This window comes from Oncorhynchus gorbuscha, linkage group LG10, assembly GCF_021184085.1.
Source record: "Oncorhynchus gorbuscha isolate QuinsamMale2020 ecotype Even-year linkage group LG10, OgorEven_v1.0, whole genome shotgun sequence".
Classification (NCBI taxonomy): Eukaryota; Metazoa; Chordata; class Actinopteri; order Salmoniformes; family Salmonidae; genus Oncorhynchus; species Oncorhynchus gorbuscha.
Window position 1 is genome coordinate 72,152,798 of NC_060182.1, and position 510,801 is coordinate 72,663,598.

At 43.1% G+C, this 510,801-nt stretch overlaps 17 protein-coding genes, 1 long non-coding RNA gene and 2 pseudogenes across 36 annotated transcripts in view; 9 read left to right on the forward strand and 11 right to left on the reverse strand.

The window, feature by feature from the left end:
* Positions 1 to 9,998: 9,998 nt before the first annotated feature.
* Positions 9,999 to 11,946, reverse strand: LOC124045280 (protein FAM181A-like). Its single transcript, XM_046364571.1, has 2 exons — positions 11,815 to 11,946; positions 9,999 to 11,613 (listed from the first exon to the last, which is right to left on the reverse strand). Exon 2 carries the CDS (start codon positions 11,531 to 11,533, stop codon positions 10,700 to 10,702), a length of 834 nt encoding a protein of 277 aa, XP_046220527.1. The 5' UTR covers positions 11,534 to 11,613; positions 11,815 to 11,946; the 3' UTR covers positions 9,999 to 10,699.
* A 10,428-nt stretch (positions 11,947 to 22,374) lies between these two features.
* On the forward strand, positions 22,375 to 35,679 carry LOC124046495 (proline-rich membrane anchor 1-like). Of its 4 annotated transcripts, none has more exons than XM_046366918.1 (5): positions 22,375 to 23,371; positions 24,546 to 24,687; positions 28,800 to 28,926; positions 33,714 to 33,768; positions 33,954 to 35,679. In XM_046366918.1, the coding sequence occupies exons 1-5, from the start codon at positions 23,189 to 23,191 to the stop codon at positions 34,047 to 34,049; spliced, it is 603 nt and encodes a 200-aa protein (XP_046222874.1). In that variant the 5' UTR covers positions 22,375 to 23,188; the 3' UTR covers positions 34,050 to 35,679. The 4 variants fall into 4 exon arrangements, with proteins under 4 accessions (XP_046222874.1, XP_046222875.1, XP_046222877.1 ...); XM_046366919.1 differs by having other exon boundaries at positions 28,803 to 28,926; XM_046366921.1 differs by having other exon boundaries at positions 22,375 to 22,646.
* Positions 35,680 to 39,214: 3,535 nt separating this feature from the next.
* LOC124046497 (protein unc-79 homolog) lies at positions 39,215 to 84,633 on the reverse strand. The gene is given in 53 exon segments (XM_046366922.1): positions 39,215 to 39,483; positions 39,590 to 39,631; positions 39,743 to 39,820; positions 40,237 to 40,440; positions 40,599 to 40,782; positions 41,020 to 41,195; positions 41,434 to 41,523; positions 41,646 to 41,723; positions 41,828 to 41,932; positions 44,371 to 44,481; positions 45,496 to 45,564; positions 45,669 to 45,842; positions 46,630 to 46,715; positions 46,814 to 46,926; positions 47,106 to 47,144; positions 47,275 to 47,415; positions 47,533 to 47,635; positions 47,745 to 47,861; positions 50,134 to 50,235; positions 50,966 to 51,564; positions 51,874 to 52,555; positions 52,702 to 52,851; positions 55,933 to 56,095; positions 56,301 to 56,483; positions 56,753 to 57,042; positions 57,577 to 57,645; positions 58,138 to 58,317; positions 58,540 to 58,741; positions 59,056 to 59,237; positions 60,015 to 60,172; positions 60,405 to 60,553; positions 60,847 to 60,926; positions 61,233 to 61,383; positions 61,507 to 61,734; positions 62,028 to 62,243; positions 63,612 to 63,755; positions 65,866 to 65,989; positions 66,230 to 66,420; positions 66,650 to 66,880; positions 67,080 to 67,251; positions 67,651 to 67,880; positions 69,952 to 69,980; positions 70,971 to 71,011; positions 71,209 to 71,297; positions 72,268 to 72,332; positions 72,756 to 72,885; positions 73,176 to 73,231; positions 73,372 to 73,467; positions 73,698 to 73,868; positions 78,083 to 78,200; positions 78,202 to 78,397; positions 82,743 to 82,863; positions 84,482 to 84,633. Coding segments are annotated over 53 exon segments (8,109 nt in total). The 5' UTR covers positions 84,504 to 84,633; the 3' UTR covers positions 39,215 to 39,294.
* Positions 84,634 to 95,939: 11,306 nt separating this feature from the next.
* LOC124046498 lies at positions 95,940 to 146,201 on the forward strand (annotated as a pseudogene).
* Positions 146,202 to 158,655: 12,454 nt separating this feature from the next.
* Positions 158,656 to 166,831, reverse strand: LOC124045281. The gene is made up of 4 exons (XR_006840822.1): positions 166,619 to 166,831; positions 166,287 to 166,321; positions 159,744 to 159,842; positions 158,656 to 159,451 (listed from the first exon to the last, which is right to left on the reverse strand). It is a non-coding gene; the product is annotated as an uncharacterized LOC124045281 (long non-coding RNA).
* A 1,607-nt stretch (positions 166,832 to 168,438) lies between these two features.
* On the forward strand, positions 168,439 to 221,322 carry LOC124046500 (inositol-tetrakisphosphate 1-kinase-like). 2 transcript variants are annotated; one of them, XM_046366927.1, is made up of 11 exons: positions 168,439 to 168,833; positions 171,659 to 171,840; positions 177,701 to 177,725; positions 197,913 to 198,038; positions 200,286 to 200,403; positions 208,110 to 208,208; positions 209,203 to 209,243; positions 210,871 to 211,036; positions 216,207 to 216,274; positions 217,966 to 218,128; positions 218,696 to 221,322. In XM_046366927.1, exons 2-11 carry the CDS (start codon positions 171,746 to 171,748, stop codon positions 219,001 to 219,003), a joined length of 1,209 nt encoding a protein of 402 aa, XP_046222883.1. In that variant the 5' UTR covers positions 168,439 to 168,833; positions 171,659 to 171,745; the 3' UTR covers positions 219,004 to 221,322. The 2 variants fall into 2 exon arrangements, with proteins under 2 accessions (XP_046222883.1, XP_046222882.1); XM_046366926.1 differs by lacking the exon at positions 168,439 to 168,833 and adding an exon at positions 170,804 to 171,225.
* On the reverse strand, positions 220,473 to 230,962 carry LOC124046499 (serine/threonine-protein kinase PLK4-like). Of its 2 annotated transcripts, none has more exons than XM_046366924.1 (14): positions 229,944 to 230,712; positions 229,660 to 229,755; positions 228,558 to 228,653; positions 228,063 to 228,177; positions 226,936 to 227,929; positions 226,749 to 226,840; positions 226,300 to 226,622; positions 226,080 to 226,184; positions 225,867 to 225,969; positions 225,605 to 225,754; positions 225,236 to 225,461; positions 222,487 to 222,580; positions 222,100 to 222,350; positions 220,473 to 221,911 (listed from the first exon to the last, which is right to left on the reverse strand). In XM_046366924.1, exons 1-14 carry the CDS (start codon positions 230,049 to 230,051, stop codon positions 221,812 to 221,814), a joined length of 2,853 nt encoding a protein of 950 aa, XP_046222880.1. In that variant the 5' UTR covers positions 230,052 to 230,712; the 3' UTR covers positions 220,473 to 221,811. The 2 variants fall into 2 exon arrangements, with proteins under 2 accessions (XP_046222880.1, XP_046222881.1); XM_046366925.1 differs by lacking the exon at positions 229,944 to 230,712 and adding an exon at positions 230,769 to 230,962 and having other exon boundaries at positions 220,518 to 221,911.
* A 1,066-nt stretch (positions 230,963 to 232,028) lies between these two features.
* LOC124046501 (heat shock 70 kDa protein 4L-like) lies at positions 232,029 to 242,771 on the reverse strand. Of its 2 annotated transcripts, XM_046366928.1 has the most exons (20): positions 242,375 to 242,771; positions 240,847 to 240,904; positions 240,581 to 240,721; positions 239,849 to 239,971; positions 239,590 to 239,689; positions 238,554 to 238,687; positions 238,205 to 238,449; positions 238,025 to 238,101; positions 237,745 to 237,896; positions 237,494 to 237,600; positions 237,212 to 237,345; positions 236,446 to 236,642; positions 236,164 to 236,214; positions 235,227 to 235,301; positions 234,968 to 235,111; positions 234,426 to 234,551; positions 234,188 to 234,295; positions 233,824 to 233,943; positions 233,065 to 233,226; positions 232,029 to 232,944 (listed from the first exon to the last, which is right to left on the reverse strand). In XM_046366928.1, the coding sequence occupies exons 1-20, from the start codon at positions 242,479 to 242,481 to the stop codon at positions 232,762 to 232,764; spliced, it is 2,544 nt and encodes an 847-aa protein (XP_046222884.1). In that variant the 5' UTR covers positions 242,482 to 242,771; the 3' UTR covers positions 232,029 to 232,761. The 2 variants fall into 2 exon arrangements, with proteins under 2 accessions (XP_046222884.1, XP_046222885.1); XM_046366929.1 differs by lacking the exon at positions 236,164 to 236,214 and having other exon boundaries at positions 242,375 to 242,770.
* Positions 242,772 to 243,632: 861 nt separating this feature from the next.
* LOC124046502 (charged multivesicular body protein 3) lies at positions 243,633 to 249,327 on the forward strand. 3 transcript variants are annotated; one of them, XR_006841023.1, is made up of 7 exons: positions 243,633 to 244,038; positions 244,662 to 244,752; positions 245,656 to 245,835; positions 247,284 to 247,405; positions 247,500 to 247,534; positions 247,638 to 248,201; positions 248,330 to 248,364. XR_006841023.1 is itself a non-coding variant. In XM_046366931.1 (6 exons), the coding sequence occupies exons 1-6, from the start codon at positions 243,994 to 243,996 to the stop codon at positions 248,467 to 248,469; spliced, it is 693 nt and encodes a 230-aa protein (XP_046222887.1). In that variant the 5' UTR covers positions 243,643 to 243,993; the 3' UTR covers positions 248,470 to 249,327. The 3 variants fall into 3 exon arrangements, 2 of the variants coding, with proteins under 2 accessions (XP_046222887.1, XP_046222888.1); XM_046366931.1 differs by lacking the exon at positions 247,500 to 247,534 and having other exon boundaries at positions 243,643 to 244,038; positions 248,087 to 248,201; positions 248,330 to 249,327; XM_046366932.1 differs by lacking the exon at positions 247,500 to 247,534 and having other exon boundaries at positions 243,649 to 244,038; positions 244,662 to 244,722; positions 248,087 to 248,201; positions 248,330 to 249,327.
* Positions 249,328 to 251,269: 1,942 nt separating this feature from the next.
* Positions 251,270 to 263,938, forward strand: LOC124046504 (receptor expression-enhancing protein 1-like). Of its 2 annotated transcripts, none has more exons than XM_046366935.1 (8): positions 251,270 to 251,596; positions 253,243 to 253,315; positions 253,843 to 253,919; positions 254,512 to 254,632; positions 256,108 to 256,221; positions 256,332 to 256,503; positions 258,593 to 258,840; positions 259,430 to 263,938. In XM_046366935.1, the coding sequence occupies exons 1-8, from the start codon at positions 251,565 to 251,567 to the stop codon at positions 259,502 to 259,504; spliced, it is 912 nt and encodes a 303-aa protein (XP_046222891.1). In that variant the 5' UTR covers positions 251,270 to 251,564; the 3' UTR covers positions 259,505 to 263,938. The 2 variants fall into 2 exon arrangements, with proteins under 2 accessions (XP_046222891.1, XP_046222890.1); XM_046366934.1 differs by having other exon boundaries at positions 251,271 to 251,596; positions 258,593 to 258,849.
* Positions 263,939 to 269,257: 5,319 nt separating this feature from the next.
* On the reverse strand, positions 269,258 to 274,832 carry LOC124046936. The gene is made up of 9 exons (XM_046367692.1): positions 274,640 to 274,832; positions 274,286 to 274,326; positions 274,091 to 274,154; positions 273,906 to 273,994; positions 273,566 to 273,628; positions 273,174 to 273,261; positions 271,163 to 271,275; positions 270,897 to 271,053; positions 269,258 to 270,477 (listed from the first exon to the last, which is right to left on the reverse strand). Exons 1-9 carry the CDS (start codon positions 274,830 to 274,832, stop codon positions 270,323 to 270,325), a joined length of 963 nt encoding a protein of 320 aa, XP_046223648.1. The 3' UTR covers positions 269,258 to 270,322.
* Positions 274,833 to 277,892: 3,060 nt separating this feature from the next.
* On the reverse strand, positions 277,893 to 288,911 carry LOC124046505 (E3 ubiquitin-protein ligase RNF4-like). 3 transcript variants are annotated; one of them, XM_046366937.1, is made up of 8 exons: positions 288,605 to 288,911; positions 287,544 to 287,559; positions 287,314 to 287,428; positions 279,069 to 279,166; positions 278,929 to 278,941; positions 278,703 to 278,832; positions 278,544 to 278,595; positions 277,893 to 278,430 (listed from the first exon to the last, which is right to left on the reverse strand). In XM_046366937.1, exons 2-8 carry the CDS (start codon positions 287,550 to 287,552, stop codon positions 278,281 to 278,283), a joined length of 567 nt encoding a protein of 188 aa, XP_046222893.1. In that variant the 5' UTR covers positions 287,553 to 287,559; positions 288,605 to 288,911; the 3' UTR covers positions 277,893 to 278,280. The 3 variants fall into 3 exon arrangements, with proteins under 3 accessions (XP_046222893.1, XP_046222894.1, XP_046222892.1); XM_046366938.1 differs by having other exon boundaries at positions 287,544 to 287,612; positions 288,605 to 288,638; XM_046366936.1 differs by lacking the exon at positions 287,544 to 287,559.
* Positions 288,912 to 289,046: 135 nt separating this feature from the next.
* On the reverse strand, positions 289,047 to 299,903 carry cfap99 (cilia and flagella associated protein 99). The gene is made up of 16 exons (XM_046366933.1): positions 299,623 to 299,903; positions 299,281 to 299,406; positions 295,332 to 295,476; positions 295,042 to 295,136; positions 294,225 to 294,337; positions 293,898 to 294,075; positions 291,825 to 291,905; positions 291,667 to 291,735; positions 291,459 to 291,545; positions 291,270 to 291,358; positions 290,869 to 291,073; positions 290,574 to 290,715; positions 290,231 to 290,382; positions 289,902 to 290,107; positions 289,619 to 289,808; positions 289,047 to 289,392 (listed from the first exon to the last, which is right to left on the reverse strand). Exons 2-16 carry the CDS (start codon positions 299,392 to 299,394, stop codon positions 289,270 to 289,272), a joined length of 1,989 nt encoding a protein of 662 aa, XP_046222889.1. The 5' UTR covers positions 299,395 to 299,406; positions 299,623 to 299,903; the 3' UTR covers positions 289,047 to 289,269.
* An 867-nt stretch (positions 299,904 to 300,770) lies between these two features.
* On the forward strand, positions 300,771 to 358,732 carry zfyve28 (zinc finger, FYVE domain containing 28). Of its 3 annotated transcripts, none has more exons than XM_046366940.1 (14): positions 300,771 to 301,123; positions 342,916 to 343,056; positions 345,986 to 346,123; positions 350,957 to 351,159; positions 351,272 to 351,361; positions 351,493 to 351,582; positions 351,675 to 351,776; positions 351,975 to 353,462; positions 353,755 to 353,853; positions 354,158 to 354,321; positions 355,643 to 355,753; positions 355,887 to 355,991; positions 356,105 to 356,208; positions 356,310 to 358,732. In XM_046366940.1, exons 1-14 carry the CDS (start codon positions 301,088 to 301,090, stop codon positions 356,439 to 356,441), a joined length of 3,003 nt encoding a protein of 1,000 aa, XP_046222896.1. In that variant the 5' UTR covers positions 300,771 to 301,087; the 3' UTR covers positions 356,442 to 358,732. The 3 variants fall into 3 exon arrangements, with proteins under 3 accessions (XP_046222896.1, XP_046222897.1, XP_046222898.1); XM_046366941.1 differs by having other exon boundaries at positions 355,890 to 355,991; XM_046366942.1 differs by lacking the exon at positions 353,755 to 353,853.
* Positions 358,733 to 359,503: 771 nt separating this feature from the next.
* LOC124046507 lies at positions 359,504 to 426,405 on the forward strand (annotated as a pseudogene).
* Positions 426,406 to 431,807: 5,402 nt separating this feature from the next.
* Positions 431,808 to 441,649, reverse strand: LOC124046509 (transforming acidic coiled-coil-containing protein 3-like). 3 transcript variants are annotated; one of them, XM_046366946.1, is made up of 18 exons: positions 441,509 to 441,649; positions 437,576 to 437,753; positions 437,185 to 437,315; positions 437,030 to 437,076; positions 435,408 to 436,919; positions 435,215 to 435,326; positions 434,850 to 434,898; positions 434,563 to 434,764; positions 434,411 to 434,469; positions 434,178 to 434,308; positions 433,880 to 433,961; positions 433,637 to 433,798; positions 433,487 to 433,554; positions 433,356 to 433,399; positions 433,095 to 433,255; positions 432,463 to 432,569; positions 432,242 to 432,362; positions 431,808 to 432,115 (listed from the first exon to the last, which is right to left on the reverse strand). In XM_046366946.1, exons 2-18 carry the CDS (start codon positions 437,750 to 437,752, stop codon positions 432,050 to 432,052), a joined length of 3,231 nt encoding a protein of 1,076 aa, XP_046222902.1. In that variant the 5' UTR covers position 437,753; positions 441,509 to 441,649; the 3' UTR covers positions 431,808 to 432,049. The 3 variants fall into 3 exon arrangements, with proteins under 3 accessions (XP_046222902.1, XP_046222900.1, XP_046222901.1); XM_046366944.1 differs by having other exon boundaries at positions 435,215 to 436,919; XM_046366945.1 differs by lacking the exon at positions 441,509 to 441,649 and adding an exon at positions 437,948 to 438,160 and having other exon boundaries at positions 435,215 to 436,919.
* Positions 441,650 to 441,760: 111 nt separating this feature from the next.
* On the forward strand, positions 441,761 to 457,228 carry kif15 (kinesin family member 15). The gene is made up of 35 exons (XM_046366943.1): positions 441,761 to 442,299; positions 442,531 to 442,573; positions 442,812 to 442,998; positions 443,121 to 443,197; positions 443,278 to 443,315; positions 443,412 to 443,509; positions 443,599 to 443,778; positions 443,918 to 444,127; positions 444,297 to 444,422; positions 444,519 to 444,641; positions 444,833 to 444,977; positions 445,132 to 445,220; positions 449,972 to 450,181; positions 450,340 to 450,517; positions 450,730 to 450,871; positions 451,062 to 451,203; positions 451,409 to 451,594; positions 451,698 to 451,826; positions 452,151 to 452,256; positions 452,523 to 452,688; positions 452,841 to 452,991; positions 453,141 to 453,226; positions 453,327 to 453,405; positions 453,606 to 453,692; positions 453,778 to 453,882; positions 454,002 to 454,124; positions 454,238 to 454,384; positions 454,527 to 454,622; positions 454,725 to 454,889; positions 455,008 to 455,111; positions 455,221 to 455,287; positions 455,403 to 455,440; positions 455,561 to 455,693; positions 456,043 to 456,174; positions 456,320 to 457,228. Exons 1-35 carry the CDS (start codon positions 442,281 to 442,283, stop codon positions 456,365 to 456,367), a joined length of 4,155 nt encoding a protein of 1,384 aa, XP_046222899.1. The 5' UTR covers positions 441,761 to 442,280; the 3' UTR covers positions 456,368 to 457,228.
* A 16,990-nt stretch (positions 457,229 to 474,218) lies between these two features.
* On the forward strand, positions 474,219 to 506,847 carry LOC124046513 (ATP-dependent RNA helicase TDRD9-like). The gene is given in 34 exon segments (XM_046366955.1): positions 474,219 to 474,455; positions 479,701 to 479,789; positions 479,908 to 479,975; positions 480,458 to 480,679; positions 481,872 to 481,994; positions 482,200 to 482,280; positions 482,373 to 482,578; positions 482,869 to 482,988; positions 483,103 to 483,187; positions 483,265 to 483,322; positions 485,368 to 485,472; positions 485,602 to 485,677; positions 485,679 to 485,697; positions 486,977 to 487,108; positions 491,003 to 491,168; positions 491,245 to 491,308; positions 493,385 to 493,493; positions 493,685 to 493,738; positions 493,820 to 493,936; positions 494,465 to 494,572; positions 494,676 to 494,758; positions 494,906 to 495,079; positions 495,656 to 495,767; positions 495,955 to 496,000; positions 496,003 to 496,154; positions 496,284 to 496,373; positions 496,491 to 496,748; positions 496,962 to 497,129; positions 500,474 to 500,544; positions 500,620 to 500,729; positions 501,024 to 501,120; positions 505,865 to 506,003; positions 506,116 to 506,307; positions 506,472 to 506,847. Coding segments are annotated over 34 exon segments (3,918 nt in total). The 5' UTR covers positions 474,219 to 474,330; the 3' UTR covers positions 506,571 to 506,847.
* LOC124046512 (protein RD3-like) lies at positions 474,994 to 478,908 on the reverse strand. Of its 2 annotated transcripts, none has more exons than XM_046366950.1 (3): positions 478,473 to 478,908; positions 477,562 to 477,864; positions 474,994 to 476,646 (listed from the first exon to the last, which is right to left on the reverse strand). In XM_046366950.1, the coding sequence occupies exons 1-3, from the start codon at positions 478,559 to 478,561 to the stop codon at positions 476,277 to 476,279; spliced, it is 762 nt and encodes a 253-aa protein (XP_046222906.1). In that variant the 5' UTR covers positions 478,562 to 478,908; the 3' UTR covers positions 474,994 to 476,276. The 2 variants fall into 2 exon arrangements, with proteins under 2 accessions (XP_046222906.1, XP_046222910.1); XM_046366954.1 differs by having other exon boundaries at positions 477,562 to 477,899.
* Positions 506,848 to 507,192: 345 nt separating the features above from the next.
* Positions 507,193 to 510,801, reverse strand: part of rtn1a (reticulon 1a) — a 50,472-nt gene continuing 46,863 nt past the window's right edge. For all 3 annotated transcript variants that reach the window (XM_046366947.1, XM_046366948.1, XM_046366949.1), the window contains 5 exons: positions 510,619 to 510,757; positions 510,106 to 510,175; positions 509,435 to 509,481; positions 508,157 to 508,215; positions 507,193 to 508,003 (listed from right to left, as the gene is read on the reverse strand). In XM_046366947.1, the coding sequence (XP_046222903.1) occupies positions 507,961 to 508,003; positions 508,157 to 508,215; positions 509,435 to 509,481; positions 510,106 to 510,175; positions 510,619 to 510,757 (358 nt within the window). In that variant the 3' untranslated portion in view covers positions 507,193 to 507,960. The remainder of the gene's footprint in view (positions 508,004 to 508,156; positions 508,216 to 509,434; positions 509,482 to 510,105; positions 510,176 to 510,618; positions 510,758 to 510,801) is intronic.

Consider the following 510,801-nt stretch of genomic DNA (forward strand, 5'->3'; position numbering starts at 1 on the left):
TGATTAAAGTTAACTCTCATTAAAGCGTTTTTCTTTATTCTTACTATTTTCTACATTGTAGAATAATAGTGAAGACATCAAAACTATGAAATAACACATATGTAGTAACCCAAAAAGTATTAAACAAATAAAAACATATTTTAGATTCTTCAAAGCAGCCACCCTTTGCCTTGATGACAGCTTTGCACACTCTTGGCATTCCCTCAACCAGATTCACCTGGAATGCTTTTCCAGCGGTCTTGAAGGAGTTCCCACATGTGCTGAGCACTTGTTGGCTGCTTTTCCTTCACTCTGCGGTCCAACTCATCCCAAACCATCTCAATTGGGTTGAGGCTGGGTTATTCTGCAGGCCAGGTCATCTGATGCAGCACTCCTTCACTCTCCTTATTGGTCAAATAGCCCTTACACATCCTGGAGGTCTGTTTTGGGTCATTGTCCTGTTGAAAAAACATTTATAGTCCCACTAAAGTGCAAACCAGATGGGATGGCATATCACTGCAGTATGCTGTGGTAGCCATGCTGGTTAAATGTGTCTTGAATTCTAAATAAATCACAGACAGTGTCACCAGAAAATCTCCTCCATGCTTCATGGTGGGAACCACACATGCAGAAATCCGTTTACTTACTCTGCGTCTCACAAAGACACGGCGGTTGGACTCATCAGACCAAAGTACAGATTTCCAACGGTCTAATATCCATTGCTCATGTTTCATGGCCCAAGCAAGTCTCTTCTTCTTATTGGTGTCCTTTAGAAGGGGTTTCTTTGCAGCAATTTGACCATGAAGGACTGATTCACGCAGTCTTCTCTGAACAGTTGATGTGTCTGTTACTTGAACGCTGTGAGGTGCAGTTCACTCTAATGAACTTATCCTCTGCAGCAGAGGTAATTCTGGGTCTTCCTTTCCTGTGGCGGTCCGGTCCTCATGAGAGTCAATTTGGTTTTTGTGACTGCACTTGAAGAAACATTCAAAGTTCTTAACATTTCCGCATTGACTGACCTTCATGTCTTAAACTGTCTTGGACTGTCTTTTCTCTTTGCTTGTTCTTGCCATAATATGAACTTGGTGTTTTACCAAATAGGACTATCTTCTGTATACCACCCATACCTTCTCACAACACAACTGATTGACATAACTGATTGGCTCAAATGCATTAAGGAAAGAAATTCCAGAAATGAACTTTTAACAAGGCACACCTGTTAATTGAAATGCATTCCAGGTGACCTCATGAAGCTGGTTGAGATAATGCCAAGAGTGTGCTAGCTGTCATCAAGCTGGCTACATTAAAGAATCTCAAATATAAAATGGCTACTTTAAAGAATCTCAAATATAAAATATATTTTGTTTTTTTGTAACACCTTTCTGGTTACGACATGATTCCATATGTGTTATTTCATCGTTTTAATGTCTTCACTATTATTCTACAGTGTAGAAAATAGTAAAAATAAAGAAAAACCCTGGAATTAGTAGGTGTGTCCAAACTTTTGACCGATACTATATATAGATATCTGCATGCATGGTCAATAACTGTAAGGTATCCAGCCTCTTGATCGGTGCCAGCATTTTTCTTGATTCTATATTGACTTCAGATAGTTTTCCAGATGAGTTTTCCAGATGAGACCAGGATCTAGTTCATCAACCTAGCCTCAGAGCATTTCATATTATTCTGTATGTAAATCCGAGACACTCCATTTAGTATGATATGTTACATTTTGTATGGTATGTATTAATTTGTGGATGTCCATTACGCATTTCGTATTATATGTTACGAATTTGCAAAACGTACAATATGTTACAAATGTGCCAAATCAAATGTTATTTGTCACATACACATGTTTAGCAGATGTTATTGCGGGTGTAATGAAATGCTTGTGTTTCTAGGTCCAACAGTGCAGTAATATGTAACAATACACATAATCTAAGGTAAAAGAATGGAATTAAGAACATATACATTTTTGGATGAGCAATGTCAGAGTGGCATAGACTAAGATGCAGTAGAATAGTATAGAATACAGTATATACATATGAGATGAGTAATGCAAAATATGTAAACGTTATTAAAGTGGCCAGTGATTTCAAGTATATGTATATAGGGCAGCAGCCTCTAATGTGCTAGTGATGGCTATATATATATATATATACTGCTCAAAAAAATAATGGGAACACTAAAATAACACATCCTAGATCTGAATGAATGAAATATTCTTATTAAATACTTTTTTCTTTACATATTTGAATGTGCTGACAACAAAATAACACAAAAATGATCAATGTAAATCAAATTTATCAACCCATGGAGGTCTGGATTTGGAGTCACACTCAAAATTAAAGTGGAAAACCACACTACAGGCTGATCCAACTTTGATGTAATGTCCTTAAAACAAGTCAAAATGAGGCTCGGTAGTGTGTGTGGCCTCCACGTGCCTGTATGACCTCCCTACGACGCCTGGGCATGCTCCTGATGAGGTGGCGGAGGGATCTCCTCCCAGACCTGGACTAAAGCATCCGCCAACTCCTGGACAGTCTGTGGTGCAACGTGGCATGGTGGATAGAGCGAGACATGATGTCCCAGATGTGCTCAATTGGATTCAGGTCTGGGGATCGGGCGGGCCAGTCCATAGCATCAATGCCTTCCTCTTGCAGGAACTGCTGGCACACTCCAGCCACATGAGGTCTAGCATTGTCTTGCATTAGGAGGAACCCAGGGCCAACCGCACCAGCATATGGTCTCACAAGGGGTCTGAGGATCTCATCTCGGTACCTAATGGCAGTCAGACTACCTCTGGCGAGCACATGGAGGGCTGTGCGGCCCCCCAAAGAAATGCCACACCACACCATGACTGACCCACCGCCAAACCGGTCATGCTGGAGGATGTTGCAGGTAGCAGAATGTTCTCCATGGCGTCTCCAGACTGTCACGTCTGTCACGTGCTCAGTGTGAATCTGCTTTCATCTGTGAAGAACACAGGGAGCCAGTGGCGAATTTGCCAATCTTGATGTTCTCTGGCAAATGCCAATAGTCCTGCACGATGTTGGGCTGGAAGCACAACCCCCACCTGTGGACGTCGGGCCCTCATACCACCCTCATGGAGTCTGTTTCTGACCGTTTGTGCAGACACATGCACATTTGTGGCCTGCTGGAGGTCATTTTGCAGGGCTCTGGCAGTGCTCCTCCTGCTCCTCCTTGCACAAAGGCGAAGGTAGCGGTCCTGCTGCTGGGTTGTTGCCCTCCTACGGCCTCCTCCACGTCTCCTGATGTACTGGCCTGTCTCCTGGTAGCGCCTCCATGCTCTGGACACTTCTCTGACAGACACAGCAAACCTTCTTGCCACAGCTCGCATTGATGTGCCATCCTGGATGAGCTGCACTACCTGAGCCACTTGTGTGGTGTTGTAGACTCCGTCTCATGCTACCACTAGAGTGAAAGCACCGCCAGCATTCAAAAGTGACCAAAACATCAGCCAGGAAGCATAGGAACTGAGTAGTGGTCTGTGGTTATCACTTGCAGAACCACTCCTTTATTGGGGGTGTCTTGCTAATTGCCTATAATTTCCACCTGTTGTCTATTCCATTTGCACAACAGAAGGTGAAATTTATTGTCAATCTGTGTTGCTTCCTGAGTGGACAGTTTGATTTCACAGAAGTGTGATTTACTTGGAGTTACATTGTGTTGTGTTTTTGTAGTATGTATGTGTGTATATATATATATAAATAAATATATATATAATTTTACCTTTACGTCAGTTAAGAACAAATTCTTATTTTCAATGATGGCCTAGGAACAGTGGGTTAACTGCCTTGTTCAGGAGCAGAATGACAGATTTTTACCTTGTCAGCTCTGGGATTTGATACAGCAACCTTTTGTTTTTTAGTCCAACACTCTATGTACAATATGTTACGAATTTGATAAAAGTATAATATGTTACGAGTTCTAGCTAGGTGTCTAATGTTAGCTAGCTGGCTAACGTTAGCTAGGCTAGGGGTTAAGTTTAGGATTTGGGGAAGGGTTAGCTAAAAGGGTTAGGGTTAGATTAGCTAACATGCTAAGTAGTTGCAAAATAGCTAAAAAGTAGTAAGTAGTTAAAGTTGCTAATTACCTAAAATGCTATGTTGTAAGTGATGAGATTCAAACTCGCAACCTTTGTGTTGCTAGACATTATCATTATATACCCACCCATCTAACCCAAAAAGTTGCTAATTACCTAAAGTGCTAAAGTTGTCTGTGATGAGATTCAAACTGTCAACCTTTTGGGTTGCTGGACATTCGCATTATACACCCATCCACCCGACCAACTACCCTTCTTTCATTTTTGCTTTAAGTAACTATCTGTCTTATGTAACCATACCAAAGGTATGTTTTGGGATTCATGTTTACTGTGTTAAGTCTAGTCTGTGAGACCAGGCTGAGTTCATTTGACACCAAAAATGAAATATTTTATTACAGCCAAGTCAGTAGGCTACAGTTTCAATTTAACAAAGTATCAACTGAATACCACTTTGGTTTGCAATGGGTAGTTTATAATCTACACCGCAACCATTTCCAACAGTGTCTGTCAACAACTGATGCTCTGCAATTTTCAGAAAATATAATTGAGCAAGTTGCTAAACCTGTTTTAAGGAGATTTGTTGATACATCAGAAAGGCAGTAATTATTATGTTTAAAACTTAAAGCCAGGATTTTCTCACTCATCAGAAGTAACCATTGTGCTGGTTACAGTGGTGGTGTCATGTTTTAAGATATAATGGTATGAAATTGAATCTTGACCAGACCAAGACACATTTACTAGACTGTGAAAACTTGACAGTTAGACAGGAAATAGCAATCAGTACCAATGAACCCACAGCCTTAACCAGTATTATTGTCTAATAACAGATATTGGAGATATGCTTTGGGTTGCTCTGAAGTAGGAATGTTATTCTGAGACTGTCAGAGAGAGCTTTGGGAATTCAAAGATGGAGAAACAGGGACTGTAATTCAAGCTGTTGTGTGTGTGATTGTAATACTCATTCATAACCTCCAAGAAGAGCAGTGGAATCAAGTGGAACCAAACAAAGCTAAACATGCATCACCACTGCTGGGGCTACTTGCTCCCTAGTCTGGCAGCACAGATAGCTGTTCTCTCTCCCAACAGAAGTGCCTGGCTCTTAGGTTACTCCACATGTGGAAAACCTATGACTGTGTACATGATTTGTTTCAGGATGGAACATTTTCTGCCTTTGATTTTGCATGCCACCTCTTTCATGAATGAAGGTGATGCAGCTCAATTTTGTTGTGCGCTCTCATTTCGCCCTTCTTACTTCATGACTGCAGGATTTTAAAGGGAAATTCTTAATTCTATGTTTGAGGAGAGGTATATTTGGTTTTATGATGAATTAATTCATGCTTTAAACTTCCATCTAGGTCCCTGTGTTGCAACTCCAGGAAAAACACTGGGCTATGAGGACAACAGGGAAGGGCTGGATAACCTAGTTGTTTAGGGCAATATAGTGACCACCAATGTGACCTTCCCAGACAGCCTGTCCATAACATAACTATTCTACTATCTCCAACATTCTGCAGGATCAAGTTAGTTTAACTTAATTTTATTTAATATAGTTTCAACCAAGATAATATAAATAAATACCTGAACCCCTATCACTCACTATATGGTGGGATATACAGCAGCCATAGGCATCAAACTCTGAAGAGCATCATGTGGTAACAGGCAATAGGTACTTATACTCATATTGTTATGATTTCCATTCTGTTCAGCATTTTTGCACAGCTGCTATATGGTAAAGAAGCAATAATTTGACTTTTTTTCCGAATGGAGTTGGGTTAATCATTTTGTTCAAATAACCAGGGCCATTTTTTACATTTGAAAATTCCAGTCAAATTAATATATTTAATTTTAATGTACCAAAATATAAAAACACCTGCCTGTTTGCAAATGTAATAATAAAAACTAACAGAGTAATGGAGAACAGATGCCCAAAGGATCCTGATGCAATTTGCCTTTATCTTTGGGCGGAGGATGCTGGAGTGTCTTCACATGTCAATACGGTCCTAAAATAATCTCAGAATGCACCGCTGAGCCCTGGCTATCCTCCCCCCGCTGCTGTCATTGCTCGACCGCTGCTCTGCCGTGTGTCCTCTACAACGCGTGTGGATGCGCGAAAATAAAGCAAGTCTTTATTACGGACAGACATCTCCCCATCTTTACAACCATTTAATCTATATGTTTTGAGCATGACAGGTTACAATCTAAGATAATGCCAAGTAATTGAATCTCTAAACTTGTTCAATAGCCACATCATTCATTACCAGATTCAGCTGAGGTCCAGAACTTAAGGAATGATTTGTACCAAATGCAATGCTCTTAGTTTTAGAGATGTTCAGGATCAGTATATTACTGTCAACCCATTTCAAAACAGACTCTAGTCTTTAAGGGTTTCAGTTACTTCATTAGCTGTGGTTGCTAATGTGTACAGTCCCTTGTGAAAGTATTCACCCCCTTCCTATTTTGTTTTCTTACAACCTGGAATTAAAATATATTTTTAGGGGTTTGTATCATTTGATTTACACAACATGCCTACCACTTTGAAGATGCAAAATATGTTTTATTGTTAAAAAAAAACAAGAAATACGTTTTTTTCAATGTGCATAACTATTCACCTCCCCAAAGACAATACATTGTAGAGCCACCTTTTGCAGCAATTACAGTCTCAAGTCTCTTGGGGTATGTCTCTGTAAGCTTGGCCCATCTAGCCACTGAGATTTTTGCCCATTCATCAAGACAAAACTGCTCCAGCTCCTTCAAGTCGGATGGGTTCAATTGGATTGAGGTCTGGGCTTTGACTAGGCCATTCCAAGACATTTAAATGTTTTCCCTTAAACCACTTGAGTGTTGCTTTAGCAGTATGCTTAGGGTCATTGTCCTGCTGGAAAGTGAACCTCCGTCCCAGTCTCAAATCTCTGGAAGACTGAAACAGGTTTCCCTCAAGAATATCCCTGTATTTAGCGCCACCCATCATTCCTTCAATTCTGACCAGTTTCCCAGTCCCTGCTGATGAAAAACATCCCCACAGTGAAGCATGGTGGGGGCAGCATCATCATGCTGTGGGGATGGTGTTCTCGGGGTGATAAGAGATGTTAGGTTTGCGCCAGACATAGCATTTTCCTTGATGGCCCCCAAAAAATGTTTTAGTCTCATCTGACCAGAGTACCTTCTTCCATATGTTTGGGGAGTTTCCCACACGCCGTTTGGAGAACACCAAAATTGTTTGCTTCTTTCTTTCATTAAGCAATGGCTTTTTCTGGCCACTCTTCCGTAAAGCCAAGCTCTGTGGAGTGTACGGCTTAAAGTGGTCCTATGGACAGATACTCCAATCTCTGCTGTGGAGCTTTGCAGCTCCTTCAGGGTTATTTTGGTCTCTTTGTTGCCTCTCTGATTAATGCCCTCCTTGCCTGGTCCGTGAGTTTTGGTGGGTTTAATGGTGCTCCATGGGATGTTCAAAGTTTTTTAAATATTTATAACCCAACCCTGATCTGTACTTCTCCACAACTTTGTCCCTGACCTGTTTGGAGAGCTCATTGGTCTTCATGGTGCAGCTTGCTTGGTGGTGTCACAGACTCTGGGGCCTTTCAGAACAGGTGTATACATACTCAGATCATGTGACACTTAGATTGCACACAGGTGGACTTTATTTAGCTAATTATGTGACTTCTGAAGGTAATTGGTTGCACCAGATCTTATTTAGGGGCTTCATAGCAAAGGGGTGAATACATATGCATGTACCACTTTCATTTATTTTTTAAAATTTTTAGACATTTTTGTCCACCAATTTGGACTATTTTAAGTAGGTTCATTACATGAAATCCAAATAAAAATCCATTTAAATTACAGGTTGTAATGTAACAAAATAGGAAAAACGCCAAAGGGGATGAATACTTTTGCAAGGCACTGTATATGGTTGAAACATCAGCATACATGGACACACAAAAGAATAGCTGGTTAGGGCAGGAGCCATCATTAATCCTCCCAATACCTAGTGGCAGTAGCAGCCCAGCAAGGACGCGTAGAGGCCATGCGATACCTCATTAGAGAAGGTAGGTTACAGTGTGTGTAATGCTGTGACAGATGACATGGTTGGCCTTATAGTACATATGTCTTTTTACTGTAGTCACACAGACAGGTGATACATTAATTCTTATTAGACCCGTTCAGTTTTCTCCAAAGTCACTTTTTCCTCAGGTGCTGACATCAACATGCAGACGTGACAGTGCTACAGCCCTGTATGAGGCCAGTAAAAATTGCCACTGGGAGATAGTGGAGCTGCAATTCTCTCCCAACACAGACGCCAACAAACCCACCAAGACAGGACTCCTACCTCTACATGTTGCTGCTCCGTATGGACACCATGAGAATGTACGAGTGCACTGTGTTTCTCCTGTCGTGTCTCTTGTATTACTCTTATGTACAGTACTAATGTCCCCTTGTTCCAGTATTGTGTACATGCTTGTCCCAGTCACCAGTCGGGCCAGAGTTCGCCACAACATGATCAGCCCCCTCCACCTGGCTACAGAGCACAACCGGGATATGGCCACAGCCATATTGCTCAAGACAGGTGCCAATGTCAATGCCAATGCCACTATCCCACAATCGCTCCCTGCAGTATTCGGATCACTGCATCACAGCACTCCACTTTTCCATTTCCAATGGAAGCACTATTGCTGCCATTCTACTAGCAGCTGTAAGACGGGGTTGTGCCAGGACTGTCTCCTTACTGCTGGAGCATGGGGCTGATAACACCAGCATTCCATTCTGTCCTACCACCTTCCCTGGTGCTATCATACTCTGTATGAATAACCTACCTCTTCTCAAGTTTGCTTTTGGTCAATGGCTGTGATATCTGGGCCTACTTCAGATGTGCATATGGTTGCAGCCCACACCCAGCCCAGGACAGCATAGTCATCGACATCAACAATGTACTGCCTACCAATGACATGCCTCTTTTAACCTGCACATGACTTGTTGCCAGCAAAGTACAGGTAAGGCAAAGTAGGCTCCTATTGTGATCATGATTATTCTGGGAACTTGATAAATAGCCTTTTTGGGGGAGGGGGGCACGATGCTCATTATCTTTTCTTTCTGTTCATTCTTATATCCCTTAGTTTTGTGAGTTGATCTCATCAACTGTGTGTAACTGGGCAGGGCCCATCGTCGACTTACTGCTGGACTACGTTGGTGATGTTCAACTGTGTGCCAGACTCACCGAGCTCCTGGATGGATGGCACAAATGGCCCAGCATCAAGACCAAGTCATGTGAGTACATCAATGAACACAGACACACACACACTCAAACAGCTGGGACAATCTAATACAGTGTTTCCTCAGTGTCAGCCCATCCACTGATGCACCTGTGCAGGCTAAGGATCCATGAGCAGATGGTTGTGTCCAGACTCAGGTCTCTGGACAGCCTACCCCTCCCAGAGACTGCTGCAGTACCTCAGCCTGACCAGACACAGCTTTGATGATTTCTGCCCTGATGGCAAATAAGGCTTGTCAGTGTTCCTGTGTGTTGTGCCTTATAGTATATTAAGTTACCAGTTTACAGGATTTTTAAAACTGTATTTATGGGGTAGTGATGATTGTGCAAAATGTGTGTAATGGAGAATATGTGTGTCATGTGCACGTGGAATGTGTGTGTCGTGTGCACATACAGTGGATGTGAGCTGCAGGTCTGTGTGGATGGGCTGACGAATGATGATAGATAAAGGCACAGCAGTTGATAGTCTCCTGAAAAAGTGCAGCATAACTGAGCTAAAATTAACTCAAGGTAAGCTTTTAAAATACCTGTCTTTCAGATGTTTAGGCCGAGTTGAACAAAGGGAGACAATCAATATGAGGCTTTATGAAGTGTGCTTGCTTGGATGGAATTTACTTGTTGATATTAAGCACTGATTTGGTCATATGTTTTGAAAGTGTGTTTTCAACAAACCTAGTGTAATGAGTGTATATTATAGTTGAGTTGTTGTAACATATTGTAAATGTCAGTGCTAAAAGGCTTTTGAAAAAGGTGTTCGAACCAAAGAAAGAAATCTAAAGATCTACTGTTTATTTAAAAAATAAATGTAATTTCTCCATTTCACAAGTATTATTTACAAACAAAAAATATCAAGAAATAATGTGTGGAACTATCTGTCAGTCTGTGTTTTACTTTTTGTTGACAAACACAAGTGAACTACAAGTAATTTTGATCAATTCATTTTTAAACCAGTGTATTTAAGAGATATATACACCATGAGGTAATCAACACACCCGTATACCTCTCCTTTAGCATAGATTATCACGACGAATCAAAAAATGAACTTCAAATGTCACTCCATTCCTATATCAACATAAATTCCCTTCCATTTTAAAAATGAGAAAGATTGAAGTAGTCTACATTTTTCAGTTTGAGACGGTGCTATGATTTTATAATAAATTCCTTAGACGTTATGGAACCCAAGTGGTAAAGGTGCAGGTGTTCCAAGCAGAAATGTTTGGTATGAAATGTAAGACTACTTAAGTGCTTATTTATGACTACTCTTTAAAAAAAGAGAAATGCAAAGTTTGAAATAAAAAATAAACGGAATATCGAACTAAACAAATTAATATTTACATCTTCATTATTGCTTAGGCAATTATTAAGATATGATTATACGTCTGTAATTGTGTTTAAATGAACCCAAACACGTTGAAAATGGATGGCGGGACCGTGGGTTTAGTCGGTATGGGTTTGACCACGACATGCGTGTAGTTCTTATGTCGGTGTGTTATGTCGGGTGTTTCCGTTTCAGCCACTGTGGCTTTCCCCCAGAGTCCCACAGCCGATTGTGGAACAACTATGTGACTCTGAAAGACGTGGTGTCCGTGGTACTGAAACGGACAGAAACCGCACACATTGACGTTATGAGAGGCCACGTCCAGTTTGAGCGGTTCTATCTCAACAGAGCCACGTCTATTGGAGAGAAGCAAGCTCGGTGTTAGTTCCTCGTGAGTTTTTTTTATTTTTTCAACATCGTTGATTCCTATCACACCTTGGCTCCTTTTCCATCCATACTGCAAATAGTCTGTGTTGGTTTGGGCTAATCGGGGTTCCTCCCAAAACGATGCAGGGAGTTGACGTTTCCTCATGGGTACCTGTTCTTGCTTACTGTTATCACTGTCTACCGTGGGGGTTTGAGCCATCCTTGCGTTCTCTACGTCTCGCGCATACGAACCCCCTTTTTCATTGATGCGCGTCGTGCTCGGGTGAATTGTCTCGAATGAATACTCGCTGGACTTGTTCACCACATCTTTGGCGATGCTAGACTCCGTGGACCTGTATGTGTGGCATCTGGGCATCCGAGCGTATTTCTGAGAAAAACGCTTGAGCTGTTTCTGCAGGTATTTCCTGTGGTCCACAGAGCGCCTGCAAGGGGCTGATTTGTCCAGAGCCGCCTTGATGTCACTGGATGCCAAGTTTACAAAGTTCAGTAACGTTTTCACCTCACTGTCTGTACTTGCCATGTTACAGTGTAAATATTTTAATCCATAGGCCTACCACCAAAAAAGTCCATGCAAATTATATTCTTCTTCATCTTTAAAATCTGAAAAAAATGAATAGCATCATAAGATATAAATATTTAAGAAAAATATGTAGAACTTTATAGTCACATTATTTGTAGTTCATAAGGAATACCACAATAATCACACAATTACGCACAGGGCCTAATAAAACAAGAATTACGCATAGCCTAACAACACGTAGGTTGCAAATTTATACATTCATAACCACAAATAAAACTTACCATGTCCCCTGTTAGGAATTCTCATTCCTGTCTCTCTCCCAGAAGTAGTCTGAGTGCTTCAACAAGTTGAATGAATATAAACTGCGTGTAGTGTTGGTGCTTTCCTTGAACCAATCAGCGACCTCAGTCCCCTCACAATGCACCCCAATCAGCCTCCGAGCCCCCGGTATTGAATTCTTTGCCATCGCAAATTGTTGTCACGGAGATCCTCCAAGAAAAGCGGCTAATAGATGCAATATTTCTGCCCGGTCTTCCGCGCGCTCATGGAACACCCTTACAATAGTTTATCCAAACTTCTAAATATGCCCCAAGAACTACCGTGCATGATTAGTCTGACATAGGCTGTTAATGGTATGGGTATGCTTCATCACTGCGAGACAATTTCAACTGTTATGATCTAGTCCCCCCCCCCCCCTCCAGAGTGCTGTCAGATGTAGGATTTGGTGGGAGTGGGGAGGGGGATCTAAAGAGCACATATCCATGGAAAGGGGGGTTGAGCGCTCAAGAATCTTGTCTTTCTATTTGCCCCCTCAATCGAGCGACACAAAAGCTGAATTACTCATTCAAACCTCGCGGGACAAAAGGAAAGGAGCTGGATAGCACTCCTACATTTGTAGTCAAACATTTAGAGACTTAAATCGAGTCGTCATGAAGGAGAAAGAGTTAGACAAAGCCCATAGAATTGCCATCAGTAAACATTTTCCTGTGTCATATTAGTGGGTCTCCATGGCTCCTTCTGGCCCGTGGACAATAGCACAAGTTTGCACACTCGAATACTGTCACCCTGCCAACGGCAACAAGTGCCAAAAACAGGACAATCCCCGGGGAAAGCAAGGGCTCTGCGGGGAAGGTTGCAATAGAAGAGGAAAAGGGGACCTGTGAAATGCTAATTTAGGTCCATCCCCTTATTGAAGAAAAAAAGAGTACCTATCGTTCCATTGAACAACCACCTCTTGCATCAGTGTGGCATGAGATGTGAGGCAACCGTTTCCGCATGACCATAACCACAATACCGCTCTGCTGCATGACCATAACCACAATACCGCTCTGCTGCATGACCATAACCACAATACCGCTCTGCTGCATGACCATAACCACAATACCGCTCTGCTGCATGACCATAACCACAATACCGCTCTGCTGCATGACCATAACCACAATACCGCTCTGCTGCATGACCATAACCACAATACCGCTCTGCTGCATGACCATAACCACAATACCGCTCTGCTGCATGACCATAACCACAATACCGCTCTGCTGCATGACCATAACCACAATACCGCTCTGCTGCATGACCATAACCACAATACCGCTCTGCTGCATGACCATAACCACAATACCGCTCTGCTGCATGACCATAACCACAATACCGCTCTGCTGCCATCAGCTCTGACTGCAGAACATTTCATATTCATATTTTCTGACTTCCCAGAGTCAAATTAAAAGTGAATATATTGTAATGTTTGCACCTGCAATGTCTCTATAGGCATATCATATGTTATGACTAAAACTATACTAACTTGTTATTTCTCTCAGGATGTATAACCTCCATAATGTATCTTGACTAGTCCAGTGCCTGGTATGATGGGGTGATCTCTCATCTACTGCTCAGGCTGTTGGCCCTTGGAGAGGCAACAGGACCCTACTGCCCCCATCTCTTCTTCATTCACCTCTCTGTTCCTCTCAAAGGGCCAATTAACAATTGTGCACCCCTCCCCTGCCCTGTCGCCCTACTCCTGTGCTTTTGAAGTGACTGAGAGAGAGAAAGGGGAAGTATAGTGGCACCAATAAACAATAAATCCCACTATGTGTCCCTGTCCTCATGCCAGTTTGAGTAAGATGGATGGAAGAGAGGTTTGTAAGCCATTTCAGATTGTATGTGATGTGTTATGGGACCCAGGGTAGATCATAGAATAATGAAGTGCTGAACCTCATCAGAAATATGACTGGAAAGGAAGCACTAATCAATTCAAAGTCAATCACTGTAAAACACTTGTTGCTCTTATCCTTGTGTAATAACACTTATTTCCGGTACTCTTGTAACTTTGTGTTACTGTTATTAGACAGATCAGATTGTAATCACACACACACACCACAATCAGCGTAGTAACTACAACAACCTCCCTGGTTCTTGGTTGCCAATCGGTCACTGAGTTGACAGCACAAGACTCCCCCTTGCCCTCTGACCCCCAGACAGCCCTGCTCTCTGGGTGTTACACCAGTACCCTCATTATCATACGGCACATCCACTTAACACACTCCAGCCTGCATACTTCCACACTCCAGCATCACTAATAAACACTTTACATTTTGACACTTGTACATGTAGTAATGCTGTAATTACTTTAGTATCAACATTATATTAATTTGTTATTTATGTTAATATCATATCCTCACACATATTGCATCATATTATAGTGTTTTTAGTATTTTATTCTCTAACCACTTAACCCCCTAATTGTCATGTGTTGATGCACAAGTATAAATATACAGTATCTGGGTAAATCAGATTATTCTGACATTATCAACTCTGCCACTAGATGGCAATACACCTCTACAGTCTAGAATGCTGTAAGTGCTGTATAAAGCTTTGTTTAAGATAATTACACTGAGGGACCATATTTTTGATATTATTGAACAATATTTAATATCAGTAGTTACTTTGAAATTGTTATAATTACTTAAGAGCAAACCCAGAAACTCCTGAAACCGTTTGTGTTTTTAGTGTATGTTTCCTTTATATCATGTACAGGTTGGGGTTGGGGTTAAAAATGTATTTTACAAGAAGGACTGGTCACAAGATGACAGGTCTTTAGTGGGTATGAGTACTTCATTCTATAGTCTGCACTGTGGACTACACTGTATGATGCTGTAATAAGGTAAACAACCAATCTATCTTGATTAGCAAAAGACAGCAAGAGAGTCTTAACCTGAATTCATTGTGATGTTTGTCTCTATGGAGCGTGTGGATGTGAAGGATGGTGTTGTGACACTGGCAGGTGTTTTGTGGTTGCTGAAATCAAATTGAGGAAGCAGGGCAGGAAGTGGATGATGTAGAGCTTCTTCCGTGTCTGTTAATCGATGCAGGGATAGACTGGAGTGGAGGATAGAGGAGCAAAACCACTAAACAGCTCCCTCAGGAGAACTCAAACCATCTAGAGAAGACATGTATGCCAACACTTAAGACTTCAGAATCTGAAAAGGTATTTTTACTGCCGTGCCAGTACTCATCAATGTGTAATCAGCTTTAATGCAATCCTCTCTGGATGTGCACATTTGATAGCAGCAAATCTTTGTTTCATACAAGATGGAATGCATTGCGTTGCTGCAGTATACTTGTTGACTGAATTGTTCTTCATCAAAAATAACTTGAATAATTGGATTTGGTGCCAACAGCGTTCTTAAATGCCAGGTCTTGTCCAACTTATCTCATGACAGAGAGGCTGTGAGCTCTGTAATTCATATTGCACTAGTCAGTAGATCCTTAAATGCCAACCCTCCCCTCTGGCTGCCACCTTATAATGAGCAGATTGCTTGTCATATAGGCATATAACAACGTTGCTTTGACTTGATTAAATGTATATATATATATATATATATATATATATATATATATATATATATATATATATATATGTATATATATACATATATATATATATACGAAGAAGGAAATAGGAAATATTGAGTCTGAAATTGGGTGTTAGAAATATTAATTAAATACCACATCAAAAATATATCCCCTTTGCCACTGCAATAGAAAAGTCAATAGAGTTCGATGTGCTGTGTAAATAGTCATACCTTCATTCATGGTCCATAAATTAAAGTCAACATTCATTTATTACCTTCCATACATAGTATTTTATACCATCATGTTTAGTTACCACAGGAATGGATAATGATGTGAGGAAAGTAGACTAGACATCACATTAAAGAGTTAATTGACATCAGGCTAGCCAGTGTTTTCCCCTCCAGAGTGTTTAGAGTAGATTTGTATAATTAGAAGAAGTAATTGACCTTTAGTATGCATAAACCATTTCCACTCTGGAGCTATGAGAAGAGGAGGAGAATTATATGGAGACAAGCAGGTAAGGAGAGTACAACATTGGCTTGTCCACTGAGGTCGTGAGAGAGACACTGTAAACATGGACTAGACTCAGTGGATAACGGTGTCCTGTTATTTACAGAAGACTGCATGCACATCCAAACTGTTATGCAACTTTCCTCTCTAAATGTTCCTTCAGAAGGGTCTGCAATTGGCCAACCTGGTCTCAGAACAAAACGTGTTATACAATGTATGTTACTAAAATCAGTGCAACTCCAGTTAATATATGTTACATTAGGTTACATTACATTAGTCTACCAATGTAATAGCAGTCGTACAATATGATAGGAATTGTAGGACGTATGGTATGTTACGAATTACAATTTGTATGAAATGTTGTCTTAATGACTTGCCCTGTAGCATTCGCATCTGTAGCCATGAAATGCTTTGAAAGGTTGGTCATGGCTCACATCAACTATAAAAATAGAGTCACATACTATATATAAACTCCCAGTAATTTATTGGATAAATCACCAAAGTTTCGGCATCGCTGTGCTTTCTTCAGGCTCACATCAAACCCATCATCCCAGACACCCTGGACCCAGTCCTATTTGCATATTGCCCCAACAGATCCACAGATGATGCAATCTCTTTTGTAATCCAAACTGCCCTCTCCCACCTGGACAAGACGAATACCTACATGAGAATGCTGTTCATTGACTATAGCTCAGCGTTCAACACCATAGTGCCCTCCAAGCTCATCACTAAACTCAGGACCCTGGGACTGAACACCTCCCTCTGGAGTTACTTTGAAAATGTTATAATTACTTAAGAGCAAACCCAGAAACTCCTGAAACCGTTTGTCTTTTTAGTTTATGTTTCCTTTATATCATGTACAGGTTACCGCAGGTGGTGAGGGTAGGCAATAACACATCTGCCATATTGAACCTCAACACAGGGGCCCCTCAGGGGTGCATGCTTAGTCCGCTCCTGTACTCCCTGTTCAACCACAACTGCATTGCCGCAAGCAGCAATGGTGAGGGGACTAAGCATGACGACATGACGATGGTTGGCCTGATCATCGAAGACGATGAGACAACTTATAAGGGAGGAGGTCAGTGACAACAACCTATCCCTCAACATCAGCAAGGATGTTGAGCTGATCGTGGACTACAGGAGACGGAGGGCCGAGCACACCCATATCCACATTTTATTGGAGCTGTAGTGGAGCGGGTTGAGAGCTTCAAGTTCCTCGGTGTCCACATCACTAAGGAATTATCATGGTCCACACACACCAACACAGTCACGAAGAAGGCATGACAACACCTCTTCCCCCTCAGGAAGCTGAAAAGTTATAGACTGTTCTCTCTGTTACTGCACAGCAAAACCTGATACTTTTACTCTCTTTTCCGAACGTACTAGACGACCAGTTCTTATAGCCTTTAGCCGTACCCTTATCCTACTCCTCCTCTGTTTCTCTGGTGATTTAGAGGTTCATCCAGGCACCCTGCAGTGCCCAGCTCCATTCCCATTCCCCATGCCCTCTCATTTGTTGACTTCTGTAACCGTAAAAACCTTGGTTTCGTGCATGTTAAGCTGGGGGTAGTATTGAGTAGTTTGGATGAATAAGGTCCCCAGAGTACACTGCCTGCTACTCAGGCAGTTGCAAATATATGCATATTATTAGTAGATTTGGATAGAAAACACTCTGAACTTTCAAAATCTGTTTGAATGATGTCTGTGAGTATAAGATAACTCATGGCAGGCAAAAACCTGATAAAAAATCCAACCAGGAAGTGGGGAATCTGAGGTTTGTAGTTTTTCAACTCTTTGCCTATCGAATATACAGTGTCTATGGGGTCAAATTGCACTTCCTAAGGCTTCCACTAGATGTCAACAGTCTTTAGAACCTTGTTCGATGCTTCTACTGTGAAGGAGGGGGGAATGGCAGCTGAATGAGTCAGTGGTCTGTCAGAGTGGCATGAGCTGGTCACGCACGTTGACGTGAGAGTTAGCTTGCGTTCCATTGCATTTCTGAAGACAAAGGAATTCTCCGGTTGGAACATTATTGAAGATTTATGTTAAAAACATCCTAAAGATGGATTCTATACTTCGTTTGACATGTTTCTACGAACTGTAACGGAACTTTTTGACTTTTTGTCTGGCCTGCGCGTCATAAATTTGGATTACTGGGCTAAACGCGCGAAAATAAATGAGGTATTTGGACATAAATGATGGACTTTATTGAACAAATCAAACATGTATTGTGGAACTGGGATTCCTGAGAGTGCATTCTGATGAAGATCATGAAAGGTAAGTGAATATTTATAATGTTATTTCTGACTTCTGTTGAGTCCACAACATGACGGATATCTGTATGGCTTGATTTGTTGTCTGAGCTCTGTACTCAGATTATTGCATGGTGTGCTTTTTCGGTAAAGCTTTTTTTAAATCTGACACAGTGGTTGCATTAAGGAGAAGTGTATAATCTATAATTCCATGCATAATAGTTATATCTTTTATCAATGTTTATGAGTATTTCTGTAAATTGATGTGGCTCTCTGCAAAATCACCCGATGTTTTGTAACTACTCAACGCGCCAATGTAAACTGAGATTTTTGTATATGAACTTTATCGAACAAAACATACATGTATTGTGTAACATGAAGTCCTATGAGTGTCATCTGATGAAGATCATCAAAGGTTAGTGATTCATTTTATCTCTATTTCTGCTTTTTGTGACTCCTCTCTTTGGCTGGAAAAATGGTTGTTTTTCTGTGACTAGGTGCAGACCTAACATAATCGTTTGTTGTCCTTTCATCGTAAAGCCTTTTTGATGTCAGACACTGTGGTGGGATTAACAACCAGTTTATCTTTAAAATGTTGTAAAATACTTGTATGTTTGAGGAATTTTAATTATGAGATTTCTGATGTTTTGAATTAACATTAGAAGCCTCCTCCCTAAGTTTGTTTTATTCACTGCTTTGGCGCACTCTGCCAACCCAGATGACCTAGCCATGGCTGAATCATGGTTTAGGAAGACCACCAAAAACCCTGACATTTACATCCCTAACTATAACATTTTCCTACAAGATAGAACTGCCAAAGGGGGCGGAGTTGCAATCTACTGCAGAGATAAGACTGCAGAGTTGTGTCTTACTATCCAGGTCTGTGCCCAAACAATTTGAGCTTCTACTTTTAAAAATCCACCTTTCCAGAAACAAGTCTCTCACCGTTGCTGCTTGCTATAGACCACCTTCTGCCCCCAGCTGTGTCCTGGACACCATATGTGAATTGATTGCCTCCCATCTATCTTCTGAGCTTGTGCTGTTAGGTGACCTAAACTGGGACATGCTTGACACCCCGGCCATCCTACAATCTAAGCTTGATGCCCTCAATCTCATGCAAATTATCAATGAACCTACCAGGTACAACCCCAAATCCGTAAACACGGCCACCTTCATAGATATCATCCTAACCAATATGTCCTCCAAATATACCTCTGCTGTCTTCAACCAGGATCTCAGCGATCACTGCCTCATTTTCTGCGTTCGTAACGGGTCTGCGGTAAAACAACCACCCCTCATCACTGTTAAACGCTCCCTAAAACACTTCAGCGAGCAAGCCATTCTAATCGACCTGGCCGGGTATCCTGGAAGGATATTGACCTCATTCCGTCAGTAGAGGGTGCCTGGTTATTCTTTAAATGTGCTTTCCTCACCATTTTAAATAAGCATGCCCCATTCAATAAATGTAGAACCAGGAATGAATATAGCCCTTGGTTCATTCCAGACCTGACTGCCCTTGACTAGCACAACAACATCTTGTGGCATTAGCATTAGCATCAAATAGCCCCCGCGATATGCAACTTTTCAGGGAAGTTAGGAACCAATATACACAGGCAGTTAGGAAAGCAAAGGCTATTCAAACAGAAACTTACATCCTGTAGCACAAACTACAAAAGGTTCTGGGACACTGTAAAGTCCATGGAGAATAAGAGCACCTCCTCCCAGCTGCCCACTGCATTGAGGCTAGGAAACACTGTCACCACGATAAATCCATGATAATTGAGAATTTCAATAAGCATTTTTCTACGGCTGGCCATGCTTTCCACCTTGCTACCCCTACACCTATCAACAGCCCTTTTCCGACAATATTGTTGCAACCCCTATTACTAGCCTTTTCAACCTCTCTTTCGTATCATCTGAGATCCCCAAAGATTGGAAAGACGCTGCGGTCATCCCCTCTTCAAAGGGGGAGACACTAGACTAAAACTGCTACAGACCTATATCTATCCTACCCTGCCTTTCTAAGGTCTCCGAAAGCCAAGTTAACAAACAGATCACTGACCATTTCGAATCCCACCGACCTACTCCGCTTCGCAAACCTGATTTCCAAGCTGGTCATGGGTGCACCTCAGCCACGCTCAAGGTCGTAAACAATATCATAACCACCATCAATAAGAGACTATACTGTGCAGCTGTATTCATCGACCTGGTCAAGGCTTTTGACTCTGTCAAACACCACATTCTTATCGGCAGACTCGACAGCCTTGGTTTCTCAAATGACTGCCTCGCCTGGTTCACCAACTACTTCCCAGATAGAGTTCAGTGTGTCTAATAGTAGGGCCTGTTGTCTGGACCTCTGGCAGTGTCTATGGGGGTGCCACAGGGTTCAATACTCGGGCTGACTATTTTCTCTGTATATATCAATGATGTCTCTCTTGCTGCTGGTGATTCTCTGATCCACCTCTACGCAGACGACACCATTCTGTATACTTCTGGTCCTTCTTTGGACACCTCCAGATGAGCTTCAATGCCATACAACTCTCCTTCCGTGGCCTCCAACTGCTCTTAAATGCAAGTAAAACTAAATGCATGCTCTTCAACCGATCGCTGCTCACACCTGCCCGCCCGTCCAGCATCACTACTCTGGATGGTTCTGACTCAAAATATGTGGACAACTACAAATACCTAGGTGTCTGGTTAGACTGTAAACTCTCCTTCCAGACTTACATTAATTCCAGACTCACTCGCATATCCAATGCAAAATTACATCTAGAATTGGCTTCCTATTTCGCAACAAAGCAACCTTCACTCATGCTGCCAAACATACCCTCGTAAAACTGACTATCCTTCCGATCTTTGACTTCAGCGATGTCATTTACAAAATAGCCTCCAACACTCTACTCGGCAAATTGGATGCAGTCTATCACAGTGCCATCCGTTTTGTCACCAAAGCCCCATATACTACCCACCACTGTCACCTGTATGCTCTCGTTGGCTGGCCCTCGCATCATATTCGTCGCCAAACCCACTGGCTCCAGGTCATCTTTAAGTCTTTGCTAGGTAAAGCCCCGCCTAATATCATCTCACTGGTCACCATAGCAGCACCCACCCATAGCACGCGCTCCAGCAGGTATATTTCCCCCAAAGCCAATTCCTCCTTTGGCCGCCTGTCCTTCCAGTTCTCTGCTGCCAATGACTGGGACGAACTGCAAAAATCACTGAAGCTGGAGACTCATGTCTCCCTCACTAACTTTAAGCACCAGCTATCAGAGCAGCTCACAGATCACTGCACCTGTACATAGCCCATTTGTAAATAGCCCATCCAACTACCTCATCCCCACTGTTATTTTCCTCCTTTGCACCCCAGTATCTCTACTTCCACACTCATCTTCTGCACATGTATCACTCCAGTGTTTAATTGCTATATTTTAATTATTTCACCACTATGGCCTATTTATTGCCTTACCTCTCTTATCCTACCTAATTTACACACACTGTATATAGACGTATTCTATTGTATCATTGACTGTAGGTTTGTTTATTCCATGTGTAAATCTGTGTTGTTGTTTGTGTTGCACTGCTTTGCTTTATCTTGGTCAGGTCGCAGTTGAAAATGAGAACTTATTCTCAACTAGCTTACCTGGTTAAATAAAGGTGGAAAAAAGTGATACTGGTGCACCTACAGGACAACGAACAGCTTCTACCCCCAAGCCATAAGACTGCTAAATAGTCACCCAAATAGCTGCCCAGACATTGACCCTTTTTCCACTAACTATTTTGACTCATCACATATGCTGCTGCTACTGTTTATTACATTATATGTCCTGTTGCCTCATCACTTTATCCCTACCATATGTACATATCTACCTCAATTATCATCCCTATAAATCGACTTGGTACTGGTACCCTGCCGTATATAGCCTAGTTATCATTACTCCATGTGTATTTATTCCTCCTGTTAATACTTATCTATTTTTTCTCTCTCTGCATTATTAGGAATGACCGTAAGCATTTCACTGTTAGTCTACACCTGTTTTTTACAAAGCATGTTACCAATACAATTTGGTTTTGATTGAATCCGTACAATATGTTACCAATTTGCAATACATATGATGTGTAATTAATTCAATTTTTTTTGTGGCTAACATTAGCTAGGTGGCTAGGTTGCTAATGCTAACATTAGTTAGGTCGCTAACACTAGCTGGGTTAGGGTTTAAAGTTCGGCTAAAGATTAGTTTAAATAACCTACTGTTATATCGAACGTAACTAAACGGGTCAAATAATGTAACCTAACATAATGTAACATACTAAATGGAGTGTCACGGATTTTAGTAACATATAATTCGTCTTGCATACTGGGCATTTCGACCTACATGTCTCGGTAAACGTCTCTTGTCTGTTTAACTTTTCCTACCGTTCGTGCGATTCGAGAACAGCCTACTTGCAGTAAAATATGACTGCGCTGGAAGGAAGGGCACTCCACTGGATGCGCGATGGTACGGTGAGGCTCCCCGCCTAATCTATAGTCTTTAGGCAGAGGGATGCATCGTTTTAACCCTTTGCTCCGCTCTCCAGAGTTGCACATATTTGTAAATAGCCTTTAAGTAATATTTAGTAAATAAGTTGAGGAAATGTGTAAAGGGGCTGCAGCTATTTTGGGGAGTTGTATTGGACAATAAGTGTAAGGATATTTCTTCATCGTTTTGCTTCAACTTCGGATGGCTTGAGTATTTGCACACATGCATGTTGACAAGCAAGAATGTGAGGTAGCCTATGGCCGGTCTACCGTTCTCACATCACACGGAGTAAGGGAGCATCGGTTGGATTCGCAGCGCTGGACATCGAACTATAGCGCCGTGATTCGGAGTACGTTTGAGTGCCCAGAGAAATAACTTTATATATTGGGATTGCTTGGTCACCTGCGTTCCTTGTCAGTCATATGCCACCGACAACGTAACTTCAACAGCAAAATTAATATGGCATAAACTAATTCTGGAGACGCCAGTCACAGATAGCGCCGGCGACTTGGATAGGGTGAATGAGAATTTCCCAAACGGTCAAATCCTATGCATACCGTGCTTGTTTACTCGCTACACTATCTAGTGTCTTCGAGAAGAGCGCAGGAGGAATGCTGGTCCAAGATCTAATACCATTTACTTTAAGTTTTTGGCCTCTTCTCTTCGGTCATTGCATTCTCTCGTTGGTTTTACTCTCATGCCAGGTAGGTATGGTGTTCGTGCGCGCCGACACGTTCTTGTAATTTTACACATGGCGAGTTATTACACTAAGTGGATCTGTACTGTGTTTTTGATAATACTGGCTATTGATCCTGGTTGAGTGAACTGCTTGTCACCTTTAAAATATATATATATTTAACGCAATATCAATTATATACATTTTTAAACACACAATGCCATGTTTATTGAGGTGCCTGGTTCCTTTCTGCACCCTCACACTATTGCATCAACTATGATACGTTTTTAGTGGTAAGCAGCTGTAATCCCCAGTCAATTGTTGCAATGTTTTCATGTGAAGTAGGCTATTGGTGATTGGAACGCACAACCACACACACACACACACACACACACACACACACACACACACACACACACACACACACACACACACACACACACACACACACACACACACACACACACACACACACACACACACACACACACACACACACACACACACACACACCAGGCAGGCAGAACACGACAGACTCCTGGAAAGTAGCACAGAGTGAGCTATAGATTCCCATCTGGAATATTATGTTGAGGATGAGTATTCTAACCCCTGGCCCGTGATACTGCCTACAGAGAGCAGTGAGCCGCTATGCAGGCGCGGGATGTTGCCAGGGTTCATGTGTAATATGATTTGCTCGAGTTTCCAAGTCCACCCACACACACTCCTCAGGGGCAGCCTGCTGCCCACTCTGTTGGTGGGTGGTTTCTCTGAGGGAGAGGGTTGCAGCCGTAGACATGATACCATCCTTTATGTCTATGAATGCAGCTTCTGGGGAAGCAATATAGTAGAGGGATAGGATCTTGGGCACTATTGTTTCCAAACCACAAACCATGATGATCTAGTTTGCTGATGCCCAAGCACTAATGGTCCAGGTCATTATATACACTGATACAAGTACTCGGGGAATATTGCAGCAGGTAGGCTATGCTACAGTATATTAACATTCTAAGCTCTCATCTCACGCTCCTTTTTAACTGATAAAAAAGCTGATTTATTCTGAAATGTGCCTTTTGGGGGTGGATAATGAAAGTAAATTTTGAATGCATAATGAATAGTCAAACTATTTCTCTCTTTTCTGTCTCTCTCTCTCTCTCTGTCTCTCTCGCTCTCTCTGTCTGTCTCTCTCTGTCTCTGTCCATAAGGGTGAACTCCAGAGGTCATGCTCACAGACTGTAACTGAGAAAGTGAGCGAACACTGCCAGCTGGCATGTCAGTGTAGAAGCTACCCTCCCCTTCCTCCCCCGCCTCCTCCCCCACCTCCCCCACGGCTACTGTTGGCCACAGGTAAGGCTCAACACTCCTGCTCACACCACATCAACCAGCCTCTGCTGTCTCACTCTCCTGTCTCACTGTCACCTGTTTCACTCACAACTGTCTCATTACCAGTGCCTGTATCTACCTAAACCGTTTCACTTTAAATGTCTTGCTAGCACTTTGCAGTACAGTGGCCTTATACCAGAGCATCTATAGTGGAATAAAGTATATCTCCTCTCAGAAAAGAGCCAGGGGTTGAGGGGGAGAAGAATTTTAAACCAGGTAGTGGAAGAGTGTGTTGTGTGTGATGTAGAAAGGCTTTTATGAGAAGACTACGAGTGCGTGATAGAGCCGGCAGAATGTTGACAGCTGAACAAAGGGCTAATTTATGCTTAGCTTGACCTTGGGGAGTTCCTAGTTTCATGTGAAATCTCTGCCTGCTGGGCTGCCAGGTTCAGTGGTTGGTTTTCCCCTGGAGGGACCCCCTGATTTAAAAAGCAGATGAGTTCATTCAATTAGGGGTTTGATACAGAGAAGGGGACTAATGAACTATCACGGCAGTCCCGTCGAGCTGGGGGCACTGGGTGTGCTTGCATGCGTGTGTCTGTTGTCACGCAGTTTTCTTTCCTTACTAGTCTCCATGTCTCCTTCAACATACTTCAGTGCTTAATTAATGATGAGATATGTATCCAATCTGAAACTGTGACATTCCTGTCATTGACAAAGTAGTTGTATTAACTATATGAATCAGTGTATGACATTGCGATGGTGGAAAGGAGGATAGTTTGTTAATATGACAGTTGATATGATTTGTATGTTGTCATGAATACTGTAATGAGAAGCTATGAAATATGGGACAGGCATTGCTGGTGCAGTCATCCCAGGTCAAAACTGAGACTGTTAAAAATCAGTCAGCCAGAAGACTTCATGCTGAGAGTAAGGAGGAGCACTCTTTCAACAAATGCTCGACAGACAGCAGTGGAAAGGGTTCAATCAGCTTAAATGATTTCCTCTGTTTGGTCGACTCAGATTTGGTCAACTCAACTCAGGCTCTTTTCATCCTGCATCACCACGTGAGGCATCTATGAATATATACATAGGGCTTTCATTGACCACTGTGTCTCTAACATACCTGACCTATCTGCCACCTGTTGATTTATGAGTCCACAATGTCCACCATGAATGCAGGACTCTTCCACTGGGTGTTTTCTGCACACTTGGTCTACAGTCTAGTTTTGGTTGTGTATCTTCTCACCATATTGTAATTCCCTTTTTCTGAATCTAGAGAGTTATCTACGGTTTGTATGTATGTTGTTCTATTTCTTTGGTTATAGACCTCTGTGTGTGTGACTGCTGTCAAGGCCTCTGCATGGAAGATTCTCAGAATCATTTTATGAGATTCTCTGACTGTACATTGCAGCATGTCGTTCTGTGTTTGTTATGCGGTTTGACAAGAAGAGAACCATTACAACTGCGAAGAAAAACCTATTGGCCCCAGAAAAAGAAGTATTCATTTTTAGAGTACATTTTGAAAATAGCAGCTTTTTATAATAGCCTATGGTAGGTTAGGAAGGAGGCACTTATTTATGTTGTTTATGTATTGGGAGGGAGGCACTTATTTATGTTGTTTATGTATTGGGAGGGAGGCACTTATTTATGTTGTTTATGTATTGGGAGGGAGGCACTTATTTATGTTGTTTATGTATTGGGAGGGAGGCACTTATTTATGTTGTTTATGTATTGGGAGGGAGGCACTTATTTATGTTGTTTATGTATTGGGAGGGATGGTTTACTTATTTATGTTGTTTATGTATTGGGAGGGAGGCACTTATTTATGTTGTTTATGTATTGGGAGGGAGGCACTTATTTATGTTGTTTATGTATTGGGAGGGAGGCACTTATTTATGTTGTTTATGTATTGGGAGGGAGGCACTTATTTATGTTGTTTATGTATTGGGAGGGAGGCACCTATTTATGTTGTTTATGTATTGGGAGGGAGGCACTTATTTATGTTGTTTATGTATTGGGAGGGAGGCACTTATTTATGTTGTTTATGTATTGGCACTTATTTATGTTGTTTATGTATTGGGAGGGAGGCACTTATTTATGTTGTTTATGTATTGGCAGGGAGGCAAAACATGTATCATCTGTCCTTAGTGAGAGTTTTCTGAATAAATGAGAGGCGTAAATGATTTAACTGTAATCGTTGCTGCTATAAAATCTGTTTGTTTTGGTATGTGCCAGATGCATAAGGGAGCCGGTTTGGAGTTTTCAGAGGTTCCAAAATAATACATGAATATACATGAATATGCATGAAAGTGGGACAATGAGAGAGACTGTATCTACAAAAAAGTTTCAAATAAGGGAAATTGGCAGTGTTGAGTAAGAGTCTGTGCTCTAAAAATGGATCAGAAGACCTTTCAAAGGAGAGAGGTTTATCACAAGGAAGTAGATCCTTACCCTTGACTGAATTAAATCTTACAGCCGTTGACAAAATGTAGGATCAAAACCGAAGTTGGGCTCAGAGGAGATTTTACATTCATAGTGACTCATGACGTGGTGTACTGGGGAGAAACGTACCTTGTCATTTGCTCTGGATAAATATGCAGTGTTGGAATATTCCACAGCATTACTAAGGGTTATGTGTTAGCATGGAGTCAATTCCTCCCTCTCGTTCACAACATAACTATACTCCAAATACCTGGGTATGTGATTATTGCATTTCTCTCTGTTACTGGATGGTAGGTAAACCTAGATCAGGGGTGGGCAACTTTGATGGAGGTGGGGGCCACAAAAAATCATCATGAGCGGCCGCAGTGGATTGCGGGTCTGTGTACCCACATCCATACCCACACATGCAGTCAAAGCCAGCCCTGACCTTTTGGGGGCCCTAAGTGAAATTGTGTGAACAAAACATTTTAGTAGCCGCCCTCTTGACAGCAGAGAGAGAAAATATATGTTTTAGAGTTAATTTCCTGCAATCCTAAAAATTTTGCCATAAAGTGGGGAGAAATGTTTCCAGTTCGTAATATGATTCTGAGTGAGAGTGACTAGCAAAATCAATGGGGGCCCCCCGGTCAGTAATTTGACTATGATTACTACAATTTTAGATAGCTGGCTAAACTAACTTACCAATATAATAAATGTTAGCTGACATGGGTTAATTGAGTGACTGTCGGTGACTGACATAACAAGAGAGAAACTGCTGATGCACTACCAAATATCAAAATTGCACCTTTTGTATTCTAACACTCAACAGGAAGTTGAGACTGACTGAGTTCCTACAAATGTAAATCAAGTTGCCAATCCCTGATCTAGATTATTATATCCAGAATACAGCCACATTCATACTTAGATATAATAAAATATATCCCCTCTCTGACAGAATGAGACATGCGTATTGCTGGAAACCTCCCTCCTGTTAAAATGAGCAGTATTGTCAGTGCCACATAGTTCAAATCGGTCTCCATGGAGAGAGAGAGAGAACACTCTTGATACTGTAAGTTGCTAAGCTGCACTAAGCTGTAATACAATGTCCCTGGCATGTCTTCTTGTACATGGTTCTACCCTCAGTCAGACATAATGTGACCAGAACATGGTGCTCCTGCAGGTGAAATCCATTTGGACACGGAGTGCTCTTGTAATAAAGACTGACTGCATTTTAAATGATTCATGGAGCAGGGTTAGATATCTCTGAGCATTGAACCTTAGAACAGGTGAGCACCACCCTGCTACCCAGATTTAGGAAGCAAATCAGATCCAGAGCTTTATGGTGTAACTGAAATGTGTCTTCCACACGTAATGGTATAGTAATACAAGGTTTCTGAGAATCAATACATTTTTATTCAGCAAGTTGATTTACAACACGGACAGTGGTTGGGCTGCATTAATGATGAGCTTTCATCATGCTATCTTAAGCTATAATGGCTGTCTATGAAGCAGTTATGATGTAATACATAGAACAAACACAGTATCTAGGCTAAAGCAGTTTGCATGATAACCTAGTCTCGATAAGCGGCCAAGTGCTGATGCTGTTAGAATGCTAATGATGTTTGAAAAATGAAACTACTGTGTCTTTTTCTCCCTTTGTCAATCCCCCTCTCTCTCTACCCCCTGTCCTCCCCACTTCTCTTCCCTCCCAGTAGTTGAGTCCCCTCTGCCCCTGTTGAGACCGTGGTGGATGGAGATCTTAGTGCTTGGGACAGTGGGCTGTGCCTCAGCTGTTTTCCTCCTTTCAGCCATGATCATCTGCTACAAGGCCATAAAGAGGTATGTTGGTTAGCTGTCAATGCGATTGGCATGGAAGAGACTGTGGTGACATTCTTATAGCCTACATCCATTCAGAATACACAAAAAAGTATTGGCCAAGGAATTGGCTTTGGGGGTGACCAGTGAAATATACCTTCTGGAGCGCGTGCTACAGGTGGGTAATGCTATGGTGACCAGTGAGCTGAGATAAGGTGGGGCTTTACCAAGCAAATACTTATCGATGACCTGGAGCCAGTGGGTTTAGCGACGAATACGAAGCAAGGGCCAGCCAACGAGAGCATACAGGTCACAGTGGGGGTAGTATATATGGGGCTTTGGTGACAAAACGGATGGCACTGTGATAGACTGTATCCAATTTGCTGAGTAGAGTGTTGGAGGCTATTTTGTAAATGACATCGCCGAAGTCAAGGATCGGAAGGATAGTCAGTTTTACGAGGGTATGTTTGGCAGCATGAATGAAGGATGCTTTGATGCGAAATAGGAAGCCGATTCTAGATTTAATTTTGGATTGGAGATGCTTAATGTGAGTTTGGAAGGATAGTTTACAATCTAACCAGAGAACTAGGTATTTGTAGTTGTCCATATATTTTGAGTCAGAACCGTCCAGAGTAGTGATGCTGGAGGGGCGGGCAGGTGTGGGCAGCGATCGGTTGAAGAACATGCATTTAGTTTTACTTGCATTTAAGAGCAGTTGGAGGACACAGAAGGAGAGTTGTATGGCATTGAAGCTCTTCTGGAGGTTAGTTAACACAGTCTCCAAAGAAGAGCCAGAAGTATACAGAATGCGTAGAGGTGGATCAGAGAATCACCGATTTGACACACTGAACTCTGACTGAGAAGTAGTTGGTGAACCAGGCGAGGCAGTCATTTGAGAAACCAAGGCAGTTGAGTCTGCCGATGAGAATGTGGTGATTGACAGAGTCGAAAGCCTTGACCAGGTCGATGAATACAGCTGCACAGTATTGTCTCATCGATGACGGTTATGATTTATGTTATGGTTATCATTTAGGACCTTGATTGTGGCTGAGGTGCACCCTTGACCAGCTCAGAAACCATATTGCATAGCGGAGAAGGTCGGTGTGATTCAAAATGGTCAGTGATCTGTTTGTTAACTTGACGTTAAGCATTAAGGAGATAGATTGGGGGTAAGGCCCTGCGATAGACTAGCGTCCTGTCTAGGGGATGTACTTGTACATCAAGTTGCCGCACGCTATAGAAACAGGAGATAGGAGCAGGAGCCTATGAGCCGTTCCGGCGGGTTCTATTTCTCGTACTGGGCTGATTTCTCAATTGTGTAATTGTACAGAGCTTTTTAGACTAGCAGCTGAATGTTTGTGAAAGTAAAGGCAAGATGGCTTACCGGAGAAAGCCCATGACCCCTGTCCCTCTCGCCGTAGAGAAAATGTGTACTGTTTCGATTAGTTCATCAAAGGAAAGGCCATGTGGGGTTTTAGCCTGCAGCACAACCAAGACTCAATTCCCTGTCTGATATTCAGGCAGCACAGTGTGTCACACAGGCACCCAGAAACACTCGTTCAGACACATAAACAGACACATATACTGTGCAAGGTGCTGGACACAGTCACACATGATAAACACACATAAACACATGCTAACAGACGCAGTGTTACTAAAGAACATGAATGTGCGTGAAGAAATGCATACAGACACAGCTGTAGATACGTTTCTGCACATTACTTGAATACATCAAATTGTTAATCATAAAGCTGTGAAGAGTGGATGCTACATATGTCTTTCCTCAGGATTATATTTCTACCTTTCTCAAACGACAAACAGGCAAGGTCAGGCAGTGGAACTAATAGGCGGTTGGCTCAGGAATTCATTATGGCAATTTTCCAGCCCCCTCTGTCGCCAAGGGGCACCTTTTTTAATGCAGCGATGGCAGGAAAGTGGTGTTGCATTATGGGCCGCTGTAGCCTCAAACCCAAGTCATTATTTATGAATTCATTTGCGCAGCCATTCAGTCGCAGGCCACATCTTTTATACATGCAAAAGCAGGTCGTGTCCTGAAGCTCTGATGGAAGTGGGCTCTGTGACTGCAGAATCTGTGAAACACCAAGCCTCCATCCCCTCTGACTGAGTGAGGAGGGAGAAACTCTCTAGGGTCCAGTCTGATTGCCCACATTGAACACTCATTGGTCCTGAGCCAATGAAAAATCAGTCTGAGGAAACTGAGGAAACTAGAAATAGAAAATATTGTTTTGAAAATTGTCATTGGCGCTATAATCATGCATCCTCTCTGACTGAGTGTGAGAGAAAAACAGCCAGAGAGATGAAAGGTACAGGAACAGATATGGATGTTGTCTACCAAAGCTGGGAAACCGCAGTAATTGGATGTCTTTGTCAATAACAATGTGATAGTGGGTTTGTCAGTGAGAAAAGCAGAGCCTGTTATATATAGCTCTTCCGGGCCCCTCAGTGGTCAGGGCTTTCCCAATGAAAATCAGCTGGAGTTTGGCCAAGGCCCCAGCAGCACAGACACTAGAGGAGCGATCTCTATAAGCCCCGGCCGTCCCTTAGCTCGGGCTGCACACATTTGGCCTTTTTTTTTGTCGTCTCATAATCTTATTCCGCCAGTCATCTGCCAGAGCGAATGAGATTGGACGAAACCCATTCCATTCAATTCAATTAGGTTTGTAGCGTCAGGGGAGCTGCTGTTCGTGAGCATAGAGAGGAAGAGTCAGCCATGCTGTGTGACAGTGCTGTGCTATCCAAACCGCAGACATGATGCTGCAGTCCATGCTGGCAGCAATGCAGGGAGTCTAAACACCACAACAAAACAAGATAACATACTAATGAATCTGTTCCGGTTTTTCTCAACTACTTGCTCCTCAGGGATTTCTGTCCAACAAGGAGGACAAATCAGGACAGTTTGTGTTCAGGGTAAATCCACCATAACCATTCAGTTATGGAAAGATTTAATGAGGAAGCTAAATATACTGTATCTGTAATAAATATATTACATAGTAGGTTATCTATTATGGTTTTATGATATTTAATTACCACAACAACTTTCAAAACAGTGAAAGTGAAAACCACTATGTGAGGGGTGAACAGTAGATTGTTCCTCTAATATTCTGATTGGTGAGAATAACTGTAAACAGCTCAACACATGTCCCAACCTCAACATTATCCCTTCCCCAAACTTCAAACGGATGTGTGCTGCGATTGCACAGCTTTGATAGGAAATATGAATCTGACCTGTGAAGTGTTGTGTAGCCACCTGCCACGTGTCAACAGCATGACATCTATTATTAAAGGCCTGGGGAGAGGTCGCTGTGAGGTCCAAACACCCTGCCCTCTATGGTGGCCTTCCTAGAAAAACATTGATCATTGACTAGAGACTAGGTCAGTGCCTTTCGAGAATGTTAAAACACCTCTTTTAGTGGTCTGTGGAGACTGCAGTGGGGAAGTCTGGTGTATCCCATCTCCCCTGAGCTACCTCTGATCACGAACACATGCACGCGCACACATACACCCAGCATACACAGCAACATGTCCCAGCAAGATGCATTGGTACACATGGACCCAGACGTTTCCTCTCCCAGGCAGGTTGTCCCAGAGGGAGAACACAGCATCTGTTTATCAGCAGGGCTGGCGTCTATCTAGCCATCACCACCACCGCCCGGCACTACAGGACACATTTACAGAAAGCACAGGAAGTGCACTGAGTCACTATCACTGTCTCGTGTGATGGGTAACCTTGCCTGAGATTTAGGAGGCCAACGGTCACCCCCAGACAGGAAGCTAGGAAGGAAGCTACTGAGTACTCATTAGTGACTATTCAGTTATACTAATGAGTGACTCCAAGTTAAGTGTTTCTAAGTTAAGACTGGAAAGAGGGAATGGGTTCAGAGACATTAACACAGGACATTAACCATGGAGATTAAACATGCTCTTTTTACAAGAAGACAGAGCATTTGTGGTTGATGATTTGTTTAGTTTATTTGCACCAACGGAAATAAGTGATAAACAACAATACATCTTTTTTTTTCTTTCTTTTTTTAATACTGTGTGCAGGAGCGGTTGGAAGCCCAAGGGCTGAAATATAAAAACCATACCACAGAAACACAATATACATGCAAAAATAAAAAAGGTTTGTTGTGGACATAGCATTTGTGGATTAAACTGAGAATGACTGTCTGTCAGGTAAGACTAGCCAGCTGTGGCTTTAAGACGAGAGGGATGGAGACACTGACCTGAGATGTAGCTTAAGGGTCCCCAGTGCCACTGAAGGCTATGTACAGTATTGAGTGGGATAATGACTGTACTGACTGTATTCAGATCTGTCTCTGGGTTACATAAGCCTGGACAGAGGAGAGCAGCTGAAGGGGTCGGCACAAAAGACACAGTACACTGGACAAACATAATAACCACAAAAGCACTGAGGGATGCATGAGAAGGTCTTGCATTGAAGGATACTGCTTTTCACAGAGCAATTACAGTGGAGGATCATGTGCTTCGGCTTGTTTTTATCCCGAATGTGGCTCACCACCATCAATGGAGAGTGTGTCTAAATGGCACATCCAACTCTTCTGTTTGATTCGTATCTTGTCTTTCCTTTCATGGCTCTGAGAGTAATGTGACCGTTTAATGTTCAGCTTATTCGAGAAGATGGCTAGACCAGTGCATCCAAACACGCTAGCCTATGGTATCCAATCTCTCCGTAGGTGAACAGACACAGGCTTTAGTAGAATGATTGATGTTTTTCCTGAAATTGACTAAAGCCCCTTTACTGTCCTAACATAAGTTGTGTCTGTTTGCAGGAAACCACTACGGAAAGAGGAGAACGGGACAAGTCGTGGGGAGTATGCCATGAGTGTACGCAAAAAGAAGGCCATGGGCCCCAACAACACTGTGGTGTAGACTGTCCACTGACAGAAAGAGGAAGTCACATCACCATCATCCCCACTACCCACCCTATCCTACCCAAAACTCCTATTAACTAGAACGCAACAGGGGGTTGACCTGTTAAAAATGCATAAACGCCTTTCCTTCTCTCCTAGCATGTTGCCTGGATGAAAGACAACGTCCAGATAAAGGAGAGTAGCGAGAACCAGAGAGAGAGAAAAACTAAACATGGAAGTGGATTCAGAGAATGAGTAAAAAAGTGAATTGAGGAATAAAGTGAATTGAGAAGTTCTACACCAGATTGTCGACAAGAAGTGTCATTGACAGGGGAATGGTTGACTGCTAATCTGTCAACCTACACAGCTCCACACTTCTTACAGACCACTTCGATGTAGGAACAGACACTGAAGCACTGCGATGGGATAGGAGGTTGCGGAGGACCAGATCAAGAACAAAATGTGCGCGCAGTTTTTATGGAAAATGCAACATTCTTTTCTACGGTCGGGCTGTCTCATCTATTCTCATCTGACCGTTTTTCTTTTTAATTTATTAAAGAAGAATTTGTATTATACTGGCACAGTTGCAGGTTCTTGCTGTGGTTTGAGATGTATAGTGCTCATCCGACTATGCAATTAAAACACACATTTACAGGTCATACCAAGTGGGAAGTAAAACAACAAGATCGAGTCAGTTCCTATGTTCCATACCAACAACACAACTGAGAACAGCCTGAGGACAAACTTGATCTACTTATCTAATTTGTTCATTTATTTATTTGCTGTATTTATTCATTAATTTGTCTGCTTATGTATGTTATTATTGTTTAATTCAGTCAGTTTAATGATTTGAAATGTTTTCTTTTTAGATTAATTATTTAGTAATCATATCATTCATTTTAATGGTCTGACGCTTCAAGCCCACTTTTAATTTGCTACAGACACTGATGCAGAAAACACATCTGCAAAGAGTTTTGGCGCTCAGTTGTTCATCTCTTGCTGTTTGATATGCCTTTCTGTGTTCCCCTGCGACTTCAGCGAATATGATGGGGATTTCTGTGTTCCCCTGCGACTTCAGCGAATATGATGGGGATTTCTGTGTTCCCCTGCGACTTCAGCGAATATGATGGGGATTTCTGTGTTCCCCTGCGACTTCAGCGAATATGATGGGGATTTCTGTGTTCCCCTGCGACTTCAGCGAATATGATGGGGATTTCTGTGTTCCCCTGCGACTTCAGCGAATATGATGGGGATTTCTGTGTTCCCCTGCGATGCGACTTCAGCGAATATGATGGCGATTTCTGTGATGCGAGTTTGTGAATGTGTGTTTTCTGACTGTGCTTTTAGCAGCTTATTCTACCCCTCAATTCTTTCTCACAAGACTAACATGGTATTACATTTTGTGCTGTCACATCTCACTGGTTAGACAGTCAGGGGGAGGTAGTGGGGGACAATGGGAAGCCCTTTGCCGTGTTCTGATGTGATTTTTACAGTCTTAATTGTTCCACCTCCCAGCAAGGAGAGAACCCATCACTATAGAAACAGTGCACATGATCCCAGGACTGACATGCTGATTGGTGGAGGACGGGATTCCAAACAGAGGCTCATCTGGATATCAAGTTGCAGAGAGGATGGCCTCAAAAAGGGACATGTGACTCAGTGCACTCACACTCGCAGGCATCCCCAACATCATTCTGCAATAAACAGTCCACAGTTGATTTAAAGCATCACTCAATTATTACGCTGCGTGTTGGCATAGGTGCAGTTCATTTGTATATTAGTGTGTGTTGTGTGTGTGTGTGTGTGTGTGTGTGTGTGTGTGTGTGTGTGTGTGTGTGTGTGTGTGTGTGTGTGTGTGTGTGTGTGTTGTGTGCGTGAGAGAGAGTACAATACACGTATGGCTGGCAGTATCTCTGAAAATGTTCCATTACTGTTGAATTTTGTAAACACAGACCTTGCATTGTGAAATGCATAGGAATTAGCATATCTTACCGGTAATGTACCCAGAAACTGAAGATACGTCACTAATACTGTACATTGAGGGAAATAACCTTGGATGCATGAATGTAAATATTGATATTTAAAAATATCTGCCTTCTGGACTGTTAATAACATGTACAGTGTAACAGAAAACATGTTTATACATAGTAGAAACAATGTGCTACCAATTAGAATTAAATCAATGTTATCATGTTTATGGAGCAAGCCATTCATGTATATTTGGCAATGAAAGTTATTTTACAATTGATGCATTATATACCAAAAGGATACATAGAGTCCTATGTATACATCGATAATGTGCATTCAGTTGATTTAATTGCTGACTTTTTCAGTTGTAAATAAAGGTGAACAGAATGACAGGCCTATAGTCTTATCACATAAGCATCAAAAGGAGAGACATAATTAGAACATGGTTTTGAATTGAATGGCGTACAGTACAACATTGATAAAGCCAGTGTTTGTTCATGTTTTTTGAGCCTGTACCCATGGTGCCTCTCCGTGTCTCAGAGAGCTCTGTGCTGGTCTTCTTCTGGGCTCCTCCCCCTGGGCGCAGGACGTGTTCTCAGTCTGTCTCACACCGTTCATCTTTAATGAACAGCTATCAAACACGGCCATCTCCCTGGGGCTCGGTCATGCAAACAGGATAACTTGTGGGCCACTGGGGTTCTTTTGATGTCAGGGTCTTGGCACGGCCCAATCCCTGTACACAAACTACATTATGTACATAGGACTGGTCAGCCACTTCTGCTCTGCTAGCACTCTGGTCATTGTGACACATGGGGGAATAGAGCAACAGACAAACCCAAATCATACAATCTGGGAACATGTACTCTCCTCGTGAATGTTGTCAATAGATAATAGAATTGGGAAAAGCTATGGGCTCTGGTAGGTCATCAAGGAATCAATAAGTCCATATTCTTGAGAATGTTCCTCCTTTAAAAGGGGAGACCCTTAGAAACACAACCACTTCAGAGGGGGAGAAATCCAGCAGGGTCCAAGCTGAGCCATGTAGAGAGGGAGGGAGGACTGGGAATGAGAGACCATACACTAGTCTGCCTTCTCCTGCTTTAGATGTGCCACTTGATGATAATGCCATGGGACACTCTGGGCAATTTAAACATTCATGCATTGTCCAGCCAGGGCACTCTGAGTTGCTCTGTAATAAAAAGGATCTGACAGGCCTGAAGAGGAAGGCCAGGGATCCTCTCTATCTCAAACAGCTCTGTGTGGCTTTCCCAGATAAAAGACAATGTATTCCAACAGGGTAAATGGGAAAATAATCACCTTGTTATTTGTTTAGCTGTGGTTTATTGGCTATATACCACAAACCCCAGAGGTGCCTTATTGCTATTATAAACTGGTTACCAACGTAATTAGAGCAGTAAAAATAAATGTTTTGTCATACCTGTGGTATACAGTCTGATACGACTGTTAGCCAATCAGCATTCAGGGCTCAAACCACCCAATTTTGAATTGTTATTAGACATCCAATGAGTGTTTCTGTGTGTCTCTTATTTGTGGCTGTTAGCTCAAGGCTGAACTGTTTGCTGTTGAGCAGTAAACAGGCTACCCTTTATATCAGAGAAAATTCATGCTGCTGAGTGTGTCTCAAAGCTGACCTTCGCAATCTAGGGCTGCTTGCTCTGGGGACACTCTCTGCCTGAGAGCCCTTGGTCAGCATTAATTACCCACTAGATCTCCAACTGCCTGCTCATCAGGTCAGTGCTCCCATATGGTCCTCCAGGAGGAGGGAGGCCAGCAGGCAGGCCAGGGCAGGGAGAGTGCTGGGTACCTTTGGGACATTGATTAGATAAGCAGCTGCTATTAAGAGATTCTTTAAAAAAGAGCTGCAAGTTCAAACGATCATGACAGTGGCAACGGCTGGCAGATGCAGCCCCGGTGCAAGGGGATTTCACTTGATTAAACACACACACACACATAGGAACACTGTTGCAGAGAGGCTATTTGTTGAGCCAAGCACAGAGATTGATGGAGTCACCTGTGTGTGTGTGTGTGTGTGTGTGTGTGTGTGTGTGTGTGTGTGTGTGTGTGTGTGTGTGTGTGTGTGTGTGTGTGTGTGTGTGTGTGTGTGTGTGTGTGTGTGTGTGTGTGTGTGTGTGTGTGTGTGTGTGTGTGTGTGTGTGTGTGTGTGTGTGTGTGTGTGTGTGTGTGTGATCAGACAGCACTCAAAGCTGGTGACTCATTTGACACACGCCTCTCATAGAGGATCCCTTTACAAAGTGCAGGCATAGAGGAGTTATGAAATATGATACATTCTACAGTACTCATCTAATTCTGCCCTGCTTGTTTTCATTTTGTGTCCGACAACCATGGCATTAAATAGCTTCTTAATTCAACTTAAAAATAAAGGGGAAACAATGTAGAGAAAAAAAGTGAGTGAGATCAGGCTTTGAATATAAATATATTAAATATATTAACTATACGGTAGCCCAGCTCTCATGTGGCGTGGCATTCCCTGACAAGTGCCCTTTCCATAATGTTATTAGATTCCACAACAATGCTTTATCATGACAAACCACATTAGACCAGAGGTAACTGTATTTGGTCCATGTCAGTGGAAAATGATGGCTAGGCTCTACAGGGGGCGGTCAACATGGACGAGCTTGTCTTGTTTACCTCCCCTGTTTGGTTTCATCCTGATCGAGTTACAACGCTGCTGCTTTTGTTGCTACTGCAACCCACATTGTGTCTGATCGATCTGGGCTCTGATGGCGAGAGGCAACCTGTTGGAACTGAGCAGAGGAAGAGGTGAGACAGGAGCCCTAAAGTCTAATTGGATTTACTGATAAGATATATAGTATGATTGCTAATGGTTTCTTCTGAGCTAGGATATGGGTGGTTCCTATACAGTCTTTGGGTTTAACAGATCCTCTTGCAGTCATTTAGTTTTCCCATAAACCTTAGGGAAGATATACTGTAGTAGTTACTGTGCAGATGTGCAATCATATCACACTTTGTGCACTTTAACCGTCCTCTGTAGAGATGACAGTGACAACAATATTTAGAAAATGTGTCTTGATTTTATTATTTTTATCAGGCTTGCAACTGAACATATCGATATAGACCATGAGCATCACCAAGTGAACAAGTCTGAGCTTCAGCATTCCTCATCCAGACTATCATCTGCTGCTATATATTCTCTCCGTCTGTTCTGACCTCTGATGCAGCATACAGCATGTTGGACATCTAACCTGCTATCTACAGAACTGTGATCCCCCTCCATCTGCACACCTGCCCAACCTGTACTCACCTATCCTTTCATTGCACCGAAGAATAGTATAGATATACAAAGTGTGCTGAAGATGATTACATCTGAAGCAGTGTCTTAAGACGGTGAGAGTCAGTTTATGCAGGAGTCAACTTCCTGATATTTATGGTCAGGCAGGCAGCAGATGGTCAGGCAGGCAGCAGACAGATGCATGCTGGTCCTGAGGAGGACTGGGTCTTGGAGGATCTCCCATAGTGAGAGGTGGGCAGGTCACATTGGGTAGAACTGTGAGGCAGCCTCGGATGACTGGATTTCCACCTGGGCCATCTTGAACTGTGTGCACTGCAGCCACTTGCGCAGGGCGAAAGGCAGGGCCCCAGCCGCCTGGCCCTGCACACACTGGTGGTTCACTCTGTTCTGGATGGCCTGCAGCCGTAGCTGTAGACCTGCAGACAGGTGCTGCATGGGACAGGGTGAGAGTTTTTTGTTCTGAAGAAAATTTGAGCATCTATATCTATATATAAACATAATACAAATCCTATTTGAATTGCAATTTAACTCTTACCTTTAGGTTAGATTGAATCATGGGCAACCACATAGGTATTAACTGATGGAGAGAAGAGGGGAGTTTTGAGTTGAAATAGAAAGCAACATGAAGAGGCAAAATAAAGTGTAAAATCAAATGTTAGGGGAAATTGAGGGTAAATGCCCCTCTTACCTTCACAAAGATAGTTGAGTTGCATTCTTGTAAAGCCTCCATCAGGCTAATGACATGTAGACACACCATCTCCACCATCTTGGGAAGTTAGAAATAACACATTTGTATTACTGCAAGGGATCAGAACATGATTTATGATCACCCCGCTTCCAAATATGAATCAAAATATATCATGGTAAAGCAGATTCTTAGGGCGGGATTCAATCTGACTGTGTATTTGGACAATGCTTTAAAGGTTATTTCCGATTGGGCTTACATAACAGCAATGTCCTGTCAGACACAACCAGGATCTGTTTGTGCTTTAGCCAACTCCTCTGACACATTTACAACTACCAAAATATGGGTAGTAGTTTGCCGAGGTGACAATAGCCTGGCTTTACATTTCATATTCAACTGCTGCACATATCTCCATGCACATATCTCCATGCACATCCTATTTCCAGCCCACCCCCTCTTGCAGCTGACAGAGAGATAAGCGTGTGGATCTTCCTCACCACTTTGTTGTGGGCCATGAGCTGCAAGATGCTGGGTGTGACGCGGCTCCAGAACTCCAGGCCGGTCAGAATGGCGTTGGAGGAGAACTCTGTCTGATTCTGGTTCTGCAGGGCCGGAGTGGCCGCCGACTGCTCACAGTAAATGGTCCACAGCTGGGCAAACATGAAGGCATGGAACAGGGAGCACATGTGCAGCACTGACGTCTGCAGACAGAGGATGGAAAGAAGAGAGAGGTCAGTGACACTTTGGTCTTTATCTCATCCTAGACTTCAGTTGAGGGAGGACAAATAAAAAATCTTCATACGTTTACGTAGCATTTACTTCAACATTTATGCATATAACATTTAGACATTGTCCAGACCTTGGATTGTTCAGGGAAGCCGATAAGGATGACGATGAGGTGGTCAGCGATGTGTGAGCCAGCGTCCAGGGGGATGGGCATACAGGAGGTGGAGCCCTGGTGCAGGGCATAGTGGGTCAGGGAGCCCAGGAGCAGCCAGGACAGCTGGCGGATGTGGGACACACACTCAATGAACTCCTTAGGTCTAGGGAGAGGACAGAGTTTAAACACTTTTTGGGCATACATTACAGTCTTGTTAGACTCCCAATGTATTGTAATGACGTATAGAAGCACTTCTACTGATAGCATTCCACTAAAAACTACAGAAATCTAACTGGTCAAGTCTGCTATACCATTTGTGACATATAATTCTATCTTCATGGTTATTAATAGTGAGATCACTGAAAGTGACATCTGTGCTGTGACTGTCTGTGCCTCTCACCCCTGCTGCATGGCGGACGGGGGATGGTAGAGCCAGGGCAGATAACGGATCACTGCCTTGTTGTCACGGTGATTGCCTTTGCTGATCTCCATGGCAGCTACCTGTGCCAGGCCCACTTTCAGGTTCCCTCCGAACGTGTCCTCGTGCAGTGGCTGACAACACGCCTTCATATGGCTCTGGAGAGTGTCACATGATCACAGGATAGGTCACATGACTAGGGCCTGGCAGTGACACCACTCTCAAGGTGTGGTGTCTCAGGGAGAGTTGGGATACGCAAACATTTTTCCAATTCACACCTGCGTATAATACACACTTGTACATGTATGAAATAGGACAAATATAAGCACCCACCCACATGACGAGATGGCTAGAGGTGAGACTTATGTAAGACAGGTGAATGAGGAGGAAACTCACTTTTAGTTTGGTCAGCGTGTGCATATCTGCTATGAAGTCTAGAAGTTCACTGATGTATTGCCTCATGCATTCCATTGCTGCTGTCGTGCACTGAGAAAGACAGAGAGAATAGCGCAACAATCAAAAGGACAATACTTGTATCTCATTTGGTTTCATTAGGTCATCATAAAGGGACCCATAGAACCAATGTAATGTATGATGTACTCTCTTACCCCTGGAAGAGATGAGATCATGTGCTTTGAGAGAACAGTAGACTCTGCTAGCCTCGTACCAATATCTGAACAAACAAACTGACAACATACACGGATGCAGTTAACATAAATAAATATGCAATCTTAGGTACTTTGGAGTTAAAGTCTTTTCCACAAGTAGTTCTGATTGTACAACTGTTTACCTGGACCAGCAGTAGCAGGTTAGTATCGGGTAGAGGAGACTTGAACTTCAGAGCCTGTAGAAGCTCCAGCACCACAATACGAGACATATAGAACTTATCTCGCTCCTGGGCAAACAAAACACACCAAATAGCTCAGGATAGAGGAAATAAGGATAGTGGAGAGAGAATATAGAAAACCACTGTGTACAAATGTTGAATTAATTTTAGAGGAACCATGTGAGATAAACTCTTAGGCATACTGGGGGAAGAAGGTTTGCCGAGTGGTTGTCTTATTTAATATCACAGGGTTGTGCACTATATCTCTCTGCCTCTCCAGTGCTCATACAGTGTTGCCTGTGTGTACTGGAGTATAACGGCTGTATGTGTTCTGAATAAAGACAGAGAGACAGAGGAGCTGATTAGCACGGCACCCAGTCTAGATCTCGTCTCTCCCAGAGATCCAGTTCAGATGAGCCTGTCAGCCTGAGAAGCCACTGCTCTCTGTTAAAGCATCCCCTGAATACAAAGCTCTGCCTGCTGCCTGTTTACCAACTAGACTGTCATCCTCTCTCTCTCTCTCTCTCTCTCTAGTATACTTATGGCATAGCATACAGTAATTACCTTATTATCACCTTATTATACACATTGGTAGTGGTATATATTGGTTCATACACTACACTACAAAAGTATGTGGACACCTGCTTGTTGAACATCTCACTCCAAAATCATGGGCATTCTGGGAAGGCATTCCACTAGATGTTGGAACATTGCTGCGGGGACTTCCTTCCATTCAGCCACAAGAGCATTAGTGAGGTCAGGCACGGCAGGTAGCCTAGTGGTTAGAGCAATGGACTAGTAACCGGAAGGTTGCAAGATCGAATCCCTGAGCTGACAAGGTAAAAATATGTTGTTCTGCCCCTGAACAAGGCAGTAAACCCACTGTTCCTAGACCATCATTGAAAATAAGTTGTTCTTAATGACTTGCCTAGTTAAATAAAGGTTTAAAATAAAAATGTTGGGCGATTAGATCTGGCTTGCAGTTGGCTTAACAATGAATCCCAAAGGTGTTAGATGGGGTTCAGGTCAGGGCTCTGTACAGGCCAGTAAAGTTATTCTACACTGATCTAGACAAACCATTTCTGTATGGACCTCGCTTTGTGCACATTGTCATGCTGAAACAGGAAACCCATTTCATGAAGCTCCCGATGAACAGTTGTTGTGTTGATGTTGCTTCCAGAGACAGTTTGGAGCTTGGTAGTGAGTGTTGCAACCTAGGACAGAAGATCTTTACACGGTATACGCATCAGTCCCATTCTGAGAGCTTGTGCTTGCTCCTAGACGTTTCCACTTCACAATAACAGCACTTACATTTGACCGGGGAAGCTCTTGCAGGGCAGAAATTTGATGAACTGACTTGCTGCAAAGGTGACATCCTGTGATAGTGCCATGTTGAAAGTCACTGAGCTCTTCAGTAAGGCCATTCGACTGCCATTGTTTGTCTATGGAGATTGCATGGGTGTCCACATACTTTTGTATATATAGTGTATATTACAAAATAAATGATTGCCTTCTCATTAGCATGAAATCCCAATACATGCAGTACAGTTGATTTGGGGTCACATTTGTTAAAATGTTCAATGTATAGTGCATTAGTGATAAAACATAACTTCCCAAACATTCATATGTCTACAATAACCCAATGAAAAATCCTCCTTAAACTTGTATTTGAGAAAGCTCACATCATAAGACTAACTGCACAGGAAACAGTTAAATAGACATTATCAGTCATGTTGACTTGCATATTGAGAAACGGATGTTATATAGCAGGGATTTAAAAGGCTAGAGGAAATCAATAGAGCTGGAGACATAAAGCATGGTGCTGTGACAGCAGTAGCAGGGGGAGGATCCATCATTCCTGCAGCAGGAGACAGCCAATGCCCCAGCTCTAACAGAGGGAGGCTTGCCCTCAGATACACACCATACATCCTCAGCCCAGAGCCCAAATTAATCATGTAAATCAATACTGGCTGATTGCCTACTTAATCATCTGTGACACACAGCCACCTTGCTGTCTAGCGGGAGAGGCTGGGGATAAGTATTACAACCAAGAACTACTGTATACAAAGGTCTGCAGACATGATTTTATATTTAACAATTTGTGAAAGTTATATTTCTGTATCAAATGCGCAAGTTAGTTGAGTAAATCATGCCAAACAAAATGTAAACATTTGGTCAGAGCTGATACAAATTACTCCCATGAATGTGAACCTCTTCTGCACGTGTGCAAAAATTCTTTGCACAATTGTTCAATCAGCAATCAGTCCTTATTCATGCATAAAAGAGGTCACTTCTGAGTTGCTTATTGTAAAAATAGACCAAGTAAGAGGCCGAGAGCAAGGACAAAGGAGAGGTCGAGGGGCCCATAGAGGAAGATAGTGCAGCTCTCAGTTAAAATGGAAAAAGGTACAATAAAGCAACAAATGTGATCAAATTAAGATCCTACATTTGTACATAATAAACAAATATACAAATATCAAATGTAAGCTAACCTGTACATATCTTACCTTATTGAAGGCTTTGTAGCAGAGGCCACACAGCTCCACCAGGTAAGAGAGGCTGAACACTCCATACTGGATGACAAAGCTCAGCAGTTTGGAGAAGGGCTCCAGTAAGCTCTGAGGAAGAAGAGGAAGAGAGGGAGTTAAGGGTCAATGTCTGGTGGGTGGGTGAGGGGATCTTACCACACCAGTGGTTTTGTTATTTTTTCTGCTTATTCTAAATGAGTAAGACTTCTGGGTTCAGTCATGCAAATGACTGTCAATGTGAGTGAGCTGTTCCACTGACCACTGAACAAGATCTCAAATCAAATCAAAAGGTTATTTGTTGTAGACTTAACCATGCAATTGTTGCTGACGAGCCCTTCCCAATGATGCAGAGTTAAAAAATGATCATAATAAAAATAAAAATAGTAACACGAATAATAAAATGCTCAATGGAGCTACAGTATATACAGGCAGTACCAATACCAGATCAATGTGGAAGGATATGAGGTAGATACTATGTGTACATGAATGCAGGGTAAAGTGACTAGGCATCAGGATAGATAATAATAATAATAGTAAAATAAAGAACAGAGGTGTGTGTGTTGTGTCGGTATCCGCATGCGCGTTTGTGTTATGTGTGTGTGTGTGTGTGTGTGTGTGTGTGTGTGTGTGTGTGTGTGTGTGTGTGTGTGTGTGTGTGTGTGTGTGTGTGTGTGTGTGTGTGTGTGTGTGTGTGTGTGTGTGTGTGTGTGTGCGTGTGCGTGCGCGTGCGCGCGTGTGTGTGTACGTAATGTTGTGAATGTGTGTGGGTTTATTGTGTCAGTCTAGTGTGTGTGTATGGTGTGTATATATAGTCTTGTGAGTGTTAATTGAGTCAGTTCAAGATAGTCTGGGTAGCCATTAGTTAACTATTTCGCATTCTTATGGTTTGGTGGTAGAATGTGTTTCGGAGCCTGTTGGTCCGAGAGCCAATGCTCAGGTAACGTTTGCCGGACGGTAGCAGAGTGAATGTAACCAATCAGAATGTAACCAATCATAACCTGCTCAGGGCCTGGGATAGGGTTACTTATGACACTCAAATGAAGACTGACCTCACCATTTGGTTAGTAGTCCTAATGTATATCAAGAAAACACAGACTGACTCACCCGGGTTGCACTTGTGGTGGGGATCTTCAACAGGCAAATGATGATCCTCAAACTGGAGTCCAGGGGACACTGAGAGAGATGTCATCACATTCTTCATAAGGCTATAGCTCAATATTGATCACATTTTTTTTTAAACAATCAATGCAGCCTATATGCAGAGCGAGGTCCAGTACCTTCAGAGGCAGCACAGAGGGTAGTTTAGTGAGGAAGGTCTGGAACTGATTGCAGATGGTGGTCCACAGGTTGCTGGGGGAGTCCATGGGCAGGGCCTCCATGAAGGTGGCGATGTTCTCCAGGCAGTGCAGCATGGTGCCCCCTGCTGGTAGACTCTTCTTGTTGTTCAGACCCTGAGGACAGTGGCATAAATGATAACAGGGTTACAATTTATTGCCGTAGAGCCCTTACCAGCTGTAACAATTTTGTTTAAAAATATATTCTAAACGTGGTTTGGACTATTGATTGTTATGAGCCAAAGGAGTGAACTGAGCTAGACTATCATAAGTGCTATTGCTTTAAAATTGTAACAGTGTAAGATTGCTAAATAAAACAAACCAAGTTAATAGTGCAGAGTAAATATTGGGAATAACCATGCAGAGGCATGCTCTTCAGCAGTACTCATTATCTGCTTTAGTATCACGCTATCCAAACAGCAGTGTTAGTCTTGTCAAGTTATACAAGAGCTCCTCCTGCTGGATACATGATGAAAGTGAAGATTTTTCTTGAGACTCAAGACAGAGGGCTCGATTCAATTCAAACTCTGGAAGATGTGCGTTGTTGCGCGATTGAAATTTAAAGGTAATTTCCGATAGAGCCGACATATGCAGCATTTACTATGAATGCGAAAGAAATGATTTTAATGTCAATCGCGTTGTAACGCTGATCTTTCGTGTTAGCGATTGAATCAAATCAAATTTTATTTGTCACATTTGCCGAAAACAACAGGTGTAGACCTTGAAATGCTTACTTACAAGCCCGTATACAACAATGCATTTTTAAGAAAATAGAGTTAAGAAAATAATGACAAAATAAAATAAAAGTTAAAAAATAAAAAGCCCATACACAAACACACACTGCATAGAACCTTCAGCCAAGTGCTGAGCTTTAAGCATTTCACTAAGCAGGAAAACGTCCCACCTCCAGTAGCTGGTTCAGTGCAGCCACAGAACTCAGTTCATTAAAATCAATCAGGGAAAAGGCCAATGTTCTCAGAAAACCTCCATCTGAAAATGCACAGAAAAGAATGATGGTAAGGATCCAACCATGTCCCTCAGAGGAGCTGCTCCTAACAGCAGACATGTTGTGGTGTGTATGAGTAGACCTTTAATGTTGCTCTGGAAGAGCTGGGGCAGGATGCCATTGGGGGCCAGCTGATGGAACACACAGCGGAGGAACTGCTTAGCCACACCTGCTGCGTTGCCAGGGATCAGCATGCTACACCAACAGAAACATCAACAGACAACAGAACGTCTGCACCTCATGTTGGCATATATTCTCATTTGTGTACAATAATACAGCCAGTGTCAACAAATCATCAGCATCCACAATACACCTGAGTTTAGCACACACAATATAATAATATACTTAGTATGTCTGGTTGTGATGTGTCATACCTCTCAGCTTGCCCAGAGAAATTAGCACTAGACGCCAGCCTGAAAGACACGAATCTGAATTTAACATCGGAGACATGACAGAGAGTGTGCAAAAATGTTACTGAACAATCAGGTTTGTGTATGTCGAAGTATAATAGGGTTGGTGCAGGAGCTGCTGTAGTTGCCAGACCTGCCCACAGACTGCATGATGTCCAGCAGCAGTGGAGCGGCCTGGTCGGGGCTGAGGTGGATGAACATGGAGAGCACCACCACTGCCAGGCCCAGGGTCTCCTCATCATACTCCTCTAGCACCGCACCACAGTCACGACACCTGAGTGACCACACAGTATTATCATTAATAACACTGAATAACCATTCATGTGCACAGTGTCTGCGATCCTGAATGACACACCAGGCAGTGTTGGTGGTTGGCGGTAGGTTCTCTCACCTGTCAGTCATGGTGGTGGGCTGGTCATCAATGAACTCCTCAGGGGCAGGCACAAACATGCTGACTGTACTGGGGGCAGATAGGAGGCTGGTCTTGGTGGGGCCTGTAGAGATAAACACTAAAATCAGCACAGTCAAACCCAATCATTAAAAATCTGTTTAGATGTTTTTCCCTCTGGAGAGGTGTACCAGAGATAGTTAGCAGTGACTAACCTGTCTCCCAGGTGCTGATGTTGTGAGGGGCACTGGACTGGTGCTCCAGCTGTCTCTTCATCAGCTGGCTCATGGTTAGAGCTCCCAACGAGCCTCGCTTTGCCTGACGGTACTGAGCTGGGGGTGCGACAAACACACACCCAAAGAACTGAGCTGCCTGGTACTTTTCCTCTATCGCCACTATTTTAATTTCAATGTCTGGTTCACTTAAAGGGCAACTCCATCACTTTTCAACCTCATTTTCATTATCTCCAGCACAATGCCAGTGCCAACATATGTGACAACGGTGCATTTCTACCTTGTGCTAGAAACTCATTGCAGGTTTTGAAAATCCCTGTTTTTTACTTTTAATTCTACCCTGTGATATCACAGAGAATCATTTTTTTAGGGTCTTTCTTCTTATATTTTTAACCACTGATAGAAATATGCTGTTTCACATGTGACTATTTTCAGGAAACTAGGCGTGTGTCGCATGTTACTACTTCACTGGAGCACCATTTGAACATAAACTTTTTTGGGACAGAAATGCCTACTGGAACATGTGACCTGTCATGTGACCTGTCATGTGCCTTAATAACAAACTTGTATGTGAAAAAAATGTAAATAAAACATGTCAGCAACTTTGTAGCTCAACACTGATTGGCTGAGATAATGAGGGGCTGGACATGCTGAGAGATGAGTTTGGATTGGTCTGCATGTAGCACACTACATGTCTATAATATGAGCTGGTCAGTATGTGTAGGTAATCCTTTCTAACGCAGCTTTTTTTAAAGATATCACATAGTAGAACTGCATAAGTGCTCTCCAATTTCTGGAGGACCGAGTTTTGAAATCAGTGGAATTAGAGCGTTTGATTGTAAATATGCAGAAGGAGTCGAAAAAAGAACACACAGAAGGCTGTTGTATAAAACACCTGTCTCTGGATTACATCTTCAAACTAAGGGCAACCATGGCATCCGTGACAGAGAGGGAGAAGCTTCCATCCATATATATGGGTAAGAGAGTCCAGCTAGCTACAGTTTGAGATATTACATGTTTCTAATTTTGTCAGAAAGTCATTTTCATTTCAAGTTAAAGTGTACTGTAGGGTAGTAACGTTATGAGTTGGGATTATGGTTCATTGTTTAGTTAGCTAGCTACATGTCTAAACAAAAGACTCCACTATGCAAATACCTATTTCAATAAAATGTTTATGATGTCACTGCGACATCTGTCGCTGGCAGCTGATAAATTCGCTCTGGCAACCTATGCCAATTTCAGAGAACTTTCGTCTGAGTGTGCCAAAGCACAGAATAACTGACACATTTATGAACGCTCAACACCCGTTGAATATGGCCCGGTGTTAGTAAACGTTGCCAAAAAAATGTAATTAAATTGTAGCCAGCAGCACAGTTGCAGTCACCAACGCTCTGGATAACATAACAGCCTAACTAGCTCTGCAAGGGCGAGTAAAATGGTCAGAGTGAGCTGTTCTCTCATTGGTGTCTGGAAGTAGCTAGTCAAAGTCAGCCAGTTAGCTTGGGTGCTTCACTGCTGTTGTTAGGTCAGAACGCTCGGATCAACCCTACTTTTTGTCCAGAGTGTCCTGTCTGCAATCTGAATGCTCCGAGAGTGGAACACTCTGAATTTACGGACTGCCAATTTTTAACACACCCGTAGTATAAACTAGCCTTTAGTCTTGAAATCTTTGGTTGTTTAACACATAGCCTCACATGTGAATCACTAAAGAGATGGGTGGGGCTAAAGCTGTGAACGATGCTGAATGGGTGTAGACAAAGAAGGTACCAAAACATTCAAGGGCCATTTTCTCAAAAGTGGGGTAACAAGTTTATCAACTTTCAGAGCAGAATTACTTTCCCATTGTTCCTCAACTGCAGTGTATGTACCATTGTCTAGCTCTGAGTCTCTACTTTTATCTAATGTTTAAAAAAAAAAACCATTTCAAATTTTGCAACATAAGACCAAATCGAACCGGTCGGTCACATAATGTAGACACTGGTTTGGTGCTGGAGATGATGAATATGCGGTTGAAAAGTGGTGGAATTGCCCTTTAAAGCAACTGTCAGGAAAATGGGGGGTAGAAGACACTCGCAGAGGTAAATATAAAAAGGAAATGATTTAATGGCTTAGTTGCGTATATTCATTAATTTATATATAGTCGGATTGGTAGAATCCTGATCTATTGATCAGAAAAATAAAATAACCATGAAAAAACTGCACTGGTGTCTTAATAAACAAAAGGCAGAGAAAAACACTACAAAAAAGGTATTTTACACCTTTAAAAGTCAAGGCCAAATGTCCGAACAGTGTAAAGTTCCTGGTGTAATGACCACACCTGTTTTTGGGGGTGATTTAAACACATGACAATGTGGAAGTATTTGGATCCTACTTGATACTGAAGAGCGGTTGCTTGTTTCTGGGATAGCAGCTTCAAGGGTGGGGGCTGAGGCGGATTCCCGTGGCTTTTCCAGGGTAGACAGAACTTTGTGATCTGCAAGGCAATGTGGGTGAGTGATGGTGCGGAATAGTGGCTGCTTCAGCATCTCAGCCTCCTCCTTACCTCACATGTAGACAACTGGTTAGCGCATGGGATGCTGCAGACACCCAACGCCAATACAAATGTAGTGTTGAGCTACAAGTAATTAACTGCAAGTATACATTGAATCCTAGTGAAAGAGCAATCGAAAATGAAGATGTGGTTTATTGATGTACTATTTAGTAAAAAAATACATTTCTCATTTAGGCTATTACTAGTTCTTATATGGACAGCTATTTATGGAAAGTGTGTTGCAGTAATTTGAAGGAGCTCTGTTTCTCAGACTTTCTTTTACAGTAGGCTTTTCAGAAGTTTACCATGGGTTGGAATGGAAAAAGGGAGAGACAAAGCCACAGGACAGGAAACAACAATGGTGACCAGTTGACTAAAGATTTGAGGTAGCATGGATATGCGACTAGACAATTTATATTTTGTTCATGTGGTTCTGCAATTCTAAGCAGACACTTTAGTAGAAAACTTATTTTATCAATCATATCTCATAAGCCCCTCAAACCTTAGAGATGTCATCACTGAAACACGCATACATCCAAAGGCACATTGTGCATGAAGTCAGCATACTTATCTCAGGGGCACAGAAAAAGGATAGAGCAGCTGTAAGTCCATGCAGAGGGACCCCTCTCTCTGGACTTAGGCTCCTGTCTCCCCGGACCCTGGTCTCTCTTACCTGTGTCAGTGGGCTGCTCACCCAGCTTGTCCAGGGTGTTGAAGGAGATGTCTAGGTACTCTCTCTGGATGGCACTCACAGCTATCTTCCTCTGCTTGCGTTGCCGGGGAACTATCTGGATCTTAAACTCTGCCTCGCCGTTCTCATCATCATCGGGTTTAAAGTCACTGTCATCAAGGTCCTCATCATCTTCTTCATAATATTCCTCTTCGTCGTTGTTGTTCCCCTCCAGAGAGGTGAGGGGTTCAACTGTGTCCTCAGGGATGTCCAGGAAGATCATCCTGCCAGAGGGACTGGTCCCCAGACCCACCCCTGCCTTCAAGTCCTCAGGATGCACAAAGTCATCCAGGGAGGTGTCAGGGACAGCAGGGGTCTTCCTCAGCAGGTCCCTCTTCTGTTGTAAGCTAAGAGTCATGGGGCTCTCCAGGCCAGGGTGCTCTGACCGGTCAGGCAGCTCCAGGGAGGTGGTGTGGGTTGCATAGCGTGGCCTCCTCTGTAGAGGCTGTTGGGGGCTTTCTTTTGATGGGGAGTCTGTGGTCCTCTTCTCCTTAGAACAGTCCTCCACGCTCACCTGCACCATGGGGGACAGGCACACGGTGCTTCTGCTGGCAGGGGAGGCAGTGGGCCTGGCAGGGGAGGCAACGGGCTTGGCAAGGGGGTTAGCAGACCTGGCCGGGGAGGCAGGGGGCCTGGCAGGGGAGGCAACGGGCTTGGCAGTGGGGGCAGCAGACCTGGCAGGGGAGGCAGGGGGCCTGGCAGGGGAGGCAACGGGCTTGGCAGGGGGGCAGCAGACCTGGCCGGGAGGCAGGGGGCCTGGCAGGGGAGGCAACAGGCTTGGCAGGGGGGACCTGGCAGACCTGGCAGGGGAGGCAGGGGGCCTGGCAGGGGAGGCAGGGGAGGCAGGGGGCCTGGCAGGGGAAGCAGGGGGCCTGGCAGGGGAAGCAGGGGGCCTGGCACTCCCATTCAGCCTGGGGCCCATTACCATGTTCAGGTCAAACTCCTCGTCACTCTCCACGATCCTCAGTGGTGGTAGGGGCTCAAACACCAGGGAGTCGCTGTCGGACATGGAGAGGATGGAGTGCTTCTCTGGGATTGAAGTGCAGTCGGAGGAGAGGTCAATGAGGTCCTGGTCCTCCTTCTCTGCAGAAGAGCCGCCTGTAAGAGGGGAGTCCAAGTCGGCCTTGTCCTCAAACGTCTCCATGCAGCTGAGGCGCACCTCTGGGATGACAGGCCTGGAGCAGTCTGAGTGGCCCCCCCGGGTTCCTGAACGGTCCTGGTGGTCACTGCCCTCTGCTCGGCCTGAGGAGCCGTCTGACGAGCCCTTCCCATGGCCCCCTGTCCGCCTGGGGTGGGAGGTGGTGGAGGAGGGGGGCCCGGGGAGACCATGCTGCAGGTCACAGCGGTCTATGCAGGACTTGCGTCGGTGCTCGTCCAGGTTGTAGAGGATGGAGTCAGTGTTGGAAATGTCCAGGGACTTCTGCTTGTGCATAGCCTGCAGACGCTTCTTCCTGGTGCTCTCCTCCCTCACACAGTGCAAGATGTTGTCCTGCACTGCACTGGCCTCGCGGTACTCAGACAGCTCAATTTCACCTGACGCAGACAAAGAGAGGATCAAAAGATAGATCATATCTGATTGGGAAAATCTGTGAATGCTCAATTCATGTCAGCGAAGCATTTAAGTTCAATTAATGTATTTGCTGGATAAAATAGGTCATCCTTTGAGACGACTTTCATACTTTTCTGGGCATTCAGCTCTACCGGCTGGTACTTGACAGACTTGCTGCCACCGATTCTTTTCAGACGGGCAAAGAAGGTCTGAGACTCCTTGTTGCCTGCTCCAGTTGGTGTGTCATGAACGTCAGACTCATCAAACACACTGTCCTCCTCTGAAAAAAACATCATACACATTACAGATCTTAATTTCATCAGTCTTTTGTTGCTAACTATTTTCTTGCACTGCTGGAAATGCGGATGAGCTTTGTGATTTACATAAATTCACTGAAAACCCACATTAACACACAGTTATATTAACAGTATTGCCTTTTCACGCAGACTATTTTTTGGCCAGCTAATAACCTAACCACCGATCAAGCAACATTATGGACAAAATTTTCAAATCCTGTTACTGAAGGATTATTTTGCTGCAACAATATAAGTCAAATTAAGATCCTACATCTGTATTTTTGGGCTTTGACGGAGACTTGGATCACCCAAGAGTACACTGCTACTCCAGCTGCTCTCTCTTAATTTCTCCCATAGTCCAGGAGCATCTGGTCATCGTGGTAGGAATCTCCTATGTGGAGATTAAATTTTTTCTCCCTCCCTCACCTGTCCATCTCCTCATTTGAAGTCCACTCAAGCTTAACATTGTAGTCATCTACCGCCTACCAGGTGTCCTTAGAAAGTTCCTCAATGAGCTTGAAACCTTGATAAGCTCATTTCCTGATGATGACTCACTGCTCTTCGTACTTGACGACTTCAACCTCCTGACATCTGCCTTCAATTCAATCCAACTCTCTCTTTCCCCTCCTTGCCTCTTTTGACCTCAGCCTTTCCCAGTCCCCTCCCACTCACAAGGCAGACAATATGCTTGACCTCATCTTTCCCAGTGCCCTCCCACTCACAAGGCAGACAATATGCTTGACCTCATCTTTCCCAGTGCCCTCCCACTCACAAGGCAGACAATATGCTTGACCTCATCTCATCTTTCCCAGTCCCCTCCCACTCACAAGGCAGACAATATGCTTGACCTCATCTTTCCCAGTCCCCTCACAAGTTTTCTTTTCTGTCTCCCTTTCCTCCAACCCTAGTCACTAAGCCCCTACCCAGATGGTCATGAGCCGTCACAATCTTTGCTCTCTCTCTCCCACTACTTTCTCCTCTTCTATTCTATCATATCTCCCTTCTGCTAAATCCTTCTCACTCCTGTCTCCTGATTCTGCCTCTTGGACCCTACTCTGCGTGCAGCTGAGCGAAAATTTTAGAAAACAAAACTTCCGGAGGATCTATCATCCTTTCACTCCCTCCTCTCTACCTTCTCTTCCTCTGTATCCGCTGCTAAAGCCACTTTCTATCACTCTAAATTTTGAGCCTCTGCCTCTAACCTTGGAAACTCTTTTCCACCTTCTCCTCCCTCCCTAATCCTCCACCGCCTCCTCCTCCCTCTCTGCAGACAACTTTGTCAACCACTTTGTCAACCACTCCTCATACACTCAGCCTATTGAGTCCTCTGGTCCCACTCGCACAGAAGTACCCTACGCCTTAATCTCTTTCTCCCATCTCTCTTCAGATGAAATCCTGCGACTAATGAAGTCCGGCAGCCCGACAACCTGCTCGCTCGACTCCATCCCCTCCTCCCTTCTCCAGACCATCTCTGGAGACCTTTTCCCATTCCTCACTTCCCTCATCAACTCATCCCTGACCACTGGCTGAATCTCCTCTGACTTCAAAATGTCCCGAGTCCCTCCCCTCCTCCAACTCTCGACTCCTCTGACGTCAAAAACTACAGACCGGTATGCCTTCTTTCTTTTCTTTCCAAAACACTTCAGCGTTCCGTCTCTGACCATCTCTCTCGCTATCTCTCCCAGAGCGATCTTCTTGATCCTAACTAGTCAGGTTTCAAGATGGGTCCCTCAACCGAAACTGCTTTTCTCTGTGTCACGGAGGCTCTCCACACTGCCAAATCTGACTCTCTCTCCTCTGTTCTCATCCTTCTAGATCTATCTGCTGTCTTCGACACTGAACCATTAGATCCTCCTCTCCACCCTCTCAGGGCTGGGCGTCTCAGGCACTGCACACTCTTGGATTGCATCCTACCTGGCAGGCCGCTCCTACCAGGTGACGTAGAGAGGATCTGTGTCTGCACCATGTACTCTCACTACTGATGCACCACATACTCTCACTATTCTCTATACACCAAGTTACTCGGCGCTGTCATGTCCTCCTTCATGCTCTACAACGTCCAAAGAATACGACCCTACCTCACACAGGAAGAGGCGCGGGTCCTAATCCAGGCACTTGTCATCTCCCATCTGGACTACTGCAACTCGCTGTTGGCTGGGCTCCCTGTTTGTGCCATCAAACCCCTGCTACTTTTGCAGAATGCAGCAGCGGTTCTCAACTTTCCCAAGTTCCCCCATGTCACCCCGCTCCTCTGCACACTCCACTGGCTTCCAGTCAAAGCTTGCATACACCACAAGTCCCTGGTATTGCCTACGATGCAACAAGAGGAACTGCCCCTCACTACCTTCAGAGCTTCCGAGTGGACTGCATCTCAGGCACTGCATCTCAGTGTTAGAGGCATCCCTACAGACCCTGGTTTGATTCCAGGCTGTATCACAACCGGCCATGATTAGGAGTCCCATAGGGCAGAGCACAATTGGCCCAGCGTCGTCCGGGTTAGGGTTTGGCTGGGGTAGGCCATCATTGTAAATAAGAATTTGTTCTTAACTGACTTGCCTAGTTAAATAAAGGTTAAATGCTGAAACCATACACCCCAATCCGAGCACTCCATTCTGCTAACTCTGGTCTCGTGGCCCTCCCACCCCTACAGGAGGGCAGCTTCCACTCAGCCTAGTCCATGCTCTTTGTCGTGGCACCCCAATAGTGGTACCAGCTTTCCCCCTGAAGCTAGGACAGCAGAGTCCTTGCTCATATTTCCGAAAACATTTGTAACTCTACCTCTTCAAAGAGTATCTTAAATAATCCCACAGCACCACCCTCGCATCCACTCCTCACTTTATTGAGGAAAATGTACTTACTATGACTGTGATATGTGGTTGTATCCCCGAGCTATCTTATGATAAATACACTAACTGCAAGTAGCTCTGGATAAGAGTGTCTGCTAAATGACTAAAATGTCATGTAAATGTAATGTATGTCCAAAACTCTCCATTCTTATTCCCGATCATTTAAAACAAAAGCCTATATTTACAATCCAGGCATGTGATAATCGCTGTTGTCCCCACCTTTCTCTTTGTCGTTGTAGCGGCTGATGTTGGAGTTGTCACTATAGAGGGGTCCAGCAGTGGCATGGGGCCTACAGCTGTGGTACTGGGCATTCAGGGTGTTGATGGTGATGTGGATCAGGTGCAGAACCCCTTTACTCACATCCATATCCCTGTAGGGGTACTGAGACCACACACAGGATCGATAGAAGTGAAGGGTAAGAGAGTACAAAGCAACTTAATATATATAGATTAGCTGTCCTCAATATTACATTTTCACAATTACAGGTAATCAATTATAGACACACTGCATCTATAAAGTTTACAATGTAAACACATTCACATGGTGAATAAGATTTCATTATATTCCAACTGTGGGTGGTGTGTACCTTGTAGAGGATGACCAGCAGGGCTTTGAGCCACATCTGTCTGATGTGTGGCTGCAGGGCCCAGAGAGAGCAACGCGGCGGCTGCTGGAAGTAGTGTCTGAGCTGGGGACAGGTGCAGTACTTCAACACCTGGACCACCAGAGGGAGCAGCTGCTTCCCCAGCCCAATGTTGTAGTCCATCACCTGGAGGAGATATCACATCACACCAGGTTCTTCTTGATGCTTGACAGATTGTCATAATTCACATCATTCAACAGCAGCAACACAATACTTCAAACTTTACAGTGGGAAACAATCTGAAAAACTCCCATCTTTCATTTACTCCCAACTGAAGCAGGATTTCTCTCGGGATTAAACTCTAGATTTACTCAAGGATTGTCTTTTAAAACAAATGTTAGAACTAGTACAGCATTAACTCAGAGTCATTTATAGGGTTAATGATATCCTCTAACCTGTGCGATGCCAGCAATGAAAGCATTGAAGCAGGTGGAGGTCCTCATCTTTTGCGGTGCGATCATGAAGCAACCCTCCTGCTGGTCATAGCCCAGCAGCACATACAGATGGCGCTTCACCGAGTTGAAGGCCTTGGCACTGCCGATGTCTGCCTCAGCACTGCTCTTGTCTTTGGCCATGAACTTCATGAGTACCATGATGAGCTGGTGCACCGTCTGGTGATCTATCCCAGCATCCTCTGGGAGCAGGTCCCTGATGACCGAGTCATCCTCCATTGAGGGGCTGTGGCCTTGGAGAGGGGCCAAAGGATCAGGGTTAAAAGGCAGGAGGAAGCGTGCTGCCGACATGGGAGCGGATGGAGAGGAGAGGGGCGGTGAAGCAGGGGAACAAAGCTCGGGGGAGGGTACGACAGTCACCTAACTTGGTCTACATTTGGCAGGGTGATTACCTATATGGACGTCACTTTAACATTGTCATGGAATATGTCAAATGCAAACGGAAAATGACAAGCTATCAAGATAGCAAGAGTAAAGGACTACCCACTGGGCACAGATGTCAGTTCAACGTCTACTCCACATTGGTTCAACGTCATTTCATTGAAATGGCGTGGGAACAACATGAATTCAACCAGTGTATGCCCAGTGGGTATCTATGAATTTTTGGATGAAAAGCAATGAATGTCAGTGAAGAGCAAACATTGCTTTTTCATCAAGTTTCCTGATGCCCATCAACTTTATCAGTAGCCATAAGTAAGTCATATGATGCGATTATGCTGAAGGGAATGTTGATCTGTTTCTATATTTAGATTTGGGTTGTTATTTACCTGGCAGGACTTTCTCTATCATATCTCCCAGAGTCGGGGCAGAGTGCTCTTGCCTCGTAAGCCTTAATGCTAAAAACCACACATGAAGAATGCAATTTAGGAGAATGTTCTTGGGAGGTAGCACAGGACACAAGTCTGAGCTTCCAGATAACCCTATACATCCCAATGTCTCACACCATTCACATAAAGTGATCCTAATATGTTTTTGGATGCTGAGACTTTTCCGAGTTATTCTATTAATCATTTCACCTCCACTTGCTTACTCAAGCTCAACAACCACACAGTCTAAAGCCAACAGTAAACCCCCTCTCCCAGAAACTCAGACCGCATCCTGTGCAGGGTCAATGAGGAAATCACAGAGAAGACAAAAACCTCTTACCTCCAGCAAGATAACAAATCACTGAGATAATATGCAATTGAGTGAAACAAACAGGAATAAAGATTTTGTAGGTATACTAACAGAACAGAGGTGAATAGATGCCGAGAGAAACAGTAGAAGCATGGGACAGACAAAAGCTGAGACCTACGGACTAGTAGCCTAACCAACCGATGGACACTCACGTAGTCGGTTACACAGAGTCTCTGGGAGGGAGAAGGCTCGCTTGGTTGTGGACGGGCCCTTGATGCTGTCACGGAGGGAACGCACACTCTTCTGGCGGTTCCTGGCAAAGCGAGCCCGTCTGATTTTCCACATCGCTGCATCACTAAGGTTGGCCACGTTGGTGCGCACAGCTGTGATGGCTGACAAGGAGAGGCAAGGAAGGAAAGATAAATAACATACATCAACGTGCCGATGTCTCATAACACTTAACACACCTCCACCACACGAACATGAACTGTAATGTTCTGATTTCACAGGTTTATGTTTCCCTACATGCTTGGTTTGTTGTATTGAAGATAAGTCATAGTGAAAATTCTATTCTGCAGATTATGTAACTGATAAAATCCCCCAGCTGGGCATACTAGTGGGGAAAGGGAACTCCTTGTTGCAGTCCAGGTGTAGCTGGGCCTCCAGGGAGAGCGTCTCAAAGCGGTTGACAAAGAACTCCCAGCTGAGGGCAGGGACTTCCTGCTTCAGGTGGTGCAGCATCAGCAGCTTGCTGAGGATGATGGGCCGGTCCCTCACCACCGTGTCGAACTGGAAGTCCAGGCACAGACACAAACCCTGCAGACACACAAACACACAGACACAGACATACAAACACACAGACACAGACACACAAACACACGGACACAGACACACAAACACACAGACATACAGAAACAGACACACAAACACAGACATACACAAGTGTTAGCACTGCACTTACATGTTTTTGTGTTATTCATCAATAGAAAATTGTTTTCTGACTTGCTGCGAAGCAATTTGTCCTCCAGGACAAGAAAGACTCCATACACGTTATCAATTGTCACATGAAAAGTGGTTGTATGGCAGTTTAATAGTATTTATCTTGGCCTAGATAGTTATGTGTTAATCACCTGTAGTGCTGGGCTCTTTATGGTGTCCAGCAGCAGCCTGGCGCGTGTGGCCACAGCCGGGTTGACATCCTCCACAGAGGCCAGGAAGCTGCAGAAGGCATGTGCCAGGGAGTACTTCAGCAGGTGGTTCTTCGTCAAAGAACCAATGTCTAGGAACCGACAGAGCACCGCCACCTTCTCCACTGGGAGTTCCCATGACAACACAGACAGGGCACAAGACAACATCTCAGCGCCATGTCACATTTAGTTTGATAGAACACTGCAAAGGATAATGTTAAAAGCAGCATCACTCTAACAGTGATGGGTAATGTACTGTGTCACTAGATGGCAGTGTGGCAGTAGAGGGAGTGGAGATAGTATTATTGCAGCCAGATTGCATGTGGGCCATAGTGATGCTTTGGCACCCAACTGGTATCTTTTTGGGTTGATTTACACAAACAGGTAAATGACCATGTTTCAGAATAGCTAATATGAGGCCATAATTAGATCATTAAAATTCATGATCATCATCCTACGGTTCACGTGTGTACACAACCTGTAGTCATGACACATCCTTCCCCTTAGCAATTGTTCATGTTATTCTGCCATGTTACTTTGCAAGCAATATGCAATAAACATCTGCTTTCTATGCTGTTTGAAGTCAGAGTCTGTTAAATGACTTCATGTGAATTTAACAGACTGATATTATTATACTATATTCTAATCTGATTTAGTGGGGTTGGGTTAAATGCGGAAGACACGTTTCAGTTGAATGCATTCAGTTGTACAACTGACGAGATATCCACCTTTCCCTTGATTGGCGCTCTGTGACATTAAATGAAATCAAAGATAGATGTTTGTATCTATTCATATCATCACATTCCTATCATCACATACAGTACCCCCCCCCCCCCACACACACACACACACACACACACACACACACACATACGTGAGTTGAAGGCTCATATCAAATTCACCTGCTTCGAAGCGTATCTTCCAGTCCTTGCTGTTAAAGTTGCTGTCCACCAGGTTCCAAAAGATGTCTGCTCCGTGGGAGAGGGAGAGGGCATGCAGGAGCTGGGGCACGGCCAAGGAGGCCAGCTGGCAGAACTCAGACTTCAGCATGGCCCACAGGCTGGAACACACTATCACATTAGACACACACGCATACCTGGCTGCTCTTCGCGTATTTGATGAAGTTCAACTGACTTCAAGATCGTGATCAACGATTTCAGTTTCTGCATGTCGCTACATCTCATGGCTCAAGGCATGTTTAAAGAAAGTACTAGTGGATATTTCTGTAAACAAACAACAAGCTACGTGTGAAACTGCAGGAGGGGCACCATGCGGTGATGGTGACTGCTGACCTGGGAATGAGCATCTTCTCCTGGATGTGGGCCAAGAAATGGGGGTGGTCCTTACGGGCCAGGTACAGACATTCTCCGTGGAGACACAGGATATTCAGACAGTTCAGCATGTTGAACAGGATATCAGGCTCCTCAAACTTAGACATTTCCTACAAAGGGAAGAAAGGGTACATTTCCTACAAAGGGAAGAAAGGGTACATTTCCTACAAAGGGAAGAAAGGGTACATTTCCTACAAAGGGAAGAAAGGGTACATTTCCTACAAAGGGAAGAAAGGGTACATTTCCTACAAAGGGAAGAAAGGGTACATTTCCTTTGCCCACTCAATCTTTTCTAATGAGGATACAGGATTATTGTCTTTGATTAGGCATCTATTATATTCTATAGACAAGTTATATATTGACAAGATGACTTAACATTGGATAAAGGTGGACTGGCAGGTACCTGCAGAATAGTGTATATTAGCTTGAGAGACACAGGGAGCTGCTGGTAGGAAAACTTCTTATCAGCATTATTCTTCATTGCTGTAAGAGAGAAATCGTTGCTGTAAAAAGAGAGAATTCCCCAGCAGAGGAGAAACTATGCAGTGTTTCCTTTTCATGTTGTACGCAGCCTCTGAACTGTTACAGAGAAGTGTTCATCTCATATTTTATTCTTCATGTCATGAAATACATTTGGGATTAGATGTTGGTAATGCTGAGGTATTTACACCTACACAACTGAGAATGGTTCTGCTTGTGTTTCATCAGATCTGTATCAGTACACTGAGATATTCTGTACTCAATCCAAAACCCTTCCAGCCCAAGCTTTATTTCGCCATGAATACATACGTGGGTTGTCAGGAGAGTAACTTTGAATTGTAGGGTTGTCAGTGTGTGTGCTGGCAGGGTTGTCCGCTTCCTCTGCCCCTTGCTTTGTCCGTTGTTCAGGCCCAAACACTTGAGGCAACAGCAATGTGTCCTCCAAGATGTCTGTTGACTCCTATAGTCAAGACACAATAATGTCTACTGACAACCAAATACAGTAAGAATTACAGACCATTGAAAAACAATTGGACCGATTCAGGACATGCTGTTTTTACAGGAGTCTGCTTGTGTGTCTCACCACCAGACGTATCTCCTCCCTGGGGGTGAGTCTCTCCAGGAGCTCACAGCCTAGCTGGTAGCACAAAATGCTGGACTGGCACAGGCTGCACTCCAGAGCCTTCTCATCCTTCTGACAGGTGTGGGAGCCCCCCCACGGGGCCTGGAAGACGTTGTTGATGATGCCCACAATGTCTTTCCCCAGGCTGCTTTCCAGACCGAGCATCACGCCGTCATCCTGGAGCTCCATCTGAACAAGGACATTGTAGCTGGGTTTTTAGTGTCAGTTGCTCTGTCTTTTTTTTCTATTTGCTATTTTTTTTAGATTATGCACTTTGAGATGATTCTGTATAATGGAAAGCGCTTTACAAATGGATTAAATTATTATTAGAAGTAAGGAACCACTACAACATTGTTGAAAAGGAGAACCCACAGAAATAGAAAGTGGGACAAAACTCAGCTTGGTGGCTCTGAGGTATTCAATGAGGTATTGTAAAATGTACCAGTACTTGAACCCATGTCTGCAGTGTATGGGCTTGCCACCTGTTTGAGGATGAGGTCGAACATGAGAATGAAACAGCCCAGGTTCATGTCATCATCATCACAGTCCAGGTCCAGGGCACAGTGTCCCGTAGCATGGCCCAGGTTCTTAAAGGGGCTGCAGTGCAGGGGGCTCCGGAATGGGCTCCGGAACGGACTGGGGAACGGGCTCACAGTGTTGTGCGGCCCGAGATGGCCTGGATCTGAAACCACGCTTTCCTAGGGACACACACACACACACACACACACACACACACACACACACACACACACACACACACACGCACACACACACACACACACACACACACACACACACACACACACACACACACACACACACACACACACACACACACACACACACACACACACACACACACACACACACACACACACACACACAGGTATCATCGTTCCATAATTGTACTGTCATGAGATCTACCCTCCAAGTTATCAAAGTGTATTCAGGCGTAGAAATATGCTGTGGATAGATGAGCCAAAGGGTTTAACTTTCACAGATAAATCTGAATGATGGCAGAGCTCAATTAAGCCCCTTAAATAGAACTATATTTAGACTTCAGCAGTTACCAGGGCAACACATATGCCTGTGGATGGTTGACAGTAGAGGGTATCCAGCTAGCATATTTGGTTCCTTGGAAGTTGTAGGAACATACTTTTCTGGTTTGCCATTGGTTCTGGGAACGAAGGCAAGTTCCCTGACTGGTAAAACTGAACGTTTTTTTAACGTTCTGAGAACAGAAGTGAAAATGTTGCCTGTTCTGGGAGGTACATTGGAGGTACATTTTCAGGGAGGTTCTGAGAATGTTTAACTGCGGTTCCCTGAAAGTTTTCCTGGGAGGTTTGATAGGTTATTTTAAGGTAAATAAATAACGTTCTGAGAACATAATTCAATATGACTATTAATAACACTGCTTGCTTAGGTTAACTGTTCAAATGTTCTTTGAAAGTTACTAAGGTTTTCTTGTGGTTTTTTTTTTTTAAAGTTTTCTTGATGTTCTGAAAACATGACTTTAAATAGAACCATGAGGAAACCTGTAGGAAATGTTATGCTGAAGTATTGAAATTCCCACAATAGAACATTGTTTCTTAACATTCTCTGATCTATTTGAGAACATTCCCAATGTCAAACCAGTTGGAGAACGTTCCTAGAACATTACCAAAATATGCTTGAACTTTTAGGAAACATTCTGTTATAGTAATGAAATACCAAGCAAATAATGTTTTTTTGTCAAGTTCCTTAAATGTGCTGCCAAGCAACCAATCAGCTATCCTGCACAATTCCCAGAAAGTTATGGGAAGGTTGTATGCAAAATAACTATAGGACAACCACACTCTCACCAAGCTCTAAGAAACAGATGGTTCTCAGAACATTATGTGCTGGCTGGGTAAATAGATAGCAAGCATTTTCAGATTGTGGATGTAAACTGTATAGTTCCTCAGCTCATTTGTTCTACTCTTCTTACTGTTTCATTGAGAGAGAGGGGAAATTTGAGTGATAATAGCTTATTTCTGTGTAATTTAGGTAGTTTTGCATGGGAGTTGATGACTAGTACGATATCTCACCCTCCGAGCCTCAGTATTTTCACCAGATAGATCTGAGACTCGAGTCTTTCTCTGATTGGCCAGTTCCTTCACTGAGTTCACCCCGTCAAAGAACATCCCGATCAACAGCTGCAGAGGCACCACAATGTCCAGCTCTGACAACACCTGTGTCCAACCAGACACGCACACACATACACCAACAGGTACACAAACACACAAGATATCATGCAAAGATGCACACCAAACTCACATACAAGACACATTAATGACAACAGGTTTAGGTTAACAGGTTTACACACACACATAAAACACACAAACAGACAACAGAGACATTCAGAGAGGCAAAAGAGAAGACAATGTATAAGTAGTACTCTACACATATTCCTGTAGTATGTATGACCTATATGCAGGTGAAGTCGGACCTTAGCCAAATACATTTAAACTCAGTTTTTCACAATTCCTGAAATGTAATCTTAGTAAAAAATGCCCTGTCTTAGGTCAGTTAGGATCACCACTTTATTTTGAGAATGTGAAATGTCAGAATAATAGAGAGAATGATTTATTTCTGCTTTAATTTCTTTCATCACATTCCCAGTGGGTCAGAACTTTACATACACTCAATATGTATTTGCTAGCATTTGCTTTAAATTGTTTAACTTGGGTCAAACGATTCAGGTAGCCTTCCACAAGTTTCCCACAATAAGTTGGGTGAATTTTGGCCCATTCCTCCTGACAGAGCTGGTGTAACTGAGTCAGGTTTGTAGGCCTCCTTGCTCGCACATGCTTTTTCAGTTCTGCCCACAAATGTTCTATAGGATTGAGGTCAGGGCTTTGTGATGGACACTCCAATACCTTGACTTTGTTGTCCTTAAGCCATTTGCCACAACTTTGGAAGTATGTTTGGGGTCATTGTCCATTTTGAAGACACATTTGCGACCAAGCTTTAACTTCCTGACTGATGTTGAGATGTTGCGTCAATATATCCACATCATTTTCCTCCCTCATGTTGCCATCTATTTTGTGAAGTGCACCAGTCCCTCCTGCAGCAAAGCACCCCCACAACATAATGCTTCACGATTGGGATGGTGTTCTTTGGCTTGAAGGCCTCCCCCTTTGTCCTCCAAACATAACGATGGTCATTATGCCTAACAGTTCTATTTTTGTTTCATCAGACCAGAGGATATTTCTCCAAAAAGTGTGATCTTTGTTCCCATGTGCAGTTGCAAACCGTAGTCTTGCTTTTTTATGGCGGTTTTGGAGCAGTGTCTTCTTCCCTGCTGAGTGGCCTTTCAGGTTATGTCGATATAGGACTCATTTTACTGTGGATATAGATACTTTTGTACCTGTTTCCTCCAGCATCTTCACAAGGTCCTTTGCTGTTGTTCTGGGATTGATTTACACTTTTTGCACCAAAGTAGGTTCATCTCTAGGAGACAGAAAGCGTCTCCTTCCTGAGTGGTATGACAGCTGCGTGGTCCCATGATGTTTATACTTGCATACTATTGTTTGTACAGATGAACGTGGTACCTTCAGGCATTTGGAAATTGCTCCCAAGGATGAACCAGACGGGTAGGGGTCTACAATTTCATTTCTGAGGTCTTGGCTGATTTCTTCTGATTTTCCAAGGATGTCAAGCAAAGAGGCACTGAGTTTGAAGGTCGGCCTTGAAATACATCCACAGGTACACCTCTAATTGATTCAAATGATGTCAATTAGCCTATCTGAAACTCCTAAAGCCATGACGTCATTTTCTAGAATTTTCCAAGCTGTTTAAAGGCACAGTCAATTTAGTGTATGTAAACTTCTGACCCACTGGAATTGTGAAACAATCCGCCTGTCAACAATTGTTGAAAAAATGTCTTGTGTCATGCACAAAGTAGATGTCCTAACCGACTTGCCAAAACAATAGTTGGTTAACAAGAAATTTGTGGAGTGGTTGAAAAACTAGTTTTAATGACTCCAACCTAAGTGTATGTAAACTTCTGACTTCAACTGTATATATTCAGATTGAATTACTTTGGTGTCTGTTATCACAGTCGTGAAAGAAACCTTTCCACGTATATAGGACAGCAGGCTGTGAGTGCATATGGAGTCAAAAGCAAAATCCTTCCTCTCTCACTCTTAGAACTCCAGTCTCATGCTAGCCTTGTGACCCAGTTCCATATTCAGTACAGTCCCTGCCCAGGCACTCACACATCATGACAGCCTGTGCATTTCATTTCAACCACACAATATGAAATGGATCCTCATAAAAAGCCACAGGCCTTATACTCACATGCAGCCAGAGCAGAGCCTGCTCCTGCACAGAGGCTGGGTATCCTGAGAACCTGCAGCTAATGAACCCAAACATCTCCTCCATGGAGAAGGGCAGAGGGCACAGCTCAATGTCAAACATCTTGCTGCAGGGGGAGCAGAGGGGTGAGGAGTGAGGGGCCATGAGCATTTGGTATATCCCCTCTCAGGTGTATCACTAGCAGGTGGGACCATGGAAACCATTTTCACTGTGTGTTACACATAGTCACATATAATTTCACATAACATTCTATTATTCGCACAAGGCAGAAAATGATTTGTGCATGATCAGTAACCATAGGACACCATTGAACTAGGTGACTTGGAGGAGGTCCAGTATACAGTACCTGAGCACTTCTCTGAACTCCTTGAGCTGCTGGTCAGGCACCTCAGTGCGGATGGCCTCCAGCCACTCTGGCATGAAGCACTCCCATAGCGGTTGGCTGATCACATTGTAGGGGATCAGGCACAGGATCCGGTTCAGCCCCTCTTTCAGCTGGGTCACCGTGCTGCAAGACTTATCCCAGTAACCCCCCACCTGGGATATGGGTACATAGACACATACACAAGGTCAGGTACAGTATAACCAAGGGGGATATTCACCAAGAAACACAACCATCACACACTGTCCCTCCAGTGTGCATTGTCCCCAGAGAAACATTCCTAACCTCATACTACCCTACATTACACCTTTACAACCCCTCACGAACACTTACTGAGCTGCCTTTACCCTCCAACACCCCTTCTCCTTCCCCGTTCCTCCTCACCCTGGCAAACTCCACCGGCTTGGGCAGCAGGCACATCACCATGACGTCAAAGCGCACGTCACACACGGTCTTCAACCACTTGGTGACAAACTGGGGCTTGAGCTTCTCCACCAGGGAGCCCACCTCGTCGTCCATCATGTAGGCTGTGGAGTGGAACCACTGGAACACCATGCTCACCAGCCGCGCCAGGCTCTCAGTGGGCGTGTTCTCACTGGGGGTGCACAGGCTCACCTTCAGGGGTGGGGGCAAGGATGGGGTGTAACATGGTCAGTCAGGGGCTTCCAAGATCGGAGACGGATACGGTTAAAGCATTATACTGTTGCACTATGAAGAGAGTACAGCACAGGCTGGTAATAAGAGCCCAGACAGGTGTGTCAACATCCTAATCTCTCAACTGTGATAGTGAGTAATAGACCAGCGAGCCACGCACCAGGAACCAGATGCCAAACTGACTGAGGAGCCTCTGGTCGTGCTGGTCGTCCTCCTTGTTGTCAAAGTCGATGTTGTCCAGGGAGTGGTGGGAGGCAGACAGGCCCATCTGACGACGCCTGTTCAGCTCAAACTCACGCAGCTCCGCGTGGATCTCTGCCTCCTTCAGTAGACTGATGTTGATAGATGGATGGAGAGAGAGGGGGGATAAAGAGAGAGACAGACAGAAAGACAAGAGGGAGATAGACAGATAGTGATAGAGAGATAACTGTGGTTGTATACAGTGCTACTGTGAAGCATGCGGTTGGTTGCCTGTGTTGCCTGTGATGCTGTGACGCAGCGGTCGAAGGCACTGCATCTCAGTGCAAGAGGCGTCACTACAGACCCTGGTTCGATTCCAGGCTGTATCACAACCAGCCGTGATTGGGAGTCTCGTAGGGCGGCGCACAATTGGCCCAGCGTTGTCTGGGTTAGGGTAGGCCGTCATTTTAAATAAGAGTTTGTTCTTAACTGACTTGCCTAGTTAAATAAAGGTGAAATAAATGAAATGCACCAAATACAAATAAAAGTACCTGATAACAGCCTCCACAGTACACACCAACTCCTCTGCCCCACACTCGCGGGTGTTGATGGGAGGTGGGGAGGTCTGGTACAGATGGGTCTCCGCCGCAGTCCCCACCTCGCTGCTGTGGTGGTTGACATGGCAACGCTTGCAGTAGCGGACGGGTCGGTTGCCATGGCGCCCGCAGCAACCAGCTGAGAAGCAGGTGACAACTGCCCTCCTGACATGAGAGCTACAGTTCTACAAGACAGAGGGGACAATGAGATAAAACAACTCCTCGTATAATTTATAAACTGAGAAAATATAAGAATCCTAATAAACTGTTTTCACTGTGAAAAAAAGCTATCCTTAAAAGGTCCTATGCCTCAATAAATTAATTGATGTGTAAACGTCCTAAATTAAAAGAACGAGTTGTGTTCTTGTTGTGTGTGTATGCTAAAGAATAGGCTGCCATGGGACAGATAGCATCATTCTTAGATAGAGACTGTACTTTTAGTGTCTTATTGGTTTCAGCTGATCAGCCACTGAAACCTCTGGCCTTTCAAATGAACAGATCCTCTCCCTCTGTTCTCTTCCTTTCTTCTCCCCTCTCTCTCGGTTCTCTTCCTGTCTTCCCCCTTCTCTCTCTGTTCTCTTACTGTCTTCTCCCCTCTCTCTGTTCTCTTCCTGACTTCCCCCCTCTCTCTCTGTTCTCTTCCTGTCTTCTCCCCTCTCTCTCTGTTCTCTTCCTGTCTTCCCCCCTCTCTCTCTGTTCTCTTCCTGTCTTCCCCCTCTCTCTCTGTTCTCTTCCTGACTTCCCCCTCTCTCTCTGTTCTCTTCCTGTCTTCCCCCTCTCTCTCTGTTCTCTTCCTGTCTTCCCCCTCTCTCTCTGTTCTCTTCCTGTCTTCCCCCTCTCTCTCTGTTCTCTTCCTGTCTTCCCCCTCTCTCTCTGTTCTCTTCCTGTCTTCCCCCCTCTCTCTCTGTTCTCTTCCTGTCTTCCCCCTCTCTCTCTGTTCTCTTCCTGTCTTCTCCCCACTCTCTCTGTTCTCTTCCTGTCTTCTCCCCTCTCTCTCTAAAACATCATCATTTCAAACCTTGCTTACATTTGTATATGATCACATATACTGTATCTCACTATTATGCATGGGAATCCTTTGGAACAGATTTCTAAAATTCTAATCACTTGGAGCTGATTTACTGGTGTTTTTACAGTCTTCTATGTCCAACAAAAACAAATAAAAAACAACTTTGGTCAGATAACTTGGGGGGCCAAATAAAATCACCTGTGGGTTGGGGAACACTGCACTACAGTATATCTTATACTGTAACTGCAGAGCACTGTGAAAGCAATCCCTATTCTAGCTGTAACTCTGACAAGCAATCACATCTCAGATAGAACAATGATGTGTGTGCTGATAATGAGAGAGTTGGCGTGGATCCAGGTAAGAGCTTTCTGCAGTGGGACAAAGCCTATTGAAAAGGCTGTGTGAGGATTAAAACTACTGCTGGATGAACTAGATATAGGACAGCTGTTTCCCATGACAACCCTGGGCTGCTCAGCTTAGTCTTTTCTTTTGATTATACTTTTTAAACTCTGCATCGTTGTGAAGGGCTCATAAGCAAGCATTTCACGGTTAAGTCTACACCCGTAACATTTGATTTGATTTGATACACTACCTGACAGATTTGTGTGTCAGTCTCCGTGGGAACCAAGGGGGAACTTTTATGCCTTTGGACTGTGTTCCGGAACAAACATCATGCCCTGCCAGTTCCATTAAGACTGGACCATCCATTAGACAAGTAATGAACAGAGTGTTCGAGTGAATGGACTCTCCAGATGAAAGTGCACGGTACTTAAACACTTCAGAGATAAATGTGATGGTCTGCTATATGAAATGTCGAAGTGCAAGTTGTAGCTTCTTTGGGCCTCGTTAGCCTGTAGCAGGCTAGCATCGTGTTTCTTTTGCCACCACTTAAAATGACACAAGTGGTTATCTCTCTCCTGTCCTCAAATCAATTACACAGCAGTTTTACTGCTCATGGTTAAATGAACACTGGGTGGATGTTGGCATGAAGGCATGATATTTATACACAACCAGCAATGACATAGCAAGGGAGGCCCAGCCACAGTCCGTGATTATGTACGCAAAGCCATCCAACAGAGAAGTAAACAAATACTAGCAAACAATTCTATTCACCGGTCTACTTCACTTGTTGCTCTAATATGAAGAAGAAAGGGGTACTCTTGTTTAGCCATGAGTTTTACCACTATGAATACTGCAAACAAACACAAACACAAACACATATCAATGCACCAACGTTCATGTCTTACCTTCTTTTGACAAATAGCAGATATCTCAGCTGTAAAAATGAGGCCACAGAGGTAGGTATTCAGTATAACATACACACAGACAATGGGTTCACTCTGCCTAAATAACTCCCCTCTGATTGACTCGATTTTGGGGGTATTGAGGTACATGTGTGCGTGTATGTACTTGCATATGTGTGTGAGAGAGAGAGAGAGAGAGAGAGAGAGAGAGAGAGAGAGAGAGAGAGAGAGAGAGAGAGAGAGAGAGAGAGAGAGAGAGAGAGAGAGAGAGAGAGAGAGAGAGAGAGAGAGAGAGAGAGAGAGAGAGAGAGAGAGAGAGAGAGAGAGAGAGAGAGAGAGAGAGAGAGAGAGAGAGAGAGAGAGAGAGAGAGAGAGAGAGAGAGAGAGAGAGAGAGAGAGAGAGAGAGAGAGAGAGAGAGAGAGAGAGAGAGAGAGAGAGAGAGAGAGAGAGAGAGAGAGAGAGAGAGAGAGAGAGAGAGAGAGAGAGAGAGAGAGAGAGAGAGAGAGAGAGAGAGAGAGAGAGAGAGAGAGAGAGAGAGAGAGAGAGAGAGAGAGAGAGAGAGAGAGAGAGAGAGAGAGAGAGAGAGAGGAGAGAGAGAGAGAGAGAGAGAGAGAGAGAGAGAGAGAGAGAGAGAGAGAGAGAGAGAGAGAGAGAGAGAGAGAGAGAGAGAGAGAGAGAGAGAGAGAGAGAGAGAGAGAGAGAGAGAGAGAGAGAGAGAGAGAGAGAGAGAGAGAGAGAGAGAGAGAGAGAGAGAGAGAGAGAGAGAGAGAGAGAGAGAGAGAGAGAGAGAGAGAGAGAGAGGGAGAGAGAGAGAGAGAGAGAGAGAGAGAGAGAGAGAGAGAGAGAGAGAGAGAGAGAGAGAGAGAGAGAGAGAGAGAGAGAGAGAGAGAGAGAGAGAGAGAGAGAGAGAGAGAGAGAGAGAGAGAGAGAGAGAGAGAGAGAGAGAGAGAGAGAGAGAGAGAGAGAGAGAGAGAGAGGGAGATGGCAACCTGAACGCTGATACTTGTTTGCTAACACTCACCTTGGGGCAAGAGCACATCAACAAGCCATTCTGAATGGTCTCTGTAAAGGTCACAGGAATATGTAAATCAAATTATAGTTAGCTGAGAATACCTCCGTTGAAAATACACTTCCAGCAAAGGAATTATGCAACCATGGTGATGCTTCTCCCTTGGGATAAAGACCAGAATAATGAAGCAGACAGCAGGTGATGTTTGGAATGGCATCTATGTGGAGAGAAAGAGGTTACAACCACATACCCTGCTATCCTTTGGCTGCACTCCTCACAGATGTATAGAGGAGGGGGCTTGTCTCCCAGTGCAACGGAGAGGGTGGGGTCGATGCACATCTATAGGGCGACAACAGACAGTTACTGAATCCAGATGGACTATACAGTAGTAGCAGTGATATCTAGCTTTAGGGGTCATAAGAAGTGTATACCACACCTTATTTCTCCACTGCTTGTGCCCTGACACGTGATAACACCTCAAACTCAAATGTGTGTGTGTGTGTGTGTGTGTGTGTGTGTGTGTGTGTGTGTGTGTGTGTGTGTGTGTGTGTGTGTGTGTGTGTGTGTGTGTGTGTGTGTGTGTGTGTGTGTGTGTGTGTGTGTGTGTGTGTGTGTGTGTGTGTGTAATGTCCACTTTACCTGTCTCTGCAGCTGGCTGCATGCATATGGTTCTGTTCAGTTCTTTATGATCTGTGCATGGCCCTGTATTAAGCTACAGTGCTTATGGCCTAGATGCTCAGATGGTGTTCTGTAATTTACTGCTCTCGCTTACAGGCGCCCTATCCTCAGGGGCGGCATGGGGTCATCGCTTCCAATTAGCCCCCCCCTTCCACACACACACACACACACACACACACACACACACACACACACACACACACACACACACACACACACACACACACACACACACACACACACACACACACACACACACACACACACCCTCTGCAATCCTGGGTAATTGAAATCCGGCCCCTGTCCCTGCCCCTGTTCCCGTCTCTGCTCTACTTGTCTGTTTTTAGCACAGTTGAGCAGAGACAGGCTGAGCATAGCAAACAGGCCTTGAGTTGGGTGGCCACTGATATCATTACCCCATGGAACTACCACAGTGACTCAAGCAATCCCTGGCTCATTTAACGTTGCACTTACAGCAGCAAACACCAAGACACTTTAACACACCATGGCAATCTGGCACATACTGTGTGTATTCACTTTATGTTTGTGTACACAATGGATGTTCTCATATATATCGGTCTTGTATGTGTTTTATATTGGCTACAGTGCACAGCAGTTACTCAGACGTTACCTTGACAGCAGGCTTATTGATGGCATTGTGACACTCAATGTGTTGGCAATGGATGGGATTCCAGGCTGTGGCAGGGGGAAATAGAATAGAGGGAGAGAAGGAAAGGGGAAAAGGTAGTGTGGGAGGAGGGTTAGACTGCTGCAACCTGAGATCTACAGATGTGGGATCTTATTTTGAGACAGTTTGCTACAGCAGGAAAATAATTCTGCTGCAACAGGAAATGTGGATTATTATGTGGATTATAATTAATGGACATTTTTGTTGTGGTTGATACATTTTTCGTAAAAGGAAAATCAAGTCTGAAATTTCAAAGTGGAAATTACAAAACTTCAGAAGCATTTTCAAACCTCAAATACACTATACATTTTAAATGTCCTGTATGTCCTGTATTGCTGGAATGTTCTCCTGCAATAGGGTGATCAAATAAAAATCCTACACCTGTATTGCATACAAGCACAGCCTGACAGGCAGACCATAAGCAACCTCACCTGTGTATTGCAGTCCACTGTATTCACTGATGGCTCCTGGGGGCTTTAGGTTTGGCCAGTAATGAAAGAGCATCTGCACGGCTGGAGGCTTGACTTGGGATGGTCCGTACGAAATGACATACAGCAGGTCCTGCCACAGCACAACACAGGCCATAGTGATGAGCTAACGTGTAAGACCGTCACAAAGCTTTTCACTGACACTTTCCATATCTACAGATGTAGGATCTTAATTTGAGCAAGTAAATAATCCTGCAGCAACAGAAAATGTAAATGATTATGTGGATTATAATTCATGGACATCACCCTGTTGCAGTTCTCCTTCAAGAGGGTGATCAAATGAAGATCCTACATCTGTATGAGATAGTTGTTTGGGCATCTAATCTATGTGAATTATGACACATTCCATTTGTGAACATATACCTTCCACACTTCCTGCTTGTGCTTCATAAGACACTCCAACAACTGACAGTGATATACTGGAAACAAATAGACAAAGATTTAAGTCACATAGGTGGCAGGTACAACACAGTATGAAATCAAAAGACATGCTGTGCGACATGACAGAAAAACTGTGACGTACTGTACTGGTTGGGAATAACCTAAGTTACACGTTTACCTGGGTTGGAAGTGTACTGCATAGCAATCATTAGCATGGAGGAGGCAGAGAGATTGACATATGCTGGGACGCCCCCTTCTCTTCTAGTGGAACCCACTAAAAAAGGGCAGAAAAGAGAAGAAACAACCCAAGCCTCATGAAGTAGTGCTTTACAGTAGGACACCAACCAAACAGTTCCTTGATGCACATTGATATTTCTGCTAAAAAGATATGGCTACTCATATTAAATTATACTTATCCCACTTAATGACTTGTCTTGAATTCAACAGTGTTTTTTTTCTCACATGCATGTAGATGGATGTTTGATACAGAGTGGCTGTACTCACATATAGCCATGGGGAGGAAAGAGGTGCTCAGGTACTCAATGATGTCTTTGTGAAGGAATGGGGGGAATGTAGCTAAAGTGGAGATCATAGTGTAGGGTAAAGTGCTGAGAATATCGTCACTGAGAAAGGGCAGGAGGCAAGTTGTTGTGTAAAATATGGACTGTCCAAGATCTGATGGGAGAAGGGAGAGCCAAAACGCACAAACACAGAGAGACAGAAATTCAATGAAATGTACATATTTTGCAAAGTAAATTAAAAATATAGCATTAAAACTTAAAGGAAACGCATAAATATATAGAATTTGTATAAATCAGACCTGTTCAGATATTTGTGTATTCAAGTATTTTCTTATTTTTCTATTCTGTGTTTTTGAGTATTTTCAAATACACATCCCAAAACAAGTACTTTTATTTGAGTATTTGAATGGTTATTTGTAAAAATCAAATAGACGACCAAATTGTATTTGAAAGTATTTTCATACTTTATTTCAAATTACTATTTTCCAAATTGCTGGGTTAAATGCATGGGAGTATATTTGAGTGTATTTTCCAAATATTTTCCAATATTCAAATACTTCAATAAATATGTATCTGAATACTTGTCTTGAAATATATTGAAAAGTAATTCAAATACCTGAAAAAGAATTTGAACCCAGGTTTGGTATAAAAACAACATCCTGAGAGAGCATTGTGATACTGATGCTTACACTCAGCAAAGGGTAGGGCTTTCCAGTCAAGAAGTTAGGCTTTCATGCTTTTACATTTTTTAAAACTAATCAATTAGTCATGAAACACTACTGTTGCAAACATTCTATATAGTCAGAAATACAGTTGAAGTCGGAAGTTTACAAACATCTTAGCCAAATAGATTTCAAATCAGTTTTTCACAATTGCTGACATTTAATCCTCGTTAAAAAATTCCATGTCTTAGGTCAGATAAGATCACCACTTTATTTTAAGAATGTGAAATATCAGAATGATAGTAGAGAGAAGGTAGCATTGCCTTTAAATTGTTTAACTTGGCCTCCTGGGTGGCGCAGTAGTTAAGGGTGCTGTACTGCAGTGCCAGCTGTGCCATCAGAGTCCCTGGGTTCGCACCCAGGCTCTGTCGTAACATGTCGCGAATTGGGAGGTCTGTGGGGCGATGCACAATTGGCCTAGCGTCGCCGGGGTTAGGGAGGGCTTGGTCGGTAGGGGTGTCCTTGTCTCATTGTGCACCAGCGACTCCTGTGACGGGCTGGGCGCAGTGTGCGCTAGCCAAGGTGGCCAGGTGCACGGTGTTTCCTCCAGCGCATGTGGTGCGGCTGGCTTCCGGGTTGGATGCGCACTGTGTTAAGAAGCAGTGCGGCTTGGTTGGGTTGTGTATCGGAGGACGCATGACTTTCAACCTTCGTCTCTCCCGAGCCCGTATGGGAGTTGTAGCGATGAGACAAGATAGTAGCTACTACAACAATTGGATACCATGAAAAAGGGGTCAAATTTAAAAAATATATATATTTTTTAAATTGTTTAACTTGGGTCAAACGTTTTGGGTAGCCTTCCACAAGCTTCCCACAATAAGTTGGGTGAATTTTGGCCAATTCCTCCTGACAGAGCTGGTGTAACTGTGTCAGGTTTGTAGGCCTCATTGCTCCCACACGCTTTTTCAGTTCTGCCCACAAATGTTCTATAGGATTGAGGTCAGGGCTTTGTGATGGACACTACCTTGACTTTGTTGTCCTTAAGCCATTTTTCCACAAATTTGGAAGTATGCTTGGGGTCATTGTACATTTGGAAGACCCATTTGCGAACAAGCTTTATCTTCCTGACTGATGACTTGAGATGTTGCTTCAATATATCCACATAATTCTCCTCCCTCATGATGCCATCTATTTTGTGAACTGCACCAGTCTCTCCTGCAGCAAAGCAGCCGCACAACATGATACTTTACGGTTGGGATGGTGTTCTTCGGCTTGCAAGCCTCCCCCTTTTTCCTCCAAACACAATGATGGTAATTATGGCCAAACAGTTCTATTTTTTTCATCAGACCAGAGGACAATTCTCCAAAAAGTACAATCTTTGTCCCCATGTGCAGTTGCAAACCGTAGTCTGGCTTTGTTATGGTGATTTTGGAGCAGTGGCTTCTTCCTTGCTGAGCGGCCTTTCAGGTATATGTCGATATAGGACTCGTTTTACTGTGGATATAGATACTTTTGTACCTGTTTCCTCCAGCATCTTCACAGGGTCCTTTACTGTTGTTCTGGGATTGATTTGCACTTTTCGCACCAGGGGCAAATCAAATAAAAAAATGTTTGTCACATACACATGGTTAGCAGATGTTGATGCGAGTGTAGCGAAATGCTTGTGATTCCAGTTTCGACCATGATGTAATATCTAACAAGTAATCTAACAATTTCACAACAAATACCTTATACACACAAGTGTAAAGGAATGAATAAGAATATGTACATAACAATATATATGGATGAGCGATGGCCGAACGGTATAGGCAAGATGCGGTAGATGGTATAGAGTACAGTATATACATATAAGACGAGTAGTGTAGGGTATGTAAACATTATATAAAGCGGCATAGTTTAAAGTGACTAGTGAAACATTTATAACATCACATTTTTTATTATTAAAGTGGCTAGAGATTTGAGTCAGTATGTTGGCAGCAGCCACTCAATGTTAGTGATGGCTGTATAACAGTCTGATGGCCTTGAGATAGAAGCTGTTTTTCAATCTCTCGGTCCCAGCTTTGACGCACCTGTACTGACCTCGCCTTCTGGAGGGTGAACAGGCAGTGGCTCGGGTGGTTGTTATCCTTGATGATCTTTTTGGGATTCCTGTGACATCGGGTGGTGTAGGTGTCCTTGTTAGCAGGTAGTTTGCCCCCGGTGATGCGTTGTGCAGACCTCACTACCCTCTGGAGAGCCTTACGGTTGTGGGCGGAGCAATTGCCGTACCAGGCGGTGATACAGCCCGACAGGATGCTCTCGATTGTGCATCTGTAAAAGTTTGTGAGTGTTTTTGGTGACAAGCAGAATTCAGCATCCTGAGGTTGAAGAGGCACTGTTGCGCCTTCTTCACCACGCTGTCTGTGTGGACCAATTCAGTTTGTCCGTGATGTGGAACTTAAAATTTGCCACCTTCTCCACTACTGTCCCGTCAATGTGGATAGGGGTTGTTCCCTCTGCTGTTTCCTGAAGTCCACGATCATCTCCTTTGTTTTGTTGACATTGAGGGTGAGGTTATTTTCCTGACCCCACACTCCGAGGGCCCTCATCTCCTCCCTGTAGGTTGTCTAGTCGTTGTTGGTAATCAAGCCAACCACTGTAGTGTCGTCTGCAAACTTGATGATTGAGTTGGAGACGTGCATGGCCACGCAGTCATGGGTGAACAGCGAGTACAGGAGAGGGCTGATAACGCACCCTTGTGGTGCCCCAGTGTTGAGGATCAGCAGGGTGGAGATGTTGTTTCCTACCCTCACCAACTGGGGGTGGCCCGTCAGGAAGTCCAGGACCCAGTTGCACAGGGCGGGGTCGAGACCCAGGGTCTCGAGCTTAATGACGAGTTTGGAGTGTACTATGGTGTTAAATACTGAGCTGTAATCGATGAACAGCATTCTTACATAGGTATTCCTCTTATCCAGATGGGTTAGGGCAGTGTGTAGTGTGATTGCGATTGTGTCGTCTGTGGACCTATTGGGGCGGTAAGCAAATTGGAGTGGGTCTAGGGTGTCAGGTTGCATGGAGGTGATATGACCAATTTGTAAGTCGCTCTGGATAAGAGCATCTGCTAAATGACTTAAATGTAAATGTAATGATCCTTGGCATGCCAACAAACTTCTGATGAAACAATAAAAGCTGAAATAAATAATTCTCTCTACTATTATTCTGACATTTCACATTCTTAAAGTAAAGTGGTTATCCTAACTGACATAAGACAGGGAATTTTTACTAGGATTAAATGTCAGGAATTGTGAAAAACTGAGTTGAAATGTACTTGGCTAAGGTGTATGTAAACTGCCGACTTCAACTGTATTAACAGACTTGCTATTGACAGATTACTATTCCCTGGTGCAGTTAATAGATACACAACATATGCTAGCCATAGCAATTTAACCTTTAAATGGCTTTTCTGCAAATACATTTTCAATGCATTTTTCCAATTTCACATTCTCATTTACAAAGAGAAAGCAAACAGTTAATACATGTTTACAGTACTACAGTATGTCTGTAAATTCCATGTTCTATGTTATCAACAAAGTGAGCTGTCAGGATCCAGCGTGTTCCCCATCACCCCATGCATCCCTTCAGATCATCTGTGGGACTCCTCTCTTGGTGGAAATGAGGCAGGGGGGGGGGGGTGGACATGTACAGAGGACACCCTGGCTTCACTCACCATGCTGACCGTGCTGCAGCAGGGGCACCAGGTCAAGCAGGGTCACGAGGGTCGCATAGAGCCCCTGATAGTCCAGAGAGGGGTACTCTGAGAGCTGAGCGTCCCGACTCTGCTGCCCCTGCCCCCCCGCGGTCTGACGGGGCATCACGCAGAACGCTGTAAAGGAGGGAGCGAGTAACTGTAGGGTTGATGGAACTGACTTGTGGTCTTAGAGATGGGGTGAGTGGGAATGGCACAGGAAAAAGACACATGGTCATGGGCACGGCCAAATTGGATGCTTCCTGGTTCTCCTTCCTGCCTGTGCGGGACAGAATGCTGCTCCGGGGGTGAGGGGGTAGGGGGGGGGGGAACAAGGGAAAAAAGAGACAACAAAGAAACAAAGAAACAGCACATTACATTGAAATGGCACTACAGAGACAGGGTAAATAGAAAAGAACTAACCCAGATAGACTCCACATAGGATGCAGTGTCTGTAATATTTCACTGAAGGCATGGGGAATTGTTCCCTGCTTTATCTGTTCAGTGTCATATAGAATTACTTACATTTTCTATTTCACTTTTTGTACATCTCTTTGTCTTCTAAAAACAAAAAATATGAACAGAAACGTTTGCAAAAACTGCAATGACCACTGCATCTCATGCGTATCTGGTGACAAGGAGCAAGAATGTAAAAAATGGCATGTTTTCAGTGGCAACCCCATACTTCTCCAAAGGGGAAACTGCCAATGGTTTTCCCTCTATGGCTGCTATATTCCGATCAGATCGATTCAGCAACCGCCATACAGTGAGGCCAATGGGCCATGATGTTTCTCAGGGAAATATCTCCTGTTTTGTGGGGCTGTCGTGAAGGACGGGAGCAACACCACATCGTTTAGGGAAAATACAGAGGTGGCACTTTGGAAACATGCTTCAGCTAGTAATAAATATGTGTGTGAGGTTAGATAAGAATTCATGGGTCACAACACATGTTTATTGCACCAGAGAAATGTCTGTACGCATACATTATGATACTGTGTCAGTATCATCAGGATTAATAATGAGATCCAACAGGCATATGGATTCGAGTCTCTTAAATAATTGTAAGAACTAATCTACGGTAGGGGAGAAACTATAATGACAAAGGAATAGGTTGTTTCAAACGGGATGACCGGTAGCATTATGTTTGTGAGCTAATGTGGAATGGACGTTTGTGTTTTCTGTCCCCTGGCAAGGTGGAAATCTCACCAGAGACGGAGAACGAGTTGGTTGGTTAGTGTGTGAGGATTCTAGCGTTGGGGAGGGGGAAGGGGGGGGTGGAGAGCCCTTCTCTTTCACTAAACATTATGTAAAAGAACTAAGCTTTTCTATCAGTAAAATGATTTGGTGGTACTTAGCATGAGAGCACAGATTACAAATGCTGATGTATTGTGTTTTTGAAAGGTCATTTATAGAGATAGAGGTATAGCAGTTCTAGAGGGGTGTGAGTAAGGAGATTATAGTGCAGAAATACAGAATAGTCTACTATTATAACATTTTACAATACCAACATCATTTCGCACTTTCTTTACTCTGACAATTCCCCTGAAAGTTATGCTCCGCAAGAATTTGGATATGTTGGACAGTTTTAAATACCAGTATCCAAAGTGTGAAAAGCGTTAACGTTTCTCTCGGGGAGTTGGAATGGATAGTCAGTTTAACAATCGGGGGGGGGAGGGTCAACTTTACATCTTGTGGAGTATGACTTAATATCACTGAGCCCTTTGCACATATCAAACTGCAGAATTCAATTGAGCAACCCCCCCCCCCCACACACACACACACACACACACACACAGACATACACGCACACAGACAAACCCACATACAGTACACAGACTCAGGTTATGCGCACACAGTTAGACGCACATCTCAAATCAGATAAAACATCCTACACTTCCAATCAAAGCTATATTCCAAATGTTTTCTCTAACTGTGGCAACGTGTAGTTGCTCTCAAGCATGAGTGAGCCACTGATTATAAGTAGCATTACTGTAACGAAGCATTAGCTCGGAGATAAAAATACTGTAATAGCCCCTGTTTTTTGTCTCAAATAGCTAGATGTGAGATTTTTGATTTCCTTTGAGTGTGACTTGTTCATGCCAGATTCAACATTCCATTATACTATGATACATTCCATTATCTGTTTTCAGTGTCAGTTGGTTCCTGACAGTCACTCTAATGAGTGATGGAATTTGGCATGGGGTCAGGACGACTGTGAATCCATGGCTCATTGATGCAGAGAGCTAGAGAGCTTGGCTGGTATGTGTTACTTTCTAGATGACTGGCTGGGAGGAAAATCTGGCAACTACATCATATTTGACTAATTTATGACATGTTACATAACACCCCCTTGGGGTAAAGCTCCTTAAATTGAGCCCAAGGGAAGCCCCATCCCTTTAAACGAATACCGTCAATGTCTTACACTGATTTCTTTCTATGCTGCAGAATTCATGAACTATTCATTTGTCCGCTCCATCCTCTGTCTGTGCGGGGTTCTTTCTTTTCAGGAACCTGACATATGCTCGTTCCAGTTTTCAAGCCTCAGTGCACCCCAGGCCAATGAAACACAGGTGTCTGTCTGAATGTCTGAGAGTCTACTGAGCAGTGCAGAGTGGTTTCAATGTGGGAGGCATGGCTTGATGTGTGAGTTAGGAGGGAGGAGATTTAGCTCAAGGAAAACACGAGACGAATGTTACAGTATCATACCAGCAGGATTCCCTTCACAACCCAACGATACCGCACCTCACAGACACAATTGTCATTCGAGTTAACTGCCACAACACAGGCTCGTACAATCACAGCCCCCATCACGCTCCATCTGTGCCAAGGACAAATAGGATGCCAGGCTTGTAACAACACACTCACAAGGGCTGCTAGCTCTCTCAGCAAAGTCAGAAAGATCCAGGATACTTTACCAATGTTTGACTTGAAAATAATCAGAATTTGGCCACAGTAAAATGTATTTACAGTACACTATTACTGTATGTCCACTGTGTGAGGAAATGAAAGGGATCGTCATAATCCCATACTTTTCATGAAAGTGGAACATGAAAGTTCTGTCTCCCTCATGCACATCCTTTTAGATTACTGTGCCTAATGATGATGATTTCTGTCGCCAATGATCAAAGCACAGCTCATTCTCACAGAGAGCTCTGCTCAAACTCAAAGCATTAAATGTCACATACTGCTTATGGCCATAATGGCTGCCCTGGCTTCTTGACCTGCCTGAGGGGACGTGTTGTTCCTTCCCATCCTCTGTCACAGCACATTGGGGACTTGTCAGACCCAAGGAGCCAGAGGACCAGACCTCCCCCTAGCCCCTTTGGGAGTGAGACTCCAGGACATCCCATGGACATGTACATCTAGAAAGCTAACACTGAACCTACAGAGGGGTTGAGATTGCCTATTTTTGTTCTTTTCTCAAATATAAAACAAACCATACCCGGTATAATCAGCAAGATAACATCATTATTAACATTTATAACCTCCTACTTGCAGACAACATCAACATAATTAAATCTACCAAAATTGCCATTATTGGCTTGTCTCAATTTGAGCATACTATTCCAAACAGCCATGGCATGATAAGAGGGGGAACATGTTGTTGACTCTATCATGCTGACCACATCACTCGCATCTCATGCGCAAGCTTTGCAAAAATAAATGTACACATACAGTACATGTTATTCAATCATTGCACCCACACTGCTCGCGCGACCCTCAGCAAGTGTCTGGCAGGCCAGGCGGTAAAATAGAAATAGGTTCTATTTGTGACGCTCAATGCGCTGCAAGTCCGGCCTCTCCCATCTCCTCATTGGTGTTTATGGGCATATATCCACGTGGGTGATTGAAAGATGAACTGACGTCCACACTCCAGTCGGTTGTAGTAATGCACCATAAAGTTGGTTGCCAACCGCTATATAAAGTTCAAAGAAGTCAAAAAGAAGCCTGAGGAAGGAGGAGAGATAACGTGAAAGGAATTTGGTATATACTGTTTTATCTGTGGATTAATTGTCGGAGTAGAGGACCTTGTGCATTTCAGGTAAAATAACAACCCAATGTTTCTATCCCAGGACATATTAGCTAGCAACAGCAAGCTAGCTAGCTAAATTGCCATAAATGTTTAATGCTTTTCGACCTGTCCCCAAATTAATATAATTGGTTCAGAGTTTGTTTTGATATTTCAACCTGCGTGTCCTGATCCTGATCATCATGTCTGGTGTGGGGGTACAAAATCAACATGGCGCGATGGAGCATGCACGCATCCAGTTTGGTCAGATTGTTACAGTGCACTGATGAGATACTGTAGGATCATGGTCCTCATACAGCAACATGAAGCATATGGTATCACAAAGGCAGAGGATGGAGCAAGACAATTCCCTCTCTGAAAATTACCTGAGGGTTTTCAACTAGGATTCTTAAATGATGATGCACACTATAAAGTTAAATTGTAGAATACCGTCTCCCATATTTCCACTTCTATCTTTTAATTCCAACTGACTTCCTACCAGCAGTAATCCTGCCTTATTGCTGTGCATGTATTAGAATTAGGCTTAACCACAGTCACCTCTCCTCTGAAACTAAACACCAAATACTGTTACACTCCTTTACTTCACCTGTGGTTCCAGCGCAGGCTACTTACCTGAGCAGGGTTTGGGAAAAGTATTTCAATGTGTTTGCAATGTCTGTTCCGGAGGGCACGGGGTAAATATTGTGTTGCACGCGGTTGTGATACTCTTGCAAGTATCTTATCTTAGAGGCAACTAAACAAGATAAAGAGCAGAGTGACAAACATATGACATCTGATGAAGCCTTATCACATCAGGGGGGGGGGGGCAATGGGTTATGGTTGGTACAGTATAAGCCTGGTCATTGATATGCTGCCCCATAAGCATGGCAAAGGGCGAGGGTCTCTGTGAACCTTCATTGTCTCTCTTTAAGTGGCATTTGTGTTTGTCCAGCTAGGTCACAACCAGCCCTGGAATGGGTCGTTTTGGTGCCATTTTGTGACTCAGAGAGGAATAGTGGTTAGCTTTCCCTGACCTGCAAATGACAAGTCCCAAAAATAACAACAACACCCACAGGCTTTGCTTGTGTGTGTGTGTGTGTGTGTGTGTGTGTGTGTGTGTGTGTGTGTGTGTGTGTGTGTGTGTGTGTGTGTGTGTGTGTGTGTGTGTGTGTGTGTGTGTGTGTGTGTGTGTGTGTGTGCGTGCGTGCGTGCGTGCGTGCGTGCGTGTATGTGTAAGTCAATTAGTGTGTTTAGGTTATCTACGAGGGTGTATGAGTGTGTTATTTTTTGCAAATTTCATAGCAATGAATGACAGCATTGCCAAAATAGGCTTCAGACACACTTTGCAAAACCAGAAATGTAAGCAAAGGTGTAACCTCATTCACAGGCTCACTTGCCTGCTGGGTGGACGAGATTAGCAAAGGTGCAAAATCTGGACATCTACTGTCTCTAGTTTTTGCCTGACAAAAAAACAATTTCAACTGTTGTTTTAAGGGCTAAATTTTGTGAAACTTGTGCAAACTAGTGTCCGACCAATTCAGTAATGTCTATGTACTGAAGGAAGGAGAAACAACACAAATCATCTATTGGCTCTAGTTGAAATGGTGATTATTTTCGTGCGATGTTTACAATACATAGCCTACATGGGACCATAGATTAGCCTATAGAACATTCTATTTTGCCCCAAACATGGCCAAGTACATTTCAAGTCGATATTGAGCAGGCTTTATACCAAATAAATGTAGATGGGCCTATATTAACTTGTTTCTTCCAGTTATTGCTATAGGCCTATTCGAAACCAAGTAACACATGCCTACTTGAGTAATGTTGAGTTCTCCAAGGTGTGTTGACTGACAACAACAACAAACCACCAATTGTTTATTACACTGTGCATTGATTCAGTTGATCATATACAGTGTAACCGCAGTATGCTTATCCACCTGTTTCAGACGCAAATGATGAAGAAAAAAACTCGTCTCATATTATGTCAAGTAAGTAAAAGAACAAGCAAAGCAACCACATTACTGATCGCCAATGCCACCATATTGTTTAGCAGAGCATTTGTCAAATCGACCTTGAAACCAATAACCTACATCTCTTTCTCCGCACCAACCTTTCTTTCAACGTGTCAATCAAAAATGAAAGGTTAATATCTATTATTATGTTTTCCCCATATCGTTGTGTTGACCACCGCCAGAAAATAGCGCATCCCCTACACTAGCCCCTACCTAGAGCCATCATCTGCAGAGCGAGTACGTGTTGCAACCTGCCTTAGCAACCGCGGTTTCATCACCAAGGACAGCTCCCCTCCTTCGCTTTCTTACTAGAAAATGACACCTAAAAATGGGTGGATTTTAAATAATGGTACTTACATTGCTCTGCTTTCGTAGACATTGTGGAAACACTTCACGAATCCTAAAACAAACACTGTCAAATGTTTTTTCCCCCTACGGTGCTGTTCCCCCTCAGTCTTGGAAAAGTGAATAATCCATCTCTCGCTCACAGGCTCGCTCTGGTTGTACCACTGCTTCCATAAAAAGCATGTTAACAGAAATTGCAATCAATTGCATTGGCCTTGTAAATAATTTAAATGCATGCGGTGGACATTTTTATAATTTGGGAATGTATATGTCATTGTGCTGATAGAAAAGTCAGACCCAAATCAGCACATACCTTTGAAAATGGACTGGTCCGACTCTGACAAATTGTCATTCAAGAAAGTGATATTTAACACCCGACTCAACACGAAGCTGCTAAAGCTCTTTTGAATCAGCTGAGATTCAAAGAGTGAGTTTCAAAGGTGGTGGTATACTTGCTCCTCTTAAACTATAGGCTATATATCACTATTTTACATAATTTATAATCCAGATGGTTTTCATAGATTTTGTAACTGTAATTTATAAAGAGCATCAGGGGTAGCATTTTTAAACAATGTATTTTGACAGTATGCACAAAGACCATGTTTAGGAAGGATACTATCAAACTACTATAGGCAATTTGAGAAAGGCAGTATGTAGTGGTGAAGGGAAATTGCTTCCTATACAGTGGGGCAAAAAAGTATTTAGTCAGCCACCAATTGTGCAAGTTCTCACACTTAAAAAGATGAGCGATGCCTGTAATTTTCATCATAGGTACACAAAATCAGAAAAGAAATCCAGAAAATCACATTGTAGCATTTTTAATGTATTTATTTGCAAATTATGGTGGAAAATAAGTATTTGGTCACCTACAAACAAGCAAGATTTCTGGCTCTCACAGACCTGTAACTTCTTCTTTAAGAGGCTCCTCTGTCCTCCACTCGTTACCTGTATTAATGGCACCTGTTTGAACTTGTTATCAGTATAGAAGACACCTGTCCACAACCTCAAACAGTCACACTCCAAACTCCACTATGGCCAAGACCAAGGAGCTGTCAAAGGACACCAGAAACAAAATTGTAGACCTGCACCAGGCTGGGAAGACTGAATCTGCAATAGGTAAGCAGCTTGGTTGGAAGAAATCAACTGTGGGAGCAATTATTAGGAAATGGAAGACATACAAGACCACTGATAATCTCCCTCGATCTGGGGCTCCACGCAAGATCTCACCCCGTGGGGTCAAAATGATCACAAGAACGGTGAGCAAAGATCCCAGAAACACACAGGGGGGACCTAGTGAATGACCTGCAGAGAGCTGGGACCAAAGTAACAAAGCCTACCATCAGTAACACACTACGCCGCCAGGGACTCAAATCCTGCAGTGCCAGACGTGTCCCCTTGCTTAAGCCAGTACATGTCCAGGCCCGTCTGAAGTTTGCTAGAGAGCATTTAGATGATCCATAAGAAGATTGGGAGAATGTCATATGGTCAGATGAAACCAAAATATAACTTTTTGTTATTCGTGTTTGGAGGACAAAGAATGCTGAGTTGCATCCAAAGAACACCATACCTACTGTGAAGCATGGGGGTGGAAACATCATGCTTTTGGGCTGTTTTTCTGCAAAGGGACCAGGACGACTGATCCGTGTAAAGGATAGAATGAATGGGGCCATGTATCGTGAGATTTTGAGCGAAAACCTCCTTCCATCAGCAAGGGCATTGAATGTGAAACGTGGCTGGGTCTTTCAGCATGGCAATGATCCCAAACACCCCCCCCCCCTCCCCGGGCAACGAAGGAGTGGCTTCGTAAGAAGCATTTCAAGGTCCTGGAGTAACCTAGCCAGTCTCCAGATCTCAACCCCATAGAAAATCTTTGGGGGGGGGAGTTGAAAGTCCGTGTTGCCCAGCAACAGCCCCAAAACATCACTGCTCTAGAGGAGATCTGATTGGAGGAATGGGCCAAAATACCAGCAACAGTGTGTGAAAACCTTGTGAAGACTTACAGAAAACATTTGACCTCTGTCATTGCCAACAAAGTGTATATAACAAAGTATTGAGATAAACTTTTGTTATTGACCAAATACTTATTTTCCACCATAATTTGCAAATTAATTAATAATAATAATAATAATAATCCTACAATGTCATTTTCTGGATTTTTATTTTTTTTTGTCTGTCAGTTGAAGTGTACCTATGATTAAAATTACAGGCCTCTCATCTTTTTAAGAGGGAGAACTTGCACAATTGGTGGCTGACTAAATACTTTTTTGCCCCACTGTAGTCTGTACAGTCTTTCCATTGTCACTGGGGAGTTATGGCAACTGACTATTTACAGTATGAGTCAAACGTTTGGACACACTGACTCATTCAAGGGGTTTTCTTTATTTGTACTATTTTCTACATTGTAGAATAATAGCGAAGAGATCAAAGTTTGATTTGATCAAACTATGAAATGACACATGGAATCATGTAGTAACCAAAAAAGTGTTAAACAAATCAAAATATATTTTATATTCTACAAAGTAGCCACCCTTTGCCTTGATGACAGCTTTGACATTCTCTCAACCAGCTTCATGAGGTAGTCACCTGGAATGCACTTGTTGGCTGCTTTTCCTTCACTCTGCGGTCCAATTCATCCCAAACCATCTCAATTGGGTTGAGGTCAGGTGATTGTGGAGGCCAGGTCATCTGATGCAGCACTCTCCTTTGTCAAATAGCCCTTACACAGCCTGGAGGTCATTGTCCTGTTGAAAACAAATGATAGTCCCACTAAGTTCAAACCAGATGGGATGGTGTATCGCTGCAGAATGCTGTGGTAGACATGCTGTTCAAGAGTACCTTGAATTCTAAATAAATCACTGACACTGACACCCCCACACCATAACACCTCCTCCATGCTTTACAGTAGCAAATACACATGCAGAGATCATACATTCACCCACACTGCGTCTCACAAAGACACTGCGGTTGGAATCAAAAATCTCCAATTTGGACTCCAGACCAAAGGACAGATTTCCACCGGTCTAATGTCCATTGCTCGTGTTTCTTGGTCCAAGCAAGTCTCTTATTATTATTGGTGTCCTTTAGTAGTGTTTTTTGCAGTAATTTGACCATGAAGGCCTGATTCGCGTAGTCTCCTCTGAACAGTTGATGTTGAGATCTGTTGATGTCTTACTTGAACTCTGTGAAGCATTTATTCGGGCTGCAATTTCTGAGGCTGGTAACTGTAATGAACTTATCCTCTGCAGCAGAGGTAACTCTGGGTCTTCCTTTCAGTGGCGGTCCTCATGAGAGCCAGTTTCATCATAGTGCTTGATGGTTTTTGCAACTGCACTTGAAGATAAATTGAAAGTTCTTGAAATGTTCTGAATTTTCTGAAATCATTGACTGACCTTCATGTCTTAATTAAAGTAATGACGGACTGTTGTTTCTCGTTGCTTATTTGAGCTGTTCTTGCCATAACATGGACTTGGTATTTTACCAAATAGGGCTAGCTTCTGTATACCTCCCCTACCTTGTCACAACACAACTGACTGGCTCAAACTCATTAAGAAGGAAAGAAATTCCACAAATTAACTTTTAACAAGGCACACCTGTTAATTGAAATGCATTCCAGGTGAGCACCTCATGAAGCTAGTTGAGAGAATACCAAGAGTGTGCTGTCATCAAGGCAAAGGGTGGCTACTTTGAAGAATCTCAAATATAACATGTGTTTTGATTTAATTAACAATTTACTTTTTGGTTACTACATGATTCCATATGTGTTATTCCTGTCACGCCCTGACCTGAGATATCTGTTTCTTTATATTTTGGTTAGGTCAGGGTGTGACTAGGGTGGGTACGTTCGTTTTTGTATTGTCTAGGGTTTTTGTATTGTCTAGGGCTAGGGTTTTTGTATGTCTAGGGTTTTGTAGGTCTAGGGGTTTTTGTATATCTATGTTGGCCTGATATGGTTCCCAATCAGAGACAGCTGTTAATCGTTGTCTCTGATTGGGGATCATATTTAGTTAGCCATTTCCCTTTGGTGTTTGTGGGATCTTGTCTATGTGTAGTTGCCTGTCAGCACTCGTTTGTATAGCATTTTGTTATTTTGATAGTATGTGAATTGTTTCATTCTTTTAATAAATAAGAATGTACACATACAATGCTGCGCCTTGGTCCGATCCTTATAACGAACGTGACAATTTCATAGATGTGATTTCTTCAGTATTATTCTACAATGTAGAAAATAGTAAAAATAAAGAAAAACCCTTGAATGAGTATATGTGTCCAAGCTTTTGACTGGTACAGTATATCAGGAATGGTTTTCTTTTCTTTACAGGAAGCATTTATAATTATTCCCAGTTCACCCCAGCTAAAAGATAAATAAGTATTTCAGTTCTGAGGCAAGAGAATAGACAATACAAACTTAACTATACTTCTCAACAGATCTTAGTGTTTGTCAAGAACCAGGACTAGAGTATTCCCCTTCCCATCTCCATCTGATAAAGTAACAACATCCTGTGTCTGGAGCCTGGTTCTGTATGTCCACTAGAAGATCTCAAAAATCACTCATTCAACTGAAGGCACATGCAGATTGGAATTTTGGAGGTGAAAACTGAGTGGGCCGGGTGTCAGTCTGCTGAAACAATGTTAAGTGTCTGCAATAAAGACAAGAAACAATGCAATGCCATCAAGACAAAAATACTACATTTCATGATTCAACCTCTTTAGAAACTAAATAAATGACAAATTATAAACATTATACCATCCACTTGGTAAATGATTGCGGTTTAGTTTGTGTTTATACATTAATTCATCTTATACATTATTAAGATTATCTACATTTAGGCAGTTTTTGTGGCTCAGTGATTTTTCAGTGATGTCCTTTTATACATTTTGGTGGAGCCGAGTGAGTGTTCTGGAGGGTCTCTGGCGGTAAACTGGCATACGGTGCATGATCCATCCAGCCGGGACTAGGAGAGTGAACGCAAACACTGACATTGTGAAGAGAGATTGCTGTGAGGGAAACGAGGAGATCACTTACATATTTAGCATGTAAAACATTGCTGTGCAAATACTGGATCAGACGCTTTAACAGGCACCACCTGAATGTAACGCCTTAGTCTTGTAATAATAATAATATATTGAACAAAAATATAAATGCAACATGTAACAATTTCAAAGGCTTTACTGAGTTACAGTCTATATGAGGGAATTAGTCAATTAAAATAAATTCATTAGGCCTTAATCTATGGATGTCACATGACTGGGAATACAGATATGGTTCTGTTGGTTACAGATACCTTAAAAAAAGTGGGCCTCATGATCTCGTCGCGTATTATTGTGTATTCAAATTGCCAATCGATAATATGTCATTGTGTTCGTTGTCCGTAGTTTATGCCTGCCCATACAATAACCCCTACCTCCACAATGGGGCACTTTGCTCACAATGTTGACATCAGCAAACCGCTCGGCCACACGACGCTATACACATGGTCTGCGGTTGTGAGGCGGGTTGGACATACTACCAAATTCTCTAAAACGATGTTGGAGGCAGCTTATGCTAGAGAAATTAACATTACATTAGCTTCCAACAGCTCTGGTGAACATTCCTGCAGTCATCATGCCAATTGCACGCTCCCCTCAAAACTTTAGACATCTGTGGCATTGTGTTGTGAGACAAAACTGCACATTTTAGAGTGGCCTTTTATTGTCCCCAGGACTAGGTGCATTTGTGTAATGATCATGCTGTTTAATCAGCTTCTTGATATACCACACCTGTCAGGTGGATGGATTATCTTGGCAAAGGAGAAATGCTCATGAACAGGGATGTAGACAAATGTTTTGAGAGAAACAAGCTTTTTGTGCGTATGGAACATTTCAGGGATCTTTTATTTCAGCTCATGAAACATGGGACCGACACTTCACATGTTGCATTTATATTTTTGTTCAGTGTAATTTGATGGGTGCTTATATTTGTCCTATTTCACACATGTACAAGCGTGTATTAATAATATAATATGTGTAAATTGGATTTTTTTTTTTTTGCATATCCCAATTCTCACTGAGACACCTCTGCGAGTGGGGTCATGACCAGGGTCTGCCATCATCATTGGTGACCCTAAAGCAATTAGGGGTAGTGCCTTCCTCAAGAGCACATCTACAGATTTTTCACTTTGTCAGCTTGGGGATTTGAACTAGAAACCTTTTGGTTACTGGCCCAACGCGCTAACTGCTAGGCTACGTTACAGTGTAATAACACTGTAATTACCTTGCTCAGTTTTTTATGCTTTGTGTAAAGCCATCTCTTGCTCTCTCTCTCCCTCTCTCCCTCGCTCCTTCTCTCTCACTCTCTATCTCTTTCTCTCATAGAAACCAACTTCCCCTCAAGCTGTAGGTTTACAGCTTGGCGGACCAATTGACCTTCCCCCCCAGAGGCTCATGAACCTTGGCTCTGATGATAATATATCGTTGTCTCCCTAGCACAGTCTCCATCCCCCTGCCTCCATAGCATCCTCCCCTGGCACTGTAGACTTCATAGCAACACCCATAAATGATCCGTTAAAACCCCTGTGGATGTCCCTGAGGAGAGCAGAGCGGACAGCTGGACCAACATTGGGCTCTGTCTCACATCTCAGTCATCATTCCGAGGGGAAAGCTTGGCTCTACTAACTTATAAATAACAAATAAATAAAACATATTTCTCTCTCGGCTGGAAAACCCACCTCACTTGAATTCACCACATTAGAGAATGTAAAGTGATATGTTACAGATATGGCTGCCTGATACTGAAACTTTGTTGTTATGTTGTAGTTTCTTGTGTGATGTTAGGAGTTCAGTGGGCAACAACTTGTAAAAGTTAGCTTTCTTTTAATTAAATTCCTATGAGCTTTGCCTAAACCTGCCTGACCCTACAATTCTGACATTGGATGATAATATAGTGTACCATGCACTTTAAAATATTTGCAGACAACAACAAGAAAATAATGCAAAAGATCTAAATAAATTCTTAACATTGACATAATGAAATAAATGCCAAAAGAGGCAATTCCAAAACAAAGGTTTTTTGGTAATAAGATTACCTTATATACGTATATATACTGTATATTAGGCCTTAATCTATATATATATATATAAAAGTTTAGACAGAAAAATGGAAAGCTTTGGTTCCTACACCAGATATTTGATCTGTGGTCCAGCAGAACCGCCTTTGTTCGAACAAGGAACCCAGTGAGTCCCCTAAAAAGAGCAAACATTGCTCTACTTAGTCCTATGTGGCTAACGTCAGGTTCTCTCAGCTTCTGGACAACAGACCCTTTCTTAGTGACACAAACACTTTCCAGCAGCACTTCCTGTATGATAGAATCAGATAGACACTGGGCCTTTATCAAGCCTTCCCATCACGCTTGGATTGCGTCCTACCTGACAGGTCGCTCCTACCAGGTGGCGTGGCGAGAATCTGTCTCCTCACCATGCGCTCTCACCACTGGTGTCCCCCAGGGCTCTGTTCTAGGCCCTCTCCTATTCTCGCTATACACCAAGTCACTTGGCTCTGTCATAACCTCACATGGTCTCTCCTATCATTGCTATGCAGACGACACACAATTAATCTTCTCCTTTCCCCCTTCTGATGACCAGGTGGCGAATCGCATCTCTGCATGTCTGGCAGACATATCAGTGTGGATGACGGATCACCACCTCAAGCTGAACTTCGGCAAGACGGAGCTGCTCTTCCTCCCGGGGAAGGACTGCCCATTCCATGATCTCGCCATCACGGTTGACAACTCCATTGTGTCCTCCTCCCAGAGCGCTAAGAACCTTGGCGTGATCCTGGACAACACCCTGTCGTTCTCAACTAACATCAAGGCGGTGGCCCGTTCCTGTAGGTTCATGCTCTACAACATCCGCAGAGTACGACCCTGCCTCACACAGGAAGCGGCGCAGGTCCTAATCCAGGCACTTGTCATCTCCCGTCTGGATTACTGCAACTCGCTGTTGGCTGGGCTCCCTGCCTGTGCCATTAAACCCCTTCAACTCATCCAGAACGCCGCAGCCCGTCTAGTGTTCAACCTTCCCAAGTTCTCTCACGTCACCCCGCTCCTCCGCTCTCTCCACTGGCTTCCAGTTGAAGCTCGCATCCGCTACAAGACCATGGTGCTTGCCTACGGAGCTGTGAGGGGAACGGCACCTCAGTACCTCCAGGCTCTGATCAGGCCCTATACCCAAATAAGGGCACTGCGTTCATCCACCTCTGGCCTGCTCGCCTCCCTACCACTGAGGAAGTACAGTTCCCGCTCAGCCCAGTCAAAACTGTTCGCTGCTCTGGCTCCCCAATGGTGGAACAAACTCCCTCACGACGCCAGGACAGCGGAGTCAATCACCACCTTCCGGAGACACCTGAAACCCCACCTCTTTAAGGAATACCTAGGATAGGATAAAGTAATCCTTCTCACCCCCTCCCCCCTTAAAATATGTAGATGCACTATTGTAAAGTGGCTGTTCCACTGGATGTCATAAGGTGAATGCACCAATTTGTAAGTCGCTCTGGATAAGAGCGTCTGCTAAATGACTTAAATGTAAATGTAAATGTAATCATCATCCAAAGTGAGGAGTCACCATAACAGGGCCCAGAATAAAAAACACACCATAGTCCAAAAAACATACTATACATGCAATCATATTGAAGACTGGTTTTATATAATTTGGTTGAATTGAAATCAAATGGTATCGAAAAAGATCCTATGAAATGTTTCACCTTAAAATGAAGCCTGCTTGCTTAACACCTTGAGAAAATTAACACTGACTGCAGCCCACTCTGGCAATGGTTCACAGTTCATGTGTTCTACATGAATATTTAGCTTGTGCAGAATGACCATATCACATTTGTAATGTATAATCAGATTACATGGGAAGACATAAGGTCAACACAACAAAAATAATAGCAAGCTGTGTCATGTGTCATAGGTCGGTAGGAACCAGGAGGTTGTGGGTATTGCTGAAACTTATGTTCGTCATTATGAGACTCTTAAAGAGTAAACATACAGCCTGGTTACTGTAAACATACTTATCTAAAGGTCTAGATATGATGCACTCAAGTTAGAAAACACTATTCTCAGGGCATGTGCAACAATACAGTTTGTGCAGACAAACTCAGACATGTGACATCCATAACAACACATTTGACCAGATTGTATTGCTTTAAATGCACATTCATATTGTCATTCAGGAAATGTTATAGGATGTCAGCTTGAATAGAAGAGTGCAGAAGATAATGGATTTAGGAACTGATGGCCTGTGCCAACCACAAGATAATCATTGTAAAAATGTCATATTTGAATAATCACCTTGGCTTTTTTGATATGAAATTAACTTAAGCAATCGGGAAGAATGCACATTTTCCTTCATAAAAAAAAGTATAATTTTGAAAATAGTTACAGAAGCCGAATACTCTTTCTCTGGAGAAGTCAGAATCCATGGTCAGGATCAACTTTATGTAACCGGTCGCCCTCAGTTGGAGGACAGTGGTATTTCAGTGATGACTGTAAATTCCACACTGAAGACCATTAAGTGTAATCAACTATCATTGTGGCCTAGCCGCTTATTTTGTAAGAATACACATAAGACAAAACACACAAGTAAATAATGTATTAGGTATATCGCTTATTATTGAATTATTTAGGCTTGTTTGATTGTTTTAAAGGTTCTGATCTACAATCTTCACACCGCAACTGCACAGGTGTCAGTCGGTGAAGAATCTGAAATCCCTAGAGAAGATGCAGGTTTATCTATGCACACTGTGTGGTCTTCATGGTAGCTCATTGTTGCTCTCATGGAATGTAATTCCCTGTCTACAAATAGGCCTATAAGGCAGTGCTGGAAAATGATGGTGGCTACACAAAATATTGACACTTTGGGCCCAATTGGACATTTAGGGGTGTACTCACTTTTGTTGCCAGCGGCTTAGACATTAATGGCTGTGTGTTGAGTAATTTCGAGGGGAAATTTACACTGTTATACAAGCTGTACACTCACTACTTTACATTGTAGCAAAGTGTCATTTCTTCAGTGTTGTCACATGAAAAGATATACTCAAATATTTACAAAAATGTGAGGGGTGAACTCACTTTTGTGATATACTGTATGTTTTGTTCGATAAAGTTCATATTTATATACAAGAATCTCAGTTTACATTGGCGCGTTACGTTCAGTAATGTTTTGTATCCAAAACATCCAGTGATTTTGCAGAGTGCCACATCAATTTACAGAAATACTCTTTCATAAATGTTTATGAAAATACAATTGTTATGCATGGAACTTTAGATAAACTTCTCCTTAATGCAACCGCTGTGTCAGATTTCAAAAAAGCTTTACCAAAAAAGCACACCATGCAATAATCTGAGTACAGCGCTCAGAGACAAAAACAAGCCATACAGATATCCGCCATGTTGTGGAGTCAACAGAAATAGCATTATAAATATTCACTTACATTTGATGATCTTCATCAGAATGTACTCCCAGGAATCCCAGTTCCACAATAAATGTTTGATTTGTTCGATAAAGTCCATCATTTATGTCCAAATACCTCCTTTTTGTTTGCGCGTTTAGTACACACATTCAAACTCACGAGGTGCGGGAAATCCATGCAAAAGTTCAGACGAAAAGTCATATTACAGTCTGTAGAAACATGTCAAACGAAGTATAGAATCAATCTTTAGGATGTTTTTATCATTAATCTTCAATAATGTTTCAACCGGGGAATTCCTTTGTCTGTAGAAATACAATGGAACGCAGCTAACTCTCACCTGAGCGAGCGTGATCAGCTCATGGCACTCTGCTAGACCCCTGACTCAATCAGCTCTCATTCCCCCCTCCTTCACAGTAGAAGCCTCAAACAAGGTTCTAAAGACTGTTGACATCTAGTGGAAGCCCTAGGAAGTGCAATATGACCCATAGACACTGTATATTCGATAGGAAATTACTTGAAAAAATACAAATCTCAGATTTCCCACTTCTTAGTTGGATTTTTTCTCAGGTTTTTGCCTGCCATATGAGTGCTGTTATACTCACATACATCATTCAAACAGTTTTAGAAACTTCAAAGTGCTGTCTATCCAAATACACTGATAATATGCATATATTAGCAACTGGGCCTGAGTAGCAGGTAGTTTACTCTGGGCACCATATTCATGCAAGCTACTCAATACTGCCCCCAGCCATAAGAAGTATAACAGAGAAATCTAGTGATGTGCATGTGTAGCTGTCATTGCATGCATTTGCTCCATTGTTAACATGTTGGTAACCCACTCTTTGATTGTTTACAATTTTCCAGAATGTGGCTTTTAAATACTCATAAACTACACTTTAAATATTTAATGAGTACTGGAGGCCTATTATATGACCTACCTATATTGCTCGCCCATACAGCTAGACGGCGCTCGCAAGCTGACAATTCCCGACTCATTACAGATTTGAACCAGTCAGCAAACAGCCTCCGGATAGGCCACACCACCCACCCAACCAAGCGCCGTGCGAGGATGTTTTTTTTCTTCAGGAAAACAAATCCAAGCAAAGGGTCACGTCTTGAGTTTATTTTCTCGCTAAAAAAACATGGAATTTGTTGAAAAGTCGAGGCAAAGTGGATCTAAAGGCATTCTCTCGTTGGATATGGCGTCGATCTATGCGTGATGCTCGGTGTTACAAAGGGGATTTGTGCCGTTGACAAAAAAAAATCTAAAAGGAATTATCATAACTTCAGTCGGGAATCAATTTGAAAGGAAGAATAATTTCTGTAGGAAGAGAAGGAAAGGAAGGCTCGAGCATATTGAAGTCGGCTCAAGGTATGACATCTCAAACTATTCAGTCAACGACCTATATTATTAATGAACATTTACAAAACTTGTCAAGTCTCCGCGCACTAGTCAAAGTGGACGTAGCAACCGACATGTAATTACAGGGTTATGAACGTGGCTAACAGGCTACCGAAATGTTTCTTTGCGTTTTTGCACTGGACTTGTTTGCTTTAATGGCCACTTTTACTGTGATTAATTTCCGATTCAGCCGAACCTATTCCACACGAGGAATGGGCATGCGAAGGTTTTAGCAGGAATAATCTAACTGCTGTCAGCAAGGCAACAATAGCTCCGTGGTATGGCTAATGGATTACGATAGTTTACTAACAAAGCCTTTCCACTGCATTCTTCTGGCTTGTTATGTAGCCTTTTTGTAGGCAAAGTTGCAGCGACAGAACGGTCTGATCCGTATGCTATTCCTCTAACTAGAACACCTCTTGTTAAATTGTACATACAAAATAATAAAAAATAAAGGCCTCTACTATTATTCAATAAAAATTGAAACGTTGTTGTTATTTATTGCTAGCCTATACAACACCTCTTTACTGTTGAAGTGACGGATGTGGCGTTACAATGAGTGGTGTCCCAATTTTGTCAACGTCAAATATTCAAATGTATTTTTTTTCACGTTGGCAGATCAATATATTAAACTTACATTTGACTCCAACAGTAACGCCATTTGAATAATAATAACCTCTTTCCTTCTATGGCAACTTGAATTTAGTTTTTGGGCTTATCTCAGGTAGCAGAGTGTTTACTTGTCTGCTTTAGGATGTTTAGTGTATAGGAGGACCCTATGGAGTGTGAAATCCACCAGTATGTCATTGAGTTGCGTCAGAATGGCTCACACAGGCATCTGATTAGATTAAAAAATATATATAAAATATATATATTTTTATATATTACACCTTTATTTTATCAGGTAGGCTAGTTGAGAACAAGTTCTCATTTGCAACTGCGACCTTGCCAATATTAAGCAAAGCAGTTCGACACATACAACAACACAGAGTTACACATGGAATAAACAAACATACAGTCAATAATACAGTAGAAAATTCTATACACAGTATGTGCAAATGAGGTAGGATAAGGGAGATAAGGCAATAAATAGGCTATGGTGGCGAAGTAATTACAATATAGCAATTAAACACTGGAATGGTAGATGTGCAGAATATATATATATATGTGTGTGTATGTGTGTGTGTGTGAATGTGCAAGTAGAGATACCGGGGTGCAAAGGAGCAAGATAAATAAATACAGTATGGGGATGAGGTAGTTGGATGGGCTATTTACAGATGGGCTATGTACAGGTGATCTGTGAGCTGCTCTGACAGCTGGTGCTTAAAGCTAGTGAGGGAGATATGAGTCTCCAGCTACAGTGATTTTTGCAGTTCGTTCCAGTCATTGGCAGCAGAGAACTAGAAGGAGAGGCAACCAAAGGAAGAATTGGCTTTGAGGGTGATCAGTGAGATATACCTGCTGGAGCACGTGCTATGGGTGGGTGCTGCTATGGTGACCAGTGAACTGAGATAAGGCGGGGCTTTGCCAAGCAAAGACTTGTAGATGACCTGGAACCAGTGGGTTTGGTGACGAGTATGAAGTGAGGGCCAGCCAACGAGAGTGTACAGGTCGCAGTGGTGGGTAGTATATGGGGCCTTGGTGACAAAACGGATGGCACTGTGATAGACTGCATCCAATTTGTTGAGTAGAGTGTTGGAGGCTATTTAGTAAATTACATCGCCGAAGTCCAGGATTGGTATGATGGTCAGTTTTACGAGGGTATGTTTTGCAGCATGAGTGAAGGATACTTTGTTGCGATATAGGAAGCCGATTCTAGATTTAATTTTGGATTGGAGATGCTTAATGTGATTCTGGAAGGAGAGTTTACAGTCTAACCAGACACCCAGGTATTTGTAGTTGTCCACATATTCTAAGTCTGAACCGTCCAGAGTAGTTATGCTGGACAGGCGGGCGGGCAGGTGCGGGCAGCGATCGGTTGAAGAGCATGCATTTAGTTTTACTTGCATTTAAGAGCAGTTGGGGGCCACGGAAGGAGAGTTGTATGGCATTGAAGCTCGTCTGGAGGTTAGTTAACACAGTGTCCAAAGAAGGGCCAGAGGTATACAGAATGGTGTTGTCTGAGTAGAGGTGAATCAGAATCACCAGCAGCAAGAGCAACATCACTGATGTATACAGAGAAAAGAGTCGGCCCGAGAATTGAACCCTGTGGCACCCACATAGAGACTGACAGACGTCCGGACTAGAGGTCGACCAATTAATCGGAATGGCCAAATTTCAAGTTTTCATAACAATCGGAAATCTGTATTTTTGTGCGCCGATTTTCCAGATAAAAAAAATCTATATATTTATTTTTTAGACCTTTATTTAACTAGGCAAGTCAGTTAAGTACACATTCTTATTTTCAATGATGGCGTAGGGACAGTGGGTTAACTGTCTTGTTCAGGGACAGAATGACAGATTTTCACCTTGTCAGCTCGGGGGATCCAATCTTGCAACCTTACAGTTAACAAGTCCAACGTTCTAACCACCTGCCTCTCATTGCACTCCATGAGGAGTCTGCCTGTTACACGAATGCAGTTGAAGCCAAGGTAAGTTGCTAGCTAGCATTAAACTTATATCTTATAAAAATCTATCAATCTTAATCACTAGTTATAACTACACATGGTTGATGATATTACTAGTTTATCTAGCGTGTCCTGCGTTGCATATAAACGATGCAACGCTGGGGAATGATTTAACAAAAGCGCATTTGAAAACAGCACAATCGTTGGACGACTGTACCTAACCATAAACACCAATGCCTTTCTTAAAATCAATGGCTCATTGCGAACTAATTTGTCAGAATTTTACGTAATTATGACATAACATTGAAGGTTGTGCAATGTAACACAAATATTTAGACTTATGGATGCCACTGGTTAGAATAAATACCGAATGGTTCCGTATTTCACTGAAATAATAAACATTTTGTGTTTGAAATTATAGTTTCCGGTTTCGACCATATTAATAACCAAAGGCTCGTATTTCTGTGTGTTATTATGTTATAATTAAGTCTATGATTAGATAAAGCAGTCTGACTGAGCGATGGTAGGCAGCAGCAGGCTTGTAAGTATTCATTCAAACAGCACTTTTGTCCGTTTTGCCAGCAGCTCTTCGCAAGCACAGCTCTGTTTATGACTTCAAGCCTATCAGCCTAATGGCTGGTTAACCAATGTGAAATGGCTAGCTAGTTAGCTGGGTATGCACTAAAAGCATTTCAAACGTCACTCGCTCTGAGACTTGGAGTAGTTATTCCCCTTGCCACGGCTTTTGTGTGGCGATGGGTAACGCTGCTTCGAGTGTGGCTGTTGTCGATGTGTTCCTGGTTCGAGCCCAGGTAGGGGAGAGGAGGGGGACGGAAGCTATACTGTTACACTGGCAATACTGTAGTGCCTATAAGAACATCCAATAGTCAAAGGTATATGAAATACAAATGGTATAGAGAGAAATAGTCCAATAAATACAATATTAACTACAACCTAAAACCTCTTACCTTGGAATATTGAAGTCTCATGTTAAAAGGAACCACCAACTTTCATATGTTCTCATGTTCTGAGCAAGGAACTCAAACGTTAACTTTTTTACATGGCACATATTGCACTTTTACTTCTCCAACACTTTGTTTTTGCATTATTTAAACCAAATTGAACATGTTTCATTATTTATTTGAGGCTAAATAGATTTTTATTGATGTATTATATTAAGTTAAAATAAGTGTTCATTCAGTATTGTTGTAATTGTCATTATTACAAACAAAAAATACATGTAAAAAAATTGCCTGATTAATCGGCACCGGCTTTTTTTTGGGGTCCTCCAATAATCGGCATTGGTGTTGAAAAATCATAATCGGTCAACCTCTAGTCCGGACAACAGGCCCTCCAATTTGAAACGCTGAACTCTATCAGAGAAGTAGTTGGTGAACCAGGCGAGGCAATCATTTGAGAAACCAAGGCTGTTCAGTCTGCCGATAAGAATTTGGTGCTTGACAGAGTCGAAAGCCTTGGCCAGGTCAATGAATACGGCTGCACAGTCTCTTATCAATGGCGGTTAGTTTAGTTCCTTGAGCGTGGCTGAGGTGCACCCATGACCAGTTCTGAAACCAGATTGCAAAGCGGAGAAGGTACGTTGGGATTCAAAATGGTCTGTAATCTGTTTGTTAACTTGGCTTACGAATACCTTAGAAAGGCAGGGTAGGATAGATATAGGTCTGTAGCAGTTTGGGTTTAGAGTGTCTCTACCTTTGAAGAGGGGAATGACCGCGGCAGCTTTCCAATCTTTGGGAATCTCAGATGATACGAAAGAGAGGTTGAACAGGCTAGTGATAGGGGTTGCAACAATGGGTGAAGGAGACATGGGGATGCTTGGGCAAGTTGCTGTGGGGAGTGGAGGGATGTTGATCGGGATAGGGGTAGCCAGGTGGAAAGCATGGCCAGCTGTAGAAAAATGCTTATTGAAATTCTCAATTATAGTGGATTTATTGGTGGTGACAGTGTTTCCTATCCTCAGTGCAGTGGGCAGTTGGGAGGAGGTGTTCTTATTCTCCATGGACTTTGCAGTGTCTCAGAACTTTTTTTAGTTTGTGCTACAGGATGCACATTTTTGCTTGAAAAAGCTAGCCTTAGCTTTCTTAACTGCCTGTGTATATTGGTTCCTAACTTCCCTGAAAAGTTGCATATGACTGGGGCTATTCGATGCTAATGCAGAACACCACAGGATGTTATTGTGCTGGTCAAGGGCAGTCAGGTCTGTAGAGAACCAAGGACTATTTCTGTTCCTGGTTCTACATTTTTTGAATGGGGCATACTTATTTAAGATGGTGAGGAAAGCACTTTTAAATAATACCCAGGCATCCTCTACTGACGGGATGAGGTCAATATCCTTCCAGGATACCGGGCCAGGTCGATTAGAAAGGCCAGCTTGCTGAAGTGTTTTAGGGAACATTTGACAGTGATGAGGGGTGGTTGTTTGACCGCAGACCCATTACGGATACAGGCAATGAGGCAGTGATTGCTGAGATCTTGGTTGAAAACAGCAGAGGTGTATTTGTAGGGCAAGTTGGTTAGGATGATATCTATGAGGGTGCCCTTGTATACGGATTTGGGGTTGTACCTGGTGGGTTCATTGATAATTTGTGTGAGATTGAGGGCATCAAGCTTAGATTGTAGGATGGCCGGCGTGTTAAGCTTGTCCCAGTTTAGGTCACCTAGCAGCACGAGCTCTGAAGATAGATGGGGGGCAATCAATTCACATATGGTGTCCAGGGCACAGCTGGGGGCAGAGGGTGGTCTATAGCAAGTGGCAACAGTGAGAGACTTGTTTCTGGAAAGGTGGATTTTTTAAAGTAGAAGCTAGTAGAATGTCAGGTCTAGGGTTGCAAAGGGTCGGAAACTTTCCAGTAAATTTCCCTTATTTTCCCGGATATTTTCCATGAGAAGTTAAGCCCGGGAATTTTGCGTGAAGACTTCTGCCTGAAGCCCATACACGCCGCAGTGTACATGTTGGACCCCAAGTATGCTGACAAGAGCAAGGGACTTTGTGGCTCTGAGACTCTTTCCCCTGTTGCCTCCATCATCCTCCAAATTCCACAAACATCAGCACACAGTTTATACCTATATTGGCATGTGTAGGTTGTGACTTGAGAGCCTATGAGCACTTGGATGATCAGTTGGACTTTGCTGTTGACTCTGGGACCGGAAAATATAGAGCTCACTAACAATGGACAAGTGAGTGCTCACTAAACAATCTGTGAGGCAAAGAAGCCACTGTTTTCATCCTACGGCGAACATCAATTATTGCTTAAGATGCCTCTTTGGAGGCAGACACTTCAGGCCTGTGCTTACATAATCATTAAAAGCATACACTCACTGCTTCTCATTTCAAGTTCCTGTTGAATGCTTGCTGACCCAAATTTTTAAAAAGCAGGTCACTGCCTTTGTTTCCCAAGATGTTGAATGTCACCATGAGAGACTGGCTATAGACTCTCAAGCTCAGGCCAGTTTACCACATACTTCCAGTTCCTTCATTGTTTGTAATGTCAAGGCAGACTGTTGAATGATGCACTCATAACACAGAGGATCACTAGCTTCCATGAGTTGTGTTGACATGCAGACCACCTTATGTGTCCTCAGTTGTTTTGTTTGGTCAGTGTGCTTTTCTTTTTTCATCTGTTCCAGTTGTTTCTGGTAGCTCTCCTAACGAAGGCTGAAATCAATAGAATGAGTGGATTCACTGCCCAACTGATATGCCTGGTGGACCAGAGCACTGCAGCGCTAAGCCCTTTGTTACATGCCTCCGTGAGTCTGTCACTGTGACTCACAGACGACACAACGACCCAATGTTTTTCTTCTGTCCTTTAGGGTAAAATGTGTAGGGTGGATGCTGACTGAATGGTGATTGATCCATTATGTCATTTTGGGCAAAGGTGGCTAGGTCAAATCAAATTGTATTTGTCACATACACATGGTTAGCAGATGTTTACATGAGTGTAGCGATATGCTTGTGCTACAAATTTCTTGTTAACTTCTTCAGGCTAGGGGGCAGTATTCAAAAGTTTGGATGAATGAGGTGCCCAAAGCCTGTTACTTAGGCCCAGAAGCTAGGATATGCATATCATTGGTAGTATTGGATAGAAAACACTCTAAAGTTTCCAAAACTGTTACAATAATGTCTGCGAGTATAACAAAACTTATATGGCAGGTGAATACCCGAGGACAATCCATCCTGAAAAAAACACAATCAGCGCACCCTTGATTACTATGGCTGTCAATGGGAATATAAAAGGAAGACCTCCCAGATTGCAGTTCCTAGGGCTTCCACTAGATGTCAACCATCTTTAGAAAGAGTTTCAGGCTTGTTTTCGGAAAATTGTGCTAGAATTTGTAGTTTTAGTAAGTGGCTCCCATTTTGGCTGTAGTGTTTGTTGCGCGTTCCGGTGAGGTCGCGTACTTCGTTATTTATCTCCGGTGTTCTCCGTCTTAAATTTGATCATTTATTTACATATTAGGGTACCTGAGGATTGATTAGGAACGTTGTTTGATATGTTTGGAAGAAGTTTATTGGTAACTTACGGGATTCATTTGTATGCATTTTGAACGAGGGAAACAGGTGGATTACTGAGTCTAACGCGCCAATGAAACAGACTTTTTGGGGATATAAAGGACTTTATCGATCAAAAGGACCATTTATTATGTATCTGGGACCCTTGTGATTGCAACCAGATGAAGATCTTCAAAGGTAAGTGATTTATTTTATCACTATTTCTGACTTTCGTGACATCTCTGCTTGGTTGGAAAATGTGTGTAATGCTTTTGTGTACGGGGCGCTGTCTTCAGATAATTGCATGGTGTGCTTTCGCTGTAAAGCCTTTTTGAAATCTGACAACGCGGCTCGATTAACAAGAAGTTGAGCTTTTAAATGATTATGACACTTGTATTTTTATAAATTTTTATTGCGATTTCTGAAATTTGCATTTCGCGCTCTGCAATTTCACCGGATGTTGTCGAGGTGAGATGCTAGCGTCCCACTGATCCGTAAGAAGTTAACAAACTATAGTTTTGGTAAGTCGGTTAGGACATCTACTTTGTGAATGACACAAGTCATTTTTCCAACAATTGTTGATAGACAGATTATTTCACTTATAATTCACTGTATCAGAATTCCAGTGGGTCAGAAGTTTACATACACTAAAGTTGACTGTGCCTTTAACAGCTTGGAAAATTCCAGAAAATGATGTCATGGCTTTAGAAGCTTCTGATAGGCTAATTGACGTCATTTGAGTCAATTGGAGGTGTACCTGTGGATGTATTTCAAGGCCTACCTTCAAACTCAGTGCCTCTTTGCTTGACAGCATGGGAAAATCAAAAGAAATCATCCAAGAACTCAGAAAAAAATTGTAGACCTCCACAAGTCTGGTTCATCCTTGGGAGCAATTTCCAAATGCCTGAAGGTCCCACGTTCATCTGTACAATCAATAGTACACAGGTATAAACACCATGGGACCACGCAAATCAATCCCAGAACAACAGCGAAGGTCGTTGTGAAGATGCTGGAGGAAACAGGTACAAAAGTATATATATCCACAGTAAAACAAGTCCTATATTGACGTAACCTGAAAGGCCGCACAGCAAGGAAGAAGCCACTGCTCCATAACCGCCATAAACAGCTAGAGTAACTGCACATGGGGACAAAGTACCTTTTGGAGAAATGTCCTCTGGTCTGATGAAACAAAAATATAACTGTTTAGCCTTAATGACCATGGTTATGTTTGGAGGAAAAAGGGGTAGGCTTGCAAGCCAAAGAACACCATCCCAACCGTGAAGCACGGGGGTGGCAGCATCATGCTGTTGGGGTGATTTGCTGCAGGAGGGACTGGTGCACTTCACAAAATCGATGGCTTCATGAGGAATGGAAATTATGTGGATATATTGAAGCATCATCTCAAGACATCAGTCAGGAAGTTAAAGCTTGGTAACAAATGGGTCATCCAAATGGACATTGACCCTAAGCATACAAAGTCAAGGTATTGGAGTGTCCATCACAAAGCCCTGACCTCAATCCTATAGAAAATTTGTGGGCAGAACTGAAAAAGCATGTGCGAGCAAGGAGGCCTACAAACCTGACTCAGTTACACCAGCTCTGTCAGGAGGAATGGGCCAAAATTCACCCAACTTATTGTGGGAAGCTTGTGGAAGGCTACCCGGAACGTTTGCCCCGAGTTAAACAATTTAAAGGCAATGCTTCCAAATACTATTTGAGTGTATGTAAAGTTCTGACCCACTGGGAATGTGATGAAAGAAATAAAAGCTGAAATAAATAATTCTCTCCACTGACATTTCACATTCTTAATATAAAGTGGTGATCCTAACTGACCTAAGACCATGGACTTTTTACTAGGATTAAATGTCAGGAATTGTGAAAAACTGTGTTGAAATGTATTTGGCTAAGGTGTATGTAAACTTCCGACTTCAATTGTAAGTATATGGATGAGCAATGGCCGAACGGCATAGGCAAGGTGCAATGGATGGTATAAAATACAGTATACAGTATATGTGATATGAGTAATGCAAGATATGTAAACATTATTAAGTGACATTATTTAGTGTGAATTGTATAAAGTGACTAGTGATCCATTTATTAAAGTGGCCAGTGAATGGGTCCCAATGTAGGCAGCAGCCTCTCTGAGTTTGTGATTGCTGTTTAGCAGTCTGATGGCCTTTAGATAGAAGCTGTTTGTCAGTCTCTCGGTCCCAGCTTTGATGCACCTGTACTGACCTCGCCTTCTGGATGGTAGCAGTGTGAACAGGCAGTGGCTCGGGTGGTTGAAGTCCTTGATGATCTTTTTGACCTTCCTGTGACATCGTGTGCTGTAGGTATCATGGAGGGCAGGTAGTTTGTCACTGGTGATGCGTTGTGCAGACCGCACCACCCTCTGGAGAGCCTTGCGGTTGAGTGCGGAGCAGTTGCCATACCAGGCTGTGATGCAGCCCAACAGGATGCTCTCTATTGTGCATCTGTAAAAGTTTGTCAGGGTTTTGGGTGACAAGCCAAATTTCTTCAGCCTCCTGAGGTTGAAGTGTCGCTGTTACGCCTTCTTCACCATACTGTCTGTGTGAGTGGACCATTTCAGTTTGTCTGTGATGTGTACACCGAGGAACTTAAAACTTTCCACCCTCTCCACTGCTGTCCCTTCGATGTGGATAGAGGGGTGCTCCCTCTGCTGTTTCCTGAAGTCCACGATCATCTTTGTTTTGTTGACGTTGAGTGAGAAGTTGTTTTCCTGACACCACACTCCGAGGGCCCTCACCTCATCGTTGTTGGTAATCAAGCCCACTACTGTTGTGTTGTCTACAAACTTGATGATTGAGTTGGAGGCGTGCATGGTCACACAGTCGTGGGTGAACAGGAAGTACAGGAGGGTGCTGAGCACGCACCCTTGTGGGGCCCCAGTGTTGAAGGTCAGCGAAGTGGTGATGTTGTTTCCTACCGTCAGAAAGTCCAGGACCCAATTGCACAGGGCGGGGCTGAGATCCAGGGCCTCTAGCTTGATGATGACCTTGGAGGGTACTATGGTGTTGAATGCTGAGCTGTAGTCAATGAACAGCATTCTTACATAGGTGTTCCTTTTGTCCAGATGGGATAGTGCAGTGTGATGGCGATTCCGTTGTCTGTGGACCTGTTGGGTCGGTATGCAAACTGAAGTGGGTCTAGTGTGGCCGGTAAAGTCGAGGTGATATGATCCTTGACTAGTCTCTCTAAGCACTTCATGATGACAGAAGTGAGTGCTATGGGGCAGTAGTCATTTAGTTCAGTTATCTTTGCCTTCTTGGGTACAGGAACAATGGTAGCTGTCTTGAAGCATGTGAGGACAACAGACAGGGATAGGGAGCGATTGAATATGTCCATAAACACACCACAGGTGTGTGTCAAGTCTGAACTTACAGAAGTGTCAATGGTGAAACCACTTGCTCATTCTCCCGGAACAGACAGCTGATCTACTGATTGTGAACCAGCTGTTTTAGTACATGCTCAGCAGCTGGCTTGGGGAATGGGGATTTTGACTGTCTGCCATCCTGCCTGAGATGATGCTGTGAAGTTAGAGTCCGGCTCATTAGTTAGCACAGTAGTAAAGCAAAGCTCTCAACGAGAATGACGCAGAGAGAGCCTACTTGTTATTTTCCCAGCACTCTCCTAGTCAACAATCAGCTGAGATGTGTTGGTAGAAGACCAGTACAGAGTTTCTCTTCTGAGGTTTGGTGTCCCAATTTCCAGCTCAGGGAGCCACACGTCCTGACTTTTTTGACGATAACTTGGGACAGCTTTGCTCTAAGACAATGCTAATTAGATGTTCGAGCAATGAACTGTCAGGGCACCTTAAATGATTAGAGTAAGTAAGTAAGTAAATGAAGAGAAAATCCCTGTGGGTTATGGAGCGCTAAAGGCTATATGAATGAGTGAACTGTTATAGTGTACTATCAATTCAAGGCTTTGGTGTTTTTGTAACGAGTGTGCTGAGAGTCGGGAAGCAAGTTCAAGGAGTGAGTGTTTTAATAAATAAAATAAACAATAAACAATGAACACGAAACACAAACAACTCACCGACAATAACAGAGTCAATAACACCTGAGGAAAGAACCAAGGGGAGTTACAGATATAGGGAAGATGATCAAGGAGGAGATGGAGTCCAGGTGAGTGTCATGAGGCGCAGGTGCGTGAGACGATGGGGACAGGTGTGCGAGACGATGGTGAAAGGTGTGCGGGATAATCAGCAGCCTGATGACTGGCTTCTAAAATAATTGTATTTATGACAGGGAAAATAATATAACCTAGCATAAATTTGATCAGGTGCTGAGAGAGAACCTTGTCTTTGACACTTTTTAATGAGGATCAACTGTGCTACTGGGTACCTTACAATGCAGTGAATGTATGTATTTTTCTACTGCTGGTGTTTGTCATCTGCTTTCTTTCTTTGTGTCAATGGCATGTTGATTGGTCCTAAAGAGATTTTGAAGCTCTTTCAAAAGAGGAATATATGAAGTGATTTAATCCTCAATTTTATTCAGTGCAAATTCGGTATGGGTCAGGTGAGGTCACCAGCACACATATGTCTTTGACACATCCAAGCGTGTGGAGTGTTTATGCATGTGTGTGTGAAGAACACTGATTCAATGAGAAAATCTCAATGCACAGTGCCTTTTGGAATGTTGAACTAAATGGCACAGTAACCAATTGAAGAACTAGACCGATCTGCAACTCTGGACTATTTGGGGCATTGCATAAACAGTAGTCAAATCAGCATTTGGCCTCTGCTTTAACTATAGAACACTTAGTAGATCAAGTTATCCCAATTGTTACTGTCTACCTTATGCAAATTCATGGCTGTGCACACGTGTGAGCTGTACTGTGGCGTGAGATGACAGCCACTGTTAATGATCTGATAAAGGTTGAACAGGAGGGTTTTGGGAGAGCTGAAATTTTAGTAGGATATGAATTGGACCCAGAGATCTCACAGACACAAGACGTATGTGGCAGGGGCAACAAAGTGAAAACCAGCCACTTCGGACACCGACATCTTGCTTCCTGACAAGCTAAACACCTTCTTTGCCTGCTTTGAGGATAACACAGTGCCACCGACGCAGCCCGCTACCAAGGACTGTGGGCTCTTCTTCTCCGTGGTTCTCCGTGGCCGATGTGAGTAAGACATTAAAGCGTGTTAACCCTCGCAAGGCTGCCGGTCCAGACGGCATCCCTTGCCGCATCCTCAGAGCATGCAAAGACCAGCTGGCTGGAGTGTTTACGGAAATATTAAATCTCTCCCTATCCCAGTCTGCTGTCCCCACTTGCTTCAATATGTCCACCATTGTTCCTGTACCCAAGAAAGCAAAGGTAACTGAACTACCTATCCCATCTGGACAAGAGGAATACCTATGTAAGAATGCTGTTCATTGAGTATAGCTTAGCATTCAACACCATCGTACCCTCCAAGCTCATCATTAAGCTTGAGGCCCTGAGTCTGAACACCGCCCTGTGCAACTGGGTCCTGGACTTCCTGGACCTCCACTTCACTGATTCTCAACACAGTTCCTTAAAGTTCCTCGGTGTCCACCCACACAGACAGTGTGGTGAAGAAGGTGCAATAGCACCTCTGTGCAATAGCACCTATTCAACCTCAGGAGGCTGAAGAAATTTGTCTTGGCCCCTAAAACCCTCTCAAACCTTTACAGATGCACAACTGAGAGCATCCTGTCGGGCTGTATCTCCACCTGGTACGGCAACTGCACCGCCCGCAACCGCAGGGCTCTCCAGAGTGTGGTACGGTCTGACAAATGCATCACTGGGGGCAAACTACCTGCCCTCCAGGACACCTACAGCACCCAATGCCACAGGAAGGCCATCAACCACCCGAGCCACAGCCTGTTCACCCCGCTATCATCCAGAAGGCGAGGTCAGGTGCATCAACAGGTGCATCAACAATGGGACAAGAGACTGGAACACAGCTTTTATCTCAAGGCCATCAGACTGTTAAATAGCCATCATTAGCCGGCTTCCAGCCAGTTACGCAACCCTGCACCTTAGAGGCTGCTGCCCTATGTACAAAGACTTGGAATCACTGGCCACTTTAATAATGGGAACACTAGTCACTTTAATCATGTTTACATACTACTTTACTCATCTCATATATATATACTGTATTGTATTCTACTGTATTTAGTCAATGCCTCTCCGACATTGCTCAATCTAATATTTATATATTTCTTAATTCCCTTCTTTTACTTTTAGATTTGTGTGTATTGTTGTGAATTGTTAGATACTACTGCACTGTTGGAGCTAGAAACACAAGCATTTCGCTACACCTGCAATAACATCTGCTAAATATTTTTTTATTTTTACCTTTATTTAACCAGGCAAGTCAGTTAAGAACACATTCTTATTTTCAATGACGGCCTGGGAACAGTGGGTTAACTGCCTGTTCAGGGGCAGAACGACAGATTAGTACCTTGTCAGCTCGGGGATTTGAACTCACAACCTTCTGGTTACTAGTCAAACGCTCTAACCACTAGGCTATGTGACCCCCCCAAAAAATATTTGATTTGAGTCTCCTCTTTTGTCTTTCTGCAATTTCGGAGGAAGAAATCCATATAAATAATTGATAAAGTGACTTCACTGTAATTTGAATAATGCATTGATCCTATTTCTGCCTGGTGTTTTGTATGGTAATGTGCTGTGGGAGGCTGAGGTACTCGGTCTGCTCTGTAAATGGCTGATTTAAATACAGAGACCCAACCCACTTTGGTGAGGTGTGTGTGTGGTGTGTGTTTGCGAACTACAGAATGAAAAATGGGGGATGGGGAGTGCGGTGGCGTGTAGGCTAGCCTTTCCCCTGTCACCTCTCATTAGCTACGCATAGCCCAGCTAACCTTGCCACTCCCCTCCCCAAACCCACCACATGCCCATCCCAGTCCCAGTCCCAACACCCTGCTCCAGCCCAGCTGTCTCCCTCCCCCACACCACCAGACATCCTTCCTCTTCCCATTCAACATCAGCGAGAAAGAGAGCATGTGGGGTTAGACTTAGGAAGCTGAGGAGACACAGTGTCCAGTTCTCAAGAAAATAGTTGTTTTCCAAACATTAGGATGTGCTTCCAGGATCCTAGTTGAATATGTGGTAATTATGGTTCTTGCAGTTGATTGTTGTTTGGGCTCTAGCTGTGGGGTGGGGTGTATTGTTTAGCTAGCGTTAAGGGATGTATTGTTTACTCTACATCTATCCTGCTCCTCAGAGGACTCGTTTCTGCAAACAAGACGGCACATCTCAGGGGTTTTCTCTTCATCCTGGATATTCAAATTCTCTACACAAACCCCTCTTAAGCCTGGCACAGTTTTATTAGGTTTTAGTGTATTGCAGTGTGGATATTTGGTTTACCATTGTGTGTATTGATTAAGAGCGTGTGGTTTTCCTGGGAGCCCCTGGGAGGCTGGTTAAAGAGCTGCTCAATGGGAGCAGACACAGTGATTTATTAGTGTGCTGGAGGAAAAACTGCCTTCTGAGATAAAGCAGATCTCCCATCACATTGGAATTCCCCGCCAGCCTCCCAGAGGGTCAGGAGCTGCTAGACTGTGTGTGTGTCTTTGTTGGTTTTGGGGAGATGGGGTTGTTGATGGTTACATAATCTTTAGTTTTGTATCAAACATTGTTTTGCTATAGGCAATATAAATTACGTGATGTATTATGGCAATTTCATGGTAACGGAATTACGCTTTGACTCAGTTTATTCACTTTAAAATGTATGCTATTTTTACTTTATTTTTCTTATTATATATGTTTTTTGTGCTTTTTACCCTTTTTATCCCCAATTTCGTGATATTCAATTGGTAGTTACAGTCTTGTCCCATTGCTGCAACTCCCATACGAACTCGGTAGAGGCCAAGGTCGAGAGCCTTGTGCCTGCTTAACCCGGAAGCCAGCAGGCACCAATGTGTCAGAGGAAACACCGTACAACTGCCGACTGTGTCAGCATGCATGGACCCGGCCCGCCACAGGAGTCGCTAGAGCGCGATGGGACAAGGACATTCCGGCCGGCCAAACCCACCCCTAACCGGATAATGCTGGGCCAATTGTGCGTTGCCTCATGGGTCTCCCATTCGCTGCATAATTATTCTCCTGATGTTTCACAAGTTTGGACATCACAGTACAGTAGAGTACAGTACAGCATAGATTACTTTTCTTTTCTTTCTACTTTTCTTCACTGTATTGTATTGGACTGTAGTCTACTGTGCTCTACTCACTGTACAGTACTGTACTGTACTGTGCTATTCAAACTTGTGAATCATACACTACCAGTCAAAAGTTTAAGAACACCGTTCTCATTCAAGGGTTTTTCTTTATTTTGACTATTTGCTACATTGTAGAATAATAGCAGATGGCTACTTTTAATAATTTGTTTAACGCGTTTTTGCTTACTACTGATTCCATATGTGTTATTTCATAGTTTTGATGTATTCACTATTATTCTACATTGTAGAAAATAGTACAAATACAGAAAAACCCTTGAATGAGTAGGTGTTCTAAAACTTTTGACCGATAATGTACATCTATGTTAGGTTCGGATGTGGCCCGGTCCGTTTGTGGAAGTTAACATAACGGCCAACGTGGACTGACCAAATTTAAACTACTTTTCAATGTCCATGGACGCCCAGTGTTGGCCGGTACTCAGTGAGTGTAGATGCTGGTTACAGTAAATGGAAAGAAAGGTGGCACCTGGGTAGGTGTCAGTAAGACCTGGGAGAGGTGACATTAACTTAAGAGTAAGAGCGAGAGGCAGAGAGAGGGAGGGGGGAGGAGAAGGGGAAAGGGAGAGGGAGGGTTTTTCCATCAGACAACAGAAAGACAAATAAAACCGTTATGAACTGAAAATAACAGTATGCAAGTGGAAGGGAGGACAGTAGCAGGTGAACCAACTGTGGTTTATCACTGGTTTATCACTATTATCACTATTATGATTTCCCATTGTAGCTATTTCAGTTGCAGTAATTCTGTTACAGATTTTTTGGTTCACGAGTTTCAACCACCTTATACTTGATAAACGATAAAATCACTATAAATAATTGGTACATTTACCATTACTTAAAAACTTATTTGGGCTGAGATCCCGCTAACGGGATCGATATGACAACAGCCAGTGAAAGTGCAGGGCGCCAAATTCAAAACAACAGAAATCTCATAATTAATATTCCTCAAACATAGAACGTAGTATTTTACACCATTTTAAAAAGATACACCTCTTGTTAATCACTCCACAGTGTCCGATTTCAAAAAGGCTTTACAGCAAAAGCAAACCAAATGATTATATTAGGTCAGAGCCAAGTCACAGAAAAACACAGCCATTTTTTCCAGCCAAAGAGAGAAGTCACAAAAAGCAGAAATATAGATAAAATGAATCACTAACCTTTGATCATCTTCATCAGATGACACTCATAGGACATCATGTTACACAATACATGTATGTTTTGTTCGATAAAGTGCATATTTATATCCATAAATCGGAGTTTACATTGGCGCGTTACGTTCAGTAGTTCCAAAACATCCAGTGATTTTGCAGAGAGCCACATCAATTTACAGAAATACTCATAATAAACATTGCTAAAAGATACAATTGTTATGCATGGAATGTTAGATCCACTTCTCCTTAATGCAACCGCTGTGTCAGATTTTTTAAAAACTTTATGGAAAAAGCAAACCATGCTATAATCTGAGTACAGCACTCAGAGACCAAAACAACCCAAACAGATATCCGCCATGTTGGAGTCAACAGAAGTCAGAAATAGCATTATAGATATTCACTTATCTTTGATGACCTTCATCAGAATGCACACCCAGGAATCCCAGTTCCACAAGAAATGTTTGTTTTGTTCAATAAAGTCCATAATTTATGTCCAAATACCTCCTTTTGTTAGCGCGTTCAGTTCACAAATCAAAATTCATGACGCACGCTCACTAGGAGCAGACGAAAAGTCAAAAAGTTCCGTTACAGTCCGTTGAAACATGTCAAACGAAGTATAGAATCAATCTTTAGGATGTTTTTAACATAAATCTTCATTAATGTTCCAACCGGAGAATTCCTCTTTCTGTAGAAATGCAATGGAACAGAGCTCGCTCTCACGTGAACGAGAGTGGTCAGCTCATGGCTCTCTGCCAGAGCCCTGACTCATTCCCCTCTCATTCACCCCCACTTCATAGTAGAAGCATCAAATAAGGTTCTAAAGACTGTTGACATCTAGTGGAAGCCTTAGGAAGTGCAGTATGACAAATATCCCACTGTGTATTCGATAGGCCAAGAGTTGAAAAACTACAAACCTCAGATTTCACACTTCCTGGTTGGATTTTTTCTCAGGTTTTTGCCTGCCATATGACTTCTGTTATACTTACATCACTCAATCAGTTTTAGAAACTTCAGAGTGTTTTCTATCCAAATATACTATATATATAATATGCATATCTTAGCTTCTGGGACTGAGGAGCAGGCAGTTTACTCTGGGCACCTTATTCATCCAAGCTACTCAATACTGCCCCCAGCCATAAGAAGTTAAACTTTCATTATCCTCCCTTCTCTTGCAGAAAGTTAACAACTTCCCCAAAATGAAATATAAGTGTTTATATTAGTTGGCAGGGGTGTTTACGTTAACATAAACCCAAGCTTTTATTTATGTTGAATTTTTAAGATGGAAAATTGTGTAAAAGTGTATCTATGCATTTCCCCCCCCCAAAATATAGACTCTTAAAGGCAGGATTAGGCGGCCGCCTTCGGCGGCAGATGGACGAGGGCGACATTTTCTGAGCTAAACTGTCCAAGACACACCTCCAACAACAACACATACAACCTCACAATTCTGGCCAAAAACAATTACAATTTCTCTCAACCAGTGGCATATGGTTTTTTAGGTGAGCGATGATGCCGGCCTGTGATAATCAGTCCCACTTTATCGAAAGCAGGGGCGCAAAATATTTTGCTTGTTCATTCCCAGCACGCCTCTTCAGGTGCTGTTGAAGAGATTCATCGCTGTGGCGCTCCACCAACGTTCCGTCAAAAAAATAATCTAACATAAATCATGCAGCAGGTATAGGATATGGTAAAAAGAGTATGTGGCCTTTTTGTAGCCTAAAAGATCAAATGTTTGAATGTAGTGAGATGGATGCTTTTTACATTATTCAGGTTTCTCCGATCAAATAGCCTAACCTAAATGGTGCTTAATCAAATAAAAAATGTGCTGTCATGTTAACAAACAGTATATCCTAAAAACAGGATAGGTCCAAGTAAAATGGACAATATGGAAGGGACAATCACAACTTTTGTCCAGAAGTTTCACCCCATTGTCATGATCAGCTAAAATAAAATACTTCTGCATAGTTAAATAAAAAATATATTTAAACACATTGTGAATAGGCTCACGGTAACTCCTGATAAAGTTGGATAGCTGATATTCAGAGCTTAAATGGCCAAATTGATTAGTCATGGGAATCAGGGTTGATAAAGCCAATGCAGTGACCTGTTTTACAAACGGTGGGCTTACCACATGGATGGGCATTCATGAAATTCCATTGGGGCCAACATGGTAGGCTATACCCCAGTAAGCACGAGCTGACTTCTTTTTTTTGTTCCTGTCTGGATATGACATCTTTTGTTGGTGTTTTACAAACAGCAAAGGATTTCCACATAGTTGGGCATTTGTTGGGGTTCGTTCCTCCTTGTACCTTGTCAATCATTGGTGAAATTAGCATTATGACAATATCTTTAATTAAATCATTCAAAACCTTTATTAATGCAATTGCAGACAATCAGGAACATAGCACGCATGTTTCCGAGTAAGTTCTGAATCAAAGCTAAGGTCCCATGTTATTTTATCAACCCCGAAGTGATGTCACTGCCTACGTCATTATCTTTTATTCATTAGACCAAAACCATGCATACACAGCTATATAAACAAGGCTTTTAGTGTGTTATCTAAAAGCTTAGCAGTAAATGTCCAAGTTGATTTATAGTGGAATGTCTGACAAGTCTTATCTCCTACACTCCCCTGCAGAGTTCTGTCTCAGTCACACATTTCTCAGAGGGGTCTCTTTTATAAGAGGCAGAGAGAGAGAGAGAGAGAGAGAGAAATAGAAACAACTGTGGAACCATATTAAAACCTCATAATGTGTATATATATATATATATTGTTAATCTGTAGTCTAGGACCCTATAAATGTAAAGAGGTCTTATAACCCCTCCCCTTCTATTAATACAACATAAGCATAAGCATAATCAATTATTCTAATACATCCATCATTTAGTACATCCCCAATCATGACCCCTAGGTAAACTCCTGACACATTCATAAATTACTTTTGAACTTTAATTCAGAAGCAAAAATTAGCTTGATTTCAACATCCAGAAAATACATATTTTCATCGTCTGGAAAATACGTATTCTTCAATGTCCGGAAAAGATGCCTCTTCAACATTCTTGAAAATATGTATTTTAAACATACGGAAAATATATTTTCACCTTTCATTCAGAACCTTAATTTAATCGTAACTCAAAGTCTGGAAAATACATATTTTAGTCATCTTTTCAATGTCATTTTGCTTACTGGGGGACTATTGTAGTTTTGTGAGGGGGCTGCATCTTTTGGTCTCACCTAGGGTGGCAGAACGGCAAGGACCGGCCATGCTTCACATATTGGTGCTAATTGGTCCTTTTCGATGGAAATTCCCATTTATCGTTTGAAAACTGACAGCAGCAGACCAGTAGCAGACCACTGTGACTTGTACTTGCCAACAGACATAAAGACTTGCAGATGGTTTACTTCATATTTCAGATAATAATAATAATAATATATGCCATTTAGCAGACGCTTTTATCCAAAGCGACTTACAATCATGTGTGCATACATTCTACGTATGGGTGGTCCCGGGAATCGAACCCACTACCCTGGCGTTACAAGCGCCATGCTCTACCAACTGAGATCTCGAACTGCTGTCAACCACAGTTCAAAGTAGGGTTTGGGTCCAGGTTTGGTCAATGGAGGAGCTACAGTGCCTAGTGAACACACCTCTTGCACAGTTGTCATTTTGCTGCCTTAAAATTACATCTAAAAAGGGTTTAAATTACATTTTTTCCCTCCATATGTACACAACCTGCTCCACATTTTCAAAGTGAAAGAAAATGATAGAAATGCTTGAAATGAATAGTAATGTCTTCACACCCCAGAGTTAATACTTGGTGGAAGCACCTTTGTCAGCAATTACAGCTGTAAATCATTTTGAATTAGATTCTACCAACTTTGCACAACTCTTAGCAACATATACAATGTTGTCAGAAAGTATTCAGACCCCTTAACTTTTTCCATATTTTGTTACGTTACAGCCTTATTCTAAAATTGATTCAATTGTTTTTTCCCTAATCAATCTACACATATACCCCATAAGGAGAAAGCAAAAACTGTTTTTTTTTTAGAATTGTGTGATTCGTTTCAGGAAACTAGGCATATGTCACGGGGTCACTACTTCACAGGAGAGTCATTTGAACGTAACCTTTCTTTTAAAATCAAAATGTGTTTTTTGGCAGAAATGCCTTCTGGAACATGTGAACTTACTTGCATGTGACTTAATAACAGACTTGTATGCCATCTGTAAATACGAATCAAATTGTTAAATTACGAGACTGGTTGGTTTAGCCACAGAAAACGACAGCAACCTTTCCGCTAGCCATGATTGGCTGAGATAATGAGTGGGCTGGACATGCCGAGAGATGAGTTCGGATTGGTCTGCCATGAAGCACGCTTCTGTCTATTTGAGCTGGTCAGTATGTGTAGGTAATCCTGTCTAACGCGGCTTTAATTTTTTTTATTGTGTAGTAGAACTGCATTGGTTTCTCAAATGATTGCCTCGCCTGGTTCACCAACTACTTCTCTGATAGAGTTCAGAGTGTCAAATCGGAGAGTCTGCTGTCCGGACCTCTGGCAGTCTCTATGGGGGTGCCACGGGGTTCAATTCTTGGACGGACTCTCTTCTCTGTATACATCAATGAGGTCGCTCTTGCTGCTGGTGAGTCTCTGATCCACCTCTACGCAGACGACACCATTCTGTATACTTCTGGCCCTTCTTTGGACACTGTGTTAACAACCCTCCGGGCAAGCTTCAATGCCATACAACTCTCCTTCCGTGGCCTCCAATTGCTCTTAAATACAAGTAAAACTAAATGCATGCTCTTCAACCGATCGCTACCTGCACCTGCCCGCCTGTCCAACATCACTACTCTGGACAGCTCTGACTTAGAATACGTGGACAACTACAAATACTTAGGTGTCTGGTTAGACTGTAAACTCTCCTTCCAGACCCATATCAAACATCTCCAATCCAAAGTTAAATCTACGGTTGGCTTCCTATTTTGCAACAAAGCATCCTTCACCCATGCTACCAAACATACCCTTGTAAAACTGACCATCCTACCAATCCTCGACTTTGGCAATGTCATTTACAAAATAGCCTCCAATACCCTACTCAACAAATTGGATGCAGTCTATCACAGTGCAATCCGTTTTGTCACCAAAGCCCCATATACTACCCACCATTGCGACCTGTACGCTCTCGTTGGCTGGCCCTCGCTTCATACTCGTTGCCAAACCCACTGGCTCCATGTCATCTACAAGACCCTGCTAGGTAAAGTCCCCCCTTATCTCAGCTTGCTGGTCACCATAGCATCTCCCACCTGTAGCACACGCTCCAGCAGGTATATCTCTCTAGTCACCCCCAAAACCAATTCTTTCTTTGGCCGACTCTCCTTCCAGTTCTCTGCAGCCAAAGACTGGAACGAACTACAAAAATCTCTGAAACTGGAAACACTTATCTCCCTCACTAGCTTTAAGCACCAACTGTCAGAGCAGCTTACAGATTACTGCACCTGTACATAGCCCACCTATAATTTAGCCCAAACAACTACCTCTTTCCCTACTGTATTTAATTAATTAATTAATTTTGCTCCTTTGCACCCCATTATTTTTATTTCTAGTTTGCACATTCTTCCATTGCAAATCTACCATTCCAGTGTTTTACTTGCTATATTGGGTTTACTTTGCCACCATGGCCTTTTTTTGCCTTTACCTCCCTTATCTCACCTCATTTGCTCACATCGTATATAGACTTGTTTATACTGTATTTTATACTGTTTTACTCCATGTGTAACTCTGTGTCGTTGTATGTGTCGAACTGCTTTGCTTGATCTTGGCCAGGTCGCAATTGTAAATAAGAACTTGTTCTCAACTTGCCTACCTGGTTAAATAAAGGTGAAATAAATAAATAAAATAAATAGTGTTGCTCTCCACTTTCTGGAGGACCGAGTTTTTAAATCAGTGGAATTAGAGTATGATAGCTAAGGACATGGAGAAAACACCGGTCTCCAAATTACATCTTCAAACTAAGGGCAACCATGGTATTCGTGACAGGGAGAGGCGTCCATTCATAATGTATATGGGTAAGTTAGGACTGAGACTGAGCTAGCTATATTTTCAGATATTACAAATTGTTATTTATTTATTTAAAAAAACAATTTTTTCCCCTTTTTTCTCCCCAATTTCATGGTGTCCAATTGTTGTAGTAGCTACTATCTTGTCTCATCGCTACAACTCCCGTACAGACTCGGGAGAGACAAAGGTTGAAAGTCATGCATCCTCCGATACACAACCCAACCTAGCCGCACTTCTTCTTAACACAGCGCGCATCCAACCCGGAAGCCAGCCGCACCAATGTGTCAGAGGAAACACCGTGCAACCTTGGTTAGCGCACACTGCGCCCGGCCCGCCACAGGAGTTGCTGGTGCGCGATGAGACAAGGACATCCCTACCGGCCGGACGACGCTAGGCCAATTGTGCGTCGCCCCATGGACCTCCCGGTCGCGGCCGGTTACAACAGAGACTGGTCGCGAACCCAGAGTCTCTGATAGTACAGTGCCCTTAACCACTGCTCCACACGGGAGGCCACACATTTCTAATTTTGACAAAGTCATTTCAAGTTAAAGTGTACTGTTAGCTAGCTTGCAAACGTTAGCTAGCTGGCTCACTAGCTAACGTTACATGTATGGTCTTATTATTCGTATCTCAGAGCCATTTGCTTTGCTAGTTATAGCCTAATGTTAGCAAGCTAACATTTAACCTGGTTGGTTAGCTACCTGTAGATTCATGCAGGGTAGTAACGTCATGAGTTGGGATCATGGTTCATTGTTTACCTAGCTAGCTAGTTACATGTCGGTTCTCTCACATTAGCCAGTTATTTATTTATTTATTAAAATAAATATGAAATGAGCAAAGCCCAGGTAAAAAGTTGAAAACTTGCCTCAGTCTTCTGAATAACTAACCCTGGATGAGAGTTTTTATTTTTCAGTGGGACAATTACACAAATCCTTAAATGATTCCCAACCAAATGTACTGAGCTTCAGCAATTTTGAGTTGTGCAGAGTTGGTAGTCTTTTATTCAAATTTATTTTCAGCTTTAATTGCTGACAAATGTGCTTCCACAAAGTAGTAACTTTGGGGGTGTGAAGACATGCGCAATCAAGCAATCCTTGTTTTTTATTTATTTAAAAAAATATTTTTTTCTCTTTCACTTTGAAAATGTGGAGCAGATCATAGCTCTGTAGGGAAAATAACTTATTGAATCCCTTTTTAGATTTTGTTTGAAGGCAGTGAAATGTGACAACTGTGCGAAGGGTCTGTAGACTCATTAGGCACTGTATGTCTAACAGATCGAGTGAGGTTGGTTGCAGGGGCAACTTGGGGCTAATGCTGAGGCTGGGGTTGCAGAGAGGGGTTGAGCTGGGGTTTGTATGGGGCTTTTGGTTGAAAAGAGGTGGGCTGGACAGGGCTGGTTCCCCACAAAGATCGCCATACATCTGTATTGCATTTATTGCCTGCGCTAGTCGACATTTTGTGAGGGGCAGGAAGAGAAAGTGCCCGAGATGAAAATATAACATATAATAATTTTATTCTTCATATTAGCCTTTGCACATATATAGCACATATAGGGAGTGTTATACAAGAATAAGTTAATGATTTGATTTTCAAAAGGAATCTTCATCCTCTATCTGAAAAATACATATCTGTTATTTTTAAACTTCTTACGGCTGAGATTGATTGATATGACAACAGCCAGTGAAAGTGCAGGGCGCCAAATTCAAACAACAGAAATCTCATAATTAAAATTCATCAAACATACAAGTATTTTACACCATTTTAAAGATAAACTTGTTGTTAATCCCACCACAGTGTCCGATTTCAAAAAGGCTTTACGACAAAAGCACACCATCTGATTATGTTAGATCAGTACCTAAAAACAGCCATTTTTCCAGCCAAAGAGAGGAGTCACAAAAAGCAGAAATATAGATAAAATGAATCACTAACCTTTGATGAGCTTCATCAGATGACACGCATAGGACTTCATGTTACACAATACATGTATGTTTTGTTCGATAAAGTTCATATTTATATCCAAAGATCTCAGTTTACATTGGCAGTAATGTTTTGCTTCCAAAAATTTTGCAATTTACAGAAATACTCATCATAAATGTTGATGAAAATACAATTGTTATGCATGGAACTTTATATATACTTCTCTTTAATGCAAACACTGTGTCAGATTTCAAAAAAGCTTTACCGAAAAAGCACACCATGCAATAATCTGAGTACAGCACTCAGACACAAAAACAAGCCATACAGATATCTGCCATGTTGTGGAGTCAACAGAAGTCAGAAAGAGCATTATAAATATTCACTTACCTTTGATGATCTTCATCAGGATTGCACTCCCAGGAATCCCAGTTCCACAATAAATGTTTGTTTTGTTTGATAAAGTCCATCATTTATGTCCAAATACCTCCTTTTTGTTCGCGCCTGTAGTTCACAAATCCAAATTCGCGACGCGCAGGCCAGACGAAAAGTTTTAAAAATCCATTACAGTTCGTAGAAACATGTCTAACGATGTATAGAATCAATCTTTAGGATGTTTTTAACATAAATCTTCAATAATATTTCAACCGGAAAATTCCTTTGTCTTTAGAAATACAATGGAACGCAGCTACCTCTCATGGGAGCGCGCCTGAATGAGCTCATGGCCTTCTGGCAGACCTCTTACTCAATCAGCTCTCATTCTCTCCTCCTTCACAGTAGAAGCATCAAGTTCTAAAGACTGTTGACATCTAGTGGAAGCCTTAGGAAGGTCAATCGGACCAAATTTACACAGTATCTTGGGTAGGCAAAGAGTTGAAAAACTACAAACCTCAGATTTCCCACGTCCTGGTTGGATTTTCTTCTCAGTTGTTTGCCTGCCATGTGAGTTATGTTATACTCACAGACATCTTTCAAACATTTTTAGAAACTTCAGAATGTTTTCTATCAAAATCTACTACTAAAATGCATATCTTAGCTTCTGGGCCTGAGTAGCAGGCAGTTTACTCTGGGTACCTTATTCATCCAAGCTACTCATACTGCCCCCAAGCCATAAGAAGTTAACAATGGGGGGTTGAGATCAGTCGAAGTAACAGGATGTATGGTTATGCATTGACTAATACAATTCAAACAGACCAATTTCATCAGGCCTTGATCCCCATGGCACGTTACTCAGTAACAGAGTTACTCAAAACAATACAATGGGTAACTCTCCTGCTCCCTCTCTTTTCCCCCTCTCAGGCATGGCAGGCTGGGATTGGGTGTCTAAAGAGGCTCAGGACCTGAGAGAGAGAGCCGACGGCTGAGGAACTAAGCACTTCTCCTGGGCAGAATGAAGATGCAGGAGGCGAGGTCCCCAAACAACAAGTGAAGAAGAGTGACGATGGGTGCTAATGCATCCAGCTACCCGCACTCATGCTCCCCTCGTACAGGGGGGAACACACAGACACAACAGACCTTCATAGGTAAGTTTGAATGTTCTTACTTTACTGTAATAGTGTATGTATTTACCTTTATTTAACTAGGCAAGTCAGTTAAGAACAAATTCTTATTTTCAATGACAGCCTAGGAACAGTAGGTTAACTGCCTTGTTCAGAACAACAGATTTGTACCTTGTTAGTTCAAGGATTTGAACTTGCAACCTTTCAGTTACTAGTCCAACGCTTTAACCACTAGGCTACCCTGCCGCCCCAACTTTGTTTCTTCAAAGTCCTCAGTGGGACATATCATCAGTGTCCACAACAGACCCTCATGGCAAGGATATGTCACCTTGATTGGGGAGAACGGGCTCGTGACAATGACTGTATCGGAATCTGTGGAATGGTATCAGATACATCAATCACATGGTTTCCAGGTGTTTGATGCCATTCCATTTGCGTCGTTCCGGCCATTATTATAGGCTGTTCTCCCCTCAGCAGCCTTCACTGCGATACAGGAATGTGCAAGTCATTGTGGAGGGTGGTTGGTTGGAGTTTATCTTTTCAGTTCCAGCAACTGATTTAGGCTCTAGTTTTTACAAACTGAGTTCTGTCAGTCAACTTTTTTTTCTTGACTTATGAAGTTGAAGTCATCTGTGTCTGGTTTGTTGGAAGTGTACAAGCTGCATTCTATCAGTTTTATTTGCTCTGGCGGCTCTCGCAGAGAACTGCTCAGTCATCCACCGCTGCTTCTATGTTCATTTCCATGTCAGACTCCAAGCATCAATCCCTCATTCATTTTCTAGGCCTTATTGATGGCCATTTATGAGTGGCTGCTTATGAATTTACTCAGATTTTATAGGCTTTTTGAGATAGTTTTGGATTCAATCAATGTCTGCGTAAGGAAAACCCCAGGCTTTTATATTCATTTTCCTGTTGCGCCTTTCTTGTCCGTAGTCCTAGAGACATACAGTAGGTCCAAGCTAATGGAGATTTGAGATTTGAGTTGAAAGCCCTGTAGATTTCAGAAATAAACTGATGTTGTTTCCAGTTCTAAGGATTGTTGGTTGTAAGCTGAAGTCGCTGCTGTGCATGCGTAGATGGAGGTTGATTCACAGTATTAGAATGACTACTATGTGGGTCACTGTGATGGATGATCAGGGAAGGAAGGCCATAGAGAGACTTTTCTATTTGGCAGTGTTGCCTCTGACGCAAGGGTCTCCTGTCTCCAGCCAAACATCACTGCTATTAGGGGTAGTTCATTTGTGTATGGCTGGACAAGTGTATTGCATAAGACTACATAGGAGGGGGGACTTTCCTACCCCCAGACTGACAATCCAAAACGTTATTGTCCTCCAATTCCATCCATGCCTTAATCAAAGTCAGCTTTATTGATGCTTGTGGTGACATCTGATGGAATTTTGATAATAATGACCTGTTCCTTGACCCAGACAGTTGAATTATCTGTGAAAAGAGACTGGGGCACTAGATCAAGGGAGTGCCAAGCACGCTATGGGGGAGTTAGAGGAGAGTGTCTAGACTGCCAGGTCAAATGACCAGCCTAGGAGGAAATACCGCTTGGGTTTCATATGGTCATGATTTCAGAATTGAACAGGCAAACTGGATAATATCAAGCCCGAGGAATTGACTGCATTTATAAAACGGCTGTGGAAAAACAAGATACGTGTATGATATTAATAAAATCCTGACATGACTTCTTTCCCATTTCAAAAATCAACCACAACATTTGAGCCAGCTGACCTCTGTGTTATGTTATGTGTTGCAGGGACGTCGTCATACTCCCAGCAGGGCTATGGCTTGGAGTCCAAGCTGTACAGCCTGGATCAGGGTCACGACAAGCCCCATGACAGGAAGAAGAAGAGCCTGGGCCTGGCCACCCTCAAGAGGAAGTTCATCAAGCGCCGTAAGTCCAGCCGCTCTGCCGACCATGCCCGCTTGATGCGGGAGCTCCTGTCGGGGTGGGATGTGCGTGATGCCAACGCCCTGGTGGAGGAGTACGAGGGCACATCCTCCCTCAAGGAGCTGAGCTTCCATGCCAGCCTGGCGCGGGCCGAGGCACCCAGCCTGCAGCGTGACCTGTCTGCCCTCTACCAGCACAAGTACTGCACTGACTTGGACCTCATCTTCCAGGACACCTGTTTCCCCGCCCACCGCGCTGTGCTGGCTGCCCGCTGTCCCTTCTTCAAGACCCTGCTGTCCTCCTCCCCGGGGTACGGTGCCGAGGTCCTCATGGACATAGAGACGGCAGGCATCGACGTGCCCATGTTCTCCTCACTGCTGCACTACCTGTACACGGGGGAGTTTGGGGTGGGCGGGGCGGAGGACACCAGGCTGCAGAACGTGGACGTGCTGGTGCAGCTGAGCGAGGAGTTTGGCACGCCCAACTCCCTGGAGGCAGACATGAGAGGTCTGTTTGACTACATGTGTTACTATGATGCCCTGCTCAGCTTCTCCTCCGACGCGGAGTTGGTGGAGGCTTACAGTAGTGGGGGAGCTGGAGGGGGCGTGGCCATAGGGGGCGGTGGGGGGCTGGGCTCCACAGATGAGAACCTGAGGGCCCACAAGGCCGTGCTCTCGGCCCGCTCACCCTTTTTCCGGAACCTTCTGCAGCGGCGCATCCGCACGGGGGAGGAGATGACTGAGCGCACACTCCAGACACCCACGCGCATTGTGCTGGATGAGTCCATCATCCCGCGAAAGTACGTGCGAGTAATCCTGCACTGCATGTATACAGACATGGTGGAGCTAGGGCTGGTGATGAGGGGGAGCCCCTCGGCCGGGAGCCTGGGGGAAGTGCAGGTCCTGGTTGCCGGGGGCAGGGGAGGAGCCAGCACCTGCACTGAGGAGGCCATGGAGCTCTACCACATCGCCCTCTTCCTTGAGTTCAGCATGCTGGCACAAGGTAAGCTACGGTATCAACCATGAATGAATGGTTCTCAGTAGAGAGCTGGTGTTTACATTCAACCTGGCGGTACATGTTGAGGTCATCCCAGATCCCCTTATAATCTGTCCAGTATATGAGGATGAATGGTAGTCTGGGAGGCTGCCTGTAACAGCCAGTGAGAATATACTTTGATGCTTTATATCCTTTTAAATCTGGGCTGGGTTATGAATTTGAATGTCAATCTGTCATGCTAGGAGTGTTATTTTAATGGCATGGGTGTCCATGTGATATTGCCCTTAGCTCTGTGACAGTATGGGTCTAACTGGGGATGGATATCCTCATATAACTGCATCTCTGAAATCTTATCATAGGTTAGCAGGACAGGAGTGTGAGCCAACATCAAGGCTTTAATGTAGACTGGGTATTGGCACAACTGAAAAAGCTATCTCAATTGATCCATCCATGCCCATCCATCCCCAAGGTTGGGAAATACTTTTGGTGGAGGGCTGCACAGATTGTTTTGGGGGACCGATTTGTTCATCAAAAACAATTTGCAGGCCATTATCATTTCAACGTATTTCTATCTAGTTTTAGATGTTTAAGAGTGGCCTGGAGTGTTTTTTAACCCCAAATAATAATTTACAAAAAGATATACCGTAAAACTTAAATCAATAGCCCAGGTGTTTATTTGCTTCAATCACTGAACACAACATTAGAGACAGGCTTCTATTTGAGCCAGGTGCCTATTTTCTTAATGCACACAGCTTTTGCTCATTTGTATAGTTCATTGTTTCCTTCCAGCATTTGCTTCCAGCCTTTTAATTAATGTGTTGATTTCCTGCACTAATTTATCATTTATACACACTGTCCTGTTTATTTTTGTCTCAGTATGTCTCTGTTTCCAGATAATTATTATTCTGTCACGAAAAAATTTAAATAATTATTCTCCTCTTTGACTGTGCATGTTTGGCAGTTCTTATTTTCACCACTAGAGGGTAATCAGACAATTTCTGGGGGTCTGTTAGTGGTGCTTGAGACAGCTGTTTGTTCACCCACACCCGCAATTGCTAATAACTCATCCGCAACCGCCCCACTATATATGAAAAAAATTAAAATCTGAGGCCTGCCACCGAACCTAACCCGCTAATATAAAAAGTGAAAGATTTTTTGACGGGGGTGCAATTTTTTTACGCCTGATTTTAAGGACCGTCCAAACCAAGGACGATAACTATAACATAACGGTCACTATAACGAATAAGAAAATAAAATGTGTTCAAATTCAAGTGAACAGGATCCTTCAGACTACAACGATAACGAGAGTATCGTTTGGATCACTTTCAGAGTGATTTGTATTTTTTCGCTGTCCCTTAGACTAAAATATTGACAACCGATCAAAAACGCGTTCTATTGAAGCGGTCTAGGTGCGTAAGGCTGCTCAGAGAGGAGAGAAGGCAGAGCGCACGCTAAGCTTGCCTGAAAAACTGGGCATGTGTGAGCATATTGGTTGGCCACATTAATTATAGTACAACTTGGGAGAAGGATGTGCCTTTCTGTACCTTAGCTGTCGAGAAAATACCCATTACTGATCCAAGTGGTTGCCTAATCAGGCCAGAACTAGATTATTATTATTCAGAATGAAACATGCATTCAAAACTCAGGGATTTTTAGCAGATATTGAAAGGGCATATTCACTGTAGTTTACAACCTAGAATATAATTATTTATAAAGATGCATTATTGCATTGTGTTGTTATAGCCTAGGTGTGATCATTTTCTTATCCCTAAAAAGTTTAATCAATTGGGGAGACTTCCGAGCTGCGTGCCTGCAGGGACTGGGAGCGCAGCCTAGGGAGCACACTATCCTAAGCTACCTGTCATTTCATAATCTGATGTAAAAATATCTATTTCAATGTGTAAATCCATTGGGTATAGGCTATTCACTGCAGTATTATGCCTAATATTTAGCTAATGAATGATGGGTTGCATACACTTCTAACTTATGCTGCACATCTCTATCAACGGCAGGGTAGCCTAGTGGTTAGAGTGTTGGACTAGTAACCGGAAGGCCGTCATTGAAAATAACAATTTGTTCTTAACTGACTTGCCTAGTTAAATAAAGGTACAATTTATAAAATAAAAACTGGGCAAAACTGGTTGAATTGACATTACCAAGTCATTTCAACCAAAACAGTGTGATAACATTAAATCAATGTGGGAAATTGTTTGGATTTGCAAAACATTATCAACATAAGGGCATTTTGTTTCACATTTTTACACCTAACTTTGAACTTAAATCCAATGACAAGGTGACTTTTTATTTCATTATTTTATTCACATTAGTTGAACTGACGTCTGTGCCTAGTGGGTCGTCTGTCTTCACAGTTCTCTTTGCGCAATTACGCACCTGACCTCTCCACTGCTTCTCAGCTACAGCTATTCCTCCTAACACTTGGAGTCCCAGGAAAAGCTAGACTACAATAGCTTGTTGTACATTTAATTCAAGCAGTTTATTTACTACTAGCCTATCAAGGAGAGATTTCAGCTTGCTGAATGTAAAATAGGAGAGTTTTAAAGGAGAGAGAGCGCACTATGGTGTGATCAAAGTACACCACATGAGTGGCCTGCTAATGTACCTTTCTGGAACATGTAAACTGTCGAGAATAGAACTAAACTGGTCCATATGGTTGCATAATCAGGCCTAGGCTGTATGCAGTTTTCTTTTGTCAAGAAGCATTCAAAACAGGACATTTGAGCAGTTATTCAAATGAGCCTAAATCATTGCAGTTTACAGCCCTAGACAATAATTGTGCACTACCTTGATAACTATAATACTTTCCTCATTGCAGTGTGTTGTTGTAGCCTAGGTAGAATAATGTTATTGTCTCAACGTAGGCCTAATCAATAGTGGAGCTTTGCGTGCCCGACTGCTGCCTGGAAGAATGTACACATCTACCATTTCATAATTGAACTTTTCTTGCACTTTGACAGGAAACTATTTATATCTACACTATTTAGCTAATGAGGAGCCTAATAATAGGGGGGCGGCAGGTAGCCTAGTGATTAGAGCGTCAGACTGGTGACCAAAAGGTTGCAAGATCAAATCCCCCAGCTGACAAGGTAAACATCTGTCATCCTGCCCCTGAACAAGGCAGTTAACCTGTTCCTCAAATGTCATTGAAATTTAGAATTTGTTCTTAACTGACTTGCCTAGTAAAATAAATAATTACAATTATCTAGCTAATATTTAGCTTCTTACTTCAGCTACACATATCCAGCTGTTCCTGTGCATAATAGGCTACGCAAGCCACTCCACTATTCCTTTTCATGTGAAATCTCAGAAAAAGCATTAGGCTGCAAAAAGCTATAGGACATTTATTTTGAGCTTTTTTTATATATATAGTAGGCTTAATAGCATTTTCATGGAGAGGCTCTTGCCTCTTGCCTCTTGCCTCTTGCCTCTTGCTAATTGCCTCTTGCCTCTTGCCTCTTGCTAATTGCCTCTTGCCTCTTGCTAATTGCCTCTTGCTAATTGCCTCTTGCCTCTTGCCTCTTGCCTCTTGCTAATTGCCTCTTGCCTCTTGCCTCTTGCTAATTGCCTCTTGCCTCTTGCCTCTTGCCTCTTGCTAATTGCTGAATGTAAAATAGGCCAAAGGAACTGTCAGGGAAAGTTATGGAGAAAGAGTGCATTTGTGTGATCACTTTGGCCAGTGATCATAACATTGTTGCGCTGATGCATTACAAATGGTTCTGGTCGTTGGTGTGGACGGTCCTTCAGATAGGTTTCTGTTCTATCAGTCCTGACATTTTGGCAGGCTATTTGTTAGTCTGTAATTGTCTGTAATTAGATACATGCAGCTTCTCCTCTGTCATTATCTGTTGCCCTAGAAGACTAAATAAACCTGTACTCACCAGAATAATGCCATAAATTATAGAATGAAGGCTTTAATCCAGTTGACATCTGTAAAGTTGTCTCTGTCATCTCTGCTTCTTTCACGGAGCAAAGACGTTTATGGACCGTGGAGAAATGCAATTACAAAAAAAGACTGGAAAGATTTTCTGTTCAAAATGTCCAAATGACATCAGTTTGAGTCGTTGTAAGGAAATAGAAAGCTGTGAAAACTGATCAGATTTCAGTTTGGCTTGGATGACTATTTTATGTGGTAGAAATACAATCAGCTTGTATGATTCTGATAAAGATTAGCACCCCCACAGATGGTATCTAACTGCACTATTCACATTCTCTTAAGATGCTGAAAGAAAGAAATCATATTTCTCCACTCCTGCACCCAAGTCAAAATTGACCTACATCTGGTTTATAATTTTACTGCAAGAAATGCTTAATTGTGTAGGAGTTAATATTACTGCTATGTGATAGGTTAAAGACCGACAGTCAGTGTCCAGATTTCATTTCCATTTAACCCATCTGAACAGTAGGCTACAGTTCCCTTGACGTGCCATAGGCTTATTTGAAGTCTCGTCTTGTGACTGTGGAATTTGTATAGCGCCTCATAATCGTCACACATAACATAGCGCCTGATAATCATCACCTATAACACAGCTGGCACTACTATCATCCTCTTTTACCAAATCTTTACCAAACATTACTTTCCTGGCCATCCCTTCTCTTTATTTTCAACTCTCCATTTTGCAGATTTTCTCTTATTAAACTTCGACATTGCCCCTGTGTATCGACTTTTTCTGCCCGTTCCCAAAAGCACTTGACGATTGGCGTGTAGGCTATTTGGCATGCGTACAGTTAGGTCTTAAAGCTTAGGCTTATACACTAATGAAAGATAATGAAAGAAAACCATTAATGTAGCCTATAGATTGCACAAGAATGATACATTTATGGATTTTGTAAGGTATTGTTTTCTTTTATTCAACCCGCCCACCCACCACCCACCTGCCCTTCATCCACACAATATTTCATGACCCTAAACCCCCCACACCGCGGATATAACCATGGGGACTGCGAGTCAAACTAAGGTCTGTACTCTGAAGATGTTGACTGTTTTTATGCTTGCCAGTTAGCTAGTTTTTCTCAGCTGTGGATAATGGATAACAGTTTCCTACTGGCGAAAACACTCAACCTCATAAAATAATGAATGATAATTCATGGTAGCCTCGTAAACAATTAATTTAGATATGCCGTTTATTTGAAACTGGCATTTATTTGATGAAATGTGTTTGAACTTGTTATCAGTATAAAAGACACCTGTCCACAACCTCAAACAGTCACACTCCAAACTCCACTATGACCAAGACCAAAGAGCTGTCAAAGGACACCAGAAACAAAATTGTAGACCTGCACCAGGCTGGGAAGACTGAATCTGCAATAGGTAAGCAGCTTGGTTTGAAGAAATCAACTGTGGGAGAAATTATTAGGAAATGGAAGACATACAAGACCACTGATAATCTCCCTCGATCTGGGTCTCCACGCAAGATCTCACCCCGTGGGGTCAAAATGATCACAAGAACCACACGGTTCTGAGACCAAACATGGGGGGACCTAGTGAATAACCTGCAGAGAGCTGGGACCAAAGTAACAAAGCCTACCATCAGTAACACACTACGCCGCCAGGGACTCAAATCCTGCAGTGCCAGACGTGTCCCCCTGCTTAAGCCAGTACATGTCCAGGCCCGTCTGAAGTTTGCTAGAGAGCATTTGGATGATCCAGAAGAAGATTGGGAGAATGTCATATGGTCAGATGAAACCAAAATATAACTTTTTGGTAAAAACTCAACTCGTCATGTTTGGAGGACAAAGAATGCTGAGTTGCATCCAAAGAACACCATACCCACTGTGAAGCATGGGGGTGGAAACATCATGCTTTGGGGCTGTTTTTCTACAAAAGGACAAGGACGACTGATCCGTGTAAAGGAAAGAATGAATGGGGCCATGTATCGTGAGATTTTGAGTGAAAACCTCCTTCCATCAGCAAGGGCATTGAAGATGAAATGTGGCTGGGTCTTTCAGCATGACAATGATCCCAAACACACCGCCCGGGCAATGAAGGAGTGGCTTCGTAAGAAGCATTTCAAGGTCCTGGAGTGGCCTAGCCAGTCTCCAGATCTCAACCCCATAGAAAATCTTTGGAGGGAGTTGAAAGTCCGTGTTGCCCAGCAACAGCCCCAAAACATCACTGCTCTAGAGGAGATCTGCATGGAGGAATGGGCCAAAATACCAGCAACAGTGTGTGAAAACCTTGTGAAGACTTACAGAAAACGTTTGACCTCTGCCAACAAAGGGTATATAACAAAGTATTGAGATTAACTTTTGTTATTGACCAAATACTTATTTTCCACCATAATTTGCAAATAAATTCATTAAAAATCCTACAATGCGATTTTCTGGATTTTTTTCCCCCTCATTTTGTCTGTCATAGTTGAAGTGTACCTATGATGAAAATTACAGGCTTCTCTCATCTTTTTAAGTGGGAGAACTGGCACAATTGGTGGCTGACTAAATACTTTTTTGCCCCACTGTATATATACACTACATGTGGACACCTGCTCGTCGAACATCTCATTCCAAAACTATGGGCATAAATATGGAGTTGGTTCCCCTTTGCTGCGATAACATCCTCCACTCTTCTGAGAAGGCTTTCCACATAAGTTGGAACATTTCTGTGGGGACTTGCTTCCGTTCAGCCACATGAGCATTAGTGAGGTTGGGCAATTAGATCTGGCTCGCTGTTTGCATTCCAATTCATACCAAAGGTGTTCGATGGGGTTGTGATCAGGGCTCTGTGCAGGCCAGTCAAGTTCTTCCACCGATCTCGACAAACTATTTCTATATGGACCTTGCTTTGTACACGGGGGCATTGTTATGCTAAAACAGAAAAGGGCCTTCCCCAAACTGTTGCCACAAAGTTGGAAACACAGAATCATCTAGAATGTCATTGAATGACATTGTATGGCATCTGCCAAACCCAGATTTGTCCGTTGGCGTGCCAGATGTTGAAGTGTGATTCATCACTCCAGAGAACGCATTTCTACTGCTCCAGAGTTCAATGGCAGCGAGCTTTACACCACTCCAGCCGACGCTTTTCATTGCGCATGGTAATCTTAGGCTTGTGTGCAGCTGCTCAGCCATGGAAACCCATTTCATGAAGCACCCGACAAACAGTGTTTGTGCTGACGCTGCTTCCAGAGGTAGTTTGGAACTCGGTAGTGAGTGTTGCAATCGAGGACAGACTATTTTTACACGGCAGACCCGTTCTGTGAGCTTGTGTGGCCTACCACTTTGTAGCTGAGCCGTTGTTTCTACTTCACAATAGCAGCCCTTACAGTTGACCGGGGCAGTTTTAGCATGTCAGATTTTTGACAAACTGACTTGTTGGAAAGTTGGCATCCTATGACAGTGCCACGTTGAAAGTTACTGAGCTCCTCAGTAAGGCCATTCTACTGCCAATGTTTGTCTATGGAGATTGCATGGCTGTGTGCTCAAATTTAAACACCTGTCAGAAACAGGTGTGGCTGAAATAGCCGAATCAACTACTTTGAAGGGGTGTCCACATACGTTTGTATATATAGTGTTCTTATTTTTTTTTCTCAAACCTCCCGTGGGCCAGATTGAATGGGCTCGTGGCCCAGATCCAGAGCCGTATGTTCCCCACCCCTACTATAATTCCTATGGCTGTATTCTCCATATATCCTCATCTCAAATTCCCTGCTTGTTTTGGTAAAGTTTTTGTCATTTGCAGATGTTAGGCTAGTTTAAATGGGAAAAAAACAGGACTGTTTCTCTGCCCTCCCTCCCAGTAACAGATTGCTTCTAGGCAGGGGGTTGTAGAGGTCTCCAGTGACAGACAGTCTTATTGATACACAGCTCTGCTGAGCAGAGAGCCAGCCAGCACTGCTGTCAGGGCTCCATCACTCCTTTATTTATCACAAGACAGCTGCCCTCTCTCCTTTGCTCTCCCTCTCTCTGGCTGCTGTCACTCTCAGCACTCTGAGTTGACCCCCAGAGTTCCCTAGAATGTCAGATGGAGACGAAAGCGGAGCTGTTGTCAGTTTATTACCATCACCTCCCATTGCAATGAGAGATGGTGTTTTAAACCTGAGGGGGGGTTGCTCTCTTCATGACTGTGAGGTTCAGTTGAATATAAATGTACTAAGTCACACATGGGAGGTATGTTGTTTCTCACCTCCGCTAGGCAGCGGTCATGATGATGTGTGGTGTTCTGCTAACAGAGACCCCTCACGCCTTTCTCTGAGAGCTGAGTGACAGGTTGAATTATTTGAAAAACCTGCCTCTCCGTCAAAATACACCTTGAAATATCGATATATAGAGAACTGAGGGTGAAAAGATTCAATTTGCCCATCTGTCTTCAACAGCTACATTCCATCTCTCTTGGAGATCGGTGTGGTTTTGACTATATTACAGATTCAGTAGTAAAGTCCCTGATTATGGCCATTGCCCACCCACTCCATCACACAGGCACAGGGATTAGTGTATTGTGAAAGTGGCCTCTGTCACACTACAGTCACTAGCAGCATCACAGACAGGAAACGATGTACTACTGGGCCGTAGAGAGGATTAAAACCTCAACTGTCAGACAACAAACACAAAATGTTAATAACAATAACATTTTAATTCTAAAACGTTTCATGTAAATCTCAAAGTGTAGGGTTTCCTCACGAAACTAGAAAAAAATACCATGATTGTCACATTCTGACCTTTATTTTCTTTGTTTTGTATTTATTTAGTATGGTCAGGGCGTGAGTTGGGGTGGGCAGTCTATGTTTGTTTTTGGGGATTTGTATGTTTCGGCCTAGTATGGTTCTCAATCAGAGGCAGGTGTCATTAGTTGTCCCTGATTGAGAATCATACTCAGGTAGCCTGGGTTTCACTGTTTGTTTGTGGGTGATTGTCTGTGTTGATTGCTTGTGTCATCACAGTTCTCATTTAGCTTCACGGTCGTTATTTGTTTATTGTTTTGTATAGTGTGTTTCAGTGTTTTCTTTATTAAATTTCATCATGAACACATACCACGCTGCATTTTGGTCCTCCGATCCTTCTCGCCTCTCCTCTTCAGATGAAGAGGAGGACACCCGTGACAATGATTTGGGGGATTTTCACAACATTGTATCTTAAAGCATAATTAAGAAATAATTAATTGAAGTTGGAACATTTGTGACATTTTGGCCTTACCCAGATCTCCTTTAAGACTCTATAAGGTTTCATCTATAGGTTCTACAAAGCATAAAATGGTGTCATATGACGCTTTATCGCTCACCGTGTAATATGAGTCATTTTTTTTTATTTCAATAACGATTGTCTTACATTCATTTAAGGATTAGTGTATTGTGGAAATGGTCTCTGTCACGCTACTGTCACCAGCAGCATCACACGCAGGAAACTACTGGGCCATAGAGGCAGAGACAATGGGATGATTAAAACCTCAATCTGTCAGACAACAAACACATTATGTTGATAACAATAACATTTTTATAAAGCTTTTCATGTAAATCCCAAAGTGACTGTTAAAAGAACATAGAGAACAAAGAACACAAATGAAGTCACTGCACATAATACACAACACTAATACGTGGAAAACTTGAGAATAGATAAGGGGTTGGAGGAGTGGAGTAGTGCAGTCAGTTTGCCGGTTATGAAGGCACAGTGGAAGAGATGGATCACACACACAGCTGGCCAGATCCTCCTTCCCCCTCCCTGCGTTGTCACTCTCAGGGTCGCCAAAGCAGCTTTAGCACCAGGCAAACTGTCATCCCTTCAAACCTCCCCTCCCCCTACTCCAAGCCCCTACTCTAGGGTATTTATATCACCTCTCTCTCTCTCTCCCACAGAGAAGCAACATCAGTTCCCATGAAACCCCATGTTGTGTGGAATGGCTGTGGTGTATGTTGAGTATCAAGGTCCTCTCATTTTGTCTGTGCTATAGCCCTCTATTTACTTCCCTGCTTTTCATCTCTCCATATTCCTTTTTTTCTTTCTCTTTCCTGTGTTAGTTATCCTCCTCTCAGTGACACACTAACCTTTTAACATGCACACACACATGATTGCACACACACACACATGATTGCACACACACACACCCATGTGTCAAATGAGCTGGGAAGGCCCATGATTTCATTTCCATGTGACAACCTTAAGTGACCTCAGCTGCCTGTCAGAGACCTGGGTAGCTGCAAGCTATCTCAGGAGACACTTGGTATGCTGATGTCCGGGGCTGTGGTGGAGCTCTGTCATCTGGCAGTCTCTTCCTTCTCCTCCTCTATGTGACTTCACTGCTTCCTCTCCGTCTGGTTGAGGCCAGGGTACACTTTCACTAGAGGTAGGGGTCAATCTGACAGCCTCTTTCTCCATGGTTAGTTGTACAACTGAATGCATTCAACTGAAATGTGTCTTCTGCATTTAACCCAACCCGTCTGAATCAGAGAGGTGTGGTTCAGAGGGGTGTGGGGGGCTGCCTTAAATGACAACGTCGGCACCCGGGGAACAGTGGGTTGGTTAACTACCTTGCTCAGGGGCAGAACAGCAGATTTTTACCTTGTCAGCTCAGGAATTCGATCCATCAACCTTTCAGTTACTGGCCCAATGCTCTTACCACTAGGCTACCTGCCTCCTAGCCAGAGGAGATCACTCACGTTTTTACTCACTCTCACTTAACTGACATTAAAAGCCTTTCAAGCACAGTGAGAGTGATGATAATGAGTGGCTCAGCACACAATGCAGATTTTCTCTCTACTTCCTCTCTCTCTTTACACACACACACACACACACAAACACAACACAGAGAGAGAGAGAGAGAGAGAGAGAGAGAGAGAGAGAGAGAGAGAGAGAGAGAGAGAGAGAGAGAGAGAGAGAGAGAGAGAGAGAGAGAGAGAGAGAGAGAGAGAGAGAGAGAGAGAGAGAGAGAGAGAGAGAGAGAGAGAGAGAGAGAGAGAGAGTAATGACTCATCTGTGGAGACCTACGTCCCATTACAATCATAATTCATGTGCGGTGAGTTTTTTAGTCATTGATTAATACGATTAATGACCACACTGCCGCACACCTTGGGAGGAAATAAATAACGTTAGTCAGTTAGTCTTCAGAGCTGCTTGCCGATGTGAAAGTGTTAAGAGTGGTAGTGAATGGGATATGAATTTAAATCTAAACTTGGCGTTGCATCTACGAGGCCGTTGCTCGGCCCTGTGTGTGACTAACAGCCTTCCATTAGGAGAATCAGTCAGCTGCTGTGTTATGTTTTAAGGATAAGTCTTGGTCTGTGATATTGCTGTCTGATCAAGTCATTTCTCTGGTTAAACAGGCAGAGCTTGACCTATGACGTGAGTGAACCCTAATGCAATTGGACCAAGCGAGACTGAATCTCCACAGATATCAGTCCAGTAGTGTTTTTATTAGCCTTGGGCCTACTTGTGTTCCAAGCAGAGAGGGATTTCCAGTTGCTCCTGGGCAGAACTTCAGCTTATCGGTTAACTTAGAAGTTGGACTTAAACCTCAGGTAGTCAGAGCAGAGCCCATCATTCTGTTTAAGTCTCTCCTCCTTCCTTTTTGTTTTGTTTGCGACAGCAAAGAACTAGGTCCTTGAGTAATCAGACATGATTCAAGTCCAGCATGGTGTTTACAGGTCCTGAGTGCGGCTGATTTTTAAGTGGGTCTGGAAATGTTGTGTTCCATAAACACAGAGCTCCAAATAAAAACAGCAAGACAAAATGCCTCATTTATTGCAGTGTCAAAGATGTGGTTGCCATAACACTCATTGTATTGATATTCTTGTCAGTCTACTAGGCTCCAGTGAATGCATAGTGCCACCCGTGGAGGGAGAGAGGAGGGGAAGGAGGAAGGGGGGAAATGGCTTTAGTATTACATATAGTGCTGATTCTAATCTCTGGCTCATAATAACAGTGCAAAGCTTTCTTTATAAGGCTGAATGGTGCTGTGAATTCTAATGGGCTAATAGAGAACAGAGCCGTCTGCTTTTATGTGCTGCTGGTCCCCAATTGGGAATCTTTACCTTTCAAAAGGAACGTGTGTGTGTCTGTCTATGTGTCTACCTCTGCTCAGAGTGCGAGCAGAAATATGCAGAGATAAGGACAAAATGAAAGGGATACGTCCTTACTAGTTACCACAGCCACAAAGTCATAATTATGTCTAAACCCCGCCTATTTCTATTCTTAAAATCTGATTTTAAACCTAATTTTGACCTTAACCACACTACTAACCTTATGCCTAACTCTAACCTTAAATTAAAACCAAAAGCAAATTTTAGTTTTCATACATTTTTACAATATAGACCATTTTTACTTTGTGGCAATGGTAACTAGTGACAACTGAGGGATACAGAGTGGGGGGAGGGAGAAGTGTGGAATCCATTCCCTCTTCTAGACTGTTTATGGGAGATAAAAAGACAAAAATGCCCGTGTCCACATTTCAACTTAATCTGTCCTCTTAACGATTTCCATCCTGCATTTAAAACACTGTGGGGGTCTGCTAGAATCTCTGCCTAGCTAATAAAAGTAAAGGAAGGGACCAAACATGTAGGAACATGTAGGTTTAAGTGTGTGTGACAGTTGAAGGGAAATAAACCTTTTAAATGCCGAAGCAAGAGGGCAGGAGTCAATTTCCCATAGTGCATTTTCAAAGCAGTTTCAAAGGCGAATGGTAGTGCAGCAGATCAGATCAAATTGTATTTGTCACATGCACCAAATACAACAGCTGTAGTAGACCTTATAATGAAATGCTTACTTATACAAGCCCTTAACCAACAATGCCGTTTTGAAAAAAAAGTGTTAAAGTATTTACTAAAATAAACTATAGTAAAAAAATAACTAAAATATAAAAATAACTAATAATTAAGGCGCAACAACAAAATAACAGTATGGAGGCTATATACAGGGGTATATACAGACTCAATGTGTGGGTGCACCGGTTAGTTAAGGTAATATGTACATATACGTAAAGGTAAAGTGATTGCATGGATAATAAACAGAGTAGCATCACCGTAAAAATGGGGGTGGGGGCAATGCAAATAGTCTGGGTAGCCATTTGATTAGCTGTTCAGGAGTCTTATGGCTTAGAGGTAGAAGCTGTTAAGCTGTTGTGCGGTAGTGGAGAGAACAGTCTATGACTAGGGTGGCTGGAGTCTTTGACCATTTTTATGGCCTTCCTCTGACGCCGCCTGGTTTAGAGGTCCTGGATGGCCCCAGTGATTTACTGGGCCGTACGCACTACCCTCTGTAGTGCCTTGCGGTCAGAGGCCGAGCAGTTGCCATACCAGGCAGTGATGCAACCATGCTCTCGATGGTGCAGCTGTAGAACTTTTTGAGGATCTAAGGACCCATGCCAAATCTTTTCAGTCTCCTGAGGGTGAAAAGGCGTCATTGTTCCCTCTTCACAACTGTCTTGGTGTGTTTGGACCATAATAGTTTGTTGGTGATGTGGACACCAAGATCTCACACAGCCCACAGATAAGAGTCCCATAGGAGTGCTGGTACTAGAGCTCATAACCCAGCTATTCCCAGGGCAGAGCAGGCTGCTCGGCTCCACTAGACCCATACAGAGCCAGCAGCAGCAGGGTCAGGGCTGGGCAGGGGCCACATTAAAGCAGACCAGTATCTCTGTTCGTCTATCTCAGAGGCACACGGTGTGGCTCTATCACTGACATCACACTGCCTGGTATCATTTCCACTGTGTTGACTGTCAAAAAGAAAGCCAAATTATTGATGTGCCCTTGTGGATATGTACTAGTTTCCTATCTACATTAACATAATTTGATTGTTTGATGTTTATTCTGCTTGTATCTCGATTACAATTGCTACTATGATTACCACTATAGCCATTTCTTAAATTCCATTTCACCCCAGATTTGTTCAAAAAGCTATAGTATATCAGGTACCTAATTCATAAACCTTCTGCGACTTTTAATTCATTTTTGATTTATTTGTGTGTGTTTGCATGTGCACGAGAGTGTGTGTGCGTTTGTCCATGTTTTTTTGTGTGTGTACGGATGTGCACACATGCATGTGTGCTTATACGATGTGTGTGTCTGCGCAGCATACTTCCCTCTGGCTGCTGTGTTTACTCAGTGTGGTGAATGGGAGGTAGAGTGACTGAAGCACATGAAGGTATCAAAGGCATTTCTGTGGGGTTGTGTGTAACAGAGTTAAACCACTGCCTGCTGTTCTAGTATGTGCTCTGATTTAGAAAACGCAGGGAGGGGTTGTGGTGCAGGGGGCTTAGGGGAAGGGGAGTGCTCCCTGTGGTGGTAAGTAGGAGGGGAACTACTGCAGCCATCTGAATGGCTCCAGAAGTGACCGCTGTGTGACTGTATTGCGGGATATTTATGGTTCAATTAAATCACCCATTAAAACTCTTACCACCATTCTAACAGTATATGACTTCCCATACAAGAGATTTAAAAAATGTAGCCTGGGCCCATATTGTACGTGCTGTAGCCACACAGAGGAGTTGGTTGAAGCACAAACTGACTGGACAACCAGGCTATTAAAGAGGCTGTTCACTCGGTGATATGAGTGTTAGACTGAGGTATCTAACCACTGTGGTGTGTGTTCCTGTCTCCTCTCCCAGGCTGTGAGGACATTGTGGTGGAGAGCCTGTCCCTGGACTCTCTGGTCCCCATCCTGAAGTGGAGCTCTCAGCCTTACGGCTCCAAGTGGGTCTACCGCCAGGCCCTGCACTTCTTGTGTGAGGAGTTCAGCCAGGTTGTGACCTCTGACGTTCTCTACGAGCTTAGCAAGGAGCACCTGCTCACCGCCATCCAGTCAGACTACCTGCAGGTGACTACCGCTGTCTGTGTGATTGGCCTGAATGCATTTACCAATTATGTTATCCTGTCTAAATTACCCATTTGTAGTCAGTGCTTTGATTATAATGGCTGACAAAATAAGAACACTTTTTAACGTATTTTCAACCATCCAGTTTTCACGTAAATCTGCGAGGCAGCTAGGGTATGATTGGTTTGATAGAATTATTTAGTGAAGTGGCAACACGCACGCAGATGCATAAACACAAACCCAAACACGTGTAGTCTGGAGCACAGACCGAGTGAGAACATTCCCTGGAGGCATTGCCTTCAAGGATGGACTCTAAATGAAGCTGAGCTCTGGTCTGCTCTGCTGTGCCAAACTCCCTGGGTATCACACAGGACGGCTGAGGTGAAACGCTGTAATCCAACCAGACAAATATAACACTCAGCCACAACTACACCATCAACCACATATGCAAGCATCCTCACTACAATGTTTAACCTTGTCCTTACTCTTTTCCTTACCTATCACCATCCCCCAATCTTCTTCTCTTGCACCCCTGCCCTCCTCTCTCCCTTTCACAGGCGAGTGAGCAGGACATTCTCAAGTACGTTGTTAAGTGGGGCGAGCAGCAGCTTATTAAGAGGATGACAGACAGGGGTAAGATAATACACTCCATAATTACCCTCAGAGCAGGCCCCCTAATGGCTCTGGGAAAATACACTCTAAAAGGCTATAAAAGAAGCCAAGTTTTATCCTTAAAATGGGAGACTCTGAAGCACCTCAATTGTAGATTGCAGTATTTTGTTTTTGTGTAGCTCTGAACCCGACTGAAAATACTGTATCATAAAACAATAATGAGTGTAGTGTGTATGTTGGCCGTCCTAACCATAGAATGAACTACAAACTGTGTTTTTTTGCGTCTGGTTTCTTTTCCCAGAGCCCAACGTGCTGAGTGGGACGGCCCACAGTGTGAACAAGCGGGGGGTGAAGAGGAGGGACCTGGATGTGGAAGAACTGAAGGAGATCCTGTCCCCGCTGCTGCCCTTCATCCGCACCGAGCACATCCTCCCTGCCAACAGCGACATCCTCTCTGACGCGGTCAGTAGTCATAGATGATTCATCATATGTTGGCTTCAATACAGTTTCTGCTGTCAATACATAAAGTGCAATCAATCTATTATCTATCATGTTGACTGACCTGTCCCTCTAGGTGTGTTCTTTTGTGCTCTCTTTAAATCACCCCCCTCCTCTTCCCGTCCACAGACGAAGAGGGGTCTGATCAGCACCCCTCCCTCGGACATGCTGCCCACGACAGATGGGGGAAAGGCCAATTCTTGGTTGCGACAGAAGAACGCTGGCATCTACGTGCGGCCCCGCCTCTTCTCTCCCTATGTAGAGGAAGCCAAGGTAAGACACTCAGCATTGAGGGGTTAATGACGATTAGCAGTGCAGGTTTTCTCTGTTCGATCTCATCTCTGAGGGTTTGGGTCAGGCCGAGGTCGTACAGACTCCTAACCCGTCTCCTCCTCCCCTCAGTCTGTGCTGGATGAGATGATGGTGGAACAGACAGATCTGGTGCGTCTGCGTTTGGTGCGCATGTCCAACGTGCCTGACACCCTCTACATGGTCAACAACGCCGTGCCACAGTGCTGTCACATGATCAACAATCAGCAGATGGCCAACAACCAGTCCACCGTCCCGTCCGTGGTGGCCAATGAGATCCCAGGTTAAAGAGGAAGACTGGTGGCAATAAGGAAGCCATTTTGTATAACATATTAGTAACATTGACATGGTCCATTAATCCTCTGTGTGTGTGTCCTGTCAGTACCCAGACTGGCGGTGGTGAAGGAGATGATCCGGAGGCTACAGGAGCTGAGGCACACAGACCAGGTCCAGAGGGCCTACGCCCTCAACTGTGGCGAGGGGGCCACTGTCAGCTATGAGCTGCAGCTGCGTGTGCTGAGGGAGTTTGGCCTGGCGGACGGGGCTACTGAGCTACTGCAGGTGAGGGGAAACACCCTCGGGTACAGGGAGGACCAGGTCTGAGAAAGTAACCAGGCTATAGACTGATAGGTGTACTATGCTGATGACTTGTATGCATTGTAGTTGTAGACCATTTAGATACCAATGCAAAATCTTTTGTTTATTCTCAGAACCCCTTCAAGTTCTTCCCAGAGGAACGTTTTGGAGACGAGAGTCCGGTTCTGGCCCTGCGCCAGGCAGGACGTTGTCGAGTCAACAGCAGCCCAGCGATGGACAGCATGTTCTCAGACCTGGAGGGCCTGGCTGGGTTTCAACCCCCGCTGCCTCCCCCTCCACCCCCATACCACCCCCCTTCCACCCCCAGCCATGCCCAGCTGAAGGGGGCATGGAGGCCCCGTGTGCCCATCCCACCCCCCACCCGCTCCTTCTCCTACCCCTGTAACCGCACCCAGCTCCACACCTCAGCCAAGCATGGTAGCCCTGACTACCCCTCTGCCCCCAGGCCTCCAGACTGCACCAATCCCCAGGCCATGGGTCGAGCCCTGCTTGCAGAACCACAGGTGAAGGTCCACATGTCATGCTGTGTGTGTGGATTGCAGTTGGTCAGTGTAGCTGAAGAAGTGTATTGTGCTGTGGTCTTGTATAGCTCTAACTAGCTGTGTTTGTGTGCTTCTTTTTGTTTCTCCAGCTGAGCATGGAGCCTGTGATGAGGGGAGTTCATGCCTGACATCGCTCTGGGTGTCTCTGTCATGACCCTGAGGGAGCACCGTATGGGGAACAGGGACGGTCACAACCCTCCCCCTCATGGCCCCACCCCGACCCCACACCTCCCCCCCCCGGACCCTGTCCCTCAACTCGCCTCAGCCATGGCCACACTCACTCCTGTAAGAGGCACGCTCCAGAGCCAAAGCTGGAGGCCCAGGCAGAGTTCCCTGACCTCTACGACTTCTCCTGCCGACCAGCCACCCCGACCTCCAGCCACCCCCTGGCTCCTCCCTTCGCAGGGCCAGACCTCTACAGCCACAGCCCCTCCAGCAGCCTCCCTCCCTCCTACGTGTCTGACACCCAGGGATGGACAGCTGAGGCACGCTCTGACCCCCTGCACTTGGACGTGCTGGGCCTGCCCCCTCAGCGGCAGAATGGAGCTCTGGCTAATCCCTCTGGTTCCCATGCCAAGGCAGGACATGTCCCCAGAGGACAATCAAACAATGAGACTGACCTCACTCACGGCCTTGGCCACTTGTGGGGCTCCGCTAGTCGAAACCTAGAAGGGTATGAGGAGAGGCCGTCGGCCCACAGTGAACCCCAGGAGGAGATGGGGGTTACTGGCGAGTCCACAGGGTCGGGGGCCCAGCAGCTTCATAGAAATAGTGTTAGCGAGGAGGCTAACAGAGACCGCAGGTCGCCTAACAAGCCTGACTACCCTTACAGGAAGTCAGCACTTTAACCCCTGGAGAGGAGTGGGGGTTGAGTTGTCTAAAGGGAAAGGTGGGGAAAATGACCTCCAGTCATGGACATCAGAGCACTAATGAGTGTGTGAAGGGTTGGCTAATGATTTCTATTTATAGATTGTGTGTGTAAATATCCCACCTCCTCCAGCCCTCCCGTTATGACAGTGCTGTCTTCACCTCACGTCTCCTCTGATTGTTACAGACTAGCGGCATCTAGTCTGTAGGTTAGAGAAACAACAGTGACTGTAGTGTTTCAGTCTGACTGTTGAATTGAAGCTTGCCGAAGCCAACCTCAGTGCTGCAGTTTTACAATATCATTCCAGCAGTACTGTTTAGGAGGGGTTTTGCCTATTTTCCTTGAGCCTTGTTGCACACAGAGGTTTCTTAGATGTGGGAGTCAGGAATGAAGATCATATCATTACGATCATAACAACGATGTGTTATGATCATAACAATTGTGTAATATAGCTGAAATATGTGCTGAGGACATGTAATATACATAAGGACTGTAGTCATCAGCATATACTTATATACATAGGATCTCAGTATAAACTAGTGAACACCAGCACGTAGCTCCAAACAGCGTTATCTTCATGATAAAGTTATGTAAAAACATGTCTGTATTTTCTTGCTCCTCTCATTTGTATTTCCTCTCTCTTCCTGTAGCATTCCTCCAGTACGTACCTCACCTGATTAGTTACATTTGATTTCCCCTTCCTGGTGATGAGTACTAGGCTCTGGCTGGTTCGGATCAGGCAGGAAGTGGATCAGATGGGGAGTAGGTCTGTGGAGGCTGTCATTGTTCTCTCTGGATACCGCTGTCGTCTTCTGGGTTATTGTTTGTGTCCAGAACTCACCAGTGCTGCTTCTGCACAGTCTCTGGCTTTTATATTCTCACAAAAGCATGAGCCTAGGGTTTTCAGAATGAGACAGGAGGGTGAGGGCATAGGTTGATGACTGAGGTACACTGGGAAAGATAAGGGTGCCATGGCAACTGTTGTACAGTGGTGTGTGATTGAACGCGCTCGTCAGGAGATGTTTGTATTCAGCAGAACGTGTGTGTGGTTTCGTACTCCCAGGCAACTGTTTAAACAGTATCAGTACTGTAGACACAGTATCCATCTTTAATCAGGTCTGTATTTACATATCAACATGAGGCTCTGAGATGATTAACCAGTGACCGACCATAGAATGGTATGGCCAATATGCTTGAAACCACCTTGCTCTTTCAATGGAATTAACAATTAGAAGCCTTAATCCACATTTTGAAGTGACCAAACGGAATTCATCACAAGCGTGTTGCCACTACTAGCTCTCCTAGTTAATATATGCCATTTAGCAGACGCTTTTATCCAAAGCGACTTACAGTCATGTGTGCATACATTCTACGTATGGGTGGTCCCGGGGATCGAACCCACTACCCTGGCGTTACAAGCGCCATGCTCTACCAACTGAGCTACAGAAGGACCACAAGTCAGTGTGACTCTTCTGTACAGCCTCTACACACACACACTCTCCATTCCAATGTACTCTGTCTAATGTTCATTTTAGTTGTTCAATGTGACCACCATCACGCCACCTTTTGGCCAATCTTGGACCTGCAAAGACCTGTTCTTTCTCTCTCTCTGCCATCAGAGATTCTGGCATACTGAATGAGAGCTATCGGGCCTGTTGCTACAGAAACCAAAGTGCACACATTAGAGCCTGTAAGATCACCCACACCTGTCTGTCCTATGACAAACTGACAAACCCATGATACATAAAGATGCAACATTGCACTCTAGGAACAATCCATTTCACATGGGAGCAGGGGGGAATATGAACAAATGAATTTAGAACAAAAGGGATCCAGAACACCTAAATCATTCTTTAGTAAATCAAATTGTCTGGCCTCCATCACCTGCATTCTACCATTCAGAAATCCTGAGCATTGCCTGTAAATAATAATTTGATATGCTGTACAACAGAAATCCTGAGCATTGCCTGTAAATAATAATCTGATATACTGTACAACAGAAATCCTGAGCATTGCCTGTAAATAATAATTTTATATACTGTACAACAGAAATCCTGAGCATTACATCTTAGTGGATTTATATGAATTATTCAGCTGTTTTGTAGCTGTGGAGGACTACAGTGTGTAGTTGTTTAGAACCACATTTCACCTAGAAAGAATAATCACTCAGATTTTTGTTCTTAAATATTTTGTTTAAATGGAAATGGTTTAATATTGTTATTGGTGAGAATACCACGATTGTATAGATTTTATTTTTAAATCTAGCACAGGATTTTTAAATTAGCGCAGGAACATGTAGATGATCTATAGATATTCACTCTGCCATCTAGTAATGAAGTTGCAGGGCAGAAACATGTTTTTGTTCCATCCAGTTTGCTTTGGGAAAAACATTCTAAACTTCAACATGAACATGAGGAATCTGGTTAGTTGCTTTATTTTCCAGGACAGTGTTCCCTTTGAATAAAAAGTCTCCACATTCTCTTTTTGCTGTCAGTGCCTTCCCCTGCCACAAACTGGGATTTTGTTGAAGTGACTGATATCCTATGCAAGCCTTTTCTACAAGCTTTACCAACCTGCATCAAATAGTCCTTTGCAAAACTCATATAGCTAATTATTTGTTTACATAGTGGGTTTTTTGGTACCTTTTGAAATTGAACCCTCTGGAACTGTGATTGGTTATTTGTTGAGAATTGTATAATTGAACAGGTACTTTGTACTCGTTTGATCTATATAAACACTTCTGTAGATTCCTGTACTAAGTTGTATTTAGTTTCACTGGTTCTATTTTTCTACTGTTACCTCAAAAGGTGCATAACAGTGATGAACTTGGGCATCTTTGAAATAAACTGCTTCAATATAATTCTAGACTGTGTTAAGTCATTGAGTTCAACCGAGAATAACAATGAGTCAGGCATCTAAGAAGTACTTTCTGGTTCAAGAAGCAGTGCGACTTTGCGGGGGTCGTGTTTCGGAGGACGCATGGCTCTCGACCTTCGTTTCTCCCGAGTCCGTACAGGAGTTGCAGCGATGGGACAAGACTAACTACCAAGTGGATATCACAAAATTGGGGTGAAAAAGGGGTAAAACTTTTTATTTTTTTAAAGAAGTACCTTCTGGTATTTGGAGGACAAATAGCCACAATCACGTCACGGAGTATGCTGGATGAACTATTCAAATGTTTAATTAACAGGAATGCTAGTGACAACATGAAATGGTCACATACTGGATCTGTTTCAATATGAATGGCAGTGCATCCTCATCAGGTGTCACATTATTATGAAATTCTAATGACAACTAAGATATAATTGACCAAATAACAGTAAGTCCATGACTAAAATGACTAGATTCCATCAGCATCTCTCCAAGCCTGCTAACAGCATGCTACTTCAGCTTCTCGTGAGACATGGAACGCCATTTGAAATCCATGGAGAGCCATTCGAGAACAACTTTTTTGGCAAAACTTTCAACTTCATAAACCTCAGTAACAGCGTATTTTAGAGCAGCACTGTTATTTAAAGCAGAAGGTGTTTGGTGGACAGAACTGTTTTGCTATGAACCCAAAGTATCATTACAAAATTGCACAAGTAAACAACAGGACACCGTGGGGCAGAATGACATCACCTCTTCTTCATCAGCTCCCCAAAGAATTGGTGGATGGCTTCTGCTGTGATGACCTGAGAGGGAGAGGGGAGGAGTGGTTCAATGGGGATGAGGTGAACGACCAAAGTAGTAGATCTGCAGTACTTGTTTTGCTTTTCAGCTACTGTTTGGGCCCAAGCAAATCAAGTATATACGTTCAGTCATTCAGTGCTGACGTGTCAAGTAACCTGCAGTATGGACTGCTGCTCATAGATTTTGGTTTCTTATGCTGTGTTTATGTGCTCTCAGAATTATTGGAAATATTCTGGAACTATCACCAGACATTTTGTCCTCAGTAAACAATAAACATACAGCACCTCACCTTTCCTTCATGAGCAATCTGCTGTAGGAAAGCCATCAGTTCAGTCTCCTCAATTAACTCAGAGACAGAAGAAACAACATTTTACTTTCATCAAATGGTATAAACCCTGTGTTAGGTTACATCTACAGTTAATAGCTGCCAAGCAAATAAATGAAAAAGATTGTCCCCATCCTTAAGTTAAACAATCTCCAGTTGCTGAATGCTGTCCAGAGTACTCAACCGTCTGCTTATGCCAGGCCTGAGACTAGCAGTTCCTTGCTCTATAGTGCGTCAGTTCTCACAGGCCAGGACAGTGTATGACTCATCCAGCAGGCCCTCTGAGCAGAAATGACAACACATATTCAATGGAAACAGCTCTCCACCTTTATCCAATCCAAAGGGCTGAGACAACAATGAAACGGTTAACTACAGCAATCTGTTCCACATCAAATAGCTAAAAACAACAGTGGCTGCAATGTGCTTTGAATAAATCATGGCAAAACACACAAATCTCAAGAGAGAAGCATCTTTACTGGCCCACCTTGCAACTGACGCAGGTGCACAGCTGGACTCTACAGTGGTTAGGCTAGAACACAGCCCCTTCCCTAGCGCTCTCCAAGCCGTGGGCCTTCAGCTTCCTCAGCCTGCAGTGCACAATATTGACCTGGCTCTTCACAGGAAAACGTGCGTTACCTTTCCTGCTGCGCCTCCAGACCGTAGTCGGGACGGCTCAGGGGAGCCTTTACTTGCTAGCTCCAGGACCAGAGCAATTTATAGATATTCTGGGGTAATTCCCACATTTGGGGATCTTATCCGCTGCTAATGACGAGTTAGTCTGGAATGCCACTGAAGTAGTTAACTGGAAATCATTGGAGATAGTAATATAGTAGTGGGCTAACGGAGCAAAAATATAATTGCTCATAGTTCGGTTACATCCGTCACACACAATTGCATCCAAAACCGAAAGTAAACTTACTACGTTAACCATAATCAGTGTTTTGAAGCTATACCCCTACTTTACCAACACATGTCATCTCCTGGTCAGTCCATTTACAGGCAGCCCTCCCATTCATAGCCTGTTTCTGGACAAAAGACAGCAAGGGAGATAACATCAGTGGTGGAAAAGTACCCATTGTCATACTTGAGTAAAAGTAAAGACACCTTAATAGAAAATGACTCAAAGTGAAAGTCGCCCAGTACGCTCCTACTTGAGTAAAAGTCCCAAAGTATTTGGTTTTAAATCTACTTATCAAAAGTAAAAGTATATATTATTTCAAATTCCTTGTATTAATCAAACCACAAGGCACGGCAGAGTAAAAATGTATGGAGTAAACAGTACATCATTTTCTTTAGGAATGTAGTGAAGTAAAAGTAGTCAAAAATATAAATAGTAAAGTACAGATACCCCCCCCCCAAAAAAACTTTAGTACTTTAAAGTACTTTTACTAAAGTACTTTACACCACTGGATAACATGCATTACGTTTTAGGATTTTCAGGATTGTGTTTATTTCGACACTCTGGTGACACACATAAGCTCTCTAAAAGAAGTTGACACGATGAGAGGGTGGGCTGATGAAATCAGTCCTGTTTACAGTAAGCGGAGCTGTGAAGCCTGGCCAAGCTAGTCCCCAGAGCAGAGGAATCTGTGCACCATGGATAATTTCTCCCCTAACTACCCAGAGTAGAGGGCAGTGAGGCAGGCAGCAAACAGGAACAGGAGTCCACTGTCTGCTTCCTCCCAATACATTACTCTCCAGCGCCATCTGCTTGGAGTCAGGTGACCTGCACTGCAAATCACGTAGCAAATAGCTGAGTGGATGACTCTTGAATAATGCATGAATCGGTTTAGCAGGTAGTGTTAACCAAATGTCTGCTTATGTATAGATGTGCTTATTTCGGCCTCCAATGGAAGCAGTACAATACAGAGAATCTCAAAATGTCTCTCCTCACTGCCCCAAAAAAATGTATAATATGGTCCACATCCTTACAATCTCCAGTTGCTGCACGGGGTACACAGTACTCAGGCCTGACATGAGCAGACTGTTGAGACTAGCAGTTCCTTGCTAATTGGGTGGTGCGGATGTCCCAGCGCATCACTGGGGGTGAGCTCCCAGTCATCCAGGACGTACATGCCAGGCGGTGTCTGAGAAAGGGATGAACATTTTCCAAAGATGTGAGCCACCCGGGACGTGGCTTGTTCTCCACGGAGAAAGATTTTTTTCTTTAACGAGTCAAACTCCAAGGATTTACTTCAGACACCGGACAAGGCCCAAATCCCTGTCATTCGCATGAAGAAGAGACAGAGATATAGGGGTCATAGGTCGGGGTGCCTTGTAAGGATCCGACGGCAAGTGGGTAATCCGCTCTACCATCCGTCCTATTAGCCAACGTGCAATCATTAGATAATACACTGGATGAGCTCCGATCAAGACTATCCTACCAACGGGACATTAAAAACTATAATATCTTATGCTTCACCGAGTTGTGGCTGAACGACGACATGGATAACATACAGCTGGCTGGATTTTCGCTCCATCTGCAAGATAGAACAGCTGCCTCCGGTAAGACTAGAGGTGGCGGTCTGTGTCTATTTGTCAATAACAGCTGGTGCACAAAATCAAATATTAAGGAAGTCTTGAGGTTTTGCTCGCCTGAGGTGGAGTATCTCATGATCAGCTGTAGACCACACTATTTACCAAGAAGGTTGTCATCTATATTTTTCGTAGCTGTCTATTTACCACCACAAACCAATGCTGGCACTAAGACCGCACTCGAGCTGTACAAGGCCATAAGCAAACAAGAAAATGCTCATCCAGAAGCAGTGCTCCTAATGGCCGGTGACTTTAATACAGGAAACTTAAATCCATTTTACCAGCATGCTCTGGGATTCTTCAATGGCATTGAGGAGTATACCACATCAGTAACAGGCTTCATCAATAAGTGCATCTATGACATCCTCCCCACAGTAACCGTACGTACATACCCCAAAGGGTAGCTAAAGGGTAGAGCTGCCGCGTTCAAGGAGCAGGATTTTAACCCGGACGCTAAGAAATCCTGCTATGCCCTCCGATGAACCATCAAACAGGCAAAGTGTCAATACAGGACTAAGATTGAATCCTACTACACTGGCTTCAAAACTAGTCAGATGTGGCAGGGCTTGCAAACTATTACGGACTACAAAAGGGAAGCACAGCCGCAAGCTGCCCAGTGTTACGAGCCTACCAGACGAGCTAAATTACTTCTATGCGTGCTTTGAGGCAAGCAGCACAGAATCATGTATGAGAGCACCAGCTGTTCCGGATGACTGTGATCACGCTCTCCGTAGCCGATGTAAGACCTTTAAACAGGTTAACATTCACTAGGTCGCAGGGCCAGACAGATTACCAGGACAGGTACTCCGAGCATGCGTTGACCAACTGGCAAATGTCTTCGCTGACATTTTCAATCTGTTCCTCACAAGAGTCTGGAATACAAACATGTTTCAAGCAGACCATCATAGTCCCTGTGCTCAAGAACATCAAGGTAACCTGCTTAAATGACAACCGACCCGTAGCACTCATGTCTGTAGCTATAAAGTGCTTTGAAAGGCTGGTCATGGCTCACAGCAACACCATTATCCCAGAAACCCTAGACCCACTACCATTTGCATACTGCCCAAACAGATCCACAGATGATGCAATCTCTATTGCAGTCCAAACTGCCCTTGCCCATCTGTACAAAAGGAACATCTACGTGAGAACTATTAATTTACTACAGCCCAACGTTCAACCTCATAGTGCCCTCAAAACTCATTACTAAGCTAAGGACCCTGGGACTAATCCCTCTGCAACTGGATTCTGGACTTCCTAATGGGCGGCGCCCAGGTGGTAAGGGTAGGTAACAACAAATCTGCCACGCTGATCCTCAACACAGGGGGCCCTCAGGGGTGCGTGCTCAGTCCCCTCCTGTACTCCCTGTTCACTCATGATTGCATGGCCAAGCACAACACCAACACTAGCCACCCTACACTGGCTTCCTGTTAAGGCAAGGGTAGATTTCAAGGTTTTACTGCTAACCTACAAAGCATTACATGGGCTTGCTCCTACCAATCTTTCCGATTTGGTCCTGCCATACATACCTACACGTACGCTACGGTCACAAGATGCAGGCCTCCTAATTGTCCCTAGAATTTCTGAGCAAACAGCTGGAGGCAGGGCTTTCTCCTATAGAGCTCCATTTTTATGGAATGATCTGCCTACCCATGTGATCTGCCTACTCCATCTTTACTGTAGACTCACCTCTTCAGTGGGTCATATGAATAATGGCCAATCCTACCTCGCTCCTTATTCCACTGAACCGTTTAGGCGTAACAAACACAAGTCCAACATTTATCAGAAACTTTTAAACTACCTGTTCACTATCCTCCCACTCTCTGGGGATGTGCAACTCAATCCTGGGCCTAACATCACCGAACCAGCTATACTCACCCGAGTGGAAAGCAGTGGATGGCCTCTCCACTGATCGTCGGTGAGTGCTATGGTCCCATGGTTTCTCTCGACTCACCCGGCTCCAGGATAGATTTGGACTCTTCAAACATACCCAAGTCGCTATATGCGATCGCTGACTCTGCTTCTGGTACGCAAGCTGTTTTAATTCATTCCCAGCATCCAGTGCAGGCGGGAGGGATTGTTAATTGCGCTACCGATCTGCCACTAATCAAAACGGCCTAAACCCAGCCGTCAGAAAACAAATTTTTTCAATGTGTCAATCACTCTCGAGTCGTCTGGGACCCACGAGCTAAGCCCAAGGGACTACTAGGGGGGCACTTGAATATTCGTAGTGTCATTCCAAAAAGTGATCAAATTCAACATCTACTCACAGACTCCAACCTTGACTTCCTCTGCCTCTCAGAGACACGGCTCCATAAAACCTCTCCATATGCTGCTGTGATTGTGCCTGGCTACAATGTTTTCAGGAGAGACAAGATGGAAGGAAGTGGAGGGGGTGTGATGATTTACATTAAAGAACATATTCGACAACAAATTGAGTGGTCATGTGACAATGAACTAGAATGTATTGTCCTGAATGTTACACTGTCTCCCCAAATGTATTTTACCCTTATTGGAATGTATAGACCACCTTCCACCAAAAGTGTGTTTTTTGATAAGTTTAATAACATGCTTAGGGAATCTGATTTTGGGAAATAGGTCATCTTAATGGGAGATTTTAATATTAATTATGAAGACAAGTCTAGTAGGAAAACCCTCAAACGGATCACTAATACCTTTGACCTTACACAGCTAGTTAAAGGGCCAACCAGGGTGACTTGTTGCTCTAAAACACAGATTGATTTGGTGTTCAGTAATAAACCAGAGAGTGACTAAATCATTCAATATGGTTACTGGTCTATCTGATCATAATCTGACACATAACCAGAAAGCTGTCTAAGAGCAGGTTTAACCTCTCTACTGTTAGAAAGCCGGATCAACTAAGAATACCTAAGAGTGAATTAAACTATTTTGAAAACGCAATTAAGGGAATTAACTGGAATGATCTCTTGTCCTATACAGACGTGGAAGCTGATAGTCAGATTTTTCTATCCACAATCCAGACTACAATAAATGGTTTCCTAAAGAAAATCAAATCCAAACCTGGCACTCTTCCTTGACTAAATTTAGAAATCTGGAAATTGATAAAAGAACTAGATTATGTTCTAAAAATAGCCCTAAGATCCAAATTAGAGCATGACAGACGTAGGTTTACCATGTTGAGAAATAAGGTGATGAAAGAAATCAGACAGGCCAAGGCAAAAAAATGTAAACATAATTGGTGAAGCAAAGGGAAATTCTAAATTGATCTGGGAGAATCTAAAAAAGTTAACAGGGAAAGACCATAGTAACACTGCAAAAAGACTAGATATCATGGTGAATAACAATCCAACACAGGATGCAGTAGAAATAGCAATAGCCTTCAATTCCTACTTTATTGACTCTGTCAGGGTACTAACATACATCCCCTCCACTGGTTTCTTGGGCTCAGTGCTAGTAAATGACACTCAACCTGTCTTCATCATAAAGGGAGGTTTCTGAGTCAAAGGTGAACAAGGTGATTAGCTCACTAAAGAACTCTAAAGCCAAAGATGTGTTTGGGCTGGACTCTACCTTTCTTAAAAACTACAAAGAGTCACTCATTGGCCCCATTACTAAGGTCACCAACACATCTATTGGTCTCGGGGTGTTTCCAAGGGTATGGAAGTCGGCCATAATAACGGCCATCTTTAAATCGGGCAACCCTGCTGACGTGAGTAACTACAGGCCTATTAGTATACTACCTGTGGTGTCAAAGGTTGTTGAAAAGTGTGTAGCAGAACAACTGATTGCCCACCTCAACAACAGCCCCTTCACATTCATGCAGTTTGGCTTCAGAGCGAAACACTCCACAGAAACGGCCAACTGCTTTCTTCTGGAAAATGTGAAGTCCAAGATGGACAAAGGGGGTGTTGTTGGGGCTGTGTTTCTGGACCTAAGGAAGGCTTTTGATACTGTTAACCATGAAATTCTCATCACAAAATTGTCCAAGTTCCTTTTCACCCGATGCCTTGAGATGGATGAAATCATACCCTGAAGGCAGAACTTAGTGTGTCAGAGGGAGCAATGAGCTGTCGCCCACTTAGCTATGATGTGGGCGTGCCCCAAGGGTCAATACTGGGGGCCCTCCTGTTCAGCCTGTACATTAATGATCTGCCTTCTGTCTGTACTGGGTCTGAAGTTCAAATGTATGCAGATGATACAGTGATATATGTGCATGCAAAGAGCAAACAACAAGCTGCACAAGAACTCACCACTGTAATGGTCCAGGTTACAAAGTTGCTCAGTGACTCATGTTTGCATCTCAATGTGAAAAAACTGTTTGCATGTTCTTCACAAAGAGGGCAACAGAAGCTACTGAGCCAGATGGCTATGTGTCAGGGGAGAAGCTCCAGGTGGTATCTGATTTTAAGTACCTTGCCATCATACTTGATTCCAACCTCTCTTTTAAAAAACATGTGAAAAAGGTCATTCAGATAACCAAATTCTACATTGCTAATTTCCGATTTTATACGAAATTTCCGATTTTATACGAAATTGTTTGACTACAGAGGTAGCAAAACTGTACTTCAAATCTATGATACTCCCCCACTTAACACACTGCTTGACTAGTTGGGCCCAAGCTTGCTGTACAACATTAAAACCTATTCAGTCTGTCTACAAACAGCCTCTCAAAGTGCTTGATAGGAAGCACAATAGCCATCATCACTTTTACATCCTCAGAAAGCATGAGCTCCTGAGTTGGGAAGATCTTGAACAATACACCGACGAATGTCTTGTATTCAAGATCCTAAATGGCCTGGCTCCCCCTCCACTCAGTATTGTTGTTAAACAGAAAACCCAAATATATGGCAGCAGATCCACAAGGTCTGCCATGAGAGGTGACTATAGTTCCCTTAAGGAAAAGCACCTTTAGTAAATCCACTTTCTCTGTGAGAGCTTCCCATGTCTGGAATACACTGCCATCAGACACACATAACTGCAAAACATATCACACTTTCAAAAAATGCATGAAGACATGGTCAATCAGATTTGTGAACATAATCCCTAGCTGTGTATTGCCGCTTTCCATGTTGTCTGTAGCTTGTGAGGTGTGGAAACACTTTGTTGCTTTTATGAAATTTGTCTGGCTTCTTTTTGTCCTAAGTCGCTCTGTCTGTATGCTATGTCTTGCTTGTCCTATGTTGCTCTGTCTGTATGCTATGTCTTGCTTGTCCTATGTTGCTCTGTCTGTATGCTATGTCTTGCTTGTCCTATGTTGCTCTGTCTGTATGCTATGTCTTGCTTGTCCTATGTTGCTCTGTCTGTATGCTATGTCTTGCTTGTCCTATGTTGCTCTGTCTGTATGCTATGTCTTGCTTGTCCTATGTTGCTCTGTCTGTATGCTATGTCTTGCTTGTCCTATGTTGCTCTGTCTGTATGCTATGTCTTGCTTGTCCTATGTTGCTCTGTCTGTATGCTATGTCTTGCTTGTCCTATGTTGCTCTGTCTGTATGCTATGTCTTGCTTGTCCTATGTTGCTCTGTCTGTATGCTATGTCTTGCTTGTCCTATGTTGCTCTGTCTGTATGCTATGTCTTGCTTGTCCTATGTTGCTCTGTCTGTATGCTATGTCTTGCTTGTCCTATGTTGCTCTGTCTGTATGCTATGTCTTGCTTGTCCTATGTTGCTCTGTCTGTATGCTATGTCTTGCTTGTCCTATGTTGCTCTGTCTGTATGCTATGTCTTGCTTGTCCTATGTTGCTCTGTCTGTATGCTATGTCTTGCTTGTCCTATGTTGCTCTGTCTGTATGCTATGTCTTGCTTGTCCTATGTTGCTCTGCCTGTATGCTATGTCTTGCTTGTCCTATGTTGCTCTGCCTGTATGGTATGTCTTGCTTGTCCTATGTTGCTCTGCCTGTATGGTATGTCTTGCTTGTCCTATGTTGCTCTGCCTGTATGCTATGTCTTGCTTGTCCTATGTTGCTCTGCCTGTATGCTATGTCTTGCTTATCCTATGTTGCTCTGACTGTATGCTATGTCTTGCTTGTCCTATGTTGCTCTGTCTGTATGCTATGTCTTGCTTGTCCTATGTTGCTCTGCGTGTGCTCACTGCTCAATGATTGTCTATATTGTAATTGTTTTTAATAAATCTGCCCAGGGACTGCGGTTGAAAATTAGCCGGCTGGCTAAAACCGCCACTTTTACTGAAACGTTGATTAATGTGCACTGTCCCTGAAAAAATAAAAAATAAACTCAATTAGCCTATCAGAAGCTTCTAGAGCCATGACATAATTTTCTGGAATTTTCCAAGCTGTTTAAAGGCACAGTCAATTTAGTGTATGTAAACTTCTGACCCACTGGAATTGTGATACAGTGAATTATAAGTGAAATAATCTGTCAACAATTGTTGGAAAAATTACTTGTGTCATGCACAAAGTAGATGTCCTAAACGACTTGCCCAAACTATAGTTTGTTTTAACAAAACATTTGTGGAGTGGTTGAAAAACGAGTTTTAATGACTCCAACCTAAGTGTATGAAAACTTCCGACTTCAACTCTATATATTCAGATTGAATTACTTTGGTGTCTGTTATCACAGTCGTGAAAGAAACCCTTCCACGTATATAGGACAGCAGGCTGTGAGTGCATATGGAATCAAAAGCTAAATCCCTCCTCTCTCACTCTTAGAACTCCAGTCTCATGCTAGCCTTGTGACCCAGTTCCATATTCAGTACAGCCCCTGCCCAGGCACTCACACATCATGACAACCTGTTCATTTAATTTCAACCACACAATATGAAATGGATCCTCATAAAAAGCCACAGGCCTTATACTCACATGCAGCCAGAGCAGAGCCTGCTCCTGCACAGAGGCTGGGTATCCTGAGAACCTGCAGCTAATGAACCCAAACATCTCCTCCATGGAGAAGGGCAGAGGGCACAAACTATAGTTTGTTAACAAGACATTTGTGGAGTGGTTCAAAAACACGTTTTAATGACTCCAACCTAAGTGTATGTAATCTTCTGACTTCAACTGTAGTCTAGTTACTAAGTATTTATATAGTCCTGCTACCAGTCACTTCCCAGTTCTGTTTACATGTATGTATCTCCGCCTACACTGTCACTCTTGCAAACACACTGACCCACTTACATACACACATACTGTATGTACATACAGTGCCTTCGGAAAATATTCAGACCCCTTGACTTTTTCCACATTTTGTTACAGCCTTATTCTAAAATGGATTAAATACTTTCTCCCCCTACGCAATCTACACACAATACCCCATAATGACAAAGCGAAAACAGGTTTTTAGAAGTGTTTGCAAATGTATTGAAGATAAGGATTTCTGTTTTTTTTATTTCCATAATTATTCAGACCCTTTGCTATGAGACTCGAAATTGAGCTCCATCGATCATCCTTGAGATATTTCTACAACTTGATTGGAGTCCACCTGTAGTAAATTCAATTGATTAAACATGACTTGAAAAGGCACACACCTGTCTATATAAGGTCCCACAGTTGACAGTGCATGTCAGAGAAAAAAACAGGCTATGAGGTCGAAGGAATTGTATGTGGAGCGCTGAGACAGGATTGTGTCGAGGCACAGATCTGGGGAAGGGTACCAAAATAATTTCTGCAGCATTGAAGGTCCCCAAGAACACAGTGGCCCCATCATTCTAAAATTCCTAGAGCTGGCCAAACTGAGCAATCGGGAGAGAATGGCCTTGGTCAGGGAGGTGACCGAGAACCTGATGGTCACTCTGACAAAGCTCTAGAGTTCCTCTGTGGAGATGGTTGTCCTTCTGGAATGCTCTACCATCTCTGCAGCACTCCATCAATCAGGCCTTTGTGGTAAGGCGGCCAGGCAGAAGCCATTCCTCAGTAAAAGGCACATCACAGCCCGCTTGGAGTTTGCCAAAAGGCACCTAAAGACCTTCAGAACATGTGAAACAAGATTCTCTGGTCTGATTAAGCCAAGATTAAACTCTTTGGCCTGAATGCCAAGCATCACATCTGGAGGAAACCTGGCACCATCCCTACAGTGAAGCATGGTGGTATCAGCATCATGCTGTGGGCGGTTTTTCAGCGGCAGGGACTGGGAGACTAGTCAGGATCGAGGCAAAGATGATTGGAGCAAAGAGATCCTTGATAAAAACCTGCTTGTGAGCGCTCAGGACTGGGGCTTAGGTTAATCTTCCAACAGGACAATGACCCTAAGCACACAGCCAAGACAACACAGCAGTGGCTTCGGTACAAGTCTCTGAATGTCCTTAAGTGACCTAGTCAGATCCCAGACTTGAACATCTCTGGAGAGACCTGAAAATAGCTGTGCAGCAACGCTCCCCATCCAACATGACAGAGCTCGAGAGGATCTGCAGAGAGGAATGGGAGAAACTCCACAAATACAGGCTTGTGCTAAGCTTGTACCATCATATCCGAGAAGACTCGAGACTGAAATCGCTGCCAAAGGTGCTTCAGTTGTTTTTTTTCTTCTGAGTTTACCAACATTTCTAAAAACCTGGTTTTGCTTTGTCATTACGGGGTATTGTGTGTAGATTGATGAGGAAAAAGTGGCCCGAATAGTTTCCAAATGCACTGTATCTACCTCAAATACTCCATCATCCCTGCACATTGTAAGATTGGTATTGGCACTTACCATGTATATAGCTTCCTCTCATTTCTTATTTATCCATGTACAGTACAAGTCAAACGTTTGGACACACCTACTCATTCAAGGGTTTTTCTTTATTTGTACTATTTTCTACATTGTAGAGTAATAGTGAAGACATCAACACTATGAAATAACAAATATGTAATCATGTAGCAACCAAAAAAAAGTGTTAAACAAAGTAGCCACCCTTTCCCTTGATTATAGTTTTGCACACTTTTGGCATTCTCTCAACTGAATGAATGAATGAACAGGACCGTTATCTCCAATCTTTAGTTAGCTAGGGGCAATAGATTTAAAAAGCGGTACTCATTTATGGTTGGTGTTTTTTGTAACCCAAGCCCAGAGCTCTGGATCCCTAGCGCTCTCTGCCAGTGGGAGGAATAATAACACACCTGCTGAGTGGCGAAGTAGGTCCAAAGGAAGGGGGCTTTGCTAATACAGGTCTCACACTCCATCTCCTCAGTCTTTTCCACCATACAACCCAAGTGCTGTCACAGAGAAGTCCACATGGAGGAGGAGTAATCATTCCGGTCTTTGTAACCAAAACCATTATCTCTGCTAACATAGTTTAGAAAGAGAACTGACAACAATCATGATGTTGGCCCGATACATACCCTGGGATGATACCGGTCCTTAGAGGTGATCATATCCTCATTAACGTTATCGGAAATATAAAGACCATGACAGTGTTTTGTGATTTAGAATGACATAGCCATCATTCTTTCAACAACACACTAACTGAATCCTAGAGATCTAGCATATCAACAAAGTGTATGATACAGACAGAAATAAAACATTCATTCATCAATAGTGATGGAGAAAGTGAATGGTGCCTAATGCTGGAATGAAACCCACACATGATCATCAGTGTCTGGATAAGGTCTGTCACAGGTACAGTAACAGCCATGAAAGTTGTGATTGTATTGGTTTTTAATGTTTTGTCGGTCTTTGCCCTGCAAAAACAAAAAGGACAGAGGAAATCAGTCATCAATGTTCAGCTGTCAGGAAGACATGACTGAGGGGTAGATGGGAAAATAGGAGACTTCAGCTGGCACTTAAACTTGCCAGTCACAGTGGAAATTTCTACATGACAAACAAAATTGCAAAGAAGCAATATGCCCCGCACAAAAAATACCGTGTCCTACAACGAGTATGGACATGTAAATAACAGCTAGCTACCAGACCGCTATTATTGTTTGCATAACTGGCATTTGTGAATAGTGTCCCTTTGCATCAGGTTCATACCTTTTTGTGTAAAGCTCAAAGACACCCGTCATGGCAATGGTTGGTGCAGGTAAGGCAGAGTGTGTTGCATGCAAAAATAGCCTGTCTCTTCACAAATCCCTGTAACACAATATGACATATATAAGGACACACAAAAGGCCACACTGTATCTGGAGTTAGTGGCAGGTAGTTATCTGGTTGTGGATTACTCTTTGTAAGAACTATTGGTCCCTAATTGGTCCATAATTACATGTTACAGCCACTGTGCATAACTGAATCATTTCTGTACAAACTGTCAGAAAGCGTCTCAGGGAAGCTCATCTGCGGGCTCATCATCCTCATCAGGACTTTGACCTGACTGCACTTCAGTGGGCAAATGCTCACCTTCAATGGCACGCTGGAGAAGTGTGCTCTTCACAGATGAATCCCAGTTTCAACTGTACTGGGGAGATGGCAGACAGTGTGTATGCCATCGTGTGGGCGAGGGGTTTGCTGATGTGAACAGTGTCCCATGATCAAATAACATTTTATTTGTTACATGCTCTGAATTCAACAGGTGCCAGTGGGGTTATGGTATTTGCAGGCATAAACTATAGACAACGAACACAATTGCATTTTAGCTATGGAAATTTGAATGCATAGAGATAGCAAGTCAAATTCAAGGACTTTCAGGGACTTTCTCAAGCACTTAAATTTACTTTAATTTAAGGACCTCTGTTATACAGTTGTATAAATTACATAATTAAGCAATAAGGCCAGTGGAGGTGTGGTATATGGCCAATATACCACGGCTAAGGGCTGTTCTTAGGCGCAATGCGGAGTGCCTGGACACAGCCCTTAGTCGTGGTATATTTTCCATATATCACAAACCCCAGAGGTGCCTTATTGCTATTATAAACTGGTTACCAACGTAATTAGAGCAGTAAAACAATGTTTTGTCATCATCAGGACTCATCATCAGGACTAGGATATGACCTAGTTGCAGACACAGGAGGCAGATAGTACAGTTATCAATAACTTGTTATAACACGGGGAAAAGGGCAGGTCGAGGACAGGTTTGTAATCAGGTCAGAGTCAGGTAGGTACAGGATCAAATCAAATTTTATTTGTCACATACACATGGTTAGCAGATGTTAATGCGAGTGTAGCGAAATGCTTGTGCTTCTAGTTCCGACAATGCAGTGATAACCAACAAGTAATCCAACTAACAATTACAAAACTACTGTCTTATACACAGTGTAAGGGGATAAAGAATATGTACATAAGGATATATGAATGAGTGATGGTACAGGGCAGCATACAGTAGATGGTATCAAGTACAGTATATACATATGAGATGAGTATGTAGACAAAGTAAACAAAGTGGCATAGTTAAAGTGGCTAGTGATACATGTATTACAAAAGGATGCAGTCGATGATATAGAGTACAGTATATACGTATGCATATGAGATGAATAATGTATGGGAGTAACATTATATAAGGTAGCATTGTTTAAAGTGGCTAGTGATATATTTACATCATTTCCCATCAATTCCCATTATTAAAGTGGCTGGAGTTGGGTCAGTGTCAATGACAGTGTGTTGGCAGCAGCCACTCAATGTTAGTGGTGGCTGTTTAACAGTCTGATGGCCTTGAGATAGAAGCTGTTTTTCAGTCTCTCGGTCCCAGCTTTGATGCACCTGTACTGACCTCGCCTTCTGGATGATAGCGGGGTGAACAGGCAGTGGCTCGGGTGGTTGATGTCCTTGATGATCTTTATGGCCTTCCTGTAACATCGGGTGGTGTAGGTGTCCTGGAGAGCAGGTAGTTTGCCCCCGGTGATGCGTTGTGCAGACCTCACTACCCTCTGGAGAGCCTTACGGTTGAGGGCGGAGCAGTTGCCGTACCAGGCGGTGATACAGCCCGCCAGGATGCTCTCGATTGTGCATCTGTAGAAGTTTGTGAGTGCTTTTGGTGACAAGCCGAATTTCTTCAGCCTCCTGAGGTTGAAGAGGCGCTGCTGCGCCTTCTTCACGACGCTGTCAGTGTGAGTGGACCAATTCAGTTTGTCTGTGATGTGTATGCCGAGGAACTTAAAACTTGCTACCCTCTCCACTACTGTTCCATCGATGTGGATAGGGGGGTGTTCTCTCTGCTGTTTCCTGAAGTCCACAATCATCTCCTTAGTTTTGTTGACGTTGAGTGAGGTTATTTTCCTGACACCACACTCCGAGGGCCCTCATCTCCTCCCTGTAGGCCGTCTCGTCGTTGTTGGTAATCAAGCCTACCACTGTTGTGTCGTCCGCAAACTTGATGATTGAGTTGGAGGCGTGCGTGGCCACGCAGTCGTGGGTGAACAGGGAGTACAGGAGAGGGCTCAGAACGCACCCTTGTGGGGCCCCCGTATTGAGGATCAGCGGGGAGGAGATGTTGTTGCCTACCCTCACCACCTGGGGGCGGCCCGTCAGGAAGTCCAGTACCCAGTTGCACAGGGCGGGGTCGAGACCCTGTGTCTCGAGCTTGATGACGAGCTTGGAGGGTACTATGGTGTTGAATGCCGAGCTGTAGTCGATGAACAGCATTCTCACATAGGTATTCCTCTTGTCCATGTGGGTTAGGGCAGTGTGCAGTGTGGTTGAGATTGCATCGTCTGTGGACCCATTTGGGCGGTAAGCAAATTGGAGTGGGTCTAGGGTGTCAGGTAGGGTGGAGGTGATATGGTCCTTGACTAGTCTCTCAAAGCACTTCATGATGACGGAAGTGAGTGCTACGGGGCGGTAGTCGTTTAGCTCAGTTACCTTAGCTTTCTTGGGAACAGGAACAATGGTGGCCCTCTTGAAGCATGTGGGAACAGCAGACTGGTATAGGGATTGATTGAATATGTCCGTAAACACACCGGCCAGCTGGTCTGCGCATGCTCCGAGGGCGCGGCTGGGGATGCCGTCTGGGCCTGCAGCCTTGCGAGGGTTAACACATTTAAATGTCTTACTCACCTCGGCTGCAGTGAAGGAGAGACCGCATGTTTTCGTTGCAGGCCGTGTCAGTGGCACTGTATTGTCCTCAAAGCGGGCAAAAAAGTGATTTAGTCTGCCTGGGAGCAAGACATCCTGGTCCGTGACTGGGCTGGGTTTCTTCTTGTAGTCTGTGATTGACTGTAGATCCTGCCACATGCCTCTTGTGTCTGAGCCGTTGAATTGAGATTCTACTTTGTCTCTGTACTGACGCTTAGCTTGTTTAATAGCCTTGCGGAGGGAATAGCTGCACTGTTTGTATTCGGTCATGTTGCCAGACACCTTGCCCTGATTAAAAGCAGTGGTTCGCGCTTTCAGTTTCACGCGAATGCTGCCATCAATCCACGGTTTCTGGTTAGGGAATGCTTTTATCGTTGCTATGGGAACGACATCTTCAACGCACGTTCTAATGAACTCGCACACCGAATCAGCGTATTCGTCAATATTTTTATCTAACGCAATACGAAACATGTCCCAGTCCACGTGATGGAAGCAGTCTTGGAGTGTGGAGTCAGCTTGGTCGGACCAGCGTTGGACAGACCTCAGCGTGGGAGCCTCTTGTTTAAGTTTCTGTCTGTAGGCAGGGATCAACAAAATGGAGTCGTGGTCAGCTTTTCCGAAAGGGGGGCGGGGCAGGGCCTTATATGCGTCGCGGAAGTTAGAGTAACAATGATCCAAGGTTTTACCACCCCTGGTTGCGCAATCGATATGCTGATAAAATTTAGGGAGTCTTGTTTTCAGATTAGCTTTGTTAAAATCCCCAGCTACAATGAATGCAGCCTCCGGATAAATGGTTTCCAGTTTGCAAAGAGTTAAATAAAGTTAGTTCAGAGCCATCGATGTGTCTGCTTGGGGGGGGATATATACGGCTGTGATTATAATCGAAGAGAATTCTCTTGGTAGATAATGCGGTCTACATTTGATTGTGAGGAATTCTAAATCAGGTGAACAGAAGGAAATGAGTTCCTGTATGTTTCTTTCATCACACCATGTCTCGTTAGTCATGAGGCATACGCCCCCGCCACTCTTCTTACCAGAAAGAGGTTTGTTTCTGTCGGCGCGATGCGTGGAGAAACCCGTTGGCTGCACCGCCCCGGATAGCGTCTTCCCAGTGAGCCATGTTTCCGTGAAGCAGAGAACGTTACAGTCTCTGATGTCCCTCTGGAATGCTACCATTGCTCGGATTTCATCAACCTTGTTGTCAAGAGACTGGACATTGGCAAGAAGAATGCTAGGGAGTGGTGCGCGATGTACCCGTGTCCGGAGTCTGACCAGAAGACCGCTACGTTTCCCTCTTTTACGAAGTCATATTTTTTGGGGGTCGCTGCATGGAATCAATTCCGTTGACCTGTTTGTAAGGCAGAACACAGGATCCGCGTCGCGGAAAACATATTCTTGGTCGTACTGATGGTGAGTTGACGCTGATCTTATATTCAGTCGTTCTTCTCGACTGTATGTAATGAAACCTAAGATGACCTGGGGTACTAATGTAAGAAATAACACGTAAAAAAAAAAAACTGCATAGTTTCCTAGGAACGCGAAGCGAGGCGGCCATCTCTGTCGGCGCCGGAAGTACTAAACGGCAGACAGGCTCTGGGTCAGGGTAGGCAGATTGGTCAGAACCAGGAAAACTAGGAAACAAACACTTGAGAAATGGGAAAGCACACTGGTAAGACAAGACAAACGGGCAACACACAGACAAACAGAGAACACAGGTATAAATGCTCAGGGGATAATTGGGAAGATGGATGACACCCGGAGGAGGGTGGAGACAAGCACAAAGACAGGTAAAACCAATCAGGGTGTGACAGTCATACAGTGGTGTACGGTCTGATATACCACGGCTGTCATCCAATCAGCATTCAGGGCTCGAACCACCCAGTTTCAAATTGTACATATAGGGCCTAATGTAGAACTCCACCTTCCCTCCCAAAAGTAGGCCATTACCATTAAGAATACTGCATTTTTTTAGGCCTTGCCAATGCATTGATATCCAAACTATTATATTCTAAAATATGTGAGAATAATGTGGACGTTGCCTGACTAAATAGATTGGATACATGCATAGTGATTTTTCTGTAGCCTAAGTGGCCAACACAGACATACGTACTGTTCTCAACTTGCCTACCTGGTTAAATAAAGGTGAAATAAAAAAATACAAAAAATAAAGTCATGAATAGCGGTAATAGCATTAATCTGACCATCGCTGTTTTTATAATGAGAAAGTGACCAAAAAACAGGTTCATTTTTGATGGAAGGATTTGTGTGGAAAGCCAAACTGAATCCAACATTAGATGTCGTCCTGATAATAACCGCACAATTGAAGGGACATAAAACCATTTGTTTATTTTACTAGGCAAGTCAGTTAAGAACAAATTCTGATTTTCAATGACGGCCTAGTGGGTTAACTGCCTGTTCAGGGGCAGAATGACAGATTTGTACCTTGTCAGCTCGCCCCGGATATAAGGGAGTATGATAACTTCTAAATTGGCAACAATGATTATAAGGACTTTTCAAACACCAAATTGAGGAAATGTCTTATTTTCAAGGTAGGCCTATACCAATACTTTAATTTCTGAGCTCCAAATAGACTGCTTCAAGCCCCCTGTATTATTTAAATGGCAGGTGTAACGTGGAAAATCAAATGTATTTGTCATGTTATTTCATGGCCAGATCATATTGTGAATAAGCCAAATAGGCTATAGAATGTGTCATTATATACAGAATAATTAATAGGAATAGAGTTGGGTGTTGAACAATAGTCTATCCCAGTCGAGTTACACACTTGAGCACAGTTGACTCCGTGTCCAATCCGAACACATTACCTCAATGCTTTCTTTGTTAAATCTCAGTACTGTAAATCAAATAGACAACAAATAATCAACCTCAAATCGCCAGGGATATGGTTATAAGTATCAAGGTAAGGTGACTCTTGGTTAGAGGCATTTGATTTTGCAATCGCATATATTATTTTGGATTTGTGTGTCCATGAAAACTCACCCAGCATAACATAAAACACGAAATGTCCAACAACTCAATCCAGGATTCTTATATGTTCAATGTCAAGTTTAACTGATTAATGCTTAATATATGATAATGACAATGTACACTGCCATAAATGCAAGAACCGAAAAGTAATGTTTTATGTCACATGATTTTGGACAAACTCGTGAATTTGATTGAATATACAGTAGCTATGCCTCCTTAATGCAATGACATGTGGAAATATGCTAATTATTGTCGATGATTTAACAGCTGTAACAAATTGTCCAGTGTAGGAAATCCTCACTGGTTGGCCTACCCTAGTTTATAGAAAGACCTAATTGCACCCCTTCTCTATTTGCTAGCTAGCCATCTCACCTTGAGTGATTGAAACAAAATAACAGTCAACTATGCTGGGATTATTCAAAACATTCCATCAGACAAATTATAACTAATGATGCTAGTTAGCTAGCGATCATTCAAGGTTTAGCCTGGAAGCAGGCTTCGCTGTAATCTTTATAGTAGTATTTGGATGTAACTAGCTATTTGAAAACGACATCTACTTACTTGCTAGTAGTAGTAGTTACTTACCTGGCGAGAGAAATGATTTACAAGACACTGCGAGTCTGCAACAGACGATAGAACAAAGATTTTGCACAACATTTGTACTGCAGCCAACTTGTGACTGCAACGTTGGACATGTGAAGTCATACAATTTTAACGTCTAACTTAATTCCTTTGTACTGCACTTAATTGCAATGATACTCCCCTGTGTTTGTCTCATGATTATATACAAGCGGCTTCATTATTATTTTAAACAGGACAGTACCTAACCCAATTATTGTTGCATGTCTGGTTGACTTCATAGAAGTGGTCATCGTGTAATAACAAAAAATGCTGGCCAGCAAGTACAGTAGGCCTACCTATGATGCGAATCGATCCATGACAGTGGGAGATTCTCAATTAGAAAATGTCTGTCCTCTCCTCGACTCTTTTGTCCTCCTCTACTCTGTCCGTGACCCGGAAACCGATAAGTGTTCTTCATACAGTATGTAGGGGTGCAAATTCGTTAAAAGGAGAACTTTCTGCTCTCCTCAATTGCTTTCTTCAGCCGAGGATACACGGGTGCTCTGTGTTTTAAAATCTGGCACACTCCCTTTGAATCAGATGGAAAACATGCACACATTTAAGATTATTGTATCTAGAAAATATCTTGCACAACTAGCTAAATTAATGTTTAGCACTTTACACATGTGTTTTGGGATTCCTCTGTAAACATAATTTGCCTGATGATGTGCTAGTGGATAAGGATAATCATCTAATTTACCTTTGACCTTTTTCAAAGGAGAGTAAGAAGGAGAGTCCAGCTTAACCAACTGAGAATCTTCCAGTGTCAAGTCAGGAGGTAGATCTGCCTAATAAATCAGACTCCTAGAGGTAGGGGTGGATCCAGGAGCCTGGATTTTGTGGAAACAGGCTACAGAGACATGTGGGAACCACAGGAACTTCTGTTATGAGTGTGGGGACTTACTGCCTCTACCTACGCTGCAGGAGATTCAGCTGTGAGGAATACGGCTTCAAAGAGAATGAGGAAAACCGGTTGAATTTGATGAAGATGGCGATAGAAAGGGAGATGGGGGATGTGAAGAAGACTGGTGGCAAGTACAGAGTGAGCAGTATGCCAGGTTGAGTCCTGGAGGTGAAATGGAAGTGAGTGAGAGTTATTTGAAGTGGAAGGTGTGCCATTGACCTAGGTTAGGGACCAATAGGGTTAAATAATGGAATAGGGTGGTGGGTTTTAATGAGTGCAAATTTTTTATTTTGTTGTTTACAGTATAATGAATTTATAGCCCAGTCTACTTGATGGCGGTAATGCAACATACATTGGATGAGTATAGCTGTAACCCACCTCTAGACTTCTTATTCAGCGAGGGTTAAGGTAATTAATGTCCACATGCTCACCTGAGATGTCTGCTGACAAAAGAAGGGCTCTGAAAAAGCATGAACCATGTTATCAGTGGTCAGACTTAGAAATTCTTGAATCACAGGTTTAATATGCATATTCCTCATATACAGACATTGCAACACAGTCTGAATCTCTTGAATGTTGTGAATTAAATTAATTCTTACATTTGTAAACACTCAAACCTATTGATGACAACTTTGACTATACTTCATGCACCCACTGATCACAAATTAACTTGGGCCAACAATTGATAATGGCAAAGTCTGTGATCATGATTTCTTTATTTGCATACAATGTACACTTTCTTGAGTTGAAAGACATATCCAGGAACATTAAATCCTTTCGACAAAGGAAATTGTATCTAACCTGACCTATAGATGCACTGTCCTCTCGTGCTTGACAGACAATCAGCTTCACCTTTGAATTTTTTTTGCCAGCAGATGGCGCAATGGTAGTGCCAGAATCCTAGGCTACTGTTCAAACTCACAAAAGACACACCCTCGTCAATTTACCCTCGCTTTATATCATTGGGGAATCCCTGTCACCATCTTGGAGGGCGGTCCAAATAATTAGCCAAGCAAGGGAAGTTACCAACGTAAGGCCCTCAGCCCTCGTTTTTAGTCGAGTTTGCGAGTGTACGCCATGTTTGCGACCCAAACACTTAAAAGACACACCATATCTCCCCAGCCCCCAAATTAAGTGGTCACTTTCTGGTGACGTTTCATGAAGTCTGACGAGTATACACTTGCAGGGCGCGGGAGGAAGAAAATATTTTTAAATGGACCACCCTTGGCCGGAAATTCGTCACTCGTTCATCCCGCGATGATAGTGTTTTCAGCCACCGATAATTTATGGGTGCTTTGCTACTGTCAATTATGAGTGCATGTCTACTTATATTAAATATATAATTATTAATATACGCCTACTGTATGAGAGCTAGCAAATGAATTAGCTAACTAACGTTAGCCTGCCTAGCTGGAACTTCTGAAGAAGGAAATTGTTTTATTTCTACAATTTCCAAAAAAGGACAACCAATAGCTACTTTCCTTACTGAGGAATTGGCAACACTGCCCGGAGTGACCATAATTTTATACTCGCAAAACCGACTAAAAATGAGGGCTGAGGATGCAAACTTCCCTTGCTTGGCTAATAATTTGGACCACCCACCCAGGGTAAGTGGACGAGGGTGTGTCTTTTAAGTGTTTGACCGCACACTGGAAAAGATTAACGTCATTGCACGAACATTGACACTTCTGGTCTTCCAATTTTGCCTTGACATTTTTTATTTTTTGCATAGTGCATCATCTTCAAATAATGTTACAAAAAATGTAAACTAAAGAGAATTACAACTTTATATAAGGTGGCACACATTGATAAATGTTTGGAGCTTAAGTAAATGAATGTAAATGAATTCTACAGAACCTATTGATGTAGTGTAAGAGTCTATATGCAGTTATTTATTGGATGACTGTGGTGTAAATGACTTGTGATGACTGGTGTAAATGACTTGTGTAAATACCCATTAGCCCTATAAATTACATATTGGCTTATAGAGAAAAAAATATTCTATGTGCCGAAACCCACTCCAATTTGCATAGATGATGCAATCTCTATTGCAATCCACACTGCCCTTTCCCACCTGGAAAAAAGGAACACCTACATGAGAATGCTATTAATTGACTACAGCTCAGCGTTCAACACTATAGTGCCCTCAAAGCTCATTCATTTTTATTTTACTAGGCAAGTCAGTTAAGAACAAATTCTTATCTTCAATGACAGCCTAGGAACAGTGGGTTAACTGCCTGTTCAGGGGCAGAAAGACAGATTTGTACCTTGTCAGCTCAGGGGTTTGAACTTGCAACCTTCTGGTTACTAGTCCAACGCTCTAACCACTCAGTCCCCTCCTGTACTCGCTGTTCACTCATGACTGTACGGCCAAGCACAACACAATCATTAAGTTTGCCGATGACACAACAGTGGTAGGCCTGATCACCGACAATGATGAGACGTCTATAGGGAGGAGGTCAGAGACCTGGCAGTGTGGTGCCAGGACAACAACTTCTCCCTCAATGTGATCAAGACAAAGGAGATTATTGTGGACTACTGGAAAAAGAAAACTGAGCATGACCACATTCTCATCTACTGAGCTGCAGTGGAGCAGGTTGAGAGCTTCAAGTTCCTTGGTGTCCACATCACCAACAAACTAACATGGTCCAAGCACGCCAAGATAGTCATGAAGAGGGCACGACAACACCTATTCCCCCTCAGGATACTGAAAATATTTCGCATGGATCCTCAGATCCTCAAAAGGTTCTACAGCTGCACCATTGAGAGCATCCTGACTGGTTGCATCACTGCCTGGTATGGCAACTTCTCGGTCTCTGAAAGCAAGGCACTACAGAGGGTAGTACAAACGGCCCAGTACATCACTGGGGCCAAGCTTCCTGCCATCCAGGGCCTCTATACCAGGCGGTGTCAGAGGAAGGCCCTAAAAGAAGGACCTATTGTCAAAGACTCCAGCCACCCTAGTCATAGACTGTTCTCTCTGCTACCGCACTGCAAGCGGTACCGGAGCGCCAAGTCTAGGTCCAAGGGGCTTCTAAACAGCTTCTACCCCTGAACATCCTGAACATCTAATCAAATGACTACCTAGACTATTTGCCACAATGCGAATCACTGTATTTGGAATACATATTGGCTTATAGAACAAAAACAGTTCTGGGTGCCGCAGTAAAAGTATTACAGGGAATACTCACTAGGGTCTGTAGCATGTATATATGGTGTCATTTCATGGGTCTCTCAATAATACCGATTGTTGCTGGCCTTTTACTCCTCCCATTCCGTGGTGGCCCATTCTATCTGGACGGCATGTCTCAACTTCCCCCAACACCTGCCTTTAAAGCTAGAATCCTTAGTTGCTACGTCTGTTTTTTTTAACTTGTATTTTATTTTTTTGTATATTAATGATCTACAAGTATCTGCCTAAATAAAATAAACATCAACATAAAGTGTTTTAGGGCGTTGGGCCACCACGAGCCAGAACAGCTTCAATGCATAGATTATACACGTGTCTTGAACTCTATTGGAGAGATGAAACGCCATTCTTCCACTAGAAATTCCATCATCATAGTGTTGTGGAAAACGCTGTCCCAGGCGCCGCTCCAAAATCTCCCATACGTGTTGAAATCGGTCTGGTGACTGAGACGGCCATGACATATGGTTTACATCGTTTTCATGCTCATCAAGGCTATAAGGACACGATTGACAACCGATATGTTATTTCACAATTCATTAAAATTAGGGTAAAGTTTGGCTATCGGTTTAAGCGTCAACTGTGTCCTTATAATCTCCCCAGCAAGCTAGCTAACGGTGTGCATAGTTGTTTAGGGCTACATAAATGAGCTCGATTCGAGAGCGTGAGTACGCAGTCAGGTAAAATCGGAGAAGAGAGATCTCCGTGCAGTGCTTGGTCACCACTTCAGCTTGAACAACCAGCCGAACGGAGAATGGACAGCTATCAGGCTAGCTAGCTAGGTGAAATTCAAAGAGGACATGTGCTAACTGGTAGCTATACATTTGATTTAACTTTTTTATGGATTTCTTCCGAAAATCAGCTGTGTATTTGCTTCTCCTCGAGCTTTGTCATCCCAGTGAATGTATTTAGAAATCACAAGCTAAGTAAATGCCTTGCTTTGTGTGGCGCATCTCTAGAAATTAACGTTAGGCTAGCTGCATTTCCGAAGAGACTATGGGGGGGGCTTTTGGTAAATGTTCGTTTAGGTAGCTAACAGTCATTTAAAATCAGTTAAGTTTAGCTAGGTAGACATTGTTGTTATGGCTATAACTACTAGTTTGCTACTGCTAACTAGAGACGTTGCCGCTTTGCGAGTCAACTTATTGGTTATTATTATGGCTAACTAGCTAAGTTATTACGTCCTGTTTCCTCACATGGCCAAGGCTAATACGAAATACAAAGTCATTTCTCCCTCCCCTCTAGGTTCGTGTGGGACGACAGTTTCCTGTTTTCGCCAGTGTCCAGGTTGATTCGACCATAACTTCTGGATTGTGAACACGCGAGGTGGAGATGCAGACTTTTTTGAAAGGCAGAAGAGTGGGTTACTGGCTCAGCGAGAAGAAGATGAAGAAGCTGAATTTTCAGGCCTTTGCTGATTTGTGCAGGTAGGCTACTGTATGTGCTGACAACAATGTAGCTACTGGTGGTTACATTTCAGTCTACTGTACAGTAGTTACAGTCCTGGAGGTATACAGCCAGCTATCTGGTGCGAGATACATTGTAGTAGCTAGTACTAGTAGTGGTGTAGCTATTTGTTACAAATATCCAGTATTAAACATAGGTAATCACTTCTTTAAATGTGCCCAAATGGCGCTACTATTTTATTATGACCTCGAGAATCAAGTGTTGCATCCATCTTTTCTTGTTTTAACTGATTATATTTTGGAGTACACATTTTGAACATTAATTGAAGAGGATATTGCATAAATTCAGTGTGAGCTCAATTTGCATATATCATGCAACAGTGTCTGCTGACCGTTTTGGAGCACTGTTGGGCACAAGTGTTAGGCCAAGTGCATTTCTCAGTGTACTGCCTTTTTTTTGTAGGAAACAATCACAGGGATTGTAGTGACCTGAGCAGTCGCACAATTTTCTGGTTCTGTGTAAATAGAATAATCTTCAGGCAATGAAAATCAATCAGATTTAGTGATTGATTGGCGGAGTAAATAAGTGGCTGTCGGGTATGTTTTTAGATATGATTTTGAACTGTTATATAATTAGTCCCATGCTCTCTGTAACCTGTATCCTTTTAAGAGGCATATTTAAATCAGTACTTTTCATGGTTGATTCAGTCATGTTAGATGTGGTGTCCATCCACTTGCCTTTTACTCTCCTGTGTTTAGTGTCGCATGCTATACTGATAAAAAGAAAAATGTACACTAGCAAATTAAAAACGTTTCGGTACTATAATTTGTTACTTTCGGGTAGTTCTGTCAAATGTGTCTCAAGGATCAAGTCAGTCTATCAGCGCAGCCAACTTATTATAGTGCGCACCGTTTCTTCTCCATTTACTCATTGCTAGCCTCCACTGGAAGTATGGACTGCACCATGTTAACTTCTGTGCAGCATGATTTGGGAGCATGAGTTGGGAACACACTTGAATAATGTGACATGGCATACAAAAGGTTCAAACTGTTCATTACTGTTCGCAAAACAATGTCCATACAAGCTAAAACCTTTACAATAGAAGATACCTTTTAGCTTCCAGCTTTGTAGGCTAACTTTATTTTCTAGCTGACAGTTAACGCTAACATCAATTCACTACCCTAGTACTTTGTGATAACTCCATAACTCAAAATAAGCTGATTTCAAAGCTGATTGACAACAACTTTATTCATTCACTTATTCAGTCTCTCTCATCCAAGGTTATTTATTGCCTCAGCCTGCATTGTGAATGATGTGATTACTGGTTAGAGATGGTGACAGGTAGCCTAGTGGTAGCCTAGTGGCTATCACTAGCCTAGTAACCCAGGTAGCCTAGTGGTTAGAGTGTTGGACTAGTAACCGAAAGATTGCAAGTTCAAACCCCCGAGCTGACGAGGTACAAATCTGTCGTTCTGCCCCTGAACAGGCAGTTAACCCACTGTTCCTAGGCAGTCATTGAAAATAAGAATTTGTTCTTAACTCACTTGCCTAGTAAAATAAAGGTAAAATAAATGAATAAAAATAGAAGGATAAAATTAGAAGCTAATGTTGAACGGAGCCTGACCTCGGCAGGAGCATTTAACTGAAATTTAAGCTAGCTATAATCAAATGATACGTTCTCATAATACAAATACCTTTTTTTATAGAGAGTAGTAAGACAGACAGTGGTGAGTCAGGCTGCAGATACATAGAGGAAGTGTTGAAGCAAGCAGGGAGAGAGGTTAGTAGTACAGTGGTTCCAAAGGTTGGGGTAAATAAGTAGGGAAACAACATGTGTTATTGAGTAGAACATGCAAGGTAGTGATGAAGAGTGTTTATTTTATTTTTTATGTGGTTGTGGTGATATAGTGCCATCTGTTGGGAACTAGAAACAATTGCATAATCGGAACTATTACAAATGGATGATCCTTGAAAATAAATATTAATGCTTGAAAAGTTATTAAAGTACTTGAATTTGACTTGACAGTGTACGAACCCTGAATGTATTTTCACCTCACAAGGGGGCTGATAAGCAACCCGATTGAGCCAGCACAGATTATGACAATGTAATCCACCAAACATTTTGAATCTTTTCATAACACTCCAACCAAAATATTTCCTCTGGAGGATGGCTCAGGTGTAATATGTAGGCTATAGGGTGGGGAGGTGCTGTTATGGCTGGTGTGTGTAGGCCAGGGATGGGTTTGGTTTAGCTGTAGGAACAATCAAATGTTCTGTGTCTTGCCTACTCTCTTGGAAAGTGACAGGAACAACTTGTTTCATGTAGTAGTAGGTGGTGGGTTACCTCCTTGCTCTACTGTCTACTCCATGAATTGTTGGTTCATTACTGTTTGAATGAACCTGGTGGCGGTGGCCGAACATACTCACCCTTCACTGTTGCTGCTAGCTGTAGTTCATGTTGTGGGCAATGGCCTGGAGAATAATTTCAGTTTGACAAAGTGAAAATGTGTCTAGGATTTCCTGTCTGGTTTCATTATCCTGTCACACAATCACTTTTACCTCATATCTGATGACAGGTGAGCTATTCTGCTCAGTCTCTCCTAGTTCTTCTTTTGTAGTGGGTTTTCCCTGCAGTGTACTTCTTGGGGAAAATATTAAAGGTCTTATTTGAAGAGGAAGAAAAAAGGTGAAATATCCTTGTTATCTACTTCTGCTCCTGTATTGTATAAAACAATGTGTTGTCATTTGCACGCACACGGTGCAGGACACTGCAACTGTACTGCAATATTTCTGTGACATTGGAATTATAAAGTTAGCTCTCCAGTGTTGATGTTACCATTGGGTGTAAGCTCCATGCTCACCCTCATGAGGGGAAATCAAATTGTGGTAGTTTTAGACATTAACAAGATTGGCTCAGTCTCCTAGTCACTAATTGCTGTATTTAATTGAAGTTATATACTAACCATGTTTCTTTTCATATGCACCTAAAAGGTTTATGACACACAGTAATTGGTGTTAGATCAATGTCTGTTTTAGCCAGTAGAGTATGTCTGTCCCCAACATCTGCCTAGACTCTATTCAGCCCTCCTCACAAGAGTGCATCTGGGACACTTGAGTGTTCCAAAATGGAGATGGTCCTGGAGAGTTGTCTGGGCCAGCTGGTTGTGGGGGAGATCCCCGCTGGTCAGAGATGAGGTGTGGTGACGCTGTTGGCGTAAAGGACTCCTGCTTTAATAATGCCCATAAGCTGACAGAACTGTTTACCTTTTATTAGGGAAATGAAATTACTGTCTGGACCCCCTGCCTCTGGACACGAGGGAAGCTCTGTCACTTCCTCCTGTCAGGACAGGGTTAGGGGGATCTCTCACTCTGGATGCACACACAGGTGAACTGAATAAAGATCTGTTCTTGTAGGGGAGAGAGTTAAAAGCTGACATCACCCTGCACTATCAACTACTTCCTCGTGTGTCAAGCCCAAACAAAAAGCTTGGTCTTGGCAACTCTGCTTGCCTTATTAATCTTCCCTCCTTTCCTTTCGTCGCATGGACCAGGCAACAATATGAGCGCTAGGCTGAAACCAATGACCCCATTCACACACCATGAAACGGGCCAGCTGCAGTATTAAATATCCACATTGTAAATCAGTGAATGGCTGCTCTACTGTTACCATGGGGCTGTGACCTGGGTGCAACTGTGTTCTTGTAAAGATTTGGCAAGTCATTGGTGTAGTAGGGTTTGTTGTTTTACCCCTGGGTTATTGGCCTATGTTTTGGAATTATTATTTTAGGTTATTTTATAAGGTTATTTTTGTTGGCCATTTTTTTTAACCTATTGAGTGACATGAACCTCTGATGCTTTTAGTAGTCTCATTCAATGCTCCATTTCAACTTCATAGAGAGAGGACCCCACACTCGGAGAACCCAGTCTGAGGCCCGTCAGCACTATAATGTCACCAGCTCTGTGGAAGATGCCATGTCTCTTCCTGTTTGCGTTTGGACCTTGTGCTTTCGTTATAGTGAAATATTTGATCTAGACAATAACTCCCATCGAGCAAGTGGGTTTCTACATGTCCCACAAGCTGAACCACTTTTATTGAAACAAAGTGCCTAAGAACAGCCCTTAGCTCTGGTCTTCCAGGTCGGTCCAATCAAAAACATGACGTGCCTGCGGCAGTTGCCTACCGCTGGGCTATATGGTCCAATATGTTCAAATCATTTTTACCAATATGTTATTGGGCTCATTTCTGGAGGTGAAAATTATATTTTAGATGGTGTCAGCATAATGTTTCATTTGGGCGCAATATGTCCTTTTAAAAAAAGCCACCAGAACTGGGCTTCTCATTCCTTTTTCATAAACCATTATGTAATTTCTTTTCTCTCCCCAATTTCGTGGTATTCAATTGGTAGTTAGTCTTGTCTCATCGCTGCAACTTCCGTACTGACTCGGGAGAGGCAAAGGTCGAGAGCCGCGCTTCTTCCGAAACACAACCCAACCAAGCCGCATTGCTTCTTGACACAATGCCCACGTAACCTGGAAGCCAGCCGCACCAATGTGTCAGAGGAAACACTGTAAACCTGGTGACCCCATGTCAGCTTGCTAGTGCACGATGGGACAAGGACATCCCTGCCGGGCCGAACTCTCCCCTAACCCGGACGATACTGGGCCAATTTGTGCGCCTCTCGGTCGCGGCTGGCTGCGACAGAGCCTGGACTCGAACCCAAAATCTCTAGTGGCACAGCCTTAGACACAGCCTCTAGTGCCACAGCCTTAGACCATTGCGCCACTTGGGAGGCTACATAAAAATTATGCGGGGGGGGCACCACGGACACCAAAAACACTTAAAAATATTTATATGTATAGGAAACCCTGCGCATAGCCTAGTGTTCATGCTCTCACCCATGTTTGTATGTTCAGATTAGTTGGACTTGCATGTTCTCACTACTTGATGACCCCTAAGATCTTTGCATCACTTGTTTTTGATAAGTAAGGAAAACATCCGCTACTACTTCTGCTTGTTTGGGCAGACTGAGGTGGATTTGAAAGACTGTCAAGTCTTTTACAGGAACATTGTGGTTTATTATGTTAGAACCGCTGGAAGTCTCTTGCACAAACGCCACTGAGTATTTCTCTCTTGTAGACTGTCTGCACGTTGCCTAGCAACCCACTTATTTTATTTTTACATATATATATATTTACATATATATTTACATATATATATGTGCTTTGGGTATAAAATGTCCTTCAAAAGGGAAGACATTCCCTGTCCCTGGACTCCCAGACTAAAGCAGGTGGAGCTTATTTGGCCTTAACAGCAATATATTTATGAATTCCTATAACGCATTCATATTCTATTCTTGAATGTTATGCCACTGTGGTTTACATTCCCAGAATTAAGTTTTACCGTGTGTGTGCTAAATTGAAACAATAATGCCAAAGTCTGTTAGATTTAGTATTATCCACTACATGCATAAGTGGAACAGTTGAGTAGCCCTATGCCATTGGCAGTATGTTTTGTGAGACAAACTCAGGACTCTTAAAGCCTTAGTGGTGGGGGGTGCATGCACTTTCTATCTTCGTTTCCTTGCTGACCATCTCTGCCCTTGATGTCCATAACCTTTTGATGGTGTGAGATTCCCCATGCGATTGGGTGCCACTACAGAACGCTAGAACATAAATGGGTGTGTGGTGACACAATAGTGTCTTTTTATTCTGTTGTAATATGTAACACTGCAGGAGAAAGTGAATTTGTTTTCATGTCTGCAGAGTTGTCCGGTTAATCTGTTGGCGTTTCGGCAGTGCTCGCTCTTTCCCACCTCCACGTTTTGATGTTTAAATAATGAGTGAATGTATTTTGATTTGATTTTTTCTTATGTCTTTCAGGAAAAGAGGAATAGAAGTAGTCCAGGTAAGTTCAATAAGACTTATTAATCCAATTATTGGGTACACTTTTTTTCACACATTTGTGCCTTTTTTTAAATGGAGATTAAAAGCTTCTTGAACACGTGGTTTCAACACGCTTGGAAAGTTTAGGGTTTATCCATAGTAGAATGCTGATGGAATAGCCTATCCCTAGATCTTTAAAAAAAAAATTGAATATTTTTTTTTACATTCCATATAATTTGTTCCTGTTGCCTGACGAAGATCTGGTGTTTGTGCCCAGAGAATTTTGTGTTATGCTGGTGTGTACTGTATGAGGCAGAGAGGGCATGGTTCATATCGCAGGGGTGGGAGGGGACATTAATGCAGAATTCTACATTTTTCACACAGGATAAAATATGCATAAACATTTAGCTGCATTTTTGTTTTCTCTGCATCAGACTCATATTGTGCTTCAGTTACATCTCCACTTGAGTGAGAATTCAGACAACGCTCTACTTTTTTCTCCGGTACTTTTCTCAGTGTAACCTACTTTTCCTCTGGTAAAATCTACTATTAACTTAAAGCAAAATAGTTTGGAAATGTAGCTGGCTACATTCTTTCTATGATAAACATTAGAAATATAATTCCGTGCTGAGTTTTTGCAAAGAAATGACTGGCTTTTTTATTGTAGGCTAAGCTCATTTACTTGTGGCTTCTAGCCAAATAGCGTTGTACTTCTCATGAGTCCCTACAGCTAATGAAAATGAAGCTGTTTTCTGACGAATTTGTCGCAGTCATGTATTTTATGTGAACAAAAAATATAGTTGTAGGAGCCTGATCACTCTATTGAATAAAAAAAATACTTTTAATATAATACAATTTAAATGGTTTAAAACACTCTTTTTTTTAATGGTTTGCATTCAAAATGCAGATTTCTGAACTCTTAATGTGACCCTTGGCGAGAAAGGAAGCACTGGGGGAAGAAGAAGACTGATGAGCACAGTAAGCCACCCTCCTCCACTTAGGCCAGGCTCCAGAATGGATATCAGACAGTGCAAGTATACAGTGCATTCTGAAAGTGTTCAGACCCCTTGACCTTTTCCACATTTTACGTTACAGCCTTATTCAAAGATTTATGAAATTGATTTTTTTTCTTCTCAATCGACACACAATAGCCCGTAATGACAAAGCAAAGACAGGTTTTTCGACAATTTTGCTCATTTATAAAAAAACTTTATCACATACAGTCGTGGCCAAAACTTTTGAGAATGACAAAACTATTAATTTCCCAAAGTTTGCTGCTTCAGTGTCTTTAGATATTTTTATCACATGTTACTATGGAATACTGAAGTATAATTACAAGCATTTCATAAGTGTCGAACTCTTCTATTGAAGTTGATGCAAAGAGTCAATATTTGCAGTGTTGACCCTTCTTTTTCAAGACCTCATAACTTCTGGGCCACATCCTGACTGATGGCAGCTCATTCTTGCATAATCAATGCTTGGAGTTTGTCAAAATTTCTGGTGTTTTGTTTGTCCACCCACCTCTTGAGGATTGACCACGTTCTCAATGGGATTAAGGTGTGGGGAGTTTCCTGACCATGGACCCAAAATATCTATGTTTTGTTCCCCGAGCTACTTAGTTATCACTTTTGCCTTATGACTAGGTGCTCCATCATGCTGGAAAAGGCATTGTTCGTCACCAAACTGTTCCTGGATGGTTGGGAGAAGTTGCTCTCGGAGGATGTGTTGGTAGCATTCTTTGTTCATGGCTGTGTTCTTAGGCAAAATTGTGAGTGAGCCCACTCCCTCGGCTGAGAAGCAACCCCACACATGAATGGTCTCAGGATGCTTTACTGTTGGCATGACACAGTACTGATGGTAGTGCTCACCTTGTCTTCTCTGGACAAGCTTTTTTTCCAGATGCCTCAAACAATCGGAAAGGGGGATTCATCAGAGAAAATGACTACACCCCAATTCCTCAGCAGTCCAATTCCTGTACCCTTTGCAGAATATCAGTCTGTCCCTGATGTTTTTCCTGGAGAGCAGTGGATTGTTTGCTGCCCTTCTTGACACCAGGCCATCCTCCAAAAGTCTTCACCTCACTGTGTGTGCAGATGCACTCACACCTGCCTGCTGCCATTCCTGAGCAAGCTCTGTACTGGTGGTGCCCCGATCCCACAGCTGAATCAACTTTAGGAGATGGTCCTGGCACTTGCTGGACTTTCTTGGGCGCCCTGAAGCTTTCTTCCCAACAATTGAACTGCTCTCCTTGAAGTTCTTGACGATTCTATAAATTGTTGATTTAGGTGCAATCTTACTGGCAGCAATTTGAAGCCCTTTTTGTGACTTTGCAATTAATTGCAATTCATCTGATCACTCTTCGTAACATTCTGGAGTATATGCAAATTGCCTTCATACAAACTGAGGCAGCGGACTTCGTGAAAATGTATATTTGTGTCATTCTCAAAACCTTTAGCCACGACTGTACGTAAGTATTCAGACCCTTTACTCTTCAATACATTGAAGCACCTTTGGCAGTTATTACAGCCTCGTGTCTTGGGTATGACGCTATAAGCTTGGCACACCTGTATTTAGGGAGTTTCTCACATTCCTCTGCAGATCTTCTCAAACTCTGTCAGGTTGGATGGGGAGCGTTGTGGCAAAGCTTTTTTCAGGTCTCTCCAGAGATGTTCGATCAGGTTCAAGTCCGGGGTCTGGCTGGGCCACTCAAGGACATTCAGTCATGTCCTGAAGCCACTCCTGCTTTGTCTTGGCTGTGTGCTTAGGGTTGTTGTCCCGTTGGAAGGTGAACCTTCGCCCCAGTCTTGGGTCCTGAGCACTCATCTTTCCCTCGATTCTGACTAGTGTCCCTGCCACTGAAAAACATACCGCAGCATGATGCTGCCACCATGCTTCACCGTAGGGATGGTGCCAGTTTAACTCCATACGTTACTCTTGGCATTCAGTCCAAAGAGTTCAATCTTGGTTTCATCAGACCAGAGAATCTTGTTTATCATGGTCAGAAAGTCCTTTAGGTGCCTTTTGTCAAACTCCAAGCAGGCTGTCATGTGCCTTTTACAGAGGAGTGGATTCCATCTGGCCACTCTACCACAAAGGCCTGATTGTTGGAGGGCTGCAGAGATGGTTGTCCTTCTAGAAGGTTCTCCCATTTCCACAGAGGCACTCTGGAGCTCTGTCAGAGGGACCATCGGGTTCTTGGCCACCTCCCGTACCAAGGCCCTTCTCCCCCGATTGCTCAGTTTGGCTGGGCAGCCAGCTCTAGGAAGAGTCTTGCTGGTTCTCAACTTCTTCCATTTGAGAATGATGGAGGCCATTGTGTTCTTGGAGGCCTTAATTGCTGCAGTATTTTTTTTTTTTTGTACCCTTCCTCAGATCTGTGCCTCTACACAATCCTATCTCGGAGCACTACGAACAATTCCCTCGACCTCGTGGTTTGGTTTTTGCTCTGACATTCACTGTCAACTGTGGGACCTTATGTAGACCGGTGTGTGTGCCTTTCCAAATCAAGTCCAATCAATTGAATTTACCACAGGTGGACTCCCAAGTTGTAGAAACATCTCAAGGATGATCATTGGAAACAGCATCCACTGGAGCTCAATTTTAAAGTCTCAACAAATTGTCTGAATAATTATGTAAATAAGGTATTGCAGTTTTTTATTTTTTATTCATTTGCAAACATTTCTAAACCTGTTTTCGTTTTGTCATTATGGGGTATTGTGTGTAGATTAAAACACTTTAGAATAAGGCTGTAACATAACAATGAGGAAAAGTCAAGCGGTCTGAATACTTTCTGTAGACATTCTAGGTAGCTGCAGCCCAATATGGCGAGTGGGTGTATGAAAATTGAGTCAGCTAATTGGGCAGATGTATTGCCTCTCAAAGCTGTTTTGCGTGGCTGATTGGGCTGCACAACGTGTCGATAAGCCAGCAACCAGTGCACCGGTGTTTGTATTGACGTGCCTGCCAATTTGAAGTGTTTCTTACTGGGTATCACGGTTGTGACCCTGGTGGCAGCTAACGTGGCAAAAAAGGATCACATTTTTATTTCAGTTAGGATAGCAGCGTACACAAATAACTAATATTGATAACCATCTAGCTGTCACCTTGATACATACAGTTGAAGTCGGAAGTTTACATACACTTAGGTTGGAGTCATTAACTCGCTTTTCAACCACTCCACAAATTTATTGTTAACAAATTATAGTTTTGGCAAGTCGGTTAGGACATCTACTTTGCATGATTCAAGTAATTTTTCCAACAATTGTTGACACAGATTATTTCACTTATAGTTCACTGTATCACAATTCCAGTGGGTCAGAAGTTTACATACACTAAGTTGACTGTGCCTTTTAAACAGGTCGGAAAATTCCAGACAATGATGTCATGGCTTTAGAAGCGTCTGATAGACTAATTTACATAATTTGAACCAATTGTGTACCTGTGGATGTACAGTGGGGCAAAAAAGTATTTAGTCAGCCACCAATTGTGCTAGTTCTCCCACTTAAAAAGATGAGAGAGGCATGTAATTGTCTTCATAGGTACACTTCAACTATAACTGACAAAGAGAAGAACAATCCAGAAAATCACATTTTAGATTTTTTTATGAATTTATTTGCAAATTATAGTGGAAAATAAGTATTTGGTCACCTACAAACAAGCAAGATTTCTGGCTCTCACAGACCTGTAACTTCTTCTTTAAGAGGCTCCTCTGTCTTCCACTCGTTACCTGTATTAATGGCACCTGTTTGAACTTGTTATCAGTATAAAAGACACCTGTCCACAACCTCAAACAGTCACACTCCAACCTCTACTATGGCCAAGACCAAAGAGCTGTCAAAGGACACCAGCAACAAAATTGTAGACCTGCACCAGGCTGGGAAGACTGAATCTGCAATAGGTAAGCAGCTTGGTTTGAAGTAATCAACTGTGGGAGCAATTATTAGGAAATGGAAGACATAACAAAGGGGGGGGGGCAGCATCATGTTGTGGGTGTGCTTGTGAGGATGCAGGAGCAACATGCGCACCACCAATCATGAGCTTCCTGCCTGGGGACTCTGTGTTCAGTGTATTGTGGTGCTACTCGTCACATCTCAAGACATTTTCAACAACCAAACTTCTGTATTCACATTAGAGGTTGACCGATTTAATCGGAATGGCCGATTTCAAGTTTTCATAGCAATCGGAAATCGATAGTTTGGGGCGCCGATTATTTCAGATTATTTAAGCTAAACACAATTTTTTTTTTTATACCTCTTATTTAACTTGGCAAGTCCGTTAACACATTGAAAATGAAAATGACTGCCTAGGAACTGTGGGTTAACTGCCTTGTTCAGGGGCAGAACGACAGATTTTCACAGTTAACTAGTTCAACGCTCTAACCATTGCACTCCACGAGAAGCCTGCCTTTTTCACGAATGCAGTAGAAGTCAAGGTAAATTGCTTGCTAGCATTAAACTTATCTTATAACTAGTGATTAGGATTGATTTTTTTTTATATAACTACTAATCCAGTTTAGCAGGCAATATTAACCAGGTGAAATTGTGTCATTTCTCTTGCGTTCATTGCACGCAGAGTCAGGGTATATGCAACAGTTGGGCTGCCTGGCTCATTGCAAACTAATTTGCCAGAATTTTATGTAATTCTGACACATTGAAGGTTGTGCAATGTAACAAGAATATTTAGACTTAGGGATGCCACCCGTTAGATAAAATACCGAACGGTTCCGTATTTCACTGAAATAATAAACGTTTTGTTTTCGAAATGATAGTTTCTGGATTTGATCATATTAATGACCAAAGGCTCGTATTTCTGTGTGTTATGTTATAATTAAGTCTGATTTGATAGAGCAGTCTGACTGAGCGGCAGCAGGCCCGTAATCATTCATTCAAACAGCACTTTTGTGCGTTTTGCCAGCAGCTCTTCGCAAGCACAGCGCTGTTTATGACTTCAAGCCTATCAGCCTAATGGCTGGTGTAACCAATGTGAACATCCAATAGTCAAAGGTATATGAAATACAAATGATGGAGAGAAATAGTCCTATAAATACTATAAACTACAACCTAAAACCTCTTACCTTGGAATATTGAAGTCTCGTGTTAAAAGGAACCACCAACTTTCATATGTTCTCATGTTCTGAGCAAGGAACTCAAACGTTAGCTTTTTTACATGGCATACATTTTTACGCATACATTTTTACATGGCAACACTTTTTGCATTATTTAAACCAAATTGAATATGTTTCATTATTTATTTGAGGCTAAAAAAAAAAAAAAAAAATTTTTTTTTAAGTATTTTTTAAAATCCGTATCTGCTTTTTTGGTCCACCATAAATCGGTATTGGCGTTGAAAAATCATAATAGGTCGACCTCTAATTCACATTTGGGAGGACATTACCTTTGTCTTTCATTGAGGGAAACACTAGTGACCAACCGTTTTGTAATGTGCACGCACATGTTTATTTTATTTAACTAGGCAAGTCAGTTAAGAACAAATTCTTATTGTGCACTTTGGGAACCTTTTTTAACAGAATGTGACTAGCAGAACGGGTGTTGTATGTGGAGGATGAGGGCTGCAGTAGATATCTCAGATAGGGGGGACGGAGGCCTAAGAGGGTTTTATAAATAAGCATCAACCAGTGGGTCTTGCGACGGGTATACAGAGATGACCAGTTTACAGAAGAGTGCTGAGAGGACAGTGTACCGTCTACCATACTCCCAAGTACTTGTATGAGGTGACTGTATGCACACATGACTGTAAGTCGCTTTGGATAAAAGCGTCTGCTAAATGGCATATATTATTTTATTATTATAAGCTCTAAACCTTCAAAGGTAGTAATCACACCTGTAGGGAGAGGGGCATTCTTACCAAATCACATGACCTTTTGCTTTGGAGGTGTTCAGACTAATGTTAAGGGCATAGAAAGCTTGTTGGACATTTGAAGAAAGCTTTGTCGTAGAGCATTTAACACAAAATCCTGGGCGGGGAGGGGCAGTTGTTAGTATCTGGTTCAACGTCGTTCAAACGAGAATTGTTCTTTTGTCTAATTATGCCTAATTTGATATGTAGCTTTTCAAAACATTGTTTTTTTTCTGTCTTTATTATTAACTTGCAGAGCACATTTTCCATGCACAATGCACGTGAAGCTTGTTGGGGTTTACTTCTGTGTGCAAATACTTTCACAGCTGCAGTTTGAGCTTATTTATTCCCTTTTATTCATGAAAAGAAGCTGATACTGGCCTTTTTTATTTGATATTTTAGCTTCATTATATTGATTTATATTACGGTGTATCTATTCCAAGAAAATCAGTCATTGGCAGCAGTGAACTGGAAGGAAAGGCGACCAAAGGAAGTGTTGGCTTTGGGGATGACCATTGCAATATACCTGCTGGAGCGTGCGCTACGGGTGGGTGCTACTATGGTGACCAGTGAGCTGCGATAAGGCGGGGCTTTACCTAGCAAAGACCTGGAGCCAGTGGGTCTGGCGACGGGTATGTAGTAGGGGCCAGCCACCGAGAGCATACAGGTCGCAGTGGTGGGTAGTATATGGGGCTTTGGTGATAAAACGGATGGCACTGTGATGGACTTAGTTTTACTAGCATTTAAAAAGAAGTTTGAGGCCAATGAAGGAGTGTTGTATGGCATTGAAGCTCTTTTGAAGGTTTGTTAGCACAGTGTCCAAAGAAGGGCCAGATGTATACAGAATGGTGTCGTCTGCGTAGAGATGGATCAGATAATCACCAGCAGCAAGAGCGACATCATTGATATATACAGAGAAAAGATTCGGCCCGAGAATTGAACCCTGTGGCACCCCCATAGACTGCCAGAGGTCCGGACAACAGGCCATCCGATTTTGACACACTGAACTCTCTAAGAAGTAGTTGGTGAACTAGGTGAGGCAGTCATTTGAGTAGCCAAGACTGTTGAGTCTGCCGATAAGAATGTGGTGATTGACTGAGTCGAAGGCCTTCGCCAGGTCAAGACGGCTGCACAGTAGTCTTTTATCAATAGCGGCTATGATATTGTTTAGGACCTTGAGCGTGGCTGAGGTGCACCAATGACCAGCTCGGAAACCAGATTGCATAGTGGAGAAGGTACGGTGGGATTCGAAATGGTCAGTGATCTGTTTGTTAACTTGGCTTTCGAAGACTTTAGAAAGGCGGGGAAGGATGGATATAGGTCTATAACAGTTTGGGTCTAGGGGGTGGCACCTTTGAAGAGGGGGATGACTGCGGCAGCTTTCCAATCTTTGGGGATATCAAAGATTGGATACCTGAAAGAGGTTGAGTAGGCTAGTAATTAGGGTTGCAACAATTGCGGCGGATAAATTTAGAAAAAGAGGGTCCAGATTGTTCAGCCCAGCTGATGTGTATCGATCCAGATTTTACAGTTCTTTCAGAACAACAGCTGTCTGGGTTTTATCCTAATGTTAGAATGTAGAATATAAACTAGATATAGGCGATTGTGGGTTGGTTTGGCTAAATAATTACAACCAAATAGCCCTAATTAAACAAATAATGATAATGGAAATATTCTGGGAAGAGCATGCCCAACACTTGTGGCTAAGCAGTATCAGAGTGAAATTGTAGCCGGAGTGAGGGCATTTTTTAAATCTGCTAAATTATTCCCTGCACCTCTCTCCACACTCACACACTTTCATGCTCCTGTATTCAAAAGCAGCCCTGCTTTAGGCTATCAAAGAAGTGTCAATCATATCAATGGATGGAATCTGTGAATGAATGGTTGCAGCAACCATTACATTGTCTGACAAACTGCATAACAAATGAGGCTTAATTAGACAAAATGACAATTATATCGTGTGAACGACTAAGTGTCTTTGAACGATTTTTAGTAAAAATAAACAATTGTTATATTTACTAAGCCTTTCAAACGGTATACTAAGTCGTTCAAACAAATTCCACGATTTTTGTATTTATTGGGCTTCTGTAGCTTGAAGAGGAAATGGAGAGCTATTTATCTCTCTGCCTCTCCTTTTTGTGCCGTTTTTCTATGCCGTCTTTTGTGTTCTTTCTTATGTTTTTTTTCCTGAAGATATCTTCAGCACACCCAGACGGAAAGATGTCCTGGGAATGGTCCCAAAGTAAGCAGCGCTTTGTTTCTGAACGCTCTCAACCCTCATGGGAGGCCATCAGATCGTTACAGCCCAGAGCCTGTGGCGCCCACACCCCTCGCCTCTTAATACACGGACCACACACACACACACACACTTGTCTCTACAACCACCAGGCTATCTCTGTCCTCTCCCATGCTCTGACTCAGCTGTTTCTCATAATTTTAGCTGTGCTGTCACTAGAGCTGGGACAATAAACTGAAAATGATTGACACTGACCATAGCGATCACATCACAGTGATTAGCATTTTGCTAATATCATTTGTTATGATAAGTAACCTATACTCGAACAATGTGAAGTTAGAAATGGAATATGTTTGATAATATGGTTGACTGTTAATGGGACAATTGATGACCACAACCATCAAACTAGTAGTAGTAGTTTAACCCCCTAAGGTCGACGTCTGTGCCCACATGAACATCTAATTAGCATAATACAGAATTCCCCATAAAAATCTGTTCGTTTTAAGATAGAGATCTGTCTTTTCGCATTGGATGCTTTTCAATCCACTGCATCCGCCTATGTTGTGCTTCTGCGATAAAAAGTGACAGAGCTAGAGCGGTATTTGTCTTCTCACAAAATTGTCTGTAGCATCCGAATGATGAGAAAGATGAGACCAACACGATCGTGTTCTCCATTTTGCTTTATGACCCCCACAAGCGTCTTGGGACTCGTCTGAAGTTGGTTCAGCCAATCTACCAACTTCTGTCTGTAACTTCCAAACAGTTTGGGCTGCAGACTAATATGACCCCCCCTGGAAAGGTGAGACTCTCTCACGAACATGTACATGTCAGTTCTGTTTTGCCCTAGAACACCCCACATGCCTCAAGACTCATCTTAAGGTCCCTCGGTACCAATTGAAAAAAACAAATGGAAGTATATACAGTGGGGCAAAAAAGTATTTAGTCAGCCACCAATTGTGCAAGTTTTCCCACTTAAAAATATGAGAGAGGCCTGTAATTTTTATCATAGGTACACTTCAACTATGACCGACCAAAGTAAGAAAGAAAAATCCAGAAAATCACATTTGTAGGATTTATAATTTATTTATTTGCAAATTATGGTGGAAAATAAACTTTTGTTATTGACCAAATACTTCTCAATACTTTGTTGTATACCCTTTGTTGGCAATGACATAGGTCAAATGTTTTCTGTAAGTCTTCACAAGGTTTTCACACACTGTTGCTGGTATTTTGGCCCATTCCTCCATGCAGATCTCCTCTAGAGCAGTGATGTTTGGGGCTGTTGCTGGGCAACATGGACTTTCAACTCCCTCCAAACTTCAGACGGGCCTGGACGTGTACTGGCTTAAGCAGGGAGACACGTCTGGCACTGCAGGATTTGAGTCCCTGGCGGCGTAGTGTTACTGGTGTTAGGCTTTGTTACTTTGGTCCCAGCTCTCTGCAGGTCATTCACTAGGTCCTCCCGTGTGGTTCTGGGATTTTTGCTCACCGTTCGTGTGATCATTTTGACCCCACGGGGTGAGATCTTGTGTGGAGCCCCAGATCGAGGGAGATTATCAGTGGTCTTGTATGTCTTTCATTTCCTAATTATTGCTCCCACAGTTGATTTCTTCAAACCAAGCTGCTTACCTATTGCAGATTCAGTCTTCCCAGCCTGGTGCAGGTCTACAATTTTGTTTCTGGTGTCCTTTGACAGCTCTTTGGTCTTGGCCATAGTAGAGGTTGGAGTGTGACTGTTTGAGGTTGTGGACAGGTGTCTTTTATACTAATAACAAGTTCAAACAGGTACCATTAATACAGGTAACGTGTGGAGGACAGAGGAGCCTCTTAAAGAAGTTGTTACAGGTCTGTGAGAGCCAGAAATCTTGCTTGTTTGTAGGTGACCAAATACTTATTTTCCACCATAATTTGCAAATAAATTCATTAAAAATCCTACAATGGGATTTTCTGGATTTTGTTTTCTCATTTTGTCTGTCATAGTTGAAGTGTACCTATGATGACAATTACAGGCCTCTCATCTTTTTAAGTGGGAGAACTTGCACAATTGGTGGCTGACTAAATACTTTTTTGCCCCACTGTATGGACACTTTTTAGTGCCAAAAAGTTGAGGTTAAATGCATGCATACAAATACCAGTCAAAAGTTTGGACACATACTCATTCCATCGTTTTTCTTTATTTTTACTATATTCTCCATTGTAGAATAATAGTGAAGACATCAAAACTATGAAATTACACATTATGTAGTAACTGAAAAAATTGTTAAACAAATCTAAATATATTTTAAAGATTCTTCAAAGTAGCCACCCTTTGCCTTGACAGCTTTGCAGACTCTTGGCATTCCCTCAACAAGCTTCACCTGGAATTATTTTCCAACAGTGCATTTGTTGGCTGCTTTTCCTTCATTCCAACTCATCCCAAACCATCTCAATTGGGATGAGGTGGGGTGATTGGAGGCCAGGTAGGTGAGTAGTTGTGTCCAAACCTTTGACTGGTACTGTATATCTCTCAGATATAGGACAGACACTTCAGAACAAACCTCCTTTCGATTTTTTTTTTTGGGGGGGGGGTGAAACTGTTGTTCAGTGTAGTGAATCTGTTATTCAATGCGTTTGTATGGGATAATGGCAGTAAGGCCCCAAAATAATTTTTCATACAGAAAATGTGTATGTATTTGTTTAAATACTTCAAGGGGTCTAACATGCTGGCCACACCGCTCGCGTTACAAAATTAATTTACACAAACATGTAATTCAATAATTTCATCCAAACTGCTCGTCTGTATCTGCGGCGTCTGCATAGCCAGGCCTTAACATAGGACTTAGGACCTATATGAAATAGGTTCTATTTTTGTCACTTGATGCGCTGTAAGTTCCGCCTCTCCCATCTCTTCATTGGCTTTTAGGAGCATATACCCACTTGGGTGATTCTGAAAACTGAGCTGAAGTCCACACGCCAGTTCAGGTGGTGGTTAATGCACCTTGGTTAGTTGCCAACTGCCACATAATGTCCACAGAAGACTGAAGGAGAGATTACTAGAAATGTTCTAAATTTCCCCCCTTTTATCTGTGGATTAATTGTCGAAGTAGAGAACACACGATTTTGTGTTACCCAAAATTGGTAAAAATTCCACAAAGATCCCTGAAAAAAATAACCTTGTGCGTTGTAAGGTAAAATAACAACCCAATGTTTATATCCCACGACAAATTAGCCAGCTAGCTAGCTGAATGTCCATGAATGTTTCATGCGTTTCGACCTGACCCCAAATGAATATAGTTGGTTCAGAGTTTGTTTTGATATTTCCACTTGCTTGTCCTGATCCCGGGCCCTGTGTAGTCAGCATGTTAGAATTCAAGATAATCATTGGTATTACCTTCTTAAAACAGCTCCCAATAGTTTAGTTAGAATCCCCCTCCCCTGTCTTAGACAGGGCTTAGACTCTTATGAGTCTTGGAGTTAAAGGATAATGTGTGTATATATATTTTTAAGCATGGTTAACATTGTTTATAAAGTTATTGTTCTATTTATGGATATTGCATCAGTTCAGGCAGTTTGTCCATATGGCCCAGCTCTTGCTGCGCAGTGCAGACCGACACCTGCAGGTTTTGTTTTTGAGTCGGTGAGGGTGCGAGCTGCCAGGAAGACGAGCCCTGTGCCAGTCGGTGGCTCCTGTGGCACGGCCGCCACACGGGAGACAATGGCAGCTATTATCATGCTCTGGCGTTGTTATGCTAGTCCATGTATAAAGCTGTCATCCCTTATTATAACAATGGAGAGATGCTGTATTGGGAGGGAGTGGGGTGCACAGGGTCATAAAGAGTATACCAACCAGTGTTTTCACATTGTTTACAGGATGAATGCATTTCACATATATTTAGCTACATTCTGTTTTGTGTTAAAGTGCTGTTTTTAATACCGACTTCTGATCCTGATATTTGCAAACATATTGGGGCAGTTGGATGAGATGACAACCATTTCAAATTAAATGTTGCACAGCTAGAGAAACATGGCAATGTCATCTTTCAAGTCTGTGTGCTTTCCGGAGAAGTCTGTAAATTCCCTAGATGATAATGGGTGGAATCAGTCACAATATAGTGAGCCAGTCTGGTTCCGATAGGCCTGCTTGTTTTGAATTGGGATGTTGCCTTCAAAACTCCTTTTTATACAGTTACTGTACAAGGACAGCTCTTATCTGTGTTGTTGCTCCTGTCTGGCTGTGGTGAATCTGAGGAAGAGGTGGTCTGATCAAGGTTAAACCCACTCCACTACACACACACACCATCAAGCTGACCCTGTTTATAACAGGCAAGTCTTTTCTAGTAGACTGGTGGATAACATCAATAATGGCAACCAAAATAATCATTTGCTATACTCCATTTTGCCTTGCATAAACATCTGCACAGTTCATTTTCCTGTGAACAGCGCTTTATCGTTCCCTTTTGATGCAGTGTTTGGGTAACTTTTACATTTTCAGTTTTTCTGGGAATAATACCTCATTCATGGGACTCACTGATTTAAAGGCTGACAAAAAAATGACTAGAGAATGTTGTTCTATTTTAAGCAAAGGAGTTTGAACCTTTCCTGCTGAGAACTTTCCTGGGGCCATGATAGCCAGTTTCCTCCATAGGCCCACTAATTGTAATATCACTCGTTTATTGGAGCAGAGCTTGCAATAAAGCAACATTTATGTCCCTGTTTTGAAAGTCAGTCAGTAATGTAAATGGCAGAGATTTAGGACATCTGGAGGGCATGGCAGCGATTGTGACATCATGCTCTGTGAACAGACCTAAATCGGTCGGCCCTTAGGGAGCTCATTTCATATTTCCATTTCTAGTGTGGGAAAAACTTCAGGATTTCTCTGAGGGGGAAAAAGTCTGAGGAGGAAGAGTAAGGTTCCTCTATCTTCATCCTTTTCATTCATATATCCACAATCTGTCCTTTCTTACTCTCTCCCTCTTGTCCTCCTCTGCCCTCCATTCATGCTAATCATTCTCTAAGTGATTTCCACAACCTCATTAATATTGACCCGTTTGCCCTGAGCTCATGAGAAAGCAGCCTTCTCCCAAGGCTCCGTGCATTAGTCTGTATGTTTCGGAGCTGATCATATTAACCCACCAGACTTAGGGGAAGCCAATGTTCTCTGCTAGCAAGTGGAACCGGGCAAGGAAATGGACAACGTTGCTTCCCAGGAAAAATGTTGTAAAATGTTTATCATGCGCTGAGTGCTAGGGAATTTCAAGTTAATTTCCTGGTTGTTATTGTAGCTCTCCCGCTGAGAGCTTTGTAGTTCTCCCAATAGTAGTTGTATATCATTTTAATTGTAGCCCACCGAGATTGATAAGACTCACTCCGTAAAGCATTATGTGGCTGATATTCCTCTAGTCTATTCGGAGTAGCTACTAGTCAGAGGAATCCAACATTTAATGAGAGATCTTTTGGATTTCATTTTACAGCTTAGTTCAGGGACTCAAGTTTAATCGACTGCATACTTGAGGTAACCAGTTGGATGCCTATTGCAGTGATTAAACAATACCTGTGTGTATGGGGAATACTGACTGACTGAGGGATTTTAGTGTCTTCAACCCACCCATTGGGTGTGGTTTGAATGTATAATTAGTAAGGATGCAGCTGTTGTCTATTTTATGAGTACAAAACATTAATAGGATTCCATCCCTTTAGGGAAGAAATGTTACTGTTCCTCTCCTCCCTCCAGTCCCATCGCTCTGTAGCATGATCTTAGGAGACCTATGTTTTTTCACTCATGGTGAGGGGGAAAAAATGCTCTTTATCTAGATCTCTGCCAGAGATGCTCATCTCTGACCTGTTTTGACCTCTAGCACTGTATCACCCCAGCCATCTGCCCTCTCCTGTGGACCTGGGTGAGGGTGAGACTTGTTGGCATGAGAGGGGGCTGGGAGCAGCAGGCCTTCAGTAATGGAGAGCAGCTCAGCAGTAGTGTCCTTCCTCCGTCTCTCTCAGGCTTTAGGAGAGTCACTGGAGCACAGGCTCAGCAGCTGTCGTCTTCACTCCACCCTGGAGTTCAGCTCAGCTTCTCAGTGATCTTAAACCTACAGTGAGAAATGAGTACTGGACCCCAGTAGTTTGGACAGTCAAAAAGAAGTGACGACCAAAACTTGGTCCGTCATTAAGATGGCTTGGTTGAGTGCCTCCACAATCTGTGAGGTAGGAGAGAGCGAGGGAGACGCTGCTGAGACATGAGTCCAATTACCCTATGGCTCCAGGGAGGTGCAAGAACCTGGCACTATACTGAACAAAAATATCAATGCAACATGTAAAATGTTGGTTCCATGTTTCATAAGCTGAAATAAAAGATCCCAGAATTTTTCCATTATGCACAAAAAGTTTCTCTTTCAGGTTTTGTGTACACATTTGTTTACCTCCTTTGGTGAAAATGTCTCCTTTGCCAAGATAATCCAGCCACCTGACAGGTGTGGCATATCATCAAGCTGATTAAACAGCATGATCATAACGAGCTGGTGGACGTTCCTGCAGTCAGCATGCCAATTGCACGCTCCTGCAACTTGAGACATTTGTGGCTGTGTGTGTGTGACAACTGCACATTTTAAAGTGTCCTTTTATTGTCCACAGCACAAGTTGCACCTGTGTAATGATCATGCTTCTTGATATACCACACCTGTCACATGTATGGATTATCTTGGCAAGGGGGAAATGCTCACTAACAAGGATGTAAACAAATTTGTGCCCCAATTTTAGAGAAGCTTTTTAGGCGTATGGAACATTTTCATTAGATTTTTATTTTATTTCAGCTCATAAAATATTGGACGAAAACTTTACGATTTTTGTTCAGTGTATATGGTTGGAAGAGAGACTGCTTCTGTAGATCAGAAAACAACATTTCTCTGGGGAATGTGACAACACAAAGCCCCTCAGTAGAACGAGCATAAAAGCTGGAAACATTCTGCCCTTGACCTGTTCTCCCTGCAGGACTGTGGGTATTTTCTGTGATGTCTGTCACAGGCATGGCCTAGCACCAGTTCTGCATGTCCCAGGGGGGCTTCAAAAGACGTCAATTGCCATTTTCTGTTTTTAGTGTTTAGCATAACATCAGCGGCTTCGCAAAGACTTCTGTGGGAGTGCTAGAGCAAGGTCGTGCTCCATCCATGACGTGCATAGTGGGATGGGACCGACTTCCATGTCACTGCTGGTGTGTGTGAGGGGCCACGCTGTAGACAGGACCTCTTTTTTTTGTGGAAGTAGGAGATTAGGAGCTGTGGCGCACAGCCAAAACCTCTCTGGCTGCTCTCCAACAACCCGTACGTGCGCTGGAGGGCAAACCCTGAGACCAGTGTGTCCTCTTCACCTCTGCTGACTACTATGCCTTTAGTATTGTGTGCCCTGTCTCTGTGATGTTTGTTGTCTTCACAGCACAGTATATACAGTGCCTGTATCCCCCTATGTCCTTGTGTGTTTTGAGTCTTTCAGCCCCAGACTGCCATGTAAACTATGTAGGACAGATTTTAAAAAATATATTTAAAAAACATTTTTTTTTTTACCAAAGCAGGACAAAGGCTAATAAGTAATGTATCCATCACCTCTCCTAGAATGATTAACCAGCCTGGCCTACACTGCCAGACCATGTTCCGTAGCATTTCATCCCTCTGGGCTGAACGTTTTAGTTTGACCCACTGTGTGCTGTTAAAGTGTGTCTATTTGGCTCCCATACTGAATACCAAGGACTCTGGTGAACTAATGGGGCCTCTCGAAGCTGCTTAGACTAGCGCTGCAAGCTAAACTTCTTTTATTGACTCTGATCTCCAGTTACTGAAGAAGATCAGAGTCAATAACAGAAATGGCAATTGATGTCTTTTGAAGCACCTCTGGGACATGGATCACTGGTGCTAGCAATGGCTAACGGCCTAACGCTCATAACAATGTCAAGCCACACAATGCTTTCCAAGTGCTCTTATGTTAAATATAAGACAGACAATGTTTTTGTCTAGTACAGAATCGAGCTAGAGGCTACCTGCTCGACCAGTTCGGTACCTGGGAAAATATCCTCTGGGTGTGTGTATAAGGCCAATGGCTAAAGTACACATTTTACTGTACCAATAGGTTTTATAACGTGTAACAGAAAAGGTCATTCCATACCATGTAAGCCTATTTATTTGCATATTTTGCAGTTAGCAAGTACTGATGTTGGAAGTCTGCGAAATGCCTATCGTTAATGATAGGAAAGAAAGCATGCTCAGCCTCGCTGTGTCCTTCCTTGCTATTAGACAGCTTTGGGCCCGGTTTCCCAAAAGCACCGTAAGGTTAAGTTCATCATTATAACCTTGTTATTGGAGCGTCATGAAATCGCTGAGCTGTTTCCAAAAACCATCGTTACTAAAGTTGTACTTAAAATGTGTTACCTACTGACTGCCTCAGACTACAAACTCAGCAAAAAAAGAAATGTCCTCTCACTGTCAACTGCGTTTATTCTCAGCAAACTGAACATGTTCCACAGACATGTGACTAACAGAAATGGAATAATGTGTCCCTGAACAAAGGGGGGTTCAAAATCAAAAGTAACCGTCAGTGTCTGGTGTGGCCACCACACTGCAGTACTTAATGCAGCTATCTCCTTGTGGACTGCACCAGATTTGCCAGTACTTGCTGTGAGATGTTACCCCACTCTTCCACCAAGGCACCTGCAAGTTCCCGGACATATCTGGGAAGAATGGCCTTAGCCCTCACCCTCTGATCCAACAGGTCCCAGATTTGCTCAATGGGATTGAGATCCGGGCTCTTCACTGGCCATGGCAGAACACTAACATTCCTGTCTTGCAGGAAATCACACACAGAACGAGCAGTATGGCTGGTGGCATTGTCACGCTGGAGGGTCATGTCAGGATGAGCAGTACGGCTGGTGGCATTGTCACGCTGGAGGGTCATGTCAGAATGAGCAGTATGGCTGGTGGCATTGTCACGCTGGAGGGTCATGTCAGAATGAGCAGTATGGCTGGTGGCATTGTCACGCTGGAGGGTCATGTCAGGATGAGCAGTATGGCTGGTGGCATTGTCACGCTGGAGGGTCATGTCAGGATGAGCCTGCAGGAAGGGAAGCACATGACGGAGGAGGATGTCTTCCCTGCAACGCACAGTGTTGAGATTGCCTGCAATGACAACAAGCTCAGTCCAATGACACTGTGACACACCGCCCCAGACCATGATGGACCCTAATCCCGCTCCAGAGTACAGGCCTCGGTGTAACGCTCATTTCTAGGACGATAAATGCAAATCTGACCATCACCCTTGGTGAGACAAAACTGCGACTTGTCAGTGAAGACTGCCAGTTCTGTCTTGTCCAGCGATGGTGGGTTTGTGCCCATAGGCAGCGTTATCGCCAGTGATGTCTGGTGAGGACCTGCCTTACAATAGGCCTACAAGCCCTCAGCCCAGCGCCTCTCAGTCTATTGCGGACAGTCTGAGCACTGATGGAGGGATTGTGCGTTCCTGGTGTAACTCTGGCTGTTGCCATCCTGTACCTGTCCCGCAGGTGTGATGTTCGGATGTACCGATCCTGTGCAGGTGTTGTTACATCTGGTCTGCCACTGCGAGGACGATCAGCTGTCCTTCCTGTCTCCCTTTAGCGCTGTCTTAGGCATTTCACAGTACGGACATTGCAATTTATTGCCCTGGCCACAGTCCTCATGCCTCCTTACAGAATGCCTAAGGCACGTTCATGCAGATGAGCAGGCACCCTGGGCATCTTCTTGATGTTTTTCAGAGTAAGGACACTAAAGAGGCCTTTCTACTAAGTTTTCATAACTGTAACCTTAATTGCCTACCGTCTGTAAGCTGTTAGTGTCTTAACGACCGTTCCACTAGTGCATGTTCATTAATTGTTTATGGTTCTTTGAACAAGCATGGGAAACGGTGTTTAAACCCTTTACAATGAAGATCTATTAAGTTATTTTGATTTTTTTACGAATGATCTTTGAAAGACAGGGTCCTGGAAAAGGGACAATAGGGTACATAGACCTCAATCCATTGAGTTCTAATTTGCTAATTATCGGCTACTGTCTAATTATTGTCCCGATATATTTAATGTTTAACGTGCGCAATGATGTGCCAAATATGATTTAGTGCATTATTATTAGGTAGCCATTAGAATAAGCCTTCCTCAATATTTGCAGCCGTAGGTGATATCTGTAGGAGCTGATCTGTCATCCGTATTGTGGAATAATTCTAATGTTAAAGTAAGATTTGAATGGAGCAGTGCTGCCTTTCTTTTGAACCTATCAGTATCGGCACATGCTCCCATGATGCACCTGCAAACGTTGTCACTGTGGTGTTTTGGGAAATGCATGTTGCATCTTGGGCCGTTTGTTGGAACGATCCATTAAAACACTCATAAGCCTAAGTTCCATTGCTATCGGGCAACCAGGCCTCAGACTCGGTCTGAGTTTTTCTTCTGCTGATTATGTGTGTGTGTCCAAAATAGGTCTATTATTGGCCCTTTTTCTTCAGGCATAGCCTCTCTGCTGACGATGACCCGGCTGAAGGCCACACACACGCGTCCAGTTGCATACAGACATGATGCGGACTCAGACATGCTGATAAAAGGGACTTAGAAATTGGTACGGTCTAAAGCACACAAACCCAGAGATGGAGAGAATCAGAATACGCTCTCATGCACACACACTGGAACCCTCCCTCACACTACAGTGGATCCATTCAGCTTAGATCACAATAGAGGCTCCTTGTGATTTGGGCACAGCATGTACCCTAGTAGAAGCGAGGCTTTGGGGCACAATTCAGTCTCCTCTTCTAGTGAGAGTGTGTGTGTGTCCGTCCTCTGGGTACGTGTGCTGACCCACATAACTCCCCCAGTGGCTCCACAACACCAGTATCGACCTACTGTACTCTACTGCCCACAGGAGCCAGACCTATCATATAACTGTTCAGTCTGAGGCCAAGCTAGTCCTGTATCTCTACTGCATCATCCTACATAGGTTACCAAGAGTGTTACCAAAAATATACGTCAGGCATACAAAATAAAGACGGGTTATGTCTACAGTGGTGGTACAGTAGCTTTCCTTGTTTGTTTCCTTGCTGACCTCTAACCCCTGACGTCTCCCTTGTGTCTGTCCTCAGCTGGACCTGAGCCAGCCCCTGGAGGAGCAGGGTCCCCTGGACGTCATCATCCACAAACTGACTGACCTGATCCTGGAGGCCGACCAGAACGACACACAGTCAGTCCTGCTGGTGCAGAGAGTGCAGGTGCGCCTCGGGGAGAGGGGGGTGGAAATAGAGAGGGGTTAAAAAGGAAGGGAGAAGCACAACTGTATGATTCCACAACACCACAGATCGATTTCACTACAGCGTGTCTGGCCATTAAAGTGGTTTTGCTCATTAGAAGGGGAAGTGGTAATGTATTTCCGTATATCACCGGAACAGCCAGTGCTGTGAATGTTGCACACTCATTTTGTGTGTCTCACGTAGCTGCGGGAACAGTTTGAAATGAATGGGTGTTTTGAAAGGTGAGGGTCATGCAGGTGTGTGTGGTGACGGTTGTCTTTGTGTTCTTGTGTGAATTGATCTGGCATTGCTTGAAAAAGTGTTGGATGCAGTATCCAACCATCCCCCTCCTCTCTCAAGCCTATTGTACCCGTCAGTATAGCCAGTCAGTGACTCCACCTCTTGAAATGATACTACTAGGTCGTTGCCGCAGGTGACACTGGGATATTCCCATCCTGCCATGTGAAGGGCTAGTATTGCTATCAGAAACGCCACTCTCAGGGAGATTAGAGTTGAGCTTTGACCCTGCCACTGAATGTCACATATAACACAACATAGCATTCAGTTGCATGGAAACAAACCACATTAATGATCAGAACTGTCACTTTATCCTGTAGTTTGGGGAATGAGGACTTACTTCATTGTGCAAACATTGCCTGATAGTTTGCACACTTTCTTTAGACCATAACTTCTAGGTCTTTTAGCTGTATAAGGCTTTGTTTTTACATTGTAAACAGCACCCAACATTTTCCTGTGGATTAAGGATGAAATTAGTCTTTTTTCCTTAGAGGACTTGTAGGGGAAAATACCATAACAGCCTTCTATTGCACAACATACAACCACTGCTAGTGCTCGTGTATTGTGAATACCACCACGAAACACTTGGACTTGAGTGGCCTTCTCCAAAGCAAGTGTAGGCCAATGAATTAGGTTATTCATAATAAATATGTTTGCCATTTCTCTTTGTGTATATAGGTAGACATGTCTAGTACACACTGCCGAAACTCAAGTTCCCATCAAGGAATCAACTCTGTCCCGCCCTCTTTTCTCTCACACATTTGTAGGAGATAGAAAACAGCAAATTGATGGCCGAGGACACAGGAGTTGTCAGTTCTTCTAAACCACTGGAAGATTAGTTTGGCTTTAGCTTTTGACCGCAACACGTTTGTCTTATGTAACAGCACGGATGTTTTGATCAGCGTTGGCAGGAGTCGTAGTCTCTATGCAGATGGATGTTCAGTCCCAAGAAAAAATGTCTGTCTGACTAAATGTGTGTACGTAGGCGGGCATTTTTGTGCCTGTGTGGATGTATTTTTATGTTAGGCAATTTAGCCTAATGTATGAGAAATGTAGATTTCACTGTGGGGTGGGGGAGTGTTGAGTTTGCATAATGTGTGGGCCAAAGCATCTGTTAGAGAATAACTAAAAGACAGATGAGAAGCTGGCAGAAAGAAAGGACTGGGCAGAGATGAAAATGGAGAGTGTGGAGACTGTGAGCGGAGTGTGGAGACTGTGAGCGGAGTGTGGAGACTGTGAGCGGAGTGTGGAGACTGTGAGCGGAGTGTGGAGACTGTGAGCGGAGTGTGGAGACTGTGAGCGGAGTGTGGAGACTGTGAGCGGAGTGTGGAGACTGTGAGCGGAGTGTGGAGACTGTGAGCGGAGTGTGGAGACTGTGAGCGGAGTGTGGAGACTGTGGAGACTGTGAGCGGAGTGTGGAGACTGTGAGCGGAGACTGTGAGCGGAGAGACTGTGAGTGTGGAGACTGTGAGCGGAGTGTGGAGACTGTGAGCGGAGTGTGGAGACTGTGAGCGGAGACTGAAGTGGAGACTGTGAGCGGAGACTGAAGTGGAGACTGTGAGCGGAGACTGAAGTGGAGACTGTGAGCGGAGACTGAAGTGGAGACTGTGAGCGGAGACTGAAGTGGAGACTGTGAGCGGAGACTGAAGTGGAGACTGTGAGCGGAGACTGAAGTGGAGACTGTGAGCGGAGACTGGGTGTGGAGGGGGGAGGCTGGCGTGTAGCTATATAAATCAGTAAAACTCACGCTGACCTGACAGTGATGTAACCCACTGGCCTGCAAGCATGATGACACACGCACACACAACACAGTGGGCATGATGGAAATACACATCCATGGCCTACTGTGAAGTGTCCGTATTACGCTGTGTGTCCAGACTACCTACATTAGCTGTGTTATGTGCTCCCTCATCTCCCCGCTGTGTGTTTCAGGACTACATTGATTCCCACCCTGAGACCATCGTGCTGGACCCCCTCCCAGCAATCAGAACCCTGCTGGACCGCTGCAAGTCCTACCAGCTCATCCATCGGATAGAGGACTGTATGCAAGGTAGCATCACTCACTCTCTCTCACACACACACACTGCAACACTGGCAGTGTATCACAAATGGGCTGAGTATGATTTAACTCCCAAAATCATCCCCACTGCCTGTCCTAGACTACAGAAAATCCCAGAGAGGTGTGACTCAATAATCTGTTGTCAAGGATTGTTTGTGATGACAGACCTTTGTCGTTTAGTTTGTGAGAATGTGTATAGGAGGTGGTGGTGTTGGATCGTGCGTCAACCCGTAGTTCAATAATATTTTCTGCATCCTACCAGTTGTGTTATGCAGGCAGTGGAAGAGCGTAACACAATTGTATTCCTCCTACCATGCCAGCATCATCCCTCCTCTCTCCCCTCTGTGAACCTGGCTCCTGCCTCTGCCAGAGTGTATATTGTATCCAGTGATGGACTAAAGCTCCATTAGTTAGAGAAGGCAGTCCAGCAGCACCTAGATTTCCTGTCACAGGAGCCATATGCACCCCAGTGTAGCCTTTCTGGTCAGGGTCCAGAGACTGGAGCAGAGCAGTGGACTGACAGCACATTATCAGCAGGAGACCTTTCTCATCCGCTGTTCATTAACTGAGAACATGGCATGGGACATAAACCTGCAGCCGTTACAACATGCAGACCCTGCCGTACTGCATGCACCACACACAGGTGGAGAAACCGAGCGTGTGTGTCGACACCTGTGCCCATTTGAGGACACATTTTGGTGTGTGGTTGTGCAGGGCTCGTGGCGTCAGCGCCACAAAATACATGGCGAAAATTGCATTTTTTTCTACAAACAGACATGTTTATGTAACCAAGTTTGTAAGCTGTCTGAATTGAGAGCCTCTGTCTGTCCCACTGGCTCACTTGTGAGGGGGTGTTTACACATTAGACATTGTAAGATAATTAGCTTGCATCTGTTTGCAGCCTGTTGTTATTGAGTGATTAGATCTATTTGAGCTGATGTGGTGTACCTTTTGAATACTCCTGATGCTGTTTATACTCTTAGAAAAAGGTTCAACTCAGATGTTGGAATGGAAACTGTCGGTCCTACATCACGACATGACAATAAAAAAAAATGGCTAGTTTCAGTAGTCATCAACAGTTGCTGGTGGGAAGCGAAGTGGGAACATGGAGGGAAGGGGTGTCGTAGAGAGGGGAAAGTCCAAAGCGCACAGTCTGCCACGACCACTTCCTCATCAGAGACCATGGAGCCCCAGTGCAGTGCTGGCTGCCAAGGCAACCAGTCCCCAGTACCAGAGGCTGTGGCGAGCCTGCCATGGTCAGAGGGCTGGCTGAGAGTATTGCTCAATAGGAGGAAGCAGTAGAGGTGTGTGTGTTTGCTTTTAAGCTTCTACATTATAAAGGTCCAATGCAGCTGGTAACAATGTAAGTGTTTTAGTTAAAATGGTCAAAAAGAGGGCCTCCCGAGTGGCGCAGCGGTCTAAGGCTCTGCATCGCCGTGTAGCGGCGTCACTACAGACTGTCATTACCGGCCGTGACCGGGAGTCCCATAGGGCGGAGCACAATTGGCCCAGCCTCGTCCGGGTTAGGGGAGGGGGCAGGCCGGGCGCCTACAGGCTGAGTTTGGTCGCCAGTTGAACAGTGTTATCTCCCGACACATTGGTGCAGCTGGCTTACAGGTTAAGCGAGCGGATCTTAAGAAGCACAGCTTGGCCGGTCTTGTTTCGGAGGACGCATGATTCGACCTCCCGATAATTGGTCAAAAAGAAACAGAAATGGCTTCTTAGCAAAGAGCCATTTCTCATGCAAGAATTTTGGGAGTGGTCTGAGTGGAGAGGGGGAAACTAAAAACTAGCTGTTCTTGGCATATTGAACTCTCTTTATGATTGGTCTATTAACTAATTTACCACCTGATGTCACCAGGCAGGCCAAAACTCCATCCCGTCAAAACAAGCTGAAATTCCAGGTGACCTTTTCAATCAGCTCTTGCACTTAAAGGGCATTATAATTTTCACAGTATTATGCCAACCTCATAGTGTGGAAATGTATATAAAACATAGGAAAATCAAATTTTTGACTGCACTGGGCCTGGAAACTTCCCTAACTGTACTTGGAGAATGTGGGGATCAGTAGGCAGCTCTGTAAAGTGTCTGTGCAGGCAAGGGTTTGTCTAACGAACTGGACGGGTTAGTTCTCCTGGTCCCACTGGTTTCCTCCACCACATGACTCGTGGTTCAGCTCATCAGCTTTCCAGAGTATCGTCTACGTCGGTTTTGTTTCTCTTGTGAAACCGAGCAGTTTACTTTAGGTGGTGGAATCCACTCTTTTCCGTTTAGAAGTCAGCTTTGCTGCCTTGATATTTCACTTGGTGTTTGTAAAGATGGCAACAGTTGTCAGGCTGTACAACGTGAAGGATCTCATTCTCGGGGCTCTTCATCTTGGTATTTCTTTTCCACTTCAAAAGAAGAACTGGGACACCCTTAAATTAAGATTGTTTTTGTGGAATCAAACTGAACTAGGCTCGAGGTATTTAACTGGATTATGGTGGAGTGCTTTGTTATGTGGGGAGTATTTAATGTTCACATAAATCCTCGACTTAGTTATCGTGGTTCAAATGCGACCAACAATAACAAGTGTCCTGCTGATGCGAGTAATCCATATTTAAACAAAGGCGCAGCATATTAAAGAAAAACAGCCAGGAGTGACTGCTGAAGACCGCACACATCCAGGCCCCAAACCCAGCGCAGAACAGGCAGCATGGGCTGAATAAAAAGGGCTATGATTGATTGCCTTGTTTACACAACGACTGCCTTCAAAGCAGTTCACTGTTCCGTTATGGATCTGGTCTGTCTGATTTGATGAAGGTAATCAAACGTTTGCGGTGATGCTCTACGACGTCGCGTCAGCGCTTGTTCTCTCACAAAGATGAATGTATTGTCTGTGATTAGAGATGAATAATGAGTCAGTATAATTGGGGGCGGAAGCTCCTCACAGCAGGATATGGAACATTCTAGATTCCTGGTTCTGAACATGGGGTACGTTCCAGAATGCTGTGTTACTAGAATGTAGCCCTGAATAGCAACATTAGATTTCAATCTATTGTCAATACTGGAATTGTATCAGTATAGGCCTACTTCAAAATCCTCAGGTAATGCTGATAATAACTTTTGCAAAGAAAATGTGAGGCTCAGTTTCACTGGTGGCTGCTTGCCTGTATGGAAAGACTTCACCAGTGCCTGGTATGAACAGTCCACTCAGCCAGGCCACCTTCAGTCTGTCCTGCTCTGTCCCTTATGGATCAAACCCTAGTGATGACATTCTTTAAAATGAGAACTTCTCCATTTTAAGTGGGTGGGGTTTTTTCATGGTAGGATTGGGTCTGGTACGGTCCTAGTCTGGATACCCACCTCCTGAATGGTTCAAGGCCAGCCGGTGCTGTATGCCGTGCTACTCCGAGTCAGACTGACGTCCTGTAAACGTCCTCTGTGGCTCCAGCGGGTCTGCTGAGAGCACAGTGTTTAGACAGAGGAAGAGATTGCTCCCCTGCACTCCGACCAAAACATAAGACTCACCATCACTACCATCGTCATATCCCCTCCTCTCTCTAGGCCCAAAGCTTCCAACTGTGCCTTTTAGCCTTTTTTGTTTGCTCAAGTCAGGACCGGAGATATCCAAAGGTATGGGAAGACTTTTTGGATTTACAATTTATTTTAGTTTATTCTCACAATTCAAATATGTGTTGTTGGGTCTTTGGGTTGTTTTTGAATGACGTTAGTCTGACATTCTTACCCCTCTCCCATAACAACAGCGGTGTGACAGTCGGTGAGTGTGAATTTGGGGCGCTCTGCTCAGTGGGCTGATGGGTAAACCCTTCACGGCTCTTCATCACACCACTCCTAGGCTGCTGCTACGTCTCCGCTGACAGAACAGGAGCAGCACAGAGCAGAATCAATTGTCTTGTATTAATAATAATAATAATATATGCCATTTAGCAGACGCTTTTATCCAAAGCGACTTACAGTCATGTGTGCATACATTCTACGTATGGGTGGTCCCGGGGATCGAACCCACTACCCTGGCGTTACAAGCGCCATGCTCTACCTATTAACAATTGTGTTTGTTTGACAGGGTCCTTTTTTCTTGTTCTATGTTTTTAGCAACCATCAAATCAGTCTGAAAGAAACCGTATGTGTTTATTTGAACTTGTATTTGTTGGGTTCATAATTCTATGTTTTGTTGATTCTTTTAAATGAAGACCGGTTGTGTATGTTTTTGGTTTGGAAAGAACCTCCCCTATGAGTATCAGTGGATTGTGATTGGCACCGCATGTAATGTAGCCTATTAAATGCTGAACAACGGAGCAGGCAAAACGGGAAGCAGAACCGTTGCTTGACTCTCTGCCACTCAAAAGACGTTGCCCTGGTGACACCCCCTCCCCACCCCTATTTCCTCCAGTCACTCCTCCCCTCCTGAGTCAGCTACTCATGGCCTGGACTTTCACTCCATGACTTGTCAAATGCACAAGTCTTTGTGTGTAGTGTACACACCACACTTCCACGATGGGATCATTGAGCTGTGTGTGTGTAGTCTCTCTGTGACCACAGCTCAGCAGCATGCAGGGTACTGTAGCCAGTGTATTACAGGCCTGTGGGATTTTCCTGACCCCAGCACAACTCACCAGAAGCATTGCTATCACATTGCCCACGCAACACAAACACTAGTGTTTTTGTCATCTGCACCAATATGCCAGTGTTTGGTTTGGCCTGGACACTGATTTCTTGTGGCAATATCTCAAACGAGCCACCTTATCTCCAATAGCCAGAAAATGGGCCGCAGAGCGCCAGAACTTAAATATAGGCTTAAAATTAGGGGAGGTTTGCCGTGCTGTAGTTGCAGGATGTTTGTTGTTTCCTGGGGTGTCAGAACGTCTTACATCAACTCTTATCACAGGAGATGGTGAGACAGCCATTGCGTCAGGGCATGATGTAAACATGATGAGAATTACGCTCTTATTTGATTCCCCGAAGTGCTAGTGTCTGTGTTTGACAAACACACCCATCCTATGTATCTGTACTATACATGCACTGCATGTACACCGGTCTGCTTTTGTAAGAACTGTGGACGTGTATAATGTTGTCTGTCTGGTAGTCTTTGTCGTTTGTCGGTCTGGTGCAGTGGTGTCTGTGTTGTATGTTCTCCAGATGTAGCAGGCCAGACCAAGCAGGGTTGGCAGCTTCCTGGTTTATTTATTTGAACAAGAGACTGCTCCTCTTTCTCTCCTCTGCTCCTCCCTCAGGTGGCGACTGTGTTTGGTGTTTGTTCTCTAATCCAGCTGTAGGGATGAAAGGAAAGGAGTGATGTTGGTATACTGACATGCACACAGATGGTGTGTGTTTGTCGGAAATAGCATGACCTTCTATCTCTGTCGTCAGAGGTTATACTACGATGTAAGTTAGATCTACTCAGGGTTTCCTAAAGCTTCAGTCACATTCCAGCTCAGGCTTCATCCGTACTATGACGGTGGATATTGCTCGTCTGCCTGCCACTAACTCTAGCAGGCTTGTAACTGCACATGCATGCAGGTGGCTTGTCGAACTCCAAACTCTTCATTGAGACATTACTGAAGCATCAATCTATGGGTGAGTTGGTTCCACAATTAAATTTGTGCCGAAATGAAAGAACTGTTATCTTGCAAATTCAACAAGCTATAGTGTGAATTGGGCTTTTAGATGGAGCACCTTCCTGTAAGTCGCTCTGGATAAGACCGTCTGCTAAATTACCATAGAAATGTGCCTGGCAAATGGTGAGCTGTTTTCTTGGTTCTGCCTTTTCCGAGTTGAACTCAGTTGACCAAATTGACCCTGCTAACTTCTCAAACCACGTACAGTTGAAGTCAGAAGTGTACATACACTTAGGTTGGAGTCATTAACTTATTTTTCAACCACTCCACAAATGTTTTGTTCAAACAAACTATAGTTTTGGCAAGTCTGTTAGGACATCTACTTTGTGCATGACAAGTAATTTTTCCAACAGTTGTTGACAGGCAGATTATTTCACTTATAATTCACTGTATCACAATTCCAGTGGGTCAGAAGTTTACATACACTAAGTTGACTGTGCCTGTAAACAGCTTGGAAAATTCTAGAAAATTGTGTCATGGCTTTAGAAGCTTCTGATAGGCTAATTGACATAATTTGAGTCAATTGAAGGTGTACTTGTGGATGTATTTCAAGGCTTACCTTCAAACTCAGTGCCTCTTTGCTTGACATCATGGGAAAATCCAAATTAATCAGCCAAGACCTCAGGGAAATAAATTGTAGACTTCCACAAGTTTGGTTCATCCTTGGGAGCAAATGCCTGAAGGTACCACATTCATCTGTACAAACAATAGTACATGAGTATAAACCCCATGGGACCACGTAGCCGTCATACTGCTCAGGAAGGAGACACGTTCTGTCTCCTAGAGATGAACATACTTTGGCGCGAAAAGCACGACTCAATCCTAGAACAACAGCAAAGAAACATTTACAAAAGTATCTATATCCACAGTAAAACTAGTTCTATATCGACATAACCTGAAAGGCCGCTCAGCAAGGAAGAAGCCAATGCTCCAAAACCACCATTAAAAAAAGCCAGACTACGGTTTGCAACTGCACATGGGGACAAAGATCGTCCTTTTTGGAGAAATGTCCTCTGGTCTGATTAAACAAAAATAGAACTGTTTGGCCATAATGATGATTGGAAACAAAGGGGAGGCTTGCGAGCCGAAGAACACCATCCCAACCGTGAAGCATGGGGGTAGGAGCATCATGTTGTGGGGGTTCTTGGCTGCAGGAGGGACTGGTGCATTTCACAAAATAGATGTCATCATAAGGGAGAAAAACGATGTGGATATATTGAAGCAACATCTCAAGACATCAGTCAGGAAGTTAAAGCTTGGTCACAAATGGGACTTCCTAATGGACAATGACCCCAAACATATTTCCAAAGTTGTGGCAAAATGGCTTAAGGACAACAAAGGCAAGGTATTGGAGTGGCCATCACAAAGCCCTGACATCAGTCCTATAGAAAATTTGTGGGCAGAACTGAAGTGTGTGTGAGTAAGGAGGCCTACAAAACTGACTCAGTTACACCAGCTCTGTAAGGAGTAATGGGCCAAAATTCACCCAACTTATTGTGGGAAGCTTGTGGAAGGCTACCCAAAACGTTTGACCCAAGTTAAACAGTTTAAAGGCAATGCTAATTGAGTGTATGTAAAGTTTTGACCCACTGGGAATGTGATGAAAGAAATAAAAGCTGAAAAATAATTCTCTGCTATTATTCTGCCATTTCACATTCTTAAAGTAAAGTGGTGATCCTAACTGACTGAAGACAGGGAATTTTTACTCTGATTAAATGTCAGGAATTGTGAAAAACTGAGTTTAAATGTATTTGGCTTTGGTGTATGTTCCAACATAAACTGTATGTAATGTAATGACAATGACAAGTCGCTCTCTTGTTATTGATTTGGCCGTCTGTGTAGGGTCACAGATAAAAACCAGCTATCGCTGAGAGAATACATCAGTCAATGTGCTTCAAGTTTCTGTGTGTGTGAGTCTTCTTGGTTAGTCATGCTGTAACAAAGAAAGTCTATAGTCGACTTCTGAATGAAGGATTTTCTTCATTCAACAGATTCACTGATATTGAGATGGTGTTTTCCATCCGACTCTCTTACTCATCTCCTTTCCTTCCTTCCCTCTCTCGATCCTTCTCTCACCAGATAAGAGGATCTGCTCTCCCCCATTCATGGTTTTGAACACTGAGTGTGGTCCAGACACGCTGGAGCAGATTGAGAAGCATGGACTCACATTCCCCTTTAGTAAGTCCCTCCCTTTTGTATTTGATAGAAGAATTGTCACTCGACCAGAGCGTTAGAGGTGACTCAAGATGCATAATTGGGACAAAAATCTGTCTTCTCCAGCAGGTGACATTGTTTTCCGTTTATTTCACTCACCAAACGAGGAGTTTTTGTATGGAGGTCAATGAGTATCAAATTTGGTCAGCAAAAATGTAGAGATTTATTTACCTCAAATGTAAGTTTTGTAATGCTTTGGTTGTTAAGAGTGGTCTGATATAAGTAGGACGTGACATCACGGCAACTGAGAAAAAACACTTTATATCGGAGTAGTCTGACTATGCGTATTCATGACATGAGGCTAGTAGCATAGTATCTCTCTCCATTTTAATACAGGCAGTTGACGTCAACACCCCTCATCGAATATTCAAAGAAGTATTAAAATAATTAGATGTATCCACCAATCCAAAGAGAGGAATAGGCGGAAACTGGTCAGCCCGCCGTTCCGATCTGGGGACAACGAATCCCGGCATTATATCCAAATCTCTGACTCAACCCATATTATACATGGTCCTTCCTCCTAGCTTTGTTTAAAAGATATATATTTAAAAAAGTGAAATAAAATCTCTATAAACAAACCTGGTTTTAGTATCCACACTTATAAGCTGCACAGCAATTACTTTATTATTTATAATCATGATTACTCTTCAGTGTTGAACTATAACTATCTAAGAGGTTTATTTTTAGCCTTTTTTTTCTTCTTCCAAACCCTCAGTTACTTTTAAGCCACCTTGTATGGCCAATTTACACACAATTCATGTTTGCCGATATCCATTTATGGAGGTGGTTTTGAAAGTTGTGGTCAGTGTGGAAATAACCTGTTGTCATCTTGTGACGGTCATGTTTTTTCTCAACACTCATTGGGTCATTGGGGAACCACTCATTGGGTCATTGGGGAAGTGTGGTTTCTTCACTAACATTCTCAACCTGTTCTTCTTTCTCTTCCTCCGTCTATCAGTTTGCAAAACACGAGTAGCCCATGGAACCAACTCCCACGAGGTAAGAGCTACCAGGTTCATGAAGCGCTTGGGGTCACAGATTAGTCACACCCTCGATCGTTAGCTAAATCCCGGTAATCCATTAGTGTCTCTAACTAGATAATCATTTAACACTGCACCAAACTACATCATCCAACACACTAGAGTTCTCTGACTGTGGCAGCCCTGCCAAAATCAGTAGCTGCTTGTTTGTCAGTCAACATTCATATATCAAATCAAATTTTATTGGTCACATACACATGGTTAGCAGATGTTATTGTGGCTATAGTGAAATGCTTGTGTTTCTAGCTCCAACAGTGCCATAATATCTAACAATTAATATCTAACAATTTCACAACAATACACACAAATCTAAAGTAGAAGAATGTAAATTAAGTATCTAAATATGAGCAATATCTGAGCGCCATAGTATAATAGAATACAGTATATGAGATGAGTAATGCAAAATATGTAAACATTATTAAATTGACTAGTGTTCCATTTTCTTTCTCCCCAATTTCATGGTATCCAATTGTTAGTAGCTACTATCTTGTCTCATCGCTACAACTCCCGTACGGGCTCGGGAGAGACTAAGGTTGAAAGTCATGATACACAACCCAACCAAGCCGCACTGCTTCTAAACACAGCGCGCATCTAACCCGGAAGCCAGCCGCACCAATGTGTCGGAGGAAACACCGTGCACCTGGCTTACTTGGTTAGCGTGCACTGCGCCTGACCCGCCACAGGAGTCGCTGGTGTGCGATGAGACAAGGATATCCCTACCGGCCAAGCCCTCCCTAACGACAGAGCCTGGGCACGAACCCAGAGTCTCTGGTGGCACAGCTGGCGCTGCAGTACAGCACCCTTAAACACTGCGCCACCCGGGAGGCCTAGTGGCCTAGTGATGGCTATTTAACAGTCTGATTGGCCTTGAGATAGAAGCTGTTTTTCAGTCTCAGTCCCAGCTTTGATGCACCTTCTTGATGATAGCGGGGTGAACAGGCAGTGACTCGAGTGGTTCTTGTCCTTGATTTTTTTTGGCCTTCCTGTACATCGGGTGCTGTAGTTGTCCTGGGGGGCAGGTAGTTTGCCTCAGGTGATGCCTTGGCCAGACCGCACCACCCTCTGGGGAGCCCTGTGGTTGCGGCCGGTGCAGTTGCTCTACCGGGCGGTGATACAGCCCGACGGGATGCTCTCAATTGTGCATCTGTAAAAGTTTGAGGTGCCAAGCCAAATTTCCTCAGCCTCCTGAGGTTGACGAGGTGCTGTTGTGCCTTCACCACACTGTCTGTGTGGGTGGACCATTTCAGTTTGTCAGTGATGTGTATGCAGAGGAACTCGAAGCTTTCCATATTCTCCACTGCAGTCCTGTCGCTGTGGATAGTGGGTTGGGGCTCCCTCTGCTGTTTCCTGAAGTCCACGATCAGCTCCTTTTGTTTTGTTGACGTAGAGTGAGAGATTATTTTCCTGTAAGTGAGAGGTTATTTGCATAGGAGCTAGAAGCACGGCTTCCCTATCTGTCGGCGCCATCTTTCTCTCATTGAACAAGTCAAGGCCGTAAACTGGTTGGAAGGATTGCATGGTACGCGAGCAGGTTATTGGTTGAAATAAAATTCTAAATGTATTGATGACCTCTTCTCCCTCCACAGATGGCCATCATTTTCAGTGAGGAGGACCTGAAGGGTGTGAAGCCTCCATGTGTGATCCAGAGCTTCATCAACCACAACGCGGTGCTCTACAAGGTGTTTGTTGTGGGGGAGTCCTACACGCTGGTGGAGAGGCCCTCCCTGAAGAACTTCCCCGCTGGACCAGCAGGTGAGGAGGAGACCCTGCAGGGCTCGACTGTAAAGCTTGTCGGCTTGCCCTTGGCAGTAAAAAAAAATGTTGTATAAATAAATTGTCCAAATGGACAAGTAGAATTTTCACAAAAGTCACACTATCAAATTAGCTTACTCGTTCTGAATTGGATCAATATCCTCTGGATGCAATGTTTTGGTCACTGTTCTCCTAATTGCTGCAGATTGCACCAGAGTCTAATTATTGTAGGCCTGCATTGACCGGCACAAGCGGTCTTTCAATCATGCATTTGCAAAATGCGTTTTTGAGATCAATGCGAGCCGCGTTTGCACATTTGTTGATATTCATTGTTAGTGAGTTATTTGCTCCGTTATAGCTCATTTTAGCAATGGAAGCCCTGGAAAAGTCATGGTGCGTATCACCTGCGTGTGTGTGCCAGTGGGCCGTTGCCAGATTGGGGGAGAGCGATTTGCGCAGATAACAGCCAAACTACACAATGTTTTTGACGATCTCGCTAGTTAACTATTTAGTTATTAGCTTGCATTAATGTCATTGTCATGTTTGATGTCCTAAAATACAGTGTGTGTGTGTGTGTGTGTGTGTGTGTGTGTGTGTGTGTGTGTGTGTGTGTGTGTGTGTGTGTGTGTGTGTGCCACCTTTCCAACAAGTCAGTTCGTCAAATTTCTGCTCTGCTAGAGCTGCCCCAGTCAACTGGAAGTGCTGTTATTGTGAAGTGGAAACGTCTAGAAGCGACAAAGGCTCAGCCGCAAAGTGGCAGGCCACACAAACGCACAGAATGGGATTGCCAAGTGCTGAAGCATGTAGTACGTAAAAATCGTCTGTTGACCAGCACTCACTACTGCATTCCAATCTGCCTCTGGAAACAACATCAGCACAATAACTGTTTGTCGAGAGCTTCATGAAATAGGTTTCCATGGTCGAGCAGCCACACACAAGCATAAGATCACCATGCGCAATGCCAAGCGTCGCCTGGAGTGGTATAAAGCTCGCCGCCATTGGACTCTGGTACAGTGGAAACACATTCTCTAAAGTAATGAATCACGCTTCACCATCTTGCAGTCCGGTGGACAAATCCGGTTTTGGCGGATGCCAGAAGAACGCTACCTGCCCTAAGACTATTTCTGAGCGAGGGACAAGTGACTTGAGTTTTCGGACAAGTAAAAATATCAGTCCACCTTGTCTGAAAGACAAATGGCTAAAGAAGTTAATGTCATGCCCTGTCTGTTTATGGGCGTGCAGCGTGCCATGCTGAGGGAGGCCCACAGAGGCCCAGTAAAATAGCTCAGGCTTTTTAACATCTTTGAGACTAGGTTCCCTTCTTTTAAAGAGAGAGGGAGTCCAAAGTGCAGCGTATTTGGTTTATACATATTGGTCAACTATTTTTTTTGACAAAGCAAGGTGAACAGTCCGATTGAGAATTACAATACACAGTCATTTTGGATAGGAAACATAATTTGTCAATAAGCACATTGGTTAGGCTCAGGTAATCTGAATTTTGCCCTGACAGAAGAACGGGCTCCATTTGCATGCACTACAGTAAAAGCCCTCATGCAAACCAGTCTGGGCTTCAGTGGAATCGTCTGCTTTGCCTTATGCAAAGAGTCCAGGGTCATTCCTGTGTCATCCAGCACAATGAAACATACTGTAAAGTGCCCCAACCTGCCACACACACACACACACCACAGCAACACACCTCTACTACTGTATACACAGGTATTGAGTACTGTCCAGCCTTGTCCATGGTATTGTGGAGTTTAATAAACATAAATCAGCACTCCGTATAGAGCAGACAAAATAGATTATAGACAGACAAACGGAGGTAGGGAAGGGAGGAATGGGAGCGGGAGAAAGGGGTTGGTTGAATGTTTAAAGCAGCAATCGGCTGTCCTCCCCGCCACTGTTTCGTTAAAAAGCTGAGGGATGAGTCTGGAAAAATGTAACCAGTCTCAAATTCATAGACCGAGCTATAAACATGATATCAAAATGAACGTTTTAACCATGTTTTGAGACTATACGGTGTTTGTTTACATTTACTTTATTTACAAACATTGGCATAAAACAATCTTATTTTGAGTTCTAATGGGGTACGAGAGTTGAACTAAGTTCATGATGCATTTTATAAGTTATATTCTTTAAGAATCAATGGGTACATGAATTTATTATCCAACGCTGCATGTAGCTACTGCAGATTTCCCCTTTAAGCACCTCAGTGTTGTGAAAGAGGGCCTGCTGTCAAGAGAAGATGTCCCATTCCACCTCCCACGCCCACAGCAGAGGTGATATGTGCTTAGCAGTGTTCCCTTCAGCGTTCATGGGAATGTTGTGTGTAGCTAGCACTTCCAGTATTAGTACACCCTAGTAGTACAATGCCCTGGGCTCGTTTTGGACAACGGCTGAATTCACCAATACAAAAGTCATCCTATTCCCTCTTTATTTCAATCCTTCCTCAGCTCTCATTCTTTTAATGCCCTCTCTTAGTGTTAATGATTACAAATGGGTGACTGGTAGCGAAGTTGTAAAAGTAGAACAATCGATTACTCCCTTTACATTGGGTAGGGCAGGAAATCAATCTGTCTCTTTTTGCTTGAAGGACATCCCTGTGCTGAGTCAGACAAAAGATTAGATCATGTGAATCGGTTTGTCCCTCCAGCCACATGACTAGTAATGGCTGTATATGATTGATATGGTGTGATGTATGGTCATGTGGTACAAGTGGAAGTTTGTTGCCTATGTAAGATGATTGAACTGAAACTGGGGTTAGATTTTTGTCAGACATTGAGTTTATTAAGTTTGTTATGCTGTGGCTTCAGTGTTTTTTTGTTTTTCTAATAATTAGAGATGGTTAAGATAATTGAGTAGCACGTAGATACATATGTCCTCGTCTATCAACCAACATGAAAGAAGTTTGCAGGTCATGAATCTTGTTCTGGAGGCAGCTCTGCGAAGTGGTCACTAGCTGGCACAGCCACAGTCATAAATCTGATTTTAAACCTAACCTTAATACCACCCTTAACCACACTGCTAACCCTAACCTGAAATTAAGACAAAAAATATCATTTTTGTTTTCATGAATATTGACAATATAGCCAATTAGACTTTGCAGATGGCCTATGAAAATAATCGCTCAGTTCTGCCAAACATCAACCGGCAAGAAGTTGAGGAAAGCATGGTTCTTGCATGTTTGTTGGAGAGAATAAAGATGGATACTTTAACACTCATAAAAATGTAATTGCTTATGCTTACATCCCTGCCAATGTTTTATTGAACAGTGTCTTTCCAATAATGCACTTGAATTTGAATGTAATAGTGTGTGTTGACCAGCTGGTGGGCGTCTTCTGACATCTTCAACCTGTCCCAGGCTGTAGTCCCCACTTGCTTTAAGGAGACCACCATCGTCCCAGTGCCCCAGAAGAACAAGGTGACAAGTCCATATAACTACTGCCCCGTCACGCTCACCTCGGTGATCATGAAGTGAGGCGAGAGGCTGGTCATGGCCCACATCAAGGCCAGCATGCCAAGCACACTTGACCCACTCCAATTTACCTAGCGCTCCAACAGATCCACGGAAGATGCCATTTCCATCGCTATTCACACCCCCGTAACACATCTGGACAACAGGAACACCTATGTGAGAATACTGTTCATTGACTACAGTACAGCATTCAACACTATTGTTCCCTCCAAGCTCAACACCAAGCTCTGGGACTGGACACCACCCTCTGCAACTGGACCCTGGACTTCCTGACGAGCAGAGCACAAGCTGTGAGGATTGGCAACACCACCTCCACACTGACTCTTAACACAAGGGCCCCCTGGGGTGTGTCCTCAGTCCTCTGCTGTACTCCCTGTTCACTCACGACTGCATGGCTTTGCATGACACCAACTCCATCAAGTTTGCTAACGACACCACAGTTGTAGGTCTAATAACCAACAACAACGAGTCAGCCTATAGTGAGGAGGTAAGTGAACTGGCATTGTGGCGTCATGACAACTTCAGCAAATCAAAGGAGTTGATTGTTGACTTCAGAATGTAACGGAGGGAACACGCCCCGATTCAATCAACGGGACTGCAGTAGCGCGAGTCACGAGTTTTAAGTTCCTCGGCATCCACATCATTGAGGACATGACATTGACCAACAACACCATCACTCTTGTCAAGAGGTTGCAACAGCGTCTCTACTTCCTAAAGCGACTGAAGAAATTTGGCATGCCGCCCCGTGTCCTCTCCAAATACTATCGCTGCACCATCACCACCCGCTCCAGCAGGTGGTGAAGACTGCCCAGTACATCACTGGGACTGTGCTCCCACCCATCCAGGACTTGAAATGGTGCCTGAGGAAGGCCAGGAGAACAGGACCCCAGACACCCCAGTCACGAGCTGTTCTGTCCGTTACCGTCGGGCAGACGGTCTGATACCAACAGGCTCAGGGACAGTTTCTATCTGCAAGCAATCAATCTGCTGAACACTTGAACTGGACCTGCTCTGATTCTTTGTACCTTAGCACTCACACACACACATTCCTGCTGTACACATCACAACTGCTGCTAAAAGACACTTATTATATTGCTCAATTTATACACGTGCACCTCATTTCCCCCCTTCCCCAATACGTGTAAATATTGGACTATAAATTGTGCCTTCCTGTATTATACTGATGCTAAAATGTATTATTCGTATTCTTAGCTTGAATTATTTCTTACTGTTGTTGAAGGAACCTACAAGTAAGCATTTCGTTAGATGATGCGTATCTCGTACATAGACTAATAAAACTTGAATGTCATACTTGTACACCTCCATTATTCCATGTTTATGGCTACTCTTGTGCCTCCTGGTGCCAGAGATAAGAACTGCACATCCATAACAAATAGTTGAGTTGAGGGTGAAGATGAGAAATGTAATGTCAACTGAATGCATTCAACTGAAATGTGTCTTCCGCATTTAAGCCAACCCCTCTGAATCAGAGAGGTGCGGGGGGGCTGCCATAATCGACATCTTCGGCGCCTGGGGAACAGTGGGTTAACTGCCTTGTTCAGGGGCAGAACGACTGATTTTTACCTTGTCAACTCTGATTCGATTCAGCAACCTTTCGGTTACTGGCCCAACGCTCTAACCGCTAGGCTACCTGCCACCCATGAAACTGACTAAAGTGTGTTTTCTCCATTACAGACAGAAAAGCCATTTTCTTCAACAGCCACAACGTATCAAAGCCAGAGTCCTCTTCAGACCTGACCTCTGTAAGTTCAATACACTAACATGCATTTATCATATCACCTACAAGGCATTCGGAAAGTATTCAGACCCCTTGACTTTTTCCACATATTGTTACTTTACAGCCTTCTTCTAAAATGGGTTAAATTGTTGATTTTTTTTTTACAATCTACACAGACTACCCCATAATGACAAACAAAAACAGGTTTTTAGACATTTTTGCAAATGTATATAAAAAAGTATTCAGACCCTTTACTCAGTACTTTGTTGAAGCACCTTTGGCAGCGATTACAGCCTTGAGTCTTCTTGAGTATGACGCTACAAGCTTGGTACAAGCCTGTATTTGGGGAGTTTCTCCCATTTCTTCTTTGCAGATCCACTCAAGCTCTGTCAGGTTGGATGGGGACCGTCGCTGTACAGCTATTTTCAGGTCTCCAGGTTAAGGTCCGGGCTCTGGCTGGACCACTCAAGGATATTCTGAGACTTGTCCTGTTGGAATGTGAACCTCCACCTCAGTCTGAGGTCCTGATCACTCTAGAGCAGGTTTTCATCAAGGATCTCTCTGTACTTTGCTCCGTTCGTCTTTCCCTCGATCCTGACTAGTTTCCCAGTCCCTGCCACTGAAAAACATCCCCAAAGCATAATGCCGCACCACAATGCTTAACCATATTGATGGTGCCAGGTTTCCTCTAGGCTTGGCATTCAGGCCAAAGAGTTCAATCTTGGTTTTATCAGACATGAGAATCTTGTTTCTCATGGTTAGAGTCCTTTAGGTGCCTTTTGGCAAACCCCAAGCGGGCTTTCATTTGTATTTTTTTATTGAACCTTTATTTAACTAGGCAAGTCAGTTGATAACAAATTCTTATTTACAATGACGGCCTAGGAACAGTGGATTTACTGCCTTGTTCAGTGGTAGAACAACATTTTTACCTTGTCAGCTCAGGGATTCGATCATAGCAACCTTTCGGTTGCTAGATCATGTGCCTTCCAGACGGACAACCATCTCCACAGAGGAACTCTGGAACACTGTCAGTGACCATCGGGTTCTTGGCCACCTCCCTACCCAAAGCCCTTCTCCCCCGATTGCTCACGGCGGCCAGCTCTAGGAAGAGTCTTGGTGGTTCCAAACTTCTATTTTAGAATGGAGGCCACTGTTTTCTTGGGGACCTTCAATGCTGCCGACAATTTTTTAATACCCTTCCCAAAATCTGTGCCTCGACACAATCCTGTCTGAAAGCTCTTCATTCAACCTCATGGTTTGGTTTTTGCTCTGACATGCACTGTCAACTGTGGGACCTTATATAGACAGGTGTGCCTTTCCAAATCATGTCCGATCAATTGAATTTACTACAGGTGAACTTCAAGTTGTAGAAACATCTCAAGGATGATCAATGGAAACGGGATGCACCTTAGCTCAGTTTCGAGTCTCGTAGCTAAGGATCTGAATACTTATGTAAATGTGATATTTGTTTTTTATAAATCTATAAAAATCAATTTTCGCTTTGTCATTATGGGTTATTGTGTGTAGTGTACATTGAGGGCGAAAAAATAATTTGATCCATTTTGGAATAAGACTGTAATGTAACAATGTGAAAAAAGTGCAGGGGTCTGAATACTTTCCGAATGCAATGTATTTCTATGTGTTAAGCCAAACCTCAGTGTGTTGTTGAATGCCCTTAGTCCAGTATACTCAGACTTCGTTTTCTTCCTACCACAGAGGGACAACGTGGAGGGGGTCTCCCAGCCACCCAGTGATGATGTCATCAGAGAGTTGTCCAGGTCCTTGCGACAGGAGTTGGGCGTGTCCTTGTTTGGCATTGACGTCATCATCAACAACCTTACGGGCCAACACGCCGTCATCGACATCAATTCATTCCCTGGTGAGGGGTTTGTTCCTCTGTCGTAGGGGATAGGAGTCGATATGGGTTTGTGTGTTGATCTTTAGTCTAAGATGGATGGCCATTTATACTACCCGTCCACCTGTGTAGACATATGACAGTTTTACAATCTCTACCAGTTAGTCATTTCAAATCTTTGAGAGATTGCTTTTAGGGATCAATATAATCTAATGGTCTGATTGACATGATCTTGCTTGGAGACGGAGCCGAGGTATCAGCAGTGTTAAATGAGAATTGAGCACGTTCTGAGGCGAGTCTAGCATGCCTTTCTCTTGACTAGGGCTGTTGTCACTATGGTAACACTGTTCTTGGGTTGCACGCTGTTGCCACCTCTGACGGTTGGAGCGTGAGGAGAATGGTAGTGAGCTAATCCCTCACAAACATTCACCCTCAGTGCCTCAACGACAAGCTAGGCACTCAAAATACAATAAATAAACATTTTCACTCATTTACTTGGACTGTTACCATCAGTTTCCCACTGTATTGAATGAAGATGGGGTATAAGCATCAGTCAGCCATGTCTCATGGCTCGTCCTCGTCTGTCTCCAGGTTACGAGGGTGTCCCAGAGTTCTTCAACGATCTCCTGACCCACATCACCAGTGTGCTCCAAGCCAACTCCGCTGACAGCGGGCAGCCCAACGGCCTGGTATCCACAGCCCCCGGCCTAACCCCAACCCCTGGCTCCCCAGGCTGCTGCAGCATGCTGGGGAAGGAGGCCAGCAGCAGCCCCTGGATCGTGGAGGCGGATGGGAACCTGAAGGGCCCCCGCCAGAGACTGGGCTGTAACTCAGCCATGTCCCCCAACTTCCAGCAACACTGTGTTTCCACGATAGCCACCAAGGCTTCCTCCCAATGACTGCCCTCTTCCACCTTAGGATTATAATGGTGACAATAATTAATAATGGTCATAATATATGACATTAATTTTAATATATCTGTAATCAAAAACCAACTTTTTCTATGTAGATATTGATGATGGTGATTGGTTGTAGATGTTTTTCTCTGCCTTTTAGATGTTTTGTTTAGTAGGACTTACGTACTGTAATGTGAACTTTTGGGATCTCTGCTTAATTGCTGATTTTAGTTTCTCTCTGTGAAGTCTCTTTAATCAAGTGGTCCACATGAGATGGTTAGGGGAAAGATCTTGTCTGAACTTTTGTCTACAGCAGTGAAGGAAAAAGTCAACTTAACATCCTGTGCTCCATATGCACTCACGGTTCCAGCATTGACATTCACCAGTGATGTCTTTCTTTTGATGTTTACCACTCTGGCATATAGTGGAGAAGGGATAAAAAGTTGTTTTATTGTCACATACACTGGATAGGTGCGGTGAAATGTGTTGTCTGGGTACTATAACACTCATCCACAGGTTTGGAGCTGCTGCCAATGCTAATGGCACGCAGATCAACTGACTTAAAGAACCCACTTGATCATTTCCAAAATCACAAGCAAGTCATTGGGGTCTTGATTGACATTAGATATGATGAAATTGAACGCTGGTTGCTTTGTGTACTATTTAATTAACAATGTGCTTTCTTTCATGTGCAAGGCTCTTGTCATTTCATAGTCTTCACAACAGCAGAAACAAAATAGATATTAATCAAGATCAAGATGCAGTACATGCAGCACAAAAGGCTGAAAATACCTGCATAAACCTTTCGATCACACCTCAAATGTTTGTCAGCAGAAAAAGAAATCTTTGATCATGTGACCAAGTTTAATGTGGGATAATGTTTATAAAAGCCTTTGAGTGTTTGTCAGATATGGTTGAGGTTTATACAGGTGTTTTATGTGACTAAACTAGTCCATTTCCTTGCCTCATAACTTGAGTTGTGTTGCTTCAGCACTGCTGAAAGATGAGGATCACATTCCTTTCTGTATGTGGGTGTTTTCAAAAAGTATTCCAGCATTCCAATGCTTTAGTGAAAAATGACTTTTATGGACTTGAAATGAATCGGCATGCTGAACTCTCTTTCTCTCTCCCTCCATTACTACTCATTCAAAGCTCAATTCAACCTCTGGGCCTCTAACACAGTTTTCAATTGGTATTGTGTTCAGAAAACTAACTCTTACTCCACAAATGTAAAATTGAATGATATATATTTAGCCAACTAAATCAACACACATTATTCTTGACCATGAAATGAATGTCTTGATTACAATGCTAAGGATTCTTTATTTTCTTTGTACTTTGTCTTATTGACAATACATAATTTTAAGCAGACTGCTGGCATCTAGTGCACTCTTATATAGCCGGTAACGTCAGTCTCCAAACTCCCTGTAAGCATCAGCTGCTGTTATTTTGAGGTGTCACAATATGTAAAGAGAAAAAGAAATCTGATTTTTCTCCCAATGTTCATGGGGAGATCCTTTTTTTGAAACATATTTTGTTCATGTGTGGGGGTGTATTTTTATATAGTGGAGAAGAGCAAGTGAACAAAAGGGATTTTTTTTTTTTTTGTCATGAGTAGTGAGATGGTGGTTTGGCAAATTATATGATCTTCAAAACCAAGGTTACAGTTGTCACTGTCTTCACCCTTAGCATCTAGTTGAAGTGTGTGGAAAAGAGTGCAGGGCTGCCAACTCTATGTAAAAATAGGGTGTTTTAAGCACTGCTTCATCACAGGCTGACACAGTGAATTGACAAGCTTATCAGAGGTTACTTAGCCCCAATGACCAGGTGAGTGACTGACCATCTAGTGTAGCCATTCAACCTGCTGCCCTCCAGAACAAGAGTTGGGTAGCAGTGGTCCTAAAGCCTTCCTAATTGAATGTCTTAACCAAGCCATGCCCAGTATGTTGTGGAAACACTGCAATCTATATACTGTGTTCTGCATCTAAATGGGAAATATTACCCCTACTTACTACCTTGTTCATTTCTCTGACAGTCATTGTGCTCTCCACTTCCAATGTTTACTTGGAAATGTTACTATATATATATATAGTAACGTGTGTGTATAATAAAATACACATACATTTTTGTAAAAGTTCTCTAAAGAATAATTAATACAATGTGACTTTTTTATTAAATGGCTAAAACAGGGTGAAAAATAACTGAAGTGATTTCTATTAAAAAAAAAAATGTGAGAAATTGCTATTACTGTTCTAGTGCTTCAGTCCAGAATAACAGATCATGTATATTCTTGGTAAAAGTAATTAAATTCATTCCCCCAAAGTTGTATTGTGTTTCTCATGATAAGCCTCATGCATCTGTCCTGTATCTTGATACCATACTTAAGGTATGTAAACAACCACTCATCCTTTAAATGTTTGTTTTTGCTGGAAACATTTACTTCTACCCATTTATGCTGATTATGAAGAACAAAAACCCTGAGCACCAAAGTGCGACTGAACTCTACCCAGCCTGCAGATGTTTATTGCTTCAGCTTTTAAGCATCTGACATTTCATGTAGATGATGGTTCGACAACTGACAATATAGAAAATACAAGTTTACACGCAACTACTTCAACAAGATGCTGTACAACATGGGTACTTCAAAATATATATCTTCATAATTTGTCATCTGTACATAGAAAATAAACATATTTACAAGCACATTTGAAAGAGGTATGTATATCACAGTATAAAGGCTGTGAAAGTTCTCCTCCCTGCTGCACAGGGATGTGTCAATATAACAGCAAGGGGGCAATGCTGAGGTTTGATTCAGCGGCGTGCTGCTGGACTGGCCAACAGACCTAGGATGGTGGAGAGACAGTGCAGCTTCTCCTTCACAAGCTCTGGCAACTTCTCATTCTCCTTGTACCTGGAGCAACAAAAGTAGGAACATGTCAGCAAAAAGGGTTTGACAACTACCATTCCTCAAATACAGAAAACCATCTTTTACATCTAAAAAATTATCAAAACAACAGATGGACATTGACATATCAAACGGTGGTAAAGCCATGTGTCAGTAATTGTATTTGTTATAGGTGCTGTGTAAGTGTTCAGTACCTGGTGGTCCGTCCCTCTGGGGACGTGTAGATAATACAGGAAACCCCTGCCTGCACCACCAGCTGGGAGCCATCTTTGAACTGCACCCACACCTCTCCACTGGTCAGCTGTGAGGCCCAACCAATATTTGGCACAAAGACAGACTTGAGGACTTTCCCTGCGTTGGCCGTGTGGTCTTGTTTGACCGACAGCGGAGAGCAGTTTTTGTTCACACTGGCTGAGGTGATGTCAGACTCCTCATAGGAGATCCTCTGAAGATTGGACAAGATAAATAAAATAAAGTTAAAAAACAATAACACCAGAAATATCTTACAATTCCTCCATAGAAATGGATGGAATAAATAGCTTAGATCATACAATGTGACATGTTGCGTGGGAGAAACTCACAGAGGGAGTGAAACATGGGGGCTGGAGCAGTGATGCCACATCAGCAGTGCCAGGCTGGGACGAAGGGCAGAAGGTGTCTGGGTTGGCAGGTCTCCTGGGAGGGACAAACAGAGTAGCAAGATTAGTGACACAAGGACTGGCTGACAAACACTACTGTTCAAAAGTTTGGGGTCACTTAGAAATGTCCTTGTTTTTGAAAGATAAGCACATTTTTGTCTAGTAAAATAACATCAAATTGACCAGAAACAGTGTGGACATCACAATTGTAGCTGGAAACGGCAGATGTTTTATGGAATGTCTACATAGGCCCATTATCAGCAACCATCACTCCTGTGTTCCAATGGCACATTGTGTTAGCTAATCCAACTTTAACATTTTAAAAGGCTAATTGATCATTAGAAAACCCTTTAGCAATTATGTTAGCACAGCTGAAAACTGTTATCCTGAATGAAGAAGCAATAAAACTGGTCTTTAGTCTAATTGAGTATCTGGAGCATCAGCATTTGTGGGTTCAATTACAGGCTCAAAATGTCCAGAAACAAAGACCTTTCTTCTGCAACTCATCAGTATTCTTGTTCTGAGAAATGAAGGCCATTTGTGCTGTTCTTACCATAATATGGACTTGGGTCTTTTACAAAATAGGGCTATCTTATGTATACCACCCCTGCCTTGTCACAACAAAACTGATACCTCATGAAGCTGGTTGAGAGAATCCAGAGTGTGCAAAGCTGTCATCAAGGCAAAGGGTGGCTACTTTGAAGAATCGTATATATATTTGTTTATCACTTTTTTGGTTACTATATGATTCCATGTGTTACTTCATAGTTATTCTACAATGTAGAAAATAGTAAAAAATAAAGAAAAACCTTTGAAGAATGAGTATGTGTCCAAATGTTTAACTGGTATGTATGCATGCATACATGCATACATGCATACATACATACATACATACATGCATGCATGCATGCATACATACATACATACATACATACATGCATACATACATACATACATACATACATACATACATACGACAAATAAAAGTGTACAAAATAGCCTCTATTAGTCGAGGCATGGACTCTACAAGGTGTCGAAAGCGTTCCACTGTGATGCTGGCCCATGTTGACTTCAATGCTCCCCACAGTTGTGTCAAGTTGGCTGGATGTTTTTTGGGTGGTGGGACATTCTTGATACACCCAGGAATCTGTTGACTGTGAAAAACCCAGCAGCGTTGCAGTTCTTGACACACTCAAACCAGTGTCCCTGGCACCCGCTATCACACCATGTTCAAAGGCACTTTAATCTTTTGTCTTGCCCATTCACCCTCAATGGCACACATACACAATCCATGTCTCAAGGATTTAAAATCCTTATTTAACCTGTCTCCTCCCCTTCACCTACACTGATTGAAGTGGATTTAACAGGTGACATCAATAAGGGATCATAGCCTTCACCTGTCAGTCTGTCATGGAAAGAGCAGGTGTTCCTAATGTTTTGTACACTCAGTGTAAATAACTGAAATAGTCACTTTCAGCATTGTGTAAGATTGTACTTTATTTAAGAAAGTGGAGGCTTCTCAGGGGGGGAAGGGGAGGACCATCCTCAGTGAATTTCATATAAATGTAAATTGTAAAACTTTTTTTTAAATTAGACTTTTTAAATAAAATTACTATACTAAACATAATCACGTCACCAAATATCAAATACATTTGTATTTGTCACATGCGCCGAATACAAGAGGTGTAGTAGACCTTACTGTGAAATACTTACTTACAAGCCCTTAACCAACATTGCAGTTCAAGAAATAGAGATAAGAAAATATTTACAAAATACACTAAAGTTAAAAACTCAAATGTTTTTTTTAAAGTAACAAGAAAATTACAAAACAACGAAGCTATATACAGGGGGTACCGGCTAGCTAGCACTGCAGTGTATAAAATGTGGTGAGTAGTTGACTCAGAAAGACAATAGTTTAACAATTAATTTCTTCCAAAATGGAGAAGCAAGAGAGAAATAGAGATTGTCATTTTTTTCTGATCCACTTAGTTAGCACATGCAGCTAATGGAACACCCTGCTCAAACAGAGGGATGCTATGTTAGCTAGCTGGCTATGACTTTCCAACACAACACTGCAACTCTTCCAAGTAAAGGTAAACTTTTGGTTTGACTAATTTATTGCCTCCGGCCTTCTTGAACTGCACTTTTGGCAAAGTGCTTGTAAAGTAAGAATTTCAGGCTAAGGTCTACACTTGTATTCGGCGCATGTGACAAATAAAGTTCATTTGATTTCATTCAGCGGATTCTGTTAACTTTTCTTAAACGGAAGCAAACATAAAACAGGGATACACATACCTCGTTTGCAACTGTTGGACTAATGACTACACCCTATATCAGTTAGATGCACGCAAGAGTGTGCAAAGCGATATTGAATGTCACCTCATTTGTCTCTCGACCTATGCTGTAAACTTTCAATCATAGGCTAGGTTGTAGAAACCTCATGATGGGTATGGGGAAAATTTGATTATCATGTAGTAGCCTAAACCTATCACTGTTACATTGAACTGGGTGAATGGAATATGAATAACAGTCATCCAATATGCTGTAATAGAAATAAGGCCAGGCTCATGAAAGATTAAACATCCTCCCTCATCTTAAATGGCACTGACCCCCACTGATTTAAGTGCTTCCAAACATGACAATTTACAGCATTAACACTGACAACAGACACAGTCATGGCTCTCACTCTCACCTGCCGATGGTGATGGGGAAGAAGGGAGTGCTCTTGGCACTGTGCTGCTCTTCTGCAGTGATTGCCGCCTCTAGAGACAGACACATGCTGTGGCCCTCGTCAGACAGCTCCACATACAGCCTGCTCTCTGGGCTGAGGCCACTCAGACCCACCTCCCCTTTCACTGTGTACGACTTCCCACTCTTCACCACCCGGACCAGCTCCGACGTCTTGTGGATTTTTGCTCCTGTCACAGCACAGAGGGGAACTACAGGTCAGGATGATTTAGGTTAACAGTGTGCAACAACATTTCAATATCAGAGGACTATAGATCTTATCCTTCAAGTTCATGATGTTTCACATAACTGATGCTTTGTAAATGGTCCTCACCATCGTAGAAGCACACCTCCAGGTCTGCATTGGGGGAGTTCTCCATCAGCATACACTTAGCAGACTTAGTATAGAGGGTGACCTTTGGAGTCTTGGATTTCACCAGGAGCACAAACTTCGAGGCATACTGGTATTTCCTCCAGTATTTTTCTATTGAAGAGAAGCAGAGGACAAAGGTTAATTGAAATGAGATTTCCAACATATGTATAAAATTAATTTTACTCATGTAACAGAGACTTCACTGTCTGGTATTGAGGTATACCTGGTAAGTCCTCATAGCTGCAGATCAAGATGTTCTCAGGAGGAGCAGGAGGGCACTCTAGTACAGGAAAACCTTTCCCCTCATTGGGCTGGTAAATAGTGACCTACAGGTGCATGGTCAAAGGTAGAAATGAGTGTTTTGCCATTATTTTACTGACAGAGATCATGATAACCTCTCTGAAGGGTATGAACTGTTGTTATTCCTGAAACTCACCATCGAACCATCACAGGATATCCTAAGGACCTCTTTGACCCTCTCCTGGGGGCCCTGGCCCCTGAGAAGCTCCATACACACTTCTCCTGTATCAAGAATGCTCACCTGGGGATAAAGAGACAGAAACCACAGCTGTAGAGCAGGCAGGCATTGCGCCTTCATTGAAAGCAGATCAGGTGAATAGAGACAGGGGGATAACTAGGGGCTTTGTCTGTCTTACCACAGCGTTTTTAGTCTTCTGTCTGATGGGTTTCAGTCTGTAGGCACACAGGGGAGGGAGCACATTTCTCAGGGACTTCTCCTTTGCTATACTTGGTTTGGGTTTGGACAGACTCTGCAGCTCTCCCCCATGTACTCGTTGCCCATTCTCCCAGTAGGACTCAGTGTTTGAGGGGTGGTGCTGGTTGTGGTTGCGGTGAGAACTGGTCCCTCTGCCTGCTGGTTTGTCACTCCAGTAGTTGTGTACACCTAATGGCTCCCTGCTGCTATGGAAACTGCCACTGCTGCTGTGAGAGCTGGCATCTGTGGGCCTCGGAAACGGGCCTGGCGAGGCAGGGGGAACAAACACTGTCAAGCTCATGCATGAAAACCTTTGTTTTAGAACTTGTACATCTTTACATTGGGATGTAAGATTAAGATACAGCAAAGAAAAGAGTAGGTGCAATATACCTTCTTTACTGAACCAATTTTGTACACCTTCTGACTCTTCTAACTGCAGGTTTAGTGGACGTGGTGGTTGTGTGGAATATGAACATCCTGAGCTGAGAACATACATGCATCAGTTAGTCAGACAGACACAGACATTTTAATATAAATCACATTCAATCAATTACAGCACACTGGTGTCACATCTTACCTGGCTGTCTGTTTGACAGGCGGCAATGGGAGCCTTCCATGTTCTGCGAAGGGTTGTGGAGTGTCCTTGTAGCTGGAGGACATGGGAAAGGCCAGTCTACCTGACACAGTCAGCATCTCCTCAGAGTGGCACCTTTCCAGCTTTGCCTGCCCCATCCCCTGGGCTGGAGTGACAGAGGAGCTAGACCGGTCTGAGGAGTGAGCCCTTCGTGGGTACCTGGAGTGGGGGCGTCCACTCTCCCCACCTGGAGCATCTCTGCTCCTGCCTACTCTGTCTGAGTGCTGCTGCTGGCACTGCTCAACCCCCTCAAAGCAGGCGTTGCTGGACGGCCGGGACAGTGTAGGGATAGGCATCATGCGATTGGGCAAGGCAGGTCCCATCACACGCCTGGTTCTCCTCTGGAGATGGCGGCTGCTGCTGCTGCTGCTGCCGGACGTGGACGAGGTGCAGGCTGTGGAGATGGTGGCGATGCCGCTGTCCATGGAGCCTGGCTCCCCCAGGCTCAGCTCCTTGGTCCTGGCCAGCAGGCTTTGGGTCATGAAGGGGTGCTCCAGCACGGCAGACAGGCTGGGCCGTTGCGCAGGGTCCTTCCTCAGCAGCTGATGGATCAGGTCCTGGGCCTCCTGGGACACATGGCTGGGCATGTCATACTCCCCCAGAACCACCTTGTTGAGGGTGTGCTTGACCGTGTCTGTGTCAAACGGTGGCCGGCCCATCAGGAAGGCGTAGAACATGCAGCCCAGAGACCAGACATCAGACTCCAGGCCGTGGGCACTGTGGGTGGCCACCTCTGGGGAGATGTAGTTGGGTGTGCCACACATGGTGAAGTGCTTCTCGCTGGGGAGCTTCAGCTTGGTGGCCAGGCCAAAGTCAGCTATTTTAAGGTTCATATTGCCCGACAGAAGCAGGTTGGACAAGGTCAGGTCCCGATGCATGATGCCATGTGTATGCAAGTACAGCATACCTTTCACAATTTGATGCATGAAGTGCCTTGCTGTAACGTGAAGAAAAAAAAGTTCAACAACCGTTGGAAACGAGGCAAAGTGTCAAAACATGTTAACGTAGCTTTCATACTATGTTAAGAACATATCACTGTTTCACTCTCAGGTAAAAACAAATTGACTCACCTTCACCCTCTGAGAAGGGCATCTTCCTATCTTTCAGGTATCGACTCATCTCTCCATTATGGCACATCTCCAACACCAAGTACACATAATTACTGTCTTCAAAGTAGGTGTACAGCTGCAAAAGAGTAAAATGACAGGCCAAAATGTTATCCGGGTTTATGGCACAGCACCACCTTGTGGACTGACTGCGCCACGATGTAAAATGTTTGATAACTTAAGGCCAGGCACCACACCTTATTATTCTAGCCATTTTTGCTCTAGATGGCAGGAAATAACAGTATTCAAAAAAGCAAAACTGTCTGAGTCTAAAGGGGCCACTACACCACACCTGTACTCAGCAGCACCGCATTTTTTTTTCAATCATTGAGAGAACCCTGGGGTTAAATGCAGTCATGTAAATTAGTAAATAAGAGCTTACTAAAGAATCACCAATTTCAGCACTACAATGATCACATGCCATAACATGTCCAACATAAAATGTTCAACCATGCTTACCTCTAGTATTGACGGATGCTTCAATCGACACTGAATCTCCACTTCGTTACTCACACGCTGGACCATACCAGATTTGTGCATGGCTTTTTTGTCAATCTGCATTTTTCATTTTCACAAAATAAAATACAGAATTCCAAAGTTAATAACATATTTAAATTACAACAAGTATGACTAGAATATGTCCCGGACGTGCTACCTGTCACAGACCTGCTGTTTTCAACTCTCTAGAGTTGAGATAATTATACAGTGCATGTGAGCCTTAAAATACACTGCTTTAGTCTTGTGGCTAAGAGCCGATCGAACTTCCACAAAGAAACGATGAGAACTACCCAGAGACAGAACAGACTGTCTAGACTCCCAACAGTCCACATAGGACCCATGGGAGGGGTGCTTAGTGAAAATACAAGGCTCTGCTAAGCACACCACCTGGTAGTGAGAGGATGATGATCAACTGTTCTGCCTGCGGCTATGGAACCCTGACCTGTTCACAGGACGTGCTACCTGTCTCAGACCTGCTGTTTTCAACTCTTTATAGACAGCAGGAGCTGTAGAGATACTCTTAATGATCGGCTATGAAAAGCCAACTGACATTTACTCCTGAGGTGCTGACTTGCTGCACCCTCGACAACTACTGTGATTGTTATTATTTGACCATGCTGGTCATTTATGAACATTTGAACATCTTGGCCATGTTCTGTTATCTCCACCCGGCACAGCCAGAAGAGGACTGGCCACCCCACATAGCCTGGTTCCTCTCTAGGTTTCTTCCTAGGGAGTTTTTCCTGGCCACCGTGCTTCTACACCTGCATTGCTTGCTGTTTGGGGTTTTAGGCTGTGTTTCTGTACAGCACTTTGAGATATCAGCTGATGTAAGAAGGGCTATATAAATACATTTGATGATGTTAAGTGGGTGAGTCGTCACTGTGTAGGCTGTCAACATTTCCACACTTGTGATTTGTCTGCTTGCACTTGACAATAAACACTTTGTAGTGATGAGCTCTTACTTTATGGTATTAATGTTTGTTTTGTGGTTCCCTGGGGAGCAATACCATAAAAGTACTGGGATGCAGACTGTATAGCAATTTAGGAAAATTGTTCTTACCATTTTGATCGCCACCTCCAAGCCAGTGTTAACTGACTTTGCCCGGTAAACACACGCAAAGGAGCCCTTACCAAGGATTGTCAGAACTTTGAAGTCCTGATAAAGAGAATTAACAAATGTTTTCACAAAATGAAATACAGAATTCCAAAGTTAATAACATATTTAAATTACAACAAGTATGACTAGAATATGTCCTATAGCTAGGCCTATGTCCTAAAAATATGTCCTAGATGTGCTGTTATATATATATATATAATATATATATATGATGACTGACGTGATACCTCAATCTGTAACTCCCCAGCTGTAGATAAGATTCTCTCCTCATCTTCATTGACTTTGCATTTAGTTGTCAGGTTTTGAAAGAAATAACGAATAACTTTGTCGAACATCTTCCCTCTGACATGTATGATGTAGCTGGCTAGACAGCCAGTGAGTAGTACACCACCACAACAACTGTACCAGGCATTTGGTCGTCAGGGAAGCTACAGACTGGCTACCCAACATTGCCAACTGTAAAACCATCAGACAAACGTTGCACCCGTCTTTGCCATATGTCCTTGAATTATCCCGGCTCTCTTCCCGCTAATGAAGGCGTTGTGGTCCCAATCACCTGGCAACAATAAACCGGTGCCTTAAGTCGCGGGGGAGCACCACCGGTGGAGGCTGCTGGAGGGAGGACGGCTCATATGGCTGGAACGGAGTAAATGGAATGGTATCATTTTGATATACCGTTCCACTCCAGCCATTACCACGAGCCTGTCCTCCCCAATTAAGGTGCCACCAACCTCCTGTGTGGGAGGCATGTCTCAAGAGTCAACAACAACTCGGCTGCAACACCGCTAGTTTTAGCCATCAGCTAACGTCACTCTTCTGCATTGCTGACTGCGAACTGTGCAAAGTTGGTAACGTTTGTAGACAACTACAGTAGCTAAGTTAGTTTGCTATTTAGCTAACTAAACAGCCTCGGAGTGGCTAGTTCTTGCAACTTCAGCGAGCTAAAATAATTTGTACTAGACTAGCTAAATTAGCTAGCTACAGTAATAAATTAGCCACGCGTTAGCTAGCTAAAGTACACAGTAGTCCAGTAACGTTAGCGGACAACTTACCTCGATTTTATTACCGATTGAAACACTCATCTTGCTTCTCGTGTCTTCCCAATCGATACAAACGTATTATTCAATACATGTTCAACCAGGTTAATTTATCCGCGGCCGTAAACGACCTTTGATTAAACAAACAAATGAATGTTGCTATTTTATTTTACTCCAAAACTTTTGCATTTCTTCCATTTTGAAAATATCCGCCCGTTACACTCGAGGTCACGTGACTATACACGTCATATTGCAACAAGCAAAAATAGCCACGTTCACTTCGAAGTCCCTGAATTAATCCAGTTGACACCAATAGGACACATTTGTTTCTCCTTGCTCCCTGATAACAACAGATCTATACATGCTTTATTTATGTATCCATTCCTTATGTCACAATTCACTGGATGGAATATATTTGTCAATAATATCTGTTGGAAAAAAGTCTGGTTATTATCAAACATACATGCTTGTTAACAAGGTCAAAGAGGTCTCTTTCAGAATTATCCATAAGTATTACCCTGCGAATCATTACCTGAAGACACAAAAAACACATTAACATTAACTGTATTTTTTGTGTTGAGCATCCAGAAACAGTATTGCGTTTATTTTGGCGTTGTCTACATGTAAAGAAATTATGGAAAGATATTCATAGTTTTATCAATGTAAATATTCATGATAACTTTTGTTTTTGTTTTTTTATGGGCGAATGTGCTGCTCGGTTTTCTTAACTATAAAAAGGATAAAGAAAAACCATTTTTTACCTCAAATCTAATTGTGCTAGTGGCAAAATGTCATATTCATACATGTAAATTCACTAATAAAAAAACACTCGTGTTTTCTATTAGGAATTCTAGCAGTACATTAAGACCATTCTACATTCTTCTAATAAGAAAGCTGTTAAAACAATCAATATGTGTGCATCTTTTAAGGTCTTTGTATAATCTGTAATTTGTTGTACCCCCTAGCATATGTTATCATTATTTGTATACTTCTTGTATGTATACTGTTTTTTCTCCCCCCCAAAAAATATATATATTCAAAAAATAAAACATTAACTTCGAGGACTGCTCGAGCTCTCAGGAACAAAAAGCACTAGATGCATTGAATAAAATAACATCCTCTGCATGTAGTAACATCCTCTAGAGACATCCAGCGCTAGTAACATCCTCTAGAGTTTTGTAGCATAATAGTCTTAACTAAGATGAAGATACTTTGATTACACATCTTTAGCACTTTAGTCAATTACATTTCGATCAATAATGAAATAACACAATGTTTGTCTTAAAGACAAAAATAATGCATTTATTACTTCCCGTCTTAAAATATCATGATTCAAATATGGAAATGCATGAAAACAAGTAAAAGAATAGGCAGCACCTTGCTCTCTTGTCTTGCTACTTGACAGTTGTGGTGTGTCACCCATTTCAACACTAGGAATGTATCCTATACACAACTATATGCACTGGCCAGTTTAAATTACTAAAATAATATTTACAGAATCTAGACATACAGACATCTTTTCAAATTAATATATTAAATACAAATATATATTATATGTATTATTGCATACATAGTTTACTAATAGTTTAATAAGCCTTAGCGTTTGTTCAGACAGTAATTCTACTTATGTTTCACTACAAGGTTATGTGCAATAAGAGTCACCTTAGAGATCTGCTTATGGGACTTTTGAAATGCAAACACATATGGTTTAGAAAAACAATTTTTGGGAGAGCCTGAATTGTTTTAATCTATATCTAGTTTTACAGTTAATGACTATATATGGTATTGTCTAACCACTCAAGAAGGAGTGCACCATTGTAACATACAAGGGAAAGTCTAAAAAGGTACAAATCAAACAGGGGGACTCTAAATACAAATGCACAAAACAGCCTGCTGAGTGGTGGTGGACATGGAAAAATGGTCCCTTGATATACTATGTATGTTTGGGTAGACCTGCTCTGATGGGAGCTAGAGTGATGATAGCAGAGCTTGTTTGGCAGAGAGGGGCTCAGTCAATGTCCATCTCTCCTGAGGGAGGCTTTGTCTGGTTGCTTCCCTTTGCCTCTCCCTTCCCGTCAGCTCCTTGCCTTGGGCCGTTATGGGCCCCGTTGCTCTTGTAGTTCTCCTCTGATACATCCTCTGCTTTGGGCTTCGGCCGGTTGACCACTGGGTTGCATACTTCATCCAGTTCCTAAAGTATAGGTATATGTGGGAGATCGGGACATGCAGTATTATTAAAACGATAAGTAACTGGTGACGATGTGCCAATAGCATGTCATATGGTTGAATCATACCCTCTTATCACACACACCTGTATTTTGGAAATGATGTCTGCTACTTTGACTACTGGGTCCTGGGCGATGGTGAGTTGGCTCTGGGCATTCATCTTGCTGTTCATCCAGCCCATACTTTCATTTACACACTTCTCCACGTTGCTCATCTCCTCAGTATTCAGATGCTGGTAACGTTCATCCTGAGTGTAGATAGGAAACAAAACAATTAGAGCTAGACCACCTCTATCTCATTACGTAAATTACCTCATCTATACCCTCACAAAATAATTAATTAATCTAAATTTCACAGATAGTTTATTACATACATAACATACATCTTGGGTTAAACCCAGAAACATATTAAGTCCTAGAACAGATAGTGTCACAATTGCTCATAAAATGACTATGACATTGACCTAACCAGGTTTGAAAACTGTACAGGCCACAGACGACTGATGACACTAAACAAGTCAAATGGAGTGTACTGAATATGGAAAAGGTAATACAGGGAAAGTAATTAGCACAATCCCAACAGAGCAGTGGTGTAGTAGTTCACAGAGAAAAGGGGGCATTGTAAATGGTCTCAGCATCATTTCACTGCATCTCACACTGCACTTTAGTGATTGGTGGTTCAATCGTAGAAATAGAACGGCTTCAATGTTTCTAAAGTAGGAGATAACAAGCACGCAATAACATGATAATGCCTTTTCTGACATCAGTGCAATCCAGAAAAACAAAAAGATCACAAAGATGGAAAGGATGATGGAAAGGATGCTGAAAAGTATTCAAATTTTTACCTTCTGTTTGTAAAGCTCCACAGCCTTCATATAGAGTTGGATCTTCTTGCCCATTTCTTCAAATGCCCTCGGCCTGTCCTCCTGCTCCCTGTGTTTATCCTGAATAGGCTGGCCAAAACTCTGGAAAAGGACATCAGTCAAATCACATCAGTCAAGTCACCAAAATAAATGCTGAGTCACGAAGCCAAACCTTCAAACGGAGGTTAATGTTTTCAAATAGAGATGACACTGTTCACCTAAATGCCCCCCAAAACATTTGTTTATTATTCACGTATCTTGCTCCTGATTTCGGAACTGCCATAATAGCAGATGGGTGCAGGCAGAGGCTGGATATAAAAATCCTTTATGCTAAATGAACACTAACCTTGAGATCTTCCAGCTTGTCCACATAGACCTGTTTCTCTTGATCCTCTCCCTCCTCATAAAGCCAGTTCTCTGTGTCTTCGAGCATCATTGTCAGACGATTACTGTCCTTTTTGGAAGGTGAGAAAGGCCAAAACAGGTATCAGTTAACACATGGTGTATTGCAAAGCCTTGTTCTTTGTTCAATGTGGCAATATTTATTTATTAGTTGAAAGGAATATGTTAATCTAGGTTCTTACCTCCTCAGTGGTGTACTTCTCATAGATGCCACACAGTTTGTCCCGCAGGTCATACACATATTCCTCCACAGCATTCTTAGCATCATTCCTCTCTTTCTCCAGCTTGTCCTGGACGATCATCTGGCTCTGAAGTACAGAGAGAGAAAAGGAGGGAGGCACGTGTGCTGAGAGCCAAAATCAGCCTTCCGCCTCCTCTAATACCCACTCCCAGGCGGCTCAATGGGATCCAGCCACACAAAAATATAGGACACAGTGAGGTACATCATCTGCCACAGTTTTGTAGAAGTGTACTACATAGGTCAATCATGAATGAGACAACTAATGCAGAACATGCTGTTACATTTCCAAAGGTGGTTCAGATTGTTAACCTTCATACAGAAACCCTTCCTACTCATGTCTTATGTCTTTGAACTAAACAAGGCAGGTAAGTTTTACTTTACAATAAGCTTTCCTTAGGGTCAAAGTTTTTTCCCCAGTCGACGCAACCTGCATTACAATGAGAATATGACTCCGCTGCTGGGAAGGCCTTAAGAGTGACTCACCTCATACTCCACAAAGTCATTGAGGACCCCCCTGTCCAGCTGTCTGATGATGTTGGCCAGGATGGGAAGGTCAGTGCTTTTCACTTTGACTTTGGGCTTGCTTCCCCCTGCTGCTGGGTCCTGCTTCTCACCAGGGACTCTCTCCTTTGTTGGGAGATTAAACAAATAAATCAGTTCCAACTCTTATATTGATTCTCAGTGTTTTACAAGACATAAATGTTTAAGTGTAATTATAGTTTCTTATTATGAATGTATTCACCTTACTGCAGGAACTGACATCCTCATTCTGCTGGTCCCCCTGGCCTTGACTCTCCTGGTCCACCTGCATTTTAGTCTGAGACAGTAGGACACTCTCACAGCAACATCACCTGAATATTACAATCAACTCTTGGCTGCTCTACTTCCAGTAGGTTTGACTCATGGACCACCTTAGTAGTGAAATTCATTATGTTACACCTATGTCTATCTAAACCAGCTTACTTCAAGCTGCACACCCCTCCTGTTAAAGTAACTGTGCAGTGTTTCCAGATTTCTATGAAATATGACCTATAATTAATTACAATATGAGTGAAATAGTTTTCCTTCCAAAATATGGTAATTAAGTAAGTTAAAAAGCTGATTTTCTGTGTTGGAATGGTGTGTTTGAGATACAAGTTTTAGGTGGAATTTAAGTGGAGTTTTCTCTAATTTATGCTTTGGCCACAAATACGAGTCAACAACGAGTCAATACGAGTCAACAACGAGTCAATACGAGTCAACAACGGAATATGATTTTCACTGGACAGTTGTTTTAATCTAATCAAAATTTATACTGTTCAGAGATGCCAATTAGAATGTTATGATCTGTATGAGTAACACATTCAAATACACTGACATATTGATAATATCAAAGGAGTGGGGGATGATTGTTTTTATAGCAGACACAGGTACAGCACGGCCTGTGAAGGATAGAGCTATGAAGATGTGGAAAGTATATTAATCTTAATAGCTATTCCACTGGCTTCATGTATCCTCTGGCGTCACACACTGCCAAGCCTGGTTATACAAACACACCCGTTCTCTCAAGCTCAATGTGATGAACCTTAGTAAGACCAGTGCTCCACAGATGAGACCAGCAGTGGACTTCACCTTGCAGAAGGTGAAGTGGAGTATGAAAAGGGATTGGAGTGAGGGCTAATCACACAGTGACCACAAACCTCCTCCATATAGTTAAAGGTGTCATCTTCAATGAGAGGAAAGGGGTGCAGCTTCAAGAGCCAGGAATAGAGAGAAAATGGGCTTGAGTGAAAATAACCACATAGAAAAAGACATGAGGTCAAATCAGTGCTTTAAGTCTTAGACCTAAGACATTCAAAGGGAAGATTAAACAACAGCTTCTTTGTCACTCTGAAATCTTAAAATATTGTGAAGTGGCTGAAAAACGAACTTCACAAATGTGAAATTCAGGTGAATCTTCTCACTCCTCCTATCTCTCTTACTTGGTCCTCTGGCCTTCCTTCATTCTGCACAGTGGGTTCCATGTCCATCTGAACATCCTCTCCTTCACCCTTCTGCTTCTCGATCAGGGAGGCACTGGAAACACTGAAGATGCCATGCACGTTGACGCGCACTTTGACCTTCACTTTGGAGCTCTCTCCATCAGGCTGGGGAACCACATTCTGAACAGAAAAACGCCCTGAGAAAGCAAGAGAGAAGGGGATGGAGGGAGAGAGACGTTCAAATGTCACACCTGATGGAGTCACAAGAAATGACACAAACACACTGGGGAATTGACATGCCCATCAGAGACAGGGGAAAGAGGATGAGGTCTGACTAGCTAGTAATTGCACTTCTTTCAAACTGAAATCCCATCTGCGACACCCCCTTATAATGCACACACTCACACACACAGCTCGGCTCTGTAAATGACTCCTGTGACTCATAGGGACGCAGTGTTCCATGAGAGATTAAGCCTGAGTCCTAATTACCAGCCAGGTGGGAGACCCCCACTATAGGGTTTCATTGTTCATCATCAGGCTGGCCACCAGGGAACACTTGCAAATAGCCATTACAGACATATTGGAGCTGAATCCCATATAGCACTCTGCTCTGTCTTGTAAGGGGATCTCAAGGCAGAATAGCAAAGTGCCATCCGGGTGTTACAGCTACATTTTTTATGTTCAGTGAGACCACCTTCAAATTCCTTGAACACGTACATTAAAGATGGAAGAACTGCAGAGGCCTGAGTTGAATAAGCAGGTGTACCTATCCTGATGTCCGGGTAAGGCAGCTCCTGTGGGAGGCTGTAGAACGCTTCCAAGTCAAAGGGCTCCTTCTTGTGGAAGGTAATGACTTTGGAGAAGGGTGCTGCATGGTTCTTACTGTACACCTCACATTCTCTGTAGAACAGACAGTGGTGTTGAATGAGGTCAAGACAAACATAGAGGGAAACACTGAGTTGTGATGCCTGCTCATCTTACTATAAACAACACTGTACCTACAGACGCATGTTTCTTTCTATAGAGCCAGCTGAGTATGTGCCCTTACCCAACTCCATCTTCTGTGGGGGACTTCCAACGCAGGGTGATGGGAAAGGGAACCACATCAGTGATAGAGAATTCACGCACCTTAAACGCTGGGGACATAATTGCACACTACACACACACACATACATAAACAAACACACACCCAAACAAGGACACAAACACACAATCACTTTGTTACACACTGAATATTACAGCAAATCATATACAATTGATGGCTGAAGTTTCCATCTCTGTAAGAGGATAGGGGAGTACCTGAAGAGCACAGCCCCGTGCCACAGCCTCATCTGCATTGAGTGTGGTGCTGACATCTTTGCCAAAGAACTTGGAGATCCTCTCTTTAATGGAAGGGATCCTGGTGGCTCCTCCTACCACCTCCACTGCATAGATCTCATCCCGGCTCAGCTCTGACGCAAAACACAAACACACAGAGAGGGTAAAATAATACATGTTCTGGTTACTGTTGAAATATCATTTACTGTCACCACGGATGTTCATCTACTAAATCAAATTTGATTTGATAAAAATGACGTACTTGATTGTTCCATAACTGCTTTCAATGGTGCCTCTACTCTCATCAAAAAGGGTGCACACAGTTCTTCAAACTGGACTCTGAAAATTAAAAGGAAGGGGAAAAGTGGAATTATCATGAATGCATAAAAATCTCTAAGAATATAGGAAGCTAAACGAAGGGGTCACAAATCGATATGTGTACCTGTTCATCTTGCCTGTCACATCAATGTCATTCATGAAGCACTCAATGTTAATGGGAAGGTCAGAGCAGTTGGCACTCATCAACTTCTTCAGTTTCTCACATTCCTGCGACAGCCGCAGAATAGCCCTGGGGTTCTCCCTCACGTTGAGCTTGTACCTTGCCTTGAATTCCTCGCAGAAGTTATCCACAAGTGCCTCATCAAAGTTACGCCCACCCAGGTAGGGGTCAAAGGCTGTTGCCAGGACCTTGTTAATTGACCAGACAGTTAGGGGTTAAATATGGAGGAAATACTTTTAAAAGAAGGGTGAAAATAGTGATAGGCTTCAGTACTTTAGGAATAAAAATCCACCTTGAGTTTGCCTTTGTTAAAGGCTGATATGGAGACCTGGAATGATGAATGTCCCAGGTCCACGAACACCACATTGCGTGGCTTCTCTTCTGGGGTGGGCAGGTCCTGTTTGTAGATCCCATAAGCCAGGGCCACTGCCATTTAGAAACAACAATATGAGATACTCTAATGAATAACACTACACCACTGCAGGAATAAGAGCATCTTAGTGGATGGAAATGAATATAAGTAATGTATGTGTTATAAAGTCATTCTGGTCCCCTAAAGCTAATATCACAAAATATGATTATATGTTTGTCAGCTTAAAGGCCTACACATTGTAGCTTAAAGGCCTACACATTGCAGCTTAAAGGCCTACACATTGTAGCTTAAAGACCTACACATTGTAGCTTAAAGGCCTACACATTGTAGCTTAAAGGCCTACACATTGTAGCTTAAAGGCCCACACATTGTAGCTTAAAGGCCTACACATTGTAGCTTAAAGGCCTACACATTGTAGTTAAAGGCCTACACATTGTAACTTAAAGACCTACACATTGTAGCTTAAAGGCCTACACATTGTAGCTTAAAGGCCTACACATTGTAGCTTAAAGGCCTACACATTGTAGCTTAAAGGCCTACACATTGTAGCTTAAAGGCCTACACATTGTAGTTAAAGGCCTACACATTGTAACTTAAAGACCTACACATTGTAGCTTAAAGGCCTACACATTGTAGCTTAAAGGAATACACACTGTAGCTTAAAGCCCTTCACATTGTAACTTAAAGGCAGGCCTACACAGGCCTACAAATCCAAAAAGGGGCTTTTCAAATGCCCTCTGTGAATATCAGTGCCTGCTGATTAAGGGGAGAAAACGAAGACTTGCAAAACTGCAGTCTCTAGGGAACCCCAGCCTATTTTGGGATAATGATATTCTCTAATCAAATAAAGTTGTTGGTAGAAATAAAGCATGTGTTGTGAAACAATTAAATACACATTAATGCTTTAGGCAACTAGAATCAATAAATCTAAAGACACTCTGTGGGAACCACTGACCTGCCGTGGTGTCATTGATCAGACGCAGACAGTTCAACCCTGCAATTTGGGTGGCATCCATCACAGACCTCCTCTCTGCATCGGTGAAAAAACTTGGAACCTATGAAACAAAACTCTTGTTAGAAAATAATAAACTTGAAATAGGATGGAAATATTTGTATGGTTAGTTTCATGGTATATTCAGATGTGCAGTAGCTATATTGTTATTATGTTGACTAGTTCCATTTTCAGTGTATTGCAATATATTGTTGTAACTCACAGAGATCACACAGTCCACAACTGGCTTCTTGAGGGCGCTCTCTGAAGTTTCCTTCAGCTTGGTCAGCAGCATTGCTGTTACCTGCTCAATTGTGAATACCTTGTCCTCATCCAGATAACGCACCTATGAATGGGACACAGTTTTCATTTAGGCCATTTAGACCAATGGTTCCCAAACAGTGGGGTCGGCATGGGTTGTGCGGGGTCCCCCCCAAAAAAAAAAAAAAAATAATAATAATAATAATAATAATAAGGAACTCAGTCTGGCTTTCAACTTACTTTTGAAAGATGTAATAATAAATTCACACAGTGCAATTTCAAAATTGGGTAGTGCATCATCAGTTTTCCTCTTGTCATGTAAGTCATTGCATACCATAGAGTGCTATTTAGAACTTCTCAGAAATGTACAGATCAACTAGCCCATGTCGGCTTATGTTTCCTAGCTAAGTTTTTCAGCCCATAGATTTTATGGTGATGTTTGAGTGACTCAATATCGCATGAATACACATTAGACATGGCAAAATGTATAAAACTACAAGAAAATGAGCTTTAAAACTGCAAAATTATCTTCTTTGTGGGCCAAATGCAGTAGAAAATAGAAACAATTGAGCAAAATAACAATGGTACTGTACATAGTGACAATGGACCATGGGGTGATGGAGCTAAAGAGAAGAAAATATAAATGGAGTGCAGTGAAAAAGGAACCGAGTGGAAATGTGCACAGTGGTGTTACCTTGATTCCAGTGTTGCCACTGGCCAGTTTGTGCAAACTGTAAGGCAACTTGGGTTTCTCCCCCTGGACATATGGGTCATCGAACGCTCTGCCATGGAACTTCTTGAAGCCATGGACTGTGTTTTTGAAATTTGTTATAATCTGAAATAAAACGTATTTGTTTTACTTACATGTGATTTGATCCTGACCAATTTGATAATTTCCCAAAAAGTATTTATAAGCACAGTACTAGTACTATAAAATCTATTCTCATTTGATTATCTTACTTGACCCTTGGCTGCATTTCCAATGGTGCGGTTTTTGGAGGCCAGAGACACCCAGGCCCTGGGGAACCAAAACAAATAAATACATAAAAAATATGCTATAGGCCTAATGGTTGATGGTAGGCTACAAGATAGATTGACATAGAAAGAAGAATACCAGTTTAGAACGATGGAGGTTGAAAATCTGCAGATTATGAAGGGAATTTCACAAGGGAGTCTGTGAAAGTATTATGAATTAGGGCAGTAAGACAGAACAGTTCACCTTCAAATATTTAATATAGAAGCCTGTTCTCTGGGCAGCCGAACGAGTAGAGCAAAGACCGTGAGTAAAGTAGAGAATACCGCACATGCGCAGAAGCTTCAGACCTTTTCGGGAAGAGGATTCCGAAGAATTCGTGCTCATTAATAATATCCCTTTCTTAACTAATTTAACTGATACACTTACGGCATCAGCTCATTGTGTTGCTGACAAAGAGTGATCCGGGTTTTTCTATGCATAGAAAAAGATGCCTGCAGTTGCTCTGATGTCATTTTAGTTATTTGGAAATTGTAGTTATTTGCAAGAGCAGGCTGTAATAAAACCCAGGTCATTACATTCCCTCTCACTGAGAGTATTGGTGCACCTTGTACAGTGGCATGTTAGGAGGAGCAGGTGGAATCTTGCAGTTTCGAGAGGAATTCGTGTCAACTAAACTTTCGGCCACAAGGCTCCATGTGAATACATATGTATTCACAGTCACCTCTTCCAACGTCATAACGTGTGTATGATAGTCACATTTACATAGGCTTACACGCAGCCATAGGCTTACAAGCAGCCAATCTAGAGCCTATATTTATCTTTGTTCAAATGATTCTGTCCACATGGGAATTTGTCGTACTCTATGTTTGAGAGCAAAAAAAATACCACAACAGTCAAGTCCCAGCAAATGCAATGATGATCGCAAGAAATAAAATGCGATATACATTTTGTTGACACTCAACGCATGGGCCTGCTTTGAAAAAAAAACCCACAACATATCTTATTTCAAAAATAGAGTAATGTAAACATATTCATTAAAACAACGATAAGACATGAGATATAGAAAGAAATCAACAAAAACATTCTAATATTGAACAATTTGGTCATATTTGGGCGTAGGCTATCGCCAAGCATTAAAAATCATGTCTCGGAACAGGATAGGATAGAAAAGTGTAAGATAAGGCCAAAAATTCCATATACGTCTACAATTGCAATTATTAAGTCATTTGGTAAAATTAACACGTAACAAAGACTTCTGAGAATGGAGACGACGTTATAACGTTGTAATACGCAAAGCTGAAAAATATACCAATCAATAGGCTACGCATGTACATGGAAGAAAAAATACTATCCAATGTAATGTCATCCTCCAATGTAAGATATTCATAATTACACATGAAACATCCATCGTAGAAGCATTTGATCACTACGCCATCAGGTAGGCTACAGCGCGCATCCAGTCGCAAACATTGCGCACAGTCACATTCTATAAAGTGTCAATGATATACTTACGGCGTACATCTGTCACTGTATTCATTGGCAATGGTTTCAATGCCGCCGCTTCTGGCAACAGCGATGTAGCAATTTTGGAAACCCACATCAATACCTACTACTGACATAATGAATGTAGCTGTTAGCTTGCGCTATTCCACGTTACGATTGACACTTGACACCTTTTCGATTAGAAAAATAAAATACTCCACTAGGCGTGACTGTAGGCTATTTTAAATTATGCCTTTCGTTTTCAGCATCTATTTTAGAGTTAGTTTACACAGTGCTGACTGAATTACTAGCTGTTATGTAAAACAAACTGTTTATAGTCAACTCATTCAACCTAATCCCAGTGAGCCTGGATGTCCACAGGATTCTCTCAGCCTCTATATAGCTACAGTACCATCCGGCAATCCAAGCAAACATGCGCAATTGTAAAGATCAGTCTGGAATGCCTTTAAAACCCGCCCCTGCTATCTGTTATTGGTTTAAATTCACCAAAGGTGTATTTGATTGGTGCGACAGACCATATGAGAGAAAAATCTAGAAGTCCTTGAAAGGGAATCTGCCTTTACGTCATGAGTGACAGTGTAGGGCATGGTCTGCTAGTGTAGGGATAAGTGGATTTGCCACGAGAAGCAATCCTGCCAGGCAAAATGCTATAAAAACAACAAGTTATATTGACCTCTGTAATACCCTTTTTTTTGCAGACCACTGGATACACACTAACTGTACAAAATATTATGAACACATTCCTAATATTGAGTTGCACACCCTCCATTGACACTCCACATACAAAGGGATCACAGGCCTAGCGTCATGTCACCATTATACAGATATGTAAGCCTAGGCATACCTCAATGTTGATACATACCAAAGCCAAAAGTATTACTGAGAGGTTGTAATTGAACTGGAATACTGGAATTGAACAGGTGCAGCTCAAGGTATGAAGCTGATACCAAAGAGTCAGAGTGCAGTATTTCCAAATATCTTCAATGTATTCCTTTAGTTATAGCCTACAATTCTAGGTTTCAGGGGACCTAACCACAATACAACACAGGTGAGCTGAATCTTCACTCATCTGACCTACTCGGATTCAACGCTGTTCAGCGGCCATGGTGCTGAATCTGTGATCAGTCCTTTGTTTTAGTTAACTTTCATCGTGTAGCTAGCTGTCCATGGTGCTGAACGCTTATGAGCCATGTAGACATTCCCACGGGCTAGTTATTAGGCTATGTGTTCCTGCGGTTTATACAATTGAAGTGGCCACCAGGTAGCATACCACTCACTGCATTGTGTTGGATCCAAAAAAACATTACATTTGCTAGGCCTATCTCTGATGTCATGCTTTGGGTCTATTGGTTGAAGTATATTGACGACCTTATCATTTGGAAATATTGAATACTTTTGATACATTTTAGCATTATTTTGCAGTTAGCACTACATAGTTTTCAGTCATTTATTTTCAAGGAAAAAATAGAGGAAAAGAAGATTGCGTGCACGTATTGGAACGTGGCCTGTGAGGCGAAGTGGCGTAGCTTGGAATCAGGAAGTGGTTGAAGGTGTATGACACTTTTTCTGTGGTTTTCTGTATTATTATCAGTTTAGCTAAGTTAGTTAACGTTTACGTTGTAATCAACATGGGGCTGTTCGGGAAAACACACGATAAACCACCGAAAGACTTGGTAAGTAAAGGCTTCTAGTAAGGAGCGACAAGCTTGCGAGCTAGCTAGCTATCAGCGAGCCAAACAATGTATTCGAAGTTAGCCAGCTCTGGTTATTTATGGCATGGCGACGGTGTTGCGTTTATTGAATAACTCTTCTCAGTCGTATCTCAACTTCAATGGAATAGCGTTGTGTTTTAAAGTAGCTAATGCAACGTTAGCTAGCTAGATAACGTTGACCAAGGCAGATAACTTTAACGAGCTGGCTCCCTAACGTTAGCCAACTAACGATAGCTTGGCAACTGTTGCTGAGCTAGCTAACGTTAGCATTTCAGTTTGATTGTTAGCTAGCAAGCTAAGTGCTTGCTACTTGTATTGAAAGAATGTGTAGCGTATCTTTACAAACTTTATTCCCGAAAATGCTATGGCCAGCCACACATATAACGTTAAAGTACAAGCAGCAGGTAGCAGTCAGCACCATCTTCGGATGTAAACAAACCAACAATCTAAAGCACGTTTTCATGGTTCTGTCTCAAATATGCTGTGTTTACACTACATTTCCTCGAACCTTTACAGTGAATAGCACAGTTAATGTCATATTTTACTCTTTTTTTACGCTTAATTCAATTTTTCTATCATTTAAGGTAAATGAATGGTCACTCAAAATCAGGAAGGAGATGAGAGTGATTGACAGACAAATTCGAGGTGAGAAGAAGAGCTTCAAGGCTATTTTATGTGAGGTCCAGTGCAACTTTGCTTTGTTATTCTCTTTGTTACTCTTAGAATGTCAGAGAGCAAATAGTTTTCAATACACTAAAGCAACATAAACACAAAGTAGGGTGTCCAATCAAAATCTCATATTTTCACTAATGGGTAAAAAAAAACTACTGTTAAACCAATGGACCAAACCTCATGTCTATCAAAATCCATTCAAAAGTTATTGGAGTTTTTACCCTTGTAGGATGGCCAAAATTAGGGTGACTAAATCAACGGAGGCCAGAGAAGAAAAAAAGTTAAATTGCACAGCTTCGTGTCAGCTATAGGTTGGATGCTGTGCAAGAATGAAGGCTCACTTTCAGGTTGAACTCGGCATCTTTCTTCTCAAATCCGCAGGGCGTAGATATCGATTTTGAGACGTAATATTATCAGATTTTAGTATACACTTCTCAATGCGATATTTTCCTGTTATTTAAAAAAAAGATTTCTCATCAAAAAAAGCATATCTTTGTGAAATATCAATGGAACATTGAACATACTGTTTATTTTAAAAAAAGTTTAAAAGCCTTTTACATTTTTCTTTTTGCGACCTGCGGAAATGACTTTGAAGACAACCACCACAACATGTAAAATCCTCAAAAGTTTCTGCGAGAAAGCTGCACCGCTCTGTCAACAGTTTTTGGGTATACTACTTTTAATGAAATGTGAGACAAAGACCCCACTGAACGATTCAGAACATTAATAATAATATTTGTCTTGGTAATATGTATTTTATAACATAAAGAAGTGACATTTCATCACCAATGCACGTTTGGTAGACAACCTACACAAATGAAAGCTGCTGTCAAACTTATGTATACATTACAGTTTGTTATATTACATTATTTAGCAGTTTCTCATTGTTCCTCTCTTGTATCTCAGACATTCAGAGGGAGGAGGAGAAGGTAAAGAGATCCATTAAAGATGCTGCTAAAAAGGGACACCGGGACGTGTGTGTGGTTCTTGCAAAAGAGATGATCCATTCGAAGCGTGCAGTCAGCAAACTTTATGCTTCCAAAGCCCAAATGAACTCTGTACTACTCAGCATGAAGAACCAGCTTTGTGAGTGTTAAAGCAACTGATGTAGTGCCACCAGATACTTTTGCATATATAGTGTATATTGTATGTGGACACCCCTTCAAATGAGTGGATTAGGCTATTTCAGCCACACCCATTGCTGACTGGTGTATAAAATTGAGGACACAGACATGCAATCTCCATAGGAAAACATTAATAGTAGAATGGCCCGTACTGAAGAGCTCAGTGACTTTAAATGTGGCACCGTCATAGGATTCTACCTTTCCAACAAGTCAGTTTGTTAAATTTCTGCCCTGCTAGAGCTGCCACGGTCAACTGTAAGAGCTGTTATTGTGAAGTGGAAACTTCTAGGAGCAACAAAGGTTCAGCCGCAAAGTGGTAGGCCACACAAGCTCACAGAATGGCACGTCTGAAGCACATAGGGTGTAAAAATGTCTTTGGTTGCAACACTCACTACCGAATTCCAAACTGCCTCTGGAATCAACGTCGGCACAATAACTTTTGTTTGTCGGGAGATTCATGAAATGGGTTTCAATGGCCAAGCAGCCGCACACTAGCCTAAGATTACCATGCGCAATGCCAAGTGTCGGCTGGAATAGTGTAAAGCTCGCCACCATTGGACTCTGGAGCAGTGGAAACGTGTTCTCTGGAGTGATAAGTCACACATCACTATCAGGCAGTCCGACGGATTAATCTGTGTTTGGCAGATGCCAGGAGAATGCTACCTGCCCCAGTGCATAGTGCCAGCTGTAATGTTTGGTGAAAGAGGAATAATGATCTGGGGCTGTTTTTCATGGTTTGAGCTAGGTTCCTTAGTTCCAGTGAAGGGAAGTCTTAATGCTATAGCATACAATGATATTCTAGACGATTCTGTGCTTCCAACTTACGGAAGGCCCTTTCCTGTTTCCGCATGACAATGCCCCCGTGCACAAAGCGAGGTCCATACAGAAGTGGTTTGTCAAGATCGGAGTGGAAGAACTTGACTGGCCTGCACAGAGTCCTAACCTCAACTCCATCGAACACCATTGGGATTAATTGGAATGCCGACTTCGAGCAAGGCCTAATCACCCAACATCCAGTGTCCGACCTCAATAATGCTGTTGTGGCTGAATGGAAGCAAGTCGCTGTAGCAATGTTCCAACATCTAGTGTAAATCCTTCCCAGATGAGTGGAGGAGGTTATAGCAGCAAAGGGTGGACCAACTCCATATTAATGCACATGATTTTGTAATGAGATGTTTGCCGAGCTTTTGGCCATGTGTATCTTGAAAATACCCAGGATAAGTTCAGTTGATGATAAATTAATAGAAACGCTTTGTAACTGTAAGCTAGTAGGATCCTAAGTTTTTCCTGGTCAAGCCAAGTGGTCAGGCCAAGTTATGTCCGTAATATGAATATGTACTTTACATGTCATGCTACATTACACATCCCAATTGGAAGGGGTTGTGTGTGACTCTGCTGTTATTTTTTCAGCTGTATTGCGTGTAGCTGGGGCCCTTCAGAAGAGCACAGAGGTCATGAAAGCCATGCAGAGCTTAGTAAAGATCCCAGAGATCCAGGGCACCATGAGGGAGCTGTCTAAGGAGATGATGAAGGTCAGTCGCATATCTGCTTACTCACTGTGGCCACTTTGTGTCTGTTGGGAGCATAAATCTATCACTGCTCATGTCCGTTTCTCTATGTGTGTAGCTGTCTCAGGGACTTAGGGATGCCGTCCAGTTTAGGTAACCACTGCCAAATATATATTTTTAAGTATTATTTTTACCCCCAATGTTGTGGTATCCAATTGGTAGTTAGTCTTGTCCCATCGCTGCAATTCCTGTACAGACTCGGGAGAGGTGAAGATCGAGAGCCATGGGTCCTCCGAAACACGACCCTGCCAAGCCGCACTGCTTCTTGACACACTGCTTGCTTAACCCCGAAGCCAGCCGCACCAATGTGTCGGAGGAAACACCTTACAACTGCTGACTGTGTCGGGGTACATGGGCCCGGCTTGCCACAGGAGTCGCTAGAGCGCGATGGGACAAGGACATCTCTGCCGGCCTAAACCTTCCCGAACCCGGATGACACAGGGCCAATTGAGCGTCGCCTCATGGTTCTCCCGAACCCGGATCTGTAGCGAAGCCTCAAGCTCTGCAGTGCCTTAGACTGCTGCACCACCCGGGAGGCCCCAAAGCTACAAACATAGTTTATGTTTGAATATATATTGAATGTTTATGTTTAAATGAGTAAATACTGTTTGTGTATTGATTATTTATGTTGTGAGTGTCCCACAGGCTGGTATCATCGAGGAGATGTTGGAGGACACCTTTGAAAGCATGGAGGATGATGATGAGATGGAGGAGGCAGCAGAGGCAGAAGTTGATAAGATCCTCTTTGAGATCACAGCAGGTAAAGATAGTCCCTCTGGTAATCAAGCTTGTCTCAGTTGTTTGGGGCTGTATATTATCGCCTGTCTGGAGAGGATTAAAAAAAAGACTATAATACATGCTGACCTCTGGTGGTTTGTTCCAAATCAGGTGCCCTTGGCAAAGCGCCCAGCAAAGTCACAGACGCCCTTCCTGAAATGGAGCCTCCTGCCGCAGCTGCAGCCTCAGAGGATGAGTCGGAGGAAGACATTGAGGAGATGCATTCTAGACTGGCAGCCTTAAGGAGCTAAGATTGACCTTTTTCTGTCTCCTTAAAGTCTCTTTGCCTGCCTAAGGAAGTACAAGGTCAATTTTGGTGTACGGTTTACCTAGTGGTTTCTCAACCACATTTTGTCTCTTTCTTTCACATAGTTATTTTGGATTATCTTTGGGCTGTGAACTTTTCAATGTTTAGGGCTAAATAACACATCAGATCTGTTGTTAATGGAAAGGGGATTTTATGATCTTACATGTTAAATGGGTAAACCCAGAAATCACTCAATGTGTGGTGTGTCTGTACACCCAACATTTAATAAAGATGTATGAATCTCAAGATAGCTAAAAAAAATAAGAAGGACCCATCTATATCTTAAATGCTGAGTGTGGTCTGATTCTTTTGGTCTTGTATTTGGGGAAGTCGAGGCTTCATTCTCCAATTGGGTGAATTAACTAGAGACTTACTCTGAGCCGGTCACTGACATATCTAATCTGTAATGGAAACGTCTTGCTCTACATTGAGAAATGAAATGAGTGACTCATCACATTCAAGTGTTCATGAAACTTGAATCCATCACTACTCTGATCTAGATCCAAATTGAATACAGTATTACAATTTAATACGATATTTCATTCACTTTCAGCATTATAAACACTAGAACCAAAAAACAAACTTCTGTCAGTAGTTTGTCTCTGTACAGTACATATGTATCTATATTATGTTGTCTTATGTAAAGTTGTTTGGAGGGGTAAAGAATGCACAGAAATTGACTAACATATTTTTTACATTGAGATCCAGCTTCCTTAACTATATATTGTTGGCCTCAAAGTCCTAATAATTTGTTGTGCGTATTCAGTAAAAAATAAAAATGATTGGTTAGTTTTGTTTCAGACCCTGTGTGTTATGGGATGTTTTTTTCTGTGCATACTTCTGTTTTTTCTGTGTGCAGGAAATTATGGAAATGAACAGTCAATTTTACTGTTGTCTGGCCTCTCCATTATTGAATGTGACCTGAAAGATGAGGAGTAATGTGTGACTGTTTTGTAGGTCACTACTTTTATTGCTTATTTTATGGGGAAGAGCAACATCAGTGAAAACATTCAGGTGTGAGATTATTTTCTCTTGGTTTCTAATATGGACAAAAGGATTATTTTTCTACCAACCACAGCCCTCACTCAGCAGCCTTAGTGTAACGTAACCAACCCTGTCTCTGTCCTCTGACTGTTTATGTAGGTTACCAGTCAAAACGGACTGTAGCTGTTATGTTTTAGGGAAAACTCCCAAGATTACAAGCATCAACTAATGGCAGATAATTATAATACGTGTTACTGAGCAGTTACAGGTGTTTGTCATACTCTTACAACATGTTTAATCCAGACTACCTGGCCTGCTCAACAGTTTGATTTTAGTTCCAGAGTTTCTCTGCAATAGGCTTATTAACCGATATTGGTTATTTAATTATTACAACCTAACAATCTTCATACTTAATCACCATTTAAAACATTAATTATACACTGAACAAAAATATAAATGCAACATGAAACTACTTCAAATATTTTACTGAGTTACAGTTCATAGAAGAAAATCAGTAAATTGAAAAATTCATTAGGCCCAAATTATGGATTTAACATGACTAGGAATACACATATGCATCTGTTGGTCACAGATACCTTTAAAAAAAGGTACCATGATTTGCCTCATGCAGCACGACATCTCCTTCGCATAGAGTTGATCAGGCTGTGGAATGTTGTCCCACTCCTCTTCAATGGCTGTGTGAAGTTGCAGTATATTGGTGGGAACTGGAACACGCTGCCGTACAGAATGATCCAGAGCATCCAAACATGCTCATTGGGTGACATGTCTGATGAGTATGCAGGCCATTGAAGAACTTGGACATTTTCAGCTTCCAGGAATTGTGTACAGATCCTTGCATTATCATGCTGAAACAGGTGATGGCAGCAGATGAATGGCACGACAATGGGCCTCAGGATCTCGTCACGGTATCTCTGTGCATTTAAATTGCCATCGACAGAATTCAATTGTGTTCGTTGTCCGTAGCTTATGCCTGCCAAAACCATAACTCCAACACCACCATGGGGCACTCTGTTCACAACGTTGACATCAGCAAACCGCTCACCCACACAACGCCATACACGCTGTCTGCCATCTCTCCGGTACAGTTGAAACCGGGATTCACCCATGAAGAGCACACTTCTCCAGCGTGTCAGTGGCCATTGAAGGTGAGTATTTTCCCACTGAAGTCGGTTACGACGCCAAACTGCAGTCAAGTCGAGACCCTGGTGAGGTCAATGAGCACGCAGATGAGCTTCCCTGGGTCGGTTTTTGACAGTTTTTCGGTTGTGCAAACCAACAGTTTAAGCAGCTGTCCAGGTGACTGGTCTAAAATGATCCCGCAGGTGAAAAAGACTGATGTGGAGGTCCTGGGCTGTGCGTAGTTACACATGGTCTGCGGTTTTGAGGCTGTTTGGATATACTGCCAAATTCTCTGAAATTATGTTGGAGGCGGCTTATGTTCAAGAAATGAACATTAAATTATCTGGCAACAGCTCTGGTGGACATTCCTGCAGTGAGCATGCCAATTGCAGGCTCCTTCAAAACTTGAGAAATCTGTGGCATTGTGTTGTGTGTGCATTTTAGTGGCCTTTTATTTTCCCAGCACAAGGTGCACCTGTGTAATGATCGTGCCGTTTAATCAGCTTCTTGATATGTCACACCTGTCAGGTGGATGGATTATCTTGGCAAAGGAGAAATGCTCACTAACAGGGATGTAAACTAATTGGTGGCACAACATTTTAGAGAAATAAGCTTTTTGCGTGCATATGGAACAGTTCTGGGATGTTTTATTTCAGCTCATAAAACCAACACTTTACATGTTGCGTTGATATTTTTGTTCAGTATACATATAAACAATATTAGGTAGGTAGGCCAATGACATGATAATTTCAGTAGTCACAGCTGTTCACTCTGAATCACGTTCATGTCTGGGTGCGGCACATCGTTTGACGCCTTGGTTGGCGCTCGCTGACGCTGCTGTCAAATGGCAACTGCCAACGCTCAAGAAGGAAACTCCTCCCTGTTGACAGCACGTTCTGTCGCCGCCTCAGCACAATGGTCTCTTGGATAATCTCTAGACTTGTGGTGTAAGTTATTTTTATCACATTCTCTCTCATTTGTAAAATAGCCCACCTCGAGATAATGCCTTATTACGATAAATCTTTCTTTTTTTTCAGTGACACAAGGTGCATGTCAGCAGTGTCCGCTTTATAGCCTATTTAGGACACCTCTTATTTCTAAGCAGAGACGGTGTCTCGGGGGTTTGAGACGAGACAGACAGAATATTGTGTTCTGTTTATGACTGAAATGTTATTCCTTAATGAAAGAATGGGTTCATTGTCATATATCACATTCAATGGGTCGATGATATGTGCTCTTATGTGTTCACATGCGTTTTATTTCCAGTTCAGACAAAGAATGACGATTGGCCAAATGAAATATGTATATTTGTATTGATATATGTCTGCTCATTCAGAGATATGTTAATAATAAAACCAAAATGATTTAGCCATTGTTATGTCATACAGTAGGCTTAAATGCAAAGTTGACTGAATAAAATGCCCAAACCACAGTGTGGTGGGGTGAGCGGAGCTATTTTATGATACTTGATATTCTTTATTTGGAAAACAAAGGGATGGGTCAACCTTTTCAGGTTACAATGCAAGTGTTGCATATAATCATATACTTTATTGCAACATATTCTGACAATTATAGTCATCCGAATATTTAAGCATATTCGACTTATGGAAGCAAAATTCTAGGCTCCACTTTCCATTCCTATTGTTGTAATATGGAGAAATTATTAAACGTGTCCACAACATATGGGCTTGGAGTAGGCCTAAAACAAATATCAAAATAGCACGTAAATTAAATTTAGATTATAATATCATATTTCATTCATATATCATATTACATTGCTGTTTAAAGACGCGAGGGGCCGCAAGTTTCTTCTGGCTGTCTTGGCATTCAAAGCTCCATTGCCTATCCAACAACATATTTTATTTGCTGTTCTGAGGTCTTGAGCAGAAACACGGAATACATTTTTGTTTTGATTGACCTTATGTATTTGGAATTGTTTTCTACAGGATAACCCGGTGTATGCCTATGTAGGTCACAGGTCAGTAATATTAGCAGGTCACCCCCAGCTGTTGCTCAACTGTTGCTTCAAGGGGTCCTGTTTGAGAGTTATACAGTCGCACATGGGTAGGCCAAGAGTCCTCGTGTCCCTGTTTAATCTTTCAGATATTAGATGAGCTCTGATGTCAGTTTAGTTATTTGTTTTTGATTGTTGTTGAAAATATTAGTATCTCCATATCAGTAACATTCAACAATATGGGCGGAATTGGAATTACTTGAGCCCGGGAAAATCGGAGTTTCGCGGAGGCCTCATTGATGTCAATGGGTCATGGCGCAAAGGAAAAGCGCAAATAGTTACTCCCAGTTGGTTCATTATTGTTTTTTTTATACAAACACGAATTACACTACATAAAATCTAAAACAGTTTTAAAGAAAAAATATTAATAAACCCAATACCCAGAACTGGGGTGTCAGTTAATTAAAAAACAGAGATGTTTGTTTTTTTGGTGATGAACAATTCAGTTGTGAACTGCTGTCAGTTTCTGTACTTTGGACTGTTTCCACTTTACTGCGCTTTATTTGCTTTTATCCCCATAAATGTGGCTGTGCTGGACAACATTTATTGCAGGCTTATGGCATGTTTGATGTTTTCCAGGCTTATATTTGGCACATTATATCCTGCATACTACTCATACAAAGCTGTCAAGTCAAAGGATGTGAAGGAATATGTGAGTATGAGCAGCAGTCTGAAAAAAGTGAAAATGAAACAGTAACGTGTCATATTGAGTCCGTCTGTATAGATTACACATTATGGGCCAGTTTCACAGAACCAGACAACTATTGGACTGAATTACTTAAAGATGTACTATGCAGAAATCGCTCCACCATTTCCTGGTTGCTAAAATTCTAATAGTTCGCCTAATTTCAGTTTGTGACAAAACAAGCAAGTATAGTGTAGAGAATCATTGTATTATCTAAATCGCAGTGAAATATATTTCCCATAACAAAAACAATGTGTTTTCAGGTGTTTGAAGCAGGTGTGCAAAACCGAAAGTAAAAGATAAAAAACTCAATTTAAAAATGCGATAAAAACTTGCTTTCAATGAGTGACAGATCTACAACTCACATTTCTGTACATTTTTTGGGGTCCCCCCAAAATGACATATTGCAGTTTTAAAACAGGATTTATTAGAATTTAGATGAATATTTCTTAACTATTATGTGCGAGACTAACAGAGTTATTCTACTTTTAAAGGTTAAATGGATGATGTACTGGATAATATTTGCCCTATTCACCACCACGGAAACCATAACAGATATATTTATCTGTTGGTAAGTAAATGATGTATTATAAAATATGTTTTGTTTATGTATAGTATTATTTCACTTGTTTTAATATATAGTTATGTTATGAAGTCCTAAATATTGTTCTGAAATAGTACACCGTCACATGGCATCGGCCTACAGCAGGATAGTATCATGGCTCAGGCTAAGACCCAGATACAGACACAGGAGGTGGATAGTATGAGTCTCAGAGTTTATTGTAGTACAAGGGGCAGGCAAAGAGCCATAATCCAAATCAGAGTCGGGCAGGTACAGGATGGGAGGCAGGATCAGGGCAGGCAGAAAGGTCAGAACTGGGAAGACAAGGAAAAACAAAAACTAGAGCATAGAAAACACGGGAACATGCTGGTGGGACCTGATGAACTGGCAACATACAAACAGAACATGCAGGTCTAAATACACAGGGGATAATGGGGGAAGATGGGAGAACTCTGGTGAGGGGTGGAGACAAGGACAAATACAGGTGAAACACATCAGGGTGTGACAGATAGTCATAAGACTGATGATGCTATTGTAATTGAGAGTGTAGATTTTATGAATGCTCTAAACGATCGCTGTATTATTCTTCCCTTTACTGTAGGGTTCCTTTCTATTATGAGCTGAAGATTGCCTTTGTTGTATGGTTACTGTCTCCCTACACAAAGGGGTCCAGCGTTCTATACAGGAAGTTTGTTCACCCAACACTTTCTTCAAAAGAAAAGGTGAGGTCTGTAAATTAGTCCAGTTTTCATTGTCCACTTTAAATGTTCTATAAGCTGTCTCCTATGTTAAAAAATGGTTTATATGCTCGGCTAAACCATTTTATTAAAGTACCAGTCAAAAGTTTGGACACACCTACTCATTCCAGGGTTTTTCTTTATTTTCAACATTGTAGAATAAGTGTGATGACATACAATCTATGAAATAACATATGGAATCATGTAGTAACCAAAAAATGTGTTAAACTCCATCACTCTCCTTCTTGGTCAAATAGCACTTACACAGCCTGAAGGTGTGTTTGGCCATCGTCCTGTTGAAAAACAAATTATAGTCCCACTAAGCCCAAACCAGATGGGATGGCGTATCGCTGCAGAATGCTGTGGTAGCCATGCTGGTTAAGTGTGCCTTGAATTCTAAATAAATCACTAACAGTGTCACCAGCAAAGCACCATCACACCTCCTCCTCCATGCTTCCCGGTGTGAACCACACATGCAGAGATCAACCATTCACCTACTTTGCGTCTCACAAAGACACGGCAGTTGGAACCAAAAATCTCAAATTTGGACTCATCAGGCCAAAGGATAGATTTCCACCGGTCTAACGTCGATTGCTCATGTTTCTTGGCCCAAGAAAGTCTCTTCTTCTTATTAGTGTCCTTTAGTAGTGGTTTCTTTGCAGCTATTCGACCATGAAGGCCTGATTCACGCAATATCTGAACAGTTGGTGTTGAGATGCGTATGTTACTTGAACTCTGTGAAGCATTTATTTGGGCTGCAATCTGAGGTGCAGTTAACTCTAATGAACTTATCCTCTGCAGCAGAGGTAACTCTAGTTTTTCCTTTCCTATGGTGGTCCTCATGAGAGCCAGTTTCATCATAGTGCTTGATGGTTTTTTCAACTGCACTTGAAGAAATATTCCGGATTGACTGACCTTCATGTCTTTGTTTATTTGAGCTGTTCTTGGCATAATATGGACTTGGCCTTTTACCAAATAGGGCTATCTTCTGTATACCACCCCTACCTTGTCACAACACAACACAACTGATTGGCTCAAATGCATTAAGAAGGAAAGAAATTCCACAAATTAACTTTTAGAAGGCACTCCTGTTAATTGAAATTAATTCTAGGTGACCTCATGAAGCTGGTTGACAGAATGCCAAGTGTGCATAGCTGTCATCAAGACAAAGGGTGGCAACTTTGAAGAATCTCAAATATAAAATATATTTAGATTTATTTAACACTTTTGGTTACCACATGTTTCCATATGTGTTATTTCACAGTTTTGATGTCTTCACTATTATTCTACAATGTAGAAAATAGTAAAGAATAAAGAAAAATCCTTGAATGAGTAGGTGTGTCCAAACTTTGACTGGCATTGTACATGCAGTACATCAAACCTAATGAATGTGTTTTTCACATGACCTGCCAAGAAAAAGACAGTTACTGTAACATGAGTCTGTATTTCTGTCTGTCCAGGACATTGATGACTATCTCTGCCAAGCAAAGGACAAAAGCTATGACACTCTGGTGACTTTTGGGAGGAAAGGTTTGAATGTGGCAGCCACAGCTGCAGTACTGGCTGCGACAAAGGTAATGCTGACTCTCTGAATTTCTGATTTGTTCTTGGTGCGGTGAAGTGATGTTTTTCTCTATTCATATAGATAATTCCTAGTGTTCATGTATTTTGTCTCCCACACCAGAGCCAAGGAGTACTGTCAGATAGACTGCGAAGTTTCAGCATGCAGGACTTGTCCGCCTACCAGTCCGACCCAACTGAGATGGACCCTGGATCTGTCCACACCCAGTCTGCAGCTGGACAACAAAGGGCCAGGACGATGATGCGCAGCAAGTCAGAGATCGGCTACACCAAGGGTGAGATTATACTGCCACATACACTTAAATAACTAACCAAGATACAGACAGATCGATTGGCCACAACGAGGGCAGGGAAGGGAGTGTCATAACTTTTTCTATAAGACATTTGTATGACCTCTTAGATAACTACCAAGTAATAGCTAAGTAGCAATATGTTAACACTGAAAACGGCACATTGGATTAGCAATTCTTGTGCATTATAATGGCTAATAGAGCAAATATGGTATATTTGGCAAATAATGGTTGACCACAGCACTGGTGAAAACAGACACTGTAAAATGGTCCACATACATACAGCACCTCTTCCCCCTCAGGAGGTTGAAAAGGTTTGGCATGGGCCCTCTAATCTTAAAAAAGAGAGCATTTTTGAATGGCTGGATCACTGCTTGGTATAGCAATAGCACCGCCCTCGATCGCATGGCTCTACAGAGGGTGGTGTGGACCACCTAGTATATCACTGGGGCCGAGCTCCCTGACATCCAGGACCTCTGTATCAGGCCGTGTGAAAGGAAGACCCGGAAAGTTGTTAGACTCCAACCACCCAAGCCATAGACTGTTCTCTCTGCTTCCGCACAGCAAGCCAGTACCGGTGCATTAAGTCTGACACCAACAGGCTCCTCAACAGCTTCTATCCCCAAGCTATAAGGCTAAATAGCTAACAAATGGCTACACGGACTATCTGAGTTGACCTATTTTATTTCAAAATGTCTCGATGCACACTCACAGGCCCTACACACTCTGACACTCCAACACACACTCACTTCATGATTTGTTCACACACACATAATATGGACATTTATACTGACTCTATACACACACCCACTCACATACAATTGTCATATACACTGCTTCTACTCTATTTATCATATATCCTGATGCCTAGTCACCTTAACCCTATACACATCTACGTCTATCACTCCAGTATTCCTGCATATTGTAAATATGGAACTGACTAACCCTGTATATAATATGCTTACTTTCTCATGTTTTTCTTATTTGTATTTTGTCTTTTTGTTCTACCTTATGTTATGTTATGTTTTAGTGCTACATTGTTATTGATTAGTGCACTGTTGGGTTTAGAGCTTGCTAGAAAGGCATTTCACTGTACTTGTGCACGTCACAGTAAAACTTAAACTATCATATGGCCTCCTTGCTGTTTAAGCCTGCAGATAATAGATCTGTAAACTGCCTTTCCTGAGTCTCCCTAACCCCACATCTCCCTTCCTGTTTGTGACGCTCTCTGACTGCAGGTCAGTTTCCACAGGGCTGCCAGGTAGGCTCTTGACCCATCCAGGAATGCTTAACTTTGAGCTTTTATCACTGAATGACCACAGCCTGCTCTCTGGTGGCCAGACTCATTCAGTGTTTCATGTCTCATTATACAGTATGTGTTGTACAGTCCAAAGTTTCTTTGAGATTCACTTTCTTTGGATTAATTAGTCTATTTTCCAAGAGGTTATTGAGTGTCACAGAGGTGAAAAGCAGTGCTTTTGCACCATACTCTGTTAACATAAACATTTTTGAAGCAATAATATTGTGGATAACTTTAAGTGGCTGTACTGTGTGGACGATTAACACATTTTGATTTATTTTGTCAACTTACCACACACGTATTTTACAATAATAACAATGTGATTATTTAATTTCAGAACATGATATTACCTGAGTCCTCAAGCATCCTTTATGCTAAAAGAGCAGGATAATGAAAGGCTTTTTTTGCTTTCTGCTTGCATGGCAAATTGAATGATATGATAGAAATCCAGTGTACTGAACATAATTCTGCAGAGACTAAATTAAGGGCCCTGAAGAGGAGTCCTCATCCTAATGGCGTAGGTATGCTTGTTTGTCCTGTAAGAGGGGGTATCCCACTGCCTGCACACATGGTCAGATGATGTCTGCTCCCGTGGTCTGTGTAGAGAACAACAACCCTACTCTGCCCCTTAGTAAACTGAACTCATAACTACCTCACAGTAATGAATTGAGTTACATCACTTCAATAATTATAGTACAGTCCACTGCTGCCTTCAGCATACATTCTGATGTGTGTCTGTAATTTGTTTTACCATGGTCCCTTCTCATGGTGCAGGGCAGGACTTTGACATGACTGAATATGAGGTGTTGAGCTTCGATCAGTGTGACACCAAGGAACCACTGTCCCATCCTATTACACTCCCCGAACCCATGACTGAACCCACAACCCCTCTGACCATCCAGTCCTCTCTACCCTCTCCACCTCCATCCCCTGCTCCCCCAGCAACAGAGCAGACTGAGGACATGAGGATAGGGGGGGAAACATCCACAAGCTCCCCACAGCTCAGGTTGATTAAGAGGAAGGTACCTGAGGTACTCTTTTAAACTGACTGGCCTACTGGTGTGTGGTTCTAACTGCGACTGGTCTGTGGTGACTAACACACTGGGTCACTAATTCTTACTTGGCTACTTCTAACTGGGTCCTTGTTGCGTTGAAAGGTATCATTGCAAAAAAAAAAGCATTTTTTTTGTTTCTAATGTGTATTTTTAGTTTTAGTGGATTGACAAATGTGTGTAAATTGGTGTTCTTTTGCAGTAATGTTTCACTGCTGATATGACTTTGCTGTGAATTGCAATGGTTATGGAAGTGTTGATTTGATTGCATTTATTGATTTCCCAAACTAGAAAACAAGCTGGAACAGGCATCTGAAAACAACATTCCAGGATTGCTTTCTTTTAATATGTCAAATCATATTTTCATAATGTAATGAGTGTTTATCTTGTCCCCGAACTGAATGTAGAGATATACTTAGTGTGTTTTTGTGCCCACATTGGACAGGCTAGACAAACATTGTCAGACCACAAACCAGGAATAATGTGGCATTTACTGCTTTCAGAACAGTTATGGTCAGTCAGTGCCCCATTTCTCTTATTTCTCTCTCTCTCTTTCTAGCCTCCTCCTAGAGTCTTAAGGCCTCTCACAAGACTCAGGAGTGCCCAGCTGTCTTCAAACAGAGAGGCCATGTGATATTCTGTGAATGCTCCCAAGACTGCTTTAGCTGCGAGGGGAAGAGGGTAAATAAGGAAATGTGGCCTAAAGCTAAATGTATAAAGCAGCCTTGTTTTAGAATAAGGAAACCAAAGTGACTTGTGAAAGTCTATACACCCCTTGCACAGTATTCACATTTTGCGGCCAGAACATTTTATCAAAAAATTCTGGGGCTCTACAAATCTTACTAAACATTTTCAAAGTGAAAGAAAGTTATTATTATTGCAATTGTTTTTCAAATTAGATAATCTACAGTAACAAAACATAAATACAGCAACAAGTTACATTGGTACTATCCTAGCTGTTGGACAATAAAAACTAAGAAAAAATACTATATAAGTAAGTACATAACATCCCCTACCACGTTTAGGATGGGCCATAACTTCCCTACCCAGTTTAGAATGGGCCATAACCTCCCCTACCCAGTTTAGGATGGGCCATAACCTCCCCTACCCAGTTTAGGATGGGCCAAAACTTCCCCTACCCAGTTTAGGGTTTACCTGAAGAAATGTGTCTGGGGTATACTTTGCTCTCTAACTAGATGTTCAAAGGGGATAAATACACGGTCATGGAAAAGGTCTGTTACACTCTTCAATCCTTTCTGAAACCATAGTTGGAAGGCTGTGTCTATGAAGTAGGTGGGTTGGAAATAAAAGGCATGGATGAGATAGCTTGTCTATATCCAAAGTGGATCCTAAACTGAGACCATATACTTAGAAAAAAAGGGTTCCAAAATGGTTATTCGGCTGTCCCCATAGGATACCCCTTTTTGGTTCCGGGTAGAACAATTTGTGGTTCCATGTAGAACCCTCTGTGTAAAGGGTTAACTGAAGAACCCTTTTAGGTTCTAGATAGCACCTTTTTTTCTAAGAGTGTATCCAGATGTAACTTTTCATAATAGTGTTGTTTGAGTGGTGTTATTTGCTCAATGGTAGGGTGGCACAGACTAAAGAGACCGGGGATGATGTTTGACATGAGTACTTTTCCATAAAGGACCACACCATTCCTTCCCCATCTAAAAATACAGAGACCCAAAAGGTTATCTTGTGACTATTGGGAGCCCAGTAGTAATGGAGGAAATTGGGTAGGGCAAGAACCCCCCTCTCCTTTCTGTCTTTCCAAAAATTAAAGTAGAGATGTCTATCCAGTTCTTTAAAAAACGATTTTGCTATAAAGATACAGGAATCGTGGCATGATGACTGAGTTGAGTGATATGGGGAGTGTCGACCAGCGATAGAGGTTCTGCTTAACCTTCTCCAAGGCTGGCTTAAAAATTAAATTTAACAGATCTTTGAATATAGAAATGTTTCCTAATAAAAACCTGAGTTAATACTTGGTGGAAGCACCACAGGCAGCTATTACAGCTGAATGATTTTGAAAACAATTTTTACCAACTTTGCACAACTCTTAGGGCAACATATGTCCATTGTTTATCAGAATTGCTCAGTAAATTTGGTTAGGAATCATTGATGGACAGAAACATTTAAACATCTCTGATTTTCAAAAAAAATGTATGTCAGGACTGAGACTAGACCACTCAGGAACAGTCTCTTGGAACACCATTCTGGTGTGTCTTTGCCATAAACATTTGTGAAATTGTGGTATTGTGGTGGAAGCATTATGTTATGGGTATGCCCGTCATCGGCAGGGACTGGAGTTTGTCAGGATCGAAAGAAATATGAAAGGAGCAAAGCCCAGGTAAAAAGTTAGAGGAAAACCTGCCTCAGTCTTCTGAAAACCTAACTCTTGACTAGAGTTGTATTTTTCCATGGGACAATGACACACATTTTAATAATAGCAATTTTTACAAAAACAATGGATATATGTTGCCCTAAGAGTTGTGCATAGTTTGTCAAATCTTGTAAAAAATTATTTTGAGCTGTAATTGCTGCCAAAGTTGTTTACACAAAGTACATCCTCATTCTGTACTTCTTAGTCATTTAGAAACGTTTCTATAATTGTTCCTTCACTTGGAACATGTGGAATATGTTGTGTAGATAGGAAAACAATCACATTTCATCCCTTTTAGATTACATTTTAAGGCAGCAAAATGTGATGACTGTGCACAGGGTGTGTAGACTTTCACTAGCGACTGTAGGACCTCTGGCATATACTGTAGTGTAAAGGAGACAGAGGGTGTGTGCCATCGAGGTAGCACACACACACACGAGTGGATTCCATAGTGTACAGACATTTTGGATTGATTTGTCAGTCATTGAATACTTTTTGTATGTATGTACTGTGTGTGTGTGATAGTTTTTTTTAAATATTACGTTTAGAGACAAATGCATGTATGTGTCTCTGGTCATTTGTCAGGTGATGTGTCATAAAACAGAATGTATAGTCACTGAATCCTTTTGTGGCTACTTGGTCATTGTATGAGATGGAATCAGTCACCAGGAGAGTAGCAGGGTAAAATACTCTGTAGGGAGATCTTTTGAGCTGGCAAATACAATCTGTACTGACAATTTAACAGGAAACAGAATATTTAAAATAATTGTCCAGTCAGGTTAGTATATCTCCTCAAATGTGGTATTTATTTATGAGAGAGAATAGCAATTGTAGGATTGCTGATTATTATTATTAATCTACTGGCAATGGAACTAAGTGTCAAAGTATGAGTAAATTGCTCTAAGTTTCACTCGTTACGTTAGCTTATAAAGCCTTAAACCATAAAAACAAAACATTAGGTCTGGTACTACAGAAACAGTCATATCTGTACTCTGACAAATCATGAGCAATTCCATGTGGCCATAACAATTACTAATGTCATTGACTATGGGCCCTATGCACTATGTTTAGAGTTAGTGCAACAACTGTTCTAGTAAGCATAAAACGCCGATCACCATGTTATAGATCATTACCAAAACTATTATTACATGGGATTAGTTACTATTCAAATAAATAAATTGCTCTAAGGAGCAGAAATATTGACATTCGACTTTTCAAGCTCGTTATGAATTATCTGGCATTGAGGTGTCATTCAATTGTTTTGTAAATGTTTGTATTACTCATGTCTTATGGCATCGCCATAAATGTTTGTATTTTCAGGTTTAGCACACAAAACATACTTTGACGTGTATAGCTATTGTATAACAAAAGATAGCCAGTGGCAAGGGCTATATAGGTGGCCCTTCTCAGAGTCTAAAAACACTGAGCAATTGTCAACTCATGGTTCTTACTTAAGTCTACTTTTCTCAATGTAGCCACAATTGTTGACCTGTCTTTTCCCAGCCAATGTGCCTGTTGCCTATTTCTGTGAGGGCATAGCAATTCCTATAGGCCGGTTCCTAACCTTCTGGTGAAGTGTTTTGCCAAAGGTAGTGACATAACGTCTATGTCTAAAATGAACATTTCTGCACTGTAGGTATGTGAATTAACTTGGCTATTACATAATGCTTCACTAAATATTATGCTTGGTGTTTGGGCAGCATACATTTTTGTTCACTGTTTTCAATACAGTAGCTTAAATTAGAAATGGAAGCTTCTCCTCAGGTACGTGTTCAGTTTACACATCAAACACTTTCTGGTAGAAACATTTTGGTATAAACTTGTTTGCACAGAGGTTCCTTCTAATTGGGCCATTTTCTTTTAGGATATAAGTTATTTATGGACAGAGATGTGACCTGTGGTAAAGTTTTAAATCCTTTTTTGCGATGTTCATGTAGTTTCAGTTGGAATGTATCTCCTTTTCAAATACTAACATAAAAATAATATATAAAAGTGAATCATTTCGGCTGGAAAAGGAAAGTCATCATTGCATGATGTTTGTTATTTAGTAAATATGAGAATGATTTACTACTTTGCATTGTTTGGATTAGTGTATAGTTATTTGCTTCATCGAATGCCTTGCTGATAACATTGATTCTGAAGTGTCTGAATGTTCTTTTCCTTATTATTTTGAAACGCTATGTGGCAAGGTCAGGAAAGTTCTTCTCGTGGACAAATACACGTCTCTACAACTTGGAGTCAAATAAATTGTTTGAGGAGCGTGTCTTATCTCTATGGATTAAAAAGCCCACATTCCTCTCTTCTCTCTGTTGGCCTTGGCGTAAAAAAGTCACTTCTGGCAGGCCATAATCACTCACAATGCTCAAACTTTATTGTGAATATCAGAAAAGAAAGATGTAAAAGTCAGGAATGATGGTCTAAAATGACTGTATATGAAAAATGCTTTCTCTGTATCACAGTAGGTTGGTGGCACCTTAACTGGGGAAGACAGGCTCGTGGTTAATGGCTGGAGCGGAATAGGTGGAATGTGTCATATGTCAAACACAAACACCTATTCCATTCGATCTGTTCCAGACATTATTATGAGCCGGCGTCCCCTCAGCAGCCTCCACTGCTCTGTATCATCAGTATTTCTGTTGGTGAACTGATAACAGACAATAAATGAGACAATGTGCTGCGGTGGCTTATGTATTTTTTTTTAATGATATTTTAATAGGTAATACATTTTAAGAAGCATTTTATTTAGGCAATTGATTCAATGACAAGACAAGACAATATTTCCAGCTATACCATCACAACCTAAATCCCTCTATGTGGGTGTGGTGTTATGATTCTGGAGACAGAAGGCCGTGTGGTGTTATGATTCTGGACAGTCAGAGAACTAGCAACAATGACAAGACGCTGCCATGTGGTGAATAATAAGTGTCTGGTTCAGATTGTTGTATCATGTTATTGATAACGTGTATGACTCATGTCACGTCTATCATTGTTGTAAAGAAGGCCTCAGGGCACCCAAGAAAGTCCAGCAAGCACCAGCACCTAAAGTTGATTCAGCTGCGGGATCGGGGCACCACCAGTGCAGAGCTTGGTCAGGAATGGCAGCAGGCAGGTGTGAGTACATCTGCACACACAGTGAGGTCAAGACTTTGAGGATGGCCTGGTGTCAAGAAGGGCAGCAAATAAGCCACTTCTCTCCAGAAAAAACATCAGGGACAGACTGATATTCTGCAAAAGGTACAGGGATTGGAAAGCTTGTCCGGAGAAGACAAGGTGAGCGCTACCATCAGTCCTGTGTCATGCCAACAGTAAAGCATCCTGAGACCATTCATGTGTGGTGTTGCTTCTCAGTGGGCTCACTCACAATTTCAACTAAGAACACAGCCATGAATAAAGAATGGTTCCAACACATCCTCCGAGAGCAACTTCTCCCAACCATCCAGGAACAGTTTGGCGACAAACAATGCCTTTTCCAGCATGATGGAGCACCTTGGCAAAAGTGATAATTAAGTGGCTCGGGGAACAAAACATAGATATTTTGGGTCCATGGCCAGGAAACTCCCCAGACCTTAATCCCATTGAGAACGTGGTCAATCCTCAAGAGACGGGTGGACAAACAAAAACCCACAAGTTCTGACAAACTCCAAGCATTGATTATGCAAGAATGGGCTGTCATCAGTCAGGATGTGGCCCAGAAGTTAATTGACAGCATGCCAGGGTGGATTGCAGAGGTCTTGAAAAAGAAGGGTCAACACTGCAAATATTGACTCTTTGCATCAACTTCATGTAATTGTCAATTAAAGCCTTTGACACTTATGAAATGCTTGTAATTACACTTCAGTATTCCATAGTAACATCTGACAAATATCTAAAGACACTGAGGCAGCAGACTTTGTCAAAATTAATGTGTCATTCTCAAAACTTTTGGCCACGACTGTACATATTACCTCGACACTGGTACCTCCTGTATATAGCCTCGCTATTGTTATTTTACTGCTGCTCTTGAATTATTTAAAATTGTTTTTTAAAAGGTATTTTCTTAACTGCATTGTTGGTCAAGGGCTGGTAAGTAATCGTTTCACCTGTTGTAGTCAGGCGCATGTGACAAATAACATTTGATTTGATTTTGGCTACCATGGCTATGCCCCCATAGGATGATAATGCCCCCAGCTACAGGCCAAGAGTGGTCACTGAATGGTTTGATGAGAATGAAAATTATATAAACCATATGCCATGGCTGTCTCAGTTACCAGATCGCAACCCAATTGAACACTTATGTGAGATTATGGAGTGGCGCCTGAAACGGCATTTTCCACCACCATCTACAGAGCTCCAATTGATGGAATTTATTTTGGAAGAATGGAGACGCATCCCTTCAGTAGCGTTTCAGACACTTGTAGAATCTATGCCAAGGTACATTGGAGCTGTTCTGGCTCGTGGTGGCCCAATACCCTATTAACATACTTGGTTGGTGTTTTCTTTAGTTTGGCAGTTAGCTGTATATGCTACTGTTATCAGTTGTGAAAAAGTAGCTAAATGGCTTCCCTAATTTTAGGAATTTCCGTCTCTTGTATTCATAGGCTTGCAGAGGTCATTGACTGTTTGCCAGGGGGCAGAGGATGTCGTTTCTCCACCATAATCCATCATCAAATTGTGCAGAGTTCTGTGCTTACTACCCCTGCATGGGCTTGTCTGTCTACTAATGCCACTCAGACACCCCTACAGGTCATCCTGTAACGGTGGCGGCTGCAATCAAATAGCACTGTGAAGTTGAAGTTCTTGATGATCTGATAAATGGTTGATCTAGGTGCAATCTTACTGGCAGCAATATCCTTGCCTGTGAAGCCCTTTTTGCGCAAAGCAATGATGACAGCACGTGTTTCCTTGCAGGTAACCTTGGTTGACAGAGGAATAACAATGATTCCAAGCACCACCCTCTTTTTGAAGCTTCCAGTCTGTTATTCGAACTCAATCAGCATAACAGAGTTATCTCCAGCCTTGTCCTCGTCAACACTCACACCTGTGTTAACGAGAGAATCACTGACATGATGTCAGTTGGTCCTTTTGTGGCAGGGCTGAAATGCAGTGGAAATGTTTTTTGGGGTTTCAGTTCATTTGCATGGCAAAGAGGGACTTTGCAATTCATCTGATCACTCTTCATAACATTCTGGAGTATATGCAAATTGCCATCATACAACTGAGGCAGCAGACTTTGTGAAAATTAATATTTGTGTCATTCTCAAAACTTTTTGCCACGACTGTACATGTAGTTATTAAAGTGACTATGCATAGATAACAGAGAGTAGCAACAGCATAGAAGGGGGGGGGGGCAATGCAAATAGTTTGGGTAGCCATTTGATTAGATGTTCAGGAGTCTTATGGCTTGGGGGTAGAAGCTGTTCATAAGCCTCTTGGTCCTAGACTTGGCTCTCCGGTACCGCTTGCTGTGCGGTAACAGAGAGAACAGTCTATGACTAGGGTGGCTGGAGTCTTTGACGATTTTTAGGGCCTTCCTTTGACACCGCCTGGTATAGAGGTCCTGATGGCAGGCAACTTGGCCCCGGTGATGTACTGGGCCGTACACACTACCCTCTGTAGTGCCTTGCAGTCGAAGGCCGAGCAGTTGCCATACCAGGCAGTGATGCAACCAGTCATGCTCTCCATGGTGCAGCTGTAAAATCTTTTGAGGATCTGAGGACCCATGCCAAATCTTTTCAGTCTTCTGAGGGGGAAAAGGTTTTGTCGTGCACTCTTCACGACTGTATTGGTGTGCTTGGACCATGTTAGTTTGTTGGTGATGTGGACGCCAAGGAACTTGAAGTTCTCAACCTGCTCCACTACAGCACCGTCGTGATGCGATGATAATTGCTTAATAAACTCAGGAAACCACACCTTTGTGAAAGCACCTGCTTTCAATATACTTTGTATCCCTCATTTATTCAAATTTTTCCATTATTTTGGCACTAACTTGTATATTCATTAGCATTACACTACACGTTAGCAACACATTGACCATAGAAATAGCTAGCAAGCTAGCATGAGTAGTCTGATTAATCAGGCTGTAATACACAATTCATTGGTATATAGGCCTACACCCTGAAACATATGTGCAAAATCATGTAAATGTTCCTTACAAACCAGAATGTTGAATAAAAATACATTTAAACTTACTCGTACTGGTTGTCAAGGCGGTTTTAGCCCAAAGGCCAGCAGATGGCAAGGCGATATTGAGTCGTTTCATTTTACTATCCAAACGCATTGCATGCAGCTGGCAATGCATTCGTATCCTTCATGGACCCATTTGTACCTAAAAAAAAAAAAAAATCATTTCAGGTGTACTTTGACAGATTAGGAGAATTATGTTAAGTTTAGGAAAAGGGTTAACTAATGCTAAATTTGTCCCTTGACGCAACTCAAACATATCTAGCTACAACCAGGTCTGCCCTGAGAACAGTATTGGTTTCCCATAATGCGCTGTTGTAAAAGAAACATAACCCCTGGTCTGATCGTTTCAACCTGATTGTCTGAACATGATATGCAACATCCAGGATTAGCATTTAGCCACTAGCATGGGGGTGGAAAATGGTGTTTCATAAGCGCGGATATTTTCCCAGTTTTCCCCCGCCTTCTCGCCATTTAAAAATGTTAAGTATGATATTGAAGCCTATGCAGCCTGAATGGAGAATGTTTTAGGTACCTACTGGTCCACAATGGATAAGAATGTATTGCGTTTGGACGGTAAAATGAAACGACTCAATGTCGCCATCAGCCGGGCTAGTGCGGTTTGTACTTCTTTCTGCTCTAAATTTTAGACAAAATATCCCTTGAAAAGTATTGTTTAGACTTTTGAAAGCCAATAGGTATATGTGACTCGTTTCAGGAAACTAGGCATGTCGGGCGTCAGTACTTCACAGGAGAGGCATTTGAATGTAAAAAATGATTTGAGCAAAATGCATTTTGGGGCAGAAATGCCATGTGAACTTCCATGTGGCTTAATAACAAACTTGTATGCCATCTATAAATGCATTTATTTTGTACTTTTATTGTGAGCCTGAAATGGTGCCGACCTGGATGGTTGCCGTTTTGCAAGTTCCGACCCAACTTTGTAATTATTTTGTTGTTTATTTTTACTCCATTTTCATGAAATGTATCCCCTTTTATTTCTTACAACCGACAAGGACTTTTGAGCAACAGATCGGCAGTTACTTACCCCAATTCTGTCTTCTACTTCGACTCATCTGCCCTGGACTCTCTAATTCCAACCTAAAATTCAGGCTATCCAAAAGTAAACGCCGGCGTTAGAGACAAGAGAGGGGGGATCCTGGTGAGATTAAGGCAAAGGGAAAAAAACAGTCACTTGATAATAAAATAGATCCCCTCCGATTGCGGATTTGCTACCGACTGGACTCTCGGAACTGCAATATTCTTTGCTTTTCAGAAACATGGCTCTCAGACAAGATGCCCCCCATAGCTATCCAACTCGATGGATTCTCCATTCACCTGGCGGACAGGAGGGTGGGGCAAATTGAGGGGGGGGGGGAGGGGGAAGAGTTTCCCTCTTCATTAACTAACTGGTGTGCTTATTCCAGCACGGTAGAAGTGTCGACCCACTGTTCACCCGTCTTGGAATACCTGATGGTCAAATGATGACCCTTCTACTTCCCGAGGGAGTCCACCTCAGGACAATTAAAATACAAGCTGGCGCTTAACGAACTGTACACAGCTTTAAACAAGCAGAAAACCCCTTTTAAGATTGTATTGGCAGACTACATCCAAAAAGGTGTATTGCCGCCATATACTGAGTTGGGTAAAAACAGATACAACCCACACCTTTTTTTTGAGGGGGGGGTTAAAATCTGAATATCAAATTGAAAGCAAATGTTTTACCTTGGTGCCTAACCGAACCATACCTACCAGCTCTCTAAATCGGGTAAACAATACTTATCTGAGAATATTTGGTCTCAAATTTCAAGCAGCCGGACAAACCACAGACAACCAGTAGAGTACGTTTAAATTAATTTTACTCAACATTCTGTTTTGTATACTCAGTGTATAACTACCAATTAATCTGACTAGAGTATGTATGAGCTGGCATTTGATAACCTTAGAATGTGGTAATCATAACCACGAAAGTTGCCTTGTTAGGCAAGAGATTAGCTATTATGATTGTAAAACAGAGCAATAGAGTTTACAGAAAACATTGAATTGATCACAGGTAGCTATTATCTGAATAATGTGGCAAAGCATTACATACCAGAGATGTACCTTGCCATGGTGGCCCCCCATCTTTTTTTGTTACGCAATGAACTATTACGGTGTACCACATTAGGACAGATTGCGATCCTGTAAAAAGTTAGTTTTCTTGCTCGCACACCTCATGAAACATCCGTTTGGTGTTTTACAGACATTGTGTTAATAAACTTGCATCATGGAAATAACTTCAGCGTGCATCTTATTTTATAGGCTAGTAATTATACAACAGAATTTCACTCAAGTAGTGCAAAGTTGTGCTTTATTCCAGTATATACCCTGGACTGGAGTCAGTGTTTTTCTTTAAAACATACAAATATACTTTTCTTTTAAAGAACAGTGTTTTTCTTTTTAACAAATGTAATAGGGTCAGCCTTCACTAAAGCACAAAATACAGAAGAGAAACACTTCTGCTTGTCAAGAATGACGGCAGCAGGTAGCCTAGTGGTTAGAGCGTTGGACTAGTAAGATCGAATCCCCGAGCTGACAAGGTAAAAATATGTCATTCTGCCCCTGAACAAGGCAGTTAACCTACTGTTCCTAGGCCGTCATTGAAAATAAGAATTTGTTCTTAACTGACTTGCCTAGTTAAATAAATAAAAGAATACATCTAAAAGACGTACCGCATGAAAGAGCTGGTGAGTTATCAAAAGTACTCAAATGGACATAGTCAACCATGGCTAGGATTTGGTGTGAGTTTGCTTTCTCTTATGGTCCATTAGTGCAAAGCTGAGGCACATAGAATTCAGCTGATTCTGCTCTGAAAGCCAGACATTTGACCCCAATAATTGGAGGCATCAGATGGGGCTGAGGACATGCTCACCAACCAGCGTATACTGGCTCGGCATCACATGGGATCCCGTAGTATCGACCTTGCGGCCGCTCTTTGCGTAACAGAGGTTGTCGTACGAGGGAAAGCTCTCCGTCTGTGTCTCGCCTTCGACGCAACACCAGCAGGATGACGAAGAGTAGGGCTACTGGACCAGAGAAAATAAAGAAAACACGTCAAAAGACTGTATGCAACAAGACTACAACGTTCACTTACTACTACTACTCTATTACTTCAGCATGATTTCTATTTCACTTTGTTTTTGCTACAAGATGTTTCATCCTGATCAAATGACCTCTAAACAAGATAATTCATTCATATATTTGGATATTTGTACTTAGTAGTGCCCAGAAAATGCATACAATTTGTGCAATTAGAAGAAATAAACAAGGTTCATGTCAGTGAACAACTTTTCTCAAAGGGTCACAAAAAAAAAAAGTTAATATGGGAAGCCAATTATTTTGCTCACTTGACAAGGGTTTTCAACATCTAAGTGGTAGCCTAAAGTTCAAACCACTTTCCTTCCACTACACCAATATTTTCAACATGTTTCTTCAGACATACCTCCTCCTCCAATGACAAGTAGAGCAATGGTGACGGGGGCCAGCTCACACTCCTCCCCTGCCTTGCGAAAGAAGGTCTCCATGCAGTAACCTGGAGCAGTGCTGCCTTCAGGACAGAAGGCATCACCGGGGCACAGGATGGGGTTCACATCTGGACTCTGTGGAACAGATGAAGTGAGCCTTGGTCATTCACGTTGGTCAGGAAATCCCTTACTGATACTTTCAGTTTTGGAGGTGTTTACTGGGAGGAAGGGATGTGGTACTGACTGGGCAGTAGTGGTTTTCAGGGCAGAGGTTACAGGTCTCCTGGCCCCAGCGGATCTGGAAGAAGCCGCTGCTGCAGATTTGACACATACTCTGACGGGGAGCCTTGTGCATACCTGTCCAAAATCAAACATCTCATCATTACATCCTAATCAGATTACACCACTAAAATGTCATCCATTTAAAACGGACTGAAACCTCCGCTATTACAGTATTACTATTAACCTTAAATTATACTGAACAAAAATATAACATGTAAAGTGTTGGTCCCATGTTTCATGAGCTGAAATAAAAGATCCCAGAAATTTTCCATACGCACAAGAAGCTTCTCTCAAATTTTGTGCACAAATGTATCCTTTGCCAAGATAAATCCATCCACCGGACAGGTGTGGCATATCAAGAAGCTGATTAAACAGCAACCCACAAAATGCTGATGCTCCAGATACTCAACTAGTCTAAAGGCCAGTTTTATTGCTTCTTTAAATCAGAACACCAGTTTTTAGCTGTGCTAACATAATTGCAAAATAGTTTTCTAATGATCAATTAGCCTTTTAAAATTATAAACTTGGATTAGCTAACACAACGTGCCATTGGAACACATGAGTGATGGTTGCTGATAATGGGCCTCTGTACGCCTATGTAGATGTTGTAACTTTAATGTGTTACAGAGTTAATGTTTAAGTTTATTCATTGAGCTGTATCTAAAGATATTTCTTAACAGTTATTTACATATGTAATTGTATTGAATTACGCTTTTTGACTGCAAGTTCCAGAATGTTTGCGACAGGAATGAGTGATAACGCGCCAATTATGTGCAGGTGCAAAGTGATTGTGGCTGACTTTCCGACAGCATCTTACCTGCATTGCTCTGTACCAAAACAAAGTTGTTAAATGTAACGTGAACAAGTATTCTTACTAAAAGAAGCTTTCGTATCAAACCCGACGTCCCGAGTCATTACTTTGAAGTTAGTTCATCTAAAAGTAGATATTCCTTTTTATTTATTTTTTAATGTTTTATCAAAAATCAGCCGTTTTCAGCTACAATAGTCATTTACAACATTAACCATGTCTACACTGTATTTCTGATCAATTTGATGTTATTTTAATGGACAAAAAAAAGTGATTTTCTTTCAAAAACAAGGAAATTCCTAAGTGACCCTCAACTAACGGTAGTGTAGGTGCACCTTGTGCTGGGGACAATAAAAGGCCACTAAAAAAGTGCCACAGATGTCTCAAGTTGAGGGAGTGTGCAATTGACATGCTGACTGCAGGAATGTCCACCAGAGCTGTTGCCAGATAATTGAATGTTAATTTCTCTACCATAAGCCACATACAACATTGTTTTAGAGAATTGGCAGTACATCAAAGCAGCCTCACAACCATAGACCACGTGTAACCACGCCAGCCCAGGACCTCCACATCATGCTTATTCGCCTGTGGGATCATCTGAGACCAGCCACCCGGACAGCTGATGAAACTGTGGGTTTACACAACCGAAGAATTTCTACACAAACTGTCAGAAATTGTCTCAGGGAAGCTCATTTACATGCTCGCCGTCTTCACCAGGGTCTTGAACTGACTGCAGTTCGGCCTCGTAACCGACTTCAGTGGGAAAATGCTAACATTCGATGGGAACTGGCGTGCTGGAGAAGTGTGCTCTTCATGGATGAATCCTGGTTTCAACTGTACAGGGCAGATGGCAGACAGTGTGTATGGCGTCATGTGGGCGACAGTTTGCTGATGTCAATGTTGTGTGCTCCATGGTGGCGGTGGGGTTATGGTATGGGCAGGCATAAGCTACGGACAACGAACACAATTGCATTTTATCGATGGCAATTTGAATGACGAGATCCTGAGGCCCCTTGTCGTGCCATTAATCTGCCGCGCCATTAATCTGCTGCAGTCACCTCGAACATTCTCTCAAAAACATTTTAAACATTCTCTTTAATATTTTAACACACTGCATGCATTATAAATAATACAATTGATATTGTTGGCTGGCACTGGCAGTTACCTGGACGACAAGGTGTGCACTCCTTGGCAGCTGGCTGCAGAGACTCTGTACCAGCAGGACAGATCTGACACAGAGCACAACTGGGGAGCTGTGGGAGGGATGGCCACAAGGGTGCAATGAATGGGGAAGAACTTATTTACAAAATACTGTTTAATACAGCTGGCTATCACCACCCCATGTCTGATGACTGAACTATTAAATCATTTCTTCAATACTTACTACTAACCCAATTTTGTGTGCGTGTGTGTCCGGTTTTGGGAAGTAATATCAGTTGCATGAGATGAGAGCATGTGATGTTAGATCTGCAGACAAGCAACAGGGCCAGTCCCGCTGCAGTGCAAACCACACTAGTTAAGAAAACACAAATCTAAGGTGACAAAAGGGCCACTAACTTGCAGAACGTTCCTGTTGACATGGACTGCACGATGTGGCATTTTGTTGTGATGTATAGAAACCTGAAAATAACACATTCCATTCAAAAAACAGATACATCCCATTTAATATTTCTAAAGAGTTAGATTACTTGAATGTGCATGACTGAAGCCCAGCTTTTATACAGTAGAGCTGATTGTTTTCGTCAGTTGTTACAAAATGTTTATTCACTATTTTTTCTCTGCGTATAGGCATGGATGAACAAACAAACACACTATAATATAATAACAGTAATAGTAACAAGTAAGTCATTATTGCGATGCTTATACAACAAGAACAGAAAAATATTTATATAAATACCTGGAGAACAGCTTCGGCAGGAGTCGGAGCCTGTGTTGTTGCTGTAGGAGCCTGGGGAGCAGGACTGACACATAAGGCTGCCGGTAAAACTGCAAGGTGAGATGGAGAACAGGAAGAGGGTCAATGCAACAGTGGTATACAGAATGTTTGTGAATCAACTATGCCCTCAGTTGACAGAGACGTACTTGGTGTAAAAACCCTGGCTGCAGGGCTGACATCGCTGTTGTCCAGCCAGAGGCTGAAAGAACCCTCTCAAACATGGGAGGCAAGCCCCAGCGAACAGACACAGCCCTGGCTCATGGCAACAGGAACACAGCAGGGTGTCTGGGGAGACATCAGAAGGCTGTTATTGAACAGGTGGTGCTGTTTACAACACTTACCACCTTCATTTTACATTGAGCCAAAGAAGCTTTCACTTTGTCTGTGGAGGTCAGACAAATTTCAGGGGTCAAATACAGCAAAGCTACATATCAACAACACAACTCCTGTGTCCACTGTCCACATCCACAAAAAAATAGGTGTTACATGGGTAAAAACGACATTAAAGTGCTGCATCAATTGGCTGTGCTGTGTTTCTACCTAATTTATAGGTTGTGGTGAGAAACAAAACTGAGTAATTATTTGGGTTACTGACAATGCTCTTAACTGCTAGGCTACCTGCTGCCCCTTCACTGAAACTAAGCCTCTTTCTGCCAGGCCAGGGTAAGTAAGGCTAGCAGGACATCTAGACTCACCATTGTCAGAATAGGACCCTGGGACACAGGTCTCACAGGTGGAGGTGTTGAGGGCAGAGCAGCCTGGAGATGTGGTGCTGAGGATCATGGGTGTGGTCAAGGTCACACTCTCACTGACTGTGGTGGTCTCACTGACTCTGGTGTTTGCCGTCACATTCTCAATGAATGTGGTGTTCATCACAGCAGGAGCCATCGTGGGAGCCGTCGTCTGGCTCACCACCACACCTGTTATAACCAGACTTTTAGAGCAAATAGTTCTAGAAACGGGAAAACATTTATATTCCCAGCCTCTCTCTAAGTAGCAACGTGGTGGATAGACAAAGGCATACCCTGGAAATAGAGCAGATCATGACATGGGAAGCTGGATTTTCTGGAAACATAATGGGTCAATGACTAATTAGTACGGTTCAGAAGAAAAATGGTCATTGGAGATTGGTATTTGATGGCTTTGAAAGGACCAGAGATGAGAAGTTACAGGGAGTTGAACATTTAATGCAGAACAGACAGGTACCAAGACAGGAACAGCATCAGCACACGGGTAACAAGAACATACGAACATTAATGCAGCAGTTGGGAAAGGAGCTGGGGAACTGACAATTATAGGGGAGGTAATAAACAGGTGATTGAGTCCAGGTGAGTCCAATAATCGCTGATGCATGTGACGGGGGAAAGGCAGGAGTGAGTAATGCTGGGGAGCATGGCGCCTTTGAGCACCAGGGAGGGGGAGCGGGAATGACAGGCTTAACACATTTCAGGAGGTCGTGTGACACCTACAGTGCCGTGAAAAAGTATTTGTCCGCTTTCTGATTTCCTCTATGGCATAATGGGACCCATGTCGTCCAAAAGTTGAATCAAGTTCACCAAAAAGCACCTGGAAGATCATCAAGACTCTTGGAAGAATGAGATATCAAAAGTATAACTTTTTGGGTGACATGGGTCTCATTATGCCTGGCAAAAACCAAACACTGCTTTCCACATTAAGAACCTCATACCAATAGTTAAGCATGGTGGTGGTAGCCTGATGGTTTGAGGATGCTTTGCTGCCTCAGGGACCTGGATGACTTGCCTTAATAGAAGGAATCATGGATTCTGCTCTGTATCAGAGAATTCTACAGGAGAATATCAGGCCATCCATCTGAGAGCTGAAGTGCAGTTGGGTAATGCAGCAAGACAATGACCCAAAACACACAATCAAGACTACATGAAAATGGCTAAAAAGCAACACATTTGAAGTTTTGGAATGGCTTAGTCAAAATCCAGACCTATTCCCAATTGAGATCTTGTGCCAGGGCTTGAAACAAGCAATTCATGCTTGAAAACCCACAAATGTTGCGGAGTTACAGCAGTTCTGCATGGAAGAGCAGGCCAAAATTCCTCCATAGCGACGTGAGAGACTGATCAATAACTACAGGAAGTGTTTGGTTGGAGTCATTACAGCTAAAGGTGGCACAACCAGTTATTGCGTGTAAAGGGGCAATTACTTCTTCACAAATGAGCATTGGGTGTTGCATAACTTTGTTTATGAAATAAGTATGTCATTGTTATTTGTCCACTCAGGTTCCCATGATCTTTTATGAGGTTTTGGTTGAATATCCGATAACATTCAGTATTAAAAAATATGCAAAAGTAGAGAAAATTAGAAAGGGAGCAAAATTTGGATTATCTTTCATTAGGCATCCACAGATTTCCACCCGTATGGTTTGAGGAAAATCCATCAGTAATAGGCCTTTTTGGCATATTCTCCAAAACCCTTTTGTTTTTTGTGGTCTTATAAATTGTAAAGCACGTTCTTTAAGCCTTGTTTCTAGTCAAGGAATGGCACAAAGTTCCAACATGAAAGATTTTACACGTCTACTTCCTCATTCCTTTGATACCTTACAATGATGCTGCCAATGTTTCACAATAAGTATTTCAAAGTAAGTCTTCTTTAGGATATGTAGCTATTTGTGGACAGGTCAGACACCATGATATCTTGTCTCATTATCACATGCAGTTAACACCAGATATCATGGTGTCTGACCTGTCAGTGAGTTGGGGAAACAGAAGCGAGAGCAGCAGCAAACAGAGACCTTATTGTCGCAGTAATCACATTAGCCATGAGCTGAGCTGCTTTGCTAAGAGAAAGACACCCTCAAGAATTACAATTATTCAAAACCAGGTCATATGATTTCCCCTGGTTTAAACTCCAAAATGCTCCGAGTTGGCCAGGGCCTTCTGTGTGTACTGTACATGATATTATATTGAGTTTAGATTGCCAGAGCATTGGGAACTGCTTGGGTAATTTACAGTTTTGTACAGGGCTTGATGAATAAAATATTAAAATGTCTTCACATGACAAGTGGAATGTTAAAGTTTTATAGCTGCATTTATACAACAATGTTGCAAAGCAGTGTGTAGTTTTGTATTGTCATTTATGGACGTTTTGAATCATATTCAATTAGTTATCACGTTTTGTAAAATATGTCAAATCAAATCAGAATTGTGATATCTGGTGTGGCTGTCTTGACAAAGTTTACAAACAAAAAGGTGTCTACAGTGCCATTGGCACAAGTGGGTACGTCAAATAAGCCAATGTAGAAAAAAATAGCCTTCAGTCATATCTAGATATCTAATAACAGAGTGCTGCCTGCTAAAGCTAACGTTTATGTTGATTAGCTAAGACAACAAACCTTACCTAACAGACAGGCGGCAGCAATCGTAGACAAAACTCCCCAACATTCCATACTCCACATATTATCGGCACAAAAAAGTTAAGAATGTCATCCCTGACAGTTTAGGGTTCTTTCTTTTAGTGAAGTCCACAGTGAGTCGCTGGTTGCTTGTCGCCCTCATCAATGTCATATGACAAGACACAAATCATGTGATTTTACTTACGAGTTTTCGGTAACAGTTGAATGCGCAACCGCAGAACACTAACCAGAAAATCAAACTGGCCTTGATGTCTCCAGGCAAACTGAATTAAATCAATGAACACACAATGCTTTAATTAAATTATTTTTTTCCTATGGGCAAACATTAGTGAAACTGTACTTCCTGAATTCGACTTTTCCCCCACCCCATTCTCTTCCATGTGTGTTGCAAATCTCATACTATACAGGGGCCCAATTTATTTAACTAGGCAAAGTCAGTTAATTTACAATGACGCCTCCCGGGGAACAGGTTCAACGCGCTAACCACTAGACTACCTGTCAACCCAACATCTGAACTAATAAATATTTATTTTTAAAAAAGTTTTTTTTTTTAAACACACAGAAAGGGCTAAAAACAAATACTTTATTTATAAACAATACATATGGACAAACGAAATAGTTGCGTTTCTTTGAGCTCTCAAGAACGCTTTGGGTCACAACAGTGAAATGTAATCTAGATGGTCTAAACACAGGCATAACACACATTTAAAACAACTATTAGATGAAAATGTTGTACACAATACACTTTCATAGTGTACAGTGAGGCAATCTGTACAACTACGTGTATGATTGATTGGTTACATTCTCCTCCCTCAAATGTGTTAAACCCCATTTGTGCAAATTTAAGATATAAATGACAAGACCATTAAACCATATATAAACAAAGAACCAAACCATCAAGCAATGTGCAAAAAGCCCCAACAATCAGAATATGTTTAAGAGGAACACAGATTAGATGTAAATTTGATGATACTGCTGATGATTCAGTTTCTTCCTGCAGGTTGGGCACGTCTGTGATTTGGCAAGTGAGTCACGTATGCATGTGTTGCAGAATAGGTGACCACACTGGGAGGAGACAACCGTTCTCCCACCATCAATTATCTGAGGGGTGCGGCAAAAGCTTGTTTACAAGGTGCACACAATTAATGCTTCACACAACAGCCAGCCAGTTTCCAGAGGCTTAACATCAAGGGAAAAGTGAAAGTCTGACTTACCTCTCCAAACGTGTCCATACAGATGGGACAACTGATCGTTGTTGGGGTTGATCTGTGAACAACAGAATCCATGCATTTTAACCACACCTTTAGAGTGGGGCTACCGTCAAAATTGTCCAGGTTATAGTAAGGTAAGCAGGGTAGTCTGACCGGTCTCACCTGGCTATGCTGCTGGGCTCAGGGGCAGTGGAGAGGGGGGCTGTCGCTGGACTGTCAGGAACAATAACAGCTGCCTCTTCTTCATCACTGCTCAGCACGTAACTTTCCCAGTCACGTCTTCGCTTTGGACCTTGTTTTGGACCCACAAAAGGCATTCAAACACTAGCCTCAACTCAACATATAAATCACATTTCTAAATGATGATGATATTCAGTTAAAAACTCACCTTCATCTACAACCTGCAATGGACGACAAAGGCCAGGGAAATTGAGTCAATATCAAACAGCAAAAGAGAATATTAAAAATCACATACACCATGTGAAGTGACAATTAAATGCGATTGGCTACTTGCAGATTTGCACTCACCACTATTGAGTCATTGTTGTTGGTGAGGTCCACAAAAGACGATGGAAAAACCTGATGGGTCAAATCAACCATTTCCTCTTCCGCAACCAAGGGATCACCTGTCAAAGGGTCAGAGAAACAATCAACTGCATACACAGACAAAAAAGCCTACTGGTATACGCCACTGTATTTATCTGAACAGTGACGCCTAAAACTTTTAATTTGGCTCTATACGCCAACATTCTGAATTTGAGATCAAAATGTTTCATGAGGCAATGCCACCTTTTATTTGAGGGTATTTTCATACAGATCTGTTTACAGTTTAGAAATGAAAGCACTTTGGATGCATTTGCAGTTTATTTTGGGTGTGTTCCAGATTATGTTGTGCTCAATAGGAATTGACTGGTGAATGTATGTCATTGGAGTAAATTGTATTGTAATTAACAATACGTTTCTGAACACTCCTACATTAATGTGGATGCTATCATGATTACGGATAGTCCTGAATAATGAGTAATCACGGTAGCATCTACATTATAAAGTAAAAAACATCTTTCTTTTTTACAATAAAAGTGACTCCAAAACTATTCCCCATTCAGTTCCAATTGGGCAAAGCATAATCTGAAACAGAACCAAGACAAACTGCAAATGCATCCAAAGAGTTTGTAGTCACAAGCTTGACAGTCATTGAGTACAAGGAATATGGGTTCAAATAACTAACTATTGACTACTTCAATACACAATAAGCAAATTTGGCCAAATACATATTACTTCCTCAAATGGAGGGACTAGATATATAGTTCTTTCATTTCTAAAATCAGTAAATCATATGTATGAAAATTGTGCCAACAGCAATTGTATTTGAATTCCATAGTTTAGAATTTGTATTAGGATATTTAATTTATTATGTTTGATTTTGTAATGCACAAATTGAATAATTGAATTCAAAAATTGAACTTGTATTTCATGATTAGAAACAGAAATGAATTAAATTTTGCATTGAATTTAATATTAAAATTCAATATTTATATATTAAAGTTTCAATGTGGTAGATATTGCGTTCACTGTCTACCAAGTTTACAAACAATAATTTCAGTTAATCAAAGTTTAATACATTCAACTTCTCATATGGATTCAGATTTTCAAATCCAGTTCTATAAATTCAGATTCAAAACCAGAGACAACATCCTGGTACTATGCCAGCCAGGAAAGGTAAACAGTGGTAAACAGAAGCTTCTGGCGGTTTCTGAAGCAAATGTGGCATATTTCATTCATTTTCTTTCTATGAATTTGGCTCAAGTGTTTTTACTGTTTTGGCAATAAGCTATTATGACCACATTCCTCAAAGTGAGGACTCTGGAACATGGACATGCCTTCTGTTTCCCCTCTATGATTATCACAGGCCGTGCAGAACACATTAGAAGGGAGAATCACAATTTTGTATTCGGTCTCTAAGAATATAGACTGAACAAAAATAGAAACGCAACATGCATCAATTAAGGATTTTACTGAGTTAGTTAATTTAAGGAAATCAGTCAATTGAAAATAATGAATTAGGCCCAAATCTAAATAGATTTCACATGACTGGGCAGGGGCGCAGCCGTGGGTGGACCTGGGAGGGCATAGGCCCACCCACTGGGGAGCCAAGCCCAGCCAATCAGAATGAGTCCCCCCCCCAAAAAGGGCTTTATTACAGACAAATACTCCTTGGTTTTATCAGCTGTCCGGGTGGCCCGTCTCAGATGATCCTGCAGGTGAAGAAGCCTGGGTGTAGAGGTCCTAGACTGGCGTGGTTACACATGGTCTGAGGTTGGACATACTGCCAAATTCTCTAAAACAAAGGCTTACGGTAGAGAAATTAACATTACATTCTCTGGCGACAGCTCTGGTGGACATTCCTGCAGTCAGCATGCCAATTGTGTGTACACTCAAAATAAGAGATCTGTGGCATTGTGTTGTGACAACTGCGCATTTAAGAGTGGCCTTTTGTCCTCAGCACAAGGTGCACCTGTGTAATGATCATGCTGTTTAATCACCTTTTTGATTTGCCACACATTTCAGGTGGATGGATTATCTTGGCAAAGGATCAATGCTCACTAACAGTGACATAAACAAATTTGTTCAAATTTTGAGCGTACCTTTGTGCGTATGGAACATTTCTGGGATCTTTTATTTCAGCTCATGAAACATGGGACCGACACTTAACCTGTTGCATTTATATTTTTGTTCAGTATAGTTGAAAAGCCCTGTCACAGCCCTTCTTAGGATAACCTTTACACTCCCTATTTAAATCTTGTGGCTGAATGGGTTCGAACCAGGTCTCTTGCATGTCACAAGTCTGTTAGCCCACTTAGCTAAAGCCTATAGGGATAAGTTCAGGAAGTTTATGTAAAGGACGACAAGCTGCTTGCTTATAGAATACCGCTTCCCCCTCATTCAGCTGATATCGAGAATTTAATTCAGGATCTCTGCCTTGGAAACACGTGACCGCCCTCCTAAAGATTTCCAACCAGGGCATTACTCAATAAAAAAAGTATGATCACATTTATAGCCGGTGTTTCATAGCTGGTAAATTAATTGCAAAGTCAAAGAACTACGCAAACTTATAGGGAAGAGAAGACAACGCTTCTTCTACAAGTCAGACAAATCTCACAGGCACAAACATGACTTGAGTCGCACAACAATGGTAACCCCCCTGCCCTTACAAGTGGCAGATGAACATTTGTCTCATCTGTGATATTTTAGTTAAAAGACTCAGGTCACAATAAAATGTAATTATTCAATATAACATAGTAATACATTTATGGTTTTAGAAACATTACAAAAAATGCTCAGACTTGAGTTTGTGTAATTTTGAAATATTTTGGCTGGTAAATCTGAGTGGCTGGTAGATTTTTAAATCTACCTGCCACAGTGGCTGGTGGACCAAAAATGTATTGTTTGCCCTGGACTCTAACCCACCACACTATTGAAAAGGGCCTTATTCAATTGCGCAAGGGACGACACTTCAGGCTGATGGTTGAGTTTCACAGATCCCCCATCTGCGACATTCACCCCCCAACAACTCCAGTGGTTGAGCTGAGCGCAACTGTAGATCCGAGTCCAATGGCACCACTGTAAAGGACAGACTCAGACTTTATGCCTCGAAAATACACGTGACCGCCCTCCTGAAGCATTCCAGCCTATCGCACTACTAAAAAAAGTCAGATCCCTATCTGCTACACTAATACAAATCTTCACAATCCAGCAAGGTTACTCATCAAAAGTGTGGTTTGGTGATTTTTAAAATGTATTTTTTATTTTGCTAGGCAAGTCAGTTAAAAACAAATTCTTATTTTCAGTGACGGCCTAGGAACAGTGGGTTAACTGCCTGTTCAGGGGCAGAACAACAGATTTGTACCTTGTCAAGCTCGGGGATATGAACTTGCAACCTTTCGGTTACTAGTTCAACGCTCTAACCACTAGGCTACCCTGCCGCCCCATGCTTATGTGATGAGCAACCTGAAGGCATAGTTTCAAGTCTTTGGCAAAGTTAGTAATTATAAGGGTAACATGTGACTGACTGGGTTAATATAGAACGCCGTTTGGGTCTTTGGGTCTCGTCAAATAACACTTTGACAAGTCAAATAAGCTTGTTGACATAAATATGACTGCACGTCACAATTTAATTTAACACCATTAAAAAATGTATGTAGTTATTACACATTGATAACACCATCACTTGTATTTCATATGTCACAACGATTCATCGATAAGTATGCTATGATGCTGGTAAAGTTGTCCCGCGCACCTGCCCTTCCCCAAGCTCTGTCTGGACAGTGCTGGTCATAAAAAAGCTAGCTGATGTATGCAAACAATGTTCTTCCCCAAAAACATAGCAAAATGACAATCTGTTTCAGTAGCTGTAGTTAGCTGTATTTTAGATGTTAGCTAGCTAATTTATAAAGAAAGTTATTTGATTAATGGTGGTCGGCCCCATCTGTGTCAAGCTATCAAAAGTAAATGTAATTGCAAAAATATATAAAGTTTTTAAAAAATCATTATATTTAGCAAACCAGACGGCACCATTTTATTTTATTTAGGGGATTTACGAACAGCCAGGGGCACACTCCAACATAATTTACAAACAAAGCACTTGTTTTTAGTGAGTCTGGGATGGTCAGGGATGTTCTCGTGTGTGAATTGGACCATATTCCTGTCCTGCTAAGCATTCAAAATGTAATGAGTACTTTTTGGTGTCAGGGAAAATGTATGGAGTAAAAAGTACATTATTTTCTTTAGGAATGTAGTGAATTAAAAGTTGTCAAAAATATGAATAGTAAAGTACAGACACCCCAAAAAACTATTTTAAACTTAAATATTTTTACTTAAATACTTTACACCACTGCTGATAACTGAGGAGGACGTTGGGAAAAAAGCACTTGGGTACTGAGTAGACTGATACTCCATTTCATTGATCCCCAATCCTTAGGTTAAATTGTACAGTGCAAAATTAATGTCAATATGCACAATAGGCAGACTGGGGAGGTGATATCACACAGTCACAATCCCACGATAACAGCTACAATGCTAATATTTGCGTAAACTCTTCAGTTGTGTTCTGTGGATGCTCCACATTCCAACATTATCTAGTCTAAACATTATCAAGTCTAATGATTCCACCAATTGTAACCTTCTGCGTCACTTTCAAATAGGTACTTTTACTTTGAAAGCGAACCGCAAATTCCACTATTGTGGCGAGCTTCACAACACATAACCCGGTCCGGTCAAGTCTCCAGATGAAGCTAGCTGGCTGCTTATAACGTTAGCTTTGGGCAACATGGTTAAGTAGCTGGCTAGTTATTTTCATGAACTGAAGTTCAATTTCAATAGGCGAACAAGTGGCTACCTAGCTAATACCTACAAGGATTCCTAACAAGTCTACACTTGTTGTATTCAGCGCATGTGAGAAATAAAATTGGATTTGAAATCATTGCTAAGAATAGTGAAAATGCAGTTTCTACTGGTCATTGTTTTCAGGCTGGTTGCATTGGTGCTAGCTAGCTACTAAGCCAAAGTTAGCTAGCTACACAGAAGTCTCCATTTTTTATTATCCATTATCCTGATCTTATTTCAAATGCTCACAGACATGTACCCATTCGGTCAAACAAAATGCCTTATAACCAACGCGGTATCGTAAACATATCGTTCGTGGCCGGTGTATTCTTGTTTGCTGACTTTTTGAACAGCTTTGACAGTGGTACTGATCGTAGTTGTGGCGCTTGGCTTTCACGTGCAAATTCAGCACACACAACATTCCATAATATAAAAGCGTTATTTGAAGTGTGAAATTAAAAGCACCAGTGTTATTTGACATATCTTTTTTTGACACGCAAAGACCCAAACGGCGTTACATTGGTTAAGACTGTGTTAGCCTGCAAAGCTAAAGCCTAGGCATGGGTCCTGTGACTTGGATGGGTGTCTTCAATGAGAAGGTCAAAGGGTGGGGGAAATGTGACCGACGTGGCTCTTTTAATGAGTAGCCTTGCTGGAGACATGAAGACTTGTTAACTTCTTGAGCTCCTCTCGATGGATTTTAGCTAGGTGGGCTAGTACAGTCATTACATGAAAGAGACCTGGCTCAAACCCTCAATCCTAACTAGTCTCCCAGTCCCTGGTGCTGAAAAACATCCTCAGCATATTGCTGCCACCACGCTTCACTGTAGGAATGGTGCCAGGTTTCCTCCAGACGTGACACTTGGCACTAAGGACAAAAAGAGTTCAATCTTAATTTCATCAGACCAGAGAATCTTGTTTCTCATGGTCAGAGTCCTTCAGGTGCCTTTAGACAAACTCCAAGCGGGCTGTCATGTGCCTTTTACTGAGGAGTGGCTTCCGTCTGGCCACTCTACCATAAAGGCCTGATTAGTGGAGTGCTGCAGAGATGGTTGTCCTTCTGGAAGGTTCTCCATGTCTACAGAGGAACTCCGGAGCACTGTCAGTGACCCTCGGGTTCTTGGTAACCTGCCTGACCAAGACCCTTCTCCCAGATTGCTCAGTTTGGCCAGCTATAGGAAGATTCTTGGTGGTTCCAAACATCTTCCATTTCAGAATGATGGAAGCCACTGGTTTCTTGGGGACCTTCAATGCTGCAGACATTTTTTTGGTACCCTTCCCCAGATCTGTGCCTCAACACAATCCTGTCTCAGCGCTCTACGGACAATTCCTTTGACTTCATGGCTTGGTTTTTGCTCTGACATGCACCGTCAACTGTGGGACCTTTATATAGACAGGTGTTTGCGTTTCCAGGTGGACTCCAATCAAGTTGTAGAAATCTCAAGGATGATCAATTGAAACAAGATGCACCTGAGCTCAATTTCGAGTCTCCCAGCAAAGGGTCTGAAAATGTATGTAAATAAGGTATTTATTTTTACATTTGAATCAATTGCTACATTTTCTAAAAACCTGTTTTCACTTTGTCATTATGGGGTATTGTGTGTAGATTGAGGAAATGGTTTTATTTAATCAATTTTAGAATAAGGCTGTAAAGTAAGAAAATGTGGAAAAAAGTTGGTCTAAAAGCTTTTGTTTTATTTAGTCAATTTGAGCATAAATTCAAAATTATGGAATTCAAAATTCAATATTTTAACACAAACTCAAAATTATGTGATTCAAATACAAATCTCTGTTGGCACTAAATTCACCCCATAGAAAATACCCTCAAATATAAAAGGTGACAATGTACTGTCACATATGAAACATTTGATCTCAAAATCCAAAATGCTTGAATATATACAGTACCAGTCAAGTCTGGACACACCTACTCATTCAAGGCTTCTTTGTTTTTTACTATTTTCTACATTGTAGAATGGAATAGAATAATGTAGCAGATTCTTCAAAGTGGCCACCCTTTGCACACTCTTGGCATTCTCTCAATCAGCTTCATGAGGTAGTCATCTGGAATGCATTTCAATTAACAGGTGTGGCTTGTTAAGTTAATTTGTGGAATTTCTTTCCTTCTTAATGCGTTTGAGCCAATCACTTGTGTTGTGACAAGGTAGGGGTGGTATACAGAAGATAGCCCTATTGGGTAAAAGACAAAGTCCATATTATGGCAAGAGCAGCTCAAATAGAGAAATGACAGTCCATTACTTTAAGACCTGAATGTCAGTAAATCCAGAAAATGTCAAGAACTTTGAAAGTTTCTTCAAGTGCAGTTCCAAAAACCATCAAGCGCTATGATGAAACTGGCTCTCATGAGGACCACCACAGGAAAGGAAGACCCTGAGTTACCTCTGCTGCAGAGGATAAGTTCATTAGAGTTACCAGCCTCAGAAATTGGAGCCCAAATAAATGCTTCAGAGTTCAAGTAACAGACACATCAACATCAACTTTTCAGAGGAGAATGTGTGAAATCAGGCCTTCATGGTCAAATTGCTGCAAAGAAACCACTACTAAAAAGGACACCAATAAGAAAAGACTTGCTTGGGCCAAGAAACATGAGCAATGGACATTAGACCAGTGGAAAACTTCAGATTTTTGGTTCCAACCACCGAGTAGGTGTAGGTGAATGGAGTAGGCGAACGGATTATCTCGGCATGTGCAGTTCCCACCAGGTAGCATGGAGGTGGTGGTGTGGTGGTGTGGTGGTGCTTTCCTGGTGACACCATCAGTGATTTATTTAGAATTCAAGGCACACTTAACACACATGACTACCACAGCATTCTGCAACGATACACCATCCCATCTGGTTTGCGTTTAGTGGGACTATCATTTGTTTTTCAACAGAACAATGACCCAAAACACACCTCCGGGCTCTGTAAGGGCTATTTGACCAATAATGTTGGTGTTGCATCAGATGATCTGGCTTCCACAATCACCTGACCTCAACCCAATTGAGATGGTCTGGGATGAGTTGGACCGCAGAGTGAAGGAAAAGCAGCCAACAAGTGGTCAGCATATGTGGGAACTACTTCAAGGCGGTTGCAAAAGCATTCCACATGAAGCTGGTTGAGAGAATGCCAAGAGTGTGCAACGCTGCCATCAAAGCAAAGGGTGACTACTTTGAAGAATATAAAATATATTTTTTGCTTACTACATGATTCCATGTTATTTCATAGTTTACATGTCTTCACTATTATTCTACAATGTAGAAAATAGTAAAAAATAAAGAAAACCTGGAATGAGTAGTTGTGTCCAAACTTATCTGGTACTGTATTTAAAATTTAAAAAATAGATTCACTGTCCAAATACTCATGAAGAGGAGTATATATGGGCCTTTACTCACTGCTCTCCAGCACCTCTATGGTATCAAGGTGTGACGTGTTGCTGCTGTCTGCTGTGCTTTCATTTGTATTGTTGGAGCATCTGGTATCAGGGATCTCTATTCTCTCTTGCTCCAGCTGGACGCATATGGGTAGGTTACAGTCAAGCAACAGAAGAGTGTAAACACATCAGTAGACAAAGGGAGAGGAAAGAGGTGTTTATGTGATTAATAGGGAATGAGTACAGACTTACCTCACTCATGTTGTCACTGCAAAATAAATAACACACTGAGGACGTAACATTATAGACAGCCTATACTTCCTGCAACAATAATAGCAGATAATGGAACTTGAACAAGCTACATAACTAAAGTAGCTAAAACCACAGGTAACTGCCAAAATAAAACAAACACCAACATAACATGCGTTGGGCCACCACAAGCCAGAACAGAACTTCAATGCACCTTGACAAGTGTCTGGAACTCTATTGGAGGGATGCGACACTATTCTTCTATGAGAAATTCCATCATTTGGTGTGTTGCTGATGGTGGTGTAAAAAGCTGTCTCAGGTGCCGCTCCAGAATCTCCCATAGGTGTTCAAATTGGTTGAGATCTGGTGACTGAAACTGCCATGGCATACGGTTTACATCGTTTTCATGCTCATCAAATCATTCAGTGGTGGGGGCATTGTCATGCATGGTAGCCAAATATTGCGAAAATAATGGCTTGCCCAGCATTTTACATCCTATCACACATACATATTTATACTCCGCACCGACATTGCTCTGGCAAATATTTCTATATTTCCATTATTTTACTTGTAGATTTGTGCATTGTTAGATATTACTATAAGTGTTTTGCTACAGCCGCGATAACATCTGCTAAATATGTGTAACGTTATGCGACCAATAAAACGTTCTTTTTATACATGACCCTAAGCATGGTGGGATGTTAATTGCTTAATTAAATCAGAAATCAATATACTTTTGGTATCCCTCATTTACTCGGTTTTTCCATTATTTGGGCAGTTACCTGTATCTTCAATCAACGTAGTAAGTAACAATTGATTAGTAAGTTAACTAGCAAGCTCGTTAGTTAACTTACTAATCAATTGTTGTTACGAACTACGTTTGCTAACTAACGTTAGCTAACGGACGTGTTTTTCCCTCGCTGGCCAAGTAAAAGAAAAACAGGCAAACTGTTAGCTAACGTTAACTAGCTAATTCGTTTAAAAAGCAGCAATGTATGAAATAGTATTTTAACATTCGTACATAAAAAGAAAGATACCAAGCTAATGTATATGTTGGTTGTTACCTTTCTGACAGATACTTTCGGGTTCAAACCAGGATGAACTGGAGTAGTGTCGATGCTGTGCATATGTGAGTAGCTCACTGTCAGCAGTGACTTTTCATAGCATGTTAGGATAATTAACGTAACGTTAGCAGGTTGAAATGATTCGAGTAAATTAAAATGAAAAAAATTCTCCCAAACGCGAGTCGAATGGCTATGTAAAATTTGCGTCGAAATTAGATATGACCGCGTTCAAGAGCATCAAAACCGGGAATGATGTATCATGGGTAATGACTGACTGATCTTCAAATAACATTCAGAGTGATTTTGTCGATCAGTCAGTCTCTCTCTACTCGCTACTATTTCGAATGCGCCCATTTTCACCCATGCATGGGTATTCTTGAACATACAAGTTACATTCCAATGTAACTAAATCAAATCAAACGTAAGGAATAAAACACATAGTTCAAAGATTTGGGTTCACTTTAAATTGTACAGTGGCATAAGAGCACAACAAAATATTTTTTGTTTTTCAACTTTAAATGCTGACATCCTCTTGATAAGAGTAGCAATAGTAGCCTTAACAAGAGTAAATACAAAATGTATGTTGTACTTGTTATATGAAATTAGGGCTTCTCAAAGACTTGGAGCAAACATGCAATATGGTCCTTATGCTAGGAGAATGACATTCAGAGGCTGATGTCTAGACCTTGAGTATTTTTCTTCTGGGAGAGAGTGTTAGGAGCTTCCTGCTGGACCTGACGCTCCAATCTTTGCTCCAAATCTGTCCAGTGTTGCTCCTCCATTTTTTGCTGCACACACACACACACACACACACACACACACACACACACACACACACACACACACACACACACACACACACACACACACACACACACACACACACACACACACACACACACACACACACACACACACACATGATTGGGATGAGAGAGTGATAAGATGGTTATTGAACATCTTCTAGCAAATCCAAACACAGCTTGGAATATTTATATTTCTGTTTATGCTTACCTTCCTGTGATTCCAGCTCTTGAGGGCATGAGTGGCGGATTGCTCACTAATCTTGGCTTTGGTTTTCTCGCCCTGCTTCAGCCTCTGGCGCTCCTGTTGCCTCTCCTCCAGCCTTTTCTGCAAAGCCACCACCCTCTCGTCCTCGGCTACTCCCTGCTGCAGCTCCCGCCTTGCTCTCTTCTCCTCCTGCCTGCCTCACACCATATGCACATTAGGATACTGTACATCTCAGACATGCCTTCTGTGTGCAAGCCAGGCATGCGAGTGTCTTAGTTGCTCTGACCTGCGTGTAGCAGCCTGTCCCAGGGCTGTCCTATGGAGGGCGATGGTGTCCAGCTGCTCCAGCAAAAGCTGCTCCCTGCTTTTCTTGTCCTCCAGAATGCGCCCCCTCCTGTCCTGATGCTCTCTCTGCTCTGCATCCCTCAGCATGGCCAGACGCTCCCGCAGCTCAGCCAGGGACATCTCCCCAAGCAGGTCATGTCCTGCTGTCTTTGACAGGGAGAGATCAGAATACAGTATATTGTTCATCATAAAGGTCAACCTTCTTCTGACAGAACCCAGCAAAATGCCTTTATACTCTATTATGTTGGCAAGATCCATTCCCCTGCTCACCTCTGTTTCATCCACAAACTTGTGCCTGATGAGGGGGACAGACTCAATGGCCCGGATCTGACAGATAATCTCAAACTTCCTGCTCAGCTCTGCCTGTGCTTCCTCCAGGGCCTGACGAAGGAGTTCCCCACTCTGCTCCGACACTTCCTTTACTGGAATGCAAACGTACACAAAAGCACACAGAAATGAGACCCCAATTCGCCAAGCACTGTCTGCTGAACCACAACACCAAAGCAGGTGTAATTGAGAAAGGGTACATTTCGGATCCCTAGTTAAATAAAGGTAAAATAAAATAAATAAAAATGTGGGAACAGGGGGTGATGTAATGCTATAGTTTAGTCACCTATTCGCTGTTTGAACTCCTGCAACTTCACTTTAGCTGCTTTTGAGTTTTTGTGTCCATCTGCTACCTGTTGCACCAGGTCTCTCATCTCTTTCTCCTCCTGCAACCGCTTGTTTGCGTATCTTTGCATCAGCTTGGCAGTCTGCAAACAATCATAAACAGGACAGGCTCCATCAAAGAGACTCACAAAGACAGGAACACTTAATATAGCCAATTACCCTTTCTCAACGATTCAATGATTCCAAAACTGAATAACACTATGAACACATTAATAATTCATTCTAATAACACACACCTCTTCCTTCTTTAGCAGTGCAGTCTTCTGGTTGCGCTCCATGATGCGGGTGCGGGCGAGAGCAGCCTCCTCGTAGCTGATGCGACCCTCCAGACGGCGACGCTCCACCTGGGCCAGCTCTTCCTGGAGATCACGCTCCCGCATCTCCTTCTGCCACAGCAGGAACGAGGAGGGCTCGCCCGCCCCCTCTACAAGTTGCTCCATCCTGTGTTACCGTAACACACCCAGCACACATTATTAAACCTCTCCACTCTAGCTGCTGTCACGAGTGTCCCACTAGCGCAGCTAGTATTTTTTGTCAAATATGTCAACTATACAGTCGGCAATAGTGATTAATTCCTGAAGTATAGTGGCACAACTGATATAGGAGGCACAGATGCAGGGATTATATTGTGTCGTACCTGCGTAGTTCCTCCTCCACCTGACGGTTATACAGAGCCCCCTCCCGCAGGATCGCCGTGGTGTTGAGCCTGATGGGCAGGTTGTTAAGCTAGTGGAAATATACAAATACACATGGGTATACACACACGCACATAGACAAGTGTGTCTGTCAGTTACGGTATATGATTTCTGTATCATGTGAGAGCTACCTTATGGGTGGCTGGGGTTCCAGAGGTGTGGAGTGAATCAAACTTGAGCTGGGCATCATGGCTTCGTACAATCTGGGACATGACACTCTGTAAATCAGACAGTACAGTATGATTAAGCTGGATGGAAACAGGATACCCATATAGAAGAAAAAAAACCTTGAAGCAAAAAAATGTATTTAAAAATCTCTTACGTGGAACATTCACCTACCTTGGTGCGCTCAGACTTTTGTGGGTTTGCACACTTGAACTGTTGAGTGTTGGCCTCATACAGAACTTGCTGTGGGTGGAAAAGAAAACCAGGGTTTATTGCATGTATGAGCGCAAGAGAAAACTAGGTGTTAAAATAAGATACCAGACACAACATACCTCTGCCTTCTGACGGTTCCTCTGTTTGACCTCCTCCATGACCTGCTTCTCTTTCGGAACTCTGTAGGTGCTGGTTGGTACCTATGAAACAATAAGCAGCGGTCACTATGGAGGTTATAAAAATAGAATAGCCTATCTACTATGATATTGTATCAATAAGGTTCTGACTTTGGAAAAAATACTGTAGTATACTATGGCATAAATACTATAGTATTCACTGTAGTGTTTTGCAGGCTTTACTGTAGTATTCACTATAGTAATTAATGTAGTCTTTTTACCCAATTGTAGTATACTGTAGTATTTACTGTAGTGTTTTTGCAGACATTACTGTTGTACTGTAGTATTTTAGGTGTTTTGTTTTATTATCTTTAATATAGAAGTGGTGTCTTTTTCCTTGAGGAAACCTACTGGAGAAATACTAAAAGAGCAAATTTTCCAGAATCTGTAGGTAGGACTGGGATCTGAACAGATAGTTCAGCTCTTCTGGGGCGGCAGGTAGCCTAGTGGTTGGGCGTTGGGCCAGTAACTGAAAGGTTGCTATGATCGAATCCCCGAGCTGACATGTTTAAAAACTGTCGTTCTGCCCCTGAACAAGCCAGTAAATCCACTGTTCCTATGCCACCATTGTAAATAATAATTTGTTCTTAACTGACTTGCCTAGTTAAATAAATGTAAAATAACTTATATTTTCTGTATTGAACACAATATATATCACCAGTATCGCTGCTTACACACCATCATCTGCTCATCTATCACTCCCGTGTTAATCTGCTAAATTGTAATTATTTTGCTACTATGGCCTATTTATTGCCTTACCTCCTCATGCCATTTACACACACTATATATTGACTTTTTTTTCCTATTGTGTTATTGACTGTACGCTTGTTTATTCCATGAGTAACTCTGTGTTGTTGTTTCTGTCGCACTGCTTTGCTTTATCTTGGCCAGGTCGCAGTTGTAAATGAGAACTTGTTCTCAACTAGCCTACCTGGTTCAATAATGGTGGGAAAAAAAGAAGAAAAAAAAGTGTTATACTTGGCATGTAGGTTTCTCGCTTATGGGTGGCACAAATTGGGATATGGGGGAAGGGAATGGGCAGGGTATATGCAAATTAAATACTGTAGTATTTACTACAGTACACCTGTTCTGCCAGTCACATTCTGTTTAAGGTCCCCAAAGCACACACATCCCTGGGTTGCTCGACCTTTCAGTTTGCTGCAGCTAGCGACTGGAACGAGCTGCAGCAAACACTCAAACTGGATAGTTTTATCTCAATCTCTTCATTCAAAGACTCAATCATGGACACTCTCACTGACAGTTGTGGCTGCTTTGCGTGATGTATTGTTGTCTCTACCTTCTTGCCCTTTGTGCTGTTGACTGTGCCAAAAATAAGTTGTACCATCTTTTGTGCTGCTGCCATGTTGTGTTGCTACCATGTTGTTGTCATGTTGTGTTGCTACCATTCTGTGTTGTCATGTGTTGCTGCCATGCTATGTTGTTGTCTTAGGTCTCTCTTTATGTAGTGTTGTGTTGTCTCTCTTGTCATGATGTGTGCTTTGTCCTATATTTTATTTGAATTCATTTTTAGTCCCCGCAGGAGGCCTTTTTTGCCTTTTGGTAGGCTGTCATTGTAAATAATAATTTGTTCTTAACTGAAATGCCTAGTTAAATAAAGGTTAAATAAAAATATAAATAAATTGTTTAATAAAGTTTAGTGCTTTTGCCGACTGCTGTACTGTTAACTATTGTGTTCTACAATATACTACAGCATTCTATAGTAAGTACTACACATGATCGAGGCATACTAGTATGTCGTATAGTGTTCTACGTTATACATACATTTATAGTAAATACTGTAGTATTTAGGAGTTTTTCCTAGCCACCGTGCTTCTACACATGCATTGCTTGCTGTTTGGGGTTTTAGGCTGGGTTTCTGTACAGCACTTTGAGATATCAGCTGATGTATGAAGGGCTATATAAATACATTTGATTTGATTTGATTTGAAATTATATAGTAAACAGTAGTATTTTTTCATGTGGGAGCCTCTGGTAAAACTGAGACTTGAAACTAACCAGCTGGTGTTTCTCCTGCAGGGGTATGGGCTCAGGTGCAGGGAGGGTGCGAGCTTTGGGTTTGGTAAGTGAAAATTCGTGGGGCTCAGTGTTCTTCTTGGTGGATTTTTTAAACTGACTCCCTCTAGACATTCTGGATTCAAGCTGAGCCATCAGAATATCAATCTCAGGGCGCCACCTAGTGGGTGAAAACTGTAGCTATTAGAAAAAGAGATGGCAAAGAGCAAGACAGCAACAGCACATAATAAAGACAACAACAAAACAATACAGAATAAGTGGTGATTCAATGTATTTAGGTATAACATAAATGTCTTTACAGTGCTGCACCTTAGCAGCGGGCCAATCCAGTTCCTCTCCACATAGGCAGCATCATAGATCTGACTCCACTCCCCCTGGATCCAGGTACTGAGGTTTGTGATGTTGAAGAAGAAACTCAGGAACTGCCAAACCATAATTTATACTGTCATTCACAGTCCAAGTACGGTTTCATTACATTAAAGGTCCAATGCAGCCATTTTTATCTAAATAACAAATCATTTCTGGGTAACAATTAAGTACCTTACTGTATTGTTTTAAATGAAAAATTGTCAAAAATAAGCAAAAATAGCTTCTTAGCAATTTCTCAAGCCCAAATTTTGCTAGGCTTGTCGGGAAGTGGTCTGAGTAGGGTTGGGAAAACGGAAAACTAGCTGTTATCGGATAACAGAGAGGTTTGGAACTCTCTTTCTTATTGTTCTATTAGCTAATTTACTGCCTGGTGATGTCGCCACGCAGGCCACAACTTTATCCCACCAAAACAGACTGATATTTCTGGCGGTGTTTTCAATCAGCTCTTATACTAAAAGGGTATTATCATCATTTTCACAATATTATTCCAACCTTATAGTGTGGAAATATATATAAAAATCACATTTTTGACTGCACTGGGCCTTTAATAGGCTAACATTTTTGACACTCAAACTTCATGACCCAAAAACTACCACACAGATAACCCCCTCTATATTAGGGTGAGTGACTAGATTGGCAGAGAAAGTTTATTTCTTTCATGAGCCATAACATTAACCCAAACTGTGAAAAAATTGCATTGTTGTTGCATCCTAACTTCCTAAGTGCCATTAGATCACAGAAAGTGTACTTTTCTCACTTTGTGCATCTTTTTTATGTCCAAAGAGTTGACAATCTTGCTGAAGCACTCCAGTCCAAGGTCATCAATGAGGAACATGCTGAAGTAACATATTACTGTGGAACACAAATATAGCAAGCATAGAAGAGACAAGTGGCCAGATCTTGCTTTTGAAAGCAATGCTTTCCACCCATCCAGCATTACAATTGAATCCCTATTCATTCATAAATTTAAAACAACAAAATCAACATTGTCTAGAATTCTGAAGTTATTCAAAATAATATATGCTTGAAATGATGTGATGAACTTACTGGCTAACTGGTTACGATCAGTCTTCAGTAAGCATTTCCCACTCTGAGCATAAAAGACGTTGATGACAACATCCAATAACTTTTTTTGCTCAATGCATCCAGAAACGATATCCAGTATAAACTTCTTATCCAAGGCATCCAGGTTCTGGTGGTAAGAAAGACAAACTGTTATCTGAAATGTTTGTAATACCGAAGCTGTAGTACGGTATGGATATACAGTATATGGCTCTGGTCTGACCATTAATTGGATCAATGATCTCCTTCCTTATCTTTAAAATCATGCTTTTGCCACACCCTGATCTGTTTCACCTGTCTTTGTGATTGTCTCTACCCCCCTCCAGGTGTCGCCCATCTTCCCCATTATAATATATAATATATTATCCCCTGTGTATTTACACCTGTGTTCTCTGATTGTCTGTTGCCAGTTTGTTTTGTTTTGTTTTGTCAAGCCTACCAGCAGTTTTCCCTCTGTTCATGTCCTGTAGTTTTCCCGGTTTTACCTTTTCTGCCTGCCCCGAGCCTGCCTGCTGTCCTGTATCTTTGCCCCACGTATCTGGATTACTGACCTCTGCCTACCCTGAGCCTGCCTGCCATCCAGTACCTTTGCCCCACCTATCTGGATTATTGACCCCTGCCTTTCCTTGACCTGTCTTTTGCCTGCCCCTGTTGGATTATTAAACTGTTGTAAGTTTGACGTTGTCTGTATCTGGGTCTTACCTTGAAACGTGATTGTACGAACTGGCCATGACTGACCCAGCAGACCCGGGCCAGCTCTGCGACGCCATCTCCTCCCAAGGAGCCTTACTTCGTGGCCTTATGAAGGGGTCCAAACGTTGGCTAAACGCCATGACTGGGCGTTGGACATTTTTCTCAAGCAATTCCGCGGGTGGTCTGGGAGGCAGCCTACCACGGTGGTAACAACACAGCCCCTAATGTAAAACAGCTGCTAGCAGCGCCATCAGTCTGCCTTCTCGGGAGCTCCGCTTACCTCCCCCGGACCATTTCAATGGAGAGCCGAGCACCTGTCGGGCGTTTCTAGCTCAGTGTGCCCTCGTCTTCGAGCTTCAGCCCTCCTCCTTCCCCTTGTATCGCTCCAAGATAGCCTACCTCAACACACTGATGTCCGGGAGGGCTTTCACCTGGGCTACTGATGTATGCGAACAACAGCCGGCCATATGTGTTAGTTCGAAGGGGTTCGTAGGAGAGGTGACGGTTTTTGATGCCCTGTTCTTTGGGAGAGAAGCTCGAGGAAGCTCATCCAGCTTCGGCAGAGCTCCCGCAGTGTGGTAGACTAATGCAGTGGATTTCCGCACGTTGGCAGCGGAGAGTGCTTGGAACTAGGAAGCGTTCTTCGATATGTTCCTGCACGGCATCTCAGAGGAGATCAAGGACGAGCTTGCTGCTCGGGAGTTAGCTACAGATCTTGATTCCCTCATCGTGTTGACCATCCGCATCGATGAACAACGGAGGGAGAGGAAATTCGACTTTGCTCGCACATCCAGGGATTCCACCTGGCCTCCGCGTCATCCCGGAAGCCTCCGACGGTCCCGTTGCCGAGAGATCCCTACACTTCCTGACCTCCCCCGAGAGATGCTGAAGATGGCCGAGTCAATTAGGCAGGGCTGGGCTGTCGCCAGCGGAATGGTAATACAGGACCAACACAAAGAGTTGTCTGTATTGCGGGACTCTTTTGTGTCCTTTAAAATGACCAGGCTCACCGGTAGGAGTGAGTACTCTGGTGGGCCATATGGAGAACTTTTCCGCTTCCCTTGCTCGCACCCCTTTTTATGCCATTCTGCTGTGGGGAAACCAGTCTAAATCTCTCCAGGTCCTCAGCCCCTCTCCATTCCCATGGGTGATAGAGCGCTAGATGGCCGCTCTATAGGCCGGGTCACTCATAACACTCCCATCAACCTACGGGTGTCAGGGAATCACAGCGAGACTATTAAATTTCTGCTCATCAAGTTTCCTCAGATTCCCGTGGTTTTGGAATGCTCCAGCCACACAATCCCCTCATCTTTTTTTCTTTTACCTTTATTTAACCAGGCAAGTCAGTTAAGAACATATTCTTATTTTCAATGACGGCCTGGGAACAGTGGGTTAACTGCCTGTTCAGGGGCAGAACGACAGATTTGTACCTTGTCAGCTCGGGGGTTTGAACTCACAACCTTCCGGTTACTAGTCCAACGCTCTAACCACTAGGCTACGCTGCCGCCCCAACTGGTCTACGGGTGCCATCATGGGCTGGAGTCCGTTCTGCTACTTCTATTGCCTGAAGTCAGCGCAACCTGCCCCAGGACGTCTTCCTGGGGGCACGGATGTTGCCCTGGACCTCTCCGCCATCCCGGCGGAGTACCTTGCTGAACAGGGAGGTGTTCAGCAAGGCCCGGGCCACTTCGCTTCCGCCGCACCGACCCTATGACTGCGGGATTGACCTTGTCCCAGGGGCGGCGTGGTGCTAGGGAGGTCTATTCGGGAGCGGAGACCAAGGCTATGGAGACCTACATTGGGGACTCCCTAGCTGCAGGATTTATCGGTCCCCCTTCCGCCAGCGCAGGGTTCTTCTTCGTGGAGAAAAAGAACAAGACCCTGTGCCTTGATTACCGGGGACTCAATGACATTATTGTTAAGAACCGTTACCCGTTACCACTAATTTCCTCGGCCTTCGAGCCGCTCCAGGGTGGCACTGTGTTTTCCAAGCTGGATCTATGGAACGCCTACCACCTGGTGCGGATACGAGAGTGAGACGAGTGGAAGACCGCCTTCAACATGGCCAGCTACCACTACGATCCCAGGAAGGTGACAGCGGTGGTGGATTGGCCTCAGCCTACGTCTAGGGTGCAGCTGTAATGTTTCCTGGGGTTTGTCAACTTTTATCGCCGCTTTAGCCGGAGTTACAGCACCTTGGCTTTCCCCCGTGTCTGCACTCACCTCGACCAATGTTTCGTTCACGTGGTCCTCTGCCGCTGAACGGGCGTTCCGGGACCTCAAACATCACTTCACCAGTGCTCCTATCTTGGTTCATCCTGACCCTTCCCGACAGTTTGTGGTGGAGGTGAATGCTTCGGATGTTGGAGTGGGGGCTGTCCTGTCCCAACGTTCTGCCCTGGACCTTAAACTGCATCCCTGCGCCTTCTTCTCCCACTGCCTCAATGGCACGGAGAGGAACTACTATGTGGGGAATCGGGAGCTTCTCGCAGTGGCTGTCTCATCAACGTCCGACTGGCATACACAGTGAGGCGTCTCCAGTAGGTTTACATTACATTACATTTAAGTCATTTAGCAGACGCTCTTATCCAGAGCGACTTACAAATTGGTGCATTCACCTTATGACATCCAGTGGAACAGCCACTTTTCAATAGTGCATCTAAATCTTTTAAGGGGGGGGGTGAGAAGGATTACTTTATCCTATCCCTGACCTCAGGTCAGGGATTTTCAGTACCTGGTTGACTGGGAGAGTTATGGCCCGGAGGAGAGGTGCTGGGTCCCCACCAGGGACACCCCGGTCAACCAGGTATGCCCCCAGGTAGGAGAGGGGGGTTACTGTCACACCCTGATCTGTTTCACCTATCTTTGGTATTGTCTCCACCCCCCTCCAGGTGTCACCCATCTTCCCCATTAACCCCTGTGTATTTATACCTGTGTTCTGTCTGTTGCCAGTTCGTTTTGTTTTGTAAAGCCTACCAGCGGTTTTCCCCCTGTTCCTGTCTCATGATTGTTCCTGTTTAACCTTTTCTGCCTGCCGTCCAGTACCTTTGCCCCAGCTATCTGGATTATTGTCCTTGACTTGTCTTTTGCCTGTCCCTGTTGGCTTATTAAAATGTTAACTTGACGTTGTCTGCATCTGGGTCTTACCTTAACATGATAACTTTATGCCTTATAATAGGGCATGAAATGAATGAATCCATCACATCCATACATACACACTACTCCATTTAGGTACAGTTACCTCGATGGCCTTTGAAGCATCCTCTGTAAATTCCTCCACACACTGTTTGTCTGCATTGAACTTGTCCAGGAGCAGAGTGGCTTCCTTGATAAGTGTTGCATAACCTTGTGCCATCTTCTGCTACACCTGAGCATAAGCAGAGTAGGGACAGAATGGCATTTGGTGAAATTAAAATCGTCTCAATGAATGAATGTGGTGGGTGGCTGGATTGAGGTAGCTACCTGACCACAATGACAGACGACAGACACATAGATGATAATGTACTGGTTATTAATAAACGTATCAGTGATGCGCTGGAGGCATTTTCTGATACGCAAAATGTGTCCATGCTTGGACCCTTACCATGGATGTCGCAAAGCTATATTGAAAGAACTCAACGCATTCCTTGCAGGACTAAAATGTTGCCGAATAGTTGCTTCATAAATCGAAGGTCTTTAGCAATGTGAAACCCATTTTTCCCCTCAATGTATTTTTGTAGCTTCAAAACAGTTCCGATGTTTGGTCGTTGCCAAGTAACACAAAACAGCGGTCAACAACATTATTATTTACACATTGTGACAAACACCATTATGACATCAATTAAATGTTCATTTTTGTGATGTGTTCCAAATACTTAATGAAAATAATGTACCAAGATTTTAGAAAAAATATATATTTTCACTTGACAGGATCAACAATGATTATGACGTACACTATAGTGACGTACTGCAAGCCAAAATGCCGCGTTCATGACATAAAGACAACTCGGAATGTCGGCCCTCCGAGTAAAAAGTTGCTCTGTTTGTTTTTGTTAGGGATTCCTATTGGTTGATTCGGATAGATGTCCAAGTTTACTTGGAAGCTATGTGGTCTTATCAGTGCCCGTTCGAAACTACAATGCTAAAATAGGAATGTGAAAATAATAATGCATTTATATTTTCACATCAGTGCCCATTATTCATGCCACAATAAAAGTGCTATGTTAAAATGAATCGAACATAGCTAATTGAAAAGGGAAATTCTAAATGTAAATGGTTAACAGAAAATGGTCATTACCATGTCAAGTCTAAAATCTATGTACAGAGAGCCCGACATGGCTAGGATGTACTACTACACATGGGGGCGTGGCGTTACTCTCCTGGTTCAGGCTTCCAAGAAGCAATTTGCATACACTTTGAAAATGTAAATGTACATTGAAAAGAAAAGAAAAAGCTTAATTACATTTACGATTTTCTGTTTACCATGTCTTTTTCTGTTTACCATTTTCAATTAACCATTTTCTAGTTTAATTTTAAGTTAGCAATTTAATTGTGGCATTACTCGTGCACACTGATATATAATAATAACGCATTTATAATTTTTACAATCCGATTTATTATGTAACCATTGCATTTTCGAACAGGCACTGACCCCCCTCCATAGATATCTTTCTACAATGAGTTTTGGAGTCGGACATTTCCGAGTTCCCAGTTGTCTGGAACACAGCATTTCCCTGGGAAGGTGGGTGGCGATGTTGTCAACGTGACTGTCATCAAGCAGAGGGAGAGAACAGCTATGGAAGCCATCCGTGGATGATTGCTTTTTCCCGTTGGACTGGAAAAGTGGCAGTGAGGCACGAGCCAACCGTATATTTTGTAGACATAGATACACTACGTAAATGTTCAGGAAATTTGTTAGACACTTGAACTCTTTAAATTACAATTTCGGATATCATATTGGGTTCAACATTTCCCACGTAGCTAGCTTGCTAGCCTCAGTAGTTTGTATCGCACAGGTAGAATAACGTTAACGGTCGGTGACAAAGGAGGGGTAAGGTGGCGAGGTAACGATGAATCGGTTTCGAAAGTGGCTCTACAAGCCTAAGGTGAGTTTGTGATTTTATTATCCTGCTATTGTCAGTAATCGATGTTATTATAATATATATTGTAGAAAATAGCTTGCTATTTTTCCACAGTACAATAATGATGTTGATGCATCTTGTCTTTGGCTAGCTGTATGTAGCTAGCTAGCCTACATGCTAGTGCTGTCTCTGTTAGTGTTATCTTATCGTCTATAAAGTTGTTTATTTCAGTCTGGCATTTCGATAACTAAAGCTGTGCATTACGAATGGCTGCTTCTCGAAGCAAATTGTCATCAACTGCATTGCCGAGATTGCTCAATACAGAAATAAATAACTTTCATTGCAATCTCGAACTGTACCCTACAGCTTTTGTTAACTAACTAGTTATAACAAACGGTCATATGACTCGGACTCAGAATTCATTTAGTTTTTGTAGTTAAAAAAAAAAGATATATCTGATACAGTAGCAATTCAGCCGACTGAGTGAATGCATCTGACAAAATAAATAAATCAGGCTAGAAACCAATTCTTGGTATAGGGTAAATCTATTTGCATTCAATCACTTTTTGACAGCACCCCCTTTGAGTTGAACGAAACATTCCATACTTAGAAAGTGACATTTTGGACCTGAATGCCAAAACATTCAAGAGATAAAGATGTTCAAAGTTGACCTATTTTGCATACCCCACCATACCTAGTCTGATTAATTAGGCGGTAATGCACAATTTTGAAACAAAGCACTGCAAAAACTTGGAAAGTTTCCTCACAAGCCATAATGTTGAATGAAGTTACATAGAGTAAGTTTATATCGGGTGTCTGTGTGGTTGGTCCTTCAGTGGGTCGACATTTGAGACAGAATATCCACAGGAAAGTATTGTTTACCTGACTTTTTAGAGAGCCTGTAAGTATAAGGTTTGGCTTGCCACCTAGGTAAATGTAGTTTTATATTGGGTATTCAGTTCTTTCATCAATAGCTATTGAACTAAGCATGCCATGCCAGTGGAAATGGTATCATCTGAATTAGCTGAGGATGGAGAACAATCCAGACATTTCTTTATTTTATTGTAATTTTTAAAATTATTTAATTTGAATAAAAACAATGATTCAATTCACACAAAAAAAGGTGGTGATTTTACACCATCCTCTGATTCAGAATATATATACTATGTTCATTATCATGGCATGATTGGTTCAATAGTTGTTGACGAGAGCACTGACTTTACTTTGGTGCCAAACCTACCAGCTCTCTAAAAAGGCTGGTAAACAATACTTTCCTGTGGCTATTTTGTCTCAAAAGGACAAACACGACAGGTAGAGTAAGTTTAAATGTAATTTTATTCAACATTCTGGATTGTAAGGAACATTTAAACAATTTTTTTAGGGTTTAGTTTCAGGCTGTAATGGTTGATATTATTTTTATTAAAATTATAATTTTACCTTAGACGTCAATTCTAAAAGCTTGTAAATTCTCATATGTTGTAGCTCAGACCATATTTTAGGTCTTAGGTTTTTGTCTTGTGCCTGCCATCAGTTGAGACACAACAAGCTCTTGAATACAGGGTGGGTGCCATGTTTTGGCTAATAAATGTAATAAAAGGGGAATAAAATTCACATTTCAACTTTCAAATTGTAACACAAAGATGGTTGAAGGTGCACACATCAGAGAATGTTAACTTGATTGGGAATATCTGTTTTTAAATTGTATTGTCAATCCTCCATAGGAAACCTATTGAAATCATAGAAATGTAGATAATAGAATAGACATGAACATTTAAGTTTACATTCGACGGTGGGTAGTACCGGCAGCCATCTATGTGGTAATAATTAAACATTTCAATTAAATTTACAAACAACTATGACAGAATCTGTAGGTAGGACTGGGATCTGAACAGATAGTTCAGCTCTTCTGGGGTGACAGATAGCGTAGTGATTAGAGTGTTGGACTAGTAACTGGAAGGTTGCAAGACTGAATCCCCCGAGCTGACAAGGTAAAAATCTGTCGTTCTGCCCCTGAACAAGCCAGTTAACCCACTGTTCCTAGGCCGTCATTGAAAATAAGAATGTGTTCTTAACTGACTTGCCTAGTTAAATAAAGGTTACATTTAAAAAAAAGATAATTCTAAGAACTACCTCTTACAAGCAAGAGGGACAATCTGGTGAGATGTCTCAGAGAACCAGGGTTACATATCGTAACCCAAAGTTATCATTCAGTCGACTCGGTTCGACATCTCACTATGATACACTTGCAAAACGCCCCGATTTTCCAATCTGTTCTGGTACATGGTAATGTACCTGATCCATCATACTCAATCCCTGACAAATGTACGCCTTGGCGATAGCCTCCACTACCCAATAGATTGTTTGGACAAAGCCCTACCCCAAGCAAGGTTGGTAAAACAAGCAAACAAACAGTTGTTCACAACTCTGGAATGGCCTGGTCCTGTCCATGTAAACTCAGCAAAAAAAAGAAACGCCTCTTTTTCAGGACCCTGTCTTTTAAAGATAATTCATAAAAATTCAAATAACTTCACAGATCTTCATTGTAAAGGGTTTTAACAATGTTTCCCATGCTTGTTCAATGAACCATGAACAATTGATGAACATGCACCAGTGGAACAGTTGTTAACTTCACTAGGGTAGTGGACAGCATTCGGAATTTTGGATGAAAAGCGTGCCCAAATTAAACTGCTTGTTACTCAGGCCCAGAAGATAGGACATACATATAATTAGATCTATAGATTTGGATAGAAAACACTCTAAAGTTTCCAAAACTGTTAAAATAATGTCTGTGAGCATAACAGAACTGATATGGCAGGCGAAAACCGGAGGAAAACCCAACCAGGAAGTACTATTATTTGGGGCGGCAGGGTAGCCTAGTGGCTAGAGCATTGAACTAGTAACCGGCAGGTTGCAAGTTCAAATCCCTGCGGTGACAAGGTACAAATCTGTCATTCTGCCCCTGAACAGGCAGTTAACCCACTGTTCCTAGGCTGTCATTGAAAATAAGAATTTGTTCTTAACTGACATGCCTAGTTAAAGGTTAATAGAAATCATTTTGAAAGGCTGTTTTTCCATTGAAAAACGGTTTCTATGGCTTCCTCTACATGTGGCCAGTCTTTAGGCACCGTTTCTCTTTCAATCAGTGGCCAGTGGAAATTTCCATTCATCAGTCATGCGCCTGATCGGGAACGCGCCTTTCTTGTTTCTCCTTTCCTATTGACGAAGCTTTTGTCCGGTTGAAATATTATTGATTATTTATGACAAAAACAACCAGAGGATTGATTTTAAACATCGTTTGGCATGTTTCTACTAACTTTTATTGTACTTTTAAAAAACTTTTCGTCTAGACTTAGTGCACGCGCCTTAAGCATTCGGGTTACTGGACAAAACACGCAAACAACAAAAAGGGGGTATTTGGTCATAAAGACGGACATTATCGAACAAAACAAACATTTATTGTCTAACATGGAGACCTGGAAGTGCCACCAGATGAAGATCATCAAAGGTAAGTGACTAATTTTAATGCTATTTATGACTTTTGTGACACTCTCCTTGGCTGGAAAATGGCTGTATGGATTTCTGTGGCTAGGTGCAGACCTAGCATAATCACAAAGTGTGCTTTCTCCGTAAAGCCATTTTGAAATCTGACACAGCGGTTGCATTAAGGATAAGTTTCTTTATTCGTGTGTTTAACACTTGTATCGTTTATCAATGTTTATGATGAGTATTTCTGTAATTTGATGTGGTTTGTTTGAGACAATGCATTTCTGACCATAACGCGCCAATGTAAACTGATATTTTGGGATATAAATATGAACTTTATCGAACAAAACATACTTCCGGCGCCGACAGAAATGGCCGCCTCGCTTCGCGTTCCTAGGAAACTATGCAGTTTTTTATTTTTTTATGTGTTATTTCTTACATTAGTACCCCAGGTCATCTTAGGTTTCATTACATACAGTCGAGAACAACTACTGGATATAAGAGCAGCGTCAACTCACCATCAGTACGACCAAGAATATGACTTTCGCGAAGCGGATCCTGTGTTCTGCCTTTCACCCAGGACAACGTAATGGATCCCAGCCGGCGACCCAAAAAAACGACTTCGTAAAAGAGGGAAACGTAGCGGTCTTCTGGTCAGACTCCGGAGACGGGCACATCGTGCACCACTCCCCAGTATACTTCTCGCCAACGTCCAGTCTCTTGACAACAAGGTTGATGAAATCCGAGCAAGGGTAGCATTCCAGAGGGACAACAGAGACTGTAACGTTCTTTGCTTCACGGAAACATGGCTCACTGGAGAGACGCTATCGGAGTCGGTGCAGCCAGCTGGTTTCTCCACGCATCGCACCGACAGAAACAAACATCTTTCTGGTAAGAAGAGGGGCGGGGGCGTATGCCTTATGGCTAACGAGACGTGGTGTGGTCAGAAAAGCATACAGGAACTCAAGTCCTTCTGTTCACCTGATTTAGAATTCCTCACAATCAAATGTCGATTGTGAGGGCCCTCGGAGTGTGGTGTCAGGAAAATAACCTCACAATCAACGTCAACAAAACTAAGGAGATGATTGTGGACTTCAGGAAACAGCAGAGGGAACACCCCCCTATCCACATCGATGGAACAGTAGTGAAGAGGGTAGCAAGTTTTAAGTTCCTCGGCATACACATCACAGACAAACTGTTAGTGGAATTTCTAAATTCCCGTATGTTTTGTAGCCAAAACCAGAATATCACTCATTCTAATTCATTAATGAGTTGTAAGTTCATTAATTATGCATGAAGTAGATTGAGACCAGTCTTAAAAGCCAAAGGTAACAGCGTTTATTTCAAGAGAGTACTAAACGCATACACATATTTCCACAGGTTATAAACTGAAAATGACGTCAGCGTTTTCCAAACGTTCTATCTATTTCACAAGTAGAGGGGCCCTCTAGCTCTCGAGCCTTCGCGTTATCAGCACGAAGTCAAGGCCAGTCAGTATAAATCAACATTCTAGACAGCCTGGAGATGGGCCGTTCCTACCACCTGGAGATTGTACAATTGTATGAACTAAGGAACAGACCTTCATTGTTACTAAACTCCTGACTACATTATATACAATTGGGAATGGGAGCAAGATTGAAAATTCACATGTACAGTACATTATAGCATTTGGACTAGTCAGTTCTGATTGGAATATACACATAATTAGTCATTTCAACCATATTTTCCTCTAACACAAACTGAATTGGTCCACCCACAAGGCCATCAGACTGTTAAACAGCCACCACTTACATTGAGTGGCTGCTGCCAACACACTGCCTCAACTCCAGCCACTTTAATAATGTGAATTGATGGGAAATGATGTAAAATATATCACTAGCCACTTTAAACAATGCTACCTAATATAATGTTTACATACCCTACATTATTCATCTCATATTTATACGTATATACTGTACTCTATATCATCTACTGCATCTTTATGTAATACATGTATCACTAGCCACTTTAACTATGCAACTTTGTTTACATACTCATCTCATATGTATATACTGTACTCGATACCATCTACTGTATCTTGCCTATGCCGCTCTGTACCATCACTCATTCATATATCTTTATGTACATATTCTTTATCCCCTTACACTTGTGTGTATAATACAGTAGTTTTGGAATTGTTAGTTAGATTACTTGTTGGTTATTACTGCATTGTCGGAACTAGAAGCACAAGCATTTCACGACACTCGCATTAACATCTGCTAACCAGGTGTATGTGACAAAGAAAATTGGATTTGGTTTGATTTAACATGAAGTCCTATGAGTGCCATCTGATGCAGATCATCAAAGGTTAGTGATTAATTTGATCTCTTTCTGCTTTTTGTGACTCCTCTCTTTGGCTGGAAAAAAATGCCTGTATGGTTTTCTGTGACTAGGTGCTGACCTAACATAATCGCATGGTGTGCTTTCACAGTAAAGCCTTTTTGAAATCAGACACTGTGGTTGGATTTACAAGACGTTTATCTTTAAAATGGTGGCTGCAGTTTCACTGGCTGTTGTCGAGGTGCGACGCTAGCGTCCCACTTGTACCAGAGGTTAAGACACTAACAGCTTACAGACAGTAGGCAATTAAGTCACAGTTATGAAATCTTAGGACACGAAAGAGGCCTTTCTACTGACTCTGAAAAACACCAAAAGAAAGATGCCCAGGGTCCCTGCTCATCTGCATGAACATGCCTTGGGCATGCTGCAAGGAGGCATGAGGACTGCAGATTGTGGCCAGGGAAATACATTTCAACGTCTGTACTGTGAGATGCCTAAGACAGCGCTACAGGGGGACAGGACGGACAGCTGATCGTCCTCGCATTGGCAGACACACTTGTAACAACACCTGCACAGGATCGGTACATCTGAACATCACACCTGCGGGACAGGTACAGGATGGCAACAACAACTGCCCAAGTTACACCAGGAACGCACAATTCCTCCATCAGTGCTCAGACTGTCCGCAATAGGCTGAGAGAGACTGGACTGAGGGCTTGTAGGCCTGTTGTAAGGCAGGTCCTCACCAGACATCACCGGCAACAATGTCGCCTATGGGCACAAACCCACCGTCGCTGGACCAGACAGGACTGGCAAAAAGTGCTCTTCACTGATCAGTCGCGGTTTTGTCTCACCAGGGGTGATGGTCGGATTGGCGTTTATCGTTGAATGAATGAGCATAACAACGAGGCCTGTACTCTGGAGCAGGATCGATTTGGAGGTGGAGGGTCGGTCATGGCCTGGGGCGGTGTGTCACAGCATCATCGGATTGAATTTATTGTCATTGCAGGCAATCTCAACGCTGTGCGTTACAGGGAAGACATCCTCCTCCCTCATGTGGTACCCTTCCTGCAGGCTCATCCTGACATGACCCTTCAGCATGACAATGCCACCAGCCATACTGCTCGTTCTGTGCGTGATTTCCTGCAAGACAGGAATGTCAGTGTTCTGCCATGGCCAGCGAAGAGCCCGGATCTCAATCCCATTGAGCACATCTGGGATCTGTTGGATCGGAGGGTGAGTGCTATGGCCATTCCCCCCAGAAATGTCCGGGAAATTGCAGGTGCCTTGGTGGAAGTGGGGTAACATCTCACAGCAAGAACTGGCATATCTGGTGCAGTCCATGAGGAGGAGATGCCCTGCACTACTTAATGCAGCTGGTGGCCACACCAGATATTGACTGTTACTTTGTTCAAGGACACATTATTCAATTTCTGTTAGTCACATGTCTGTGGAACTTGTTCAGTTTATGTCTCAGTTGTTGAATCTTGTTATGTTCATACAAATATTTTCACATGCTAAGTTTGTTGAAAATGAACGCAGTTGACAGTGAGAGGACATTTATTTTTTTGCTTGACTACTGTAAGTCATGGGAATGATCTTAGCAATGAACGTGGCTTTAGAACATATCATAACCTTGGAGTAGTCAGGGGCAAACTGATTGCATGAAGGATAAACCGAGAGCACATGATGGACACTAATGAGCTTGGCTGCAGCCAAGGTGAGCAATGGGGCCGCCTTATAAGACAGTCTTAAGATCCACTGTCTCTAGGGGTTCAAAGTGATCGCCTGTAAGTGCATCCAGAACCAGGCCCAAGTCCCATGATGGGGCAAGTGGCTTGGAGATGGCGCACTCCCTTCATAAAACGACAAACCAGGGGGTGAGTCTCGATTGTCGTTTAACCTAGTAGGAAATGGCAGGCTGAGATCGCCGCCAAGTAGATCTTAACGGTGGAAAAGGCCTTGCCCTGTCGAGCAATTCCCATAGGAAGGCGAGAACGGCAGGGATGGAACCCTGAAAGAGACCAACTCGCTTCTCTCAAAACACCTCTTGAATGCCCACTACTTCAGGTTGTAAAGACCTCTAGTAGAAGGGGCTCTGGCACTCTAAATTGTGGCAACCACTTTCGAAGGCAAGCCCACCGAGTCCAAGTTGGATCTCTCACGGGCCAGGCCCAGAGATCCATTAGCTCAGGATGAGGAGGAAATATTTCGCCCTGTGCTTGGGACAGCAGATCTCTGCACTGTGGCAGGCGCCATGGTTGCGCATACAGGAGAGGTACAATCTCTGCCATCCATGGCTTCCCGGGCCAATACAAGGCTATCAGGATGAGGGATAGACCATTCGTTCTCACTCTGTCCAGAATAGGGGGGATCTGGCCCACCTGGAGGGAAGGCGTACAGAAACATGTAACAGGCCCTGTAGGAATGGACGGAAGTGCCTGAGGGCTAGTAACACCAGTCTGAGCTACCGGAGAAGGCTGCTAAGTCTTCTTAGGGATCCTCCACTTCTGGGAGGGAGGCCTCATGGGAACGTCCTGGGCGAACATGGGCTTCTGGGTCTTTGGGTCTTGTTTCCATGGTAACATGGAGCCCAGCGCCTCAGTCTCCTTTTTCTTTGACTCGAACCTGGCCTGTATCTTCAATATGGCTGGACCAAACAGTCTGGTGGGACCGATCTGTCCATTCAGGATCTTTCCCATCTCCCTCTGACACCCTTGCGTTGTTCAGCCAGAGGGCTCTCTGGCCAACGGTTGCATGCGCCATGACCCTCCCAGAATCCTCAGCGGTACACTTGAGGGTTCGAGTCGTATGGTTGGCAAGGCGACTTAGCACCACCATCCTTCTCCAGGGAGTCGCTCAGGTCCTTAGCCTGCAACACCATGTAGATGGAGAGGAGGGCAGCTGCGTTCAAAGGGCTGCAAATCGGTAGATCCTCTCCTACACGGACACGGTGAAGCGTTTCATTAGGTTGAGCGAGCTTGGGGGTAGAGGAAGACGAGCTCAAAGCTTTCGGGTGGAGGTGCTCAGACAGGCTGAGCCAATCACGACGACTCCATGCTGTGCATATCCAAGTGGGGGTAGCTTATATTGCTTATATTTACAACCGAAGTATAGCCTACCTGGATGGCATGAAAATAAACCAGTGTCCTCCATTTGCTATTTAAGTTCATAGATGACATGTATTCTTTCCCGCTGCCCCTGTTTAGAAATAGATGCATGATAATGGTCCATTTCTAAATCATAACAAATGTCACATATTATTTAGTATTTGTAAGACAAAATCAAATCAGGAATAGGCTAATCTTGTCACCCATCAGACTATCACTTGTGAAAGATGCCCAGCATAAGAAACAATGCCTTTTTTTGCAACATGTTCGAATCACCTCATGTAGTCTAGGCCATAGGCCTGTATGTTTTAATAAGGTTTGTATCACAACTAAAGTGGAAAAATAACTTCTTAAAATGAAGCACATTTATCTGCTTTACAAGGGGTGGAGAGCCTAACTGGCATATATAAGCAGCTCGTGAGTTTCACATTTGGGGAAGATAAAAATAAAAATGCACGTTTATAATAGAAGCAATACATGCCTAATCTCATTTGTAGTCACTTTTGATAATGGTGTTTTCCGCTAATGGAACATTCATGCTTATAGCCTACTATCATGTGCGCATCGCTGCACTTATAATGTGAAGAAATAGTCTAATAGTTTATCAACATTTTTAGCTAAACTTTCTTATCTGTTGCGTCAGCCAGATTTTGTAAAAAGTTTTTTTTGATGCTAGCGGTTGGTTGTGTTCATTTGGGATCTATCGCATCCCACAACTGTCCCAGACTGTTTGGAATGTTTATTTCTCGCACAGAATATAATAGGTCGACTTTTGTACTATGGGGGATAGTAGATTGACATAGGCTAGTGCTTTTGCTGTTCGTTAGGCCTGCTCATCTTGTTGGCAGACGAAAAGTAAATGTGGACAGTTCATACAATATCTTCAATATACACCTCAGAAGGATGAGCACAGTTGCATCTCCATTGTGTCTGTCTTAACTTGTAGCCTGTGAGAAAGTCCCGTGACGGCGAGCCGTGTGAGTGAGAGATGCTTCGGATTGCGCAGCACACTCAGGGAGAAGGGCACAACGCAGCACCCTGGGCAGCAAAAGGCATGTCTTTTTTTTAGGGTGCATTACAGCCACAAAGGGGTCGAGGGAGTGAAATTATAGGCATTATCAAGTGCTTGTCAAGTTGTGAATGTGTGACTGATGTAGTGTGTACAGGCTGCGCAAAAAAAACAAAGCAGAGCTCATGCCTTTCAAGCAACTTTTTTCAAATCATCATTAGTCTCATCATGCAGCCTTACAATGTATTAAAAATCCAAACATATAGCCTAGCGTTTTTAGAACTCAAGTTACATTAACAACTCTAAATTAAGCATATAGGAGTACCTATTTCTTTGTTAACCGCTTAACACAGAATAGCTGCATGTGCACACTCCCTCAAATCATTGAGAAAATATCTATATTTTATTCAGCATAGTTCAATTGTATTCTTCATACTATCAAATAATATAAAATAATGCCACGGAATTATAAGATAATCTTGTCTGCTAAATGAACTAGTGTAGCCCACAGCCATTTGGCATAGCCAGATCAGGACCTAAAATAAGGACAACTCAAAGAATCCTATTATTTTCTTCTGAAATAGACTACATTTTCTTCATATCATGCTTCTTTAGACCTGTCTAAAATAAATAATGGATTTGTTGTGAAGGTGTAGGCTATATTACACGGATTTCTTAGACTTTTTAAAATGTAGATGTTCCAACGGTCAGCATCAGTAGCTTGTAGGCTATTTGTGGAAGCCAGGAGATGCTAAATGTGTTTATGTTAATTAACAGTCAATTACCGTGAGACCAAGTTATTTGCTTGACAATCACCAACTGACGAAATTTTGTGACTGCCACTGCCCTAGTCCTCAATTCCGGATTTGTTGAAATTAAGGTCTGCCCCCTTTGAAAGTTGGGGGTTCTCCGAATCAGCCTGAAGCGCAGACGGAGGGGATGCCTGAATAGCTTCTCCCTCCTCTGGTACTTTGTGGTCAATGGAGTCATCCTCGAGCAAGAATGAGGCCTGGCGAATACTTTCCCATGTACTTCGCTCTACTTCTAAGGACACCGGAGCCAAGCTGAGTGCAATGCACACAACTAGCGGGGTCGACAAGAGCCTGCATAGCGTGTTCAACGCCGAGGCAAGTAGTACAGAGCGGATGGTAATCAGTCCCGGACATGTGATGCCTGCAATTGCCAGAGCAAGCTTTGCTAGGCTTGTGCTGCTTTTTCTCCCTCATCTCTGACAACTTGGACAGTAAGCCTGTCGACATCTCGTTTCGACCAGATGGACAAAAGCAAATGGAATTACCGGGAGGCTAGCTAGCCACTCTATGCACTGCTACTACGACGCAAAATTGGGAGAGACACGGGGTAACGGGAGCTTAAGCCAGGTAAGCAGAAACCGAAAGCTTTATTTACCAGGGTGTTGGGAAATAAATGCAGTCTTTATACTTTCAGTGTAATGAAAGTAGAGCCAAAAGTAATGATAGCTAATTAGAGTGATGATACCAGCTAGCCGAGCCATCACGTGAGATACCAAGTCCCAACTCGGTCTGTAAACCAAATAACTTGAGGTAGAAGGAACGGCAGGGTTATCTTTCACAGGGGAATGTAAAAGAGATGGTGCTTCAATGGTGGGGTAACACACTGAATAAACCGCACTGCTCGTGCTTGCCAAACAAACTGAAAGAGTGTTTAGCCCAGAGGTTGCTAGCTAAAACATCAGTGTTGCGGTTAGCCCAATAACTAGCCAAGACACTCAAGTTCAGCTAGCTAACTCCGAACAGTGGGAACTGACGGAGAGCTAGAGACCCCGGTAGAAGTAGCTAACATTTGTGGTAACCTGCTATTAGCGGGGTGCTAAAGCATTGGAGCTAGCTAGCTAACAACGCCAATTGTGTGTAGGCCAGGCAACAGGTGTACGTAGCTAGCAGACGACAAAAAGCTCTGCTGAGGGAACTTCACTCGTTGAAGTGAAGCTGAAGTTAACAGAATTCCTGAAATAGAAAATGAGCCACAAAAAGCTCCGTGGTGGGGTGGTAACCCACACTGAAAGGAACAGTTAAGTTGAGAGCGAGTTTTCTGAATAAAGCCTCTTAACTGGCTACTAACCAGATAGTGACAAAATAGACTTGTGAAGAGGCAGGGTATTATATAGACACACGGGGTGTACGGGGTGTACACCCACAAAGCTCTGATGGGCCCGTTAGGCGTGATTGAGTAAGGCTTCAACTAATGACCCTGCAAAAGAGGGCGTGTCCCATAGTGAGATGTCAAACTGAGTCGACTGAAAGAAAACAGTCCTTGCCGCATGAGTTATGTTGCGAGGTTGTTCCCGTCTTTCCTACAGAGTAAATTTGAATTTGATCCTTCAGCAACTATCTCCCCATCTATACATTTCTTAATGTCCTATTATGCTCTTGCAGCTCAGAGAACACTGTTAGGCTAACTCCCTCTTGATTGTGCTCCAATTCAGTGATTTTTTTCAAGATGTTAGGGAAAGTATTTTTGCAACCAGAATAACATAAACACAGTCATTGACAGCTAACACAATTGCTTCTCAGTACTTTTGCCAGGAGGTGTACTCTGCATTGCCTTTTCTGAGTATGCAGAGGGAAAGAATGTTGTGGTATTAGTTTTACCTGCCACTAAGTCTGTAGCATTCCCATCTGACAGTGTTGTTCAACACCACATAGCTTTGTCATTTACAAATCAAATATAAGTTGTTTATTTTTTTACTATGTTCTCCTGGAGATAGAAAAGCTAAGGCTATTGATATTTTCAGAGTTGCGCTACTTCCTAGATAAGTCACATAGGGAGTTGTTTTTATTTCTCTCTCCTGCAAAACAATCGCCTTTCAATGCTTTAAAGAACTCTGGTATGAAAGTGCAAACTACCTGAAAATAAGACCCACTGCTGTCCCTCCCAGAACACTGTACCCTTGGTCTGTTGGAGGAAAGGCTTTGGCTATAGGGCAAACGTAGGATTAGATGATTTACCCACATCTACAATGTTGTAAGATGAGATGGCTGTCATTCCTTCTTGCTCTGTTAAACTAGTCTTGCTGGTTTGGTCTGAATCGTCTCTTTCTGTAAAAGGTTGTTTAGAAACTGGGGCTGTTCTGTTTTACATTATTAGGCAGATGCTTGCTTGCTGTACAAGTACAGGTTCAAGTGCTCTACTATTATCCAATTATGGGGCAAATGCATTGAATCATGAACTAAAATACTAATAATAGATGGCTGTTTTATCCTCAATACCAAAAATGAAATACGCAAAGTAAGAATAAAGTGAGTGGAAGGTAGACGATGGGGTCAATGTTCATGGAGACGTGGTTGACTGCACATGGCAGCAGACGGGGACAAAGACAAGACCTGGCTAAGGTCAAAGTTGATTTGTCACGTGCTTCATAATACAATGGGTAAAATGCTTACTTACGGGCCCTTCTCAAACATGCAGAGAAAAAAAAAGATGAGGTCTAAAGGAATATTACACAAGGAATAAATCCACAAATAGTAACTATAAACATAGGGTACCAGTACCGAGTCGATGTGCAGGGGTACGAATTAATTGAGTACATATAAGTAGGGATGAAATGACTAGACAACAGGATATATAATAAACAATAACAGAGTATATGATGAGTCAAGAAGTTAGAGCTAAAAGGTTCAATGCACATAGTCTGGGTAACTATTTGGTTAACTATTTAGCAGTTTAATGGCAGTGGAAGGTTTCCACTGAGCCAACATGGCCTCTCACCTCCTCATTCATAAGAAAGAGGAAGAGAGATGTCAGCAGGCTAAACCTGCACATTTGTCTCCCCTTTCCTAGTGTTATTCTATCAGGCATTCATTGACCTTCAGCCACACACCACCTCATCTGTCAGTGTGACAGGCCCAAAACCAGCGATGAGCCAGCCGGGCACGCTCAGCTCGCCTCCATCTGCCTGTATAGCCCGAGCAGATGGGAACAGAGCTGGGATGCTTTTCATTCCTCGCTTGCCAGTTGCCACTCTACCCACTAGCCAAGCACATTAGTACCCGCATTTATTTAAAAAACACATCCCTCCCCCATCCATTCACCCAGTTACAAGATAATATATACTGCATTTGAGATAGAAATGTCATGGATTGCAGCTTAAAGGAAAACTCCCCCCAAAACCACTCATTCCTTTAATTTACCGTGCTAAATGACACTAATATGTGAACAATATTTTTTGTGAACAAATGTTTCATTTTGGTGTTATAATAAGGTTTGTAGCAATATGGAAAATGATTGTGGAAATCTGTTGCGGCTCAAGTCAACTACAAAATCCACAATGCAATGTTCTCTTTATGGGCAGGCTGACTGGCTAGCTAGGTAGCTAGCAAGCAAACATAGCTACACACAATAACACCAAAGACAATATCAACTAGTTAACTGTAAAATCGCCTAAACAAATTTCACTATCAATTTTGGAGTCTACAGTCTCACCATTGTGAATGAACCAAGTACTTTGTGGTTGCTCTAAAGCGGAAAGGTGGTATAAACAAGTCAGGAGCAGGTTTTCTTAATTGAACAAAGTTCTCTATTGAGGTATTTCTTTTCTTCTCAAATACTCCAACACAATCAAGGATGATCTCCTAAGGAAAACACAAATCTTATTCTTTACAAGAACAAGGAACACAAGGTGAGTATCTTTAAACTATAACATAAATCACGGGTGTGTCACCACCTTAACGATCCATTCGCTAAGGGAGCTCTCCACGAACGGATTGTTAAGGCTGTGACACACCCGCTATTCTGGGACAAGGAGCGCTCTCCTTCAAGGAGTGAATGGGAGTCTATTGGTCGATACCTCAAATACCCAACATTAGCACAAATTTCTTAAACAATAAGTACAGCATTACAAATATTTTCAGAGATGTGAGATAATGAACTTGTTATCTATAATATCGTATAGCTTTGGAATCGGGACATTACATACAATACCAGTCAAAGGTTTGGACACACCTACTCATTCAACGGTTTTTCTTTATTTTTACTATTTTCTACATTGTAGAACAATATTGAAGACATCAAAACTGTGAAATAACACATGGAATCATGTAGTAACCAAAATAGTTGCCAAGCTTACCCTAGTAAAACTGACTATCCTACCGATCCTCGACTTCGGCGATGTCATCTACAAAATTGCTTCCAACACTCTACTCAGCAAACTGGATGCAGTTTATCACAGTGCCATCCGTTTTGTTACTAAAGCACCTTATACTACCCACCACTGCGACTTGTATGCTCTAGTCGGCTGGCCCTCGCTACATATTCGTCGCCAGACCCACTGGCTCCAGGTCATCTACAAGGCCATGCTAGGTAAAGCTCCGCCTTATCTCAGTTCACTGGTCACGATGGCAACACCCATCCTTTGCACGCGCTCTAGCAGGTGTATCTCACTGATCATCCCTAAAGCCAACACCTCATTCGGCTGCCTTTCGTCCCAGTACTCTGCTGCCTGTGGCTGGAACGAATTGCAAAAATCGCTGAAGTTGGAGACTTTTATCTCCCTCACCAACTTCAAACATCAGTTATCTGAGCAGCTAACCGATCGCTGCAGCTGTACATAATCTATTGGTAAATAGCCCACCCATTTTCACCTACCTCATCCCCACAGTTTTTATTTATTTACTTTTCTGCTCTTTTGCACACCAATATCTCTACCTGTACATGATCATCTGATCATTTATCACTCCAGTGTTAATCTGCAATATTGTAATTATTCGCCTACCTCCTCATGCCTTTTGCACACATTGTATATAGACCCCCCTTTTTTTCTACTGTGTTATTGACTTGTTAATTGTTTACTCCATGTGTAACTCTGTGTTATCTGTTCACACTGCTATGCTTTATCTTGGCTGGGTCACAGTTGCAAATGAGAACTTGTTCTCAACTAGCCTACCTGGTTAAATAAAGGTGAAATAAAATACAATTAAAATAAAAAAACAAATCTAAATATATTTTAGATTCTTCAAAGTAGCCACTCTTTGCCTCGATGACAGCTTTGCACACTCTTGGCATTCCCTCAACCAGCTTCATGAGGAATGCTTTTCCAACAGTCTTGAAGGAGTTCCCACGTACGTTGAGCACTTGTTGGCTGCTTTTACATTACTCTGTGGTCCAACTCATCCCAAACCATCTCATTTGGGTTGTGGTCGGGTGATCTGATGCAGCACTCAATCACTCTCCTTCTTGGTCAAATAGACCTTACACAGCCTGGAGGTGTATTTTGGGTCATTGTCCTGTTGAAAAACAAAAGATAGTCTCACTAAGCGCAAACAAGATGGGATGGCGTATCGCTGCAGAATTCTGTAGTCGCCATGCTGGTTAATTGCGCCTTGAATTCTAAATAAATCACAGACAGTGTCACCAGCAAAGCATCATCACACCTCCTCCTCCATGCTTCACGGTGGGAACCACACATGCGGAGATCATCTGTTCACCTACTCTGCATCTCACAAAGACACGGCGGGGGGAACCAAAAATCTCAAATTTGGACTGTGAAGACAGATTTCCGCCGGTCTAATGTCTATTGCAAGTCTCTTCTTCTTATTGGTGTCCTTTTAGTAGTGGTTTCTTTGCAGCAATTCAACCATGAAGGCCTGATTCACGTAGTCTCCTCTGAACAGTTCATGTTGAGATGTCTGTTACTTGAACTCTGCATTTATTTGGGCTGCCATCTTAAGTGCAGTTAACTCTAAAGAACTTATCCTCTGCAGCAGCGGTAACTCTGGGTCTTCCTTTCCTGTGGCGGTCCTCATGAGAGCCAGTTTCACCATAGCGATTGATGGTTTTTGCGACTGCACTTGAAGACACTTTCAAAGTTCTTGACATTTTCCGCATTGACTGACCTTTATGTCTTAAAGAAATGATGGACTGCCATTTCTCTATGCTTATTTGAGCTGTTCTTGCCATAATATGAACTTGGTTTTTACCAAATAGGGCTCTCTTCTGTATACCAACCCTGCCTTGTCACAACACAACTGATTGGTTCAAACACATTAAGGAAAGAAATTCCACAAATGAACTTTTAACAAGGCACACCTGTTAATTGAAATGCATTCCAGGTGACTTTCTCATGAAGCTGGTTGAGAGAATGCCAAGATTGTGCAAAGCTGTCATCAAGGCAAAGGGTGGCTACATTGAAGAAATTTGATTTGTTGATAACTTTTTTGGTTACTACATTTTTCCATATGTACGTTATTTCATAGTTTTGAGGTCTTCACTATTATTCTACAATGTAGAAAATAGTTTTTTTTAAATAAAGAAAAATCTTTGAAAGAGTCGGTGTAGCCAAACTTTTGACTGGTACTGTAGAGAGTGAGGGATTTTTACGAATCAATACTTGGAGTCAAAATATCGATATAATATCATCCAAAATAATATTATGATATGTACCTGTATTGATATTTTACCCCATCACCACTATCTGGTGGTTAGGCTGTGTAGTGGGAAACGTGCACCTTCTCATGAAGGTGTAACAAACATGAGTGCTTATGGGAAGGAGTTGCCACAGACGCTTTGGCCTACATTATTTACTGAATATCTCTTAAAGTAAGTAATTATTGTTGTTTGATTTGTTCACTGTGTGTTTGAAATGTAAGTGTTGTCTGTTTTGAAAGATTAAGACTACTCCATGTAGCCTCATTTTGCCTAAATTCTTAAGAATCTAACCAAAGTCATGTCCTTTTCGTTATTCAGCATCCCTTAGCTGTCAGGGAAATATTGCTGTAAAATACAGAAAAAGCTAAAGAAACCAAAGTAATTAGCGGCTTGTCTGGTCCAGAGTGGGTTCTGTACAATTGGCACCAAGAGGGAGTGAGAGGGAGCAGCAAATTGCTGAGCCGCGGCCAACATGCCTGAATATTTAGCCTGGTTTCTCCAGCTCTTTATGCTGCCCTGCCAAGCAAAAATGCAGTAACTGCTCATTTGGTCGAAAAGGAGCTAATGTCTTTTTTTGCTACATTAAATACATGCTTAATCATGTGGACAAGTATCCTGCCTCTATTGTGTTTTGGAGAAAATGGGGGTCATGTTAGCAGTAACTGTATAAAGTTACTGTGAAACCAAGGTAAATAAAATAATTTTTTCTCAGATCCATGCTTGGTAGGGCAGTATATGGATGTCTCCATTCTGCTTACCTAACAGCCGTGACATAATTGATTTGGTGTCAGCTGCCTGGATTTAGAGAGCTGACCCATGGTGCACATCTAGACAGGCCAGCCGATTGAAGGCCTTTTTGAAATTAATTGCAGGATTGGTATACCGTCTGCTGTGTCCTAGGTGTGGGGAGAAAGTGATTGAATGCAAGGAGCTGTGGAGAGGTTGGGATTGAACGCCACCAGGGAGACGCCTCTAGTGAGGGCAGATAATGAGAGTTTAATGGATTTCTTTTGACATTACGACATGTTGATAATAATCTGTGGTCCCTCGATTAGATTGGAACAGGTTCTTTGATTCCACTTTATAGACACAGTACCATGCACTTGAGGTGTTCTTTGCATTGAGTGTATGAGTCTGTTTGCAGCAGCAGGCAATGAAATGCACAATAACACTCCTTCTCTCGCCACTATCTCTCCAGCGGGGAAAAGGGGAGGGGGTGAGCCAGGGAGGGAGAACAGTAGGCCTATATTTTGGGGATTTGTTCTTTCTTGGCCTTGGTTACGGTTGGCAGGAGATCAAATAAAAGGATGCGCCTCTCACAGCTTTCACACACTGGTATCTCTTCCTTTTTGTTTCTCCTGACTATTCAGTCTCACACCATGGGAGTTTTTGAGAACAATGTCTCTGAGAAGGGCAGATTGAACAGCCAATGCTGTACAAACATTAGTCTAGTCCTACTGTTCATTGTGATTGAAATTTGCAGCAAAGATAAATATTTGTTTCATATTATTTGTTGAGACTTGCTTTAAAAAAAAAATGGTTGAGTCGTGGCTTTTGGTAATTCATGTTTTGCAAGTTGATATAGCCTAAACTTAAAGATGGAACACGTGTTCAGAACCTTCAACTAGTTCACCATTGGATTGAGAAGTCAATTGGGTTATTTTCCACTCTGTAAATGTGCCCACAGTTGAGTATGGCATGTGGTTTGTGTATAAATATCTTCCCTGCAGATGGTGGGCACCATGGCAGAAAGGACCAAAATCTCCTCCATGGAAACTGGACAGTGTGTATGTGGATGAAGAAAACCTGCAAGATGTGTTTGTGTGTGCGGTCCCTGCAGTCAGTCTTCATCCACGACTGTCATAATGTCTCTTTTCTCTAGCCTATATGGTCAAACTCTATGGTCAAATTCTTTGTCCATCCATGACAATGGGCTGTTTCTATGTGGACAGACTGAGCTAAGGCTTACTGAGTTGAGTTATGTTCCACAACAGTAGAAAGGGTTATAGTCCAGAGTTTACTTTATGGAGGTCTGACCAGAGCTCAGGGAGCTGACTCATTAGAATAGTACATTATTTATTTCAGCTCTCTGTCGAAGTAAATTTACTAGAAGTATTTTCTATTCTATTTCTGATTTATTATATATATATATATTATATATAATAGCATGTTACAGAATGAAGACAAACACATGATCCATCTAAGAAGAAACTACATTCTGTCTCTCCCGGCCTTTCACTTCCGCCTCCCTGTCACCCCATCGGCCTAATTTATGCTGTTGTTTTGGGAATTTGAAATCCCCCCTCCATCTGTAGCCACCACAGCAGTCAGCCTGTACTGGATTGTATAACGGGATTAGTGCTTGCATAAAAAAATCCTGGTGGTCACGGGTCCTAAGGAAGTGTTTGGGGTGGGAGGGTCCCCACATGCAATGCTGCCATCCAAGGGTCTGGGGACCCGCTTGCAGCAGCCCTAATCCTCTTAGCCCCCCCCTCTGTGCTGCGGCTGCCCCATCCTGCCCTGCCAGCTCTTGTGCCAGGCTCCATCTCTCAGATCAAAAATCAGATGATGACAGTGGCCGTTAAGACCCACACAATCAGATGATACCAGTGGCCGTTAAGACCCACACAATCAAATGATACCAGTGGCCGTTAAGACCCACACAGATCAGATGATGATAGTGGCCGTTAAGACCCACACAATCAGATGATGCCAGTGGCCGTTAAGACCCACACAATCAGATGATGCCAGTGGCCGTTAAGACCCACACAATCAGATGATGCCAGTGGCCGTTAAGACCCACACAATCAGATGATGCCAGTGGCCGTTAAGACCCACACAATCAGATGATACCGGTGGCCGTTAAGACCCACACAATCAGATGATACCGGTGGCCGTTAAGACCCACACAATCAGATGATGACAGCCTCAACCAGATCCAAATGGGAAGATGATCATAACTATGATAGGCTTCAAAGTCGAGACATAACTGACATAATTGAACTGACATAAAGGACCTAAAAGTTGTCTTTGCAGGGTAGCAGAGAAGTTTAATGATGACCAATGGGCCTGACTAGGACCATCGCTGTGTACAGCTGCTCTGCTCATTTGCCAGTAGCTGGCAGACACAGAATGGGCTGTTGCGGACAGTGTGAGTGAGACCGGTTCTCCTCCACAACAGTTGCTTGTGTTGTGTGTGAGTGAGGTAGCCTATGTTTGGCAGGCAGCCAGGAGGCAGGTGAGTGATTCTGGAAAATGAAGGGCAGAAGAAGGCTTGTTATGAACGCCCTGACGTAGAGTCTATCTATGATGCGCAGGTACTGATGATGATGTAGGTTCATGGAGCAGTATTAGCCACCCCCACCATTTAAATGGAAATGAAGTCCAGAGTTGGCACCACCACAGAGACACGGCTGAAGGAGACTGCTGCTTGAGACAACACAGAGGTTTAACAACATTATGCAGGCAGGCGAGACAACGCACCTCGAATGACAACAGCCCACTTTGTTCAATTACACTGATATCATCAAAGCTAAACCAACCAATTGGAAACACTCACTAAGTCTGTTTTTAAGTGTAGCCTAAGCCTAATATTGGTGCAGGTGTAGGGAATAGCCTTGAATATGTATCACTAATCCATCCAGGGTTAGGTTATGAGTGGTTAATCATCGGTAATGACAGGTTTTTGACCACAGAGAATGAACAGGTTTGAGTCATATGAAAGAGAGGATCAAGGACATCTGACAGCAGTAGTAATTACAGCCACAGGGGATGGTCGGTCGCTGAATCTGCTGAATCATTTTCTCAATCAAGGTAATGGTTGGTTGTCCTCAAGCAAGGGGACATGAGATGCAGTTTTTACAGTAGATTCCCAAAACCTCGCAACCTCTCCTTAAGAGACTGATTTTAGTCACAACAAGAAAATGTGGTTTAAAGTTGATTGGTTACAGACACTGTTATAGAAAATGGATTGTAGCCTGTCAAGCTGTTGGGAAATTGGTGTTCTGACTAGTCCTGCTCCCTTCAATCACGCCAACTATTGTTATCGACTACATTTTGTTTCACTGAATCATAGCTACAGTTTAGTCATTGTTTTACCACTGACAGTTTGCCTTTTCTCTTTTGACATCCTTACTTTTGTTTTGCATTTAGTTGTCACTCAGTTATAACAAGGTTTCAAATCTGTCACTGTGACTAATCATAAATCATCTGTTATCCTGGACTATGGGAAGAAAGGGTCGCTCTCATTTTATCACTGGAATGACCTAACATTTCATACGTGACCTATGTATTCACCAACTGGACTATAGCTTTGGCTGAGCTGAAAATTGTGACATGTTGCGTTGTCACATTGACATGTGTTTTACTAACAGATTAGTTGTCATGCAGGTGCCAGAATGGACAGGGACACTTAAGACATACCTGTCATTCCGATGAGATATAGTGGAAAAGAATGTTGACAGGCTTTATGATAGGGAGAAGTTTTAGACTCACCTGTAGAATATTCAGGCACTGTAATGTGTAACTTTATGTCACTGTAGGCCTAAGTATCATACCAAATCCCTTCATGTGGTAAGTGACTGTTTCCGTATGACTGATTAGGGAGGTTGGATGAGAAATACCCTTCTAGTTTCTACCCTCATAAGTAAGATGGGTCAAAATGTCCAGCATATCACCCTCTATAGACTTCTGCCCATGACGCAAACAATGTTGGAATGTTCCCTCTTGAGTGTGGAATGCCGCATAGAGCTAATGCTATCTCAATGGCTTTTTGTCTTCCTCTGAGTCTTGTGGACCTCGCCTGTGTCCTACCGTAACTCCCAGAGGAATGCCATCCCTCTCTCTATGGGCTGTGTTTTGCCCCTAAAGGTCAACCCCTGGCCTGGTACGGATTCCTACCCAGCCGCTTGTTTGGCCTACATGTCATCCTGCAGACAATCATTTGACTAACATGCAAATAAATGTAGCCTGGTAGGCGATATCTAGATCTGTTTAAAACTTCAGCCAACTCCTATGATGTTTGTTGTCATCACTTATGTGTTTGCATGACAACAGAATATGACAGAGGAAAGGATAAAGGGAATCTGCCTCTGTCTTTGAATTTTACTCCAGGGCTGCGTTCAGTGCAGAAAAAAAAGGTGTGCACTGTGAAAAGTTTCATTAAATGGAAACAGCGCTGTCCTGAATGACCAGTTGAAAAACTGGGAGGGGTTGGGTTGTGCACCGCTACCCTTTTTTTAAATGTCACTCATTGCTTCAAGCCACACCCAGCCCATACCCTCCAAACGTTCCTCAAAGTCTTGTAGAAAAAAGCAGGAAGGGAAGCGCTGCAATGGTACACAATAGTAGGTTTTTGTAGACAGAAGGTGCTCTTTGGTAAAAGGGGTAAATTGGTCATCAAAAAGAAACGCGGACCAAGGCACTCTTCATATAATTAATTAAAATGCCTTTTTTTATGGCATGTTCAAGGGAAACAAAGATGGAAAAACTCTGATGCATTTCAACTGCATGGACTTTGTCAGGGAGTACAAAGTCTGTTCATTAACATTTTGGAGAAAAGTGCCGTTCAGTACAAACTGTCACACAATGTAGCAAACGTTTAATCGAACTGAATGCACCCCAGTTGTTTGAGCACAAACCTTCTGTTGTTTCTGTCACCCATGATGCACCATCTTCTCAGCTACCCTCCTGGATCAGCGGTGGTGGTTTACAGCAGCAGGCACTTATTAACCTGTGTTCTCATATCTGTGCTCACTGACCCACACTGAAGATGGGATGGTCTGTGGTGTGAAGACTAATTGTGTGTTTATGCTTTCACTGTCTCCTCTCTGAGAGCTACTTATTTCTTAGAAAACCATATAGGCCCTCTGTTTCCTCAGCTGTTTGTCTATCTGCTCTAATGCTTTTCGTTTGGGACCATACATAAACACACACTGACAGTCTCTGCCTTTTCTCCTCTCTATCAGCCTCTGCCTTTTCTCCTCTCTATCAGCCTCTGCCTTTTCTCCTCTCTATCAGCCTCTGCCTTTTCTCCTCTCTATCAGCCTCTGCCTTTTCTCCTCTCTATCAACCTCTGTCTTTTCTCCTCTCTATCAGCCTCTGCCTTTTCTCCTCTCTATCAGCCTCTGCCTTTTCTCCTCTCTATCAGCCTCTGCCTTTTCTCCTCTCTATCAGCCTCTGCCTTTTCTCCTCTCTATCAGCCTCTGCCTTTTCTCCTCTCTATCAGCCTCTGCCTTTTCTCCTCTCTATCAGCCTCTGCCTTTTCTCCTCTCTATCAACCTCTGTCTGGAGCACTCTCACAATCTGCCAGTTCCTCTCTTTCTATATCAAGAATTGTAACACCAATGTCTATCAAAGTACAGCCATTCCTCTCCCATCCAGTAATGTGTATATTAGATGTCATGTTAGTTCAGGGATTTTTGGCTTATTGAGATGTATTGTAGGCTTGGGCGGTATATTGTGTATACCAGGGTTCCCCAACTGGCGGCCCACGGGTGCTTTTATTTGACCTCCCCCCAGGAAATCAGCTCCTGTAATGATGGGGCGGTGAGTCGGAAGCAGGTGCAGGTGAAACGTTTTAATAAAACAACAAAACCAAGAACACAACACTAACATAAGGCAGTACGCTGATAAACAAGAACAATACCAACAGGTGAGTGAACAGGGGAGAGTGACATATAAATTATGAAGGTAATGGAGTCCAGGTGTGAATCATAATGATTCACAGGTGCGCGTAATGATGAGTGCCAGGTGTACGTAATGATGAATCCCAGGACAGGTGGTTAGTACTCTGGCGACATCGTACGCCAGAGGAGAGGAGCAGGAGCAGATGTGACAGCTCCAAGTTATTTTAATGTAAGAAATCTATTCCTAATTTTTTCACGCATAATAGAGAGACGTCATGTACAAATGTAAGTAAGGTTTGAAATGATTATGCTTTAGTCAAACATTATCTGTTTGGGCCTCTTGCTGCCAATTTGTAATCTACAAATGATTTGTAATTATGTTCCGACCATCAGCTCAAGAAAAAATATTATATTTAAGTTTAATACATTTGAATATTTCAGGCTACTTTTTAAGTAAATACCTACAGTCAACTTGTGCAATACGTTAGGTGAAATGAAGAACGCAATGTTCTTTATCTCCTATCACATTATGTAGCTTACGGTATTCCCCAGTCATGTGGCGTTTGTTTACGAGCACAAAACCACGAAAGAACGGAGTCTTGAGTCACTCACTGTTGTGCAGTATTTTATTCATTTTATTTCATTTTTATTTAACTAGGCAAGTCATTTAAGAACAAATTATTATTTACAATGATGGCCTACCAAAAGGCAAAAGACCTCCTAGGGGGACGGGGGCTGGGATTTAAAAAAAATTAAAATAATATAGGACAAAACACACATCACGACAAGAGAGACAACACAACACTAGATATAGAGAGACCTAACACAGCATGGTAGCAACACAACATGACAACAACATGGTAGCAACACAACATGGTAGCATGCGCCAGGTGATCTAATTACATTATAGAATTCATAACTAAATGTTTGCCAGCTAGATATCTATTATATCATATAACTATTAAGTTAACTGTCTAAAAGGAGCTAAATGCTCTGCAGTTGTGCATTTGGTCTGCTAATTTAGTAGCTAGTTAGCTATCTAGTTAAGTGTTTAGCTAGCTTCTTCCAAAATCAAGCGTTCCCTTGGTAACAGCAGAGTATCCCCTTCTGGATCAAGAGCCTTGCTGTTTGATATTCGTTTTGTGCTTGCAGCAAAATATGCGTAGCATTTTTTGTTACTTGTGTACTTGTATTGTTTAGGTCAGAAACAGGATAAAATGTTTGCAATGCGCTCATTAGCATTTAGTTAGCATTCTCTATAAGGATTTCTTAGTACTTGTTAGCATTTTGTTATCATTCTGGTAAGTGACATTTTTGGGGCTTCTCCCACAGCCCGCCAGTGAGCTTCCTCTCACTACCATATTTGATAGTGAGTGGAAACGCCAACCGGATGCTTCACATTTATACATCCAGTGAAATAACTGTCTCATTGTCCTATCTGTGGTACTAGTTTCCCAAAACAGTGGTTTGAGCCAGTCAAGTGTTTGTTTACAAAAAGCACAATGAGCAAAATGAGAGTTTTGTAAAGTGTCACTCCTGCAGCACAACTTAAGTGAGGTGATCAATTTACACTTGTATTAAATTCACTTCTGTTTGCCAGCTATATCTTATAACTATCGAAGATGTGCCAAATAAATTATCTTCAGCTGGGTTTTGCTAACTTGCTATTGTTAGCAAGCTTCTTGGTAACAGCAGCAGAGACAATCCCCTCCTGGATTAAGATCCCTGCTGCTCAATATTTGTTTTGTGCGTGCTGCAAACAGCGTTTTGAGATACTTTATGAGCTGGGTTGTCTGCCCAACCCCTCTGAGTTCGTAGTAAATATTTGCATGCGCTCGTTAGCATCTGCTATGAGAATTTCTTAGTACTTGTTAGCATTCTGATAAGTGACGTTTTTGGGGCTTTTTTTTAACGTTTGAAAAATAATAAATAGCACCCCTTGTGTGCACCACCAGTAATACTGTGTATCCCGAGATGGGACAGTATGAAGGTATGGAAATCTGGATAACGCCCAACCCTAACGTATTGTGTCGAGAGGCAGGCTATTGATCCTTTCCCATTAGTAGGACTAGCTATTTCTTGTACTTTGTGAATATTCCTAATCTATCTTTGTTCTCTCACTGCCTTTCTCCCTATTTTAGTAGCTGGGCGCTGCAGCCTCTATTCTCATCTGTTATTTATATAAAGAGCTAGAAGATGTTCTTGACCTTGTTGAGAAAGAACACTCGATAAGTGTGAAACATTTATTTGCCTTCCATTGCAGAGCTCAGTTTCCTGCTTACCATTTTACAATGACATGATCTGTACTGTATAATGAGGGCGTGGATCCTTACGTGTGCGCATGGGTACATGTGCGCGCGTGTGTGTTTTGTCAGTACCTCAATACCACCTTTTGGAGCGAGGTAAAGGAACAGTACATCATATTCAGCCTGGTCCCAGACAGCCCACAAGGAGAGCCTCGCGCTATTAGGGATCCGACTGACTAGGGAAAACAGCATATGAAGCTCCAGAAAACATACTGTATGTGGGTGATTTCCTATATAAGGGACATTTGGAAAAATATCAACAGTATTCCTTTGTCTGTGTTGTCAGGTTCCCTTAGCGAGGAGGAGCTACAGTACTATTTATTTTGGTCTGCTGGTGATGCCGCATCAATCCTTTTATGTTTTCATTACCGTTAACATTTTAATGTTCCCCACCTTTCCCACAGATAGTTCCCCACCTGCTTCTCCCTCTTTGTCCCTATGCTTCAGCACACCTCTCTCTGAGTGGCGTGGCTGTGCATGTGCTCTGCTCAGCAGTGGAATGATCTGCTGTGCTGTGCTCTTCCCCACAGAACTGCACACAGTGTGAGAGAATGACACAAATCCTTTACCAGGGCCAAGCTCTCTAATTACGCCTGCTCTTCTGGGGAGAGAACAGACAATATTAACCATCTGTTACCATCCTACACTCTTAGAACCCAGCCTGTTTTCATCCATTTCACCATCTTTGTGCTCAAACATGTTCACTCATCCGTAATCCTGTTTTTATGGTATTATGTCTTGGTTGTTGTCAATTAAGTGGAAACCAACAGATATATCATTGTAACTGGGATATAGAGGAGAGGAGATGAAGTGCTTTATTTAAAATCAAATTCTATTGGTCGAATACACATTTGGCAGATGTTATTGTGGGTGTAGCGAAATGCTTGGGTTCCTAGCTCCATTAGTGCAGTAATATCTAACAATACACACAAATCTAAATAAATATATATATATATATCAGTGCCTTTGGAAAGTATTCAGACCCCTTGACTTTTTCCACATTTTGTAAGGTTACAGCCTTCTGTTTTTTTTTGCATTCATCTACACACAATACCCCATAATGACAAAGCAAAAACAGGTTTAGAAATGTTTGCTAATTTTTATTTTATTTTTATGATATCACTTACACAAGTATTCAGCCCGAGTCATAGTGGGTATGACGCTACAAGCTAGACACACCTGTATTTGTGGAGTTTCTCCCATTCGTCTCTGCAGATCCTCTCATGCTCTGTCAGGTTAGATGGGGAGTGTTGTGGCACAGCTATTTTCAGTTCTCTCCAGAGATGTTCGATCGGGTTCAAGTCCGGGTTCTGGCTGGGCCACTTAAGGACATTCAGAGACTTGTCCCGATGCCACTCTTGCATTGTCTTTGCTGTGTGCTTAGGGTCGTTGTCCTGTTGGAAGGTGAACCTTCGCCCCAGTCTGAGGTCCTGAGTGCTCTGGAGCAGGATTTCATCAAGGATTTCTCTGTACTTTGCTCCGTTCAACTTTAACTTGATCCTGACAAGTCTCCCAGTCCCTGCTCCCAGTCCCTGCTGCTGCCACCACCATGCTTCAACATAGGGATGGAGCCAGGTTTCCTCCATATGTGACGCTTGGCATTCAGGCCAAAGAGTTCAATCTTGGTTTCATCAGACCAGAGAATCTTGTTTCTCATGATCTGAGAGTCTTCAGGTGCCTTTTGGCAAACACCAATCGGGCTGTCATGTGCCTTTTACAGAGGAGTGGCTTCCGTCTGGCCACGGTACCATAAAGGCCTGATTGGTGGAGTGCTGCAGAGATGGTTGTCCTTCTGGAAGGTTCTTACATCTCCACAGAGAAACTCTAGAGCTCTGTCAGTGACCATCAGGTTCTTGGTCACCTCCCTGACCAAGGCCCTTCTCCCCCGACTGCTCGGTTTGGCCAGGCCGCAAGCTCTAGGAAGTGTTTTGTTGGTTCCAAACTTCCATTTAAGAATGATTGAGGCCACTATGTTCTTGGGGACCTTCAATGCTGCAGACATTTTTTGGTACCCTTCCCCAGATCTGTGCCTCGACACAATCCTGTCTCGGAGCTCTACGGACAATTCCTTCGACCTCATGGCTTGGTTTTTGCTCTGACATGCACTGTCAACTGTGGGACCTTATATAGACAGGTGTGTGCCTTTCCAAATCATGTCCAATAACTTGGATTTCACACAGGTGGAATCAAGTTGTAGAAACATCTCAAGGGTGATCAATTGAAACAGAATGCCCCTTAGCTCAATATCAAGTCTAATAACAAAGGATCTGAAATACATGCCAAGAGTGTGCAAAGCTGTCATCAAGGCGAAGGGTGGCTACTTTGAAGCATCTGAAATGTAAAATATATTTTGATTTGTTCAACACCGATCTCAACGTCAACAGTGAAGAGGCGACTCCGGGATGCTGGGAAAAAGCCATATCTCAGACGGGCCAATAAAAATAAAAGATAGGCAAAAGAACACAGACACTGAAGAGAGGAACTCTGCCTAGACGACCACCATCCCGGAGTTGCCTCTTCACTATTGACGTTGAAACGGGTGTTTTGCGGGTACTATTTAATGAATCTGCCAGTTGAGGATTTGTGAGGCATCTGTTTCTCAAACTAGACACTCTAATGTACTTGTGCTCTTACTCAGTTGTGCACCGGGGCCTCCCACTCCTCTTTCTATTCTGGTTAGAAACAGTTTGCGCTGTTCTGTGAAGGGAGTAGTACACAGCGTTGTACGAGATCTTCAGTTTCTTGGAAATTTCTCACATGGAATAGCCATCATTTCTCAGAACAATAATAGGCTGATGAGTTTCAGAGGAAAGTTCCTTGTTTCTGGCCATTTTGAGCCTGTAATAAACCCACAAATGCTGATGCTCCAGCTACTCAACTAGTCTAAAGAATACTAGTTTTATTGCTTCTTTAAGCAGAACAGTTTTCAGCTGTGCTAACATAATTTCAAAAGTATTTTCTAATGATCAATTATCCTTTTAAAATTATCAACTTGGACTAGCGAACACAACATGCCATTGGAACACAGGAGTGATGGTTGCTGATAATGGGCCTGTGTACACCTATGTAGATATTCCATTAAAAGCCAGCAGTTTCCAGCTTACAATAGTCATTTACAGCTCCAAGTCAATCACACTTAGGAAGCAACACTGATTGACAATACATTTCACATGCTGTTGTGCAAATGGAATAGACAACAGGTGGAAATTATAGGCAATTAGCAAGACACCCCCAATAAAGGAGTGGTTCTGCAGGTGGTGACCACAGACCACTTCTCAGTTCCTATGCTTCCTGGATGATGTTTTGGTCACTTTTGAATGCTGGCGGTGCTTTCACTCTAGTGGTAGCATGAGACGGAGTCTACAACCCACACAAGTGGCTCAGGTAATGCAGCTCATCCAGGATGGCACATCAATGCGAGCTGTGGCAGGAAGGTTTGCAGTGTCTGTCCAGCGTAGTGTCCAGAGCATGGAGGCGCTACCAGGAGACAGGCCAGTACATCAGGAGACGTGGAGGAGGCCGTAGGAGGACAACAACCCAGCAGCAGGACCGCTACCTCCGCCTTTGTGCGAGGAGGAGCAGGAGGAGCACTGCCAGAGCCCTGCAAAATAACCTCCAGCAGGCCACAAATGTGCATGTGTCTGCTCAAACGGTCAGAAACAGACTCCATGAGGGTGGTATGAGGGCCCTACGTCCACAGGTGGGGGGTTGTGCTTACAGCCCAACACCGTGCAGGACGTTTGGCATTTGCCAGAGATCACCAAGATTTGCAAATTCACCACTGGCGACCTGTGCTCTTCACAGATGAAAGCAGGTTCACACTGAGCACCTGTGACAGACGTGACAGTTTGGAGACGCCGTGGAGAACGTTCTGCTGCCTGCAACATCCTCCAGCATGACCGGTTTGGCAGTGGGTCAGTCATGGTGTGGGGTGGCATTTCTTTGGGGGGCCGCACAGCCCTCCATGTGTTCGCCAGAGGTAGCCTGACTGCCATTAGGTACCAAGATGAGATCCTCAGACCCCTTGTGAGACCATATGCTGGTTCATTTGGCCCTGGGTTCCTGCTAATGCAAGACAATGCTAGACCTCATGTGGCTGGAGTGTGTCAGCAGTTCCTGCAAGAGGAAGGCATTAATGCTATGGACTGGCCCGCCCGTTCCCCAGACCTGAATCCAATTGAGCACATCTGGGACATCATGTCTCGCTCCATCCACCAACGCCACGTTGCACCACAGACTGTCCAGGAGTTGGTGGATGCTTTAGTCCAGGTCTGGGAGGAGATCCCTCAGGAGACCATCCACTACCTCATCAGGAGCATGCCCAGGCGTTGTAGGGAGGTCATACAGGCACGTGGAGGCCACACACACTACTGAGCCTAATTTTGACTTGTTTTAAGGACATTACATCTAAGTTGGATCAGCCTGTAGTGTGGTTTTCCACTTTAATTTTGAGTGTGACTCCAAATCCAGACCTCCATGGGTTGATAAATTTGATTTCCATTGATAATTTGTGTGTGATTTTGTTGTCAGCACATTCAACTATGTAAAGAAAAAAGTATTTAATAAGAATATTTCATTTATTCAGATCTAGGATGTGTTATTTTAGTGTTCCCTTTATTTTTTTGAGCAGTATATATATATGTGTGTGTGTGTGTGTGTTTTTCTCTTTTATAATATAATGGTCACAATGCTCCGCTTGGTAAGAGTTTAGCCTAGCTGCTGGAACCACTATGTTTCCTGGAAAGTATTTAGGAGCTTATAAACTCAGGAAAATATAAACATCCTCAAGTTCTCAGCAAACTTAACTTGTAAATATTGGAATGAACATAACAAGATTCAACAACTGAGACAAACTGAACAAGTTCCACAGACATGTGACTCACTGAAATGGAATAGTGTGTCCCTGAACAAAGGGGGGGGGGGGTCAAAATCAAAAGTGACAGTCAGCATCTGGTGTGGCCACCAGCTGCATTAAGTAGTGCAGTGCATCTCCTCATGGACTGCACCAGATATGCCAGTTCTTGCTATGAGATGTTACCCCACTCTTCCATCAAGGCATCTGCAAGTTCCCAGACATTTCTTGGGGGAATGGCCCTAGCCCTCACCCTCCGATCCAACACGTCCCAGACATGATCTGGGCTCTTCGCTGGCCATGGCAGAACACTGACATTCCGGTCTTGCAGGAAATCACGCACTGAACGAGCAGTATGGCTGGTGGCATTGTCATGCTGGAGGGTCATGTCAGGATGAGCCTGCAGGAAGGGTACCACATGAGGGAGGAGGATGTCTTCCCTGTAACTCACAGCGTTGAGATTGCCTGCAATGACAATAAGCTCAGTCCGATGATGCTGTGACGCACCGCCCCAGACCATGACGGACCCTCCACCTCCAAATCGGTCCCGCTCCAGAGTACAGGCCTCGGTGTAACGCTCATTCCTTCGACGATAAACGCGAATACGACCATCACCCCTGATGAGACAAAACCGTGACTCATCAGTGAAGAGCACTTTTTGCCAGTCCTGTCTGGTCCAGCGATGGTGGGTTTGTGCCCATAGGTGACGTTGTTGCCCATGATGTCTGGTGAGGACCTGCCTTACTACAACAGGCCTACAAGCCCTCAGTCCAGCCTCTCGCAGCCTATTGTGGACAGTCTGAGCACTGATGGAGGGATTGTGCATTCCTGGTGAAAGTCAGGCAGTTGTTGTTGCCATCCTATACCTGTCCCGCAGTTATGATGTTCCGATATACCAATCCTGTGCAGGTGTTGTTACACGTGGTCTGCCACTGCGAGGACGATCAGCTGTCCGTCCTGTCTCCCTGTAGCGCTGTCTTAGGCGTCTCATGGTACGGACATTGCAATTTAATGTCCTGGCCACATCTGCAGTCCTCATGCCTCCTTGCAGCATGCCTAAGGCACGTTCACGCAGATGAGCAGGGACCCCGGGCATCTTTCTTTTGGTGTTTTTCGTAACTGTGACCTTAATTGCCTACCGTCTGTAAGCTGTTAGCTGTTAAGCTGTTAACGACCGTTCCACAGGTGCATGTTCATTAATTATTATGGTTCATTGAACAAGCATGGGAAACAGTGTTTAAACACTTTACAATCAAGATCTGTGAAGTTATTTGGATTTTTACAAATTATCTTTGAAAGACAGGATCCTGAAAATGGGTGTTTCTTTTTTTGCTGAGTTTATATTAGGGTGGATACGTGCGTCTTGTTTGGTAAGATGCTTCACCAGGTGGGAGGAAGTTCAAAAGTTTTTGTTTTATTTTTTCTCTTATGTCAGGTTCAGTCTCCCATTTACATTTAAAAGGCTTCACTCATTTCCTCTTTTTCCAAAGGATGACTCAACCTCATTTAATAGGGTAGTCTGCTGGGAGTATACTTATTTATTCTAGTTTGAACTGTAAAGGTTTGAACCAGCCAGTCAAACATAGTAGAGTACTTCATCTTCAACATCTGAGGACACATATTGCTTTTTTACAAGAGACCCACCTGAGGGTTTTACATCACTTTAGATTGCGAAAAGGCTGGGTAGACAAACTTTCACTCCACTTTTCAAAATAAATCGAGGGGGAGCTGCAATTCTGATACACAAATCAGTGCCCTTTGTTTCTTCCAATGTTATTTCAGATGCCAATGGCAGATATATTTAATACACCATTGATCCTGTACCAAATTACACACCAAAGTTTCTGTACCAAATTGGGATGACAAAAAAAATATGCCTTTGTCTTCACTTCCAGACCTCACACTTATTAATCTTGGGAGGCTGGCTTAATCCTACTTTGGATCATTCCTCCAACAACAATTTTCCATTACAGATCCCTGACTTTTTTTCAATTCAACTAGTAGGGAATATTCATTTTTCCCCCTTGTCCATCACACTTATACCCACATTGACTACTTCTTCTTGGACAACAGACTTCTTTCCTCTGTACGCTCATACAATTCCATTGTCATATCTGATCACGCCCCTCTGACTTTAGAGCTATTAATTGGTGGGGGGACTGAGCCTTGTGTACCTTGGCATTTTAATACGATTGCTGTCTGAAAGTTTTGTCAACTTTCTGACTACTCAGATTTATGTTTTTATAGCTACTAATGACACCCCCGACATTTTACATCTGTTCTGTGGGAAACTTAAGGCCTACATTAGAGGTCAAATAATTTCATACACTAGATTTGAAAGAAAAAATAAGAAAAAGAGACTCTCTTAGACAGTACTTACGTTACCTCACCATCCCCAAATGTGTACAGACAACCTGAATTCAATACCTTGTCAACAGGTCAAATTGAGGAACTGCTGCTTAAGTTGTGACATACTCATTGTGAGTATGCTGAAAAGGCAAGTAAGTTGCTTTCTCATCAACTTCGCCAATCTTCCTCTGCTCAACAAATGTCTCAAATTCAAACACCTACAGGTGCAACAATGGATCCCGAGCTAATAAATAACCCGTTTAAGGACTTCTATGCCTCTTTATACACTTCAGAACAGTCTGCTGACCCCTCTGCTCTTGATACATTTTTTTAATAGTCTAACTGTCCCAACAATTGATTCAGTCTTCAAGCTTCAATTAGAGGAACCTATCACCATGGAAGAGATTTCAGAGACGACACGTGCAATGTAAGGTGGTAAATGTCTTGGGCCAGATGGGTACCCAATAGACTTTTATTGTTATGCAGGTGAATGAGGACCCAAAAGCGACTTGGCGAAAACAGAGTTTTTAATCCAGTAAGATACTTAACAAAACAAAAGGCATAATACTACTCGTAAAGACGAGAACAGACTGGAGACTTGATCAAGAACTGCAGGTTGCCTCGGGAAGGCACTTGAACCTAGCAGACTCAGACACCTGCTCACCACGCAGCATCTGAGGGAAACACGACACGACAGGGCAAAACATAGACACAGCACGGTGAATATAGACAAGGATCCGACAGGGCAGGAACGGAAAACAAGGAGAGAAATAGGGACTCTAATCAGGGAAAAGGATCGGGAACAGGTGTGGGAAGACTAAATGATTGATTAGGGGAATAGGAACAGCTGGGAGCAGGAACGGAACGATAGAGAGAAGAGAGAGCGAGAGAGTGAGAGAGGGAGGGGGAGAGAGAGGGATAGAAAGAGGGAAAGAACCTAATAATACCAGCAGAGGGAAACGAATAGAAGGGGAAGCACAGGGACAAGACATGATAATCAATGACAAAACATGACAGTACCCCCCCACTCACCGAGCGCCTCCTGGCGCACTCGAGGAGGAACCCTGGCGGCAACGGAGGAAATCATCAATAAGCGAACGGTCCAGCACGTCCCGAGACGGAACCCAACTCCTCTCCTCAGGACCGTAACCCTCCCAATCCACTAAGTATTGGTGACCCCGTCCCCGAGAACGCATGTCCATGATCTTACGTACCTTGTAAATAGGTGCGCTCTCGACAAGGACGGGAGGGGGGGAGGGAAGACGAACGGGGGTGCGAAGAAAAGGCTTGACACAGGAGACATGGAAGACAGGATGGACGCGACGAAGATGTCGCGGAAGAAGCAGTCGCACAGCGACAGGATTGACGACCTGGGAGACACGGAACGGACCAATGAACCGCGGAGTCAACTTACGAGAAGCTGTCGTAAGAGGAAGGTTGCGAGTGGAAAGCCACACTCTCTGGCCGCAACAATACCTTGGACTCTTAATCCTGCGTTTATTGGCGGCTCTCACAGTCTGTGCCCTGTAACGGCAAAGTGCAGACCTCACCCTCCTCCAGGTGCGCTCACAACGTTGGACAAACGCTTGAGCGGAGGGAACGCTGGACTCGGCAAGCTGGGATGAGAACAGAGGAGGCTGGTAACCCAGACTACTCTGAAACGGAGATAACCCGGTAGCAGACGAAGGAAGCGAGTTGTGAGCGTATTCTGCCCAGGGGAGCTGTTCTGCCCAAGACGCAGGGTTTCTGAAAGAAAGGCTGCGTAGTATGCGACCAATCGTCTGATTGGCCCTCTCTGCTTGACCGTTAGACTGGGGATGAAACCCGGAAGAGAGACTGACGGACGCACCAATCAAACGACAGAACTCCCTCCAAAACTGTGACGTGAATTGCGGACCTCTGTCTGAAACGGTGTCTAACGGGAGGCCATGAATTCTGAACACATTCTCGATGATGATTTGTGCCGTCTCCTTAGCGGAAGGAAGTTTAGCGAGGGGAATGAAATGTGCCGCCTTAGAGAACCTATCGACAACCGTAAGAATCACAGTCTTCCCCGCAGACAAAGGCAGACCGGTAATGAAGTCTAGGGCGATGTGAGACCATGGTCGAGAAGGAATGGGGAGCGGTCTGAGACGACCGGCAGGAGGAGAGTTACCCGACTTAGTCTGCGCGCAGTCCGAACAAGCAGCCACGAAACGGCGCGTGTCACGCTCCTGAGTCGGCCACCAAAAGCGCTGGCGAATAGACGCAAGAGTGCCTCGAACACCGGGATGACCAGCTAACTTGGCAGAGTGAGCCCACTGAAGAACAGCCAGACGAGTGGAAACAGGAACGAAAAGGAGGTTACTAGGACAAGCGCGCGGCGACGCAGTGTGCGTGAGTGCTTGCTTAACCTGTCTTTCAATTCCCCAGACTGTTAACCCGACAACACGCCCATAAGGAAGAATCCCCTCGGGATCAGTAGAAGCCACAGAAGAACTAAACAGACGGGATAAGGCATCAGGCTTGGTGTTTTTGCTACCCGGACGGTAAGAAATCACAAACTCGAAACGAGCAAAAAACAACGCCCAACGAGCTTGACGGGCATTAAGTCGTTTGGCAGAACGGATGTACTCAAGGTTCTTATGGTCTGTCCAAACGACAAAAGGAACGGTCGCCCCCTCCAACCACTGTCGCCATTCGCCTAGGGCTAAGCGGATGGCGAGCAGTTCACGGTTACCCACATCATAGTTGCGCTCAGATGGCGACAGGCGATGAGAAAAATAAGCGCAAGGATGAACCTTATCGTCAGACTGGAAGCGCTGGGAAAGAATGGCTCCCACGCCTACCTCTGAAGCGTCAACCTCGACAATGAATTGTCTAGTGACGTCAGGAGTAACGAGGATAGGAGCGGACGTAAAACGTTCTTTTAGAAGATCAAAAGCTCCCTGGGCGGAACCGGACCACTTAAAACACGTCTTGACAGAAGTAAGAGCTGTGAGAGGGGCAGCAACTTGACCGAAATTACGAATGAAACGCCGATAGAAATTAGCGAAACCTAAAAAGCGCTGCAACTCGACACGTGACCTTGGAACGGGCCAATCACTGACAGCTTGGACCTTAGCGGAATCCATCTGAATGCCTTCAGCGGAAATAACGGAACCGAGAAAAGTAACGGAGGAGACATGAAAAGAGCACTTCTCAGCCTTTACGTAGAGACAATTCTCTAAAAGGCGCTGTAGAACACGTCGAACGTGCTGAACATGAATCTCGAGTGACGGTGAAAAAATCAGGATATCGTCAAGATAGACAAAAACAAAGATGTTCAGCATGTCTCTCAGAACATCATTAACTAATGCCTGAAAAACAGCTGGCGCATTGGCGAGACCAAACGGCAGAACCCGGTACTCAAAATGCCCTAACGGAGTGTTAAACGCCGTCTTCCACTCGTCCCCCTCTCTGATGCGCACGAGATGGTAAGCGTTACGAAGGTCCAACTTAGTAAAGCACCTGGCTCCCTGCAGAATCTCGAAGGCTGATGACATAAGGGGAAGCGGATAACATTCTTAACCGTTATGTCATTCAGCCCTCGATAATCCACGCAGGGGCGCAGAGTACCGTCCTTCTTCTTAACAAAAAGAACCCCGCCCCGGCCGGAGAGGAAGAAGGCACTATGGTACCGGCGTCAAGAGACACAGATAAATAATCCTCGAGAGCCTTACGTTCGGGAGCCGACAGAGAGTATAGTCTACCCCGAGGAGGAGTGGTCCCCGGAAGGAGATCAATACTACAATCATACGACCGGTGAGGAGGAAGGGAGTTGGCTCGGGACCGACTGAAGACCGTGCGCAGATCATGATATTCCTCCGGCACTCCTGTCAAATCGCCAGGTTCCTCCTGAGAAGTGGGGACAGAAGAAATGGGAGGGATGGCAGACATTAAACACTTCACATGACAAGATACGTTCCAGGATAGGATAGAATTACAAGACCAATTAATAGAAGGATTATGACATACTAGCCAGGGATGACCCAAAACAACAGGTGTAAAAGGTGAACGAAAAATCAAAAAAGAAATAGTCTCACTGTGGTTACCAGATACTGTGAGAGTTAAAGGTAGTGTCTCAAATCTGATACTGGGAAGATGACTACCATCTAAGGCAAACATGGGCGTAGGCTTGTCTAACTGTCTGAAAGGAATGTTATGTTTCCGAACCCATGCTTCGTCCATGAAACAACCCTCAGCCCCAGAGTCAATCAAGGCACTGCATGTAGCACCCGAACCGGTCCAGCGTAGATGGACCGACATAGTAGTACAGGATCTAGATGAAGAGACCTGAGTAGTAGCGCTCACCAGTAGCCCTCCGCTTACTGATGAGCTCTGGCCTTTTACTGGACATGAATTGACAAAATGTCCATCAAATCCGCAATAGAGGCACAGGCGGTTGGTGATCCTCCGTTCCCTCTCCTTGGTCGAGATGCGAATACCTCCCAGCTGCATGGGCTCAGTCTCTGAGCCAGAGGAGGGAGATGGTTGCGATGCGGAGCAGGGAAACACCGTTGACGCGAGCTCTCTTCCACGAGCTTGGTGACGAAGATCTACCCGTCGTTCTATGCGGATGGCGAGAGCAATCAAAGAGTCCACACTGGAAGGAACCTCCCGAGAGAGAATCTCATCTTTGACCACTGTGTGGAGTCCCTCCAGAAAACGAGCGAGCAGCGCCGGCTCGTTCCAGTCACTAGAGGCAGCAAGAGTACGAAACTCTATAGAGTAATCCGTTATGGATCGATCACCTTGGCATAGGGAAACCAGGGCCCTAGAAGCCTCCCCACCAAAAACTGAACGGTCAAAAACCCGAATCATCTCCTCTTTAAAGTTCTGGTAATTGTTAGAACAATCAGCCCTTGCCTCCCAGATAGCTGTGCCCCACTCTCGGGCCCGGCCAGTAAGGAGTGAAATGACGTAAGCAACCCGAGCTCTCTCGCTAGAGTATGTGTTGGGTTCGAGAGAGAACACAATATCACACTGGGTGAGAAAGGAGCGGCACTCCGTGGGCTGCCCGGAGTAGCAAGGTGGGTTATTAACCCTAGGTTCCGGAGGCTCGGCAGGCCAGGAAGTAACAGGTGGCACGAGACGAAGACTCTGGAACTGTCCAGAGAGGTTGGAAACCTGAGCGGCCAGGTTCTCCACGGCATGGCGAGCAGCAGACAATTCCTGCTCGTGTCTGCCGAGCATGGCTCCTTGGATCTTGACGGCAGTGTTACGAGCCTCTGTAGTCGCTGGGTCCATTCCTTGGTCGGATCCTTCTGTTATGCAGGTGAATGAGGACCCAAAAGCGACTTGGCGAAAACAGAGTTTTTAATCCAGTAAGATACTTAACAAAACAAAAGGCATAATACTACTCGTAAAGACGAGAACAGACTGGAGACTTGATCAAGAACTGCAGGTTGCCTCGGGAAGGCACTTGAACCTAGCAGACTCAGACACCTGCTCACCACGCAGCATCTGAGGGAAACACGACACGAAAGGGCAAAACATAGACACAGCACGGTGAATATAGACAAGGATCCGACAGGGCAGGAACGGAAAACAAGGAGAGAAATAGGGACTCTAATCAGGGAAAAGGATCGGGAACAGGTGTGGGAAGACTAAATGATTGATTAGGGGAATAGGAACAGCTGGGAGCAGGAACGGAACGATAGAGAGAAGAGAGAGCGAGAGAGTGAGAGAGGGATAGAAAGAGGGAAAGAACCTAATAAGACCAGCAGAGGGAAACGAATAGAAGGGGAAGCACAGGGACAAGACATGATAATCAATGACAAAACATGACATTTATAAGAAGTTACTATACACTTGCATCTGTCAGAACGAATAACACCCACTCAGACTGTTTCCCTCTCTCCAGAGGCAGTAGACAGGGGTGTCCAATGTCTCCCTTTCTTTTTGCCATCACCATTGAGCCCCTCGCAATTGCATTTAGATCCAACCCACATAAAACAGGAGTGTTCAGAGGCGACATCAAACAAAGGGTCTCACTTTATGCTGATGACTTGCTTAGTCAAAACAATCAGACAAAAAAATCCAAATTGTATCCGTAAAGTTCATAGAAACATGTCAAACAATGTTTATATTCAATCCTCGGGTTGTTTTTTTAGCCTAAATGATCTATAATATTTAAACCGGACAATAACGTTGTCAATATAAAAGGTAAACAAGAAATTCACATGCGCCTGAAAAAGCTCTGCGACATGTTAGGGTCCACTCGTTCAGACTGGTCTTACTCCCTCATTTATAAGAATACAAGCCTGAAACGATTTCTAAAGACTATTGACATCTAGTGGAAGGCATAGGAACTGCAAATGGAGTCCTAAGTCAATGGATACTGTAATGGCATTGAGTAGAAAACTACAAAACCAACAACAAAAAACTACTTCCTGAATGGATTTTTCTCAGGTTTTTGCCTGCTAAATAATATAATAATAATATATAATAATAATATAATAATAATATATGCCATTTAGCAGACGCTTTTATCCAAAGCGACTTACAGTCATGTGTGCATACATTCTACGTATGGGTGGTGCCGGGGATCGAACCCACTACCCTGGCATTACAAGCGCCATGCTCTACCAACTGAGCTACAGAAGGACCAGTTATGTTATGTTATTATGTTATACTCACAGACACTATTTTTACAGTTTTGGAGTGTTTAGAGTGTTTTCCATCCAAATCTACCAGTTATATGTATATCATATCTTCTGGGCCCGTGTAGCAGGCCGTTGAATTTGGGCATGCTTTTCAACCAAAATTCCGAATGCTGCCCCCTACCCTAGAGAGGTTAATGCATTTGGCCTAGTTGCTGGTTACAAGTTAATTCTGAATAAGAGCGAGCTTTTACTTTTAAATGCGGCAGCTTGTAACTACCCATTACACACATTGCCTTTCAGAGTAGTTCTCAACAAATATACATACTTGGGGGTACATGTCACGAACAAATCTGATCATCTTTAAGGCTAATTTTACTCTGGTGGAGAAAGATTTTGAACCATGGTCACTACTCCCCCTATCATTAGCTGGTCTACCTCTTTCAATGCATACCTATTTTTATTCCAGAATATTTTTTCTGCAAACTAGATGGGATAATCTCACACTTCAACTGTAATAATAAAAATCCAAGGCTCCGCTGGGTGTTCCTGCAAAGGCCTAACTAAACTCTTAGGGGGCATGGCCCTACCTAATTTCCAGTTCTATTATTGGGCTGCCAACGTCCATGTAATTCAGTACCTGATCTGTGCAGATACCCCACATATCATTCCAGCATGGTTGAAGATATAATCTTCCTCATGTATGACATCCTCACTGGCTGCATTGGCACATTCCCCTATTCATTCTACTACTTCAAGTTATACCAAAAACATTTTAGTAAAAAACACTTTCAAGATCTGGAACCAGTTTAGACGTCACTTTGGTTTGCAAACCTATTCATTAAGGGCCCCTCTACTCAGAAATCACGTTTTCCATCCAACGCTAGTAGATGGAGCCTTCTCCATGTGGTTCAGCCTTGGCATCAAATCATTCAATGATTTGTATATTGACGGCACGTTTGCATAGTTCCAACAAATCTCAGCTAAATTCCACCTTCTGAATAATAATTTCTTTAGATATCTATAAGTGAGCACCTTTGTTCGTGACATGACCACTCAATTCCCCACTCTTTCTGTGGGCCCTCCCACTGATGCATTTTTCACACCATCTCCAACAGTAAAAGGCATTATTTCTTATAGTTATGATGAAATTTACTCTCTTCACAATCCTTAATTCGCAGCTATTAAAACTTTATGGGAACAAGATCTAGGTGATGAGTTTGCTGATGACACATGGGGAGATATTCTGTACCGTGTCCACTCCTCTTCTATTTGTGCCAAACAGGGTTTGATCCAATGCAAAATGTTACACCGCACTCACTGGACTAAATGCAGGCTTTCTAAGATCTATCCTGATGTCCACCCTGTTTGCGACAGGTGTTGGCTAGCTGCTGCTTCATTAATACATGTTTTGGTCCTGCTCTGGTCCTAGCTTTTTGTGAGTTGGTTGGCAGGAAGGTTGATTTTACTCATATGGACTATGCCCTCTCCTCCCTCTCATTTTGTGTGGATTAAAGATATCTTACACTTTAGTAAATTGGAGAAGATAAAATTTACCCTACAGGATTCTTCTGACAAATTCTACTGAATGTGGCAAACGTTCTTTACCTATGTAGAGACACTGCAATTTCCCTCTACTCTACAGTAAACTGCCTACCTAAGAGTTATTTAATTGATCTACCTTTGTGAGTGTTTAATATTAGCCTGTATTATTATTATTATTATTCTATCTCTGCAGAGGACGGACCCTCAGCTCCTGGCCCAGTTCTACTATGCTGATGAGGAGCTTAACCAAGTGGCCACAGAACTGGACAGCCTGGATGGCAGGAAAGACCCTCAAAGGTGTACTCTACTGGTCAACCAGTTCAGATCCTGTCAGGTAAGAATCGAAAGGAACTGACACTGGTTGATTTGAATACCCTCGGATTAGGGCCACAATTCTATAGCAAGTCTTTTATAGTTTAGTTTCGCTATGTTTCTAATTTCTTTGACTTCAAACTCCATCAATTAATACAAATCCATCAGACATTTTATGAGGTAATTCTATAACCCCTTTTTGACAGCGAGAACTTAAATAATCCACCATGCCAAGCAAAGTGAGTGATAGTTCAAGTATTGAAGTTTCCAGCAGATTCTGTTAAAGCGACATGCTTTTGAGTTAAGAGGATCATTATTTTTACTCCTAAGTGGAGTTTGAACTGCAAAATGGCTGATATTGGATGGCTAATATGGTAGCGGTTATATGATTGGATGGGCCCTTAAATCAAGCCAGCTCACAGTGACAAGGTGAGATAAGGAGTCACTCGGGGTGGAAGCAGTTGATTCTCATGTCACATTTTGTTGTTGTTTTGATAGCCTTTATCAGGTTGTGAGTAGGTTGTGTTGCTGTTATCTAGGTCAGGACTGAAGCCTTGGATGAGTGACTTCTTTGGAAGGCTTTTATCTAGAGATAGGCTATCATGACACCTAGTTTGATGTTTTCAGGCAGTATGGGGTCAGAGTGAATGGTTGAATGTCAGGTTGTTGTTGTATGACTTGATATGTTAATGTTATGTAGATCCACTATAGGATATTAACCTGCTTGACAGGAGCTTAAGCTTATCTGGCTCACAAAGTACTGTATTTGTCTCTGTCTGAGACCTGTCACATGACCGATGGTAGGCCATTGTGTCGTTTTGGAGTCAGGGGACTTTGACATTTATATACCATTCATCCTCCATATATGTGAGAGTTAGGTGATGCGTGTGGGGTCGGGACTGTGTGAGTTGAAGGCTGCCATGCTGCTGCCTGCTGGTGTGATGTTCAGGGGGCAGACTGAGAGATCGTTAGCAGGCCTACCACCATAAATGAGCCTAGTGCACCCAGGGCCCTGGGGGGGGGAAGCTCCTAATAAGGTCACTGCTTGAACCCCAACTGCTTTTCCTCTCTCCTATTTTTCATCTCTCTCCATCGCTCCCACCCACCCACCTCCTCGCTCCCTTTCTCCATTCCATGCTCTCATTGTCCCTCCTATCTTTTTCCTTTGCTCGCTTCATTGTCACCTTAAAGATGCACTATGCAGAAATCGCTAGCAATCGCTCGCAATAGTTTGCCTAATTTCACTTAGAACAGATATACCGCTTCTTAGACTTAGTTTCAATGAGTGACAGATCTATAACACACACTTCTATTTGGTCGGGGTCACCCAAATAGCTTCCTATTGCAGCTTTAAATTGACCACGCCCTGCTGTGGTCTGTATGTTAGTTTTGCATTGTGATGTGCTTCGTAAACTGAAAGAAAGGCTTTTAGCTGACTGACTGCAGGACATGTTCAGCAACTGAGAATTATAATTCCTGGTTTGGCTCTTTCCATATCTCCCCTAAAGGAAAATAACAATGCTTCAGGGAGCTGAGCTGCCTCTTGTTCTCTCAGTCAGTGTTTTGTTTACACACTCAGTTATGGGAAACATGACTTTCACTTTTAATATATTTGGAATACTATTAAATCCCATGGTTACAAAATTATTTTGGTGTAGGCTATCTTGTGAAGACAAAACACAATGTTACCAGCAAGCTTTCATAATACCCTGTATACCTGAGACGTCCAGAATGGAAGGCAAATGGTCTGAGCAAAGCCAAACCTAGAGGGTAGGAGTGTAGAGAGTGCAAGCTCTCTATTCTGCAGCTACTCTAGGTATCATCCCAATGTCATGTTCTGTGATGAGGGCTGATAGTGGTCAAGATTAGCCCTTGCTGTAGTGTACCACACATGGCCAAGACATACATAGTACTGCAATAAAGGAGTCGGTGGTTAAGCTTTTTAATCTTTCTCCTTGAGGGCAGCAGAGACTCACTGATGTTCCTGACCAGATTACAGTGAGAGAGAGAGAGAGAGAGAGAGAGAGAGAGAGAGAGAGAGAGAGAGAGAGAGAGAGAGAGAGAGAGAGAGAGAGAGAGAGAGAGAGAGAGAGAGTCTGTCTAGGCGTGAATGGCTCATTGTAACTCATTGTTATAACTGTTGTACATGCCAGCGCTACACAAGCTGTTGATTAGCTCTCGCTGTGTGTGCCAGTGTGTGTGCACCGCTGCAATTATGGGATTTAGTTTAGTGTTTTTTATTGAGGGGGAATTAAGATGTGACTGAGGGCTATAATGGGCCATTCTGGGCAAGGGCCTGTAATTGTTTTCAGCCTGTTTCCTGTTTAAAGGGATTCTCCGGCACAGTTGGATACCTTTTTAGCCAGTAGTTTTGAAAGTAGCGCTCATGAGTCAAAAGTGGTCCCTGAAAATGGCATACTATGTCACGTACAATATGTGCACCACGTCTCTCTTTCTCGCTCTGCTGTGGGTGCATCTTGTGCATATTGCTAGCTGTCAATCATATGGCGAGGGGCTGAAGCTAATTGGTTAAACTGAATTGCTAGGTCGCTGGCCCACGTGTGGGAAAATGGCGCAGCACAGATTTCAGAAAAACAGTTGCTTTCAAACTAGGAATTTCGTAGCAAATTGAGGTAAGAGTAATTTTGCTCATAGATTATGCATATGAACTACACATTGACACATCCAGCCCAAAGTGGGAAGTTAAAAAAATAATTACTAGTCGCCAAAGGTCCGGAACATGTCTTCGAGACACTACATGTAGGGGGTGATATTTAGTTAGTGGATTTACAGGGGTAGTTTGTAACATTATTAGAAAATGTGTGTTTTTTTGCTCTGTTTCCAGTCATTCACTCAACAGAAACATATATATTGACTGCCCTTTTTCATTCAGTATGTTTATTCACAAATGTATTCAATTTCTTTTCCTGTCACTCTCCATGTGTCTGCAGGACAACGTGTTGAACATTATCAACCAGATCATGGATGAATGTATCCCTGATGACCGAGCCAACAGAGACTTCTGTGTCAAGTTCCCAGAGGAGATTCGCCATGACAACCTGGCAGGACAGCTGTGGTTTGGGGCTGAGGTACTGTACTGTATGCCCTCCAGTATCATCTCACATCACAATAACTATAGGCACTCTTAAAGAAGTCATGCCCGTTTACTGTCTTTTTCCTATCTGTCTTTTTCCTATCACTATGTAAAGGTGTATCGTTATATAGCCTAACTCATTATTCCTTGTGTTAATCAGTTGCACATAGACAACGAGTCTTAATGAGACTAACCTGGATAAATAAGTTTAGGTTACGACCGTAACCCCGGTTCTCTGATAGTATGAGTCTGTTCTGACTAGATCATGAAGACCCACCAGAAATGGGAGGAACAACTTTAATGCGAGGGACACTGTAAGGAGGTCCAGGCAGTTTATGTCCGGTGTTTCCAGAGGTGCAGTGCTACCATGCAGTCTATGGAGATCTGTACATGTGATGTTTGTGACATATTGGGCTCAGACCTAGAGAAGAGACCCAGCGTTGAAACCCTCTCATATTCTTAATGGGGTGACTACTCAAGCCGATGCCATCAAACCTAGCAGCCTCAGGCATGTTTTGAAAGAGACTAGGTTCCCTCTGAGAAACAGTTTTAGGCAAAATTGGAATGTACTTATACGTTTCACTGAAAGGCGAGCTTTGAATGATACCGAATCTAGGATTAAACCTAGGAAAGAGATTGCCAATTGTTCCAATTGTAGCTGACTGTGTTCTAAGACCTCTTGTCTCAATTGCTTGCACAACAGACAATTATCTATCTACAGTTGAAGTCGGAAGTTTACATACACTTAGATTGGAGTCATTAAAACTCGTTTTTCAACCACTACACAAATTTCTTGTTAACAAACTATAGTTTTGGCAAGTCTGTTAGGACATCTACTTTGTGCATGACACAAGTAATTTTTCCAACAATTGTTTACGCACAGGTTATTTCACTTATAATTCACTGTATCACAATTCCAGTGGGTCAGAAGTTTACATACACTAAGTTGACTGTGCCTTTAAACAGCTTGGGAAATTCCAGATTGTCATGGCTTTAGAAGCTTCTGATAGACTCAGGAAGGAGACGTGTTTTGTCTCTTAGAGATGAACGAAAAGTGCAAATCAATCCCAGAACAACAGCAAATGTGTCACTTTCTGACCTTAGTTCCTTGGGGTGGGCAGTCTAGGTTCTTTTTTCTATGATTTGGGATTTCTGTGTTTGGCCTGGTATGGTTCTCAATCAGAGGCAGCTGTCAATCGTTTTCCCTGATTGAGAACCATACTTTGGTAGCCTGTTTTCACCCTTGAGCTGTGGGTGATCGTTTTCTGTTGAGTATTGGTATCAGCACCAGACAGAACTGTTTCGGTTTTGTTCGTTCACTTTATTGTTTTTGTTCAGTGTTCATTTACTTTATTAAAAAGATGGACACTTACATGCTGCGCATTGGTCCTCACCTTCTTCCACCAACAACGGTCGTGACAGAATCACCCACCAACCAAGGACCAAGCAGCGTGGTATCGGGCAGCAGCGAGATCTGGACTATGTGACAACTTGGGACGAAATAGAAAGGTGGTCGGTCGACCCAGGGAGAGTGCCGGAGCCCGCACCTTTGGGGGGTGGGGGGGTACTGTCACGTTCTGACCTTAGTTCCTTTGTTTTGTCTTTGTTTTAGTATGGTCAGGGCGTGAGTTGGAGTGGGCAGTCTATGTTCTTTTTTCTATGATTTGGGATTTCTGTGTTTGGCATGGTATGGTTCTCAATCAGAGGCAGCTGTCAATCGTTGTCCCTGATTTAGAACCATACTTAGGAAGCCTTTTTTCACCCTTGAGTTGTGGGTGATTTTTTTTCTGTTGAGTGTTGGTATCTGCACCAGACAGAACCGTGTTCTCTTTATTGTTTTTGTTCAGTGTTCATTTACTTTATTAAAAAGATGGACACTTACCATGCTGTGCATTGGTCCTCACCTTCTTCCACCAACAACGGCCGTGACAAAATGACCCTGTGAAGATGCTTGAGGAAACGGGAGCAAAAGTATCTATATCCACAGTAAAACAAGTTCTATATCGACATAACCTGAAAGGCCGCTCAGCAAGGAAGAAGCCACTGCTCCAAAACTGCCATATAAAAGCCTGACTACGGTTTGCAACTGCACATGGGGACGAAGATTGTACTTTTTGGAGAAGTGTCCTCTGGTCTGATGAAACAAAAATAGAACTGTTTGGCCATAATGACCATCGTTATGTTTGGAGGGAAGCACTCTGGTGGCAGCATCGTGTTGTGGGGGTGCTTTGCTGCAGGAGGGACTGGTGCACTTCACATAATAGATGGCGGGAAAATTATGTGGATATATTGAAGCAACATCTCAAGACATCAGTCAGGAAGTTAAACTTGGTCGCCAATGGGTCTTCCAAATGAACAATGACCCCAATCATACTTCCAAAATTGACTTAAGGACAAGGTCACTTTTGAATGCTGGCGGTGCTTTCACTCTAGTGGTAGCATGAGACGGAGTCTACAACCCACACAAGTGGCTCAGGTAGTGCAGCTCATCCAGGATGGGACATCAATGCGAGCTGTGGCAAGAAGGTTTGCTGTGTCTGTCAGCGTAGTGTCCAGAGCATGGAGGCGCTACCAGGAGTCAGGCCAGTACATCAGGAGACATGGAGGAGGGCGTAGGAGTGCAACAACCCAGCAGCAGGAGGACCGCTACATCCGCCTTTGTGCGAGGAGGAGCAGGAGGAGCACTGCCAGAGCCCTGCAAAATGACCTCCAGCAGGCCACAAATGTGCATGTGTCTGCTCAAACAGTCAGAAACAGACTCCATGAGGGTGGTATGAGGGCCTGACGTCCACAGGTGGGGGTTGTGCTTACAGCCCAACACGTGCAGGACGTTTGGCATTTGCCAGAGAACACCAAGAACTGACAAATTCGCCACTGGCGCCCTGTGCTCTTCACAGATGAAAGCAGGTTCACACTGAGCACATGACAGACGTGACAGAGTCTGGAGACGCTGCGGAGAACGTTCTGCTGCCTGCAACATCCTCCAGCATGACCGGTTTGGCGGTGGGTCAGTCATGGTGTGGGGTGTCATTTCTTTGGGGGGCCGCACAGCCCTCCATGTGCCCGCAAGAGGTAGCCTGACTGCCATTAGGTACCGAGATGAGATCCTCAGACCCCTTGTGAGACCATATGCTGGTGCGGTTGGCCCTGGGTTCCTGCTAATGCAAGACAATGCTAGACCTCATGTGGCTGGAGTGTGTCAGCAGTTCCTGCAAGAGGAAGGCATTGATGCTATGGACTGGCCCGCCCGTTCCCCAGACCTGAATCCACTTGATCACATCTGGGACATCATGTCTCGCTCCATCCACCAACGCCACGTTGCACCACAGACTGTCCAGGAGTTGGCGGATGCTTTAGTCCAGGTCTGGGAGGAGATCCCCCAGGAGACCATCCGCCACCTCATCAGGAGCATGCCCAGGCATTGTAGGGAGGTCATACAGGCACATGGAGGCCACACACACTACTGAGCCTCATTTTGACTTGTTTTAAGGACATTACATCAAAGTTGGATCAGCCTGTAGTGTGGTTTTCCACTTTAATTTTGAGTGTGACTCCAAATCCAGACCTCCATGGGTTGATAAATTTGATTTCCATTGATCATTTTTGTGTGATTTTGTTGTCAGCACATTCAACTATGTAAAGAAAAAAGTATTTAATAAGAATATTTCATTCATTCAGATCTAGGATGTGTTATTTTAGTGTTCCCTTAATTTTTTTGAGCAGTGTATTTTAATGAAATATCACTGGACACAGAAAACAAAAGGAACAAGAGAAATAAATGAAAACCGACAGTCCTGTGTGGAACAAACACTGACACAGAAAAATAATCACCCACAAAACACAGGTGGGAAAGGCTACCTAAGTATGATTCTCAATCAGAGACAACGAACGACACCTGCCTCTGATTGAGAACCATACCAGGCCAAACACATAAACACAACATAGAAAAAATAACAGACCTACCCACCCCAACTCACGCCCTGACCAAACTAAAACAAAGACATAACAAAGGAACTAAGGTCAGAACGTGACACTAAAACAGGGAATTTTTACTTGGATTAAATGTATTTGGCTAAGGTGTATGTAAACTTCCGACTTCAACTGTACATCATCAGCCAAATGCCCCTCTCTCTGAGTGGGGCTATGGCTGCCTCGGCACACTTCGTAAAGACACAAGGTGACAGTGAGAGTCCGAAAGGGAGTCCCAGAAAAGTGAATCTGAGAAATTTCTTGTGAGGAGGGTATATTGAGATGTGAAAGTAAGCGTCCTTCAAGTCGACGAATACGAACCAATCGCCTGGTCGCACAGAACGTAGCAGAGCAGTGTGTGTCAACATTCTGAACATGTACTTTCTCATGTGCCTGTTCAGAACACGTAGATCTAGGATCGGGCGTATGCCGCCCCCCTTTTTTGGAACCTGGAAATATCTTGAGTAAAAACCGCAGTGGCTTTGCTCGGGAGGAACAATTGTTATTGCCCTTTTCCCTATTAGCGATGTGATTTCCTCCCGGAGTACACACGCTGATTCCTGAGTGTATATGATTCCATTGAATTGAGGCGGGGTGACAGCGAATTCTAGTCTGTATTCCCTGTCTATCGTGCCCTGTACCCAGTTTGACACTGCTCATGCCAACCAGTTCTCTCTCCGTTCCAAGAGAGGGCTGACCGGGCTTCCCCCCACGTTCAGCCAATCATGGCTGGTGTAGTGTAATAAAGGCTTCAGACGAATACGCTGGAGAAGTATCCCATAAGTGAAATAGAGAAACGAATACTTGAAAGAGAACTGTTAAATAACACAAGTCATTCTCTCTCCATCTCTGTGTGTAGTGTCTGGCTGCAGGCTCCATCATCATGAACAGGGAGATCGAGAGTATGGCCATGAGGCCTCTAGCCAAGGACCTGACCCATAGTCTGGAGGAAGTCCGAAACATCACGAGAGACCAGGCCCTCAGAGACCTCAACTTCTACACCGACCGCATGAGGGACGCGCTACGCCACTTCGACAGCCTCTTTGCTGAGTTTGAGCTCAGGTAGCTATAGGACATCAACATCTTTAGCTTTTGGACATCATCAACAACAACATATTTGACTGTATTTACGTATTTTGTTTTGCACAATTCCCTATATCTCCTCTTCTGTCAGCTATGTGTCAGCCATGGTGCCTGTGAAGTCTCCCAAAGAATACTATGTTCAGCAGGAGGTGATTGTGCTCTTCTGTGAGACTGTGGATAGGTGAGTCGTATGCAGGGGCAACAGAGGAATAGAGACGAGTGATGTCACAGGAGATGCAGGGTTTAGTACATTTTTTAAGTGGTTGGCCAATATTATTTCACATCCTCTCGTCTCTGTTGTTTTTGTCTCAGGGCGCTCAAGCTGGGCTATCTCAGCCAAGACATGATCGATGACTATGAACCCGCTCTGATGTTTACAATCCCCAGACTAGCCATTGTGTGGTAAGTGTTTTCTCCTCTGTCTCAATCTTCCTCTTCTTTCTAGAAGTCTCTGATACTAATAACATGTTATAATCCCCCTGTCTCTCCCTCAGTGGTCTGGTGGTGTACGGTGAAGGTCCACTCAACCTGGATAGGAAACCAGAGGACATGTCTGAGCTCCTCCGGCCTTTTCGCACTTTACTGAAGAAGATCAGGTACCGTTAAGAGGATACACATATAGATTGTCCTCTGTATTTAATCATAGAAAATAGCTCTGTCATTCACAACAATCTTTTGAACATCAGTCTCAAGAACCTGGGCAAACAATCTAAAGGTCATGGGCCACTACCATCCTCATTGAGTGATCATTTTAGGCTGGTAAGTATGTTGTTACGGTTGTGTTATTCCCATAGGGACCTGCTGCAGACCCTGTCAGAGGAGGAGTTGTTGACGCTGGAGCGGAGCCTTTGTATCTCTCAGGACGGGGAGTTCCCCTTGGTCCCTGAGTGCCCACCCACACCCACCCCAACCCCTACCATAGCCCCAGACCTCCCTTCATCCAGCAGCCCCACCAGCGACACTGGTGAGGAGGGGAGCGAGGAGGAGAGAGTGCAGCAACAGGAGGTGCTGTCTCTGTGCATCTCCCACATCCAGGAGGAGGAGGACAGGGAGTGGGAGGAGGTGAAGCGGGCGAGGGAGCAGGGTTCTCTGTGTGAGGAGGTGGAGGAGGCAGACCTGGCCTGCTCCATGCAATATGATGAGGAAGAGATCGAACAGCTCAACATGATGGTGTACCGTGTGGGGGATGAGATGTCCACGCTGCTGTCCCCTCCCAGCCAGGGCCAGTCCCCGGCCCACCGCCCCAACAGAGGGGGCTCCAGCGGGGGTTCCAGCACCGAGGCCTCCCCCCTCCGGTTCCTGGTGGGCCGGGGACGGACAGGTCTCTACCATGAGGAGGAGGACAGAGTTTTCTTCATGGAGGACCTGGACGCAGGAGGGGACATTGTGACCAGCAGCCGTTTGACCTCGCCTTCCAAAGCCCCTCAGCCCTCCTTGCCTCAGCCCCACAGACCTGGCCTCCTGACAGACTCAACCAGGAATGGCTGGTCCACTGATGCTCAGTCAGATCCGTCCCAGCAGCCCCAAAACATGCCCCCACAGTGCCCAAACACCAAGCGACCAGGCCCCACCCCCGGCCTGGAGCCCTTGCCCTACACTAACAGCTGGGAGGTGGGCCTGGAGGGGGGTGAGACTGCTGAAGTCATTGCACACCGTATGGGAGGGATGAAGCTCTCGGCCACGGTCATCTTCAATCCCGGCTCCCCCAGCCTGACTGAGCTGGCTGTGGACAAGCTGCTCCTGCCCCGCCCCCCCCTCTCCTCAGCTACAGAGCCCTGCGGCCCCCTGGTGGCCACCCACTGCCTGCTCAACTCCTGTGTCTGCTGTGGCAGCTGTGAAGACGGCCATGATGACACCCTCACCATGGACAACACAGGGCTGGGGATGGACCTGGGGTTGGACAAACACTGCAAGCCCCATCCACCACACAGCTCTGTCATCCAGTCCTCTGCCTGTCGCCTGGCCTCCTCAGGACACAACTTACATAGGAAGGGGGACTCTCCCCCACAGCTGACGCCCCCCTCCTCCCGCTGCTCCTTAGAGCCTCCTCCAGGGGAGGAGGAAGGGGACCAGCGCTGTGACAAGTGCCTGGTGGTGGTGGCCCCGGGATCTCAGCAGGGCCTGGGCCAGGACAGCAGCCCCAATGGAGTAAGGGGAGCCCCAGAGCCCTGTGTCCACCAGTGGAGGACAGTGAGGAGGCCTCAGGCCAGCGGGGGAAGGGACAGGACGGGAACCAGACAGACAGACGGGGAGTCCAAGGAAGAGAACAAGAAGAACACTAGGTATGATCATATGTACTATAGGTGTGTGTTTGGGTGATGTATTATCAGCGCTCCCCTTCAAAGCAGGTAGGCCTCAACAACAGTCATTTACATATCTGTGGAAAGCAAACTTCCTCCATGTCTCTCTGGCTAATTGAACCAGGATCTTGTCATCCACTTGTTGTTTTATGTTCTAGTTGCTATTTGCACTTGGCTTTATGCTACTTTTGTGCCTATCATAATGTTCACAGATCCCGTTTTATGTTGCCCATATGTTATCGGTTTATTATTTTATTTAATGATTTATTCCCAGTTCTTTCCAGGACTCTCCTCTCAGCTCAGTCTCCAGTAGTGACTGTGAGAGTGTGTCTGTCACCACATGTAGTCTGTCCAGCAGTGCTTACACAGCCAGGTAACCGCTGGCCGTGTGTGTGTTTCTGTTTCGTACATCCCCATGTTACAGCTTATGTTAGTACTATAACCCTTGTCCATCTCTATTTCACTCACTTTGAGATTGAAATCAACCAAAACCCCTATAGTACGATGCATATTCAAGTGCAGTACACAAAATGCTGGTGAACAGTGTTTCTGTGTTTATAACAATGACAATATGACAGTACCTCCTCTCTCCCTCCATCCTCCCTCTCCCTTCACTGGATCTCTCTCTCCCGTTCTCACTCTCTCTCTTGCACGTGCGCTCCCCCTCTCTCCTCCAGCCCTGTCAGCAGTCTTACCACGAGCTCAGGGACGTCAGAGGATCTGGACCACCATGAGATCCAGCTGGCCCTGCAGGCTGCTAAGATGGCCGCCAGGAACAAGATCCGCTCGCGCTTCCACAGCAGCAGTGACCTCATCCACCGCCTCTTCGTCTGCATATCGGGTATGACACACTCCCTCTCTCTCTGAGGGTATGACTATCTGTCCAAGGATATTACTCTCCAAGGGTATAGCTGTGGTTTGATGGGGTAAATCAGTCTATGTTTGTCATGTTTTTCTTTCTTTTTACTCTGAAAGACAATGAAATCATGCTTTTGTTGCAACTAATTGTTCAGGCTCTGATCTTGTCCCATCTTGATGACTGGACGGTAATGTGGTCAGGTGCAGCAGAGAAAGACCTTGTAAAACTGCAGCGGGCTCAAAACAAAGCAGAACGCCTTGCCCTTAACTGTACACACAGAACCAACAACAACATGCATGATCGTTTTTCATGGTTGAGAAATTAACTAATACTATTGACGAGGAAACGTGTGTGTGTGTTGGAAATGCCTAAACACTTGTATAATCTATTTGCATACACTTCAAACAGACATCCATATTCCACCAGACACTTCACTATGGGTTTCTTCACGGTACCCAAACCAAAAACAGATGGAATGCGTCGCTCAGTTATGTATAGAGCCATGACATCGTGGAATGCTCTGTCACCAGAGGTTACTCAGTTATGTATAGAGCCATGACATCGTGGAATGCTCTGTCACCAGAGGTTACTCAGTTATGTATAGAGCCATGACATCGTGGAATGCTCTGTCACCAGAGGTTACTCAGTTATGTATAGAGCCATGACATCGTGGAATGCTCTGTCACCAGAGGTTACTCAGTTATGTATAGAGCCATGACATCGTGGAATGCTCTGTCACCAGAGGTTACTCAGTTATGTATAGAGCCATGACATCGTGGAATGCTCTGTCACCAGAGGTTACTCAGTTATGTATAGAGCCATGACATCGTGGAATGCTCTGTCACCAGAGGTTACTCAGTTATGTATAGAGCCATGACATCGTGGAATGCTCTGTCACCAGAGGTTACTCAGTTATGTATAGAGCCATGACATCGTGGAATGCTCTGCCACCAGAGGTTACTCAGGCAAAAAGAAAGATAAAACACATATTGTATCACATCCTCTCCTCTCTCTATAGATCTAATTGAACTGTATATATGAATAGTGTGTAAATGGTATTTTCGTTGTCCCTTGTTGTCTTTCCAATATAAAGTACTTTGTCATGAATTTGTGCATTTTATGTGGACCACGGGAAGAGTAGCTGCTGCATGTGCAGTAGCTAATAGGGATCCTAATGAACTAAACTCCAAAGGTTTTACACTGTGTTCCACAATACATTAGCCTACTGGGCTTTGCTCTGATCACATGTACCACATTTGCACCACCGTTTCCTTGCATCTCACTGGTTCCTCTTGACCCCCAGGTGTTGCTGACCAACTGCAGACAAACTATGCGGCTGACCTTCGAAGCATTCTGAAGACACTGTTTGAAGTCATGGCTACCTCTGAGCAGGGGGACAATGACAAGCAGAAAGGTGGGACTCTTTATATTGACTCGCAGTAATGCCAAGGATCTTAGTGTACTTCTCCCAGTATGTTATTCTGTAATGTACTGTATACTGACAGAATGACCATGGTTGTGACACAGCTGTGCTCTGTGTGGTTCAGCAGGTCCAGGGCTGCGCAGCGCCATGCTGGAGGACTGTGCTCTCTGTCAGGAGACCATCTCTTCCTCTGAGCTGGCAGCCAAGGCCCGGGAGGAACAGTTCGAAGGTCAGCACCTCCCCTTTCTCCTCAAAAATCACATACACACATATGCATACATGCACAGTGACGCATGAATAAACAAGCACCACTATTAATGTGCCTATGCTTTTCCCCTGTAGACCCCCCAGACTGGGTTCCTGATGAGGAATGTGACTCCTGCATCACCTGTAAGGCCCCCTTCACAGTCATCCGCAGAAAGCATCACTGTAGGAGCTGTGGCAAGGTAACACAAAACACCTGCACAGATCTCTTTAAGTATTGTACTATGTAAAATAAATAGGTAAACAATCAAATATACCTTGTTTGTTCTACGTGTCATTTCAGATCTTCTGCTCTCGCTGCTCCTCCCACTCAGCCCCGTTACCGCGGTACGGCCAGGTGAAGCCCGTTAGGGTGTGTACACACTGCTACATGTTCCACGTCACACCGTTCTACAGCGACAAGACTGGCATCTGACCCCTGCTGTACCAACAGACTCCCCCGCCTCCCTGCCCCCTGCCTCTACAGAAGCATATCCAGGGGATATGAGGCTATATTCAAAGTAAATCCCCAACTGCACAGAGCGACCTTAACGATCAACTTCATCACACTGCACGGCAAAGCAAGGCAAGGCTTTGAAATAGGAGGACATGGATGAGAGCGCAGAGAGATGAAATAAGGTCGGATGTGAAGGCACATAAACTATGATTATACCCTTTCTGTTATTTTTGAGATGCTACTGCTGCCTGAAAGGGACCCACGGCGCCTGATGCTATGCTGTCCTCCTCCCCTCTGACTCACTGATGCCTGTCTGTGGAGGCAGAGGAAGAAGAAAGAAAACAACCGACTGGAAATAGGGTTTTGTACTGGCATGTTGCAAGGCTACTCTGGACAGGTCCAGTTCTTTAGGAACAGCTTCTAGGGCTGTTTGAAGCTGAAAAGAGAGAGAAAGCCTGTGGAACATTTCTGTTTTATTGCTTGTGTATAAATAAAAAAGGCCTTCTGACATCATGTCCTATGCTTTAGTGGGCTTCCCACACTTGTGCCAGAGCTCTCTCAGGGCTCCGATGTTAATTTAAAGAATGTAAGTCATAATAAACATGTAAATTAAGGATAATTATGTTGATAGTGATGATAATCTCCGCACCACTAATCTCACTTGTTTGGCCAAAATGGCTCTAAAGGTTTTAATTTGAGTTTGTCATGTAATTCCTGATGCTGTAATGATGATGAGGAGGGGAAAGCAATCCTCACCAGGCTACCTATCAGCGAAGCAACAAAAAAAAAGAGATTTACTCCTAGAATGGTTTAGGTATAGATTCCTCCCACGGAAATGTGTGGAGTTTTCAGCACTGCTTTAAACGGCAATGAATGTGTTATATCGTTTAAAGACATGGGATTTTGATTATAGCGACCATGTCTCAAAGGACACTTAAGTTGTCTGGCCTTTTAATAACAATGTGGGCAGTGGCCATTGCTCTTTCAGTCATAACATGTAATGTTTTTAATGATTTATCTTGTTCCCTACCCACCCCAACCTTAACCGGTGTAACTCATCATCCTCTGAGATTGATGTGGTCACATCAGTCACTCTCTCAGGCATTGGATGTCCCCTAGTGGAGAGAGACTGTGAACTCCTACCACACATCATCAGCACCAAGATTATCTGTGATTATTAGAATCATGGAGTGCATATCACATACTAGTTAAGAGGTTCATGAGGCTTGTCTCCCATCAGTTGGTTAAGGCAGCAATGTTTTTTTTCTTCCCCTTCTGTGTATATTGTTGCAAAGCACATTTATCTTAAGTCATATTTTAACTCCCAGTGGTGGCACTGATCAAATCAAAGTTTATTTGTCACGTGCGCCGAATACAACCTTACAGTGAAATGCTTACTTACAGGCTCTAACCAATAGTGCAAAAAAGGTGTTAGGTAAACAATGGTCAAGTAGCACTGATAGCACACTTATCTAGACAGGTGTCACTAGAATAGAGACACAACTCTCCGACTACACTAAGCAGGTCATTGGTGTACATTCTCATTATCTTGTTTACATACCAGCTGCTATTGCAGAAACATATGTGATCTGTAGTGAAATCAGTTAGAATATGTTACAAATATAGTCTCATACCATTAAGTTGTTAAAAATGTTTTGTTACATCCTAACCTGGTTATATACATTGTCTCCATACCTCTCTGCACAATGTAGTACTGTTCCCAGTTGATAACCACTTCCTCTACTGTTATATCATCATATTCCTGCTCCCTCTAGTCATCTCTGATGCAGAGGGAACGCTTCCCCATCTGGGTTACAATGGAGAATGAGTTGGAGTTGATGTGGATAGAGGAATGGCCAATCTGACATAACTGTCTCAAACAACCATGGCTTTTTACACTTCAAGGCCACATCAGTTATATCAAATCTGCGCTGTCTTATAAGCTAATTCTCAGGCTTCATCTTGTCTAGACCACTCACTACTTATACAAGTTTTATTTTTATTGAGGAAAATATAAGAACTTTTAAGAGATTGTCATTTTAATTTTATAAAGAACAAAAGTAAATTATGTAAATGTATAAATCTATTACTCCTGTTTCTGTATAGAGGAATGATGCAGTAATTCAATGACTGGACGTCCTATTACTTCAGAGCTTGTTCTTATTTTGTAAAGGCTAGCTACATTTCAATAATAAGAGCTATGTGGAACATTGGGAAAATGTAATAATATGATTTAAATGTCATGAAAATTAAATGACTTCCTCTTTAAATAAGTGTTTATTGTCATTTATGTCTACATGTCATTGTTATTCTCTCAGGCAGGTGTGACATTTGTCAACTCGTCATTGATACATACGGTCTTGGCACTTGAGTGTAGACACCTTCAAGCACAACATGATCCAAAAGGATTTCATGGAACATTGGAACCTGCCTCTTGTGACGTTCTCAGGGCAGATACATCCCAGTCCCACTGGGTGGCAGCACCTATTCATTTGATCCCTCATTGGCTGATATCTGACTGATAGTATGCAGTTGTTTAGTATTTATTAGGATCCTTATTACTTCCTGGGGTCGAAACAGGGTGTCTTCAATATGTTATCCATACATTAACACAACTCACCCCTAACAATTAAAATGTTTCCTTTTCATAATTCATTTTAATAAATTGATGTTATGGGTGTTGCTGAAAGTCTACTCTGTTTTGTTCTTCTGGAGTTAGGATAAAGTTGCCTCAATGCTGAGGTCAGTGTTGTATTTTCCCTCCTAATGGTCAAGGTCAGGAATTAGGGAGGGAAACCTTATCATAGATCTGTTACAGGGGTGACATTCACCCCTGATTGTCAGCATTGCAATTGTTTTAAATTACTGTGAATTATTTTGACAACTTTAAATTGAGGCATATACAATTACATATTTGACTCGTGTAGGGGCTATTGGATCGTGATAGTGAGAAATAAAGAGTTAATTTTGATAGTTACCCAGTCCTTATATGTGATTGGTCCAAAATTGAGAGCTGGGATTAGACAGCGCTGCCCTGCTAAATCTCGTAGTCGATGAAGTAGAGTCTACTGCAGATACAGATGGGATACATACTTTAAAAACGATCTAACATTTCCAGTTGGTCGAGAAGTTAATTCAGCATTTTAATGGATAACTATGTGTGATAAATGTACGCATTTGATTGTATGCTTTTTCTGATTGACAGTTTTTCCATATAGCCGATCTATACTGAAAGGATATACAGTCATGCAGCGCTCATTAATTATAGTGGTGGTTAAGAAAGCGCCGATGAAATCGGCCACTGTCAATAAATAAATGGAGACTGCGAGGACTTGTATGAGAATGGGTAACAAGTGTTCTATAAAGAGGCTGATACGAGGTTAACTTCATTCACTGGAAACTTCAGGTATGTCATTCATAAAAAAAACATTGTTGTGCAAAATATACAGAGCATATGACCTTTTTCACACGATTAAATGGTTGGCAATAGTTCATAGAAATATTATTTATTTAATTTACTATAAAATAAGACATGATTGCCTGTTATCTATTGGTTGCTTACCTATATAGTTCTATGGATAAAATTACTATTCAATGAATTTGCCATCATGTGTACTTTTTAGATATGGTAAAATGTTATATACAGTAATTCATGAATGCAAATGGTGACAGTTATACAATATAATACAGTTGTGTTTCAGATAAGAAATATTCATTTTTACTTGTAGTATTTGTTGAAACATAAGGGTCAGTCTGTGAGGGCAGCATAACTTGAATGAGTGTGCGCCATATACACCACAGATACAGAGCCTTCAGAAAGTATTCATTCCCCTTGACTTATTCCACATTTTCTTTTTCCAGACTGAATTCAAAATGGGTTAAATAGATTTTTTCTCTCTCACCCATCTACACACAATACCCCATAATGGCAAAGTGACAAAAAAGTTTTGTTTGACATTTTAGCTCTGTATTTCATTTTTAATAAATTAGCTATCTCATTTACATAAGTATTCACACCCTTAAGTCAATACATGTTAAATCACCTTTGGCAGCAATTACAGCGGTTTGTTTTTCTGGGTAAATCTCTACGAGCTTTGCACACCTGGATTGTACAACATGTGCACATTATTCTTTTAAAAATTCTTCAAGCTCTGTCAAGTTCGTTGTTAAATCATTGCTAGACAGCCATTTTCAAGTCTTGCCATAGATTTCCAACATTCAATGTCGTCTTGGTAAGCAACTCTAGTGTCTATTTGGCCTTGTATTTTAGGTTATTGCCTTGCTGAAAGGTGAAATTGTCTCCCAATGTCTGTTTGGAAAGCAGACTGAACCAGGTTTTCCTCTAGGGTTTTGCCTGTGCTTAGCACTATTCCGTTCGTTTTATCCTAAAACAAAATCCCTAGTCCATGCCGATGACAAGCATATCAATAACATGATTCAGCCTTGTATTCAGGACATAAAGTACATTTCTTTGACACATTTTTTGCAGTTTTACTTTGGTACCTTGTTGCAAACAAGGTGAATGTTTTGGAATAGTTTTTATTCTGTACAGGTTTCCTTTTCAGTCTGTCATTTAGGTTAGTATTGTGGAGTAACTTCAATGTTGTTGATCCATCTTCAGATATCCCCTATCACATCTGTTGTACTTTGTAATTGTTTTAAAGTCACCATTGGCCTCATGGTGAAATCCCTGAGCCACTGCAGCAGCCTCTCTTCCCGTGGTCCAGCAAAATTAAGGCAGTTATACATTTTTTTAAATATTACAATACATTTCACAACAGATTTCAGGCCTTTACGCTACTATCACATATCTACAACACAAAATACGTATATGTGTGTGTGCGTGTCTCTTCACCGACTCCGCTGTTCCATTTTTATCCGTTTTTTTTAACTTATCTGATTTTACTACTTGCATGAGTTGCTTGATGTGGAATTAGAGTTCCATGTAGTCATGGCTCTATATAGTACTGTGCGCCTCCCATTGTCTGTTCTGGACTTGGGGACAGTGATGAGACCTCTGATGGCATGTCTTCTGCCGTATACAACGCGGTCTGAGCTGTGTGCCAGTAGTTTAAACAGACAGCTTGGTTTGCTTTCAACGTGTCAACACCTCTCACAAATACAAATAGCGATGAAGTCCATCTCTCCTTTACTTTGAGCCTGGAGAGATTGACATGCATATTATTGATGTTAGGTCTCCGTCTACATTTAATGGCCAGCTGTGCTGCTCTGTTCTGGGCCAATTGTAACTGACTGCAGCTCTTTGTTGAATGTTGCAATGATTTCACTTGCTGTGGTAGCTGATGTGTATAGTGTTGTGTCATCAGCATACATAGACACACAGGCTTTTCTCAGAGCCAGTCGCAGGTCATTCATAAAGATTGAAAAAGTAAGGGACCTAGACAGTTGCCCTGGGGCATGCCTGACTCTATCTGGATTATTTTGGAGTGGCTTCCATTAAAGAACACCCAGCGTGTTCTGTTAGACAGGTAACTCTCGATCCACAATATAGCAGGGGATGTAAAGCAGGGTATTGTGTGTAGGCCAGAGATACAAAATCTCAATTTAATCCATTTGAAATTCAGGCTGTAAAAAGTCAAGGGCTGTGAATAGTTTCTCAAGGCATTGTATATATTGAATATAGATAAATATACTAACACAAAGGGTACATATGTTATTGTGTAAATCAATCACATGATTTTTAAAATGTGCATAGCTGCACTATGTGTTTTCATTTATAAGAGAAATCCCCATGCATTTCAATTCCATTATGGCAGAAACCAACAGCCATGACACATAACTGTGTCGGACTGTTTGGAGCATATATATTGTTCATATCATCTAACAAGGCAAACTGCTTTCCCTGGGGATGGATGTGAGTTCTGCTGTGTGCACTAATACAATCTGGAAGGCTTGAGTGTTTTTATATATTTTGACCGTATGTCTTTTAGATTTGGGGAACATGAAGTTGTCTTCAGTCAGAATTGGATTCGTCAAGGTCATGTTGCTCATCTTTTTGGCCATTCTGTTGTCTGACTGTGCAAGGGGTGAGTAACATCTTTGGGATATTTATTTTATTTTTCTTAACTTTACTGCCTTTCTTTCTTTCTTTCTTTCTTTCTTTCTTTCTTGCCTACACAGTAGGGTCCAATTGTTTTAGTGAAATATTAGTAGATAAATTGGTTAGTCTAAGTTAGTTTGACTGCTGTGGCTTTTTGTTTACACAGAGAAAAGCTCAGTTGGCTCTAACTTCTTTACACTAAGAAGTAAGAGGGAAAAAGTAGAACAAAAACTCTAAACAGAACCCAAAATCAACAGTGGGGAAGTAGCGAGAAAACCAACCCAACTCCCCCCTTCAGTGTGGGATCTCTTCAGTCATGGCCATACAGTATGTGTGTGTGACTGTGTGTGCATGCACCACAGCTAAACCAAACATACACATCCATCAGCTTCCCAGGGTGAAAGAACACAAATCAGTCCAGCTCTCCCAGGGTTGTTCCATCGATCAGACTGTCTCAGCATCACGTCTGTGTTTGTGTGTCTGTTTGTGTCTGTGTGTCTGTGTGTCTGTTTGTGTGTGATTCCCACAATCAGGGAGGAATAAGCCGGAAATCCGGAATCCTCCAACCAGGACTTCGGGAAAACCAGGAAAGTTGTTGAAAGTTCCCGGATTTTTGCAACCCTAACCATGACAGTGTTGTGTGCTATTGTTCAGACAACTGTCTGCATTGATTGAAATTGTTAGACAAATGCAGAATGCATTGTATAATTATGTGTATCATTTCCACAATGTCACCTGTCATCAACGGCTGAAAATGTCCAGAACAGTTCAGTAGAGTTTGAAAGTCAAAGAAAATAAATCACCTTTTCAATTAGAGCGCTTTGAAGCATTCACATAGACTTTTAGTGTGTTCTCCAGCCTCTTGAAGTGGTAAACCAGGCATCCTGTTCTATGCCTCTCTCCTTATTCTCAAACTCAGTATGGCAGCAAATGGAAGTAGAACCTGCATGTGGCTAACAGAGCATTGCAATACAGGGCAGGTGCGGGCCACTGCTGGGTTCGAGGGGGGGCAGATTACATCTGGGATTACAGACAATGCCTTATTCACAGCAGGACAGGCGAGCATTCGCAATGCTGCTAAAGTGAAAGTGAACAAGACGTGGAGGCTAAATAAGATTAGACAGGCAATTATGTCTGTTTACAGATTTACACATGTCAGAGAAAGGATACAATTGCTGACTGCTGAGAGAAAAACAAGACATCCCAATCACACAGAGATTAACCAGTATATCAGCTAAAAAAAGAGTCATATCTAGTCTGCTTTTCATACTTTCTTTCTGAAAGTGATTGTAGAGGTATATACAAGTGTATTGTATCCAAGACAGAGAAAAATGAACATGTACTATTGTCAAACATCGTATTCTCCGTTTTAAGTGGCCATGTTTTAATATACACTGAGTATTACATTTAGAACACTTGTTCTATCCATGACATAGACTGACAAGGTGATTCCAGGTGAAAGCTATGATCTTTTATTGATGTCACCTGTTAAATCCACTTCAATCAGTGTAGATGAAGGGGAGGAGACAGGTTCAAGAAGGATTTTTAAGCCTTGAGACAATTGAGACATGGATTGTGTATGTGAGCCATTCAGAGGGTGAATGGGCAAGACAAAAGATTGTGTCTGTGAATGGGTTATGGTAGTAGGTCCAAGGTGCACCGGTTTGTTTGGAGAACTGAAACACGGCTGGGTTTTTCATGATCAACAGTTTTCCGTGTGTATCAAGAATGGTCCACCACCCTAAGGGCATCCAGCCAACTTGACACAACTTTGGGAAGCATTGGAGTCAACATGTGCCAACATCCCTGTAAAACCCTTTCAATACCTTGTAGAGTTCGTGCTCGACGAATTGAGGCTGTCTGAGGGAAAAGGAGAGGGGAGCGCAACTAAATATTAGGAAGGTGTTCCTAATGTTTGGTATAACCAGTGTATATTTTAGTTAGTTAAATTAAATAATTTAGTCAATTTAATGAAATAATCTTAGGATTATTTAGGATTATTTTAATTGTCAAGCATGCTGCACTGCAGGGGGAAATTAAGTCTCCAGAATTTGATTGGATAGTGGACTGGACAATCCCTTTGAGAGAATGATGTGACCACAAGCTCCCAGTTATGACACAATGTGATCCAAGTGTAACAACTTCACTGTTTGATATCCTATTAAATAAATGGTTTTGATTGGAGACATGGTTTTGTAGACAGTGTGTGTCCTGGCTGTAAAACTGTCCCTATAAAAGTTAGCATCATTGATAAATGAAAATTAAATTATACAGGAGACAATCCTTTTGAGTTACGTGTGAAGATATAGTAACATATTGGAAGTGTTTAGCGGTTCTATCAGGTATTATATAAGCATTTAAACCTTTGCCAAGTCCAATTTAAAGGACACAAAATGATAATGAGCTTGCTGCTGTCAGTCACCTCACCATACAATATCTGATCATTTATCCCACTACGCCAGCCAAACCTAAGACACCCCCCAACCCCTCCCCTTGTGTTCCCCCAAGCAGCTGTAGGAGGTGCTCAATGATGCGTCCCAGCAGAGCTTCAAATGTGGTGACAGGACTGGGGACCCCTGTGGTATAGTAACTGGAATGCAGCAGCCGGGACATATGGACCTGCTGTGTATTCTGCAGGCCTGCTCGGTGACAATGAGAGGATACAAGGTGTCCCCAGTACTTACCAGCATTCCCCCTCTGTCTGTCTGTCTGTCTGTCTGTCTCTGTCTGTCTGTCTGTCTGTCTGTCTGTCTGTCTGTCTGTCTGTCTGTCTGTCTGTCTGTCTGTCTGTCTGTCTGTCTGTCTGTCTGTCTGTCTGTCTGTCTGTCTGTCTGTCTGTCTGTCTGTCTGTCTGTCTGTCTGTCTGTCTGTCTGTCTGTCTGTCTGTCTGTCTGTCTGTCTGTCTGTCTGTCTGTCTGTCTGTCTGTCTGTCTGTCTGTCTGTCTGTCTGTCTGTCTGTCACACTCTCACACTCTCACACTCTCTCACACACACACACACACACACACACACACACACACACACACACACACACACACACACACACACACACACACACACACACACACACACACACACACACACACACACACACACACACACACACACACACACACACACACACACAGGAATTATCACATGGCTCTTATAGGAAACAGAATTGCAGTGACATTAATACAAATTGTGCACTTTGTTTGTAGGTCGAAGCCAGTGATTTTTGATGCAGACGAGTATACTGAATCAACATGTCACAAGTAGCATATTAGCTTGACATGAGAGTTTTTAACATCAGACAAATGTTTACTCATCTATACCTCCTGAGCCATCTGAATACATTTAGAGCATACAAACTGCTCAGCAACTCTTTTGGAAAATATACATTTTATAGGAGAGTTTCATCATGGTTTTATAACAAGAAAGTACTTTTGGATAAATTGTATGCCAAGGGCCTTTAAAATCACAAGGCCATTTGGCTCTCAGTCAGTTTTCCATTTCCTTTAAACATAATGAGGCTAGTTTCCCAGTAACCAAATACCCCAAAGTCCTCTTATTTTTTGTAAATATGGCCCAAGTAGTAAGAAGGTAATGACACAGTGGTGTTCTGGCACATGAGCCCAGCTGGAGAAACAGAGGGAGAGTAGACCAAGGGGAGAGTGAGAGAGTGAGAGAAGGAGTGAGAGAGAGTGAGAGAAAGAGTGAGAGAGAGAGAGAGTGAGTGAGTGAGTGAGTGAGTGAGTGAGTGAGTGAGTGAGTGAGTGAGTGAGTGAGTGAACGAGAGAGAGAGAGAGAGAGAGAGAGAGAGAGAGAGAGAGAGAGAGAGAGAGAGAGAGAGAGAGAGAGAGAGAGAGAGAGAGAGAGAGAGAGAGAGAGAGAGAGAGGGAACAAGAGAGAGAAGAGAGAGAGGGGGGGTCTAAACAGTACTGTAAAATCTTTGCCATGTGTTTGAGTAGTCCCCTCTGAAAACACTTGATTTATAAATTACAAATAAAATCAGTGTCATCAGATTCGCCCATGAAACACCAGAACTTAAATAGAGCGGATTCAGCATAAACCCACCAACACCCACAGACCCACCCAACTCAGTGCTGTCCGACCGATTGACATGCCACCTCTGAACTCTGCGGGGTTCCCCATGCCACTTTAGTACCAAACAACAACCACTGCTCGCTCGCCATACCCCTTACACATGTCTCCCTTCTCTCTCTCCAGACCCTCTCTCTGCATTTCCCCCTGTTTATTACCAGTGTAAAGCCAGAGGAAGTGAACTAAGTTAATGTGCTGTCATTAAAACAAGGCATGGAGCTGACCTTTACTCCCACCCACCCTCACTCAGCTCCCCAATAGCTCCTATTTACTGAAACTGGGACTGGGGGTCTATTTGCAGAGAACAATGGGCAGATTATTACATGCACTGGTCCCCCCAGTCGGACATAGCAGCACTAATTAATTTTAAACACTCTTCATCCCTGTAGACTAAGTTTATTTGCAGTCTATTCGAGTGTACTGAAAACCAGGGACTCATTTTACTGAGGGGCTGCGATTTAGAGGTGCGTGAGAAGGAGTTACGAGAGGGAGCTACGCTCAGGGTTTCTTGTATAAGTGTGTCTTTATTCGTATGTGTGTGTTTTATTAAGCACACAGCAATTGCTCTGTGAGAAGTTATGATAATGAGATACCCAAGGAGCAGAAATCAATTTAGAAACCCTAGAAGTATCAGTTACCAGCAGTGGTGTAAAGTACTTAAGTAAAAATACTTTAAAGTACTACTTTTTTTATTTTTTATTTAACTAGGCAAGTCAGTGAAGAACAAATTCTTATTTACAATGACGGCCTACCCCGGCCAATCCTGGATGACGCTGGGCCAATTGTGCGCCGCCCTATGGGACTCTCAATCACGCCCGCATGTGATACAGCCTGATCCAGCCTGTGATACTTATTTTCCACCATTATTTGCAAATAAATAAATTAAAAATCCTACAATGTGATTTTATGGATTTTTTCCTTCTCATTTTGTCTGTCATAGTTGAAGTGTACCTATGATGAAAATTACAGGCCTCTCTCATCTTTTTAAGTGGGAGAACTTGCACAATTGGTGGCTGACTAAATACTTTTTTGCCCCACTGTATATATAATATATGTACTTTTTTTGTTAATTTTTTTGTTCAGAAAACTTGGGGGGCCAAATAATACCACCCGCAGGCCTCCAGTTTGTGAACCCTGTACTACATCATACCACTACAACTACTGTGTCTACAATTAACAAATACAGCTGCATCTATCATTACCACCACCACACACTGCTGCCCCTGGCAAATCTATGGAAGGGAGAGGAAGTCTAGGAATGGACCTGGAAGAGGAAGGTGTCAGACTTCACCCCACAGAGAGGAGAGAATGGAAAGAGCTATACGTGGTGATGATGGAAATTGTGATAAGCAGCCATAATGGGCGTCAATTGCGTTTACTTTAGTGAGCCATAATCTGCATGAGCAACAGTGCCAGCTTTGACATAGTTAATCAAATGAAATTTCTCACATGCACCAAATACAACCAAGAGTGCAGTTTTAAGAAAAATATGAGTTAAGAAAAGATTTATTAAATGAACTAAAGTAAAAAATAAAGTAAAAATTTACAATAAAACAACCATAATGAGGCTATATACAGGGGGTACCGGTACCGAGTCAATGTGCAGGGGTACAGGTTAGTCAAGGTAATTGAGGTAATATACATGTAGGTAGAGATAAAGTGACTATGCATAGATATTAAACAGAGACTAGCAGCAGCGTAAAAAAAAGGGGGGGTGTGTCAATGCAAATAGTCTTGGTAGCTATTTGATTAGCTTTTCAGCAGTCTTATGGCTTGGGGGTAGACGCTGTTAAGAAGCCTTTTGGACCTAGACTTGGCTCTCCGGTATCACTTGCCGTGCGGTAGCAGAGAATTTTTAGGGCCTTCCTCTAACACTGCCTGGTATAGAGGTCCCGGATGGCAGGAAGCTTGGCCCCAGGGATGTACAGGGCCATACGCACTACACTCTTTAGCTCCTTGCGGTCGGAGGCTGAGCTGTTGCCATACCAGGCGGTGATCCAACCAGTCGGGTGTTTAGTCCCAGGGTCCATAGCTTGGTGATAAGCTTTGAGGCCACTATTGTGTTGAATGCTGAGCTGTTGCCAATGAACATCCTTCTCACGTAGGTGTTGCTTTTGTCCAGGTGGGAAAGGGCAGTGTGGAGTGCAGTAGAGATTGCGTCATCTGTGGATCTGTTGGGGCTGTATGAGAATTGGAGTGGGTCTCAAATCAAATCCAATTTTATTGGTCACATATACGTGATTAGCATATGCTATTGCGGTAATAGTAATATCTAACAAATTACACAACATATACCCAATACACACAAATCTAAGTAGGAATGAAGACTATATACATATATGGATGAGCGATGTCAGAGCGGAATGAACTAAGATATAGTAGAATAGTATAGAATACAGTATATACATATGAGATGAGTAATGCAAGACATGTAAACATTATTAAGTGACTAGTGTTCCATTACTTAAAGTGGCCAGTGATTTCTAGTCTACGCCTATAGGCTTCAGCCTCCAATGTGCTAGTGATGGCTGTTTAACAGTCTGATGGCCTTGAGATAGAAGCTGTTTTTCAGTCTTTTGGTCCCAGCTTTGATGCACCTGTACTGACCTCGCCTTTTGGATGGTAGCGGAGTGAACAGGCAGTGGCTCGGGTGGTTGATGTTCTTGATGATCTTTTTGGACTTCCTGTGACATCGGGTGCTGTAGGTGTCCTGGAGGGTGGGTAGTTTGCCACCGGTAATGCGTTGGGCAGACCGCATCATCCTCTGCAGAGCCTTGCAGTTGCGGGTGGTGCGGTTGCCGTACCAGGTGGTGATACAGCCTGACAGAATGCTTTCAATTGTGCATCTGTAAATGTTTGTGAGGGTTTTAGGTGACAAGCCACATTTCTTCAGCCTCCTGAGGTTGAAGAGGCTTAGTTGCGCCTTCTTCATCACATCTGTGTGGGTGGTCCATTTCAGTTAGTCAGTGATGTGTACGTCAATAACTTGAAGCTTTCCACCTTCTCCACTGAACCCTCTGCTTCTGATCCTGAAGTCAACGATCATCTCCTGTCATGCCCTGATCTGTTTCACCTGTTCCTGTGATTGTCTCTACCCCCGCCAGGTGTCGCTTATTTTCCCTAGTGTATTTATCCCTGTGTTTCCTGTCTCTCTGTGCCAGTTCGTCTTGTATGTTAAGCCAAGTCAACCAGCGTGTTTTTCCCGTACTCCTTTTCTATTTTCTTGTTATAGTCCTCCCGGTTCTAACCCCTGCCTGACTCTGGACTACTTTCCCGCCTGCCTGATCATCCTGCCTGCCCTGACCTTGATTCTGCCTGCCCTTCGGTACCTATTGGACTCTGATCTGGTTTTGACCTTTTTGCCTGTCCACGGCCATTCTCTTGCCTATCCCTTTGGATTAATAAATATTGTAAGACTCCAACCATCTGCCTCCTGTCTCTGCATCTGGGTCTTGCCTTGTGCCTTGATAAGCTCCTTTGTTTTGTTGACGTTGAGTGAGAGGTTGTTTTCCAGACACCACACTCCCAGAGCCCTCACCTCCTCTCTGTTGGGTGTCTCGTCATCGTTGGTAATCAAGCCTACTACTGTTGTGTCGTCTGCAACCTTGATGATTAAGTTGGAGGCGTGCTAGGCCACGCAGTTGTCGTGACGTTGTATTAGTGAATATGTTGCTCATTGAATGATTAAAAGTTTCTAATTGCGTGATTAACTGAATCAAGCAATTATTAACTCATTAACTTGGGACACCATGGGAAAATACGTTTTTATTGAGTTTCTATTTCCCAAATGAACTCTAAGAATATCAGAATATCGATTTTACAACAGCTGCTAATTAATCAGTTACCTCTACAATCTTGTTCTGAACGTCGTATAATCCGTGAATCTGCACGGGCCCAAGTCTCACCAATGAGTTCGTACCACACCAATCTTAGTTGAATATTTAGTTACTAGAAAGCTAAAATGATGATAAAAGATACACATACACAAAAACACATTCTAGGCTATTGATTAGAACTTAGTATAATGGGCCAACACACTATGGTGCGGGTTACCCAAAATGGGGATTTAAAAGAGAGAGAAAAAGAGAATGTACACGAGAGAAATATACATTTGGGTGAATTTGTCAGCTATGCTTATTCTAACCATAGCCTTGCCCCAAACTGCAGCTCTTATGGGTCAGAATATAATGATGTAATTATCTGGGGAAGGTCTCCGGGGATTCTCCACATGGACCGTTCAGGCTGCTCAATGACGCACTTCTCCGGTACACCTCTCTGGTCGTCCTCACCATTTCTGTGTCCTTTTGGCTTAGTAGTCTGTTTCCTCGCCCTTGTTCTGGAAAGGCTCTTCGGAGGACAGACCGCTCTGTAGCTCAGAGCTCACAGTGTTTGAATGAAACAGTGTAGATACCACGATTCGATGGGAAGTGGAAGCTAGGTGGTTCGACTAAAATTCACCCTCTTAGACACAGCTACTCATCCGTAGCTTGGGTAGAAAAAGATTCTTTGTCTTCAAACTTGCATTGCGTTTTGGGTTAATTTACTTTTTAGACCTCAGCTGCAGCTTGAGACACAAAGTCTCATCTGTAAATTCTTTACTCACAGGTTTTATACCCTCGTGTCAGAAGTTGGCGTAACCGCCTTTAGGGCCCTTCTCTGGGCGTACCAAGTTATGGGCAAGGTCTAGATTTTATTCAAATCCAATTTCACATTTCATCTTTACCAAAACATTATCTTTGACTTGGACATTTTCCATACAACGTACAATGTATAAACATCAAACATATACTAGGTAAACTGTTGACGTTACAATGTTTTCGTAATAACGTCATCTATTAACCTTTAATAACAAAACAAAAATGACATACATTTTCATATTCCATCTATTGTCATGACCACCATTGTGGCCGACGGAAACCATTGTTCCAAAGTCCCTTTATTTCATGTTTAATGTTCTGAGGCTGGACCTCCAACAGCCGAAGCTAAGTAGTAACATTAACATGATGCCTTCTAATTGCAGCCGCTGTGCTCGCCTTACGGCGAGGATAGCTGTACTGCAAGCCCAGCTTCAGACGCAATCGTTAGGCAAGGGTAATTTCAGTGTAGGAAAGGATGAAACAGCGTCTGTGCCACCAGTAAGTACAGATAGTAGTATAAATCCCCTGGCACAGTCCCCGCAGCCGGACAACTTTCTCACGGTTTCTGGAAGGAAATGCTGTAGGAACGCTCAACCGGTGTCGCTCATTCAGCAGACAGAAACTTTCAACCGGTTCTCCCCATTAAGCAGCGGGTCGGTGTCAGAGGCCGAGTCTTCTCTGGTCTCTACTCCTCCCGTTACGGGGTCTGAGACGCCGAAGCTTCCCACCATTAGCTCTGACAAATTGAAAACTCTAGTCATTGGCGACTCCATTACCCGCAGTATTAGACTTAAAGCGAATCATCCAGCGATCATACACTGTTTACCCGGGGCAGGGCTACCGACGTTAAGGCTAATCTGAAGATGGTGCTGGCTAAAGCTAAAACTGGCGAGTGTAGAGAGTATAGAGATATTGTTATCCACGTCGGCACCAACGATGTTAGGATGAAACAGTCAGAGATCACCAAGCGCAACATAGCTTCTGCGTGCATATCAGCTAGAAAGATGTGTCGGCATCGAGTAATTGTCTCTGGCCCCCTCCCAGTTAGGGGGAGTGATGAGCTCTACAGCAGAGTCTCACAACTCAATCACTGGTTGAAAACTGTTTTCTGCCCCTCCCAAAAGATAGAATTTGTAGATAATTGGCCCTCTTTCTGGGACTCGCCCACAAACAGGACCAAGCCTGACCTGCTGAGGAGTGACGGACTCCATCCTAGCTGGAGGGGTGCTCTCATCTTATCTGCCAACATAGACAGGGCTCTAACTCCTCTAGCTCCACAATGAAATAGGGTGCAGGCCAGGCAGCAGGCTATTAGCCAGCCTGCCAGCATAGTGGAGTCTGCCACTAGCATAGTTAGTGTAGTCAGCTCAGCTATCACCATTGAGACCGTGTCTGTGCCTCGACCTGGGTTGGGCAAAACTAAACATGGCGGTGTTCGCCTTAGCAATCTCACTAGGATAAAGACCACCTCCATTCCTGTCATTACTGAAAGAGATCATGATACCTCACATCTCAAAATAGGGCTACTTAATGTTAGATCCCTTACTTCAAAGGCAATTATAGTCAATGAACTAATCACTGATCATAATCTTGATGTGATTGGCCTGACTGAAACATGGCTTAAGCCTGATGAATTTACTGTGTTAAATGAGGCCTCACCTCCTGGCTACACTAGTGACCATATCCCCCGTGCATCCCGCAAAGGCGGAGGTGTTGCTAACATTTACGATAGCAAATTTCAATTTACAAAAAAAAAAATGACGTTTTCGTCTTTTGAGCTTCTAGTCATGAAATCTATGGAGCCTACTCAATCACTTTTTATAGCTACTGTTTACAGGCCTCCTGGGCCATATACAGCATTTCTCACTGAGTTCCCTGAATTCCTATCAGACCTTGTAGTCATTGCAGATAATATTCTAATCTTTGGTGACTTTAATATTCACATGGAAAAGTCCACAGACCCACTCCAAAAGGCTTTTGGAGCCATCATCGACTCAGTGGGTTTTGTCCAACATGTCTCTGGACCCACTCACTCTCACAGTCATACGCTGGACCTAGTTTTGTCCCATGGAATAAATGTTGTGGATCTTAATGTTTTTCCTCATAATCCTGGACTATCAGACCACCATTTTATTACGTTTGCAATTGCAACAAATAATCTGCTCAGACCCCAACCAAGGAACATCAAAAGTCGTGCTATAAATTCACAGACAACACAAAGATTCCTTGATGCCCTTCCAGACTCCCTCTGCCTACCCAAGGACGCCAGAGGACAAAAATCCGTTAACCACCTAACTGAGGATCTCAATTTAACCTTGCGCAATACCCTAGATGCAGTTGCACCCCTAAAAACTAAAAAAATGTCTCATAAGAAACTAGCTCCATGGTACACAGAAAATACCCGAGCTCTGAAGCAAGCTTCCAGAAAATTGGAACGGAAATGGCGCCACACCAAACTGGAAGTCTTCCGACTAGCTTGGAAGGATGGTACCGTGCAGTACCGAAGAGCCCTTACTGCTGCTCGATCGTCCTATTTTTCTAACTTAATTGAGGAAAATAAGAACAATCCGAAATTCCTTTTTGATACTGTGGCAAAGCTAACTAAAAAGCAGCATTCCCCAAGAGAGGATGACTTGCACTTTAGCAGTGATAAATTCATGAACTTCTTTGAGGAAAAGATTATGATTATTAGAAAGCAAATTACGGACTCCTCTTTAAACCTGCGTATTCCTCCAAACCTCAGTTGTCCTGAGTCTGCACAACTCTGCCAGGACCTAGGATCAAGAGAGACGATCAAGTGTTTTAGTACTATATCTCTTGACACAATGATGAAAATAATCATGGCCTCTAAACCTTCAAGCTGTATACTGGACCCTATTCCAACTAAACTACTGAAAGAGCTGCTTCCTGTGCTTGGCCCTCCTATGTTGAACATAATAAACGGCTCTCTATCCACTGGATGTGTACCAAACTCACTAAAAGTGGCAGTAATAAAGCCTCTCTTGAAAAAGCCAAACCTTGACCCAGAAAATATAAAAAACTATCGGCCTATATCGAATCTTCCATTCCTCTCAAAGATTTTAGAGAAGGCTGTTGCGCAGCAACTCACTGCCTTCCTGAAGACAAACAATGTATACGAAATGCTTCAGTCTGGTTTTAGACCCCATCATAGCACTGAGACGGCACTTGTGAAGGTGGTAAATGACATTTTGATGGCATCGGACCGAGGCTCTGCATCTGTCCTCGTGCTCCTAGACCTTAGTGCTGCTTTTGATACCATCGATCACCACATTCTTTTGGAGAGATTGGAAACCCAAATTTGTCATGTTTTGTCATTTATTATCTTGTCTTGTCCCTGTGCTTCCCATTCTATTCGTTTCCCTCTGCTGGTCTTATTAGGTTCTTTCCCTTTTTCTATCCCTCTCTCTCCCCCTCCCTCTCTCACTCTCTCGCTCTCTCTTCTCTCTATCGTTCCGTTCCTGCTCCCAGCTGTTCCTATTCCCCTAATCAATCATTTAGTCTTCCCACACCTGTTCCCGATCCTTTCCCCTGATTAGAGTCCCTATTTCTTCCTTTGTGTTCCGTTCCTGTCCTGTCGGTTCCTTGTCTAGAATTCACCGTGCTGTGTTTGTGTATCGCCCTGTCGTGTCGTGTTTTCCTCAGATGCTGCGTGGTGAGCAGGTGTCTGAGTCTGTCTGGTTCAAGTGCCTTCCCGAGGCAACCTGCTGTTCACCTGCTGTTCAAGATCGAGTCTCCAGTTTGTCCTCGTCATTTCGAGTGAAAGTTGTGTTTTTTGTTTGTATTTACTTTACTGGATTAAAGACTCTGTTTTCGCCAAGTCGCTTTTGGGTCCTCTTTCACCTGCATGACAAAATTGGTCTACACGGACATGTTCTGGCCTGGTTTAGGTCTTATCTGTCGGAAAGATATCAGTTTGTCTCTGTGAATGGTTTGTCCTCTGACAAATCAACTGTACATTTCGGTGTTCCTCAAGGTTCTGTTTTAGGACCACTATTGTTTTCACTATATATTTTACCTCTTGGGGATGTTATTCGAAAACATAATGTAAACTTTCACTGCTATGCGGATGACACACAGCTGTACATTTCAATGAGACATGGTGAAGCACCAAAATTGCCCTCGCTAGAAGCATGTGTTTCAGACATAAGGAAGTGGATGGCTGCAAACTTTCTACTATTAAACTCGGACAAAACAGAGATGCTTGTTCTAGGTCCCAAGAAACAAAGAGATCTTCTGTTGAATCTGACAATTAATCTTAATGGTTGTACAGTCGTCTCAAATAAAACTGTGAAGGACCTCGGCGTTACTCTGGACCCTGATCTCTCTTTTGAAGAACATATCAAGACCATTTCGAGGACAGCTTTTTTCCATCTACGTAACATTGCAAAAATCAGAAACTTTCTGTCCAAAAATGATGCAGAAAAATTTATCCATGCTTTTGTCACTTCTAGGTTAGACTACTGCAATGCTCTATTTTCCGGCTACCCGGATAAAGCACTAAATAAACTTCAGTTAGTGCTAAATACGGCTGCTAGAATCCTGACTAGAACCAAAAAATTTGATCATATTACTCCAGTGCTAGCCTCTCTACACTGGCTTCCTGTCAAAGCAAGGGCTGATTTCAAGGTTTTACTGCTAACCTACAAAGCATTACATGGGCTTGCTCCTACCTACCTCTCTGATTTGGTCCTGCCGTACATACCTATACGTACGCTACGGTCACAAGACGCAGGCCTCCTAATTGTCCCTAGAATTTCTAAGCAAACAGCTGGAGGCAGGGCTTTCTCCTATAGAGCTCCATTTTTATGGAACGGTCTGCCTACCCATGTCAGAGACGCAAACTCGGTCTCAACCTTTAAGTCTTTACTGAAGACTCATCTCTTCAGTGGGTCATATGATTGAGTGTAGTCTGGCCCAGGAGTGGGAAGGTGAACGGAAAGGCTCTGGAGCAACGAACCGCCCTTGCTGTCTCTGCCTGGCCGGTTCCCCTTTTTCCACTGGGATTCTCTGCCTCTAACCCTGTTACGGGGCTGAGTCACTGGCTTGCTGGGGCTCTCTCGTGCCGTCCCTGGGGGTGCGTCACCTGGGTGGGTTGATTCACTGTTGTGGTCGGCCTGTCTGGGTTCCCCCCCTCCCTTGGGTTGTACCGTGTCGGAGATCTTTGTGGGCTATACTCGGCCTTGTCTCAGGATGGTAAGTTTCGAGTGGTGGTTGAAGATTTCCCTCTAGTGGTGTGGGGGCTGTGCTTTGGCAAAGTGGGTGGGGTTATATCCTTCCTGTTTGGCCCTGTCCGGGGGTGTCCTCGGATGGGGCCACAGTGTCTCCTGACCCCTCCTGTCTCAGCCTCCAGTATTTAATAATATATAATATATGCCATTTAGCAGACGCTTTTATCCAAAGCGACTTACAGTCATTTATGCTGCAGTAGTTTATGTGTCGGGGGGCTAGGGTCAGTTTGTTTATCTGGAGTACTTCTCCTGTCCTATTCGGTGTCCTGTGTAAATCTAAGTGTGCGTTCTCTAATTCTCTCCTTCTCTCTTTCTTTCTCTCTCTCGGAGGACCTGAGCCCTAGAACCATGCCACAGGACTACCTGACATGATGACTCCTTGCTGTCCCCAGTCCACCTGGCCATGCTGCTGCTCCAGTTTCAACTGGCCTGGGCCCTAGGACCATGTCCCAGGACTACCTGACATGAGGACTCCTTGCTGTCCCCAGTCCACCTGGCCATGCTCCTGCTCCAGTTTCAACTGTTCTGCCTTACTATTATTCAACCATGCTGGTCATTTATGAACATTTGAACATCTTGGCCACGTTCTGTTATAATCTCCACCCGGCACAGCCAGAAGAGGACTGGCCACCCCACATATGCTCTCTCTAATTCTCTCTTTCTTTCTCTCTCTCGGAGGACCTGAGCCCTAGGACCGTGCCCCAGGACTACCTGACATGATGGCTCCTTGCTGTCCCCAGTCCACCTGACTGTGCTGCTGCTCCAGTTTCAACTGTTCTGCCTTATTATTATTTGACCATGCTGGTCATTTATGAACATTTGAACATCTTGGTCATGTTCTGTTATAATCTCTACCCGGCACAGCCAGAAGAGGACTGGCCACCCCACATAGCCCGGTTCCTCTCTAGGTTTCTTCCTAGGTTTTGGCCTTTCTAGGGAGTTTTTCCTAGCCACCGTGCTTTTACACCTGCATTGTTTGCTGTTTGGGGTTTTAGGCTGGGTTTCTGTACAGCACTTTGAGATATCAGCTGATGTACGAAGGGCTATATAAATAAATTTGATTTGATTTGATTTGATTTGATTTCTCCATAGTAACAGGACAAAAGGAATTTGTCTGTGGCCTAAGATTTACCAGGGGCATGAAGGTTCATAAAAAACCCACAGCTTTAGACCCCTAGATCTCTCCTCCTCTGTTGGGGTTGAGAGATTATCTGTAGGGTTGTGGTCTCCTGTAACCTGACCTGATCAGGACAGTCATGACAGTCCCCCTCTGGTAGGTTCAACTTGGAATGATTCTGCATGTTGCAACCCACCATAAGAATGGCCATCGGATGTCCTGGTTTCTGGATCATCATAGCAGTCCCCCCCCCCTTGGTGGTTCACCCTGGTAGGATTTCCGCAAATTGAGGACTACCGCCAGAATGGACCTGGGAGGTCTGGCAGTGGCTCTGTGTTCTAGTGGACCTAGGAAGTAACTTGGCAGACGTTAACAACGCACAACACTCAGGCAATACATCATTACATTTCCTCCCCAAACGAGCGGCATTGGGCTCTACTGCTTCCTAAGTGTCATAGGAAATGAAACGAAAAATAATGGAATAAAAACATAAAGGTATACAAAACACCTTAATCATCTAATTTGGACTATGTTCTATATCCTACTTGCAGGTGGGTGGTTAAGGCACTTGGAAAAACTTGGCTGACCTAACGAGTTCGGGAGAGGAGGCTGGGACTGGGCCCCTTAAGGAGATCTATTGCCAACTTTCCAAAAATCGGAATCGCTTCCGTCCCACGGGTGATTCTAGCATAAGACCTCATTAGGTCTTCCATTTTTTTATTTTTTTTTATTTCACCTTTAGTTAACCAGGTAGGCTAGTTGAGAACAAGTTCTCATTTGCAACTGCGACCTGGCCAAAATAAAGCATAGCAGTGTGAACAGACAACACAGAGTTACACATGGAGTAAACAATTAACAAGTCAATAACACATTAGAAAAAAATGGGCAGTCTATATACAATGTGTGCAAAAGGCATGAGGAGGTAGGCGAATAATACAATTTTGCAGATTAACACTGGAGTGATAAATGATCAGATGGTCATGTACAGGTAGAGATATTGGTGTGCAAAAGAGCAGAAAAGTAAATAAATAAAAAACAGTATAAAAACAGTATGGGAATGAGGTAGGTGAAAATGGGTGGGCTATTTACCAATAGACTATGTACAGCTGCAGCGATCGGTTAGCTGCTCGGATAGCTGACATTGCATGTGTGTGCCTGTGTACGTAGTAGGTGCACACGCCAAGGGAAATAAGACATTTACATTACATTTAAGTCATTTAGCAGACGCTCTTATCCAGAGCGACTTACAAATTGGTGCATTCACCTTATGACATCCAGTGGAACAGTCACTTTACAATAGTGCATCTAAAACTTAAGGGGGGGGGGGTGAGAGGGATTACTTATCCTATCCTAGGTATTCCTTAAAGAGGTGGGGTTTCAGGTGTCTCCGGAAGGTGGTGATTGACTCCGCTGTTCTGGCGTCGTGAGGGAGTTTGTTCCACCATTGGGGGGCCAGGGCAGCGAACAGTTTTGACTGGGCTGAGCGGGAGCTGTACTTCCAAGGATCATGGTAACAGTCAGGATACTGTCTGGATTTGGTTTTGAATGGCTTGTGGTAATTCAAGGAAATGTTTAGCAAAAGCATCCGGCATTTCAATCTCGGTGTCTATCCTGTCGTCGGGAAGTTGGTATAGAGCGAGGTCGTTTATGTCAATAATCGCCACTCTCTGGTACCCTAACAAAAACAGTCTGGTTGGGGAGGTTCAATTGTGTGATGGAGTCATGGCGTTCGTAAGTCATAGTGGCGGACGCGAACGGTGCGTTGACCAACCATCGGTTCCCTACCACCTCCACTTGTGTGGTGGTGGCCCCATCCCTGGCTGTTAGTGTCATGTTTTGTCATTGATTGTCATGTCTTGTTCCTGTGCTTCCCCTTCTATTCGTTTCCCCCTGCTGGTCTTATTAGGTTCTTTCCCTCTTTCTATCCCTCTCTCTCCCCTCCCTCTCTCCCTCTCTCTCTCTCTCTCTCTCTCTATCGTTCCGTTCCTGCTCCCAGGTGTTCCTCATTCTCCTAACTACCTCATTTACGCTTTCACACCTGTTCCCTATTTTGCCCTCTGATTAAGTCCCTATTTCTCTCTCTGTTTTCGCTTCTGTCCTTGTCGGATCCTTGTTTGCTGTTCTGTGTCCTCGTTCCGTCCTGTCGTGTTTTTGCCTTCTTCAGATGCTGCGTGTGAGCAGGTGTCTAGATCAGCTACGGCCTGCGCCTTCCCGAAGCGACCTGCAGTCTGTGGTCGCATCTCCAGTTGTCCCCCTCTACTGACTAGAGGGTTTCAGTTTTCCTGTTTTGACTTGGAATAAACTCGGTTTCTGTAAAGTCGCTTTTGGGTCCTCATTCACCTGCATAACAGAAGGATCCGACCAAGAATGGACCCAGCGACTACGGATTCTCGCAACTCAGCCGTCAAGATCCAGGGAGCGATGCTCGGCAGACACGAGCAGGAATTGTCTGCTGCTCGTCATGCCGTTGAGACCCTGGCCGCTCAGGTCTCCGACCTCTCAGGACAGTTTCAGAGTCTCCGTCTCGAGCCACCAGCTACTTCCTGGTCTTCCGAGTCTCCGGAACCTAGGGTTAATAACCCACCATGTTACTCTGGGCAGCCCACTGAGTGCCGCTCCTTTCTCACCCAGTGTGATATTGTGTTCTCTCTCCAGCCCAACACATACTCAAGAGAGAGCTCGGATCGCCTACGTCATATCACTCCTTACGGGACGGGCTCGGGAGTGGGGCACAGCTATCTGGGAGGCAAGGGCTGAGTGTACTAACGAGTATCAGAACTTTAAAGAGGAGATGATACGGGTTTTTGATCGTTCAGTTTTTGGGAGGGAGGCTTCCAGGGCCCTGGCTTCCCTATGTCAAGGTGATCGATCCATAACGGATTACTCTATAGAGTTTCGCACCCTTGCTGCCTCCAGTGACTGGAACGAGCCGGCGTTGCTCGCTCGTTTTCTGAAGGGACTCCACGCTGAGGTTAAGGATGAGATTCTCTCCCGGGAGGTTCCTTCCAGCGTGGATTCTTTGATTGCACTCGCCATCCGCATAGAACGACGGGTAGATCTTCGTCACCGAGCTCGTGGAAGAGAGCTCGCGTTAACGGTGTTCCCCCTCTCCGCATCTCAACCATCTCCTCCCACTGGCTCAGAGATTGAGCCCATGCAGCTGGGAGGTATTCGCATCTCGACTAAGGAGAGGGAACGGAGAATCACCAACCGCCTTTGCTTCTATTGCGGTTCTGCTGGACATTTTGTAATTTCATGTCCAGTAAAAGGCCAGAGCTCATCAGTAAGCGGAGGGCTACTGGTGAGCGCTACTACTCAGGTCTCTCCATCAAGATCCTGTACTACCTTGTCGGTCCATCTACGCTGGACCGGTTCGGCAGCTTCCTGCAGTGCCTTGATAGACTCTGGGGCTGAGGGTTGTTTTATGGACGAAGCATGGGCTCGGAAACATGACATTCCTCTCAGACAGTTAGGGAGCCCACGCCCATGTTCGCCTTAGATGGTAGTCTTCTCCCCAGTATCATATGTGAGACACTACCTTTAACCCTCACAGTATCTGGTAACCACAGTGAGACCATTTCCTTTTTGATTTTTCGTTCACCTTTTACACCTGTTGTTTTGGGTCATCCCTGGCTAGTATGTCATAATCCTTCTATTAATTGGTCTAGTAATTCTATCCTATCCTGGAACGTTTCTTGTCATGTGAAGTGTTTAATGTCTGCTATCCCTCCTGTTTCTTCTGTCCCCTCTTCTCAGGAGGAACCTGGTGATTTGACAGGAGTGCCGGAGGAATATCATGATCTGCGCACGGTCTTCAGTCGGTCCAGAGCCAACTCCCTTCCTCCTCACCGGTCGTATGATTGTTGTATTGATCTCCTTCCGGGGACCACTCCCCCTCGGGGTAGACTATACTCTCTGTCGGCTCCCGAACGTAAGGCTCTCGAAGATTATCTGTCTGTTTCTCTCGACGCCGGTACCGTTGTGCCTTCTTCCTCTCCCGCCGGAGCGGGGTTTTTTTTTGTTAAGAAGAAGGACGGTACCCTGCGCCCCTGCGTGGATTATCGAGGGCTGAATGACATTACGGTTAAGAATCGTTATCCGCTTCCCCTTATGTCATCAGCCTTCGAGATTCTGCAGGGAGCCAGGTTCTTTACTAAGTTGGACCTTCGTAACGCTTACCATCTCGTGCGCATCAGAGAGGGGGACGAGTGGAAAACGGCGTTTAACACTCCGTTAGGGCATTTTGAATACCGGGTTCTGCCGTTCGGTCTCGCTAATGCTCCAGCTGTCTTTCAGGCATTAGTTAATGATGTACTGAGAGACATGCTGAACATCTTTGTTTTCGTTTACCTTGACGATATCCTGATTTTTTCACCGTCACTCGAGATTCATGTTCAGCACGTTCGACGTGTACTCCAGCGCCTTTTAGAGAATTGTCTCTATGTGAAGGCTGAGAAGTGCGCCTTTCATGTCTCCTCTGTCACATTTCTTGGTTCTGTTATTTCCGCTGAAGGCATTCAGATGGATCCCGCTAAGGTCCAGGCTGTCAGCGATTGGCCCGTCCCTAAGTCACGTGTCGAGTTGCAGCGCTTTCTCGGTTTCGCGAATTTCTATCGGCGTTTCATTCGTAATTTCGGTCAAGTGGCAGCCCCTCTCACAGCCCTTACTTCTGTCAAGTCGTGCTTTAAGTGGTCCGGTTCCGCCCAGGGAGCTTTTGATCTCCTCAAGAAGCGTTTTACATCCGCTCCTATCCTTGTTACTCCTGACGTCACTAAACAATTAATTGTCGAGGTTGACGCTTCAGAGGTGGGCGTGGGAGCCATTCTGTCCCAGCGCTTCCATTCTGACGATAAGGTCCATCCTTGCGCGTATTTTTCTCATCGCCTGTCGCCATCGGAACGCAACTATGATGTGGGTAACCGCGAACTGCTCGCCATCCGCTTAGCCCTAGGCGAATGGCGACAGTGGTTGGAGGGGGCGACCGTTCCTTTTGTCGTTTGGACTGACCATAAGAACCTTGAGTACATCAGTTCTGCCAAACGACTCAATGCACGTCAAGCTCGTTGGGCGTTGTTTTTCGCTCGTTTCGAGTTCGTGATTTCTTATCGCCCGGGAAATAAGAACACCAAGCCTGATGCCTTATCCCGTCTCTTCAGTTCTTCTGTAGCTTCTACCGACCCCGAGGGGATTCTCCCTGAAGGGCGTGTTGTCGGGTTGACTGTCTGGGGAATTGAGAGACAGGTAAAGCAAGCACTCACTCACACTGCGTCGCCGCGCGCTTGTCCTAGTAACCTTCTTTTCGTTCCTGTCTCTACTCGTCTGGCTGTTCTTCAGTGGGCTCACTCTGCCAAGTTAGCTGGCCACCCCGGCGTTCGGGGTACGCTTGCTTCTATTCGCCAGCGGTTTTGGTGGCCTACTCAGGTGCGTGACACGCGCCGTTTCGTGGCTGCTTGTTCGGACTGCGCGCAGACTAAGTCAGGTAACTCCCCTCCTGCCGGTCGTCTCAGACCGCTTCCCATTCCTTCTCGACCATGGTCTCACATCGCCTTAGACTTTATTACCGGTCTGCCTTCGTCTGCGGGGAAGACTGTGATTCTTACGGTTGTCGATAGGTTCTCTAAGGCGGCTCATTTTATTCCCCTCGCTAAGCTTCCTTCCGCTAAGGAGACGGCACAAATCATCATTGAGAATGTGTTCAGAATTCATGGCCTCCCGTTAGACGCCGTTTCGGACAGAGGTCCGCAATTCACGTCACAGTTTTGGAGGGAGTTCTGTCGTTTGATTGGTGCTTCCGTCAGTCTCTCTTCCGGTTTTCATCCCCAGTCTAACGGTCAAGCAGAACGGGCCAATCAGACGATTGGTCGCATATTACGCAGCCTTTCTTTTAGAAACCCTGCGTCTTGGGCAGAACAGCTCCCCTGGGCAGAATACGCTCACAACTCGCTTCCTTCGTCTGCTACCGGGCTATCTCCTTTTCAGAGTAGTCTTGGGTACCAGCCTCCTCTGTTCTCGTCCCAGCTCGCCGAGTCCATCGTTCCCTCCGCTCAGGCTTTTGTCCAACGTTGTGAGCGCACCTGGAGGAGGGTCAGGTCTGCACTTTGCCGTTACAGGGCGCAGACTGTGAGAGCCGCCAATAAACGTAGGATTAAGAGTCCTAGGTATTGTCGCGGTCAGAGAGTGTGGCTTTCCACTCGTAACCTTCCCCTTACGACAGCTTCTCGCAAGTTGACTCCGCGGTTCATTGGTCCGTTCCGTGTTTCTCAGGTCCTCAATCCTGTTGCAGTGCGACTGCTTCTTCCGCGACATCTTCGTCGCGTCCACCCAGTCTTCCATGTCTCCTGTGTCAAGCCTTTTCTTCGCGCCCCCGTTCGTCTTCCCTCCCCCCCCCCCGTCCTTGTCGAGGGCGCACCTATTTACAGGGTACGGAAGATCATGGACATGCGTTCTCGGGGACGTGGCCACCAGTACTTAGTGGATTGGGAGGGTTACGGTCCTGAGGAGAGGAGTTGGGTTCCATCTCGGGACGTGCTGGACCGTTCGTTGATTGATGATTTCCTCCGTTGCCGCCAGGGTTCCTCCTCGAGTGCGCCAGGAGGCGCTCGGTGAGTGGGGGGGTACTGTCATGTTTTGTCATTGATTGTCATGTTTTGTTCCTGTGCTTCCCCTTCTATTTGTTTCCCCCTGCTGGTCTTATTAGGTTCTTTCCCTCTTTCTATCCCTCTCTCTCCCCCTCCCTCTCTCTCTCTCTCTCTCTCTCTCTCTCTCTCTATCGTTCCGTTCCTGCTCCCAGCTGTTCCTCATTCTCCTAACTACCTCATTTACGCTTTCACACCTGTTCCCTATTTTGCCCTCTGATTAAGTCCCTATTTCTCTCTCTGTTTTCGCTTCTGTCCTTGTCGGATCCTTGTTTGCTGTTCTGTGTCCTCGTTCCGTCCTGTCGTGTTTTTGCCTTCTTCAGATGCTGCGTGTGAGCAGGTGTCTAGATCAGCTACGGCCTGCGCCTTCCCGAAGCGACCTGCAGTCTGTGGTCGCATCTCCAGTTGTCCCCCTCTACTGACTAGAGGGTTTCAGTTTTCCTGTTTTGACTTGGAATAAACTCGGTTTCTGTAAAGTCGCTTTTGGGTCCTCATTCACCTGCATAACAGTTAGTTTGGCTCTACAGCGTTCTTTGCTTTGTGATAGCTTTAATACCACAAATACGCTCAGTGTTATCCCTGACAAACGGTTTGCTAGGACAGAGTTAGTGGACATCTTTGGTTAGAGTACACATTAACAGGTTAGGGGTGAGATAGAAATCTGGGTTGTTTTCCTGGTAAGCTACAACTGGGGGGCGTGGCAATCTTTACGTGGGTACTGTCGCGCCAAAATCCTACATTGAGAACTGTTTTCAATCTATAGATATTCTCCGATTCAACAACCGGCAACGTCAGTAGAAATCCCACTTCATTACGATCAACATCAACTTGTATTGGGATGGCCGACCCCAGACTATAGGCCAAATGTGACTGTAATGGCCTTATCGTGGTTGAAGTACCTGAGGTCAATATGTTGTGCAACATTGAGAGGGGCACTAGATATGAGGGATTCTATTCATGGCCAAGTGGTCCATAGAAGAGCTAACTTCACGGAGAAAATCTTCCAGTAACAATCAAACCAATTGGACCTGGGCATAGTCATGGTTCATGACCTCTGCCCGCTTTCCTACAGACAGGATAGTTTTGTTCAGGAAAGTAGCGTGTGTGTTGACCACCAGAATAGTGTCCTGGAGAGACTTGGTTGGTTGTGGTCTCCTGTAACCTGACCTGATCAGGACAGTCATGACACAGTCATGGGTGAACAGGGAGTACAGGAGGGGGATGAGCACGCACCCTTGTGGGGCCCCTATGTTGAGGATCAGCGGAGTGGAGGTGATGTTTCCTACCTTCACCGCCTGGGGGTGGCCCTTCAGGGCGGGGTTCAGACCCAGGGCCTCGAGCTTAATGATGAGCTTGGAGGGTATTATGGTGTTGAATGCTGAGCTATAGTCAATGGACACCATTCTTACATAGGTATTCCTCTTGTCCAGATGCGATAGGGCAGTGTGCAGAGTGATGGCGATTGCATCGTCTGTGGCGGTAAGCAAATTGAAGTGGGTCTAGGGTGGCAGGTAAGGGAGAGGTGATATGATCCTAGTCTCTCAAAGCACTTCATGATGACAGAGGTGAGTGCTACGGGGCGATCTTCACGGCTGCTGTCCCTGTACAGGGATCAACATCAGCGGAAATTTCAGAGTGACAACTAATAGTACTCGATACAACTCAAACTTTCATTAAAACACACATGCAGGGTACTCAATTAAAGCTACACTCGTTGTGAATCTAGCCAACATCTCAGAATTTTAAAATGCTTTTCGGCGAAAGCATGAGAAGCTATTATCTGATAGCATGCAACCCCCGAAATACCCAAAGAGGACGTAAACAAAATAATTAGCGTAGCCGGCGCTACACAAAACGCAGAAATAAAATATAAAACATTCATTACCTTTGACGAGCTTCTTTGTTGGCACTCCTATATGTCCCATAAACATCACAATTGGGTCTTTTTTTCGATTAAATCCGTCCATGTATACCCAAAATGTCCATTTATGAAGCCCGTCTGATTCAGGAAAAAACTGCTTTCCAAAACGCAACGTAATTTTTAAAAATTAACTTCTTGCGTCGAGCCATCCCGGATCCGGTATCGTGACTACAGTTTCAAGATCATTACCATAACGCAACGTTAACTATTAATGAAAATCACAAATGAAATGAAATTAATCTATTTGCTCTCAAGCTTAGCCTTTTGTTAACAACACTGTCATCTCAGATTTTCTAAATATGCTTTTGAACCATAGCTAAACAAGCATTTGTGTAACAGTATTGATAGCCTAGCATAGGATTATGCCTCTCTTTCAGCATGCAACATTTTCACAAAAACCAGAAAAGGATTCAAATAAAATAATTTACCTTTGAAGAACTTCAGATGTTTTCAATGAGGAGACTCTCAGTTAGATAGCAAATGTTCCGTTTTTACAAAAAAATATTATTTGTGTCGACTAATCGCTCCGTTTTGTTCATCACGTTTGGGTAAGAAAAAAAAATAATAATATTAAGTCATTAACACGCAAACTTTTTTCCAAATTAACTCCATAATATCGACAGAAACATGGCAAACCGATGTTTAGAATCAATCCTCAAGGTGTTTTTCACATATCTATCGACGATAAAATCCTTCGTGGCAGTTGACTTTCTCTTCTGAAGAAATGGAACGCGCATGGACCTACAGATTACGCAATAATTTCGACACAGGACACCGGGCGGGACGCCAGGTAAATGTAGTCTCTTATGGTCAATCTTCCAATGTTATGCCTACAAACACGTCACAATGCTGCAGACACCTTGGAGAAACGACACAAAGGGCAGGCTCATTCCTGGCGCATTGACAGCCATATAAGGAGACATTGGAACACAGCACCTTCAGAATCTGGGGCATTTCCTGTATGAAACTTCATCTTGGTTTCGCCTGTAGCATTAGTTCTGGGGCACTCACAGATAATATCTTTGCAGTTTTGGAAACGTCAGAGTTTTGTCTTTCCAAGGCTGTCAATTCCATGCATAGTCGAGCATCTTTTCGTGACAAAATATTGTGCTTAAAACGGGCACGTCTTTTTGTCCAATAATGACATAGCGCCCCCATAGGTTGAAGAGGTTAACAAAGTTGCCTATAAACTTTGACAAAACACTTCAAACTACTTTTGTAACTTAGGTATTAGTAAACGTTACTAATCGATCAAATTGATCACGGGGCGATCTGTATTCAATAGCAGCAAGTCTTGAAATCATGGTCAATATTCTCCCTTTCATAACTTCCTCCGGTGTACTCGACGACAGGAAGTGCCTATTTCTCATTTGACCAAGGATTAACTTCAACCCAATTGCCAAGACTGGCGACATCGTGTGGAAGCTGTAGGAACTGTAAACTGGACGCTATCTATTTTCCCTTGCCATAGACAATTCAGAGACTGGCAGAGTAATATTTGTTTTGTGTTTTATGTGAACAGTTTTCCTTGAGATTTTGCCTCCTACACACGTTCTGTTATAGTCACATACATGATTTGACCAGTTTTATAAACTTCAGAGTGTTTTCTATCCACACATACTAATCATATACATATACTATATTCCTGGCATGACTAGCAGGACGTTGAAATTTTGCGCGATTTTTAACAAAAAGCTGCAAAAATTTGCAGCCTCTTTAAGAGGTTTTTCAGTTACCTTTGAATTCTTGGGTACAGGAACAATGGTGGCCATCTTGAAGCATGTGGGGACAGCAGACTGGGATATGGAGAGATTGAATATGCCCGTAACACACCAGCCAGCTGATCTGCTCATGCCCTAAGGACGCGGCTAGGGATTCTGTCTGGGCCAGCAGCCTTGCAAGGGTTAACACTTCTCGGGTCTAGGGTTTCTGGGATGATGGTGTTGGTATGAGACATGAACAGTCTTCCAAAGCAATTCATGGCTACAGATGTGAATGCTACAGGTCGGTAGTCATTGAAGCAGGTTACCTTGGTGTTCTCGGGCACAGGGACTATGGTGGTCTGCTTGAAACATTTTGGTTTTAAAGACTTGGTCAGGGACAGGTTGAAAATGTCAGTGAAGACACTTGCCAGTTGGTCAGTACATGCTCTGAGTACACGGCCTGGTAATCCGTCTGGCTCTGCGGCCTTGTCAATGTTGACCTGTTTAAAGGTCTTACTTAATGGGCGCTCTAATTAGCATTCTGATGGAATCTCAATTATTTACTTATTGTCTGCTCCCATTCACTGTTGTTATTCTCAGCTGTATGGAAATTGGTAGAATAAAGTGTGAATAGGATTGTTTATAATCTGCCTGTCATATGAAGGTTTGTCTGTGTAGGCCTACATCATGAGTTTGTTTGGCTCTGGGTGGGTGTGACTTCAGGCCACACACTCTATCCCTGCTGGGTGAATGGAGTGATAGACAGACTAAATGGATTCATGGTGCCCTACTTAACCCATACTGATCTCATAGAGTAGTTTACAATGGACCAGAGAGCTGGTCTGATTGACATGTCATCATTCAAACGGTATTCACCTGCATGTGTTTTTTGCTTTGATTGTTTGAGATTAACAAAACATAGTTTCCTTCGATTCAATATTGGAATTGAGGGATATCTTATTAAATCCTCCACCCACTGGTCTCCAAGTTATAGAATGTCATAGTATCACTATAACAAACAATAAGAGTTCCAAGCTCCAGCTGCATATTTCCCTGTAGATATGGAGGGCATGGCTGCTGTGTTACACCCTTGGGCAGAAAGAGGGGCTGTAGCCATTGGGGGGGAGAGAGCCCGGAGGTGGGTGTTAGGGGACGCCCTGTGAGACCCTTACAAGTGACCTTACAATAACATTTCAGCTACGCAGTGGGAAGTGTTTATCTTGCGCAACCTCTCCTTTCTCAGCCTCTTTGCCGCCCTCCCCTCCTCCCCTCCTCTCTATTTTCTATTTTCTTTCGAGGAGTGGAGAGCCCCGTCACACCTCTGTTTCACAGCTGTTCTCTCAGTCACTCAACAAACGAAACGTTGAGAATCTGAAGCCTCGCACCCCTCAACGGGAGACAGAGAGTCTCATTTTCCTGTCGATGTTAGCGTGTGGATTTATGCTGTGGACTGGGGTTTCTATGCAGCTGTGCACAAGGCAGATTTCAGAGCTCTCCCTCTCTCTGCCCCTTTGCTTTCTCCCTCTTTTAGGCAAGTATAGGCTTCTCATTTTGCTCAATGGTAGGATAAGGGGATGTTTTAAGCATTATATTGCTCATCTTGTAATCTTGTATGCTGATCTTGCCACAGCCTTCTTTAGTTGATGTTTACTTTTCTCCTCAGTTATCAGAATTCCAAATCACTGGGATATCTCTTGAAAATGTTCTGAAAATGAATGGCATCTCACACGTTTATATTTATACTCCAGCACAACAGACCAATACAATGCATGGTGCAAAACCCACTACACGCAGTTACTGATTAAATATCCTCCCTAGGTTCTCTCCTAAAATCCTCCCTAGGTCCTCTCTTAAAATCCTCCCTAGGTCCTCTCCTCTCAGGGGTATTCACTGGAAATCACCCGCAGTTCTGACTCCTCCCCCCCTCCAACCTCTCCCCTGCCTCCCCTTCCACGCATTTTGTTCTGCACTTAAAAGGTTGATTGAAATGTTATGGTGGCAACAGCGATGCCTTGCTGGGTCAAAAGAAAGCAGAGCCAATGGATGGCTGGGATAACAAGGGCTGAATGAGGCCTCCACAGCTTCCACCATACCCCCCTGCTCTGATCAACATCCCTCTCTGCCCCACTCGCAGTTGGCCTCTGATGGGCGTCAATGAGGCCCAGCATGGATTTTTGCCTTTTCACTCAGAATTCTCACTGTTTTACTTTGGGAATTCTTTTTAGAATTCGCAAGTTCTATTCTGTATGCAGTGTCTCTGTCGAATGGAATAGGCATTGTGTTGGATAGCCTTTGTTAATTGGGGAATGTTGTCGTAGTATGTCAGAAATTGAGTTCTGATGGGGGAAACTGTTGGAATGGAATTTGCTACAATGCCAAATATCACCTTACTGTAATTGTTGAAATTCTTTATTTTTAATATCAATCATCACTCTCAGGAACCAAAAGTACCAATGTAGGTTCTTAATTTGACCAGTATTGTTAAAGCATAATAATCTTGCAGCAACAGAATTTTAACATTTAGTCCATAATGTTGGTTGATCGGGGGTTAGGCTATTAGCTGGCCAAAATTAGACGACATGAAATGTGCAATACTGTGTTGGTGCGAGTTCTCAATGCATTTATGTCTATCTTGAAGCTCATCTCAGCAATAAAAGAGTGATCAAATTAAGATCCTACATCTGTAAGGAACCCTTTTTGTTGTGAACTTTATATATACGTAAGGGACCCACTTAACGTTGAATGGTTTACGATGAATGGAAAAATATGTCCAGTTTTGACATGAATAATAGAGGAGACTGGGGACAGGAGAGGAATATGTTTCAGAAGCTGAGAGTATGATCTGTCATATTTTATAGTTGGGCTACTGCTGTTCCAGCCTGGAATTCTGCACCCTGCAGTGAAACTGATTTGATTTCCTCATGCACAGGGATGTGATTTTATGCTCTGGCTACAGCTTTGGGCCAGGATGCACTTGGAGTGGGGGAGGGGGACTGGCTTACACATGGATATTTTTTGGGAGGATTCCTTCCAGGCTTGGTATTTGGTATTTTATTGGGATCCCCATTAGCTGTTGCGAATCAGCCGCTACTCTTCCTGGGGTCCACACAAAACATAAAACATGACATAATACAGAACATTAACAGACAAGAACAGCTTAAGGGCAGAAGTACATTTATTTTAAAAATATATATTTCACTTTTATTTAACCAGGTAGGCCAGTTGAGAACAAGTTCTCATTTACAACTGTGACCTGGCCAAGATAGAGCAAATCAGTGCGACACAAACAACACAGAGTTACACATGGGATAAACAAACATACAGTCAATAACATAATAGAGAAGTCTATATACAATGTGTGCAAATTTAGTAAGATTAGGGAGGTAAGGCAATAAATAGGCCATAGTGGCAAAATAATTACAATTTAGCAATTAAACACTGGAGTGATAGATGTGCAGAAGATGAATGTGCAAGTGGAGATACTGGGGTGCAAAGGAGCAAAACATAAATCCAATATGGGGATGAGGTAGTTGGGTGGGCTATTTACAGATTGGCTATGTTTAGATGCAATGATCGGGAAGCTGCTCTGACAGCTGATGCTTAAAGTTAGTGAGGGAGATATAAGTCTCCAGCTTTAGGGATTTTTGCAATTCGTTCCAGGCATTGGCAGCAGAGAACTGGAAGGAAAGGCGGCCAAAGGAGGAGTTGGCTTTGGGGGTGACCAGTGATATATACCTGCTGGAGCACATGCTACAGGTGCGTGCTGCTATGGTGACCAGTGAGCTGAGATAAGACGGGGCTTTGCCAAGCAAATACTTATAGATCACCAGGAGCCAGTGGGTTTGGCGACGAATATGAAGCGAGGACCAGCCAACGAGAGGATACAGGTCGCAATGGTGGGGGCTTCGGTGACAAAGATGGATGGCATGCGATAGACTACATCCAATTTTCTGAGTAGAGTGTTGGAGGCTATCGTGTAAATGACATCACCGAAGCCAAGGATCGGTAGGATAGTCAGTTTTACGAGGGTATGTTTGGCAGCATGAGTGAAGGATGCTTAGTTGCAAAATAGGAAGCCGATTCTAGATTTACTTTTGGATTGGAGATGCTTAATGTGAGTCTGGAAGGAGAGTTTACAGTCTAACCAGACACCTAGGTATTTTGTTATTGTCCACATATTCTAAGTCAGAACCGTCCAGAATAGTGATGCTGGACGGGCGGGCAGGTGTGGGCAGCGATCGGTTGAAGAGCATGCATTTAGTTTTGCTTGCATTTAAGAGCAGTTGGAGGCCGCGGAAGGAGTGTTGTATGGCATTGAAGCTTGTCTGGAGGTTTGTTAACACAGTGTCCGAAGAAGGGCCAGAAGTATACAGAATGGTGTCGTCTGCAAATCACCAGCAGCAAGAGTGACATCAGTGATTTATACAGAGAGAAGAGTCGGCCCGAGAATTGAACCCTGTGGTACCCCCATAGAGACTGCCAGAGGTTCCGGACAACAGGCCCTCCGATTTGACACACTGAACTCTGTCTGAGAAGTAGTTGGTGAACCAGGCGAGGCAGTCATTTGAGAAATCAAGGCTGTTGAGTCTGCTGATAAGAATGCGGTGATTGACAGAGTTGAAAGCCTTGGCCAGGTTGAGGAATACGGCTGCACAGTATTGTCTTTTACCAATGACGGTTATGATATCATTTAGGACGTTGAGCATGGCTGAGGTGCACCCATGACCAGCTCTGAAACCAGATTGCATGGTGGAGAAGGTACGGTGGGATTCGAAATGGTTGGTGATCTGTTTGTTAACTTGGCTTTCGAAGACTTTAGAAAGGCAGGGTAGGATAGATATAGTTCTGTAACATTTTGGGTCAAGAGACTCACCCCCTTTGAAGAGGGGGATGACCACAGCAGCTTTCCAATCTTTTGGGATCTCAGACGATATGAAAGAGAGGTTGAACAGGCTGGTAAATAGGGGTTGCAACAATTGCGGAAGATCATTTTAGAAAGAGAGGGTCCAGATTGTCTAACCCAGCTGATTTTGCAGCTATTTCAGAACATCAGCTATCTGAATTTGGGTGAAGGAGAAATGGGGAGGCTTGGGCAAGTTGCTGTGGGGGGTGCAGAGCTGTTGACTGGGGTAGGGGTAGCCAGGTGGAAAGCATGAAATTCTCGATTATTGTAAATTTATCGATGGTGACAGTGTTTCCTAGCCTCAGTGCAGTGGGCAGCTGGGAGGAGGTGTTCTTATTCTCCATGGACTTTACAGTGTCCCAGAACTTTTTGGAGTTTGTGCTACAGGATGCACATTTCTGTTTGAAAAGCTAGCCTTTGCTTTCCTAACTGCCTGTGTATATTGGTTCCTAACTTGCCTGAAAAGTTGCATATCGCGGGGGCTGTTCGATGCTAATGCAGTACGCTACAGGATGTTTTTGTGCTGGTCAAGGAAAGTCTGGAGTGAACCAAGGGCTATATCTGTACTTAGTTCTACATTTTTTGAATGGGTCATGCTTATTTAAGATGGTGAGGAATGCACTTTTAAAGAATAACCAGGCATCCTCTACTGACAAAATGAGGTCAATACCCATGAACTGTCTTTACATGAATTACAAATGGACCATTAGCTGAATTTGCTGATTGTGTGTGATTTCCGTGTCCGTCTAAGTTACGTAATAATTTGTTTGTGCATCACGTTCACTTTGCAAATGTATTTCTGCAGGTGCTTTGGTAAAGGGACTGTGTGACTCCATGTGTGAGGTTGGTGAATGAAGGAGACAGAGACAGATCAAATAAAGAGAGATAGAGACCTACTGGCAGACAGAGATGGATAGAGTGTAGTGACCTTCGTGGGGAAGACCTGTAAGATGAACCAGTAAAGCGGTGAACAAATTGTCACTATGGAAGGGCGGGTACCTCCGGGAAATGACAGGCACAACAGCTCCACGATGACAGATTGATTTCAGACAATATTCCTGGATTGTCAAGAGGCCCCATGGCTGTCAGTAGGAGCTTTTCATGAAGCACCAAATAATACAAACCCTGCAGCTAGAGAAGGGAAGAGAGCAGGCGGAAAAAAAACCTGCCAGGGTTGTCAGACTGATTTCTGAGGAGGAAGGAGTATTAGTTCAAACCTAATTAGAAGTTTATTTTATTGTTGTTTTTTTGTTGCTTTTTGCCACATTTTTGATATCCAATTGGTAGTTACAGTCTTGTCCCATCACTGCAACTCCCGTACGGACTTGGGAGAGGCGAAGTTCGAGTGTCATGGGTCCTCCGAAACACGACCCTGCCAAGCCGCACTGGTTATTGACACACTGCTCGCTGCACCAATGTGTCTGAGGAAACACCGTCCAACTGGCAACTGTGTCAGGGTGCATGCGCCTGGCCCGCCACAGGAGTCGCTAGAGAGCAATGGGACAAGGTAATCCCCGCCGGCCAAACCCTCCCCTAACCCGTAAAAGCTGGGCCAATTGTGCACCGCCTCATGCACGCACCGCCTCATGCACCTCAAGCACTGAGGACCGCTGCACCACTCGGGAGGCCCGAAGGGGTTTAATCTTTAACCCACTGTGGTTGGTGAGGTAGACAGATTGACGTACAGATGAATAACTCTATCTATGTGTCTGTATTGGTGTGGGGGAGGCCACAATAATTTGACATGTTTCGCTCCTCTCCAATCATTTGACAAGCATGACAAGCATAGCAATAAACAGGTGCACATATGCCCTCTACTGTCCCCCCATCCACACACACAGAGAGAGAGAAAATAGTTTTTCTGTTTTAATGTGTCATGTGCCAGAGGCTGAGCCCAGACCAGACCAGGGTGCAGGGAGCAGGGTGTGAGATTGTTGACATTCCTGGTTACTGCCGCCTGGACCCTCCTAATCCCCTTCACTCCCTCCAACTCTCCTCTACGCGTCCCTACGAGCTGTGTGTTCAAGGACACCTCACTGCCATCTTAGCCTCGGCTCTCTAAATCAACCTCTCTCTTACTTTAACCCTCACCCTACTCCTCTCTTTCTAATTTCTCTTCCATTCTCTCTCTCCATCTTTAACTCCCCCTCTGTGATCCTCTCTCTCACTGCCCTCCAATCTCTTCCTAACTTTACCCCTCTCTCTTACTCCCCCTCCCTCCCTCTCTCTCTCCCTCCTTCCCTCTCCTCTGATAAGTACCCATAAGCCCACTCTCTGCTCCTGTGTGTGCACCATGCTGTGGGCTAATGGAGTGAGATAAAGCTGCGTGGCGTAGTGAATGGCACTCACTGTGCTCTCCCTGTGACAAACCAGGCCTTTGCACATACTCAGATGAGCAGTAAAGCAATGCTTCATAAACAAATGTGCTCTCTGTTATAGTATTGATATTTAGCACAACATATATGGCTATGTCCAAAGGGGTTAACGTTTCCATTTGTTCCTGCTTTTTCAAAATAACCTGTTAAAAGCTATATAGCACCAGTAATTGTTATTGATACATGGTTCTCATGCACAGCTACAGTCACTCAGACAGGATGGCAGAGTATAGCGGATATGTGATAATGTCCTTGGTCCAGTGGTCCTGTGATGATTGCAGCATGGACTCTGGCATACATACACACACTTCTCCCCTCAGCAGCAGCTGCGGCTGGTAGAAGGCCTTCAAGCCTAATGAAATATAGCAGCTCAGAGTTCAAAGGCTCCACAGTAGGGCCTGTTAGAAGTATGCTGTGTGATGGAGATGTTTCCAGAAGCTTTATGACGCTGGACTCATTTCTGCCTTTTTTCCTGTTTGTTTGATGGAGCCTGCAGGAGCCTGTTATTCTGCATGGGGCCATAGGAGGGGAAGCGGAGGCTGAACTTTATAATTGTCAGACCCAGCTTCCTCTCAGCTTTGAAGTGGCAGCAGTTGTATTTCAATTCATTAACATTGATAACATAGGTTGGCAGGAGCATTCTCTCTCTCCCTCTCCCTCCCTCTCTTTACATAGTCTCATGCCACCTAATAGGTCTTACTCTCCTGGTATTCCCACCACTGTACCTGTGGCTATTCAGCCCACATCAGATGGTCCTGAAGAAAGCCTTATTACCCCCCCCCCCTGCAAGGTGTAGTCTTACCCTTCTCTTATCTATTGATTGGAGAGGTGAAAGGGTCAAATAAAAGGTATTGATTACCAGACGAGGTGAAGTTGGTGGGCAGGGTGTCTGGGGTTGATAAGAAAAGACAGCATTCTTTACCCACTGCTGTCAGAGAACCCACCCTCTGTCTCTCCCTCTCTCTCTCTCTGCCTCCCCCCCCCTCTTTCTCTCTGTCACCTGGCATCTATTCTTGAGTCGCCAGGGTGTCCCTTTCTCTGAATGATCTTTATCTGTGCTTGTGAAATGTATAGCCCAGCCTGGCGCAGCAGTGGTCTCAGGACAGAAGCTCTGGCCTTTCACACACTCCCCATGCCATGATGACTACCTCACCTTTTCCCAACACTCAACCTCTAAAGTCTCAAGTAAAGCCGCTGGTCCTGGGTTCGGTTTCTTGCTTTCATTTATTTATTTCCATATCCACCTTCCTTTTTCCTCCTCCTGTTTTGGCTGGCTTGGATAGATTAAATGTGTGTAACATGCTATCCCACTGTTTCTTTGCAATATAAAAGTTTCCCTGAGGTTTTAAGAGATTTATAGTAAGATGGTATTTCCCTTGAACCACAGCTTCTACTGAACACTGATGCCGCTGGGCAGTTAGTGAAGACTGATGCCTGCCCCTGCCTGGAATGCTTCACTAAGGAAACAGACAAGCAGTAGTGAGGAGAAGAAATGCCTCTCACTCACTGATCCAGAACAAGTGTCACGCCCTGACCATAGAGAGCCCTTAGCTCTCTATGGTGTAGTAGGTCAGGGCGTGACTATCTAGTATAGATATTTCTATGTGGGTGCTAATATGGTTCCCAATTAGAGGCAGCTGTTTATCGTTGCCTCTGATTGGGGATCATATTTAGGTAGGTTGTTTCCCCACCTGCATTTGTGGGATATTATTTTGTGTTTTGTGCACCACTTAGTCACGGTTCATTGTGAGTTTATTTGATTTATTGTTTTGCTTTGCTAAGTTTCACTTTATAATAAATATGTGGAACTCAACGTCCGCTGCGCCTTGGTCTGTCTCTACACACAATTGTTGCAACGAGTGGTTTAATACTTTCAAATTGTTAAAGTTAGGATTGGTGAGCGTAAAGCTGATTTTGGATCAGTGTTTCTGAACAATGTCTTGCTAGAGTCAAAATTTTGAATCTCATCAATGTTGAATCTCTGTCAGTGGCTCATGGTGTTTAAGAGAAAATTGTTTTGTTTATTTTTATTCATTTCACCTTTATTTAACCAGGTAGGCAATTTAACCAGGTAGGCAAGTTGAGAACAAGTTCTCATTTACTTACCTGGCCAAGATAAAGCAAAGCAGTTCGACAGATACAACGACACAGAGTTACACATGGAGTAAAACAAACATACAGTCAATAATACAGTATAAACAAGTCTATATACAATGTGAGCAAATTAGGTGAGATAAGGGAGGTAAAGGCAAAAAAGGCCATGGTGGCAAAGTAAATACAATATAGCAAGTAAAACACTGGAATGGTAGTTTTGCAATGGAAGATTGTGTAAAGTAGAAATAAAAATAATGGGGTGCAAAGGAGCAAAATAAATAAATTAAATACAGTTGGGAAAGAGGTAGTTGTTTGGGCTAAATTATAGGTGGGCTATGTACAGGTGCAGTAATCTGTAAGATGCTCTGACAGTTGGTGCTTAAAGCTAGTGAGGGAGATAAGTGTTTCCAGTTTCAGAGATTTTTGTAGTTCGTTCCAGTCATTGGCAGCAGAGAACTGGAAGGAGAGGCGGCCAAAGAAAGAATTGGTTTTGGGGGTGACTAGAGAGATATACCTGCTGGAGCGTGTGCTGCAGGTGGGAGATGCTATGGTGACCAGCGAGCTGAGATAAGGGGGGACTTTACCTAGCAGGGTCTTGTAGATGACATGGAGCCAGTGGGTTTGGCGACGAGTATGAAGCGAGGGCCAGTCAACGAGAGCGTACAGGTCGCAATGGTGGGTAGTATATGGGGCTTTAGTGACAAAACGGATTGCACTGTGATAGACTGCATCCAATTTGTTGAGTAGGGTATTGGAGGCTATTTTGTAAATGACGTCGCCAAAGTCTAGGATTGGTAGGATGGTCAGTTTTACAAGGGTATGTTTGGCAGCATGAGTGAAGGATGCTTTGTTGCAAAATAGGAAGCCAATTCTAGATTTAACTTTGGATTGGAGATGTTTGATATGGGTCTGGAAGGAGAGTTTACAGTCTAACCAGACACTTGAGTATTTGTAGTTGTCCACGTATTCTAAGTCAGAGCCGTCCAGAGTAGTGATGTTGGACAGGCGGGTAGGTGCAGGTAGCGATCGGTTGAAGAGCATGCATTTAGTTTTACTTGTATTTAAGAGCAATTGGAGGCCACGGAAGGAGAGTTGTATGGCATTGAAGCTTGCCTGGAGGGTTGTTAACACAGTGTCCAAAGAAGGGCCGGAAGTATACAGAATGGTGTCGTCTGCGTAGAGGTGGATCAGGGACTCACCAGCAGCAAGAGCGACCTCATTGATGTATACAGAGAAGAGAGTCGGTCCAAGAATTGAACCCTGTGGCACCCCCATAGAGACTGCCAGAGGTCCGGACAGCAGACCCTCCGATTTGACACACTGAACTCTATCAGAGAAGTAGTTGGTGAACCAGGCGAGGCAATCATTTGAGAAACCAAGGCTGTCGAGTCTGCCGATGAGGATGTGGTGGTTGACAGAGTCAAAAGCCTTGGCCAGATCAATGAATACGGCTGCACAGTAATGTTTATTATCGATGGCGGTTAAGATATCGTTTAGGACCTTGAGCGTGGCTGAGGTGCACCCATGACCAGCTCTGAAACCAGATTGCATAGCAGAGAAGGTATGGTGAGATTCGAAATGGTCGGTAATCTGTTTGTTGACTTGGCTTTCGAAGACCTTAGAAAGGCATGGTAGGATAGATATAGGTCTGTAGCAGTTTGGGTCAAGAGTGTCCCCCCCTTTGAAGAGGGGGATGACCGCAGCTGCCTTCCAATCTTTGGGAATCTCAGACGACACGAAAGAGAGGTTGAACAGGCTAGTAATAGGGGTGGCAACAATTTCGGCAGATAATTTTAGTAAGAAAGGGTCCAGATTGTCTAGCCCGGCTGATTTGTAGGGGTCCAGATTTTTCAGCTCTTTCAGAACATCAGCTGAATGGATTTGGGAGAAGGAGAAATGGGGAAGGCTTGGGCGAGTTGCTGTTGGGGGTGCAGTGCTGTTGACCGGGGTAGGAGTAGCCAGGTGGAAAGCATGGCCAGCCGTAGAAAAATGCTTATTGAAATTCTCAATTATGGTGGATTTATCAGTGGTGAGTGTTTCCCATCTTCAGTGCAGTGGGCAGCTGGGAGGAGGTGTTCTTATTCTCCATGGACTTTAGTGTCCCAGAACTTTGAGTTAGTGTTGCGGGAAGCAAATTTCTGCTTGAAAAAGCTAGCCTTGGCTTTTCTAACTGCCTGTGTATAACGGTTTCTAGCCTCCCTGAACAGCTGCATATCACGGGGGCTGTTCGATGCTAATGCAGAACGCCATAGGATGTTTTTGTGTTGGTTAAGGGCAGTCACGTCTGGGGAGAACCAAGGGCTATATCTGTTCCTGGTTCTAAATTTCTTGAATGGGGCATGTTTATTTAAGATGGTTAGGAAGGCATTTAAAAAAATATCCAGGCATCCTCTACTGACGGGATGAGATCAATATCCTTCCAGGATACCCCGGCCAGGTCGATTAGAAAGGCCTGCTCGCTGAAGTGTTTCAGGGAGCGTTTTACAGTGATGAGTGGAGGTCGTTTGACCGCTGACCCATTACGGATGCAGGCAATGATCGCTGAGATCTTGGTTGAAGACAGCAGAGGTGTATTTAGAGGGCCAGTTGGTTAGGATGATATCTATGAGGGTGCCCGTGTTTAAGGCTTTGGGGAGGTACCTGGTAGGTTCATTGATAATTTGTGTGAGATTGAGGGCATCAAGTTTAGATTGTAGGATGGCTGGGGTGTTAAGCATGTTCCAGTTTAGGTCGCCTAGCAGCACAAGCTCTGAAGATAGATGGGGGGCAATCAGTTCACATATGGTGTCCAGAGCACAGCTGGGGGCAGAGGGTGGTCTATAGCAGGCGGCAACGGTGAGAGACTTGTTTTTAGATGGTGGATTTTTAAAAGTAGAAGTTCAAATTGGGTACAGACCTGGATAGTAGGACAGAACTCTGCAGGCTATCTTTGCAGTAGATTGCAACACCGCCCCCTTTGGCAGTTCTATCTTGTCTGAAAATGTTGTAGTTTGGAATTAAAATTTCAGAATTTTTGGTGGTCTTCCTAAGCCAGGATTCAGACACAGCTAGAACATCCGGGTTGGCAGAGTGTGCTAAAGCAGTGAATAGAACAAACTTCGAGAGGCTTCTAATGTTGTCTTCGAAAGCCAAGTCAACAAACAGATTACCGACCATTTCGAATCTCACCATGGGTGCACCTCAGCCACGCTCAAGGTCCTAAATGATATCTTAACCGCCATCGATAAGAAACATTACTGTGCAGCAGTTTTCATTGATCTGGCCAAGGCTTGACTCTGTCAATCACCACATCCTCATCGGCAGACTCGACAGCCTTGGTTTCTCAAATGATTGCCTCGCCTGGTTCACCAACTACTTCTCTGATAGAGTTCAGTGTGTCAAATCGGAGGGTCTGCTGTCCGGACCTCTGGCAGTCTCTATGGGGGTGCCACAGGGTTCAATTCTTGGACCGACTCTCTTCTCTGTATACATCAATGATGTTGCTCTTGCTGCTGGTGAGTCTCTGATCCACCTCTACTTAGGTGGCCCAAACTCTGCGCGCAATGAACACAAGAGAAGTGACAATTTCACCTGGTTAATATTGCCTGCTAACCTGGATTTGTTTTCGCTAAATATGCAGGTTTAAAAATATATACTTCTGTGTATTGATTCTACGAAAGGCATTGATGTTTATGGTTAGGTACACATTGGAGCAAGACAGTCCTTTTTCATGAATATGCACCGCATCGATTACATGCAACAAAGGCCACGCTAGATAAACTAGTAATATCATCAACCATGTGTAGTTAACTAGTGATTATGATTGATTGATTGTTTTTTATAAGATAAGTTTAATGCTAGCTAGCAACTTACCGTGGCTTCTGTGAGCGTACCAAGTAATTAGGCGTCACTATAAAGCGGGAAGGTGGAATAAACAAGTCAGGAGTAGGTTTTTCTGATTGAACACAGTTCTCTATTGAGGGTATTTTGTCAACAAAAACATTCTAACATAAAATCAATGAAAAATCTTCCAAGGAAAACACACATCTTCTTCTCCAGATGAAACAAGAACACAATAGGATAATCTTTAAACTACAACAAACATAAATCACGGGTTTGTCACCGTCTTCGTGGTTCTTTCAGCACAGCTTCTCTCTCTCGGTGGCCATCTTCCAGAGGTAGTTTCCCCCCTTCTGCTGGTTCCATTTTCTCTCTTATAGGGGAAGGAGAGTATCTCATTAGTACCGTCAGCTGTGCTTAATTGACTCTGGTTACCTTGTCTCCCATGCTTTGTTGGGCTACTATCCATGAGCCCAGCCTGCCCTCTAGTGGTCCTTCCACACTTCTTACAGCATTTGCGTAACAGGCAGTCTCCTTGTGGAGTGCAATGTAATCAGGTGGTTAGAGGGATGGACTAGTTAACTGCAAGGTTGCAAGATTGAATCCCCGAGCTGACATGGTAAAAATCTGTCATTCTGCCCCTGAACAAGACAGTTAACCCACTGTTCCTAGGCCGTCATTGAAAATAAGAATGTGTTCTTAACTGACTTGCCTAGTTAAATAAAGGATAAATAAAGGTTTAAAAAATAATAATAATTAAAAATAAAATAGAAATCGGCCAAATCGGTGTCCAAAAATAACAATTTTCGATTATTATGAAAACTTGAAATCAGCCCTAATTAATCGGCCATTCCGATTAATCGGTCGACCTCTAGTACAAAGACCTAAATCAGTTGGGTTTACTGTATTGCATCACCCAGTATGTCTCACTGTGGTTTCATGAGACCCATCTGTTCTCTATTCTAATGTCTGTCAGCAGAACAGCCAATCCTTTATTGACCTGTTTGCGTTGACTAGAAAGACCAAAGCACTCTTATAGAAATCCACAGGTGTTTTGAAGAAAACAGAAAGGAGGGAAGAGCTGCCAGCACATCTGAACATCACCTAAGACTGTCAGCCTAGCATAGTCTGCTTGTGGGTGTTCCTCTCCCTTTCTTTTTTATTTTCCTATTCCTTTTTCTCTCTCTAGATGTGTCCTCATGTTGAATCAACAGTTTCTTAACCCCTTAAAACAGTTCATGAAACCAGAACTATATTTAGCCTGAATCACAAGAATGAATGCCTCCTGTTGAATGTACCCCTTTCTCTTAAAATAATCCATCACCAAATTGAGCAAAGAAAAACAGAGCTAATTCTATGTCGCCAGACCTCCTTCTCTTCCTGCGTTATGAAAGATTCCATTCACACACAGAGCTCCGCTAAAGTAAGGCCCTTTCACCATTGCAGCAAAACTGGAAAGCCCATGCATGCGGTCATGTGTATCGCTTTCCGTTCACAGGGATGCTAATAAGGCAAACCATTTGTGTTAACACTGAAGTGCTGACCAGTTTGATGTAAATCATCCAGAGTTCCATTTGTCATCCCACTGTTTAGTAGCAGAGTTCCTCCACTGACATATAAGGACTTCCTCAGGGTAGATCCAAGTAAGTAAATGATGTGTCATAGAACATGTAAAAGAACAAACTGAATCTAAGTGTGTGAGAGAGTTACAAACTGATATCACTGCAATGGACCTGTTGAGTATTCACTTCATAGTGAGGGCCTCTCTAAGCATGTTATCTGAGGCTTCATTTCAGTTACAAGGTTAAGAGAACCTCTCCTTGAGACGGAGGAGGAGTATTCCTGTTGAGGAGAGGATGTTGGTCAGGCATACAGCACAAATACTCATTATGTTATTCAGACGGTGGCCTTGACTTTCAGCACCTCTTCATGTTGTTTTTTTCAAAGCACATCAAAGGGCTTTTTAAGAGGAGAGGCGGAGGGAGGAAATAATTTGTTGCACATTCCACGCACTTGGCGTGGCGGCCAAGCCAAAAACTGAAGAGCTTGGTTTTTTGTTGCAAAGAAGTGTTCTGGAGTGCTCTCAAGTCTCTAACAACACTAAAGAAATACTTTGCTTTGTGCTTCCTCTTGCATACAATGCCCTTTTTGAAAATACAATTTCTCAAAAGATAATTTGTATTTTAACACATGATATAGAAGAAAGAGAATGTGGGGTTAGAAAAACTTGACCCTTAAGACATTGTTTTGTTAATGTTGAAGTAGTGCATTTTGACAGTTTGATACAGACCTTAGAAATTAGTTGGTTGTTCTATTTAATCTGTGGTAGAATATAGCTTCTCTGTTCTAATTGCACATTGAGAAGCAGTTGATTGCATTAGATTAACACCCATTAGCTCTAGTTAAGCTGTGGGACTCAGGCAGGGCAGTGGGTATTTCCACCATGTGTTGTGACCTCTATCTCTGTGGTTGTGAGTAGATAGTCTGCTGAGGAGGACTGAACACTGAGCCCCTCTGTTCTGCTCTTCTGTTAGCAGAGGAGTGAGATATGTGCCGGCTGACAAGTCCCCTCACGTCCTCCTTGCAGAACTAAACAGTGGCAATTACAATGACAATTTCCTGTGCATGCTTCAGAACAGGAAGATCAGAGAGGATGGCAGAGCCTGTGCACTCCTTGTGTGTGTATCTGGGAGAATGTCTGTGTGCTAGATATTGATTGTATTTATTTATTTTATTTCACCTTTATTTAACCAGGTAGGCCAGTTGAGAACAAGTTCTCATTTACCACTACGATCTGGCCAAGATAAAGCAAAGCAGTGTGACAAAAACAACAACACAGAGTTACACATGGGAAAAATATAAATACAGTGTGTGCAACTGTAGTAAGATTAAGGAGGTAAGGCTTTAAATAGGCCATAGTGGCGAAATAATTCCAATTTAGCATTAACACTGGAGAGATAGATGTGCAGATGATGATTTGCAAGTAGAGATACTGGGGTGCAAAAGAGCAACAAAACAATAACAATATGGGGATGAGGTAGTTGGGTGGGCTATTTATAGATGGGCTGTGTACACGTGCAGTGATCGGTAAGCTGCTCTGACAGCTGATACTTAAAGTTAGTGAGGTAGATTTAACACAGAATAGGGTTCACCTTCTCTCATGGAGCGGTCAGAGTGCAGTGGAAGGCTACAGTACACTCACCGTTTGTCTGTCCACTTAATGCACCGCCTAGCTAGTATCTAAGTCAAATCAAATGTATTTATATAGCCCTTCTTACATCAGCTGATATATCAAAGTGCTGTACAGAAACCCAGCCTAAAACCCCAAACAACAAGCAATGCAGGTGTAGAAGCATGGTGGCTAGGAAAAAAACCCTAGAAAGGCCAAAACCTAGGAAGAAACCTAGAGAGGAACCAGGCTATGAGGGGTGGCCAGTCCTCTTCTGGCTGTGCCGGGTGGAGATTATAACAGAACATGGCCAAGATGTTCAAATGTTCATAAATGACCAGCATGGTCAAATAATAATAATCACAGTAGTTGTCGAGGGTGCAACAGGTCAGCACCTCAGGAGTAAATGTCAGTTGGCTTTTCATAGCCGATCATTGAGAGTATCTCTACCGCTCCTGCTGTCTCTAGAGAGTTGAAAACAGCAGGTCTGGGACAGGTAGCACATCCGGTGAATGGGTCAGTGTTCCATAGCCGCAGGCAGAACAGTTGAAACTGGAGCAGCAGCACGGCCAGGTGGACTGGGGACAGCAAGGAGTCATCATGCCGGGTAGTCCTGAGGCATGGTCCTAGGTCTCAGGTCCTCCGGGAGAGTGAAATAAAGAAAGAAAGAATTAGAGAGAGTATACTTAAATTCACACAGGACATCGGATAAGACAGGAGAAATACTCCAGATATAACAGACTGACCCTAGCCCCCGACACATAAACTACTGCAGCATAAATACTGGAGGCTGAGACAAGAAGGGTCAGGAGACACTGTGGCCCCCATCCAATAATACCTCCGGACAGGGCCAAACAGGCAGGATATAACCCAGCCAACTTTGCCAAAGCACTGCTTTAAGCGCTGTCTCAGTGAGTTGTGCAGGCCTCCTAAGTAACATTACTATCACAGAGCATCTGAGCCCGCTCCACTTCACCAGATCTGAGGAGGCCAACCTGAGCCAATTAGGAGCAGGACGAGGGGCTACTGTCCTCTCTACAGTGGCCCTGCCCTATCCACTGCGCTTTGATCTCCCACATGCTACACACAGGCTAAGCCTTCAACTCTCTCTGTCTATAATGGATGACAAGGCTAGTCCAATTATTATAATCTGGTTTCATCTCAGGGTAAACAGATGAAGGAAGGAGGTAATGAATGAGACCCCACATCTTCCCTAAAAGCATCCAAGAGATGTTGCTTCATTCAATTCAGCCCAATTCAGATATAAATTGTTTTCAATTAATTTCAAATGAAATATGAGTGAGTGTAATATGTTGTTTATGGATGTACAGTACCAGTCAAAAGTTTGGACGCACCTACTCGTTCAAGGGTTTTTCTTTTTTTTAATAGACTCATGGAGTAACCAAAAAATGTTAAACAAATCAAAATACATTTTCATTTTAGATTCTTCAAAGTAGCCACCCTTTGCCTTGATGACAGCTTGGCACACTCTTGTCATTCTCTCAACCAGCCTGGAATGCTTTTCCAACAGTTTCAAAGGAGTTCCCACATATGCTGAGCACTTGTTGGCTGCTTTTCTTTCAGTCTTCAGTCCAACTCATCCCAAACCATCTCAATTGGGTTGAAGTCGAGTGATTGTGGAGGCCAGTGTCAGGATTTGGCCAGGGTTGTTCTGGTTTTTGGTCACTAGATGCCCCCATTGTGCCTTTTGACCTTTTGTTTTCCCTTGATCCCCATTATTATTTGCACCTGTGCCTCGTTTCCGCTGATTGTATTTAAACCCGTTGTTTTCCTCAGTTCTGTGCTCTGTGTTTGTATGTTAGCACCCAGCCCTAGTACTCTGTGAACTCTTGTTGATCCCGGTGGACGCGCTTGTGGAATTCTGTTTTTTGTTCTTGTTTGTTTGTTTTTTGAGTATCTTTTGAGGCTTTTTGTGCTATACCTTCCACCTTGTGGATTTACCTTTTTGTCTTGGAGGATTACCTTTGTTCTTGTGGAATTCCTTGTGAGGTTGTGGAGTTACATGTTTTCCTGAAGAACTTCACTTTTAACTTCATTAAATACACCGTCTCAAGTACTGCTGTGTCTGCCTCATCTTCTGGGTTCTGACAACTATTCGTGGCTCAGTTGGTTAAGTGACTGTTTCTCACTCCGGAGACCTGGGTTCGTAACCGGGTCCTCTGATGCAGCACTCCATCCAGTCTCCTTGGTCAAATAGCCCTTATACAGCCAGGAGGTGTGTTTTGTGTCATTGTCCTGTTGAAAAACAAATGATAGTCCCACTAAGTGCAAACCAGATGGGATGGCGTATCGCTGCAGAATGCTGTGGTAGCCATGCTGGTTAAATGTGCCTTGAATTTTAAATAAGTTACTGACTGTGTCACCAGCAAAGCACGCCTACACCATCACACCTCCTCCTCCATGCTTCACTGGGGGAACCACACATGCGTAGATCATCCGTTCACCTACTCTGCCTCTCACAAAGATACGGCAGTTGGAACCAAAAATCACAAATTTGGGCTCATCAGACCAAGAGACAGATTTCCACCAGTCTAATGTCCATTGCTTGTGTTTCGTGAACCAAGCAAGTCTCTTCTTCGTATTGGTGTCCTCCAGTAGTGGTTTCTTGGCAGCAATTTGACCATGAAGGCCTGATTCACGCAGTCTCCTCGGAACAGTTGATGTTGAGATGTGTCTGTTTATTGAACTCTGTTAAGCATTTATTTTGGCTGCAATCTGAGGTGCAATTAACTCTAATGAACTTGCCCTCTACAGCAGAGGTAACTCTGGGTTTTCCTTTCCTGTGGCGGTCCTCATGAGAGCCAGTTTCATCATAGCGCTTGATGGTTTTTCTGACTGCAATTGAGAAACTTTCAAAGTTCTTGAAATTTTCCGTATTGACCGACCTTCATGTCTTAAAGTAAAGTACTGTATATCAATCTAGTCTTTGTATTAAATGTTCAAATACAATTTTGGCAAAAAGTTAAACTCATCGATTGTTTGTGTGTTGCTCCAGGACCTCCACTGGTGGCTGAGAGGGTGGCCCATAGACAGTCAGTGCACCTGGGGAGTTCCATCAAGCTGCCATGCCCTGTTGAAGGAGACCCGCCACCCCTCATCATGTGGACCAAAGACGGCCACAACATCCACAGCGGCTGGACCCGCTTCCGCATCCTCCGCCTGGGCCTGAAGATCAAGGAAGTGGAGGTTGAGGATGCTGGAACATACATCTGCAAAGCCACCAACGGCTTTGGCAGCGTCAGCATCAACTATACCCTCATTGTCATTGGTAAGTAGAAAGTTGTCTTGCGGTTAGGGCTGTTGCGGTGACCGCCACACCGGCAGTCATGAGTCATGAAGGCAGTCAAATTCCATGTTGAAAGTCATGCATCCTCCGATACACAACCCAACCAAGCCGCACTGCTTCTTAACACAGCGCCATCCAACCCGAGAAGCCAGCCGCGCCAATGTGTCGGAGGAAACACAGTGCACCTGGCAACCTTGGTTAGTACGCACTGCGCCCGGCCCGCCACAGGAGTCGCTGGTGCACGATGAGACAAGGTTATCCCTACCGGCCAACCCCTCCCTAACCCGGGCGACGCTAGGCCAACTGTGCGTCGCCCCACAGACCTCCCGGTCGCAGCCGGTTACGCCAGAGCCTGGGCGCGGACCCAGGGTCTCTGGTGGCACAGCTGGCGCTGCAGTACAGCGCCTTTAACCACTGCGCCACCCGGGAGGCCTTAAATACATTTTATTTATGCTAGTGATTGTATTAATTTGAGATCTATCGCATCCCACAACTGTCCCAGACTATGTTTGCAATATTTATTTCTCGCACAGAATAAAATAGGTCAACTTTTGTACTATGGGGGATAGTAGATTGACATAGGCTAGGGCTTTTGCTGTTCGTTAGGCCTACTCATCTTGTTGGCTGACGAAAAGTAAATGTGGACAGTTCTTCCAATATCTTCAATATGCACATCGGAATTGGATAAGGACTCGCACAGTTGTGTCTCCGATGTGTCTGTCTTCACTTGTAGCCTGTGAGAAAGACCCGATCACGTGATGAAGTACGCAGCACTCAGGGAGAAGGGCACAATGGCCACTGGTCGCAAAAGGCATGGATTTTTTTAGGGTGCATTACGGTCACAAGGGAATGCCATCATGAAATTCTAGAGATTATCCAGTGCTTGTCAAACTGTGAATGAGTGACTGATGTAGTGTGTAAAGCCTGCGCAAAAAAACATAAAAAATAATTTAAAAATCTAAAAATCTAAACATATAGCCTAACGTTTGTATAACAAATAAAGTTACATTAATAACAACTCTAAATTAAGCATACCTATTTCATTGTTAACCTCTCAACACAGAATGGCCGCATGTGCGCACTCCCTCAAATATTGGGAGAAAATATTTGTTCAATTGTATTCTTCATAATATAAAATAATGCCACGGAATTCGAAGAAAGTCTTGTCTGCTAAATTAACTAGTGTAGCCCACAGCCATTTATCTATCATAGCCAGATCAGGACCTAACATAAGGACAACTCAGAGTATGCTATTCTGTTCTTCTGAAATAGACTACATTTTCTTCATATCATGCTTCTTTAGACCGGTCTAAAATAAATAATGGATTTGTTGTGAAGGTGTAGGCTATATTACATGGATTTATTAGACTTTTTAAAATGTAGATCTTCCAAAGGTCATCATCAGTAGCTTGTAGGCTATGTGTGGAAGCCAGTAGGTGCTAAATGTGTTTATCACTGTCAATTACCGTGAGACCGACAGTTATTTGCTTGACAATCACCGGCTGACGAAATGTAGTTTGCCAAGTAATACCATTCATAGTGAAATCACTTTTAATATGACGCTACCCAGAAACCATGCATATGACTCAGACCGTGCCATCATCTTTTGAAGGAAGTGTTTCAAAGTCAGTCACTTAACGTTTCCTTCAGGTCAAGATCTTGTCGATTTACAGATGTTAAAAGACAACAACATGCACCATGGAGTCATGGCTTTGAAATAAGGGGATTTAGGAAGGGGGATTGTAGTTGATACCCTCCTCTCCTATATCTGTTATATCATTCACCACTTAAGCCCAAAGTCAACAGAGAGAATAGGATATGGTTTCATACTACATCATCCTCTGTGACTCAAGCGGATCTTCACTTCTTCCCTCTCCCCAGGCTAAGCTGTAGTTTGTCAAAGCAGGGGCTCCTTAACTTGGAATTGTCCAACAAGAAACATATTCCCCTTAACATTAACCTATTAAGCCTCTTAAAGCTTATAAGAGGACATGATGGTCTCATGTGCAAGAGACATACTTGTAACTCTCAGTCAAGTCAAGCAACTGTACAGTACAGTTTACTCTGAGCGTGATGAATGAGAGGACTGGAGTGTGATAGCACTGTTTAGTTTAAGATGCCTAATTAGGTCCAGAGCCTCCTGCAGGGGAGGGGGGTGGATGGCAGGGGCCGACTGGAGGAGCTGCTTCCTGGTCTTGTGATCAAATCAAATTGTATTATAGTCGCATACACAGATGTTCAGATGTTATCGCTGGTGCTTTGAAATGCTTGTGTTTATAGCTCCAACAGTGTAATAATTCCCAATACCCCAGGGCAGTGATTGGGGACACTGCCCTGTGTAGGGTGCCGTCTTTCGGATGGGACGTTAAACGGGTGTCCTGACTCTCTGAGGTCATTAAAGATCCCATGGCTCTTATCGAAAGAGTAGGGGTGTTAACCCCGGTGTCCTGGCTAAATTCCCAATCTGGCCCTCAAACCATCACGGTCACCTAATATTCCCCAGTTTACAATTGGCTCATTCATCCCCTCCTGTCCCCTGTAACTATTCCCCAGAAAAAACACAATAATCCCGAAAAAGAAATATCAGAACGAGCAATGTCAGGGAAACGCAATATAAATATATATACATATAATGGTGTGTAAAGACAGTATGGACAGTATATGACTAGAAAAGGTGTGTATAGCAGTAGTTATATACTGTAGGATGAGCCATCTCTAGAATGCGTAAAACGGTATGTAAACATTATTAAAGTGACCAGTGGTCAATTACTCTATAGGGTAGTACCGGGTGGTAGCTGGCTAGAACAGCGACTAAGGTGGTGGCCTTTCAAACTGGCCTTATTTTGGAGTAGAACCCTAATCACATAGATCAGACCAGGACAACAGAAAGTAAAGAGAATGGTGTCCGTTGGGTAGTATCATAGGGTCGAGTTGCGGATCTGGGGAAGTGTTATTCTAACAAAGTTATTTTGGCTCACATTAAAGATGAAGTTGACTGAGAAGTCAGAGAGAGGGTAGATCTGTTGATTGTCTCCCCGAGTGGCGCAGCGGTCTAAGGCATTACTACAGACCCGGGTTCGATCCTAGGCTGTGTCACAGCCAGCCATGATCAGGAGACCCATGAGGCGGCTCACAATTGGCCCAGCGTCATCCAGGTTAGGGGAGGGTTTGGCCGGCTGGGATTACCTTGTTCCATTGCGATTTAGCGACTCTTTGTGGCGGGCCCGGACGCCTGCAAGCTGACTTCAGTCGCCAGCTGGACGGTGTTTCCTCCGACACATTGGTGCGGCTGGCTTCCGGGTTAAGCGAGCAGTGTGTCAAGAAGCAGTGTGGCTTGGCAGGATCGTGTTTCGGAGGACGCATGGCTCTCAACCTTCGCTTCTCCTGAGTCAGTATGGGAGTTGCAGCAATGAGCTAAGACTGTAACTACCAATTGGATATCACAAAATTGGGGAGAAAAAGGGGTAAAAGTACCCCTTCCCCCCAAAAAATGTTTTATCTGTTGACTGTTCCTGGACAATAAAAATAGATTTTTAGACACACACCAAGAGGAGGAATGTCAAAATTCACACTAGAGCTGTATTTCATGGTTGTCTATGACTGTACTGTACTGTACTTACATTATTTTACTGTACATGGAAAATAAGAGCACTACTTTTGGCAGACATTTATCGAATATGCAAAGTTTCAGGTTGCCCACATGATTGACAGTGGATCATGCTAAGTTCAGAACAATCCATATGATTGCAGAGTACAGCACCATTTGTATAAATCAAGTCAATGTATCCAAATGATAGATAGCATCTCTCCCTCTCGTCTTACCAGGGTTGGGTAGGATACTTTCTAAATGTAATCCATTACAGTTACTAGTTAGCCTACTTATCCAAAATTGTAATCAGTAATTACCCAAACTCAGTCACGTAATCGGATAACTTTACGTTACTTTTGGATTACTTTCCCCTTAAGAGGCATTCGAAAAAAACAAGAAGGATCCATCAAACACATTTGGGTGTTATCATAGTTGTTTCTGATTTGTGGTCAGACTCGCTCAGATAGAACAAACTTATTTTCAATGCTGAATTAAATGTCATTGAGAAAACAGAAAGATGTCATAGTGTATTTTTTTGCAAACATCCTTTCTGAATTTAAAAGTAATCCAAGAAGTAATCATCTAGTTTTTAAAAAGTATCTGTAACCTGATTACAATATGTTTTGCTGGTATTGTAACTGATTACAGTTGAAGTTTTTTGTAATCAGATTACTCTCCAACTCTGCTGCTTACATACTGTAGTAGTGTTTGTAACTCAAAACTGATTTATATAGCTTGACATCTGCAGTTTGATGAAATGAAAAGTATTTAGGCTTTCAAGTAGTGCTGAAACAGGGGGAGGTTTATAAGATAAGTTCAACATGCCTGCTTGTATTACTATCTACTCCCACACAGGACAGAGATGTCTCTTACCTTTAAAAGTTCAAAGGCATTTTTTTTCTTGAGGGATACTGTTTTCTCATGTGTATTTTATTAAACTGAACACCATTATTTTCACCCTCTCTGATCTCCATCACAAACTGTTTGGCCTCGCTCTTAAGCCTGATGGAGTTGGTTCTGTTTTTCTTTCCCACTGTTTGTGGTGAATGCGTGACAACCCAACACTAGTCTCTCAGCAGTCATTCCACATATCTGTTTTGTAAGACCACAGAGGCCTCTGCCTCTCCCTCGCTCTCCTCTCTCTCTCTCTCTCCTTGCTGTTCTCTAATCCATCATTCCAGCCAGGGACTGGCACACATCACCAGTTTGTTTGTTTTTATAATAGTCCTATCAGGTGTGCAGTGCAGTCAGAGGCTTTTTTGGCTACGGAGATTAGGGGAGCCTCATTTTAAAACATTTACAGGACGGAAGTCATACATTGGGAGAACTGACAGCCTAAAAACGGTAGAATGGTCCATAATTATTGTGAGCGGAACGTTTCCAATTAATGGTGAAATGATTGTACCTCTTGATGTACCTAGTTATTAGACATTTTAATAGTGTTTTGTATATAGTTCAATGCCTGGTGGGGAAGGCTGGTAGACTTCTCAGAGAGATTATTTATTTGAAGTATTGTAAATGGGAGGTGTAATAATGGCTAGCTTCCAGGGTAGCTCTGCAAACAGCATCCATCATTTGAGTGGATTATTTTTGCTGGAGCTCAGAAAGAGTGCTGTTCAATATCCTGGCTGGCTTTGAAGCTCAAGGGCCGTAGTGAACAACACACTTTTTAATCAGGACATAAAGAGAGAAGGGCAGGGAGGAGAAGGAGAGGGCGAGTAGGGGAGAAACAATGGGATAGGGGTATAAGAAAGAAATGAAAGATGTGGAAGGAAGAAAGAGAGAAAAGAGTGAGAGAAAGAAAAGGGGGTGGTCCTGGTGATATAAGGGTGTTTCCCCATCCAGCCACTGCTGTAGAAGCAATCCTTCTCCAAATCGGCCAGTGGGCAGCCTGTCCTCCCCTGAGCTATCCCAAGAATCTGGTCAGCCAGTGCAACATGGCGCCTCCTCAATCGCCCCAGCTGGCTGTTTGTGCTCTGTTTGGGGTGGTCTCCTGACAACTGACTCCCACCCGACCCTCCTAAACCCCCACCCCAGCCACCACTCCACCCTCACCCCTCCTGCTGGAATAGATAGGGACATGACAGACAGGCAGACAGGCAGACAGGCAGACAGGCAGGCAGACAGGCAGGCAGACAGGCAGACAGACAGACAGACAGACAGACAGACAGACAGACAGACAGACAGACAGACAGACAGACAGACAGACAGACAGACAGACAGACAGACAGACAGACAGACAGACAGACAGACAGACAGACAGACAGACAGACAGACAGACAGACAGACAGACAGACAGACAGACAGACAGACAGACAGACAGACAGACAGACAGACAGACAGACAGACAGACAGACAGACAGACAGACAGACAGACAGACAGACAGACAGACAGACAGACAATCTACACTGATCCGTTTTTTACAATTAGCATGGTGTAAAGTTTATACTGTAACACGGTGTTGACACAGCACAGACCATGTAAACAGAGAGAGGATCATGGTAGCCTTCATTTCTACATGGATACTTTAAATCTCTATAGTACAGTGGTAGTGATAGTAGAAGTGCTGTAGTGGAAGTGATAGTACAGACTTTGTTGACTGTCCAGATACACTACATTATGTGTGGCTGATAACATATGGTGGTTGTTTGATGATGTATGTGCGCACTCCCTCAAATCGTTGGGAGAAAATATTTGTTAAATTGTATTCTTCATAATATAAAATAATGCTATTGAATTCGAAGAAAGTCTTGTCTGCTAAATTAACTAGTGTAGCCCACAGCCATTTATCTATCATAGCCAGATCAGGACCTAACATAAGGACAACTCAGAGTATGCTATTCTGTTCTTCTGAAATAGACTACATTTTCTTCATATCATGCTTCTTTAGACCTGTCTAAAATAAATAATGGATTTGTTGTGAAGGTGTAGGCTATATTACATGGATTTATTAGACTTTTTAAAATGTAGATCTTCCAAAGGTCATCATCAGTAGCTTGTAGGCTATTTGTGGAAGCCAGGAGATGCTAAATGTGTTTATCACTGTCAATTACCATGAGACCGACAGTTATTTGCTTGACAATCACCGGCTGACGAAATGTAGTTTGCCAAGTAATAATACCATTCATAGTGAAATAACTTTTAATATGACGCTACCCAGAAACCATGTATATGACTCAGATCTGAAACTCATTGTGACCTACAGAATGATGGGGCATTTTCCTGAGATTCAGTTGAAGCTCAAGGCCAGGGAGTGAGAGTGACCTATTACCTTTGTCTGGATTTGTGAATGAAGAGGAGAGAAAGAAGGGAGGGCACCAGACCCAGTGGTACAGTAGGCTAGAGAGATAGTTTCAGTGGATTCTTTGGTTGTTGTTAGCCGTTTACTTTGCCTGTCTTCCCAACATTATGTCTGTAACTGAATGTGTCTGGGTACGTGGGTGTTTGCCTTTCCCTTCCATCTCTAAATGTACAAATGTGCTGTGTTTATTTAGAAGTTATATTCCATTCTGGTAATACAATTGGAATACAAAGTAGTCTACATGTTTTATCGCTTGAAAGTTGTGTCCTGCAGAATCCGAGTGGATTGCTGTTCTTAGTTACTCTTTGATGAGGGAGGATAGGGCCCCTCTCAAGGAGAGAGAGAGGACACAAAAAGGGTTGACAGGGAGGCCTGCAAGTCCTCTCCTTTTTTACTGATAATTGTATTTTTCAGTATTCCAACAATAACAACTATGTAGCAGCACTGAGATGTCCTGCCTTCCCCCAGTCTGCAGGTCCAGTGAGCCAACATTGTGTAAAGACAATAGCAGCCTAGGATAGTAGTTTAGGCCCAGACTCATAAAGGGTACCATTGTTCCTAAGGACCTCAAGAAAATAGAGAGGAAAGAGATTCAGGAACAAAAAAATGTGAAAAGAAAATCCAGGCAGCATGGGACCGTGTTCTGTTTGGATTGGAAAGTTCAGGAACCGGGAGGAATGTGGAGAGCCCAAGTGAGCAGCAGAGAAATATATCTTCCAATGGAGGCTGTTTTTTAAAGGGAATGGGTTATTATAGTTGGCCAGTTTAAGCCCTTCAATATTGGACATCAGGGGACTTTATGGTTCTTATTCCAGTTTAAAATGGCCAAGTAACTTTTTTGTTTGTAATAGTCATATGACATCATGACTGGGCCTGGTGCTGGAGGTGACAGACAATGGAAGTTTTGTGCCCAGAGAACCATAGACAGCTTTGGGGGGTTGGGGGAAAGTCGGAGGGTGGCTGGAGTGGGGGGTTAGAAGCCGCATCTGGTCCCTTTACCTGCCCCATTCAAATGCAGAGTGTGCGCCAAACTGGATTTGGACACATTTTACTGGAGGCTACACTGGGTTCAGGCTCTGTACAAGGTGTATGGCAGTGTTTCCCAAACTAGGGGTGGCCTGATTTGAAAATGAGGTCGTGAGAGAAACTCTAAAATAAAAAAATAAAAACTTGTGCTTGGTTCATAGAAGTAACATCAGTATCCTCCGATAGCCGCTAGATGTGGTTATAATAAACAGAGCGGTGTCTGTTTTCTTCCTACAAATGTTGCTCTATCTTTTGAACTGTTTAAGCTCCAAAATATTATGACCCCCATCACTTAGGAACACGTATCCCATTGGGCACAGACTTCAGTTCAACGTTTAGTTTTGATTTACATTTGGTTGAATTGTCAACTAACGTGAATTCAAAGTGAAATCAACAAAGCATTTCATCATGTCATTGGATTTAGGTTAAATGTTGTGTGAAAAAAATACGAAAACCCCTGAATTTGATGACTTTTTGCTAATCCAATTAGTTTTCCACATTGGATTCAATGTCATCACATTGATTTTTGGGGTTGAAATGACTTGGAAACAACGTTGATTCATAATCTTTTCCCCCAGTGGTATGTGTCTTCTGTTTCCCTCTACAATGCCCACAAGCCGTGCAGGACTCAGTAGACCAGGCACTAAATCAGACTGTGGGGAAAAGAATATCAACATGTTATTGCCTGATGGTCTTCACAACTTCGCAATACCGTTCTGATGCATTTCAGTCACTTCAAACCATACTATCTTCAGATTGAAATACAGTCCAAAGTATTGTGGGATTGATTTACAGTAGACTGTCAACCCCAATTAAAAAAGTAAATAATGGCCGTTGATTACATCACTTCTTTTTACATGGTGGGGTCGCACATTTTTGTTAAATATCAAAAGGGGGTTGTGGGCAAAAAGGTTAGGGGATCCATTGTGTATGACAATAGAACATAAATGTTATATTTATTTATGAAATGTACCTCATAAGACGTATTTTCTAAGTACTGAGTAACACATTCACTTCATTTATGAAATGTGTTTGACGTCAATATCAGAAGTCTATAGTGGATACTTCAGAATGTGAAGCTTTAGAAAGTAGGCAACGTTAGAACTGACAAGCTCAGTGCTGGTATGTTTGAAAATATTTGAAACTTGTGAATGACTCTACTAGCATGAAGTGATTCAGTGCAGTAGTGGCATGTGCAATCTATCTATCTGACACCCTGCTCTGCTTTGGTTGAACTTCTATAATTGGTCATAATGTTTGGTATTCTGAGGAATGGTAGTAGTTGGCAAGGAACATGATACTACATTCCATAAATTCATCAATGTCTACCTCACGAAGTGGATATGCATTACAAATGATCTATTATGTTTCATTGATAATATTTTCACTAAGCCGTGTCTTAGCTCCACCACATGAAGTCAGTCAGTCAATGACATCAACTCCACAGCTGTCTTTCAGAGCTGCACTTATGAAAACTGATCATATTCCTCCCAAATGTTACAGCGTGTGACCTTAGCATGTACCCCCTCAGTGTATCCTATAAATGCTAAATTTACTCAGATGGAGCCAAGCGTGTTTTACTGTGCCTGTTTGGCTGGGGGCCTTGTCAATGAAAATGTAAAAAGTGTGAAACAAAAAGCATTGAATTCAACTGAAACATTTTTCCACTGCTTGTTGAATCCCTTACGAAAAAAGATTGCAGTCAGTGTGCAGTATAACTGCAGTATGCTTGAAAATACTGCATCCAAAATAACTGTTTTTTTATACTGCAGCAAATTTGCAGTTCAGTTCAAAATACCACAGTCGACTGCAGTTACTGCACTTTTACTGCAGTTTCAAAACGGCAATCCTTTTTTGTAAGGGAATACTCATAAGCCTCATAATTGTGTCCTGAGTTAGAGGAGAGGTGAATCTGACTAACAACTTGTGTCTACTCCATAATAACAACATATTTGATAGTGTTCAGCTTTGAATGTGAATGAATTATATAAACCGCGTTGAAATAACTAAGAAATACCCCTCTGAGATCAGAACTGGAAGGTCACTCCAGTTGATGTTAGCCCAAATGGCGACAGAAGTCTTTCAAGTTTAACACTCGTGAAACCCTAATAGGCTTACTTCATATCTCTGTCATCACCCTCTGTTAAGACCTCCAAGGCCTTTCCTGTGTGAGTATTGGGCATAACTTTTATACCATGTTCAATTATATGCTGCATATTTTCTTTGCAATGTTAAAATATAAATGTTCTGTTCCTTTTCCCCTACAGATGACTCTGGTGCTGATGAGACTGGGCCAGGGGTCCCTGGTGGGGTGGACTCAGAGTATGACCCTGACCACCTATCAGGAAAACTAGGTAAGATCATAAAAAAGCAACATTACTGAAGTTATTTGCATTAGATTGAGTCTTATTTTATGATTCTGTTATGCATCTCTGCAAAGTTGTAAACCCAAAACTCGCTTTCCTCCTTTTCCCACAGTGCGTCCCCGCTTCACACAGCCTGCTAAAATGAGGAAACGGGTGATTGCCCGCCCAGTGGGTAGCTCTGTGCGGCTGAAGTGTACAGCCAGCGGTAACCCTCGGCCAGACCTTGTGTGGCTGAAGGACGACAGGCCGCTGACGGAGCGCGAGGTTGGCGAGGGGCGCCAGAAGAAGTGGACTCTGAGCCTGAGGAACCTGACCCCGGAGAACAGCGGCAAGTACACCTGCAGAATCTCCAACCGAGCCGGGGAGATCAACGCCACCTACAAAGTGGAGGTCATACGTAAGTATCATACAGTCACAGAGGCCTGAGTTATAAATACACTTAACGAGTCAGTCCAAGATCTCATTGCTAATGTATGAGGTAGACTCCTCAGGGGAAAGAACCATAAAATACTGTATTATATACTGTATCACAGTCCTGCAGACTGAGTTCTATGGACGTTGTGATAATGATATATTGGCTATCGTGGATGGAAGCTCAATGTGAACGTTGATGCAATTGCCACGTAATCATAGTAACGTCGGGTCTGGATTTGAGGAGGAACCATAACCTTTTGGAGATCCTTGCTCTCTGATGTACCTTCGTCAGACGGCTGCGTTTGATCAGTAAGTCTTACTCATATCCCTACTCCATGGATGAATGTGCTTGTCTAATCATGTACGTATATGAGAAGCATATTGAGAAGGCAGGTCTGAGAATGAGGGTTGTGTTCTGGTGTGTGGGGGAGGAGGAGGGGGCTGCTCAACCACAAGCCCCTCCAATCTTGAGCTGATTAAGATCCAGCTGTCTGCCAGCCCCCCACCCCCCCTGAACCCCTCCTCCCCCTGAGATGTGTGTCCTGTACAACCAGGAGCAGAGAGAGAGGAAACTAATCACACATACGTCTTGTGTTACATGTGGTATTTCTCTCTCTCCGTCTCTCTCTGTTACAAGTTCTAAGCCTGAGGCCAATAACTGCCATTACGCTGGTACATGCAGAGAGTCAGCCTTGATGAAATATGGAATAGTTGTGACAGTTCGTCCATTATGTCTCTCTGCAGAGCGGACCAACTCCAAACCCATCTTGACGGGCACTCACCCGGTCAACACCACAGTGGACTATGGGGGGGACTACCTCATTCCAGTGCAAAGTGAGGAGCGATGTCAAACCAGTCATCCAGTGGCTCAAGCGTGTGGAGTCCAACGGGGAGAGTCGGTACAATTCCACCATCGAGGTGGGCGACCATCGCTTTGTGGTGCTGCCCACGGGAGAGGTGTGGTCACGCCCTGATGGCTCCTACCTCAACAAGCTGCTCATCACCCGCGCCAAGGAGGAGGATGCTGGCATGTACATCTGTCTGGGTGCCAACACCATGGGCTACAGTTTCCGCAGTGCTTTCCTCACCGTGCTGCCAGGTAAGACCAGAGCCAGGATGCCAGCCATCTAGTACATCATTACCTTTAACCTGGCCTCCCAAAAATCCAACTTTCAAAACCTTTCCCATCACGTACAGTAGTGGCCAAAAGTTTTGAGAATGACACAAATATAAAACTTTCGACAAAGTTTGCTGCTTCAGTCTTCTTTAGATATTTTTGTCAGATGTTACTATGGAATACTGAAGTATAATTACAAGCATTTCATAAGTGTCAAAGGCTTTTATTGACAATTACATGAAGTTGATGCAAAGAGTGAATATTTGCAGTGTTGACCCTTCTTTATCAAGACCTCCGTAATCCGCCCTGGCATGCTGTCAATTAACTTCTGGGCCACATCCTGACTGATGGCAGCCCGTTCTTGCATAATCCATGCTTGGAGTTTGTCCGAATTTGTGGGTTTTTGTTTGTCCACCCGCCTCTTGAGGATTGACCACAAGTTCTCAATGGGATTAAGGTCTGGGGAGTTTCCTGGCCATGGACCCAAAATATCTATGTTTTGTTCCCCGAGCCACTTATTTAACACTTTTGCCTTATGGCAAGGTGCTCCATCATGCTGGAAAAGGCATTGTTCGTCACCAAACTGTTCCTGGATGGTTGGGAGAAGTTGCTCTCGGAGGATGTGTTGGTTCCATTCTTTATTCATGGCTGTGTTCTTAGGCAAAAGTGTGAGTGAGCCCACTCCCTTGGCTGAGAAGCAACCCCACACATGAATCAGGATGCTCAGGATGCTTTACTGTTGGCATGACACAGGACTGATGGTAGCTCTCACCTTGTCTTCTCAGGACAAGCTTTTTTTCTGGATGCCCCAAACAGTCAGAAGGGGATTCATCAGAGAAAATTACTTTACCCCAGTCCTCAGCAGTCCAATCCCTGTAGCTTGTGCAGAATATCAGCTTGTCCCTGATGTTTCCTGGAGAGAAGTGGCTTCTTTGTTGCCCTTCTTGACACCAGGCCATCCTCCAAAAGTCTTTGCCTCACAGTGCGTGCAAATGCACTCACACCTGCCTGCTGCCATTCCCGAGCAAGCTCTGTACTGGTGGTGCCCGGATCCTGCAGCTGAATCAACTTTAGGAGACGGTCCTGACATTTGCTGGACTTCTTTGGGTGTCCTGAAGCCTTCTTCACAACAATTGAACCGCTCTCCTTGAAGTTCTTGATGATCCGATAAATGGTTGATTTAGGTGCAATCTGACTGGCAGCAATATCCTACCCTGTGATGCCCTTTTTGTTCAAAGCAATGATGAGTAACAGAGTGAACAGTCCGTTGCTCGGGTTACTGGAGTCCTTGACGATCTCCCAGGCCTTTCTCAGACACCGCCTGGTGTATATGTCCTGGAGGGCAGGGAGCTTGCCCTCAGTGATGCATTGGGCCATCCACATCACCCTCTGTGGAGCCTTGCAGTTGAGGACGGTGCAGTTGCCATACCAGGCAGTGATGCAGTTGGTCAATAGGGGGCACTCTTTCCTCTGATCTAAAAAAATATCCCAATGCCCCAGGGCAGGGATTGGGGACATTGCCCTGTGTAGGGTGCCGTCTTTCAAATGGGTCGTTAAACGGTTGTCCTGGCTCTCTTTGGTCCCATGGCACTTATCGTAAGAGTAGGGGTGTTAACCCCGTTGTCCTGGCTAAATTCATACCATCATCCCCATCTTCGAAGTGGCTCATTCATCCTCACCCCGGTCCTCTATGATGTACATGCCGGGAAAGTTTAAGCTTTTGACCCCTCTGGGGTGCCCCTGTGTTGAGAGTCATCTTGACGGGAGAGATGTTGTCTACCCTCACCACCTGGCGTCTGCCTGTCAGGAAGTCAGGACCCTGAGCTTAATGATCTTAGAGGGAACTATGGTTTTGAAAGCTGAGCTGTAGTCGATGAACAGATTTCTCAGTATGTTTGGAATGGCTTGTTTCAGGTCGCAGAGGTACTCATTTGAAAGATCAATATAGGGAGTTTGTGTGTACAGTCGTGGCCAAAAGTTTTGAGAATGACAGAAATATAAATTTTCAGTCTGCTGCCTCGGTTTGTATGATGGCAATTTGCATATACTCCAGAATGTTATGAAGAGTGATCAGATGAATTGCAAAGTCCCTCTTTGCCATGCAAATGAACTGAATCCCCCCAAAACTTTTCCACTGCATTTCAGCCCTGCCACAAAAGGACCAGCTGACATCATGTCAGTTGATGAGGACAAGGCTGGAGATCACTCTGTCATGCTGATTGAGTTCGAATAACAGACTGGAAGATTCAAAAGGAGGGTGGTGCTTGGGATCGTTGTTCTTCGTCTGTCAACCATGGTTAACTGCAAGAAAGCAAAGGGAACCAGGTCATCAGACTGCTGAATAGCTAACCCTAGCTGTTCACCTGCTTAGACCTGTATCTTAAAGACTACAGTGCATTTGGAAAGTATCCAAACCCCATGACTTTTTCCACATTTTGTTATGTTACATCCTTATTCTAAAATGGATTAAATCGTTTTCCCCCCTCATCAAGCTATACACAATACCCCATAATAACAAAGCAAAAACAGGTTTTTAAACATTTTAGCAGATTTGATAAAAAATAAAAAACTGAAATATCACATTTGCATATTCAGTATTCAGACCCTTTAGCCTTGAGTCTTCTTGGGTATGACGCTACAAGCTTGGCACACCTGTATTTGGGGAGTTTCTCCCATTCTTCTCTGCAGATCCTCTCAAGCTCTGTCAGGTTGAATGGGGAGCTAGACAGATATTTTAAGGTCTCTCTAGAAATGTTCAATCGGGTTCAAGTCCGGGCTCTGGCTGGGCCATTCAAGAACATTCAAAAACTTGTTCCAAAGCCACTCCTGCATTGTCTTGGCTGTGTGCTTAGGGTTGTTGTCCTGTTGGATGCTGCCACCACCATGCTTCACCATAGGGATGGTGCCAGGTTTCCTCCAGATGTGACGCTTGGCATTCAGGCAAAATAGTTCAATCTTGGTTTCATCAGACCACAGAATCTTGTTTCTCATGGTCTGAGAGTCCTTTATGTGCCTTTTGGCAAACTCCAAAGGGGGCAATCATGTGCCTTTTACAGAGGCGTGAATTCCGTCTGGACACTACCATAAAGATCTGATTAGTAGAGTGCTGTAGAGATGGTTGCCCTTCTGGAAGGTCCTCCCATCTCCAAATAGGAACTCTGAAGCTCTGTCAGAGTGACCATTGGGTTCTTGGTCACCTCCCTGACCAAGGCCCTTCTACCCCGATTGCTCAGTTTGGCCGGGCAGACAGCTCTAGGAAGAGTCTTGGTGGTTCCAAACTTCTTCCATTAGATAGTTATGGAGGTCACTGTCTTCTTGGGGACCTTCAATGCTGCAGAAATGTTTTGGTACCCTTCCCCGGATCTGTGCCTCGACAAAATTCTGTCTTGGACCTCATCCATAATTTAGCACATCCATAATTTATACTGTATACACTCAGTTTATTAGGTACACCACCCCGTTCATGAAAATGGTTTGCTCCTACAGACAGTGAGTCACGTGGCTGTGCCTTGCTAGATAAAACAGGTAGACAGGCATTGAGGCATTCAGTTACTGTTTTATTGAAGGTGAGAATGGGAAAAACAAGTGACCTAAGCGACTTTGAGCCTGGTACGATTGTCGATGCCAGACAGGCTTTTCACGCACGAAAGTGCGCATCCGAACATTGTTGTTGACCAGGTGCATCTCTTCATGGCTACAGGGGGCTAAGACCCAGTACTAGATGCGTGTACCTAATAAACTGGCCACAAGTGTATATTGTGTACTCATCAGATTACTACTACACATACTACCTATTCTATTACTTATTGTATGGCCCTATCATTATTTATATTGATCATCGTACTGCATGCACCATTTATACCTGCTGTAAACTCTGCACGTGACAAATAGAATTTGATTTAATACTAGAGCTCCCCTAAACCTTAATTTGGCTTTCTCAAATCCCCAAGATCCTGGGATTCTGTCCTGTACAGGGATATATTGTCCTGTACAGGGAGATATTAATATTTTCAGTGCATGTACTCCAAGATTACTCAGAGTAAGGAACATGATAAAACTCCTTTGTTTTCAGTTTTCTTCATCCACTGATTCTTGTGAACTTTGCATTGGTGAATAATGTTAGATGCACTATTGTAAAGTGACTGTTCTACTGGATGTCATAAGGTGAATGCACCAATTTGTAAGTCGCTCTGGATAAGAGCGTCTGCTAAATGACTTAAATGTAAATGTAATGTAGTATTGACCCACTGCGGTGATTTAATTAATCAACCAAGACCCTCTGATGTGTAGCTACAGTTGAACTCGGAAGTTTACATACACTTTAGCCAAATACATATAAACTCAGTGTTTCACAATTCCTGACATTTAATAATGCGAGTAAAATTTCCCTGTCTTAGGTCAGTTAGGATCACCACTTTATTTTAAGAATGTGAAATGTCAGAATAATTGTAGAGAGAATGATTTATTTCAGCTTTTACTTCTTTCATCACATTCCCAGTGGGTCAGAAGTTTACGTACCCGCAATTAGTATTTGGTAGCATTGCCTTTAAATTGTTTAACTTGGGTCAAACGTTTCGGGTAGCCTTCCACAAGCTTCCCACAATAGTTTGGGTGAAATTTGACCCATTCCTCCTGACAGAGCTGGTGTTGCAACTGAGTCAGGTTTGTAGGCCTCCCTTCTAACACACACAGGGCTTTGTGATGGCCACTCCAATACCTTGACTTTGTTGTCCTTAAGCCATTTTGCCACAACTTTGGAAGTATGCTCTGGGTCATTCTCAATTTGGGAGATCCATTTGCGACCAAGCTTTAACTTCCTGACTGATGTCTTGAGATGTTGCTTCAGTATATCCACATAATTTTCCTGCCTCATGATGCCCTCTATTTTGTGAAGTGGACCATTCCGTCCTGCAGCAAAGCACCCCTACAACATGATGCTGCCACCCCCGGGCTTCACGGTTGGGATGGTGTTCGGTTTGTTCGATTTGCAAGCCTCCCCCTTTTTCCTCCAAACACAACAATGGTCATTATGGCCAAACAGTTCTATTTTTGTTTCATCAGACATTTCTCCAAAAAGTACGATCCCCGTGTGCAGTTGCAAACCGTAGTCTGGCTTTTTTATGGCGGTTTTGGAGCAGTGGCTTCTTCCTTGATGAGCGGCCTTTCAGGTAATGTCGATATAGCGCTCGTTTTACTGTGGATATAGATGCTTTTGTACCTGTTTCCTCCAGCATCTTCACAAGGTCCTTTGCTGTTGTTCTGGGATTGATTTGCACTTTCGCACCAAAGAATGTTCATCTCTAGGAGACAGAATGAGTCTCCTTCCTGAGCGGTATGACAGCTGCTTGGTCCCATGGTGTTTATACTTGGGTACTATTGTTTGTACAGATGAACGTGGTACCTTCAGGCATTTGGAAATAGCTTTCAAGGGTGAAGCAGACTTGTGGAGGTCTACAATTTTTTTGGGAGGTCTTGGCTGATTTATTTAGACTTTCCCATGATGTCAAGCAAAGAGGCACTGAGTTTGAAGGTAGGCCTTGAAATACATCCACAGGTACACCTCCAATTGACTCAAATGATGTCAATTAGCCTTTCAGAAGCTTCTAAAGCCATGACATAATTTTCTGGATTTTTCCAAGCTGTTTGAAGGCACAGTCAACTTAGTGTATGTCAACTTCTGACCCACCGGAATTGTGATACAGTGAATTATAAGTGAAATAATCTATCTGCAAACAATTGTTGGAAAAATGTATTGTGTCAAGCACACAGTCGATGTCCTAACCGACCTGCCAAAACTATAGTTTGTTAACAAGAAATTTGTGGAGTGGTTGAACTACGAGTTTTAATGACTCCAACCTAAGTGTATGTAAACTTCTGACTTCAACTGTATATGTGCATATATATAATGACAATTACAACAATACTGAATGAATAATGAACACTTTCATTTTAACTTACTATAATATATAAATAAAATCTATTTAGTCTCAAATAAATAATGAAACATGTTCAGTTTGGTTTAAATAATGCAAAAACAGTGTTGGAGAAGAAAGTAACTCCTCACTCTAGAATGATTGACTCCATGTTGACTGATCATTATTTTTCGGGTCCTCTCCTCCTGCAGACACCAAGCCACCCATCCCCCCGATGTTCACCCCAGCCTCCAGCACCCTACCCTGGCCTGTCATCATCGGCATCCCTGCTAGCATGGTGTTCATCTTTGGTACAGTGCTACTGTGGTTCTGCCAGAGTAAGAAGCACTGTTCCCCTCCCAGCACTCCGGCTGCGGCTGCCCAGGTCCTGCAGGCCTCCCACCGGCTGCCCTACCAGGAGAGGGACAGGAGCTGTGTGGCCCACTTCTCCACTTCCTCCAGCCCAGAGAAGGACTGCCTGGGCTCCATAAACTATGAGGAGTATCTGGCTCAGCAGCAGCTTCTCCTCACTCAGGGGGTCTCTGCCCTACCCCCCAAAATCTACCCCAAAATCTACCCAGACATCCACACTCACATCCACTCCCACGTGGACGGGAAGGTGCACCAACACATTCACTTTCAGTGTTAGCCATGTGCCAAATATAATAATATATGCCATTTAGCCAAAGCAACTTATAGTCATGCATGTATACATTTTAAGTATGGGTGGTCCCAGGAAACAAACCCACTATCCTGATGTAGCAAGAAACATGCTCTACCAACTGAGCTACAGAGGACCAAATGTAATGTTGTCCCCTTCTCTGCACCTCTGAAGAATGGCATCGTACAGTGAGGGTCTGAGCTGTGAACTGAAGCTCAGAGAACAGCTCTCTGGTTGTACCTGCCTGGTCCTTGGTGCAACTTGTTTCATATCAACACCACTAAAAGACATCAAACCCCGATGTGCACTTTGTGCACAAATCCCCAAGGGATTCTGCAATGTGTTAACGGCTATTCAGACTTGCTGAGAGGGCTATGGGTCCTTCCACCAATTTGGTGCCTTTTGAGAAGTCTTTTTTGAAATTTAATTTTACATTCTGTCATAAAGATCACATGTTCGACTTCATAAAAAAGTTTTCCCATCTCGAGAGTTAAAGCTAGAATTCTTAGTTGCTACATCCATTTTTGGAGTTTTCAATTAATGATATACACTGCACAAAACATTAAGAACACCCGCTCTTTCCATGACTAACCAGGTGAAAGGTATGATTCCTTATTAAATTCCTGTTAAATTCACTTCAATCAGCGTAGGTGAAGGGGAGACAGGTTAAAGAACTGGTTTTAAGCCTTGAGACAATTGAGAAATGGATTGTGTATGTGTGCCATTCAGAGGGTGAATGGGAGACAAAATATTGTGCTTTTGAACGGGTATGGTAGTACGTGCAGGTGCACCAGTTTGTGTCAAGAACTGCAACTCTGCTGGGTTTTTCACGCTCAACAGTTTCCTGTGTGTATCAAAAATGGTCCACCACCCAATGGACATCCAGGCAACTTGACACAACTGTGGGAGACATTGGAGTCCACCAGTGCTTCATTTGTAAATCGGCAGGTGTGTGCGTGTGTGCGTGTGTGCGTGCGTGTGTGTGGGGGGGGGGTTACCTGGGGAGCTCTTGAGGTACCTGAACACATGAGAAAAAAATCACGCATGCATATCATCACATTTACGTAGTGACGTAGAGTAGAGGCACTTACAGAAGTTGCATACATAGGCAAAATGTTGTGGCCAAGGGTCCAGGTATTTTTGGGCCTTTTATAAACGCATTTAATGCGATTCTACATCATTTTACATGACTGGAGATTTGTGCATATATTTTTTAAATGCCGCGTTTGGGAACTCTGAGAACTCAGAGCTGGGAAATCTCCAACTTCAGTACATTCAAGACAACCAATTTGTAAGTCGCTCTGGATAAGAGCGTCTGCTAAATGACTTAAATGTAAAATGTAAATGTAACTAGGAAATCGGTAAAAAAAACAAAAAACGAGCTCCTAATGGGAAAATTATTTATTTATATAGTTTTTTAAATATATATATTTTTTTCCCTTTTTCTCCCCAATTTGTAGTTACAGTCTTGTCTCATCGCTGCAACTCCCGTAACTGACTCGTGGCACAGCTAGTCTGAAAATTATCATCTAGGATGTTGGTAAAAGCCTTTGGTTAGTATCATAGCAAGGAAACAAATCATAGCAAGGAAACAAAACACATAGCCGATTTAAATTATTTACGACAACAGCCCTAATGTTGAAATCAATCATTGTCATCCAATCACGTTTATGATCCTGTTCTAGCAGGATCCGGCTCAAATTAAGCACCGAAGTCAACATGGGCCAGCATCCCTGTGGAACTCTAGAGTCATTGACCTGACGAATTGAGGCTGTTCTGAGGGCAAAACCGGGTGCAACTCAAAATTAGGAAGTTGTTCCTAATTTGTATACTCAGGGTATATTCATACATTTAAAAAAATATATATATAAACGTATAAATGCCTCACGAGCTTAGTTTAGCTGTCGTACCCCATCAGAACCCAAAAAGATAAGCTTATTTTACTCCAATGTTTGTAAAAAATGTAAATGTAAAGAAAAAAAACCTTTATTGCCTCAAAACATGAATTTGTATATAATGGATGGTCAGTTCTTGCATCCATACCTCTGTTTAGGAATTTGAGAGTGGTTACATTACTCTAGGCACATCCCTCAGTTTATAACTAGGGTTTAAGATTGATGGTGAAAACTTGGTGAAATCTTGGGGTTAAGTGTGTTAAAATCTTCCTAGAAGTCACAAAGGGTGCATGGAGAGATTCTCCAAGTTGTCTATATGAAAGGGGTATTTCATTTATTATATAACAGGTTTATAAAATCCAATATTATACTCAAGAGGCACTCATTTCGTGGAACAACCCATATCCATCAGTAACTGTGCTGTTTACCCATCTCAACTAACCTAGAGGGGTTAGGGTCAGTTTAGACCTTTACCTCTAAACCTGTTGTAGGGCACAAGATAAGATAAGCTCTGCGAGGTGATGATGTTAAAGGACGCATGGAATGTAATACAAAAGGGCTGGTTTTACACTCATACTCAGGTCATCCCTTTGATGAAAAAAAATGTTTCATTGATTGAATGCACATCCATTTAACCCTGACCACTAGTGTCCATCAATAATCCTGTTTCATTTCACTCAGTCATCCCTGAAGGCCTCGAGGGGCTATATGAAAATAGATAGGTAGCATTTTGGGGGGATATTTGAATCATGTCCATATCGAAGACTGCAAATAATAATATTGCGCCAATGTTGACTGTTTGACTGGACTCGCTACATATCACTGTCGGAATCCAAATGTTACTTAGGTTACCACCACTACTAGCCTTTTGTATGTGTTTTATAGAATCCTTGCAAGAGGTATGAGGTCAAAAATATCCCCAGTGTTGCAGTGAATATATGTAACACCATTGGGACTGCAGTCCAATCCAACGACAATTGATATAGATGTAGTCATTTTATATGCATTTGAAAAGAGGCGTGTATTTAATTTATTTTGATATGGACATGTATTGTTTCTTTTTCAAAGTCAGGCATTTTGAATATGTTGAATGTGTAGGATTATGTTTACTGTAGTTGCAATGTAAAGTATACGGTGCATTTGTAAAGTATTCAGACCCCTTGACTTTTTATACATTTTGTTATGTTACAGCCTTATTCTAAAATGTATTAAATTGTTTTTTCTCATCTACACACAATACCCCATAATGCAAAGCAAAAACTGGTTTAGACATTTTAGCAAATTTATAAAAAATTTAAAACTGAAATATCACATTTACATATGTATTCAGACCCTTTACTCAGTACTTTAAAGCTTCTTTGGCAGTGATTACAGTCTTGGGTCTTTTTTGGTGAAGCTACAAGCTTGGCACATGTATTTGATGAGTTTCTCCCATTCTCTGCAGATCCTCTCAAGCTCTGTCAGGTTTAATGGGGAGCATCGGAGAACAGCTATTTTCAGGTCGGGTTCAAGTCCAGGCTCTGGCTGGGCCACTCAAGGATATTGAGACTTGTCCTGAAGCCACACCTGCATTGCTTTGGCTGTGTGCTTAGGGTTGTTGTCTTGTTGGGACGTGACCCTTCACCTGCTCTGGAGCAGGTTTTCATGAAGGATTTCTCTGTACTTTTATTTTTAGGGGGTGTATCAGCCTTTTCTCTGTAATTTGCACCATTCATATTTCTCTCGATCCTGACTAGTCTCCCAGTCCCTGAAAAACATGCCCACAGCATGATGCTGCCGCCACCATGCTTCACCGTAGGGATGGCACCAAGTTTCCTCCAGCCGTGACACTTGACATTCAGGCCAAAGAGTTCAATCTAGTTTCTCATGGTCTGAGTCTTTAGGTGCCTTTTGGCAAACGCCAAGCAGGCTGTCATGTGCTTTTTACTGAGTCGTCGTTCCATCTGGCAACTCTACCATAAAAGCCTGATTGGTTGAGTGCTGCAGAGATGGTTGTCTTTTGGAAAGGTTATCCCATCTTCAGAGGAACTCTGGAGGGCTGTCAGAATGACCATCGGGTTCTTGGTCACCTCCCTGACCAAGGACCTTCTCACCCAAATGCTCAGTTTGTAAAGGAACAGTCTTGGTGGTACCAAACTTTTTCCATTAAAGAATGGAGGCCACTGTTATTGGGGACCTTCAATGTTGCAGACATTTTTTGGGGACCCTTCCCCATAGGGCTGCAACGTAACAAAACGAGGAAAAAGTCAAGGGGTCTGAATACTTCCCGAATGCACTGCATTTCATATATTAAAAGGTAGACTCAGCGACATGACGTTTCCACAAGCAGCACCGCAGATACATAGAGTGAGATGCAAGACAGTCAGTGCAATTTTAATTGAATGTTTTTTTAAACTAGGCAAGTCAATTAAGAACACATTCTTATTTTACAATGATGGCCTACCACGTCCAAACCCAGACGATGCCGGGCCAATTGTGCGCTGCCCATGTGCAGGGGTTCACTTCAAGCTGTTCACAGCGTGGTAGCCACTGGATCAAAACAGTGGAGACAGAGCCTCATGCTTCAATGCTCTTCGTAGCAGAAATTGACCCACTGCGGTTTACTTTCTGCTGAGTCTACCTTTGACATTGTCAACCAGGTTAATCATATTTAGTTTATATGAAAGTACTTACAATTGGTTCTGTTTGACAAATCTTATCGATGTGCCCCATTAAAAGTAGAAAGTCATTTGAAGTTTGATTAAAGGACAAGCAAATTTTCACTTCGTTCATGGCCTCAATTCAAGGTTCTCTGTTCCTGTAAAGCAGGATTTTGCTCCTCCCTGGTACTTAATTGATGAAAAGGTCACTAATTAATAAGGTACTTAATTGATGAAAAGGTCACTAATTAATAAGGAACGCCTCAACTTTCTGGCTGAACTTACTTTTTGTTGAAACACTAGGTCCTACTAGAAATACTTGGTTGCTGTCTCAATGATAAAATCACATGTATAATATGAAGGACCATGGTGAGAAAAGTTTGAATGACCACTGTGCAAGAGCTTTCCCAAAGTCTGAAAATGATCGAGGTTGGTAAAAGCCTCTGGTCTGCCTAACTGCTTAAAGTTATACAGGATGCCACTGGGAATGAGGTCAGTGACTAGAGCCGGGACCAGTGTCCGATACTTGTTTCCTTGATATGATACCAACAACTCGGATTTCAATTCTTTAGGAACAAACAGCCCTAATGTTGGAAACAATCGTCATCCATGTCACATTCATTTTCCAAGCTGTAGCACACAATATTTTACATAAAGTTCTCTTAACCTGCTCTTCATTTTTGCCATTGGAAGAAAAAAATAATTAAAAAAATACAAAAAAATGGTATTGTCCCAGTCTTAAGTTACCAGTCTTTCTAGAAAGGGACCATCAGGAGGCTACTACAAAAGTTAATACTTTCCTCCCAACTTGGCTAGAAAACACAGTAATCTATACAGGGTCAGACAGGGCCAGTGGTACTGGAATGAATGAATGACTGATAGGACTGAGAGCGCTCGTTCTCAAACTGACTAGCATTTCTCCCCTCACTACCAGTCAACTCAGATCTAGGAAGGATTTTCTTTCGTTTAGGATGTGCATTGTCCTGCTCAGGGAGTGATGACACTACGCTGCCCAGGGAAGAAGGAAAGCATTGTATAAGGGCATCCCATTTGTTTTTTGTAAGCATTGTAGAACGGGATGAGCTTTGGCTCTAGAGAGAAGAGGGATAAGGAAGCTACTGAATGGTTGACATTAACAGCACAGCTCACCACTAGAGACGTCTAAGGAAGAACACTTAGCTACTGTTCTGAAATAAATACAAATGTCAGCTATGCTCAATTGGAACTTGCAATAACATGCATGAAACTAAAGAGTCCAAAATACTATGGTAAACAGCGCCTCCGCATGGCTGAAAAATTTGGGATACAAAGAATTTAAAATGAACTTGCAAGGCGCTACAAATGATCTTGATTAGTGAAACAATTTTATTACAGTAATAAAGACCCGAAATTGATAAAAGGAACCAAAATGAATCAGTAGAATTGAAATCTAGTGAAATAGCATTATGGCACTTGATCTCCAATCAAGAGCGACAAAACATATTTACAAAGCACTATTCACACACTTGTTCATCAGGACCACCACATAGCTCAATATTTTTTTTTTTTTTTTTTTACAAATTTGAGTAACGACAGACAGACATACGGTTGAACTCAGCCCTTCTGGACTTTAGCTATTAGTTCATCGCAAAGGTTGGTGAGTTCTTCAGTCTCTTTTACCTGAGGGGACAGAAAAATCAGCAAGGAGGAAAACAAAATCAACCATCATATGTGCAAAAAACTTTTCTGAACAAATGAAACCGATAAAGGAAGCCTCATTGACTACTTCAGATTGAGGCGACTTACTTTCTGGTCAAGGCTCTTCTCCAGTGACTGGGCCTTTAGCTGCTCCCTGCGCAGCTGGGCCTGAAGTGCAGCGACTTCGGACTTTAATTTGGAGCGCACCTCCGCAATCTCTCCATTTGCCCTGAGGATAAGAGTAAGTCAGCCCAGTGAACCTACACAAAGCCCAGCAACTAAACAATTCTGTAACTATTTTGCACAGAGTATAGTTTCATGAGTCTTACAGGCCAATTTTCTGCTCTGCATGAGCTTTCAGGGCCTGGTAGCGCTGCTCCTCCTCCTTGATCCTAGCCAGGTAATCTTGAGCACATTTCTTCAGCATCTCTTCATTCTTAATATGGGCACACATTTAAAACCCTAGGTCATGATTTTGGCAAAGCAAAGTATTGGACCTACACATACCCTTTTCATTTCTTCCTTCATAGCAATGTTACTTTCCTACACCAAAGCCGAGCCCTGTGTTTTGCACAATCATGTGAAAAGGAAAGAGTATCCTGTAATGAAAGAGCTATAAAAGGATTCTGGCATTTAAGATATTTTTCTACTTAGTCAGATTAAGTTTTGGATACCATTGTTAGGTCTGCGTGCAATAGAAGCAAGTTGGAGATCGTTTTGCGAGCCAATGTTACTAGCGTCAGCACAATGACTGGAGGTCTACAGGAACAGTAAACAACCTCCAATTTACTTTCTACTGCACACAGATAAAGCAGTATCCACAAGTTCATAGACTCTCAGCAAGGCAGAAAAGCAGCTTAATTTCCAGAATCTTGCAATATCCCATTTAAATCCAGGGATTTCACATGGTGCAAAACACTGGGCCCAATGCATAGTTCATGACATCCCTTTTCATGCTGACCTTTATGTAACCCTCGATGACCTCTTTGTATTTGTCTAGTCTCTTGAAGAGATCTGAGAAGGACCGCTCCATTGCATTCAGGTCCTCTGATAACTGTTCCTTCTCCTGCAGGACTTTAGTGATGTCAGCCTGGGCCTTCTCCATCTCCCTCTGTTTATCAGCTGCCAGAGACAATGACATCACACCAAGCCATGCATTTGACATGAAATTTACATTTCAAAACATTTCTCTGATAACTTTCCAAATTGCATTACAACGTACCCAATATCTGAGCGATTGTGGCTTCAAATGCTGACATTATTTTCCTGCAAAAACAAAAAGCAGTGATAATTAAAATTGTTATAAGTCTGAAATCAGAAATCAGTGACCAAATACTAAGCTTAAATGCTTACCCCATTTCATGATTATCCTGAGATAGCGTGTCATGCTTCGATTTCCATTCATCCGCATTCTCCTTTGCCTATAAAAATAAACCCTTGTAAATTAATGCTGATTGGATTGAAAAGGGATGAGTGAAACATTGGAGGAAAACAAACACCTACTTGTATCTGGATCTTGGCAATGGCAACATTCATGTCTTGCTGACTGTATTTCAGCACCTCTATGATGTTATCATCAGGGTTGGCTGGTTGGGGGAAAGTAGGTACCAGATTCTCAAGAACAGGGGAATTTGTCACAAGAGTCCGAGGACCAACAACTTGAACCTAAAGGGAGTGAAGACCTCCATTTAACAGTTTTCCCACATTACTACATTATAGTAGGATCTTTGAGGACAGGTAACTTACAGGTGGTAGGTCATGAAGCAGTTTAGGGTTGACAGATTTCAGTCCATTAACCTCATCGGTTCCAGTCTTCTGGGTCTCCACACTGAAAGAAACATCCCTCACTTGGCGCAAACACCTTGATATTCACCATTGCATTTCAAACTCGTTTTAGTGAGAAACTACAGATTAAGTATGCTCTCAATTCTAGACCAAATAAACACTTATTTACAAGTAGAGCATTTTAAGATGAACACAAGGCATTTCTTTTCAGTCAGATGGTAAAAAAAAGCCTGTGATTAGGACCAGGAGAGTAACATACCGTGAAGCAAAGGGAGCAGGTCGTGAGAGGTTGTTGAGTCCTGCACGGACTCCAGACTTATTGGGGCTCTCCCGCATTAGTGGGTCAAATTTGAGGTACAGTGATTGTTTTCTTAGTGCCGACTCCTTAAACTGAATATAAAATGCAAAGTAATTGAGGAAGCCCAAAGCCTAAAATGCAAAACAAACCATGTAATAACAGTCGATTTATAAAGGTACAAAGCATATACTTACATTGCTGGACCCAAACTGCTCCAGGTAGTCCATCTGCCTGTCAAAGTCATTCGCCATGACTGGAGGGAAGGAGGGACTATAGTTAGTCAAAAAGCTAAGGTGAAGTCGACATTACCGCAACTAAAATGCATTTGTCAATTTATTTGACTTACATGTGGTTCCAGGAACAAAGTCCTCATTAAATTCTGACATGTCATTCTGTGGGGTCTGTTCAAATTGGCAGAGTTCCAAGGGTTCTGGAGTGCTTAATGAAGGTTGGTCAGGTTTTGTTGGAGGTTCCTGATCTTTTCCAGAGGAAGGATCCTGAACTTCAGAAGAGTCCATCTGAAGCATCAGATTCTGTGGAATGTTGTCCTACAATTTGAGAGAGAATGTCACCCAAGTAGTCACACTACAATTAATGAATACATTTTTTTTAAATACATTTTTAAATGCTTACAATTCCTTTTACGGCAGAACGATCAGGTTCATATCCAGCAATAGAAACACTGAAAACAGAACAAACATAATAATAATAAATAATATATGCCATTTAGCAGACGCTTTTATCCAAAGCGACTTAGTCATGTGTGCATACATTCTACGTATGGGTGGTCCCGGGGATCGAACCCACTACCCTGGCATTACAAGCGCCATGCTCTACCAACTGAGCTACAGAAGGACCACCATAAGGTGTGGTGAAGCTTCATTAAGGTGATATCTACAAGCTCAAACAAAATGATAATGCTTTACATATAAATCAAGACTTCGTAAAAAAAAAAAATGGGATAATAATAAAGTTGCAGAAAATGAAAATACACTTACATTAGTGATGGTGCAGTTTCTTGCTGAACAGGCTCTGCCACTTTCTCAGGGTAAACAGCCACCCTGACTGAGGTTGGTGCCTTGGCATCTGGACTGGATTTCACCTTACAGACTGTAGATTCAGTCATTTTTACATTTGTCCCAAATGGATTGACACTTGGGTCAAATTTATCAAAGTCAAAGTTGTACTTGCCCTTGGGAAGAGGAATTTCATAATCAGTATTGACCAATGGCCTCACTGGAGATTCCCTGGATTGAGCAGGTTCTTTTTTTTCTGTAGGTACAGCCTTTTGCCATGTCGGCTTCAAAACAGGCCTTTTGTCAAACTTTTTGGGGGGAGGGTTGACCTCGCCGTCATCATCAAAATTTAACTCAAGTTTCACTGCACCATCCTTGGAAGGGGCTGCACTGGGCTGAGGTATGGATTCTTCAGATGGCTTGCTGGTCTCGTCGGGAGCAGTTGACAATGGTGCAATAGGGTTAATCTCTGGCTGGACAGGTGCCTCTAGGACAGGCTGAACCACCTCAAGCATGGCTGCAGGCTCTTCAACTTCCACCTTTTCAGGGTCATCGCATGGCCGCTTCCTTCCAAGCACAGGGGAATTCTGCAATTTGGAGCCTCCCGTTTGGAAAGGGTTGACTGAATCAAGGTTGTCAAAATCAAATTCATATGTACCTTTTGGCGGCAGAGCAGTCTCCTCAGCTGTAGAGGTGAAGGCCACAGCATCTTCAGCTGGCTTGGAAGTCTCCTTCGGTGCAATAGGTTTAATTTCTGTCTGGACAGGTGCTTCTAGGACAGAATGAACCACCTCAAGCATGGCTGCTGGTTCCATTTCCTTTACTGCAGGCTCTTCAACTTCCACCTTTTCAGGGTCATCGCATGGCTGCTTCCTTCCAAGCATAGGGGAATTCTGCAATTTGGAGCCTCCCGTTTGGAAAGGGTTGACTGAATCAAGGTTGTCAAAATCAAATTCATATGTACCTTTTGGCGGCAGAGCAGTCTCCTCGGCTGTAGAGGTGATGGCGACAGCATCTTCAGCTGGCTTGGAAGTCTCCTTCGGTGCAATAGGTTTAATTTCTGTCTGGACAGGTGCTTCTAGGACAGAATGAACCACCTCAAGCATGGCTGCTGGTTCCATTTCCTTTACTGCAGGCTCTTCAACTTCCACCTTTTCAGGGTTATCGCATGGCTGCTTCCTTCCAAGCATAGGGGAATTCTGCAATTTGGAGCCTCCCGTTTGGAAAGGGTTGACTGAATCAAGGTTGTCAAAATCAAATTCATATGTACCTTTTGGTGGCAGAGGAGTCTCCTCGGCTGTAGAGATGATAGCCACAGCTTGATCTGGGTCGAGGTTAAATGATGGTACAGTTTCTTCCTCACCAGAGTTGGATAACTTGTCGGCTGGGTCCATCATGTTAATCACCCTGCTATCTGTTGAGCACATATCGGCTGAGAAGTCAGCAAGAGAATTTTCCACTGATGGCATGAACGGGAGTGTATCATCCAGTGCCTTTACATTCCTGTCAGAAACTGCTTCAATGACATTACGTTCACGCTGTCCTTCAGCCTTGGGAGTTTCAACTCGCTCACTGAGCCTTGCTGGGGAGAGGACCATTTTAGTAGACCCTTGGAAGGGATTGATGGCATCAAGGTTGTCAAAATACAGCTGACAACCTCCTTTACTCTGCATATCATCTGTGAAGTCTGTAGTAAAATAATTTGAAAATCAAGTAAACATTATGGTTGAAGTAGTTAATGTGACAATGTAGTATCGGGTAATGAATCTTGAAACTTTAGCCAATCAGATGCTTTACCTGATTTTGCTACATCAACAAGCCCATTGGTTTCTAGAGGTACCACCCTGTAAAAATACGAGAGGACAGAACTTGATACCAGAATATGAATCAGCTTTCTGCCGGTGTGACACACACGCACACACCTAATTTAAAATGAAAAAGCATATACTTACTCTTCAGGTGATGTAAAATGTATTGTATCCAGGGCTTTACTACAGTCATCCAGGCTTTCTATCTTAAGGGACTTTGTTGGTGATACTATTCTCTTAGTGAGAGGGTCTCTTCTTGGAGTCTGAAAACAAACCTGAAAGCAAAACCCAAAAGGGTATCTGAAAACAAAAGCTAACAGGTAAACCTAACATGGTTAGTGTGTGCAACTTTCTTTCTATACAGTTTACTCACCGTGAGTCAACAACTTTCCAAAACATTGTGTAAGCTCATGCTTTTTACTAGACTAATCAGTCAAGCATAGAGCCTCATAGTCACAAGATTATACAGAGGGAATTATTCTGGAACATTTGAAATGACTTTCAAGTCTAGGCTTCATGATAACATATTCTGTACCTTTCCACCCTTTGCTATAGTTTTGTTTGACAGGTTCTCTGCCTGAGACTGGCGAAGAATGGAGGGCCTCCCAGTCGGCTGATCAAAAGAAAAGATGTCACAAATTGTCTCTGAATTGCTCTGCTTTCTTCCAGTGCAGACCCCACGATTCTCATCGTTTACAGCAGTAGAACTCATCCTATAAAGAAAGGCACACAGAAGTGAGGGAACTGAAGCAAAAGTTGTCAACATCTAATAGACATCTGGGAACAGTGATAAGAGTGAGTGAAGCACATCATTTAGATTGAATGGTCTTGTCTGAAGCCCATATCTGAGCTGTAGACACCACACCCAATGTTGTGTATTTTATTTATTTAAAACAAAAACCCACACCTTTATTTAACTAGGCAAGTCAGATAAATTCATATTTCCAATGACGGCTTACACCGGCCAAACATGGAAGACGCTGGGCCAATTGTGTGCTGCCCTATGGGACTCCCAATCGCAGCTGGATGTGATACAGCCTGGTTCTAGCTACAGTGCAGTCGGAAAGTATTCAGACCACTTCCCTTTAGAATAAGGCCTTATTACATAATGTATTAAAATTGTCCACCCCTCCCCAATCTACACACAAGACCATCACGACAAAGCAAAAACAGGTTTAGAAATGTTGGCTAATTTATTACAAATAGATTTGCATAAGTATTAAGACCCGTTGCTGTCTCAAAATTAAGCTCACGTGCATCTAGTTTCCATTGATGTTTCAACAACTTGAGTGGAGCCACCTGTGGTAAATTCAATTGATTGGACATGATTTGGCCAGGCACACAACGGTCTATATAAAAAGGTCCCACAGATGACAGTGCATGCCAGAGCAAAAACCAAGCCATGAGGTCAGGAATAGTCTGTAGATCTCAGACAGGCACAGATTTGGGGGAAGGGTAACAAAACAAAGTATGCAGCATAGAAGGTCCCCAATAAGAGTGGCCTCCACTCTTTTTAAAATGGAAGTTCGGAACCATCAAGACTCTCCCTAGAGCTGGCTGCCTGTCCAAAGAACGAAGGGCCTTGATCAGGAAGGTGACTAAGAACTCAATGGTCACTGACAGTGCACCAGAGTCCCTCTGTGGAGATGGGAGAACCTTCCAGAAGAACAACAATCGCTGCAGCACTCCACAAACCAGGCCTTCATGGTACAATGGCCAGACGGAAGCCACTCAGTAACACACACATGATAGTCTGCTTGGAGTTGACCAAAAGGCACGTTAAGGACTGACCACAACAAAGAAGATTCTGTGGTCTGATGGTCTGGAGGAAACTTGGCACCATCCAGACAGTAAAGCATGGTGGTGGCAGCATCATGCTGTGGGGATGTTTTTCAGCATCAGGGACTGAGAGACTAGTCAGGATTAAGGCAAAGATGAACAGCGCAAGTTCAAGATACTCGATGAAAACCTGCACCAGAGTGTTCAGGACCCCAGAAAGGGGCAACGGTTCACCTTCCAACAGGACAGCGACCCGAAGCGCACAGCCAAGACGTAGGAGTGGTGTCAGAACAAGTCTGAATGTCCTTGAGTGGTCCAGCCAGAGGCAGGACTTGAACCCGATCAAACAGCTCTGGAGAGACCTGAAAATAGCCGTTCAGCAACGCTCCCCATCCAACCTGACAGCATCTGCTGAGAATGGGAGAAACTCTCCAAATACAGGTGTGCCAAGCTTGAAGCATCATACCGACGAAGACGCAAAGCTGTAATCGCTGCCAAAGGTGCATCAAAGTACTGAGTGGAGGGTCTGAATACTTATGTAAATGTGAGTTTATTTTTAACATTATCAAACATTTCTAAACCTGTTGCTTTGTCATGGGGTATTGTTTAGATTGAGGGGGAAAACAATTTTAGAATAAGGCTGTAACATAAGTCATGGGGTCTGAATACATTCTAAATGCACCATAAGTGTATGGTGTTTGGATCCTTGTTGACAATGAATGCGTGTAAACAGCAACAGACGTCATGTGCAATTAACTTTGAGAGAAAAGGTTTAAGAGTGATGTGGCTAACAGTGGGGAGAAATACATATTCATCAGGCCACAATAGGCGTCTCTGAAACATTTTTTTTTACTAATATTAACTTCCAATGTACTGGCTGAATTCATATGACCAGATGGTGAATTGCAGACATGACTGTAGTATATAGTATTTACCGTGGTATTCTTTGTAGTGTTTTCATTTGGAATTCTTCAGTTTGACCAAAATGTAATTTTCCTTGGTGAATAGTCAACTAAACTAACGTTAACGCAAATGCAGCATTTTTGTTTAGCCTACAGGATCGGTGGGTCCCCGCGGGACGGTTGAGCTAACAGGCTAATACAATTAGCATGAGGTTGTAAGTAACAAGAACATACACATCTGATATTGGCAGAAAGCTTAAATTATTGTTCATCTAACTGCACTGTCCAAGTTACAGTAGCTATTACAGTGAATAATATCATGCTATTGTTTGAGCGTGCACCGTTCTGAACTTGATCATGTATTAAAAAAAAACAATTAAACACATTTGGGCAGATCTTTTACCAGATCTAATGTGTTATTCTCCCACATTCACTTAACATTTCCACAAACTACAAAGAACCTCCAAATGGTATCAAGAATATGCTTATCCTTCAGGTCCCAAGCTATAGGAAGTTAGATTTGGGTATGCCATTTTAGGTTCATTTTAAGTTTGGAGCAATGCCATGAGCTAGTCTTGCTATTGTCTTGTGTAAGTGCAGTAATGTCTGATTGCGGAAAAATGTCTTTACAAATTGTCTTTGCACTGACATCACCTAGGTAATGTTAACTCAAATAGAGCTTGCTCACATTACACAACTAACATCCATTCATCAACACATTAGCCCTGTAATATGCAAACTGGTAGTCAAAATCCAATGTTATTAGTCACACAAATACAACAGGTGAAATGCTTACTTATAGTCCCCAACCACCAATGCAGTTTTTAAAAAACGACTAATTTAAGAGCAGCAGTAAAAAGCGAGACTATATACACAGGGGGATATCCGTACAGAGTCAATGTGCGGGGGTTAGTTGAGGTATTATATACACATGTGGGTAGAGTGATTAAAGTGACTATGGATTGATAACAGTAGCAGTTGTGTGAAAGAGGGGGGGGCAATGAAAAGTCTGGGTAGCCATTTCATTAGGTGTTCAGGTGTCTTAAGGCTTGGGGGTAGAAGCTGTTTAGAAGTCTTTTGGACCTAGACTTAACGCTCAGGTACGCTGGAGTCGGACACTTTAGGGCCTTCCTCTGACACAACCTGGTATAGAGGTCCTGGATGGCAGGGAGAATGGCTTTAGTGATGTACTGGGCAGTTCGCGCTGCCCTAGTTGGCTACAGTTTGTGGGCTCCCGAGTGGCCCAGCAGTCTAAGGCACAGCATCTCAGTGCAATAGTCCTCACTACACTCCCTGGTTCGAATCCAGCCGTGATTGGGAGTCCCATAGGGCGGCGCACAATTGGCTGAGCGTCGTCCGGGTTTGGCCGTCACTGTAAATAAGAACGTGCTTAACTGACTTAGTTAATTAAATAACAATATTAAAATGTTAACGTCAAACGTTACCGGAAGTTATCAGCTGCTGCCAATGCGGGTTAGAAGCTCGCGTTGACACTACTATAACCAGCTAACTTAAGACAGCTAACGTTATCTAATGTCATGTTGCTAGTTAGGAAGTTGAGTAACAATTACCCGTTTTGAATATTTTTGCCCTCAGTAAGTAGGACTCAGGCAGAAAGGAAACTAAAGCCATTTAGCGAGTTAGCTAACGTTACTGTACGCAACGTTAACTTTAGTTAAATGACTTGCGTCAGGCTACAACTTGAGAAATTATGCGAGATAGAACTTAAAAGCAGCGTGAATGTCAAAGCAAGATAATTTCCCCAATAATGCCAGATAGCTACATACCTCAATTCCAGTCAGATAAACAGAAAGTAACTTCTCTAGCCGGCAACGATCTCCACACACAGTTGACGTTTTCGAAACTCCCTCGATGAGCAAGTGACCAGTAGATTTCGAATTTAAACGCCTCGATTTGGACCAATTAAATAAACAGAAAAAAATGAAATAGGGCGGAGCTGCTTACGAAATGGCCAATAGTGTTGCATGACTTTGACCCAAACCAGCATCAAAGTGAAGTGCTGGTCGCGACCGAAAAATAGTCCACATTTTATTATAGGAGAGTGTACATTTTATTAAAATAGTATTTATGATAACTGTCTGTTCAGTAATGGAAAATGATATATGCAGCTTCTGCTTTGGGAGAGGGAGATAATTATGTACCATATTAGTTGAAAATATATGGTAACATTTTCTGTAGGCAAACCTGTAACGCCCAGTAATGGATACCACAAATCTTTGGCTATGCAGTATCACCACAGATAGAACAATGAGAACATCTTTGGTATCACATTATCTGGTGTATAATTTGTAGCTCGGTTTCTCGATGCTTTAAAAAAAGAGGTTGATGTAAATCAGACTTCGTCCAGCTGACGGCGATAAACAATGAATGATTCCATAAAATGATTGAAAAAGGCACGAGCAGTCGATGGTCGAGTATATACCCGCCAAATTCGAAGATGGATTTTAGTAGCTGTAGCTAACACCATCGCGGAGTTTTGACATTAGTTATTGTGAATGGTTTGCTAGTAGCAAAGCTACTTGTCTGAAAATATTTAACATGAATACGAAGGGAAAGGGTACGTCACCTTAACATTCATTTTTGCAAGTGATTAAAACATATACATATATTTTGGCGTTTGTTGGCTACCTAGCTACTTCCGTTAATATTATTCGAGCTAACGTTAGCATGCATTTGCTGTATGAAGCTTAGACATCTGATTAAACTTGTTTCTGTTTAAACCAGTGTCTCTAGTTACTTGATCAACCTTGACTAACTAGCTAACTGTATGTCTCCTCTCTGTTACCAGAATCTGTCGATTGCTCAATGCAGCATCAACAAATAACCCACAGGTAATGTGGCTTAATAATGCTTATTTCTCGCAAGAGCTGGCTGTCTTCAATTTAATAATACATACTCACTCTACACATACTGACACACGAGTTGCCCTGCCTCATTTGGCAATTTATACTGCCAGTACCTCTTGTTTGTCACGGCAATTCCATAAGAAGTTTGCAAGGGAGCAGAAACTGGCACCCAGTCTGTTGGTAAAGTGTATTAACCCTTGAATGTTCGTGTTCTGTAATGTAGTGGTGATAGTGACTCGATCAAAGTGTTTGTTCGGGTGAGACCTCTGACCCAGGGGACTGGCCTGACCACTGATGGAGACCAAGGCCTCTGTCTCACAGTCACCTCTCCCAACACCATTCGCCTGCACTCCAAGCCGGAGCCACGGACATTCACCTATGACCATGTTGCTGACATGGACATCACTCAGGTCAGTGTTGGTGGATAGATTATAGTTTAACTGTTGCTGTAACCTGGAGTAATTCACACATCAGTAGATAGAGGCTCAAATCAAACCAACTGAATATTTCTTCCGTCTCCTCTCTGTAACAGGATTCTGTATTCTCCAGTGTGGCCAAGAACATTGTTGAGTCATGTATTAATGGATACAATGGCACCATTTTTGCCTAGTGAGTGGTTTTTCTTATTGTTTTACAGTTCATTCTTGTTTTATGTGCTGTAATATCTCACAGATGTTTTCCTATTACAGCGGACAAACTGGCTCTGGAAAAACATTCACAATGCTTGGTGAGTGCTGCATTGAATTATTTTGTTTTGTTGCACAGACACCTTCATTTCTTTGCAGTGCCTCTGTACTAAATGTTGTGTTTGTTCTTTCCCTAGGTCCGTCTGATTTCGACAACTTTACTGATGACCAACGGGGAGTTATCCCTCGAAGTTTTGAGTACCTGTTTTTCCTCATCAACAGGGAGGTAGAAAGGGTGAGCAGAAAGTAACTGACAAGTGATTTTGTTGTTTATCTGTTTTTTTTCTCTGATTGAGGATTTCATATGCATTTTTTTCCTGACAGTCTGAGAATGCCAAAAGCTTCCTGTGCAAATGCTCCTTCATTGAGATCTACAATGAGCAGATCTATGACCTGCTGGACAGCGCCTCAGCCAGCCTGTTTCTCAGAGAGAACATCAAGAAGGGGGTGTTTGTGGAAGGGGCTGTAGAGAAGTTTGTCACTTCAGCTGCTGAAGCTTACCAGGTAGTAAATCATTAAATGTGATTGATTCAATGACTTGCTTTATACAATGCTTTGGTCATAGAATACTTTAATTTATTGTGGAAGATTGATTTGACTGACATTGAGCTGTTTGCGTTGAACTTATCCCGCTTCCTCGCAGGTGCTGTCAATGGGTTGGCGTAATCGGCGCGTGGCCTCTACCTCCATGAACAGAGAGTCCTCACGGTCCCATGCAGTCTTCACCATGACTCTGGAGTCCAAGGAGACTGCTAAGGAGGTGGTGAACATTCGCACATCCCAGCTGAACTTGGTGGACCTGGCAGGGTCAGAGAGGCAGAGAGACACACACACAGAGGGTTCCAGACTCAAGGTGACGCTCCAGGACTACTGTCCGCTGACTGAACAAACATTCACAACACTGCACACAACAAAGCATTTAGAGGGCTACTTTCCAACTTGTATGTGTTATTGTGTGCTGTGTACACTCATTTGTTATATTGTTATCACTCCTGACATATACCCCCTATCTTCTCTTCCAGGAGTCCAGCAGCATCAACCGCTCCCTCATGTGCCTGGGCCAGGTGATCATGGCGCTGGTGGATGTGTCTAATGGGAAGAGCCGGCATATCTGCTACAGGGACTCCAAACTCACCTTCTTGCTTCGGGTAAAAGGCACTTGTGTCTAATTCGATTTAATACAAAAACAAAGCTCTTGCTTTCTTGATGTTCCTGATGTGTGCTAACAGAACCTTTTTCTGCAGGACTCTCTTGGAGGAAATGCTAAGACCTACATTATAGCCAATGTGCACCCAGGCTCTAAGTGCTTTGGGGAAACTCTATCCACTTTACAGTTTGCCCAGAGAGCCAAGTTGATCAAAAACAAGGTTAGTATGAAAAGTTTATTTTATCACAATCAGTAATTGAATAGGCAAAAGGTTTTCTCCATATAAAGTGCTACTGATTGTAATATATATATGTATGTATATATATATATGTATGTATATATATATATGTATATGTATATATATCTCTTTTAGTTTAGTGAGCATCTCCTCGTGATTTCTGGTGCTTTCAGGCCATGATCAACGAAGACACGCAGGGGAATGTGAAGCAGCTTCAGACTGAGGTGAAAAAGCTGAAGGAACAGCTAGCTCAGGCTCTCTTTGCCCAGACACACAGTGGGGGAGACATGGCCCCAGGAGGGCCCCAGATTCCCATTGGTAAGGTTACAATTCAGGTTCCCCATAACATCTGACCTAGGCTTTGTTACACTGGCTCACTAGTTGATTCTTACATGTGTGTGTATACTGTCAATTTTCCCCTGTAACATTCATTCTGGAAAGTGTTATTGTTTCTACACATTCATCTCCCCAGACCTCACTGAAGGCAGTCTTGATGCATCATACAAGACACAGTTTTTAGAAGCTGTGCGTCTGTGGAAAAAGTGTGAAAACGACAAGCAGGTATAGCTTTCTGTACTTTGAAACAGATGACATAAGTCAATGTTATGTCTGAATTAGAGGTTGACCAATTATGATTTTTCAACGCCATTATTGAAGGACCAAAAAAAGCTGTTACAGTGTGTGTGTATATATATATATATATCACACACACCTTAGCCAAAAGCATTTAAACTCAGTTTTTCGCAATTCCTGACATTTTAATCATGTAAAATGTCTGAATAATAATAGTGATTCACCTTTTTATTTCTTTCATCACATTCCCAGTGGGTCAGAAGTTTACATACACTCATTTGGTAGCATTGCCTTTCAATTGTTTAACTTGGGTCAAATGTTTTGGGTAGCCTTCCACAAGCTTCCCACAATAAGTTGGGTGAATTTTGGCACATTCCTCCTGACAGAGCTGGTGTAACGGAGTCAGGTTTGTAGGCCTCCTCACTCGCACACGCTTTTTCAGTTCTGCCCACAAATTTTCTATAGGATTGAGGTCAAATCAAAGTTTATTTGTCACGTGTGCCGAATACAACACCTTAGTGAAATGCTTACTTACAGGCTCTAACCAATAGTGCAAAAAGGGTATTAAGTGAACAATAGGTAGGTAAAGAAATAACACAACAGTAAAAAGACAGGCTATAAACAGTAGCGAGGCTACATACAGACACCTGTTAGTCAAGCTGATTGAGGTAGTATGTAGATATGGTTAAAGTGACTATGCATATATGATGAACAGAGAGTAGCCGTAACGTGAAAGAGGTTGGTGGGTGGCGGGACACAATGCAGATAGCCCGGTTAGCCAATGTGCAGGAGCACTGGTTGTTCTCTTGTTGTTCTCAGACTCCCATTAGTCAAGCCCAATTGAGGTTGGTCGGGGCAATTGAGGTAGTATGTACATGAATGTATAGTTAAAGTAACTATGCATATATAACAAACAGAGTAGCATCAGCGTAAAAAGAGGGGTTGGGGGGGGCACACAATGCAAATAGTCCGGGTAGTCATTTGATTACCTGTTCAGGAGTCTTATGGCTTGGGGAAAAAACTGTTAAGCCTTTTTGTCCTAGACTTGGCACTCTCGTACCGCTTGCCATGTGGTAGTAGAGAGAACAGTCTATGACTGGAGTAGCTGGGGTCTTTGACAATTTTTAGGGCCTTCCTCTGACACCGCCTGCTGTAGAGGTTCTGGATGGCAAGCAGCTTAGCCCCATGATGTACTGGGCCGTACGCACTACCTCTGTAGTGGCTTGCGGTCAGAGGCCGAGCAATTGCCGTACCAGGCAGTGATGCAACCAGTCAGGATGCTGTAGAACCTTTTGAGGATCTCGGGGCCCATGCCAAATCTTTTTAGTTTCCTGAGGGGGAATAGGCTTTGCCATGCCTTCTTCACGACTGTCTTGGTGTGTTTGGACCATTCTAGTTTGTTGATGTGGACACCAAGGCACTTGCAGCTCTCAACCTGCTCCACGACAGCCCCATCGATGAGAATGTGGGTGTGCTCGGTCCTCCTTTTCCTGTACTGCACAATCATCTCCTTAGTCTTGGTTACGTTGAGGGATAGGTTGTTATTCTGGTACCACCCGGCCAGGTCTCTGACCTCCCTATAGGCTGTCTCCTCGTTGTCGGTGATCAGGCCTACCACTGTGTCGTCTGCAAACTTAATGATGGTGTTGGAGTCGTGCTTGGCCATGCAGTCGTGGGTGAACAGGGAGTACAGGAGGGGACTTGGCACGCACACCCTGGGGAGCTCCAGTGTTGAGGATCAGCTTGGCAGATGTGTTGCTACCTACCCTCACCACCTGGGGGCGGCCCGTCAGGAAGTCCAGGATCCGGTTGCAGAGGGAGGTGTTTAGTCCCAGGATCCTTAGCTTAGTGATGAGCTTTGTGGGTACTATGGTGTTGATTGACTGATCTGAAGTCAATGAATAGCATTCTCACATAGGTGTTCCTTTTGTCCAGTTGGGAAGAGCAGTGTGGAGTGCAATAGAGATTGCATCATCTGTGGATCTGTTTTGGCGGTATGCAAATTGGAGTGGGTCTAGGGTTTCTGGGATAATGGTGTTGTGAGCCATTACCAACCTTTCAAAGCACTTCATGGCTACGGCCGTTGAGTGCTACGGGTCTGTAGTCATTTAGGCAGGTTGCCTTTGTGTTCGTGGGCACAGGGACTATGGTGGTCTGCTTGAAACATGTTGGTATTACAGACTCAATCAGGGACATGTTGAAAATGTCAGTAAAGACACCTGCCAGTTGGTCAGCACATGCCCGGAGCACACGTCCTGGTAATCCGTCTGGCCCCGAAGCCTTGTGTATGATGACCTGTTTAAAGGCATGCATGAGAGCATCAGTGTTGCTTCCCTCGACACGAGCATAGTGATTTAGCTCGTCTGGTAGGCTCGTAACTGGGCAGCTCCCGGCTGTGCTTCCCTTTGTAGTCTCTAATAGTTTGCAAGCCCTGCCACATAAGACAAGCGTCGGAGCTTTGTGATGGCCACTCTAATACCTTGACTTTATTCTCCTTAAGCCATAACTTTGGAAGTAAGCTTGGGGTCATTGTCCATTTGGAAGACCCATTTGCGACCAAGCTTTAACTTCCTGACTGATGTCTTGAGATGTTGGTTTTGGAGCAGTGGCTTCTTCCTTGCTGAGTTGCCTTGCAGGTTATGTCGATTATAGGTCCAGTTTTATTGTGGATATATATATCCTTCTGTACCTGTTTCCTCGAGCATCTTCACAAGGTCCTTTGCTGCTGTTCTGGGATTGATTTGCACTTTGACACCAAAGTATGTTCATCTCTAGGAGACAGAACGCGTCTCCTTCCTGAGCGGCATGATGGCTGCGTGGTCACATGGTGTTTATACTTGCTTACTATTGTTTGTACAGGTGAATGTGGTACCTTCAGGTGTTTGGAAATTGCTCCCAAGCATGAACCAGACTTGTGGAGGTCTACAATTATTTTTCTGAGGTCTTGGCTGATTTCTTTAGATTTTCCCATGATGTCAAGCAAAGAGGCACTGAGTTTGAAGGTAGGCCTTGAAATACTTCCACAGATACATATTCAATTATGTCAATTAGCCTATCAAAAGCCATGACATCATTTTCTGTAATTTTTCAAGCTGTTTAAAGGCACAGTCAACTTAGTGTATGTACACTTCTGACCCACTAGAGTTGTGATACAGTGAATCTGTCTGTAAACAATTGTTGGAAAAATTACTTGTGTCATGCACACAGATGTCCTAACCGACTTGCAAAAACTATAGTTTGTTAACAAGAAATTTGTGGAGTGGTTGGAAAACGACTTATAATGACTCCAACCTAAATGTATGTAAACTTCTGACTTTGTGTGTGTATGACATTTACAACAATACTGAAAGTACACTTATTTTAACTTAATATAATGCATCAATAAAATCTATTTAGTCTCAAATAATGAAACATGTTCAATTTGGTTTAAATAATGCAAAAACAGTGTTGGAGAAGAAAGTAAAAGTGCAATATGTGCCATGTAAAAAGCTAACGTTTAAGTTCCTTGCTCAGAACATGATGAAGCTGGTGGTTTAATATTCCCAGTTCTTCAATTTTCAGAGTTAAAAAGTTTTAAGTTGTAGTTATAGAAATTATGAGGCGTCAACGATTTCTCTCTATACCAGTTGCATATCATATACCTTTGCATGTTCTAATAGGCACTTTACTATTGCCAGCCTAATCTCGGGAGTTGATAGGCTTGAAGTCATAAACAGCGCTGTGCTTCAAGCATGGCTAAGAGCTGCTGGAAAATGCAGTAAAGTGGTGTTTGAATGAATGCTTTCAAGTGTGCTGCTGCCTACCACCGCTCAGTCAGACTGTTTTATCAAATAGCAAATCATATACTTCAATATAATCTAATAATCACACAGAAATATGAGCCTTTGGTCATATGGTCAAACCAATAAACTCTCATTTCGAAAACAAAACTTTTATTCTTTCAGTGAAATACGGAACCGTTCTGTATTTTATCGAACGTGTGGCAACCCTAAGTCTAAATATTGCTGTAACATTGACGGTTGTGCAATGTAATGTCATAATTACGTAAAATTCCGGCAAATTAGTTTGCAACGAGCCAGGCAGCCCAAACTGTTGCATATACCCTGACACTGCTTGCACTGAATGCAAGAGAAGTGACACAATTTCCCTAGTTAATATTGCCTGCTAACATTAATTTATTTGAACTAAATATGCAGGTTTAAAAAATATATACTTCTCTGTATTGATTTTGAGAAAGGCATTGATGTTTATGGTTGTGCTTTTTTCGGCCAAGCGCTTTTTGTGAAATCCGTTTGGTGACGTTGAAGTATGCTGGTATTCGATGATAAATTAACAGGCCCTGCATTTATTTTCTGCAACGCAGGACAAGCTAGTTAACCTAGTAATATATTAATGACCATGTGTCGTTAACTAGTGATTATGTTAAGATTGTTTTTTTTATAAGATAAGTTTAATGTTAGCTAGCAACTTACCTTGACTCCTTGCAGCCACGAGTTCCTTTTGACACTGCACTCGCGTAACAGGTAGTCAGCCTACCACGCGTTTCCTCGTGGATTGCAATGTAATCGGACACCAATAACTGGTGTCCAAAAATGCCGATTACCGATTGTTTTGAAAACTTGAACTCTGCCCTAATTAATCGGCCACGCCGATTTTAATAGGTCAACCTCTAGTCTGAATATTGTTTGTTAGAGAGGGATGGTAGTTAATAGACATACTGTACATCCTCCCCTCCTTAGATGCTGCTCCAGAAGGTGGCTCAGCTTGAGGAGGCCTGGTCCCAGAAGGAGAAGTTCATTCACTCCAACCGCATGATTCTCAAGTTTAGAGAGGAACACATCTCTCGCCTGGAGAAGAGCCTAAAGGGTGGCCAGGGATTACTGTCTGACCCACAGAGCCAAGCCCTCGTCGACCAGCTCAAAGACGAGATCAAGATCCTTCGAGACCAGGTACAATATGTTACCCCGTTAAATTACTGTTGACCCCAATCCCCAATTCAACTCGCACTTTCACAAAACACTTCAGAAAATGAACAACCACATGTACAACTCCTTAATTTGATTGAATTTGGCATTTGTGGCTACTTCTCATTCCCTCTGTCCTACAGATTGCGCATCACCCAAAGATGACCCGGTATGCAGCAGAGAACTACAGCCTCCGGGAGGAGAACCGGCAGCTCCGCTCTCTTGAGTCTGTGAGGAGAGCTAAAGAGGCTGCAGGCCAAGCTGCTACAGAGCTAGAGGAGGAATTCCAGAGGGCTCTGGAGACTGAGTGGTCTGCTGGAGGTAAGCACAGGAGATGCACAAGTAATGAAGGGACTGCACATCATTGTGAAAGTACCGCATTGTAGCGCTGTAAATGTTGAATTATGCTTATCAAGTATGCTTGTAGTAATGTTTGTATTATGCTTATTATTCTTGTTGTGATTATATTAGTGATGTAATTCATCAAAGCATGCAAGGGTATTCAGTCAAGTGAATTTAACATTTCTCCACAGCTCAGCCGTCTTACTCCACTCCGGTAACTGCAGAAAACATTTCTGCCATATCCATGGAGAGGCTTAAGGCCCAGTTTCTCCAGAAACAGACGGAACTCACAGCCACCATCCAAGCCTTCGAAGAGTATAAGGAACTCACCAAGTAAGGAGGCTCTCTAGAGACATGCATGCTGTTATGATATTCAGTATGAACCCTTGACTTCATGGACAAAAACAAATTGTTGCATTTAATTGTAATTAGCTCTTGGAACTTGAAGTTTATTGGCACCATGTTTTTTGTTATAGGCCCATATTGTGCTTCAGAGGTTTAAGGATTGTTCCTTATGTTCCAGGAAACAGATGTCAGAGTTGGAATCAGAGACTAGGTACCTGGATAAGTCCAACAAGCACCTGGAGAACATTCTGGAGGCCACAAAGGCTCACAAGAAACTGGAAGTTTCTCAGCTGAACAAGATCCACTTTGAAACTATCAAGGTGAGGGTATTTGCTTTATTTAGCAGCTCGCCGATGGCTCAATGCCCCTCGTGGGCTGTGCTTGAGCTACTATAGAGGGTCACGGGTTGGGGTACCTCTAGATCCAGGACTTTGCTCAACCTTGGTTTAATTCTATGAAGATAGCCTATTAATGACTAATACTTTATTTCTCATGCTAATTTTATGTGACTGTTTTGTTCTCCAGATTCTCACCACCCCCACCAAGGCCTACAACCTGCGGACCCGCCTGGTGCCACTCTCCAGCCCCGACCACCTGAACATGAACGGGAGAGAAGATGAAGACGTGGATGACATCCAAAGTGAACAGCCTCCACCAGCTATGACTGAGATGGCCTGTGAGGCGCTGACTGAGGAGCTGCAACAGGTCCAGGTACAGCACCCGGGGCCTCATCACTTATAAAACAGATAACGTAATGTTATACTTCTCATTCTCTTGGTGGAATCTACAAATCTATTTCCCTTTTGCTTGGCAGGAGCAAGCCAGTCAGGTGCAGACTCTGCTGGACCAGGAGGAGCTGAAGAGCAGGAAGCTGCTGCAGCAGATTGTCAAGCTGGAGGAGCAGGTGACTGGGATGATAGAGGAGTTCAGCTGCAAGGATGAGGTAGGGAACTTCTGTCATGGTCTGGATATGTTATTTTAGTATTCTTATCTTTTATTATTTCTTATTGTTGCATTGTCGAGGGAACCGGCAAATAAGAATTTAGTTGGATGGTATATACCATCTGTATCCTGTACATTTGATTTAATTCAACTTGAAACTTGCATAACTATGTACAGATAAAGCTGAATACATTGCCTGAGGTGTTTCATTCTATGTGATATTCAAGCCCTGTCTTGAAGATAATAAAGTCATCTCTTGAGCTGTATTGGTTTACAGGTAATGACTATTACGCTATGGTAATGAATTCTTTATTTGCATGTCCAGCTGCTCTCCACTGAGCGAAGTGGCTGGAACAGAGAACAGCTGAGCCTGCAGGAGACTATTAGCAACCTGGAGCAGAACCTACAGGCAGAGAGAAGGACCGGGGAGGGTAATAACCAATCACACACTTTACCAAGTTTATACTGAGTTACCCAGGGTTCTCTGGCGATAGTAGTCGAAGACTGTATGCATCCACTATGGCCAGAACTAATACTCAATTGTGTTACTAGTGTTAGACTAAAGAAACCCCTACTTCACCACCCAGGCACCCACTGTTAAAACCATAATGTTCCAATAATTGAGTCAAACGACAGGAGGGTTTGTCTTTTTCCTGGGTATTATATGGTTATCAAAACGATCCATTCTCTTTTGTAGTTCTGAAGAGCGAGGTTCATGACCTGCGCCTGGTGCTGCAGTCCTCTGATAAGGAGCTGGCTGCTGTGAAGAAGGAGCTCTGTGAGGGCCAGAGTGAACAGCAGAAGGAGATGTCACACCTCTCTAGCAGCCTGATCAGCACTCAGCTACAGCTCCAAGAAGTCCAGTATGTATGCATGGCTACAGCTGTCTTGTTGTTTCGTGTGTGTCGGATGAGATTTCCTCCGTTTGATGGAAACCCTGCGAACTCAATGTCACCATAGTAGTTAGCAGACTCTCCATCTCCTCCCCCTCACATGTTTTCCCTCTCTCCCCCAGGCGGGAGTGGGAGCAGCTCCTAGAGCAGCAGCGGTCCCTGCAGGATGCCTTTGACCAGCTCCAGGCAGAGGCCAAGTTTGATGCAGACCAGTCCAGGCAGCAGCTAGAGGAGAAACGGCAGGAGGTCACAGCTCAGCAGGCCCAAATCACGGTCAGTCAGCCTCTCTTTAAATCAACCAAGCACTGCTTCTCTGTTAAGGACATTCAGAACATGTCTCTCATTTGTATTAAATTACAGTTAAACGTTTGAGGGTTTTGTGTGATTACTTTTTCTTGATGAATATGTTGCTTGCATTGTAGGAATTGACAAACGCTCTGCAGTCTGAAAGAGAACACACCAGTAATCTGACCTCCCAGTTGAAAGAGGATAAAGAGAGCACTTTAGAGTGAGTTGTATAAAGGATTGTTTTTGATTTGTGGATGATGAGACCTCCTTGAAGTGCATTTGAAATGTTATGTTGGCATATTTAATTTGTTTCTCCCCAGAGAGCTTGTTCAGACAATGGAGCAGAATGCAGTGCTAAGGAAGCAAGTGTCTGACCTGACTACACAAAGCCAACAACAGGTCTGTTTTTCATCGTTAGTGTTTCGTGTTTACATGGTTGGATATTACAGTGCCCTAGAGTTAAGTAGAAGTTTATTTGTTTTTTATTTTTAGAAATTGCTATCAACAGTGTTTTAGTTTAGTTGAATGCTCTTTGCCATAGTGAATCTTAATCTCCAATCAACTGTAATTGACCCTCTGTTTGTATTTTACTTTGAAAGGCTTCTAATATGGAAAGCCTTGAACAAAGTCTGACAGCTGCCAATGGGACCATAACCGGTCTTGAGCAAAAGATTGCACAAGACAAAGTAAGTCTGCTCACTTAAATGACCTGCCATTAGTTATTATTATTTTGGATTATAGCATGGATATGATGTCTCTTTTGTTTAACAGGAGTTTGTGCTGGAGCTGATAAACCAGACCAGGGACCTCCGCAGTGAGCTGGGTGAAAAGGATCAGTGCCTCGCCATGCTGTCTGGAGATGTCAAAGACCTCACGGTACTGACTCAAGTCATTTGTTTATCTTTTAATGAATTATAATGTTTAACTTGTATTCTTCTCAATTCTTACTGTATTTTATCAATGTGTTTTAGTTTTGGCCTGTTTTGTTCTGACAGGCTAAGTACAGTGCTGCTTGCTCTGAGAGAGCGGAGATCAAGGAACACAACAACAGGATGCAAGCAGAGCTCCTGAACCTGAGAGAAGTAGCAGAAAGGAAGGTAGCTTCTAATCTGATAGAGGTAAGACTTGGAGTTAATTTTAAATTAACAATATGGCCTCTTGAGCTTTGATACGATAACATGTGCCTGAAATCCATCATTATGACGATGTCTGGATGGATGTTTGTCCTCAGGTAGAGGTGCTTCAGGAGGAGGTGGTCTATGCCACTGAGGAGGTGGAGCGACTCACCAAGGTGTTAGATGAGCAGGCAGGTCTTCTCCAAGCTTCACAGGATCAGACTGCTCAGAAGGAGGCTATCATCCAAACTCTCCAGGAGAAGGTAACAGACCTATTTCTATACATATACAAAGAGCCACTGAAAATGAATCAAGGGCTACAGTAGCATGGAAAATGGTAGAATTGAGACCAGACCTTTAGACATGACCTTTACTCATGGGATTTCCCTGCCTGCTTTTCACCAGTTAAAACAACAGCAAGAAGCGGTTGAGAGGACTGTCCGAGGCGAGAGTGCCAATCATATTCCACAGTCATCCGTCACCCCTAAAGTGCTGCCACAGGTAACGGATACTTGTGTCTGATGGTTTTCCCTCCTGTATGCATTACCAGGAAGGAACTCTGTCTGATCAAGAGAGGGTTAGCTAATCTTATTGATTTCTCAGACACCTCACACCCCCCGGAGCTTCAACACTGATCTGAGCCAGGTGCTGGAGTGCCAGGAGAGGGAGCTGGAGAACCGACGCTCCTCCATGTTGACTATGGAAGTGCTCCTCACTGAGCTCAACTCGGAAAGGGCCGCCAAGAACGAGGAGATCCAGAGGCTCAAGGTGGGTTTTCTTGTTTACGGGATGTCATGATGAATGCTAAACATCCAATCTTGAGACACTTATTTAACACATTGATATAACACATATGGCATCTAACAAGTCTGTTGATTTCCCACAGGGTCAGCTGAATGAGAAGGAAATTATGCGACTGGAGATCCAAGTTCTTCTTGACCAGTTCTACACCAAGCAGAACCAACTGGCTCAGAATGAAAACACAAATTGGTTAGTCCATTCAAAATCTCTTATTTTCACCAATTCATTTTTGCAACCCAAGTGTTATCAGACAGTTGATTTGTCAAGTGTCTGATGGATATATATATATAATTGACAGTGAAGTTTTAAATGAGGCCATTCATCAGAATGTCTTGAGGGAGCTGCAGGAGGAGAGGCGTGAAAAGGTGTGTATCAATCACTCAACTCTCCTGTTCACCTGAATTTTAGTTTTTGCAAACAGAAAATGCCATTGTTTGCAGAAGGTGGTTTTTCATATTGCCTCATTCCTTTCATTTTCAGAGCACAGCAATACAGAGGCTCACTGAAGCTCGGGAAAGGTATGCAAATAGAATGTGTGAGAGAACAAAGTATGTTATGTGTAATCTACATGTGTATGCAAATATGCTTTCTCTAATATGCATTTGTTAAAGTTTGACATCTGTTTTTGTTTTGATTAGACTGCAGAGTCAGGAATCCCTACTGGCCCAGTCTCACATCTGTGTCCAGGAGCTGACTAACGAGCTGAGGAATCGCTGCCTGGAGCTCAGAGAGCTGAGCACTAAGGAGCACGACAAGGAGAGACTGCTTCAGGTGAGAACGGCATCAGGGTCTGAAGGGGTTCTGGTTATTGTCATTTTGAATAGAAACAATTATTTATTTATTTGAGCAGGCAGGTCAATTAAGATAAAATTCTTATTTAAATAAATACATGTAATTTATATGGAATACAGAAAATAGCAACTTTCACTAGTTGACAGGCTGGATCGTTTTATGGGAGACATCGATCTCCATGCTCCTCCAGACAGCAATGATATCAGGAGCTGTCCTAGTCCATGATTAGTTTTAGGAGGGTCCTTCTGTACTGAATCTAGTTAATATATGGACATTGTTTTAGTGTGAAGTTGGGAAATGTCTGTATCTGCCCGACTGTCCCCTACAGGAAGTGGAGGTTCTTCGGAAGCAGGTTGACCACTTGTCTGAGGAGAACGGCAAGCTTGTGGGCCATAAGAACCATAAGCAGAGGATTGAGTACCTGGTTAAGCTAAAAAAGGAGAATACCAAACTTCAAGAGGTAATAATCATATTTAACATTTCATCACATGCCTGCATGGTGTACCATCAAGAAACTTGGCCTCGGCAGTGAAATACTGAGGGGCCATTTCACTGCATTAATAGACTATAATTAACCCAATTTTTATTTAATTTTTTTATTCAAGGAAAATGAAAAACTCAGATCGGAAATGAGTGTGCGAGAAAATGCATGAAGCATGGAGAGATTCTCATTGGCCACTCAACATTTCTTGTTGACTGCTAATATGTCCCCCAAACAACCTTTTCCCATTTCGAGTTGACTGATAACCATGCTATTGTATCATCACATAGGATAAACAGGTCAATAAACAGGGCATTACCTGTTTCAAAAACTGATTCTCTCAAATGTATTTTAATATTTCTATATGAATATACTCCTATTTTTAAGGCTGGGCTGGCCAATACATTGTTTATTTTTACTGCAATATGTATAATTGCGGTAGGTATGCATCTCATTGGATCTTAGTATCCCATGATATTTCCACTATACCTCTGCAGGTTAAAACATGGGCTACTTGTTCTCACCTGCAGCCAGTGTAGCTCCCTAGGCCACGTTTAAATGGAGGCCACAGCGTCATCTGCATTTATATCTTACACTCGTTTATGCGACATCGTCCTTTGTATTGTAATTCTTTTGATATACATTTTGGTCTATATCGCCCAGCCCTAGTGTTTACCACAGTGGCTACCAGAGATGCCACAATAGGGTAGTCTCATTGTTTAACAACTGAACTGCTGGAGTAAATATATTTCAAAACTGTAAATGGATGTTCTCTGTAGTAGAATAATAAGTAATACGGGTGAATTTGTGATTTAGTTTTTGTTACCATTATCTTGTCTGTTGGAACAATGTGTCTTGTTTGACTTTTTCTATTAGTCTCATCTATGGCTTTAGAATAAGTGACAGGATCATGTCTTTGGACAGGGTGCAAAACATTTCCTGTTACTTTATGCTAAACTGTGTACTGCTTCTTTCTACCATTTCTACTCTTTGTAATATGTGTTAATGAGATTAATAAAGACATCAAAGTGTATGTATATTTACGTTTCTTGTGGTTTGCATTAGGAACACATTGCAGTATATCAGAGGTGTCAAACATACAGGCTGTGGGTGAGGGACAAACTCTATACTTTTGAAATGACTTGAACTAAATTGAGACTGAAGGAATTCTAATCCTCAATATCTGAAATGAAAGCTAGATAGTCAGGGAGAATCAAATTCAACCTGGACTGAGGGTAGATGTACCAAGGTTGGGTAGGTTAATTTTGAAATGTAATCCATTATGTCAAATTGGGTAAAAGTTAACTGATTACATTCTGTTACTTTTAGATTAGTTTCCCTTTTTTATGATGCATTAGAAGACAAATGTATGTTACCTATTGCAGGATAAATCAATGTTAGATTACATAGCTGGCCATGTGGATTTTACTTTTATGGGTTGGTTATATTGGCTTCTTCCAACCCATCACTTTCTACTACACAATACAATTAAATTATATCTTTATATTGATAAAAAAATATATTTCAGAATTCCTCTCATTCCAATAAATATTAAACCCATTGATCTTCAAGAATAGGACTTGGAAATATGGATGTATAGATTAGTCAATGTTTTACCTGAGAATGACTCAAACTAAGGACTTATTAGCCAGCCCTACTGTTTATGATTATGTTGTCATGGACTGATTGGGCTCATTGATTCGAGTTGAAACATAAATGCTGCACTCATGGAATGGCATGCTTTGAGCACTAACGAAAAGCGCTATTTCCATTAAAAAATGAATGCCATATGCCATTTGCCATAGGCCTATTGTTTACCTTTTTGTGGGTGACACTGAAATCTTGATAATATGCAGCTGTTTAAAGGGCAAATCCACAGATGAAACAAAATGACCACCCCAGCTCTGTTTTGGTAAAAAGCTGAGGGACAGGCCTGGAGAAATATAATCACTCCGATTAATAGACAGCTATAGGTGCAAGGACTGACCATCCATGATATAAACTTTTTTGTTTTAATCATGTTATGAGGCTATACAGTGTTGAAATGTAAACAATGTTTACAAACTTTGAGGTAAAACTAGCTTATATTTGGGGTTCTCATGGAGTGGAACAGTTGAACTAAGATCATGAGGCAAATTATGTTCTTCAAGAATCAATGTACAGTTGAAGTTGGAAATGTACATGCACTTTAGCTAAATACATTTAAACTCAGTTTTTCACAATTCCTGACATTTAATCCGTGTAAAGATTCCCTGTCTTAGGTCAGTTAGGATCACCACTTTATTTTAAGAATGAAATGTCAGAATAGTAGAAATAATTATTTATTTCAGCTTTTATTTCTTTCATCACATTCCCAGTGGGTCAGAAGTTTACATTGCCTTTAAATTGTTTAACTTGGGTAAAAGTTTTGGGTAGCCTTCCATAAGCTTCCCACAATAAGTTGGGTGAATTTTGGCCCATTCCTCCTGACAGAGCTGGTGTAACTCAGTCAGGTTTGTAGGCCTCCTTGCTCGCACACGCTTTTTCAGTTCTGCCCACAAATGTTCTATAGGATTGAGGTCAGGGCTTTGTGATGGCCACTCCAATACCTTTACTTTGTTGTCCTTATTAAGCCATTTTGCCACAACTTGTGAAGTATGTTTGGGGTCATTGTCCATTTGGAAGACCCATTTGCGACCAAGCTTTAACTTCCTGACTGATGTCTTGATGTTGCTTCAATATATCGACATACTTTGCCTGCTTCTTGATGCCATCTATTTTGTGAAGTGCACCAGTCCCTCCTGAAGCCAAGCACCCCCACAACATGATGCTGCCACCCCAGTGCTTCACGGTTGGGATGGTGTTCTTCAGCTTGCAAGCCTCCCCCTATTTCCTCCAAACATAACGATGGTCATTATGGTCAAACAGTTCTAAGTTTGTTTCAACATTTCTCCAAAAAGGACCATCTTTGGCCCCATGTGCAGTTGCAAACCGTAGTCTAGCTCTTTCATGGCGGTTTTGGAGCAGTGGCTTCTTCCTTGCCGAGCGGCCTTTCAGGTTATGTCGATATAGTACTCGTTTTACTGTGGACAGAGATACTTTTGTACCAGTTTCCTCCAGCATCTTCACAAGGTCCTTTGCTGTTGTTCTGGAATTGATTTGCACTTTTCACGACAAAGTACGTTCATCTCTAGGAGGCAGAACGCGTCTCCTCGCTGTTGGGACATCGGTCCAAGGGGCTGAGTACAGTCGGCTGTGTACCTCAGTGGGAGATTTGGGTAGGGTAGTGACACTTACTACCCGGAGCTATAGCCTTTTCCCCCCTGTTAGGCTTTACGACGTGTTTCATTTTTGGAATAAGTTGGGCATGGTTATTTTGTTTGTTATTTTTGTGTGGTGTCTAGACTGAGCAGTTGTCTTGGGGGCACATCCGTGGCTTGGGGGAATCTGCCAGCGTGCTGGGTGGTTTATTTCCTTGCCAGCGGGCTACAGTGCATAATTCCCCACCGCAAATCTGCACGAAGACTAGGGTTGAGTTACTGTATGTTTTGGGGAAGCTCCATATACATCTCATCTCTCTTCTGTGGTGCCCAGTGTGATTGTCACTTCTCTTGTGGTCCGGTCTGGTGTGTTCAGCAGAGAGGAAGAGCGAGATCAAAATAAAAATGTATTTACTTCTGGCTATGGCGTCTAATATAGACGAGTTCCTTCGCTTTCCATCAGGGGAACTGTTAGAATTATGTACTAAAGAACATCTGTTGAAGATCGCTGAACACTACAAGGTTGAAATTATTAGGTTAATATTAAAGGCCAATCTGATGGAGAGTGGTATTCTTGAAGTTACCACTGGGGCAGCCTCTGCTGAGGACTCGCCGTCTCCCCGTAACATTACAATGGCCGCTCCATCTGTTAGTCTTCTTTTTGACCAGCAGAAAGAACTGCTTCTGTTACAGCTAGAACATGATTGTGAGAAGCTAAAGCATGATCGTGAGAAGCTAGATAATGACCGTGCAAAATATGAAAAAGAATTGCCATTTGAACAGGATTTGGAGCATGCTAAAATCAAGCTGCAAAAGAGCGGCTAGAGCTGGTTAGGGAAGGAAAGCTCTCAGGGAAGAGTTTGCTCTGGGAAGGTGACCCAGATTTAGCCACATTTGATATTGTTGGGAACTTACAGTTGTTGCCTAAATTTAATGAGAAGGACCCTGAGACATTCTTTTCGTTGTTTGAGTGTGTTGCTGACACCAGGAGTTGGCCTGATTCTGACCGCACTTTAATGTTGCAGTGTGTGTTGACTGGTAAAGCGCAGGAAGGATATTCAGCTCCTGGTGTAGCCAACAGTGTCAGTTATGATAAGGTTAAAATGGCTGTGTTACAGATTTATGAATTGGTCCCTGATGCTTAGAACTTTAAAAAGGGATAATAAACAGACTCATGTTGAGTTTGTGCGAGAGTTATCTTCACAGTTAAATCGCTGGTGTTCCGCCTCTGCAGTTATGACTTTCCAAGGGCTGTGTGATCTGATTATGCTAAAGCAATTTAAGGACACAATCCCTGATCATATAGCCACGTACATTAACGAACGAAAAGTAAAGATTGTTGCTGAAGCTGCGGTTTTGGCAGACGAGTATGTTTTGACTCACAAGAGTGTCTTTGCAGAGACTGAATGGGGGCTTTCGGAGAGATTTGGGCCTCGCTCACCGAGATACTTTGGTTCACAGGCAGAGTTTCATTCAACTAGGATTGAGCCTGAATCCTGTGGTAAAGCTGACTTTGGTCAAGAGTGTCACTACTGTCAAGGTCCGGGTCAATTGAAAAATGAATGTCCGTTTCTCAGGGCTAGGGGTAAATTCAGTATGTGCGCTTACGTTAAATCCAAGCCTACGGCGTTAGCTGCGCCTATTCCACATCAGTTCACTCCTGACACATTGTCTCGTGCCCAGGGGCATGGGAAAGTCCATATTGTCCCAGACTATTTACCTTTCATTACGGACGGTTTTGTGTCTATGTTAAGAAGTAAGGACCTAGTGCCAGTGAAGATCCTGAGAGACACAGGTGCCTCTGAATCATTTGTGTTAGAGTCTGTGTTACCCTTCTCTGTTGAGACTGATTCAGGGAATAGTGTTCTAATTAGGGGAATAGGTTTGAACACTGTCAGTTCCATTGCATAAACTGATGTTGATTGTGGACTGGTGAAAGGCGAGGTTGTTGTGGGGGTGCATCCTTCATTGCCTATTGAAGGTGTCAACGTTATCCTTGGGAATAACTTGGCTGGTGAGCCTGTCGTGTTTCCATCTAAAGTGGTTTCCTCTAAACCGTCATTTGTAGGGATTCCTGATGAGTGTGCAGAGTTTCCCAGAGGTGTTCTCTGCGTGTGCAGTGAAGCGTTCTATGAGCCGCAGAGTCAGTGTGTTGGCAGCAGCCACTCAATGTTAGCGGTGGCTGTTTAACAGTCTGATGGCCTTGAGATAGAAGCTGTTTTTCAGTCTCTCGGTCCCAGCTTTGATGCACATGTACTGACCTCGCCTTCTGGACCTGGTCACTGCGCCGGCTAACGAGAATGCCACAAAGAAATATGTCACTACTTTCCCTGTTATCCCGTTATCTGTAACCCGCTCCGATCTAATCAAGACGCAACGGGATGTCTCCACATTAGAAGAGTTGCGTGACCAAATTGTGCCTGTGGAACAGTTGGGAGATGTCGCCCATGACTATTGTCGTACAAATTTCCTGTATTACCGAATCATGAGAGAGCAAACCACACACAAGTCAGAGTTATCATAAAGTCCATCTTTAATTATATGAGCTTCACCATAGCCCTGTGACTCTCAGATCAATTCAGTGTCTATAAATGAATTCTCTGAGAGTGCTTACAAAACAGTCCTTAGTATAATTTATAGCCAAGACACACTCATCTAAACTCACATGACAAATAACAGATCTTAGGAACATTGCACAAAGAACCGTTTCCTTGAAAAAAGAGTATCCCATAATTTATAGCATTAGCTATAAATTATTGTTCAGTTTGGTCTCCTAAACGAAGTTCTTATCTCATTCTTGGTACCACTTAGGACCAAAACATTGTCTCATCCAATGGCATATATCAATTGTTAATCCTAGATACCCCCATTTCAAATACAACCCTCCTGGACAAGCTCACAGAGACAGTGAGCCTCAGGTCATATACTAAATCAAGATAAGGGCAACCTCAGAGGGGACATGTAATAGTTACAGACACATTCCCATAAGAAGACAAGCCTGACCTCTCCCCTGTCTGGGCCCCAAGTAACTGAGCCCTAGCAGAGAAGGGATAACTGTAAACTGCCAACAGTATTATTAAAAAAGATGACATTCTAATGACATATCTCACATAACCATTATTATGTAAATAAAACATCTTATTTATCAATGTTACCTAACTAATTCTGATTCTGCCACAACACTATTGTCTCCAAGAGGATGTCCTGATGAGAAAGTGGGTGTCTCATGGTAGTTGTTTTCTGGGAGAGGCGATTAGTCAGGTTGTTGTACCAGTTAAGCTTTGTGAGTTGGTGTTGACAACTTCCCACAACGACATTGCTTGACATATGGGTGTGAGGAAAACCTACAATTGCATATTAAGAAATTTCTTTTGGCCTAAGTTAAGGAGGGATGTTTCTGAGTTCATCAAAACTTGTCACACCTGTCAATTAACTGGTAAACCTAATAAAGCTATTAAGCTGGTACCACTGTTTCCTATTCCTGTACTCAGCCAACCTTTTGAGTATCTGATTGACTGTGTTGGTCCTCTGCCTCATTCTAAAAAGGGTAGTAGTTACCTGTTCACTGTGATGTGTCAGACTACTAGGTTTCCTGCTGCCTGTCCTCTCCGGTCTATCATGACCGGAGAGGACAAGGAGCACTGGAATGTTTTCATCTAACATTTAATTCTTTGTTGAGAGCTTATTGTACTGAGATGGATAAGGATTGGGAGGAGGGCTTGCCTTGGTTACTGTTAGCCGCTAGGGAGGTTTCACAGGAGAGCACGGGTCAGTCCAAATGACCTTTTGTTTGGACATAGGGTGTGTGGACTTCTATCTGTTCTCCAGGATGATTGGAAGTCTTCCAAGCCCCCTCAGTCCCTGTTATCTTATGTGTGTGATTTCCAGCAACACTTGTAAGCTGCTGGTGAAAGATTATCTTTAGCTATATCGTCTTCACAGGAGAGGATAAAGGGCATATTTGATCGGCGAACTGAGCCTCATCACTTTAATCCAGGTGACCAGGTTCTTGCTCTGCTGCAAATTGTTGGCTCTCCTTTACAAGCCAAGTTTCAAGATCCATATATGGTTGTGCGCCCAGTGCACTGAGCAAAACTATCTAGTTGCCACTCCAGGACGGAGAAAAGCACACCAACTGTACCATGTAAATTTGTTAAAACCCTATTATGCACGTTCCTCTGAGGCAGTGGGAATCTACAGAGGACGGGAAACCTGTTATTTTACCCGATACCGATATTTCGCTGGGTTCTTGTCATGCTAGGTCTGTGCATGAGGAGGAAGATGTTCTTGGTCCCGACAATGGCATACTGCAGTGTAGATTGAAAAATTCAGACACTGGATATTTTAAACAACCTTCTTGCTCATCTACCTGTTGATGGGCGGACAGAGATGGTTAGTCTGATTCTGAGATTTATTTTCTGATACATCTACACGTACAAACTTAATAGAACACGATATTGACGTCGGAAGTTATCCGGCTGGCTCCTCCGTCGCGACGTTACCTGAACGCCCGTCTGCGGTCCGCTAACGGTTAGCTGTCTTATCGGCTGCTATCTGAATAGACCTAACGGACATTTTTTTCTTTTTTTCTTGGGCCTCTATAACTATATCTATTGTTTTTTTTGTTGTTGTGTGTTTTGGATTCATCCCCTCTACCACATGGAACCCCACTAATCCTACCGACGGAAACGTACGAGGTGGCTAATAACAGACCTCCATCCTATGCTAGCTTGCTACCGATGGCCCGGCTAGTTGTCTAAATCACCGTGACCCCAACCAACCTCTCTACTCACTGGACCCTTTTGATCACTCGACTAAGCATGCCTCTCCTTAATGTCAATATGCCTTGTCCATTGCTGTTCTGGTTAGTGTTTATTGGCTTATTTCACTGTAGAGCCTCTAGTCCTGCTCACTATACCTTATCCAACCTATTAGTTCCACCACCCACACATGCGATGACATCTCCTGGTTTCAATGATGTTTCTAGAGACAATATCTCTCTCTTCATCACTCAATACCTAGGTTTACCTCCACTGTATTCACATCCTACCATACCTTTGTCTGTACATTATACCTTGAAGCTATTTTATCGCCCCCACAAACCTCCTTTTACTCTCTGTTCCAGACATTCTAGATGACCAATTCTTATTGCCTTTAGCCGTACCCTTATCCTACTCCTCCTCTGTTCCTCTGGCGATGTAGAGGTGAATCCAGGCCCTGCAGTGCCTAGCTCCACTCCTATTCCCCAGGCGCTCTCTTTTGACTTCTGTAACTGTAATAGCCTTGGTTTCATGCATGTTAACATTAGAAGCCTCATCCCTAAGTTTGTTCTATTCACTGCTTTAGCACACTCTGCCAACCCGGATGTTCTAGCTGTGTCTGAATCCTGGCTTAGGAAGACCACCAAAAATTCTGAAATTTTAATCCCAGACTACAACATTTTCAGACAAGATAGAACTGCCAAAGGGGCGGTGTTGCAATCTACTGCAAAGATAGCCTGCAGAGTTCTGTCCTACTATCCAGGTCTGTACCGAAACAATTTGAACTTCTACTTTTAAAAATCCATTTCTCTAAAAACAAATCTCTCACCGTTGCCGCCTGCTATAGACCACCCTCTGCCCCCAGCTGTGCTCTGGACACCATATGTGAACTGATTGCCCCCCATCTATCTTCAGAGCTCGTGCTGCTAGGCGACCTAAACTGGAACATGCTTAACACCCCAGCCATCCTACAATCTAAGCTTGATGCCCTCAATCTCACACAAATTATCAATGAACCGACCAGGTACCTCCCCAAAGCCTTAAACACGGGCACCCTCATAGATATCATCCTAACCAACTTGCCCTCTAAATACACCTCTGCTGTCTTCAACCAAGATCTCAGAGATCACTGCCTCATTGCCTGCATCCGTAATGGGTCAGCGGTCAAACGACCTCCACTCATCACTGTCAAACGCTCCCTGAAACACTTCAGCGAGCAGGCCTTTCTAATCGACCTGGCCGGGGTATCCTGGAAGGATATTGATCTCATCCCGTCAGTAGAGGATGCCTGGATATTTTTTTAAATGCCTTCCTAACCATCTTAAATAAGCATGCCCCATTCAAGAAATTTAGAACCAGGAACAGATATAGCCCTTGGTTCTCCCCAGACCTGACTGCCCTTAACCAACACAAAAACATACTATGGCGTTCTGCATTAGCATCGAAAAGCCCCCGTGATATGCAGCTGTTCAGGGAAGCTAGAAACCATTATACACAGGCCGTTAGAAGAGCCAAGGCTAGCTTTTTCAAGCAGAAATTCGCTTCCCGCAACACTAACTCAAAAAAGTTCTGGGACACTGTAAAGTCCATGGAGAATAAGAACACCTCCTCCCAGCTGCCCACTGCACTGAAGATAGGAAACACTGTCACCACTGATAAATCCACCATAATTGAGAATTTCAATAAGCATTTTTCTACAGCTGCCCATGCTTTCCACCTGGCTACTCCTACCCCGGTCAACAGCACTACGCCACACCCCACACAGCAACTCGCCAAATCCTTCCCCATTTCTCCTTCTCCCAAATCCGTTCAGCCGATGTTCTGAAAGAGCTGCAAAATCTGGACCCCTACAAATCAGCCGGGCTAGACAATCTGGACCCTTTCTTTCTAAAATTATCTGCCGAAATTGTTGCCAACCCTATTACTAGCCTGTTCAACGTCTCTTTCGTGTCATCTGAGATTCCCAAAGATTGGAAAGCAGCTGCGGTCATCCCCCTCTTCAAAGGGGGGGACACTCTTGACCCAAACTGCTACAGACCTATATCTATCCTACCATGCCTTTCTAAGTTCTTTGAAAGCCAAGTCAACAAACAGATTACCGACCATTTCGAATCTCACCATACTCTCTGTTCCAGACATTCTAGATGACCAATTCTTATTGCCTTTAGCCGTACCCTTATCCTACTCCTCCTCTGTTCCTCTGGCGATGTAGAGGTGAATCCAGGCCCTGCAGTGCCTAGCTCCACTCCTATTCCCCAGGCGCTCTCTTTTGACTTCTGTAACTGTAATAGCCTTGGTTTCATGCATGTTAACATTAGAAGCCTCATCCCTAAGTTTGTTCTATTCACTGCTTTAGCACACTCTGCCAACCCGGATGTTCTAGCTGTGTCTGAATCCTGGCTTAGGAAGACCACCAAAAATTCTGAAATTTTAATCCCAGACTACAACATTTTCAGACAAGATAGAACTGCCAAAGGGGGCGGTGTTGCAATCTACTGCAAAGATAGCCTGCAGAGTTCTGTCCTACTATCCAGGTCTGTACCGAAACAATTTGAACTTCTACTTTTAAAAATCCATTTCTCTAAAAACAAATCTCTCACCGTTGCCGCCTGCTATAGACCACCCTCTGCCCCCAGCTGTGCTCTGGACACCATATGTGAACTGATTGCCCCCCATCTATCTTCAGAGCTCGTGCTGCTAGGCGACCTAAACTGGAACATGCTTAACACCCCAGCCATCCTACAATCTAAGCTTGATGCCCTCAATCTCACACAAATTATCAATGAACCGACCAGGTACCTCCCCAAAGCCTTAAACACGGGCACCCTCATAGATATCATCCTAACCAACTTGCCCTCTAAATACACCTCTGCTGTCTTCAACCAAGATCTCAGAGATCACTGCCTCATTGCCTGCATCCGTAATGGGTCAGCGGTCAAACGACCTCCACTCATCACTGTCAAACGCTCCCTGAAACACTTCAGCGAGCAGGCCTTTCTAATCGACCTGGCCGGGGTATCCTGGAAGGATATTGATCTCATCCCGTCAGTAGAGGATGCCTGGATATTTTTTTAAATGCCTTCCTAACCATCTTAAATAAGCATGCCCCATTCAAGAAATTTAGAACCAGGAACAGATATAGCCCTTGGTTCTCCCCAGACCTGACTGCCCTTAACCAACACAAAAACATACTATGGCGTTCTGCATTAGCATCGAAAAGCCCCCGTGATATGCAGCTGTTCAGGGAAGCTAGAAACCATTATACACAGGCCGTTAGAAGAGCCAAGGCTAGCTTTTTCAAGCAGAAATTCGCTTCCCGCAACACTAACTCAAAAAAGTTCTGGGACACTGTAAAGTCCATGGAGAATAAGAACACCTCCTCCCAGCTGCCCACTGCACTGAAGATAGGAAACACTGTCACCACTGATAAATCCACCATAATTGAGAATTTCAATAAGCATTTTTCTACAGCTGCCCATGCTTTCCACCTGGCTACTCCTACCCCGGTCAACAGCACTACGCCACACCCCACACAGCAACTCGCCAAATCCTTCCCCATTTCTCCTTCTCCCAAATCCGTTCAGCCGATGTTCTGAAAGAGCTGCAAAATCTGGACCCCTACAAATCAGCCGGGCTAGACAATCTGGACCCTTTCTTTCTAAAATTATCTGCCGAAATTGTTGCCAACCCTATTACTAGCCTGTTCAACGTCTCTTTCGTGTCATCTGAGATTCCCAAAGATTGGAAAGCAGCTGCGGTCATCCCCCTCTTCAAAGGGGGGGACACTCTTGACCCAAACTGCTACAGACCTATATCTATCCTACCATGCCTTTCTAAGTTCTTTGAAAGCCAAGTCAACAAACAGATTACCGACCATTTCGAATCTCACCATACCTTCTCTGCTATGCAATCTGGTTTCAGAGCTGCAGGGTGCACCTCAGCCACGCTCAAGGTCCTAAACGATATCTTAACCGCCATCGATAAGAAACATTACTGTGCAGCCGTATTCATTGATCTGGCCAAGCAAGGCTTTCGACTCTGTCAATCACCACATCCTCATCGGCAGACTCGACAGCCTTGGTTTCTCAAATGATTGCCTCGCCTGTTTCACCAACTACTTCTCTGATAGAGTTCAGTGTGTCAAATCGGAGGGTCTGCTGTCTGGACCTCTGACAGTCTCTGTGGGGGTGCCACAGGGTTCAATTCTTGGACCGACTCTCTTCTCTGTATACATCAATGATGTCGCTCTTGCTGCTGGTGAGTCTCTGATCCACCTCTACGCAGACGACACCATTCTGTATACTTCTGGACCTTCTTTGGACACTGTGTTAACAACCCTCCAGGCAAGCTTCAATGCCATACAACTCTCCTTCCGTGGCCTCCAATTGCTCTTAAATACAAGTAAAACTAAATGCATGCTCTTCAATCGATCGCTACCTGCACCTGCCTGCCTGTCCAACATCACTACTCTGGACGGCTCTGACTTAGAATACGTGGACAACTACAAATTCATAGGTGTCTGGTTAGACTGTAAACTCTCCCTCCAGACCCATATCAAACATCTCCAATCCAAAGTTAAATCTAGAATTGGCTTCCTTTTTCGCAACAAAGCATCCTTCACTCATGCTGCCAAACATACCCTTGTAAAACTAACCATCCTACCAATCCTTGACTTCGGCGATGTCATTTACAAAATAGCCTCCAATAGCCTACTCAACAAATTGGATGCAGTCCATCACAGTGCAATCTGTTTTGTCACCAAAGCCCCATATGCTACCCACCATTGCGACCTGTACGCTCTCGTTGGCTGGCCCTCGCTTCATACTCGTGGCCAAACCCACTGGCTCCATGTCATCTACAAGACCCTGCTAGGTAAAGTCCCCCCTTATCTCAGCTCGCTGGTCACCATAGCACACGCTCCAGCACGTATATCTCTCTAGTCACCCCCCCAAAAAAATATTTCTTTAGCCGCCTCTCCTTCCAGTTCTCTGCTGCCAATGACTGGAACGAACTACAAAAGTCTCTGAAATTGGAAACACTTATCTCCCTCACTAGCTTTAAGCACCAACTGTCAGAGCAGCTCAAAGATTACTGCACCTGTGCATAGCCCACCTATAATTTAGCCCAAACAACTACCTCTTTCCCTGTATTTAATTAATTAATTTATTTATTTTGCTCCTTTGCACCCCATTATTTTTATTTCTACTTTGCACATTCTTCCACTGCAAATCTACCATTCCAGTGTTTTACTTGCTATTTTGTATTTATTTTGCCACCATGGCCTTTTTTAAAACTTTACCTCCCTTATCTCACCTCATTTGCTCACATCGTATATAGACTTGTTTATACTGTATTTTTGACTGCATGTTTGTTTTACTCCATGTGTAACTGTGTCGTTGTTTGTGTCGAACTGCTTTGCTTTATCTTGGCCAGGTCGCAATTGTAAATGAGAACTTGTTCTCAACTTGCCTACCTGGTTAAATAAAGGTGAAATAAATCAAATAAAAAAAGTCGGAGCAGCTAAGTTTGTGAGCAAATTTGACCTTTTAAAGGGATATTGGCAGGTGCCACTGATGAGTATGGCAAGTGAAATCTCTGCCTTTATTACACACTCTGGTCTGTACTCATTTTCGGTTATGAGTTTTGGCCTGCATAATGCACCTGCCACTTTTTTAGCGACTTATGAACAGGGTTGTCTCCGGTCTGGCCGGGTGCACTGTTTATCTGGAGGATGTAGTGATATATGCATATACTTGAGAGGCAGATACTTACATCTGTCCCGTATTCAAGCCTTGTTTGACCGCCTAGACCGTTACATACCTTGGAAAGGTGGTTGGGCAGGGTGAAGTGCGTCCTGTTTGGGCTAAGGTGGTAGCTATTGATGCTTTTCCACCACCAACTACTAAAAAGGAACTGATGCGTTTCATGTGAATTATTGGCTATTACCGTAGTTTTTGTAGGAACTTCTCTACTGTGGTCGCTCCCTTGACAGATTTTCTGAAAGCTAAGGCTGTTTACGTATGGTCTTCTCGTTGTCAACATGCGTTTGAAGATGCAAAGAGGTTGCTTACCTCAACTCCGGTGCTGGCTGCTATTCGCCTGGATGCTAGTCATGTGGGTGCAGGTGTAGTTTTGCTGCAAGAAAATGTGTCTGGTGTTGAGAGGCCTGTTAGTTTCTTTTCCAAAAAGTTTAACCATTATCAGTTGAACTACTCTGTCATTCAAAAAGAAGCGCTTGCACTCATATGGGCGCTACAACACTTTGAGGTGTATGTTGGGTTGGGAGTAATATCTATTGTGGTCTACACCGAACATAACCCTCTCACCTTTTTGAGGTCCATGATGTGTCCTAATCAGAGGATAATGGGATGCTGTTTATTTTTTACAAGCATTCCATCTCGATGTGCGGCACATCCAGGAGACGGATAATGTCATTGCTTAGGACATCTACTGTGTGCATGACAAGTCATTTTTCCAACAATTGCTTACAGACTGATTATTTTACTGATTATTCACTGTATCACAATTCCAGTGGGTCAGAAGTTTACATACCCTAAGTTGACTGTGCCTTTAAACAGATTGAAAAATGCCAGAAAATGAGGTCATAGGCTAATTGACATAATTTGAGTCAATTGGAGGTGTACCTGTGGATGTATTTCAAGGCCTATATTCAAACTCAGTGCCTCTTTGCTTGACATCATGGGAAAGTTTTTAAAAAATCAACCAAGACCTCAGAAAAAAATTGTAGACCTCCACATGTCTGGTTCATCCTTGGTAGCAATTTCCAAATGCCTGAAGTTACCACATTCATCTGTACAAACAATAGTACGCAAGTATAAACACCATGGGACCACACAGCCGTAATACCGCTCAGGAAGGAGACGTATTCTGTCTCCTAGAGATGAACGTACTTTGTTGTGAAAAGTGCAAATCAATCCCAGAACAACAGCAAAGAACCTTGTGAAGATGCTGGAGGAAATAGGTACAAAAGTTTCTATATCCACAGTAAAACGAGTCCTATATCGACATAACCTGAAAGGCCGCTTAGCAAGGAAGAAGCTACTGCTCCAAAACCACCATAAAAAAGCCAGACTACTGTTTGTAACTGCACATGGGGACAAATATTGTACTTTTTGGAGAAATGTCCTCTGGTCTGATGAAACAAAAATAGAACTGTTTGACCATAATGACCATCGTTATGTTTGGAGGAAAAAGGGGGAGGCTTGCAAGCCGAAGGGGGGGGCTTTGCTGCAGCAGGAACTGGTGCACTACACAAAATAGATGGCATCATGAGGCAGGCAAAGTAATTGGATATATTGAAGCAACATCTCAAGACATCAGTCAGGGAGTTAAACCTTGGTCGCAAATGGGTCTTCCAAATGGACAATGACCCCAAGCGTACTTCCAAAGTTGTGGCAAAATGGCTTAATGTGGTCCTTCTGTAGCTCAGTTGGTAGAGCATGGCGCTTGTAACGCCAGGGTAGTGGGTTCGATCCCCGGGACCACCCATACGTAGAATGTATGCACACATGACTGTAAGTCGCTTTGGATAAAAGCGTCTGCTAAATGGCATATATATTATATATTATTAATAAGGACAACAAAGTCAAGGTATTGGAGTGGCCATCACAAAGCCCACAAAGTCAATCCTATAGAGAATTTGTGGGCAGAACTGAAAAAGCATGTGCGAGCAAGGAGGCCTACAAAACTTACTCATTTACACCAGCTCTGTCGGGAGGAATGGGCCAAAATTCACCCAACTTATTGTGGGAAGCTTGTGGAAGGCTACCTGAAATCATTTGACCCAAGTTAAACAATTTAAAGGCAATGCTACCAAATACTAATTGTGTGTATGTAAACTTCTGACCCACTGGGAATGTGATGAAATAAATAAAAGCTGAAATAAATCATTCTCTCTACTATTATTCTGACATTTCACCTTCTTAAAATAAAGTGGTGATCCTACCTGACCTAAGACAGGGAATTTTTACCAGGATTAAATGTCAGGAATTGTGAAAAACTGAGTTTAAATGTATTTGGCTAAGTTGTATGTAAACTTCCGACTTCAACTGTAGGCAGTCATTGTAAATAAGAATTTGTTCTTAACGGACTTGCCTAGTTAAATAAAGGTTACATTTAAAAAAAGTTAAAACATTTTTAAACGCGGATAGTAACTGCCACTCAAGCATGCTTTTGTGGCACAGTCGATGGCTCGGTGGGCTTCGGGCCAGAAGGTTGAGGGTTTCAAGCCATGCTCCCTACCCGTTTCATTGCATTGGTGTCGGAAGTGAAAATGATCGGACCTCGCATCAATGACAGTGTGTGTGCTTAGCCGGTGAGCGTGTTCCTGTAAGACGGCGTCCTGTGAGGTCTAGCGTGAGGACACGCTCTTTGAAAGGAGAGAGTTGTGTAGTGACCCTGGTTTATAAGCGCAGACATAAAATCTGCCAGTCGATGGTTCACTGTGCCTTGGGCCAGAAGGTTGAGGGTTCAAGCCGCACTCCCTTCCTGTTTCTTTACAATATGTATGGATTCCAATTTGTTGTGGCTAACGTTAGCTAGCTGGCTAATGTTAGCAAGGTTAGGGTTAAGGTTAGGGGTTAGCTATCCCTTCCCCTAACCCCTTAACCTAACATGCTAAAAAGTAGTATGTCGCTGCTAAAAGTTGTCCATGATGAGATTTGAACGCACAACCTTTGGGTCGCTAGATGTTTGCATTATACCAACCACTCTTGTTTCTTCTGTTTTATGTAACCATACCAAACATATCATACTAATTTGAGTGTCTCGGATTTATATTTACTGTGTTACGTCTAGTCTGAGACCAGGCTGCAAAAATCTAAAAATGATGGATAGAGGATTTTTCCCCCACATTTTGACAGTGAGGAAATATAACACATTTTCAATGCAACCATTTGCACTTGTTGAAAACCGAATAAGGCCTCGAAAAGTCTAAACGGAATCCTCGGTATGTCCCAACTCTGACATTACCATGTTGAAATTGAAAAGGGATAGGTGTTTAAAGCTGCAATATTTAACTTTTTGTGCTACCCGACCAAATTCACATATAAATGTGAGTTATAGATCTGTCATTTTCATTGAAAGCAAGAAGTGGTAGATATGTTCTATGTGCACTATTTCTATGCTTCCCACGCTTAAGTTTCCCTTTTGCATATTTTACTTTTGATTTTGTACACCCAGCTTTAAACAGTTGTAAATACAATATTTGTGGTTTTTGAAAATACATTTCACAGTGGATTAGATGATATAGTGATTCTCTACACTATTGCTAGTTTTGTCACAAACAAAAATTAGACAAACTATTTGAATTTTAGTAAAGTGGAAATGGCAGAGCGATTTCTGCATACTGCACCTTTTAAGGTTAGGGACATCCCATGGATAACCTCCCTTGTCATCCCTACAGCCAATGATCTGTCGGACTCACTAAACACAAATGCTTAGTTTGTAAATTATGTCTTGAGTGTTGGCGTGTGCCCCTGGCTATCCGTACATTTTAAAAACAATAACATTGTGTCATCTGGTTTTCTTAATATAAGGAATTTAAAATGATTCATACTTTTAGGGTACTTTTGATACTTAAGTATATTTAAAACCAAATACTTTTACTCATGTTATATTTTACTCTGTGACTTTCACTTGAGTCATTTTCTGTTAAGGTATCTTTACTTTTACTCAAGTATGACAATTGTGTACTTTTTCCACCAATGCGGCTCCCGAGGCTAAATCAGGGCTAAATTAGTTTTGACAACCCCTGCAGAAGATGGATGTTTGATCCAGACCAACCCAGACTTCTCGACTCCTTTGCAAGGGATCCAGACAAACCCAGACTCCTTAACGGTGTTTCCACAGCAGAGTCAAAATGGGCTATATCGTAAAAAAAATATGAAAACCAAAAGTCGTTTTTTGGTCTTTATTTAAGTTTAGGGATAGGCATACGGATAGCAGTGTGGTTAAGGTTAGGTTTAAAATAACATTTTAATAAGCGGGGTTTATGACTGTTGGAACCCCTTAGCAGGTGTACTGTCACGTGACTTTGAACTAATTTAGAATTCTGCAGCATCACCATTGAACACAGACCAATCGAAGCGGTCGCTGGAGTCCACAAAATATTAAACATGAACAAAGCAATAACTGCAGAACAGATAACAGAATGGTTTACATTGGGCACCCAATTAGCTAACATTAGAATCACAGATGAACCTCCAAAAAAAGTAAATTCGGAGGAGTCATCAAGACAGAGGTAAGTAAAACTGGCTAGCTAGATAATGTAGAATTGTACATGTTCCCTCGCACAGTAGCTAATTTACCAGACTGGAACTTTATACTTTTGTGTTAGCTAGCTAGCTTTTGTGTTAGCTTGCCTGACAATCAGACTGGTACCTCTGCTCTGGTTCAGTCTGAGATTAATGCTATAATTTACAAATGTTTGGAAATGTCTTCTCATAAGAGACTGTTGAATAACATTTTTTTACGTACTTTACCAGTTGTCGGTGCAGTTTGTCCTTTTGCAGGTAGAAAGGTGAGACGATATATCCAGAGACAAGTAAATTTACATCAACTTTTCAAAACGTTTATAGTGTGTTGATCTCTCACCTGAAGCATGAGCAGAACCATGTAAACACTTGCACCAGCTCGTTAAGTATTCATACGTTTGTATATTTTCATATTGTGCACATGCTTCGGGTGATATAAATCTGAACGCACAGAGCTCTGAAAAGTGGACGTAATTATACTTTCCTGTGGATATATTGTCTGCAAAATGACCAGCCTCACGGACAACCGGTAAAGTATTATTTTATTCAGCATTCTTGCTTGTAGAGGTAATATGAGAGAACTTTCCTGACCCAAACGATCATTTCTCACTGATGTAGAATTCTACGTGATTCAACGTTGGATCTTCAGGCTACATAGCTACCTACATAATTTAAGAAGTACTGTTTTAACTAACAAAAATAAAATGTTATAATTTACTAACACAGGAAACTATACTGAACAAAAATATAAACGCAATTTCAAAGATTTTACTGAGTAACAGTTCATGTAAGGAAATCAGTCAATTTAAATAAAATCATTAGGCTCTATCTAATCTATGGATTTCACATGACTGGGAACGGGTGCAGCCATAGGTGTGCCTGGTAGGGTATAGGCCCACTCACTTGGCAGCCAGGCCCAGCCAATCAGAATGAGTTTTTCCCCACAAAGGGCTTTATTACAGACAAATACTCCCCCCACAAGTGAAGCAGCCTGATATGGAGGTCCTGGGCTGTGCATGGTTACACGTGGTCTGCTGTTTTGAGGCCTGTTGGATATACTGCCAAATTCTCTACATTGATATTGGAGGCAGCTTATGGTAGAGAAATTAACAATAAATTAACTGTCAACAGCTCTGGTGGAAATATTGCAGTCAGCATGCCAATTTGCACGCCCCCTCTAAACTTCAGATATCTGTGGTGTTGTGACAAGACTGCACGTTTTAAAGTGATGTTTTATTGTCCCCAACACAAGGGGCACCTGTGTAATGATCATGCTGTTTAATCAGTTTCTTGATAAGCCACAACTGTCAGGTGGATGGATTATTGTTATGACAGAATAAGCCTTCACAAAACACAGCCCTTATTTGAAGTGTTTCTAAAATCCCCTATGGGAAAAATGAATGGTGGAAAAAAATAGGAACATTTCCTTGTTTGACTGGTATGTTTTATGGGCATTATGACTCATGGTACTCTGTAGCCAGATGCCAAAATGTCTAAGCACGGGTTGACTTGTCAGTGTAAATGAAGTAGGCTCACTAGTAGACTAGCCTATTGTAGTAGCTAGTATTGAGATGCACCACTAGTTCAGGTAGATAGCAGTATACATTGTTGCATGTCTGAATCTGTCTGCAAGTGTTTTTCCTGTGCAAGATCGTGTTGCAGTTCATACATTCAAATGAATAAATCTAACATTTTATGCACATTTTGGGGGGGTGGGGTGGATTTACAACTCTTTCAGGCATGACATAACAAGGATAGAAGGTAAGCATGGTCATGAGTTGGGGACTACTTTACCACCCTGTCTCCTCTCACAGCATGGTGCTGTAGGCCTCTGGGGAGTTGTGTGGCACTGGGTGATGGTAGTAGTAGGGAAGGTCCCAGTCCCTATGGGCAGTGAAAGGACTAGAGCCTCTCATAGTACGGTCCACATATCCAGAGATGGTTGGGATCTCCTCTCTCAGGGGCTCACTACAGTCCGGCACGGTGGGTGTGACAAAGCCCTGCTTCATTTGGTATCGGTTGGTCCATTCCTCCATTGGCCCAAGCAGTGCTGGCTGTGGCAGATGCTCCTCCTCTTCTTCCCCTTCCTCTTTGTTGAGGAAGTCTCTCAGCACCTGCTTGAAGACGTACACCAGCTCCCAGGGCAGGATGTTGTTGCTGGCCAGCACCTCTCGGAACCTGAGAATGGGATAGATAGAGGGATATAGTGGGTTAATAAACTCTTTAACCCAAACTGTATGATTCACAATAATGAGGCCATTTGGGAGAAGCTGTTTTGGGTTTCAATTATCCGTTAGACCTAGTTGACAAATTATGCTGATAATGATGTAGGCTATTTCAAAGTATCATGCATTGTGTGAGGTGACAAGGCTGAGGGCATATTTATGAGCTCACTCCAATCTAGTTGTCAGGAGGACATTTTGCAAAGAGGTAAAATGCTTGCAAGTGAGTTTCTACACCGAATATCCCTTGAATAATTGGGCGATCTTGTTACTGTTGTAATGTGCTTATGCAAACCTAGTCACACCTCAGGATTGAATGGAGAGTTCTTGGGGGGGGGGTCAAGTGTTTTTCACTTCCGTCAGTGGGCTTTGAACAATTTCTTTGACAGCCGTGAAGATCAACCATGTGGATGTGGTTATGCACATCTAGTTAATGTACATTAATTTTTGCAAGACCCATGGTGGATTTAAAGGTTATTTCAAGTATGATTACAAGGGTCATGATTTCTCATTTAGCCCTCCAAAAGACCAAATCTGTGTTCATACAGATGTCACAATCACTGTAAAACATTGTGGGATGTTTTTATTTTAATAGGGATATGATATTGCTGATGCAGAGTGCTTTCCCTGGGGTTGTTTTCGCTGTGCCTAGCCACATAGGATCCACTTCACTGTTGCATATTCACACCCCATGTTCCCTACTTCTGTGACGACAACACAGTGGCTTCCCTGGCAGATTGCTCTGCCCCGCTCTCCTTGAGACTCGTCTCCTTCGCCTATTGTCACCCTGGTGTGGTGGCAGTGGCTATTTCGGACACAGTGTGCTTATTTGAAAAGGGTACTACTGTATGAAAATGGGTGTACAATGTACCTGGAGAGCACCGTGGCGGTCTGTATGGGCTGGATCTGGGCACACAAACGCTCCAACTGGTGACGCTCCGATGCGGGGATCAACGTACGTAACCTTGGGTAGCTCTGAAGCCAGTGGGGGTATCCCACGGTGTTGTGGGCCAACCTGTGTTCCCGCTCCACCTCCCGTGCCAGGCGCTCCCTCTCCTCCACGTGCCACAGCAGCTCCCTGATCAATGTGCAGCTGGGTAATACCCCTGTGGACTTAGCAGACGTCCCCTCATCTTGAGCCTGTTCTCCTTCAGCACGCAACCATTTCATCCAGCTGAATAGGGGCATGGCGGAGGAATACTGTGGTTACTGCAGTGAGAAAATAAAGTATTGTACATCCTGAATCAAAAGTATTGACACTGATGTCCTGTTCTCCTGAAGTCTGTTTTAACAGAACTGTTGAAAGAATTGCAATTGTATTGATTTGATCTGCACTCGTTGAAGACTTGACATGTTGGAAAGTGAGAAATGGATCACCTCCATACAAGCTGACCTCTGTCTTCATCAGTGTTCTGATATCATTCAGTGGCATTCTCTCTGTTGAGGAGGATGCCCAGGTGTGGGTGTGTACTGAACTCCTCAGACTGTTGGTTCCCTCTGTACCTCACACCTTGGCTACACTCAGATTAGGCAGCCTGGGGTAACGGGTACTCTACTGCTATATCAATGTCTCAAAGCATAAGAAAAGTCATTTGTTTTATTAAACCTGACTGTCCTAGAAAATGTCTAAAAATAATGGGCCAAATAATTTGTGGCTATTGTCTAGATGAGTGACATTTTATTGTTGGAACTTTCTGACCATAAATGGCAAATAGCCTATATACTGTGAAATGTAATTTACAAAAAAATAAACCTAAAATACACATGGTTGTTGGTACTTACTCTTGAATGCTGCAGTGAGGATGCTTGAGGGAGAGCCAGTCGTAGGCAGAGATCAACACAGAGTAGCATCTCCAGGACTCTGTATCCATGGGTCTGTCAGTGAAGTCTCCATTCTCTGGTTATTACTGGATTTGTAGTCCTGATCGAGAGTGGCTCATACGCTGTCTGCACTCCTGCTGTCTGTAAGAAATTGTCCTAACTGTACTGCGTAATCTTCACTCGTCCCTGATCTCCTGTCCTGTGGACTGTGTCCAGCGGAGTTACTCAGGGTTTTCCTCTGACTCAATGCGGTCTCCTTTCCTTTTGTGCTGCTTTGTTGTAAGGTCAGCTGCTTTGTTAGATGCTGAAGAGTGTGTGCATGTCAACCCTTGTGCATTTTTAGATGTGTGTGTGAGCTGCTCCCAGCTCTGACAGTGTGTCTGCCTGCTGTGTAGATAAAGTCCTCCTCTCGCCCGGAGAGAAGCTGAGATGACTGGGACTGCTCTCTCTGCAACACTGCCCCAGGCCTGACTGGCCCAGCCACGGAATGAGAGGAGTGGGGGAGATGACAGGGAGGACGAGTAAGAGAGGAATGTTAGAAACTCAGAGAAAAAAGGGAAATAATTTTTGGTGGAAGGGAGGGAATTTAGAAAGAAAGTGAGGGAGAGCTATTTGACTTGACAAAGACACACTAGCGTTACTCAACATTATTTACTCAGTGAAAAAGCCACATTATCACTACTAGGCTGCAGCTGCCTAATATGAGTGCAACGGGGGAGCTTTGTTTCACCTAGTTTTGATTACACTTCTTTTTCTAAGATTGTAGTGGTGTATCTAGAACCTAAAAGGCTTCTTCCGCTGTCCTTGAAGAACCCTTTTTTTGTTTCCAAGTAGAAAAGAGCCCTTTTGGGTTCCATATAGAACCCTTTCTACAGAGGGTTGTACCTGGAACCAAAAAGGGTTGTACCTAGAATTAAAAAGGGTTATTGTATGGGGAAAGCTGAAGAACCCTTTTGGAATCCTTTTTTGTAAGAGTGTACATTGACTTACAGAACTGCATTGTCTCTCCTTGATGCTTAAATTCTGATAAGTTTGGTTTTCTAAAAGGATTGTGTGGCTGGACTGAAACACCATACAGTCATTTTCTCTTGTTTGGCCAGACCAAAGAGTCATGGAATTGACATTTGTTGACAGTGACATTTCAGTGCACAATCTTTTGATTTACCTGAGAATCTGTGTTTCTCTCTAGCCCTGCAAAAGCTCCCCAACAGCAGGTCAGCCCAAAGAGTGAACATGGGGGAATGAGGAACAAGACAGGAAAGCCTGACTTTTCTGCGAGTGAGTTATACATTGATATACATTTCTAATTAATTTGGCTTTCAATTGGATTTCTTTTTTTCCCCGACAATTAAGAAAGTCAATGAGCAAACCTTTTTGTGTTTCTCTCCAACTCTAGGTGCGCCTCCACCCCCACTGGCCAGTTATGACTACCCCAGCTTGCCCATCACAAAGAATAGACAGGAGGTAAAATACTTTAGTAGCCACACACGCTTTAGGTACTTCTGCCATTTCAGACCTTTTCAGGTCATAGACTTGAACAGAGATGGTCATTGGCAACAGTTCCTCAGGTCGTAACTCCATTCAAGGTTTTACTGTGCTTCAGATGAACACTGATTCTATCTGATGGAGCCATAGGCGCAACAAGAGCAGGGACCCTAACTCACTGTGACTGTCATCACATGCTTTCAAGTAACAGTCTGATGGATTAGGGCCATTATTGAAAATATCTGTGTTTCAGACTTTCATTTCCTACTCGGATTCACATTTATTGTCCAGCAAGAGCAGAATCTGAATGTTTTGGATGTTTTTGTGGCTGAACATAAACAACAGATTAGAATACTTTATTATAAACTGCAATTTAGGTTGCTGAATCATATTTTGATTTTCAGCTTTAAAATGGCAAATCTAATGTTCTTTACTCCTCTGTTGTGTTTGTGTATTTCTAGCTCATCTCTCTGATCGAGAACAACTCTGTGGTGATCATTCGTGGAGCCACAGGCAGTGGGAAGACTACCCAGCTGCCTCAGTTCATCCTGGACTACTACAGCGAGAAGAATGCCCCCTGTAACCTCGTGGTTACCCAGCCTCGCAAAATAGGCGCCAGCAGCATTGCCCGATGGGTTGCCAGAGAGCGCAAGTGCACCCTGGGTAGTCTGGTGGGATACCAGGTTAGCGAAGAATTCACACCACACTCACTCATACCTTGTTAATTATACAATTTTGATATCTATACCCCAAAACACACATGACCATGCACACCATACACATCCCTTGGTGGAAAGAAGAGAAAGATGCAAGAAACAAGAATTCAGAGTTCAGGTTGCATAACAAGGGGCAGTGGACTGAGTTTAGCACCTCTAGCGATACTATTATCTCTCGATGAAGCGCTGTACAAAAAGCCCACTTGACGTTTCTCTCACAGAGAGAGGAGTGGAAGGAGTGGGGTGGACAGGATTCCATGCTGGACTGTTTCCAGGCTGTCTGGTTGCATTGTGTCCAGCTCTGAAACAAGAGACAGTCTAATTATAACTCCCTGCTCCTCGCCTCTCTCTGCTCTGCTGTGGACTGCAGCAGGGGTGATGTCACTGCTAGCAAGACAGTGATTGAGGAGTGATACAGTGATGGGCTGACCTGATGAACACCTAAGGGCTTGAAAGCTTGTCAGAATAAATATAGATGGGAAGTCACAGTATAGTGGAGAGTGTGAACTAATGAAAGATGAAGGGGAGACGCTAGAATATAATGGTAGCCTAGTCCTCATACTCTGCACCTTGTGGGAGCTATACCATTCATTTACCACCATATAATGATTATTATTCAATTGATAGGTTCCTACCAGTGTAATGGTTCCAGTGGAGAGCTGGAGAAACTGATGGGTTCCAGGCCTTGAGGATGTATGGAGAGTTTCCACTTTCACAGTGACCTTCCCCTGTCAGTACTAACAAGGAGGGCTGCTTTTATCCAGTTCTCTTAGCTTTGGCTCTGTCTGTCCTAGGGGGATTGTAGTGGATATTTACTGTGCCTTCTCTCTCGATCTTTAGTTTCTCTGAGAGTTTTATGAAAGTCAAGCCGGAAGGGAATTTGTACTTAGAGTAGAGTAGCAGAACATGAGGGCATCTTCCCTGGGGGGGGGGGGGGGGGCGTGGTTGTTAGGACAGGTCATTTGTCTGATAGAGTCACGTTGTGTGGTGAGACAGTGCTCTGGGTAATGATTGTTTGATGTCACAGATGGAAGCGACAGTAGATGTAGCATCCTCACGTCTGCCTTTAGGCTTCACCTTTCCTCTTGACCTACACGGATGCGTTTATGTGCTTGTGTGTGAATGTACACTTGCCACTTAGCCATTATGTTTGTTTCAGGTGGGCCTAGAGAAGATGGCCACTGAACACACCAGACTCATCTACATGACCACTGGGGTGCTGCTGCAGAAACTGGTCGGTGCCAAGAGCCTGACTGAGGACTCCCACATCTTCATAGATGAGGTAACCAAGACTCACTTTCCTGTTAAGACAGACTGGTAGTCATTTCAAAGTCGTCTACAGATGACTTGACCGCTAATAATGTTGTCCTTTCTGGTGTTCAGTGTATTTTAGTACCCAGTAACATCAAACTAGCTGATGGTGAGTAATATCTTGCCTTGGCAGTGGATGAGCCAGTAGGTAAGCAGGGTGGTTCTGTGTATTTCAGGTCCATGAGCGGACGGAGGAGTTGGACTTTCTCCTGTTGGTTGTGAGGAAGCTCCTCCATTCCAACTCTCGTTACATCAAGGTGAGCCCACGCTTCTCAGCACTCACCACCATGTGATCCTAAACCGTACTGACTAAACAGACACACAACGCCTCCCTTCCCTCTTTATGCAGGTCATCCTCATGTCAGCCACCATCAACTGCAGGGAGTTTGCAGAGTACTTTGGCACGCCTATCCGCAGCCAGATGAACCCAGCCTATGTGTTTGAGGTGGAGGGGGCTCCCTACGCCATTGACGAGTTCTACCTGGATGACCTCTGCAGCCTGATTCCTCACAGGGTGGGCGGGGAAGCATCAAGCCTCGTCTGTGGATGTAGCTGGTACTCACAGTTTAGACTAACCTAACACTGTCTGTGTATTATCTATCAGGTGGATACCCACCATCTAGATGAACCTTACATCACTGTGGAGATGTACAATGTGGCTGTCAGCCTTATCCAGAGTTTTGATGAGCTGGAGGCCAAAGATCAGAGTTTAGGGTTCAAGCAGCAGTACTCTTCATCTTAGCTTGCCTGATAAATTAAGAATTTGTTCACTATTTATTAGTTACTGTTGATTTTAGATGTCCTATAGTTGTCCAATAATTATCCCATTGTGTGTATCTCAACAGCAGCACTAAGCGGGAGGGACGCCTGTCTCTGCCAGACCGGGGCAATGTGCTGGTGTTCCTTCCTGGTCTGGGTGAGATCCACTACATGCAAGAGGCCTTGTCGAAGCTGGTGCGCAAGAGGTGGGTGTTGTGTGTCTGATGTTCATTGGTTACGTCTCTGGGGCATGACTATGGTAGGTTGTGTGTCCGGTACTTAGTAGAAACTTGATGGTGCTGTTATGGTGTATCTTTCAGACTGCATGTGTACCCTCTCCACTCCTCTGTCACTCTGGAGGAGCAAAATGGGGTGTTTCTGGTGCCTGTCCCAGGGTACAGGAAGGTAACTATCACACCACTCTACTGAATAGGACTTCTAGAATGTAGCTCTGTTTTTTAATGTTCTGTCTGTCCCCACAGATCATCCTCTCCACCAACATTGCAGAGAGCTCTGTTACAGTCCCAGATGTCAAATATGGTGGGTGTTTTCTTTTTCATAATGTTTATATATAAACTCAGCAAAAAAAAAAGAAACGTCCTCTCACTGTCAACTGCGTTTATTTTCAGCGAACTTAACATGTTATGTTCATACAAATATTTACACAAGATTCAACAACTGAGACATAAACTGAACAAGTTCCATAGACATGTGACTAACAGAAATAGAATAATGTGTCCCTGACAAAGGGGGAGTCAAAAGTAAGTCAGTATCTGGTGTTGCCACCAGCTGCATTAAGTACTGTAGTGCATCTCCTCCTCATGGACTGCACCAGCTTTGCTAGTTCTTGCTGTGAGATGTTACCCCACTCTTCAACCAAGGCACCTGCAAGTTCCCGGACATTTCTGGGGGGGAATGGCTCAAGCCCTCACCCTCCAATCCAACAGGTCCCAGACATGCTCAATGGGATTGAGATCCGGGCTCTTCGCTGGCCATGGCAGAACACTGACATTCCTGTCTTGCAGGAAATCACACACAGAACGAGTAGTATGGCTGGTGGCATTGTCATGCTGGAGGGTCACGTCAGGATGAGCCTGCAGGAAGGGTACCACATGAGGGAGGAGGATGTCTTCCCTGTAACGCACAGTGTTGAGATTGCCTGCAATGACAATAAGCTCAGTCCGATGATGCTGTGACACACCGCCCCAGACCATGACGGACCCTCCACCTCCAAATCGATCCCGCTCCAGAGTACAGGCCTCGGTGTAACGCTCATTCCTTTGACGATAAACGCGAATCCGACCATCACCCCTGGTGATTATAAAAACGCGACTCGTCAGTGAGGAGCACTTTTTGTCAGTCCTCTCTGGTCCAGTGACGGTGGGTTTGTGCCAATAGGTGACGACGTTGCCGGTGATGTCTTGGCCTTACAACAGGCCTACAAGCCCTCAGTCCAGCCTCTCTCAGCCTATTGCGGTCAGTCTCAGCACTGATGGAGGGAGGGATTGTGCGTTTCTGGTGTAACTTGGGCAGTTGTTGTTGCCATCCTGTACCTGTCCTGCAGTTGTGATGATCGGATGTACCGATCCTGTGCAGGTGTTGTTACACGTGGTCTGCCACAGCGAGGATGATCAGCTGTCCATCCTGTCTCCCTGTAGTGCCGTCTTAGGCATCTCACAGTACGGACATGGCAGTCCTCATGCTTCCTTGCAGCATGCCTAAAGCACGTTCATGCAGATGAGCAGGGACCCTGGGCATCTTTCGTTTTGTTTTTCAGAGTCAGTAGAAAGGCCTCTAGGTGTCCTAAGTTTTCATAACTGTGACCTTAATTGCCTACCGTTTGTTAGATGTTAGTGTCTTAATGACCGTTCCACAGGTGCATGTTCATTAATTGTTTATGGTTCATTGAACAAGCATGGGAAACTGTGTTTAAACCCTTTACAATGAAGATCTGTGAAGTTATTAAGATTTTTACGAATTAGCTTTGAAAGACAGGATCCTGAAAAGGGGACGTTTCTCTTTTTGCTGAATTTATATTATTATTTTTTTTAAAGATTCCCCAATTTCGTGGTATCCAATTGGTAGTTACAGTCCTGTCCCATCGCTGCAACTCACGTACCGATGAAGGTTGAGAGCCGTGCGTGCTTTGAAACAACCCAGCCAAGCCGCACTGCTTCTTGACAACGCCCGCTTAACTCGGAAGCCAGCCGCACTAATGTGTCGGGGGAAACACCGTACACCTGGCTAACGTGTCAGCGTGCATTGCACCCGGCCCGCCACAGGAGTTGCTCGTGCGCAATGGGACAGGAACATCCCTGCCAGCCAAACCCTCCCCTAACCCGGACAGCGCTGGGCCAATTGTGCGCCGCCCCATTGGTTTCCTGGTCGCGGCCAGCTGTGACAGAGCCTGGACTCGAACCAGGTTCTCTGGTGGCACAGCTAGCACTGCTATGCAGTGTCTTAGACCACTGTGCCACTCAGCCACTCAGGGGGGCCTTTTTCATAATGTTTACAGACATCCCTTGCTATATGTACTGCATACTGTATTCACTCCGTGTCTGAATTTGATGTATTCCTGTTGACAGTGATTGATTTCTGTCTGGCTCGTCACATGGTCTGTGACAAAGAGACCAGTTACCAGTCCCTCCGCCTCACCTGGGCCTCCAAGACCAACTGCAACCAGCGCAGAGGTACAGTACTATGCAGTTCCACCTCAGACTGGCCATCAGGGAAGCAATTCCATTTCAAGAGAGCAATTGATATTCCAATTCAATAATAAAATTCCCAATGAGGATTTGTGAATCCTCTCTCCCTCTCAGGCAGGGCTGGGCGAGTGTCTAAGGGCTACTGTTACCGGCTGGTGACCAAGGAGTTCTAGAGCAATGAGATCCCAGACTGTGGTTCCTGAGTTGGTGGTAAGAGTCGTACATTAGGTCAGCCCTGATGGCAAAGAATCAAGCTCATAACTATAATTGATAGTATGATGATTAACAACTGCGAAGTTGCTGGATTAATTTGTTGATTGACTTATGCACCGGATGTGATTACTGAAAAACTAGGCAGGCTACTTGCTATACACCAAGTCACTTGGCTCTGTCATAACCTCACATGGTCTCTCCTATCATTGCTATGCAGACGACACACAATTAATCTTCTCCTTTCCCCCTTCTGATGACCAGGTGGCGACTCGCATCTCTGCATGTCTGGCAGACATATCAGTGTGGATGATGGATCACCACCTCAAGCTGAACTTCGGCAAGACGGAGCTGCTCTTCCTCCCGGGGAAGGACTGCCCGTTCCATGATCTCGCCATCACGGTTGACAACTCCATTGTGTCCTCCTCCCAGAGAGCTAAGAACCTTGGCGTGATCCTGGACAATACCCTGTCGTTCTCAACTAACATCAAGGCGGTGGCCCGTTCCTGTAGGTTCATGCTCTACAACATCCGCAGAGTACGACCCTGCCTCACACAGGAAGCGGCGCAGGTCCTAATCCAGGCACTTGTCATCTCCCGTCTGGATTACTGCAACTCACTGTTGGCTGGGCTCCCTGCCTGTGCCATTAAACCCCTACAACTCATCCAGAACGCCGCAGCCCGTCTAGTGTTCAACCTTCCCAAGTTCTCTCACGTCACCCCGCTCTCTCCACTGGCTTCCAGTTGAAGCTCGCATCCGCTAAAAGACCATGGTGCTTGCCTACAGAGCTGTGAGGGGAACGGCACCTCAGTACCTCCAGGCTCTGATCAGTCCCTACACCCAAATAAGGGCACTGCGTTCATCCACCTCTGGCCTGCTCGCCTCCCTACCACTGAGGAAGTACAGTTCCCGCTCAGCCCAGTCAAAACTGTTCGCTGCTCTGGCTCCCCAATGGTGGAACAAACTCCCTCACGACGCCAGGACAGCGGAGTCAATCACCACCTTCCGGAGACACCTGAAACCCCACCTCTTTAAGGAATACTTAGGATAGGATAAAGTAATCCTTCTCACCCCCTCCCCCCCCTTAAAATATTTAGATGCACTATTGTAAAGTGGCTGTTCCACTGGATGTCATAAGGTGAATGCACCAATTTGTAAGTCGCTCTGGATAAGAGCGTCTGCTAAATGACTTAAATGTAAAATGTAATGTACTCAACTAGACCTATAAAGCTGCTAGTTTATTCTGACAGTAACTAGGATGTTTTTGTACTTTTCCCAGCGTGCCCCCCTGGCCAATGTCATGCTCAAGGTGAAGCTACTGGACATGGGGGACCTCCGCTCCCTCCTCTCCACTGCCCTCTCACCCCCCAACCTCAACGACATCGAGAGGACTGTGTTTCAGCTCAAAGAGGTACCTCACTGTGGACCTGCTAACATCCTTATCCCAAACAGACATTGATGGAATTGGATTCCTGTACTTATGGAGAGATTTAAAAAAACAAAAATATACAACGTGCAACAATTTCTGAGATTTTACTGAGTTACAGTTCATATAAGGAAATCAGTCAATTTAAATACATTCATTAGATCCTAATCTATGGATGTATAATAATAATAACATTTAGACTTTTATCCAAAGCGAATCATGTGTGCATACATTCTAGATATGCATCTGTTGGTCACATCTTTAAAGCTAAGAAGGACGACTGGGAATAGAGATATGCATCTGTTGGTCACATCTTTAAAAAAAGGTAGAGACGTGGATCAGAAAACCAGTCAGTATCTGGCGTGGCCACCATTTGCCTCATGCAGCACGACACATCTTCGCAAAGTTGATCAGGCTGTAGATTGTGGCCTGTGGAATGTTCTCACTCCACTTCAATGGCTGTGCGAAGTTACTGGATATTGGCAGGAACTGGAACATGCTGCCGTACACATCGATCATTGAGCATCCCACAAATGTATGCAGGCCATGGAAAAACTGGAACATTTTCAGCTTCCAGGAATTGTGTACATATATGGGACCGTTTCATGCTGAAACATGAGGTGATGGCGGCGGATGAATGACTCGGCAATGGGCCTCAGGATCTTGTCACGGTGTCTCTGCATTCAAATTGCCAGTGATAAATGCTATTTTGTTGTCTGTGGCTTACCGTAATGGTGCCCCATGGTGGTAAGCTACACCACCACCATGGGGCACTCTGTTCACAACGTTGACTGCAGTCAACTGCTTGCCCACACAAAGCAATACACGTTGTCTGCCATCTGCTCGGTATAGTTGAAACCGGGATTCATCCATGAAGAGCACACTTCTCCAGTGTGCCATTGGCCATCGACGGTGAGCATTTTCCCACTGAAGTCAGTTACAACACCGAACTGCAGTCAGGTCAAGACCCTGGTGAGGACAACAAGCACGCAGATTAGCTTCCCTGAGACTATTTCTGACAGTTTGTGCAGAAATTCTTCGGGTTGTGCAAACCCACAGTTTCATCAGCTGTCCAGGTGGCTGGTCTCAAGACGATCCTACAGGTGGAGGTCCTGGGCTAGCGTGATTACACATGGTCTGTGTTTGTGAAGCCGGTTGGACGTACTGCCAAATTCTCTAAAATGCCAATTGCACGCCCCCTCAACTTGAGACATCTGTTGCATTGTGTTGTGTAACTGCACATTTTAGTGGCCTTTTGTCCCCAGCACAAGGTGCACCTGTGTAATGACCATTCTGTTTGATCAGATTCTTGATATGCCACACCTGTCAGATGGATCATCTTGGAAAAGGAGAAATACTCACACAGGGATGTAAACAAATTTGAGAACATAGGACCAACACTTTGCATGTTGTGTTTTTATATTTTTGTTCAGTATAGATACAGCGGTGCTGAAAGCCCAGTTCTATCACTGTGTTTGTGATGTTGCAATGATTTCCTAACGTTGGTTCTGCTGTATCAGGACCTCTGCGTCAGCTAGCATTAGCTCTGTCAGTGGTGTTTGAGTGTGGTTGTCAGGTGTGATTTTGGGGGGGGTGCGTGCGTGCTGTGGATGGGCTCTTCAAATAAAATATTTGTCACATGCTTCCTAAACAACAGGTGTAGACGAACAGTGAAATGCTTATTTATGGGCCCTTTCCAACAAATAATAGAAAAATATTAACTCAAGGAAGAAATACAAAATGAGCAATGATAACTTTGCTATATACATGGGGTACCAGTACTGAATTGATGTGCAGGGGTATGAGGTAATTGAGGTAGATATGTACATATAGGTAGGGATAAAGTAACTAGGCTACAGGTAGATAATAAATGGTAGCAGCAGTGAATGTGATGAGTCAAAGAGTTGACACAAAAAGGTTCATGCAGAAAGCCACCCGGACTAACTATTTTAACTAACTACAGTGCTTTTGGACCCCTAGACTTTTTCTACATTTTGGTACATTACAGCCTTATTCTAAAATGGATCAAATAAAAACATATCCTCAGTAATCTACACACAATACCCTATAATGACAAAGTGGAAACGGCTTAACTTTTTTTTGCTAATTTATTGAAAATAAAAATCCATTGATCATCCTTGATGTTTCTACAACTTGATTTGAGTCCCCATGTGGTAAATTCAGGGTCCCACAGTTGACAATGCATGCCAGAGAAAAAACCAAGCCATGAGGTCGAAGGAATTGTCTGTAGAGCTCAGAGAAAGGATTGTGTCGCAGTGCTAGTGCCACCAGAGATCCTGGTTCGAGTCCGGGCTCTGTCGAGGCCGGGAAACCCAAGGGGCGGCGCACAATTGGCCCAGCGTCATCCAGGTTAGGGGAGGGATTGGCCAGCAGGGATGTCCTTGTCAATTCACGCACTAGCGACTCCTGTGGGGCACCGGGTGCAATGCAGGCTGACATGCTCGCCAGGTGTACAGCGTTTCCTCCGACACATTGGTGCGGCTGGCTTCCGGGTTAAGCGGGCATTGTGTCAAGAAGCAGTGCGGCTTGGCTGGGTTGTGTTTCGGAGCACACACATTTCTCTACCTTCGCCTCTCCCGAGTCCGTACGGGACTTGTAGCGATGGGACAAGACCGTAAACTACCAATTGGATACCACGGAAAATGGGTAAAATAAAAACAAGACTCGAGGCTGTAATCGCTGCCGAAAGAGCTCCAACAAAGTACTGAGTAAATGGTCTGAATGCTTATGTAAATGATATATATATATTTTTTACAAATTTGCAAACATTTCTAAAAACCTTTTTTTTGTCATTATGGTGTATTGTGTGTAGATTGAGGAAAACTAACATTTAATCAATTTTAGAATAAGCCTGTCACACAACATGGAAAAAGACCTGCATACTGAACAAAAATAGGAATGCAACATGTAAAGTGTTGTTCCCATGTTTAATGAGCTAAATGTAAAAGATTCCAGTAATGTTCCGTATAGTATGCACAAAATGCTTATTTTGTTTGCATCCCTGTTGGTGACAATTTCTTCTTTGCCAAGATAAACCATCCACCTGACAAGTGTGGCACAAACATGATTAAACGGCATGATCATTACATGTGCAGTTCTGTCACACAGCACATTGCTACATATGCTTTGAAGGGGCGTGCAATTGACATGCTGACTTTCAGGAATGTCCACCAGAGCTGTTGCCAGAGAATTGAATGTTAATTTCTCTAACATAAGCCGCCTCCGTTGTTTTAGAGATTTTAGCAGTATATCCAACCGGCATCACAACCACAGACCACATGTAAACACGCCAGCCCAGGACCTTTTTGTGGGGATAAACTCATTCTGATTGGCTGGGCCTAGCTCCCCAGTCATGTGAAACCCTAATCGATGGGTTTCACATGACTGGGCAGGGACGCAGCCATTGGGCCTGGGAGGGCAGGGGCGAAGCCATGGGTGGCATATCAAGAAGGCCCACACACTTAGGAGCCAGGTCCACCCCCGCCCAGTCATGTGAAACCCATAGATTCTGGCCTAATGATTTTTTTTTTTCAGTTGACTAATTTACTTATATGAACAGTAACTCAGTAAAATGGTTGAAATGTTGCATGCTGCATTTTTATATTTTTGTCCTCTGTATTTAGCAGTCTTTATGGCTTGGGGATGGAAGCTGTTCAGGGTCCTGTTAGTTCTAGACATGGTGCATTGGTACCGCTTGCCGTGCGGCAGCAGAGGACAGTCTGGTCTCTTTGGCTGGAAGGATTGATGGATAGAGACATTTTGACTGAATCAGTGTGTGTGTAATGTGTGACACTAAGCATTCTTGCAGTCAGTTATCATTGAAGGAAAGAGAATCGTCATGACGTGTTGGTGGTGTAGATGGGCGCACTGTCCCTGGGGAACAATGGGCAGGGCCAGAAGCGTTTTGATGGCGAGCTGACGTTCCTGGGTCGGATGCTGGCTAACCTGCCTGTGGACCTGCACCTGGGGAAGATGATCGTACTCGGACACGTCTTTGGCTGTCTGGAGGAGTGCCTCATCATAGGTCAGTGGGGTTTGGGTTTTTGCTCTGTGTGTTTGGTCAACAACGACGACTCCGTGTGTGTGTGTGTCTCACTCAGCTGCCTCCCTGTCTCTGAAGAGCTTATTTGCCATGCCCTCCCTACAACAGCTGGCAGGCTACAGGTGAGTCAGCACATTAAAATGTATCCATTTTCTCTCATTCAGCAAAAAATATATAATTGCACTTATAAACTGGGTGGTTTGAGCCCTGACAGCCATTGTATATCAGATGTTGATAACCTGTTTTATAACAGCAATAAGGCACCTCAGGTTTGTGATATATGGCCAATATACCATGGCTCAGGACTGTCGTGTTTTGCGTAGGCCAATGTACACAGTCACCAAAAACCATTAGGGAGGGTCAGAAAAGGGTAGGGTACAGTTCTGTTTGCTTGTTTGCATTCAGATGCTTCTTAATAAAACCTATTTTAAACAAGCCATTACACTTTGTTATTACCATGGCATTTCATTTTTGTTTACCCAGGTTATTAAATATCAATTAAGAAATGCCAGGTTGGAGAGAATCTGTAGCATTTTCGTATTGACACAGAATTAACGGAATCAAAATAAAGCTACATGCCTACCTTTTTCTTGTCTGTTGGCTTTTTCTGCATATAAATAAATAAAATGCATATCCTCTTTCGACGTACAAAACCATTAAAACGAAGGCCGCTTTTCCCGAAATATTTGCATGAAGTCACAATCCACGCTGCTGCAGTCATTCAACGACATTGACACATGTTATTCAAAGAGAGGATGCCATAATGAGAAATAATGTACTGTAGCAAAAGCTACTGAAAATAGTCCTTTTACAAGAGATGGAGTCCATACAGGTTACTTTAGGAAACTTGGTGAATGGACATAATAGGACTATAGAGAGGATCAGCAAACTCACCCACCCTTGTAAAAGCACCTGTCAAATCAAAGCCACCAGAATATGTCAGACACAAGCAAATATATATATTTACCTTAAAATGTATTAAAAAACCTAGGCCTACCTTAGGCTATAAGGAACTGAAAATGGAAATATTAAAGGGACAGCTATGCTATAGTATGAATATGAAAACAAATACACACACCGCATGTCCATAGCCTATTTATCAGCAATGCTGATTGTCGAGTTGAAAAAGATTTTTCAAAAACTGAGGAACTATTATAATTTGACTTACTGTGTGAGGTGAAGAAAAATGACAGAAGCTCAGCTGGGCACTTTCATACATTTACGAAAAGCAGGCCAGGTACCTATTCATGCTCAAGCGTGCGCCATGAACAGGACAGGGAAACCAGACACATGCTCACATGGAGCGTGTAAATGATGGGATGAAATAAACTAGGTTGTGAACTCTACAAACAGCATTTCCACTCCGAGAATGGTAAACTACTAAGTAATGCATGCATTAACAGAAATGAATGTAACCAAATGACAGGGTTTAACGGTAAATTGCCTGTTTTACATATGGTAGGCTACCACATGGGCATTTGTAAAAGTGCATTGTAGGCAGATGCTATATATCCTAGGCTGCTATTCTAATTTGCAGGGGTAGGAGGGCATAATTCATTTCTTTGTCTCGCCTATGGTGGCATATCGTCCAGGACTGGGCCTGATCAGCGTTGATTAGTCTATAAATAAAGAGAAGATTCCAGATAAATTTATACCATGCCAGGTTGGAGAGGATTGGGACATTGTCCATTTGATACATCATTAGCGTGTTAGGCTATAGGCCTTAGAGCCAGAACAACCTTTTATTCATGAAAAGTCAGACACATCCAACTTTTTTTATTTTTTTAAATACCAATTTATTTATTTTACTTACAAGCAATGAAAACGTTCGTTCGTATAAAAAAGTTTACACATCAAATTTTTGTTATATTTTATTTTTACTGAAGTGCCATAGCCTATAGCTCTCTACACCCCCACACATCTAGCCGGATTAGCTGCTCCAGCATCGAAGGACAGTTGGAAAGACGAGGAATAGACTAATATAGCAAAACAATTGCTTATCATTATTTAACACTCCCACTATTAGGTCAAGTTTACATGAAAATACAGTTAGTAAAAATAATGAATGTAGTCCTATTTAAGTTTTGAACGTTATTTTATTTTTATGAGTCTTCATCCGTAAGTCGGTTATTAAATTACCATCACAGTGCTAGCTATAACACTAGTCCCTGTCTTCTCTTAAATGTTTGAATATTTAGGAGCAAGCTGTCCTTTGCACACGATGTGCCGAGTGATTCCATTGCTTTTGTCAACGCATTCAAGGCTTGGCACACGTCCAGAAACAAGGGAGAGTTGAGGCACCCAAAAGTGAGAGCATTTAGATTATGTTACATAAATTAACTTCCAACATGGATCATGCATAGAAGCGTATGTAATAAAGGAGGTGCCTAAAGACATCAGACAAGGTGTGTGTGTGTGTGTGTGTGTGTGTGTGTGTGTGTGTGTGTGTGTGTGTGTGTGTGTGTGTGTGTGTGTGTGTGTGTGTGTGTTCCTCCCAGGATGAGCTGGAGTGGGGCAAGGAGAACTGCATCCAGATCAAGAGGATCAGAGGGGTATAGAGACGAGCATCTCACGAAACACACACCAGTTGTCCCTAATTTCTGACCACCTGACCCCGACTCTGTGACCCCCAGGTGGCCGAGCTCTATGAGGACCTGAAGAAGAGGACGTCCCAGTTCAACATGCATGTGATTGAGAACCCATTGCCCATGGACTACTCCAGCCTCCACAAGCAGAGATTCATCTTGCAGGTGAGACCGAGGCACATGCAAGCATTCTGGAGCTCTACACCTTACTTCCAACTTATCTCTATTCAATTGAGGGAAGGATTAATTGAATAGAGTAAGCCTTCATTGAAATACATCACACGATTGGTGAGAAGAGAGCAGATTGACTGCACAGGTATGCCCATGGATTAATTAGAAAGTGTGGTAAAATTGCATTCAGCAGTGCTTATTGGCCATAGGGTAATAGGTTACTGACATTCTGCATGTGGCTAATTAACAGTAAAGGAGGAAAAGCGACATGAGAACATTGTAAACATCAGATGTAAATTCTTGCTGTGCCCATAGAGGAAGCAATGCCAATTATATTGTGCTTACTGAATGAAATGGGTGAGCTCTCCATTCAGACCAGCCTTACTGATTTTGATCCTGCGTTATCAACTACTTTATCATTATTGTTATGACACTAATTTCACCTTGTGTACCTAGCCCTTCTACACAGACTATCACTCTGGCCTTGTCTATTTGATAGAATCTCATCTCTCTTTTTCTCAGGTGGTTATCGCTGGTGCCAACTACCCCAACTACTTTGCCCAAGGGGAAATGGATGAAGAGCTGGCCTCCAAAGACCTGTCCGGCCATGATCCCAAAACAACAGTGCTTGTATGATGCCTTTACCCCCGATTCATCAGATTCCTATACATGAACTGTGTTGTATCTTGTGAATGCTAGCCCACTGACCGGCTCTTTGACTGTTTGGTCTCAGGTGAGGAACCTGCCCCCCAAGCAGCTGCAGTCCCTGTTCCGCCAGTGTGGCCAGGTCAAGTCCATAGCCTTTGATGGATCCCGGTAACAAACTAATAGATGAAACCTTGACTATATGTACCATAACTCGTCATGTTTCATAGATAAATACTTCTTAGATGTTTTGACCTAAATGGTCTAACAGCATACCCATAGTTCATTGGTAAGATGAACATTTGTTTGTTCGTTCAGGGGGCACGTGGAGTTCTACCGGATGACTACCCGGGGGTCGGGGGTGCTCCCTGAGGTGTCACTGGCCCTCCTCCTGGCCCACCAGAGGCATCCTCTGGACCTGTTTGTGCACCCCAGTGACGAAGTGGAGTCCCACGCTGGGAGCAGGACCGTCTGCCACATGAGATACGCTCGGTAGAAAGCCTATACATCCTTCTCACGCTAATAATACACTGCTAGGAGCTGTAGTTTTAACCCTTTCATATGCTACAAAATACAGTTTTCTGCATGGGTGAAGCATCTTACCCCAACTTCTCAAGATAAATGTGTTTTGCGGTCAGTTGATGTCTAGGTAATGCCAGCTCTGGCTCAGGGCCAGGTACCTCTTCAGGGGGGAGGAGGTGTCCTGTCAGTGGCTGTTTGGGGGAAGTGGGCCCTGCAGCCACCCACAGGCTGCACCCCTCCACACTGGGCCTTGATGTAACCTGACGTGCTGGCACTATGGTTAACACTCCACAGCCATCACACAGCCTCTTAGAGGGGAGATTTAGGCCGAGCTAGACCGCGCCCCCCCCCCCCTTCTCCTCCATACACACATTTAGAGACTGGGCTGTCATGAGAGTGAGTTACAGTTGGGTCAGTCTCATAGATTATCTGTGTCACTGATGCAGCTCAGTGACTGACTGTTACACTTGAACTGTGTTCCCCCTTGGAGGGATCCTCCAGGTTTCTTTTTTCATCACTCATTCTATCCAGTTCTGTGGTTTGCAGGGTGAATGTGGACTTCCAGGACAACTCGGTCTACCCAGTGGGGGTGCTGAGCAGTACCATCGACCCAGACAAGCTGCCTTCCAACCCCGTCTTCGTGGTCAACATTACAGAAGTTAGTAATCAGGCTGAAACTCCTTTTTCAGTCACATTTCTTTGAGTTATTTGTGTAAATGAGTAATGTGGTGAAGATTATATCTAGAGTAACTGAGTTTAGGTGATCACATACCCTCCATGTTCGTTATGTACAGTCTACAGTGGAGGTGGTAACCGAGCATGCCCCCTTCATCTTGGCTCCCTAGGTGGTGGAGGTGGGCCACTTCTGGGGCTTCCAGGCTGGCGAGGCTAGCATCTGACAGCTGAGATTAATTCTCGTGAGCTGTGTCCAGTTCCTGTCTCCCTCTACCCCAACCTGCTGTGCCTGGCACCTTTCTCTGAGGGCGACGAGCAGGGCCTCTACTACCGTGCCAAGATCCTGCACGTCCGCGGCAGCTCTGTGGAGGTACAATCACATGCTCTCCAAGCTTACTGGCACACACAATGACTCCCTTTCATACACTTAAATACAGGTTAATTATAGTTGCTGTTATAGTGGATGAACCATGTAAAGTATGTGTTTTGAATGTCCCAGGTGTTCTTTTTGGACTACGGAAACACCACCCTGGTGTCATGCAGCTGTCTGAGGGAGCTACCTGCTGATATCATGGCCCACCCATTGCAGGTACAGCTACAAAGTCTATACAGTATGTTTCCTATATCTTCCTGATCCACCCTATTTTGGCCACATCCTAACCAGATAAAATGTGCCTGTATTCTGGTGTGACTGTGTCCTACTCAGGCCCAGGAGTTTCGTATCTCGGGGATGCATCCATCAGCCCAGTCCATGATCCTGGGGGACCAGTGGAGCAGCCGCGCACGCAACCGCTTCATAACACTGGTGAACGGCCTCTCACTCATTGTCTCCCTGTTCTCTATCCTGCACGGCGTCATGCACGTGGAGCTGCTCATCAACACCGACACGGTCACCTCCAGTGTGGCTGATATCATGATACAGGAGGGACACGCCATTAAGACCGACGAGAGCTTTGAGTCCAAGGTACCTTAAGAAACACAGACCAGCTTTCTGTCTTCACTGCAGAATCAACTGCCATGTATCTTTTTGGAAAGTTGTGCTAATGGGGAATTGTTCAATTGTGGTATTCTTGTAAGGCTTGGCTATAAACAAATATCATTCAGTGCGTCCTAGCTGTCCAGCAGTAGGAACACAGAGGCTGTGGCCCTGACAGTGCTGTGTGGTTGTGTCTTGCAGCAGAGCCACGAGGTGCTGATGTCTCTGTATAAAGACTTGCAGGACGGAACCTTCACCCCCAACGCTACCAGCAGCTCCTGGAAGACCAACAAGGAGAAAGAGAAGCAGCTCATCGACAGCCTGCTCCAGTCCTTCTCCAAGACCAGCTGGTCCTTTCTGAAGAGCAAGGCAAGAACACTGGCCAAACGGCTAATTCACATTTCCTAGGTTGTGTTCAATAGACTGTCTGTCTGGTTCAACCAGACAGTGTTAGTTCACCACAAGATGGCGCCATTGGCATTTTGGTAGCATGTGAGCTGGTGTAAATTTTGTTCTACAGTGTATTAGTGGGCCAGGGCCACACCTTCCTGTCAGGAATTCCTGGGATACAATAGGTATCTGGTGATATTTAAAATGTATTTAATTAATTAATTGTTCCTGTTATTTAACACGTATAAGGGTATTTCTATAAATAATGGGGCCAATGTGTAACATTGGGCAAAACATTTCTGAATGGTACTTAGAGGAATTAAAGTGAATATATGCAAATTAGCCCATATCTCCACCTATACAACAACATATAATGTCTGTATGACCCCTGCTTAAAGAATGTATGTCAAATTCAAGGACTTCCAAGGACTTTTTCAAGCACTTCATTGTAATTTTCAAGGACCTCAATGTTATACAATTGTATAATTTATATAATTGTACATATAATAATAATAATAATAATATATGCCATTTAGCAGACGCTTTTATCCAAAGCGACTTACAGTCATGTGTGCATACATTCTACGTATGGGTGGTCCCGGGAATCGAACCCACTACCCTGGCGTTACAAGCGCCATGCTCTACCAACTGAGCTACATTATATAGGGCCTAATATAGAACCCATATGCACAAAAAGCTTATTTCTCTCAACTTTTGCACACAAATTTGTTTACATCCCAGGTGTGGCATAACAAGAAGCTGAATAAACAGCATGATCATTACACAGGTGCATCTTGTGCTGGGAACAAAAAAGCCCACTCAAAAATGTGTAGTTTTGTCACACAACACAATGCCACAGATGACTCAAGTTTCTATGGAGCGTGCAATTGGCAAGTTGACTGCAGGAATGTCCACCAGAGCTGTTGCTAGATAATTGAAAGTTAATTTCTCTACCATAAGCCCCCTCCAACGTTGTTTTTTAGATAATTTGGAATGATGTCCAACCGGCCTCTCAACCGCAGACCATGTGTAACCACGCCAGCACAGGACCTCCACATATGGCATCTTCACCTGCGGAATCGTGGCGGGGGGGTGGTATTTCTATCTGTAATAAAGCCCTTTTGTGGGGAAAAACAAATTGATTGACTGGGCCTGGTTCCCCATTTTGGGTTTGTATGCCCTTGAACTGTTTTCACACCGTGTAACATAAGGAGACACAATGTTACACTGCATTTCTGAGATCTATACAAAAAGTGTCCAACAGCTAGATCCAGGATTTGTACACTGTTCAAGTTCAATGTCTCATTTAATTGATTAATGCCTAATATATGATAAAAACAACTTACAATACCATAAATGCAAAGACCTCACACGATGTTAGACAAACCCAACTAGATGCCAATCATGATAGTGTTAAACACAGTTTTTAAATATTGTGTTATTATTTTATTGTGAAAAAGTAAGTATACCCTTTGGAAAGTGTCTTTTAATTAATTAACTTTTTACGTATTTGCACACATGGATATTTTTGCAAAATTCCAACCACAATCATTGATAAAGGTAACTCAATTTAACACACCACACACAATGTTTTACTTTTAAAATGTTATGCAATTAAAATAAACAAATGCAATTTCCTTATGCAGAAAAAGTGTACACCCTTACCGTCACCTAAAATTAGGATCAGGTGCACTAAAACAGGGGCAAATTATTAGGAAATCATTAGAGTACCTTGCGGGGGTCCAGCCTTCCATAAAGTTTTGAAACATTGTCTGGTTTGGTCTTTATTTTTTTAAATTTAACCTTTTACTTAACTAGGCAAATTCTTATTTACAATGACGGCCTACCCCGGCTAAACCTTAACCCGGATGACGCTGGGCCAATTGTGTGCCGCCTTAACCATATGGGTGCGTGGTAACACGTCATGCAAAGATCAGAGGCCCTCAGAAGAAAGATTATTGATGCCCGTGAGTCTGGGAGGGGTTACAAATCCATTTCCAAGCAATTCGAAGTACATCGTTCCACTGTCCGACGGATCATTTACAAATGGAGAAAATTCCAGACCACTGGCAATCAGGTCATCGAACCAAATTCAGCCCAAGATCTGACTGAAAGATGCTCATAGAAGTCTCTAAGAACCCCAGGGTAACATCAAGGGATCTACAGGCCTCTCTTTCCATAATCAATATCGAAGTGCATGAGTCAACTGTCAGAGACTGCACAAAATTTGCCTACATGGGAGGTCAGGAAGGAAGAAGCCTCTAATCTCAAAAAAATAATATCAAGACACGACTGACGTTTGCCAGACAACACCTGGGTAAAGACCAAAACTACTGGAACAATGTGCTCTGGACAGATGAGTCAAAGGTGGAGTTGCCGCAATGCCAGGTGAAAATGAAACTGCCTTTGAACAAAAGAACCTCATACTGACTGTAAAGCATGGTTGGCGTTATTGTTTGTGGCTGCTTTGCTGCCTGAGGGACAGCTTGCCTTCATTTAGTCAACCATGAATTCCATATTGTACCAGAGAATTATTGAGGAGAATGTGAGGCCATCTGTCAAAAAGCTGAAGCTGAACCAAACATGGATCTTGCAACAGGACAATGATCCATAACACACAAGCAAAGCTACAACAGAATGGTGCAAAAGAAGAAATGGTTATGGAATGGCCGAGTCAAAGCCAAGATCTCAATCGCGTCAATGATGTGTGGGGACTTGATACGGGTTGTGCATGCAAGAAATCCCTCCAACATGACACAGTTGAAGCAGTACCTTAAAGAAGAGTGGGAGAAAAAAATCCTCCCAGTCGATATGAGACTGATAGGCAGTTAAAAGAAACGACTACATTAAGATATTTCAGCCAAAGGGGGCAACACCAGCTATTGAAGCAAGGGGTGTACTTTCTGCACTATGGAATTCCGTTTCTGTTCCTTTTTAAATTGTTTTTTTTTAATCATTAAATGATTGCAAATTATAGTCTTTCAGTTTAATTTGTTATATTAGGTTACCTTTCTCTCAATAATGTTGAAGTGTCCAAATATTGTCCAAATATTTACAAAAAAATAAATATAATTTCCAGGGGATGCACTTTTTCACATGACTGTAGCTATGAACCCCCCTTATCTTAATGTAATGGCAGGGGGGGGTTCTGATTATTATCAGACTTATCAACAGCTGTAACAAGGTGTTCCGTGTAGGAAATACTAGCTAGTTTATAGAAAGACTCCGAACATAAATGTGTATGAATGTTAGTGGCTACAGAATGCCCATTTGAGTCTTACTGCTGATTTGTAAGTAAGTGTTGCTGATGCTGTTCCCAACAGGTTCCTGTGCATGGCCCATCCAGCCCTCACAAAGTCAACTTCCACAGCTTTTGCAATGTCAGCCACTACAGGTTAGTCCGTGTCACCCAGATCAGGTTATAGTTTGGCCCACTTCTGGTGACCGTGCTAATGTCAACTCCTTACAGGTCGGTGCGCATAGAAAAGGACCGCATCAACTCAGTGGCGTTGAATGACAGTCCTCAGGACAGCCATCAGAGGATGCTGGTGGCCGGGGGAGTGTCTGTCAGTGCCACGGGTACAGTACTGGGAATGGGATGTGACCTAGGATGTAAGCACACTCTAGAACAGGGTTATTCAGCTCTTACCCTATGAGGTCTGGATCCTGATGGGTTTTATTTTCTGCCTGGTAATTAATTGCACCCACCTGGTGTCCCAGGTCTAAATCAGTCCCTGATTCGAGGAGGGGTGCAAGTGAACTGGCTTCGTGGTCTACACTTGAATTTGAGGGCTCTAGAATAAGGGTGAGACCCTACCAGACATGGACTTTGTTATAACAGTAAGATGTGTGTGTGTGTGTGTGCTGCTCTAGGCGCATGCATTCTACTGAAGGAGACTACGCTGATGCCTCACATCCACGGCCTGCCTGCTCTCATCACCATGCTCTTCAGCCCTGTCATAGAGCTACGGTCAGTCTGCTTGGAGATAGTATGCTCCTCACCACATTCACATTTGATCAAATTACCTATCAGAGAACCGTACCTTAAGGTCCTATAGGGAATGTGAAATGATTGGGGTTCTACCAAGCTAACGTGGAATTGTTTTAAGACGATCATAACAAGTATAATTTAGCTATTTGGTTTAGAATTTTAGGACACCTTAAGGTATAAAAAAAAAATATATACACTGCTCAAAAAAATAAAGGGAACACTTAAACAACACAATGTAACTCCAAGTCAATCACACTTCTGTGAAATCAAACTGTCCACTTATCAAGCAACACTGATTGACAATAAATTTCACATGCTGTTGTGCAAATGGAATAGACAACAGGTGTAAATTATAGGCAATTAGCAAGACACCCCCAATAAAGGAGTGGTTCTGCAGGTGGTGACCACAGACCACTTCTCAGTTCCTATGCTGATGTTTTTGTCACTTTTGAATGCTGGCGGTGCTTTCACTAGTGGTAGCATGAGACGGAGTCTACAACCCACACAAGTGGCTCAGGTAGTGCAGCTCATCCAGGATGGCACATCAATGCGAGCTGTGGCAAGAAGGTTTGCTGTGTCTGTCAGCGTAGTGTCCAGAGCATGGAGGCGCTACCAGGAGACAGGCCAGTACATCAGGAGACGTGGAGGAGGCTGTAGGAGGGCAACAACCCAGCAGCAGGACCGCTACCTCTGCCTTTGTGCGAGGAGGAGCACTGCCAGAGCCCTGCAAAATGACCACCAGCAGGCCACAAATGTGCATGTGTCTGCTCAAACTGTCAGAAACAGAATCCATGAGGGTGGTATGAGGGCCCGATGTCCAAGATTGGCAAATTCGCCACTGGCGCCCTGTGCTCTTCACAGATGAAAGCAGGTTCACACTGAGCATGTGACAGTCTGGAGACGCCGTGGAGAACGTTCTGCTGCCTGCAACATCCTCCAGCATGACCGGTTTGGCGGTGGGTCAGTCATGGAGTGGGGTGGCATTTCTTTGGGGGGCCGCACAGCCCTCCATGTGCTCGCCAGAGGTAGCCTGACTGCCATTAGGTACCGAGATGAGATCCTCTGACCCCTTGTGAGACCATATGCTGGTGCGGTTGACCCTGGGTTCCTGCTAATGCAAGACAATGCTAGACCTCATGTGGCTGGAGTGTGTCAGCAGTTCCTGCAAGAGGAAGGCATTGATGCTATGGACTGGCCCGCCCATTCCCCAGACCTGAATCCAATTGAGCACATCTGGGACATCATGTCTCGCTCCATCCACCAACGCCACGTTGCACCACAGACTGTCCAGGAGTTGGCGGATGCTTTAGTCCAGGTCTGGGAGGAGATCTCTCAGGAGACCATCCGCCACCTCATCAGGAGCATGCCCAGGCATTGTAGGGAGGTCATACAGGCACGTGAAGGCCACACACACTACTGAGCCTCATTTTGACTTGTTTCAAGGACATTACATCAAAGTTGGATCAGCCTGTAGTGTGGTTTTCCACTTTAATTTTGAGTGTGACTCCAAATCCAGACCTCCATGGATTGATACATTTGATTTCCATTGATAATTTGTGTGATTTTGTTGTCAGCACATTCAACTATGTAAAGAAAAAAAGTATTTAATAAGAATATTTCATTCATTCAGATCTAGGATGTGTTATTTTAGTGTTCCCTTTATTTTTTTGAACAGTGTGTATATACAGACACACAGATACACTTACTCATTCCAGGGTTTTTATGTTTTACTATTTTCTACTGTAGAATAATAGTGAAGACATCAATACTATGAAGTAACACATTTGGAATCATGTAGTAACCAAAAAAGTGTTAAACAAATCAAAATATATTTGAGATTCTTCAAAGTAGCCACCCTTTGCCTTAATGACAGCTTTGCACACTCAACCAGCTTCATGAGGTAGTCACCTCAAATGCATTTCAATTAACAGTTCTGCCTTGTGGAATTTGAGCCATACGTTTGAGCCAATCATTTGTTGCGAAAAGGTAGGGGTGGAATACAGAAGATGGCCCTATTTGGTAAAATACCAAATGTATATTATAGCAAGAACAGCTCAAATAAGCAAAGAGAAACGACTGTCCATCATTACTTTAAGACATGATGGTCAGTCAATGTGGAAAATGTCAAGAAGTGGAGTCACAAAAACCATCAAGCGCTATGATGAAACTGGCTTTCATGAGGTTCGCCACAGGAAAGGAGGACCAAGAGTTACCTCTGCTGCAGAGAATAAGTTCATAAGCGTTAACTGCACCTCAGATAGCAGCCCAAATAAATGCTTCACAGAATTCAAGTAACAGACACATCTCAACATCAACTGTTCAGAGGAGACTGTGTGAATCAGGCTTTCATGGTGGAATTGGTGCAAAGAAACCACTACTAAAGGACACCAATAATAAGAAGAGACTTGCTTGGGCAAGAAACGGGCGCAATGGACATTAGACCGGTGGAATGGATAATCATGTGATGATCGATTTGAAAGCAATTGTAAAACATGGTCGTTGTGAATGTTTCAAAGCCTAACACAATTAAACGAAGAGCTCTTTCTAAGGTGGTGATTAATTCAAAATACATGCTCATATTAGAGTTTATTCATAGAAAATGACTCAATTGATAGTAACCCAGTAAAATATTATTGAACTAAGTCTAAAAGTATTTGTTTTTTAAATATACATAAGTATCAAAAGTGAAAGTATAAATAATTTCAAATTCCGTACATAAATTAAACCAGGTGGCACCATTTTCTTGTTTTTTGTTGTTGCCAGGGGAACACTCCAACACTCAGACATCATTTACAAACATAGCATGTGTGTTTAGTGAGTCTGCCAGATGTTCTCTTGATACTTTTCATTGTCAGGGAAAATGTACAAAGTACATTATTTACTTACTATTGATATTTTTAACTTTAAGTACAGTTACCCCAAGTAGTAATTTAAAGTATTTTTACTTAAGTTCTTTACACCACAGCCTTATGCTACTCTCCAAAATTTCTATCGACGAATCTGGAAGAGAACGTATAGTCGTAGGTGATATTGTTGGTTCATTGATTGTGCACGGTGACTTACAGTTAGTCTACAATTATATTGAATTTGATTTTCAAATATCCAACTGAAATATTTAAAATATTTTCATAATTGGTTGACACATTACCTTTTTAAGCTATACAGAATCTCACTACCTTGCGTTTCCATCTCATCTGTCCTTTATTTATTTCTCGAGCGTTCAGAGGGTGCGTCAACAGTTTAGTGAAATATGTTTAGTTGCGAAAGCGTTTTACTATTGTGGTTCCCGAACAGATTTCACTGCAGGAACACGTTTGGAGAGCCCATGGCATACAGGGTTTGGGCAGAATGTCAGCATTCTCCTCACAGTGGTTAATGCGTGGAGTAAAATAAATGTTATCTTTCTTTCTCAGCTGCTCATAATAAGCGCCACTATAAAACCAAAGTAGCCTACCAGGCATCATTGGAAAAAAGGGCAGGTGGGAAAAGCTCAGTTGGAGTTAATAGAGATGATGGCTTTTCCCCCCTGCTGCTGTTCCTGCCCATTTGACAATGGTCCATTCTAAATGGAAACAAATTTGACATATTAATAAAGACTAGATTAAATTGACAATAGTCTGATGGGTGAAAATATAATTACTTGATGAGGGAACAGCTGTGCAGCCTGAGGCATGGAACGGAGTGGAGCGTAAGCTTTTTTTTGCAACTTTCTCAAATCATCAATAGCCTACAGTCGCACCATGCAGCCCTTATGTTTTTATTCATTCACAACTAAAGTTGCCAAATAACTCTAAATCTAGCATATAGAACCTGTTTCAAATGATCCATTTTACGCTCAACATAACCATTTCATATGCACACTCGCTCCGTAATGGAAAAAATATCCCTTTTATTTTATTCTGCTAAATTCTTTATTTTATAGGAATATAATTGAAAATGATGGCAGGGGACTTAAAGGCATATCTTATCAGCTAAATGAACACGCCTATGGCATGGAGCATAGCCAGATAACATACAGTAGACCAACTTCTATTCTGTTTTTCAGAATGTGTCTTTAGACATGGCTAAAATAAATAATGGATTTATTGTAATGGTGTATATTCAATTGATTTATTATACTTTTTTTTGGTGTAAATTGATGTTCCAAAGGCACGCATCAGCGGCTTGTATGCGTGGAGATACTAAACATGTTTGTTAATTAAAGTTCAATTACCGTGAGACCAGCAGTGCTTTTTGCATGCCAATAACATGCTAACCGCACCTAACCTACTTAAGTTTATATAAACTGTTTGGCAAACCGTTCGGACACGACAGCTGTTTTCGTGAGAAGACCAATTTTTGGGATGTCTCATGGTCTGACAAACACGGCTCTAGCTCTGCCACCCTTCACTGCAGATGGGCTGTCTCATGGTCTGACCTACACGGCTCTAGCTCTGCCACCCTTCACTGCAGATGGGCTGTCTCATGGTCTAACCTACACGGCTCTAGCTCTGCCACCCTTCACTGCAGATGCGGAAGGGCGACATCGGTCGATAGAGACGCATCCTCATGCGGAAAAAAACACATCTCTAGCTTAAACTGACAGCTTTTTATTTTTTGCTTATTATATTTCCACACGTACTCTAGGGGGCTAAGTGGTAACATAAATAATGTTGTAATATTCACTTGAAATCATGCAGTAAGTTCTACAGGTCTGTAATGTAACCTTGCCTATTCTCTGCAGCACCAACGAGGAGAGGACCAGCTACACTGGTGCCCTCTGTGGTCTGGGGTGGAACGTCCATTCTCAGGAGGCTGTCCTGCCTGAACATGACACAGAGCTCGCCTTTGATGTCAAATTCGATGTGGAGGACATCACAGAGGTAGCTAACACCCTTGTAGTTCCTGCGTCAGTCCATTCAAATCAATATTCATCATAAAACAGGAGTGTCCACTTTCCACACATAACACGTGTTGTTTTGTTTGTTGGCTCAGATCAATGCGTTGCGTGTTGCCATCAACCGTCTGGTGTGTGAGGGGCCCAACGGTCCTCTGCACCTGGGGCCTGACAGGATCAACAGCCTGCAGGAGGACTGCCGCGAACGCCTCGTCAGGTTATTTACGAAGTCACCCCCTCGGGAAGACCTTGTTCCTGTGTACTATGAGGAACCAAATAAATGGAACCAGGTATGGCTTGAATTCACGGTGTAATGTTAGTTTTCCCCACTTCAATCAAATCAGTCCTGACTTTAAATAGAAAGTAAGGCCCATACTTAACTATAATTTCTTGTGTTCAGTGTATATTGAGTGTGTATGTGGGACTATTTTGTGTGCGTGGTGTTTGTGTGCAGGTGGATCCCAGTCAGAAGATGGAGATTGTCCAGAAGGAAGATGAAAAGAACAAAGGGGTCCTGTTCCAGCTACACCCCGTCACACTGCTCAACATGTGAGGCCATTCTAAAGCAGCACCCAGAAGCACAGCATGCTGCTGTTTTCACCTTGACTCTCCTTATTTATGTTTTACAAGATTTTCTTTTTCTGGAACCCTCGGAGGACATTCTCGTTTGATAATTGTGGTATATATTTGGATCATTTTGCACATGGTCCTGCCATGCTTCTCATGTCCTGGGTTTTTCTTTTTATTCAGCTTTGCTATTGCTGTATTAGGTGTTTGGAAAGTATAACTACACTATAATTTTGGGATATAAATCATTGATATTCAAGGAATGGAACTCCTTTTCTTCTGTATAAATGAACCTGAGTCACGGTATGGTGCTAGCTTTAGTTCAGTGACCTGTAGGCCAAGTTAAATTTGTCACCTCAGCATACTGACATGCAAGCACACACGTAACAGGAAAGGGCCTTCTGTGCCAGAAGGTATCTCTCTTTGTTCATAGAAAGTTATTTCAAGTCACTTTGGATATTTATCTAGTGTTGTATGCACTCTGTACCATTACGAAACATAACATCTCGTATGTCCTAATATTTCTAACTCAAGACGAGACTGCCCTTGTCAAAACATTTTGTCTTGGACCCTATTTTCAGTAATGGATCTGAAAAATGACAACATTATACATCAAGGAACATTTATTTGTCTTATTCTGTAATTAAATACATACTGTAAGTGCAAATAGTTAGACCAGGGTCTAAGAACTACATTGAGTATAGGTGAACATTGTACAAAGTTGGACAGTTAATTCAAACAAGCTAAATATCATCAGATAATCCTTGTCTTCATAGTAGTTGAACAACAGTACCTAAAACATGATATTGTGTGTAGTTACATAGTTATGCAAAAAACTACAATTACATCAAATTATTTTGTGCTTGAAAACACAAAAGAAATCATTTTGAAATGTGTATATATATTGACTATATATACTGAGAGAAGCCCCACCAGCTAACTCAGAAACATGAAGCAGTATTTAACATTGGCAGCAGAGCATTTCTGTAGGCATATCGCTTTTTGTGCCAAACCTTAGTTTGTTGTAAGCACTGAAGGAAAATAAAAACTAGTGTGAGAACTGCACGAAAGATACAAAATAATATTTACTCAAGGCTTGACTTCATGCGCTTAATAACAAGCAACACAAAATAAAAATACATTTTCTTCCAAATTGTTTACTTGGCTACCTAGACTTATCTTGAACATGGGTGATTTACTATGCGTGTTAACCATTCTAGACAGTTTTGGGGTCAAGGCTTCTCCAGTGGTTGGTTTTAGAGAACACCTTCTAGATGACATAGTACTACCCCCAGATAATGACAAGGCTATCCAACAATGATCAAGCTGTCTGCCACTGAGTCTGAGCTGGGCTCCACTGTTAGCAAGACTCAGGTCTACTCTTCCTTTCGCTTGGCCCCGGGGATCTTCGCCTGAATCCTGTCGAGACAACATGGAGGTCACCACTCTGATAGTGTTCAACTTTTCTAGTTTGTATCAAGATGAACATCATTCCAATCTATTTTATAGTGGGATGTTCCAGGGACTAGTGTGTTTATTCTTGAGTAAAAAAGGTCATTAACTGCTACTCACTTCCCCACCACAGAGTTCACTTGGGTCCGTATTAGTCCCACATATTGGTCAATCTGTGCCTGAGGGTGAAGAGAGGAAAAACAACTTAGATTACATTAAAAAAAAAGTTCTTTATCCCATTACTCAACAATATGAAAGTAGAAATAATTAAACGCAACAGACTTTCTATAAATCTAATGGGTAGAATACATTTATACTTCTCTGTAATACCAACTGCCCCACCGAAGACGTTCTTTAAAAAAAGTAAACTGTCATAAGACTATATGGGAAAATAAAACTCAGAATAAAAAGGAATGTTTTAGATCTTCCTAAATCTGAGGGTGGTTTTAACCTTCCAGACTTGGACCCGTATCAACTCACCACCCAGGGCTTTTACTTGCGACATATTGTTCCTCTTTAGTGCTTTTAACTATGGGTACATATTGAAGATGCACATTTATGGCCCCAAAAATATTTGTGTTTTTTCAAAGGATTAAGCTAAGAACATTCAACTTCATAGTTAACACTATAACAGCAAAGAAAATTAAATGTATTCTACAAGAACCAATGTCACTCCCTAAAAACACAACCCTATGGAACAATCCTTGGATATCTTTCAGAATTAACTATTGGAACATAGACTTAAAAATAACTGATATTGGCATAAATGGAGGGAATGTTGGAACATAACTAATAAAATTAGCATACAGTTTAACTAAACTGTATGCTTAATCCAGTATATTAATATATATACAATTTATTACACAAGACAAAATTCACAAATTCTACACCGCAATAGCAGTCATGTGTAAGTGTAAAGTGAACAATGACTATAACATTTCCAGAAGGCATGGATTATTCAATTCAAAAGTTATGGCCAGAGTTAGGTGGCTGTCAGAAGTATTGCAATATACATTTATTTACTTTTAATCCGTCTGCATATGTCAAGACATGGCAAATGAGGGTGCAGTGAGATACCTCATGGGTTGGATGATACTGTTCTTGTCAATCCTTTTGAAAAACTGAACTGGAAATCAACCAATCCTCCATGGTTAACACAATGGAAAGGTCAAATGTTTTATTATCGAAATGTTTGAAGAGCCCGGGTGACAGAGAGAATCAAAATGGTACAGTTTGAGGACATATGGCGGAGAGTGTGCGGGTGCTGCAGATGGGCGTGTGAGTCTGGGCACGTGTGATGTTGACTATGACTATGTTTGTATGTGTGTTTTGTTTTGTATTGTAAAAAAATAATCATGTACAGTACATGTGTTCTAGAGAGTGAGGGGAAGTTCTTACCTGGTTTTTCTCATAGACAATGGGCATGCTGAACATGGACACCACGGCTGTAGGGGAAGAGAGTGAGCGCGTGTTGGAGCAGTTAGACCTGGAGTGTCCCCCTGGGAATATTCTCATGTACACAATGTGTCAACTATGAGATCTGTTACGTCTTCAGTTGTGAATGAATCCTTTGAACAAGGCCCTTATTGAATTTAGCTTTTTTTAGGATGCAACTAATCCTAATCTTGGAAATCGATTGTTTTTGCTCAAGGGCAGAGCGATCAATAATCCACTGTGATACAGATTTCAGTAAAACTCTTACTGGTTCCATGAAGAACCATATGTGATGAGGCAACCATTAGGCTGTCTGAGTTGCTCTTGTCAGGTCATGTTTCCCTGCTCCACAGCGTGTGTTCTCACTGTGTTGGGTTAACCATTGACAGACACTGGGGTACTGTGATGCTTGCTTATTACAGCCCACTCCCCTGATTATAGTACATACTCCGATTGGCTCTGTGATGGTGTAAATGGAGATTTCAATATGATTCATTATATTACATTTTATAAAATGTTAGACAGCTGAGACAAAATACAATATGAGCTGTGTGTCAGGCTGAACATTGTGTGCAGTAGAGGGGTGCAGAGCTGAGTATAACAGCTACAGTAGCCAGTCGTAGAAGGATCCTCACCAAGAATAAGCAGAGTCAGGCCATTGAAGAGAGCGCCCACATAGGTCAGCAGCCACATCAGGACAGCAAACTGCAACACAGGGTAAAAACATTTAACTATTGGCACTGCTAAAACAAATCCACTCCCACAATTTATGGTATGTGCATATGACATTTGACTGAAGGTATGTCATAAAATGATTTGATGTTTTAAGTGTAACTTAATGTTTGACAGCAGGAATAGTACTGAGATGACATATGTTAAAGAATGTAGTGTTGGTAAGATGGTTGTGTCCACCATGTCATTATTATTACGATGTTTTTTTACCCCCAATTTCGTGACATCCAATTGCAATCCAATTACGATAACCGCCCCCCTATGGGACTCCCGGTCACGGCCGGTTATGACACAGCCTGGGATCGAACCCGGGTCTGTAGTGAAGCCTCAAGCACTGCGATGTAATGCCTTAGACCGCTGCGCCACTTGGGAGACAATGTCATTATTTTAAGCCCAGAGGCGAGAGTGAGGCTGACCTTCAGTGAGTCGATGAGGTCCTGGACCAGGAACAGCCTACGGAGCTCCTTCATACAGGTGTTGGCGTAGAGCAGAGCCTTGTCAGCATATTTACCGATCTGATCCTGGGACAGAGAGATCTCCACCTCCAGATAAGATCTGTAGGGAAGAAGTACAACAGACTATTAGTGTCCAGACTAAAG

Coding starts and splice junctions, on each gene's coding strand:
- LOC124045280 (XM_046364571.1), bottom strand. CDS start 11,533: ATGGCAAGTACAGACAGTGAGGTGAAAACGTTACTGAACTTTGTAAAC.
- LOC124046495 (XM_046366918.1), top strand. CDS start 23,189: ATGAGAATTTCCCAAACGGTCAAATCCTATGCATACCGTGCTTGTTTA. Junction 23,372..24,545: donor TGGTTTTACTCTCATGCCAG/GTAGGTATGGTG, acceptor TCTGTCCATAAG/GGTGAACTCCAGAGGTCATG. Junction 24,688..28,799: donor ACGGCTACTGTTGGCCACAG/GTAAGGCTCAAC, acceptor CTTCCCTCCCAG/TAGTTGAGTCCCCTCTGCCC.
- LOC124046500 (XM_046366927.1), top strand. CDS start 171,746: ATGCAGACTTTTTTGAAAGGCAGAAGAGTGGGTTACTGGCTCAGCGAG. Junction 208,209..209,202: donor TGGACTCACATTCCCCTTTA/GTAAGTCCCTCC, acceptor TCCGTCTATCAG/TTTGCAAAACACGAGTAGCC. Junction 211,037..216,206: donor CTTCCCCGCTGGACCAGCAG/GTGAGGAGGAGA, acceptor TCTCCATTACAG/ACAGAAAAGCCATTTTCTTC.
- LOC124046499 (XM_046366924.1), bottom strand. CDS start 230,051: ATGTTCGACAAAGTTATTCGTTATTTCTTTCAAAACCTGACAACTAAA. Junction 227,930..228,062: donor GCCCTTCTCAGAGGGTGAAG/GTGAGTCAATTT, acceptor TTCACGTTACAG/CAAGGCACTTCATGCATCAA. Junction 225,970..226,079: donor TATCCTGTGATGGTTCGATG/GTGAGTTTCAGG, acceptor ATGCACCTGTAG/GTCACTATTTACCAGCCCAA.
- LOC124046501 (XM_046366928.1), bottom strand. CDS start 242,481: ATGTCAGTAGTAGGTATTGATGTGGGTTTCCAAAATTGCTACATCGCT. Junction 240,905..242,374: donor TACAGTGACAGATGTACGCC/GTAAGTATATCA, acceptor TTGGTTCCCCAG/GGCCTGGGTGTCTCTGGCCT. Junction 232,945..233,064: donor ACATCATTTCCAAAATACAG/GTGTGTGTGATA, acceptor CCTATACTTTAG/GAACTGGATGAAGTATGCAA.
- LOC124046502 (XM_046366931.1), top strand. CDS start 243,994: ATGGGGCTGTTCGGGAAAACACACGATAAACCACCGAAAGACTTG. Junction 244,753..245,655: donor GAGCTTCAAGGCTATTTTAT/GTGAGGTCCAGT, acceptor CTTGTATCTCAG/ACATTCAGAGGGAGGAGGAG. Junction 245,836..247,283: donor CAGCATGAAGAACCAGCTTT/GTGAGTGTTAAA, acceptor TTATTTTTTCAG/CTGTATTGCGTGTAGCTGGG.
- LOC124046504 (XM_046366934.1), top strand. CDS start 251,565: ATGGTCTCTTGGATAATCTCTAGACTTGTGGT. Junction 253,920..254,511: donor ACAGATATATTTATCTGTTG/GTAAGTAAATGA, acceptor CCTTTACTGTAG/GGTTCCTTTCTATTATGAGC. Junction 256,504..258,592: donor AGAGATCGGCTACACCAAGG/GTGAGATTATAC, acceptor CTCATGGTGCAG/GGCAGGACTTTGACATGACT.
- LOC124046936 (XM_046367692.1), bottom strand. CDS start 274,832: ATGGCTCCTGCTGTGATGAACACCACATTCATTGAGAATGTGACGGCA. Junction 273,629..273,905: donor CTGCCGAAGCTGTTCTCCAG/GTATTTATATAA, acceptor TGTTATTTTCAG/GTTTCTATACATCACAACAA. Junction 270,478..270,896: donor ACTTGTCATTGGAGGAGGAG/GTATGTCTGAAG, acceptor CTGGTCCAGTAG/CCCTACTCTTCGTCATCCTG.
- LOC124046505 (XM_046366936.1), bottom strand. CDS start 288,667: ATGCACAGCATCGACACTACTCCAGTTCATCCTGGTTTGAACCCGAAA. Junction 287,429..288,604: donor CGAAAGTATCTGTCAGAAAG/GTAACAACCAAC, acceptor ATATGCGTCCAG/CTGGAGCAAGAGAGAATAGA. Junction 279,167..287,313: donor CATAGAGGTGCTGGAGAGCA/GTGAGTAAAGGC, acceptor ACCCTTTGACAG/GTGATCCCTTGGTTGCGGAA.
- cfap99 (XM_046366933.1), bottom strand. CDS start 299,394: ATGGCACAAGGTTATGCAACACTTATCAAGGAAGCCACTCTGCTCCTG. Junction 294,076..294,224: donor TGGATTGGCCCGCTGCTAAG/GTGCAGCACTGT, acceptor TTCACCCACTAG/GTGGCGCCCTGAGATTGATA. Junction 289,393..289,618: donor AGAGCTGGAATCACAGGAAG/GTAAGCATAAAC, acceptor GTGTGTGTGCAG/CAAAAAATGGAGGAGCAACA.
- zfyve28 (XM_046366940.1), top strand. CDS start 301,088: ATGAATCGGTTTCGAAAGTGGCTCTACAAGCCTAAG. Junction 343,057..345,985: donor ACCAGTTCAGATCCTGTCAG/GTAAGAATCGAA, acceptor ATGTGTCTGCAG/GACAACGTGTTGAACATTAT. Junction 346,124..350,956: donor AGCTGTGGTTTGGGGCTGAG/GTACTGTACTGT, acceptor CTCTGTGTGTAG/TGTCTGGCTGCAGGCTCCAT.
- LOC124046509 (XM_046366944.1), bottom strand. CDS start 437,752: ATGAGTTCTACTGCTGTAAACGATGAGAATCGTGGGGTCTGCACTGGA. Junction 434,765..434,849: donor GTTCTGCCGTAAAAGGAATT/GTAAGCATTTAA, acceptor CTCAAATTGTAG/GACAACATTCCACAGAATCT. Junction 433,799..433,879: donor TGCTTCATGACCTACCACCT/GTAAGTTACCTG, acceptor CACTCCCTTTAG/GTTCAAGTTGTTGGTCCTCG.
- kif15 (XM_046366943.1), top strand. Junction 443,779..443,917: donor CAGCTGCTGAAGCTTACCAG/GTAGTAAATCAT, acceptor GCTTCCTCGCAG/GTGCTGTCAATGGGTTGGCG. Junction 454,890..455,007: donor AGGAGATCCAGAGGCTCAAG/GTGGGTTTTCTT, acceptor GATTTCCCACAG/GGTCAGCTGAATGAGAAGGA.
- LOC124046512 (XM_046366950.1), bottom strand. CDS start 478,561: ATGGATACAGAGTCCTGGAGATGCTACTCTGTGTTGATCTCTGCCTAC. Junction 477,865..478,472: donor CCTCACTGCAGCATTCAAGA/GTAAGTACCAAC, acceptor GCCCCTATTCAG/CTGGATGAAATGGTTGCGTG. Junction 476,647..477,561: donor ACCGCCACGGTGCTCTCCAG/GTACATTGTACA, acceptor TCCCATTCTCAG/GTTCCGAGAGGTGCTGGCCA.